The sequence below is a fragment of the Rhinatrema bivittatum genome, chromosome 17 (assembly GCF_901001135.1).
Source record: "Rhinatrema bivittatum chromosome 17, aRhiBiv1.1, whole genome shotgun sequence".
Taxonomy (NCBI): domain Eukaryota; kingdom Metazoa; phylum Chordata; class Amphibia; order Gymnophiona; family Rhinatrematidae; genus Rhinatrema; species Rhinatrema bivittatum.
Window position 1 is genome coordinate 52,319,956 of NC_042631.1, and position 441,173 is coordinate 52,761,128.

At 44.8% G+C, this 441,173-nt stretch overlaps 1 protein-coding gene and 1 long non-coding RNA gene across 3 annotated transcripts; both read right to left on the reverse strand.

The window, feature by feature from the left end:
* Window positions 1-1,336: 1,336 nt before the first annotated feature.
* On the reverse strand, window positions 1,337-255,253 carry CHKA (choline kinase alpha). Of its 2 annotated transcripts, XM_029583211.1 has the most exons (12): window positions 254,846-255,253; window positions 214,990-215,098; window positions 180,349-180,402; window positions 129,174-129,287; window positions 128,621-128,754; window positions 111,040-111,144; window positions 89,420-89,478; window positions 88,966-89,053; window positions 73,895-74,003; window positions 25,422-25,528; window positions 25,131-25,212; window positions 1,337-4,117 (listed from the first exon to the last, which is right to left on the reverse strand). In XM_029583211.1, the coding sequence occupies exons 1-12, from the start codon at window positions 255,097-255,099 to the stop codon at window positions 4,058-4,060; spliced, it is 1,275 nt and encodes a 424-aa protein (XP_029439071.1). In that variant the 5' UTR covers window positions 255,100-255,253; the 3' UTR covers window positions 1,337-4,057. The 2 variants fall into 2 exon arrangements, with proteins under 2 accessions (XP_029439071.1, XP_029439072.1); XM_029583212.1 differs by lacking the exon at window positions 180,349-180,402.
* A 174,290-nt stretch (window positions 255,254-429,543) lies between these two features.
* On the reverse strand, window positions 429,544-430,676 carry LOC115079513. The gene is made up of 3 exons (XR_003853300.1): window positions 430,606-430,676; window positions 430,321-430,425; window positions 429,544-429,803 (listed from the first exon to the last, which is right to left on the reverse strand). It is a non-coding gene; the product is annotated as an uncharacterized LOC115079513 (long non-coding RNA).
* Window positions 430,677-441,173: the final 10,497 nt, after the last annotated feature.

Genomic DNA, 441,173 nt, shown 5'->3' on the forward strand with positions numbered 1-441,173 from the left:
TCGGTCTGTCAGCTGTAGGGGGCGATGGGGCCCGAGGATATGCAGGAGGTAGATCCAGCCACCGGTCTGAGTGGGATGCTCGATCGATTGGGACCGTGGGCGGGTGTGCCGGTCTGGGCCTGCTGAGGTCAGTCTGGGAAGTGGGTTCAGGGCGCTGGGTCTGCTGTGGAGTAGGCCTGGTCTGCGGCCTGCCTCTTGCGTCTCCTTTCCCCGGTCGCAGTGTCGGCGATGCGGCTGTGGCCTACCTTTGTTGGTCCCGAGGTGGCCCTTCCCTGTGGCCTTGTGGGGAGCCCGGTGGGACCCTTAGGGGTCCTTGAGGTTCGCGGGAGTCACGGGAAAGAGGGTCCAGAGGCGCTCTGCCTTTTCTTTTTAAAATGTTCTTGGCTGTCCAATCCGGTCTCATGTCGCCGCCTTGGGTGCGTCGGTGGGCAGAGTCAGGGGCGAGCCGGCGAGGGGAGGACCCAGCGGCACTTTCCTGGGTCTGCCGGGCGACTTGCAGCGTCGGTCTGTCAGCTGTAGGGGGCGATGGGGCCCGAGGACATGCAGGAGGTAGGTCCTGCGCCAGTTCCTGCTAGAATGTCTTCTTTCATTTTTCCCTGCAAGTCAGGGCTCTCACTCCCTCCAATAGCAGCCTGCCTCCGTGGGAATCCAGCACATTGGGATGATTTGAAAATAAAATTACAATAGTTTTGCTACAAGTTGGCCACCAGTAAATCTTCCAGCTCCTATATGCTTACCCTGCAGCAGAATGAACGTCATTTTTACTTAGGGGTTAAAACTAGGAAAGAAACCCTACTTTCTAGTTTGTTTACCCTCCTATTAGCAGAGAGCCTGGCAGCAACATATTCTGACACCTACAATACATCCAGCTTCCAAAGGGGAAAAAGGCAGATGTCATTCATTTCATTTTGAGATAAAGTGACTTGGAACATCATACAGTAAGTAGCAGAGCTGGGATTTGAACCTGTGCCTTAGGAGCGCACCCCCCACCCCCCTCGTCTAGTACAGGCACAGACACAAACTTGGAGAAAAACAAAGAACGAATAATCTGGAATGATGGGATTTGTTAATTCTGTGTGCACCCTTTTCAAAGTTATTTGCCCCATTCATGATTTTCTATATGCCTTAAGCTTCAAAATTCACGCGTGACTGCTGCACAATTTGTGTGATAAATCCTATCCTGCTAATTTTCCATTTCTAATGATTGAAGAACATAAGTATGATAGGAGTCTCTGCAAATTCTCTACAACATACCTTCATGTATAACACAAATATTATCAGGTCCTTAACCAGGAAAGCTTCTGTCCAAAGAAAAAAAAAACAGTACTAGAAACTATTCTTTTAGAAGTTATTTTTAATATAAAAATACTGGTATGTACATCATGTGTACAAGATAGAGGTAAAACTATTCTCTTCACATTGCTGCCAGTAGAGCAGAAAATGCAAATAATCTCAAAGAAAAAGTTAAACATTTTGTAAAGGTCAGCAAAGAATGAACAAAAATTACCAAAAATGTAATATTCCGTCCTTGTGTGTACACACACATACATGAACCTTTTGGAGAGGCAATTTCTCTCACCCTACAAGCCCACATTCTCCCCCATTCTGAGCTCTCAATTCCCAATCATTCATACCCATGTTTGCTCTGCTGTTTCAGTGCAGTATGAACTGCAATGGTTGCTGGTGGGTCTTGCAAGATCATAGTGACCTACACAGTTCATATGACAGTACTGGAGCCACACAGTAGAGGGTGTGAAGTGACAGTGCTGACCCTGTACTGCTAGGGTAAGGATCTGGGGTTGGTGAGGGAGAAGGGTAATGAAGCATCATATGTGCTGTCAGAAGGAAATCACTAAGGGCCTAATTCACTATTATTCTATGTATATGGGGTGGGAAATTTAAATAATACTGAATTGCACAGATAGGATGATTAGCAAAAATGTTTTGACAAATATGCAGAACTTACAATTATACGCATAATTACATTTTTTGTGCAGAATTCCCCCAAGAGTAACATTTTCTTGCTTATAGCTCACAAACCCCTATGTATTCACATTCATGCAACTTGTAAATTGGGATATAACATAGCACTGTTCTTCTGGTACATGTTGAGACATTGGAATGAAATTCACACTAATACAAGGATTAATTCCTTCCCATCTAAAAAATGTGTATTACAAATTATAAATTTCACAGAATGTTCTTTACACAGATAAAAGTAATTTTTTCACAGTTGAAGTGACATTCGTTAGTCTTCTAGCTTTCTAAAACACTGAAAGAAGTTCCCTTAAAAATCTCAGAGGTCAATTTTCAAAAAGGCCTCAGCCTGTGAAGCTTTGGATAAATTGGATTCTCAGCCAAACCTAGCCAGCTACAATTTCAGAAGAAAATCAATCTAAATATAACCGGTAAACTTCTAGATATAGGATACTCAACCTTGTGAGTCTAAATTTAGCAGGCTAGCACCAAAAAATATGTATACATATAAATAAATAAATCCGCACTAGCCTGCTAAATGCTCTCAAAGACCCTCTTTTCTTCTAAGTTACCTCCCCATTTGGAGGTCACTACACCATCATACTCCCTCTCAGGAGGCTGGAACAGATGACTGGAGGTACCTCCCTCTTCCCTTCTTGGCAGCTGGAATGGTTGATCAGGAACCCCCATCCTGTGTTCCCACCTTCCCTTCCTATAGGCCAGAGGAGCTGATCAGGAACTGTTCTGGTTGCTGGGAGAGAGAGTGGGAGATGATCAGCTGCCGGGAGGGGGCACTCCCTCATCAGCTGCTTTGAGCTTCTGTATTAGAGACAAATACAAATGAACAAAAATCAACTGTTCTAGCCATCTGGTGAGAGGGGTGTGTGGAGTGGAGAGGTTCCCTGATCACCTATGCTGTACCTTGAGTAGGGTGGAAGATGGGAAGATAGGGGGCTGTCAAACATTTTCATTTTAAGATTGAGTGGGAAGGGGAGTATAGATGGCTAGCTCCAGGAACAGGCAGAGTGGCTCAATTTAAGCACACTATCCCTGCAGCTAGGTTTTTCTGGTTAGTGCTAGTTGGCTAGCTTTCCCCTGTCCTAACATGGCCCCAGGACCACCCAGAATGTAAGTAGCTAAAATGTAGCCATGTAGTAAAACTAGGTAGCTAAATTCAGCTGTTCAGCCAAGTACATTTTAAAAGCATTTGATCTAGTCAGCTAAGACCTTACTTAGGGTTGGATTCATCATTCTTCGCAGAATTATGAATCCTGCGAAAACAGGTGGCAAGGGGGGGGGGGGGGGGCGCGCAGGCCTTTATATTAAGGATCTGTTTTCAAAGACCCCCTTAGCTAGCTAGCTAAGGGGGTTATTTTCCAAAGGCTTATCGCACGCCTTTCGCATCGAATAGTGCCACCGTGAAAGGTGGTGCTACTGGGTGCGCTACTGGCAATGATAATGTTAGTAACATTAATGCCGGCAGTGAAGCCACAGCCGACTCCGCCCCCAATCTAATTTGAATGCTATCACACACGAAAAGGGCCTTTTCATATGCGATAGAGGCTTATCACATGCGATAAGCCTTTGGAAAATAACCCCCTTAGCTAGCTAGATGGCTTTGAAAACAGATCCTTAGTATAAAGTGCAGCCTGCTGCTGACAGGCAGGGCTGAGTATCCTTTCTGCAGTACCTTATAATGACCATGGTATGCATACACATTTAATACAAAGCAACAGACAACGCTTTGGGAACAGTTATGCACTCCTCACCTACCCTTTAGCAGCACACAAGGAATCCTGCATGTGAACTTTACACCTCTTCCCATCCTCACCCCCAATTTTGGGACAGGAACTCAGTGCACCGTTCAAGGGTCACATATAATCAATACCAAAGTGTTTCTTTAAAACTGAAATATGTAGATAAGTTTTTTCTAACCATCACATACTGTCTTCCATTAATGCACAATACATTATTCACAATAAAATACTAAATTCAAAGCGAGAGAAGGTGGAAGGCAGCACAACCGAGAAGGAGTTTCAATGCCTGGAATTCTCATCTTTGGGCTTACAGCAGGCCAGGATTACAAGCCCAGCTTCCGCTTCTGCTGATAGTAGGCATCAAACCTTGCCAGTGCATACTCCTATTGAGAGAAGGGCAGGAAAGACAACAGTGTTATGAGCATAACATCTGCAGTGCAGCCTCTACAACTACTACAGATGAATATCACCCACTCTGTCCACCCCAACCCCACAGACTGTAAAATTACACTACAACCAGACTCCCATCAATACTGCAGGTGAAACGCACTATCTTACCATGTGGCAGATGCTTCTTAATTTTGACTGCTCTACACAAACTCTACTTTCCAATAGTGTGATTACATTTATTTTTCAATGTAACTGCGTTTTCCAAAGGCATTAGGCAGGTACATAATAAAATTACAACTTTATATCAGAAATATGAACATTTAAATCAATTTACAAACATTGCATAAATAAAAAAAAAAAAATAAAAAAAAAAAAATATATATATAAACAAACAAATCAAATAAAGCCTAATTCCTGCCAAGACAGCTATAAATCAAATCCTAGCTCTAGTAAATCTATAGGTCCATGAAAGCAATCTATTCAGCATGTGGAAAAATGCACAAAAGACGTTCTATACTACCTGGGAGAAGAAAGGAAAATTTGATTCTTATCTGATAATGCTCTTTTCTCGAGTCCCACAGATCAATGCAGATTGGAATTTTTGCGCCTACCAGTAGATGGAAACAGAAAAGCTTTTACTATACTGTTGGTTCATAAAGTGTGCCACCTGAGTCTGTCAGTATATCCTAATAACAAAAGTTATACTCCATTATGTTTGAGCAGGGGAAAAGCAAAGTTATCGGTAACTGCAAATTCCAACTGGAGAATCCTCTCCAACAAGAAAAATTTAATTGCCAAATCATCTGACTTCTATGCATACAGAGATAAAAGTGGCCTTCAGAAATTTAGGGTGGGACTCAAAGAAAGAAAATTAGCAGGTAAGAACATTTTTCTTTCCTTATAGTCCTCCAGATTAGTCCACACAATTAGGATGTACCAAAGTTCTCCAAATGGGGAAAGAACTCAAAAGGCCTGTTTGCAACACACTCTCACCAATTACTGCCAAGTCTGGAGCCTGAATATCCAGCCTATAATGTTTGGCAAAAGTGTGGAAAGACCAAGGCTCTCCCTTGCAGACCTCCTACAGAGACACCAATTGACAGTGAGCCAAGACGGAGCTTGTGCCGTAGTAGAACAAGCTTGACAGCCTACCAGGACCCGTACCCTTTGCAAATGTAAACAGAGTAATGACCCATAACACATCTGGCAAACTATGCCTTTGATGCCTTCTCCATCTTGTTGTGACCAATGAACACCACAAACACATGATCTGACTTGAGACTACTATTCGTGACCTTTAAATGACTCAGGAGAGTCCTGCGCCCATCCCAAACATGAAGTTCCCTGGCATGCAGAGAAGATTTAAGCTTCCTAAAAGTAGCAATTCCATGGAGAGCTTCAAGTGCAATGAAGAAACCACCTTCGATACAAACTATGGCACTGTTCTAATGGAAATCCCATTCATCACAAAATGAAGGAAGGGATCCATGCACAATAAAGCCAGTATTTCTGAAATATGTCTTACCAAACAAATAGCCACTAAAAAGACATCTTCAGGGTAAGGTCTCCCAACTACACCCCTAGCAATGGTTTAATAGGGAACAATCAACAGGCCCTCAAAACCAAATTAAAGAATCCCATGGCAGAATCATCTGTGAAAATGATTGGGAGTGCAAGTACTGTACTCCCTTGAAAAATCTCACTATATCTGAAGGCGAAGGCAATGAAGTCTTAAACACTTCCCCTCTTGAAACAGGCCAAAGCCTTGACTGGTTCATGAGTACTCCATTCTGTAATCTTCTATTTAAAAAAGAAAAGAAAGGATCCGAGTGACTGAGGCCTGACATGGTACAATCCCTGTCTTGACAACCTGCCTCGAACACCTTCCAAAGCCATGCAATACACAAGGTAAATAGAGATTTCTCTAGCTTGAAGGAGGATGTAATGACTCTTTGAACAATTAATGCTGAACCTTCTCCTCACAAAGGTCAGGCTGCAAGACCAAAGCAATTCACTCGCTCTAAGAAAAATCGAACCCTGATGTAGACACCGAGGAACATGACCAAGTCTTGAGGGATTCTCTATCTTGATATTCATCAAGACATCTAACCATGGATGCCTGGGTCAGAGCCACCAGGATAACCTTTGCCTGGATGGTCTGTCTATGCATCTGACAAATCTGCCTATCAAAGGCTAAGGAGAAAACCCATCTCTTGATGCCATGGCTGGGAAAAAGCAAAGCTCCTTGAACCTGCTTCCCCATCTTTCACTGAATAACCACTCTGTACTTCCTCACGATTTAGGGTAACTGAGCTCTTGCACCTTGCTATCTTTCTGCTTCAAAGATAAAATCTCTGCCCTCAACATTGTGGTGTTTGTAATCATCAAATCTGGCCAAAATCTGCAGGGAGCCCACTCTGAAGACTCTGCATCCAGGGCCAGCGCAAAAGCATTCGGCACCCTAGGTGAATCTTTGTTCATTTGCCTTCCCCTCCCTCAAAATTACCTCCAGCGCTATTGACTGGCACAGCACCTAGTGCTGTCCCCAAAATTTTGGCGCTTTAGGCTACCACCTAGGCTTTGACTGCATCCATTGCGAAGCATGGCATATTATATACTTACAGGCACAACCAAACAGGTGAAATGTGGAGAATGCTAGAAGACTGAATGCTGTGTGCCAGGCCAAGCATCAATGAGCCTGGAAGGAGGGTCTCCATTTTATGCATTCTGGGGGAGCAGTAATTCTAGGATTAAGATTGTGTCCCAAGGTGGTTTGTGCGATACAGTAGAGAAAGTACTTTCTTGCTGACTCCAGTTTTCCAATCCAGGATTGACAGGATTTGTTGGGTTACTAAGAGGCTGAACAACTGGCTGGGAGCTAATATATCTGCCCACTGAGCATACTATGATAGGCACACAAGATAAAGATTTATTCTTTTGCCTGCTTACTAATTACTTCTGTGTTCCAGGAGTACAATATTTACTGCTACATTAGTTCTCCCATTTTATGTCTGATATCTTTATTTAGAAAACAGATGGCGCAAAACCCCTAACACTTCTACCCTTTCTACATACAAGGGATTCTTACATCACTACAGGACCGCCATTCTACAGAAAAAAAAGGAATACTATGCAAACAAAATACACCATTTCCAATATGATGCCCAGGCCCTATTCGCCTACGTAACACAAATCACCAAATCTATCCCCCCACCTATTCCAGACGAACAAGCTCTTTCCAAAGCTAATGAGCTCGCCTCATTCTTTCAACAGAAGATCTTAAATACCCTTGCCCTCCTTCCTCCAAATACTACACCTCTCAAGTCAGGCGAGAATACCCAGTCTCTTACTAGACCCAAATTTGACAGTTTCGAATCAATCTCCACTAAAGAGATTGAATCCCTTCTAAAAAGACAGAAACCATCAAGCCATCCAGCTGATAACATCCCATTGAGACTCCTGCTCCTCATCCCAAATGTGATTTCAGGACCTTTGACCAGTATCATAAACAGCCTAACGCAAGGAAGCTACCCAGACAGTCTAAAAACAGCCTCACTCAAGCCCCTCCTCAAGAAACACAACTTAGACCCTAATATATTAGCCAACTTCAGACCCATCTCTAACCTCCCATTCGTTGCCAAACTAACGGAGAAACTGGTAAACACCCAGCTTTCTGAATATCTTGAAGACCACAAGATCCTATACCCCTCACAATATGGCTTCCGTAAATCACGCAACACGGAAACCCTCCTCATTTCACTTACCGACCATATTATCATGGGGTTAGACAAAGGACACTCCTTTTTGTTAGTCCTGTTAGACATCTTGGCGGCATTTGACACAGTCAACCATACCATCCTGCTGGATCGCCTAGCAGATATCGGCATCTCCGGATCTGCCCACAACTGGTTCAAGTCCTTCCTCAGCAATAGGACTTTTAAAGTCAAAAACAACAATAAAGAGTCACCCCTAACAAAATCAACTCTTGGTGTACCTCAGGGTTCCTCCTTATCTCCAACCCTCTAACATATACCTCCTCCCCCTCTGCCAACTATTAACAGACCTCAACCTAATTCATTATCTGTACGCAGACGACGTGCAGATTCTAATCCCGATAACAGAATCAATCTCAAAAGCGCTCACCCATTGGAATAACTGCCTTCTATCCATCACTAATCTACTCAACAGCTTAAACCTGGTTCTCAACGCCTCTAAGACAGAGCTGCTCCACATCTCTTCAATTGAAAACAATACCCCCCCACCATCACCACACATGTCTCACATTACCTCTAAGCAGGTTAGAGACCTTGGGGTAATACTAGACAATCGACTAAACCTTAAGAAAATGGTCAATACAACCTCCAAAGACTGTTTCTTCAGACTACAGGTTCTAAAACGACTTAAACCACTCTTATTCTTCCATGACTTCAGGACAGTCCTCCAAGCGCTACTGTTCGCCAAAATAGACTACTGCAGTGCCCTTTTCCTAGGCCTCCCCAAATCCACTACCAAACCACTGCAGATGATTCAAAATGCGGCTGCGAGATTGCTGACCAGCACCAGCCGCAGCGAACACATATCACCCATCCTCAGGAACCTTCATTGGTTACCAGTTAATTTCAGAATTCTATACAAATCAATCACCGTAATTCATAAAACCATCCATCATCATCTTGAACTCGACCTGGAAATCCTGTTCAAACTCCATTCCTCCAGCAGACCAACTAGAGACACTCTCAAAGGCACTCTGAAATTTCCCCCTACTAAAGCTTCACGCCTCTCGACGACCAAAGTCAGAGCTTTTTCGATAGCTGGCCCATCCATCTGGAATAGCATCCCATCAAATCTCAGATTGGAGCCTTGCCTTTTAACTTTTAGAAAAAGACTTAACCCCTGGCTCTTTCACCAAGCCTTTGCCGATCCACCAGACAATCACTAGTTGTCCTTCACGCTTACTCGTGCTAGCATATACACTCACGAATGGACTCTGACTCTTCCAGGTTAAAGCACCATTAAGCTTTAACCCGTACGCTCTATGATATCACTTTATATTTATTTCCTGCCTTATCTTCTTTCCAGCTTGTTACAAGCTCCCAAGTTCTCTTTCCCTGTTGATTGTAACTTTGACTTATTCCTTCCTATTGTTTATTTTTTGTTTACCTGAATTGTTACCACTGTTATACCATTGTTAATTGCAAACCGATCCGATATGGTTATTTACTATGAAGGCCGGTATAAAAAACTGTTAAATAAATAAATAAATAATTTTCAAGCAGCTGGTCTTGTTGCTGGTTTGGAGGCCTTTTCTGGAATTTTGTTATGCATTAGTGTGGTTTTTGGCAAGGCCTTCTTGTGGTGTTTAGAGTAATCAGATTACTTTTTTTTCATAACCTATTTTTGAAAGGAACAAAAGTCACTTATACTGTGACATTAGTAACGTTTAGTCACTGCCAAGGTAGTTCCAGACAAAAAGATCATGTTACTGAAGATGACTCTGAGGCCAACAAGTGGATCCAAGCAGGAGTCTGAAATTGGGGCTAAAAAGTCAGTTATATCTGAAGTGATCAAGGAGATCCATTTGTTAAGGATAGGGGCGGTTAAAGTGGAAGCTTAAGGATGATTTAGGAGAACAGACTGCCTACAGCTGTCTTCTACAAAAGAAGACAGTCAATGGAGATTTCCACTAAATAAATTAAGGAATGCTAGACTGATTTGGAAAACCATCACAGGAATAAAGATTTTTGGATTTTGAAATATAAGGTATATGTAAATTGTGTGCTCTGGATAAGGCTGAAGGATAAAATTTGACAGCACAGGGCTGGCAGTAGAGTATCCCCTGCATATAAAATGGTAATGGTAATATTTATTTTAATTAACTGATTTTTATAACTAAAAAACTGGGTACAAAAAAACTTTAGTAAAACATTACATATAGTAGTAATAAAACAAGTACATAATACAAATTAAAAAACTGCATTCCATTATTCTATAATTAAGTCTTAAATAAAACCAAATTACCTATAAGTCATAAAAGGAAATAAAACATTTAAAATAAGGTTGAGACATAAGCTCCCAACATCTAAAAAAAAAAAAAAAAAAAAAAAGCATTCCCAGGAATCAAACCAAATATTAAATCTTAGGGATTAATCAAAAAGCCAGGATATGATCAATTTCCTAAATTTCAGATACTTGCCTTCCAGGCAAATATCCAAAGGCAATGAATTCCAACTTGTTCTTCCAAATAAATTTATTTTGGGAAGGACAGTTGCAGTAATTCCTTTTGAGACAACATCAAATTATGTGTTGGTTGATAAAAGATCAACAAGTTAAAAAGATACTCAGGGATCCCCCTTTGCAGAATGCTTTATGAGTCAAATACAGTACTTTAAAAATAATTCCGCACTGCACAGGCAACCAATGTAGTCCTTTAAACACAGGTGATATGATCACATTTAGAAATTCCCTTGATCATCCTGGCCACACAGTTCTAAGCAACCGTATTCTCTTCAAATTAGTTTCAGTGATACCCAAATAAAGCGAATTAAAATAATCAATCTTAAACTGAACTAAAGCACATAACAATTAAATCTGGTAAGGGCAAATAAGGTTTTAATCCACAGATCATTCTTAAACTAAAAAATACTGACTTAAACAGGAAACCTGTTTAGCCATATAGATAATACATCCCTAATTTTTTTTTCCTCAACATGTGGTTATACAAATATTTTTCATATAAGGGGCCAATTTTATATTTGATTTGCATCTACCAAACCAAATTGCCTTTGATTTTTGCGGATTCATCAATTTGTGATCAGCTAACCAATCTAAACCAAAGTTTAAGAGAATCATTTTAAACTGTGACATCTCAGAACCAGAGTCTGGTTAAAGACACTAAAAATTGTACATCACCAGCATAAATGTAACTGAAATGCTGTTCTTATATGATCTTAGGACATGAAGCAAGAAATAAATTAAAAAGGAGAAGGAATAAAATGGATCCTTGTGGAACACAACATACTTCCTTTTGGTGAAGAAATATCCCCTTAGTTTACTCTGAAGAGAGAGCGGTGTTAAGCGGAGTGCTGCAAGGATCGGTGCTGGGACCGGTCCTGTTCAATATCTTTGTAAGCGACATTGTGGACGGGATAGAAGGTAAGGTTTGTCTTTTTGCAGATGATACTAAGATATGCAACAGAGTGGACACGCTGGAAGGAGTGGAGAAAATGAGACATGATTTAAGGAAGCTGAAAGAGTGGTCAAAGATATGGCAGCTGAGATTCAATGCCAAGAAATGCAGATTCATGCATATGGGCTGTGGAAATCCAAATGAACTGTATTTGATGGGGTTGAAGGGCATGGAGCAGGAGAGAGACCTTGGGGTGATAGTGTCTAACGATTTGAAGTCGGCGAAACAATGTGACAAGGCGATAGCTAAAGCCAGAAGAATGCTAGGCTGCATAGAGAGGAATATCTAGTAAGAGAAAGGAAGTGATGATCCCTTTGTACAGGGCCTTGGTGAGGCCTCACCTGGAGTACTGTGGTCAGTTCTGGAGACTGTATCTCCAAAGGGACAGAGGCGGTCCAGAGAAGGGCAACCAAAAAGGTGGATGGTCTACATAAAATTACTTATGAGGAGAGGTTGAAGACCCTAAATATGTACACCCTGGAGGAGAGGAGGAGCAGGGGTGATATGATACAGACTGAAAGTATGATACAGATACTTGAAAGGTTTTAATGATCCATAGTTAACAACAAACCTTTTACGTTGGAAAAAAATTCAATAGGATAGGGGCCACAATTTGAAGCTCCAGGGAGGAAGACTCAGAACCAATGTCAGGAAATATTTCTTCACGGAAAGGGTGGTGGATGCCTGGAATGCCCTTCCAGAGGAAGTGGTGAAGACTAAAACGGTGAAGGATTTCAAAGGGGCATGGGATAAACACTAAGGGGCAGATTTTAAGAGTTATGCGCGAGCGTAGATTTGTTTGCGCAACCCGGCGCGAACAAATCTACGCCCGATTTTATAACAAGTGCGCGCTTCTGCGCACGATATAACATCCGGGCTCGGCGCGCGCAAGGGGTGCGCACACATGTGCCGGAACAGAGGAGGGCTCGGGTCATGCCCCCAGACCGCCCACTTTTGAAAGCCCCGGGACATATGTGCGTCCCGGGGCTTGCGCGCGCTGCTGAGCCCATGCAAAATAGGCTAAGCATGTGCAGGGGCAGATTTTCTCAGGTTACGCGCATATGTTACGCTCGTAGCCTTTGAAAATCTGCCCCTGTGGATCCATAAAGGCTAGAGGATGGGAATGAAGAGAAGAGCCATGGGGGTGGATTACTGGAGTGGAGGCTACTACCTGGTGATTGCTACCCTTTCTCAATAAGCCTTCGCATGGTTAATGCAACTCCAACATTGCTCAACGGCAAGGGGAAATGTGGAAAAGAGTATTTGCATTCAAACAACCACCAACAAGGACTGAACTTCACAATCTGGGTAAACAAATAAGCATGGAGGTAGCTTGCTTATTACGGTGGTTACTAACTTAAACCAATTAAGCCCGATACATCACTTTGAATGCATATACAGCGCTCTCTGATTCAACGGCAGGGGGAAATGTGGAAAACAGGATTTACATTCAGACAACATCCAACAAGGCATTGATCTGTGCAATCTGGGTAAATAAGCATCGGAGTCACTTGCTTGATACAGCGGTTACTACCCTTAACCATTAAGCCTTATGCTCAATTTTGATGAAACTTCAACATTACTCTCTGCATCAATGACAGGGGATGGCAGGAAATTTGAATCAAACAGTTACCAACAAGGGCCCTGAACTTAGTGGTTGATGAAACAGATAAGTATGGGAAAAGAAGTGTGGAAGCTTGCTGGGCAGACTAGATGGGCTGATTGGTCTTTTTCTGCCGTCATTTCTATGTTTCTATGAATGCCAGTCCTTTAAAAAAAAAAAATCCAAACCAGTTCCAAACTATTCCAGATTTTTCCATCTCATGTAAAAACATGACAGCAAGAGACTATGATTGACTGTTTCAAATGCAGCACAGATATCAATTGAAATCACAATTGCATCCTTACTGTTATTTATCCTAATTTCATTCAGCAGAGCCAGATGTTTCAGTGCTAAAAAGTTTTACATAGAATCCTTGGCCTGCTCTCACACACTGAAGTCTACTTCAAAGGAAAATTAGTTTTTTTACCTGATAATTTTCGTTCCTGTAGTACCAAGGATCAGTCCAGACTGCTGGGTTATGCCTCCCCTTCAGCAGATGGAGTCAGAGAAAAGCTGAAAAGCACCCCCTAGATATACTGGTGTGCCACCTGCGATCCCTCAGTATATGCGATATCAAAGCAGAAGGAACTAAATAAACACTTCCGCCAATACTTTATGCTTTTTTTTTTTTTTTTATAAGAACCACTGACCAGATCAAGCGGTAACTCCCTTGAACGACAAACACAGTAACTCTGTAAACACAGGAACTCTCTTGAATGACAAAAAACTCAGTAGAGTAGAATGCCACTCAAACAACTTACCGGTGAAATTGTGTAAATGCTTGTAGGTAAAAACCTGCAAGAGCAGAACAAACACGAGCGGACTCTCAGCAAACAGACTTGGGCGGGCGTCTGGACTGATCCTTGGTACTACAGGAACGAAAATTATCAGGTAAAAAAACTAATTTTCCTTTGAAGTAGACTTCAGTGTGTGAGAGCAGGCCAAGGATTCTATGTAAAAATTTTTAGCACTGTACGTACCAGGATCAGTCCAGACTGCTGGGATGTACCCGAGCCGCCTTAAATGGGGTGGGACCCCGAGAGTCCCGCTCGAATGACACTGCTTCCAAAAGACTCAGACGACGGACGATGGACATCCAACCGATAATGCCTCACAAATGTATGCAAGGATTTCCAAGTGGCCGCTCTGCAAATCTCCTGTGAAGACACAAACTGGCTTTCAGTCCACGAAGTCGCCTGAGAACGTAGAGAGTGAGCCTTCAGGCCATCAGGAACAGCCTTACCACATCCAATGTATGTGGACGCGATTGCGGCCTTCAACCATCGAGCAATAGTAGTCTTAGATGCCTGAAGACCCTTCTTGGGACCATTCCACAACACGAACAGGTGATCCGATCTCCGAAACTCAGTCACCTCCAAATACCTGAGGAGCACCTGATGGACATCCAAACGCTTCAAGTCCCAACCTTGAGTAGACCTGAGCTCCTCTTCTGTAAAGGAAGGTAATTCCACAGTCTGATTAACATGAAAGGCCGAAACCACCTTTGGCAAGAAGGAAGGTACTGTGCGTAAGGAGACTCCCGACTCCGAAATCCGCAGGAACGGTTCCCTACAAGAGAGCCTGCAGTTCCGAAACACGACGCGCTGATGAAATGGCCACTAGGAACACCGTTTTGAGAGTTAAATCCTTCAACGAGGACGTCTTAATGGGCTCAAACGGCACCGCGCAGAGACCATGGAGCACCAGGTTCAAGTTCCAGGAAGGACAGGGCACCCGCACCGGAGGGCGCGAGTTTCTAACACCACGCAAAAAACGAGCAACATTTGGGTGACTTGCAAGAGAGAACCCCTCGACCTTACCTCTCAAGCAACCCAGAGCCGCTACCTGAACTCTAAGAGAACTATAAGCCAAACCTTTCTTCAAACCCTCCTGCAGGAACGTAAGGATATGCCCCACTGAAGACCGTCGTGGCGAGATCTTCAAGACACCACACCATGAGTCAAACACCTTCCATACTCGAGCATAAGTAAGCGTGGTCGAAGATCTACGCGCCCGAAGGAGAGTGGCAATGACCGTGTCCGGATAACCTTTTTTTCTCAACTGCCTCCGCTCATAAGCCAAGCCGCCAGACAAAAGCGATCCGCCAGATCGAAAAATAATGGACCCTGCCGAAGGAGATTCGGAAGATGACCTAATCGTAGTGGCCCGTCCACCGCCAGATTGACAAGATCTGCAAACCACGGAAGCTGCGGCCACTCCGGAGCCACGAGAATCACTAGCCCCCGATGGGATTCTATGCGCCTCAACACCTTTCCCACCAGGGGCCACGGAGGAAACACATATAGGAGGATGTGAAGAGGCCACGGCAGCACCAGAGCATCCACGCCGTCCGACCCGTGCTCCTGCCTTCGGCTGAAGAACCGCGCCACCTTTGCATTTAGCCGAGTCACCATCAAGTCCAGGTGCGGGACCCCCCAACGCTGGGTGATGAGATACATCGCCTCGGCCGACAGCTCCCACGCCCCTGGATCCAGGAGTTGGCGACTGAGGTAATCCGCCTGTACGTTGTCCACGCCTGCAATATGGGTGGCCGCGATGCGGGACAAATGACGTTCCGCCCAGGCCATCAACACAGACGCCTCGTCTGCCACCGGACGACTTCTTGTGCCTCCCTGCCGACTGATATACGCCACCGTGGTCGCATTGTCCGACAGAACTCACACCGCTCGACCATGTAACATTGGAAGGAGGAGACGCAAAGCCAGCCATACCGCCCTGGTCTCCAGTCGATTGATGGACCAGGTGGCTTGGTGACCAGACCACGTCCCCTGCACCGCTCGGGACTGACAAACTGCCCCCCAGCCAGAGAGGCTGGCATCAGTTGTCACTACCATCCAAGACGGAGGCTCTAAGTCCACCCCGTGCAGAAGGTGGTCCGGAATTAGCCACCAAGTGAGACTGGAACGGGCCGGCTCCAGCAATGGCAACTCCATGCCGTAATCCTCAGACTTGGGATCCCAACGAAAAAGGAGCGCTCTTTGTAAAGGCCGCATATGCGCAAAAGCCCACCGCACCATTTCCAGAGTAGAAAGCATGAGACCAATGACCTGTAAATAGTCCCAGGCCGTAGGTACTGGGAGGTCCATCAGGTTCCGCACCTGCGTCATCAGATTGATCATATGCTGACGTGGTAGAAAAACCTTGCCCACCAAGGTATCGAATCGGGCACCCAAGAACTCCAACTGTTGGGTTGGTTCCAGCCGGCTCTTCGCGAAGTTGACTACCCAACCTAACGCTTTCAGTTGCTGTACCACCAGCCGAACCGCCCGTTTGCACAATGCTTCCGACTTCGCCCGGATGAGCCAATCGTCGAGATAAGGATGGACCAGTATTCCTTGACGGCGCAGGAAAGCTGCTACGACCACGAGAACCTTGGTGAACATCCTCGAAGCAGTTGCTAATCCGAACGGGAGGGCACAAAACTGGTAATGGTTCCCTAACACCATGAATCTCAGGTACCTCTGATGATGCTCCCGGATTCCTATATGAAGATACGCCTCTGTCAGGTCCAAAGAAGCCAAAAATTCTCCCTTGTGGAGAGCCGCAATAACAGCAGTAACGTCTCCATGCGAAAACGAGGAACGCGCAAAGCCTTGTTTACGCTCTTTAAATCCAAGATCGGCCTGAACGCGTCCTCAGTCTTTGGAACCACGAAGTATATGGAGTACCGGCCAGTCTTGTGCTCGGCCGGTGGAACTGGGAATACCGCCCCCAGAGACCGCAATCTGTCCAAAGTTTGAGTGATAACCTGCTGCTTTTCCAGAGGACCGCAAGGCGATATCATAAAAAGATCCCGGAGGGGACGAGCAAAATCCAACTCGTAACCGTGGCGGATGACATCTAGAACCCATTGATCTGAAGTTATCTTGACCCATTCCTCCCAAAACCGGGACAGCCGACCCCCGATGCAAGGAAGAGAGGAATGGGTCTGCGCGCCTTCATTGCGAAGTCTTGTTGGGGACAAAACTTTGTGAGGGTCCCGAACGCTGTGGCCACCTGCCGCGAAAGGAAGGAGTCCAGGATTGGGACCTTGTCGCTGGCTGTCTTTGGGAAAAGGAACCACCCCTCCCATTGCGGAACCGCCGCTGACCCCGAAAACGAGCTCTGGAATTCCCGAAGGACCGAGACTGACGGGGCTTATCGTCGGGCAACTTATACACTTTATTATCTCCTAGGTCCTTAATGAGCTGATCCAGCTCATCCCCAGACAACAACTTACCCTTGAAGGGGAAAGAATCCAAACATGCCTTAGAGGAGGCATCCGCCGACCAGCAACGGAGCCACAGCAGCCGCCTAGCGGAAACCGCAGACTACATAATTCGAGCCGAAGTCCGCTGTATAGGCGACCGCAGCCTCCATGCAGTTGGCCTGCTCCGCCTCGCCGGGAGGAAGCTCCTGCGTTGTAAGCAATTGCTGGACCCAGCGCAAATTGGCCCTCTGTACGAGGCTGCTACAAGCCGCCGCCCGGACCCCCAATGCCGCAACCTCAAAGATGCGTTTCAATAAGATCTCCAACTTCCGATCTTGGGGATCCTTCAACGCAATCCCCCCCCGAGACGGGGATGGTAGTGTGTTTGACCACGGCCATGACCGCCGAATCTACTGAAGGGTTCTTGAGAAGATCCAAGGTTTCCGCCGGCAGGGGATACAGCTTGTCCATAGCCCTGCTTACTCGCAAAGAGGCCTCTGGAAGGTCCCATTCCTTAGACAAAATCTGAAAAACTTTGTGATGGAATGGAAAAGTTTGCGGGGGGCCCGCAGGCCCGCCATAGCCACATCCCCTGTGGACATGTCAGCTTCCTGATGTGGGGCTGCGATTTCCAACTCCTTTAAAACATGAAGTATTAAAAAGCTTACCTCATCCTTACCAAACAACCTGAGCACCTGGGGGTCATCTCCTTCCACAGCCCCCTGCCCGTCAGGGACATCCAACCTGGGCGCCCCCGGGGAGTCCGGAGCGAGGTCCGGCGCCTCCGGACCTCCGGCACCCCCCCTGCGGACGAGGGTCGCGAGCCCCAGCCTTCCCCATATCTAAACTTGCCCTGGGGATCTTTGGTGGAGGAGGACCTTCCACCTCCACACCAGCTTCTGCCTCTAAAAAGGCTTTGTGCATTAACAGCACAAACCGTGGAGAAAAAGGCACCCCGACCTCTTTAGACTGTCCCCCGCGGGCCGGGAGGGAGGGGGGGCAGATGCGCCTCCGAATCGGGCGTGCTCTGTGGAGTTAAGGCAGGTGGTGAAGGAGGAGGGGAGACTTCCTCCTCTGATGCAGATTCCCCTGCCTGCCGCGTGGCCAAGATGGCCGCCGTCCCCCTGACTAAGGGAGGCGGGGCCGAAGCTCGGGAGCCCTGCACTCTCTTCTGCCGCGCTGAGAAGGGGAGAGAGAATCCGCTGCGGCCAGCGCTTGGCCCCCGAGAGGGTCCCTCGCCCCCAGGAAGACATCGGGAGCAGAGACCCTCTCAGGAGAGTCGTGCCCCCGCCCCCCCCCACAGGCCGTGCAGGCCGAAGATCGTGGCATCTGGGGACCGGCCCGCCAACACAAAACAAGCAGGCAGCAGGAAAAATGCTCGAAAGCAAAGCTAGCAGGCAAGTATCCTAACAGCAATCGCGCGCCGGGTGAGCCAGCCACCCCCTCCGGAGTCCTCAGTAGAAAGCGCGGCAGGCCGGGGCTGTAACTTAGAGGACACTGCCTGTCCCTAACAGGGCTTAAGTGCCTATATCTCCCTTTATTTTATTTTATTTTATTTAAAGAAAACCAAACTGAAGCCCTCTTCAGAGCTCGAGACCCTGGAAACGTGGGGGGAGGGTGACCGGCCCACCGGTAAGCTCTCCCCCCAAACTACTGGGACACTAGCTCCGGGTAAGTCAGGGGCAATGCCCTCTCTGCCTGCCAATTGACCTGCCTGCACGCTGCGAACACTACACCAAACACAGTAAGCATACAAAGACTTTTTTTTTTTTAAAAAGAATCTCCAATTAAGGAGAAACCAGTTGATCTCGCCAGTATATGCACTAAAATCGGTTGAAATTTGGAATTCCCAGACCACAAACCTAACCAGAACAGGACCGCAGGTTATGCCTCTCAATCTGCTGGAGTCAGAGAAAATACTGAGGGATCGCAGGTGGCACACCAGTATATCTAGGGGGTGCTTTTCAGCTTTTCTCTGACTCCATCTGCTGAAGGGGAGGCATAACCCAACAGTCTGGACTGATCCTGGTAAGTACAGGGAACTGCCTTTTCAATTCTAGTTCTTGTCCTTGCACCGGTCTCTACAGCTGCAGGTCCAGTTGCTTCTGCACCGGTGAATTCAACATCAGCCCTCTATACAGTTTTGGACCTTGCTCCAGTTGCCCCCAACTGGACTCACTGCATTTGCCCCTGAGACTGCAACTATTTCTGACTTTGTTCCAGCTCTAAACCCCAGGCTGGTCCGATTCCAGCCTGACAAAATCTAGCTAGGTCTACTCTGAACTGTATCTCTGGGAGTGTCCAGAGCCCACCCAGAGATAGGGGATATATTCTATTTGAACCCATGGCCCTGGGTCTTTCAGTTGGCGAACCTAAAACAAAGTTACAGAAGCTGCTGACTCTCTAGGAATACTAGTATTTTTATCCACTATACTATGTCAAGCTAGATAAGTCTCTGCAGTGGTCCAATAGGAACAGCTCTGGGTGTGCCCTAAATTGACACCAACATATAAGGCATGCTCAGAAGGCACAAAGTCCCGGTCCAACCAATCTTCTAGGTATCTGCCTCATAGAAGAGCTATCCGTCTGACCTCAGTATTCCTGCCTAATGATCTTGTTTCCAGAGTTCCTGGCTCCTGTCCAGCCCATGAACTCCACTATCATGGCTCGGCCTTGCCTCTCCAGGTACACACCTTCCCTCCAAGGCAGCCTCTGATTACTAAGCTCTGATAGCCTTGACAGGTTGGGATATGCAGGAGGCTGTTTTTATTATCTTTATTTTTTATCATTGTTATTACAAATGTCTTAATTGCCTAAAAAATACAAGGTGATATACTTAAAACAAGCATAATTAAATGAGAATAAAGAAAAACAGAAAAATCTTATAATACATAAAACCAATAGATACTAATAGAAACTAATATAAACCAGCCTTGATAGAGTAAAAATAAGATGTTATAGATATGACATCCAAGATGGCGTCTTGGTAGCAGGACGTGTATGAGGAGGGCTCCTGAGCTGAAAGATTTTTTCCTGCAAAAATAATGCCACACACCAAGAGGAAAGGTAGAGTCAGGGTAGAGACCCCGACAGCCCAGACTCCTACCTCATTTCAGCCTTTAATCGGGAACTTCTTTCTACCAAGCAATGAAAATACCCCGGGAGACGCGGCCGTTGTATGCGCTGACGGAGAGCAAACGTCGACGCATCTAGGCCTTAACATCTCCTTAAGCCCCGGGGCTCCCTCTAAACCTTTGCCTCCAGGACTTGCCACATCCCTGGATTTGGGAACGGAAGTCAGACCGGAGTAGCCAGACTTACCCGACTCCATCGAGGGAAATCCGATGGGAGAGGAGGCGAGCCAAGAGAATAGAGGGGAAGGATCCCCTCTAACTTCAACACCGGAAGAAGGCAAAGGACGTGCAGAGGCCTCCAGAGAGAGGCATGGTGACTGCACGGAGAGAACAGTGAGTCAAAATCTAATTTCAAGTGTTCCACAAATGCATAATATTACTTTGGAAAATGTGTGGGCAGTCCTTGTTGATTTAAAGTCATCTATTGAAACAACAAATAAAACGCTGATAGAAATGCAGAATCGCGTTACCCAGATTGATCCGATAATATCAAAGCATAAAGAAAAGATTCAATCCCTTGAAAATCGGGTGGAAATTATAGAGAAAGCCCAAAATGGGTTGATACTTGGAGACAATGCAAATTCAAGGAAAACTGAGACGCTGGAAAATCAAGCCAGATATAAAACCTTAGGATACTAAATTTTCCTAGTATCAGACTGATATCCACCTATGAGATGTATAAAAAATACATTTCAGAAGTCTTGATGTTAACACCAGGAGAAATACTGGTGATGGAGAAGATTTTCTTCATAAACCAAAAGAAAATGGAAAAGAAAGATCAAGAACCGGAAAAAAAATGGATCACAACAACAACAGGAAATGGAAAATATAACAGCATTTCTTGAACAAAGCATGACTGATCAAGTAGAGCAACGGGGGACGTTATGTGTGAAATTTGCAAATATAACAGATAGAGATAAAATGCTGAGGTTATCTCTTAAAAACAGAGATAAGAAGTTCCTGGGTCAGAAAGTCTGGACATACCCTGATATAACTGACCCAACTCAGTTATATCATATATATATATATATATATATATATATATATGATATAACTGAGTTGGGTCAGTTATATCAGGGTATGTCCAGACTTTCTGACCCAGGAACTTCTTATCTCTGTTTTTAAGAGATAACCTCAGCATTTTATCTCTATCTGTTATATTTGCAAACCCTAACCCTAACCCTATATATATATATATATATATATATATATATATATATATATATATCTGACCCAACTCACCTTATGTACATTGTTTACTGTATTTTGTATATTTTGTATATTTAGTTACCTCTATTTAGCTATTTATGCTTAATCTCTGTATCCTTTGCCAAGTTCCGCTGCCCCCCCCATATTATCTGTTATATTGTTATCTTGTTGCAATGTAAACTGCCCACTGAGGCGTCAGTTTGAGTTCCTTGTAAACCTGTGTGATATGTATATTATACAGGAACATCGGTATATAAAAACCAAAAATAAATAAATAAAATAAATATAACTAAAACCACACAACTACGTAGAAAAAAATTTCTTCTAATGGGCCAAGAGGTGAAAACCCTTGGTGCTCAGTTTATGATTTATTACCCCAGTAAATGTGTGGTTAAATTCCAAAGTGAGAGGTTTGTGTTTTTAGAACCGCTTGAATTACGAAAGTTTATTGATGCAAAATTACCTAGAGCTTGCTGATATCAGTTAAAGGGAATAATTTGAAAGCACTGCTTACCTGCTTTATGCTTTATGTTTTAGCAATAATGCTTCTTCTTTTTTGCTCTAATTACACCTTGGATCTCCTATTACTTTATAACGGGGGTTAGTTTTTGTTTTGTTCTAACCTATATTATTTCTCTTAGAAAAAGTTTGTAATATGCAGATTTTCTTGATTTAAATAGAGTATAGTATAGGAATGGAAATTGCCTGTAATACTATTTGTACCCAATCTGTGACATGCGGTATTGCTGTCTTGTATTTTGAAATGCATAATAAAAAAAAAAAAATAAGATGTTATAAAATGAAAGAACCAGAATACCTTACAACCAAACCTCTGATGGTAAGTCAGAAAACAAATCTAGCAGCAAAAGGCCTGCTAGAAGAGAAAGGTCTTGAGCATCAACTTAAATGTTTTAAAACAATCTAGTTGCCTGCTCTCTTCTGGTAGAGTGTTCCAAAATGTTGGCGAGCAACAGAGAAAGTACAATCTCTAGTTAGACAGACAGACAGACTAACGCGATGTGCTGAAAGTATGTCTAATAGTCTATTGCCCTACATGTGCTCTACGATAGCAACAAATGGGCATGTGCCCATGGTGATTTATCAGATGAAATCAATTTATAAGTCAATGTTGCAGTTTTATATTGGACCCATAAGATTGGTAGCCAGTGTAAACTAGCTAGGACTGGAGTTCTGTGCTCTCTGCACTTTTTTCCTGTAATAAGTCTGGCAGACTTCTGTAAAAGTTGAATGTCTAAAGGATGAAGTAGGCAAGCCAAGATAAACAATATTGCTGTAATCTACCAACTGAGGTACAGAGGCCTAAACAACTGTATGAAAAACAACATCTAAAATGTGTTTAAGCCTAGATTTAAAAAAAACTCAATTAAAAAAAAAACAAAACCAAAAACAAAACAAAAAAAAACAAAACCTGTTCAGTTCTGGAGCCCTCATCTCAAAAATGATAGAGACAGGATGGAAGCGGGGTTATCATAAGGTTTGGAATAACTGCATAGAACAGCAGTTGTTACCCTTAAGAGAAACACAGGGGTGACCTGCATGGTGTAGCAGAGGCTACCTTAAGAAACTTGCTGGGCACGCTAGATGGCCCACTTGGTTCTTTTCTGCAGTCATTGCTATGTTACTATGTGTCAACATCTATTTTACTGAGGTGGGAGTATAATGTTTTTGTTTTTTTTTTTACAGGGAGGCTTGGGTGATTCTGTGATCCTTTGTATTCATGGATTCCAGTTGTGTCCTTGGGGGCTTCACTGGTGGAATACTACTGGGATATTTCTTATGGTGTTAGGGTGATATGATTGGTGTGTGGGATGATGTATTGTACTTCTACATTTGATAACCCTTTTTTCTCATTCTTTGACAGAATCTATTTTGCTATACACTGTTTTGCTTATGGCAATAGTGTGATTTAGTTTTTCTCTTAATATGAAGGATTTGAACTCTATAGAAAAAAGTTTTGTTATATCAGGAAATTCATTTTAAGGAGGCTAGGCAGTTAAATTTTAATAGGAATACCTATTTTTAATCAGTGAGTTCCAAGCAATCTGTATTTGCAGTTTTGTTGGCTAAGAATTTTACTTTTCAAGTGAGCAAGGTTATATATATATTCTTCAAACACTGGACAGATTAGTTTTCTTTTCCAGTGTTTTATGGATCTTTGCTTTGCTGTAGAGTCTGAAGGTAGTGAGGGCAAGGAGAAGGATTTTAATATTGTATGCCATCCTGATATTGATAGGACAGGTCCATTCTCCAAATTAAAACTGCCCCTTGAAAATTCTGCCCAGCCCCTGCCTCACCCATCGCATCACCCTCCCGATCCCCCTAAGACTTGCCAAAACCCCTGGTGGTGCCACTCCTGGACAGACGGCTGCCACTAACCAAAATGCCACTGGTGGCTTTTAGCTCTTACCATGTTCCGGCACCTGTCGCATGGTAAGGGCTTAAGGCCACCGGCGCCATTTTGGTTAGTGGCAGATCACTCCCGGGCCTCCTGCTGGATTCACCAGGGGTTTTGGTGAGTCTTTGGGGGGAGGAGGGGGTGGGCTCGGCAGCATGTGGTCCCTGCCTTGAGCCGCCCCTGTTGGGCTGTATTGTTGAAAAGTATTGTTCATTGGTTGCATGAAATGTCTGTAAAGCACTGGATACAGATGGAGAAGGAAATAGTATTAAGAACCTCACATTTTCTTAGAGCACTGGAAAAAAAAAACAAACTAGGAATAATTTGTATTATGACCATCCAATAAATCGCTCCCGTGTTGGATATTTGGTTTGCTGTTTCTAGGCCATTTCTTTTTCATTCTTCCTCTTGTGGAATAATTATGATGTCCTTACATGTTTTATAAAACCTACACGTGGAATGATAGGGGCATTATGAATGAGGGCCAGTTATTGGTGGATAATGGGTTTATTTTTATGCAAGAACTTAAAGCCAAATGTGAATTGCTTAACATTTCTGTATTCAATTATTTATATTAGGTCTCTTAAGCTTGGAAAAGAGATGACAGATACAAAGCAGCACATGGTTATGCTGGAGGTTTATAAAATCATGAGTGGCGTGGATTATTTATTCTCTCAAATAATATGGACTAGGGGACACTCCATGACACTACACTGATAGATTTTAATAAACTGAAAAGTACTTTTTCACTCAATGCACAATTAAGTTATGGAATTTGATGCTGGAGGATGTGGTCAAGACATCTAGCATAGCTGAGTTTAAAAAGGCTTTGAACAAGTTCCTGGAAGAAAAGTCCATAAATAATTATAAGCCAGGTAGACTTGGGGAATGCCATGGCAGATCCCTGGGAGTGGACAACAAAAATTGGATCTACTTTACTGAGATCTGAATACTTCCTAGAGATCCAGAATGACCACTGTTTGAAACAGCATGCGAGGCTTGGTAGACCCTCTGACCTAGCATAACACTTATGTTGTTTGCCCCCTCTCATGGGGATGATCACGGTTAACGGATATCCTATTCCTTCCTGCCAAAACTGTCACAATGAAAATAGTTACCCCATATTAAAGTTCTTCCCCTCGCCCCCTCTCTTGTACTGATTTGCACTATTAAAGCGGCAAGTATCTTATTCCTACCCCAACCCATACTTCAGGAACAGGTCACTTGAACCCCAGATCAGGCACTTACCAGATATCCAAACTCAATGGTGGAGATCTTGGCTTGCAAAATTGACCAGAGTCCCCAGAAGAAGTGGGATGCCAGAGCAAACCTAAGATGATACAACAAAGCACATGGTTAAAAAAACAAAAAAAGCCACCAAGACATGTTGTACAGCTATCTAGGAGAAGGAACACACACTCTTACAATTTCCCTGAATATTATCTAAAGGCCAGCAATGTGGCTGTCTCACGTGCTTACATTCTAGCACAGCAGCTCAGTGCTCCCAGAGAATGACTAGTGGTAAACATATACCATTACCTGTTTACCTCCACCAGCATCTCGTTCTCAATTCTGGATTTCTCTTCATTACTAATGTTCTCAAATCCAGCCTGGAACTCAGCCATGTAACTGGAGATAAAATGAATCTTAGAAAAGGAAATAATCACAATTACTAACTAGAAAAATAATTCTTACTTCAGATGCAAACACACACACACACAAGTGGGCCAGAATTGTCTTCAATACACCCATAGCAGCAATGTGCCATCATTACAGTATCTCCTGTGCAAACAAAGCTATATATGCTAGAACCCAGGCATGTATGGCACCTTCCAGTGGGAAACCTGCTGGGGCAGAAACAGCTGCAAGCATTATACATACAGGTCCAAGAGGACGTCCATTACTGCTCTTACACTACTGGTGCAAACCAAAAGCAAGAAGCAAGTCCATTCCTGGGAAGCTAATTTCATTATCCACAAACATCATAGGGACAGCATTTATCAAGAATGGTGCAGGATTTCTCTAATTAGTTCATATACATTTTAAAAGTCAAGACAGGTCAAGCATGATAAGGAGGGCATGATTCAGAGTGAAGAATCTTATCAGATGTTCAAATTAAACATGCACAAGAAAGTTCTTAAAAATGAAAACAATGACCTTAAATAATGCCTTCCTCTCAGCCAAGAGGAAAACAAAAGAACATGATTCTACCAAATCCACAACATAGTAACACAATCAATGATGGCACATACAGATACAAATGTGTATCCAGTCTGCCTCAAGTTGCTTGGGTAGTCACTGCGACTCTGTGCAAGCTACCTCTATTCAGAAATGATACATCTAAAAGATAGCAATAGGTTACTCTTTTTCTTCATTCCCATCCTTTAGCCATTAGAAATCCTCTGTTTATCCCATGCCCTTTTGAATGTTATTCATGTTATCTTCCAGGAGGGTATTCCATGCATCCACCACACTTTTCTTGAAGAAATATTTCCTGACATTGTTAGTCTTATCTCCTTGGAGTTATATCATAGAAACATAGAAACATAGAAATGACGGCAGAAGAAGACCAAACGGCCCATCCAGTCTGCCCAGCAAGCTTCACATTTTTTTCTCATACTTATCTGTTTCTCTTAGCTCTTTGGTTCTATTTCTCTTCCACCCCCACCATTAATGTAGAGAGCAGTGATGGAGCTGCAACCAAGTGAAATATCAAGCTTGATTAGTTAGGGGTAGTAGGGGTAGTAACCGCCGCAATAAGCAAGCTACACCCATGTTTATTTGTTTTACCCAGACTGTGTTATTCAGCCCTTATTGGTTGTTTTTCTTCTCCCCTGCCGTTGAAGCAGGGAGCTATGCTGGATATGCGTGTAGTATCAGTTTTTCTTCTCCCCTGCCGTTGAAGCAGAGAGCTATGCTGGATATGCGTGAAGTATCAGTTTTTCTTCTCCCCTGCGGTTGAAGCAGGATATGCATTGAAAGTGAAGTATCAGGCTTATTTGGTTTGGGGTAGTAACCGCCGTAACAAGCCAGCTACTCCCCGCTTTGTGAGTGCGAATCCTTTTTTCTTCTCCCCTGCCGTTGAAGCAGAGAGCTATGCTGGATATGCGTGAAGTATCAGTTTTTCTTCTCCCCTGCCGTTGAAGCAGAGAGCTATGCTTACCTTATTAACTTATTACCTTATTACCTTATTAACATGCCTCCAAAATATCAAACAGCTCCTCACAAGCCTCAACCTGGTTCTAAATTCATCAAAAACGGAACTTCTACTCATCACACCAGAAAACAGCTCCTTCACAACCACTCATCCAGCCATACCAAATACTACACAAGTGAGAGACCTAGGAGTTCTAATTGACAATCACCTGAACCTGAAAGCTACCATCAATAAAACCACCAGAGACTGCTTTTACAAACTCCAAGTGCTGAAAAGAATAAGACCTCTGTTCCACACACATGACTTTAGAACGATTCTACAATCAATCATCTTCGCAAAGCTGGACTATTGTAACACCATCTTGCTTGGTCTCCCCTCATCACACACCAAACCACTGCAAATAGTCCAGAATGCCTCCGCCCGTATACTCACTAACACCAGGAAAAGAGAACACATAACCCCTATCCTAATGGGCCTCCACTGGCTACCCATCCACTTCAGAATTATCTACAAGGCCATTCTCACCATATTCAAAAACATCCATCAACTAGCCCCAAATGATCTTCATATCCCCCTCCGATTACACAACTCAACAAGACCGACAAGAGATGCTTACAAAGGATCACTTCAAGTACCTCCAGCCAAAACTACTAGACACATTACGCTAAGAGATCGGGCCTTCTCCACAGCCGGTCCTACCTTATGGAACTCCATCCCCCCAGATCTTAGAATGGAACCCAGCATCTCAACCTTCAAGAAAAGACTCAAGACCTGGCTGTTTACGCAGGCCTTTCCTAATTCCAACATTATTTAACTCCCAACAATCAACACACATCGCCAGCAATATCATTAATAGCCACCTCTTACAATGTTATTATATGTAATTATCTGATCTGCATGTTCCTTCTTACTCCAAGTTCTATTTTTTCCTTGTTACATGTAACTGCTTTTTCTGCACTATTGTTCAAGTTGTTAAGTTTATTATTATTTTGCACTCCTGTTTCTTGTGAACCAGCATGATGGGACTGTCGTCTTGAATGTTGGTATATAAAAAACTTAAATAAATAAAAAATAAATAAAAAACAAATAAAACCAATTAAGAAATGATAGATAAAATATATACTCATACTAGCCACTATTAAGACTATCCTAAAACAATAATCATAAAAAAATATCAAATAGTGCAATTAAAGTTAGCATGTGTATATATATAGAGAGAGAGAGAGAGAGAGTAAACTGAGGGCCTTATTTTTTAAGGCTATCGCACACTTGCGCTACCAGCGCAAGTGTGCGATAGCTAGAAAGCTTAGCGCAGGCCTGCGCTAGCTACATCGGGGGGCAGTTAGCCCTGGAAGAGGAGGAGTCAGGGCATCACTGGGGCCGACTCCGCGAAGACGGCGCCGACAGTGAAAAGGTAAGGAGCCTTTTCACTGCCTATTTCATGCCGAATAACTAAACCTTTTATGGTGTAGTTATTCGGCTCGTCACCGGCAGCGATCGCACAGCGGTGGTGTGATTGCTGCCGGCTAGCGCAGGACCACCCCCCGCTTCACCTCCCCCGCCCCCCGTTAGCGCTGGGATTCATTAAGCCTTGCAGCATTAGTGAATCCAGGCCCAAAAGAGATAAAAGGATGGCTGTTAAGCTGAATATGCCTCGTTAAAAAGCCAGGTTTTTCATTCACGCTTGAACTCTTTCAAATTGAGATCAATTTGAAAAAGTTCAAGCGTGAATAAAAAACCCGGCCCTTCAACTCCCTGGTTGGGAGCATGTTCCAAATTTTGCCAGTGACAATGCTCTTTCTCTCACGTTGTTTAAGTGCGCTGAGTGAACTGAAGGAAGAGATAAGAGACCCTTATTTGCGGAACGTGAATTCCTTTGAGGTACATGTAATCTAATAGTAGTGTTAAGCCATTCCGTCTGCTCTCCATAAATCAGTTTGTGTAATATACAGAGGGGCAGATTTTCATAGGGGTACGTGCATAAGATACGTGCATACCCCCCGAAAACCTGCTCCAAGCTCCCCCTGCGCACGCTGAGCCTATGTTGCATAGGCTGCCGGCGCACGGAAAGCCCTGGGACGCATGGAAGTCCTGGGGCTTTCCTGGGGGGGGGGCGTGTTGGGGGCATTCGGGGGGGCATGTCGCGGCCAGCGCGTCATCGGGGGCGTGTCGGGGTGTGTTGCGGCCGGGGCGCGTCGCAGTCGGCGCATCATCGGGGATGTTATGGGGGCATGGCTGCGGCCTCCGGACCAGCTCCCGGACCGGACCATGGCACGCCGGCAGCCGGCCCGGCGCGCGCAAGTTACGCCTGGCTCGGGTAGGTGTAACTTTCGCGATAAGTTCTACACTTCCTTTCTATTGGAAAAGATTTGGTTCATGTGCATCATTTATACCTTTCAGGTATTTAAAAGCCCTTAACAGAAACATGGGGGTAAACTGCAGAGTGGCAATTATTGTCATAAGAAACTTGCTGGGCAGATTGGATAGACCATTTGGTCTTTTTCTGCTGTATCATATCTCTCCATCTATCCTCTTCTCCAGAGTATACATATTTAGGACTTCCAGTCTCATCTTAAATCTTTCAAAGCAGACACCACACCATTCTGGTTGCCCTTCTCTGGACCACTTCTATCTGGTTTCTATACTTCGAGATGTAGTCTCCAGAAGTGAACTCAGTACATCAGGAGAGACCTCACCAAATATCTTCTCTGCTGATTGTGCCTCTCTATGCAGCCCAGCATCCTTCTCATCTTAGCTACTTCCTTGTCACATTGCTTTGCTACCTTCAAATCGTCAGATAATATCACCCCCAGGTCTCTCTCTCACCATCACATACAATTTCTTTGGATTATTGCACACCAAATGCCTGACTCTGCACTTCTTTGCATTGGATCCTAGCTGCCAAAGCTTTGACTGCTCTTCAAGCTTTCTTAGATCCCTTATTCCCTATGCTCCTTCAAGGGTTTCCATTGTTGCAGATCTTAGCACCATCCGCTAAAAATCCCCTTTCCTTCAAATCCCTCTGCAATACAACCTCAAAGATGCTGAACATAAGAGGTTACAGAACTCTCTTTGATGCACTCCACTTATCACTGCTCTCTTTAGAGTAGGCTCCATTTACCATTACATGTAATCTGTCGATCAACCAATTTGTAAGCCACTAGCACTTTGGGACCCACTCCCAGGCTTCTCATTTTATTCATGAGCCTATGTGACAGCAGCATTAAAAGCTTTGCTGAAATCCACGTAAACCCCTTTTCCTTGATCTAATTCTCTAGTCACCCAATCGAAAAAAAAAGTCTGTCAAGTTTGTTTGATATGACATTCCTCTGGTAAAGCCATGTTTCTGATCTTGCAACCCCCTGGACTATAGACAGTCCACTATCCTTTCCTTCCTGAAATGTTTAATATTTTTATTTCTTCATCTTTTTCCATACATTGCTCCTGGTCTTCTTTCAGTCTTACAGCACACCTCTGTCCTTCCTCCTTTTTCCAATATATCAGATACTCTTCTGTGTTCCTTTCTACTTTATGAATAGTGCTCTTTTGGACATAGCAGTAAGATATCATGACACTCAGTTATTCACCACATCATATTGCGATAGTATAGAGCGAAAACAGTTTACTCTGATTTAAAAGCTACAATCCTAGACTGTTCAAATGCAGCCTGTTCTTTCAGCTTTGACTAATTTGCACAGATACTCCTGACTGATCACCTACCTGCAGACCTCACCCATACATTCAGAGTCAGAGGATATCTGAAGAAACCTCTGAAGCACGCACGGTAAACGATGGGTATAGTTTTTGTTAGGGTTGCCAACTGGTTACAGATTTTCAGGACAGGCTGATCCAGTCCTGGTTTTTCTCCACAGCCATCAAGGAGATGTAGTCTTGCTTTTCTTGGGGAACTCAGACACACCAGAACTACAACTCCATACAAGCAGTGGTGTAAAACCAGGATTGGATCAGCCTATCCTGAAAATTTGGAGCTAGTAGACAACCCTACATTTTGCCCTAATTGCTTTGATGCATTGCTGGCAGTTGTCATTCTTGCTCCTGCTGCCTAATCAGCCTCTTTGTTCACCACCATTGTTGCTGCCTAGCCTGCCCCTGCTGCAGCTCTTCCAGCTCCTCATACCTTGCCTCTCTCCGGGGGAAGAGTGATAGGAGTATACTACTATCCACGTGGCCAAAATGATAAGACGGGCGATGAAATGCTAAGAGAAATAAGGGAAGCTAACCAATTTGGCAATGTAGTAAATGAGAGATTTCAATTACTCCAATATTGAAGGGGTAAATGAACTTTCAGGACATTCTAGAGTGGTAAAGTTCCTGCATGTAATAAATGACTGCATCATGGAGTAATTGGTTCAGGAATCAATGAAAGGGAACTATTTTAGACCTAATTCTTAGTGGAATACAGGATTTGGTGAGGGAGGTAATGGTGATGGGGCCAGTTGGCAATAGTGATCATAATGCACAATTAAGTCTGGCATTCATTGAAGGGGATGTGGCTAAGGCAATTAGTTTAGCTGGGTTTAAAACAGGTTTGGTCAAATTCCTGGAGGAGAAGTCCATAAACTATTAGTTGACTTAAGGAATAGCCACTGCTCATTACTGGCATTAGTAGCATGGGATCTAGTTAATGTTTGGTAAGACCATAAGAACATGCTATATTGGGTCAGACCAAGGGTCCATCAAGCCCAGCATCCTGTTTCCAACAGTGGCCAATCCAGGACATCAGAACCTGGCAAGAACCCAAAAACTAAGTCTATCCCATGTTACTGTTGCTAGTAATAGCAGTGGCTATTTTCTAAGTCAACTTAATTAATAGCAGGTAATTGACTTCCCCTCCAAGAACTTATACAATCCTTTTTTTAAACACAGATATACTAACTGCACTAACCACATCCTCTGGCAACAAATTCCAGAGTTTAACTGTGCGTTGAGTGAAAAAGAACTTTCTCAGATTAGTTTTAAATGTGCCCCATGCTAATTTCATGGAGTTCTCCCTAGTCCTTCTATTATACGAAAGAGTAAATAATAGATTTGCATTTATCCATTCTAGACCTCTCATGATTTTAAACACCTCTATCATATCCCCCCTCAGCCGTCTCTTCTCCAAGCTGAAAAGTCCTAACCTCTTCAGTCTTTCCTCATAGGGAAGCTGTTCTATCCCCTTTATCATTTTGGTCGCCCTTCTCTGTACCTTCTCCATCGCAATTATTTCTTTTTTGCAATGCCGCGACCAGAATTGTACGCAGTATTCAAGGTGTGGTCTCACCATGGATCGATACAGAGGCATTATGACATTTTCCGTTCTATTCACCATTCCCTTTCTAATTCCCAGTATTCTGTTTGCTTTTTTGACTGCTGCAGCACACTGAACAGACGATTTCAATGTGTTATCTACTATGACACCTAGATCTCTTTCTTGGGTACTTGTATCCTGCATAAGCCACTGTTGGAAACAGGATGCTGGGCTTGATGGACCCTCAGTCTGACCCAGTATGGCAACTTATTGTATCTAAATTTGAATTAATGACTGGTAGGGGGACAAGTAAATCTATAGTTCTAGCACTAAACTTTCAAAAGGGAGACTGATAAAAGGAGGATAGTTAGAAAAAAAACTGACAGGTGCAGATACAAAGGTTAAGAGTGTACAGCAAGCATGGACATTTAAAAATACAGTCTTAGAACAGTCCAGATGTATTCCACACATTAAGCTAGGTGGGAAGAAGGCCCAATGAGTGCCAGCTTGGCTAAAAAGTGAAATGAGGATATTTTAGCCAAAAACAATTCTTCAAAAATTGGAAAGATTCCATCAGAAGAAAATAGAAAAAAACATAAGCATTGGCAATAAATTTAACACACTGATAAGATAGCCTAAGAGAATTTGAAAAGAAACTGGCTGTAAAGACAAACAAAAACTTTAAAAAATATACCTAAAACAGGAAGCCTGCGAGGGAGTCAACTGGGCCATTGAATGATCTAGGGCTTAAAAGGGCATTTAGGGAAGATAAGGCTATTACAGAAAGACTAAATTATTTCTTTGCTTCATTGTTTACAAATGAAGATGTTGGGGAGATACCAGTTCCAGAGACTGTTTTCACGGGAGACAATTCAGATGAACTGAACCAAGTCATGGTGAACCTGGAATAGGTCAGACTGACAAACTGAAGTGTAGCAAATCACCTGTACCAGATGGAACATAATCCAGGGTTCTGAAAGAACTCAAATGAAATTTCAGATTTATTACTACATTTGTTACTAGTAATTTATTACCTATCATTAAAATTGTCCATTGTACCTGAAGACTGGAAGGTAGCCAATAAAACTGATATTTAAAAAGGGCTCCAGGGAAACTATAGACTCATCAGCCTAACTTCAGTGCTGGAAAAAATCATGCAAACTATTCTAAAGAAAAAAACAAAAAACGGACAGACATGGTTAAAAAGGATCTGAAAACTTGGCTTTTCTTCAAGGCTTACAATGACACCCAAACTCTCACAATATCTCAGCAACTGAACTCCCAAATGAACTTTAACTTGCTCAGTTTTCATGAACAATACTCCGAACCACCTCCAGCTGATAACTCATACGTTCCCTTAGCTTGTTAACTTCCACATTACATCACTCCTCTTTACCCTACCTGCTGTACTTTAACCCGACTGTATCTATTCCCACCCCCTCTCTATACATCTTCCCTACCTTTACCCTGATGATGTTGCCTATATATAGATCCCCCTTTTTGAAAATATATAACCTTTTTATCCCCCTGTTGAAATATGTAAACCATTGTGATGGCATTACCGAATGACAGTATATAAAACTCAAATAAAATAAAGATAATGGGACACAGTCTTGCCTCACAAATCTGCTACGCTTTTTTTGAAAGGGTTAATACATGTGGATAAAGATGAGCCGATAGACGTAGTGCATTTGGATTTTCAGAAAGCATTTGACAAAGTCCCCATGAAAGGCTTCTAAGAAAAATTTAAAAAGTCATGGGCTAGGAAGCAATGTACCTTTGGTTAAAAGACAGGAAATAGTAGCGTTAAATGGTCAGTTCTCTCAATGGAGAGAGGTAGTGGAGTGCCTTAGGGATCTGTACTTGGGCCTGTGCGTTTTAATATTTACAAATGATCTGGAAAGGGGAAAAATGAGTGAATGATGAAATTTGCAGATGACAAAATTATTCAGAGTAGTTAAAATTACAAGTTGATAGAGAAATTTCATGAGGACCTTGCAAGACTGAGCATCCAAATGGCAGATGAAATTTAAAGTGGACAAGTGCAAGGTGATACACATATGGAAAAATAACCATAACTTTAGTAACACGATATTAGGTTTCATGTTAGGAGTTACTACCCAGGAAAAGATCTAGGTGTCATAGTGGACAATACATTGAAGTCAGCAGCTCACTATGCTGAGGCAGTCAAAAAAGCAAACAGAATGGTGAATAAAACAGAGAATATCAATGCCTCTGTATTGCTCCATGGTGAGACCACACCTTGAGTACTGTGTTCAATTTTGGTTGCCAGATCTCAAGATATGGATGCACTGGAGAAGGTATAGAGAAGTGAGACAAATGATAAAGGGGATGGAACGGCTCAAGAGGTTAGGGCTGTTCAGCTTAAAGAAGCGGCTGGGGGGGGGGGGGGGGGGGGGGAGAGGATATGATGGGAGTCTGCAAAATTATAAGGGGACTAGAACAGTAAATGTGAATTGGTTGTTTAATCTTTTAGATAGTAGAAAGTATAGGGGGCACTCCATGAAGTTAGCAAGTAGCACATTTAAAACAAATTGGAAGAAATTATTTCACTCAATGCACAATTAAGCTCTGTCTGAGATGGGGCTCAAGTGTGCCAAGGACTGCTCCAACTCTGGTGCCTAGTACTTCTGTGTCTACAATGGAGCTCTCTCCTAGAGGGTGCAAGAGGAGCCTCTGCTTGACTTGGTCCAATAGGAGCCCAAGGATTCAGAAGATTGGCCCCAGTTAGTCATGATGCACCTTGTGGAGGTCTTCCATCTTCCAGGCCCAGTTTCATAGGGGCCTGGGGGAACATGCAGCTGCAGATATCAGTTCACTGTTTGGGCCCAAGTACTTAACAAATGTGGCCAACTGTGACAGACATCTGGCAGTCACAGTCTTTGAACCCACTAACAATTTGCTTCTTCAATCCCCCAGTCATGACAGGACATCAAAAAGTGCTTTTTCAGGGGCTATTGAGATAGTAGTAGAAAAATAAAAATTAAGCTACAATAAGGCAGGACAAAAAAAATTAAATAAAAATCAAAGCCACATGCATGTGGTAGCCTGGGTAAAAAAGATGGAGAGACTCATGAGGCAGTGTGCATCCAGGCTATGTATATGCTCCGTAAACTTTTACTAGGCTAGAGCGATGGGTCCATTCAGCACCAGATGACATCAAACGTGTTATGGCTAATTTAGTCCTGCTAGCCAATGGAAAACTGCTTAAAGAATAGAAAACAAAAAGTAGAATAAATGTTCAATTTTCTCAACTGAGAGAACACAAAAGAGTGCTACAGGGTGTTAAATACTGTGATCAGTGTTTAACACCGTATTTATTAAAGATTGAGAAAATAGGGCAATGAGTGAAGTGATCAAATTTGCAAATAACTTCTCAGTTGTTAAAATCCTTAGTGATGAATTGCATGATTCAAAAAATAGTTGCTCCTTCACAAATTATAAGTCTGCCTGTCTGCAATTTCTAGTTTGAGATGAATTCCATCCAGCCCTGGGGACTTGTAACTGTTCAGCCTAGTTAGAATTATCACTTCTTCCTGCTCCAGTCACCTCTTTTAGCACTTCAGAAGCATCACGCCTAAGGAAAGCCTCCCTGGAGAAGACTGAGGTAAAGAAATCATTTGGCCTATCTGCTATAGCCTTACCTTTGATAATCCTATTAACCTCCTGGTCAGCCAGATGTTAAGAGGATTGTCTGTCTCACTGGTCTTACTTTTGATATTCTGGTGGGGGGGCGGGATTTCTCACCTGCAGGGCAAGGTTTTTCTCAAAATTCTTTTTGGTCTACTTTATCAATGTTTTACATGTACTCTGACACTGTTTTCATTCCCTATTTTTGTTATTTGGGGTCCTTTACTATTTTTCTTGGCTCTCAGACTTGCATGCCTCATTTAGCCATGTTGGTAACTGCTTGGTCCTGTTTCTCCCTTTGTTGATGAGTGGAATGCAGTTTAATTGAGCTTCCAATATGGTATTTCTAAAAATTATCCCATGTCTCATGCACACCTTGAACCTTTCTATCAAGATTCCTTTAGTTTCTTTCCAACAAGCTTCCTCAGGCTTTCATAATCCCCATTCCTGAAGTTCAAGCAAAGGGGTGCCATTTTATGCTAGACCTTTGTTCCAATATGTATAGCAAATTCAAACATGTTGTGGGCACAGTTGCCCAGTGGTTCCACCACTTATCCTCCGCACAAAGTCTTGCATTCCACAGAGAACCAGGTCTAGGGTAGAACTTTATCTTGGGGGGGGGGGGGGTCTCTGACCTGCTCCTAAAAATTCAATCTCTTGTGTGTCCAGAAGAGACATTCCCCCATTCAATGGTGGGGTAATTAAGGTCCCCTACGTTGGCTGGCTTGCTTACTCAATTTTAAAAAGTTATATATATATATATAAAATATAAAAGGTGATGCCTTTTCATTGTTTAATCTCAGCATGCATTCCCTCAACCATTGCCATCATTTGATATGAGGTCCATAGTATACCCCCACTACTAAATTTCTATTCTCTGAATTTCTTTGGCCCATATCTTTTTGAAGTTTAACTGACTGCATATCATTCCTGATATAAATGGCTAACTCACCCCTGGGTCAATCTCTCCTGTCACATCTGTATTTCTTGTACAGTGGTATTGCTGTAACCCACTGGTTGTCTTTCCACCAGGTATCGATGCCTATTACGTCTATATTCTCACTCACCACCTTACACTCCATCAATTTTGTTATTCTGGCTTCTCACATTGGTAAAGATACTTCAGCATGTCCCTCTTTTTCATGGTCATATCATCTGTCCTTTGTAATTTTTCCTGCAAATTTTCTTCAGGAAACCTAGAATTGTTCTTGGAAGCAGTACTTTAAATGCTTCATCTTCTGATTCAGGGAAACCTGTTATTTCTGGAGGAGCTATAACATCTGTAGGCACAAGACTCTGAACTACACCCTCCTGAGTGACTGTGCTTTCCCTACAAGTTATTTATTTATTTAAACATTTTTATATACCGAAATTCATGTAGCAAATGCTACATATCAATTCGGTTTACATTGTAACATTAAACAAGCACAACAGAGTGCAATTACATCGAACAGGAGGATAAACTTGGATTAAGTAACTGGGGGTTAAAAGAACAAGAAATTACAATAAATAATGTAGTATTCCGATAGGATCTGGCTGACTATACAGTAGATACGTTCCAAGCTGCATAAATTTGAAAAGATTTAGAGTACGATTATTGGTGTGGGTAGAAGGCTTGTTCGAATAGCCAAGTTTTGAGTCTCTTCTTAAAGACGATAGGGCAAGGTTCTTTCCGGAGGTCTGGAGGTAGAGAGTTCCATTGCGCGGGTCCTGCTGTGGATAGAGTGCATTTATTTAATGAGGATTTGATGGTTGGGGCGAGGAGAGTATCTTTATAGGCTGTTCTCACCGGTCTGGAGGGTATATGAGGCTGCAGAGGGGTATTGAGTTCCAGAGGAATGAGCTTATGTATGGATTTATGTATGATTGTTAGTACTTTGTAGGAGATTCTGAACTTGATTGGGAGCCAGTGTAGGTTTTTCAAGATGGGGGTAATATGATTTCTTTTGTTGGATTTCGTTAGAATCCTGGCTGAGGCGTTTTGGAGCATTTGTAATGGTTTTATTGTGTTGATTGGGAGACCAAGTAGGAGGGAGTTACAGTAGTCGATTTTTGAGAAAATAATTGCTTGGAGAACTGCCCGGTAGTCTTGGAAATGGAGGAGTGGTCTGAGTCGTTTTAGCACTTGTAATTTGTAGAATCCGTCCTTCTTGGTATTATTAATGAATCTCTTAAGGTTTAGTTGATTGTCCATGATGACTCCGAGGTTTCTGACTTGAGATGAGAAGGATAGTTTAAAATTAGTGGGTAAGTTAGACGTATCCTGGTTACTGTCTTGTGTGACAAGTAGTATTTCAGTTTTGTTAGAATTAAGGATCAGGTTAAGACTCTTGAGTAGGTTGTTGATGGTTTGGAGGCAGTTGTTCCAGAATTCTAGTGTTTTTTGTAGAGTTTCCGTCACCAGGATGAATATTTGTACGTCGTCTGCATAGATATAGTGGGTTAATTTTAGTTTGGAGAGAAGCTGGCAAAGTGGTAGTAGATAAATGTTGAAGAGGGTGGGGGATAGGGAAGAGCCTTGAGGGACTCCCAAGGATGAGGAAACTGGGTGTGATTCTTCGTTGTTGACTCTGACCTTATAAACTCTGTTATGTAGAAATGATCTGAACCAACTGAGAGCAGTGCCTTTGATTCCGATGTCTGTTAGCCTGTCTAGAAGCATTGTGTGGTTTACCGTGTCAAATGTGGCTGATAGTTTAATAGTTAGTTTAAATGATGCCCTATCATTATGTTTAGTGACAGCAGTCTGGTTCTATTCCAGTTAAAGGCCATCATTATGAGATAGCCTCCCTTTTCCCCAGATTGTTCCCCAATTTCTTATGAATCTAAATAATTCTCCCTGCATCAGTGTCTCAACTACATATTGAAACTCTGGAGCTCTACCTGTCTGTGGGCTTGCATGTAGGACAGGTAGCATTTTGGAGAATGCTACTCAAGGTTCTGGATTTCAATTCCTTCCTACAAGCCTGTCTTCCAGAACCTCTGCTGTTCTTCTCTATGTCATTTACCACAATGACATGTTTTTCCAGCTGTGTTGATAGATTGGTTACCTTTGCCTTCATAACCACCAGTTAACCTATGTTCCTGAGAAAAGAATTTCCAATGACCACAGTGGTCTTAATCTTGCCTTCCTGAGATCCTCTCAGGAGGATCCTCGCATGAGGAATTAAGAAAGGAATGGAGAATAAAACAGCAAATGAGGACTGAGAATGCAGAGACTAGATAGGCTTCTTTCTCTTCTATCACTGATTTTGTCATCACCCAGATTATTAGCAAATTGAACCTGCTTACTCTTTAAATCCTTGCCCTCCTGCCTTCTTCAGAGCACTCAAGGAAGATCTTGCCCCTACCATTACAGAAATAGTAAATGTATTGCTATCTGAAGAAGTTCCAAGTGTTCTGAAAAAAGTGATTGTTCATCCCCTGAAGAAACCAGGTTTGAGTCTCAGTACACTAGCCACATCTCCTCCCTCCCTCTTATCACCAAAATTAAGTCTGCAGTCTTAAAGCAGTTGACAGTGTTTGATAATACCATTTTAGATTCTCAACAGCAAGGTTTCCATAGGAATTTCAGCATGGAAACTCATCTAGCCTCAATGCTATACAACAGTGTGAGCCCGAGTCAAAGCTAGCTGCTGGTTTTTTTTTTAGACCTGACTACTGCCTTTGATACCATAAACCATAATATTCTCATCACCTTTAAAAGAGGCTAAGACCAATACCAGGAGATCAAGTCGCTAGAGACCTGGGCCAGGAGCAGGGCCCAAGCTCTTTGACTTTAGAAACATCTTTGAGCCCTGGTGCCCCAGTAACACCAGAGCCGCCTACGAGGAAAGGGGGAGTAGATTATATCTTCGAAGAACCCAAATTGGACTTGACCTCTTTAATATCTAGCAATCAAGGGGAAGTGGGTAGCTTATATTGCCTGCCGGCTGACCCAGATTTGCAGTCTCTTAGAGACCAAGTGAGGGAAGTCAACCTCGCCATGGCCTCTAAGGAGAAGGAGTTACAAGGAGCCCAAGTAGGAGCAAAGCAGGATATAGTATTAATTACTCCTACTAAATTTACAACAGAAGAAATTGGAAGCATGATTTTTTCCATGCAGAAATCCATTAACGAATTAGCCAAACTCGTTCAGGATGGCTTGAGTAATAACAAAGTAATTCAAGTAAAATTAGAACAGATAGAGGGTTCAGTAAATACCTTGGGAGTTAAAACTAATGAGATAGAAAAAGTCCAGGTTAATTTAATTAAATCAGAAAAGATACAAGCTGATAAAATAGAACAACTAGAAAATCAAATCAGAAGAGTCAATTTGAGGATCCTAAATTTTCCCAAGACTCATTTATTATCTCCCAAGGAATTACTTAGGAGCTATTTAATAAATGTACTGAAATATACAGAAACACAAATACTCAAATAGCAAGGATATATTATATTTCCAATCCAGTAATTTCAACAGGTATTGAAGTTCAGAATCAGGGAGATCAAAAGGAAGATACAGATTTATCAGAATTATTAGAAAAATCATCGGACATGGAGATTAAGACGAGGGCTACTTTAATTGTCCAATTTATAGATATGTCTCAGAGAGATTCAATCCTTAGATTATACTTTAAATATCAAAATGTTAATTTTCATGGACATCCTATCAGAATCTTCCCTGATATAGCTTTAAGTACTCAATTAAGAAGAAGGGAGTTTCTCACGATGAGAGATAGAGTCATACAACGAGGGGCTAAGTTTATTCTTCGCTTTCCATGTCGTTGTATAATATTACATCAAAATGCGAGATATGTCTTTATTTTTCCTGATCAACTACGTTCGTACTTGGATTCCTAACTCCAATTATCTCCTTAGTTAATAAATGGGGAGAGGAATGGAAGTTTATGGTTTAGTACACAATGTTTGATTGTTTGAATTCTATAGTAAATTCTGCTCTTTTCTTTTTCCTGCTAGAATCTTCAATTTCTAATAAGATATTATTCTAGGTTTTACAGCGACTATCTGTTATGGTTATTGCTTTATGAGCTGTCTATTGATGATTATTCTCGATAGAGTTGTGTATGATCCTATGGAAAATGAAAATGTTCAATAAAAATATAATTAAAAAAAAAAAAGAGGCTAAGACCGACCCTCCAATCCCAACCCGATTTAATTCTTTCAGTAACTGTGCACAACAAGTGAAGATCTCAGACAATTATTCAGCTTTGCAATAGTTTAACACAGGAGTGCCTCAGGGATCAGCACTTTCCATGGCACTGTTTAATATTTATCTGATTATGTAAACTTATTCACCCTGGGAGTGTTTTAAATTGTATGCAGATCACATTCAAGTTTTCTTCCCAGTCACCTCAACATGGTCATTAACCTTTCAATTTTTGACTTTGTCACCCATCAAAAAATGGCTCCTTCATAACAGACTGTTTTTGAATGCTGAAAAGAAATTGCTCAGATTTCCCAGGCATGGTGTACCAGCTCAGTATGTATTTGGTTTCTCAATTTCCATCCAAACTCAAGCCAAGAACTTAGGAATAATTGTTGACGCTTCTTTTTACATATGCCCACACATTAAAGGAGTGGTTTCTACTGCTCTCGCTTGGGCCTCGCCCTTGTGGGAATGGGATGACTCCCTGTTCCAGAACCTTCAGAGTTCCTTCATCAGTTCCAGCTCATATTTGAGGAACCAGGTTGGGCCTCTTCCATTACAGAACTTCTATTCGCCAGGGGGTTGCATACAGTCAGGGAGTACAAAATCCAGTTTCACACCTCACCTCACTGCTACAATGGGGCAAGGACAGCCTTACTGCCATATTCTGGCAGGGCCTTTCCAACCAAAACAAAGATGAGCTAACTGGCCAGGAGGATCCTACTATCTGGGATGCTCCTATCTCATTGACCAACTGTATCAGCTGGTGATTCCAGGTACAGGCTCAGGAGACCAAGGTGTTCCAGTGCTCGGTTATGCTGGTGCCCCGCTTTCAGAATCCTCTGGCACCACCACCTATTCCTAATTTAAAGCTGTTGAAGAATCCATGCAGCTGGGCTGGACCAGGCTTTCTCCGGAGAAGAAACTGATTGAGACAGCAGGGCCTGTGTCTTCACTTTGCCAGACAAGGGCATATGGTTTTGCAGTGCCCTGAGAAATTGGGAAACTCATGCCTAGGGTTGATCGGGGATGCAACCTAGGCCACACCCTGTCTTTTCCACAACTACTCGTCTCTATCTCCATATCCATGGAGCACTGCTTAGTCTCAATGGATGCTTTCAACTCAGGTGCTGATGGGAACTTTATTGAGGAGGCTCTGGTCTGACAGCCTTCTGGAGCAGCCAGTGACCATTGCTTTGGTCTATGGGGACCCACTCCCCAGCTACCTCAGAGTGATCAGGCTGCTCACCCTTTAAACTGGGATTCTTCACCAAGAGACCATCTTGGCAAGGGAAGGAGATCAACCCAGAAACTGAAGCCATGACCAAATACATTAAATATAATTGGGACCAGAAGTTCATCTACATGTCTTCTTCACTTGCTGGGGCAGGCTTCTTCATGGGCAAGAAGGACAGTTCTCTTTGCCCCTGTATCAATCATCAGGGCCTCAGTTTCATCACAAGGAAAAATTGCTACTCATTTTCCTTCATCTCTGAGCTCTTCAACTGTCTGCAGTGGGCCAAGTATTCACCAAGTGGATGTTTGAGAAGCATACAAGTTAATCAGGATTAGTCAGAGCGATGAGTGGAAAACCACCTTTAACACTCATGACAGTCACTATAAATATTTGGTGATGCCCTTCAGACTATAAGACCCCTGCAGTATTTCAGTTCATGGTGAATGAGATCTTATGAGACCTGCTTTACTCCCAGGTAGTGTTATATCTGGACAACATCTTTATCTTCTCCAGATCTCTGTCTGAGCATCGGTCCCATGTGAAGCAGGACCTCCAGAGACTTCAGGAACACCATCTATGCCAAGCTGGAGAAGTGCTTATTCGAGCAGCAGGAGCTAACTTTTTAGGATCCATCTCTTCCCGGAAAGGGATCCTGCCAAAGTGAAGTCTATTATAGAATGGCTCCCTTCAGCAGGACTTAAGGCTCTTCAATGCTTTTTGGGCTTCAAATATTATGTGGAGTAGTTGGCAATTCATTCCCAACTACTCCACGTTGGCTACTTCACTCACTGCCCTAACAAAAAAAAAAAAAAAGCCTGGATAGTAAAAACAGGAGCATGGCTGCCATCCAAGCTTTTGAATTGCTAAGGAAGAATTCAGACAGGTTTCTTGCCTCCATCACCCAGATCCAACCGGGCCTTTCATCTTAGAGGTAGATGCATCCACTATTGGGGTTAAGTGCTATCCTTTGCAGCACAATTGCAATGATACCCTGGTGAGAACATAAGAACATGCCATGCCATACTGGGTCAGACCAAGGGTCCATCAAGCCCAGCATCCTGTTTCCAACAGTGGCCGGATGATTCACATTTACCCATTCTAGACTTCATGAATTTAAACACCTCTAACATATCCCCCCTCAGCTGTCTCTTCTCCAAGCTGAACAGTCCTAACCTCTTTAGTCTTTCCTCATAGGGGAGCTGTTCCATCCCCTTTATCATTTTGGTTGCCCTTCTCTGTACCTTCTCCATCGCAACTATATATTTTTTGATATGCGGAGACCAGAATTGTACACAGTATTCAAGGTGTGGTCTCACCATGAAGCGATACAAAGGCATTATGACATTTTTCGTTTTATTCATCATTCCCTTTCTAATAATTCCAAACATTCTGTTTGCTTTTTTGACTGCCGCAGCACACTGAACCGATGATTTCAATGTGTTATCAACTATGCTGCCTAGATCTTTCTTGGGTGGTAGTTCCTAATATGGAACCTAACATTGTGTAACTATCGCATGGGTTATTTTTCCCTCTATGCATCACCTTGCACTTATCCACATTAAATTTCATCTGCCATTTGGATGCCCAATTTTCCAGTCTCACAAGGTCTTCCTGTAATTTATCACAATCTGCTTGTGATTCTACTCTGAATAATTTTGTATTTAAGTAATTTTATTAAGTTTAGATAACCCTGTTTATATTAGAATTTGTAATAATGTTGTAAGCTTTTATTCAATTATGTATTTATTTTGAATATTTTATTGTGAACCGTTGCGATGGAATTTACTGTGCAATGGTATAAAAAAAACCATACAAATAAATAAAATAAATCTGCAAATTTGATTACCTCACTCGTCTTATTTCTTTCCAGATCATTTATAAATATATTGAAAAGCACGGGTCCCAAAACAGATCCCTGAGGCACTCCACTGCCCACTCCCCTCCACTGAGAAAACTGTCCATTTAATCCTACTCTGTTTCCTGTCTTTCAGCCAGTTTGTAATCCACGAAAGGACATTGCCACCTATCTCTTGACTTTTTACTTTTCCTAGAAGCCTCTCAAGAGGGACTTTGTCAAATGCCTTCTGAAAATCCAAATATACTACATCTACCGGTTCACTTTTATCTACATGTTTATTAACTCCTTCAAAAAAGTGAAGCAGATTTGTGAGGCAAGACTTCCCTTGGGTAAAGCCATGCTGACTTTGTTCCATTAAACCATGTCTTTCTATATGTTCCATGATTTTGATATTTAGAACACTTTCCACTATTTTTCCTGGCACTGAAGTCAGGTCTGTAGTTTCCTGGATCGCCCCTGGAGCCCTTTTTAAATATTGGGGTTACATTAGCCATCCTCCAGTCTTCACGTTGCTTGCTCCTACTTCTCTTGGAAGTTCTCCCTAATGAAAATAAATTATACCATTGGCAGTCATGAGCTCCTAGCAGTCAAGATGGCCTTGGAAGAATGGAGATACCTGCTGGAGGGTGTCAAACACCCAATGACCATCTATACAGACCATAAAAACCTGGAGCGCACCTGGCTCAAGCCCAGAGACTAAATCCTAGACAAGCCCACTGGTCTTTTTTTTTTCAATCTGTTCACTTTTGAACTTTGCTACCAGCCTAACAAGAACGGTCAGGCAGAAGCTCTCTCAATCCTTCAATATGGAAAGCACATAGGATCCTCTACAGTCTATCACTGACCCAGCCAAGGTTGTGGCTGCAGCTACTTATGCTGTCCCTCCTCACAAGACAGTGTTACCTCAATGCCTGGGACAAAAGGTCTTAGAAAGGGCATGATTCCTGTCTTGCTGGTCATCCTGGCCTTAACCAGACATTGGAGTGAAACACTACTGGTGGCCTGTTGGAATCATTTTTTGTTAGTTACTTTTGCTGAGAATGTATATAGAGGATAGGCCGTATGGATTCAAAGTTTTCACCCAGATACAAACTAATTTGAAGGCCACAGGCCAACCTCTGAGTGAACTCTTGTTTACTGTCTTGCACTGTGAAATGTTTACAAACAGGTGAGAGGCTGTTTGTTTAGTTATTCCATTAAGTCTATGATGAGAAAGCAAGCAATTAACTTATACTAAAGCCTGAACGAGTGAATTAAGGCCGCACAGCTGTGTCTGAAATCTGATAAGAATTCAGAGGGAGGGAACGCCGTTGCTTTCACTAGCCTTTGGAGTGTGTAAGGAGAGACAGCGAGAGAGGAGAGCGCGCCCTGGATGTGATGGTATGGCTGATCCTTTGGAAATGTAAGCTTTTTATAATCTATGTAGCAATTGTTATTATCGACCATTACTTCTTCTGTATGATATGATTTTATTTATTCTATCCTCCTATTGCTCAAATAAACTTACTTTCTTACCTGGAACCATGATGTACCAAATCCAAGTTTGTGTGTGGCTCCTGGGTATAAGCCCCTAAATGTGTGGCCATTTGTTAGGGGAGAAGCCCCCAGGTATACTCCCAGTAAGTGTGTGTGTTTATATGAGATTAGCTCCCCAGGTCAGAGCCCCTGGGCAGGATACCAGTGTGCACGGTCTGAACACGTAACACAGCCCCAGTTAAAAAGCAGACATTCGTTATGTGGGATCCTGTCCTAAGTGTGCCATGCATAACTGCCACAAACTTCATCTGGGTGGTTATGGACAGATTCTCAAAGATGGCACATTTCATTCTCCTGCTTGGTCTGCCATCTGCTCCTAAACTGTCCAAGTTGCTTGTACAGCACATCTTCCATTTACATGTATTACCTTGCCACATTCATTCAGATCGCAGGGTCTGGTTTACTGCCTGTTACTGGAAAGCCCTGTGCCGAAAATTTGGAATCACCCTAGACCAGTGATGGCGAACTCCAGTCCTAAAGTGCCCCCAAACAGGCCAGGTTTTCAGGATAGCTACAATGACTATGCATGAGAAAGAATAGAGGCTGTGCATGCAAATCTTTCTCATGCATAGTCATTGTGGATATCCTGAAAACCTGGCCTGTTTGTGGCACTCGAGAACTGGAGTTCGCCATCACTGCTCTAGACTTTTCTTTTCTGTGTATCACCCGCAAACCAACATGCAGACTGAGCAGGACAACTAAAGGCCTTTCTGCAACCTTGCTAGCTTAAGACAGGACAACTGAGCTTCGTTGGGCTGAATTAACTCACAACCACCATATTAACGCCTCTTCTAGCTCTTCACCATTCTGTATAGTCTTTGGACCCACATTCTGTATAGTCTTTGGACCCTTCAACCAAGCTTTTCCATAACATCAGCCTGCTGAATTATCACTGCCAAGGACCCTTTTTATTTTATTTTTATTTTTTTTAAACAACCTACAAGAGAACTATTCAGGTCAGCTCCAGAACTTCGTTGAACTCCCCAAAGAATACCCCAAAGAATTCTTCAAACCAACTTCAACTCCTTGGCAGTCCAAAATTCAATACCCAGCCCTTTGTCTATGATTTACTACCTCTGCCTACATTAGGCTCTGTATCATGTACTTTTATGTTATTAACCCCATATATTTATTTCCAAGTTACTTCTACCTGTTCCTTGTAAGACATTTACTTGTCACTGTTATTGTTCAGAATGTAAACCGAATTGATCAGTAATTCTGTTATTGGAAAGTCGGTATAGAAAAGTTCTAAATAAATAAATACAGGTTTGCAAGCCTCATCTGACACTAAATACTTGTGTCAAGCTTTGTCAGGCCAAGAACTTAACTTATAGCAAAAGACCCACTGCCTCTTGGATCAAGGCAGCCAACCATTTTATGACCCAAGCAGACAAAAAACTATGTTCCGCACCTTCTCTACATCCTGGAACACTGGTCTGATTCAGCACCAAGAATCTTCACCTGCGGATGCCATCATTAAAATTTGCACTTCGATTCATTGGACCTTTTCCTATATGACAGCTGGGTCCCATAGCCTATAAAACATCTATCTCCATCCTTCAGGGTACATGATGCTAAAGTAGTTTAATTAAAATTTCATATCCTAATGATACCAGTGTTTGTAGTTAGAGTTAATCATACAGAAATAGTTCCTGGATGGTTTTAAATTTAAAGATTTAGAATTACGAATGATTTATAGTATTTATAGTTTTATGTATTCTAGTTCATTTTCTACTTCAAAAATCTTAAATGTCAGTTGAATATCCAAAAAACAAGCATTCAAAAATACCTTTTGGTCTGGTTTCAAAGTGGAGGCTTCCCAAGTGATCTTGATAAATATAAATATTTAACATTTATTTTGATTGACTTTTTTCTGATTGTATGCTTTGTCACTGGAGTATGAACTATAGCCCAGGAAAATACTTAAGATATCCCTCTAACAATGATGCAGTTTATTTTGTAGATAGCTCTGCTCTCCACGTTGATACAGGTTCACTGAAGGCTGGATTTGCTGTGTGTACCCAGCAGGAAGTGGTGGAAGCTGGGTCTCTCACCCATGCCTGTTCAGCACAAAGAGTGGAATTGGTTGCCCTTTCTAGGGCCTGTATAAGGGGAAAGGGCTTGCACCTCTGTCTATACAGACTCTTGCTATGCATTTGGGGTTGTTCATGATTATACTGGTCTATGAGAAATGAGGGGATTCCTAACTGCCTCTGGTGAAGTGGTTAAGAATGGATCATTTGCTAAAGACTTGCTAGATGCAATTCAGCTTCCCTCTGAACTGGCAGTAGTTAAATGTGCTGGGCATAGCAAGGAAGACTCAGATGTAACCAGGGGCAACAACCCAGGAGATTAGGCAGCTAGATATGCAGCCTTGACAAGTTGCACTGGAGGAGCTGTTGGATGCCAGCTAATGTTACAAAAAATGCTTAGTGAAAATGCAGCCCTTAATTTTGACAATTTGGTTCTTGGGCAAGCACAGGATAAGGATGATTGGAAACAATGGGCAAAAGGAGGGGCTACAGTAAAAATAAAAGGACAGGATAAATTGTGGTTTGGCCCAAATGGTGAGGTATGTGATCCCAGAGTCAACCGACAGTGATCAGGGGACAATAACATAGTAGTGTCATTAAGTAAGGTCTGGATATAACCCTCAGGTTTCATACCCCTTACTGGCCTCCCCCCTTATAGAAAATTTCACTGGTAGGTTGAAAACCAAGTTGGGTATTATACTGACCTCAGCAAAATTAACCTGGATACGTGCCATGTTAATTCAGAGTCAGTATTGCTTGCTGGCTCCCCAGGCACACAATCAATAAAGGGTTGACAGTAAAAACTTCAAGTCTCTTGCTCATTGTGGTATTTGTAACTTTCATAACATGATTTATTTGGATTTCAACAAACTTCTGATATGGTCCCATACAGGAATAAAGTGAGAAAGTTGGGTCTTGATGCCAAGATGCTGGAGTGGATTACAAACTGGTTGACTGACAGGAATGGTAAATGGAATCTACACTGAATGGCGTTAAGTGGACAGCCACACAGATCGGTTTTGGAACCAGTTCTGTTTAATATCTTTGTAAGCAACACTGAGGAAGGGATAAAAGGTAAAGTTTGCTTATTTGCAGATGATACTAAGATCTGCAACAGAGTGGACATGCCTGAAGGAGTATAGAATGAAAAGTGATTTTAAAAAGTTTGGAGAGGTTTTAGATTTAGCAGCTTCTTTGGCTTCAATGCCAAGAAGTGCAGCTTCATGCATCTGGGGAGTGGTAATCCAAAAGAGCTGTATGTGATGGGAGTGAAAGACTAATGTGCACGGACTGGGAGAGCCATCTTGGGGTGATAGTGTTTGGCAATCTGAAGGCAACGAAGCAATATGACAGGGCAATAGCTAAAGCCAGAGGAATGCTGGGCTGCACACAGAGGAATAATCAGTAAGAAAAAGGAGGTGATAATGCCTTTGTACAGGTCCTTCGTAAGGCCTCATCTTTAATATTTTGTTTCGTTCTGGAGACCGTATCTCAAAAAGGATAGAGAGAAGAGAGGTCCAGAGAATGGTGACCAAAATGTTATAGTGTTTGTATGGGAAAACGAATGAAAAGAGGCTGAAGGATGTGAAGATGTATACCTTGGAAGAGAACAGGTGCAAGGGATAGATACAGACCTTCAGATACCTGAAAGGTTTTAATAATGCATGATCCTTGAACCGTTTCCACTGGAAAGCAAAACAGTAGAACTAGGGGTCACAAAATGAAACTCCAGGAGGGACAACTCAGAACAAATAATCAGGAAATATTTCTTCATGGAGTGGGTAGTGGATGCCTGGAATACCCTTCCAGGTGAACACTAAAAACAAATTCAAAATGGCATGGGATAAACACTGTAGACCCCTAAAGACTAGAGGTGGAAATGAAGGAAAGGTTACATTGGGGGGCAACCTAGATGGAGTAGCAGCTATTCCCCTAACCAAAGACATGTGGATTACTACCCTTAACCAATTAGCTTTCATGATTTTGATCCACTGCAACACCCCCCTCTGCTTCAATGCTGGGGGGGGGGGGGGGGAAGGGGGATAGAATTCAGATAGCCAACACTGGGCCCTGACTTATGATCCAGGGTACCGATACACAGACATTGGAGAAAAAAATGCAGGACTGCTTCTACAGCAGAGTCCAAAAACAAGGCATGTTCAAGCCGCATTGTCTGAATTATCAAGAAAGATGCTCACCCTGTAAAAAAATATTAACAGTAATTGTTATGGGTTTGCCAGTGCTTGGTTTTGATTGTTATTACTACCCTTAACATAAGACTTGTGGGTAACCTTCACACAGCAGCAGTTACTACCATAAGAAACTTGCTGAGCAGACTGCATGGACCATTTGGACTTTTTTCCATCATTACTATATTACTATGATCAACCCAAAATGAAGGTATATGCCATTTACCTCTTTGTACTGGAAACCATAACATTTAAGATGTTTCAGGCTAAAGTAAATTTTATTACAGTAAAGTGGAGGGAGCTCTAACAGGATACAGCTCTCCCTATCAGAGCCTAATCAGAAGTAAAGCTTTTACCCAATCTTGATGACTTGCCAGATATTTTGTCATGTATAAAAAGATGTAGTATTTTTTTTTGGTTGGGAAAGAAAGAAGGATCAAAACAGAACTGTTTAAGAGAAAAGCCTGAAAAATGGAACAAATAAATATGGTTTCAGCGACAGAGAGAACACTCAATTCTTCTGTCTGTACACAATCACAGATAAAGACTTAAGTGGCTCGAGTGGTGTCAGCAGCATGCTCTAAAAAGGCTGTCTGGTCAATAAGAGCTGTGAGAGTTTTCCTACATCAGTGCTGTTAGATATCACCCACTTGTGTGGCTGTTTCTTATGCCTGTCCATGGAGACTATATCTTCCCTTCAGGATCTTCCGGGTACTTACAAGTGACCCAGAATGGCCATTGTTCGAAATAGGATGCTTGGCTTGATGACCTTGGGTGTGACTCAGTAAGGCACTTGTGTGCACACATTTTATTTTTTTTTCTTTCCTTGAGTGAACTGTTTTTGATTACACATTCTTATGTCATTTCAAGAGTATGTTCTAGAGCAGTATTGCCAAACCTGATCAGGTGTACCACGGAAAAGCTGCTACTGTCCATATTTATATCCAAGCCAGCACCTGGGTTCTACTCTCAGCATCTCATAGCAACAAGAGACACCAGTGGTGCCTCAAACTTTACAAACTCCTTTCTGAGAACATGGGTGATTATGCATACTTCCTTTTCCTACCTAAGCATGAGCCAGAGAGAAAGGAAGATTAGTTTCTTATATGATAATTTTTGTTCCTGTAGTACCACAGATCAGTCCAGACATCTGGATTTTGCCTCCCCTCCAGCAGATGGAGACAGAAATTTATTCAAAACAACCCTGCCATATATACCAAAGTGCCACCCACGGTCCCTCAGTCTTACGCAATGTCAAAGCAGAATGGAACAAAACTAAACTATACAACTAACTGTCTTGCCATCTATAAGGCTCAGTCAAACCCCCAACTGGGAACAGAACTCGCAGAACTAATAGAACAAGCGATAAGGTAGTACAAATATCCAGAAAAAAAATCATACGAGCGGACTCTCCATTACTTTAGTGTACATAGTCACGGGCGGGCTCTGGACTGATCCGTGGTACTACAGGAACGAAAATCATGTAAGAAACTAAATTTTCCTTTCCCTGTACGTACCCGAATCAGTCCAGACACCTGGGATGTACCAGAGTAACTTACCTAGGGTGGGAGCCAGAGAGGCCCACTCGGAGCACTCCTTCCCCAAATCCCCCGGAATCTGAAGCTTGAATATCCAATCTGTAATGCCTTGCAAAGGTGTGCAAAGACTTCCAAGTAGCAGCCCTGCAAATTTCCTGGGGCGAAACTTGATGACATTCCGCCCAAGAAGCAGCCTGTGACCTTGTAGAATAGGCACAAACTCCCACCGGTACCATCTTACCATGTAGTAAATACGCGGAACTGATAGCTTCCTTCAGCCAACGAGCTATCGTAGTTTTGGATGCCATACTACCTCTTTTCAGGCCACTCCACAACACAAAAAGATGGTCTGACACCCATAAAGGATTCGTAGCCTCTAGATATCGTAAGCAGAGCCCTGCGTACATACAGTTTCCATAAATCCTTGGCAGCAGGATCCGATCGGTCCAAATCCGAAAATGACAGAAGCTCAATCGACTTATTCAAGTGAAAGGAAGTCACCACCTTCAGAAGAAAGGAGGGAACCGTCCGCAAGGACACACCGGAATCAGAAATCCACAAGAAAGGTTCCCTGCACAACAATGCCTGCAATTCAGACACCCGATGGGCTGAAGAAATTGCTACCAAAAATACCACTTTCAGCGTAAGATTCTTCAGCGTCGTCCGCTTTATAGGATCAAAAGGCGGAGCACATAAGGACGAAAGTACCAAGTTGAGGTTCCAGGAAGGACAGGGTTGACGAAGCTGCGGATGTAAGTGCTTTGCCCCACAGAGAAAATGAGCCACATCAGGGTGCAATGCCAATGCTACCCCCTGGACCTTTCCTCTGAGACAACAGAGTGCCACCACCTGTTCTCTGAGGGAACTACAGGAAAGACCATTAGAAAGTCTGGCCTGAAGGAAACCTAGAATATGTGATACTGACGCTCGTGTAGGATCCACCGTGTGATCCCCACACCAGGCTTCGAAAACTTTCCAAACCCTGACATAAGCTAGGGAAGTAGACTGTTTTCGCGACCTCAGCAACGTGGTCACCACCGCATCAGAATAACCTTTATTCTTCAACCACTGCCTTCAAAAGCCATGCCGCTAAACAGAAGCGATCCACCTCTTCCAAACAGACGGGGCCTTGACGAAGAGCCGTGGACTCCTGAAACCGTAGAGGTTCTGCGGCGGACAGATTGAGCAAATCCGCAAACCAGGGATGCCTTGGCCACTCTGGAGCTACTAGAATCACCTCCACCGGATGGGAGCTCTATTTGCCGGATCACCTTGCCTATCAGAGGCCAGGGAGGAAACACATACAGTAAGATGTTTGTTGGCCAGGGAAGGACCAGGGCATCAACGCCCTCGGCACCTGTCTCCCTGCGCAGACTGTAGAAGCATGGAGCCTTGGCATTCTTGAATATGGCAATCAGATCCATGCACAGGGTGCCCCACTGATCGCAGATGAGCTGAAAAGCCTCGTCAGCCAATTCTTATTTCCCGGGATTGAGGCAGTGACGACTGAGGAAGTCTGCCTATATGTTGTCTACGCCAGCAATGTGAGATGCCGCAATGCTTCCAAGGTGCTGTTCTGCCCAGTCTATCTACTGTTGCGCCTCCATTGCCACCGATAGACTCTTGGTTCCTCCTTGGCGATTGATTTAGGCCACCGTGGTTGCATTGTCTGATAAGACTCAGACCGACTTCCCCTGAAGGAGCGGGAGGAAGGCTTGCAAGGCCAGAGCCACCGCCTTGATTGACCACTGAGATTGTTCTCTGGACCACTGCCCCTGCACGACTTCCCCAAACAAACTGCTTCCCAGCTGGAGAGACTGGCATCTGTGGTGAAGAATGTCCAGTTGGGCATCACCAGAAGAACTCCGCACTCCAGATGTTCTGAGACGAGCCACCAATCAAGACTGATCCTCGCTGAGTCTGCAAGGGGAAGTGGCAGGTGAAACTGTTCCGAAAAAGGATTCCAGCGGGACAGCAACGCAGACTGTAAGGGACGCAAATGAGCAAAGGCCCAGGGCACCAACTCGCATGGACAAACTCCTCACCTGTCCCTGCAGCTTGACCACGCGTTCTGTCGAGAGGAATACTCTCCCCTGCTCCGTGTCGTACAGGACTCCCAGAAACTCCAAAGACTGAGGGGGTCAGACGACTCTTGGCCAGGTTGACCACCCAGCCGAGCGATCACAACAGTTGTAGGACCCTGCTGATAGCTGTCCGACACAGAATCTCGGACTTTGCCCGAATCAACCAGTCGTCCAGATAGGTATGTACCAACAGGCCCTCCCTCCGGAGTTGCGCTGCTACCACAACCATGACCTTGGAGAAAGTCCTGGGTGCTGTGGCCAGCCCGAAAAGCAGAGCCTGGAATTGGTAGTGATCTCCCAGTATGCAGAACTGGAGAAACGTCTGATCGTAAGCCCTGATGCCGATATGTAGATATGCCTCTGTGAGATCCAGAGAGGCCAGGAACTCTCCTTGTCGTACTGATGCGATGACCGACCGAAGAGTCTCCATTCTGAAATGTGGCACCCGAAGGCATCTGCTGACTCTTGAGATCTAAGATTGATCTGAAAGTACCTTCCTTTTTGGGGACTACGAAGTAAACGGAATAGCGGCCTCTTCGCTGTTCCACGGACAGAACCGGAGTTATAGCACCCAAGTCCAGTAATCACTGTAGCTTGCCTTGTACAGCCTCTTTCCACGGTACGCACATGGAGAGATCAGGAACTTGTCCAGAGGGCACTGTACACAATCTAAAGCGTAACCTTGACTTATCACGGTGAGGACCCACTGGTCAGATGTTAGCGTGATCCATTCCTCAGAGAAGAGCGATAGTCTGGTTCCCACGATTGGCACTTGATGGACGACAGGTACTGAGGAATGGACCGGCAGTATCTCATTGAGGCCTTAGCCCCTGCAGCAGACTGGGGTTTACCTGGTCTGCTGAAACGTCTGCCTCGAAAGGACTGAGACCACGACTGCTGCCTGTTTGAACCTGAACAAAAAGATGGCCCAACGACCATGCCGGTTGGGGTCTCCTACTACCACGGAAACGAGACCAAGCTGTAAACGATCCTCTCAACCTAGGCCTGTCCTCCGGTAGTCTATGGACCTTGTTCTCTCCCAGAGATTGAATCATGTCCTCGCCAAACAGTAACTTGCCTTTAAAAGGAAGCGAGCCGAGCTTTAGATGAAATATCCGCTGCCCAATTCCGCAGCCACAGAAGCCTGCGTGTGGAGACCATGGATCTAGCAGACGTCCGCAACAGGTCATACAGAGCATTGGCACTGTAAGCCATGACCACTTCCAGCCTGCCTGCCTGAAGAGCCTCTCCTTCCGAGAGGTCGGCATTAGACTGTAGCTGCTGAGCCAAACAAAGGCCCGCACGCAAAGCGAAATTACTGCACATTGCCGCTCGGACCCCCAGCACTCATACCTTGAAAACCTTCTTAAGCTGGAGTTCCAACTTCCTGTCCTGCAGATCCTTGAGGGCAGTTGCCCCCGTGACTGGGATAGTGGTTTTCTTGGTGACAGCAGACAACGCTGCATCCACCTTCGGAACTCTCAGCAGATCTAATGCCTCCTCTGGCACAGGATATAGCTTGTCCATTGGTTTACTGACCTTCAACCCAATTCTCTAAACAGCAGATCTGTTGCCTAGAAATGGAAAAGGAAGGAAACGACAGGACCCCTGAGACCCAGCAACACCGTATCCATAGCCCCCAACCGAGACTCCGCTAATGGGGTTTCCAATCCTAACTCCCCCAGGATGGCTGGGATAAGGGGATTCAATTCATCTTTCTTAAAGAGGTGCACCACCTTCGGCTCATCACCTTTCATAGCTTGAGCCCCTCGGCTCCCGTCCTGCTGTGGATCCGCGTCCTCATCGCCCCCCCCCCCCCCCCCCCCCCCCCCCCCCCCCCCCCCCCCCCCCCCCCCCCCCCCCCCCCGGGGGCTTGTGCTGTGGATCTGGGACGTGGAGTCCGAATCTGTCCCAGGTGGCACAGACCGTAAAGGCCATTTGCCCTTATGAAGCTCCGACCCTCCCCAAGATCCAGCATGCTTCCTTACTTTACCTTGTGGAGCCTGCGAGGGGATTTTTTTTTCCCATTTCTTCCCTGCCTTTTTTTTTTTCTTAAAGACCTTGTGCATCAGCAACACAAACTCCGAAGAAAAGGAGAAGAGGGATCATCAGCCCCCCTCAGGGCTACCCCCTGTTGCAGGAGAGTCTGGGCCCTCTGGCACATCCCCCTCGGGGATAATCCGTTGCGGAGATAGTGAGGGTGGTGAAAACCCTTCCATCGTGGCCCGTGTGGCTGGCCGAAAATTTCCCAAGATGGCCTCCGTTCCCACACTCAGCGGGAACGGATCAGCTGGGGCCGTGCAGCTTGCTGGCAGCCACGTGGAGAGCAGAGGAGCCCGATGCCAACCCTCACGGGGCAAAACAGAGGGTCCTTCCCCTCCAGGCAGTCAGCGCACAGGCCCTCCCTTGACAGACGCACACGTGCACACTGAGCCGCATGCGCGGCAAGATGACCCCCTGAGGCATCCCTGCCGCAGCTAAAAAAAAAAAAAGAGGAGAACAGTGACAGAAACTGCGAAAAGCAGTAAAAATGGCAGAGCAGGGAAGCGGGGAAGTCAAGCAAGGTACCAGAGAGTCGGCGCACGAAAGTTAAACACAAGCGATAATTTTTTTTTTTTTTCCAGACAGGAAAAAACTTGCCCGATCGCTGTCCCTGGTTCTGTAGCAAGCCCTGCTGCGGGAGGGGCGAGTGAGCCGGGCTCCCCAGTATCACCCCGACCCTTAAAGCAGCAGTCTCGGGGGATGGTCCCCTCAGGACCTAGCAACCCCCTGGGAGACTCACAGAACCTCCGTCGGTAAGGGACTTGCTCACTTTTTTTTTTTCTTTTTAACCCTATTAAAACTTAAAGGAACAGATGCCCCCTAATTTACTATCTCAAAACCTGACTACAATCCTGCTCTACCAACTATTTGCAATCAGATAATCAGAAGAGACTGTGGGTTTTGCACCCCCGCCATCTTTTGGAGACAGAGTATGACTGAGGGACTGTGGGTGGCACCTTGGTATATATGGCAGGGTTGTTTTGAATAAACTTCTGTCTCCATCTGCTGGAGGGGAGGCAAAACCCAGGTGTCTGGACTGATCTGGATATGTAGAGGGAATGGAAATTAATGGAGAGCATGCAAGGAATGGATACTCGGGACCTGATTTGTGCAACACAAATACTATATACAGCACCTCTGCATCTTCCCCATCTGAGTTCTTCAAGCCTCTCTTATCCTCAGGTTGAGTGAGATGGGGATAGAATGCACTGAGCCCTGGATGTGTCTCGCTGAGTGTTGGAAACAACAGCAGTGAAGGAACTATGACAGCCAAGGTAACTGAGCTGGCTGCTCGCATCATACTGACTTCCCCCTCTCCTGCACTTACAGAGAGCTGGTGCTTTGTGATGGAGTCATGTGTCTTCGCCCCTTTTTCCCTTCAAACGTTGGAAGAGAAACTGGTGGGGCTTTCTGTGATCAACTAGCTCATCTTTATGAGTTCTCTTCATGGTTGCCCTGCCTGCTCTGTGGAGGTTTGTGTGTCATGCACCATTTTTGTTAATGTAAGTTCACCTTGGGTGTGTAAAGGGTTGGACATACTATTCTAGAGCCCTAATGCTCCAGCCTCCTATACAGGCTCCGAGTATAAGATACTCAGAACTGCTGACTAGCAGAATTGCGTTTGTCTTCTGTGGACTACAGATTTTTGGTTCTTCAGCCCTGCTATGGGCCCAGAACTGCAGCAGCTACTGCCACAGTAGGTCAGCTTATTAATTGATCTCTTGCCCACCATAGGATTAAATTTCCCCAATGACCTTCTCCACACCTCATGGGCCAGAAGCTACAGTTCACAAGATGTCTTTTCCCCACTCCCCCCAGCAAATGGTTGATAATCTCACATTCTTCTGAGGGGTGGTTGGGCTTAAAAGAGAAGTACTGTTTTTTTTCTCTAATATCTGGTAGGACTACAGTATGGCTTCACTGAATAAAATGTTTATGTACTTGGTATAGCAAGTGTTGCGTACCTGTAACAGGTGTTCTCACAGGACAGCAGGATGTTAGTCCTCACATATGGGTGACATCACAGGATGGAGCCCTGTACGGAAAACTTTTCTGTCAAAGTTTCTACAAAGCTTTGACTGACACTGGCACACTGAGTGCACTGAGCATGCTCAGCCTGCAATTATCCCTGAGAGCCACAGGTGTCTCCCTCAGTCTCGTCTTATAGCTAAAAGCGCAAGTGAAACTAAAATAAAAGTAAAAACGTATGCAGACCCAACTCCGCGGGGTGGTGGGTGGGTTTCGTGAGGACTAGCATCCTGCTGTCCTGTGAGAACACCTGTTACAGGTAAGCAACACTTGCTTTCTCACAGGACAAGCAGGATGCTAGTCCTCACATATGGGTGAGTACCGAGCTGAGGATGCCCGAGAGTGCACCAAATGCACCCAAGACGCGCGAAATGCGCAATGACGGGGTGGAATTTGGAACGGAGGGCATCCTGAAACCCTTAATGGGCTGGTGGAAGGACGTTGGGAAGTTAAACCGAAAAGAATAAGAGTAGACGTGAAGGGGTTCAATTTCGTGACCCCCCTGAAGTACGAACGAACAACTGAACATCCTCCGACTAATCATGCCAGCAGTGAAACGCACAGCCATCTTGAACGTACTAATATTTGCAACGCAAATGATACGTAATGCGTAGTGACGCAGTGGCGCACTAACTTTTAGCGTAACGTAACGTAACTCCATTTTGGAATAATACTTTGTATTGTATTAATACGAATGCCGATGTAAAATGTCTAACACGTCAATTAAATGACGAAACAATAGTCTGATCATAAGCTACACCTACTAGAGGACCACGCTAGCTAATGCTTGTTCAGCAATTTGTGAAATGTTTGTTCAGCAAAAACCAGAACGCATGTGTGAAAGATAAGAGTTGTAAAGTGCATAAAAGTTTGCTCCGAAGGGGGCGTGGCATGCAGTTGTACTGAGCCTTTGTCTTAGCTGCATCTTGCTGGCAATAAAAGTCTATCTTTACGGATCAGTTGTCTGGACCTCCTTACTGACTAAAAAGAGACGGTTACATTTGGCGAGCCAGCCAGGAGGTACCGGGGACGCTATTTTAGCCCCCCAGTGGGTCCGGTAGTTTGGTGGCGGAGCGATCCCCCAGACGCACCTGGTGAGTGGCCACCGCTGAGTTCAGCGATCAGGTTTCTGAGGGGACCGTTCCACAGAAATTCTTCTGAGATCTCTGGGCTGGTGATCTGGGAAGAAGGCTTTCGTGACGATCGGAAGAACCCTGCAGGCGAGTATTATGGGAATGATGGGAAAAGTGAAGAATAGCTAAAAGAGTAGCAAATAACCGGTCCATCCGTGAGGGGACCGAGGGGGCTTTGATCACACCCCAAGCGGTGGTTTGGTAGGAATTGCATTCCGAAAGCCACGCGCATAAAAAGAGGAAAAAGAAGTAACGCGTACGATAGTGGGAATAGGTTTCTTGTTGTGTGAAAGAGAGTGAATGGCCTCGCAGTTCTAGGCCGGGCTGACCGCGTCCTAGTCGGGGCGATTGTGACCCTTTTGTGTCTGACGGATACGGACCCCTTACCTATCCGTCTTCCCTTCCCTCCTTTGTCTGTGAATTCTATCCTAATGGGAGGGGGCTATTCAACTCCACTAAAAGTTATGACGGAGCACTATAGTGAAGTGTTCGATAAAGGTAAATGTACGAAGCCCGGAATGATTCAGCGATGCACCCGTAAGTGGCCCGGTTTGTGTGTAAATTGGCCTCCGGAAGGAACTTTCAATTTCCAAACGGCCACAAGGGTCCTGAAAATAGTTGAGAAAGAAGAGAATCCGGGTTGCCCTGAGGATAAGCCATACATAACTGCTTGGATTGCAGTTATCGAGAATCCTCCGAAGTGGGCAAAGAAGTTAGTGGAGGGAGCCGCCCTCGTAATGGTGGCGCAAGTAAACAAAATGGGAGACCGGAAGTCCTCAAACCGGAAAAGAAAGGGAAGGGCGGCCATCTTGGGAATAAAGGACCATGCGTCATCTGCGGCGGCCATGTTTGTAGTGCAAGGGAATTCACGGACTCAAGAAAAAAAAATTAAACCCCTGCCGCCTGCAGTACTGCCTGACGCAGAAGAACTTCTGCCGCCACCCTATGCCCCTAGCTACCCTCAATCGTATAATGCGCCACCAGATCCCCCAGCTCCCGCCGATGCCCAAGTTGATCATGAAATAATGCCGGTTCCCGAAGTACGGCTTGAAGCGGAAGCGGCGGCGGCAAAAGTTGAAGACGGCGGCGAGTCGTCCGTGTCAGGCGGCACTCGCAGTAAAACCCAAGCCGCAAGTTTGCAACTACCAATTAGAGAAACAACCACCGTAGTTCCCGTGGTCCCTACTGAAGAAAACGAGTATAATACTACGCAAACTATAAAGTTGTTTACTTACATACCTTTCACTTCCAGTGATCTTTTTAACTGGAAACAGCTTGGCCCCTCTTACGCTGATAATCCAGATCAGATGCTAGATTTTTTACGAGGAATTTTTGCAGCCCATAACCCTAACTGGGCTGACATTCGGCATCTCGCCTCCATCCTTTTCACCACTGAAGAACGCCGACAAATACAATTAAACATGGAAGAAGCAGCTCGGCTGGGAGCCGGGTCAGACGGTAATCCGGATGAAGTAGTGAGAGAGCATGCCCCTGTCGCCGATCCCAACTGGGATTTCCAGACGGCTGCAGGGCGAGCCCGCATTGCTGCATATCAAGTCGCCTTTCTCGGAGCTTTAAAGAAAGGAAAGCAGAAAGTCATGAATATGGGAAAGATCCACGACGTGGTGCAAGGGAGAGACGAGACTCCCGGAATCTTTTTGGAAAGATTGATGGATGCCTATCGGCAATACAGTCCATTCGACCCAGAGGACCCCAAGAGTCAGTCCATCATAGTGATGAGCTTTGTCGGACAATCCTGTCCCGATATCCGCCGGAAGTTACAGAAATCAGAAGGATTTGAGGGAATGACTATTAGCCAGTTAAAAGCCATGGCTGACAGAGTTTATGTAAACCGAGAGCCGGACGGAGACAAGAAAGAAAAGAAAGAAAGTAGAAAGTTAAGAGAAAGTGTTAGTCTGTTAGCCGCAGCGCTGGAAGAAACGAATTTCGGAAACTCGGCCAGGCACTATCAGGGATATCCTGGGCCGAGAGGAAGGGGCAGGTCACCCTCGAGGGGACCGCCCAGAGGACGAGCAAGTAGAGGAGGATCGTTTAGGGGTGGAAGGATGCCGTTGGGAGCCAATCAATGTGCATTTTGTAGACAAGGACACTGGAAGTCTGAGTGCCCAGAGTCCCTGCAAATGAAGCAGGAAGGATATACTCCGTCCAAACCAAAGGAAGCTGAATGGCAGATGACTGTAGGAGAAACCTCTGGCAAAGACAGTAGTGAAGCATGACTAGAGAAGGGAATTCTTCCATTCGATCCCTTAGTAGAAATCAAAGTAGGGACTGAGACATTTAAGGGATTGTTAGATACCGGGGCACAAAGATCAGTCATGACTACCGCTATTACCACGCCCACTTCGAAAAACATTTCTATTGTAGGGGCCTCTGGAAAGCCACTTATCGCTCCCTTTCTTCAGAAACGACAGGTTCGAGTGGGAGGACAATTAGTATCTCATCAGTTTCTCTACGTCCAGGGATGCCCAGTTCCCCTCATCGGGAGAGACCTTCTTTGTAAATTAAGAGCCAACTTACAATTCGAATCAACAGGAGAAATAAGAGCATCCTTCGCTGATAACCCAGTCTCTCTCATCTGTCCACTCCAAGAAGAATGGAGATTACATCTTCCCATAGTCGAGTATAGCCCTACGCACCGATATGGAGAAAACACAGTCCTCAACGAAAAGCGCAGACAGCTAATGAACAGTATACCTAAAGTATGGGCAGAACAGAACCCAGGAGGAATAGCCATCAACGCTACCCCTATTTGGATCGAGATGAAACAGAATGCACAGGTGATAAATCAATCTCAATACCCCATTCCGTATATGGCCAGACAAGGAATTCAGATACACCTGCAAAGATTGTATGATTTGGGCATTCTCCGGCGAATCCGATCTGCTTGGAACACCCCTTTGTTGCCAGTAAAGAAGCCTGGATCAAATGACTATCGACCAGTACAAGACTTAAGAAAAGTGAATAGTCAAGTAGCAGATCTAGTAGCCCTCGTCCCAAATCCGTACTCAATCCTGGCTCAAGTCTCTCCTGCATCAAAGTGGTACAGTGTCATTGATCTCAAAGATGCCTTCTTCTCCGTCCCGGTGGCGGAGGAATGTCAAAAGATTTTTGCTTTCACATGGGAAGATGCAGATACTGGAGTAAAGCAGCAGTACACATGGACTCGGTTGCCTCAAGGGTTTAGGCACTCACCTACGCTGTTCGGTGAGCAACTGGCAAAAGACTTAAAGATGTATCAAGTAAAGTATGGGCCAGTCATACAATACGTGGATGACCTTCTGTTTCGAGAGACGTACCTCGAATGTGCGGTATCCACTCTTCAGCTGCTAAAGACGTTGTACTCAAAAGGGTATCGTGCAAGTAAAAAGAAAGCGCAAATCTGTGAATTGGAAGTAGAGTATTTAGGCTTCCAAATACGTGGAGGAACCCGATGTCTGGGGATTTCTCGCACCAGTTCTATAAGAGATCAACCTGTACCCACTTGCAAGAAAGAGCTCCGGGCGTTCCTTGGAGCTGCAGGATACTGTAGGCTGTGGATTGCTAACTATGCAGTTATTGCCCAACCCCTGTACGACAAGCTGCGGGGTAAAGAGGCAGAATCTCAACCCTTCCAATGGGAAGGAAACGAACTGGCAAGCTTACGTCAACTAAAGAAGCCTTAATTGAACCACCTGCCTTAGGATTGCCAGATGTGATGAAACCATTCCATCTATTCGTCGACGAGAAAAAAGGCATGGCCATAGGGGTATTGACTCAAACCTTAGGCTCATGGGAACGACCTGTTGCATATCTGTCAAAAGGAATGGACAATGTGTCAAAAGGATGGCCGGGATGCCTCCGAAGCATTGCTGCTGCATGTCTACTGATACCCGAAGCTGTTAAGCTAACATTTGGACAGATTTTACAAGTAACAACTCCTCATACTATCCAAGGACTGCTAGAGACCCATGGACCAAAATGGATGACAAATTCACGTCTTGTAAAGTACCAAGCGTTATTATGTGAAACTCCAGAAATTCAAATACAGGACAGTAAAAAACTGAATCCTGCAACTTTACTCCCAACCCCCACTTCAGTTTCTCATAAATGTGGGGAAATTATGGCAACAGTACATTCCAGCCGACCCGACTTACGCGACCAACCCTGGCAAGGAGCATGGACTTTATTCACTGATGGAAGCAGCCAGATCATAAATGGAATCAGAGTCGCTGGATATGCTGTAGTCTCCGAGGATGATATTGTTGAAGCCGAACCCCTACCCCCAGGGACATCAGCGCAAAAAGCTGAACTAATTGCGCTCACAAGGGCTTTGCAGTTGGCAGAAGGGAAAACTGTCAATATTTATACGGATTCAAAGTATGCTTTCCTTACGATCCAAGTGCATGGAGCTTTATACAAGGAACGAGGATTCCTAACTGCGGAAGGGAAACAAATAGCTAATGCATCAGAGATACATCAATTGCTAGACTCCGTATGGGCACCACGAAAGGTAGCTGTTATGCATTGCAAAGCCCATACAGGAAAAACTGACCCCATTGCCAAAGGAAACCAATGGGCAGATAAGACAGCGAAAGAAGCAGCACGTGTGCAATCACCACATACTTCAACTCCCACTTGCCCACTTCTACAGTTCACGAATGAAACCCCCATTTATTCAGCGGAAGAAAATGATTGGGCACAAACTGAACAATTTCATCAGCAGGATGGGTGGTGGATTGTACAAGAAGATAGGGTATGGATACCCGACGCCCTGGCATGGACTGTTGTCAGAGAAGCCCATAATAAAACCCATCTCGGTCGAGATGCATTAGCAACACTGTTGGCAAAAACTTACTACATTAATAGACTCTTTCAGCTAACTAAATATGCTGTTAATCAATGTGTTACCTGTGCAAGGAACAATCCCAGAAATGGACCTGGTCCAGCTCCTGGACATATACTACGAGGAACAACTCCGTTTCAAGTTTGTCAAATCGACTTCACCCACATGACTGCTTCAAAAAGATACAAAGCAATGCTGGTAGCTGTCTGTACTTATACCGGATGGATCGAAGCCATACCCACGCGAACTGAGACTGCCAAGGAAGTAGTAACATTGCTTCTCCATAAAATTTTACCACGATACGGATTACCACGGCAGATAAATTCAGATAATGGACCAGCTTTCACCAGTGAAGTCACGCGACGTCCGAGTCAAATTCTGGGCATCCGATGGCACCTGCACTGCGCCTGGAGACCTCAAAGTAGCGGAGCAGTTGAACGAGCTAACAGGACACTAAAAAATCAGCTCGCTAAATTGTGTCAGGAAACAAAGACTAAATGGCCAGACATCCTGCCATTAGCTCTACTACATGTCCGATGCACCCCACGGAAGTCGGGTTTAACACCTTATGAAATGATGTACGCAAGGCCTCCACCTCTTCCATCTTTTCCTGAATCGCTGCAAATACAAGGGGAAATGTCTCTCAGTAACCAACGTAAAGGACTATATAACACAGTCATTGCGATTCAAAATTACACCTGCGACACGGAACCATTAGTCCTGCTAACCCCAATTCATCCATACCAGATCGGGAATTCGGTGTGGATAAAAGACTGGGATGAGTCTGATTTCCTCCAGCCTCGATGGAAAGGGCCGTACACTGTATTACTAACTACTCCAACAGCTGTCAAAGTTTTTGGATGTCCTTCATGGATTCATTGGACACGTCTCAAACCAGCTTCAGCCAACTGGCAGGTCTCCAAGATTGGAGACCACAAATTAAGATTCACCCAAGGCAGGCCCAATGCTAGTCCTGAGTAAAAAGATATCAGTAACTGCAGCTAAATATTAATGTGTCCATTTCTCTCCTTCCTTTCAGAATCCATTACTTATGAATGCAACCATCTACGTCATAAAGCAATGTCACAGATTCCGACTTCCAAGATCTACGTTGCATCCATCTTCTACATTCACTTACTACTCTTCTGTACACCGACTACCTCTGTTTTCCTGTCCTTGAGCAAGAATTGCACCGAATGTATCAAGCTAATTCGTACTACCACTCAAACTGGATTTCAAGTTGTCTCAACAATCATCCACCAATCTCAACCACCAACTTCCTGTGCCACACTACCTGCTTGCGCCCTGAATACTACTCAAGGCTATCAATCCTTCCATCGATGTTTAGAAACTGGCAAAGTCATCTGTCATACCCCAACCACTCCTAAGTACTACAACATCACCCTCACTGCAGGTCTACCAAAGAGCTACACATCAAGTATTGTCCCAGAAGGAAAGGGCATCTTGTACTACATCAACTCCACTAAGGTTCTTATGGGAAGTGAAACGATTGTCACAATAACGTTCGATGCCTGTGAAGCCATTGATAAACACCCAAATGCACTCCACTGTGGGTCTCAAGCCTGGAGAAATTCCTATGTCTACAATCACAAATACCTCTGCCCATACAACCGTGCAGCTAATCCATCCAGTTGGCTACCATGCGGAGGGGACCTGACACTGTCAGGATGGGCTCTAGTTTGTGATTACACCAGAGGAGGTTACCATGGCTGCCACGGAATAGGACGGTTAACTGCAGTAACTGGTAATACAGTATCTATACAATGGCCTCTAAGAAGTGAAGGATTCCCTTGGCAAGATACTTGGGGATTTGGTATCGACGGAACTGGAAAAGACCCTATGACTTACATTACCATCACTCAGCGGAGAGACAAACCTCGTCCAATTATTCACCAGACTACTGTGGTGGGTTATCAATCCTTTTTCGATGAAATATCTCATGCCACTGAGGAATTAAAGAAACATACAATTTCTCAGCAAGTAAAAAACCTGTTTGTCAATTTGGCAAAAAACATAGCTCTCTCTCTCGAAGTCAAGAACTGTTTTGTATGTGGAGGAACAGATACAGGAGAGCAATGGCCATGGGAAGCCAAGGAAACATTCCAATCTGATCTTAACACCTTGAATACCACTGTAACCTATAACCGTAAATCTCATCCATATGAATGGGCGCTACAGACTGATGTTATTGGCAGACTATGTATCTCTCGACAACATTCACGCATCTACACCGTGCCTGTTGGAAATTCTCCATGCACAGGAGTTCTTACTGCCAACCTTACCACCCAGACATGGTGGCAGACTGAGAATTCTACCATGCCTACTCCCATCTGGACTGAATCGACTTTGAACAAGACACGGACAGCTGCGGGCGTTGCTACTACCGTTTTCAATGCTCCAGATGGTTATTATTATGTATGTGGACGAAGAGCCTATGAACAATTACCAACAAGCTGGTATGGAACTTGCTTCTTGGCTACAATTCGGCCAAGTTTCTTCCTACTTCCCATCACTGCTGGGGAAACCTTAGGAGTTCCAGTATACAGTCCCATGAGACCCAACAAACGTCGAAGCACTCCTAAAGTATCCATAGGAGATTGGAAAGATCAAGAGTGGCCTCCTGAACGAATTGTACAATACTATGGTCCGGCCACCTGGGCTGAGGATGGTTCTTATGGATATAGAACACCTATCTATATGCTCAATCGAATTATAAGACTCCAAGCAGTACTGGAACTCCTGACAAATGATTCTGCCTTGGCTCTCAACATCTTAGCCAAGCAAAACACTAAAATTTTAACAGCTGTCTACCAAAATCGATTGGCTTTAGACTACCTCCTAGCCCAGGAAGGTGGTGTATGTGGCAAATTTAATCTTTCTAACTGTTGTTTACAGGTAGATGACAAGAGTAAAGTCATTGAGGAGATTACTGATCGAATGATTCGCCTGGCCCATGTACCAGTGCAGACGTGGACTGGAATTCTTGACTGGACAGGTTCTTTACCTAACTGGCTCACTTCCATTCCTGGCCTTAAAGAACTCCTCTTTCCTCTGATACTTCTTGTTTTGACATGCATTCTATTTCCTATTTGTCTCCCTCTTATTTTTAGACATCTCCGATCCATGATTGAACATATTGCTGATCGGCGAGCAGCTGCTCACGTCATGATGATTAATAAGTATGTGTCTGTCTCCACATTCCCTTCATCTGATTCTTCTGACTACGACACTAACAATGATTCGGATACTGATTCTGATAAAGAGTACCTAACTACTAACTTATAAGTCTGATAAACTCTAACCTCTAAGCATTACCATAATGGAGCCACCGTGTTGTTGGGGTAAGTCGGGCTACAAAGGGGGGTGACACCAATAGGGTCCACCCGTCTCAAACCCGTGAAGCAACCAACGACCTAACAACATATCAAGGCTCACATTCAATGTCACTGGTATTAACTCTTATTGTCGTTTCAGTTACTCTTCAGATATAAAGTGATACTTCTGCCTTCTCTTCAAAGTTGAAGTATCAAAGGGGGGAATGAAGGGGTTCAATTTCGTGACCCCCCTGAAGTACGAACGAACAACTGAACATCCTCCGACTAATCATGCCAGCAGTGAAACGCACAGCCATCTTGAACGTACTAATATTTGCAACGCAAATGATACGTAATGCGTAGTGACGCAGTGGCGCACTAACTTTTAGCGTAACGTAACGTAACTCCATTTTGGAATAATACTTTGTATTGTATTAATACGAATGCCGATGTAAAATGTCTAACACGTCAATTAAATGACGAAACAATAGTCTGATCATAAGCTACACCTACTAGAGGACCACGCTAGCTAATGCTTGTTCAGCAATTTGTGAAATGTTTGTTCAGCAAAAACCAGAACGCATGTGTGAAAGATAAGAGTTGTAAAGTGCATAAAAGTTTGCTCCGAAGGGGGCGTGGCATGCAGTTGTACTGAGCCTTTGTCTTAGCTGCATCTTGCTGGCAATAAAAGTCTATCTTTATGGATCAGTTGTCTGGACCTCCTTACTGACTAAAAAGAGACGGTTACAGACGGACTGGCCAAACATGGAGCATGCCGGCTAGTCGTATCTAAGCAATAATGGGCTGCAAAAGTATGGAGAGAATTCCAGGTTGCAGCCTGATAATATGTGTACAAGCAGCAGCGGCCGAGGGGAAGCTATTAAGGCTGGGACAGACACAGAGTGTGGTTACACACAGTGTTGTAGTGAAATGCCTGCTTGTTGGTAGAAAAGAGATACAGACTGTCAATTAGGAGGAATAGGTCTGTTTGTGGATAAAGGTGAACCGGTAGATGTAGTGTATTTGGATTTTCAGAAGGCGTTTGACAAAGTCCCTCATGAGAGGCTTCTACGAAAACTAAAAAGTCATGGGATAGGAGGCGATGTCCTTTTGTGGATTACAAACTGGTTAAAAGACAGGAAACAGAGAGTAGGATTAAATGGTCAATTTTCTCAGTGGAAAAGGGTAAACAGTGGAGTGCCTCAGGGATCTGTACTTGGACCGGTGCTTTTCAATATATATATCAATGATCTGGAAAGGAATACGATGAGTGACGTTATCAAATTTGCAGATACAAAATTATTCAGAGTAGTTAAATCACAAGCAGACTGTGATACATTACAGGAGGACCTTGCAAGACTGGAAGATTGGGCATCCAAATGGCAGATGAAATTTAATGTGGACAAGTGCAAGGTGTTGCATATAGGGAAAAATAACCCTAGCTGTAGTTACACGATGTTAGGTTCCATATTAGGAGCTACCACCCAAGAAAGAGATCTAGGCGTCATAGTAGATAATACATTGAAATCGTCAGCTCAGTGTGCTGCAGCAGTCAAAAAAGCAAATAAAATGTTAGGAATTATTAGGAAGGGAATGGTTAATAAAACGGAAAATGTCATAATGCCTCTATATCGCTCCATGGTGAGACCACACCTTGAATACTGTGTACAATTCTGGTCGCCGTATCTCAAAAAAGATATAGTTGCAATGGAGAAGGTACAGAGAAGGGCAACCAAAATGATAAAGGGGATGGAACAGCTCCCCTATGAGGAAAGGCTGAAGAGGTTAGGGCTGTTCAGCTTGGAGAAGAGACGGCTGAGGGGGGATATCATAGAGGTCTTTAAGATCATGAGAGGTCTTGAACGAGTAGATGTGACTCGGTTATTTACACTTTCGAATAATAGAAGGACTAGGGGGCATTCCATGAAGTTAGCAAGTAGTACATTTAAGACTAATCGGAGAAAATTCTTTTTCACTCAACGCACAATAAATCTCTGGAATTTGTTGCCAGAGGATGTGGTTAGTGCAGTTAGTGTAGCTGGGTTCAAAAAAGGTTTGGATAAGTTCTTGGAAGAGAAGTCCATTAACTGCTATTAATCAAGTTTACTTAGGGAATAGTCACTGCTATTAATTGCATCAGTAGCATGGGATCTTCTAGGTGTTTGGGTAATTGCCAGGTTCTTGTGGCCTGGTTTGGCCTCTGTTGGAAACAGGATGCTGGGCTTGATGGACCCTTGGTCTGACCCAGCATGGCAATTTCTTATGTTCTTATGTTCTTATGTCCACTGGAACTCGCAGCTTGACTCTTGCCACAGAAGGAAAGAGTTAGGTGGAATTCCTATGGAATGTAGTGCGATCTAGATAGAATGCAAGTGCACAATTACTGTCCAAGAAGTGGAAAAAACCCTCTCGCTCTGGTGAGAGAGAGAGGTGTTGGGAAAAATGGGCAGAGTATATACTGAGTAAGGTGAGATGTAACGTCTATCTTAAGAAAGATAGGAAAACCACTCGGTGACGGAGGAACACAGGGTCGGATAAGTATGTAACAAAGTGCGTAACTCATTGACCCTGTTGGCAGAAATGACATTTATGAGGGAAAATATTTCCCACGGCAAACTCTGAAATGACAGGAATGGAAAGGCTCGAACGGAGAACATATGAGACTTATAAGGATAAGATACAGGTTCCATTCCGTGGCTAGTGAAAATAGAGGCGGCTTGATCAGTGGATAACCCATGGTAAGCTGACTCAGAAGGGGTTTACCCTTTAATCTGTTATCCCCACTCCCAAATGATACACCAACTGGAACAGAGGTGTACCTATGTGGAGGATGTCTGGGGAGCAGAATCCGAGGGAGCAAGAGAAAAGAGTGGTGTAGAAAAAGAAAAAAAGGGTAATACCCTTTTGTATGCATCATGTGGTAAATCATGCCATTTTGAATGGTAGGATTTATGTGTGGAAGGTTTTGTGATGCTACCAGTACCTGAGAAATCAGTGAGTCTATGATTTGAGACTGACTTGTGAGAAGGCAAATTGGTTACTGGTGTGATAGATTGAGAAGCATGGGAAGCATACTGGTCTCGGCCAGGACGTGGGTCTGAGGAACAGTGAACCCTGTCCCGGTTCAACATTAGAAGAGTGCTGGCTATGAGAGGCAGCAGAAGAGACATTTAAGAGGCCCTTGATGGAAGAAAGGAGTCTATGGGAACGCATTGGAAACATGTGTAGGGAGTAGAATCTGTGCACTGTTTGGTTTGATTCGGCCGCAGAGGGCAAGTTCGATTGACCTCAGCATTAGAAGATTTTTCCTGCTACACATGTAGTCCGAGACCATTCGAGAGGATGGAAACCTACATGGAGAAGGTCTGCTAGTGCGTTCAGTAAATCTCTTAGATAAGTGGCCCGAGGATGCATGAAGAGAGCAAGGGCCAAGGGTAGAGCTGCGCAGCTTCCTTGCAGAGCAGCGAAGAGGTTATGCGTGCTTCTGTGTTGGAAAGCACATTGTCCCTATGCTGTCTGTCTGTATGCACAAAGATTTATTGCAGAGGCAGTATTGAAAGGCATAAGGGTATAACTCACGGCTACAAGCTCCAGGAAGTTCATGTAAAACTGTGCCTGGAATGCAATAGACGCATATAGGGTTGAGAAGCTTTTATGTTACACTTTACAACCCTGAGTAAATGCGAGCATGAGCAGAGTCAGACTAGGTTTTGGTCTAGATCTGCAATATGGATAAGGGACGAAAGCGGTTGAACAGCTTAAACCCACTGATAATGGAAATTCACTGAATCTAACCCATAGCAGTTTTGGATCTATGAGGAAAGTGCATAGTGAAAAAACCCCATGGCCCGACAATGAAGAATTGAGGGGCTGAGGTTACGGAAAAATGCACTCAGGGACATGTAAGAATTTATTAGGATGTCTGTGTATATGCTGGACAGGAAGGTCATTATGACTGTGGTGTCCAGAAGTGTTATATAAGGGATTTATGGCAGTGACAGTAATCCCAATTAGTAAATGTATAGTGAGTCATTAAGTGAGAGCTCCTTGTGTGGACTGACTGTGGTTATGCAGCTGTCCATGCAAGGAAAAGCATGAATGATGTTGCACTTCGCAGAGAAACAGCATTCACCGAAAGTGATTCAATGAATACCCCAGTTCCCGAAGCTGGTGCAACCGGCAGAGCTTGGGATTGTAATATTGACGACTCACCATGAAGCACATAGAAAGATTAGAGGTAATGTACTTACTGCGATATGGAAACATGGTAACGAGAGATACCATTTTACCTAAGCCTTCTGAAGAAAGTTGGTATTTCTGAGGTCCAGGATGGGCGGAGAGTAACTACTTTCTGTTGAAAGAATAGTGTAATTAAAACTCCCCAACCCCCCCCCCCTCCCCGCTTTGTAGCGTCTGGGGGAGTGTACCGGGAAGTTTGGTACAAGGTGGGGTGGGCGCTCTGATATCCGGCCAGTTGGGAGACCAGATGTCCAACTGGAGGGGCTGATGTAATCTGGATATCATGTAACCTTCCACGGGAGCATGAGCGGTGAAATCTGACCCGCATTTCTGTGTGCTGTACAAGGAGAGGCTTCAAGGTGGACTTATACTTGAGGCAGTATTTGCTGGATCTTGTGTTTAGCAGATCAGCGAATGCACCTGGAACTTTAGTTCTGAAGCAGGAACCAGAAGCCAGAGCATTAATCAGTACAGAGCCTTGTTGCTGAAAAAGGGAGGAAGCCCCGATGCAATCCCAAAGATATGATAGAGAGGTTCCTCTTGGTATTGCAGCTGACATAGCTGGCATAGCGATATGTGACACTAATACGGTTCTTGGAAGGTACATGACCTAGAACTTTTCGAACCATGTGGTTCGAATTAGAGAACACAACTCAATGGGAATGCCGCAAAAGTGGGTACTTACCATCCGACGTGGATCCCCGAAGGACGAGCTGGTGAAGATTGCTGGCTCCGTGGATTCCAGGAGTCATCGAGGGAGTTGACGCCAGTCTCAATTCTGATGCCTGGTATGGTGGTGAAGGTTTAGAGGAGACAGGCTGAGCGTGGCTGGTGCAGCCACGGTAGTATTTTGTGGAGGGCCACAATTCCCCACCGATGTCGGTGGGGCACGCCTCGGGAACAGGGGAGCTGATTAACGAGCTCGTGAACCTGGCCCTCGTCGCAGCGGCTTGATATCTCGTGACGCCATTGCAGAATTCTTCGGAACTCGTTCCGGTGTTTCTGGAGCACCAAGGACTGCCAAAACTGTGCGGAACAGTGCCGATGGCAGTGGTGATGTTGCTCGGCCCGAGCATTGTCCAGCATAGAGGATAGCACCGATGTGCTGGATGGAGCCTGTGGCGGTCACCATATCTGTGATGATGCATGCCATTGTGCTCGGCCCAGTCTTTCCCCAGCGCAGAGATGGATGCCCTCGCTGTCGTGGATGGCGACGGATGACTGTCTGCATATCTGCACTGCTCCTGGCACTATGTAGTGTCTTAGGCTAAAACGGGGCTTTAATAAGAACCCAAAGCATGGAGCACTGTGTTTAGGCGAGGGCATTACGTGGCTGTGTTGTCAGTGTTGACTGTGTCGATGGCGGCCGAAGCGGCCTTGAGGGTATTGTCAAAAATATATGGAAAAACGTCGATGACTCTGCCAGAGTAATGATGACAATGACTGAGCACCGACAGCATCGGCGTAGGTATCTATGGGAACGATGTGACATCGAATAATCGAAAAAACATTGTTTATCGGAAAAATGATACCGGCATCGACTGAATCGATGACCGCATCGATAGGAACAAAGACACCGATGGAAACGTGGGTGTCGAGGGCATCGATTTATGGAGGCAGGCACTGAGGGCATCTGTGGCATGGCCATCGATTGGATCGACTTGGGCAGCAATGGCATCCATGCCATCGATGCCATGTCGTGGGCACAGATGGCCACAGATGAAAATGACCCTGGCATCGATGGAAGTGCCCCGGGAGACTGTGGCATCAACCTGGGCATGGATGGCACAGAGATAAGGTGTACGTCAATGGCATCCATCCGGGCAATGATGGCACCAATGAAACCCAAGGAAAAATCAGTGCCATGGATGAAAAAACATGAATGGCACTGATAGAAACGATGTAGGGATGATGGCAGAGTACCGTGGCGGGGAGGGGTACCGATGGCATCTAAGAATCCAGGACGGTCCGAAGGGGGTACTGACGGTAGCGATGGGGCATTGACTGCGCAAGGGTACAGAAGAATCAAAGGACCTGAATCTACAGGGGCCCTGGCGGCAATGGAAACCGTGGAAGTCCCTGTCCCACTAGCGCTAATAACCAGGCAGAGTGTCACAGAGGGACACTCGCAGGCTGTATGTGGCTAACTGAAAACATACGGAGAGGAAAGGTCGCAGTCGGTTGGCAGGCCAGTGAGGTGACAGGAACAGACCGAAAAACAGGGCACAGTACTCACCGAGCGTCGAATAAATGTATGGGAAAGGAGACCCGTGCATTGAAAAAGTGTTTGTGAAGTAAAAGTTTAAGTGTTTCCATGAAGAAAAAGTGTTAGAATTTCTCAGAGCTCCTAACCGCTATGCTTACTGCAGAGCGGAAAAAAGAAGACTGCAATTATCCCTGTGGCTCACAGGGATAATTGCAGGCTGAGCATGCTCAGTGCACTCCATGTGCCAGTGTCAAAGCTTTGTAGAAACTGACAAATGTTTTCTGTACAGGGCTCCATCCTGTGATATCACCCATATGTGAGGACTACCATCCTGCTTGTCCTGTGAGAAATGTATGTTCACATGATAGCATCCATATGCTCATGCTAGTATGGTCTTGGTTGTATGCATGCATATATACATGTCCCTGAGTTAACATACTCTTGGGTAATGTGCATGTTCACCATGTGCTCATGCTGCTGGAACTGCTGTCAGTCCACATACCTGCTCTTTTTTTGTAGGATACTTCGTTAAATTAGATTTGAAGAAAGGGAACTTTTCATAGGTGTAATCATACATCCACTCACAGAAATGATTTCCAATATCAAATCCTCTGAAACAAGAGAAAACAGAGATTAGCATATTAAGAACATCCAGCAAGTCAGTCCATAGGTACAAGGTCAACATGCAGAATGCCAATGGATCATTTTGATTTATTTCAAATCATTTCTCTCATGTCCTCCTAAGTTCGGGGTGGGTAACAATAGTACAAGCATAAAATATACTTACAGGAGACAAGCACAAGTATATACATGGTACAAAGACTTCAAAATGGCAAAGTAAATGTAATTTATAAAATGGACTGAACAACTGTTTGTACATGTGGTTCAGTATGGATACAGTAGAGTCAAGGTAGACTTCAAAATAAGTCTCTGTTATGGGAATAAGTTGGGAGTCAAACTGAAGAGAAGAATATGTTGCTCATTTTACTAATCACTAATCTGTTAGCATTTTATAGTCTCTTCATCTACTGGCCAGGAGGGCAGTAATATATACTTCAATACAGGGTCTCTTCAGTTCGCCCCTCTATAGATCCTTAGTTGGGCTTTAACATTTCGGTACGTTTCCTTTCATGTTGAACTCCCAGGGTGGTGGTGTGCTCGATGCCTGCTGGCCATTGACTGCAGTCGACTCTAATGGTGAGATTACTTACCTGATAATCTCGTTTTCCTTAGTGTAGGCAGATGGACTCATTACAAATGGGTATAGTGTGCTCGTGCTAGCAGTTGGAGACGGATCTGACGTCAGCACGTGGTACATATACCCCTGCAGGAAGTGCAGACGCTCAGTAATCTTCCTTGCAAAGCTGTATGGATATATGTGTGACTGACCGATTGATTAATTGAACACGATTAACCTAACCGATTTGATAGTAGCTGGAGACCGCCAGTGTTCTCAACCGGAAGGCGTCGACACCCGGCAGGGTGGATGCCCTATGTAAGGAAACATGGCTTACCTCGAAACGGTGAATCCCCATATATATCGGCAGCTGGGCGGGATGCTGAGTCCATCTGCCTACACTAAGGAAAACGAGATTATCAGGTAAGTAATCTCACCATTTCCTAGCGTGTAGCAGATGGACTCATTACAAATGGGATGTACAAAAGCTACTCCCGGACTGGGTGGGAGGCTGCCCGAGGTACGTTTAGGATTGCCCTTGCAAATGCTGAGTCCTCCCTGGCCTGGACGTCCAGACGGTAGAATCTGGAGAAGGTATGGATGGAGGACCACGTTGCCGCTTTACATATCTCTGCAGGCGACAGCATCCTAGTTTCTGCCCAGGAGGCCGCTTGTGCTCTGGTAGAGTGAGCCTTGACTCGTAGAGGTGGTGGTTTTCCCGCTTCTACGTAGGCCACTTTGATAACGTCTTTGATCCAACGAGCAATAGTCGCTCGTGAGGCTGCTTCTCCTTGCCGCTTCCCTAAAAGAGAATTGAGCTGGATTCACGTGGAGGATGAGACCTTGTCTCAGCAGGTCCCTGTGAGGGGGCAGGGGATATGGGATCACCTGCCAGTAGTCTTCTCATGTCTGTGTACCAGGGTCGTCTTGGCCAGTCTGGGGCCACCAGAAGAACTAGGCCTCTGTGCCGCATATAGCAGGATCCCCTGAGGCCATGGTTGCACCAGGGCGTCGATCCCGTGGGATAGAGGATCTCGTCTGCGACTGAAGTATCTGGGTACTTGAGCGTTGGACCTGTCCGCTAGTAGGTCCATGCCCGGAGTCCCCCACATCTGGAAGGCCGTGGATGACAATTGCCATTCCCCCGGGTTTAGGCTTTCTCTGCTGAGGAAGTCTGCCGTGGTGTTGTCCTTCCCGGCGATGTGGACGGCGGAGATGTCCTGGAGATTTGCTTCCGCCCAAACCATCAGGAGGGCTCTCTCTAGGGATACCTATCGGCCCTGTCGGTTGATGTATGCCACCGTGGTGGCATTGTCCGACATCACTGACTGCCTTGTTTCGAAGTCTGTGCGCATATCTCAGGCAGGCTAACCTGACTGCCCGTGCCTCTAGTCTAGGGGTGGGCAAGTCCGGTCCTCGAGGGCTGCAAACCAGTTGGGTTTTCAGGATACCCCTAATAAATATGCATGAAATAGATTTGCATACAACTGAGGCAGTGTGTATGCAGGTCTCTCTCATGCATATTCATTAAGGATATCCTAAAACCCGACTGGTTTGCAGCCCTCGAGGACCGGAATTGCCCACCCCTGCTCTAGTCTGTTGATGTTCCACCCCGACTCTTTGCTCCACCGCCCTTGGGCGGTTAGCTCTTCGCAGTGTGCTCCCCAGCTGCTCAGGCTGGCATCTGTAGTGAGCAGGATCCAGGTTGGGGAGGACATTTTTGACCCCCGGCTCGTGTGGCCGGGCTGCAGCCACCACCGTAACTGATTTCGTACTCTGGCCGGTAGAGGTAGATGCACGGTGTAGTTCTGTAATCGTGGGCTCCACCGAGATAGGAGGGCGTGTTGTAACAGTCTCATATGAGCCCGTGCCCATGGTACTACTTCCAGAGTGGACGCCATTAGGCAGAGGACCTGTAGATAATCCCAAGCTGTGGGCCGGGAGGTGCTCAGCAGGGCCAGCAAACGATTCCGGAGTTTTGATCTCCTCTTTGAGGTCAGGCTGACTTTGTCCCCCTGGGTGTCGAATCAGACTCCTAGGTATTCCAGCGACTGCGAAGGCTGTAGGGAACTCTTGTTCATGTTGACTACCCATCCTAGGCTTTCCAGAAGAGATAACTCTGTTGGTTGCCTGGTGGCTCTCCTCCGGTGACTTTGCCCTGATCAGCCAATCGTCTAGGTAGGGATGGACGAGAATTCCTTCCTTCCTGAGGGACGCCGCCACCTCTACTATTACCTTGGTAAAGGTTCGCGGCGCGATGGCTAACCCGAAGGGTAACACCTGGAACTGAAAGTGTTGTTTCAGGACCTTGAAGCGTAAGTAGCGCTGGTGATCCCAATGTATTGGGATATGCAGGTAGGCCTCTGACAGATCCAGGGATGTGAGATACTCCCCTGGCTGTATTGCACTTTGGACTGACCGCAGAGTTTCCATGCAAAATCTTGGGACCCTTAAGTGCCGGTTGACTGACTTGAGGTCCAGGACAGGTCTGAAGGTGCCCCCCCCTTCTTGGGTACGATGAAATAAATGGAATAATGCCCAGAATTTATCTCCCATGCAGGCACTGGGATTATGGCTTTCAGGGACAGGAGCCTCCGCAAGGTAGCTTCCAGTGCTGCCCTCTTGAGGGGTGGACAAGGAGATTCCACAAACTGGTCCGGAGGGGGATGAAGGAAGTCCAGGTAATACCCCTCTCGGATGATGGCGAGGACCCACTGGTCCGAAGTAATCTCGACCGATCTGTGGTAGAATAGGGTTAGCCTGCCCCCTATGGCTTCGTCCCCCAGATGGATCGGCTGATTCTCATTGTGGGGTGTGGCCGGGACCCGAACCCGAGCCGGTTCCCCTCTTGTTGTGCCTGGTCCGAAAGGACTGGTTCCTGGTCCGAGAACGAGGTGCTTAGTAGCGAGACCTGTAGGGGTTGAAGCGTTGAGAGCGTCTACCTCTGGATGGCCTAGGAAGAGGGCGCTGGTTCCTCCTTAACCTGTCTTCTGGTAGACGGGGTAATGGAGAGGCGCCCCATTTGTTGGCCAGTTTCTCGAGGTCGCTGCCGAACAGGAGGGATCCCTTAAAGGGCATTCTTGTAAGGCGCATCTTGGAGCTGTCTCCTGGCTGCCACTGAGGATGACACTCCATTGGCTGCCGTACGGACTAGGTCGGAGGCAGCGTCAGTGAGGAATGAGAGAGCTGATTCCATTTCTTCTCCCGGAGTGTTGTTCCTGGCTTGTGATAAACAGGAACGCGTCACCACGGTGCAGTAGGTCGCGATTCGTAGGGACATGGCTGCCACCTCAAAGGCTTGTTTCAGAATGGCGTCCAGGCGCCAGTCATGCGCATCCTTGAGGGCCGCCCCTCCCTCCACTGGAATGGTGGTGCGCTTCACAATTGCACAAACTATGGCGTCTACCTTGGGGCACGCCAGCAGCTCCTTGGTTGCCGGGTCCAGGGGGTACATGCTAGACAAGGCCCGACCCCCTTTGAATGAGGCCTCCGGCGCATTCCACTCCAGCTCGATTAGCTGCTGTGCTGCTTGCAGGAGGGGAAAATGGTGAGCCGTTTGACGAAGGCCCTCTAGCAGGGGGTTCCATTCTAGGTTCCCCTGGGGTGCCTTGGCCCGGGATAGCCAGCTCCGACAGGCATTGAGAGACCAGGTCTGGGAGATCCTCCTTAAGAAAGAAGCGTCTCATGGTTCGATATGGCTCTATCTCCGAGGGAAGTTCTCCCTCCTCGGGGAGCTCGCCTTCTTCCTCAGAGCAATCTGAATCCCCATAAGTGGGGCTTCCGGGTGGCCGTGTCTAGGTCTTGAGGGTCCAGGGGCAGGGTCATCCGGTACATATGGGTAGGTTCGGGGATCAGACTGCATCTTGACAAAGGCGTGAATCCCCTTGAATAATTCCACCCAGGAAAGCGAAGCAGGTTCTAGCCTTAGGGGCACCAGGTCTCTAGGGTTCCCCGACTACTCACCTCGGCCTGCTAGGTCCGGGGTGTTCCCTGAGGAACTGGCAATTAATCTGGGCTGGGACTGGTACTGGCCTGGAACTCCCAGGGCCTCCTCACATTGGGCACATAGGGAGTCTGCTTCCTCTCTGTGTGGCTCTGAGGTGGCATGCTGAGCAGAGGCCTAGAGCTCTTATGCCTGATTCTGGAGATGCCGGCTCTGTGGACGCATGGGCTCTCATACGCTCCATCGCGTCTTATCTCTATGCGCCGGTGCGCTCCCAGCCGAGAGTATGCGCCTGATAATATGCGCCTATCAACGTGCGCCTATCAATTACTTTCGGGCGCCCAACATACGCGCCGGTTGCCTGTGCGCTTAATCTGAACGCTAGATTGAGGCAGCGAACCAGAGCAGATGGCGACGGCGAGCAGGCAGGCAAATGGCGACCTCCTTGGCGGGCTTCCACGTAGGCAGACCCTGCTAATCCTCGCTCTTCGGAGACCAGTAAAGATGTACGCCTTACCTGATCTTCGGCACTTCCCGGCTGCGACCCGGGCGGTCTCCGGCTGTGGGGGGAGAGGATGATTACCGTCACCGCTGCGCTCGAGGAAGTGCACCCGCTGCCTCTATGCCGCGCCCGAGCCCTTCTCACTCGGGGGCTAGATCCCTGCCGCAATTTGGCCACCGGACCGAGGCTCTCACCTCAGAGGGACCACGGAAATCACCTCGGGGAAACTCAACTGGGGGAGGGACCCAAGGGTATCACCGCAGGAGTGCGGGGCTCGTCTTCAGGTAGGATTCTTCTATGAATTTAGTCGTTAGAATTTGGAATAACGCTCAGCGAGCGTGAGGTAGCTCCAAACTGCTTTGGAGACGGAAATTACTGAGCGTCTGCACTTCCTGCAGGGGTATATGTACTACGTGCTGACGTCAGATCCGCCTCCAACTGCTAGCACGAGCACACTATACCCATTTGTTATGAGTCCATCTGCTACACGCTGGGAAATCACAGATTTATTTCAATTAAACTACACCCCCTCATGGAGAACAATAGAATGCGACCTGGATAGGTGGCACAGGGATACGTTTTCTTAGATAGGGCATATTGCCATTCTTAAAATGAATGTTTTGCTCCGACTTCTTTATTTTTTCTTTACGCTACCTATCCATCTCCCTTTGGTGCTCCTACAGCAATGGCAAACAAAGATTTTGGGGTTTATATGGGAAAAAAGACCTCTTCAGGTAGCTCGAGCGGTGCTGTTCCATCCCAAAACGAGAGGTGGTATGGGGGTCCGCAATATCTTATGGTATTTCACAGCCATTCAACTTAAAGTTGTGGTGGACATACGCAAAAAAATCAGAACAGAAACAATGAGTTATTAGAACAAGCTTTAATAGGTCATATACCCATACAAGCTCTGCCTTGGCAAAACAAAGCCACATGGTGGCCGATTTCTTATCTTCCCAGGTCGCTCCATAATACTCTGAGAATTTGGGCACAATGGAAAAACGTTTCTTATTTCCAAATATTGTACTTATAACAGTGCCTTCCTGGATAAAAAGTATTCAAACATTTACAGTGGAAAAACTGGGGTATTACATGGTTTGGCCATTTCATGGGAAGTGAGAAACCTCTCAATTATAAAACTGTTATGGAATGATTTGGATTAGGCCCAAGGGACTATTTAGCATATGCTCAAATTTCCCATTTTTTAAACTCCCTTTTAAAAGCCAATTCTATACATATCACTAGATCCCTTTTTGAAAATTATTGTGACTATGCAGATAAACTGCAGGGAATAATATAAAAAATGTATTGCCTCTTAAATGCCCCTACCCAAGAGCTTCAACGCCATTCTCAAGCTTAGAATCAGGATCTAGGGGAGTCATTAAGTGATGAGGAGTGGGATATTGTATATACTAGGACAGCCAAATGTTCTATCGCTTCGAATTTGCAGGAGCAGTGCTATAATGTACTGTATAGGTGGCACATGACGTCAGTCAGGTTACATAATATCTCTTCTCAATATTCGGATCTCTGCTGATGAAGTTGTGGCCATAAAGGAAATTATCACATCTGGTGACTGTGCCCGAATATAATCCCATACCTGATACAAATCACACATAAGAACATAAGAAAATGCCATACCTGGTCAGACCAAGGGTCCATCAAGCCCAGCATCCTGTTTCCAACAGTGGCCAATCCAGGCCATAAGAACCTGGCAAGTACCCAAAAACTAAGTCTATTCCATGTAACCATTGCTAATGGCAGTGGCTATTCTCTAAGTGAACTTAATAGCAGGTAATGGACTTCTCCTCCAAGAACTTATCCAATCCTTTTTTAAACACCGCTATACTAACTGCACTAACCACATTCTCTGGCAACAAATTCCAGAGTTTAATTGTGCGTTGAGTAAAAAAGAACTTTCTCCGATTAGTTTTAAATGTGCCCCATGCTAACTTCATGGAGTGCCCTCTAGTCTTTCTACTATCCGAAAGAGTAAATAACCGATTCACATCTACCCGTTCTAGACCTCTCATGATTTTAAACACCTCTATCATATCCCCCCCTCAGTCGTCTTCTCCAAGCTGAAAAGTCCTAACCTCTTTAGTCTTTCCTCATAAGGGAGTTGTTCCATTCCCCTTATCATTTTGGTAGCCCTTCTCTGTACCTTCTCCATCGCAATTATATCTTTTTTGAGATGCGGCGACCAGAATTGTACACAGTATTCAAGGTGCGGTCTCACTATGGAGCGATAGAGGCATTATGACATTTTCCGTTTTATTCACCATTCCCTTTCTAATAATTCCCAACATTCTGTTTGCTTTTTTGACTGCCACAGCACACTGTACAGACGATTTCAATGTGTTATCCACTATGACACCTAGAACTCTTTCTTGGGTTGTAGCACCTAATATGGAACCCAACATTGTGTAATTATAGCATGGGTTATTTTTCCCTATATGCATCACCTTGCACTTATCCACATTAAATTTCATCTGCCATTTGGATGCCCAATTTTCCAGTCTCACAAGGTCTTCCTGCAATTTATCACAATCTGCTTGTGATTTAACTACTCTGAACAATTTTGTGTCATCTGCAAATGTGATTATCTCACTTGTCGTATTTCTTTCCAGATCATTTATAAATATATTGAAAAGTAAGGGTCCCAATACAGATCCCTGAGGCACTCCACTGCCCACTCCCTTCCACTGAGAAAATTGCCCATTTAATCCTACTCTCTGTTTCCTGTCTTTTAGCCAGTTTGCAATCCACGAAAGGACATCACCACCTATCCCATGACTTTTTACTTTTCCTAGAAGCCTCTAATGAGGAACTTTGTCAAACGCCTTCTGAAAATCCAAGTATACTATATCTACCGGTTCACCTTTATCCACATGTTTATTAACTCCTTCAAAAAAGTGAAGCAGATTTGTGAGGCAAGACTTGCCCTGGGTAAAGCCATGCTGACTTTGTTCCATTAAACCATGTCTTTCTATATGTTCTGTGATTTTGATGTTTAGAACACTTTCCACTATTTTTCCTGGCACTGAAGTCAGGCTAACCGGTCTGTAGTTTCCCGGATCGCCCCTGGAGCCCTTTTTAAATATTGGGGTTACATTTGCTATCCTCCAGTCTTCATGTACAATGGATGATTTTAATGATAAGTTACAAATTTTTACTAATAGGTCTGAAATTTCATTTTTTAGTTCCTTCAGAACTCTGGGGTGTATACCATCCGGTCCAGGTGATTTACTACTCTTCAGTTTGTCAATCAGGCCTACCACATCTTCTAGGTTCACCGTGATTTGATTCAGTCCATCTGAATCATTACCCATGAAAACCTTCTCCATTACGGGTACCTCCCCAACATCCTCTTCAGTAAACACCGAAGCAAAGAAATCATTTAATCTTTCCGCGATGGCCTTATCTTCTCTAAGTGCCCCTTTAACCCCTCGATCATCTAACGGTCCAACTGACTCCCTCACAGGCTTTCTGCTTCGGATATATTTAAAAAAGTTTTTACTGTGAGTTTTTGCCTCTACAGCCAACTTCTTTTCAAATTCTCTCTTAGCCTGTCTTATCAATGTCTTACATTTAACTTGCCAATGTTTATGCTTTATCCTATTTTCTTCTGTTGGATCCTTCTTCCAATTTTTGAATGAAGATCTTTTGGCTAAAATAGCTTTTTTCACCTCCCCTTTTAACCATGCCGGTAATCGTTTTGCCTTCTTTCCACCTTTCTTAATTTGTGGAATACATCTGGACTGTGCTTCTAGAATGGTATTTTTTTTTTAACAATGACCATGCCTCTTGGACATTTTTTACTTTTGTAGCTGCTCCTTTCAGTTTTTTTCTAACAATTTTTCTCATTTTATCAAAGTTTCCCTTTTGAAAGTTTAGCACGAGAGCCTTGGATTTGCACACTGTTCCTTTTCCAGTCATTAAATCAAATTTGGTCATATTATGATCACTATTGCCAAGCGGCCCCACCACAGTTACCCTCTCTCACCAAGTCCTGTGCTCCACTGAGAATTAGATCTAAAATTGCTCCCTCTCTCGGTCCTGAACCAATTGCTCCATAAAGCTATCATTTATTCCATCCAGGAACGTTATCTCTCTAGCGTGACCCGATGATACATTTACCCAGTCTATATTGGGGTAATTGAAGTCTCCCATTATTACTGCACTACCAATTTGGTTAGCTTCCCTAATTTCTCTTAGCATTTCACTGTGAGTCTCACCATCTTGACCAGGTGGACGGTAGTATACCCCTATCACTGTAGTCTTCCCTGACACACAAAGGATTTCTACCCATAAAGATTCAATTTTGCATTTAGTCTCATGCAGGATGTTTATCCTGTTGGACTCTATGCCATCCCGGACATAAAGCGCCACACCTCCTCCCGAGTGCTCCTCTCTGTCATTGCGATATAATTTGTACCCCGGTATAGTACTGTCCCATTGGTTATCCTCTTTCCACCATGTCTCTGAGATGCCAATTAAGTCTGTCATCATTTACTGCTATACATTCTAATTCTCCCATCTTACTTCTTAGACTTCTGGCATTAGCATACAAACATTTCAAAGTTTGTTTTTTGTTTGTATTTTCATTCTGCTGTTTAATTGATAGGGATAAGTTAGAATTTTTTAGCTCAGGTGAGTTTTTAGTTACAGGCACTTGGACTACTTTTCTAAATTATTGGAACCTCACTGTCGGGATGCCCTAATTCTAATGCATCATTAGTATCCTTTGAAGATACCTCTCTCCGAACCATGCGCTGCTGAGCGACTGTTGGCTTTCCCCTTTGTTCTAGTTTAAAAGCTGCTCTATCTCCTTTTTAAAGGTTAGCGCCAGCAGTCTGGTTCCACCCTGGTTAAGGTGGAGCCCATCCCTTCGGAAGAGACTCCCCCTTCCCCAAAAGGTTCCCCAGTTCCTAACAAAACTGAATCCCTCTTCCTTGCACCATAGTCTCATCCACGCATTGAGACTCCGGAGCTCTGCCTGCCTCTGGTGACCTGCGCGTGGAACAGGGAGCATTTCAGAAAATGCTACCCTGGAGGTTCTGGATTTAATCTTTCTACCTAAGAGCCTAAATTTGGCTTCCAGAACCTCCCTCCCACATTTTCCTATGTCGTTGGTGCCCACATGTACCACGACAGCCGGCTCCTCCCCAGCACTGTCTAAAATCCTATCTAGGTGACGCGTGAGGTCTGCCACCTTCGCACCAGGTAGGCATGTTACCAGGCGATCCTCACACCCACCAGCCGCCCAGCTATCTACATTCCTAATAATCGAATCACCAACTATGATGGCCGACCTAACCCTTCCCTCCTGGGCAGTAGGCCTTGGGGATATATCCTCAGTGCGAAAGGACAATGCATCACCTAGAGAGCAGGTCCTTGCTACAGGATCCTTTCCTGATACACCTGGTTGGTGCTCTCCCATCATGAGACCTTCTTCCTCCAAGGCAGCACCAGGGCTGCCAGTCTGAAGTTGGGACTTGACTACTATGTCCCTGAAGGTCTCATCTATATACCTCTCTGTCTGCCTCAGCTCCTCCAGGTCTGCCACTCTAGCCTCCAGAGATCGGACTCGTTTTCTGAGAGCCAGGAGCTCTTTGCATCGCATGCACATGTACAACTTCTCACCGGTGGGTAAAAAATCATACATGTGACACTCAATGCAAAAGACTGGGAAGCCCCCCTCTTGCTGCTGGACTGCTGCCTTCATCTCAATTTTGATCAGTTCCTAGTTAAGTTTTAGGTTGCTATGGGAGTAGGAATGTGTCTAACTTCCTTTAAATGTATTAGTGAATTCACTATGTGTCTGGTAGTGGCCTACTGGGGTCTGATCAAATTCTCAATAAAGTTTTTGTTGATGTGGGGTTTTTTTTTGTGAAAGTGGCACCTGCCTATAAATTAAGGGATGAGCTGTGGGTGGGAGGGTTGGGAAATACAAACAGTCTAACTTCAGTTAGTCTGCCTGAGTGACTCACTGCTCCCTTGATTAACAAATGTTGGTCCCTATTCAAACCCAATCACACTACCTCAACACCTTTCCAAGGTGAGTAACTGAGCTTAACTATTCAACTATTTTACTTTGGTATATACTGCTCCTAGCTTATTTCTAGCTTCTGGCTACTTTTTGGGGTGTTTTTTTTTTTTGTGGGGTTTTTTTTTTCTTCAATACAAGCACTCAGTATTAAATACAAACACTCAGCTCTTCAAAAGTCTGGAGAACACTCAGTTCTGCAGACTTTTAAAAATAAGCACAATGGATCTTGCAATTAATAGGGGAGACAGTGACCTTAGACCCTCAAGTGGTGGTGTTAAATTTACCAGCAACTAGGTTACACAAGCATTGCCAGTCTCCAGGTATACATGGCAGCACAGTGTGAATTAGCAAGGTTATGGAAGAATACTGTTGGCCCAACTCTACCTATAGTTATTCATCACCTTCATATCCATTATCGTTTGGCCCACCTTACAGCGTTGAAACATGACCACCTAACTACTTTTAATGAAGTCTGGAATCCATTCACTAAGTGGCTTGCGAACCCATCTTAATTTCTTTAGATGTTCTGTGACCTCGTAGACCCGCCCATGGCGGCTTTAGAACAAAATTGTGATTTACGTGATACTTGCTCTGAATTTTGATTTATGCTCTTGCTTTAGATATGGTTCAGTCCCTACTTGACTATTTGAATTGACATGTATCTTTACTCTAAGTCATTTCGTTATTAATTACTCCTGGGGGAATTCTGCACAAAAAAAACTTAATTCTGAAAACTTTATATTGGTCAAAACACCACAATTTGCATGGCAGTCTAAGTAATTACATTTTAAATTAATACAGAAAAAAGTTATTACTTAGAGATGCAGAATTTTAAGTATTTTGAGAATTTCCCTAGAAATTCAATGCAAGAGTGACCCTTCCACTCACTCTCCCTACTCCCCTGGCCACTTTGCCCTCTCAGGCCCCAACTCTTCCACCTGCCAGTATCTCTCCCCCTCCACCTCTAGGCTCAACCCCTTCCACTCTATCGCCAGTCCCAGAGTTTTACCCCTTCTCAGCACTGCCCCTCACACAGGCTCTCCTCTGTCCCTCCCTCTCACACACATGCTCCCTCTCTCTAATACACATACACACACTCATACAGGCTCTCTCACTCTCTCACACACAGCCCCTCACATACAGGGTCCCTCTCGCATACACTCCCACACAAGCTCCCTTTCTCTCTCACACATACATCCTCATACAGGCTACCTATGTCTCTCTCTCTCATGCACCCCTTTACATAGGATCTGCCTCACACATACACAATGTCTTCACACAGGCTAGCACCCTCATATACACACACTCCCTTTTTCATACACTCGAGCTCCCACTCTCTCACACATACACACTTCTTCACAATCTCTTCATATAGGCTCTCTCTAGCACCCACACTCAAGCATCTCTCCCCCCCCCCCCCCCCTTACACACATTCACTCTCACCGGGGACTTCGGCTTCGCCACAAGCGGAGCATGTCCCACAGTACACGGGGTCTTAAAAATGGCGCACCAGGGCCTTCATTGGCATGCACTCAGTTCACAGCATGCCAGGGGGGAATTCTGCACTCCGCAGTAGTGCAGAATTCCCCCAGGACCATTAGTGATAGTCAGCTCTGTCATAATTTGAAGTTTCTTACTCAAAGCTGGTATATATGCTGCTTCTGTTTTTTAGATGCGAGGAAACTATAGATACTAGTATGCTCCCCTTCTTAAAGGGAACTGACTCTTACACTCTCACTGAGGTGCGATGTGTCATGGTAATGTGTAGTATGAAAGGGTAAGGGGGAGGAAGAAGGCGGGGAATAGATCTTCAAAAATTGGTATTTGTTACCATTTATAGTTTTAATTACTCCAGTTGCATGTTATTCTGTTTGTGGTTTCATGTTATTTATAACCAATAAAAATTGTCAAATTAAAAAAAAAAAAGCTTCAGGGTTGATCTGGGAAACTATAAACTGGTGAGTGATTTCAGTGCCAGAAAAAATCATGGAAGCTATTCTATAGAACAAAATTACAGAACATAAAAAGACATTGTTCAATGGGACACAGCCAGCATGCATTTACAAGGGTAATCTCGCCTTAATCTGCTACATTTTTTTGAAGGGGTTAATAAACATGTGAATAATGGCGAGTCAGTGGGTGTGTATTTGACAAACACCTTCTGAAAATTCAAAGTGCCTCATGAGAGATTCCTGAGAAAATTAAAAATTCACAGTGATAGGAGGCAATATCCTATTGTAGACTGCAAAATTGTTAAAAGATAGGAAACAAGTAGGACTAAATGGTCAGTTTTCTCAGTGGTGAAAGTTCAACAGTGAAATAATTCAGAAATCCATCCTGGCACTGGTGATTTTTTTCTTTTAATTCAACAGAAAGCACAACAAACAAACAAAACTTAACATACAACACTGGTATTTTTTAATATATTTATAAATAATCTGGAAAGGGGAACAATGTGAGCAAATTTACAGTTGATACAAAATTATTCAGTTGTTAAATCACAAGTAGATTGCAAAAAATTGCAGGAGGACCTTGCGAGACTGGAAGACTAGGCATTTAAATGCTAGATAAAATGTAATGTGGATAAGTGAAAAGTGATGCACATAGGAAAAGTAAAGCATTCTATATAGTTACCCGATGTTAGGTTCAATATTAGGAGTTACTGCCCATGGAAAGGACCTGAGTGTCATTATGGGCAATGTAAGGTTCATGGGGTATCTTGAACCTTTAGCCCTAGAGGTATAGGGCTAAAGCTCTAGAAGTGAGCTCTCATCAATGGGAACTAAGAGCAGCTAGTACTATTGGTCTTTAGGTATTTGTGGGTGGCGTTATGACAAAACAGGCTGCCATTGGTTAGCAGTTAGACCAACCCTGCCTGCACAGCTGCTTTTATGTAATAGCCAGCAGGGGGTTCCTGGCTGGCACCTATTTGTTTTGGGGGTTTTTTTGTAGAGGACAGGGTCTGAGCTGGCTCACGCTGGATATACAGGGCTGTGCTGGAACTATACTGGGGATAAGGTGAGGTGTGTAGGGCAAAACCAGTTGGGCTCTCCCCGCATACGGGCCGATTCAGTACGGTGCGCTCAGACAGTAAGGGGTAATAGCGCGTGGAAAACACGCGTCCAACCCTCCCGAAACTAATAGTGCGCTCAAGATGCAAATGCATATTGATGAGCCTATTAGTTAGTTCCGCTCAATACAGAAAGTAAAATCTGCAACCGATATGATGTGCCTACTAATATCTGTTTAGAAAAGCTGTTAAATACATAACATTTTACTCTCAGAAATTAACACCTGCCCAAAGGCAGGTGTTAATTTCAGCAGGCACCGGGAAAGTGTACAGAAAAGCAGAAAAAACTATTTTTCTGTACACCCTCCGACTTAATATCATAGCGATATTAAGTCGGAGGCCTCAAAAATAAAAAATCTTAAAAAAAAAAAATCTGCCTGCGGGTTGGAAATCGGACACTCAATTTTGCCAGCATCCGTGTTCTGAACCCATGGTTGTCAGTGGGTTTGACAACCGAAGCTGGTAAAATTAAGCGTCGGCTGTCAAACCCACTGATAGCCACCGCTTCTGCCAATAAGGAGGCGCTAGAGTCCTTAGCGCTTCCTTTTTACCGTGGGCCCTCATTTGCATACTGAATTGCGTGCCCAGGAGAGTGGCCGCTCGCCTCGGAGCACCGGCTCTCCCGCGCGGTTTACTGAATTGGCCTGATTGTGCATTGCAACAAGCAGCAGGCCAAGGGACAGATTATTAAGACAGGGGAAGAGGAGAAAGGAGAGTGTGAAGGAAGGAGATGCACATAGATTGAGCTTTTATGACAGCTGCTAATTCAGAAGCTCTTCTGAGTAGGACAGACAATGTGGGAGATGCTATCCCAGGCTATCAGTATTACCTGTAATTGTAGCTACTGTACTCAAAGTCAATCAGCATCAGTTTCTGTTTCTCAGAGCTCTCTCTGCCTTCCAGCAGCAAAATGTTACCTGGTACAAGAAAGGTACAGAAAAGATCTATTACATTTTGTAGGAAGAGATCGGGTCAGACTATAAAAATAAAACCAGGCAATAAGATTTCACTGTACATGCACAGACACTATCTCACAATTAATTACATAATAGCCCTCTTCTTAGGGAAGTTACTAGCAAATGTCCTTCCTGGGATTCTATAAACCTCCACCCAGGAAGCATTAGGTAAGTTATACCCTGTTTGAAGGAGATTATTGCTTTTTTAAAATCAGCTACAGAACATTTTGTTTTATTCATGGAAACACAATGAATGGGCTAGAGAAAACTGCCCCATTATGCCCCAAGTCCTTTCCCCTTCCTCACTTTAGGGTCAGAGTATCTTACCTTCCTGGCAGTCATTGTGGCAAAACACAACAGGGGAGTAGGTGGCCTCAAGCACAGACCTGTAAAAGAATTTAACAGTGATGAAGAAAGCTAGAACAGTTGCAGAACAACTTGAGCCATATCCTTTGCACAAGTATTGTGAAGTAATACACAGTGCAACTGAAGGAAAAAAGTCCACTAAATATCAGTAATACATAGAGGTTTCCTGCCAAGTCAGGCAGCGCTCACACATCTATCATAAAACAATTTCTCCAAGCTCAGCCATGTAATCTTTTCCCTCACTTGCAACCCACTTTCTAGCTTGCTCTCTCCCTGATACCCCCCCCCCCCCCCGCCCATGCTCCCTTTCAGCTTTCCCTCACCCTCTGACCTTTCCTGATTGGCAAGAAATAGAAAGTAGTCTGAGACAGAGCAGACAAAAGGTGTTTGCTCCCATGTGCCTACATTCTACTGTGGCCTACTGATCCTGTGCACTCCAGATTTTAATCTTACAGATGTGAACTGGAATTTCCTTTCTGCAGAATCTGTAAGTAGAGAGATTGGGATACCCTTCAAGAGGCTCTGCTCAGCAAAATGGTGATGGAACCCTTGAAAGGAGGAGAAATACCAGACCCGGTGTTCAAAATGGAGATAGTAACCATCTGTAAGTAAATATCCAGACAGGTGCCCACCTGAGCACCATTGATCAGATAGAATGGTTCAATAGAGCAGCTAAGATGAAGAAAAGTCACAAGAAGATTAAAGTCCAATTTCAAAAATACAGATTTTGATAAAATGGGTATGTACCTTGTGGAGCCGCTAGAAGAATGGGAGAAAATAGATGAAATACAACAGTGGAATGAATTAAAACAAATCTATGTACGAAAAGTAAATAACTGTACAAGGAAAAATCATCCCAACACCAGGACACTATGTTGGGTTCTGTATTGGGAGTTACTAATCAGAAAAAAGGACCTTAGAGTCCTTATGGACAATATGTTTAAATCCTCGGCTCAGTGTGTGGCAGTGGTCAAAAAAGCAAAGGGAACAGCAGCTTAAGGGCTGGACAAGATGGCCCCCTTGACGAGTTGTGGATGATTTATGCTCTGCTAGGCCCCACTGTCTTCTGCCTCATTTCCAGCCATTCCTGCTGCAATTCTCACTGATTATTAATGCCTTACCTGTGGAGACAACCTTTCCTTATAACAAAGAACGTCAACTAAAATGCAAGGTTTGCTAAGAGAGAAAGTTAGATAGGCCTCACCCAAGATGGCGATGGAGCCCATGGCTATGCTGGAAGCATCGAAAGACTATTTAAAGAAATATCCAGCAAGATCTTAGTGATCATAATGGATTCACTTAAAACTTCAATCTGCTACAGAAAAGTTTAAAAACTGTCTAGAAACACACAGCACTTAACACTGAATTAGGAAGCAGATTAACAGCTCAAGAAATGAAGACAGATTCTTTTCTCATAGTTAGAGCTTAACAAAACAAATCTCCTGGCGAAAACTGATGAGCAGGAAAATCGAGGAAGGAAAAACATTCAAATAATCCATCTTCCTGAAAAGGTAAGACAGTGATTTGTTAACCTTTTTCCAAGTATGGCTTCTGGAAGCCTTGAATCTCTCCCTGGGTACAGAGAAAGTAGTGATTGAGAGAGTATATCGGCTGGGGCCTGTGAGGGAGAATTTGGGTAGACCTCATGTCTTCACTAGACTTCTCAACTATGCCAAAGAGAAAATCATGATGGGTTACAAAAGGCTCAAGGTTCTGGAATATCAGGCTTCTTCTATTTCAAGATTACTGTGTGCGTTACTGTGCAAAGGAAGGCACTGATGCCTTTTTGCACTATGCTGTTTCAGAAAGGCATTAAGTTTCCTTTATTGTATCCAGCTTGAGGGGTGAAATGAAGGAGCAAATAGAAGTTTCTAAAGCTCTTCCAGACTAAGAAACTAAGTACAGCTGATTTTTATGTGACTTGGCAGTATAACCTTACTGAAAAGATAGCCTTTATTTTCTTTTTATTCTCCAAGGAAAAGGGTTATAAACACTATCATAAGGTCTACAGATGGAAACAGACTCTCTCAAAGATAGATCTGTGTTTTTCCCCCTTTACCATGGGTGTATCCAACTTGAGCCAACGATGAGTGAAGTAACCTAAGGAACTTGGCCTGTGACGCAGTAGAATAGTGTGTGGGGCGCATGGAGCAGTAGAATTTATAATCACTTCACTTTTCAGTGTTATTTGAGGAAAGTACGTTGAACAAATAACTCCTTTTTTCTTTCTAAAGTTTATATGGATAGTCTTTCCCAAGTGCATTGCAATGCTTTTCCCGTCAGTTACTCGATTTCACTCTTATTGCAATTATGGTTTCTCTGCTGCACACTGCTACTTATGTTTCCGTGTGTAGGTACCAAGTAATTTAAATCTCCCAATTAAGAATGTATATGATTGAAATATGTAGACAATGACTTTTTCATGTTCTCCTTTTTGCCTGAATCCTATAGAATAGCATCGCAGACAGAAAAGGAATTGAAGACAGAGACTTTTTACGTGATGCTGCTTCCTTGAGCAAGATGTTTATATTTTTATTTTGTATAGACTCTATTTGAGGTCTTTGGCTAATTGAAATGTACAAGTTAGCAAACAACCACTTTGAAGAGAAAAGGGCAGTGAAAGCAATGGCATAGCAGGGGAGGGGGCCAGGGGGGCCAAGGTGCCAAGGGCAAAAGATGAGACGACACATGGCTGCCAGGGGAACCCATCCCACCCAGCGGCAGAAGAGGAGGCAGTTCACGGCCACCAGCAGAGAGCTGGGACGTGGCATACCGCAGGGGAAGGTGCATGCTACCGTGGACCCCCATCCCACCTGCAGCTGAAAAACAGGGAGGGAGGCCCTGCAGCCGCCAGTAGACTTCATCCAACAGCAGCTGAGCAGAGGTCACCCTTCCCCCGGTCTGTGCAGGCCCGCTATATTAGAATTTGTGAGAGTAGCAAGTTCTCTATGCTGATCTCTGTCTGGGGGTGTGTGAGAATGAATGTGTGCCAGCCGGGGGGGGGGGGGGGGGGAGAGCCTGTTTGTTGAATCTGGGGGAGTAAGTTTTTGTTGGGGAGATGAGGTTCTTAGAGCCTGTGCAGGTGTGCGTGAGAGCATGTGTGAGAATGAACATGTGTAAGAGAGGGAGGATAGTTTCTGTGTCGCCTACCCCTTAATCCTAGACCATCTCAGGGAGACTGGAAAACAAGCTTTCCCAGATGAGGGCAGCAGGGGCTTTTTATCCTTAGTTTTAATTACTGGGTGTTATTTGATGTGTGCTGTTTTGAAATATTTTATTGGTGCTTGGGAAATGTAAAAAATGTATATGAATCAACACCTAAAACAAACGTGAATGGGTCGGTCAATGCTTTTTCTCATCCTTCTCTAGTAAGAAGAAATGTAGAGTAGCTGTCTTGATCCATATAAACCTGGATTGCAAACTGGTTGACGGACAGAAAACAATGTGTGATGGTAAATGGAACTTTCTCTGAAGAGAGAGCGGTTTTAAGTGGTGTACCGCAAGGATCGGTGTTGGGACCGGTCCTGTTCAATATCTTTGTGAGCGACATTGCGGACGGGATAGAAGGTAAGGTTTGTCTTTTTGCGGACGACACTAAGATCTGCAACAGAGTGGACACGCCGGAAGGAGTGGAGAGAATGAGACGGGATTTAAGGAAACTGGAAGAGTGGTCGAAGATATGGCAACTGAGATTCAATGCCAAGAAGTGCGAAGTCATGCATATGGGGAGTGGAAATCCGAATGAACTGTATTCGATGGGGGGGGGGGGGGGGGGTGGAGAAGGCTGATGTGCACGGAGCAGGAGAGAGACCTTGGGGTGATAGTGTCTAATTATATGAAGTCTGTGAAACAATGCGACAAGGCGATAGCAAAAGCCAGAAGAATTGTGGGCTGCATAGAGAGGAATATCGAGTAAGAAAAGGGAAGTGATTATCCCCTTGTACAGGTCCTTGGTGAGGCCTCACCTGGAGTACTGTGTTCAGTTCTGAAGACCGTATCTACAAAGAGACAAAGACAAGATGGAAGCGGTACAGAGAAGGGCGACCAGGAAGGTGGAGGGTCTTCATCGGATGACATACGAGGAGAGATTGAAGAATCTAAATATTGTACTCCCTGGAGGAAAGGAGGAGCAGGGGTGATATGATTCAGGCTTTCAGATACTTGAAAAACTTTAATGATCCAAAGACTACGACAAACCTTTTCCATCAGAAAAAGATCAGCAGAACCAGATGTCACGAGCTGAGGCTCCAGGGAGGAAGACTACGAACCAATGTCAGGAAGTATTTCTTCACGGAAAGGGTGGTGGATGCCTGGAATGCCCTTCCGGAGGAAGTGAAGTCTAAAACTGAAGGACTTCAAAGGGGCGTGGGATAAACACTGTGGGTCCATCAAGTCTAGAGGACGTGAATAAAGAGGCAGCAAAACACTGCACGGAGCGGCAGTAGCCACAGAGGCATTCACGGAGCAGGATGCCAGTGGTTGGAGCGGAAGGATGGAGGGCTGCCATCTCAAAAAAAAAACAAAAAACAGGGGTGGGTAAGAGTATGGGGCAGGGGTGTGGCCTGCTTGTTGCAGTGGTTGCTACCCCTAATTGAGCTGGATGTTCACTTGGATGCAGATCCGGCGCTGCTCTCTACATTGGTGGTGGGGTGGAGGGGAATTAGGGCTGGAGGGTACTGGAAGCCAATAGTAACAGGTGGGTGATAGAAAAAGATAAAAAAAAAAAAGGATAAAGTGCGTAGCTTGCTGGGCAGACTGGATGGGCCATTCGGTCTTCTTCTGCCGTCATGTCTATGTTTCTATAAATGTATGCTTTAATAGAAAAAAAAAGTTGTAGATCCTGAGGGCTGCTATCTAATAAGTGGCACTCTATACTCACAAAAATGTGTACTCTAATATTTGCGCCCTAATATTTACAATCATTGGGTTTTTTTACAAAAATAGTTATTAAATTTAGAAAATTCTTATCAGTATGTTTTGGACAGGGATTTTAATTTAGTAGCAGATACACAATTGGATACTAAACCAATACGCAACATACCAATGCAAAAAGCAAAAGGGTATTCCTTTATTAGATGAACTTCATGTGGTGCATGTGTAGAGATTACGCCATCTGCTGGAGTGGGGGGTTTTTTCCTCATTCCAAAAATTGCTATTCCAAAATTATCTATTTGTATCTGCCTACAATCTCCCAGATCTCCACCACGGATATTGAAAATATGTTTGACCATGCTCCTGTATCAATAGTACTTAAAGCCAATGTCCCTTCCTCTAAAGCCTTTCAGGGGCAATTACATCTATCTTTATATCAAAGAATTCCATCAATACTTGTTACTAAGTGGAGGGAATATGCACAGTTTAATCAGACCCAGGCATCAAAGCAGATATTTTTTGGGAAGCTAGGAAAGCTACCATGCGGGGACATATAATTGCTTATGTAGTGCATAAGAACAGATTGAGAGAAGGAAATTATATGTTTCAATGAATGCCTTAAGGAACTGAAGTCTTCTCACATCAAGAGCCAAAATAAAGATGAATTACTTTGTCTGAAACAATCCTGGCAATTTTAACAATATATCACACCACCAATCAATATTTATCATATAGTGACATAATTTAAGATTGTAAATTTTATTTCAATTACAAAAAATATTTTAATAAAGATCTTTTCACAATAATTTACATATCGAATATACAAAGGAATACATATTTCAAAAAAAACAATTAGATAAAAAAACATTCACACATTCATCGACACACATTAAAAATACTTAAATGATTATCTCTCGTAGTGAAATTATTTTTATCCGTTATTGAGAAAACTCTTTATCCTTCTTTGCAAGACTTTATAATACTCCAGACATGTTTCGCCTTCTCACAGGCTTCTTCACTACTGGACCCATATCTTTCAAATGATCTTTCCAAGTATCCCCATGTATTTATATTCTCAAATCCCAACTTTTATTTCTCAAACAATTCCACTGAATGAGTGTCCAAGTCGGTAGATATATGATAAATTTTACTTTGTATGAAAGCAGTCAAAACTTGTCTTAATCAACTGCTTTTTCAGAGAGAAATTCAGAATATATTAAACTTTCAAAGTCACCTATTTAAGTATGGCAATAAAGCCAGTAGACTTTTGGCTTCCATGGTCAAAAGTGCTAAACCTAAAAGCTACATACTGAAAATGCAAACTAAGGAAAGACAATCCCTTCACAGTGCTCCAGAGATCTCTGGTATTTTTGTTGATTTTTTAATTTTATTTATTTTTTTTTAACAGTCAATTATACTCAGCGCATCCTCCCTCCAATTCAATGCGAGATTTCTTCTTTCAAGACTTGCATCTGTCTCAGCTTCAGCTGTATAAGAAATCAATCATGCTATCGCTAAGCTGTAAGCTAAAGCCCCCCCCCGAGTTGGGATGATCTAAGTTCTTAGTATTACAAGATTCTGAATGCAGAAGTCACTGAACCCCTACTACAGATGTATAATCATTGTGCTTCTGAACACAAACTCAGATTATGCTAATCATGCTAATCAAGCAGGTAAGAATTTGGAATTACCAGAATCCTATCGACCAATCTCTTTAATCAATACGGATGTTAAAATATTAGCTTCTATTATAGCGAGATGTCTTAATGCAAGGATGCATATGTTAATAGCATCAGATGGGTTTTGTTTGTGGTTGACACGGAGTAACTAACATTAGAAAATTGCTGCACTTTGGTCAAAAAAAGTGAATGACTAAGGTATAATAGCCTAGACAGAAAAGGCCTTTGACAGAGTGCAGGGTGACTATATTTTGGGTCTTAAGAGCATTTGGAATTCCAGAACATTAGTCTGTTGTCATTGTTATACTTCAAATCTCAAGCCAGGGTGTTAGTTAATGGATTAGTATTAGAACCCCTCGATTTACATGGCGGTATGCTCCAGGGATGTAACCCATCCCCGCTTTTGTACGTGCTACTGACTGAATAGCTAGTTCTAAAAATTAAGACAGATACTAGTATTAAGGGCCTAATGTTAAGGAAAACAAACAAAAAAAGAGTCTCTATGCAAATGTTACTTTTTTTTACATTATCCTATGGAATTCTCTTTCTACCTCCTTAACATTGATAGAGCAGTTTGGACAAATTTACTTTTAAACCTGCAAAGATTCCAAATCTGAGGTCCTGCCAATTTTATTGAAAACCAAACAATCCTGGCTTGGTCATTTTCCATCTCAATGCACTTCATCTCCTTTTAAATATCTGGGGGGTTCTTATACCACAAGATCTGTCTAAGTTGTACAAGATGAATTTCAAAAACCATTGAGGAAATTCAATAAAAACTATAAGTCTGGCGTGATCTTCCAATATCCTTTTTTGGCAGATATGCTCTCTTTAAAATGACCCTACTGGCCACTGGGTGAAAGGGAGAGGAGCCAAGATGGCAGCTTAATGCCAACACTGCTCTGCTCGGTTTAAAATCCTTCATCACTATTATATAGACAAGGTTAAGGCCTGTCGTATGGGTGTAACTGAGTCAGAGGAATATTTCAAAGGTTCTGTTGAAAAGGTTACCTTTTTACAATGTCATAAGATATTTCTCTTTTGGGACACTGTGTTTCTCCCGATTGAACACAATAGAAAATCACCCTATGAAGGTTCAGTTTTACTTCTAGGCTCTCTGAACTGGGCTGCAGGTCTACCAAAAGGGTTTATGAAATTTGGGCATATAGCCATATTGTCAGCTAAATGGTGTATCTTACAATACTGGATACAACCTAATCCCCCCACACACTCACTTGAGACAAAAAATGCTGCTAAGGATGCTAGATTTTTACATAAAGTCGCAAATCAAAGCTACGTGACTGCATGGGAATTTTCTCAGCTGCTTACTACTTTTTAGAATAACCTTACTTTAGCAGGCTACTCTGTCAACCAGCTATTATGATGTAATCAACTGGCTCATAATTAGGAAGGATGAATGCTGATTATGATGTATGGCGTGGCTTGGTATGGATAATGGATGAGTGCGCTCTGTCGAGGTTTACTCTTTTTTCTTTTCATTTTTAAAGATAGTTGGCTCTGTAAAATGAAAAGTTTGCATTGTGATATGACCTTAAAGCAGAAAAAAAGCAAATGGATTGTTAGGAATTATATGAAAAGGAATAGAGAATAAAATGGAAAATATATTGCCTCTGTATTGAGCCATGGTGCGACTGCACTTTGAGTCTGATAAAGGGGATGGAACATCTCTCCTACGAGAGGCTAGGGCTCTTCAGCTTAGAAGAGATGAGAGAGTTTATAAAAATCATGAGTGGGGTAGAATGGGTAAAAGGAGAGTTATTTACTCTTTCAAATCCTATTAAAGCAAGAGGACTCCATGAAATGAATAACCAGCAGATTCAAAGTAAATCCAAGAAAGTACTTTTTCACTCAGCGTGCTATTAAGATGTGGAATCTTGTTAGAAGACTTTTCAAAGAGACTAGCATAGCAGGGTCTGACAAGTTCCTGGAGAAAAACGCAAGTTCGCTTATCATAAATGATGTTTTCCATAGACGTCATCCAGCAGCACCAGACGGACGTAGCTACTGTGTTTCTCCGAAAATAAGACAGGTCTTATATTTCTTTTTAGCTCCGAATAAAAGGTTAGGGCTTATTTTCAGGGGATGTCTAATTTTTTTTCCATGATTGGTGAATGAGGACAAGGCTAAGCCCACCTCCTCTTTCATTCTCCAGATTCAATTTTCGGCTGAACCTGTCAGTTTGGCCTTCATTATTGGCCCGCCGTGGGAAATTTCATTTTCCCATGGTTTGGGTCGATTTTATTCCGGCTTCCCCCCGAAACCCGCCCCAATCCTTCAAATTTGAAAAATTACAATGGGGTTGTAAAAAAAAAAAAAACAAACAAAAAATAAAAAGCAGAGTTGTTTACATGTAACAGGGGTGTTCTCACAGGACAGCAGGATGTTAGTCCTCACATATGGGTGACATCAGGATGGAGCCCAATCATGGAACACTTTTGTCAAAGTTTCTAGAACTTTGACTGGCACCTACTGGGCATGCCCAGCAATGCACCAACCCTGCATCCAGCAGGGGTCCCCCTTCAGTCTCGTAATATAGCAAAAGGGCGTGCGAAAAATAAAATAAGAAAACATAAACGAACCCAACTCCGCGGGGTGGCGGACGGGTTTCGTGAGGACTAATATCCTGCTTTCTCACAGGGCAAGCAGGATGGTAATCCTCACATATGGGTGAGTACAGAGCTGAGGATGCCCGAGCGAAGCACCAAATGCACCCAAAGACATGCAACAGGCACAACAACAGGGATGGAATTTGGTTAGTAGGGCATCCTGAACCGTAACGGATCAGTGGAAGGATGTTGGTAAGTCAAACTGAAAATAAGTTACGCAGAACAGACTGGCCAAATCTTGTCTGCCAGCCTTATCTAAGCAATAATGGGCTGCGAATGTATGGAGAGAACTCCAGGTAGCGGCACCGAACGAAGGTGCGCTACTGATGTTGCCATGGCCCTTATAGTGTGCGCTTTCACACGGTCTTGGAGTACAATGCCTGCTTGCTGGTAGCAAAAAGAGATACAGTTCGCCAGCCAGGAGGAGAGGGTCTGCTTTCCCATGGGATTTCCAAGTTTGATGGTATCAAAGGAAACAATTTAGTGGATTTCCTGTGGGCTGACATGCGGTCTAGATAGAAGGCTAGAGCTCGCTTGCAGTCTAAGGAATGCAGAGCCTGTTCTCCTGGATTAGAATGGGGCCTGGGAAAAAAGGTAGGTAGGATAATGGATTGATTAATGTGAAATTCCGATACTACCTTTGGTAAAAATTTAGGGTGGGTGCGGAGTACCACCCTGTCATGCAGAAATTTAGTGTAAGGCGGATAGGTATCTAACGCCTGTAATTCACTAACTCTGCGAGCGGATGTGTTCGTGAGAAGAAAAACTACTTTCCATGTGAGATAACAGATCACAGGAGTGGAGAGGCTCAAATGGAGGTTGCATAAGCCGTCCCAACACTATGTTAAGGTCCCAAGCAGAGGCCGGAGGGTGTAGTGGAGGTTTTAAATGGAGCAAGCCTCTCATGAAGCGTGATACTAAGGGTTGTTGAAATGGAGACATTTCCTATATCCTTATGGTATGCAGACACTGCATTGACATGCACTCTGATAGAGGAAGTTTTCAGCCTAACTCTGACAGGTGCCAGAGACAGTCCAGGAACCTTGCAGTGGAAGTGAAGGGGGTCTGTGGCCATGGAAGTGCACCAGACCTTAAACCTCTTCCATTTAGAATGATAAGACCTTCTCGTTGAAGGCTTTCGTGAAGCCACCAGGACTTGGGATACCGAATCTGAAAGGTTAAGAGGTTGGAGTATTAACCTTTCAACATCCGGGCTGTCAGAGACAGAGTTGGAGATTGGGGTGGTGCAGCTACCCGTCGTTCTAAGTTAACAGAAGGGGATCCTTCCCCAGGGGAATGTGCCGGTGTATTGAGAGGTCCTGGAGGATTGGAAACCACATCTGGGTTGGCCAGTGGGGAGCTATCAGAATCATTAAGCCCTTGTCCTTCTGTAGCTTCACGAGAGTCTTTGAAATGAGAGGAAGTGAAGGGTACGCATAAAGGAGACCACTGGCCCAGGAGAGGACGAAGGCATCTCTTGGTTGTGAGTGGTGACTGCAAATGAGAGAGCAGAAGTTGTCTACTTGTGGACTGATGCAAAGAGGTCTATGCGAGGGTAGCCCCAACATTGGACTATGGAGTCCGCTACCGTGGGGTTGAGAGACCACTCGTGCGGATGGAAAGTGCGACTCAGCTTGTCCACCAAGAGATTGTTCATTCCCGGCAAGTACTTTGCTTTGAGGCACATCGAGCGGGAAAGGGCCCATGCCCATATCTGTGCAGCTTCCTGACACAGGAGGTAGGAGCCCGTTCCCCCCTGTTTGTTGATGTACCACATCGCAACCTGATTGTCGATTTGAATCAGGATGGCTTGGTTTGATAGGCAGTCCTGAAAGGCCTTGAGGGCATATCTGATCGCCCGTAGCTCCAGGAAATTTATCTGGTGTCTGGCTTCCTCTGGAGACCAGGTTCCTTGAATCTGCAGGTCGTCTACATGTGCACCCCACCCCAGGTTGGATGCATCTGTTAAGGCAATTTGAGGTTCTGGAGCCTGAAATGGAAGGCCTTGAATGAGATTGGAGTGGTGCATCCACCAAGCTAGAAAGACTGAGTTGTTTGGTAACCTGGACAATGCTGGACATTGGCTGACAAGCTTGAATCCACTGGGATTTTAGGGTCCACTGCATGACCCTCATGGCAAGGCGAGCCATTGGAGTGACATGCACGGAGGATGCCCTGTGACCCAGCAGTATGAGGAAATGACGAGCAGTTGAAGATGCTCGAGTTTGCATGTGATGCGCTAGAGAGGTTATGGTGAAAGCACAATCCTGGGGGAGGAAGGCTTTCACCTGTAGTGTGTTTAGGTCGGCCCCTATAAAGGAAAGGGTTTGGGATAGTTGATTAGAAACCCTAAGGAGATCAGGGTATGGATAGTGAGTCGCAGGGAGGCTAATGCATCCTGCTGAGTCGGAGCCCTAATCAACCAATCGTCGAGATAAGGGTAAACATGCACTCCCTGATTCCTGAGAAAGGCTGCGACTACCAGGCCCTTAGTGAATACTCGTGGAGCGGACGCTAGGCCGAATGTTAGTACACGGTACTGGAAGTGACTAGGGCAGACCAGGAATCACAGGAATTTGCGATAAGGAGTTATGGAGATGTGTGTGTAAGCATCTTGGAGATCTAGAGAGCATAACCAATCTTCTCTTTGAAGAAGAGGAAGTAGAGAGCCTAAGGTTACCATTTTGAATTTTTCTTTCTGTAAAATTTTGTTTAGGGCACGAAGGTCCAGTACACTACCTGACTTTTTTGGTATCAGAATACCGGGAGTAGAACCCTTGCCCCTGTTGGGAGAGGGGCACTGGTTCTATTGCTCAGATTTTGAGGAGGATTGAGACCTCTTGTTCGAGCAAGAGACAGTGGCTGGAAGTCCCCCACGTCAGCCGAGATGGGGAATCCGGTGGAACAGTCAGGAAATTTAGATGGTAACCTGAGTGACTACCACAAGCACCCACTGGTCTGTGGTGACTAAATGCCAAATGTTGTTGAAGTGGTACAGCAGACTGCCAACCAGTATGGATGGATGGACATTATCTCCTTAGGAGCATCAAGAAACTTGAATACTTCCAGCATCTTGTGCCTAGAGTCCTCTTCTGTCTGAAGTTGAAATGGAATAGTTTCAGACATTTCCTTGATGAAATTAATGAAAGACAGATCTTCTGGTGGAGAACGCTCTGAAGGCAGATCGGTATCCTGGGAAGTATCATCAGTCCAAGGATCACAAGGCTGGTCACCAGCTCCCATAGGATCTCCAGAAGGGAGGAATGGTGTTAAACCTGAAGGACCAGGCCTAGGCATTGATGGCATCGGAAGTGGAACAGACTGCATCGATGGGGGCACTGGTGGCATCGATGGAGGCACTAAAGGAACCGGTGACATCGATGGACAAGTCTGTGGTAAGATCCCAGACGGAATGGATATCTGTGTTTCCTCTTCATCCGATAATGGAAATGGAGAAGGTGGTACTGGATCCACCGGTGCTCTGTTCCATCGGAGGCAGGGTACCGATGAACGCATCCAATCTACCCAGTAGCGGTGCGAGTGCTACGGGAATCGGATCGTGACCGGTACCTGCGATGGAGGTTGGAAGCCCTGAAGTGCTTTTCCGATGGCCTCTTAGAAGTGATAAAAGATGGGTATGCACAGGAGTTCTCGTGCCCGGTCCGGGAGGTTTTTGTGGAGTTCCGAGTGGCCTCAAGTGTGAAGTGAGAGGCGGTCCGAGTGACTATACAATGACTTCTCGAGCTCAAAGCTATTAAAGCATAGGTTTTCTGCTACAGTGATTCCACCTTGCGCTGGGCTGGAATGTAGCTTTTTTTTTTCTTCTACATCTTAGGTTAATGTTTGGAGTGTTTTTGAGGCCTGGTGTGAGATGAGGTTCTCAGCCTCTCAAAGTGGAAATTCAATTAATTTTTGGAAGTTTCAAGTGGCAGCTCTTATCTCTGATGTGTGTGGGGGGGGGGGGGGGGGGGGAGGGTGCAAAGTCAATGGAGGGCCTTGGTCTTTTCCTCCGGGTATGTCTCGATTCTTGAAGGGAGTTTATTATTGTCCTCCTCCTTGGTTACCAGTGCCCTTATGGAATGTTAATCTGGTTCTGGATTCTTGGCAGGTTCTGTCTTTCCACCACTACACGGTCTCTCCTTGAAGCTACTTTCCTTGAAGATAGTTGTTTCTGTGTGACTACAGGGATGATACAGTTGCGGACTGTATCTTCTGTTGCTGAAAATACTTTCAGAGTTGCATTTGAATCTTTCTCCTGCCTATGCTGGGCAGGAATAGAGATGAGAATGATTATGGTTTTTTGCTTTCCTTGGATATCAAGTGGCATCTGAGATGTTTAGAGGCTAATCAATATGTTAGGAAGTCTGATCAATTGCTTTTGCTCCATGGTAGAGGTTAACAAGGGGAATTGGCAACATGGGCAACTTTAGTCCATTGGGAAAAGATGTCATCATGGCTGCCCGTGTGGTTGCCAAGATTCCTTTCTCTAAATGACTTAGAGCACAGTCCCCTAGGACTCAGGTGCCATTGTGAGTAGAGTCTTGATTATTATCTCTGGCAGAGTTTTTTCCCAGGCAGCGATGTAGCCTCTCTTGCATACCTTCCCAAGCCTTCCATTTAGTTCAGGCTCTGCAGGGTGCAGCTTTCACACATACGGTCTTAACTGGACCATGGGCAGCCTCCCGCTCTTTTGGGAGTAACTTTGGTGTACCCACGTGGAGATTGGCCTGCCTGAGTGCAGAGGAAGGAGAAATTATTACTTACCTGATAATTTCCTTTCCTCTAAGGCAGGCAGGCCAATCCCCCAACCCACCCTTGACTGCTGGTTTTTGCCTAGGTTTGCTCTTTAGGTGCAGATGTTGCAGGGTGATATTCCTGCTATTTGTTGGAGGACTGGTAAGTGTTTTACCTGGTCCCTCAGTTTAGTGAATGTCAGTTGTTTGATCCACACTGTTCTGTGTTGGAAGCATGAGTGAGTGATTAATTATACTTGAAATTGTTTATCAACAGTTTGTCCACAGTTTGGCTTTTCCAGAGAATACTGGCAGGCTGATGTTGGGGCAGAGCTATTTATCCATGATGTCAGCTTTTACTCTGTCTACTGGTAGAGGTACATAACTCATTTGTGGGGATTGGTTTGCCTTCCTTAGAGGAAAGGAACTTAACAGGTAAGTAGTAATTTCTCCTTTTCTTCCTAACTCTTCACAATATCTCTTACAAAGATATTGAACAGAATTACCCAGACCCTATCCTTGAGGCACTCCACTTTCCACACTTCTCACCTCAGTGAGTTCCATTTACCACTAATTTGCTGTCAAACTTCTAATCTATTCCAGCATCTTGGGATCCACTTCCACACTTCATTTTGTTCATGAGCCTCCTATGTGGGATTATATTTGTTAGTTTTTTTTTTTAATACTAACGTTCCCCTAATGCTGTCGAGGACTGGATTGACACCCTTGTTGTCAGACTCTTGAGAAACCTTAAGTCCCAGAACTTCAAGGACCCGGGGAATAAGGGGTCTTAACTCATCCCGATTGAACAAACGCACCACGCTGGGGTCATCCCTCTCAACAGGAGTGTCATCGGGCTCATCAGTATCCACATCAGCCGGATCCGGGTCTGACACCCCTATTACTCCAGAAGCTGGCGTTGCCCCAGACCCCAGGATCGGATCTTACGTACCTGGGGAGAATCCCCTGTGGGTGAGCCTGATCAGAGAGGTGCTGACTAGGGTCTGTACCCAGACCTCTTTCTCAGGCGGGTTCGAACCTGCCCCCATGAGACCGGGCCGCTTTACCACCGAGCATTTCCTTGCCAGGAAAGCCTGGTGCATAAGGAGGACAAATTCTGGGGAAAACCCCTCCGGGTCCCCCTCCCCCACTGGAGAGTCGGCTGGGGTGATATCAGTTCCCCCGGTGAGGTCTTCCCTCACTGGGGCTAGAACAAGCAGAGAATCCTCTTCCCGTGAAGCTGAAGGCGAGAGACGTTCCCTCCCCGAGGGAGGAGGCAAGAAGCCTGAAGAGCCCTCTAACCCCGGGGAACACACTGCGCATAAGGAGGCTGCATCTAACGCCTGGCCACTTGACCCACACGTGCGGCAGGCCTGCGATTCTGTTTTCGGTCCCATCTGTAGCAGTGCGCCGATAGTCTGAAGTGAAATAGAAAAGGGCGCGAATAAAAAAAAGAAACACTTGGAGCCGCGACGCGGAGAAAACTTCAGTCAGGCAGGACCAGAAAAACAAACTTTTCATGCTGCGGGCTAAGAGACTACCGGCTGAGGGGAAAAAAAAAAACACGCGCAGCGGTGCCACGGGAAAGGAGCCTGTCTATAGTGAAATCACAAGGCCCCCAGTAGAGAAGCTGCAAGTAAACGAGGGACACTGAGAAAAACTCACCCTTGCCCTCAGAAAACAGCCCGGAGCCCCGGGAGCTGAGGGGAACACTGCTGACAGCTTCCCCAGCCAGCCTTAAAAGATCTGGTCCCTCCTGCACCTCTCCTTACCTCAGGACTGAAGACTGTCAGTCAGCCGCAGTGAAAACAGCTTTTTTTTTTTTAAATTAAACTTTACCAAGACACAGAAGACAAGGGAGCAGCTGTAGCAGAGATGGTGGTGAGTAGCTAGGAGCCCCTGGTCGTCAGACACCAAAATGTGGCTGGCGAAACCCTGACAGGAATATCCAATTCCCCGGATACCCGGCTTCTACTGAGGGATGGCCCACGAAGGCGCCTAACACCTCAGAAAGCAAGCGTAAACCAAAAAATTAGTTACATTTTGTATTTATTTATTTATGGGTTTTTTATATACCGAGGCACGTTTGCAAAACATCACCTCGGTTCACATTGTAACATAACTTAGCAACAAGCTTTACAATATTATCATTTTTTTTTTTTTTTTTTTTTTTAACAGGGAGGGGGTTAACAATGGTAGGAGAATATGATACGAGAATTATATACATATGTACATATTAGTTCAAATAATTGAATTAAATCAGAGCAATTAGAGTAGATTGCAGGGGATGGTAATAAGGGAAGGGGAGGAGGAAGGGTATATCCACAGGGTGTGGAGGGAGAAAGTAGAAAGGGCAAGGGTCGGAATGGAGGATTTTGTCGCATCTAAGGGGAGAGTCAGTTCGTAAATGCATCTGTACCACCCGCTGGCGTCAGAGAAATACTGAGGGACTGCAGGTGGCGCTCTCGTTATGCAGCAGTGCCCAAAGTTCTAATTGTTCTCTGACTCCACCTGCTGGTAGGGATACAAATCCCACTTTTCTGGACTGATCTGGGTATGTTCAGGAATAGCTATTACCCTGCGATGCAAAAAATCCCTTTATGCCCAAGGCATACTTTTTAACCAGTCAAATTTTACACCTGCCGGAGCAGGCATAAAGTCTTCCCACATGGCAAAGGCTCAACTTAAAAACAAAAACTGCTTTTCTGTGGTTCCTCCTACTTAGTATCGTCGCGATATTAAGTAGGAAGAACCACACAAAGCAGTACCATGCAAAAAAAACAAAACAAAACAATATATACCCATAATATACATGCTCAGGGCCGTGTATATTGTGCATGCATATTTTATTTATTTATTTATTTATTTAACATTTTTCTATACCGACCTTCATGGTTAAAAACCATATCAGGACGGTTTACATCGAACAGGGGTAAAATAACTAGATAAAGGAAAAAACAAAGTTACATTAAAACGAGGACTGTGAACTTGGAAGCTTAGGAAGCTAGAAGAAAAATATAAAGTTAAGTTGAAGGGAGAGAAACAAATTCCGGACTAGAGGTAGTCCAGACTAGAGATAGTCCATATGTTAGAGACGGTATCCATGCTATCCAGGTATTCAGAGGAGGGGAGGATCCATTAATCATGAGTAGATCACGCCTAATGTGTATCCCAGGGTTCTGGGAAGGCTTGGCGGAACAGCCACGTTTTGAGTTTTTTCTTAAAAGTTAGCAGGCAAGGTTCCAGCCTAAGTTCTGCAGGGAGGTTGTTCCAGATGGCTGGGCCTGCTGTCGAAAATGCTCGGTCCCTAGATGTGATGAGTCGCGTGGCTTTGTTTGGAGGGGCTTGTAGCGTTCCTTTGGATATTTCTCTCATTGGTCTGTTAGAAGTATGGAGTTTTAATGGAATTTCAAGGTCGAGATAAAGGAGATTATAGATGAATTTGTGTATTAATGTTAAAGATTTATGAAGGACTCTATAGTTGACTGGTAACCAGTGTAGATTACGGAGGATGGGTGTAATATGATCACTCCGGTTGGTGCTTGTCAGGATTCTAGCTGCAGCATTCTGTATCATCTGGAGTGGCCTGATGGATGAGCTGGGTAATCCTGTGAAGAGCGCGCTGCAGTAGTCTATTTTGGCAAAAATTAATGATTGAAGTACTGTCCTAAAGTCGTGGAAATATAAAAGAGGTTTGAGTCTTTTTAATACCTGTAGTCTGAAGAAGCAATCTTTGGTTATAGTGTTAATCATACTCTTTAGGTTAAGACGGTTATCAAGTATAACCCCAAGGTCTCTAACTTGAGTATGAGAGAGGGCGTGGTTATGTTGGGCCTGTGACTGGTAGTTGTCTTGGGTGGCGGAAATGAGGAGAAGTTCGGTCTTTTTAGCATTGAGGACCAAATTTAAACTGTTGAGGAGATATTGAGCCAGGAAATTAGCTGCTGTGGGATAAAAAATAGACACTCATCAATTGAGCATCCGTTTTGGTAATCTGCACACACAGCGCATTTAATATTAATTTATTCACTGCTTTAGTTACTGCTGTCAGTGAAAAGGAACAATAAGGAACAGCCCTGTCAGGGGTTTGGGGGGGGAAGGAGCTCTGGCCAGACTGTTGTGGACACAGCCACTTCTCCTGAGTGCCCGATGCAGAGCGGAAGGGATACACAAATTTATCCATTACACATCCTTTTAACGCAACAGTTCATTTGTGTATTGCATTGAGTGCCCAGGAAAGAGATGTGCATGCATTCAAAAAAATACATCCACTTTGGATGCATGTCTTATTTTTTTACGCATATGATATTGCATTGGCCTGCAAGTGATTTCAGAGTCTGAAAGACTAACTCATCAGTATAAAAAAAAAACAGAGCAGAGTTCCATGGGGGTTCTAAATCCGGAGGGATTTCCCCCTCAGCTGGGGGCCCCTGCAGAAATCCCACTCAGGAACCGGAGGATGGGCCTATACCAGGCCCTACAGGCCACAATCTGATGCCCTTGGATCATTGCAATACTAAGTAGGAACATCTCCAGAAGACACTTCCATCTTAGGACCAACTGAATGAGTCACCTTCAGCTCCAGTCCCCCCTGACCCAGGGGACAGCCCAGCAGCCAGGCATAAATAAGCAGAAATCCTTGGCTGTATTGCTCTTATATGGTACACAACACAGATCACTAGGCGCTTTGCCCTGTCACCAGCACCATAGCTCCTTGCTTCCCTTGTGCGCCCAAATAAAAGATGCGTTCAAGCACAGTCACAACACACTCAAATAGGCAATCCATACGCACTGAAGTAGGCATTCAGCGCACCCAGGTAGGCGCTTGCACCCAAGTCGGCGTTCTGCAAATATAGGAAGCGAATACATGCCGCGACCTTGTGCATACCAGGAGGCATGCACATGCGCATCTATGTCACCACACCACTGGGTAGCAATCACATGAAAATGCTGCCACGGCTTGCCACCCAGCTCGAAAAATCAAGCCTGTAGCCGGGTCTAGCCAGAGGCTGCTCAACCCGCCACAGGTGGGCCACCACCACACCGCGCTAAACTCCCCAGAGAAGACAGAGGGAGGAAGGAAAGGATACTGACCACTCACACCGAAGGAGGAAGGCCCAGTAAGAAAGGAATAGGGGAATAAAACCTTCCTACTCGATTCTTCATTTACACTTTTTTTTTTTTTTAACCTGAGCTCAGCTAGTCCTGTCTGAGAGTACGACCAGGTCTCCGGCTATGAGGGGAGAGGGTGAAAACCTTCACCCATCAAGCCTCTCATCCGTTTCACCAGTTTTTGGGGTGGGTTTTTTTTTTTTTTTACACTACAGGCAATCTGAAAGGGGAATGCATGTCCACCATCTGCTGGAGATGGAGAATGCTGGTGGGCTGATGTCAGGGCAGAGCTATATATCTGATGTCAGCTTTTCCTCAGTCTCCATCTGCTGGTAGAGGTGCATAACCCACTTGTAGGGACTGGCCTGCCTGAGTACAGAGAAAGTTTTGTCTTTTTGCAGATGACCACTATGCTAATACATAAGCGAAGGTAACTAATTGTGACATCAATACAATTAAGATTGCAAATACTAATGATGTCACTATGCAAATAAAGATGTAATGAATTGTAAGTTCATGTTACACACTAAACTCCCCCCCCCCCCTTCCCACTATAAAAATATGCTAGCACAAAACCCGACTAGGACCCTAGTTTCAACGGTCAATTACAGTCTTCATCAGGGGAAATTTTGCAGCTTACAATAGTCATACCCTCCTATAAATACAACTACAATCATTTAAACAATTTATATTCACAAACACTCATATATACTGTAAATAATCTTTAATTAGTCCAGATCCAAATATTCATAAAACTGCCAGTGTTGGCTGTAAAAATAGAAAAAAAAAATATAAAAATAGATAACTATTCCCCACTGTATTATCAATAATCACATGCTAACATCTTCCCCTTACATAACTACTTCATACTAAAAGAGAAGTAGAAATCCATAAGCCATTAACATAATTCCCTGGGACTTGGAAATAATTTCTATGAAACTAAGTATATAAAAATGCCTACCTTGCTCAATTTCACAATTACTCCTATTCATTCCATAGCATCTTAACAATTGACCCTGTAACAAACCAGCTAATACTCAAGATGTTATCAATATATAATCTTACAGTGCTCCACTAACAAATACTTATCAAAAGAACGTTGCCTTACAATTAATAAGGGACCAATATGCCCACACCTTAAATTTAAAGTCGCAAACTTGCTGTCTTTTAGCCACTTGATTCACCTTCAGAGAAACACGCCAAGCACTTTCAATGTATCTCAAAATAAATAATAGTATAGTGCCAACCAGATTACTCATTCAACTTAGCACAACAGGATAATGGCTGCACAGAGAGAATAACCAGCAGGAAAGAAGGTGATCATTGGTGAGGCCTCACCTGGTGTAGTGTGCTCAGTTCTGGAGAGCGTATCTTAAAAGGGATAGAGACAGGATGGAACGTGGTCGAGAAGGGCAGCCAGAATGGTGTGGGTTTCAGAGTGAAGGACCTAAATATGCATACCCTGAAGGACAGGAGCGACTTAAATAACTTAAAGGTATTAACGATGCCCAAGTTATAGAACCGGATCATGACATGAAACTCCAAGGAGAAAGGCTGAAAGGATGGTGGATGCATGGAATGCCCTCCTGGAAGAGGTGATGAAGACAACAGTAATAGAATTCAAAAGGGCACTAGAGAATCCTTAGTGGCTAGAAGATGGAAATGAATAATTGAGGTCATCTGGGTTAACTTTAGGTGTAATATTTCTGCACGGTGCAACACTTATTATCCTAAACAACTTGCTGAGCAGACTGACTTGGGTCTTTTTCTGCCATCATTTACTATGTTACTATGGCTGCAGGAGCAGCAGCAGCAGCACAGGGGAAGCCCTGCCTGCCCTCCCTCCCTTCCTCTACAACTGCTCTAATTGCTGGGTGATGCTGAATAAAATGGCCACAACGAGAGGATGTGAGTGAAAGGGTTGCCAGCAGTTTGATAAAGTGAGGCCACTATTTGTGGGGGGAGGGCAGGGTTGTGCAGGGAGGTAAACCTCTGTTTTAAACACACAGGGGTAGATATTAAAAGCTTGCGTGCACATGCTACCCGGCACACACAGATGGGTATGCGATTTTATAACATGTGTGCGCATGTTATAAAATCAGGGGTCAGTGCATGCAAGGGGGTGCACATTTCTGCAACCTTCAGCAGTTCCCTCCCAGGCCACTCCAGTTTAGGAACAGCTTGGGAGGGAACTTTCCTACACCCTAACCTTCCCGCCCCCCCCCCAGCCCTATGCTAACCACCCCCCCCCCAAAAAAATCTCTTACCTGTTGCACCTGCTTTGAGCAGGCGCCGGTTGCGTACACTGGCACCCTGCCAGCACGCAATCCCCCGGCACAGCAACAAATGGCCGCTGTGCCAGGCAACTATAGCCCCGCCCCTGGACCTCCCCTTTAAGCAACCCCGGGACTTACCCGCATCCTGGGGGTTTAGGTACATGGCCGGGCCTTTGAAAATAGGCCCGGCACGCGAAGGTCTTTTAAAATCTACCCCCCACTGTACAACTATCCATGCAAAGTCATCACTTTCCACGAGGTGGCTCCTTCTGCAGTACTTACCACAGGGTCTCCATTTCTTGGGGCAGGTCATAGCTCAGCAGTTTGTTCAGCTTCCGAACATGGGACTCTCGGCTGAATTTAATCTTTAGTACTTGATTTAGATATCTGAAAATAGATTTGGGATAGCCAAGATATCAAAATAAACATGAATAATGATCTCAATAGATATGCAGACAAGAAAGTGATAAACGAATAATGACAAGAGAACAGAAAAGCCGATTTACAATTATTGGTGGCATTTCACACAAGGTTACATTACCACCAGCAAGAAAGGAAGCAGGAGGCCAAAGGTAATAAGAAAATCCAAGGGTATAGAGATGTACAGCATGTTTGTTTACCACAGATAGCAGATAAGTTACCTATTACAGGTGGGTGACATCATTTGGTAGCAAACAGACCTCCCTCTTAGCTCATAAAGCTTTTGCTCTGAGCATGTGTGGTAATTCCCATTTGGATGTTGCAACATGAGCCAACTCAATTGATTTTAGAGCTAATCCTAGCTAGGTAATCAACCCTCTAGGGAGGTCGGCAGGTATTTAGTATGGCTAATTCATCCTATCATCTAAGGAAAACACGTTACGGTAAGCAAACTTGCTTTTTTCTGTCAATAAGCAGGCCTGAATTAGCCATTATCTAGGGATCCCAAGCTGAGGGCTGTATCAGATCATTTACTTAAAAAAAAAAAAAAAAAAAGGAACCCAGACCACACCATAGAGAGAGTGACCTACTGGTGAAAAGGCTACACAAAACTGCTTGTGTAAGTTTAATGTCACTACTTGAAACATTATCCAGACAATAATGGGATACAAAGGTGCGTATTGAATACCAAGTTGCAACTTTGCAGATGTCTTCAAGAGGTATGGCTGGTAAATCAGCATTGATGGTATCCAATTTGTAAGCGTGCAAGGACCAGTGCTTCTCAACCTAGTCCTCAGGGCACACCTAGCCAGTCAGATTTTCAAGATATCCACAATGAATAGGCACGACAGATCTGCATGCACCGTTTCCATTGTATGCAAATCTTTCATACATATTCATTGTGGATATCCTGAAAAACCTAGCTAGGTGTTCCTAGAGGACTAGGTTAAGAAGCACTGTGCTAGGGTATACCACTGTGCGATAAAGTCTGCTAACTAGTTGGACAACATAAGAGACAAATATTTGAGAAGCCAGACAATGAAGCAGAGTTTCTCTTATAAGCCAAAGCCCTTTTACAACCTAAAGAATGAAGAGTTCTCTAGCCTTCATGTGCGTGGCGCTTCGTGAATATCATAGGCAACACGATGGCTTGATTACTATGAAAAGCAGATTACTACCTTTGGTAGAAACTGGGTGAGTGGAAGAATTGTGTATAACTTGAAGTTTGCTGACTTCTGGCTGATACTACTACCAGTAATATTGCTTATTTCATATTCTTAACATGGAAAATAGACTCCAATGATTTATATTTATTTATTTATTTATTTAGCGTTTTTCTATACCGGCATTCATGATTAGAAACCACATCATGCCGGTTTACATGCAACAAGGGGTGAGAACAAGAAACGAAACATAAACAAGTGCAAGGAGATCAAAGTTACATTACAACAAGGGTCTTAAACTGGGAAGAGAAATTAGAATAAGAGAGCCAAACAGTAAGGATTACATTATTTACATTATTTACATTATATGGCAGCTTCATCAATTGTGCCAGTACCGCTATAGATCCCAGGGTTTTATGACTTGTAGTTTAATATGTCATAAATCTTTCATGGAATTTGGAAACCAAGAGGAGTTGAGATAAGCTTGCAGCATGGAAAGCTGCTTTGTCATCGAGATCTGCTCTTACTTATAAGGTGCTCAGACATGGATCAGACAGAATGGGTAAACAGTCCAGTAACTTCTTGTTTTCACATGCGAATGGACCCAAGTTATTGTGGAGACCCCATGTGGAGAACCTTCTCCATTTAAAGCCATAAGTTCTCCTAGATGATGGTCTTCTGGTTAATGACCTAAACTTCCTTGGGTAAAGACAATTTGGAGCTTGAGTGAGGGAAGGTTCAGATGAAACAGGTTTCCCTTTTCTTGAATTACCAAGGATGGATCTGACCTGAGAAGAATCAGAAGACTGCTACACAGCTGTACTAGATATGCAAACCAAACTTGTCTGGGCCATACTGAATCTATGAGGTATGATCTTTAAGCACTTTTTTGCTTCATTCTGGCTATCAGAAGAATCAGTGAAAAAGTGTACATGTCAGTTGAGCAGAAACAGCATCTTGAGCTGATGTAAGCTTGCTTGGAAGAATGGAGCAAATCTTCTAGTTTACTGTTTGCATCAACATAAATAGGTCAACTGCTAGGAGACCCCATATCCGTTGACTGCTGAAGAAATTATTCATGTCATCAAAAAGCTTTGCTAAGGCAATACACCAACGTGGAGATTCCTAGAAGGTCTGTCGCTTGCAAGTCAGCTTAATTTGTATGCCTATTCCCATATTTTATTCTCGCTTAAGGGCAATAAGTCTATGACTATGCCTCCTTGTTTGTTCACAAAGAATGGCTACTTGGTTGTCCATTTGAATGAGTATGCTCTTTCCCTGGAGGAAGTGAGTGAAAGCTGCACCTGATTGCTCTCAATTCTAGGAGGTTGATTTGAAACTATTTCCATGAACGACCACATTGAGTTTGAAAAGCTTCTATATGGGCCCCCAACATTTTGTGGCAGCATCTGTTGCCAATATGACTTGGTGAGGAAGTAGATGAAGTGGAGATCCCTCCTAAAAAAAAATGAAGGGTCGTGCCCAACAACACAATTCCTGTTTCATTTACTGTGAAATTGTCATTTTGGTTGACAAGGGTTCAGTGAGCTGGTCCCATTGGGAGTGGAGGCCCCACGGCAGGAGCCATATATGAAGGTGTGTTAGTGAAACTATGAATCACTGCTGCCACATGGCCCAGAATATCTAGAACTTCTCTGGCTGTTTGTACATAAGGGGTTTGTACATAAGGGGTTTGTACATAAGGGGTTTGAGAGAATTCATCTGACATAATGGAAAGAAAGCTCACTGTAGACAATGTATCCACAATCCAATGAATTTGACTTTCCAGGAGGGAAATCAGAGTGATTTCTCGAAATTCACTAGGAATCCTAGCAACTGTAGCAGTTGTACCACCTTCTGCAGAGGTCAGCACATCTTCCTCAGAGTTCGCCATCACAAGCTAGTTATTCAGGTAGGGAAGACTCCGATGCCCTGGCATGACAAATGCCCTGCTATTACAGCCAGGTACTTTGTGAAGACCCTTGGTGCTGCTGAGAGGCCAAGTGGTAGCACACTGTACTTATAGTGTGAAGAGTTCACCATAAATCTAAGGTAATATCAGTGGGAGGGATGGATAGCAATGGGTGTAAGCATCTTTTACATCCAAAGTACACATCAATCCCCCTATTGGATGGAGGTCATTTTGAATTTCTCCTGGAGTATATGCTTATTCTTGATGAGTCTCATTCCCCCAGCTTTCTTGGAGATAAGAAAGTAGTGGAAATAGAACCCCTGGTCTCAGTGATGGGAAGGAACAAGTGAGGGGAAGGAACAAGCCTGCTGTTTGGGTAGTGATTCTTTGTCCAGATGGATCCGCGTCAAGCGAGATGGATCTGGACTGAAAGCAGAGCAATGAGGAAGCATGGAAAGCTGGGAGTAATGCAAGCAGTATCCATAATCTCAAGAACCCAGTGATCTTTGGTGATCTTGCACCACTCCTCCAGGATTCTTCCTCCTTACTGGTGAAGATGGGGGCTGGGTTTGAAAGGTGGTCAAAAATGTCCAGGTTTTGGCTGGACTGGCTGTGTTTTTGGTTGACCATGTGTTACTACTATTGCTGCCCGATGTCTCCACTCCGCCCTCCTTACTTCTTTGGCGACTCCTCCTGCAGTTGATGGACGTCTGGCTGCCACGGCGTCTGCCTGCTGTCCTCTCCGGCATCCCCGGTCTGGCTTGGGCGCTGCATCCCGCTATGCTGTTCAGTTGCCATAGGACGTGCGTGCCGCGCAGCCCTACTTATTGCTTCTTTGGCGTGAACCTCGGGAGCGTCCCCCTGTGATGACGTCACACATCCCGGATACAAAAGCCTACTCTGTTTGCTAGCTATTCGAGTTAGCAAGGGATTCCTTACGGATGGGATTCGCTCTCCATACCTACCCTGTTTCCCCGAAAATAAGACATCCCCCGAAAATAAGACCTAGTAGAGGTTTTGCTGAATTGCTAAATATAAGACCTCCCCCGAAAGTAAGACCTAGCAAAGTTTTTATTTGGGAGCATGCCCGCACAGAACACCAGAGCATGCAGCTGTGATTTTTTTACCCTGCAGGATTCACAGTTAGTTGTCATCACAAACCAGCATAACCAGACAGCTATTCAGAATATGATAAATGTTCATTTTTTTGTTCAACAATGTGTGTGAATTCTTCTTCATGGAAAAATAAGACATCCCCTGAAAATAAGGCCTAGTGCATCTTTGGTAGCAAAAATTAATATAAGACACTGTCTTATTTTCGGGGAAACACGGTAGCTACTCTGCCTCTCCTTAACTGGACTTACTCTATCAGGGTACCTGCTCATCGGGGGCCTCTCTCTTTTCTTTCAGGTCGCTGTCTGGAACCGGTACTCGCTCCTCAAGGGCCCATGTTCCCATACTCGCTGCCTGAGCTCACTTCTGCTTGGAAGAACCCGCTGCCTACACCATCAGTGAGTTACTATCTATATTCTCTCAGAGCTGCTCCCTGGAACCAGGTACTCGCTCCTCGAGGGCCTACCTCTATTCCAGCTTCTGTGTTACCCTCCGGGAGAAACCGCTGTGTGAGTATTCTACCAACGAGGCTCTATACCAGAACCCCTGAGTATGCTCCACTGTACTCACTATCTCAGTTTCTCTCCACTACAGCACAGCTATTGAGGGATCGCTGTTCCAGTGTCCTGAAGGACTATAAGCCCAGCCGGGCTTCATCTCTACTCACTACTGCCACCTCTGGTGGCTTCTCAACTCTGTTTAATAAAAGATAATTCTGTGTTGTGTGACCTAAAGCTGAGCCTGACCTGTGGCCCCTCACAGGACTTCCCCCGCATGGGCGTGGTCATCTGCCAGTGTCCACCCAAAACCTTACAAACAATAACACCATGATCATGCTGTTTACCATAAGCTGAAAGTTGTTGCTATTGCAGAAGTAGAGGCAGCATTCGGTATTTGAAATTGCCAGAAGGAGAGTCTAAAAATATGGTCTTAAAAACTTAGGAGGTACATGTGTAAATGTAACATACTATCATAATTTTCAAAAGCCATTTACTCAAGTAAATTACACACACAAGTAAATTCTATGGCTAATTCAATGGCATATACTGTAGCAATTTTCAAAAGCCCACTCTCTCAATTAAAGTGCATTTACTCAAGTTAAACCCAGTTTTACATGTGTAAATGCTTTTTAAAATCAGGCCCTAAGTAAGGTCACTCTGTGGAACACTGTCCTAGTCCCATAGAAAGGGACTGGACTGCCACACCATATTCTGTGGTAAGATGAGACCAGTCTTAAATTAAGAGAATCCTTTATTGAATTACAAAAATTAAAATCAAAGTGAATGGAGTCCCCCCCGACTCAGGCTCAGTTTCACGCTGGTATAGGGCTGCAAGATAGTGATATATTAATACATTAGCAAAAAACAAGCTATCACTGTCTTACAGCCCCTGATGCAGCCCTATACCAGGGTGAAACTCTGCCTGAATTGGGGGGACTCCACTCACTTTGGTGATTTTAATTTTTGTAATTCAATAAAGGATTCCCTTCATTTAAGAAGGCCAGTCTCATCTTACCACTATTGCCTTCTAGCTCTACCAGACCGTCTTCTGCTTTGCTTCTTTGGACCAACACCATATTCTGTTCCTTTATTTAACCAACCATTTTTCTAAACTTTTCTTGAAATGGTGCTTACCTAGGCATGGGATGTCTGCCAATTTTTTTTTTATTTTTTTTTTTTAAAACAGACATCATGCAGGCTACTGCTTCTCAACCAAGCCATATGGCGTGCTCTGATGGATGCTGTTGAGGTGCAAACCATGGTATCAAATGTTTCATAGATGGATTGAAGATCATCACATATACTCTCTTCTGCATCCAAGAGTAGCTGAGGTTATGCAACTCCACTTTTGAGTGGAAGAAAAGGTTTCAGTTTTTTGTATATACGCAAGTATGGAACCATGTAGAATTGGTGAACAGAGAATCGTGCGTTATGCATAGAACTTTGGAAAAACGTTTTTGCCACAGTTTTCCAGTAGCCTTGGATATTGCCTTAACAGGGATAGCATTCTATCTTTACTCCGATCAGTGGAGTAGTTGTACTATGCCAAACCCCAGAGACTTGTTTCCTAAACTTGAGGCCTAGTTTCCTTACCACTGGGGTGCATGAAAATGCATTTTCCTACATTCTGGTTTGTAATTCTTGCTAAATACTATGGGTTGTGATTACTGCTGGCTCCACAGGTGTTTCCAGAATCTGGAGGCCAAAGACATTTGTGTGAGGATCGTTCTTCTATGCACATTAAATAGTTTACCCAGCAATCTGGAGTAAGAAAGGTCTTCCAGTGGAGACTAGTTTGAAGGTCCATAAAGGAATCATGAGGGATCCCAGTCATCCTCTCTTCAGATCAGTTAGGAGTGGGAACACTGATCCAGAACCCCAGTGATGAAGGTGACTAAGGAAAGGTCCTTGGTTGTCTTGGAGGGGAATACTCTGAGAACATCCTCTGACTTGCTGGATGTTGCAGTAAATTTCTTGGACTAGAGCTACTGTGAGGGGGCTCTGATGGAATATCCACCCTGATCGGGGATAATGGGAGTAAATATGATATGTTGGAAAGGAAAGGTTGAAAGCTATCTTTATCCTTAGCCATTACAGAGATAAAGAAATCTTTCACCAGCTCTGCTAACTGGTCAAGGGGCTGAGGTGCCCTTCGATCTGGTGTAGGTGTGGAACATCCTCTTCTAATACTAGAATGGAATCTTGCACATCTTCTGGGCTCTGCAAAATTTGACTTGAGGGCCAAATGAATGAGTGATACCAAAGAACAAATGGAATTTGGCCTCTCCAGGCATAACCCTTGTTCCAATAGTGTTGTAGGAATAAGGTCTCTGAAAATTGGCAGGGATAGGATTATATCCCCTTCTGCCCTGTCAAAATTCTATGTAGGCCTGTATGCAGCTAAGTAGGAAGCACTGCAGCATGATGCATTAACAATGAAACCACCTGTCCTGATGGTAAAGGTGTTGAAGACCAATGCATATCATCTTCTGTGGTTTACTATGTTGATAGTGTCAATAAGCTGCTGGTGCCAATGTACCATGTGCTGAGGCACCAGAGACAATGCTTTTTGCATGGTGGTTGCTATGGCAACTCCAGAGTGGCACCTCTTCTTCAATGCATGTTGCTTATTCAAGCCCAAAGATCAAGATTCTTAGGCCAATGGGAGAGATTTTAGGGGAGCTCCTGCTCAACTCCATTCCTGGTGAGGCAGACAAGTCTGCACTTCAAGAGGACGACTGACTGTGGCTCCTGCAGTTCCCCATTTTCCAGGCCCTCGATTTTTGAGTCCGCGGGGACATCCTTCCACAGTCGGAACAGTTGTTCTGTCATGGTCTGATCCTAAACAGTAGCAGAGGTCAAATCCATCAGTAAAGGACATTTTCCTTCCACAAACAGTCCATGAATCCACTGACTGAGGCTTTTTTCTTTCTTTCTGGCATTCTGCAGGAATTTTTTTTTTTTTTTTTTTTTTTTTTAACATAGCACTGAAAAGTGCTGTTTGAAGGCTGCTGAGCCAGAAGATAATTTTTAAGACAAAGAGTATGAAAACGTTTATAGAAAATAGATAAGATACCATCCATGGTGGTGTCAGATGAAAAAAGACCAAGGGGGCTCATGAGGCAACCCCTAAATGGGAATTCCACATACTCACTCAGTAGAGCAAAATCTCTACAAGCTAAGAGAAAGGTCTGTTCAGTGCCCCCAGATGTCACCACCCATATGTAATGGCTAATATTCAGCCCTGTTTATCAACTGAAAATGAAGTTGTCATGGACTGACAGGCTAAAGTCAGGGAACACCCCCATAGAGGTGGTACAGGGCTGGAGGACAGGACTGGAGTTGATTTTCTGCCTATCCAACCCCCTTCCCTGCAGGTTGAGCCCTTGAGTTCTGGGGGCCGGTAGGACTTTTCTGTAGATCAGAGTACAGGTCAGGAGCGGAGGTCAGGCACCAGGCTAGAAACACAGCAGGTACATGCGGGGGCTACATACAGAGACTGGCAGAGAAATGGACATAGGTACTGATGGGACTGGATATAGACAGGGCTGAATCAAGGATAAGGGCAAGACCTGGGAAACAAACAAGAGCTTAATCAGACTGGGCAGGATAAGAACAGGACCAGACAGGTAATAGGGAACAAGAAAGCCCAACAGGGTGTGAGACTGGACAAGGTAATCCTAGTAGGCCTGAAGGCCCTAAGGCCGAAAGGCAAAACAGAAAAGCCCAGGATGGCAGGGAGGCCTGGGAAGCCACAGAGCAAGGCAGGTAAGCACCAAGGCAAAGTAGAGAGCCCAAGTAGTGCACAAGACAAGGCAGAAAGCCTGGAGTCCACAAGGCTAGGCAAGGCAAAAGACCCAGAGGCCACAAAGCTAGGCAAGGCAAGGCAAAAAGACCCAGAGGCGACAAGGCTAGCCAAGGCAGAATAGAGTAAGAGTGGCCAGGTCAGAGAGCCAAGGTGACTCGAAGAGGCACTGGACAGCCTGGGTTAAGAAAGGCTGAGGCTTGGGTGCTGTGTAATCAGCAAGAAGGTAACTGGAAAAACAGTGAGCAACGCTCACTGAGGATCCCTGGTAGAGGAAGACTGCAAGGCAATGGTAGACCGTGACAGAGGAAAAGGTTTCTAGCCTAGGGGGACCTTTAAACATGCACTTATGGGAAGTTCACAAACAGTAGTCAATTTACTTAATACAAGATATATCTTAAGGGACCCATGTGGTCTGGAAAACTCAAGCACACAATCTTTAGCCTAAGAATTCCATTTTGTTAAGAACAAATATGCCTAAAAGAACTCAACATGCAGAATACTGAAGATCAAAATGTAAGCAGCTGCAATAACTGGTGTGGAATTCTATACTGTGTTGAGTGTTGACTGGATTACAAAATGGGTCACACCCTGCATTGAAAGAAAGACATTTTCAGCCATGATTGAGCACCTCAAATTTTTGTGTAAGGCTCGGAGTGAGCCCTTCTTGCTGCAGTACAGTTAACACTGTCTCGCGGGCAGGCCCACAAGGCCTGTGTCGACAGCTGGAGAATATGCTGGGGTACAGACTAGGTTAAGGCTTCACCTGACCCAGCCGCCTCCCCTGTGGGTTCGGCCCTTGAGTTCCAGCAGCCAGCAGTACAGAGGATTTAGGGAGCTAGGCAGAGGCAGTCCAGGAGACAGGGCTGGCAGCAGACAAGGCACGGTCCAAGTTCAAGGCTAGGGTCAGGTCCAGGTGGGAAGCAAGAGTATGACTAAGTACATGGCTGAGGTCGGAACCAGAGAGGCTGGCCAGGACAGACAAGACACAGGGAAAGACAAGAGGACCCAAGATGAGGAGACAGAACAAGGCGGGCTGAGTTGAGGCACGACGAGACAAGGTGATGTTTACTGAGCCAAGGTTGAAGAGTCACGGCTGGGTTTAAATACTCAGCCACACAATATCAGGGGGTGCTTGGTAGAGGGGGTCCCACAGTGGGGTCTTCAAAGGGTACTGCATAGTGCACACATACACTTAAGGAAGCAGCCCAGGTGTGAGGGTGACATCAGAGAAGGCTGCAGGTGAGAGCAGCTACGGTGGCATATCACAGTGACCAGCAAACATAATATTTTGGCTAGCTAGGTTTAGGTAAATTTTCAGCCAAACCTAGTGTAAGAATAGTGAACCCTTGTGCTATGGCATGGTTGATGCAGCCTAGTAGGTGAACTCACTAAGCCATGCCAACACCTGGTACACATGCTCTGAACAGGGACTAGACTGGAGGTTCACCTATACCAGCCCCATTCCACACAGGTTGAGCCTTTGGGTTCCAGTGGCCAACAGAACTTAGGTGAGAGTCCCACATGACATACAGAATAAGAGTCCAGGGCTGGGCCAAAGTCAGGACAGGCTCCTGCACTGCCCACTAGAAACAGAGGTTATGCTGTCCCCATCTTTGCTTTTCTTCGTTTGGGAGCTGGGATTGAACCAACTGCATGGGTTCTTCAGGATGAGCAGTGTCAAGGAGTCCAAGAATGACAGCAGAGTCTGGGAATTCTGTGGTCAAACAAGCAGGTCGGCAAGATACTCTTCTCCAGAGCTAATTCCTTGAATCTCAAACCTATTCAGATGGCCAGAGCATAATACCCTTCAATGTAGGTAGGATCTCTCAGCCCGCCAGCTCATTTTTGATTCGACCTGCCTATCTTCACCCCAGCAGATGTTTAAGGACAGGGTGCAAAAATGTATCACATACTCACCAACATGTGAGTACCCTGCCAGATTTGCAGTAGTTCCATGGTGGTGGATGAGACAAACAAGCAAAATTGTTGCAAAAAGTTATCCAGGTTTTTAAGGATTGTGTTGTCATATTCCCACAAAAGAGACCCAGGCAAGAGCATGACTGCCCATCAAGTACAGCTGAAGGTAAAAGAGTGGTCTGATGGGAAGAGTGACATCTGGAGTTAGAAATCATTTTACATTCATTTATAAATCCCCCACATGCCCTGGGGTCTCCGAGGTACCTGGGAGGTGGCGGGAGCTATAACATGGGTATGGCTGGAAGACTCACCAGGGCTGGCGCTGGAGTTGATAGCTAGGTCTGTATAGTGTCTAAGCATATAGAGTAAGGTCTTGAAGTGACCCAAGTCATCTGGTTAAGCTGCTGCTGGGCTAAACCATGGAGACTACCAGCCAGAAAATCCAACTGGTCCTGTTTCACCTGAAGTGCCAATCCAGAGATGGCCTGAGCTAGGACCAAGTCCACAGAGTTCATGGCCTCAGCAAACCCTTATGCTGTGGCGTGATTGATGCAGCCAAGTAGGCGAACCCACTAGGTCCACACTGACAGCTGGCGAACATTCCCCTGAACAGGGACTAGACTGGATGATAACCTATACCAGCACCAGTTCCAGGGCCAGCAGGACTTAAGCGAGAGTCCCACAGGGCATACAGAATAAGGGCTAGGCCAAGGTCAGTACAGGCAGTGGTCAGACAATTACCAGGAGGTGGTTACAAGTCAGGGCAGGCAGCAAGGCGTAGACAAGATCCGCAGTAAAGGTCAGTGGCAGGCGGCAGGCAAGATCGTCCGTGTCCGTAGCAGAGGTCAATACCAGGCAGACAGGAGAGGGACCAGGATGAAGAGAAGCTTTATACAGGATAGGGCAGGATGGCCTGGACAAAGCAGAGCTGGCTGGACGAGGCAAAGTAGGCTCAGGCACGCAGGAGTAACATGCACTTCATCAAGCAGGACCACCTGTTGCATAGGCAAGGTTAGGGAGCATGGCTGGAGCTCTTATACCCAAGCGGTGGCTCTGTTTCCTTCTGTGGGGGGTCTTCAAAGGGCGCCACATTGCAGTGCTCCCGCCATGGAGGACAGATAGCGGCACCCAAGCCATATCCAAGGCCACCAGTGTCTGGGAGCGAGTGCTGCCAGTTGATGGACGGCCCTATGACCAGCAGACATACCTAGCTACTATATTTCAGTACAAAATCAACCGAAATCTAAGTCACTCCGGTATACCTACATTTAGTCAACCCAAAACTGGGTAAGCACAAGGAGAGAGGTTAGTGAGTTAATACAGACAGCATTTGCTGGCTAAGGGCCTCATTTACTAAGCATTTTTCCCCATAGGCACAGAATGGGAGAAAAGCCTTAGTAAATCAGGCCCCAAGTTTGGCCGGCTAACTCAAAATGCACTAAATTTCTGGCCAAAAGTTAACAGACCATGCCCAAACCCCTGCAATCCCAGTGACCCAGCTGCAAGAACAAAGAATGCTTCCCATAAAGCCCTCACTTCTCTCCATCCTAGCCAACACCATCTCCAATCAACCCTCCCACTTCTTCTAAGGAACTCTCAACACAAAAAAAAAAATTCTTCTTCGAAACCTCTACACAATGTAAAAAAAGCCAACCTCCATCAAAAACACACATTCAACTCTCAAGCTATATGCTTCTCTCATTTATACTTATCAATACTCGTTCAATAATTTAAAAAATCCCTCAATTCAATGACCTACTCAGCGACTGCAAACCAGATTTCATTGCAATCACGGAAACCTGGCTAAAAAACACAGATTCCGTCCTAATAAACCAGCTATCCAACTAGGACTACAACATCTCATCAATTCCCAGAAAAAATAAAAAAGGAGGTGGCTTAATGCTTATATCTAAAAAAAATCTTCAACTAAAACTTCATCCATCTACCATTCCTCCACCTTTTGAAATTACCTTATATGACTCTCCAAAACTTCAGATATGCATAGTTTACTCTCCACCAGGAGCACTTGAGAAAAACTCTCACCTCTAATTGAATTTCTCATAAACATCTCCCTCAACAAACCCATCATCTTACTTGGTGACTTCAATATACACTTCAACTTACCCTTCCAATCAAAAACCTGCCAAACGATCATTGATGCACTATCAGCTCTAAATCTTGAACAAATAATCCAATCTCCAACTCACAAAGCAGGCCACACAACTGACCTCATCTTTATCAACACTGAAATTTGGAACTCAATCTACTCACACTACAGAAATACCATGGTCTGACCATCACCTAATCCTGTTACGCTTGGGCTCCGGTCAGGAGTCGTGAACACCACCCAGCAGGGTGGCTCCAGGTGGAGAGAGACAGGAAGCTAGAAACAGTGTCAGGTTCCAGGCTGGGTCAGGGCAGGCAGCAAGTATCAGAGTCTGGGTTCAGGCTGGGTTAGGGCAGGCGGCAAGTAGCAGTGTCTAAGTACAGGCTGGGTCAGGGCAGGCGGCAGTCAGCAGTGTCTGGGTCCAGGCTGGGTCAGGGCACAGTAAGCAGGGCAAGGCAGGTCAGAAGGCCCGTAGGCCACACACACACACACACACACACACACACACACAGAAGGCCCGTAGGCCACACACCAATAGCGGGGCAAGGCAGGTCAGAAGGCCCATAGGCCACACACATACAGAAGGCCCGTAGGCCACACACCATAAGCGGGGCAAGGCCGGTCAGAAGGCCCGTAGGCCACACACATACACACAGAAGGCCCGTAGGCCACACACCATAAGCGGGGCAAGGCAGGTCAGAAGGCCCGTAGGCCACACACACACAGACAGAAGGCCCGTAGGCCACACACCATAAGCAGAGCAGGCAGGTCAGAAGGCCCGTAGGCCACACATACACAGAAGGCCCGTAGGCCACACACCGTAAGCAGAGCAGGCAGGTCAGAAGGCCCGTAGGCCAGGTAAGAAAAGCGAGGAAGAAGGCCCGAAGGCCACGCAGGGCAAGGCAAGGAAAGGAAAGGCCCGAAGGCCGCGCAGGGCAAGGCAAGGAAAGGAAAGGCCCGAAGGCCGCGCAGGGCTAGAGCAGGGAGCCCAGGTGAGCTCGATGCCGAAGCACCGAGGGAACTGTCAGGCAGGGTTATAAGGGCCAACCCAGAACATAGAGTGGACAGGGGAGATGGCCTGGGCCTGTCAGGAGAGCCAGCACTAGAGGGACCCCTGGTGGTGAGACGGTTGCACTGCAGCCAGAACTGTAACAAATCCAAGCTAAACTACTCACCAACCTCAACCTAAAAACACTTCAAAGCACCCCAAAAATAATATCTTACCGTCCACCATTTAACATGGATCTCCTACAAAAAACTCTTCAATCAGAACTAAAAAACATCTTATCATGGCTGAATATCACAAAAAAAGTGGCAGACATCAATCCCATCATTACAAAATATAAACAGTCCAAACACAACCACCAATGGTACAATGAAAATATCAGAACTGCCAAACGTCTACTCAGAAAAAAAGAAAGAATGGCGGAAAAACAAAAACCCTACCACACTAAATAACTATCGGAACAATCTAACTCAATACAAAACTATCATCAACAATGCAAAAAAACAATTTCTTCTCCAATAAACTCTCCAAATTTCATCATAACCCCCGACTGCTATTTCACAATAGTTCAAAAACCACCCAATATTCTACATGCACCAAACATGGAAGTGACGACTTTGCGGACTTCAACAACAAAATAGCTCATCTCATCCAATCCAACATAACCAACAACCAGAACTCAACAGCATGATAACTTCATCCTGGTCAAACTTTGACATCTCCTCTGCTCTTGAAATTAAAACTATTATAAACAAAATGAACCCAGCCAACCATCCATTGGACACCATCCCAATAACCTCCCTCAAAACAATCGAACCAACCATTGCTAAAACCATCACCAAAATCGTCAATTTATCATTGACCGAAGGCTACTACCCCAAATGCCTCAAATCTGCTGTCATCAAACCAATCCTCAAAAAGAACAACCTGGATCCAGAAATCCTCACCAACTACCGCCCCATATCAAACCTTTCATTCCTAGCCAAAACCATTGAAAAAGTTGTACACACCCAACTAGATGATTATCTGGAGTCAAACATCCTACATCCATCCCAATTTGGATTTAGAAAAAAACTTAAATACAGAATCTCTCCTCATCTCCCTAAATGACATCATCATCAGAGGCTTTGACAAAGGTGAAAAATACCTACTCATACTCCTTGACCTCTCAGCCGCTTTCGACACAGTAAACCACAATATACTGTTAGAACGACTGTCAAATATTGGCCTTTCTGGTACTACATTACAATGGTTCTCGTCCTACCTCTCTGAACGTACATACCAAGTAGTGATCAACAACACTCCATCAAAAATGATTGACCTCAAAACTGGAGATCCCCCAAGGTTCAGCCTTATCCGCTACCCTCTTCAACATATACCTCCTACCCATCTGCCAACTACTAAAAGATCATGGAATCCCACATTTCCTCTACTCTGTTGACATTCAGCTTCTAATTTATTTATTTATTTATTTATTTATTTAGCGTTTTTCTATACCGGCATTCATGATTAGAAACCACATCATGCCGGTTTACATAAAACAAGGGGTGAGAACAAGAAACGAAAAACAAGTGCAAGGAGAACAAAAGTTACATTACAACAGGGTCTTAAAACTGGGAAGAGAAATTAGAATAAGAATAATTAGAAAAATTAGAAAAATTAGAAAAATTAGAAAAATTAGAAAAATTAGAAAAATTAGAAAAATTAGAAAAATTAGAAAAATTAGAAAAATTAGAAAAATTAGAAAAATTAGAAAAATTAGAAAAATTAGAAAAATTAGAATAAGAATAATTCCCATACAAAACTCAATTGAGGACGCATACAAAAAACCTCAGATATACTTATCTCAATCAAGCATCTACTAAATTCCCTGAAACTCATAATCAACTTTGACAAAACTGAAATCATACTCATGGATAAAAAACCCAATCCAACTCCGCCACCCCTGACAATACTAGATAAACAAATAATGATAATCCCTACCACCCATACCAGGAACCTTGGAGTTACCATCGATGCTGATCTCTCTTTCAAATCCCACATAGTAAATAAAATGAAAGAAGGATACCACAAGCTAACAACCCTAAGACATATAAAACCATTTCTCAACCCTTCTGACTTCAGAACCGTCCTGCAGCTGCTTATTTTCTCCACCTTCGATTACTGCAACTCATTACTTATTGGAATCCCTTCATTATCCCTCAAACCACTCCAAATACTGCAGAATTCAGCTGCCAGAATCCTTACAGGAAAAAAAAACGAACACATAACACCCATTTTATCCTCTCTTCACTGGCTACCTATTTCTGCACGAATTACCTACAAATCAATGACCATTCATAAAATCCTAAATGATGATCTTCATGGACTAAAAGGCTTAAACATAACCCCCCAAAACCCACAGAGAAACCTACGCTCTAACAACGCAGGATTCTTAAACATCCCCACCTTAAGAAACGCTCATCTTTCAACTACACAAGAAAGAGCATTTTCCATTGCCTCCCCCAAAATTTGGAACACCCTACCCAAAGAACTGAGGACCCAGCACATCCTGAAAACATTTTAAAAAAGACCTAAAAACATTTTTATTCCGCAAACTCTATTCTAACTATCTGACACCTGATCATCCCAGCCCTCAACAGAACTCGCAAGCATAATCCTCCTCTTCATGCTCTCCTGATGTACCCTCCTTTTTCACCCCTCCCTGCTCTCTCACTTGATTCATTAAGTTCATTGAAAATGTTCTCCTCACTATTCTGTTATTCAACTACTAAGAAAAAATGTTTACTGTTCACAATACTCTACTGTTCCCAACTACCATGTTAACTCCATTTGATTGTATGCTAATTGCATATTTTGTATGCTAATTGCATATTTTGTAAACCGTAATGATGGCTTTACCGAATAACGGTATATAAAACTCTACAAATAAATAAAGTCAAGCTCGAGTTACAACCAGAGATAGTTGGTAGTTCCCTGCCCCAGAGGATTACAAACTAAGGGTCTAATTTACTACAGCTTTTGCCCCAAACTGTGGCTATGGGAAAGGAGCTTAGTAAATCCGAGCCTAAGTGCACCAGAAGTAGTGGAGGATGAAGTGATTTGCCCAAGATATCATGTAGCATCCATGGCAGAAGTAGATTCAAACCCTGGTTCTCAGCCAGCTGTTCGGCTACCATTCCTACCAGTGGCATTTGGTAGGTAATATTCAAACGCTGCACATAAAGTCAGCAAATGCATGCACAAATTACAATTTTCAAAGTGGCCTTATGTCCCTAAGTCCATTTTGAAAAGTTATACAATCATATTTACCTGTACAAGCTACATCTGCTGAAACAGATGCACAAATTTTCCCTGAAAATCTACATATACACTTTAAAATTCAAAAATGGATGTAAGTCCAAACCTCTCCAACTCCATCCCCATGAATACTTCGCTCAGTCTTGGCAAACTTGCACATCAACGTAATATACACGTGTAAGTTTACCCACATACCAGACACGAAGATTTGCACAAAGCTATTTCTTCATGTAAAAAAAAACAAAAAACAAACATTGTTTTACCTGAAGAGGTCCCTTTGGACAATATACTCCTTGAATCTCTGAGCAGGAATAGGGAGGAGTTAAGCATCTCTTGTCTCCATGGTGATGGCGATTTCTCGCCTTATTCAGGAAACCAAGGCAAGTCACAAACAAGGCAACTGGATAAATACATTTCAAACAAACACACTAATGAAATATACTGTACTTCTTTTTGATGGTTGTCTAAGGGGAAGGAGAGAGATGGGTAGTGTGCTAAGGACAGTTATTTGATGTATATTGTAGAAGAGCGGTGATATACCATCGAGACAACCCATATCAATTGTTAGAATAAACTGTTGCAGATTAGTGCTATGATGAAGACAAACAAACACTTACTTTTCCATGGTGCCAAAAAGCCATTTTGGCTCTTTGTTAAATGGCATCTTCATGCCATGGAAATGAGCCAGCTTCCCTGCAATCTCAGCAGAGAGCTCCGGCAAGTGCAGCTCCTCTGTCTCCAGCTTCCTGCTCTGGGGTGGGGTATGTGGAAAGAGAAATAAGCAAATCAGCTGCATTGCCTGACTGGGTCTCCCCTAACGTGTCGATGCTAAATTACAAAGAATTGTCTAATGGGATACAGTGCTGCCGAAGACTGTGTGCAATAGGCACATAACCCACTTTGAACAGTGGATAAGAAGAGAAATCTTTTAAATAAACTATCTGCTTACATAACTAGGAATGAGTGAAAGGGAAAACATTGCATTAAGTTTAGCACCTACCACTGTTCCGGCACCAGGTATTAAATACTAGAATGTCAATGAATTCTTCCATCCCACAGCCCCCAAAATCTTTTCCCCTCAGAACCCCCCCCCCCCTTTCCCTGCCCCACAACTGCAGCAGGATTTTACCCATTTCCTCCAGGCCACAAACAGTAACAAACATGACTCACAGGAATAAATTGCTCCAATCGCCCTTGTGGAAAGATTCCATAAAGCTTCGGGCCTAGCGATCTCTCTGCCAGAATGGCAAACATCACACTTTCCATCACCATGGCTTCCGTACCCTGCACAGAATCAGAAAACAAGTTACGTGGCAGAGGAAGACCAACATACCAGCAGCTGCAACAACTAATTCTACATGGTTTTTACAGAAGGGGAAGAAGCCCACAGCTTGCTCAATGAAGATAGGGTGGGGGTCACAGTGTGCTCTTCTGCAGCCCCAGTTCCTCTAGCAAAAGATAAACTGGTATTCTGACCTTCCCTTATCTACTTCAGCTAACTTTTTTTTTTTTTTTTTTTTAAAGTCAGTAACCACATCTCGCACGAGAAAAAGTAAGAAAGTAACGTCAATTTTTACAGGCAGATATCTGGGACACCAAGTTGTGGAAATAGTTCTTTATATACCTTCACCAGGAAGCATAGTCCTGTATCACACCTGAAATAAGTTCTCTGAAGACAGAAGAAAGCAAGTTTGCCACTTGTGAAGAGGGTTCTTCATCGACAGGACAGTGCTGACATGGAGCCAGCTCTCAGAGCTCAGCTGAAGTCAAACTGACCATGAGGAGGAGTTCCCTCGCATGTATGCTGCTTTGGGAGTCCCCTCTCTTAAGCTTTAGTGAGGTAATGGACTCTCCAAGGAGGTGGGTGAAGCACTAGGAGGGCTGATTCATCCTGCTGTCCAGAAAGCCCTGTTTACAGTTAAGCAAACTTACTTGTTGACAGAGGCAAGTAAGCATGAATCAGCCATACCATATGAGGAGTTTCAACTACTAAACATTTCTATAGCATTGCTCGATGCACGCAGCACTGTACAAACAAATAAGACAGTCCCTTCTCAGAAGAGCTGACAAATCTAAAATGACAAACATACAAGTCAAGAGACAGTGTCATAGTAAGACCATGGTTAAAATTAGTTAATGAGACTGAAGGCAGACAAATCAGGCTTAAGATTCAAAAGCAGCCTTTTTAGATGGGATTTAAAGGCGGCGAGAGGGGTAGCATGGACGCATCAGCTCAGAAAGTCTATGTAAGCCCACGGTCTAAGCCAGGTGGAAAGCACAAAGCTGGCAATAGAGGAGACTGGCATAGAGTAATTTATCGGATGAGCAGAAGAGTATGAGAAGAGGGACAGAGATAAGAGAAGAGGTAGCGAGGAGCCGCAGATGAAGGCACTTGTAGCTGAGTTAGAGGAGCTTGAACTGTATGTGAGAAAGGGTAGGGAGCCAATGCAGTGACTTCAGGAAAGAGGTTATATGACTGTCAAAAATTAAGTAGCACAGCTGAATTTAGGATAGATTGTACTGCAGAGAGACAGCTCTCCGGGAGACCTGTGAGGAGCTGGTTGCAATAGTCTAAGCAGCAGGAGATGAGTGTAGTAGGGTTCTGATAGTGTGTTCCGAAAGGAAGGGAAGAAATGGCACATTTTAGTAGAGTTTGGATATGTGTAGAGAAGGAGGGAAGAGGAGTCGAAGATGACTCCTAAGTTACAGGCTGAGGGGATCAGGAAGATGACTATTATCCACACAGAGAGAGGAGGTGGGCTTGGGGGGGGGGGGGGGGGGAGAGAGATAAAAACTCAACTTGGCCAAGACAGAGCTGTTTAAGATGGTGGTGGACATCCAGGCAGTAATGTCAGACAGATCTGGGGACTAGATTTCTGATGTAGAGAGGTAAATCTAGAAGTTATCAGCATAAAAATGATATTTAAAGCCCTGAGAGGAAAATCAGTACCAAGGAAATTAGTATACAGGGAGAAGAAGAGAAGAGAGTCCAGGACAGAGCCCAGAGGCGTACCAATAGATAATGGAATGGCAGAGTAGGATCTGCCAGCAGAAACACTAAAAGTGAGATGGGAGAGAGAAGAAGAGAACCAAGATAGGACAGAGTCCCAAAATCTAAGTGAGGATAGAATATAAAGAAGTATGTGGTGTTCAAAAGTATCAAATGCAGCAGATCAAGAATGGTAAGGACTGACTACAGGCCTTTGTCTTTAGCCATAAACAGGTCAGAGACTTTGGCAAAGGCTGTTTTGGTTGAATGTAGAAGACGAAAATCAGAATAGAGTAGATCAAGAATGGCTTGCAATGCAAGAAAGTCAAGATAACAGTGAACAGCACAGATTCCTGAAAGTGTAGGTGATGAATGGACCAATCTGTGGGGAGGGTGGTCAGCTACAGGAAGAACTTAGGTGCTGAACTCTGAGGGACGGGAGTTGGAAGAAAGCACTAGGCCAAGGTAGGAGTGGTAAAGCAGAGTTAGAGAACAAATAAGGAGGTTAGGGAAAGGCGTTTTGAGGTGTAAGCGTTAGAGGGGTCATAAACATGGAGGTTAGTCACCAAGGATAAGGAAAGAGGAATATGGGTCAATGAAGGAAAGCCAGGAAGTCAGTGAGAAAGGAGAAGGGTGGGGTGAACAGATGACAACTAGCCGGAGAGGCAGACAGGTGAATAGGAGTGAGCTTCAAAGGAAAAAAAGGTTTGGGATTGAGGTTGAAGGAGCTGAACCCTACAAGAGGGTGAGAGGAGCAGTCCAACACCACCACCACAACCTGAGTGAAGTGTGGGAGAGAAGAGATAACCACTATGACAGAGCAGCAACTGAAGCAGATTTTCCAAAGAGGCAGGTGAGCATTACATACAGCTGATACATCCTGCTCTCTACAGAGAATCCTGTTTATGGTTAAGTAAACGTGCTCACAGACATGCATAGATCAGCAACACACATGGAGAGTTTCAAGCTGAGTTGCCTTGTGGAACAAGTACTGAACTGACAACCAGACATCACCAAGTGAACAGTGGACTACTGGATGAGGCTGCACAGAATGGTTTGTCCAAAGCTATTGACTTCAGGACATGCTGTCTAGTGGGAAATAAAGATGTGAACTGATGACCAAGTAGCAGCTTTGCATATGTCAATGGAAGTGTCCCTGGAGATGAGCCACTGAAGCTGCCATGGCTCTCATGTGGTGAGCCTTGACAGTCTAATCTGTAAGCCAGCCAGCACATAACTGCACTATATAAGCCATTAGCGGATTATAGTTTTTGACAACTGCTCTTCCCAATAAGTTGGGATGAAAAAAAGGTGAACAGCAGAGAAGCTGGAGAGAGAAGTCAAGTCCTCTTTACACCAGGGTTCTATTGCAGTCCAATGAGTGAAGAGCTTATACTCCGTTATACGCATGTGGTCTTGGAAAGAAAGTTGGCAGCACGATAGTTTGGTTGATGTGGAAAGGGACAATCACATTCTGATTATGGTCTGAGCCTGGTAAACCATTTTGGGCCATAGAAACAGACATTTAGTTAAGTTAGCAAAATCTAAAGATACAGCAAAATAGTCTATACTCTTAACTTTGGGCTGATCAGGGCTCTAAATCTTAAAAAAAATTATATATATCATGCCAAAAAAAAAAGACCAACTCGATGGTGCAGGCTACGGAACCAGTCTGATAAGAGGAAGTGGACACATCGAAGCCCGAGACTGCCAACGACACTACGTAGCTGCAAATGTTTCCATTAGCTTGCAAGCATAAGATAATGAAGAAACTAGCCTCAGTAACCCAGACCTGGTGAAAAGGTTGCTCAGCTAGTAGAGGCAGTACCAGACAATTCTTGCAGGCTGAATTACATGGAGATGCAGGTATCTGATCTGGAAGATTTATTAACAGTGGTCCGCACTAAACCAGACAAGATGGCCACACTCCAAAAAAAAAAAATGCTTTCAAAAAAGCAGATAAACAGAGACTCAATCTAGACACAACATTTGCATTACTGGCTTGCCAGAAAATAAATAGGAGCAGATCAGATTTCCTTTTTTGCAAAATGTTTGCTGGAGCTCCTGGGAATGCAAAACAAAAAACTGGCACCATTTAAAATAAAGAGTACACTGTACCCTTAAGCCAGCACCCGAGGCGAAGGCAGGCCATATGCTGCCTTCTGAGGCTGCAAAACTTGGAAGGCAGCGAGAAAGGCCGGCAAGCTGTGGTCCCAAGGTCCTAAAGGAATGATTTTTCCAGGACTTTACCATACTTTGCTGCTTCTACAGTTCCATGGAGAAGTGAAAAATGAGCTGCAATCCTGAGTACAATATGATTTAATTTACCCAGCCAAGCCGAGTAGTGGTGGGTGGGAATGTTACAATTTGCCCTGACGTGAAATCTACAGAAAAGCTGGTGGCAAAAATTAAAATCAGCAGCTGTGAAATATTGAGTGTCAGTGTGACAATGGCCAATTTATGGGCAGGGGAGGCTTATCTGGGTGTTTACAAGGACTAGAGGTTTCTCTCTGGGACTTTTCCTTTTTTTTTGTGTTGTTTTGGAATTTACTAAGACAGTACTGCACTTTATGGGATCCTACATTTACTCTTATTGCTGGATCCACAATACAGACTTGTGACACTCAGCTAATCTCTGGTCTTCCTGCAGTTTTGAACTTATTACTGGTGTCTCATGCCCTAGAAGCTGGTAGCTGCTGTGTCACATGGATTCTATGTTTAAACAATTTTTATTGACCAACAAAAAAAACCAAAACAAAACACAAGAACATTTCACCCAGGCTGTGTAAACACTTCCACAGCCTAGAAACGTCATGACAGACATAAACGTAGGCTCAATATAAACCCTGTGATGGTCACCCCCCCCTCCTGGATTCTCTACTCCCTCCCCCTCCTAGTTAGGGGTGGATATCAAAGATCATGCCCAATTCCCATGAGTCCCACAGTACCCAGTTCCAACTGAGCCAAGACAGGGAAAGATCTCCCTTCAATCGTTCAACAGCAAACTCCGTGCTTTGTGAGATATGGAATGCGTGTATACAATCACTATCTTCAAAAACTTCCGGCGATGTACTGGTGACGATTGACGCCAGACACTCCTTGTCCATTAGTTTATGAAAGGCATTACGCCACATCCAATATGAAGGAGATTCCGATGAGTGCCACTGAAATAGAATCATTTTTTCCCCACCTGACAGGCCTTGAGAAAGAGCAACCAAGATTTGGAGCCCTTTATCGTAGAGGAAGGTATAAAACCAAACAGGGTTGACGGCGAGAGCGGAACCCGGATATCCATTAAGACTTCCAAATACCGGACAATCTTGGTCCAAAATGCTCGAATCTTTGGACAGCTCCAAAATGCATGAGAGAGTGCAACCTGGGGCCAAGCATTTTTCACACTGATCGGAGGTTCTTAACTGTGCCTTAAACATATGGGGATAAGTAGGCCCTCCATAAAAGTTTGTATTGCATTTCCCTAATGCTCATACTACTAGACACTAAGTATCAAGCGAAAACTGCACTGCATCATGGCTGGGGTCACCCCAAATATCCCAACCCGGTTCCATCTCTCCGCAAGCATCCCCGTTGGGTCATTGACCACACCATGGTTCGTAGCCCCCTATGCAGCCCTGCCAGAGTCATTTTAGTAGTTTTTTTCCAACTGTAACATTTTATTCACTGCTTCAAAGGCCGATGGGGTTTTACTAATGGCCGGCAGTGAATGTACATAATGTTGCAGTTGCAAATATGGAAAGACCTGATTACGTCCCAACTCATAAATATCTTGAGGTCCGGAAATGGAAGAAACCGCCCCTCATCATCCAGAACATGCCCCAACATAGTGATGCCCTTCAGCGCCCAGGAACGAAACGCCACTGTCTGTGAACCCGGCATAAACTGTGCATTCCCCTTCAAAGGGAGAAGATATGCCAGGAGAGCAGGAACGCCTAAGAGTATGCACAGTCTCTGCCAAGCCTGCCGAATAGGTTCCAGAATACTGTTATTCCGCAATGTTTTGGGAAGTTGGGAAGTCAGTGCTAGAACATATTTCAGATCCAATGGTGTCACCATAGTTTGATCCGCCTGGATGTGTGTATAGGTCGACGAGCCCAATATCCACTCCCAAGCGATACGTAAGTTGCTATTTACATTATAGAGGCCAAGATCAGGTACGGCCAGGCCTCCTCGTCCCCATTTGCCCCGAAGCCATTTCAAAGCTATACGGGGAGGTTTACCCTTCCAAAATAATTTACGTAATAACATGTCTAAGACCTTTAAGTCCTTTTGTTTAAGTAGAAGGGGCAAAGTCTGGAGCACATAGAGCCATTTGGGAAACAGTCATTTTAAAAAGAGCAATGCGGCCCCCCAGCGATAGTGGCAAATTCCTCATGTCTGCAGTTTATCCTTCATTTGGAGCAGCAGGGGCAGAATGGTAAGATAGTATAGATCTTCCGGGTCCAAGGACCCCAATATCCCTAGATACCGGATAGGACCATGAGCCCAACGAATGTGGAAGAACCCCTACCACCCACTCTGGACGGTATCAGGGAAGCTTAACGCCTCCAATTTCTCTCAATTAATCTGCAGACCAGAAAAACTCCAAAGGTCTGAAAAAGGCGAAAGGCAGGGGGAAGCGAACGGTCAGGCTTAGTTAAAAATAGCAAAATATAGTCTGCAAACGCGGCGTATTTGAACACTGACCCCTGGAGCTTAATACCCCTGATGTCAGGGGTATCCTGAATGCTGAGCAACAAGGGTTCTAGAGTTAAAAGAAAAAGCAAGGGAGACAGTGGACACCCCTACCTTGTGCCTCTATGTATAGGGAAAGGGGAAGACCGAGCATTATTTGCAGTAATAGCTGCCAGTGGGTCAGCATATAATAGATTGATGCTGTCTAAAAAAAATCCCTTCGAGCCCCAAGCGTTGAAGGAACATAACTCCATTCAACCCGATCGAAGGCTTTTTCAGTGTCCAGACTTGCCACCAAAAAGGGATCCCCCCACTCGCCAGCACAGTGCCATAGCTGAGGTTACCCACCGAATATTATGGAGGGCATAACGACCCCTAACAAATCCCACCTGCCCAGGCCATATCAAATCGGGCAGAACCCTCGCCAGCCTGTCCAAGATTTTTGCGAGCAGTTTCTGGTCCACATTCAAAAGAGAAATGGGACGGTAAGAGGCGAGGGACAGAGGATCTCTCCCTGCCTTCGGGATGAGAGTGATATTGGCAATATTAGTGTGCGCCGGATATTTTCCTATCTGAATTAATTCACGGAAGACAGACGGCAGCAGATCCCCCAGTTCTACTGAAAGAGTTTTATAAAACTCCGCCGTAAACCCATCCAGGCCTGGGGCCTTAAGCCGGGGTGCAAGATGGATAGTGCAGAGTACTTCCTGATTTGTAATGGGCTCCTGCAATCGGGCTAACTGATCCTTTGTTAAGGGAGAGTCACATTGGAAAGAAAGTCAGCTGCCTTCTGCTCCTGAGGTCCATCAGAGGAATATAAAGAAGTGTAGAATTGACGAAAAATATCCAGAATCGTGGGTGTGGACGTAGCAAGAAGCCCTGCCAGATCACGCAAGGCTGGCACATGTCTGGAATGGCGGGCTGTGCGAACCAAATTAGCCAGTTTCCCCGCCTTGTTTCCCTGTTGGAACAATCGGCATTGATAGTAAAGCACACTTTTTTGCTCTCTGGTGGAGCAAAGTATTCAGTGCCACTTGGACCACGAGCATATGTTACCGATTAGCCGGGGAATGGGCGTGGATAAAGGCTCTTTTAGCCTGTTGAAACTGGGTTGTAAGGCCAATAGTCTTTTCTAACATTTTCCGGCGGTGGGATAAAAAGGAAATATCACCACTGATTTCTGCTTTACCCGCATACCAGAATATCGGATCTGATGTGTGTTCCCGGTTTAGATGAAAGTAATCAGCCCACGAGCCCTAATGAATTCCTGGAAACACGTATCCTCGGCCTAATAGTATGGATGGTGCCATATATTGGCCGATGAGGGAGTCGAGGACCAAGCCAACTCCAACAAAATGGGGGCATGGTCCGAGATGCTGAACTCCTTAATCTTGGCATCCAGCACTTTAGGAAATGCATGATCACTAATAAAGAAGTAATCTAGGTGCGAATAGGAAACATGGGTTCGCGAGAGGTGGGTAAAGTCAGACTCTGTGGGATGGAGTGTCCTCCACGCATCTACTAAGTGTAGAGATCTTTCTAGAAATACAATACCATTGCTAAATGGGCACGTAGAGTGGTCCCTATGCGAAGAGTCCAGAACAGGGTCTCAGACTGCATTAAGATCCCCTCCCACTATGATAACCTGATCCAAATGAGGCACCAAGTGACCATAGAGTTCCCTGAAAAAGGGGGGCTTGTAACTATTGGGGGCATAAACATTACATAGCACCAATGGAATATTATAAAGTTCTGTGAGCAGAATGATATCTCTCTCCCCTGTGGATCTTTCAGTTCTTTAATTATATTAATGGGAAGTCTTTTATGTATTAGAATCCTGCTGATTTGGTGTTTGCGGAAGCGTAGTGTACTGCCCCAACCCACCCCTGTTTCAATTTGATATGTTCCTGGTCGGAAAGGTATGTTTCTTGAAGGAATGCTATACTGACAAGCTTTTTCCGCAGGACTGTGCAAATCTTAGTACGTTTAATCGGGGAGTGGATGCCACATACATTCCATGACACCACCCGAGGCCTATGGACCATCATAACCAAGATGGATCAACCAATAATAAACACGTACCATTCCAACGAGAGGCAGGGACGCCCTCCCAGCGTAGACGCCTCCCCCCTCACCCCTCCAGCAATAAACATTCCCCAAAAGAACAGGAGAACGAGAATCCAGGATAAACCCTAACCCCCCCTCCCCTCCCCCTTTCCCCATTATCCCTATTACCCTAGACAACAGGAAGAGATCACCTCTACACATACCAGGCCCTCCCCACATACTAAGAGATATAGTTCACATTATGTCCCAGCTAGGCGATCCCAAATGAAAGGTAATCCAATCTGTTGGCGTATAGGCTATGAAGTCTAACCTCAGCAGTTTGACTTATTTTTCTTGTTCTGTAGGTTAACAGCTTTTCTTTTTTTCAACTCTCCAAACACCTCAACACTGTTCAGGAACTTTTATTCCATACAGTGAAAGCTATCAGCCTAATTTCATTATTGATCACATCTCAGAAATTATAAATATATTTAAGTATATTTATTAAGTCAGAACAAAAAGCACAATAAAACAGTAAGCAAAGAAAACAAAAATATAGATACAAGGCATTGAGACGTAGTACTGCAAGGATTTATATATGGACTTCTGGTTGCCGCATCTCAAAAAAAGATATAGTTGCAATGGAGAAGGTACAGAGAAGGGCAACCAAAATGATAAAGGAGATGAAACAGCTCCCCTATGAGGAAAGGCTGAAGAGGTTATGGCTGTTCAGCTTGGAGAAGAGACGGTTGAGGGGGATATGATAGAGGTCTTTAAGATCATGAGAGGTCTTAACGAGTAGATGTGAATCGGTTATTTACACCACTTTCGGATAATAGAAGGACTAGGGGGCACTCCATGAAGTTAGCAAGTAGCACATTTAAGACTAACCGTAGAAAAATTTTCACTCAATGCACAATTAAGCTCTGGAATTTGTTGCCAGAGGATCTGGTTAGTGCAGTTAGTGTAGCTGGGTTAAGAAAGGTTTGGATAAGTTCTTGGAGGAGAAGTCCATTAACTGCTATTAATCAAGTTTACGTATGGGGCCTAGCCCACCGGGAGCCAATCAACCCGCCAGGCTGCCCATATGAACTTGCTTCATTTTTTCAACAGAAAATCCTGAATATGCTCGCCCTTCTACCACCAAATACTCTACCTCTCACTTCAGACAAGAATCCTCAATCACACAAGGGAGCCAAGCTCGACAGCTTCAAATCAATATCCTCCAAAGAGATTGAATCCCTTCTAAAAAGACAAAAACCATCTAGCCATCCTGCAGATAACATCCCATCAAATCTCCTGCTTCTCATTCCAAACACGATCTCAGGACCTTTGACAAGTATCATAAATTGCCTTTTAACCCAAGGGAGTTACCCTGACAGCCTAAAAACCGCGTCACTCAAACCCCTCCTCAAGAAACACAATTTAGACCCTAATGAACCAGCCAACTTCAGACCCATCTCCAATCTTCCATTTTTAGCCAAACTAACGGAGAAGCTGGTAAACACCCAGCTTTCAGAATACCTAGAAGATCACAATATCCTACACCCTTCACAATATGGCTTCCGCAAGGCACGCAGCACGGAAACCCTCCTTATTTCACTTACAGATCATATTATAATGGGTCTAGACAAAGGCTTCTCCTTTTTATTAGTCCTTCTAGACATCTCGGCGGCATTTGACACAGTCAATCACGCCATCCTCCTGGATCGCCTAACAGATATTGGTATCTCCGGATCAGCCCACAGTTGGTTCAAATCTTTCCTCTGCAATAGATCCTTCAAAGTTAAAATCAATAACAAAGAATCGCCTTTAACAAAATCTACCCTTGGCGTACCACAAGGATCATCCCTTTCTCCAACCCTTTTTAATATTTACCTCCTCCCCCTTTGCCAATTGCTAACCGACCTTAATTTAATTCATTATCTGTACGCAGACGACGTGCAGATTCTTATCCCCATTACAGAATCTATTTCAAAAGCACTCACCCACTGGAATAACTGCCTTATATCTATCACCAGCCTCCTCAATAGATTAAATTTGGTCCTTAAATCCTCGAAGTCGGAGCTCCTCCTTATCTCTGCAAACGAAGAAAATATTCCCCTACCATCCCCACACAATGCATACATCACCCATAAGCAGGTGAGAGACCTAGGGGTAATTCTGGATAATAGACTAAACCTAAAGAAAATGGTCAATACCACATCTAAAGACTGTTTTTACAGACTCCAGGTTCTGAAACGACTCAAACCACTTCTATTTTTCCAAGATTTCAGGACAGTCCTCCAAGCGTTGCTATTTGCCAAGATAGACTATTGCAGTGCCCTTCTCCTTGGCCTCCCCAAATCGACCACTAAACCGCTGCAGATACAAAATGCTGCAGCGAGATTACTGACCAACACCAGCCGTTGAGATCACATCTCACCCATCCTCAGAAACCTACATTGGTTACCAGTATATTTTAGAATCCTTTACAAATCAATCACCCTAATTCACAAATCTATCCATCATCAACTCCAACTTGACCTTGAAATCCCCTTCAAACTACACTCCTCCAACAGACCAATTAGAGATAAGCACAAAGGTACTTTGAATTACCCTCCAACTAAAGCTTCACACCTTTCCTCGACCAAAGACCGAGCCTTTTCAATAGCAGGACCGTCTATTTGGAATAACATCCCTTCAAGCCTCCGTTTAGAACCCTGTCTCATAACGTTCAGGAAAAAACTCAAGACGTGGCTATTCCACCAAGCCTTCAATGATCCTCCAGACAATCATTAGTCGTCTTTTCCCTCACCTGGACGTAGAAGATTGAGGTCCTCTATCCATTCGAATGAAGGACCCTGGCACTCTCTGGTTAAAGCATCTTTTTGCTCTAACCCAAATTCCTTTTTGTATTATGTTTTAATTCTTTCTGCCTTTACCTTTCTTCCAGCTTTTAAGCTTCCCAAGTTTTTACTCCTTGTTAAATGTAACTTTGCCTTTTTCACCTCTCTTGTTAATTACTTTTATTTATTGCTTCAGTTATACCCTTGTTTTATGTAAACCGATCCGATATGGTTATTACTATGAAGGTCGGTATAAAAAAAGTGTTAAATAAATAAATAAATTTCCCCCAACCCCAGTGGGAACGAATGTCGGCAGTGTGCGCCAAGAACGGAGACCAGAGGAAGTCCTGAAACCCCTCTGATTCAGGTAAGTTTTTTTTTTTAAACCTTACCTGAGCTCAGCACTTACCAACTGAGTACAGAGAGTCTCCGGCTACAGGGGGAGTAGGCGTCTGCTGTCACCGCAACACACTGCCACCTACACCTGCTGACGTTCAGCTGAACTAGCAGCGAAGTCCACAAAGGGAAACCTAGCTACCGGACCAAGGCACACCTCCGAGGGACCATGGAAATCGCCTCAGGAATTCTCATCTCAACTGGGGGAAGGACCTTTAGGTATCACTGCAAGAGAGCTGGGTTCTTTTCCTGAATTTAGAATTTCAAATTTCTTCTGGCAGGCTGGGGTCACTGCAGGGTTATATATACTGTGATGTTAGCTTGCTCCATCTCCATATGCTGGCAGGGGAACATAAACCCACTGGTCCTGAGTCCATCTGTTTAACCTGGAGTCCATCTGTTTAACCTGGAGAAACAACTCTTCCCAGAGTTGTTTCTCCAGGTTAAACTCCCCTGTTTAATGTATTTCCAACTAAAGTTATATGTAAACCGAGGCGATATGATTTTTCATGAGCATCGGTATATAAAACCTCTTAAATAAATAAATAAATAAATCTGTCTACTAGGAAATGCAGCTTTTATCAGAAGTTAAGCATCTTTCTGAAGTACAGGCCAGGGTCAAAATGCAAAGTGAAAGTTAATTTTGCTGTATGGACAATGGCGAAACTTATGGTTTATTCGTACACTAGCCTTTTTAGCCTTTCCTCATAGGGGAATCATTCCGTCCCCTTTATCATTTTGGTGCCCTTCTCTATACCTTTTCTAATTCTGCTATATCTTTGAGATTTGGTGACCAGAACTGCACACAATACTGAAGATTAGGTTGCACCATGGAGCAATACGGAGGCATTATAATATTCTCTGTTTTATTCTCCAGTCCTTTCCTAATAATTTCTAGCATTCTATTTCCTTTCTTAGCTACTGCTGCACACTAAGCAGAATAATTCAAAGATGACACCTAGATCATTTTCCTGAATGGTGACTCCTAATGTGGAAACTTGCAATGTGTATCCATAATTTGGGCTACTCTTCCCTAAACATATCACTTTCATTTACCATTTGCATGCCCAGTTTTGCAATGTCCTCTTGCGATTTGTCATCAGGAAATTTCACCACTTCTCATTGTTCCTATTTCCAGGGCATTTATAAATATATTGATCAGTGGTCCCAGAACAGATCCCTGGGGCATGCCACATTTCTCCACTGGGAGAATATACCATTTAGCCCTGTTCTGTTTTCTATATTTTACCCAATTCTCAATCCACAATATGACACTGCCCCCTATTCCATGATTAATTTCCTAAGTCATCTCCCATAAGGGACTTAGTCTATCTGGATTTCTACAAATCGTTTGACAAACTGGCTCACCTTTATCCACATTTTATTTATGCCTTAAAAAAAAAAAAAGGTGCAGCAGGTTGGTGAGATAAGACTTCCCCCCTCGGCTAAATCCATACTGGCTTTGTCCCACTACACTAGGCCTAGCTATATGTTAAATGTTCTTCTACCTTTTTGCATGGCACAATCAAACTCAGACTCACTGGATCACCCCTTGATCCCCTCTTAAAAACTGGAGATACATTGGCAACCCTCCAGTCTTCATTCACAGTTCAGAGACCAAGAATCTTCAAAAGTGCTGAGCCTTTAGTTTAGTTCCTGTTCATGCCTGGGATCTAAGAATTACAACTGTTTATAAATAAGCAAATTCCAGCTCACAGGATGTGTTATGCTTCTGCTAACTTATTCATACCTATTGAGCTATTCACCATAACTGCATTCTTTGCTTAAGGATTCATTATAAAATCACTAAGTCGTTGGTGTTTGTTCTGGTACCTAATGCCTTACAATAAATCTCTATTCAGAGACAAACAACTGAGTGCCTGGGCTGATCGAATTGCACATAAGGTAAAATAAGTGTTAGTCCATGCACTGCTAGTTCCCTTAGGGAGAGGTGAAGAGTTTACAAATTTTCAATAGCAGATCTGTAATTTCATTTTTCAATTCTTTCAACACTCTGGGACACATACCATCTGGTTTGCTACTCCTTAGTTTGTCAATTTGCCCTAAAACATCTTCCAGGTTCACTGAGATTTTTCAGTTCTGAATCACCTTTGAGTATCATTTCTGACATGGGTATCTGCTTCAGATTTCACTGAGGAAGATGTAAGAAAGAATTCATTTAGTGTCTCTGCTATGGCTTTGTCATCCCTAAGTGCCCCTATTTCCCCTTGATCAACTAATGGTCCAACTGTCTCCCTCGCAGGCTTACTTCAAATGTACCTGAAAAGTTTATTATGAGTTTTGGCTTCCACAGCAAGCTTTTCAAATTTTCTTTGCCATCTCTATCAATGCTTTGCACCTAACTTGCCTGTGTTTATGCCATTTCCTGCTTTCTTCATTCGGATCCCTTTTCCATTTCTTGAAAGAGGTTTATAGCCTCTCACCTCACCTTTTAAGAACATAAGAAAATGCCATACTGGGTCAGACCAAGGGTCCATCAAGCCCAGCATCCTGTTTCCAACAGTGGCCAATCCAGGCCATAAGAACCTGGCAAGTACCCAAAAACTAAGTCTATTCCATGTAACCATTGCTAATGTCAGTGGCTATTCTCTAAGTGAACTTAATAGCAGGTAATGGACTTCTCCAAGAACTTATCCAATCCTTTTTTAAACACAGCTATACTAACTGCACTGACCACATCCTCTGGCAACAAATTCCAGAGTTTAATTGTGTGTTGAGTAAAAAAGAACTTTCTCCGATTAGTTTTAAATGTGCCCTATGCTAACTTCATGGAGTGCCCCCTAGTCTTTCTACTATCCGAAAGAGTAAATAACCGATTCACATCTACCCGTTCTAGACCTCTCATGATTTTAAACATCTCTATCATATCCCCCCCCTCAGTCGTCTCTTCTCCAAGCTGAAAAGTCCTAACCTCTTTAGTCTTTCCTCATAGGGGAGTTGTTCCATTCCCCTTATTTTGGTAGCCCTTCTCTGTACCTTCTCCATTGCAATTATATCTTTTTTGAGATGCGGTGACCAGAATGCCAGTAGTCATTTAGCCTTCTTTCCACCCTTTCTAATGTGTTGAATACATCTGGTCTGGGCTTCCAAGATGGTGTATTTAAGCAATGTCTATGCCTGAAGCTGCTCCTTTCAGTTTTTTACTAATCTTCCTCATTTTTAACAGTCACTTTTTTGAAAATTAAATGCTGTCACAGTAGGTTTCTTTGTGCACGCCCTCCAATTATTAAATCAAATTTGATCATGTTGTGCTCACTATTGCCAAGCGGCTCCAACACTGTTACCTCTCATACTAAATCCTGTATTCCAATAAGGACTAGGTCTTTTTCTTTTAATTGCCATATGGGGTCAAACCAAGAGTCCATGCAGGTCACAAGAGGCAGGCAGAGCTTTGGAGTCTCAATGAGTGGATGAGATGATGGTACAAGGAAGAGGAATTCTGTTTTGTAAGGAACTGGAGAACCTTTTCCAAAGGATGGTATCCACCTTAACCAAGGTGGGACCAGGCTGCTAGTGCTAACTTTTAAAAAGGGGCTTTTAAACTAGAACAAACAGGTAAGCCAACAGTTGCTTAGCAGCACAGTTTGGAGGGAGATATCTTCAAAGGAGAGAAGTAGGAGAGTTAGTGCATCCCAGAGATGTTCCAATAAAAAGCAAAAGTAGTTCATATGACTATAAGTAAAGAATCAACTGAGCTAAAAAGATTCCACATTATTCCTGACAACTAAAAAACAGGCTGTTAATACAAACAAAAACACATTTTGAAATGTCTGTATGCTAATGCTATAACTAAGTAGTAAGATGGGAGAGTTAGAGTGTATAGCAGTGAATGATAACACAGACTTAACTGGCATCTCAGAGACATGGTGGAAGGAGGATAACCAATGGGACAGTGCTATTCCGGGGTACAAATTATATCACAATGATAGGAAAGAGTAACTTTGTGGGGGGTATGGCACTTTATGTCCAGGATAGCATAGAGTCCAACAGGATAAGATCCTGCAAGAGACTAGATGCACAACAGAATCTTTATGGGTAAAAAAGCCCATTTGTCTTGGAAAAAAGTACAGAGATAGGAGTATACTACAATCCACCTAGCCAAAATGAGAGACAAAATGCCAAGATAAATTAGGGATGCTAACCAAATGGGTAATTCATTAATAGATTTCAATTACCCCAATACTGACTGGGTAAATGACGGCAGAAAGTGACAAAATGATCCATCCAGTCTGCCCTGCAAGATTTATTTATTTAAAATCTTTTCTATACCGTCATTTAGTAAAGCACCATCACAACAGTTTACATAGAGGCATAGTTTGGTTACAAAAAATGTATCTATGAGAGTGCCATTACAGTGTCGGTTCATGCTTACATAATATAAGGTATAAGATGGGTGACATGGATCTAGATAACAAAACAGGAGCGTTCTGCACATATTAAATCACAGTTATACAAACCTTTGCATTACACTGTGGAGTTGCCGAAATAAACCTCAAAAAAGTTTTTTTGCATTAAGAAGTGTGGACATTCAAATTTTTTCTGCAAATTTCCCTGCGGTTTACTGTGACATGGATCTAGTCCATTTATATGATTAATAAGGTAATCATACAAGAATGTGTTTAAACTGAAGTTCTCCAACACTATCATTTGAGAATAAAAATAAAATGTAAAAGAATGTGTGACCACACATCTCGGTAACCTTGTTCCATGTTTCTTATTCTCCGTTCTCATTGTAAAATGCTTTTCTGTATAGCCATGTTTTTAAACTTTTTTTTGAAGAGTTTGGATCACTCTGTAATCTTGTTTCTATTGGCAATGTGTTCCATAATGTTGGACCAGCCAATGATAGTGCACGCTCTCTAACTTGTGTTAGTTTTGCTGTCTTTACAGAGGAGATGGTTAGTAGAGATTTGTTGGCTGATCTCAGATTTCTCTGGGGTACGTGTAAGCGTAGCGCTGTGTTTAACCAGTAAGCTTTTTCTTCATTGATTAGTTTGTGAATAATGCATAGTGTTTTATATTATACTCTCTGCTCTATTGGTAACCAGTGTAGCTCGGCCAGTGTTTGAGTGATGTGATTATGAGTAGCATCTGCCACATCGTACAGGTTACCCATATGCTTATCAGTTCTCCAGATCTGTTCGAATCCAATTTTGTTTTATCCTTACCATGGAAGCAGAGAGCAATGTTGGAGTTGCATCAAAAGTATCAGGTTTATTGGTTAAGGGTAGTAACCGCCATACCAGCAAGTTACCCCATGCACAAATTTTCTTCATTTCCATCCTCTAGTTTTTAAGGGAGCCTTTGTGACCTCTAACTATTGATTTCTTTCCAATGGAAAAAGTTTGATTGTGCATCATTAAAACCTCTCAGGAATCTGTATCATATCTCCCCTGCACCTCCTCTCTTCCAGGGTATACATCCTTCAGCCTCTCCTCATAAGTCTTCTGATGCTAACCTTACATCATGTTGGTCACTCCACTCCAGTCTCTAGTCTCTAGCTTGTCTTTATCCTTTGAAATATGGGCACCACTACCGAACGCAGTACTGCAGGTGAGGCCTCACCAAGGACAATACCCTCTCCAATCTATGCAACTCAGCATTCTTCTAGCCTTAGTTATCACCTTGTCACATTACTTCACCAGTTTCAGATCACCAGACACTATCACACCAAGGTCCCTCTCCTAGTCTATGCACATTAGCCTTTTTACCACCTACATACAGCTCTTTTGGATTACTGCACCCAGATGCACGAGTCTGCATTTCTTGGCATTGGAATCCCAACTACCAAATCCTTGATCAGTCTTCAAGCTTTGTCACTTCATTTTCTCCACTCCTTCCGGCGTGTCCACTCTGCTGCATATCTTAGTATCATCCGCAAACAGACAAATTACCTTCTATCCCTTCCACAATGTCACTCAAAGATACTGAAAAAAACAGATCCCTGTGTGGCAACACTGTTCTTTCTTCAGAGTAGGTTCTGTTTACCATTACACATTGTCTGTCAGTCAACCCGTTTACAATTCAGACTACCTTGGCACCCACTCCCAACCTAATTTTGTTCAAGAGTCTGTGTGGGACTAAAAAGCTTTACTAACATCCAAGTAAATCACATCAAGCGCACTTCCCTTATCCAATTCTCTAGTCACCCAGTCAAAAAAAAAAAAATATCAAGTTTGTCCGACAAGAACTTCCCCTGGTGAATCCATGCTGCCTCAGGTCAAGCAACCCACAGGATTGTAGATAGTTCACTATCCTTTCCTTTAGTCTCCATTAATTTTCCTACCATCAAGGTGAGGCTAATCAGCCTGTAGTTTCCAGCCTCCTCTCTGCTCCCATTCTTGTGAAGCAGAACCACCACTGCTCTTCTCCAGTCTCGTTGCACCACTCCTGTTTCCAGGACAGATTATTGAACAGATCTTTCAGCAGATCCGCCAGCACATCTCAGTATCCTGGGATGTGCCTCATCCAGCCCCATGACCTTGTCCACTTTCAATTTTCCTAGCTCTTCCCATACATTCTCTTTTGTAAGCGAAGTTTTGTCTATGCCACCCCCCATCCACAGTCTTGTCAACTAGCAAACAGTCCTTCTCCAGGGCCTTTAGTGAATATTAGGACATGCTAGAAAGATAAAGCTCCTGCATGGAATAAATGACCGCATTATGGAGCAATTTGTTCAGGAACAGACAGAACTATTTTAGATCCAATTTAGTGGAGTACAGGATTTGGTGAGAGAACTGATGGGGATCACTTGACAATAGTGATAACATGATAAAATTTAGATTAATAACTGGAAGGGGGAAAAGTAAATCCACAGCTCTAGCACTAAACTTTCAAAAGGAAAACTGATAAAATGAGAAAAATTAGTTTAAAAAAAATCCTGAAAGGAGCAGCTACAAAGCTTAAGAATGTACAAGCATGGACATTGTTAAAAAAAAACAAAAAAAAACCCAAAACATTTTAGAGGCATAGTCCAAATGTATCGCACGTAATAAGAAAAGTTGAAGGAAGGCCAATCGACTGCCGGTATGGTTAAAAGGTGACGTAAAAGGCAATTTTAGCCAAAAGATCTTCCTTCAAAAATTGGAAGAAGAATCCATCTGAAGTAAATAGGAAAAAGCATAAGCAGTGACTCCTTAATATAATGTCTCCTTAATATAATACAATGTCTCCTTAATATAATATAATACAATGTCTCCTTAATATAAGGAGAGCATAAGCTCTCCTTATATTAAGGAGACATTCATTGTAAATTGTAAATTGTTTTGGTTATAACTTTCTTGTTTTCCCTGTCCTTCCTACTGCCTCTGTTCTACCCTCGCCCAGTTACATTCCCCTTGTTGAAATGTATTTTCCAGTCTTTCAGTTATTATGTGAACCGGTATGATGTCCCCACTAATACCGGTATATAAAAGTTTCTAAATAAATAAATAAAAATAATTTAAGTGTAAAATACTGATAAAACAGGCTAAAAGACATTTTGAAAAGAAGTTAGCCGTAGAGGCAAACGCTCAAAAATTTTAAATATATCCGAAGCAGGAAGCCGTGGGGGGGAGTCTGTTGGACCATTAGATGAGCAAGGGGTTAAAGGGGCACTTAGAGACGATAAGGCCATTGCGGAAAGACTATATGAATTCTTTGCTTTGGTGTTTACTGAGGAGGATGTTGGAGAAATATGTTTGAGAGTTTTCAAGGATGACTATTCATATGAACTGATCCAAATCACTGTGAACCTGGAAAATGTAGTTGGCCAGATTGACAAACTTAACAGTTGCAAATCACCTGGACCATATGGTATACATCCCAGGGTTCTGAAAGAATTAAAGTTAAATTTCAGACCTATTACAAGAAATTTGTAAATCATTAAAATCATTCATTGTACCTGAAGACTGTAAGGGGGCCAGTGCAACCCAGATATATAAAAAGGGCTTCAGAGGTGAACCAGGAAGCTATAGACTGATGAGCCCGACTTCAGTGCCTGGAAAAACTGGAACTATTCTAAAGAATAAAATCAGACCATATAGACAGATACGATTGCGTTAAGTCTCGTCCTTACCTTGTCTAGTCCCTGCCCTGCCTTGCTTTGTCAGTTCCTCTTGTCTCGCCCTTGACTTCTCTTCAGACTGACTTCTGGATATGAACCTTGCCTGGACATTTACTACTTTTGCATTCTGCCCACCTCCGACCCTTGCCTGGCACTGAACTTTCTATCACTCAATACACAGAGTTCTGCCAGTCCCTGAACCCAACCTGTAGGGAAAGGGTCTGGTAAGGTAAAGCTCGTGACCTGTCTTGTCCCAGGATACATCTGCCAACTGTCTATGTGGGCCTAGGGGGCTCACTCCCTAGGCTATGCCAACCACACCACAGCAACAAGCATTCACTTTTATCGCAGCACTTGTCACGGATGTGGGCCTGTTGATGCAGCCTAGAAGGTAAACCGGCTAGACCCATACAGACACAGCAGGTGGACTCACTCTTACTAGGACTGGATCTGGGGCTTCACCTATACCAGCCTCATTCCCCGCAGGGTTCTAGGGGCTGGCAGGACTTAGGCAAAAGTCCCATAAGGAGCAGTCTGACCAAGTCAAGTCTTGGAACATGATTTAACGGAACACAGCCAACATGGATTTACCCAAGGGAAGTCTTGCCTCAAATCTGCTATATTGTTTTGAAGGAGTTAATAAGCATGTGGATAAAGGTGAATTGGTAAATCTGAAAATCCAAATATACCACAACTTATTTGACAGAGTCCCTCATGAGAGGCTTCTAAGAAAACTAAAAAGTCATGGGATAGGAGATGTCCTTTTGTGGATTGCAAACTGGATAAAGAGACAGGAAACAGGATTAAACGGTCTGTTTTCACAGTGGAAAAAGGTAAACAGTGGAGTGCCTCAGGGATTTGTACTTTGACAGGTGCTTTTAATACCTTTATAAATGATCTGGAAAGAGTTAAGACAAGTGAGGTGATCAAATTTGCAGACAAAATTTAGAGTAGTTAAATCAAAAGCGACTTGTGATGAATTGCAGGAGGACCTTGCGAGACAGATTTGGGTTTCCAAATGGCAGATGAAATATGTGGACAAGTGCAAAGTGATGCATATAGGGAAAAATAACCAATGCCTTAGCTACACAATATTATGTTCCATTTTAGGAGTTACCACCCAGGAAATCATAGTTGACATTGCATTGAAATCATTGGCTCAGTGTACTATGGTGGTCAAAAATAGCAAACAAAATGTTAGAAATTAGAAAGGGAATGGCAAGCGAGGATATCAAAATGCCTCTGTTGCTCAATGGTTAGACTACACCTTGAATAACGTGTGTAATTCTGGTCGCCGCATCTTAAAAAAAGTAGTTGTACTGGAGAAAGTATAGAGAAGGGCAACCAAAATGATAGAGGCATAGAACGGCTCCCTTATGAGGAAAAGCTAGAGAGGTTAGGGCTGTTGAGCTTGGAGAAGAAACAGCTGAGGGGGATATGATAGAAGTCTACAAAATCATGAGAGGACTTGAATAGGTAAATGTTAAACTTATTTACTCTTTTGGATAATACAAGGACTAGGAGGCACTATGAAGTTAGCAAGTAGCATATTTAAAACAAATCTGAGAAACTTCTCACACACGTTCTGGAATTCATTGCCAGAGGATGTGGTTAAGGCAGCTAGTGTAGCTGGGTTTAGAAAAGGTCTAGATAATTCCTGGAGGCAGCAGCCATAAACTGCTATTAATCAATATGGAATAACCACTGCTTGCCAGCATTAGTAGCATGTGATCTATTTAATGCTTGGGTACTTGTAATGGATTGGCCACTGTTGAAACAAGATACTGGGCTTGATGGACACTTGGTCTGACCCAGTATGGCATCTCTTATGTTCAAGAAATGCAAAGCGGCACCAACTGTGACATGAACAACTCAAGGGATCATGAAGGTGGTACAAAGCATGGCATGAAGACTCCAAAGTTTTACAAGAGGCACAGAACAGCAATCCATAGTGGCAAGAATAGCCCTAGGCTCCAAATGAGGGGCAAAGGGCACCAACAAAATAAGTAAAAAGCCCTAGGCCAGAAGAATTCCCTAGTGGTGGCCTGATATTTCCATATGGCATCATTTGGTAAAAGAACTGCTGTTTGGGCTTCCAGTTATCTTCACTGGAGGCAAAGAAGCTACTGACTAGAGGCACCAATGCTTTTTAGGCACTAGTTTTCAATATCCTGTGATTTAGGGAATCCAGGACCCGATTCTTCTTCTGAATTATAGTTTTTGTAAATACTGCCCCTTATCTCAGAAGTAGTAATCATGGAGGAACATGGTCCTGGTTGCCTCATTTCTGTGGTCTTTTCCTGTGGTATAATCCATCGAAGGTTAAGTACCAAATGAGACCAATAATTGCAATTACCATATGGGAACAAAGTTTGAAGAAAATGTTCAAGAGGACATGAAACCATTAAAGATAATTAGGGGGGTAATGCCTGTGTAATGCATCACATGGCCAGGTAAGACCGAGAGTCAGCAAGTACCATAGGGGAAGGATTTGGAAAGCTCCTTGAAGACAACTGGAGCAGAAGAGAAAGCACCCTAAGGTAACACGACTGGCTTGGAGCAGCAGCAACAGTGGCACTGGCTATTAAAAACAGACAATAGAAGCAGAGCCACACAGCAGGAGTAGCTGAAAACACCAAGGTGTACCTCAAGGGCTGAAGTGGGAAAAAGAATGGCATCAAAAGCCTGAGGCACCAGGAGGGAAAAGCAGCATCACCAGCAGCATGAAGGGCCTGAGTAGTAATGCAGCAGGCATACAACGCAATGGATGGCAAGGACAAGACTAAACTTGGACATGAATTGTAGAGGAAGGAGATTTGAAAAGAACCTTTAATATAGCCAGAGTAGGTGGCCCCTGTCCTAGTCAGAGGCATGGCTACCTGGTTGCATATGCTTCTATCAAAGATTAAGCCACGTACATCTGTATTACACACGGTACAGTGAAACTATGAATGGCTCATTAAGTCATTTATAGTTCCATCTATTTGGATAACTGTACAGCTAATAGTTGCCAATGAACGCTCACCCCCAAGATATAGGGGTAAATTCTGCACTACTGTGGAATGCAGAATTTCACATTTACCTTGCAGAATCTACCGCTTCGCGGCACAACCAGGCAGCTTGAAGACGGGGAAAGAAATAGTGCATATTATCCCTGCACTGTGAGAAAGAGGTAAATAAATGGCTGAAATGTATGAGATGGTCAAAGGGAGAAGGGGAAGAAGGTTGGAGGGTCCCTGCCAGCTTAGCTCTTCTGCTAGTAGCAACTGTCGCCACTGCTGGCAGACAAGCCAAGTTGCCAGGGATACTCAGGTGGAGGGATGACAGCAGCTGCTGGCAGATGAGCCTAGAGTCACTTAAGGTGAGTGGTGCTGGGCTGACAGACAACTAATTGATTCATAAATAAAGAAAGTAAATATTCTCTATACAGTCCGATATCTTCTGCCAGAAGGAAATCACTAAGTGATAAAAAGGTGAAGACTGTTTTCTGTACTATTATTTAAATGAAAATACTGGATTGCACTGGATCGTAGGAGGATTTGCAGAAATACTATTTTGACAAATGTGTGCAGAATTTTGTCGAATTTACAGAATGTTGTGCAGAATTCCCCCAGGTGTAAAATTTTAAGAGAGCTGTTCATGTTAAAAGGCCTATATATGCAAGTATAGGTCAAGCACAAGCAACTCTTTAAAACCAGCAAATTATGCATGTGCATGTAATAGAATGCGTGAAGAAAAGGGGAGGATACGGAAGGGTCAGGGGCATTCTGGGGTGCAGCTAACATTTATGCAGCCGGTGAACAGAGAGCATCCGCTATTACCTGCACAGATTTACTTCTGCTCGTTTTCAGGTGTAAATCACAATAAAACTAGCTATAGCCAAAAATTGATTGAATGAGGGCTCTGGCTAAATTGGGGGGAATGCAGGCTAAAGAACCAAAAGGGGCTTGACCTAGAGATAGTCCACCAGCTTGCCCAAGCTATGTGGTCAAACTGTTATTTCCTTAACATGTGCATGTTTTAAAGTGCGCTCATGGAGAAGGAATAGCCTAGTGGTTAGAGCAGAGTGCTAGGAACCAGGAGACTGGGGTTCGAGTCCCACTGTCCTTCTTGTGCAAGTCACTTTACCCTCCATTGCCTCAGGTACAAACTTAGATTGTAAGCCCTCCAGGGATAGGGAAATACCTACAGTACCTGAATGTAAACCCATGTGATATGGCAGTATATAAAAATATTAAATAAATGTGTGCATGCAAAAGCTGACAAGTCCTAAGGAAAAAAAAATGCAAATGTTTCCTCACATAACTGCTTAAAATTAGGAGCATGCACACGAGTACAAGGCATATTTTATGTTACACATGCACACGATTTCAAATTCTAGCGTAAGTGGGTGCACACATGCTTGTTTTAAAGTTACCATCAACGTGTGGGGAATCTAACGGCACAAGGGTCATAAACCCTAACCATAGTGTGCGAGCAATCAAACAGCACAAAGGCCTAGACAGCAAACCAGAAAAGAAGTGGGAAGGGAGGAGAAACCAATATTTCCTTTCACATTTTTATTTTGGGGACAACTAGGCTGGGATCCAATTAAACAAGGCGGCACCAAATCTCCCAAAGTAGTACATCTGGGGTATGGCAAGTAGGCACAGTAGCAGCAAGACCCCCAAGGTGATGCATCAGGAGGACGGCAGTAGGAGTGGAAAGAGTAGCAGGCTACAAACAAGGGAAGGTCCAAGAAAGCAAAGGGGTAGGCGATCTATGATGCCTGATTCTTTTTCAAAACCTTTTTTGATGCGGAGATGTGTCAACTAATATTGCCCGACTCAGGCCGAGTTTCGCAGCTCTTTAGCCGCTGCCTCAGGGGCTCAAATATTCAAGTCAGTAATGCTGTTTCATCCAATGATTTGCAATGATATGCCAGCTGTACAAAAACGACTTGTACACAAATGTTCAGAACGCCAGCCAGCAAAGCAGACTGCAGTCTCCACTCCACAAGGGAAGCCAGGGTTCAAATCCCACTGCTGCTCCTCGTAACTTTGGACAAGTCACTTTACCATCCGTTGCCTCAGATACAAACTTAATGGGAGATGCATCAAGCTGCAGTAGTGCTCTAATACAGGTTAAACAGCATTTATTGTGCAATTTAAAATACTGCATATATCTGCCCCCTTCTACCCTCCTCTACTACAATGACCTTCTTTGCTTGCATGAATAATGCAATTGCAAGCAAATCAGGTCATTACTAGGCAATCTGATGCAAATATCTTGTCATGGCCCGTGGTCAGACGCTATAAAATACCTACACCTATTAGAAATGCAGATAATGTGAGGCACGAGATCAAGGTCCCTAATGTGGGTCCAAAGGCTCCTCCTGCACATTTAAAAAGCCAGCCCCCCCCCTCCCAAAAAAAAAAAAGTTCTGCCCCCAGGGTGGCATTCTCTGAAATGCTCCCTGTTCCACGTGCAGGTCCCCAGAGGCAGGCAGAGCTCCAGAGTCAATGTGTGGATGAGACATTGGTGCAGGTAAAAGGGATTCAGCTTTGTAAGGAACTGGACAACCTTCTGGGGAAGGAGGGAGACTTTTCAAAAAGGATGGGCTCCACCTTAACTAGAATGGAATCAGGCTGCTGGCACTAACTTTCAAATAGGAAATAGAGCAGTTTATAAACTAGATCAAAAGGGAAAGCTGACAGTTACTCAGCAGTGCATGGTTAGGAGGAATCTATCTTTGAAGGATACTAATGAAACTGGAGAGTCAGGGAACCCCAACAGAGATTCCAATAAAAACAAAAGTAGCCATATGCCTATAAGTAAAGAATCACCTGAGCTTAAAAATTCCAGATTATCCATATCAACGGACAAAAAGGTTGTTAATACAAACAAAACACTTTGAAATGTCTGTATGCCAATGCCAGAAGTCTAATTAGTAAGACGGGAGAGTTATAATGTATAGCAGTGAAAGATGCCAATTATTTCTCAGAAAGATATATTTCACTGTCCCATTGGTTATTAGGGTACAAATTATACTGCAGTTATAGGGAGAATCAACTTGGTGGGGGTGTAGCACTGTATGTCCAGGAGGATATAGAGTCCAACCGAAGATGGTTTTCAGGGGTGATGATTTAGATGAACTGAACCAAATCACTGTGAACCTGGAAGATGTAGCAGGCCAGATTGACAAGATGAAAAGTGTAGCAAATCACCTGGACCAGATGGTATACACCCCAGTGGGTTCTGAAGGAACTCAAATGAAATTTCAGATCTATTAGTTACACTTTGTAACCTATCATTAAAATCATCCATCGTACCTGAAGAGTGGAGGGTGGCCAATGTAACCCCAATATTTAAAAAGGGCTCCAGGGGCGATCCAGAAAACTACAGACTAGTGAGCCTGACTTCAGTGCCGGGAAAAATAGTGGAAACCATTCTAAGATCAAAATCACAGAGCATATAGAAACACATGGTTTAAATGGAACAATTTTTTTTTAAGGGGTTAACAAACATGTGGATAAAGGTGAACCGGTAGATGTAGTGTTTTTAGATTTTCAGAAGGCGTTTGACAAAGTCCCTCATGAGAGGCTTCTAAGGAAACTTAAAAAAAAAAAGTCATGAGATAGGAGGTGGTATCCTTTTGTGGATTACAAACTGGTTGAAAGAGAAAACAATAGGAATAAATGGTCAATTTTCTCAGTGGAAGAGGGTAAACAGTGGAGTGCCTCAGGGATCTGTACTTGGACCAGTGCTTTTCAATATATTTACAAATGATCTGGAAAGGAATAAGACGAATGAAGTAATCAAATTTACAGATGATACAAAATTATTCAGAGTACTTAAATCGCAAGCAGACTGATAAATTGCAGGAGGACCTTGTGAGGCTGGAAAATTGGGCATCCAACTGGCTGATTAAATTGAATGTGGATAAGTGCAAGGTGCTGCATATAAGGAAAAATAATCCATGCTGTAATTACATGATGTTAGGTTCCATATTAGGAGCAACCAGCCAGGAAGATCTAGGTGTCATAGTGGATAACACATTGAAATATATCGGCACAGTGTGCTGCAGCAGTCAAAAAAGCAAAACAATGTTAGGAATTATTAGGAAGGGAATGATCAATAAAAACGGAAGATGTCATAATGCTTCTATATCGCTCCATGGTGAGACCGCACCTTGAATACTGTGTACAATTCTGGTCGCCGCATCTCAAAAAAGATATAGTTGCGATGGAAAAGGTACAGAGAAGGGAGACCAAAATGATAAAGGGGATGGAACAGCTCCCCTATGAGGAAAGGCTGAAGAGGTTAGGGCTGTTCAGCTTGGAGAAGAGACAGCTAAGGGGGGATATGATAGAGGTCTTTAAGGTCATGAGAGGTCTAGAACAGGTAAATGTGAATCAGTTATTTACTCTTTCAGATAATAGAAGAACTAGGGGGCACTCCCATGAAATTAGCAAGTAGCACATTTTAAATTGAAGAACATTTTTTCACTCAATGCACAATTAAACTCTGGAATTTGTTGCCAGAGGATGTGGTTAGTGCAGTTGTACCTGGGTTTAAAAAAGGTTTGGATAAGTTCATGGAGAAGTCCATTAGCCGCTATTAACCAAGTTGTCGTTGAGAATAGCCACTGCTTACTACTAGCATCAGTAGCACAGAATAGATTTAGTTTTTGGCAACCTTGCCAGGTTCTTATGGCCTGGATTGGCCACTGTTGGAAATAGGATGCTGGGCTTGATGGACCCTTGGTTTGACCCAGCATGGCAATTTCTTCTTATGAAAAGGTAGAGCAGGGCTCAGGGCTGACTCTGGCTCAACCCAGGGCTGCCCTGCTCCCCAAAGTAAAAATAAATCAGTGCAGATGTTGCTGCATGGCGACACCCCGGCCCACCTCCCTCCCAAACACAAACATCAAGGTAGCCCACCTAATCCCCAAAAGCTGTCAAATAGAATCCCCAAAAGGTAAAATAAAACCGGAGTCCCTGGCCCCCACTTCCAGCACCCTCCCTCCACCCCTTAAAATAAAGTTGCGGGTCCCGCATCCAGGGTGGGGCACCCTCTCGCACCCAGCATGGTTAATACCATTTTCCAAAATGACGTTGCCCTGACCTTGCCCCAGGCATGAGACTAGGGCAAGGTCCAGAACTCGGACCTTGGCCACATGGTCTGGGTCCAATGGCTAGGAGGTCAGGTCAGTGCCATTTTGGAAAATGGTGCCAACTGGGCTGGGTGTGAGAGTGCGCCCCATTCTGGTTGCGGGACCCACAACTAAGGTTTGGGGGACTGGGGGAGGGGGACCGGGACTCTTGTTTTTGATCTTTCTGGGGAGGTGGGGGCCACCTTGATGCTGGACTTTGGGGGGGGGGGGGGGGGGGACGACGACCAGGGGGCTACTTTTAAACTATCATTTGCATACACTGCCTCCATAACATGCAAATTTTCTCTCATGCATATTCATTGTGGATATCCCAAAAACCCAACTGGCTGGTGGCCCTCCAGGACAGGTTTGGGGACCACTGCTCTAGGCCTTAGATTGCAAGCCCTCTGGGGATAGGGAAATACCTAGAGCACCAGAATAATCTGCTTTGAAGTGCCAAAAAAGAAAAGCAGAATATAAATCAAATAAAAATAAAGAAATACCTCCAAGGTGCTTTCAGTTATTTTCCCTCTTGCATGGAAATTCTGGAAAGCCCAAAGGCAGATTGATTTTCAGAAACACTAACTCTTCCAACAAGTCTGGCACCAGCCTGAAATGATGAGGACTCATGTCCCCTGCCATTGATAAGAATCTCACTGGGCAAGCTGGTTGGTGGGTAGAAAAGAAAGTGCTCAACCACCCTAGCTAGGTCTGGCCAGACTGCAGACTTGTGTGTTTAATAAGCCAGTTCATCTATGTATGTCCTTAATGGGCTCAGAGATAAAATGCCACAAAATTCTGCTGGGGTCAGATGAGGGTCTCTCTTGCCAGTTGCTTTAGCTGTAGCCTATGTCAGAAGAGACAGTCCTGTGACAGCAACATGGCTTTGGCATACTGAGGTGGTGGAGGAAGTGCTGACAGTGTGCTGCTCGTGCCTGAATTACTCTGGTCTTGCCACTCTTTCCTGCACTACAACCCTACTATGTCACTGGCGCTCTTGTTCACATACCCTACCTACCAGTATCTCCTTCATGTGTATGAAACCCTAGGCCTGGGAGGGTAAGACTCCCTTTCACTCATAGATCACAAAATGTATCAAGCTTGGTCAGAATTTTCAGTCTCTCCTGTACCTGCTGCTGAAAGAAGTCCACCAATTGCAACACCTCTACTTCCATTCCCTCTTGCTCACAAAAACCCTGTACCTTTTCTTCCAGAACATTTGTTATAGGGAGGACCACCAGTGCGGTGCTTCTGGAACTCAAATCCTCCATGACAACCTTGAAGGGCTTCAGGATTTCTATCAATTGCCTCATCAGAATCATGATGCCCCAGAGGGCAATCCACACCTGTTTCCAGAGATATAGATCATGAAGGGGTGTCTGCTGCTACACTAACCCCTGCCACATCATAGGTGGAATTCCAGCAGGTTCCAACAGCTTGTATCACACACTTATGAGGCATCCTGAATTCTTCCTGCTTGTCATGGAGAAGCTGTTCCCTCCCACCTTTATGCTTCAATGGAAATGCCCCGCTGTTTTCTTGCATCTCTCTATCATGTCCTTCTGGAATACATTCCTGTGGACCTTGGGCCCCAGGCCCAGGGCATCCTCAACGCCGGGAGCAGCAAATGTGCAAAGCAACAGATAACACAAAAGCTCCCATCTATTGCCCTTATATTTTTCTTCACTGTCTGACAAAGAAACCTGCCTGAAGACTCCTGCCTTTCAGCAAATTTCTTATGGCTGATAGAATACTGGTGAGGCATGACTTTATCCATCTATGTGTGCAGCACAGCCCCTCTGCACCCTGCTGCTCAGTTCCCACTAGAACTTCTGCCTGGCAGATCCCACCAGCTGCCATCAGGGAGAGGTAAGCCTATGTAGCTTTCGTGCTGGTCCAGGTATCATTGGTGAAAAGCATGCCACTCCCCTCTGCCTTAGCCAACTGCACTTGTATGACAACACTGGTTCTTCAGGGAGAGGATAACCTGCCTAATAAATGTAGTCTTGTAATTGGGATAAACATATGCTTAAAGTCCACATTCTCCACTACCTGCAAGGGCTGGTCAACATGAGCAATCATTTCCCCAATGCTCTTTAGCTTAGTTTATTAGTAAACTTGATTAATTGCCTTTCTAAAATCAAAGTAATGTACAGTTAAACTATGATATAAAATAAGTCATAATAAAATATACATACCAAAATCAAATATAAAATACAAAAAAGGACAAAGTAAACAATGTTAGAATAAAACAAGACAAAAAACAAAATATATTTAAGATAAAACAAATCTTAGAAATGCTATAATGGCCAAGAACTAAAAATATATTGTATTCTAAAGCTAAAACAGATTAAATGTTAACAATTGTACATTTTCTTTATTTAAAAAATCCATCTTTTGGGGCCCTTTCTAAGTATACAAAAGTCTTTCTAGATTAAAGAAAAGCAGAAAGGAGTTCCACAAATATGGAGCAAGACAGAAAAAGTGTATTTCTAATGTCTGCTGCAATCATATTTATTTATTTAAAATCTTTTCTATACCGTCGCTAAGTTATATACCATTGCAACGGTTTACATGTAGGCAGATAGATTAGGATGGGTGAATGCGTACTATCATACATTCTAACAGGTGCCAAAAAGGTTCGGTTACATTTTATCATAAACAAAAAAGCTTCGCTTGGTCAATGTGTACCTGTAAGGTACTATTCACAGGTATATTTCCTCAGGAGATGGTATTCTTAGAAATTCTGCTTGACAGGACGTTAATCTGTACCATGGTTGGTACAGAATAATCAAGTTAGCTAGGTATGATGAAGAATTCCAATGATATGCTTTAAAGGTCATGCAGCTAATTTTAAAAATAGTTGTATGCATCCAATTTAAAAGCCAATGTAGTAAAAAGTGCAAGACAATCATATTTTCTTACTGAAAATTAGTTTGGCTGCTGTATTTTATATAAGAACAAACTGGCATACTGGGTCAGAACGAGGGTCCATCAAGCCCAGCATCCTGTTTCCAACAGTGGCCACAACAAGGCTACAAGTACCTGGCAAGTACCCAAACACTAAACAGATCCCATGCTATTGATGCCAGTAATAGCAGTGGCTACTCCCTAAGTCAACTTAATTAATAACACTTAATGGACTTCTCCTCCAAGATCTTATCCAAACATTTTACGCCCAGCTACACCAACTCCATTAACCACATTCTCTGGCAACAAACTCCAGAGCTTAATTGTGCATGGAGTGAAAAAAATTCTCTCCAATTAATTTTAAAATGTGCTACTTGCTAACTTCATGGAGTGCCCCTAGTCCTATTATTCAAAAGAGTAAATAACAGACTCACATCTATCTGTTCTAAACCTCTCATGATTTTGGAGACCTCTATCACATCCTCCCCACAGCTGTCTTCTCCAAGCTAAACAGCCCTAACCTCATAGGACAGCTGTTCCATCCCCTATCATTTTGGTCACCCTTCTCTGTACCTTCTCCAGTGTAACTACATCTTTGAGCTGCTGACCAGAATTGTACATAGTACTCAAGGTACGGTCTCACCATGGAGCGATACAGAGGCATTATGACATTTTCCGTTTTATTCACCATTCCTTTCCTAAATTCCTAACATTGTTTGCTTTGACTGTCGCTGCACACTGAGCCAACAATTTCAATGTATTATCCACTATAACGCCTAGATCTTTTTCATGGATGGTTGCGCCTAATATGAAACCTAACATGTACATACAGCTTGGATTATTTTTCTCTATATGCATCACCTTGCACTTGTCCACATTAAATTTCATCTGCCATTTGGATGCCCAATCTTCCAGTCTCACAAGGCCCTCCTGCAATTTATCACAATCCGCTTGTGATTTAACTACTTTGAAAAATTTGGTAGCTGCAAATTTGATTATCTCACACATCATATTCCTTTCTAGATCATTTATAAATATATTGAAAAGCACCTGTCCAAGTACAGATCCCTGAGGAACTTCACTGTTTACCCTTTTCCACTCAGAAAACTGACCATTTAATCCTACTCTGTTTCCTGTCTTTTAACCAGTTTGTAATCCACGAAATGACCGCCTCCTATCCCATGGCTTTTTAGTTTTTTTTTAGAAGCCTCATGAAGGACTTTGAATTTTCAGAAGGTGTTTGACAAATATAGTACATCTGCTGGCTCACATTTATCCACATTTATTAACCCCTTCAAAAAAGGGTAGGAGATTCCTGAGGCAAGATTTGCCTTGGGTAAATCCATGCAGACTGTGTTCCATTAAGCCATGTCTATCTATATGCTCTGTGATTTTGATCTTTAAAATAGTGGAAACTATTTTTCCCAGCACTGAAGTCGGGCTCACTGGTCTGTCTCCCGAATCGCCCCGGAGCCCTTTTAAACATTGGGGTTAAATTGAGCAGCCTCCAAGTCTTCAGGTACAATGGAGGATTTTAATGATAGGTTAAAAATTTTAACTAATAGATTGGAAATTTAATTTATTTAGATTTATGTTCCACTTTTCGCAGTTTTTTCAGCACTTCAAAGTGGATTACATTCAGAACCCTGGGATACCATCCTGTCCAGGTGATTTGCTACTCATTAGTTTGTCAATCTGGCATTCTACATCTTCTAGGTTCACAGTGATTTGGTTCAGTTTATCTGACTAGTCACCCTTGAAAACCATCTCTGGAACTGGTATCTCCCCAACATTCTCATTAGTAAACATAGAAGCAAAGAATTCATTTAGTCTTTCTGCAATGGCCTTATCTTCCCTAAGAGCCCATTTAACCCCTTGGTCATCTAACGGTCCAACCGACTCCCTCACAGGTTTCTTACTTTGGATATATTTAAAAAGGTTTTTATTATGAGTTTTTGTCTCTACTGCCAACTTAATTTCAAATTCTCTTAGCCTGCCTTATCAATGTTTTACACTTAGCTTGACAATGCTTATGCTTTTTCCAAGAGAGAAAATAGTGACAGTTAACATTACCACAAAGGCAGAGTATAACATATTTGCAGATAACAGTTTACAAATCAATTAGATGATTCTTAGAAGGAAAAAGGACTAATGTTATTCAGTTTAGACTGTGAATGATTGTCTAAACAACCAAGTTTTGAGTTCTTTTTTAAAAGATTTGGAGTCTCTGATAGAACTTAGGTAAATTGGTATAGTGTTCCATTCTTTAGGACCTGCTATGGAGAAGGCTCTGTTTCTAGTGGTAGTTAGTTTTGCAGATGAAAGTGGGGGAATGATGAGTTATAATCTGTCGTTGGTCCTTGTAGTACGGGGTGATTTGTGGATTGCAATCATATTATCCAGGGGAGAATTGTTTCCTTTGTAAATTTCGTTATGGAGAATAGTTAAAGTTTTGTATTTAATTCTTTGTGAGATTGGTAGCCAATGTAGGTTTTTTAGGTTAGGCGATATGTGATCATATTTCCTCTTGCCAGTGAGGACTCGAGTGGCGGCATTCTGCAGTAATTGTAATGGTTTTAGTGTGGATTTAGGTAGTCCAATGAAGATTGCGTTGCAATAATCAAGGCTTGAGAAAATGAGAGTTTGTAGAACAGCTCTAAAATCGTTTGGGAATAGTAGAGGTTTGAGGTGTTTGAGAATCTGGAGTTTGTGAAAACCTTCTCTCGTTTTTATTGATATGCATTTGAGGTTCAGATTTGGCCTGAACATCGGTATAGTAAAAAGTAAATAAATAAATAAGATTGAGTAATATGAGAGAGCAGTTATTGCTCTTTCTGTACTGTAACCCTTTCTGAATCTATATTGTTTAGAATGAAATAGGAGTGTTATCAAAGAATACAGATAACTGCATGGAGACAGCTCTCTATAATTTTAGATAAGGATGGCGAGTTAGAAATGTCAATTAACAAGGTCATTGTGGTCTAAGTGATGTTTCTTTAGTACTGAACCTACCTTAGTAATCAAGTCAGTTGGCAAAAACCTTAAAATAGGCTGAGTTTATCATATTGGTTAAATAGGGATAAAGGCCTAAATCAGGATTTTTAAGTTGCTTGAATGGTAGCAGGTTAAGTGGGGAGGAGGTGGCAATCATTTGTTTTAAAGACTAAAGGTAAACTAACCAATGTAGTTGGATTAAAGGCAGAAAGTTCAGTTACTGCAACAGTATAGACAGACTATGAGCGATTCTAATATTTCAGAGACAGGGTTTGTTAATTCAGTCTGAATATTTATCATTTTAGATTTGAAAGCAGAGGCTAAAGCTTCTGCAGTAAGAGAGGAAGTCATATGTGATTTTAAACTGAAGAAGCATTTAGATCTTTTTGGTTTTCCTAAGAATTTTACTATAATTAACCTTTTCAGCTTTCTTGATAGATAGTACTCAACATTTCATTTCCAGAAGATTTGTTCTTCTGCCAAGACCTCTCCAGGTGTCTCACTTGTCATTGAGGATACAAAGCCCAGAATAGTACCAAGGGGAATCTGAAGTGGGTTTTTTTTTTATATATCCGAAAGATGCAGCCTTGTCAAAGGTATCTAAAGTTCTCTATTCCAAGTTAATACCTGATCGAGTGGCAAATTTTCAAAATTAGAAGGAAGCCAGATGTTATTGGCTGGGTTAGTAAGATCTCTATATCCTTAGTATTATGCACTGGAATTTTTACCTTGTTAAGATTTAAAAGATGCTTGACAAAGATCAAAAGGTAATCATTAAGTGGTCAGTCCAGGAAAAAGATAAGATTAATAGATAGAACTTATCTTGTCAGAACTGAGGTAAAAATCAAATCTTATGACCATATTTGTACATGGCCTGATTGAGATTAGAGGTTTAATGGGCTCATCTAAATTCAGTAAAAATCACCTAATACAAGACAATGGAACTCCTTACAGATGCAATGAGATCACAGAGAGTAGTAGTAGATATAGGTGCAGGATGATAAATTTAAAAATCAATTTAAAGGCTCAGTTACAAAAAGGACATTCAATTGGAGACTTAGAGAAAAGGGAGAGTTCCTGAACGTTAAGAGAAGTACGACTGAAAATAGCTAACCCTTCTCTTTCGTTTGGCCTAGATTTATGAAAACAAAATGAAGCCTGGGGGCAAGCTTAAACAAGACATGGTATATCCCCCGGTCTTAATCAGGTTTCAGTGATGAAAGATAAGTAGAAATCATATATAAGAATGTCAGTAATTAGTGAAAATCTATTCAATATAGAGCATGCATTCAGAGCACAGTTAAGGGAATGGGGAGAAAAGCCATGAGTTGTAATAAGGTTAGAAGAAACTTGCAATATTTTAAGGTTAGTAAAGGTCCTACAGCTATTATAGGGAAAGCTCAAATGGCACTTATGCCAAAGGCTACATCTGTTCTTTCCTATGCAAGATGGAATGGAGTAAAATATTGGAGAAATAGGTCAACCACCAAGTGTAGGAATCCAAAAGACAATGAAAAGTTAAAAAAAAAATTGAACAGGAAACAAAACAGGAACTCAGGCAGCATAAAGTGCACAAAGGAGCAAGCTCCTTAGCTGTGCTCCTTCATGCATGCAACTAAGGCACCTGCATCATATTTACTGAAAAACACAAGTCAATACAAATAGACCTTCAAAATACAGGGCTTCTTATGCACTTCAAAGGTATCTGCAAGCAACAAAACCTTTTCATCAATTTTATCCCTCCTTCCCCCTTAACCTCCCACCCCCTATGTTTATTAAATAAAAATCTCACATTAATATAACAGGTAAATACAATATGAACATTTCACATTCCCATGCTAGAAGAGAAAGGGGAACTGCAATCATACTAAACACTAGCTAGTGTGTCCTCCAATCTCAACTATAAGCCACTATTTAAGATCATACTCCACACTCTTGGAGTTAGAGCGAGTATATTTTTCCCAAATAAGCATAAAAATATGCCTTTGCTTAAAGGACATGTTGGGAGCCATATTTTCCATCTGCATCATGCTATGTTATAGATTCTGCCACTGCCAAAAAAGGGGGGCTTCTCCATTCTTCTAGTTCAAGAGAATAAAATTGTTTCCCAAAAACACAAGCTTTTCTAGTAAAAAAAACCGGAACATTACTTATTTCTAAAAAAAAAAACAAAAAAGCAAACATAACAGCAGGGAAACTGTTCAAAATCATTGCCTCAGGTATTTTTATGTTATAACCCAAGTTTCTTGATACATAATTTGCCACTTTAGTCCAATTGGTGTATTGAATGCCCTTCTCAAAAATGTGTTCTGTAATTCCCTTGTGTCCATATTTAGAGAACTACTTGAGATGCTTAACACAACTGAAAATCCCTTTCTTGTATTTTAAAACTACTTCCAATTAGTCAAGTCAAAGGGATCTTTATCATTGCATAAAGAATTATGTAAATCTTTAGTCTGGCAATTGATTTAGAGAGCTTCTTCATCTCCTTATGCTTGATTTCCTCCAGGAAACTCAAAAGATGATAATTCCAAGTCTTCGGATAGCAATGAGACTACATAATGTTTCTGTTACGATCCCTCCTGTGGTTGCCCCTCAGGAGGCATCTTACCTTTTCCTTTGGAGGCTGCTCTGAAGCCAGGGCCTCGCTTGAGCAAGTGTCCAGGATTTGCTCCAGGGCCTGGGAGGCCTCGTTGTTCCAGGGGCCTGTCTGAGGCTGCTTGTGTTTGTTTGGACTTCCTGGTTCCGGCCACGCCCTTCTCCTAAGGGGCGAGCCCGCGGCTCCTCTCCACAGTTATAGGGCCAGCGAGGGGCGGACCATCTAGTCTCCTCCCAGGGAGTTGCCTGTTTCTGGACTATAAAAGCCTTGCTTCTGCACTCATACTGGGCCTTGCATGGAGTTACAAGACTCTGGTTGTCTTCGCTTCCAGTGCTCCGTCTGGCCTCTGGATCCCCTTCAGCTTGTGTCATTGTCTACCACGCCCTGATGTTCCTCGACGTTCCATAGTGTTTGTTCCTGCCCTTGATGTTTTTAACTCTGCTTTCAGCTGCCAGGAGTGCAGCACCTGCTTTCGGCTGCCAGGAGTGCAGTACATTCCCCGGACTGCGTATTGCAGCATTGCCTTTCCTGCGCTGCTTCTGCTCCCGCAGTTGTGGGACAGGGTGGTCCACGACCAGTCCAGCTGTGCTGGCTGTGTAGGGCGCCCTGAGGGACGGCGCCACCGTCACCCTCCCTGTTGTGTCAGAGTCTATGTCCATGGTATTCTGCTTCAGCGTCTGTCTACGTCTATGGTTCCCCAGTCTTAGTCTCCTGTTTTGGACCTTTGTCTGCCCACGCCCCGTGTCCGGCCTGCTGCCTCGTGCCATCCCAGCGGCAGGTCCGAAAGGGCCAGGAACGGTCGGAGGACCGTTCATCTCCAACATTCCATATGTTGGTTCCCGAGGCATGCAGGTCCGGCTGGGGGCCGGGTCCACGCTCACCTACCCTTGGTGCGGGGTCGTGCCAGGGGCCCAAGGGCACACTAAACCCCGACGGGGATCGCTCCGCAGCGCCCTCGTTTGGTAACAGTTTCATCTGAACATAAGTAAAATAGTTGAGATCATTCAAATCATATAGCTTATTCAGCTCTTGAAAGACATCATCCCTCCTTCCTCTAATGTGATGTAAATGGGTTATGCTCTTCTGTTTCCAACATGAAAATCAACCATACCACCGCCAGGAACAAAAGCCAGATTTCCTTGAATCAGGAATATAGTTAGGAACAGGATGACTTTCAGCAGCCTGTTCAATTGCAGCCAAGCCTAGTTCAATGGTGATAGCAAGATACATTTAAGACCACCCTCCTGACAATTTACTACAAGGAACATGCAACACATACATCAGATCCAGTAGAACTACTAAAGCTCTGTGCCCCAGTAAATTTACATATATAGATTTATAATCATGTATCCAGTCTAATTATTCTCAGTAAGCTGAATTCAGCTTCCTAGTTCATGGTCCTTGTTATTATATAACTTTCTTACTTTTCTGCTTTACCTCCACTAATTATAAAAAGTTGTTCCTTTGTTATGTTATGTTACACTGATCTACCCCTGTTCGATGTAAACCGACCTGATATGGTATTTAACCTTGAAGGTCGGTATAGAAAAATGTTAAATAAATAAATAAATAAATTTATAAACTTCCAAGTCTGGAAGCCCCATCTCTCCGCCTGACCAATCACTCAGACATTTCAATGGAATACGTGGCTTTTTACCTCTCCAAAGAAAAGCCAGGATTAGAGAAACAAACTCTCAAATCTTCTCTTCAACCGAAGTGGTAAATTTTTATGTAAAGCCATTTCAGAAAGATCACCATCTTGAAAAGATTAAAAGGAAGCTTCAAAATTGGCAGAGTCTGCCTTTATCACTGGTGGAATGAATTAGAGTGTTGCAATAGTAATGCAACATTTGCATAAATTGCCTCTAAATCTGTTGATATCTGCAGACCCAGATACCTGAAACTTCCAGAGGCCCATTTCAAGGAAATCCATCCCCCTATGTTTCTTGAAGAGCGCTTGGGAATGCCAGCATCTCAGACTTATCTGTATTAAGTTTGAAACCAGAAAATTTCCCAAAAGATAAATTGCAATAGGGCTTCCAGAGACTTCACAGGACTAGTAAAGAGACTAAAATATAAAAGGCTGCATACTTAAACTCCTGAGTTCCCAACTGTAAGCCTATAATTTAATTTAACAGAACACAAATGGAGAAAGGAGGCAACCCAGTCTGGTGCCTCTTTCTACTGACAACTCAGACTGAATACGATTGGCTACTATATTTGCTTTGGGATTCCTGTAGAAAGACCTACGAATCCCATGTTATCCAGAAGGTAGCAAAGATAGTAACCACTCCACCTTGTCAAATGCCTTTTTGGCATCAAAACTAACTGCCAAATAAGGAAGGTTTTGATTCTTGCTCAGTGACATAGCTGTCAATAAAAGACGCACATTTATCAGGGTGTATCATCCACAATCAAACCCAACATGACCTGATTTGATAAGCTTAGGCAGAATAACTGCCAACCTATCAGCCAGTGTTTTAGCTAATAATTTCTGATCAAGATTTAAGAGATGGGGGGCAGTATGAAGCAGGAGAGGATGGATTTTTTTTCCTGATATTACCATGATTCTGGCCATATTCTCATTATATGGGTACAGCAAATGTTGCTTACCTGTAACAGGTGTTCTCACAGGACAGCAGGATGTTAGTCCTCACATATGGGTGACATCACAGGATGAAGCCCTGTAAGGAAAACTTGTCAGTTTCTACAAAGCTTTGACTGACACTGGCACACTGAGTGCACTGAGCATGCTCAGCCTGCAATTATCCCTGAGAGCCACAGGTGTCTCCCTCAGTCTCGCCTTATAGCTAAAAGCGCAAGCGAAACTAAAATAAAAGTAAAAACGTATACAGACCCAACTCCGCAGGGTGGCGGGTGGGTTTCGTGAGGACTAACATCCTGCTGTCCTGTGAGAACACCTGTTACAGGTAAGCAACACTTGCTTTCTCACAGGACAAGCAGGATGGTAGTCCTCACATATGGGTGAGTACCGACCTGAGGATGCCCAAGAGTGCACCCAAGACATGCAAAAGGTGCAATCATTGGGGTGGAATTTGGAACGGAGGGCATCCTGAAACCCTTAACGGGTTGGTGGAAGATTGTTGGGTAGTTAAACCGAAAAGAATAAGAGTAGACGGACTGCCCAAACATGGAGCGTGTCGGCTAGTCGTATCTAAGCAATAATGGGCTGCGAAGGTATGGAGAGAGCTCCAGGTTACAGCCTGATAATATGTGTACAAGCAGCAGCAGCCGAGGGAAAGCCATTGAGGCTGGGATGGACGCAACAGAGTGTGGTTACACACAGTGTTGTAGTGAAATGCCTGCTTGTTGGTAGGAAAAGAGATACAGACTGTCAATTAGGAGGAATAGGTCTGTTTGCCCACTGGAACTCGCAGCTTGACTCTTGCCATAGAAGGAAAGAAAGTTAGGTGGAATTCCTATGGAGTGTAGTGCGATCTAGAAAGAATGCAATGCACTATTACTATCCAAGGAGTGGAAAAAACCCTCTCGCTCTGGTGAGAGAGGTGTTGGGAAAAATGGGCAGAGTATATTCTGAGTAAGGTGAGATGCAACGTCTACCTTAAGAAGGATATGAAGTTGAATACGTAAAACCACTCTGTCACGGAGGAATGCAGGATCGGATGAGTATGTAACAAGGTGTGTAATTCACTGACCCTGCTGGCAGAAGTGACTAATATGAGGGAAAGAATTTCCCATGCCAAACTGTGAAATGTGAGAAATGGAAAGGCTCGAACGGAGAACTTATGAGACTTAAGGATAAGATATAGGTTCAATTCCGTGGCTAGTGAAAATAGAGGCGGCTTGATCAGTGGATAATCTATGGTAAGCTGACTCAGAAGGGGTTTACCATAAATCAGGTATCCCCACTCCCAAACGATACACCAATTGGAGCAGAGGTGTACCTATGTGGAGGATGTCTGGGGAGCAGAATCCGAGGGAGCAAGAGAAAAGAGTGGTGTAGAAAAAGAAAAAAAGGGTAATACCCTTTTGTATGCATCATGTGGTAAATCATGCCATTTTGAATGGTAGGATTTATGTGTGGAAGGTTTTGTGACGCTACCAGTACCTGAGAAATCAGTGAGTCTATGATTTGAGACTGACTTGTGAGAAGGCAAATTGGTTACTGGTGTGATAGATTGAGAAGCATGGGAAGCATACTGGTCTCGGCCAGGACGTGGGTCTGAGGAACAGTGAACCCCGTCCCGGTTCAACATTAGAAGAGTGCTGGCTATGAGAGGCAGCAGAAGAGACATTTAAGAGGCCCTTGATGGAAGAAAGGCGTCTATGGGAAACGCATTGGAAATCGGAGCGGCTTCGGAGGGAACTTTTTTTTGTCCCCCCCCCCTTTCCCTACCTTCCCCTATCTAAACCCCCCCCCCCCCCCGTCCCTACCTAAATCCCCCCCCCCTACCTTGTTCGATGGAGTTACACCTGCCGGCTGGCCAGGCCCCAACACAGGTCGCTGTGTCGGGGCACTGCCATGCCCCCAGACACGCCCCTGGACCACCCATTTTAGCAAGCCCTGGGACTTACACGCGTCCCGGGGCTTTGCGCGCACCGGCGGCCTATGCAAAATAGGCACGCCAGCATGCAAGTGCCCTGTGCGCGTAAATCCGGCAGGATTAACGAGCGCAGGGCTTTTAAAATCTACCCCCAAGTCAAACAATTTTTTTTAGCTTCTTTCACAGAGAGAAACCATTTGATTCCATCAGTAAGTGCCACCCAAAGTTTAGCCGGCTATAACAAGGCCAAGCAAATACACAACGTGAACAGCTTAGAGCATATGGGTGCAAATTCCTGGTGATGAGCAGCAATACTGCTGAATAGTCTTAGAAAAAAAACAGTATTTTCTTTCCTCCATAATTAAACTGCTTTCCTGCTCTGAGTGACTGCATGACTTCCACTTTGAGAAAAGTCAAGCAGCCAAGCTATAACCACTCGCGGACTGTCCATATTGGTTGTGGGGACCCAGTCAGTGGGCACATTCAATACTCAGCTTCCGCTGCATATTAGAGGTGTTCAGTTCTTGAGGCAATCTTGTTTCCAAACATTTCGCAAACTCCCATTCTCCTAGGGAATCTAGCAAGTCAATAGAATTGTAAATTATTGCGCCAAGATCTTCTCTTAATCTTCCAGCTGCTCCTGTTTAGTGAAAGCAGTTTTAAGCTCAATTACCTCTGTCTGCATTTCCTGTAGGCCATCTTGTGTATCGGACACCCTCTGCTCAATTTCTGTGAAATGGCACTCAAAACTGTTTACCTTTTGCACCTCTTCCAGTTTGTCAATTTTTTTTTTTATTTGGGTTCTAAGGCTTCCATCACCACAGCCTTAATATCAGGTATTGCCACTGCTTTCACTACTTCCTGTTCCGCACTAGCATGTCCGTTCGCTATCTTAGGTTTACTCGATTTCGGCTTCTCTTTTTCCTTCTCTTTCTTTGCCAGCCAAGCAGCATACCTAGAGTATTTGCAAAAAATATGATAGCTAGCATCTTTACCTAGCTGATAATGTTCACCGTCAGCAATTTTAGCGAGATGGAGGTGGACTGAGGGTGACTAGGTCCAAAAGGGGAAAATAAAGTTACATCTCTCCCCTTTCTCATCTTCAGTGAATTTAAGGAGAAAGTCACAAACTTTACCAAGTGGATGAAGCCAAACAGCTGCAGGAATCAAATTGATAAAAATTTCCTAACATCTGTAATGAAGCAGAAGCCAATCCCCAAAAAAATAAATCAATCACACACACACTATACAAATTCTAGGTAGCATTTCAAGTAACATCTAGGATCAGGCAGATGTGGCCATTTCATAGTGGTCACGATTTACATTTTGGTGTGGAGTGTCTTAACAGTAGCCCTGAAACAGCTGTAGGCCAGGTCAGTGTTTTGTTTTGATTTTTTCACTTCTTGAAGAGCTCTACATCTTCAAATCATAATTCAGTGTGCATCAAAAATTCTCAAAAAAGAAAAAAAACATATGTACAACTTGATAAGTACTTTTTATACTGTGATATCAGGTGTATTTGATATGCATTGAAAAAAAAAACAGAACATGAAAAATCTTTTAAGATAGTTTTATTGCACATGAATATACTCAGTCACTTAAAAAAAATTCTTTTGGACCTAGTATTGATAATACTGAGCATGTTTCAAGTCCTAAGACAGTCCAGCTCAGGTCTGAGGTCTTTTCCTCCTCAACCAGACAAACAAATGCATTTTTCAGAAGCTTTGATTCTTACACACATTACGTCCTTGTCACTGCTCATTAAAGCCACCTACAAATTTGTCTCAGGGGCAATGGAGGCTGAAGTGACTTGCTTAAGTTCACAAGCAGCAATGGGATTTGAATCCTGGTTTGCAGCCCACTAATCACTAGGCTTCTCCTCCACATAAATTTGTTCACCAAAACTTCTGCCAATATTTAAATAAAAATGTGCAGGAGGAGCCACACAGTTTAACAAATGTGAGTACTGACATATGCAGGTACTTTTGTGGCATTATTCAGTATTTTTAATGCAAGGATCCACATACTTTATACACCCATAAGTATGCACACATTTTATACATAAAATAGTTGTAATATGTGCATGCAATAACTTAGTTTATGCATGCAGCCAAGAATTTTATGAAGCTGGTTGATACATGCATGAATCTGGATTATGAAAATATTTATGCACATACTCCCAAGCACCAGTTTGCCAAGACCTTGACCAGTTGGACCCAGACCTGCACTGCTTGCTCCAGACCAAACCGGGAAGTAATTTCCATGATTTGATTAGCAGGTGTAAGAGCATGCATGCTTATGATACACGTGTACTCCATTTATAAAATAATCAGATGGGTTTACTTCCAAGCTCCATTCTGGAACACCCTTTTTGTATGAACATACTTTTCGGCATGGCAGCAAAGCACATGCATGCTCTCACCTTTTGAAGATTCAAGTACCGTGCAGAGGCTCCATGTGCACATATATACCGATTTTACACAGAAAACCCCATGTAAGTCTTCGAATATTCACTCCAAAGCCGCTGACTTCTTCAGATAGTATAAAAAATAGTCAACTCAAAATCTAAAGAATTTTGACTAAAAAGACAAATCTGCAGGTGTGCTTAGATTAAAAAAACAAAAAACAAAAAACCCTGAGTCCTCATCCCCTGCTCCTCTATGACCTTAAAACTTGGTATGGAAAGAACACCAAACAATAGATATTTATTGGGGGGATACAATAAGCCTTCTTCCCTTTGAAAACAAGAAACCAGCTACAGAAACTGAAGAAAATCAGGTACACCATTGCTGAAAACTGCTGACCGGTGGTAATATCAGTGAAGGTCAGCTGCTCTTACCAAAACATCAATTCTTGCTGCCGGAAAAAAAACCCAAACAGGCCCGCTGTCGCTGTGGCAGTGTAAGAACTAACACACATGCCCAAAAGTGTTTCCACACATTTTCTAGAACACATCCAACTGGAAACAAATAATCACCACCACTCTTATATGTGATTCCCCTTGTCTTCAAAGACTATACACATTGCACATACTCCCAACCAGCCATGAATCATAAGAGCCTTGAGTGTAGAGTGGAAATGAACACATCAGGCAGAAGGTCACAAAACCAGTTCATAATCTGGCAATCTATGTTAGCACTCTCTCCATATGGCAGATAGCTACTATGGAGCACTATAAGGTGATTCAAGTCAGTATCTGGAGAGTGGAAGAAGAGTAGGAAGCAGGGCCATGAACAGCGTGATCTGTAATCCCAGGGTTCAGTCTGTGCATTAGGAAAATGGTAGGTCTCAGAACTGTTCAATGTCAGGCAAGGTCCGATTTGATAAACTACAGAGGAAGAAGTTCTGTTACTAATTTTAGTAGAATACAGGGCTGATTGGTGTGTTTTCTGAATAGGGAGGTGGACCTCTGGGAGCACAAAGGCACCTCCTACACCTGAATCCTTACTTATTCAGCAAGGAACATTTACTCCAAGCTCTCAATGTCAGCAGGACCAGTAAAACACACTGCAGAACACCTTGCCCAACAATATCCCGAGCCATGCAGGCTACTACAAATCGACCTAACCCTCTAGCTCTCATGCTACAGCTACAGCTGGCTCTAGGAAAGGACCCAGACTGGACAGTTCATTCAAACTTCACAGGAATCAGAGTCCAGGTGGACCACCTCTCTAGGCACTTTGCTAACAGGCAGCCTTTCAGGCTGCAAATCCAGATGGAAGGGCCAGCTATGCAGAGATTAAAGACACCATCTTTGAACACGCTGGGTGAACCCCAGAAGTGTACCAGTGGTAGATCCAGTGTGGAATCCTCCAGCCTGGAGAAAGTCAATGGAGCTTTTTCTACCAGCTCAAAAGTAAAGCTTAGTCGTGGCTCTAGCCTGAAGGGACGAATGGCACTGAAGTGGCCAAACTGGTCGACCTGGAACAGTTTTTGGACAGCGTGAACCCACTTATGCGGCAGTGGGTACACTAACAGTAAAAGCTCAACCGGGAGGCTGCTCTGGAAGTGGCTGATGCCTTCCACCAAGTCCAGTTGATACCAGAGACATTACCTCTACCAGACCCAAGATATCACAGTGCAAAGGCAAGACCCCTGCTGCAGACCTCAGAAGGAGCAGCCTGGTTCCTTGCACTTAACAGGACCCATGCCTACTGCCCTGCTTCAGCTGCAGAAAGAGGCCACCTTGCCCTGAGTATCAGAGGACTAAAATCAATTGATGTTAATTTGATGACCATGCTTTCGCAACTTTGTGGCCACTCCATGCTTGGCGGTCACCACTTTCCTGATTCCAGCAGAACCGGATGGCTTCGCTGTGCAAGCTCTGGTAGACTCAAGCATAAACTCTCTGATTCAGAGGGAACAGTGACCGACAAGTCAGTGACTCACCTGTATTCATGGAGACCAGCAGCAATATTTGACAGCCAGTACTTCCATGATTCATATACCTAGTCAACACCTTGGAGGTGCCTGAACAGACAGACACTGAGCTTGACCGTGTGTGCTGAGCTAGCTGGTTCAGCAATAAGGTGAATTTTAAAAGCCCAACGCGTACATTAGGGATGCATGAAGAAGCTGGGCTCGTGTGTGCCAAGCAGATTTTAAAAGCTGCTGAGATAGGCATATATCTCCATAGCACGCACATCTCAAAAGTTTTCAAGAAGGGGCGGGGCATGGTCTGGGCAAGTACCTAAGATGTGCGCGTAAATACTGACAACCCAGGGCATGCCAAGGCCACCTGATGCATAACTTTACTTCCGCTATGGATGATGTGCAAGTTTGAAAAAAAAATGGAAGAAAAGTAGATAGATCTGCAGGGTTAAGGGTCAGGGCTAACTGGGGGGTGAGGTTCCCCAACCCCCCCCCCAGTTTAACTGGATAAACTGGGGATGAAGTGGTGGCATGCGCCCCTTTTAAAACCCCCAATTTATGCATAGAAGCGGCATTTGTGCCCACATGCACACTTACCATTTCATGCACATGTGCACAGGGCCAGGTAATTTTATAACATGCGCACATGTAAGTTATAAAATGCTGAGCTCCTGGGTGCCAGCAGACATGCGCGTCAGTGTGAAATTTGCCTTCCCTGGGTTGAATTTCACTTTAAAAGGCCCATATATGCAAGTATATGGGCCAAGCATGAGCAACTCGTTTTAAAAACAAATTGTGCATATGTGGGGGGAAAAAAAAAAAAAAGTGGATTTGGGGGGAGGTCAGGGGCATTGAGCTGGGGCCAACATTTATGTGTAGCACATGTCTGACTGCTCATTTTCAGGTGTCAGAATAAAACTAACTAGTTATAACCAAAAATGGACTGGGTGGGGTTCAGGCTGAAGAACCAGAGGGTCTAGAGATGGACTGGGCAAACTGCTGGACTACGTGGTCAAGCTGGTTATTTCCTTCATTCACACGTTTTAAAGTCTGCTCACTCGTGCCCCTAAAAGCCAAGTCCTAAAGAAAGATACATGAATATTGTTTCCTCACATAACTGCTCAACATTAGGAATATATACAATCCAAATCCCTAAGCATCCCGGTGAATAGGTTACTCACGGGCCTCTTAGTTGTCCCCCTGGAACAGGATAGGGATGGTAATCCTGGGAACTTCAAAGATGCAAACTGAAGCTAAGTCTCATTCCCCCTCATTCCTAGGAGATACTAAATGTAAATTGTAAATTTATTTTCCTCTTATGACTTGTTTCTTTCCTTCTTACTGCTTCTTGTTTATCCCTTCGCCCAGTTACTCTCCCTGTTGAAATGTACTTTCCAAGCTTCCAGTTATTATGTGAACCGGTATGATGTCCCCACAATTACCGGTATATAAATGTTTCTAAATAAATAAATAAATAAGTCTCTTAGGTTTGCCTGGGAAGATGGCCAGATGGTAGATGGGAGGTCAGTCCCAGGGTTAGAGACCCCACCTGTCTTTTTAATGCAGAGTGTCGAAGGGTATCAGGTGGCAAAGGGAAACCTATGAACAATTCCTTGCTTCCCAGCCACCTCCTGGAGAAACTCCTGCACTGGTTTGTACAGTCAAGTTCTGGACTATTGCCAGTACCATCCTACATTATCCGCAGACATCACAGGAAATGTACACACAATCCAAAAGTTACAATACTACATAAAAGATAATCTGCAGGCTGCATACACGTTCATTCAGACTTCCAATGAACGATGCATGTGCAAAATCTTACGTAGCTCTATTCACAGCAAAGATGGTATGCATGGCTTGGAGGTGGTCTGGCGAAGAACGCCCAAACACTGGCCCCATCATAGAAAACACCCTCTCCCGAGTAAAACCTAAGCATGCTAGACCAGGTGAAACTTCTTGCTTGCTGCTGCGAGTGACCAGGCACCAAATGGAAGTCTCCGTATTCAGTAGGAGCTTGTGTAGCAACGCTGCCATTTTAATGGGAGCCAATGGAGATCTGCCAGTACCGGTATAATGTGGCCCAGGAAGTATTCTGTACAAGTGGTAAAGCTCTCCTTAGTATTAGCTGGAAGCCCATTGTACAAGGAATTGCAATAAAGCCAGTAAACCAAACCTACTGGGGTTTGAGCAGCTCCTTTGGCTCCAATGCCAATAGAGATTTTCTTTGAGAGAATTATTGTGGACCTCATTTTAACTTTGATCCCAGGAGCCCTAAAGTTATTTATTTCTTTAAGTTAGTTTTGCAATAAATGCTGGTTTGATTCCAGCATTGATTCCATAGTTTTATCATTATCAGTCTCTTAGATCTTTTGAATATAAAGCTTTAAGGAAGCTAAGTAAAATCAGTTCTTTTCCCCCACTTAAAGACCCCCCCCCCCCCAATACTCCCTTTACCTTGGTTACTGTCCTCACAAAATTTTGTGTTTTAGATTTTTTATATTCCGCTTTTCACACTTTTTTCAGCGCTTCAAAGCGGATTACATTCAGGTACTGTAGGTATTTCCCTATCCCCACAGGGCTTACAATCTAATAGGCTGATACAGTCAGGAGCGGTAGGAAGAGTTGCGTTAGTGCCGGGCGCACCCACGTTTGCCGCACGCACAGTCCGGCTCACCTACCGCTCGATACTGTATTAAAAATCGCATGCAAATTCAAGCCGCGTCCAACACGAGTCCATGAAGCGCAATCCATTTTACTGTATAGGTGCTTTATACAGTATCCTGGGTGCGCTGGTGCCTGTCATTTCAAATGACGTTTGAAGTGACAGGCACCAAGTGGATCCCAACTTTAACCAAAGAAAACCTAAAAACCTAAAATCCCCTCCTCCCAAAGCGACTCGACATGTAAAATATGTGAATAAGTGTAACCAACTTACTTTTTGTTTCTTTTTCAGCCCTTTCAGCCTTCTCTGCCGTCCTCCGGCGGGGGCTGCCGCTGCTGAAGACGGACGAACGCACGCCCGTAGTGCATGGGCGCTCAAGCCAGCGAAAGCACATGGACGGGCGTGCGTGACGTACGCTGTGACGTCAACGCACGCCCGTTCATGTGCTTTCGCTGGCTTGAGTGCCCGTCAATTTGAGCGCTCTAGCCAGCAAAGCGCATGACGTCACGCACGCCCGTCCATGTGCTTTCGCTGGCTTGAGCGCCTATGCACTACGGGCGTGCGTTCGTCCGTCTTCGCCGGCGGCAGCCCCCACCAGAGGACGGCAGAGAAGGCTGAAAAACAAAAAGTAAGTTGGTTACACATTCATATATTTTACATGTCCAGTCGCTTCGGGAGGAGGGTATTTTAGGTTTTACATATTTTACATGTCCAGTCGCTTCGGGAGGAGGGGATTTTAGGTTTTCTTTTGGGGGAAAGTTTGCCGTCTACCCTTACCCCCTGCCTCTAACGCAGGGGTAGGGGTAGGCGGTAAATTAGCAGGTTAAAAGCGCGGCTAAACTGCAGGTTAAAAAGGCGATAATTGGGTCGCAATAGCTAATCCAATCGTTTACATCTCATATACATGCCGCGGGCGGAAAGGGTTACCCGTTGATTTAAAGAAGCGGTAAGGATGGGTTAAAAGGGATAATGGATCGCGGGTTGGGCTAACGCAGCCAAATTGTGGGTAGAAAGCGGGTTAGAAGCAGGGTAACCGCGGCCGCGCTTTACTGTATCGGCCTGTTAGATTGTACCTGAGGCAATGGAGGGTAAAGTGACTTGCCCAAGGTCACAAGGAGCCATAACCACTCGGCAGCTACTCCACACCAAACTTATGCAGACAAAGTTACCGAGAAAGAAGTTAAAGACAGAGGGTAGTGCTGGAAGTGTAGCCAGATCACACCACTGTGTGGCTAAATTTGTGCCATCAAGCCTGTCCGAACAAATAGGTGTAAAGTTATCCAGGTAACTTAACCCGGACATTCAATAGAAAAAACAAAACAAGATATTATCCAGGTAAACTCCACTGAAAATCCAGATCAAGTTCTTTGGATAACCTTACCCACTCAGCAGCTTACTGAATATGGACCCTAAGGCTTTTCTCCCATTCCAGGTCTATGGGAAAACAGTTTAGGAGCCAGTGTTCAAAGAAAGCCAAGTGCCTGACTAAATTTAGGTGCCCAGATCATGGCCTGAAAATTCACTTAATTTTAGGCGCCTAAGACTGAGGCAGCTAAAGTTTGCCTACATTCAAGCATGTAAATTACTCCAACTCCAATCTGATGCATCTAAAATTTAGGTGCTCAGCACGGGGAGATATTTGAATTAGACTCCATGTAGTACTCATGAAGGTAAAAATCAGCTGTATGTGCTATGAAATAAGTCTGTGCTCCGTTCCGCACGGAACAGAAACAGAAATGTTTCTACTTCTTGAGGGACTGGAATTGTGCAAGTTTCTCACCTTCAGATTTTTCCAGCATAGCTCTTTTGCAGCCACTGTTCGGCAAAAACTCTGTGGGCTCTGTGCTTTTGCTAGGACACAAGAACATGAAGGCTGCCAGGCAGCAGCATGCAGATTAGAAAGGACATTCATCGAGCCTGGCCAAGCAGAACCAAGTCATCTGCAGATTGCGTTAATTGCAGAATTTCTGCCCTCAGCCAGTCTTGGGACGTGACTGCCGTTAGCGAGCAGGGTCAGAGTTGTGGCAGTCTTGTTCCAGCTGTCTAGCAATATCACATTCGCTGGCACACGAAGTCTGACTGCAGCGTTAACTGGGTTCTTCTGGTATATCTCAGTTTGTTCTACAGAGAACCTGGTGTCATGTTATTGTAGCCACTTGAACATTACAATCCTTGGTTCATGGTGGCCTGAGGTGGCAGAATTTTCTAGCATCAGTTTTACAGCACCACTTATGAGCTCATATTCCAGAGAATAAGTGACTTCATTTCTCTGTGCCCTGTTACCAATTCATATTTAGCTCTTATCAGGAGCTTAGTGTTCTTGGCCTCTCCCCTTACTACTTTCCCTCTGGCTCTTATTAGTTTCTCTACTCAGACATTCAAGGGCATTAAATTGCTAGGAACCCAATCTATCATTCTGAGTGTTCTGCAAAGATCATCGACTTAACTCCATGAACACACACACATGCATAGACATACATTTGAGGAAATGCCTTAAGAATTTGTAGCCAGAATGTCTAGTCCTCTCACCCAAGCATGTGGCAAGTAAATGCAAGATGTAACCACCTTTGAGATTTCCTTGTGTGTACATACATATATACACACATCTGAATATACATGGAAGATGTATGGATGGACAATTGAAACTTGTGCTAATTCAACTCCCTTGTGTGTTCAAACTTGGAAAAACACAAAACAAGTGTTCTCAGGAAGACCTACCTGCAATGTTAAACATTTCTTAGCCTAATCGTGTCACCGTCATTGCTACATAACTACCATAATTTTCTTCAGCATATTCTACAACAGGTCAAAGGCAGATTATGGACTCATTCTGACAAACAGCAGAGACTCAGTTTCAGATGTTCACCGAGCCTCCATCTCCGCCTTCCACTTTCTATTTGCAAATTAAGATGCAGATATCTGAATTATGACACTTAAATGAAAACCATGCCCAACGCCCCAGTACTACACTACTTCTGGGCTAAAGACTGATACTTAACTTGCTCAGGCGCTCTCCTACCTTATGTCCCCAATTACAGACCCTGGTCTATGGCTGTCTTCGCCCAACTACTACTCTCCCATCCCAGTTCTGTGGGTGTTTTGACTTTGCATGAGGTAAACACAAGGGCACATTTACCTGAAAGAAGTTCTCTTTTGGGGCTTGTCTGGACTCTCCTTTATTATAAGACATCTATTAATGAGAAAAAGCACACAATGTCAAAGGATGAGAAAATGCTAGCAAAACACATGGAAGACATCACTAGTCTCATCTGTTGATCCGAACAGGAAAGAGTGAAACTACATCATCATCTAATCCAAAGAGAACACAAACCCTGAAACACACAGCTCACCAAGAGCAGGGCCACAGAGGATTCGGAAATTACACCTCCCTCAAGGTTAAGTATTTGCTTCCTAATGTCCATCAGTATTAGCCGGGATTTTAGAAATGTGTTTTTGATGGGCTCAGGGCAGCACTGTGGAGGTTGGGGGTGGGGGAAGGTTTCAGTATTTAAATAGCAGGAGGTGCTGCACAACAGGAGTGGGATAATGGGCAGAACTGTTTGCATACATCTATAGCACTCTTTCTGCATGCTGAAAGTTGGGTTAGTCTGATTTGTAGGTGCTGGCAAAGTCATTGTAAACATGCATCCTACATCAGGAATGTATAACTACTTCTCTGGTAGTCATGCTTCTGCAAAGCTGCTATGCCACATTTAATTAAAATATTTCTGACCTGCTTATAATGGAACAGCAGATACAAAACTTAAGATAATATCTTGAACTCTACCCCCTAGAAACCATGCTTGTATCAGACCTTCGCCTTCTACAGTGTAGAATAGAAGATCAGATGTTAACTTTTGCTATATAAGGGGGGGGTCAGCATGGGATGACACCACAGTAGTGGCAGATAGCAGGGATACTGCAAGCCTATGTATCTTCACATCGGGTATCACGGTATTCCCAAGCTTAAGCAGCAGGCAATGATTAGTGATGGAAGGCTTCTATATGGAGAGACATGAAGGACAAAGCTAGGCCAACTGCCCCAGGCCCATGCAAGAAGTCAGGGATTTACACAGTAACTAGTGCAGAACACCTTCTTCCCACCACCAGGACTGCTACGGTAGCAGCACATGCTCCTCTGCAACTGGCACCGCTTTCCAGTCCTCAGCACTGGAGTCAGCTGCACAAACAGGATGTTTCCATCGCCACAGAAGGCAGTTTTGCCTATGCTGGAGAGTTAATCTTAACAGTATGATTTTACCTACTAGTCAAACGTCTTCCTTAGGATTTCTTTCCTGCCTTGGTATTCCCTGAAAGTGCTTTTCCTCCAATTAGCCTTCATTTTAATAGTAGACAAGATGAACTCAGGAAGCGCCTGGCAAGGGCAACTCAGGCTGCCATGGCACTGTGTTTACAAGCCAATAAAACAGGAGTTACACGGTGCTGGGATGGGAGTAAGAAGGGAAGAGTGGGGGCAGGAGCCAGCACTTAAAAAAAATATATGGACCTCACTTCTGTCCATTCAGATGTTTCTTTAAATATGGGAGCTAAAGCCAATGGAGGGCCTTGACAAAAAGCAAACAAAACCCGTGAATAAGCTTGGCTCCCGATTCTGTTCATGTGAGCGGCCGGGGAAAGAGTATTTCAGCTTTCCTTTACTATGGTCTTGAGGATGAGGAAGGCCCCTGCAAACAGAGCCAATGACCTGCATAACTGGGTTTTGGGAAGGGCAGCTCCTAACACCTTCCAATCTAGACAGGCTTCCAGGGCTGAATATGCTCCAACCCTCTCGCCAGGTAAAGCACTGCTGGAAAGGGTTAGTAGTACCACTCGTAGACGTCTCCGTTCCAGGCTCTTCCCGGGGGGGGGGGGGGGGGGGGGGGTATCTTTTTTAGACACTGAAGCACAGTGACCCAAGAGATATATGCAATAGAGGAAGCAGAATCTACTCTATTACTAGCATTCTGCTGAGATGCATTGCATGGGCTAATAAAAGTTATTTATCCCTCAGGAGCCAATCACATTTGTGGCAAATTCCAACATAATCTAGTTGGCCTCTTGGGGAAAAAAAAAGTCTGGCAAAGAAATGTATCCTTTCATTTTTTTCTTTAGGAGGGACAGTGTCAGGAATTGGCGACAGTGATCCTTTATTTACAGCCATGGAGCAGGCCTGCTTTACCCCACTGTGCTGTTAATCTTTCAATTTGCATAGCTTTGCTGATGTACCACAATGGCAAACAAATAGCCACATAAGGCACATCACAGCCCTATAACTTTCAAATTACCATGGACGAACATGGCATCTTTAAAAGATTGAAATGCCTGCTTTAACAACTCCCACAGTATTCTGGTTCACCTTCAGCAAGGACTAATCCCAGTCCAGTATCTGCCAGAAGTCCCCCCATTCCAGGGTCTACACATGCCCTCATAAGTAACAGGAGGCATTAAGGGTGCCAGGGTTTGGGTATTGCCACATCTGATATGATTAGTACACTCCCCATTCATCACATACCTGCTCTCAGCCAGAGACCAAGAAACATGCAAGTTGTGTGTGGACAGGATGGCCAGGAGAAACCTTTCACCATGTGTAGTTACTGTGTAAATCCTGACATTTTCACAGTATAAACCATGCAGCTGATGCTGCGTAAAACCTATTATGGAAAACATATTTCTTAATAAGCCATTAAAGCTGATAAAACCACAGAGAATGCTCAGACGTCAGAGATCTCATACTGTACCGTGAATCGTGTCTGTCACCTGGAAACCAGAGTGCTTTAGGCACGATCGCAAGGGTAAGCCTGCAGCAGAGAACACATGCACATACAGCTCAAGAGGTACATCACACCCCCACCTGCCTTGCATATACAGCCAGAGTAATGTTTAACCCCATCCCAGTAACACAAACTCCAGCTCTGCATGTACAGAGTAATGCAACATCCCCACCCAGCATATTCACAGCAATACCTTATGTCCTCTCAACACACACATACCCTCCCCAAACAGAAATATATTATCCCATCCTTCACATATTGAAAAGTAATCCATTCCCCATCCCTTTGCCCAGCACACAGATGTTCCTCCCAAACCGTGCACTCAGAATATGTTGCCCTTTTCCTCCAGCACCAGGCACCTGCAAACATTCACCTGACAATACATTCACTTTGGATGCTATATTCGCATCTTACAAACAAAATGCACAACACTGAACTGCCCTCTCTGCTTTGTTCGGCTTAGTTGTGGGAGCCACACACATTAGACACAGGTGGGAAGGGCATAGCTGAACTGGCCTATGAGCCTATTCCTACGAAGTTTATATTCCAGTTAGAGACAGCATACCATGCACAGATTTTAGATTTCCCAGTCTGTCAGGGTTTCACAATCTGCAGTCACTCATGCCTTTTAAAGAGCCGTAATGAGATCTTGTACATTTTATGCCCTGGCTACAAATGGTTTTGGGCACAGACTGTAGGTTTATCTGAGGATACAGAAGTTTAATCCCTATACAGAAACACATCCCCTCCCTGAGCCTTCAGAGAAGCTGCACACCTGTGCGCTATGTGAGATCTGGGAAGAGATGCCTTTTCATGCACATTCATTACACAGTTCTCTGGGTTCACATCTCCCACCCAGTGGGTTGGCTGGGCCTATGTGTGCCACAGAGTTGGTGCTCTCAGGCCTCAAACAGGAGAGAAACGCTGCCACTATGATGATCCTGGCTAGCTAATACTGTAACAGGCCGATGCAATATCTGTGCGTGTAAAACGGGTGCTCACTCTTAATGTGCGCCGATCTAACTCTCTCAGGTGCTTGATTTAATATTTAAATGGCTGCCACAGTAAAAAGGAGGCACTAGGGGGAACTGTGTCCCTAGGCCACCCAGGAGAGGTGGCTATCATTGCAGGTTAGGAAAACGGACACTCGTTAATTGAGCATCTGTTTTCCTAACCTGACCGCCAGTGATTTTTTTTTAAAAAAGGTTTCCCTTACTCCTTTCTGTTCCTCTGACTTAATATCGCCATGATATTATGTCTGAGGAACTACAGAAGAGCAGTATTTTCTGCTTTTCTGTTCATTCTTGAGGAGCCCCTAAAGTTAACACCTATTCCGGGGAAGGTGCACCTTTGAGTAAAAATGTGCAAGTTGGGCGCACACCTTTTTGTATAAGTGGGTAATAGCTAAGAGCCTCATCAACGTGAATTTACATGGGATGAGCGCTATTAGCTACACACTGGTTGGAATGCGCTAATCCCCTTATTACATAAGATGTTTTGGATGTGTCCAAAACGCACGTAAAGCCATGCGCTCAGCTGAGCGCACCATATTTTCCTCTTCCCAGACAACATGCCCGAGTAGCTCTGGGACCTACAAAACTCAGAATTGCAGAAAACCCCCAAAAGAGCAAACACCCCCCACACAAAACAGTGACGAGACTAGAGGACTGATGGTTTGCATGACCTGATGAATGAAGTTACTCATGCAACAGTGTCAAGAGATCAGGCATTCACAGATGGAGAAAGGCAATTCTGCAGTTCCTTCCACTAAATGCACAAAATAAGACACCAGTCCTCTATTTGAGATACTGTTCTAAGAATATGAGTGTATCCTGAAACTGACAAGGTCAAACAGTTCTATACATTTCAACAGGATTTGTATAGCCTCAAAACCAGTAGATAAAGTTAGTTCAATAAATAACTGCAAGAATCTGCATACAAATTCAACAAATCTGGGGTTATTCCTCACATTTGACTGAAGCAACACCTGCCATGATCAAGAGAACTGTTAAACCAAAGGAATCTTAATACAGTTTTAAAAATACTATGATAAAAGACCTATGTTTAGAGACATTAACACAGACAGCACTCTGATGCTAACATAAGATGTGCCATGCTGGGTCACACCAAGATCCATCAACAGTGGCCAGTCCAGGTCACAAGTACGCTGCCGATCCTCAATAGTGGATCTATTTCTTATATCTCACTCACAGGCATAAGAACAAGCTTTCCAAAGTCTACCTTACTAATAACTTTATGGACATTTCCTTTAGGATCTTATCCAACCCTCTCTTAAGTCTTTTTTTTAAACCGATATTAGTAGCGACATCATATCGGTTTTCAGCAGAACCTCAGATTGGAAATTACAAACAGGTAACAGGGAAGGGATTACATAGGAACAGAGATACAGAGAGTTTGAGATACAAGTGCAACAGGCTGGTTGCAGGAATACGCAAAACCAGAAAACAGTGAAACAATATAACATAACTTTATACATGGGTTCAGGTTACAAGCTGGCACCGCAAAGGAGTGTGGAAGTGTGGAGGAGCTATGGAGAACATGCTTGTTTGAAGAGCCAGGTCTTTAGGTTAGTTCTGAATTTAATAGCACATGGCTCGAGCCGGAGGTTCGAAGGTAGTGAGTTCCAGTTTGTAGGCCCAGCAATGGAAAGGGCTTGGTCCCTCGTGGATGCAAGGTGTGCCGTCTTTAGGGAAGGCACGTGGAGGGTCCCTTTATTAGAAGCTCTGGAGGGACGGTTAGAGCGTGTGTGTCGGAGTGGCTCATCTAGCCAGTTCGAATTGTGAGTGTAAATGGCTTTGTGGATCGTGGTGAGAGTTTTAGAGAGGATACGAGAGGGGATTGGGAGCCAGTGAAGGTCCTCAAGGATGGGAGTGATGTGGTCATATTTGTGAGCATTGGATATGGTCCTAGCTACTGCATTCTGCAGCATTTGAAGTAGTTTTATAGTGGAATGGGGGAGGCCTAGGAAGAGGGAGTTACAATAGTCCATTTTATATGAGAGAGTGGCCTGGATGACTGTGCGGAAATCACTGACATGGAGTAATGGTTTTAATTTTTTCATCACATTAAGCTTATAGAAACCTTCCTTGAGGATTGAGTACATGTGTTTTTTTAGATTTTGAACACAATGTTGTGCAGGAAAGGCGCTATATGCTGGGTCGTTTGCGAGGACGGGTTTGGGGTTAGGTGTTGAGAAATGAGCAGTTCCATTTTAGCGGGGTTTAAGGCAAGGTGGCGATTAGAGAGGAGGGTGTTAATGGTGGCAAGGCAATTCCCCCAGAATTTTAAGGCATCAGATAAAGAGTCAGTAATGGGTATGATGATTTGAACTTCATCAGCATATAGGTAGAATTTGAGGCCAAGGTCAGATAGGAGCTGGCAGAGGGGAGTAAGGTAGACATTGAAAAGGGTGGACGAGAGGGCGGAACCTTGAGGAACTCCTTGGGAGAGGGCGTAAAGGGTAGATTCAGCATTGCCTACTTTGACTGATAATTGTCTGTTAGATAGATATGATGTGAACCACTGGAGAGCAGAGCCAGAGAGGCCAATGTCGGATAGGCAGCAGAGGAGGTGAGTGTGGCTTATAATGTCGAAAGCAGCGGAGATGTCCAGTAGAGCAAGGATGTAGCAGTGTCCTTGGTCCATGCCTCTGAGGAGGTAGTCTGAGATGATACAAAATTATTCAGAGTAGTTAAATCACAAGCAGACTGTGATACATTGCAGGAGGACCTTGCAAGACTGGAAGATTGGGCATCCAAATGGCAGATGAAATTTAATGTGGACAAGTGCAAGGTGTTGCATATAGGGAAAAATAATCGTTGCTGTAGTTACACGATGTTAGGTTCCATATTAGGAGCTACCACCCAGGAAAAAGATCTAGGCATCATAGTGGATAATACTTTAAAATAGTCGGCTCAGTGTGCTGCAGCAGTCAAAAAAGCAAACAGAATGTTAGGAATTATTAGGAAGGGAATGGTTAATAGAACAGAAAATGTCATAATGCCTCTATATCACTCCATGGTGAGACCACACCTTGAATACTGTGTACAATTCTGGTCGCCGCATCTCAAAAAAGATATAGTTGCGATGGAGAAGGTACAGAGAAGGGCAACCAAAATGATAAAGGGGATGGAACAGCTTCCCTATGAGGATAGGTTGAAGAGATTAGGGCTGTTCAGCTTGGAGAAGAGACAGCTGAGGGGGGATATGATAGAGGTCTTTAAGATCATGAGAGGTCTTGAACGAGTAGATGTGACATTTTCACTTTCGAATAATAGAAGGACTAGGGGGCATTTCATGAAGTTAGCAAGTAGCACATTTAAGACTAATCGGAGAAAATTCTTTCACTCAACGCACAATAAAGCTCTGGAATTTGTTGCCAGAGGATGTGGTTAGTGCAGTTAGTGTAGCTGGGTTCAAAAAAGGTTTGGATAAGTTCTTGGAGGAGAAGTCCATTAATGGCTATTAAGCAAGTTTACTTAAAGAATAGCCACTGCTATTAATTGCATCAGTAGCATGGGATCTTTTTAGTGTTTGGGTAATTGCCAGGTTCTTGTGGCCTGGTTTTGGCCTCTGTTGGAAAGAGGATGCTGGGCTTGATGGAACCCTTGGTCTGACCCAGCATGGCAATTTCTTATGTTCTTATGGGAGTTGACTACCTTTTCCATGATTTTAGAGATAAATGGGAGATAAGATATCGGACGATAGTTGGCTGGGTCCTTAAAGTCTAACGAGGGTTTTTTAAGCAAGGGTTTAACCACTGCGTGCTTAAGAGTGTCTGGGACTATGCCAGAGGAGAGGGAGCAATTAATAAATCGGCTAATGGTTTGGCTATGGTGTTGGGTATAGTGAGGAGGGCGTCTAAAGGGTGGTTTGCAGGTTTGATCTTTTTGAGGATTGATTCGATTTCCTTGGAGGTGGTAAGGTCAAGGGAGTCTAGGGTGGCAGATGTTGGGCAAGGGGGGAATCTGAGGAGGATATTTACTATTTTATTGTGAAAGTAGAGTGCCTGTTCTTCACATTTGCTATTAGCTTCATTGTCAGGGATGGGGGGAGGGGCAGATTTAGTAAGTTCAGCAACATAAGAAAAGAGGGCTTTCGGGTTGTACATGTAATCATGTATTTTAAAGGTGTAAAAATCACGTTTGGCGTTAAGTGTGTAGAGTCTAATGATGTAGGGCAGATTTGAAAATGGAAACCTTCTGAGGAGAGGGGGCTTTGCGCCAGGCTCTTTTTGTCTGAGTTCGTTTTTCATTTGCTTTAATTCTATGTTGTACCATGATTTCAGATTTTTTTCTCTTGAAACCAACTATGTTAGCTGCCTTGACCACATTCTCTGGCAACAGATTCTGTAGCTTGATTGGGCATGGAGTGAAAAATTACTCCCTACAATTTGTTTAAATCTGCTGGTGGCTGGTTTCATGGAGTATCCCATAGCCTAGTGCTGTGTGAAAGGGTAAAGAACTGATCTATTTACCTGTTACGCCACATGATTTTATAAATCGCAATTGTATCCACTCTCAGTCTTCTCTTTTCTAAGCTAGAGAGCCCTAATTTTAGTTTTTCTCCATTCCCTGTATAATTTGTTACTTCTCTGTACCTGCAGCAACTTAGAAAACAATAAAATAGGACCCCAATAAGATCATTTACCCTTGTGCTATGTCTTCAGGAGTCCCACAGGGGTCAGCCCTGTCTGCTTTACTATTTAAATCTATTTAGCCCTATATGTCAACTACTGGCTAGCCTTTGTGAGGGCTTTCAAATATATGCTGAGGACATCCATTTCTATTTTCCAATGGAAAATTCTTATCTGAGGCAACTTCTACAATTTCTACCTGCATGTCAGCAATTAAATCTTGGCTGACTCAACACACTTGCTCTTATTCTAGCAAAGAATGCAATTGTTATTCTGCAACATTAGGAATCCAATCTAATCTGACCTTGCATGTCTGTGGATGATAAAGTAAAAATAGTCAAGCCGGAAGTCTTAGATTTGTTACAGATTCCAAGATGTCATTTATACCTCAAGTTAAAGTCATTATTAGAGCTGGATTTTATTAATTTCAGTTTTTGCACTGTATAAAACTGCTTTTACAACCTGGCAATTTCTGAATTGTTAGTCTGTGGCATAATCAACATCAGAACATTGTAATGAGATGCTTTTAAGGGGTAAGGGAAAACGCACGTCCAAGGGCAGGTTAACAGTGTGCTCCGGAGTGCACTGTACTGTATCGGCCTGTATGGGAGTAGGAATGTATCTAATTAGGGTCCTTTAAATGTATTAGTGTATTCACTATATGTCTGGTACTGGCCTACAAGGGAATGAGCAAACTCTTAATGTGTGGACAATTTGTGAAGTTAAAAAAAAATAAATCTGCCTTTAGTGTGAAAGTGGCACCTGCCTATAAATTAAAAGGATAAGCTAAGGGTGGGTGGGGAGGGTTGGGAAAGACCAACCCTTCTGTTTATTAGCTTAAAGTTATTGTGCTTCTCAATCCAGAGACACACTCGTTGGGGAAAGGTATCTCCAGAATCATGTATAAAAACTTAATGCTTACTGACCTAAACTGAATACATAGGGAGGGAAATTCCAAAGCTATTTAAAAATTGCTCTCATAATTGAAGGTTGAAGCCAACAGTGGCCTCCACTTCCCACTTCAGCTGCAATGGGGAAAACGAAGAAAGTTCAAAAGAATTCCAGATTGGCAACTCAGGAGGACCTGGCAGAAAATCAGCACTCGTACCTGCAGTCCTGCAATCTAGTTTTCAAAGAAAACCGTCCACAGAGTTTCCTTTTGAAAACTCAAGCTGCTGAAGGAAAGCCAGTACTCTTGGAGCTGTGTACTTTGCATCTGCTTTGAAGGTGGCACAAAGTACATGCATGAAAGTCCGGACAAGGATTTCAAAATTACATCCCTGCAGGTACTTTCCTCCCCCAACCTAGCTCTTTCTCCACAAGTATTTTTATCATCCTTAATGGCAGGGAGTAGCAATTTTCAACAGCCTTTTTATGTGGATAAACAGGTGTTTATGCATATAAAACGTTTGCAAAATTACCCTCCCTGAACATTGACCCCCTTGTCTGCTTTTCTTTTATACTTTATTTTAGTTTGTCATTCTTACGAACACATTGGAAAAAAAAAAAAAAAAAGAAGAAGATAGCCTCCAAATAATTTAGATTTCAGAAAAACACAATAGCTTGCTTTTCAAAGGGAAGACGGCATATGGATCTCCATGTCTGTGTCCCTCTAAATACATACATGCAGGGGAGGTGGGAGTGTCAGTGTTTTTGTTCTAATTGATTTTATATTGGTTAGTTATGGTTGATGTATTTTAGGATATTATTTGCTTTTATATTTTTAATCATGTATGTTATGACATTTTATGGTCACTGTCAGGTTATATTGATGTTTTATGCATTGTGAAGGTTTTATTGTAATCTGCAGTGAATTATGGAATAGAAATTCAAATAAAACTTGGCTGTTATCTTCCTTCCTCCTCAATCTCTGGTGGTCATCTTTCCTTGTAGACCATGGTGGACCTCTATCCCTCCACCTATGGTCGATAATGATTTCTGGGAGGTCCTCTCATTCTCCCCCCAATCTCTGGTGGTCCTCTCTCCCTTGATAGGCTATCTACTCTTACACCCCTTAACCAAATTAATCATGGATTCCTGGCTCCCTTTATCCTCCTTTCTTCATGCCTGTTTTATTATCTCTCCCCTCTTTCCTCTCATAATATCAACCCCACTTCCTCCTTTCTTCCTCAGTTATTCTTGCTCACTTTTAGTTCAGTTCTTCTCTGCTCTGTCAGGCCAGTGACCAGAGCACACTGTAGTAGCAGGAAATACTTCTGTCCTCTTCCTGCATTTTCCTGTTTTTCTTAGGGTGCAGCAACCACTGCTGAAGGTTTTGAGAGCTGCAGTCAGTCCCTCTTCCCTACCTCCGCTGAACATATGGCAGTGTGCCTGCAGACATGGAGGGCGGGGGAGTTCTGGGACAGCCAGTAGGCCCCACTCTTGCTCTTGGCTGTAGCTGCAACTCAGTTAATCACAGGTAAGAGTCCAGATGAAAGACAACTTTGCACCAGATTTTTAGGGACTTCATGGATAGCATTTTCACAAGGACCAAACAGAGACAGTGGTAGATTCTAGTCTTTGCCCTGGCAGCGACAAATGTGAACCATGTTTGGCCTGAGGTCATTAGTCATGTGGCCAGCACTGTGCCATGCCTATTTCCACCTTGTCAGGTGGAGAGTGGGTCCATCCATAATGAGATCAGGGTATAAGATTCAAATCTACAGATTTCTTTTCACAAAGGGTTGTATATTTAATATAATGCTCCTGAAGAATGATTTATACAGCCCACACAAGTAGTATCAGAGTCAAATTAATGGAAGACAAGAGCCGCATCAATACTTCCAGACTGAGGGCCCCCATGATAGTTCATTGTTTACAGCGGTTGTACTCTTCTCAGGATTTGACGTGAACCATATTGGAAGAGCTTTACCCTCAGCAACAGGGTGGTGAAGTGCAAATGTTATTGGATAAATGTAAGCAATTTGGATCTTTTCCTTGCATACAGTGCCTCCTGTGGGACAAAGAATACCAATCCACAAACTCATTAATTTGAAGATTTAGTTGGCTCATACCATCCACCCTGATGTACAATGTGGTGATGACAGTTGCTATCACTTCATTTCTTTTAAACTGAAGGTTTTTCCTCCATGATTTTTTTTAAGGGATTAAGCATACAAGGCAGATAGACTGCCATGAGGGAGTGTTAAGTTAGAAGGAAGATCCTCTGAAGCAGTTTGTCATGAAATATGGTTCCATGTCAGGAAACTTGATAATAACCTAATGCACAAGATATTTACTTTCTTGGATCCCAATACTTTACTACTGATTTAAGATTTATTAAGTTGCATAACTGGGATTTTTTTGCATAATTAACAGGCCTAATACCATATGGGTTTTGTATATTTTACTCCCCCCACAAGGGTTTCTGCCTAATCCTACCCATCACTGTTGGTGAGGTTTACCTGACAGAAGCACATTACAACAGCTTGTTTAAAAGTTATGTAATTTGTTTAAAGAGAATCTCTTATAAAGAATGACACAAGGGAAAGATAAGAGGAAGCCTTGGGCACTTTTTTATGTAACTAGAAGTCCTGTCATACCTTGGGAGCACTGTCCATCAGGCGAGTCACAATGGGAAACAGACTGAGAACAATGGATCAGGAGGCTCTGTGCACTAGGACTCTGATGGGAGAAAGAGCAGGGATAGTCATTACTCATTAACTAGTCTGGGACAGCAGTAAATCAGGCCAAGAGCTAAGGCTGAGCTGGAAAGCTTTTGTATGCTGTAAACTTAAATTGCCTAATTAGATAAGAACAAGGGCGCTGGTTGATGTTGCACAAACAGATCTGTGAGAGTACAGCAAAAGGTAGGAGGAAGACTGAGATACAAAATACCTTTGAAAGAAATTATTAACTCGACTGCAGGAATTCTCAACCCTGGCTGAAGGCAGGTCAGTCCTTAAAATCCTGCCAGCTAAATTCTTTCAGGCTCAAGATGCCTTCCCAGCTCCCATAGTAATCAGGGCAGATCAAGACCAAATGGTCTGCCCAGTAATTTGCTTACGGTACTAACTGCCAGTCCCTGCAGGTTACACCCTCTCCCCCCCCCTGATGAAATAATGAGCTAATATGTGCAAGGTTAGCACCAGGTCATGCAAAGGCGCATAGAATAAAGATGTACAAAATCTACACACAAACTTAGCTCCCAATTTAAAGGCGTTTTGGGCATAAAATGTGTACATAACCCAGGGCTGAGACATGCATTCACATTAACAAGATTTGCATGAAGGTACACTAATCAAGCCATTAGCCTCACATTTTTACATTCCTGTTTTATTATATATATCAGGCTCATAATTTGTAAAATAGTCCCATAGATTTGCCAGAGGGGTTTTAGCCTCCCTCTGTTTAAAAATTTCTATGCCAGAGGTCATTTTTCTGCTATTTTACTATTTGCAACAGATTTAGCTAGACACTCCAGTCCCACAGAGTACAGAATGCAAAATAAAACAAGTCTTTAAGATTTGTTCAGAAGGGACTGAAAGCCTACTCCAGTTGGCCATGGAAGAACCAGCACTGCCTGAGTCTCAGAGCCAGACTAGCATGTGCTCTGTTCTCAGCACCTTCAGCCAAAAAAACAAGAGACCAGCACTGGCTTTTGTACATGCAGGAGCAGCTTTCTGAAACCCTGCTCAAACATGCCGGGAGTTAATGGGCAGCATACAGGCTACAGCCAGCCAGCCCCCTTTGTATAGCACACATTGGGCCACATTTTAAAAAGGTTAACCACGTAAATCCGGAGCGTAAATCAAATGCATGTTGATGAGGCTATTATAGATTTCCCTTCCATGCAAAAATAAAAAGTGCACTTCTGGCACACATTTTTGCTCAAAAACGTTTACAGAAAAGCAGAAGATCCTGCTTTTCTGTACTTCCTCAGACTTAAGTGTGGTGATATTAAGTCGGAGGAAATGAAAAAGAGAAAACTAGATGTCCCAAAAAAAAAAAAAAAGTCAGGTTAGGAAAACAGACCAAAATTGAGCACCTGTTTTCTTAAGTGGCTGACAGCCACCTCTCTCCCGGGAGCCTGAGGCATATGATTTCCCCTGGCAGCCCATTTGCATGTAGCATTGGGCACCCCTATACTGCATCAGCCCAGGAGTCTGCTGCCTACACCACACTAATTTCTCCCTTCTTACAATGGAACAGCTCCCTCTGTGTGCAAGTATGAGAGATTCATTCATCTCCACATCCTCCATTTTAAAATTTGGAAGAGAATGTCTTTTCAGTGCTTTGCTGGCTCTTCGAGTCCTCTCCACATCTTCACTCCCTGCAGGCTACTGTGCCACATATCTTTAATGTAGGCTTGCCTTGAGCTTGAAAAGGTTGGGAAACGTTGGCCTACCTTAGAAGGCTGGTGCTAGTTCACTTTGTGTATGCCCACTGCAGCTTCCCATATTTAATCCAATACTCTTGTTTACTTAGGCACCTGATTACAGGCTCTAGGCAACTTAAGAGTTACATACGTAATTCATCAGTAAAAAGTATCATGTGACTTTCGGTTAGGCACTGAGCAGACAGGTCACTGTGGCTGTTGGCTCTCATCGAGATACTCAATCCTGCTTAAAACTTTTTTTATATAAATGTTTTTATTGTAATTTTCACATTAAACAGTAAACAGCATTGAACAGCTTTAACATCCCACAAAGTCTTGTTCATCACTGTATCCCATCCCTAACCGTCCCCCCAACCCTTTTCCCCATTACCTCCCACCCCTCCCCACGAGACTTACTAAACACATGATTAGTACTGCTAGTTGTAAAAAGTTAGATTCAGCACCCAAAATATGCAACTGCTCTCATTACAAGCATAACAAAGGATAAATTAAGCCTCCATTACGTTATCTCCTCTGTATTACGGCTGGGAAACGTTTGATGAAAGGGTCCCAGATTCCAAAAAAAGGTCACTCGTTTGCACGACCTTGAGAGGATCCAGGTTCGATAGTCAAGATTCAAAAAGTCCAGCATTTCAGCAAACCAGAAATCCAGTGTTGGAGAGTCCTTTTGGATCCATCTCCTGGCAATACTAAAGCTTTTAATTAACAAAAAATAATGCTGATTTGTACAACCTCTGTTATCTTCTAAGTCAGCGATTTTCAACCAGTGTGCCATGGCTCCTGGTGTCCCACTGCCCCACTTGTGCTTCCTTCTCCCCAGAGGCGGACTGGTTGATGCAGTTGATAGGGGAGTGCCACCGGAGGCCAGGCCAGTGGCAGCTGAAGAGCAGAAGCCAGGCTTATTGGGCCAAGCAATGAGAAGAGGCTCCATGTGAGTGTGTGTGTATGGTAGAAAGGGAGCAAGAGCACTCGAGAGAGACAGACTGGTCAGGGAGGTGACTGGTGTGTATGAGAGACTGGTTGTGGGCCCTAAAGAAGAGGACCTTCAGGAGAGAGCTTCAGCAGCCCTTGCTGCTTCTGGTATGTGCTATTGGCCTGCAAGGGAAAGGAGTAGGAGAGTTGCTGGAGAGGGTAAGTAAAGGTAGCTTTTTAAGTTTATTTTTCTTGATTGACTGCCATTTTAATTATTGGGTATTGTGTGAAGTGTCTGCTGTTTTGAAATTTTTTATTGATTTGGCCATTTTTAAATAATTTTTATGAGTTTTTATTTGTTGGATGTTATTCTGTTCAACAGCTATATTTGTTACATTTATTAGTATAGTTTTACAGTTATTTCTGTGTGGGGGATCTATAGCAGCTTGGCTTGTTCTGTTTTCCTAATAGGGGTGAATTAGTGTTTAGGACCTGATTTAATATTTGTAGTGTTGCCTTTTCATAGATAGGGTTGTTATATGTTCCATAATGCAGGTGTAACTTTGTGCGGGTTAGTTTGTGTGCATTATTGCAGATCCTGGGACTGTGTTAAGTGCTATATTTCTCTTTCCATTTCTCCAGGTTTGCACTGCATGCAAAGTGGCTGTTTTAGTTTCCCATTCCGGTTTGTCTCCATATTTATAATTTATGGTGAAGGTCAGTTCTGGGTGTGACCAAGGTGAGGTACTTTACCAGCTTGTAGGCATTTGTATCAATCTTATTTGTTGTGTTTTCTCAACAGGACATGCCTTAGTGTAATTGGATATTCAATAAGGTGCAAAATGGGAATTAGATAATACAATTTTAGACTTAACCGCCAAATTTAACCAATGTAAGAGGGATTTGGTCTCTAATCCCACCCCTGATGGTTAACAATTTCACACTAAAGGAATCGCTTAATGAGGTTATACACCAGAGAGCAACATCCTGTTCTCATTAAAATAGAGCCTTTTCTTATATGGGAATGAAGTTGGGAAAATGCTGTCCCATCTTATAAAAGGTGAACGGAAACAAACTTGTGTCTCTAGTCTCCAGGATAAATCAGAGAAATTAAATTACAGCTTCAGTTGATATCAGCAACTTTATACTGCAGACCAGGAAGATCTACTGGCAAGAGAAATGCATTGGCCATACATTACACCCAGAACAAAATGCCCATCCTAAGCCTCAGCACTTAGGATAATGAATGTGGCAATAGTGCACAACCTTCAGGTGACGACAACACCCCGATACAGCAATAGGCCATAGTGAACTGTTCCTGAGCCCAGTGCAGCAAGAAACAGGCCACAGAAGCTGATGAAAGTTGAGAAAAAATCCTGAAGATTAAAAAAAAAACAAAAAAAAAACCAGATGCTGCATTATCCTTGTATTTAAATCTAGAATGTACAGAGTCTGACAAAAGAAAACAGGAAAATAAAGCAACTGTTAAAGGAAAAGCTGCAAAAAGTAATTCATGTAAATTTAAAATCCCTAATTGGACAAAATACCCATAAATCCCATCTTAAGAGATTTTGATGCTGCTGCAGAAAGAGCAAGAGGAAAGGTGGTCATGTGGAAGAGATGCCGAAACAATTAGTAGTGGTAGCAGATAAGACTGATAAGGGTGCAATACAGGAGGATGAAAGCAATGTATAACGGAGCAAGGGAGGGAGTCAAGCCAGGCAAATGAGGAAGCAGGAGATAGATCTGACAGCTACATTTCTGGACAATATGGAAATTGATAAGTAAGAAGTGGACTCCGGGAGAGGCAAGACTGCTTAAGCTAAATCCAATATCAGTAATAAGGCCAGAACCTGCATAAAAAGAATCAATTGACATTACAGAAAAATTGTATTCAATATTGGTCAGCAAAAGATTACCAGGATTTTCTCCCCCCCCCCCCAGTACATAAGGCTGGAAGAAAAGGAGCAAACTAACGTCCCTCTGTAAAACAATATGCAGAGATGTCACTGGTACTTGAGTACCTTAAGATGCTAGAATGCCAAACGCTCTAAGATCCAAGTCAGGCTGAAGTATGCTGTACTAATAGAAGATCTCAAACTCACAGCAGAAAAACAATATGAAGAAAAGAAATGTTAAGAGCAAGTTCTAACAGAACTGGGAAGAGGTAACATTGCTAAAGACAAAACCAGAAAGTTCCAGAGAGCTTTATAAAGATCCTATAGATCAGTGTTTCCCCAGGCCCAAGGCATATCTATATGAACAAAAATGGTGTGTGGCACCTGTAGAGTAGGTAGTGCACACATGGCTAAATCACAGGGGCACCAAACCAACAGGCCGATACAGTAAGGACGCGTTAAAAAGAGTGTGGTAGTGCCGTGCGCACCCTCGTTTGCCGCGCGCACAGTTCGGATCACATACTGCTCAATACAGTATTTAAATTAGACGCAAATGCAAGCAGCATCCAAAGAGCGTCCATGAAGCGGTAGGCCTGAGCAATCCATTTTACTGTATAGAGCGCTATACAGCGCCTATATAGTATCCTGGGTGCGCTGGTACCTGTCATTTCAAATGTCATTTGAAATGACAGGTACCAGGAAGTGGGTGGTTCTCCTACGCTCGGGCATTGCCAGTCCTCTCTCCCCCCCTCCTGAAGCAAGGCGCATGGCGAAAATAGACTCAACATGTTAAAGCAAATGTGAATAAAGTACCACAAAAGTAAACTTACTGCTTGTGAATGACAAACAGTCCTCTCTCCCCTCCTCCCGAGGCGCACACCGTGGCTCCCCTGCCTCCCGGGGGCAGCCGGCGGCGAAAGCGGCTTCCAGCAGCCCCCGCCGGCGAAGGTGGATGAACACACACCTGTACGTGCAATTTGGGCGCTCAAGGCGCATGCCTTCACTGCCTTGAGCGCCCAAATTGCACGTACAGGCATACGTTCATGCACCTTCGCCGGCGGGGGCTGCTGGAAGCCGCTTTCGCCACCGGCTGCCCCCGGGAGGCAGGGGAGCCACGGTGTGCGCCTCGGGAGGAGGGGAGAGAGGACTGTTTGTCATTCACAAGCAGTAAGTTTACTTTTGTGGCACTTTATTCACATTTGCTTTAACAACATGTCGAGTTGATTTTGACCGGAGCCTGCCTATTGCTGTCTCTCTCTGCCGGGGCTTGCCTGACGCTCCACACTAATGCAGGGGTAAGGGTAGGCGGTAAATTAGCAGGTTAAACGCACGGCAAAACTACAGTTTAAAAAGGCGATAATCGGGGCGCACGTTACTGAATGGGAGGGAATAGCTAATCCGATCGTTTACATCTCATATACATGCCGCGGGCGGAAAGGGTTACCCGCCCAAATTGTGAGTAAAAAGTGGGTTAGAAGCAGGGTAACCGCGGCCACACTATACTGTATCGGCCTGCAAGTAAATAACCCCCGTCAACTCACAGGAGGTGTGGGAAAATAAACGAAAAGAACAGTTGGATAAAGCAAAAAAATTCCCCATTAAAAAGGAGGGGCTCACACAGATGTCCACAGGCAAAGAGACCCTTCTGTTCATCAGTTTCCACAATTCTCTGTTGTGCATAGAGTGCACCAATCTCTTAAATTAAGGGCTCACATTAACGCAAAAGTGGGGCCCAATCTCGGAATTCTGAGTGTAAGCTCAAAATGTTCCAATGAGACCTAATGCTACGTTGAACCCTCCAAGTATCCGGGGAAAGTGGACCACCACAAACTAGCCGAGAATCTTTTAGAGTTTGTATTAAGCTTGTAGTTAGACGAAGACTTCATGGCGAGAGGTTCCCTGTTTAGCTTGTAGATAAATAGGTGCCACTAGGTAGGAGGTTCTCCATTATGTCCATAGTTATGAGGTTTCCTATTAAATATCTAAGTCCGCTGTTAGTTTACTTCCTCCTAGAAGTTTTCTTGCAAGTTCGCAGTTAAGTGCTTCAGTCGATGATAGGTATATTCTTAGAATGTACTGCTCCGGGAGGGGCCAAGATGGTGGCGAGAGCAGTTGCTTAGTAAGACGCTCCTGAATTATTTCTACCTCGAATAAGATGCTGGCGAAGAGAAAAGGCAAAATTCGGGTCTTCCCCTCCGACCCTTCTTTGCCTGAAATCCAGAAGCGAATTACCGAGTATACATCTGCGTTGGAGGTGAAAACGGGAGACGAAGTCCCCGCTGCGGTGTCTGGAGAGGGAGCTTCAGCGCCGCTTGGGGAGGTCAGCCTCAGTCCCCCGGATTACCGACCTCCACCGGCGCCTGGGCAGCAGGCGGATCTCCAGCAGTTGGCGCCCTCTGATGACATCATACACTCGCTGGAGGGGGGACGCCGAGATGGAGGAGAGACACCAATCTCTAGACTCTCCGAGTCTGCTGGGAGCAGCAGCTATGCCAGGTTTGGAAGATCCGGAGCCGTTAGTGTCTCCAGTTTACCCGAGTGAGGAGATGAAGAAACTGTTGGAGATTGCAGCGGTGAGATCTTCAACGCAGCCGAGAGACCAGGGAAGGGGTGAGTTTACTATCCCCCCTAAACCGGCCATGGTGACGTTGGACCTGCTATGGGATTTAATGGCCAGTATCGGTCAGTTTGTTAAAGAAGCTGACGATAGATATAAGAAAGCTGATATAGAAATGCAAAACCTGAATCTTAAGACGGAGGAACATTTTAAGAATCTCGGAAATAGGCTGAAAGAAGTGGAGAAGATAACTACACAAGCTCAAATAGTAGATGTTAAAATGATAAAGGACTTGTGTTCTCAGTCCAAAACACTGGAGGCATTGGAAAACCATAACAGACATTTGAACTTGAGATTCCTGAACTTTCCTCGTGCTTTAGGAGAAGATGTCCAAAGCACATTAAAAAAGTTTTTCCTGGAAAATTTGAAATTTGAGGAATCAAAATTGCCAATCATAAATAAAGCCTATTTTTTGACAAAAATGGAGAGGAAAATCAAAGGAAACCAATTGGGAATGTTTGAGAATCTTACACAGTTCATTGAAAGTTCTGCGATTGAGATATTGGGCAGGGGTACTTTATTAGTATCTTTTGTTATAGAAAGAGATATTAGTAATGTGATGAAGGCATACTTTCAAAATTCCTCTGAAAATTTCTACGGTCAATTGGTTAAGATTTTCCCTGATTTTGCTAGACCTACCCAATTAAGAAGGCAGGAGTTTATTAAATTAAGACCTCAGGTAGTAGCCTTAGGCTACACTTTTACTAAGATATCCATGTAGATGTCTTATTAAAGGCAAAGGTGAAAATTTTGCATTTACTGCTATTGAACAACTTAAGTCTTTCTTAAATGCTAGAACGGTGACCACAGTCCCATAACAAGCAATTGAGGTAATCAGTAAAGTAAAAACCTCCAAAAATCGTTAAGCCAGTTTTTTTCTTTGTGGTGATTTCTTGATTTTCTCCCCTTGGATTTAAGGCCCCATCCATGTATAATATTTCCTAAGAGGGCATAAGTGTTTAAGTAGGAAGCATTTGAGATGTTTTGATTAATTCTATATATTTCTTTTATGCTCTTCTGTATTATTTTCCTGAAAAGTATGATTTTATGTATACTTTGTGAAAAATTCAATAAATTGCAAATGAAAAAAAAAAGTGCTTCCGTCTACAGTTCTCTATCAGGTCTGTAGTTAGATATGGGCTTCTATTTAGAGGTTCCCTATTAAGTCTGTAGTTATGTGAGGGGTCATTTGGGCACAAAGATGACAGATGTGGACATCGTGGGAGGCCCCCAGGCAAATGACAGACCTAGGCCACACGACGACATCGAAAAAAACGTAACTCATGGCCAATGGCCGGCGGGTATATGGAGGCAATGCTGTCAGTGATTGACCGTGAAGACCAAAGGAAACTTACTGATCTCTGAAAAGAGGGAAAGAGAACCTACGAGATGCACAGAGCGAAGAAAATGTTTTAGGGAAAACAGCATGAGCTCCTGAACTGTAGTGATAGCTCTGCGGAAAAGAAGAGACTGAAGAGGGACCCCCTATAGATGAGTGGTTAGCAGTATGCTTGGCATACTCCGTGTGCCAAAGTTTCTAGAAACTTTGACAAAATGTTTTCCATGCTGGGCTCCAATCTGATGTCACCCAGTTGTGAGGACGACCATCCTGCTTGTCCTTGGAGAATGTATGATCACAAACCAACATCATGGTGACAGAACACAAGGACAACAAGAAGAGCACACGGAACCAAAGATCAGTTAATGTTAGATAAAGCCATCCTGGGGAGAGTGCCTGGAGACTTCCCCAACTGGCCACCTAACATCCGGGGGACCAGCAGCAGAGGCCGCTGATGTCACTGCAAGCCCAGGGTCATGCCGATAAAAAAGTCGTCGTGCGCCCCTCCTGCTGGTTTTTTGTTTGGTTTTTTTTGGTGGAAGTCTTCTCATTGTTCTGAGTTTCGCTACCAGGATATGGGTAAGAAGAGAAAAGGTACACTGAGGAACTTCCCTCCTGCCTCTCAGTCTACCCTTCGGTCTATCCAACCAGGTTTGGAAACTTAATTTTACTAGTTCATTTATGGGCCTAAGTGAGCTTGGAGCTTCTGGACAAAATGGCTCCGCTCCTGGAGAGTGTTCACTCTTAGCCCTTCTGGTCCAGTCCCACCGCAGCTGCCTAACACCACCCTCTGGGACCTAGGGAGAACTTACGTGACAAGTGTATCCAATCATCCTTCAGAGGGGAGGCCACAGGAGTTTCCTTGCCAATAACATCTAGCAAGATGGCTAAACCTGCTGAAACATTAGACTCTTTATGGTTAGCTATTACTAATTTGGAATCAGCTCTTTCCTCACATATTGATAATGTTCTGGGCACGTATGGTGACTTATCTGGTTCAATTAAAGAACGGTCTCAACAAGTTGAGAATATAGAAAGTAAGATTACAAATATTGTTGCTGATTGTAATGTACTACGTGATACCACAGGGTCCCTGTATAGAGACTATCAATCTCTAGCAGGAAGGTAGAAAGTATGGGTAATTCTTCTAAGAGATGTAATTTAAGGTTTCTTAATTTCCCTCACTGTTCTTTACTGTCTCCCCTTGAGATGATTAAGAAATTCTACTTGGATTTCTTGAAAATCTCTAAAGAATCCATTCTTGAGATTATTAAAGTTGTTTATATTTTAGGTAACAAATTACTTGATCAGGATGGGGTTATAGAGAGAGAATTGGGTGCAAGGGATACATTTCTCAATCTTACAGATTTCTTGGAAGAGTCCATAGTAGATGTTAAAAATAGAACAACTTTGTTGGTGACATTTGCTCGAGAACGCAACAAACAATGGACTCAAATTATTCTCTCACCTTAAAGATACTTTATTTCTTGGCTCAAAAATAAGTGTTTTTCCAGATGTGGTTAGACACACAAAATCAAAGGAAGATGTTTAAGAAGCCCAGAGTATTGGCACTTGGTGCTTTCTTTTTACTTAGATTTCCATGTAAGCGTGTAATCAAGTTTCAAGGTAATTATATCTTTTTTGATCTATTCAGTTAGAAAACTTCCTACAAAATAAAGCTACTCCCAATGATGTTTCAGCAGCCTTAAGTAGTAAGGATGGACCATAAATTAGGAATTTCTAATTTACTTAAATTCATCTTTTCCTATGTATTTCTCCCCAATGTGGATTATGAAGCAATTTCTGTGTTTAAGATATGTGAAGACATATGTTAAAAATTTTGTGATGTTACTTGAAATGCAAGGTTTTTCTTGTAAAATTGATAAAAGCCTAATAAAGAATTTTAAAAAAAAGCCATCATAGGCAGCTATGAGAAAAAAAATCCCTGTATGATTGGACTATAAGAAAGCATGTAATAGCATCCCATACTTTTGGATTATAAATTCCATTAAAATGTACAAGATTAACCCTTAGATTAACCCCATCCCTCGCAACCACCACCCCCTCTCCAGACCACCACCCCTCCATCCTCACTACCCCCCCCTATTCTGTGCAAATCCCTAGTCCCCATCCTATCTCCTCTAACACAACTCCTAGGTCTCACCACTCTGTCACTAATACTTTTCAATGCACAATCCCTTTCTAAAAAGACCCCTATCCTCAACGACCTGCTAAACGATCACTGAGACATGGCTCAAAGAGACTGATGTCGTAGTTCTCAATCAGCTCCCCATCTCATCCTACGAGATTTTCTCTATTCCCAGACCCAAAAAAGAGAGGAGGCGGCCTCCTCCTCGCAGCCAAGAAATACCTTAACCTCAAAACCATCCACATAGTCACCCCTCCTAAACTTGAAATAGGCCTCTTCAGGTCCACTGAATTACAAATGTGTCTGGTTTATGCCCCTCCTATTTACCTTGAAGCCGACCCATCACCGCTAATTGAATTCCTTGTTGAATGGACCAACACAGACTTACCTTCCATTATCCTCGGAGACTTCAACCTACATGCAGATGCCCCATCTCCCTCCACTTCATGTGAAACATTCATCAAATCTCTCCAAGCCCTAGGTTTCGACCAGTTCATATCCGCTACCACCCACAAGGCAGGACACACGCTAGACTTGATAATTATCAACTCTGGCTTCATTGCCTCTTCCACCCCTAGCTGCACCCCTGTCCCCTGGTCCGACCACTTCCTCATTGAAGGCCTTCTATCCACTAACACCCCCATACCACAACACACCACCCATAGCACTACCATTATTTCTAGGAAGTCTTGCCCCAGCGATGATCTAACTGCTGCCCTCACAGCCTCCCTACCCAACCTAATCTGCCCTGATCCTGATGCACCATTAGCTTCCTGGAACAACATTACTGGTGCCATAGCCGACAACCTCTGCCCCCTCTCCACACGAACTATTAACCCCTCCTCCAAACCCACAAAGCCTTGGTATACACTTTGGAACTCAAGTCCCTAAAAAACATCCTCAGACAAAAAGAGCATAAATGGCGCAAGGACCCAACTCCACAACGGTCCGCCAGTTTCAAAACAGCACTACATAATTACAGGCTCACTACTCTAACACACAAAAGAGATTTCTACACAAAGAAAATACATGAATACAGCTTCAACCCCAAATTGCTATTTTCTTATGACTCTGGCCTTACCAAACCTTCCCCTACTACGGTACCCACCCCAGACGCAACCTCCAAGTGTGAGGAACTTGCTACTTACTTCCAGAATAAAATTGCTACTCTCCTCTCTAGATTTTCTCCCTCACCCAACCCTCCCTATCCCTCCTTCCCCTCACATCCCGCTTTGTCCCACCCCACAATGGAGGCCCTTGACCTCACTTCTTCCAAAGAAATAGAAAACATCCTCAAAAAAACTCAAACTGCCTTTGGGAAAACTGCCTGGCAGACATCAACACCCTGCTAACCAACCTCCATCTGGCACTCAACACCAATAAAACTGAACTCCTCCTTATCTCCTCCCCCCCACCCACTTACAAAAGACCCCAAACTCTGCATAGTCACAGCCCATTCATTCGTTAGAGATTTTGGTGTCATCCTTGATCAACAACTAAACATGAAGAGATACATCAGCTCCATACTCAAAGATGGCTTTTACAAACTCAATGTCTTAAAGAAACTGAAACCTTTACTATACCCCCAATACTTCTGTACAGTGATCCAAGCCACTATCCCTTCCAAGCTAGACTACTGTAATGCTCTCTTCCTTGGGCTACCTTACTCCACGATAAAACCACTACAGATGCTGCAAAATGCTACAGCACGAATTCTCTCAAATACCCGCAAGGGTGAGCACATCACCCCCATCCTCAAAGAGCTGCACTGGCTCCCAATCCTCTCCTGCATCCAGTACAAAACGCTGACCATTGTACACAACTCTCTCCATGTCTACAACTCCAAATGGCTCGACCTGCCTTTTAACCCACACCAGTCCTTGAGACCCATCAGAACAGCCAATAAAGGCACCCTAATTGTTCCCCCACTCAAAACAGCACGCCATATTAGGTGCTACAACCCAAGAAAGATCTAGGTGTCATAGTGGATAACACATTGAAATCGTCGGTTCAGTGTGCTGCGGCAGTCAAAAAAGCAAACAATGTTGGGAATTATTAGAAAGGGAATGGTGAATAAAACGGAAAATGTCATAATGCCTCTGTATCGCTCCATGGTGAGACTGCACCTTGAATACTGTGTACAATTCTGGTCGCCGCATCTCAAAAAAGATATAATTGCGATGGAGAAGGTACAGAGAAGGGCTACCAAAATGATAAGGGGAATGGAACAGCTCCCCTATGAGGAAAGACTAAAGAGGTTAGGACTTTTCAGCTTGGAGAAGAGACGACTGAGGGGGGATATGATAGAGGTGTTTAAAATCATGAGATGTCTAGAACGGGTAGATGTGAATCGGTTATTTACGCTTTCGGATAGTAGAAAGACTAGGGGGCACTCCATGAAGTTAGCATGGGGCACATTTAAAACTAATCTGAGAAAGTTCTTTTTTACTCAACGCACAATTAAACTCTGGAATTTGTTGCCAGAGAATGTGGTTAGTGCAGTTAGTATAGCTGTGTTTAAAAAAGGATTGGATAAGTTCTTGGAGGAGAAGTCCATTACCTGCTATTAAGTTCACTTAGAGAATAGCCACTGCCATTAGCAATGGTTACATGGAATAGACTTAGTTTTTGGGTACTTGCCAGGTTCTTATGGCTTGGATTGGCCACTGTTGGAAACAGGATGCTGGGCTTGATGGACCCTTGGTCTGACCCAGTATGGCATTTTCTTATGTTCTTACATCAAGATTCAGCAAGCAATGTTTCAGTGAGATTCCTGGTCACCATTTTTTTTTTAAATTTTATCTGCTATGGAATCCATAGAGTACTCTAAATTTCTTGGGCTATGAACTGCCTTAATCCACAGATGGGCTCCACCTTAACCAGGGTAGAAACAGGTTGCTGGCATTAACCTTTAAAAAGGAAATAGCAGGGAAGATATGCGAATAAGCTCGCACAGAACAGCTGCACAGATTCTCTCTCCTACACGAGCCATCACAAAATCAGTACCAGATACCTTCTGGGTGACTTTTCTCCCTTTGTGTTTAACTGAAAGGTCACCAGGTCAGCTGGTAAGGGAGTTAAGGCAGTTGAATTTTAACACTAATATAGGAGGTAAAGCATCCAAAGCCTGATCCTCCTACCCGAGAACAGCAAGGTATCTGAGAAGGAGAGGCCTTCCGCGGCACTGTTGATCGAACTGCAAAGAATCTGGAAGTTAATGAAGGTGCATTTCAATACCACCTGGGATATTAACATGAATTTGCAAAGTTTTGGTGGAGCAAATGGGTACTCCTCACATTTTGAGTGTGTTCCAGAGCAAGTATTTCATTCAAAGGCCACTGATTCCTTGCAGATAGATAAGTCCTCTAAAGCCAATTGGAACATCCTAGGAATTGATGAAGGGAGGGAAATATGGTGAAGAGTTTGGGCCACGATTTCTAGGCTCTTTGGAATTTTGAGTTCGGTATGGGCTGAGAAGGCACATTTCAAAGGCCCATCGTGGTGAAAATATTTTGTTATCCACAGGCTCTGGAAATTCTCACCATGGCAAAATTGAAAGTGTCGCTTACTTATGAGGGGAAGAGGTTGTTTTTTGTTTCAGACCTAATCAAAAACGGCAGAGAAATGCAAACATTTTTTGTCTTTCAGACCACAATTTAAAGATCTTGTAACTGGCATGCAGGAGGGTGATTACAAAATCTTATAATGACCCCCAAAGCGCTGATGGGCTTCCTTATAAAAAGATTGCACCGCTATGACTTGAGGAATACTGAAATTTTAACTAGATGCAATATCTTCTTTGAACTACCCTCTCTGGGTTGTGGTTTGAATACAGCTGGTTCAGCTTTCATTTTGGATTTCTTTTTCCTCAGTGATGTATTGGCATGTGAAGGCTATTGTGTCTTCCGTTGTGTTCTCCTCTGGGCCATCATTGTCCTAAATGGTGATTTTGGGGACCTATGAAGTTTTCATCCTTTTCTTTGTACCAGATACAGAACTTGTTTCATTGCGGGGGGGGGGGGGGGGTTCTGGAGCCATATTTTCTATATGGCAAGTAGTCTTTTGTATACCCCAGTATTTGTGTTTCTGTGCATCTCTCACTTTTGTTTTTCTTCTTCTGGTGAAGTGATGGGGCACCTGAGATCTCTGAAGATTGCAAGTCTCAATGTGAATGGTCTTAATCATCCTAGTAAGAGGAAGAATATGCTGGGATACACTAAGAAATGAGGCATGCTGATATAGTCATGTTCCAAGAAGCTCATTTGGACTTCAAAGAAATGTTAAGATTAAGAAGGGACTAGATTGTTAATTGTGTTTTTTCTGCCACTCATAAGAAAAATAGGATTGCTAGTCTTTAGAAAATTCCTAGATGTTCAAATATAGTCTCCGATGTCTGATTTGAAAGGCAGATGGGTATTTGTAGCTCCTGTATTAGGGAGGCAGCAGTATTTATTTTTTAAAGTTTAGGCACCAAACATGGATTCCCCTGCCTTTTTTGAGGCAGCAGCTAAGGTTCTTTTGGAGGCGATTTTAATCAACCACTGAATCCAATTCTTGATAGGCAATCCAATTATAAATTTGGGCAAACTAAAGTCTTAGTCATTAAGACAATGCAGGTGGAACTGGGTCAGGTTGCTCCTTGGCATCTCCTACAGCACACAGGAGAGACACTACTTTCTCCTCATTCCCTCACCAGTCCTATTCTAGGATTGACTATTTCCTGACTTAAATCTTTAGGGGTACATATTCAAAAAGCCATTTAGACAGATAACAGGAAAGTTATCCATCTAAATGGCTTCGCCACATATTTAAAAAGCTTATCTGGCTAAATTCCAGCCAGATACATTTTCCGGCTAGAAGTTAGCTGGGTAAGTTGGGGGCATTCCTGGGGAGGAGCAAAGTTAGTCAGTTAAGTTAACTGGCTAACTCTAGATGTGCCATAGGGCAGGTGTAAAGTTAGCGGATACCACATATCCAGCTAACTCACCTACCTGGGTATATTCAGCTGCACTGCTGAATATCCCGGTTAAGTTAGCAGATGTGTATCGGACTAACTTAACTAGCTGCTCAGCAACTGAATATTTACCCCACAGTGTCTAGGATTGACAAGGCTGAAGTTTTACTGTTTTTCTATTATACTCTGACATCTTCTCCAGTATGCATATTCAGTTTCTCTGTTAGAAGATCAAGTCTTTCTGGATAAGATGGCTCTATCCAATTCAAACATTTGGGATGCCTTTAAAGCTACCATACATGGAGAAATTTTCAGTTACATGGCCTATAACAATAAGAATCTTAATGCTGAAACACATCAGCTTGAAAATGAAATAGCCTTTCTAGAATCTGAACATATTAGGAGTAGTTCTAATCGGATCCTCATGCAGAAGTATCAATATAAATACTCTTACTAGTCCTCTGACTAAGCAATGTATGTCTAAAGCTTGCTATTTCTGAGAAGACAGGCAGATCGTTGGCGCAGTCTTTAGAGGGATGGAAAAATTGTTCCCGGATATCTATTAAAGCTATCCCAAAAATAACAGTCCAAGACTGAAATTTTACATCACTTTAGAGAATATTACAGTCCTTTATATTCCAAGGTTGTGGATATTAATGAGGTAGGAGAGGCCTTATCTCACTTACAGCATCCAGCCCTGTCAGAAGAGAATAAGTATTTTTTTGATTCCCCTAGATTAGAAAAGGAAATCCTTTCAGCTATTCTTTCTTCCTATTCATAAGATCCTGGGCCTGATGGATTTCCAGTTGAGTTTTATAGATCTTTTAGTTTGTTACTAGTTCCCAGACTTTATGACAAATCAATCTTTTTATGAAACTGAATTAGCTACTGGAGTTTTTCAAGCATTGATAGTGTTACTGGAAAAGCCTGGAAGTGATTCTCTGCTAATGCAAAATTATACCTCATTGACAACAACCCTAACATATGTGCAATAACAGAAACCTGGTTAAAACCCACGGACATATCCTTAACAAACCAATTACCTACACAATACTTCGACCTCTTCTCAATACCAAGACCAAAAAAGAAAGGAGGAGGAATTCTACTTGCTGCAAAAAAACAACTGGGAATAACCCTACAACTATCATACGCCACTTCAAAACTTGAATGCTCCATATTCAAATCTCAACATCTACAAATATTCCTCATCTACGCCACACCAGGAACTCTAGAGGCTAACCCCTCCCCTCTAATAGAGATGATAGCCAAACACTTAAACTCAGACAAACCAACCGTCATACTGGGAGACTTCAACATTCACGTGGACTCCATCCCTCAATCCACTAACTGCGAAACCTTCCTTTCCTCCCTCAGTCACCTTGGATTCTCACAAATAATCAGCGGGCCCACCCACAAAGCGGGTCATACATTAGACCTCATATTTATCAACGATAGCTGGTCCATCCATACCAATCCCACTTGCACACCAATCCCCTGGTCAGACCACCAGATCATAGACACAACCCTCAAAATGAAAAACACACCACCTCCAAACATCTCCAAAACCACCATTCATTTCAGGAAACCATGCTCACTGGAGTTACTCACCGAACATTGCTCCAAAGATCTCAAACAAATAGACCTCACAGACGCCAACACAGCCACCACTTCATGGATCAAACTCACGAACAAAATAGCGGATCAACTCTGCCCAACCTCCTCAAAAGTAATCCAACCGGCACGAGACAACAGAAAACCGTGGTTCACCCCGGAACTCAAAGTCCTAAAACAAAAATTACAAAACAAAGAACAAAGCTGGAGAAACAACCCTACACCCACATCCAGACTGGACTACAAAGCCACCCTCAACACCTACAGAAACGCCATACACAAAACAAAAAAGGACTTCTATGCAAAAAGAATTCATAACTTCATCTTCGACTCGAAAGCTTTATTCTCTTACGTATCATCTCTCACCAAACCAACGCCACCTTCCATTCCAGACCAGCTAGCGCTCAGCAAGGCCAACGAATTAGCCACCTACTTCAAAACAAAAATCTCAAACCTTACTCGCTCCCTTACAACCCATCAAACTCTTCCAACACCTCTTAGCACATACCAACCCACTCTTAATTCTAGACTAGAATCATTCGAGCCCATATCCGCCATGGAGATTGAAAATTTACTTAAAAAAATTAAACCATCTGCACATCCCTCGGACCCAATCCCTACTAATCTACTCACTGCCATCCCCAGCACAGTCGCAAAACCTATTGCAGAAATCATCAATACCTCTCTAGCCATGGGCACAGTTCCTAAGCAACTAAAACTTGCAATCATCAAACCCCTACTGAAAAAACCAACTGCATCACTAACGGACCCAGCTAACTTTAGACCCATTGCAAACCTGCCCCTGATCTCCAAACTGATGGAAAAAGCCGTAAATAAACAACTTTCCGAATACCTCGAGGAGCACAACATCCTTTCCCCGGCACAATATGGTTTTCGTAAATCACTAAGCACTGAGTCACTTTTGCTTTCTCTCACTGATAATCTACTTGTAAACCTGGAGAAAAAACAGTCATTCTTACTGGTCCTATTAGACCTATCCTCAGTGTTCGACACGGTAAATCACTCACAACTCCTAGAACAACTATCAAACATAGGAATAAAAGGCACAGCTCTCAGTTGGTTCAAATCATTCCTATCAAATAGATTTTACAAGGTCAGAATTAATAACAAGGAATCTGACCCCATCCTATCGGACCAAGGTGTACCTCAAGGTTCATCCCTCTCTCCCACCCTGTTCAACGTTTACCTCCTCCCCCTCTGCCATCTGCTATCACAACTCAAACTTACTCATTACCTCTATGCAGACGACATCCAAATCATCATCCCCATCACAGAATCAATTCAAAAAACCTTCGCCTACTGGGAGAATTGTCTTCAACCAATTAAACAACTACTCTCCAGCCTGAACCTGATTCTAAACTCCAGCAAAACAGAGTTGCTACTTATTTCACACAACCCGAACACCCACCCACCTAGCCTGGCACAAACCACATCTTTAAACATGGAGCTCTCCGCTGACGTCAGGAATCTAGGAGCTTGGCTTGACAACCAACTTAACCTAAAAAAATTTGTAAACACAACCACCAGGGATTGCTTCTTTAAACTACAGGTCCTAAAGAAACTAAAGCCACTTCTTCACTTTAATGACTTTCGCTTCGTTCTTCAATCCATTATTTTTTCGAAACTTGATTACTGCAACTCAATCTTACTTGGTCTCCCCTCCAACAGCATCAAACCCCTACAGATGGTACAAAATGCCGCAGCCAGAATCCTTACTAACACTAATAGAAGAGACCATATTACCCCCATCTTGAGCAACCTCCACTGGCTACCCAAACAGAGAATCCTATATAAAACCTTAACCATCATTCATAAAGCAATTCATAACGTCGCACCTATATCTCTACAAACTCAACTTCGTCCACACTTATCTTCCAGACCCATCAGAAGCGCCTACAAAGGCACATTAGTCGCAACTTCTGCCAAATCAACACTAAGAAAAAGAGCACTCTCCACGGCGGGACCTCACCAATGGAACGCGCTCCCACCAGACCTACGACTCGAATCAAATCTAACAGAGTTCAAAAAAAGGTTAAAAACCTGGCTCTTCAGGCAAGCGTTCCAACCCCCAGAGTGTAACTAGACACCTCCTCCTGACTTTCAGATCCAACCATTGCAGGGTGTCACTTACACATTGACACTTAATTCCATACCTGTACTTGCTTAATCACATGTATATTTAACAGTCATCATGCACCTTTATATAACCACTTACTGCAGACAATAAACGCTACTAAAGTTCCTTGTAAAAAAGGTGAACACACACGTACTATTCAAAATACGAATAAGGTTATTTGTCATTTGTTAAATATTTATAGTTACTTGCAATGTTCCTTGTAATAATGTAATAATGTTCAATGGTTGATTGTTACTGTTCAATGTTCTATGTAAATAACCCCGGTCTAACCTCCCAGACCAGGGCAACCTTTTTTGTTACTTGTAAACCGGATTGATTTGTATTGCATACAGGAATTCCGGTATATAAAAATTAAAAATAAATAAATAAATAAATATACGCCTATCTCATGTCTTAATGTGGCTTGCAAGACTTACCCTAACATACATGCCACCCAACCTAACTCCGGAGTGAATTAAACTCCCCAAAACTATTAAGTGGATTTCCTGAAAGGGAGATCTTTGATAACTCCAGGCTTTTTCATGTCTTACATGAAACTCGTGTCATGTCTAATCCCACACTGGTGATGTCTATTGATACTGAGAAAGTATTTAGGCACGTAGAATGAGATTCTATAATGGTTTGCATGTGGCAACGCTTTTGTTCAAATTCTGTACAGTAATCCTAGATCGCATATTTATATATTTATTTATTTATATTCTTTTATATACCGAAGTATAGCTGAGTGCCTTCACCCCGGTTTACAGTGAAACAACTTCATACAGAGAACGAGTTATACAACTTCATATAGAGAACGAGTTATATGTTAAGGATAATTACAGATAATAAATATAACATCTCGGCAAAAAGGCAGAGTAGAACAAGTTAGAAGTAGGCAATATATAACTTAAGTAAATAGAAAAAGGCTTGTTACAGAAATCAAGAAGTGGGATAAACCAGGATTGTCATATCAGTCTGTGAATGATTGTCTAAACAACCATGTTTTTAGTTCTTTTTTGAAGGTTTTGGGATCTCTGATAGAGCTTAGGTATTCTGGGATAGAGTTCCATATTATCGGTCCTGCTATCGAGAAGGCTCTATCTCTAGTGGCTGATAGTTTCGCAGATGACAGGGGTGGAATGATTAGGAGTAGTTTGTCAGAAGATCTTGAAGTACGTGGTGATATGTGTATTGAGATCATGTTGTTCAGAGAGGAATTGTTATCTTTGTAGATTTCGTTGTGGAGAATGGTTAAGGATTTGTATTTGATTCTTTGTGTAATAGGTAGCCAATGAAGATTTTTTATGGTTGGAGAAATGTGATCAAACTTCCTTTTGCCAGTGAGTACTCGTGCAGCGGCATTTTGCAGTAATTGTAGTGGTTTTAGAGTAGCATATTCTAGCAAGTGTTTTATGTAATGCATTTGCCTGTGGGAGGGGATCTAGGCAGGGTTGTTCTCTATCCCCTCTGCTCTTTATTTTCTCTTGATTCCTTAAAGAAATCAGACGGATCTTCTGTATCACTGGGATTTATATTTTAAATAAAGAATACGTGTTAATTTTTTTCTCCCATCCAGTGGTGTCTATTCCTGGACTCCTTGTGTTAATCTGAGTTTTCAGTTTTCTAGTCAGATGTTAATTTTGTGATGGAAGATATGAAAAGTTGGTCTCTTGTTGGGGAAGATTCGTCTATTAAGATGGTAATGGCCTCACAAATGAATTATATTTTGAGTATGTCTACTTCCCTTTTTCCTAGATCGAGACACCTCAGATTGGATCACTAAGAAAGGGAATAAGTCAAGCATATATGATTAAAATGTTTTGCTTATGGTTTCTACACTATTTGGTTTTATTTAATCTGCTTAATACAAAAAGTTTTTAAAATTCCCAGTAAATCAGATTCTGCTCCCAAATTTGGAACCTTAAGTACATAGGTTTGGCTATGTACCAGCAAGAGAGATCAGGATGAAGGAATTCAAAGATAACATTTCACATTTGTATCCTGCACCCTCCAAAGTTTGGGGGCGGGGTGGTAACATTTACATACATAAAAGCAACATCATACAGGACAAACTGTGACAAAACTCAAGCAACAAAGCTTCAAAGTTGCTATAGTGAGCCTGAAAGGATTTGGGGTGCTCACTATGGGGAGGGGAAGAACAAAAAAAAAAAAAAAAGACCCCCAACACTACTATCCCCAGACTTGTGGGAAAGACTGCTGCTTGTGCTAGATGGAAGTGACAGAACTGTCCTGCCTGGAAGCAAGATGTGAAAGCCTGCAGCACGTACCAGGTACAGCGGCAATGGCAGGAGACTACTGTAAGACTGGCATTTGGCCATCAGGCTCATTTTCACCCTAACGAGCTGGCAAGCTCTGAAAGGTTTGTTGCACAATTTATTAGTTAAATTCCAGCAAGTGGAGGAAGTGAAAGGTTTGTGTAAGCTGGAAAGTTCCGCATAGCAGGGCACCTGCAGAAACCAGCGAGAGTAGTCTTTAGACTCCATGAAAAACGGACAAATCTTAGGAAGCTTCAATGAAGCAAGAGACCTTGCCAGTTTAGACCTCCGACTTCAGCATCTCTACCAGTGCCTTGTTACTAACCTACTTCTGCCAATTCTACAGGAACAGGGTTTAAACTTAATTTTTGGATTGCCAGGGATAATGGACCTTTTATGTGCTCCCAAAATAAGCTTAAACCCTACTACTATACAGAAATGAACAGATCCTCTGCCCTTACACACAAAGCTACTCGCAGGATTATCAATGACAAAATCTAACAAAGCTCCTGGGAAGGATTTCTGCACAGAAAAAAACACCGCACACCTTTCATTCAACACTGAGAAATTAAGATTCATGGAAGCAGATATTCAGAGTTGGCCGGTAAAGTAACTTAAGCAGATAGAACTTATCCGGCTGAGTTATGATGTACATACCAGCGGCATGGTTATGTCACTGAATAATATGCATATAACTAAGCACTTAGCCGGATAAGTTCTAACCTGCTATTGGGCGTCCTAAGTTTGTTGTATAACTTATGCAGCTAACTCTGAATATTGCTAGTTAGCTGGATAAATCATGCACCCAACTTGCTCTACCTTAATCCTCCCACTACACATCCATAACTTATATGCCTAAGCAGTAGCCACTACTTAACAAGACCTACTTATCTGGCTAAATAGCCATGAACACGCTTTGAATATTGGGCCCCACATCTCAAACAGAAATCAGAAGTTAGAACATTGAAAGTAAAACCTGTGAACACCTGTCTACAAGTAAGAACATGCCCTTATTCCTCACAGCCAGAGCACACACATACCTCAGGCTTTCCACACATGCCCTATTTCCACTCATCCACCAGACCACTTGCCCCAGCCAAGGGTTCCTTTAATACTCACTTGCAATATTGCGCCATACAAACGGAGGAGAATACTGCACGGCTCGTCAGCTACAGTCTTGACAGTGTCCGGTAAAGAGCAGAGGAACAGCTTGTTGCTAAGACCCCCCCTATTAAAATAAACAAAAAAGGGAGTTAAGATAAAAGTAATCAAGCTACTGTTTCATTCCTATCTCAGCACATTTGAAAGAGCAACAGGAATCTGTCCAAACCTCCAGAGCTGGTAGAAAGGGCTTAGCTTTAGTAAGTGGAGATCTGTGGTGCAATGAGGATGTTTGCACATGGGTTGACCTGGGAGGGAGGGGGGGGGGGGGGGTCACATATGCACTGACTGCCTTCTTGACAAGGATCTCTGTTCTTATAGGGGAAGTGCCTCCAACATGTCTCGACTTCGCAGTTCATCCCTTCAGTCTGAACTCCCTTATCTCAAATTCTGGATTGTTCCTCTTCTCGCCACCCAAGTCTTCCACTCCATTTCCCACCTCAAGGTGCAGGACTTGAAGGTGGGACTGAGTAATTCTGGAGTTACAGGACTACAAAGCAGTCACAAACCTATGGATCTCTGTGCAGCACAGACACAGCCTCTTTCCTCCAGCGAGAGGAAGATTCCCAACCGCAAGAGCAAGTCTTCACTGTAGAAGCTTTCAACGGCACTCCTGCTCACAACTGAAAAAATGATGCTAATTGGTAGGGATTAAAAATAAAAAGGACACGTCTCTTGTAGTGTTGCCAACTGGCTCCAGATTTCAGGACAGGTTGATTCTGTCCTGGTTTTACCCCACTGTCTGCATGGACTTGTAATTAGTTTGGAAAAGCTAAGAACAGGGAGACCAGAATCATCCATGCTGGTAGTGGGATAAAACCAGGACTAAAGTCAACCTGTCCTGAAATCTGGAGCCAGCTGACAACTTGTGCCCCTTGCCGTCTTTTTCCCCTCACACCCAAACGGAGAGTTAAGGGCACTATTGCTTACAACAGGGCTGGCTACTGAGGTATACGGCTGTACAGGGAGCCTCAATGCTGGCACCCCGTTTCCCATACCCTTCAACATCATGAAGACGGAGGGATAATGATACTAAGCAAAGGGTGAGGGAGGGGGAAAAAGAATGGGATGCTGGGTTGGAGCCACAGCCACTACTGAAGGAGGGAGCACTGTGCCAAAAAGAGAAGATGCATGCCAATTTCAGTTATTTGCACAAGTTAGCTTATAGTCAGTCATGGGGAAGAACAAATCAGTAAAGAAAACTCTTAGCCAATGAGATGTATGGGAGCAGCGTGGGTCTGCCTTGGTTCACTGCCTACTATAAAATTTCGTCTGCAGGAACTTTGTCCCTGCCCTTTCCTGACAGTGGTACCAAATATCCCAATGACGCCACAAAGCAGCTTCATATCTGTGCAACTAGATACATGGGGCTGCACCCACAGAAATCGGGTATGGTGCGCGTGCGTACCGAGTAAGACCCACAGATTCCATCACCACTGGGATTTTGGAGGCAGAAGTTCGCATACAATACAACTGGTTCCTAAACTTACAGGAAATACAAGTCTATACAAGCAAAGAGGTTGCAAAATCAGACTAAATTTCATTGTTTGTAGAGATTGCAGACATACACAGTAAAATCTCCATTTGGCCCTCCACAATCCAGTGTTTCCCCCAAACAAAAATAGTGTGGAACATTAACTTCCACAGAGCAGGCAGTGCAGACGTGGCAAGGAGTCATACGGCCAAAAGCACTGAGAGTCCCACCAGTCTCTTCCAAATTTTAAAACAAAGGAACAGAATGGTGGATACACATGGATCTGTCAATAGAGCAGGCCCCTCCCACATGCAAGTGCAGGAGAGGAGAAATTGGAGTAAAGTGATGTAGGCAATTGACTTGGTTACTTAGCTAGGCTGCTGCATACCTAATTAGTGACAGATAAAAGACCTGCATGGTCCATCCTGTCCATAATCAGGACTGCTATCCAGATTATCCTCCCTTGGTATCTCAGGCATCGGATTGCCATGGTTCACCTAACAAAATCAGTCCCAGCAGGTTCAATTTGGAGATGCACATTCTGATTGGTCTGACATTGCCACTGGCATAGCACAAGGCTCAGCCCTCTCAGCCATGGTGTTCAATATCTATTTGGCCCAAATCTGTAAGGTTTTCTCCTGCTGTGTAAGCTCTTGCATTTAGGCTGACAACATCCAATATTTTGTACAAAATGAGTCATCCTAGGATCACATTTAGAACTAGTCAAACTGTCTGCAATTTGCCAATCAATGGCCGTTTCATAATAAACTTTTCTTGAACATTTCCAAAACAGACTGCATTATTGAGCAAACATTCCTCACACAATGCCCCTTCCATGTTAAAAAGGAAATGATCAGAAGGAAAATATCTGCTTGAGATCTGTCAAAATGGCAAGGCTGAATTTAGCAAGGGATCGAGCACTCTCATTGGCTTGTCCAAGTCTTTGGAACTCTTTACCTGATGATTTAAGGACTATAGGCAGCACCAGTTTAAAAGGGCATTAAAGATTTAATTATTTAAACTGGCATATAGTTTAGAGGGCCTTTTGTTTTTCCTTCAGGCTTGTTTCAGAGATGTGATATATTAATTGCAGGTTTATTATTTATGTTTTTGATTTTTGTATTTTTATTATGTTATTTTGTAAGTCGTCTTGAAATGTGCTCTGAAAGCACAACACAAATTTTAAACAAACTCTTCAGCAAATTGCTTAGGGTAGTAACATCCACTCAATGCCGGTTACTCCCATGTAGAAATGTTATACTTAATGTTAAGAGGATGGAAATGGGGAAACCTAACAGCTATGGATCATCTATGTTCATCCCATGTCCTTTAATTCCATTATTATTATTTATTATTATTATTTATTTCTTTTATATACCGACATTCAATCGAGATATCACATCGGTTTCCAGATAACCAAGAGAATAGGGCGTAGTCCGCCCTATTTTACATTATAACATGGTACATGACATGGTACATGACATGGTACATGACATGGTACATGACATTATCGTTCTTGTTTTCACCACCTCTTCCAGGATGGCATTTCTATGCATCCACCACCCTCTCTGAAGGAATATTTCCTGCTATTTTTCTGGAGTTTTTCATAGCCCCTTGTTCTACAACATTGTTGCTATTGTAAAAAGGTCTGATGTGTGCGCAATTCCTCTCAGGTATTTGAAAGTAAGCTCCATTTATCTTAAGGATTTATACATATATAGTTCCTTTAGTCTCAAAAGTCCTCCAGTGCAAACCACTTTAGTTGCCTCTGGACCATAACCATACAGTCTCTATCCTTTTTGACATATGGCCTCCAGAGCTGAACACAGAACTCTAGGTGAGGCATCATCAGTTTTCCTGCTGATTGTGCCTCTATGCAGCCCAACATCCCTCTAGTCCTAGTCTCCATCTTGTCATATTGCTTTACTACCTGTAGATCGGACACTGACCAAGGTTTCTCTCACTTGCACATCAGTCTTTCACCCTCCCCCATGGAAACAGTTCTGGAGGCTCCAGGAGGTAGCAGAAAGTATCCAGGTTGATCCCTCTTCAGTCTAGAGGTGTGGGAACACTAATCCAGGATCCAGTTGATGAAGGTGACTGATTATGAGTCCTTAATCACCTCAAAGGATATAATACACCTGGTGCACATCCTCTGACTGGCTAGACTCCACTACAAGCAAATGCCATGGGCCAGAACACACTGGCAGCTGGCGAATGCGTCCTGGACAAGAACTAGGCTGGAGCTTCACCTATACCAGCCCTGTTCCCCCACAGGTTGAGCCTTTGGGTGCCAGGAGCCAGCAGGCAAGGTCCCACAGGGCAAGGCAAATATCTGGCTAGGTTGTGGTGAGAATTATCAGAAGCTAGCCTGATGTCAAGGCAGATGGCCAATGAGAGGTAGACAGTTTGTAGCTGACATCAGAAGCAAGCAGCAGGCAAGAAGAAGATCTAGGTCCAAAGCAGAGGTCTATGCCAAATAGACTGAAAGACCAGGATGAAGGGAAACCAGGGACAGCACAGGCTGGACTGAGCAAGACTGGTTAGACAAGCTGAGGAAGGCAAACAGGAACAAGAGGAACATGCCCTGCATCAGAGCAAGGAGATCTGTTGCTGAGACAATCCTGTCTAGCATCTGGGCCTTTTACACCAGCATGATGTCATTGCTGAGTGCTGGCAGCCAGGTTTCTTACTGCAGGGACTTCATAAAGCACCATATGCTCCTAGGGGAGCTCAGGAAGTAGTGTTGCAGATGGCATCATGGCAGCAATTCTTGCCTCAGAGGCTGCTGGCATCCTAGCATGAGTGCTACCAGTCACAGGATGATCCTACTACTGGCAAATGTTACTAAAAGGTATCTGTTGTACCCTGATGTAGCCTTCCATTAGTTTTATTGGCGTACAAGTTCTGGTAACTTGTGGGGGTATGGATATCATATCCCCTTTTACTCTATCAAAGTTTTCAGCAGAGTAATCTACAGCAACATTAGAAGTACTGCAGCACAATGCATGTATGATAAACCAAGATAGCGAGGGTGTTGAAGATTGATGACTCAATCCAGGGCTCAATGCACTGAGTGACTCAAGGTTTTGTGTCAAAGTGCCAAGATTTGCTTTCGACTTTTGGGAACATGGGAAATCTTACCACCATACATAATAGCTGGCCTGGTTGTGATCAACAGTAACAGATGGTGTTACTGTTGATCACAAGGAAGTCCCTCAGATGGTGTTTTTCTGACCACAAACAGTGGCTTTCTTCTTGGATATCCTAAAGAATTGGGTTTTTTTTGTTTTTTTTTTTTAAAGAGTAGAACTGAAGTGTGCTGGCTTGGGTACCTAGATGCAGAGGCCCTGCAGTGCCTTCTCTATGACTAGCTGGACTCTTCTCCAGTTCCTCCTCAAAGATTACTGATGCCAAGACAGACTGGGATCCAGGAGGCATAGCTAGATCCTCTTCAAAACTGAGAGGAGAATTGGTGGAGGATATCAGGACCGGTGGAAGCTGTGGAGAACCCATGGGAACCATAAAGGACTGGTGCTCCTCACCATAGGGTTGCTTTGGAGCATTGCAGCCAAGGTTGGTGCATCCCCATGCATTGGTGGGAACCAATGCTTCTTCAGCTTCCCTTGATAATCAGATCGGTCCTTGCCTGGTGCCAAGGCTGAAGACAAACCAGATGTCTTCAACCTGAAGGAGAGCAGAGCTGCTTACTTGTTACAGGTATTCTACTAGGACAGCAAGATATTAGTTCTCACACGAGTGACATCGGATGGAGCCTGGCACGGAAAGCTTGTGTCATTTTCTGGAACTTTGACCAAGCACTACACTGAGCATGCCCAACATACCCTCTACCACGGAATCCCTCTTCAGAATTAAAAAAGTTGAGATAAGGAGAAACCAAATCCGCAGGGTAGCAGGTGGTTTTCATGAGGACTAACATCCTGTTGTCCTAGCAGAACACCTCTTAGGTAAACAACTCTGCTTTCTCCTACGACACGCAGGATGTTAGTCCTCACATAGGTAAATCTCTAGCTATAGGCTACTCCAACATAAAAGGGGACTAATACACAAACCAGGTGCCAACAGGCACAACCATCACAGTTCTATTGGTAACAGAGGGGGGAGAGACAGCCTAAACCCAAACAATTGGCCCTAGGCAGGAATAACTGGGTTTTACACCTCGAAAAATTCCTGAGGACAGACTGGTCAAACCTGTCATGTCAGCCAACCTTGTCTGGACAGTAATGGGGTACAAATGTGTAGAGAGAATGCCACATTGCAACCTTTCAGATCTCCTCCACAGCAATGTTGGTGGCTTGCAAGTGGGCCACCAACGTTACCATGGCTCTGATAGAATGAGCCTTGACATGACCCATAAGATGCTGTCCCACCTAGGCATGACAGAAGGAGATTTGGGAATTGTCCATTTGAAAACCAAAGGATAGAAAAATCTGACCTCTCTCAGCCAAAAGAGGGGGATATGAGAATCATAGTCCCTCTGTCCTCACGAAGCTTCAAGAGTCTTCCTTACTAAGGAAATAGAGTATATGCATACAGAAGACCCTTGCCACAATGGTAGGCAAAGGCAGAGGGTGGTTTGCCATCTGTCCGGTACAGGGAGCAGAATTGAACCACCTTTCTGTTGGAGGGGGACGTGAAGAGACCCACATCTGGGCTCCCCCAGAGGTGGAAGATCCAGTTCGCTATCCCTTGGTCCAGAAACAAATTGCGGGGTCCGAAGGCAAGACTGAGCCTGTCCGCTAACACGGTCTCCCTTACAACCAGATACATGGCCCTGAGCACCATCCCATGGGACAGGGGAGGTGAAAGAAGCTATTTTAGCCAAAAGATCTTCATTCAAAAATTGGAAGAAGGATCCAACAGAAGAAAATAGGATAAAGCATAAACGTTGGCAAGTTAAATGTAAGACATTGATAAGAAAGGCTAAGAGAGAATTTGAAAAGAAGTTGGCTGTAGAGGCAAAAACTCACAGTAAAAACTTTTTTAAATATATCTGAAGCAGAAAGCCTGTGAGGGAGTCAGTTGGACCGTTAGATGATCGAGGGGTTAAAGGGGCACTTAGAGAAGATAAGGCCATCGCGGAAAGATTAAATGATTTCTTTGCTTCGGTGTTTACTGAAGAGGATGTTGGGGAGGTACCCGTAATGGAGAAGGTTTTCATGGATAATGATTCAGATTGACTGAATCAAATCACAGTGAACCTAGAAGATGTGGTAGGCCTGATTGACAAATTGAAGAGTAGTAAATCACCCGGACCGGATGGTATACACCCCAGAGTTCTGAAGGAACTAAAAAATGAAATTTCAGACCTATTAGTAAAAATTTGTAACTTATTAAAATCATCCATTGTACCTGAAGACTGGAGGATAGCAAATGTAACCCCAATATTTAAAAAGGGCTCCAGGGGCGATCCGGGAAACTACAGACCGGTTAGCCTGACTTCAGTGCCAGGAAAAATAGTGGAAAGTGTTCTAAACATCAAAATCACAGAACATATAGAAAGACATGGTTTAATGGAACAAAGTCAGCATGGCTTTACCCAGGGCAAGTCTTGCCTCACAAATCTGCTTCACTTTTTTGAAGGAGTTAATAAACATGTGGATAAAGGTGAAGCGGTAGATATAGTATACTTGGATTTTCAGAAGGCGTTTGACAAAGTTCCTCATGAGAGGCTTCTAGGAAAAGTAAAAAGTCATGGGATAGGTGGCGATGTCCTTTCGTGGATTGCAAACTGGCTAAAAGACAGGAAACAGAGAGTAGGATTAAATGGACAATTTTCTCAGTGGAAGGGAGTGGACAGTGGAGTGCCTCAGGGATCTGTATTGGGACCCTTACTTTTCAATATATTTATAAATGATCTGGAAAGAAATATGACGAGTGAGAATCAAATTTGCAGATGACACAAAATTGTGCAGAGTAGTTAAATCACAAGCAGATTGTGATAAATTGCAGGAAGACCTTGTGAGACTGGAAAATTGGGCATCCAAATGGCAGATGAAATTTAATGTGGATAAGTGCAAGGTGATGCATATACCATGCTATAATTACACAATGTTGGGTTCCATATTAGGTGCTACAACCCAAGAAAGATCTAAGTGTCATAGTGGATAACACATTGAAATAGTCGGTACAGTGTGCTGCGGCAGTCAAAAGAGCAAACAGAATTGTTGAGATTACTTACCTGATAATCTCCTTTTCCTTAGTGTAGACAGATTGACTCAGAACGAATGGTATAGTATCTGCGTGCTAGCAGTTGGAGACGGATCTGACGTCAGCACGGGTGTATATATACCCCCACAGGAAGCGTAGCAACTTAGTAATCTTCCTTGCAAAAGCTGTTATGGATGTATGTGTACGGATGCTCAGTGAAAAGTGAAACAGGATTCCCCTGACCGATTGATAGTAGCTGGAGACCGCCAGCATTCCCAACCGGAAGCCGTTGACACCTGGTAGAGTGTACGCTCTTATGGAAACAGATGACATGGCTTACCTTGAATCGGTGAAACCCATGTACACAGGCAGCTGGGCGGGATGCTGAGTCCATCTGTCTACACGAAGGAAAAGGAGATTATCAGGTAGTAATCTCAACATTTCCTGGCGTGTAGCCAGATGGACTCAGAACGAATGGGATGTACAAAAGCTTTACTCCCAGCCTGGGCAGGAGGCTGCCTGAGGACCATGTAGTACCGCCCTCGCAAATGCTGAGTCCTCCCTAGCCTGGACATCCAGACGGTAGAACCTGGAGAAGGTATGGAGGGAGGACCACGTCGCCGCTTTACAGATTTCTGCAGGCAACAGCATCCTGGATTCCGCCCAGGATGCTGCTTGTGCTCTGGTAGAATGAGCCTTGACCTGTAGAGGTGGAGACTTCCCGGCCTCCACGTAAGCTGCTCTGATAACTTCTTTAATCCAGCGGGCGATGGTGGGCCGCGAGGCCGCTTCACCTTGCTTCTTCCCGCTGTACAGGACGAACAGATGATCTGTCTTTCGTACGTCTTGTATCATTTCCAGATATCTGGGCAGCAGTCTGCCTATGTCGAAATGGCGTAGCAAACGCCCTTCTTCAGATTTCTTCAAACCCGCCATGGTAGGCAAGGATATAGTTTGGTTAAGGTGAAATTGTGAGACCACTTTAGGTAAAAAGGAGGGAACCGTGCGAAGATGGATAGCCTCTGGAGTGATTCTCAGAAAGGGATCCCGGCAGGACAGTGCTTGTAGCTCTGAGACGCGGCGTGCTGAACACACCGCCAATAGGAACACCATCTTCAAGGTTAGAGAATGAAGAGACAGGCCCCGAAAGGGTCTGAAGGTGGATCCCGCGAGGAAATCCAAGACAAGGTTGAGGTTCCACAAAGGCACTGGCCACTTCAGTGGCGGACGAATGTGCTTGACTCCTTTCAGGAAGCGAGAAACATCTGGGTGTTTGGCAATGGTCTTGCCATCCCTCCTGGGACCATAGCAAGACAGCGCAGCCACCTGAACCTTGATGGAGCTGAGGGAGAGACCCTTCTGAAGTCCATCTTGCAGGAAATCCAACACAATAGGGATCGTGGTCGCATGTGGATTGGTGCCATGAGTGTCGCACCATGCCTCGAATACTCTCCAGATCCTTACGTAGGTGAGAGAAGTGGAAAACTTGCGAGCTCGGAGGAGTGTATCTATCACAGGCTCCGAGTAACCTCTTTTCTTCAGTCTAGCCCTCTCAATGGCCAGACCGTAGGAGAGAATTGAGCTGGATCCTCGTGGAGGATGGGACCTTGACGTAAAAGGTCCCGGAGAGGAGGCAGGGGAAGAGGCTCCCCTGCCAGTAGTCTTCTCATGTCCGCGTACCAGGGTCTTCTTGGCCAGTCTGGTGCCACTAGAAGAACTAAGCCCTGGTGTTTCTGAATCTTGTGGATGACACCCAGCAGAGGCCACGGAGGAAAGGCATATAGCAGAGTCCCTGGAGGCCATGGCTGAACCAGGGCATCGATTCCGTGTGAGAACGGGTCGCACTTGCGGCTGAAGTATCTGGGTACTTGAGCATTGGACTTGTCCGCCAGTAAATCCATGTCCGGAATCCCCAGTGATCTACAATCATCTGGAAGGCTGTGGGTGACAGCTGCCACTCTCCAGGATTTAGACTTTCTCTGCTGAGGAAGTCTGCCGTGGTGTTGTCCTTCCCGGCAATGTGGACGGCGGAGATGTCCTGAAGATTCGCCTCTGCCCAAGTCATCAGTGGGGCGATCTCCAGAGATACTTGTCGGCTTCTGGTTCCGCCCTGACGGTTGATGTATGCCACCGTGGTGGCGTTGTCGGACATCACTGACTGCTCTGTTCTTCAGTCTGTGAGCAAATCGAAGGCATGCCAATCGGACTGCCCGAGCCTCTAGACGGTTGATGTTCCATGCTGACTCTTCTCTGTTCCACCGCCCTTGTGCGGTAAGTCCTTCGCAGTGTGCATCCCAGCCGCTCAGGCTGGCATCTGTGGTGAGCAGAGTCCACGTGGGGGAGGACATCTTCGACCCCCTGCTCATGTGGTTGGACTGCAACCACCACCGTAACTGGGTCCTTACTCTGGCAGGCAGAGGTAGGTGTGTGGAATAGTTCCGTAGACGGGGGCTCCAGCGAGAGAGCAGGGAGTGTTGCAGAGGTCTCATATGGGCCCTTGCCCAAGGTACCACTTCCAGGGTGGATGCCATGAGACCGAGAACCTGCAAATAATCCCAAGCTATGGGCAGACTGGTTCCCATCAAGTACTGGATATGCGTCTGGAGTTTTAACCTTCTTTTGGTAGTGAGACTGACTGTGTCTGCCTGGGTGTCGAACTGTACTCCCAGGTATTCCAGTGACTGGGAAGGCTGAAGGCAACTCTTGCTGAGGTTGAGCACCCAGCCCAAGCTTTCCAGAAGGGCGATCACTCTGTCGGTCGTCAGATGGCTCTCCTCTCGCGATTTCGCCCTGATCAGCCAATCGTCTAGTTAGGGATGGACCAGAATTCCTTCCCGCCTGAGGGCCGCTGCTACCATGACAACCACCTTGGTGAAGGTCCGCGGTGACGTGGCCAATCCGAAGGGCAGAGCCCGGAATTGGAAGTGGCGTCCCAGAACCTTGAAGCGTAGGTAGCGCTGATGATCCGGATGGATCGGGATATGCAGGTAGGCTTCCGACAAGTCTAATGCCGTGAGGAATTCTCCTGGCTGTACTGCGGTCTTGACGGAGCGCAGAGTTTCCATGCGAAACCTCGGGACCCGTAAGTATCGACTGACTGACTTGAGGTCCTAAAGGTGCCTCCTTTCTTGGGTACCGTGAAATAAATGGAATAATGTCCAGAATTCACTTCCCGGGCAGGTACTGGGATGATAGCGTTCAAGGACAGGAGCCTCGCCAGGGTAGCTTCCAATGCTGCCTTCTTGTGTATGGGACATGAGGATTCCACAAGCTTGTCCGGAGGGAGATGATGAAAGTCCAGATAATATCCCTCTCGGATGATGGAGAGGACCCACTGGTCCGACGTGATCGCGACCCATCTGGGGTAGAAGAGAGTTAACCTGCCCCCTATGGCTCCGTCCCCCAGATGAATCGGCGGATTCTCATTGTGAGGCGCGGCCGGGACCTGAGCCCGGGCCTGCTCCCCTCTTGCGCTGCTTGGTCCGAAAGGACTGATTCCTGGCCTGAGGACGCGGCGCCTGGTAGCGACTCCTGTAAGGAATGAAGCGCTGTGAACTCCTGCCCCTGGAGGGCCTTGGAAAGGCGCGCTGGCTCCTTCGGAACCGATCTTCCGGCAGTCGAGGTACTGGAGAAGCGCCCCATGTGCTGGCCAGTTTATCAAGGTCGCTGCCAAACAGGAAAGAGCCCTTAAAGGGCAATCTGGTGAGGCGTGTCTTTGAGGGCGCATCGGCTGACCATTTCCGGATCCAGAGCTGCCTTCTGGCAGCTACGGAGGACGAAATCCCCTTGGCTGTTGTCCGGACTAGGTCTGATGCAGCATCCGTGAGGAACGAGAGAGCTGACTCCATGTCTGCTGCTGGAGCGTTGTTCCTGACCTGTGACAAACAGGCACGCGTCACCACTGTGCAGCAGGTCGCGATCTGCAAAGATAGAGCTGCCACCTCAAAGGTCTGTTTCAGAATAGCGTCCAGCTGCCGTCATGAGGCTCCTTGAGGGCCGTCCCCACTTCAACTGGAATGGTAGTGCGCTTGACCACAGCGCTAATCAAGGCGTCCACCTGAGGGCACGCCAGCAGCTCCTGGATAGCCGGTGCCAGGGGGTACATGCCTGTCAGGGCCCGACCCCCTTTGAATGAGGCCGCTGGTGCAGCCCATTCTAAATCTATCAGTTGCTGTGCTGCTTGCAGGAATGGAAAATGGCGAGCTGTAGGACGCAGACCTTCCAGCAGGGGGTTCTGTGCAGAGGGTACCGTAGCACTGGGACCTGTAATATCCAACTCCGCCAGACACAGACACCAGGTCGGAGAGATACTCCTTAGGGAAGAACCGCCTCATGGTTCTGTATGGCTCAATCCCTGGGGGAAGTTCCCCCTCGTCTGGGAGTTCGGATTCATCCGGTGAAACCTCCTGGTCTGACTGATCTGGACTGTCCAGCGGCGGGAGGTCCCGCTCCCGATAAGGGCGTGAGGGCCCAGGAACAGGATCCGCTGGAGCCGCCACCGCAGCGGCAGCCGCAGCCACCGCCGCAGTCACAGCCGCCGCAGAAACCGCAGAGACAGCAGGAACAACCGGAACCGCAGGGCCTGGACGGGAAGCCGTTTGCATCTGTACAAAGGCATGAATCCCCTTAAAAAGATCCACCCAGGAAATTGAAGCAGCCTCTAATCGCCGGGGTACAAGATCCCCCGGGATTCCCGATTGGTCGAGACTGCCCGCTAAATCCGGGGTAGCCCCTGGGGAACTGTCAGCAAATCGCGGCTGAGACTGGTCCTGGCCCGAGGGTCCCACGGCCTCCTCACATTGGGCACATAGGGAGTCTGGCTCTTCACTGTGCGTGGCTCGAAGCTAGCTTGCAGAGCAGAGGCCGAGGGCTTTAATGCCGGAGGCAGGCAGCGCTGCCGCTGAAGACGCTGAGGCGTTCTGTGCCATTGAAAAGTATGCGCCAAATGAAAAGCGGCAGCAATATGCGCTTAATAGAACAGGCGCACAATAATAATATGCGTCAGCTATATACGCTTAATAGAACAGGCTCTTAGTTATAATATGCGCTCAGCCATATGCAATGTGCTCTCAGCAATAGGCGGCCATGAATACCCGCTCAATTGTATGCAATATGCTCTCAGCAATATGCGGTTAGCAATACCCGCTCAATGTCAGTCAATAGGCTCTTCAGCAATAAGCTGTTAGCAATACACGCTCTATGGCATTCAATAGGCTCTTCAGCAATAAGCGGTTAGCAATACACGCTCAATGGCATTCAATAGGCTCTCAGCAAGAAGCGGTTAGCAATACACGCTCAATGGTATGCAATATGCTCTCAATAATAAGGCAATATACGCACAATAAGGAATATAATATGCACTGAGTCATAGAGCTGCGCCTATTACGGGCGCTCAATACCTGAAAAAGGCCACAAAATGGCGCCCTCCACGGTGTGCCACGCTGCTGATCCTCTGTTCCTCGGAGACCAGAAGTAAAAGATATACGCCTTACCTGATCCTCGGCGCTTCCCGGCTGGAACCCGGGCAGTCTCTGGCTGCGGTGGGAGAGGGCAAGTACCTTCACTGCCGCGTTTGAGGATATGCACCCGCTGCCTCGTCCACACCAGGACCGAGGCGCCTCGTATGCCTCACCCGAACCTCGCCCGGGGGCTATGTCCCTGCCGCGATTCGGCCACCGGACCGAGGACTTAAACCTCCGGGAGATCACGGAAATCACCCCGGGAAACTCTACTGGGGGAGGGACCTTAGGGTATCACCGCAGGAGTGCGGGGCTCGATGCTGTAGAAGATTTAGTTGAAAGAAGTAGAATGTAGAAAGTAGATTTGGAAAACACGCTCAGCGAGCGTGCAGGCTCTCCAAACTGCTTTGGAGACGGAAATTACTAAGTTGCTACGCTTCCTGTGGGGGTATATATACACCGGTGCTGACGTCAGATCCGTCTCCAACTGCTAGCACGCGGATACTATACCATTCGTTCTGAGTCTATCTGGCTACACGCCAGGAAAGTTGGGAATTATTAGAAAGGGAATGGTGAATAAAACGGAAAATGTCATAATGCCTCTGTATCGCTCCATGGTGAGACCGCACCTTGAATACTGTGTACAATTCTGGTCGCCGCATCTCAAAAAAGATATAATTGCGATGGAGAAGGTACAGAGAAGGGCTACCAAAATGATAAGGGGAATGGAACAGCTCCCCTATGAGGAAAGACTAAAGAGGTTAGGACTTTTCAGCTTGGAGAAGAGACGACAGGCGGGATATGATAGAGATGTTTAAAATCATGAGAGGTCTAGAACGGGTAGATGTGAATCGGTTATTTACTCTTTCGGATAGTAGAAAGACTAGAGGGCACTCCATGAAGTTAGCATGGGGCACATTTAAAACTAATCGGAGAAAGTTCTTTTTTACTCAACGCACAATTAAACTCTGGAATTTGTTGCCAGAGGATGTGATTAGTGCAGTTAGTATAGCTGTGTTTAAAAAAGGATTGGATAAGTTCTTGGAGGAGAAGTCCATTACCTGCTATTAAGTTCACTTAGAGAATAGCCACTGCCATTAGAAATGGTAACATGGAATAGACTTAGTTTTTGGGTACTTGCCAGGTTCTTATGGCCTGGATTGGCCACTGTTGGAAACAGGATGCTGGGCTTGGACCCTTGGTCTGACCCAGTATGGCATTTTATGTTCTTATGGACTGCTTCCTGATACAGGAGGTTCAATCCTGTGCATCCCTGCTTGCTGACATACATAGCTACTCGGCTGTAGATGACCGAGAGGTTAAAGGGGCTCTTGGGGAAGATAAGGCCATTGCAGAAGGACTAAATGAATTCTTTGCTTCTGTGTTTACTAAGAAGCCCATGGGGAGATACCAGATTGAGATGGTTTTCAAGGGTGATGAGTCAGATGAACTGAACCAAATCACTGAACCTGGAATATGTAGTAGGCCAGACTGACAAACTAAAGAGTAGCAAACCACCTGGACCAGATGGCATGCATCCTAGGGTTCTGAAGGAACTAAAAAATGAAGTTTTAGATCTATTAGTTAAAATTTGTAACCTATCATTAAAATCATCCATTGTATCTGAAGACTGGAGGGTGACCAATGTAACAGCAATATTTTAAAAAGGGTGTCCAGGGGTGATCTGGGAAACTAGACCAGTGAGCCTGTCTTCAGTGCTGGGAAAAAGAGTGGAAACTATTCTAAAGATCAAAATCACATAATATAGAAATATGTGGTTAATGGAACACAGTCAACATGTATTTACCCAAGGGAAATCTTCCCTCACAAGTCTGCTTTATTTTTTTTGAAGGTGTTAATAAAAACGTGTGGATAAAGGTGAACCAGTAGATGTAGGGTATTTGGATTTTCAGAAGGCGTTTGACAAAGCCCTCATGAGAGGCTTCTAAGAAAACTAAAAAGTCATGGGATAGGAGGTGTCCTTTCGTGGATTACAAACTGGATAAGAGACAGGAAACAGAGTAGGATTAAATTGTCAATTTTCTCAGTGGAAAAGGGTAAACAGTGGAGTGCCTCAGGACCAGTGCTTTTCAATATATTTATAAATGATTTAGAAAGAAATAAGATGAGTGAGGTTATCAAATTTGATACAAAATTATTCAGAGTAGTTAAATCACAAGTGGATTGTGATACATTACAGGAGGACCTTGCAAAACTGGAAGATTGGGCATCCAAATGCCAGATGAAATTTAATGTGGACAAGTGCAAGGTGTTGCATATAGGGAAAAATGCCCCTTTCTGTAATTACACAATGTTAGGTTCCATATTAGGAGCTGCCACCCAGGAAAAAGATCTAGGCATCAGAATGGATAATACTTTGAAATAGTTGTCTCAGTGTGCTGCAGCACTCAAAAAAAGCAAACAGAATATTAGGAATTAAGAAGAGAATGGTTAATGAAACAGAAAAATACCATAATGCCTCTATCGCTCGTTTGTGAGACCGCACCTTGAATACTGTGTACAATTCTGGTCACTGCATCTCAAAAAAAAAAAAAAAAAAAAAAAAAAAAAAAAGTTGCACTGGAGAAGATACATAAAAGGGCAACCAAAGTGATAAAGGGGATGGAACAGCTCCCCTATGAGGAAAGGCTGTTCAGCTTAGAGAAGAGGCAGCTGAGGGGGGATATGATAGAGGTCTTTAACAAGTAGTAGATGTGAATCGGTTATTTACACTTTCGGATAATAGAAGGACTAGGGGGCACGCCATTAAGTTAGCAAATAGCACATTTAAGATTAATCAGAGAATTTTTTCACTCACACAATTAAGCTCTGGAATTTGTTGCCAAGAGGATGTGGTTAGTGCAGTTAGTGTAGCTGGGTTTAAAAATGGTTTGGATAAGTTCTTGGAGGAGAAGTCCATTAACTGTTATTAGTCAGGTTGTCTTAGGGAATGGCCTCTGCTATTACTGGCATCAATAGCATGGATCTTTAGTATTTGGGTAGTTGCCAGGTTCTTGTGGCCTGGTTTAGCCTCTTTGGAAAACAGGATGCTGGGCTTGGACCCTTGGTCTGACCCAGTATGGAAAAATTTCTTATCAGGAAAACTTTGTTGGACAGCAGATCTCTGAAAGCCCACAGCACATACCAGATTGCCCAGAGCTCCAGGAAGCTGATTTGACAATGTTTCCTGCGCAGACCAGAAGCCCTGGGTATGAAACCCCTCTACATGAGCTCCCCACCCCAGGGTGGACGCATCTGGTTAGGACAATTTGGGCAGGGGGACTTTGGAAGGATTCCCCGTTCCAAATTTAGAGTACCTGCCACCAGGACAAAGTCCTGGAGAGACTGGGTGATTCAGATGCTATCCTGGAAGCTCTACGTGGCCTAGTACCACTGCAACCTCAGGGTCTGTTGGGCTCTATGCATGTGCAAACGTTCCAAGGGAGTAACATGGACGGTTGCAGCCATGTGGCCCAACAGCCTCAACATGTGCCGAGCTGACACCTGACTGTACTGATGCACTGCCGCTATGGATGTTAAGGTGTCTGCCCTGGAATGTGGCAGGAAGGCTTTTGTCTGAGCTGTGTCTAGCAGGGCTCCTATAAGTCCAACTGAGATGGCTGAGATGGGACTTTGGATAGTTGATGACAAACCCAAGTGACTCCAACACCTGAATAGTTAAGTGCATGGACCAAGTGGTTCCTGCCTGAGATGTGCTCTTGACCAGCCAATCATCCAAGTAAGGGAAAACATGCACTCCCAGCCTGCAGAGGTGCACCCCCACCATGACTAGGCATTTTGTGAACACATGGGACCAATGCTAGGGACCAGATATTCAGACACCGGATAGATGAGCAGGACTTCTCTTGCTGTCTAGCAGCCGTTGAATATCTGGTTATACTCAATGGCCGCTAGATAGCTGGATAAGTCAGTCATTTATCCAGCTTTTTGGCTGGCCGGCTAACTTGGGGGTTGGCAGTGGGTGGATCGGGGTGGCACTACTTAGGGCTTCAGATAAGTTATACGGCTAAGTTACTTAGACATGTTGGCTAGGAATATCTACCTCTAAATCTTTTTTGAAAGTATAAACATGTGATGTATTTGGATTTTCAGAAGGCTATTGACAAAGTCTCATGAAATTGAGAGGTAATGGGATCAGAGGCAAGTCCTATTATGGTGGAGAAAGCTTTCTGGCACTTGGACCTGTAAGGAGAAATTACTACTTACCTAGGGGAGACTAAGATGGCCGCTGACCTGTGAGGGCGTGCGGACTGAGTCTCTCGGCTGTTTGATTTCCTTTGATCTGACCTTTTGAATTATTGCCTTTGCCTCTGTTTCTTCAGAGCTATGCCTCATACAAAGAGGAAAGCTCGGGTGCATGATAGTTCCTCTACTCCTGTGCAAGAAATGGACAGCCGATGATACAGTCTTCGCGAGGACGCCGACAACAACTAACCCGGAAACTCTAGTCGCTGGGGCAGGCAAGGCGCAGCTGCCGAGCCCTTTGACTCTGGAAACTTCTTTGAGTCTGGGATTTCCAGCTACTCCGGACCCACCCATAAGTAGGTCCTGTGATGTGGATTTGCTCGGAAAATCTTTTATAGCAAATAATGGCTTCCAGAGAAGAGAGGGAGAACTTGGTGAACCCCTAATGAAGCGGGTTCCAGGACTCATGTCCAGCAATGCTCGGAACAAGAAAGGAGTGGAAGTGGTCTTTTGGAGGTAGGAAAATCGATGAATATTGAACAGCTATTCAGCTGTACCTCTACTCTTGTACCTTCTATAGAATATTTTAATTGCTATGCAGAAATCTATCAATATGCTTACGGCAACTGTTCAGGAAGCAATGACTAAATCTCATAATGTGGAGGAAGCACTGATGAAAGTGGAGAAGAGAATGGATACTTTGGAAGGGAAAGTGAAAAACATTGAAGTGCAAACCAACTTGATAAAAATCGGATAAAATGGTTGAGAATAAAATGGTATTTGAGAATCAGTCCAAGAGGGATAACTTGAGATTTCTAAATTTTACTAGAACTAAATTGCAATCTCCAAAAGACTTGTTAATATTCCGAAATACCCATCGGAAGGAATACCAAATATTTCTGCAATATATTACCAACCACAACGGTCTCTCGCTGGAAAAAATCAAATTCAGCAGGAAAATTAGCAGAAATGAGTGAATTTAACAGACTTTTTGGAGAAATCCTTTGAAATGGACATTCCTTCAAGAGCAACACTGCAGTTTTCTTCTAGAATTGAGAGAGATAATGTATTTGAGAAATTACTTACCTGATAATTTTGTTTTCCTTAGTGTAGACAGATGGACTCAGGACCAGTGGGTATAGTGTACTCCTAGAAACACAGAAATGACGGCAGAAGACCAATCGGCCCATCCAGTCTGCCCAGCAAGCTTCACACGTCTTTCCTTTCATACTTATCTGTTTCTCTTGGCTCCTTAGCAACCCTTTGTTCTATTACCCTTTCACCCCCACCATTAATGCAGAGAGCAGTGATGGAGCTGCATCCAAGGGAAATATCAAGCTTGATTAATTTGGGGTAGTAACCGCCGCAACAAGCAAGCTACACCCATACTTATTTGTTTACCCAGACTATGTTATTCAGCCCTTATTGGTTGTTTTTCTTCTCCCCTGCCGTTGAAGCAGAGAGCTATGCTGGATATGCATTGAAAGTGAAGTATGCATTGAAAGCCACATTAACTATCAACAAATATTGAATAAGCCTAATAATTGGTAATACCTATAGCCTATGAACTCTCCGTTAATTTTACATACTCTTACCCACCCATTTATTTATTTTTTTTTTTTTAATTTGGAGATGGCAGCCCTCCATCCTTCCGCTCCGTGAAGGTGGAACACCAACCACTGGCCACTGGCATCCCGCTCCGTGAATGCCTCTGTGGCTACTGCCACTCCGTGCAGTGTTTTGCTGCCTCCTCTTTATACACGTCCTCTAGACCTGATGGATCCACACAGTGTTTATCCCACGCCCCTTTGAAGTCCTTCACAGTTTTGGACTTCACCACTTCCTCTGGAAGGGCATTCCAGGCATCCACCACTCTCTGTGAAGAAATACTTCCTGACATTGGTTCTTAGTCTTCCTCCCTGGAGCCTCAGCTCGTGACCTCTGGTTCTGCTGATTTTTTTCTGACGGAAAAGGTTTGTCATTGTCTTTGGATCGTTAAAGTTTAAGTATCTGAAGGTCTGAATCATATCACCCCTGCTCCTCCTTTCCTCCAGGGTGTACATATTTAGATTCTTCATCCTCTCCTCGTATGTCATCCGATGAAGACCCTCCACCTTCCTGGTCGCCCTTCTCTGTACCGCTTCCATCTTGTCCTTGTCTCTTTGTAGATACGGTCTCCAGAACTGAACACAGTACTCCAGGTGAGGCCTCACCAAGGCCCTGTACAAGGGGATAATCACTTCCCTTTTCTTACTCGATATTCCTCTCTCTATGCAGCCCAGCATTCTTCTGGCTTTTGCTATTGCCTTGTCACATTTATTTATTTATTTAACATTTTTCTATACCGAACTTCATGACAAGCTTCATATCAGGCCGGTTTACATCAAACTTAGGGATTAACTGAACATAACCATATAACAGGAAGGCCGAAGCGCAGGTACAAATAACAGGGAGAATGAACTTGGGGGCTAGAGTAGCCAGGAAATAAAGGACAGAAAAAACTGGAGAATCATAACATTTAGTTCAAAAAAATGCTATTTCAGATACCATGGAACACAGTCAGCATGGATTTACCCAAGGGAAGTCTTGCCTAACAAATCTGCCTCTTTTTTTGAAGGGGTTAATAAACATGTGGATAAAGGTGAGCCAATTGATGTAGTGTATTTGGATTTTCAGAAGGCATTTGACAAAGTCATCATGAGAGGCTTCTAAGGAAACTAAAAAGCCATGGTGTCTAATGATATGAAGTCTGCGAAACAATCACCCCAAGGTCTCTCTCCTGCTCCGTGCACATCAGCCTTCCCCCCCCCCCCCCCCCCAATCGAATACAGTTCATTCGGATTTCCACTCCCCATATGCATGACTGCACTTCTTGGCATTGAATCTCAGCTGCTATATCTTCGACCACTCTTCCAGTTTCCTTAAATCCAGTCTCATTCTCTCCACTCCTTCCGGCGTGTCCACTCTGTTGCAGATCTTAGTGTCGTCCGCAAAAAGACAAATCTTTCCTTCTATCCCTTCCGCAATGTCGCTCACAAAGATATTGAACAGGACCGGTCCCAACACCGATCATTGCGGTACACCACTTAACACTGCTCTCTCTTCAGAGAAAGTTCCATTTACCATCACACATTGTCTTCTGTCAGTCAACCAGTTTGCAATCCAGGTCACCAACTCGGCACTCACTCCTAAGCTTCTCGTTTTATTCACCAGTCTCCTGTGCGGAACCATATCAAAAGCTTTGCTGAAATCTAAGTAGATGACATTGAGCGCTCTTCCTTGATCCAATTCCTTGGTTACCCAATCAAAAAAGTCAGATTTGTCTGACAGGATCTTCCCCTGGTGAATCCATGCTGCCTCTGGTCCAGCAATTCTCCGGACTGTAGATAGTTCACTATTCTCTTTCAACAGTGACTCCATTACTTTTCCCACCACTGAAGTGAGGCTAACCGGTCTGTAGTTACCAGCCTCCTCTCTGTTCCCACTCTTGTGAAGCGGGACCACCACCGCTCTTCTCCAATCACTCGGCACCTCTCCCGTTTCTAGGGATCTATTGAACAGGTCACACAGCGGACCCGCCAGCACATCTCTGAGCTCCTTCAGTATCCTTGGATGAATCCCATCAGGTCCCATGGCTTTGTCCACTTTCAGATTCTTTAGCTCTTCCCATACATTTTCTACTGTAAAAGGGGTTTCGCCTATTCCACTTCCTTCCAGTTTCTTGTTGTGTAGAGATGGTCCTTCTCCAGGTTCCTCTTTAGTGAACACAGAACTGAAGTATTTGTTTAATATTTCTGCCATTTCTTCGTCTCTCTCCACACATTGATCATTTCCACCTTTCAATTTCACTATACCACTTTGAACTTTTCTCTTTTCACTGATGTATCTGAAAAATGTTTTGTTACCATTCTTTATTTCCTTGGCAATCCTCTTCCGCTTGACTTTTTGCCGACTTGATTAGTTTCTTCGTCTCCCTCAGTTGACTCAAATATTGTTCTTTGTGCTCATCGCTTTGGGATCTTTATATTTCTTGAATGCTGTTCTTTTAGCCTTAATTTTGTCAGCCACTTCCTTTGAGAACCAGATAGGTTTCATTTTTCTTTTGCTTTTCTTTACATTTTTAACATATAGAGTAGTTGCTTTGGTAATTGCTCCTTTTAGATTGGTCCACTGCTGATCCACATCTCTCTCGTTCTCCCAGCCTTTTAGTTCTTCCTCTAGGTACTTCCCCATTTCTTCAAAGTCCGTGTTTTTGAACTGTAAAACTCGGGTCTTTGTGCTTCTTTTCCATATTCTTTTATTGATATTAAACCATACCGTTTGATGATCACTGGTGCTGAGGTGGGCGCCCACCTGGACAGAGACATTATCTCCATTAGTGAGCACTAAGTCAAGTATAGTTCCTTCTCTAGTGGGTTCAATTACCATTTGTTTGAACAAAGTTACTTGCATGGCATCCACTATCGCTCTACTATTTTTAGATTCTGCAGATGGGATTTTCCAGTCTACATCTGGCATATTAAAGTCACCAACAATCACCACTTCTCCCTTCTTTCCTATCTTAAGGATGTCTTCAACCAGGTCTCTGTCCAGCTCTTCTTTTTGGTTTGGAGGCCTGTAAACCACTCCAATATAAATGGATGCTCAGTCATCTTTTTTTAGGTCGACCCATGGTGCTTCTTCATTGCCCCAACTGTTAGCAGTTGGAGACTGATCAGATTTCAATCTGACGTCAGCCCCTAGTACATATACCCTGCAGTAAGTGCAGCTCTTCAGTATTCTCCTTGAAAAGCATTGTGGATATATGTGTGACTGACTAACTTGATTAACTTGAACTGGTTGATTGACTATAGCTGGAGACCGCCAGTGTGCTCAACCGGAAAGCGTCGACACCCTGTAGGGTGGATGCCCTAGGTAAGTGAAAACGTGGCTTACCCTTCAATCATTTGAAAGACCCATGCGTAATGGCAGCCATGGGTGGGATGCTGAGTCCATCTGTCTACACTAAGGAAAACGAAATTATCAGGTAAGTAATTTCTCCATTTCCTAGTGTGTAGCAGATTGACTCAGGACCAATGGGATGTATAAAAGTATAAAAGCTACTCCCGAGGCAGCTGATTACCGCTTTAAAGGAGCCCCCGGTGAGCTACTTGTTACTAAATTTGAACTTTTCCGCTCCCTGTGAGATCGGAGGGAGGAGCCGACTAAGGACGCCCATAAGATCCTTAGGCGCGCCACCAAAGCCGCGCAGCTTTGTTCGGACTAGAGAGGATGAGAGAGGAAATTTTGATCCAGAATACAACTGCCACAGAGGCTAATAGACTGCATTGTTAAGTAAAACGAACAGCCTGTAAGTGTGCAATTTGTTTTCTCTATTTGGTCATGCCTCCAAAACGGAAGGGGAAGATTAGGGTATATCCCTCTTTACCCCTTCCGACCTTAACACAGCAGGAAATTGTTCGCTTTATGACTAATCTTGCACTCAATCCAGTAGCCAAGGATACTGCTGATTCGGGCCAAAAGGGAGGATGGTCAGAATCTATGGAGGCGGCTTCACTGAGCCCAAATCTAGGATTACCACCGGAGTGGAGAGCACTTGAAGTAACTCTGGGGCAATCTCAGTCTACTGATCCTGGGCCACAGACGCTAGCAGGGGATTTAAGTGTAGAGAGACTTATTTCAAGCTTGACAAGAGATCTGAGGGCTCAGACCACCCAGGGAGCTGAGTTAGGAGGAGAAGATAAAGCTACAGGTGGTGAGAGATTCTCAGAGACTTCGACACGCCCCACAGTGGTTAAACTGGAGTTATTGTGGGACATGATGGCATCGATGGTATCTAATTTGAAAGGGCTAGAGAGAAAAATGGATGTCATTGCTGGGAAAAATAATCAGGAAATAGAGATACAGAATTAAATCCTTAGAGGAAATGGGGAAGAAGAATGTAGAATTCCAGGTAGCTGTTAAAGACAGGGATTTTTTGTCTAGGTGAATTGAAATGTTTGAGAACAATACGAAACGATTGAATTTACGTTTGTTAAATTTTCCCCGAGTAGTAGGTGAAGTTCCAATTGAAACTTTACACAGGTTTCTTAAAGAAGTATTGTCTTTTACTGAAAGTGAATTGCCTGCAATTAGCTATTGTTATTTTCTTCCAAAGAGAAACCCAAATTTGAACATTGAGGAGACTCTCTTTCGAGGGAATCTCACAAATTTCCTAGAAAGTACAAATAATCAAATAATTGATAGGGGGTGTACTGTTGGTTTCTTTCATGAATTTATTAAACTTAAACAAAGTGATGAAATCATATTTTAGTAAATATCCCATCTCATTTAACGAAAGTATAATAAAGATTTTTCCTGATCTATCAACACTTACAGTTAAGGAGGAAGAGCTTCTTGCTTTTCGCCAAGAAGCTATTACTATGGGATATTCGTTTACACACTTACATGGATATCGCAATGTACCGTATTTTTCGCTCCATAAGACGCACTTTTTTCCCCCCAAAGGTGGGGGGAAAATGTATGTGCGTCTTATGGAGCGAATATAAAAAAAAAACCAAACAAAAATCTAACAAACACCCCCCCCCCGACTCCCCCAAGACCTGACAAATTAATTTCCTGCAACCCCCCACCCTCCTGACCCCCCCAAGACCTGCCAAACGTCCCTGGTGGTCCAGCGGGGGTCCGGGAATGATCTCCTGGGCGTGGGCCGTCGGCTGCCAGTAAACAAAATGGCGCCGACGACCCTATGCCCTCACTATGTCACTGAGACCGATCGCTGCTATTGGTCGGTCTCAGTGACATAGTGAGGACATAGGGCCGTTGGCGCCATTTTGTTTACTGGCAGCCGACGGCCCTATGCCCGCACTATGTCACTGAGACCGATCGCTGCTATTGGTCGGTCTCAGTGACATAGTGAGGGCATAGGGCCGTCGGCTGCCAGTAAACAAAATGGCGCCGACGGCCCTATGCCCTTACTATGTCACTGAGACCGACCAATAGCAGCGGTCGGTCTCAGTGACATAGTGAGGGCATAGGGCCGTCGGCGCCATTTTGTTTACTGGCAGCCGACGGCTCACGCCCAGGAGATCGTTCCCGGACCGCTCCTGGACCCCCGCTGGACCACCAGGGACGTTTGGCAGGTCTTGGGGGGGTCAGGAGGGTGGGGGGTTGCAGGAAATTAATTCGGCAGGTCTTGGGGGGGTCAGGGGGGTGGAGGTTGTTAATTTAAAGGGTTGGGATGGGGGGGGGGTTTGGGGGTTCCCACAGAAAGAAAAATTTTCTGATCTGGGGAGTGGACCGAAATGGCCCTCCCCAGACCCGAAAACAAAATGGGGAGAAAAAAAAAAAACTATGCACTCCCCTAATTTGCTCCATAAGACGCCCAGACGCAGAGCCGGTTTAGCACAATTTATTTTTTTTTAATTTTCCCCCTCTGAATCCTAAGTGCGTCTTATGGTCAGGTGCGTCTTATGGAGCGAAAAATACGGTAATTAAAAAACAGCAAGACACTCATTTTCTTTGTGCCCGATCATTTAAAAACTTTTATTGAACAAAGAAGATCAGCCGCATTGTCCCCCATACCCAGTGAATAAATTAAATAAATGCAGGAAGTACAATGCAAAGTTTTGTCTAGAATTTAATTGTAATAATCTCCCTTTAGTTATTATGCGTCTTTTTTTCTTAGATGTCTATCATTAAATTTCTATTGATTATATCATAAATTAGATTGAATATAGTTGTAAGTGTTATCTAGTAATTATACTATGGATTATGAATTCATTTTTGTAAATGTGAAAAATCAAATTAAAAAAAAAAAAAAAAAAAAAAGCTACTCCCGAACCGGGTGGGAGGCTGCCCGTGACCCACTTAGTACTGCCCTTGCAAATGCCGTGTCCTCCCAAGCCTGAACATCCAGACGGTAGAATCTGGAGAAGGTATGGATGAAGGACCATGTCGCCGCCCTGCAGATCTCAGCGGGTGACAGCATTCTAGTTTCTGCCCAAGATACTGCCTGGGCTCTGGTAGAGTGGGCCTTGACTTGTAGAGGCGGTGGCTTGCCTGCTTCTATGTAGGCCGCCTTGATTACTTCCTTGATCCAGCGGGCTATGGTTGCCCACAAGGCCGCTTCCCCTTGTCTCTTTCTGCTGTGAAGGACGAAAAGGTGGTCCGTTTTTTGTACGGGTTCCAACATTTCCAGGTATCTGGATAAGAGTCTGCCGATGGTAGCGAGATGGTCTGGTTAAGATGGAAGTGTGAGACCACTTTGGGGTGAAACGAGGGAACCATGCAAAAGTGGATGGATCTCTGAGTGAGCCTGAGGAACGGCTCACGGCAGGACAGTGCTTGTAGCTCCGAGATGGGGCGGGCTGAACAAACTGCCAGCAAAAAAACAGAGTCTTTAAGGTTAACAGGCGGAGGGACAGGCCTCAGAGGGGTCTGAAGGCGGTTCCCACTAGGAAGTCCAAAATGAGATAGAGATTCCACAGAGGTATCAGCCACTTTAGTGGTGGGCGAATGTGTTAGACTCCTTTCAGGAAGCATGACACGTCCAGGTGAGAAGCTATGCTGTCGCCCTCGCTCTTGGAGCCGTAGCATGACAATGTGGCCACCTGTTCCTTGTTGGAGTTGAGGGACAGTCCCTTCTGTAGTCCATTCTGTAAGAATTCCAGGATCACAGGAACTTTAGATGCGCGTGATTTGATGTCATGGTCTTCGCACCAGGCTTCAAATACTCTCCAAATCCTTATGTACGTTAACGATGTGGAGAACTTGCGTGCTCAGGAGGGTGTCGATTACAGCCCCCGAGTATCCGCTCTCTCTCAGGCGGGCCCTCTCAATGGCCAGACCGTAAGAGAATTGAGCTGGGTCCTCTTGGAGGATCGGACCTTGTGTAGCAAATCCCTGTGTGGAGGCAGTGGCAGGGGGTTCCCTGCCAGCAGTCTTCCCATGTCTGCGTACCATGGTCTTCTTGGCCAATCCGGAGCCACCAGAAGAACTAGCCCCCTGTGTAGCTGTATCTTGTGAATGATTGTGCCCAATAGGGACCACGGCGGGAAGGCATATAGCAGGGTCCCCTGTGGCCAGGTCTATACCAGGGCATCGATCCCTTGGGCCTGCGGTTCCCGCCTGCAACTGAAGTATCTGGGTACTTGGGCGTTGGATCTGTTTGCCAGAAGGTCCATGTCTGGTGTCCCCCATAGTTTCACTATCATTTGGAAGGCTGCAGGCGACAGCCTCCATTCTCCTGGGTCTAGACTTTCCCTGCTGAGGTAGTCCGCTGCGATGTTGTCTTTCCTGGCGATGTGGATGGCGGAGATCTCCTGGAGATTTGCTTCCGCCCACGCCATCAGGGGGTCTATTTCTAGAGACACCTGTTGGCTTCTGTTTCCCCCCTGTCGGTTGATGTAGGCCACTGTTGTGGCGTTGTCCGACATTACTCTGACCGTTTTGTCCCTAAGTCTGCGAGCGAACCGCAGACAGGCTAGTCTGACTGCCCGCGCTTCTAGGCAATTGATGTTCCATCCCGCCTCTTTTGCGTTCCACTGCCCTTGGGCGGTTAACTCCTCGCAGTGTGCTCCCCATCCCAGTAGACTGGCATCTGTGGTGAGTAGGGTCCAGGTTGGGGAGGATAGTCTTGATCCCTGACTCATGTGGCTGGCCTGCAGCCACCACCGTAGCTGGGTCCGGACTCTGCCCGGGAGCGATAGACGTACGGTGTAGTTCTGGGACCATGGGTTCCACTGTGATAGAAGTGAGTGCTGTAGGGGCCTCATGTGGGCTCGCGCCCATGGCACAGCTTCCAGTGTGGATGCCATCAGCCAGAGGACTTGCAGGTAATCCCATGCTGTGGGACGAGGATCGTTCAGCAAGGTTTGCAACCAGTTCCACAGTTTTGATCTCCTTGTGGGGGTCAGGCTGACCTTGTCTTCCTTGGTGTCGAATCGTACTCCTAGGTATTCCAATAACTGTGAGGGCTGTTGGGAACTTTTGTTTGTGTTGACCACCCATCCTAGGCTCTCCAGTAGCGCTATGAGTCTGCTGGTTGCTTGGTGGCTTTCCTCTGGTGATTTTGCCCTGATCAGCCAATCGTCTAGGTAAGGGTGTATGAGGACTCCTTCCTTCCTCAGTGTTGCCGCCGCCACCACCACGATTACCCTGGTGAACTTCCAGTGTGCTGTGGCTAACCCGAAGGGTAGTGCCCGGAACAGGTAGTGGCGGTCCAGGACTTTGAAGCGTAGATAGTGCTGGTGTTCCTGATGAATTGGGATGTGTAGGTAGGCCTCCGAAAGATCCAGGGATGTGAAGAACTCTCCCGGTTGTATCGCCCTTATTATAGACCGTAAGCTTTCCATGCGGAAGCGAGGAATCCTCAGGTGGCGGTTGACTGACTTGAGGTCCAGGATGGGTCTGAATGTTCCCTCTTTCTTGGGGACGATAAAATAAATGGAATAATGACTAGTATTTATTTCCTGTGGAGGCACTGGGGTTATGGCCTTGAGGGCCAGTAGTCTGGACAGTGTAACTTCCACTGCCACCCTCTTGAAGAAGTCGTGGCAGGGAGACTCCATGAACTTGTCCGGAGGGGGTTCGTAGAAAATCCAGGTAGTACCCCTCCCAAATGATGGCTAGGACCCACTTGACCGAAGTTCTCAACCCATCTGCGGTAGAATAGGGCTAGTCTGCCCCCTATGGCTTCTTCCTTTGGACGGGTTGGCTGAATCTCATTGTGGGGTGCGGCTGGGGCCTGTACCTGAGCTGGTTCCCCTCTTGTTGAGCTTGTTCCGAAAGGACTGGTTCCTGCCCATAGGGTGGGGCGCTTGGTAGTTGCTTCTGTAAGGATTGAAGCGCTGTGAACTTCTGCCCCTGGAGGACCTGGGAAAGGGTCGCTGATTTCTCTTAGTCATATCCTCCGGCAGGTGCGGCAATGGGGACCTCGCCCCGTTTGTTGGCCAGTTTTTCCAGTTCACTGCCGAACAGGAGGGATCCTTTGAAGGGCATCCTTGTGAGGCGTGTTTTGGAAGATGCGTCGGCCGACCAGCTTCGGAGCCAGAGTTGCCTCCTGGCCTCCACCACAGATGACACCTCTGGCCGCTGTGCACACTAGGTCGGAAGTAGCATCCGCAAGGAATGATACTGCTGGTTCCATGACTTCTCCCGGGGTGTTGCTCCTGGTCTGGGATAAACAGGTATGTGTCACCACAGTACACAGCAGGCCGCAATTTGTAGAGACATAGTGGCTACGTCAAATCACCGTTTAAGGATGGACTCCAGACGCCGGTCATGTGCATCCTTGAATGCTGCCCCTCCCTCCACTGGGATGGTGGTGCGCTTAGAGACCACGCAGACCATGACATCAACTCTTGGGCATGCAAGAAGATCTTTGGTTGCCGGGTCCAGGGGATACATGGCTGCCAAAGCTCGTCCCCCTTTGAATGTGGATTCCGGAGCATTCCATTCCAGGTCAATTAGCTGTTGTGCCGCTTGTAACAGAGGGAAATGGCAGGAAGCCTGACGAAGGACCTCCAGCAGGGGGTTCAGTTTAGGCTCCCCCGAAGTACCTGGGCCCGGGATGGCGAGCTCCGTCAGGCACTGGGTGACCAGGTCCAGGAGCTCGTTCCTAGTGAAGAAGCGTCTCATGGTTCAGTAAGGCTCTGTCCCCGGGGGGGGGGGGAGCTCCCCCTCTTCTAGGGGCTCGGCTTCCTCTTCAGAGATGTCCGAGTCCCCATAGGTGGGGCTTCTGGGTAGTGGAAGTCTGTGCCTAGGTCTCGAGGGGCCTGGGGCATAAGGGTCCTCCGGTGGAGCATGTGGCTGCTCAGTCAGAGGTTCAGATTGCATTTGAACAAAGGCGTGAACCCCTTTGAAGAACTCCACCCATGAGATAGACGCTGGATCCAAGCTGAAGGGTGCTGGTTCCCTGGGGGTCCCCGTCTGTGGGGAGGTCCCACTGGGATTTGCTAGGTCCAGGGTACCCCCTGAGGAGCTAGTAGGAGGCCCTGAACTGGATCTCCCAGGGCCTCCTCACACTGGGTGCACAGGGCATCGGCCTCCTTGCTTTGTCGGGCTCTGATGTGGCATGCTGGGCAGAGGCCCTGAGCCTTTATCCCTGTTTCCGGTGGTGCCATGGCTGTCTACGCGTAAAATGTTATGCGCTCCGGTGCACCTAAGATGTGCGTGCGGCTGTGCATCTAGGCCGTAGATATGGGCACAGCTCTGTAGGCATGCAGGGCACGTGTATTCTTGTGCGCCCGGCCCTTGTGCGTGTAACTTCTGCGCATAAGGATTATGCGTGTAAGTCTATGCGCACATGTGCTTTGTGCACCTAGCTTGGTTTTGTGCGCTCGGGCCGAACGGTGAACGGAGCGGAGAGAAGAGCCAATATGGCAGCAGCGAGCACGCGGGCAATATGGCGACCCCCTCGGAGGGTCTCCACGTGGGTAGACCCTTGGAAATAGCCGGGGCCTGGCCCTGCTAGGGCGGATCAACCCGGTGACACTGGTCCCGGCCGGTGACCTGTGCTCCTCCTCAATCCTCGGAGACCGGATTCGAGCAGAAGATTTCTACCTTACCTTGTCTTTGGCGCTTGCCGGTTTCCGGCTGCGGGGGGAGAGGGCAAATACCTTCACCGCCGCACAAGGGTGCACCCACTGCCTCTCAGCCGCGCCCAAGGATCGGGGGCTAGGTCCTCACCACAATTCGCCGGCCGGACCGAGGCTCACCTCCGAGGGACCACGGAAATCACCTCGGGAATCTCAACTGGGGGAGGGACCCGAGGGTATTACCGCAGGAGAGCGAGGCTCGTCTTCAGATAGGTTTCTCCTTTAAAATTTGGTTTTCTTTGAATTTGGTTCTAATGCTGTGAGCGTGCAGATAGTCCCTAACTGCTATGGAGACGGAAAATACTGAAGAGCTGCACTTCCTGCAAGGGTATATGTACTAGGGGCTGACGTCAGATTGAAATCTGATCTGTCTCCAACTGCTAACAGGAGTACACTATACCCATTGGTCCTGAGTCCATCTGCTACACGCTAGGAAATGAAACATTTTAGATTCAAATTTTTCCAGATATAGCAAGAACAAATTAAAAGGAAAAGATTCTTAGCAATGAAGGGAGAAATTATAGAAAGAGATGCAAGGTTTATGTTACATTTCCCTTGTTGCTGTATATTGTTCTCTGGAGATGTTAAGTACGTATTTACATGACCCAGTGCAATTACATACCTACTTAGATTCTTCATTGTGATCCTAGAATCCTCTAAAAGAAGCTGGTAGTGAGAATGCTTGGAGATTCGCTCATAGGGAGTCAGCATGTCTCTTTTTTGAAAGTTATCACTATATTTCTTTAGTATTATCTGCTATATTCACACTTAGTATCCCCTATTTCTTTATGGATTTGTTTAATATGCATAGGACCAGATGTTATATGTAATATTTCTTAGAAGATTATGGGAATAATAATTTGTATTATTTATATCTGGAACATGTTATGCATATTGAAAAATTTCTGTATTAAAAGTAAAAAATTATAATAAAGAGTAAATAAAAAAAAAAAAAAAAAAAAGAAGTTACTACTTACCTGATAATGTCCTTTAAGGAGGACAGGTTAAGCCACCAGTGATTATGCCCCTCTACCAGCAGATGGAGCAAAGCTGATGTCATGATATACATACCCCTGCACAGACACCAGTCCACCAGTATTCTCTGCAAAAGCCAACTCTGGACAACTAAATACATGACCATAACCATTAAAGACAACCATTCAAAACAGTCAGTTAATAGGAAAAAAACACTGAGGCCAGACAAGGAGTATAATATTCTAGTTTAGGGACTGGATTTGACACAAGTATTTCCCAAAAATGCAGCCACTCGGAACGACAATAATCATCCAGTAGCCAAGGGCAGGAAGGTGGAGTAACCTGTCCTCATTAAAGAAAAAGAAAATCAGGTAATTCTACACCAATGGGATGTACCAAAGTTACTCCTAAACAGGGTGAGGCTGCCCACAGTCCAGACACCACTGCATGTGCAAAGGCCACATCCTCCTGGGCTTGCAAGTCGACGGGAGACAACCATCTAATCTCCATCCATGACACTGCCTGAGCCTTCGTGGAATGCGCTCTAACCTAAGCAACAGCAGCTCAGCACACACATACATGGCTGTGATAGCTCTCTGCATTAAAGATTCTAGCCTGCAAGGCTGGCTCACCTGTTTACTCCCATCATGGAATATATACAGCTGGTCCAAAATAGGTGATATTCATCCACATCTCTCTCCCTATGCAGAGCTGGCAAGGAACTTACTGATTCAAGTGAAAAATCATAGACCAACTTTGCAAAAAAAAAAATGACGGAGGGACTAGTTTGCAGCTGGGCTGCCCATGGAGTCACTTGCAGCACAGAACTCCATCCTCTCGTAACCAACCTCAAGAAGAGACTATGCAATGGTCGAAAGGTGGGACCCGCCAGAACCAGATAAAAAAACTCTGCAAGGGCAGCTGTAACTGCAAGGGAAGACTAAGATGCTTCACCCTTTTCAAGAACCGGCCATAATAGGACAAGCAGACAAGGGTTCCCCATTCACGTGACCTTGGAAACAGGCAAGAGCCGCCACCTGTACCTAGGAATTAAGGACCAAGTCCTTAAACAACCCATCCTGCAAAAAACCAAAGTGAGTGGGGATTTTAACCAAACTGAAGATGGACCCTAGTTTCTCACCCTAGGCCTCAAACGTGAACATAGGCTAAGGAAGTGAATAACTTTCACACTCGAAGCAGGGTGGAAATCACAGCGGGGGGAGGGGGGGGGACACACGACTACCCACACTTCAGCAACCAAGCTCTCTCAAGGGCCAAACTAAGACAAAATCAAGTCAGATGTTTGAGAATAGGACTCTGCCATAGCAGAACCCTGTGGACCGGTAATCTGAGAGGATATGCCACCAGAAGCTGCGGCAGATCTGCATACTATAGCTTCCTGGGCCAATCTGGTGCCACTAGAAGTACCAAACCGAATCATTCCGCCCAACACGGGCCATGGGAAAAACAAAAGTTTGCCTCCTGGACACTCTTGCACAAGGGCATCGGTGCCTAAAAACCTCAGATCTCTCCTGTGACTGAAGACGCAAGGAACCTTTGCTTTGTGTGATGTCAGCAAGCCTAGAAACAGGAGGTCTCAGAAACACACTGAGCTGTAACACTTCATTGTATAATTCTCTCTCCTGGATCCAGACTTTTCTGATGAAGTCTGCTCTTACATTGTCTTTCTGCAATGTGTGAGGCTGAGATCTCCTAAAGATGTACTTCTGCCCATTCCACGAGCTGGGCTATTTCCTGTATCACTTGCTGGCTCTTTGTTCCTCCCTGGTGATTTGATGTAAGCTACTGTTGCTGCATTGTCTGACATCTGGACAGCTCGACCCTGAAAGTGGTTGACGAATCGCAAGCATGCCAGCCAAACTCCACAGGATTCCAGATGATTGATGCTCCAGAGGTACTTCTCTATGCTCCAGCACTGCCAACTCCTGGTGGTGAGCCCCCCCAATCCTGGAGACTTGCATCTGTCACACGTAGTAGTCAGTCTGGTGTTCGTAGGGAACACTCTTCGTTAGATGAAACACTAGCAACCACCACTGCAGTTGGATGCTCATCTCCACCGCTAAACAAAGACATATCGAGTAGTCCTGAAACTGTGGACTCCACTGTGCAAGCAGTGTGCACTGAGGATGCTTAGGTAGGCTGGCTGCCATCAGCCTGCTCACCTGTAGATAAGTCCACACCGCCGGGCATATTGTTTGACAGTTGCACTTGTACTATCAATTTCTGAATGCGGACCTCCTGTCTTGCTTTGTGTCAAAAGCAAACACCGAAATAGTCCAGTGTCTGGGATGGCTGTAGATTGCTCTTGGCCAAGCTCACTACCCAACCTAGTTCCTGTAGCAAAGAAAACACCTTGCACAAGACCTGAAAACTTTCATGGCTCTTAGCCCGAATTAGCTAATTGTCTAAGTACGGGTGGATCAGAATGCCATCCTCTCAACACTGCCACTACCACCCCCATGACCTTAGAGAAAGTTCTGGGTGCAGAGGCCAAACCAAAAGGTAGTGCTCAAAAACTGTTTCTCCAAAACAGTGAAACACAGAAAACCACTGATGCTCCAGCCAGATAGGAATATGCAGATACACTTCTGACAATCCAGAAACATAATGGCAGTACAGTTGAGAATTTATCAGTGAGCATAAGATTTCCATGTGGGAACAAGTCACTTGAAAAGCTGGTCAACTCCCTTGAGATCCAGGGTGGAGCAAAGGAAGCCTTTGGTACAATGAAATAATTCGAATATTGACCCGTATTTTCTTGTGACATGGACATTGGGATTACAGCCTGCAGACTGAGGAGTCTTGACAACGTACACTGCACTGTGTCTCTTCTGCAGTGAGCTGGGGGTGCGGGGGTTCAGCACACCCTCATTGAAGAGGTCAGGGGGCACCACTCGAGCCTGTGGCCTTTCTGGACCACCTGGGAGGAAGAACTCAGACCTACCCAAAAGGTCAAACCCTATGAGAAGTTGTTCCTCTGTAGGGTGGAAAACATTTGAAAACCCCTAGACCTACCATGCCAAGCGAGCATGGTGCCTGCTTTTAATCCTCTAGTAACCAAGGACCCCAAGACTCACCCCACTTTTTGGGGATTTTTTTTTTTTTAACTCAGTCTCAAACCAGGGCACATCCAAGATGGTGAAGCTGTAGGGTACTGTCATGAAATTCAAACCAGATGACTTCCTGAAAGAAAGCAAGCAAGAGCAATCCACCAGGGAGCAGCAGGAGGTCATCTGCAATTCATTGCCACCACCTCAATGCTTGCTTAAGGATTGCTTCAATTCTCCTATCCTGGCACATCCAAGCCGCTCCCCCTTCCACAAGGATAGTCATCCGCTTGGTGACAGCACATACCAGCACAGCCACTTTCAGAAAGCACAACTGCTCTCTGCCAGATCCAAGGCTCATCCCCCTTTACAATTAGCTTCCGAGGCACCCCATTCAAGATCAGTTCTTGAATAGCATCCATAATTCTTTACGTAATCTAATTGGGATTCTTGCCATATCTGGGCCAAACATCAGCACCTGGCACCCCCAGCATCTTCAGTTGCCTGAGTGATTCAAGCCGGCAACCCAACTCTAAGGAAAAAAAAGAAAAAAAAAAACTCAACGTTCTGAACGTGCTCCTTTGTGCACAAATGAGTGCAGTTAGTGCACCAACTACTCTGGCCTCTCTATTCTATCTGTGGTATTATCAATATTTATTCCAACTATTACAGGCCAAGGCATATATGGCAATGCACCAAGACCTATATCTGTGCTCACCAAATATTCCTCTACTCCAACACACCAAAAAGGAAACTCAATATTTTTTCCAATCTTAACATCTCACTAATAAATGCAAGGTCATTAAAAAAAAAAAAAAAAAACCAGCTATCATCTTCTCCTAGTCCATTGATTGTATGTGCATAACAGAATCCTGGAGATGAATCCCTTTTAAATCTATGTTGCCCCAGGAACTATACTTTCCCAACAGCTTCCACGCTATGATAGACGTGGAGGAGGCCTCGTGGTTTTGCACAAAACCACCACCACTTTTACCATATCCTATCCTGACCTTCCAAATCCGTTTGATATATTACTAGAAAATTTAAATTTCAGTCTTTGCTTAATATATTGCCCCCCCGGTCTACTTGCAAACAATCCTAATCCTTCACTTTAATATTTGATCACTTCATTACCTCATCCTGAGGAAACAATTATTGCAGGTGATTTCAATATGCATGTTGATATTATTCCCTTATCCTCTGCTACAGAACATTTTTTTTTTTTTTTTTAGATACCATGACTGCTTTAGACCTACTTCAAATGTCAGTTCCAACCCACAGTGGCAGTCATACATTAGACCTTATATTTCTAAATCCAAGAACATTCCATCATGTTTCCAATAGAACAGTTACACCTGTACCCTGGTCCGATCAATTTGTCACACACATCCGTTCAACTCAAATACACAATCCAAAATGTCATCCACTCCTCTAATAAAACGAAAAACACAGATCCTGAACTGTTTGTTAAAAAAACGTTATACCATTGCTCAACAGTAACATTAACGACAACTGATGTATTGTAACTAGTTGGAATATCTCACTAGAAAATACTCTTGATCATATTTCTCCTCTACATATAGTTAAAATTAAAAGAAATAGATCTTCACCTTGGTTCTCCCACTCACTTCTAATTCATAAGTGCAAACTATGCTCCCTTGAAACTAAATGGAAAACACAACAAAAATACCAATAATCTTTTGTATAAGACAGAACTTGACTTAATTCGTACAGCAGTAATGATGCCAAGAAAAAAAATACTACATTTCACGTATAGAAGCAAACAACAATCCCAACATTCTATTTACTATAGTGGTCTATTATCAACCCTAATAATGATTTGACTCAATACCCTGATGCCAGCCCCCAAACAGAACTTTGCAACTCATTTGGCAACTTTTTCAATAAAAAAAAATCCGAACCATTGTCTCCACATTTCCAACCTCACACCCGACATTGGTGTCCCCGTAATAACCCAGTCTTGAGATCTGACAGTTGCAAGTACCAAAATCATAAATATTTAAAAAATGAAGCTATCTATGCATCCCCATTCACCTTGCCCTTTCAATCTATTCAAAACTACTAAGGAAAACATTGCACGTCTCATAGCTAATGTAGTCAACTCCTCACTCAATGGTCATCTTCCAGACAACCTAAAAATTGCAGCTGTAACCCATATTAAACAAAAAAGTACCAAACTTTTCTGATTTGACTGATCTCACTTCCATTCCTTGCCAAAACTCTGGAATCTGTTTTAACAGTTAACATCTTTCCTTGATCAACAATCCTTACTAGACCAATACCAATTCAGTTTTAGACTGCATTACAGCACTGAAATGTTACAATCTCCAGCACTGACATTATCCTATATGGATTCGACTCTGGAACATCTTACATTGCTGTTTTTCTTGATCTCTGCAGCATTCAACACCATTAATCATCAAATCTATAGACCCACCTTTCTCACAGACTGTTCCTGAAATGCCTATAACTGGTTCAAATCGTATCTGTCCAGATTTCAAATCTTCAACCACCACAATCATTCTATATGCACTAGAAACCGGTGTTCCATAAGGACCTGCTCTCTCAGCTGCATTATTCAATATTTATCTTAACCCAATTTGTCAATTACTATCCATGCTTGGTCTAACTTACAGAATCTACACAGATGATATACAATTCTTTTTCCCCACCAAACATACCTGGTCAGACTTTAAAATTCCTCTCCTTATGTCTTTCGTCATCCATGCCACTTGGACCCTTATCAGCGTGACAAGTGGCAGGTGCAGTCATACTCTGACACTTCCCTGCGGCACCAGATGAGGGGGGAGCTGCAGTTTGCAATCCTGAACTTAGGCCCACCAAGCTGTTTCGCGGCAGACTTACGTGTAGAAAAGCACACAAATGCCATCACACTCCATACCAAAACCGGGGGGGGGGGGGGAAGAGAAGAGGGATGTCCTGCACCCACTGAGTAGCCTTCCCTGCTGACGAACCCATTAGGATTATGAAATGTTGCTACTGGTTGCAATTTTTAAAAGTTGTATATGTATTTTGATTGTTTATAATGTATTTATTGCTGTGAATCGTTGTGATGGAACCCGAGTGACAGTATATAAGACCCAATAAATAAATAAGGGAGCCCCAAAAACAGGCAAAACCTGACAGGTCCCCACTCTGGTCCCATTCCCCCACATCATGCCGAGAAGGATAGGCTCAGTAAAAGTAGCCAGAGATAATCTCCCTGAGCCTCCAAGCAGCGCTGACAAGTTAGGGGAGGTGCCAAGCTGAGATATCTGAATATGGCATTCAGCACAAAGGTAAACACCTGCTAGCAGCACGTTCCCAAAGCATCTGATGGTTGTGCACTCAGCTGCGTGCCTGCACAAACAAGCATGGGCGCCCTATAGGTGTCCAAAATATAGGTGCATGATAGGCGGTCCAGGTGGGTACCTGCGAACCAACGTCAGGCACTGTTTCATGGCAGACTTATGTATATAGAAGCGCACAAACCCTGCGGTGACTTATCACGCGTCGTCTAAGCAAAGCCTAAGAGTGGGGCCTAGCAAAAAGGCTGCCAAGCTGCCTCGACTCCTCAAGTTCCCTCTGAGACAGGAATGGACATTGGATCGGTGTGCCAAGGCTCAGAGACCAGAAGGGGGCATGGAAATTTTAAAATTATCTCCCCTTCTTTTTATATATTTATTCTTTACATGAGCTCAGCCCATCCCGGCTAAAGCTCAGAGTCGATCTCCAGCTTAGGGGGGGGGGGGGGGGGGGGGCCTTCACCGCTACGCTCAGCTTCTTCACCCGCCAGCCTCTCACCTAAGTCCACACCTGAAAGACAGCTACCAGACCAAGGTTCTCTGAGGGAGGGATCCACAGATACCACCTCAGGAAAACTCGACTGAGGGAGGGACCATAAGGTATCACCACAGGAGAGCAGGGCAAATTAATTTCCTTTTCTCCTTTCTTCTATTTTTTTTCTAAAGCAATCCCCAGTAGGGAGATATACATCCATCTGCTGGAAAAAGAATACTGGTGGGCTGTCAGTGCAGAGATATATATACACTGTGATGACAGCTTTGCTCTGTCTCCATCTGCTGGTAGAGGTGCATAACCACTGGTGTAGATTAACCTGTCTGAATGCTAAGAAACCAGATTTATGCAGAGAAAACATGTTCTGCACACAAAAGCATGTTTTCTGAGCATTAAAATGCTTTATGCACACAAAAAAAAAATGAATTCTGCACTGAAAGCATCTTTATGTACATAAATTACATTTTATATACACAAACTGCACATAAACCATGGTGAAAAGACTCACCCCCGCCCCAATACCCCAAGTTTAACATGTGCTCAGCAAAAGCTGTTTATTTATTTATTTAACAGTTTTATATACCGAAGTTCTGGTGCTTATATTTTCTAGGCAGTGTACTTTTTAATTCACAATGCATTAGCATAACATGGGCTTGCTGCATCAGGAGTTTAAACTTTTTTTTTTTTTTAACCTGTCCATTAAGAATCTATGCACTAATTTTCAGCACACAGCTTTAACCCACACGTTATAATCAACCCCATAGTAGGGTTCAAAAGAGGAGTAGACAAAGTCAAAGAAAAACCCAAAATCAGTTTAGGCAAGTAGACTTAGGAAAGGCAACACAGATCCCTGTGAGATACAAGAAATAGATCAACTACTAGGGATCAGCCAAGTACTTGTGACCCAGACTGGTCACTGAGTCAGGATGCTAGCTCAATGGACCTTAATCTGACCCAGCATGGTACTTAAGTTCTTATGTAAAGAATCAGTGTAGCAGGTTCATAGTGGCAGGGTACAATCCGGAATAGCTACAAGATCAGCCATATTAATACTGCTAGCTATTTAGATTACCATACTTCTGTTAAGATGGAAGGTGGTGTGCTAGGGGTGAACTAGAGAGTATCCTGCATGCTTTTCCACACAAGAGAGCAAAGGGGGAAGATGACAAAGATAACTCTCCATGGCTTGTAGCTTTAACTTATGCTTATCCATGTGGACAGAAATAACCAAGATGACTAGCTAGATCAGTCTGCTACCATCTACTATGTGACTATTATGCAAGTCCTATAAAGTAAGAACATATTCTCCCTGAGAGGAGAAAAAGGAACACAGTAGAACAGCCAGTTTTTAGGGGGCCTTCCTGAGTTTGAGAAAAAGAGGAACATTAGTCACACACTCCTCCAGGTTCGTATCCCTTCCTGCCCCGATTCTCTCACCCTTTCATCTTAACACTACCTTCTCAATTTTGTTTTCTTTGACTATCTCTCATAGATGTCATGAAATAAATGACAAAAACAAAAATACACCAATCTCACACACAATGATAGAGAAGTTCCTCCTAGGACGATATATGGTATAATTTACACAACTGTTACAAAGGTAATGTAATAGGTACATATATACTGGTATAGACGTTCACTATTCCATGTATCTATCTCGATTTACAAAAAAAGAGGGGTACAAATTCTGCATCCAGCACAGTACTGTTATATTATACTTTTATACCACCCTCCCCAAAACAAGTTTGACCTGATTGGCCACAGTGCTTGGTTGACAAAGGTTGGACCCAATAGGCTATTAGATAGTTAAATTTAATAAATACATCATAATGAACGCAATCAGAACGCTCAGCAGTATAAAAGATTATCATACATGCTGTACTACGACAGGCAGCACCGACCCGATAACGGAGGCGCTGCACGAGCCATTCGGTATAATGCCTGCTGTTCTACAGGCGCAACTGACCCGATGACGGACATATGGCCGTGCCCACTTACAGGAGCAGCCCGTATAAGATCTACTCTGCTATATGCGCCACTGACCTGATGACGGAGATGTGGAAGTTCTCCTCTTGCAGCTGTCGCCAGGCTCCCGGCAGGAATTCCTTGCACCAGCGGAAAGCTTTGCGGCGGGTGCGGGCATCCACTAGCTCTTCCAGCGGTTGCCGGCCGCCCTCCTCGTCTGGGGCCTGGGAGTCAGGCTCCCCCCTCTGGCCGGCCACAAGACCCCCGGCACTGCTGAGCAGGAGCCCCAGCGAGCTCGGCAACGCCTCCCCACTCACCAATTTGGTCTTCATTGAAAGGTCGCGCGAGTAACGAGAGACAAACACACAGCGCGCCAGCCACTCTGATGTAGAGATCCTGCAGGGTTAACTATAGGACGCTAAGGTACCCGAGCAAAAATCAAACGACCTCTCCTCAGGAAATCCTCACGCTTACTACGACACCACGCCCCCTCCGACTCTTATATACCCTCTGCTGCTCTGTGACATCACAATACGGCCTCGCAGGCCGTTTGCGCCATAGGCTGTCTTTGTCTTAATGCTAAACCTCTCAGAGCTGCAGCGTTCTCATTGGAGGCAGGTTCAGTGCCCCTGAGCACCACATGTGAGCCTCTTCGTTACGAGAGCCTACACAATCCCTGCCTTTGGCAGCCCCGCCTTGAAGACGGGTTGCAAATGAACCCCAGAAATGAAGCGCTCGGCTGTGCTTTATTGTGACGGAGGAAAACATCTACACTTCAGAGACAAAACTGAGCCTGATGTGTGAGCACAGCCTAGCACCAGGAGCAAGTGTCCTACTGATGCATAAGAAAGAGAGGCAGAGTTTGGCTATTGACCCCAACTTGCCAGCGGCCGGAAGAAGCAGTGTGGTAGGGCTGTCAGTGGTTCCCAACTCACTGGCAGCCTGAAAAATAAGAGCCCCGAACCTGCTAGCGGCTCCAAGAAGAAGAAATATGAAGTGGTTTGAAGAACAAAGAAGAAGCGAGAAGGAGGGGGGGGGGGGGAGGCAGAGGCAGTGAGAGACGGGGAGGCAGTGAGAGACAGCGAGAGTGGGAGGGAGAGAGAGCATGTGTGTGTGTGTGTGTGTGTGTATATATATGTGCGAGAGAGCATATGTGTGTGTATGAGAGAGAAAGAGCATATATGTGTGGGGGTGTGTAAGAGAGTGGGAAAGAGTGAGCAGGAGAGGGTGAGCATCCATGTGAGAGAATGAACGTTTGTATATATGAGAGAGGAGAAGAAAGTTTGTGTGCCTTCCCTCCCCCAACTAATGCACAACAAATCTCAGGGTAATTGGAAATCAAAAGCTCCTAGATATGGAACGTGAGGGATTTTTATATCCTTATTCATTTTAGTTATTGGATATTATTTGGTGTACCTGTTTTGAAATAATTTATTGATGTTTAGAATTTTAACATTGTTATGAGTTTTTAATTATTGGCTGTTATTCTATTCATCAGATCAGAGCTGTAGCTAGCCTATGGCTGTTCACCAGGGGCACCATCGCGCTGAAGTATTGGCAACATCCTCCCTCCCCCCTCCCCCAGTAAAAGGTAGCATGGTCCAGAGGAGCGTTAGAGGTATCAGACTCCTCCTCCGTCCTGGTAGTGAGGAGCACACAGCCATGAGAAATATCAGGCTGATTTTCCTTTCCCGTCCCGGCAGACAGCACAGCCCCCGAGGCTGTGAAAAGTATCAGCTTCCTCCTCTCTCTCATCGCCCCAGAAGTGAGGAGCAGCATGGCCGCAGGACTGCGAGGTGCATTGGCCTCCTTTTCTCTCCTTTCCCCCGCAACTCTGGAAATAAGAAGCAGTGCGGACCATGGGGCAGCGAGAAACATTGGCTTCCTCCTCCTCCTCCCTTACTCCGCTTCGGCAGTGCAGCCAACAGGAGAAAAAGCAGCATCGGCCTCCTCCAAACTCACCCCCCCCTCCCCCCCTCCCAGCAGAGAAAAGCAGCATGGCCTAGGGGTGCAAGAAGCATTGGCTCCCTCTGCATACTACATCCGCCCCAGCCCTCCCTCCAAGTCAAAAGCAGGAGCAGCACTACACAAATGAAGGCTAGAAGAAAGCTGACGTGTCTGATGGTCCCTGGGAGCTGAAGGAGGAGGCTGCTGCTGTTGCCCCTTGTGCTTCTAGAGGGGAAAACAAAGATTATTTGGGTGTGCACATAAGAACATAAGAAAATGCCATACTGGGTCAGACCAAGGGTCCATCAAGCCCAGCATCCTGTTTCCAACAGTAGCCAATCCAGGCCATAAGAACCTGGCAAGTACCCAAAAACTAAGTCTATTCCATGTAACCATTGCTAATGGCAGTGGCTATTCTCTAAGTGAACTTAATAGCAGGTAATGGACTTCTCCTCCAAGAACTTATCCAATCCTTTTTTAAACACAGCTATACTAACTGCACTAATCACATCCTCTGGCAACAAATTCCAGAGTTTAATTGTGCGTTGAGTAAAAAAGAACTGTCTCCGATTAGTTTTAAATGTGCCCCATGCTAACTTCATGGAGTGCCCCCTAGTCTTTCTACTATCCGAAAGAGTAAATAACCGATTCACATCTACCCGTTCTAGACCTCTCATGATTTTAAACACCTCTATCATATCCCCCCTCAGTCGTCTCTTCTCCAAGTTGAAAAGTCCTAACCTCTTTAGTCTTTCCTCATAGGGAAGTTGTTCCATTCCCCTTATCATTTTGGTAGCGCTTCTCTGTACCTTCTCCATCGCAATTATATCTTTTTTGAGATGCGGCGACCAGAATTGTACACAGTATTCAAGGTGTGGTCTCACCATGGAGCGATACAGAGGCATTATGACATTTTCCGTTTTATTCATCATTCCTTTTCTAATAATTCCCAAAATTCTGTTTGCTTTTTTGACTGCCGCAGCACACTGCACCGACGATTTCAATGTGTTATCCACTATGACACCTAGATCTCTTTCTTGGGTTGTAGCACCTAATATGGAACCCAACATTGTGTAATTATAGCATGGGTTATTTTTCCCTATATGCATCACCTTGCACTTATCCACATTAAATTTCATCTGCCATTTGGATGCCCAGTTTTCCAGTCTCACAAGGTCTTCCTGCAATTTATCACAATCTGCTTGTGATTTAACTACTCTGAACAATTTTGTGTCATCTGCAAATTTGATTATCTCACTCGTCGTATTTCTTTCCAGATCATTTATAAATATATTGAACAGTAAGGGTCCCAATACAGATCCCTGAGGCACTCCACTGTCCACTCCCTTCCACTGAGAAAATTGCCCATTCAATCCTACTCTCTGTTTCCTGTCTTTTAGCCAGTTTGCAATCCACGAAAGGACATCGCCATTAGAGATGTGAATCGTGTCCTCGATCGTCTTAACGATCGATTTCGGCTGGGAGGGGGAGGGAATCGTATCGTCGCCGTTTGGGTGTTTAGAGTATCGTGAAAATCGTTAAAATCGTGAACCGGCACACTAAAACCCCCTAAAACCCACCCCCGACCCTTTAAATTAAATCCCCCACCCTCCCGAAACCCCCCCAAATGCCTTAAATTACCTGGGGGTCCAGCGGCGGTCCGGAACGGTCTCCTGCAATTGAATCGTGTTGTCTTCAGCCGGCGCCATTCTGCGCCGCCATTTTGCAAAATGGCGGCGGCCATAGACCAACACAAATCAACTGCAGGAGGTCGTTCCGGACCCCCGCTGGACTTTTGGCAAGTCTTGTGAGGGTCAGGAGGCCCCCCCAAGCTGGCCAAAAGTCCCTCGGGGTCCAGCGGGGGTCCGGGAGCGATCTCCTGCCGCGAATCGTTTTCCGTACGGAAAATGGTGCCGGCAGGAGATCGACTGCAGGAGGTCGTTCAGCGGGGGTTCCACCCCGCTAAACGACCGGGGGTGGGTTTTAGGGGGTTTTAGTGTGCCGGTTTTCCTGCCCTCCCCCTTCCCCCGATTTACGATTTTTTGACGATAAATCGGGGGAATTGGTATTGTATCGTGGCCCTAACGATTTTTGACGATTTAAAATATATCGGACGATATTTTAAATCGTCAAAAAATGATTCACATCCCTAAATTCGCCACCTATCCCATGACTTTTTACTTTTCCTAGAAGCCTCTCAAGAGGAACTTTGTCAAACGCCTTCTGAAAATCCAAGTATACTATATCTACCGGTTCACCTTTATCCACATGTTTATTAACTCCTTCAAAAAAGTGAAGCAGATTTGTGAGGCAAGACTTGCCCTGGGTAAAGCCATACTGACTTTGTTCCATTAAACCATGTCTTTCTATATGTTCTGTGATTTTGATGTTTAGAACACTTTCCACTATTTTTCCTGGCACTGAAGTCAGGCTAACCGGTCTGTAGTTTCCCGGATCACCCCTGGAGCCCTTTTTAAATATTGGGGTTACATTTGCTATCCTGCAGTCTTCAGGTACAATGGATGATTTTAATGATAAGTTACAAATTTTTACTAATAGGTCTGAAATTTCATTTTTTAGTTCCTTCAGAACTCTGGGGTGTATACCATCCAGTCCAGGTGATTTACTACTCTTCAGTTTGTCAATCAGGCCTACCACATCTTCTAGGTTCACCGTGATTTGATTCAGTCCATCTGAATCATTACCCATGAAAACCTTCTCCATTACGGGTACCTCCCCAACATCCTCTTCAGTAAACACCGAAGCAAAGAAATCATTTAATCTTTCCGCGATGGCCTTATCTTCTCTAAGTGCCCCTTTAACCCCTCGATCATCTAACGGTCCAACTGACTCCCTCACAGGCTTTCTGCTTCGGATATATTTATTTATTTTTATTTATTTATTTAACTTTTTTATATACCAACATTCAAGACGGTGGTCCCATCATGCTGGTTCACAAGAAACAGGGGTGTAATTATAATAAACTTTACCATTTAAACAATAGTGCAGAAAAGCAGTTACAAATAACAAGGAAAAAATAACTTGGAATGAGAAGGGAAATTAAGATCAGATAGTTATATATAAGTATAAATAACATTGTAAGAGGTGGCTATTAACGCTAATGCTAGCGGAGCGTGTTGAAAGAAGGAAGTTAGATGGAATTGGAGTTAGGAAAGGCCTGCGTGAACAGCCACGTCTTGAGTCTTTTCTTGAATGTTGAGATGTTGGGTTCCATTCTAAGATCCGGAGGAATGGAGTTCCATAATGTTGGACCGGCTATGGAGAATGCCCGATCTCTGAGCGTGATGTGTCTGGTAGTCTTGGCTGGAGGTACTTGAAGTGATCCTTTGTAAGCATCTCTTGTCGGTCTTGTGGAATGGTGTAATCGGAGGGGGATATGTAGATCGATTGGGGCTAATTGATGGATGTTTTTGAAAATGGTGAGAATGGCCTTGTAGATTATTCTGAAGTGGATGGGCAGCCAATGGAGGTCCATCAAGATAGGTGTTATGTGTTCTCTTCTCCTGGTGTTGGTGAGTATACGGGCGGAGGCGTTTTGGACCATTTGTAATGGTTTGGTATGTGATGAAGGGAGACCAAGCATGATGGTGTTACAATAGTCCAGCTTTGCGAAAATGATTGATTGTAGGATTGTTCTGAAGTCATGTGTGTGGAAGAGGGGTCGTATTCTTTTCAGCACTTGGAGCTTATAAAAGCATATATATATATTATATATATATTTTAAAAGGTTTTTACTGTGAGTTTTTGCCTCTACAGCCAACTTCTTTTCAAATTCTCTCTTAGCCTGTCTTATCAATGTCTTACATTTAACTTGCCAATGTTTATGCTTTATCCTATTTTCTTCTGTTGGATCCTTCTTCCAATTTTTGAATGAAGATCTTTTGGATAAAATAGCTTCTTTCACCTCCCCTTTTAACCATGCCGGTAATCGTTTTTGCCTTCTTTCTCCACCTTTCTTAATGTGTGGAATACATCTGGACTGTGCTTCTAGAATGGTATTTTTTAACAATGACCACGCCTCTTGGACATTTTTTACTTTTGTAGCTGCTCCTTTCAGTTTTTTTTCTAACAATTTTTCTCATTTTATCAAAGTTTCCCTTTTGAAAGTTTAGCACGAGAGCCTTGGATTTGCACACTGTTCCTTTTCCAGTCATTAAATCAAATTTGATCATATTATGATCACTATTGCCAAGCGGCCCCACCACCGTTACCTCTCTCACCAAGTCCTGTGCTCCACTGAGAATTAGATCTAAAATTGCTCCCTCTCTCGTCGGTTCCTGAACCAATTGCTCCATAAAGCTATCATTTATTCCATCCAGGAACGTTATCTCTCTAGCGTGACCCGATGATAAATTTACCCAGTCTATATTGGGGTAATTGAAGTCTCACAAAACGCTGGTGCAGGAGAAGTCTTAAACCACCATTTTAGGTGTATTTTAATAGTGAATCCAGATAATACAATTTAGTATTGTTTCTATTGGCAACTCCATAGACTCAAATAAGAAGATATTAAACAGGTCCCCCGACACGGTCCCGTGTTTCGCTGGGCTGCATCGGGGGGGACCCAGGGTATATTCAAATCTAAAGAGTAAACACAAAGTTAAGTCAGAATGATGGAAACAAGGGCTACATAGTAAAACCTATTCAACCATGTACATACCTCTGACGTCATACCCGGAGCGCGCAGGCTCTCACAGATGTGGGATATTTAAACATGAGAAAAAGGCGCGAACGCGGCAACTCTCGCGAGAGCTGTCAAATTGAAGTCTCCCATTATTACTGCACTACCAATTTGGTTAGCTTCCCTAATTTCTCTTAGCATTTCACTGTCCATCTCACCATCTTGACCAGGTGGACGGTAGTATAACCCTATCACTGTAGTCTTCCCTGACACACAAGGGATTTCTACCCATAAAGATTCAATTTTGTATTTAGTCTCATGCAGGATGTTTATCCTGTTGGACTCTATGCCATCCCGGACTTAAAGCGCCACACCTCCTCCCGACTGCTCCTCTCTGTCATTGCGATATAATTTGTACCCCGGTATAGCACTGTCCCATTGGTTATCCTCTTTCCACCATGTCTCTGAGATGCCAATTAAGTCTATGTCATCATTTACTGCTATACATTCTAATTCTCCCATCTTACTTCTTAGACTTCTGGCATTAGCATACAAACATTTCAAAGTTTGTTTTTTGTTTGTATTTTCATTCTGCTTTTTAATTGATAGGGATAAGTTAGAAGTTTTTAGCTCAGGTGAGTTTTTAGTTACAGGCACTTGGACTACTTTTCTAATTATTGGAACCTCACTGTCGGGATTCCCTAATTCTAATGCATCATTAGTATCCTTTAAAGATACCTCTCTCCGAACCATGCGCTGCTGAGCGACTGTCGGCTTTCCCCTTTGTTCTAGTTTAAAAGCTGCTCTATCTCCTTTTTAAAGGTTAGCGCCAGCAGTCTGGTTCCACCCTGGTTAAGGTGGAGCCCATCCCTTCGGAAGAGACTCCCCCTTCCCCAAAAGGTTCCCCAGTTCCTAACAAAACTGAATCCCTCTTCCTTGCACCATCGTCTCATCCACGCATTGAGACTCCGGAGCTCTGCCTGCCTCTGGGGACCTGCGCGTGGAACAGGGAGCATTTCAGAGAATGCTACCCTGGAGGTTCTGGATTTAATCTTTCTACCTAAGAGCCTAAATTTGGCTTCCAGAACCTCCCTCCCACATTTTCCTATGTCGTTGGTGCCCACGTGTACCACGACAGCCGGCTCCTCCCCAGCACTGTCTAAAATCCTATCTAGGTGACGCGTGAGGTTCGCCACCTTCGCACCAGGTAGGCATGTTACCAGGCGATCCTCACGCCCACCAGCCACCCAGCTATCTACATTCCTAATAATCGAATCACCAACTATGACGGCCGGCCTAACCCTTCCCTCCTGGGCAGTAGGCCTTGGGGAGATATCCTCAGTGCGAAAGGACAATGCATCACCTAGAGAGCAGGTCCTTGCTACAGGATCCTTTCCTGCTACACCTGGTTGGTGCTCTCCCATTATGAGAGAGAGCATTTGTGTGATTGAGCATGTGAAAGTGTGCATATGAGCAAATGACTGAGCATGTGAGAATGTATGAGCAACAGCATGATTGAGTACATGAGAGAGAGAAAATGAGTGTATGTGTGATTAAGCATGTGAGAGACCATGTGAGCCTGTGTGTGAGTGATTGAGCATATGAGCCTGTGTGTTTGTGAGTGAGCATGTGAGAGAGAGTGAATGAGCATGTTTATGTATGGTTGAGCATGAGAGAGAGAAAGAGTATGTGTGTGTGTGTGTATACTTCAGCATGTGACACAGAGGGAACGAGAATGTGTGTATGTATATAGTTGAGCATGAAAGAGCAAATGAACATGTTTGTATGTATATGATTGAGCATACGAGAGAGATTATATGTGTATATATATGATTGAGCATGTGAGAGAGAGCACATGAGTGTGTCTGTATGTATGGTAGAGAGAGAGAGCATGGAGAAAGTTTTATGCAACAACCCCCCTCCCCACTCCATCTTCTAATCCATGATAATCTCACGGCATCTGGAAATCAACAGTTCCCAGGTATGGAAAGCAAGGAATTGATTTTAGCCTTATAGTTTTAATTATTGGGTGTTATTTTATGTATCAGCTGTTGTGAAATATTTTATTGGCATTTTGAAATTTTTATATAAATTATTAATTGGATGTTCTGTCAGGATTTTTTAAATATTTATCATTTTTATTAGTTTGGTCTTAATATTATATTATATTATATATTTTTATTTCTTGATTTTGTTTAATGTTTTATGAGGCATGTTGTTTCTGGTTTTCCATTGTTGCACTTAATACAGAGTCTGGCTTGTTGCAGTTTCCAGTTCAGTTTTTATTTGACTGCTTATACTTAACAGTTTATGATCTCTTTTTTCATTATTTGGTGAGGATCTGGCAGTGTTCTGCATGTGTGGTGTTCTGCTAGCATGTAGTTTTGTATAGGGTCTATAGTAGCTTGGCTTGTTCTGTTTTCCTAATAGCAGGTGTGTTGGTGTTTCAGGCACTGGTGTAATATTTACAATGTTGCCTTTTCTGTTTGAGTGCTGGCATATAGTACTGTTTTGGTATGGGAGGCTTACAAAATATTGTAATTCAGTTTAATCATGGCTTTCTGAGGGTCAATGTTGCGAGAGTGGACCCTTGGACTGAGGTGAGGTTGACGCTACCTGGAGGGAGGGGCCCTGCAGGTCCTTGTCATTGGCAGGCAGAGCTGACAGGAGTGGAAACCCAACAGGACCTTCACCAATATCAGCCCTCATTCCCCACAGGTTGAGCCCTTGGGTGCTGGGGCCAGCTGGACATAGGTTCGGGTCTCCGATGGCGAGAATTCCGACGAAGACTGAGGCTAGCAGCCAAGATGATATCCACAATAGTACAGCAGACAGCTGATGGGGTCACTATGCTAGACTGGGTAGGAAGAATAAAGCCAGGAACAAAAACTCCCTGGAACCAAAGTTCTAGAAGGAGGGGGAAGAAAACCCAGGTGACACAGAGTCAAGGATATACACTGGTGGCTTCCCCTATCACCATAGAAACAAACACACAGGTGTGGGAGGTTAAGGGTGGGACTTCCCCAGAGCCAATCAGCTGACAGAGGAGGAGGAGTTTGTAGAGTATAAAAGGGACTCCCTAACCCAGCAGTTTCAGTCTCCTGCTGGGGACTGAAGGAGAAGGACCATGCTACCTGCTCCTCTGCCAGACTGGAACGTTGGTGCTCCTGCTTAGATGGAAGGTGGATAACTGGTGTGACTTCCAGGAAGGTGAGCTGGGAGATACAGGCTGTTTGACTGTCTGGATGTGCCTACTTAAGGATATTGTTTGGAGCTGCCAGTGGGTGGTTGTACCTTTGGGGAAAAGTTGATATCCCAGAGGTACGGAGGGAGGTGGCAGTTAGGCCCATGGGGCCAGACTTTGGACTTTGAGATGAACTTCTGAAGCCAGCCTTTGGAAATTGAGTCGCTGGTTCAGTGGGGAGGGCTTCTGCCTTCCATCCAGGTGGGGAGGGTTCAACCCCTGCCTGAGGATGTGTAAAGATAAATAACCTTGAACTTCTATTTGAGTTTTTGAATGGTCAGGAAAGCTTGTTCCAGGATTGGACCCTGGAACTGACGCAATTGGTGGTGTATGGACCGGTGAAAGCGTCACACAGGCTCCCAGGTATTCTCTTCCAGGCTGTATCCCTCCCAGGAAATTAGGTACTCCCACTTCTTTTTCTGCCTTTGAACATCCAGGACCTCCCTCGCTTGGTACATCTGATCCTCTTCTGTAAATACCTCTGTGGGTTCAGGAATCCTTCGGGTTGGCCAAAACTACAGGCTTGAGGAGAGAGACTTGAAATACGTTGTGAATCTTCATGGAAACTGGTAAACGTAGTTGATCTCATATTTCGTGGATAATGAGAAAAGGCCCAGTGTAGCATGATGCCAGTCTCATAGAAGGTACTTTGAGCTGGATATTGTTATGGTTGTGGGCCCTTGGGCCAGAACGAGTGTTCGTGTGACCACTGAGGGATTGCCCCCAATAGTTCTCGTCTCCGGTAGGTGGAACTGGCGAGGACAACCCGGTGGGACCTTCACCTTGACCAGGCCTCGTTCCCTGCAGATTGAGCCCTTGGGTGCTGGGGCTGGCAGGACTTAGGTGCAGGTGCCTCGTTGAAGGAGATGAAGCTGAAAATGGATACAGGGTCCAAGGTCCGGGTCAGGGGTGGCAGCAAAGGTGCAGAACTGAGTCCAGTCCAAAGGTCCAGGGCAGGCAGCAGACAAGCAGAACGAAGTACCAGGCCAAGGGTCGAGACGGGCAGCAGGCAAGCAGGGACAAGAAGGCAAGCTCAAACCAGGAGATCAAGCTGAGGACTAGGTCACAGGAACAGAGGATCAAGGAGAAGTCCAGAGGTGGGAACGGAGGCACGGTCAGGAAGGCAGGAACTGGAATGCAGGACTGGGCACAGGATCACAAGGACTGGAGCAGGATCAAAACAGGATAGGAAGAAGAGATGTCTGGAACAGCAACTATCACTCCAAGGAGACGAGCGCCGCCAGACCGAGGAGGACAGCATTTGCCACCACATGGGAGGCCATGGTCGCCTGCCACGGAGCGGGGCATGCCATGCTGGGCTGCGGCGGTGTCTGGCGGTGAAGAAGGTAGGAGGGACCAGCTGAGGCCGGGAGCTGCAACTGTACCCCCCCCAATTCGCCCCCTCACAGAAGGGCCGGGCTTGCCTGGGTGTATGCGATGGAAGTTCTGAAGTAAGGATTTATCCAAGATATTGGATGATGGTTCCCACGAGTTCTCTTCAGAACCAAAGCCCTCCCAGGCGATCAACTATTCCCAGAGTCTCCGATTTCGACGGATATCCAAAATGTCCCGGACCTGGTAGATAGGGTCATCTTCAGAAACCACTTCTGGAGGCTTGGGAGGAGCAGTGTGAAATGGAGAGAGGATCAAGGGCTTCAATAGAGAGACACATGAAAGGAATTATGTATCCTGAGACTGGTGGGAAGCCGAAAGCGATAGGTCACTGGACTCAGGCATTCACTGACAGAGAATGGTCCAATGTACTTAAGAGCCAGCCTCATTGAAGGGACTTGAAGGCGGATGTGGCGGGTGCTGAGCCAAAGCCAGTCCCCCGCATTAAAGAGAGGAGCAGGGCGATGGCGCTTGTCCGACACGCGCTTGACGCAATTGGCAGCTTTCACCAGATTAGCATTGGTAGATTCCCACAGTTCATGCAGCTGTTCAGCCATGAGCTGAGTAGCCAGAGAGGGTATGGAGAGAGGCAAAGGCAAGGGAGGCTTTGGATGTTTGCCATAGACAACTTGGAAGGGAGAAGTTCCAGTAGCACATGTGAATTGTGTGAAAATTCTGCTCATGGCAGTAGTGTGGCCCACTCATCATGGCAGCTCCCCACAAAAGAGCGGAGGAAGGTCTTCAAACTCCCAGTGATCCGTTCGACTTGTCCATTCCCTTGAGGGTGACAGGCTGTAGTGAAGTCCAACTGCACACCGAATGTTTTGCACAACGCTTGCCAGTACTTGGTCGTGAATTGGGGACCACGATCAGATGCAATGTGCAGAGGGAGACTGTGTAGATGGAAGATATGTAGGGTAAACAGTCGTGCCAACTCAGGAGCTGACGGCAGCTTGGGTAGGGGTACAAAATGTACCATTTTGGAAAACCTGCCGACTACTATCCATATCACTTGACTGCCAGAGAAAGTGGGTAGGTCTACCACGAAGTCCGTGGAGATGTGGGTCCAAGGCTCCCACGGAGCTGGAAGAGGCTGTAGGAGCCCCCATGGCCGGCTGGGCAGAGGTTTTTATTGCGCACAAGTTGGACAGGAGCTGACATAGGCACGAACATACTGGGCCATTCGAGGCCACCAATAATAACGGGACAACAATTCCAAGGTTCTTGTTCTGCCCGGATATCCAGCAGTGGGGGAATAGTGAGCCCAAGTGGGTCGAAGGCGGAGTGGGACCACGGTCTTCCCTTGAGGTACCACATCAGTGACTGACTTGGACAGGATCCAAAATATAGCGAGGTAGGTTCGATATATCCTCTGCTTCGTGAAGTCTAGACAAAGCATCTGCCCGAACATTTTTCGTTGCGGGACGGGAGCGCAGTAAAAAGTTGAACTGGCTGAAGAAAAGAGACCAGCGGACCTGGCATGGGTTCAGACGCTGTGCTTTGCTAAGGTACTCTAAGCTTTTATGGTCTGTGTAGACCGTTACAGGATGTTGTGCCCCCTCCAACCATTGCCTCCATTCTTCAAAGGCCATTTTTATGGCCAACAGTTCTTTGTCTCCGATTCTGTGGGGGAAAACTTGTGGGAGAAGAGAGAACAGGGAAGTAAAGTCCCTTGGCTGGAATGCTGACTGAGGACTGCCCCCACAGCTATGTCCAAGGCATCCACTTCTACGAAGAATGGACGAATGGGGTCAGGGTGGTGGAGACAGGGCTGTTGCAAGAATGACTTTTTTAGTTCTTCGAAGGCTTGGACAGCCTCAGCAGGCCAATGCCTGGTGTCTGAGCCCTTCCTTGTTAGGGCAGTAAGTGGTGCCACGATATGGGAGTACCGTGGGATGAAGTTCTTGTAGAAGTTGGAGAAGCAAGGAACCGCCGTAGAGAACGAAGTCCCACCGGTTGCAGCCACTCCTGAATGCTGGTTAGCTTGTCCGGGTCCATTCAGAATCCGGAGGTGGAGACAAGCCCAGAAAGGGCAGGGACTCCTGTTTGAAGAGGCATTTTTCAAGTTTCACAAACAGGCGGTGTTCTCTTAAACACTGGAGAACCCGATAGACGTCATCAAGATAGATAACTCCCTTGTGGAGCATGTCCCTGAAGACTTCATTCATTAGGTTTTGGAAAATTGCTGGGGCATTACACAGTCCAAAAGGCATTACTCGGTATTCGTAATGACCATCGCATGTGTTGAAGACTGTTTTCCACTCATCCCCAGGCTTTATTCAAACCAGATTGTAGGCCCCACGAAGGTCCAATTTGTTGAAAACTGGCTTTTTGGAAGCGGTCCAGGAGTTCTGGAATCAGCGGGAGTGGGTAACGATCCCTATGAGTGATAGCGTTGAGTCCCGGTAGTCTATGCAGGGTCTTAACAAGCCATCCTTTTTGGCTACAAAAAAGAATCCAGCACCCGCTGGAGAAGAGGAGGGGCAAATGAAGCCCCTGTCAAGGTTTTCCTTAATGTATTGTGACATTGCTTGGGACTCAGGCAGGGAGAGTGGATACACCTGCCCACGGGGTGGAACTGTGTCGGGCAGGAGCTCGATGGCACAGTCGAAGGGACTATGCTCTGGAAGGGTCTCCGCCTCCTCTTTGGAGAACATGTCATAGTCTGCGTACTGTGGAGGTAGAGGAAGGGCAGTAACTGCAGGACTGGATCAGGATCAAAGCAGGAACAGGAAGAAGAGACATCTGGAACAGCAACTAGCACTCTGAGGAGACGACCTGTTGCAAAGGCGAAAGGCTGGAGACTGCTATGGGGTTTAAATACCCCTCCCTTGTCAACTCCCAGGGCCAGGCTGAGGTTTTCCGCCGCAGAGCTTCCCACACATGTGCACCTAGGGAGAGCCCCGCTGGACAGAGGAAGGCGGCATCCGCCGCCACGTGGGAGGCCATAATTGGCCTGCTGCAGCGCAGGGCACACCGTGCCGGGCTGCGGCAGTGTCCAGCGGTGAAGAAGGTAGGAGGGACCAGCTGAGGCCAGGAGCCACAACAGCAGATATTTAGCCAAACTCTGTCCCCAATCTTGAACTGTGGGGAAGGTCTTCGGTGGGTATCAGGTGTCTTTTTCACTCTCAAGATAGCCTTCTGGATCATTGCCTCCATTTGGACCCACAACTCCTGAAGTTCCTGTGCTGTTAATTGGGCCGCTGGAGATGCGACAGATAGCGGAATTGGTAGTGGAGGAGCCGGCTGTCTCCCATATACTAGCAAAAACGGGGATGATACAGTGGCGGCATTGATATGGGAGTTGTGTTAAAATTCCGCCCTTGGGAGAAGAGTAGCCCAGTTGTTCTGGCGTTCATTAATGAAAGACCTGAGGAAGGTTTCTAGAGTTCAGTTGGTCTGTTCCATCTGTCCGTTGGCTTGAGAGTGGTATGCCATGATAAAATCCAGTGTAATATTGAATTTATAGCATAAGGAACACCAGTACTTGGCAGTAAATTGGGCACCTTGATCCAAGGCAATGTGCCAAGGTAGTCCAAGTAGGCAGAAGACATGGATGATAACCTTACCAATTTGGGTGCAGAGGGTAGGCCTGGAAGGGCAACAAAGTGGGCCATTTTAGAGAATCGGTCAATTACAACCCAGCTAATGCAACAGCCATTAGAGAGGAGGAGGTCCACCGCAAAGTCCGCATACAAATGGATCCAAGGTTCCTTGGGGCTGACAACAGCTGTAACAGCCCCCAAGGTCGTCCCATCATAGGTTTTTGCTGGGTGCAAGTTAAGAACATAAGAAAATGCCATACTGGGTCAGACCAAGGGTCCATCAAGCCCAGCATTCTATTTCCATCAGTGGCCAATCCAGGCCATAAACCTGGCCAGTACCCAAAAACTAAGTCTACTCCATGTTACCATTGCTAATGGCAGTGGCTATTCTCTAAGCTGGACAAAAGTCCACATAGGCCTTGACATCTCTTTGTATCTGGGGCCACCAGTAATACTGCTGGAGGAGTGAGAGAGTTCGGACCTGACCAAGATGGCCTATCTCCCAAGAATCATGGGACCATTCCAAAACCTTTTGATGGAGTCGTGGAACAGTCATTCCTGGAGGGACTGTCATAGAGGTAGCCAGGAGGATTTGCGCCGGGTCATTGATGTGTCCTCCACCTCAAAAGACCAGAATAGGGCGTCTGCTCGGGTATACTTGGTTGCCGGTCTATATCTCACCTCAAAGTCGAAGTGGGTGAAAAACAGGTACCCCTGAGCTTGGTGAACATCCAAAAACTTTATTTCATTGGGATCCAAATTCTTTTTCTATGTACAGAATTTGAAAAAACAATTATAATTAAAACATTTCTAAAATTTTATTCCTTCCCTCTTCTACAGAATATATCTTCTCACAAAAACAATATCTTAAATACCTGCACCAATCATCACTATCCGCTGTCTTCAAACCTCACACCAGTCTGACCGAGAAACTTAATTTCCTTCTTCAGTACTACTAAAAATGAATAAATCACCGATTTTGTTTATCCAGGTTACTTCTACCCTGTTCATTGTAAAACAAGACTTTGTCTCTGTTATTTTTTGCTGGTTGTAATGTAAACCGAAGTGATAATTACTGGTAATCTTGTTTTAATTGAACCTCTGTATATAAAAGTTATAAATAAATAAATCAACATCACTTAATTACACCAACTTCCCCGATCTCTATATTAACCCCCTTCAGCTCTTCTTATGTTTTTAAATTCTTTTAAAGATGGGAAAGTAAAAACCATCCCCCCAGCTACTACAAAATTCAGACTAACACAGCTGCTTCATTTACTTAATTTTATCTCCTTTAGGCGAAATTCATTTTTAGAACCAGCATCAATGCTGCCTACCAGTCAATTATTACCAACTCCTTTTCCTTCTTCTGGCTATTATCGATGTTCCCCACGTATTTCAGAACTTCCATTCCGTATTAGCTATAATTCCACCTAATGATAAAAAAAAAAAGAATCCAGAAAAAGAACTCATTAACCTTCCCCTTCTGTTTTTAGCTTCAGTCTCTCCTAATGTTCAAAAAATCCCAAGAAGGCCTCTTACCTCTGGATGTTTAAACCTTCCAGCCTCCAATTGTCATTCTCTTGGCTTTCCAAATGCGCTAGTGATTCACCGCTAACCACACCTTAAAAGCAACCCCTCTGATGGTAAGGCCACCAATCTCCTTCTTCCCCTGACTCTGTACCGCTGCTCATTGGAGCTAGCATACCAGCTAGAGCTATGCTGGATATGCGTGAAGTATCAGTCTTTTTCCCCTGCCGCTGAAGCAGAGAGCTATGCTGGATATGCGTGAAGTATCAGTTTTTCTTCTCCCCTGCCGCTGAAGCAGGGAGCTATGCTGGATATGCGTGAAGTATCAGTTTTTCTTCTACCCTGCCGCTGAAGCAGGGAGCTATGCTGGATATGCGTGAAGTATCAGTTTTTCTTCTCCCCTGCCGCTGAAGCAGAGAGCTATGCTGGATATGCATTGAAAGTGAAGTATCAGGCTTATTTGGTTTGGGTTTCAGTTTAAACTGATTTTCATCCATAAATTAACAGATTTTTCCACAGGTGACATTTGTTTTAATCAGATATTCACCCTAATTTTAGAATGATTCCAGAGCTGCAGATGCAGCATTTCAAGGCCTCCAGCCAGGTCCAAAGCACCCATGCTACCGATAGGTGCCACCAGTAAAAGCAGTCATCCTCCAGTGCCGCCCATGCCATGTTTCAAGTCCTTCCTCCTCAGCCCCCAAGTGCCTGCTATCTAGTGTTGAGAATGTTTCAAGCAGGCCATTTTTACCAGAAGTATTTTCCAGCAGGCTCCATGGCCCTGCATAAAAGCAGCAGTGCAGAGTAAGAGAGCCTCAATAAGTTGATGCTGAGGGGGAGAGAAGAGACCGGGAGCTACCATCATTAAGGATGAATGCGGTTACAGTGTATGTGGAGGGGAAATGGGCTGGGAGGGAGGGAGAGAAAGGGGCATCTGATAATGTTACTTTATTATCCTGGCTTCTGTCCACCAAAATTAACTCAAATATTTACCTGGAAAAATGTCGTGGTTTTTTTTTTTCCAACCAATTTTCTCCTGTTTTTGTTCTTATTTCTGGGAAAAATAAAGAATAATAAAACAAAAATGAAGGTCCCTATATATAGCTATCACTTTCATGAAGCCCTCACTCTCTCTCTAGCTGTTATTTCTCCTTATACACTAAATGCTTGGGAGATCAGCAGTGTTCCCTCTGTGTTCTTATCAATCTGAAGTGCAGCTGTGTGGCCTTCACTTTCTTAGGCTTTAGTATCAGTTAATTGCTTACTTTCCTATGTGGGAACTACTGGATCTACATTCTTGCCTGTTCATAAGTATTTTGCGGTGCAAAACACTAAATGAGTTCACTGAGAGGTTGGCTTGTGGCATTCAAACTAGTCTGTGTGGGTGAGAACTGGGAATCCTTACAAATATTTTGAAATATTCTCTTTGATAGTATGGTTTTACTAATGGGGCAGCACAGGTTATCACATTTCACCTAAATTAGGCACTTTACACTGGCTGACTATTGCAGAGAGTAAAATTTAAGTTGTTAATGCTGGTCTTTAAGGCACTCCATCAGGCTAATTTTCCAATTGTATGTTCCAACCAGATCCTTGAGTTATGAAGGATCACATTTAGTGTGCCCCCTCTTATGAGCTGTAAATTACAACAAACTAGGTTGAGAACTTTCGCCCAAATCTGGCCCATGCTTTGGAATGCACTGCCCCAAAATTTAGAGCCTTCGAGGAAAATAAACTCTTCAGAAAGCAACTCAAAGCATTCTTTTATCAAAGTGTTTAATGCTGATTGTTGACTTCTCCAGATCATCATGTTAAGATGTATGATTATTTATGTTTATGCTGTTATCCGCATTGATCAATTTGTCATTAAAATTTGTGGAATACAAGTATATTAAATAAATGATTAATGTTTTATATTTCTTGGTTTTGTTTTGTTTTTTTTTGCTATTTTATGTGGAATACTGAAGTTTCAGGGCAGGCAAACCAGTCCGGGTTGAGGGTAGGAGGCTGGCACAAAAGTCCAAAACAGTCCGAGTCAAAGAAACAGCAAGGGAGCACCAGCACAAGCAATGCTGTGCTGGGCTCAGGTCTTTAAATACTCAAAGTTCCCGCGCAAACGCGGGGATTTTCTGGTAGGAAGATGATGCACCCCAATGGGCAGAGTTTGCACGCGACTCGTGTTGGGCCATGCTGCCGCTGAACGGTGATCGTGCTGGGAGCCCTTTGCCCTGCGGATCGCCGCGAGGTAACAGGGGGTCTTCCTCCACAGGTAGCGCCAACACCACCTCAGGCCAAGGGTCCACGTCTGGTAACAGATTCATAATAATCTGTCAGCATCCAGCCTGCTATGCAGCCTCCTTGCCACCAGTGGTCCCCATGGAGCTAAACCCCACTCCAACAATAGTCTCCATGGGCTCAATACTCAGCAGGGCTTGGCCTATTTAATCTTGCCTCTTGCAATACCTGACGTCTTCTCGGCTCCCTGCTTGGCCCTGTTCTACCTTGTACTGCTCTGCCCACCAGGCCTTTTCTAGCTCAGTCTGTCTAGCCTTGTGGCCTTCTGCCTAGCCTATGGCCTCCTAATATCTCTCTGGCCTCCAGGCTTTATGCTTAGTGGCCTATGGGTCTTCTGAACCATTGCCTTCGGGCCTCTGTGTTCCTTGTTCTGTTCTATCTTGTCCTAGTCCCTGGTATCCATTCTCTGTACTGCCAGTGCCTTGCCTTGCTCCAGTCTGCCCAGCCTGTCTAGCTTAGTTCCACATGTGCCCAGCCTTATAACCAGTCCTGCACTGCCTCAGTCTCCAATCCTGCACTGCCTCACCTTCAAATCCATTTCTTGTCTCCAGCCTGTGTCTCCAAGTTCCAGACTACACCTCAATTCCAGCCACAGCCTAAGTCCTGCCAGCTGCCAGAACCCAAGGGCTCAACCTGCGGGGAAGGTGGCTGGTACAGACAGAAGGTCCTATCTGTCCTGCCTTTATGTTCTGTGCCGCCCCTTTGGGAGACCCCCAGCTCTAGCCAGACCCTCAATTGTGACTATCTTACATCTAGGCATTCTAATTGCATCCAGTCTGCCATTAGCTGTAACCCCACTGTTTCTGATGGGGTAAGGGATTGTACCCATTGCTTTAAGATCAAAACTTCACCATTAAAATAACTATATTCACAAATCTTACCTTAACGGTAACGCGTGCATGTTATAAAACTGGTGCATCCATGTGCGTATGCTGAGAACCGCAAGCACATGGACATACACACACATTTTAAAAATCTACCCTTAAATAAAGAGAGGTCATTAGGGAGTCCAGGTGGACCAGCTTAGAAAAGTTCACCAAGATACTCACCAAATAATGCCTTGACTGGAGATATGTGAAGAAAAACTTAGATGATAAATTATATTGCATTTGAAGTTTTGCGTAAAATTGTGGTGTGTCTTCTATTCCCATTTTTGCAAAACCTAATATTGCTTTCCTGGATGCAAAGTTTGGATTCCTAGTTAAGGGAATCAATTCAGGGAAATAGCCAAAAGAACTGGTTGAATAAGAACATAAGAAATTTTCTTAAGCAATAATACATTTTTAGTGTGTACAATCCCCATTGGTGGAAAGGGAGCAACCAAAGACTTTGTCAAATTTGGAATATTGAAAGTATCCAATTTCCAACAGAATCTCATCTGGCATGCAATGTTATAATATCAGAAATCCGGCAGATTAAGTCCCCCAAAACTTTGTGGTCCCTTAAGAATTGAATAATTTATCCTGGGTTGCTTATCTCTCCAAATCTTGTTAACATAGCTCTCAACCATTTAACATAAACTTTTAACCAACAGGGAAGCATTTGATGTTTTATATAACAATTTCGACATTAATAACATTTTAAATATAGCACATCTACCAAAGAAAGATAGAGGCAATTCCATCCATGCTGATAATTGGCTTTCTATCATCTATAGTACAATTAAAATTGACTTTATATAGTTGTGATCTATCAAAAGTAATATATATGTTACGAGCGCGCGCGGAGCGCGGTCGTCTCAAGCGGGTGGTGAGCCCTTGGGCCACGGCAAGACTCAAGGAGGAGCCCCAAGCCACACCGTGGGAGGTGAGTTGGGCAGGCATGGAGAGCCAGACGGGTACAAAAGCAGGGAGTAAGGGGTGGAGTCTGACCCTCAGCCGGACCTGCACGCCCATGGCAACCAACACTGGGAAGTTGATTGAACGGTCCTCCGACTGTTCCCGGCCCTTTCGGACCTGCCGCTGGGTACGGCAATGGGTGGCAGGCCGGCCAGAGGCGATGGCAGACAGAGTCCTTTACACTAAAGACATCGTAGACAAGGCAGGTGCAGACATCGAAGACAAAGGCTAGTGCAGACATCGAAGATGAGGGCTGGAAGGAAGACATGGCACTGTCCATCAGGACGCCCTACTCAGCCCACCCGTGGGACTGAGTCGCGGACCACCCTGTCCCAGACGCGCCCTACACAGCCCAGGAAGGCTGGTCGCGGACCATGCTGAGGATAGGAGGGTGCTGGGAAGAAGAAGAGGCAAAATACTGCTCTCCAGGCAGCTCTAGGCAGGACCGCTGCTCTCCAGGCAGCTCAAGGCAGGACATCAAGGAAAAGCAGGAACTGGATCAGGCACAGGATCAGACATCAGGTAACACATTAAGGCAGACATCAGGTAACATCAGGTAGCAGACATCCGGACAGAGACAGGACAAGGCACCATCAAAACAAGGTAGACCATGGAGGACCTGGATCGAGGAAGAGGTACAGACAACTGTAGCACTCAATCCGAAGGCAAGTTGCAAGTGACAAGAAAGTCCTTATATACTGGAGATTGTAGGCAACTCCCTAGGAGGAGTTTGCCAGGACCGCCCCTCGCTGGCCCTATAAGTGGGGTAGAGAGCTGCGGGCCGGCCTCTAGGAGAAGGGAGTCGCCAACAGGAAGTCCAAACGCAGGTATGCAAGCCACAGGCAGGCCTCAGGAACAGCTAGGCCTCCCAGGCCCTGGAGCAAGTCCCGGATGGTGCACAGGAGAGGCCCTGGCTTCGAAGCGGCCTCCGGGAGGAAGGTAAGATACCTCCTGTAGCGCAGCAACAGGAGGGATCGCAACAATATATCCCCAGGTATTTAAGATGCAAAGTATTCCATTGCAGTGAAAAGGAGCCCTACCATCGCAATCTAGTAATATCAAGCAAAGACATTTCTTTAGACATTTTTAAATTAAGTTTTAAACCTGCTATTGCACCAAAAGTATGAAAGAGTCAATGCTTTCAAAAGTATTAATCCATAGTGCCTAAAATTAAAACCCTCAATGTCTGACTTTTTTTAATTTTTGGCACCAAGGGTTCTATTGTCAATATATACAATAATGGGGATAAAGGACATCCTTGACATGTACTTCCATGCAATTCAAAGGCCATGGAAACATTCCCATTAATAGTCATTCTAGCTTGTGGTTTAGAATATAAGAAATGTATATTTCTTATATTCTAAACCACAGTTCAGAATAGGAGTCTTGTATGGATACCGTTGTAGTACCCAAAACATATTTCCATTGGACCCTACCGAAAGCCTTTTAATCTAGACTGACTACAATATCTTAAATTTAAAGGATCTGTAGACCATAAAGTTTTAGTTTCCTTACATTAGTAACCCCGTGTCTGCTCCAAATAAAACTGGTTTGATCCGAGGTGAAAAGATGTGGAACTAATATATTTAATCTTGTCGCTAAAATAGATGCCAAGATTTTAACATCTACATTAAGTAGAGCTATTGGTCTATAAGAATCCAGGGAAATGGAGGTGGACTCTTGACCTGGTGCAGGATTGGTACGGCCCTCAGGTCAGACCCGGAGAGCACCTGCCACCAGGAGGTGGAGCACAGGAGGAGACAGAGGCTAGCTGGAGTTTCACCAATAGCAACCCGGGGTTCCCTCAGGTTGAGGCCTTGGTTACCCAGGCCGCCTGGTCTTAGGTGGGCCTCGCAGGATCTCCTGGAGAGGAAGTGCAGAGGAGTACCCACCACGAACACGGGTGTATGGTCGATGTCCAAACCAGAATATCTAGCAGTCACAGGAGGCCAGAACAGAGAGTCCGAATGGATAGTGAGGATCAAGGCCAGAGTAGTTCAGAATGGTCAGCCGAAGCAGGGGTCAATACCTGTAGTCAAGCCGGAAGTAGTCAGTGTTCAGGCAGAGGTCGGTTCCAGGCAGCAATCAAGAATAAGGAGCAAGCAATGGTCAGTACCGTGAGATCAGTCCAGAGGGTACTACCATCTTAAAAAATGGCATGGGCCATCCATTGCTCCTATCATGTGACAGGGGCTGGCCAATGGCACCGATAGCCCCTATCACATGGTAAGGGCCATCGGCACCATTTTGATTAGTGGCAGCCGATAGCCCGAGAGGGGGAGATTGCTCTCGGGACCCCCGCTGGACCACCAGGGACTTTAGGCAAGTTTTTTTTTGGGGGGGGGGGGGGGTCGGGAGGGTAGAAGATTGTAATTAAATCTGAAGGGTTGGGTTGGGTTTGGGTTTGTTTCTTATGTGCCCTTCCCCTCCCTCCCCCCCCCCCCCACGAAAACGATAAGAAAACCACAGGAAATTTTATGGGGTTTTTCTATCATTTTGGGGGACCCCGAACCACGACGAAATAGGAAATATCATCTATATTTCTTTTTTCATCGCAAACTAATGCACATCCCTATTACAAAGTCCAAAAGGCATTAGTACATACTCTTGGTAGCCATCCCTAGCATTGAAAGTGGTCTTCCAGATATCTTCTGGCTGGATCCACACCAGATTGTATGCCCCTCGGAGATCTAACTTTGTAAAGATCTGGGCTCCTTGTAGGCAAAGAGTTCGCTAATGAGTGGCAGAGGATAACGATCCTTACGGGTCACGGCATTTAGCCCACTGTAGTCAATGCAAGGACATAAACTGCCATCCTTCTTTTTCACGAAGAAGAATCCGGCTCCTGCCGGGGAGTCAGAGGGTCTCTTGAAACCTTTATTCAGGTTCTCCTTAATGTACTCAGATATTGCTTGAGTCTCTGGTAGCGAGAGAGGATAGGCTCTGCCCTTGGGAGGCGTGGCACCTGGCAGGAGCTCAATGGGGCAATTTAATTTACGGAGTGGAGGTAGGACATCTGCATTTTGTTTGGAGAATACATCTTGAAAATCTGACTATGGATCCGGTAACCCTGGTCAGGGTTGTAGATTTCAGGATGGTGACTGCTGGAGTCACCTGTCGCAGACAACAGTTCTGGCACTGGGGTTCCCACTGAATTAGCTGCAGGGATTGCCAGCCAAATTGGGATCCGTGGACCTGGAGCCAAGGAAGTCCTAGGATCATCGATGTTATGGCCGCTGGCCGTGGCATTCCGCGACTGGGGCCGGTTCCTCACCTGAGGCGGCGGAGCACCTCTAATGCACTCGCTGTCATGGCTGCGGCAGTCCGCGACCGGGGCCAAGTACCTGCATGTTGCGTCAGGCCGCCTCCGGGGCTCCTGCTGGAGCAGGCAGCCCTCTCTGACGCTCCCTGTGTGGCGCCTGCTGCTGCTGAGCCCGGCCGCATGGTTCCTGCTCAGCCGGGCTAACTTCTCCCTCTCCGGGTTGTTTAGAGCCGCGCGCATGCAGCTGAAGAATTAATTTAAAGGGGCCACGACAGGAAGGTGTTAGGACTCCTCCCTCGGCTCAAGTATTTAAGGCAAGGTCTTCTCCTCAGACCTTGCCTTGGTATTGAGGCTTCTAGTCTGGGTGGTTCCAGAGCTCTGAGTTCCTGGTTCCTGGTCTTGTTCTGGTTCTTAATCCTGCTGCTGTTCTCCTCTCTTGTTGGACTGTTCCTTCTGGATCGTGTCTTGGACCAGCCTCCGACCATTCTCCTGGCTTGACCCTGGACCAGCCTCCGACCATTATCATGGATTGTTCCTGGACCAGCTTCTGACCATTCTCCTGGATCGCTCCTGGACCAGCTTAAGACTCTTCTTCGGGCTTGGACCGGTTTGTTGACCATTCTTCGGCCTCTCCTCCTAGACTGATGTACGACCTGCCGGAGGCGCCAGCTGTCTGGAATCCACGACCTGCAGGAAGCGCCTGCATCCAGACCTGTCTTCAGCGATTCTCCTAAGTCCAAGCAGCCCGGTTCCCTACTGGCTCCTCCTGGGGGGACCACGGGCTTCCAGTGACGAAGTACTCATTCAACTACTGAAACACCTGGCCTTGCCTTCCGACAGTAGTGACCTAAGAAGTAGTGCTAACACTACCTCGGACCAAGGGTCCACCTCCGGTTTCGTAACAGAATACCAAGCCCATGGACCCGGCAGAGGCTTCAGCTCACCAGGCCATTCCTGGACTGGCCCAGAAGGTTATGGAGCAGCAACAGATATTAGAATCCATGGCTTCTTCCTTGGAGCGACTCAACGCCCGTCTTGATTCTGTAGCTGCGGCTCCGGCAGCTCCTCCACCTTTACCACTATCATCTGTGATACAGGGAAATAACCGTTCAACGATTCCATTACCTATTCCTCCACGTTATTCTGGCAACCCTCACTTATGCCAGGGATTCCTTGACCAATGCAGCATGCACTTCCATCTTCAAGCCTCCCTCTTTCTGGATGATCTTACAAAAATTACATAGAGGGTAAGGCTCTGGCCTGGGCTTCTCCCTTCTGGTGACAGTCAGACCCAGTCCTGCAAAATCTTCCTAAATTCTTGGAGCTGTTCCAAACAGTATTTGACGATCCAGGAAAGCAAGTAGTCACTGGTCCCAATCTTCTACAACTTTGACAAGGAGGTCGGCCACTGGCTGATTACACCATTGAATTTAGAACACCTTGCATCAGAACAACATTGGGAGGAGAGCTGTCTCCGGTCCATATTTTTGGAGGGTTTATCACCCAGAATTAAGGACGAAATGGCAGCCCGCGAGTTACCTCGCACTCTGGACTCTCTTATTGAATTAGTAACCAGGATCGACCGCCGTCTACAGGAAAGAGCTTGTGAGGGATCGAGCACGAGAAGTCGCATGGCGGGTACTACTCCTTCTTGCCCCTTTTCTTTCGTCTCTTGAACTGCATCCACCACAGAAGGGACTGTCGCAGAACCGATGCAGTTAGGTCGTGGCCCTCTTTCTCCTGAGGAACGACAAAGACGCCGAAGGAGGGCCTCTGTCTATATATTGTGGAGGATCAGGTCATCTCATTGCACATTGCCCAACACGTCCGGGAAACTCCCAAGCCTAGGCTCCATTGGGGGAGTAACCCTAGGCATTACTTCTCTGGCTCCCCACTAACTCTGCATGTCACCCTGTTTCTCTGAGATCACCAGTTCTCCACTCTGGCTTTAGTAGATTCTGGGGCTGGAGTAAATTTCATCCTGCAAGATGTGGTAGAACAACTGCACATTCCTACTCATCTGTGACTAAAGCCATTAATTATATCTTCATTCCAGGGAGATCCCCTGCCGGGGAAAATAACTCATCACACGGTTCCAATGGAGTGTCACATTGCACCGAACAACAATGAACGTATCACCTTCTGTCATCCAGAAAGCCATTCATCCAATAGTTCTTGGTATTCCAAGGTTGCAACGTCACAATCCACAGTTCGACTGGACTTCTTACAAAATGCGGCAGCAAGACTGCTGACCAGCACCAGCCGCGGTGAACACATCTCACCCATCCTCAGAAACCTACATTGGTTACCAGTGAATTTTAGAATCCTATACAAATCAATCACCCTAATACACAAAACCATCCATCATCAACTTCAACTCGACCTGGAAATCCCATTCAAACTCCACTCCTCTAACAGACCAACTAGAGATGTTCACAAAGGCACTCTACAATTTCCTCCTACAAAAGCCACACGCCTCTCTTCAACCAAAGACAGAGCTTTTTCGATAGCAGGCCCATCTATTTGGAATAACATCCCTTCAAACCTCAGATTGGAACCCTGCCTTTTAACTTTCAGAAAAAGACTCAAGACGTGGCTCTTCCACCAAGCCTTCTCCGATCCACCAGACAATCACTAATGGCCCTTAACTCTCACCCGGCCTTTGGCATTTATTTTCATGAACTATGGACTCTGACACCGCCAGGTTAAAGCACCTTCAAGCTTTAACCAGTACTCACTATCGTATCTTTTATAATTATTACCTGCCTTTATCTTCTTTCCAGCTTGTTTAAGCTTCCAAGTTCTCGATTCCCGTTGATTGTAACTTTGACTTATTCCTATCTATTGTTTACCTGAATTGTTCCTTCAGTTATACCCTCTGTTAAATGTAAACCGATCCGATATGGTTATTTACTATGAAGGTCGGTATAAAAAACTGTTAAATAAATAAATAAATCTTTAAAACTTATCCACTGGGGTCCAGCATGCCATAAGACCTGCATTAAAGGATCAAACTCCTCCTGTAGTTTCATCTGCACCTCCCGTCTTGAGGGATTGCCTTCACCGTACAGTCAGTTTGCGGACGTCTTCTCCAAAAAAGCTGCGGACACTTTGCCTCCACAGCGAGAATTTGATTGCAGTATCAATCTGAATCCTGGAGCTACCCTGCCTCGCAGTAGGGTCTATCCGTTATCTGCTTCAGAAACCCGTGCTATGACCAAATATATCCAAGACAATTTACAGATGGAATTTATTAGGCCAGTGATCCCCAACCCTGTCCTGGGGGCAGGGTTGGGGACCACTGTATTAGTCGATCCAAATCTCCAGCCAGGGCTGGCTTCTTCTTTGTTGGGAAAAAAGATGGGACTCTGCATCCATGTATTGATTTCCGTGGGTTAAACGCCATTACTATCAAAGATCGATATCCATTGCCGCTAATAGCTGAACTCTTTGACCGTTTACAGGAGGCCAGGGTGTTCTCTAAGTTGGATCTTCGAGGAGCATATAATCGTATCAGGATACGGGAGGGTGACGAGTGGAAGACGGCTTTCAACACCAGAGATGGACATGATGAATATCTAGTCATGCCTTTTGGATTGACTAACGCTCTGGCAGTTTTTCAGCATCACATCAATGGTTTCTTGGAGAATTCAGATAGGAAGAGCAGCTTTAATAGTGAAATGTGGAAGGCGTTATGAATCTTGAGCGATGTGGGTGTTGCGTCCATCGGTCTCAGACAGCTTTGACCTCTGTGCCTCACCTTTCTTCCTTCTCTCTCCTCAAGCCTTGGGAGGCTGGCTGCCACCGCATCTTCCTGCCGCTCTCCCCGGCGTACCCGGATCGGCAATGGCGATGGCAAGGGCCTCCTAGGGTGTGCGTGCGCACGCCACCCACATCTTTATCCACATCATGGCAGGAACCTCAGAGGCATCCCCTCCGAGTGACGTCAGCACATCCTGGTATTTAGCCTGCCCTTCGTTTGCTAACAAACTGAGTTAGCAAGGATCAGATTCAGATTGGAATCGCTCCGGTCTAAACTGCTCTGCCGCTTCCCAGTAGCCGCTGGAAGCTCTCTCTCTGCCCTTCGGGGTAATTCATCGCTAACCTAGGTACCCGCTCCTCAGGGGCCCTTCCTCTCTCTTTCAGGTGCCTATCTGGGAAATTGGTACACGCTCCTCGAGAGCCTAGGTTCCTTACACTGGTACCTGCATCCATTTTGCTTCTGCCTGCCAGGATCTCCCTCAACACAGCTAAACTACTCAGTGAGTACTAACTCTCTCAGTCTGTCTCACCTTCAGCGCTTGGAGTCTACATCCGGGTCCTGCCTCTGCTACCCTGCGCTGCCTTCCATCGACTCTAGTGTGGGACTGGTCTCCTCCGCCGAGGACCCCAGGACTGCCTCTACTGAGTTTCCTTCACTGCTGTCCACCCTGGACAGTACCAACAAGCTGTATAATAAATACAAATTCTGTGTCTGCGTGTGTAGAGTCTAGCCTAGTACTGCGGTTCCTCACAGGGCTCCTCCCCGTGGGAGTCGCCATCACTGCAGTACCCAAGAATCCACTTCAAACACCTCAAAATGCTAACAGATTGCTAACTCCATGGATTAGTCTGGTTTTTTGTGGTTTCCAGTTCAGTTTTTGTCTGCACGTTTCTATTTATACTTTATGGTCACTTTATTCTGTATTTGGTAAGTGTCTGTGTTCTGCATGTGTGACCGAGGGAAGGTTTCTGTTGTGTTCCGCGCCCGTGGCCATCCACGGGCGCGGTCCCCTACCTCGTCTTCCCACCACGGGCCTGGCACCCCCGTGCGGCAGCGTGAGTCCCTGGGCTGAATGCCGGGATCGGAGCCGCTCCTGCTCCTCCCTCGCGGTCACCATTGCTCTCCTCCGCGGCCCAGATCCAAGTATAGTATAGCTGTGTTTAAAAAAGGATTGGATAAGTTCATGGAGGAGAAGTCCATTACCTGCTATTAAGTTCACTTAGAGAATAGCCACTGTCATTAGCAATGGTAACATGGAACAGACTTAGTTTTTGGGTACTTGCCAGGTTCTTATGGCCTGGATTGGCCACTGTTGGAAACAGGATGCTGGGCTTGATGGACCCTTGGACTGACCCAGTATGGCATTTTCTTATGTTCTTATGCTTGTACGCCAAGCTGACCAAATGTAAATTTCATAAGGAGTCGATGCCCTTCCTAGGGTACATTGTTTCCAACCAAAAATTCCAAATGGATCCTCAGAAGCTTAAAAGTATCCAAAAATGGCCTCAACCCACTGGCCTAAAAGCTCTGAGATGATTTTTGGGATTTACCAACTACTACAGGACCTTTATCAAGAATTACTCTTACTCTTCTTTGACTGTACCATTAACAGCAATGACTAAGAAAGGAGTCAATGTTGCCACTTGGTCTACGGAAGCTGTGACAGCATTCCAGAAGTTAAAAGACGCCCTTTCAAGCAACCATTGTGGAAGTTGATGCCTCTGACGTAGGTGTGGGGGCCGTGCTAAGCCAGACCAGTGATTCAAAGATCTTGCTCCCCTGTCCATTCTTTTCCCGACGCTTCTCACCAGCGGAGAAGAACTACGGCATTGGGGATAAAGAGCTGTTGGCAATAAAAATGGCATCTCTGGCTTGAAGGTGCACAACATCAGATCACTGTTTTCCCTGATCACAAAAATCTGGAGTACCTCAGTCACGCCCAACGCCTTAACCATAGACAGGCGAGGTGGTCCCTGTTCTTCAATAGATTCGACATTCTGCTGAAATATTGCCCTGGTGACAAGAATGTCAGAGCAAACGAATTATCTCACTCTTTTCTCTCAGAGGACATACCCGATGAACCCCAGCATATCATTGACCCGAAGAGAGTGATTCTCACTGCGACACATCTGGTACCCTTGGGCAAGACCATTGTACCCCACAATTTAAGAAAAATTGCTAATATGGGCTCATGATTCAAGACTGGCCAGACACCCTGGTCAACTGAGAACACTGGCTAAGCTACAAAAGTACTATTGGTGGCCCACCATGAAAGAAGATACTTATGCGTACGTAGCCTCCTGTTCCAATTGCACCAGACAGAAAGCTCCACCCGGACATCCTTGGGGCCTGCTTCAACCCTTGCCAGCACCGGACGAGCCCTGGACCCACATTGCAACAGACTTTGTGGTAGACCTGCCACTTTCTGGAGGTTACAATACCATCTGGGTTACAGTGGATCGATTCTCGAAGATGGCTCACTTCGTGGCTCTCCCTGGCCTGCCATCAGTCATGGAACTTGCGAAACTATTCATCAGTCACATCTTTCACCTGCACGGCATGCCTAAATACTTTGTTTGACAGCGGAACTCAATTTAAGCTAAGTTCTGGAAAGCCTTGTGTAAGAAATTCGACATCACACTTGACTTCACCTCTGCGTACCATCCTCAGTCGAATGGCCAAACTGAGAGAATGAATAGAACTCTCAAGCAATTTCTCCACGCCTATGTTGGTTCACGACAGAATGACTGGGCTGAACTGTTGCCCTGGGATGAATTTGCCATCAATTCTCATCCATTGTCATCTACTGGATCTACACCATTTGAAGTGGTCTATGGATGACAACCTTACCACCTTTACCACTTCCACTTTCAGTGTCGTTCCCGGCAGCTCAATCTACTGCCAAAGATATACAGCAGCTCTGGAGAGAGACTAAAGAGATGCTCCAAAAAGCAGGACAAAGAGCAGAGAGAGGCTATGACGCTCACCAAAGTAAGGCTCCTGAATTCCAGACTGGTGATAAAGTCTGGCTGTCTACCAAACATCTGAGACTTAAGCTTCCATCTGCTCAATTTGCTCCACGCTTTGTCGGACCCTTTCCCATTCTCTGACGATTGGGCTCACTTCCTCCAGCTATGAAGATCCATAATGCTTTCCATGTTTCGCTGCTGAAGCCGCTTGTCTTGAGCGAGTTCTCCACCAAGACACCTGAACCATCTCCGGTTGATGCAGAAGACGACATTGATGCCATCCTTGATATAAGAAAGAGAGGCAGAGTTTGGGAATACCTCCCTGTCAGGGGAGGGATACGGACCAGAAGAAAACTCTTAGGAACCATTGGCTAATTTCATGGATAAAGAGATGCTTCGTCAATTCCATCGTGCGCATCCTCAAAAACCTAGACCAGGTAGGGGGTCTGGAGGGGGCCCTTTGAAGGGGCTACTGTTGCGTCCGTCGGTCTCAGACTGCTTTGACCTCTGTGCCTCACCTTTCTTCCTTCTCTCTCATCAAGCCTTGGGAGGCTCCCTGCCACCGCGTCTTCCTGCCACTCTCCCCAGCGTACCCGGACCAGCAACAGCGATGGCGTTCGCCATATTTTTTCCTAAGGGCCTCCTAGGGTGCGTGCGCGCACGCCACCCACATCTTTATCCACGTCATGGCGGGAACCTTGGGGGCGTCCCCTCCGAGTGATGTCAGCACATCCTGGTGTTTAGCCTACCCTACGTTTCCTAACAAACTGAGTTAGCAAGGATCGGATTCGGATTGGAATCGCTCCGGTCTAAGCTGCTCTGCCGCTTCCCAGCAGCCACTGGAAGCTCTCTCTCTCTCTCTCTCTCTGCCGTTCGGGGTAATTCATCGCTAACCTGGGTACCCGCTCCTCTGGGGCCCTTTCTCTCTCTTTCAGGGGCCTATCTGTGAAACCTGTACTCTCTCCTCGAGGGCCTACGTTCCCTACACTGGTGCCTGCATCCATTCTGCTTCTGCCTGCCAGGATTTCCATCAACACAGCTAACTTCTCAGTGAGTACTAACTCTCTGTCTGTCTCACCTTCAGCTTCAGTGCTTGGAGTCTACATCAGAGTCCTGCCTCTGCTACCCTGCGCTGCCTTCCATCGACTCTAGTGTGGGACTGGTCTCCTCTGCCGAGGACCCCTGGACTGCCTCTACTGCGTTACCTTCACTGCTGTCCACCCTGGACAGTACCAACAAGCTGTATAATAAATACAAATTCTCTGTGTCTGCGTGTGTAGAGTCTAGCCTAGTACTGCGGTTCCTCATGGGGCTCCTCCCTGTGGGATTCGCCATCACTGCAGTACCCAAGAATCCACTTCAAACACCTCAAAATGCTAACAGTGGGTAGATGAAGGTTGTAAGTGACCAAACCCAGTCAGCGAAGTACGGGAAAAGACCCAATGTATCTGGGAGCAAAGCGAGCTGAAGGCAGTTTTAAGCAAATAAAGTGAGTGCTGAGCCACATCTTGTCTCTGGCGTTCAACTGAGGAGCTGCCCGTTGATGGGCATCGTAGAACTTTTTGGATTTCAAGGCGGCTTGCTGTAGAAATTGTTTGGTGTGCTCCCACAGCTGATGCAGCTCTTGGGCAGAGGCTTGTGCTGCTGGAGAAGGCAGAGGCTGGCGTCTGTACATTACTTGGAAGGGTGATGACCCAGTAGGTGCAGAGTGATGAGTTCAAAGTGAACTCAGCCCAGGGCAATAAGTCGGACCAGTCATTCTGCCGAGAGTTCACGTACGGACATCTTTGGGGCCTGCTTCAGGGTGCGGTTTGTCCTCTCTATCTGGCCATTGGCCTGTGGGTGATAGGCCGATGTGAAATCCAAGGAAATGTCGAATTTCTTACAAAGTGACCTCCAAAACCTGGCTGTGAATTGAACACCCCAATCTGAGTATGTGTCTCGGGAGTCCGTGGAGGCATAAGATGTGATGGATAAATAGTTTAGCTAACACCGGGGCTGAAGGAAGACCACGAAGTGAGCCATCTTCGAAAATCGGTTCATGGTGACCCAAATGGTGTTATTGCCACTGGAAGGGGGTAGATCCACAATCCGTGGCTATGTGTGTCCATGGCTTACTAGGTGCAGGAAGAGGTTGAAGGAGACCCCAAGGACAGCCTGCCTGTGCTTCTGACGGGCACGCGGGACATGATTCATAGAAATGACGGCAGAAGAAGACCGAATGGCCCATCCAGTCTGCCCAGCAAGCTTCACACATTTTTTCTCTCATACTTATCTGTTTCTCTTAGCTCTTTGTTCTATTCCCCTTCCATCCCCTTCCACCCCTTCCACCCCCACCATTAATGTAGAGAGCAGTGATGGAGCTGCATCCAAGTGAAATATCTAGCTTGATTAGTTAGGGGTAGTAGGGGTAGTAACCGCTGCAATAAGCAAGCTACACCCATGCTTGTTTGTTTTACCTAGACTATGTTGTACAGCCCTTGTTGGTTGTTTTTTTTCTTCTCCCCTGCCGTTGAAGCAGGGAGCTATGCTGGATATGCATTGAAAGTGAAGTATCAGGCATATTTGGTTTGGGGTAGTAACCGCCATAACAAGCCAGCTACTCCTCGCTTTGTGATTGCGAATCCTTTTTTTCTTCACCCCTGTCATTGAAGCTATGCAGGATATGCGTGAAGCATCAGGTTTTTTTGTTTTTTTGTTTTTTTGTTTTTCCCCTGCTGTTGAAGCAGAGAGCTATGCTGGAAATGTGTGATGTATCAGTCTTTCTCCCATGCTGTTGAAGCAGAGAGCCGTGCTGGATATGCATTGAAAGTGAAGTATCAGGCACATTTGGTTTGGGGTAGTAACCGCCGTAACAAGCCAGCTACTCCCCGCTTTGTGAGTGCGAACCCTTTTTTCTTCTCCCTTGCCGTTGAAGCAGAGAGCTCTGCTGGATGTGTGAAGTATCAGTTATTCTTCTCCCCTGTCGTTGAAGCAGAGAGCTATGCTGTATATGCATTGAAAGTGAAGTATCAGGCACATTTGGTTTGGGGTAGTAACCGCCGTAACAAGCCAGCTACTCCCCTCTTTGTGAGTGCAAATCCTTTTTTCCATTTCCTCTTGCTGTTGAAGCTTAGAGCAATGTTGGAGTCACAGTAACCATGTGTATGTTTATTGAATAAGGGTATTGTGTCCAGGCAGTAGCCATCATTCTGGCGAGTCACCCACTCTTCATTGGCGGCCTCTTGACTTTATGGATCCACAGTGTTTATCCCACGCCACTTTGAAGTCTTTCACAGTTCTGATCTTCACCACTTCCTCCGGAAGGGCATTCCAGGCATCCACCACCCTCTCCGTGAAGAAATACTTCCTGACATTGGTTCTGAATCTTCCTCCCTGGAGCCTCAAATCGTGACCCCTGGTTCTGCTGATTTTTTTCCTACGGAAAAGGTTTGTTTTTGGATCATTAAAAACTTTCAAGTATCTGAAAGTCTGTATCATATCACCTCTGCTCCTCCTTTCCTCCAGGGTGTACATATTTAGATTCTTCATCCTCGTACATCATCCGATGAAGATCCTCCACCTTCCTGGTCGCCCTTCTCTGTACCGCTTCCATCTTGTCTTTGTCTTTTTGTAGATACGGTCTCCAGAACTGAACACAGTACTCCAGGTGAGGCCTCACCAAGGACCTGTACAAGGGAATAATCACTTCCCTTTTCTTACTCGATATTCCTCTCTCTATGCAGCCCAGCATTCTTCTGGCTTTTGCTATCGCCTTGTCGCATTGTTTCGCTGTCTTCACATCGTTAGACACTATCACCCCAAGGTCCCTCTCCTGCTCAGTGCAAATCAGCCTTTCCCCCCCCCCCCATCAAATACAGTTCATTCGGATTTCCACTCCCCATATGCATGACTTTGCACTTCTTGGCATTGAATCTCAGCTGCCATATCTTCGACCACTCTTCCAGTTTCCTTAGATCCCGTCTCATTCTCTCCACTCCTTCCGGCGTGTCCACTCTGTTGCAGATCTTAGTGTCATCCGCAAAAGACAAACCTTACCTTCTATCCCGTCCGCAATGTCGTTCACAAAGATATTGAACAGGACCGGTCCCAACACCGATCCTTGCGGTACACCACTTAAAACCGCTCTCTCTTCAGAGAAGGTTCCATTTACCATCACACATTGTCTTCTGTCCGTCAACCAATTTGCAATCCAGGTCACCACCTCGGCACTCACTCCCAAGCTTCTCGTTTTATTCACCAGTCTCCTGTGCGGAACCGTATCAAAAGCTTTGCTGAAATCCAAGTATATGATATCGAGCGCTCTTCCTTGATCCAATTCCTTGGTTACCCAGTCAAAAAAGTCAATCAGATTTGTCTGACAGGATCTTCCCCTGGTGAATCCATGCTGCCTCTGGTCCATCAATTCTCCAGACTGTAGATAGTTCACTATTCTCTCTTTCAGCAGTGACTCCATTACTTTTCCCACCACCGAAGTGAGGCTAACCGGTCTGTAGTTGCCAGCCTCCTCCCTGTTCCCACTCTTGTGAAGCGGGACCACCACCGCTCTTCTCCAATCACTCGGCACCACTCCCGTTTCTAGGGATCTATTGAACAGGTCACACAGAACATCTCTGAGCTCCCTCAATATCCTTGGATGAATCCCATCAGGCCCCATGGCTTTGTCCACTTTCAGGTTCTTTAGCTCTTCCCACACATTTTCTACTGTAAAAGGATTTTCATCTATTCCACTTCCCTCCAGTTTCTTGTTGTGTAGAGATGGTCCTTCTCCAGGGTCTTCTTTAGTGAACACAGAGCTGAAGTAGTCATTTAATATTTCTGCCATTTCTTTGTCTCTCTCCACACATTGATCATTACCACCTTTCAATTTCACTATACCACTTTGGACCTTTCTCTTTTCGCTGATGTATCTGAAAAATGTTTTGTCACCATTTTTTATCTCCTTGGCAATCCTCTCTTCTGCTTGACTTTTTGCCAACTTGATTAATTTCTTTGTCTCCCTCAGTTGATACAAATATTCTTCTTTGTGCTCCTCCCTTTGGGATCCTTTATATTTCTTGAATGCTGTTCTTTTAGCTTTAATTTTGTCAGCCACCTCCTTTGAGAACCAGATAGGTTTCAGTTTTCTTTTGCTTTTCTTTACATTTCTAACATATAGAGCAGTTGCCTTGGTGATTGCTCCTTTTAGATTGGTCCACTGCTGATCCACATCTCTCTCGTTCTCCCATCCTTTAAGTTCTTCCTCCAGGTAGTTCCCCATTTCCTCAAAGTCTGTGTTTTTAAACTGTATAACTCGGGTCTTTGTGGTTCTTTTCCCTATTCTTTTAGTGATATTAAACCATACCGTTTGATGATCACTGCTGCTGAGGTGGGCGCCCACCTGGACATCTGAGACATTATCTGCATTAGTGAGCACTAAGTCGAGTATAGCTCCTTCTCTCGTGGGTTCCAACACCATTTGTTTGAACAAAGATACTTGCATGGCATCCACTATCGCTCTACTATTTTTAGTTTCTGCAGATGGGATTTTCCAGTCTACATCTGGCATATTAAAGTCACCCACGATTACCACTTCTCCCTTCTTACCTATCTTATGGATGTCTTCAACCAGATCTCTGTCCAGCTCTTCCTTTTGGTTTGGAGGCCTGTAAACCACTCCAATATAAATGGACGCTCCGTCATCTTTTTTTAGGTCGACCCATAGAGCTTCTTCAATACCCCAACTTCCTTGTAGCTCAGTTGCTTGGATGTTGTTTCTGACATAAAGAGCCACACCTCCCCCTTTTCTATTCTCTCTGTCCTTCCTTAACAAGTTGTAGCCTGGTATTGTTGTATCCCATTCATGAGATTCTGTGAACCATGTTTCTGTGATAGCAACAATGTCCAATTCTGCGTCAGCCATTAGGGCCTGCAGATCTGGGATTTTATTTCCCAAACTATGAGCATTTGTGGTCATAGCCTTCCAGGTACTCTCTTTATGGTTATTGCATTTCCTGGACTCCTTGTGAGATATTGGTTGAGATTTGTTATTCACTTCACTATTTCTTTTTGTGGTTGTGCCACTGTTGACAGAGTTATCCATCTCAATTAGATTTTTCTTTTGCTTATGGATCTTGAAATACTGCATGCATTGTGTTTTCTCTCTCTTTTCTGGTAATACTGTAATGCTTTTCTCAAGAACTTCTTCAGTTTTTAATTTAGAGAAGGCTTGTTCTTTTTGCATTTGGTACATTGTGTGTCTCCTCATCACAGGTCTAATTCTACCAGAGCCCACTGTATTCCTGGTTTTTAAAGAATTTCTTAATGACCTGTTTGCGTGGGGGGGTATACCTGTTGGCTGCTCTTCTGTCAAGAATGGGTGACTGTGGGTCCTACCTGAGCCTAATGAATCTCCTTTTCTTGACTCCTGGTTTATTTGTGGTATTGGGGAATTATTTTCTGAGTAATGCAATGTGGGTGTAATACTTGTAATTGAAGCTAATTGATCTTTAATCACAGTCAGCTCCATTTTCAAGGAAGAGAGTTGTGCACAAATTGGGCAAGCTCTAAGTTTCCAGATGCTTTCCCTCAGAATAAAGACTCCACAGCAGTTACATTGGATAGTCCTCATCTTGGTAATATGTGAATTGTATTTTCTTGACTGTAACCAATGTACTAATTTATCTCGCTGCCAATGGTAATCTAGGCAGTCTTTATTAGAAACAAGCCCCAGGGGTGGGAGGGAGTCAAACAGTTTAGACTGGGACAAGCTGGGTAAAGCAGGGCACTTCTGGACTGTTGTCTTTGCTTTTTGGTCAATTCTTTTTTAAAAAACAGTCTTTATGCCCCAATTTTTTAGTTTGTGCCAGCTAACCCCAAACTAGAGAGATTTTACCAGTTTAAAAGCTGAGAGCTTTGTTTGTGGGGTTTTTTTTTTTCTAACTTTACTCAGCAAACAGCAAAACTTACTAGAATAATAACTTACTATAAGAAATGAAACAGACTATAAAGAAAGTTAAAACACAGACAGGAAATAATCACAGAAGCTTTCTACACAACTTCAGAGCAATAAGCAAAAAATATACTTAGCCACAATGAAGATTTCACATATGCTTGGGTGTCCTTCTTCATAGTTGGCCACCAATAGAATCTCTGGAGAGTGGAGAGAGTTCTAGCTTGTCCGGGATGGCCTGCGACTAATGAATCATGCGCCCAGCGGAGGATCTTTCTTCCCAGAAGGCACTTTGAGTGTGGCGGAGAGAAGTACTTTAGTTGGATCAATGATGGGCCATGGAACTTCTGGAAAATCATCTGTGGTGAACAAATGAGAGAGGGCATCGGCTCGGACATTCATATTAACTGGCCAGTATTGTAGTAGCAAATTGAACTGAGTAAAAAAAAAAAAAAAAAAAAAAAGAGACCAGCAGGCCTGCCTGTGGTTAAGGTGTTGAGCGTTGTGTAGATACTCGAGGTTCTTGTGGTCAGTATATATCGTTATTTGGTGCTATGCTCCCTCAAGCCAGAGACACCATTCTTCGAAGGCCAGTTTTTTCGCCAGCATTTCCTTGTCCCCGATTCCATAATTACGCTCAGCCGGGGAGAAGCATCGGGAGAAGAACGAACACGGGTGCAAGGTGTGGTTAGGTGAATGCTGGCTGAGAACTGCACCAACGCCGATGTCTGAAGCGTCTACTTCGACGATGAAGGGTTGTCGGGGGTTGGGATGATGCAGGCATGGCTCTTGTAGGAACACCTCCTTGAGCTCCCAAAAGGCGGATACAGCCTTAGGTGACCACTGGGAAGAATTGGCTCCCTTTCAGGTCATAGCTGTGAGTGGAGCAGTTAATGTCAAATAGTGGTTGATGAATGACCTGTAGTAGTTAGTAAAACCCAGCAATCTTCGGACAGCTTTAAGGCCCATTGGTTGGGGCCAATCCTGAATATTCTTAGTCTTTTGTGGATCCATCTGGAACCCCTGGCTAGAGACCACATAGCCAAGAAAAAGGACGGACTCCTTGTGGAAAGAACATTTCTCCAGCTTGGCGTACACTGGTTATCCCTTAAGCGTTGCAGAACGGTGGTGACATCCTGTTTATATAGACCATGACACAACTGTAGAGCATGTCTCTGAGGATTTCGTTCATCATATTCTGGAACACCACTGGAGCGTTGCAGAGGCCAAACGCCATGACCAGATATTCAAAATGGCCATCGCAGGTGTTAAATGCGGTTTTCCATTCGTCGCCCTGGCATATCCTGACCAAATTGTAAGCTCCTCTGAGATCCAATTTGGTAAATATCTTGGCCCCCTGGAGCCTGTTAAAAAGTTCAGAGATTAATGGCAGGGGGTAGCTGTCCTTCTGTGTAATCTGGTTTAAACCGCGGTAATCTATACACGGCCAGAGGGAGCAGTCCTTTTTCCCCACAAAAAAGAACCCTGCTCCAGCGGGAGATTTAGAAGGCCAAATGAAGCCTTTTCCCAAATTTTCTTGTATATATTCAGACATGGCCTTCATCTCAGTCAGTGAAAGTTTGTAGACCCTTCCTCGGGGAGGCTCAGTGTTAGGCAATAAACTTATAGCACAATCAAATGAGCGGTGAGGAGGTAGTGTCCGCGGCTTTCTTTGAGAACACATCCTGGAAGGAGGAATACTGTGGCAGAATGGATGCTGTAGTGGCTAGGCAGGGCATCAGGGACACGACTTCCAAACACTCCTTGTGGCAGTAGTCATCCCATTGGGACAATTGTAGGGTGTTCCAATCGAATTGTGGAGTTTTAACCATGGCAGTCCAAGGACCACAGGATGTATAGCCTGGTCTCCATATGCAGAGATCCTGTGCGAAGTCGAATGGGGATCTTGGAGAAGGCAACTTCGCCTGGTAACAGTTTGCCATGAATAGAGGAGAGTAATAATGGTGTCGGCATATGGATGGTGGGAATCCAGAGGTGTTCCACGAGTTGTCTGAGGATGAAATTTCCACCGGCTCCGGAGTCCACCAATGCCAGCATGTGAAATTCCTGAGCGTCCAAATTAATGGAGACAGGCAGAGTTAATGGAGAAGAAGGTGCGGTCAGACCTAGGAGAAATCCTCTGGCATATCCTAGGCCTGGGAGTTTCCTGGACGGAGTGGGCAGGAGAGTACCACATGACCCGGTTGACCACAATACATGCATAGGCCAGACCTATGGCGACTGTGCTTTTCTTTTGAGGATAGGTGACTACGGCCCACTGGCATCGGTTCTTCATCCTCGGTGTTTAAGGTAGTAGAGGTCTGAGTGGAAGATGGGCGAATGCATGGAGCACCTGACGCCATCCTCTTGGCTCCTCTGACCTCTTGTGAATGCTCATGCAGACAGCGATCAATGCGACCGGTGAGGTCTATAAGGAAATCCAAGGCCTCAGGGAGTTCTTGTGCTGCTAATTCATCCTTGATACGAGGACTCAGGCCTTCGAGGAATATAGTACGCAGACAAGTCCCATGAGCCTCACCGTCGGGAGGTGAGGTCTTAGCTGACGTCAGACACAGTACAAGTCTAGAGTCTTTATTAAAGAGGTAGAGCAGCACTACCCATGGAGGCTCCCCCTGGGTCAGTCACAGGTCTTGAGGAGTGGGGGATACCCAAAGTGTAGATGGTGCTGTAATGGTCCACAGAGCAGGGTTCACTGACAAGGAGCCTTCAGTACAGACGAGATGGTGGTGATCCACGAAGAGGGTTACACCAATGAGAGTCTGCCGTAGAGATGGTAATGGTCCATAGTGCAGGGTGTACTGAAGAGAGTCCTCAGTAGAGACAGTAATGGTCTGCAGAGCAGAGTACACTGATGAGGTCCTCAGTAGAGATAGTAATGGTCCGCAGAGCGGGGTACACCGAAGAGGGTCCTCCAGTAGAGATGGTACTGATCTGCAGAGCGGGGTACACCAATGAGGTCCTCGGTAGAGATGGTAATGGTCCGCAGAGCGGGGTACTCATGGCAGGAGTAGCAATGGTTCCAGGGAAGCCCTGGGGAATGGGGCAGGCAGAAGTCTTGGCCATCAGGCCCTCCGAGGAGCAGATAGCCAGAGACGAAGAGAGGGCCTCCGAGGAGCGGGTACCCGGGACGTCTCACACCAAGAAAGCAGGAGCTGGAATGAAGGGTCCTCTATGAGTGAGGCGGATTCAGCAATGAGGAAGTCATTGCCAAGTTGTAGGCAGGCAGGGCCAGTCGGCTTAAATGTCCTGGAGGAATGACGTCATCTGGAGGGGATGCCCCCGAGGTTCCCGACATGACGTGCTTAAGACTGGCCCATTCGCACGTGCCTAAAGGAATCTGAGGGCAAGATGGCGGTCAGCAGCATCCAGCGAGGCCTGGGAGCAGTAGGTTGGCTGGCGATAGCTGACGGAGGCCAAGAGTCTTCCCAACGGAGTCAATGTTGTGTAAAGAGAGGTGAGAAATAGCGGTCGCAGCCGTCTGCGACCGACGGGTGTAACAAAGCAGAGCTCAGAATCTCCTCTCGGGAGGGTTGAACCCTGCAGCTCAAAAGGCAGCTTGCCAAGCTGCGGGCACAAGCCACAAGATTATCAGCCAGGGTCAAAGACCAAAGGAAAATAGGCAATGGAGAAATAATCTCTGAATGATTAGTCTCCATGAGTAAGTCAAAGATGTTGATCTGATTAAGATCACAGAAAATTGGCTACTGGAACACCTGGGAATAAATGACATTGGGGCCAGAATGAAGTGCGAGAGGATGCACTGAATATGATAGAGATCTTATAAGGCTAATTGTCCACAACCTGTGACAGCCAGAACTTTAAACTGGAGCCCAAAACACAACTGCTCAGTGTACCAAAATGCAGAGGTGCTAAAATATGAGGGGCAAAAGATTTTGCTGTTTAGCGATTAGTTGTCACAGGTGGCTGCCCAGAGGCGCGAAATGGCGCCAATTTGCACAGAACTTTACAAAAAGCGACACCATGTGCGCTGCTGTTTCCTGCAAAAATAAGTGCAATTTTAAGGGAAAACCAGGTTTCTTAATAAACAAGAGGCACAGGATTTTGTGGCAGCACTGCCTGGTCAAGCGAGTGAACATCTGAGTGACATGGTGTTGGAGTCATTTTTTGTTACTTTTGCTGAGAATGGATTTAGAGGTTAGGCTGTATGGATTCAGAGTTTTCACCCAGACACAGACTATTTTCTTTAAAAATGTTTATATACCGCTTTTGAAACAAATATTTTGTCAAAATGGTTTACATGATATAGTATACATACATAATAAAATACAAATACAAACTCATTAAAACATATAAAAAGGGATTAGGGATCAGGCCAACATCTGAGTGAACTCCTATTTACTGTCTTGCACTGTGAAATGTTTTCGAACAAGCAAGAGTCTGTTTATTGTAGCTATTCCACTAGGTCTATGATGAGAGAGCAAGCGATTAACTTATACTAAAGCCTGAGAGAAAGTGAAGGCCACACAGCTGCCCCTCAGATTGCTAAGAATTTAGAGGGAAGGAACATCACCGCTTTCCCAAGCATTTAAGCCTGTATTTAAAAAGCACTGCGCGTGGTAAAATTGGGGGTTACGCACGTGGCTGGGCCTTGAGCATGGCCAGCCACACGTGTAACCCCTGATATGCACAGAAATACTGGTCCTGCTAAAAGGGGCGGAGCAGGGGGCATGGGCGGGGAGCGGGCCGGGACAGCGCCATTAGACACTGCCCTGGGGAAGCGTGCACTGGCAGCCAGATGACGTGCAGAGTTTACTTCTGCTCAGGAGGAGCGGTAAGTATTAAAAAAAAAAATTGGGGATAGATAGGTTTAGTTTAGGGGTCGGGGAAGAGGGAGGAAAGATAGGGTTAGGGACATTTCCTCCCAGTCGCCACGCATAATTGAAAAATATTTCCATGCGTGTGAGCGAATAGGGCATCCGCCTGCACATGCCGATTATAAAATCGGCACTCACATGTGCGCACAGATCTCGTATTTTATAATATGCCCACGATGATGCACGCATGTTATAAAATTGGTTCGTTGATGTGTGCACACTGGAAACTGCTCGCACGTGCCTTTTAAAATCAACCCCTTAGTGTATAAGGAAAAATAACAGCAAGAGAGATAGGGGAGAGCGTGCTCTGGACATAATAGTACAGGCTGATCCTTTGGAAACATGTAAGCTTTTTACACCATTACTTCTGTATGATCTGATTTTATTTGTTCTATCTTCCTATTGCTCAAATAAACTTACTTTCCTAAGTACCTGGAACCATGATGTACTGAATCAAAGTTTGTGTATGTCTCTTTGTGTAGGGGATAAGCTCCTGGGTTCAAGCCCCCAGGTATAATCCCAGTAATTGTATGTGTTTATATTAGGTGAGCCCCTCAGGTAGCACCCAGTATAGACCTCAGTGAGATTAGCCCCCCAAGCAGAATGTCAGTGTGCACGGTCTGAACCCGAAACGCTTGGCAAAACAGGTCAGGGACTACAGAAACGGGATGAACTCATGGCGACTCGAGCAGGCCTCTCATCTGATACAGATAAAAGCAAAATATGTGCTGCCTGGAGAAGAGGAGATATAAACAGTAGCGAAGAGCCGAGCTGGTACACTAAAGGCCTGAAAATGTTTAGGATAAACAGCAGTTCTGACAGCGTTGGGTTTTTTCCCTTTCAGACAGATGCTGATGTTGTGTGTTGCAATGTTTATTAGAAATTGATGTTACTCGTTCAGAATGTATACTTGGGGGGGTAGTCTCGGGGAAGAAAGAATTTATGGAAGGTTGTATTTTAAAATCTGTATGACAGGGAAATTGCCAGGGCACATCCTATTGCTAGTAATGGGCAGTGGGATGATGGTCCCTTGCAGAGCACTGGGGGGACATAAGGGAGGAGGGGGTTAGGAGGTTGTATGGCTGGTGAGTGTCGATGTGAGAATGGTTGGGGGTTGCGATAGGAATAAGCGAGCTCGGAAAAGGTGAGGAAGAATAAGAGGGTAAAGAGGTGGCTTCTCAGATGGAAACATGGAGGGGAACTGGCCTGAATGCCCAGGCTGGGGAGCAGCCAGGCTTCCTATATTTCAGGAAAAACTTGCTGCTACCGGGTTGGTGGGAGCAAATCTGGAGGGGATATAGATGGGCAGCATGGTACAAGTAAACATTGTAACCTTAAGTGTAGATGGAACCCACTTGCCGATAAAATGGAAAAAAATGTGCCTATTTTAAAAAATGAAATCACATATAGTATTCCTCCAGGAAACACATCTTTTGGAGGTTGAGCATAAAAACTTGAGACAAGACTGGGTGGGACATTATTTCTCATCATCATTCACTCGTTGGTGTTGCGTTCGTGCCTGCTTTTCGCCCTCGCTCCACCCTTTCTACCTGTATGACAACTCCCTCCGGGACTGATGGACGGCTTGCTGCCGCGGCGTCTCCATGCCACTTCTCCCCGGTGTCCCTGGGCCGGCTTGACGCTGCTGAGCCGCCATGTTCCTGATGACATAGGGCGTGCGCACTCCGAAGTATGTTCCAGCAAGGGCGCAAACCTCCGGGGCGTCCCCCCTGTATTGCTATCATCCACTTCCAACATAAAAGGTCATTACTTTTGCTAACAACTCGAGTTAGCAAGGACTTCAGTTCGGACTCGGTTGAGGAGACGAACCCGTCCAAGCTACTCTGCCTCTCTGGACTTATCAGGGGTACCCGCTCCTCGGGGGCCTCATTCTCTTTCTCTATTTCAGGTTACAGCCAGGAACCGATACTCGCTCCTCGAGGGCCTATGTTCCTGAACACTCTGAAGATTCTCTATCGACTAGAAGCTTTTCCAGATACAGATTATTGTGAGTTATCACCACTCTCTCAGAGCTGTCTCTGGAACCAGGTACTCGCTCCTTGAGGGCCTAACCCTTTCCAGCTATGGAGCTATCTCAAGACCTTATGTGAGTTATCATCTAGTACTGGCTATGTACAACTGTATACCCTGTCTATTCACTATCTACAGTCTCTTTGCAGCTCAACAACCTGGGAAGCGCAGTTCCAGTATCTGAGGGACTTCAGCGCTGATGGGCATACCAGCTCACTACTGCCACTTCTGGTGGTTATACCACTTATCTAATAAAAGAACTATCTGTGTCTGTCTCCATACCCCAGCCCAGCCGGTGGTCCCTCTCGGGACTCCCTCCTGGGGGCACTGTCATTTGCCATCGGCCCAAGGATTCACCTATTTACTTCTGTCCAGCTGAACACCATCTCCAGTACTCTGCTGGTACAGATTGCCAACTCTGCAGTCTACATCATAACATACTGCCATCCCTTAAATGACCCATAGGAGGCAGTTCACTACAGATTGTTACTCCTTCCCTTGGGGAAGGGATTCTATTAGACTGCTAGTCTCATCTGCTAGCTCCTCCCATCCGCATAGCAGATCTGCAACAGACTGCCAACCGCTAGCAGAAGTAGAACAGTTGGGAAAGAGAAGTTGCAATTTTATTTCACAAACAACTGCCTTTTAGCTTGGAAAAACAAATTCAGGATGAAGAAGGCAGCTATCTTATTTTGTTGGGTACTTTATTCAATGGAAAGTTGACTTCTTGCAATATATATGTGCCAAACACGTACACACATTAATTTTTCAAAGATATTAGCTACAAAGTTGCTGAGCTATCCTGATTACTCACTCATTATGTGGGAAGACTTCAGTGTTGTTGCAAACAGGGAAAGAGACTGTAAACTTCCAAAATGTAGGCAGCGAAATGACTCTTGGGGTAAACTTTGTATATGAGCAATTAGATGTGCCTGACATTTGGAGAGGTCTCCATCCCAGGGAGGCATTCTATTCCAATCCACACAATTCCTACTCTAGACTCAACTACATCCTAGTAACTAAGAATCTCTTTCCTAAAGGGATAGATATAGAGATAGGACCTTAATATTAGATCATGCTACCGAAAAGCTGGGATTGGACCTAGGGAAACCTAAAACAAAGACAAATACTTGGAGACTGAGTGCAGGATTGCACATAGATGATAATTTTCACAAATATCTACAAGAGGCTTGGAAGGAATTTCTAACAAAAATGATACTCCTCAAACATCACCAGCATTGTTGTGGGAAGCAAGAAAAGCAGTAATGAGGGGATTTGTAATAGTACAAATAGTACAAATCCCCTGCACTCCAGACATTTGTGCAGTCACAGAAACATGGCTCAAAGAATCAGATACCATCCTCATAAATCAACTCCCATCCTCCCTCTATGACATATTCCCCATCCACTGACCTAAAAAAAGAGGAGGAGGACTTCTCCTAGCAGCTAAGAAACACCTTAACCTGAAACCCATCAGCATACCCGCCCCACCCAAACTTGAAATAGGTCTCTTTAAGACAGCTACCCTGCAAATCTGCCTTGTTTATGCCCCCCCCCCCACCATCCTTGAGTCCAACCCCTCCCCCCTAATTGAATTTGTTGTAGAATGGATGAAAACAGATACCCCTTCCATCATCCTTGGAGATTTTAATCTTCATGTTGACTCACTCCCCCCCACTGCATCATGCGAAACCTTCACTCAATCACTTCTTGCCATAGGCTTCCGTCAAATTATAACATCTCCAACCCACAAAGCTGGTCACACACTGGACCTAATGTTTATTAACTCCAGTTTCCAGACCACCGACTCACCCATCTGCACCCCAGTGCCCTGGTCCGACCACTATCTCATTGAAAGCCGACTCGCCATGAAGAAATCCCTCCCAAGTAACCATCCCACTCACACCACCATCAAATCCAGAAAAACCTGCCCCAGCGACGAATTATCTGACGCATTAGCCTCTTCCCTACCTAGACTAACCTGCTTAGACCCAGACACAGCCTTAGCTTCCTGGCATAGCCTCACTGAAGACATTGCCAACAAGCTTTGCCCACTCTCCGAACGTACTATAAACACCGCAGCGAAACCCTCCAAGCCCTGGTACACCCAAGAGCTAAAAACCCTAAAATGTAATCTCAGACAAAAAGAGAGAAAATGGCGCAAGGACCCAACCCCGCAACACTCCTCCAGCTACAAAACAGCCTTACATATATACAGACTGTCCACCCTCAAACACAAGCGTAACTTCTATGGCAAAAAAATCCATGAATATAAATTCAACCCTAAAGTTCTTTTCTCCTATGTCACTAGCCTCACCACCCCTATCTCTCCTACCATTCCAGACTCTGAGGCTGCGGCTAAATGTGAAGAACTGGCAAATTACTTCCAAAGTAAAATCTCCAACTTGCTCTCCAGATTTCCCCCCACCAATCCCTGTCCCCCCACTAACCCACCCTCGTTTCCCCCTCCTACCCAACCTTCAATGGCCACAATTGACCTTACCTCCTCTAAAGAAATCATAAGCCTCCTTCGTAAACTTAAGCCAGCCTCTCACCCCAACGACACCATCCCCACCAAAGCTCTAATAGCCATCCCCGAATGCATAGCCAGCACTATAGCAGACATTATCAACTGCTCCTTCACCCATGGGACAGTCCCAGACCCCCTCAAACACGCTGTTGTTAAACCCCTCCTCAAGAAACCCTCCCTAGACCCAAAAGACCCCGCCAACTTCCGCCCCATTTCCAACCTCCCTTTTATCTCCAAACTAATGGAAAAAGTGGTTAATTCTCAACTCATGGACTACCTTGAAAACCATGATATCCTCCATGTTTCCCAATTCGGATTCAGGAAACACTTTAATACTGAATCCTTACTCCTTTCCCTTACTGACCATCTCCTCAGAGGTCTGGGACAAGGCCACAGCTACCTCCTCGCCCTTCTCGATATTTCAGCGGCCTTCGACACCATCAGCCACCACCACATCCTGACACGGCTAGAAAGCATCGGCATCTCAGGAATAGCCCTCACCTGGTTCAAATCCTACCTCTCTAACAGAAAGTTCTCTGTTAAAATTGGAAACAACCTATCTGCCTCATACCCCCTACAACAAGGAGTCCCGCAAGGCTCATCACTTTCTTCGACCCTCTTCAATGTTTACCTCACACCTCTCTGCCACCTCCTCTCAGACCTTAAACTCAAATTCTACCTCTATGCTGATGATGTACAGATCATCATTCCCATTCACAACTCTATATCTGATGCCCTGGAACACTGGGAAAATTGCCTAGCAGCTATCAACGCCCTCCTCACCAACCTTCAGCTTGCACTCAACACAAATAAAACAGAACTCCTCCACATCTCCTCGCATCCCACTGACCTCCCGCCTAACGACCCTAAACTTAACCTCCTTACTGCTCAACCCTCCGTTAGGGACCTCGGAGTCCTCCTCGATCCCAATCTCAGTATGAAACCTCACATCAATTCCATCCTCAAAGCCGGTTTCTTCAAACTCAATGTTCTAAAGAAACTCAGACCCCTGCTCTACACCCATGACCTCCGTACAGTGATTCAAGCCACCCTCACCTCCAAACTTGATTACTGTAATGCCCTCCTCTTAGGGCTCCCCCTATCTTCGATAAAACCCCTCCAACTATTGCAAAATGCTACTGCAAGACTCATCACGAACACACGCAAACACGACCATATTACCCCCATCCTTAAGGACTTACATTGGCTCCCCATCCTGTCCCGCATACACTACAAAACTTTGACCATAATACACAAATCCATCCACACCCACAACTCAAACTGGCTCGACCTCCCATTCACCGCCTCCTTTTCCACCCGAGCCACCAGATCCACCAAAGGCACCCTACATGTTCAATCCTTGAAAACAGCTCATCTCTCTTCCACCCGCGACCGTGCCATCTCAATTGCCGGTCCAGCCCTCTGGAACTCCCTACCTGTCCACATGCGCCTTGAACCCTGTGCAATCAAATTCAAAAAGAAACTAAAAACACTTCTGTTCAACCATGCCTACACAGAATAGCTTTCCCTCCCCCTCCGCAGCCCCCCCCCCCCCTCTAGGTGACCGCCCTCTCCTTATATTAAGGAGATATTCAATGTAAATTGTAAATTGTTAATTGTTATTCTCTCGTTATGACCTTCTTGTTTTCTATCCTTCATTCTGCCTATTGGTTATCCCCGCGCCCAGTTACTATCCCTGTTGAAATGTACTTTCCAACCTTGCAGTTATTATGTGAACCGGTATGATGTCCCCACAAATACCGGTATATAAAAGTTTCTAAATAAAAAATAAATAAATAGTAAATATGGCTAAACAAAACAAAATCTGGGCTGCCGAAATTTTGAGGCTGACAAAATTATTGCAGAATTCTCAATTTAAGCATAAATCAGACTTATCAAGAGAGAGCAAACAGCAGGAAATTCAAATCAAAAGCTTGTTAAATAATCTTTTATATCAGAATGCGGCAAAATCCCTGAGATTTTTCCAATATAAACTAAAGAAATAGAGAAACAGAGCAAGTAAACTGCTGGCTAACCTAGTAAAGATAGAGAAACAAAGGTCAATTACCATGACCATAAAAGACAAGGAAAGCGTAACTTTTGGAGATTTAAGGGTTGTGTAATTTGCCTTCTGCTGTCTGCCATGAATAAGGAACAGGGGCAAAGGATGAGATGGCGCTCCCCCACCCCTTCTGCCCCAAAAAGGCACGCCACAGCTCAGATCATCAAGAGGGTCAGGGGGAGGGGGTCTCTTTGTAGTTTGGCCCTTTCGATGATTTGAATTGCTGCAGAAGGGGAAAGCCGGGGTCAGAGTTCCCAGAGAAGTGACAGAGTGTCAGCGATAATATTTCTAGGAAGCTGCCAACCCTGTCACACACCCAGGAGCCCTAAGACCTACCTCCCATCTTTTCCCCGGTATTTGCCCCCTGGAGAAGTGGGAGATGGGTGAATGGTTGGGGTCTGTCTATAGCGCACTCTTTCTGGGCAGTGAGCTGCGCTGGGTTTAATTGCGCTGGGTTTAATTGATTCGGGGTAGTAACCACCGTAACAACCAAGCTACACTCACGCTTATTTGTTTACCCAGAATATGCAATTTAGTCCTTGTTGGTTGTTGTCTGAATATAAATCCTCTTTTCTTCATTCCCTCCTACTGTTGAAGCAGAGAGGTATGCTGGATATGCATTGAATGTGAAGTATCAAGCTTATTTGGCTTGGGGTAGTAACCGCCGCAATGAGCAAGCTACTCCCCTGCTATTTTGTGAATGCAAATCCTTTTTTCCACATTTCCTCTTGCTGTTGAAGCATAAAGCAATGTTGGAGTATATGTTTACTGAATAAGGATATTAATCACCAGATAGTAGCTGTCATTCCCGCAAGCCACCCCCATGCCTCTTCTCTTCATTCACATTCTCTAGACTTTATGGATCCACAGTGTTTATCCCACGCCCTTTTGTCACAAAGGGATGGGAGGGAACAAGAAAAGACATGGGTGAAATCTAAAATCTGGCATGGATCCTTTTAGAGATACAGGATAAATAGAAATAAGTAGGAGTTACAGAATTCCAATATTAATGCCCATGAGCAGATGGCGAGAATAGACAAGTTCCATGGGCTTCATCTTCCAGACCTCTTATGTTATTGTATTGTATTCTCAATTTCCCGAACTACCTTGTGGTGGACCAAGTTCATTCCAGCTATTGCCCACATAGCAAGCCTTAGGAAGAATGCTGGATCTGGATTACAAGGTCACAGAGAAAATCATCCCAAGCATGCACCAGTGATAATCAACTCACTCCTCCACTCTCCAAGGCAGTCAGATGTTCATGCCATCCACAATGATAAGGCATAAGCTGGAAGAACCACCCCTTGATTGTTTAATGATCTTCAGGCATAACACTGGATATCATTAGGTGTGTCCTGATGAGTGAGTGGAGAATCGCACATAGAAACCATCTGCCTAATTGTCATGTGTACTTTTAACTTTTTTTTATTTATTTGTTTTATATACCGTCAATATGAAACAATCTTAACGGTGTACACTCAATTAAATAGAAAACCTATATAATAATTCAATAAAACTTAGGTTTCTAAAAATAGTCACATTAAATCATAAAATTATTTGCTACATAATGAAATATATCAATACAGTACATCAATTTAAAACTATACGCGCACAAATCACTATGGGGTAGATTTTTAAAAAATGCGCGTTCGCGTACTTTTGTTGGCGCACCAGTCGTGTAGCCACGCGTATCTTCTAAAATCCAGGATCGGCGCGCGCAAGGCTGCCGATTTTGGGCAGCTGGCACGCGCTGAGCCGCGCAGCCTGCCTCCGTTCCCTCTGAGGCCGCTCCGAAATCGGAGCGGCCTCGGAGGGAACTCTCTTTCGCTCTCCCCTCACCTTCCCCTCCCTTCCTCTACCTAACCCACCCCCCCGGCCCTATCTAAACCCCCCCACCTTTGTCCATGGATTTACGCCTCCCGGAGGGAGAAGTAAATCCACGCGCGCCAGCGGGCGCTGGCGTGCCGAGACACGACCCGGGGGCCGTTCCGGAGGGCGCGGCCATGCCCCTGGACCGCCCCGGGCCAAAACCATGCCCCCAGGCCCGCCCCCGAAACGCCGCATCCCGCCCCCAAAACGCTGCGATCGGCCCCGCCCCCGACAAAATACCCCGGGACTTACGCAAGTCCTGGGGCTTTGCGCGCACTGGCAGGCCTATGGAAAATAGGCGCGCCAGCGCGCAAGGACCTGCTCGCGTAAATCCGGGCGGATTTACGCGAGCAGGGCTTTTAAAATCCGCCCCTATGTGCGCACATGATATATCACATATCAACATTTGAGCACATATTCTGCATGGTCTTTAATTAGATATGCACACAACTCTTGTTCGCACACATTGGATCCACCTGTGCACTTAATGTGCTCATGTACTTGCGCATATTCTGCAGCCTATATAAGGATATTTGGAGATTTCTGGTCCTATTTGCACTATGTCTCAGGACCGTGAAGCAATTATCAGAAACGCAACTTCCTACCTGGTGAGGTGGATATGCTCGTAAAGCATGTCACGTGGGTCCAGAATCTGCCATATGGTCTCCAGTCCAAGAGAGCAGGAAAAAGAAGGCCTGGAAGAGAATCCGGCATGCCATTAACAGCATATACCACCACAACCGTAGCATTGGTAAGTTAATGTACAGGTGGAGGGACCTGAGGCAGTTGATGAAGTGGAAGCAGTCCAGAATGGTTGCTGAGGGACCAGGCAACAACATTACTTTCACCCCATCTGAGCACTCGTGCTCAGCACTCTATCTGAAGCTGCTGTGGCAGGCATTGGTTACCTAGACACCATGGAACCTCAATGACAGCAAGGTGAGCATGGTGTATAGCATAGTCAAATGTGTGTACCCAATACTGTTTTTTTCTGGATTGTACCTTATACTCATAAACCTTGTCATTGATAGGTGCACTGATGTACAGCTGAAGCACTAACAAGCCTCCTTGGCCTCTACAAATGCAGCCTTTCCATATGGGTTACAGATACTAAAGCAGTCTAGTGATATCCATTATGCACTTTTACCAATGAGACACTATATGCTTCTTACAACTAATGACCCAAGAAACATTCTGATCACCTATGGTATAGATAAAGCAGTCATCTCCTGATCCAGCACACAGGACAGGTACAGCTCTGACAACATTCCAGGACTGGCTATTTTCAACATATAGCTAAAAAGACATCTTTTACTACATCCTTTCTGCTGCTTGATATGCTGGTGCTCAGAGGAATATATCATTAGATAGGAAAGCTTTCTGTACTATTTGTGGGGTGTTAGAAGGTATGCTGTCAGGAATAACACAGCTGCACTTTTCTGAAGACAGGAAAGCAAAGTACATGTTACACTTTTGTTGCATAGGCTGTATCCTAAAGGGCATAAAAGATGTTTCTTGGGGCTATCTCTTCTGTCACTTTCCCCATTTAAGTTCCCCAAGGAGTAGGTAATTTATTGCCATCTTTGGGATTGTGCATTTCTTATATTTTTGTATTTTGCTCTTTCTTCACTATTCCACTGTTCAGAGATTTTTGTTTCTCAGGCTTTCTATTTTGGTTTTATCTGCATGTTTCTGTTTCTAATTGACGGCTACTACCTGGAGATAATAACCTTATTCAATAAACATACACACGGTTAATGCAACTCCAACATTGCTCTAAGCTTCAACGGCAAGAGGAAATGTGGAAAAAAGGATTTGCATTCACAAAAAAGCAGGGAGTAGCTTGCTTGTTACGGTGGTTACTACCCCAAACCAAATAAGCCTGATACTTCACTTTCAATGCATATCCAGCATAGCTCTCTGCTTCAGCGGCAGGGGGAATGAAGAAAAGTTGATCTATATACAGACAACAGCCAACAAGGACTGAATTACATAGTCTGGGTAAACAAATAAGCATGGATGTTTATTGCGGCGGTTACTACCCCTAACTAATTAGGCTAGATATTTCACTTAGATGCAGTTCCAACACTACTCTCTACATTGATGGTGGGGGTGGAAGGGAAATAGAACCAAAGGGTTGCTAAGATCCAGGAGTAACAGATAAGTATGAGAAAAAAAAACCAAACTGCAAAACTTGCTGGGCAGACTGGATGGGCCGTTTGGTCTTCTTCTGCCGTCATTTCTATGTTTCTATGCTTCTTATTTCTATATTAGGTAAGATCAGTCTCTGTTTTGCCTATGTGTGACTGAAATACAGTATTTCTGCTAGCGTGTAATTTCTCTATAGTAGTTGTCCAGCTTGTTCTGTTACTGTTGCACGCCCTGTCTGCGCTCAGCCCGTGCACGGGCCTGCTTACCTTCCCAACTCCTCTGCAGGTCCCGGGTCAACCTTTCCCACAGCCGCAGTTAGCTGCTCGAGGTCTCGGTGTCCCGCGGCTGTCGCTGGGCCTTCCTCAGAGCACCAGGCCTCACGGCAGGGCTTGGCGTCCTCTGTGGTATTGGCCCCTCCCCTAAGCGCATGCGCGCGAACCGTCCGGTCCCTTATAGGGGCAGGGGCGGGTCCTAGCTCCGTGGCACACCCTGATTGAGCACAGTGTATCAGGAAATTCCTGCCTTCACTTCCTTGCCTTGGCAATTGGGTCGACACCGGGTGTGTACTAGTTTGCCTCAGTGTCTCATCGCTTGTTCCAGTCTTGTTCCAGTGTCCTCCTGTTCCAGCGTCCTTCTGTTCCAGCATCTGTCTGTTCCTGAGTTCCCTCAGGTAGTACCTCTTGGACTGACTCTCTGGTACTGACCTCTGCCTACTCTTGACTACGCTGATCGCTGCCTGGATACTGACCTCTGCCTACTCTTGACTATGCTGATCACTGCCTGGATTCTGACCTTCGCCTGCCTCCTTGACCATGTCTGATCTCTGGAACCTGACCCCTGCTTTGGCTGACTACTCTCAGACTGTCCTTTGGAACTTGACCCACCCCTGCTTTGGCTGACTACCCTCGGGCTTACCTCTAGAACTTCACCCCCGCTATCACTGACCACGTCTCCTTGAGCCTAGCCCTGCTCCTAGCCTTGTCATCACAGACACTGTTCTGGCCTTCCTTGATTCCCCAAGTCTCCAGTTCTGACATCGACTGTGCACACTTGATCCTGGTGGGCACACCTCTATACCTCCTATCTGGGAGATCCTGCGAGACCCACCTAAATCCTAGCGGCCCGGGTCCCCAAGGGCTCCATCCGGGTAGACCTCGGGCTTCCAGTGGTGAAGCTTCAGCTAGCCTATGTGTCCTCCTGTGCTCTGCCTCCTGGTGGCAGTTGCTTCCTAGGTCCGACCAGGAAGCCCCTCCTCACTATCTCAGGACAAGGGTCTACCTCCAGGCGCAACAGTTATTCCAGTAGGTGATGTATTAATGTTCTAGGGTCTGCTGTAGTATTTGCATTGCTGCTTTTTCATAAGGATACTGTAGTTGAATTCTGAGAGAGTCAGTGCTGTGAATCTATGGCAAGGTTCTAGATGCCTCTTTCTTTGCAAGAGTTTGTGTTACTTCACAAAATAGCAGTGGAGGGTTATTTTTTGCTGAGGTGACACCAGAATTTGAATTTTTTTTTCATGTTAGTTGTAATGTGAATTGCTCTAGCTCTGCGCTGCACCTGTTCTGATGATTAATTATATTTTATTGTATTTATGAAGATTTCTGGTTTTCTGCAAAGACGGTTCATGAAAGAATACACTAATTTTTGTTTTATTACATGATTGGATCTGATTGTTTTCTATACTTGTGCATTTATAAACTGCAATAAATATAAAATAAATTCTGATTAATAAGGACATTTTAATGCTGGTAAGTGCTTGAAATAATTGAGGTAAATTATTTTAAAGTTTCATACATGATGCATAATGGCTGTTGCAAATTACTTAGAAAACCATTCTAGGGTGCAGTATATGGCATTATTTATCAATAAGAAAATAACTAGTAGGTCTCAGACCTGCATGCCTACAGCCCACCCATGTTAACAATTCTGGCTATGCCACTGGTTTGCACTGAACTGAAACTAGCCACACCTTAATCTGCAAATGGCTGGTTATAAAGCAAAAAACAACCAATCCCAGCTCTCCTAAGTAGGAGGAGGGTGCAAGGGGTTGAATAACTTAAGAGGTTTTAAATCTCAGGGAATGAGATTTAACTAAGACTAAGGGCTTTTAGTGGCGTCCTGCCACAAGTGTATTCCTTTTTTGCTGTGCTGTTTATCTCAGCTGTGTGATTCATCCTTGTTAGTGATTTTCATTATTGTGCTATTGACTGCTAGTAATACCAGAAGAAAAATTAAGGGATCCATATGCAGTGGCATATAGCCAAATAACTTGTGAACTACCCAGCTAAATGCTGGCTTTTGAATATTTCCGCCACTGATTCGCCTAGCCACATAATTCATTATCCAGTTAAAATGTAGCTGGATAATGTAGGGGTGTCCCAGAGCAGAATTAAGTTAGCCTGATACGTTTTCCAGCTAACTCCAGTATTCAAAGTTAGCTGACATGGTGTAGAGTAGTCCTAAAATTAGCCAGCTAAACCTATCTGGCTAACTTTAAGGTTGTTGGATATATTCAGTGGTGTTGAATAGCCCACCAAAGTTAGTTGAATAGGTTTAGCTGGCTAACTTTACAAGCTGGTTGAGAATTACCCTCTAAGTTTCTATTTCATTCTGAAAATATCTTTTGAGTGAGGCTGCTTACTTGATGCCAGGGTGTGGGTTCAATAGAAGAGTTAAGGAATTGTTGCTATTGAGGTATAGTGAATGGTCACAGAGGGGGAAAGGAGAAATCTGCTTTCTCCTGACCAGTATGAGAAAACGCAGCCCTGGTCTCTGGGGCCTCCATTATACTGTCTGCTTGATAATTTTGTAAATTTTGAACTCACAGAGGCTGTTAGGCTCAGAACCCCAGCAGCAGGGAGTTTTATTTGATGGAGTTCTAGGGTAGGGTTACAAAGTGTAATGTTTACCTTTTGAAACAGCATCCAGAGTATGATTTGCTAGTCCAGATGTGTAAATCTCAGGAGCCTAAAAGTAAATCTTCCTCCCTGCTTGGGAACAGATCTACACCTGCAACTCGCCTTTTCAGTGAGGACACATAGGAGGGGGGCTACAATGTTTAGTGTAAGAAAGGCATTTCTTAAACCTGTGTTTCTTGACAAGACTGTAAGCTCCAAGGAGGACCAAATGTCTATTATGTGTATCTGTACAACACTGTCTGCACACTCTCTTATTAGTGGATTTGGCAGGCAAACAGCCCCCTAAAAGCTTTTCTTGTATTGACCTTTGGCTGTGATTATCAGCAGCTGGATGACTGCTCCGGAAATGGTAATGCACTGGCAGGTTGAGGTGGTGCTGTGACTTGGACTTTGTGCATAATGACTGGTTGGTTTGAATAGTGTTCAGGCTGCTTGCACAAACTGTGAAATAAGAGATGCTTATAGCATTGCTCAGTTCTAGCTCTCTTATAAATATCAAAGTTTAAGGGAGTTGCACATTTATTCCAGTCCAGTTCTGTTCTCTAACGCAACTTGGAACTATAAGTGCACAGATGCAATGGGATAAATGCAGGACTGGTTTAGCCTGTCAAGAGGACCTGGAGTCATCTTGTTAGGTTTCGTGGACCCTTGGCTCAAGGCGAATGTTGTTACAGCCTTGGAGAACACCAAGATGTCATCAAGGTACACCACCATGCACTGGTATAACATATTCCTGAAGACCTTGTTCATCAAATTCTGGAATACCGCAAGGGCGTTGCAAAGGCCAAATAGCACCACAAGTGTGGCCACCTCGGGTATTAAACGCGGTCTTCCATTCATCGCCTTTGCGGATACAAACCAAATTATAAGCACCACTGAGGTCCAATTTGGAGAAGATCTTAGTCCCTTGAAGCCTGTCAAAGAGCTCCGAGATCAAAGGCATAGGGTAGCGATCTTTTAGGGTGATCTCATTCAGGCCCTGGTAGTCGATGCAGGGGCGGAGTGAGCCGTCTTTCTTCCCTACAAAGAAAAAACCCACTACAGCGGGAGACTTGGAGGGTCGAATGAAGCCTTTAGCCAGGTTCTCGCGGATGCATTCCGACATGGCCTGAGTCTCTGTGAGTGACAATGGGTAGACCCTACCCTGAGGAGGTTCCGTGTTAGGCAACAAGTTGATTACGCAATTATAGGAACGATGCGGGGGGGCAAGGTATCCACAGCCTTTTTAGAGAACATGTCAGCAAATGATGCGTATTGCGGAAGAAGGCCGGGAGGCGAAAGCGAAGAGGTCAGGCAAGGCAGAGGCGAGACGGACTCCAGACAGTTAGCTTGGCAGGAGGAGCCCCAGCGGGAGAGTTGTAAGGTGGCCCAGTCAAACTGCGGGGTATGCAGTTGTAACCACGGCAGTCCCAGCACCACTGGATGTGTGGACTCCACATGCAGTGATCCTGTGCGGAGCCGGATAGGAGCAGTGGTGCGGAGCCGGATAGGAGCAGTGGTTCTCTGTGGATGGATGAGAGACGTAAAGGCACTGGGGAGCGGATGGTGGGAATCCGGAGATGCTCAGTCAATTGTTTAAGGATAAAGTTCCCACCAGCCCCAGAGTCCACTAGGGCTAGGGTATGGAACTCCTGGTTGTCTAGTTTGATAGAGACGGGTAGCGTCAACGGAGGAGAAGGCAAAGTCAGGACTAATAGCAGTCCTCCTGCTGAACCTAGGCCTGGGAGTTTCCCGGACAGACAGGGCATGTGGCTATGGCATGTCCGGGTTGACCACAGTATAAACAGAGGCCTGATTGCTAGCGGCGGCGCCATTCCTTGGCAAAGAGTCTGCTCCGGCCCATTTGCATAGGCTTATCATCTGTTTTGCTCGGTGCCACATTCAGCCTGGGAGAAGATGAGCGTTGAATTCGGGACGAGCTTGGCGTAGATTTCTTGGATGCTCTAGACACCTGCGAGCGCTCCTGCAGCCGGCGGTCGATGCGACCGGCAAGGTCTATCGACGAGTCCAGGGATGCAGGCAGTTCTTGAGCCGCCAACTCTTCTTTGATCCAGGAACTCAGTCCCTCGAGAAAAATGGACCGTAAGAAATCTGAGTCCAAATGGAGTTCAGATGACAAGGTCCTAAATTCAATGACGTAGTCTGATGATGAATTCTCTGTAACGAACTCCCTCCTTAATGCATTAAAAATGTGGGATAACTGCCTCACGTCAATTAATACCCTCCTTAATACACTTAATCTTGCCCTCAACACTGCAAAAACTGAGCTCCTCTTCATATCACACAATTTAACGATCAACTCCCTCGCAAACACAACATCTATCTCCAATTCATCCCATTTCTCCCAAAATTCACAAAACCTGGGAGTCATCATAGATAACAAGGTTATCTTTAAAAAATTCATAAACACCACCACCAAAGAATGCTTCTACAAACTTCAAGTACTCAAACTCAGACCCCCTCCTCCACTTCAATGATTTCCGTACTGTTCTCCAGGCCCTCATCTTTTCTAAAACTGACTATTGTAACGCCCTCCTGCTTGGCCTCCCCAACTCTTCTATCAAATCACTCCAAATGCTAAAGAACGCCGCAGTTAGAATCCTCACCAATGCACGAAAAATGGACCACATCACTCCCATCCTAAAAGACCTCCACTGACTCCCCATCTCATTCAGAATCCTCTACAAGAGTCTCACCATCATTCACAAAACCCTCTACCACCAGGACCTTAACTGGATGAATGACTTTCCAATCCTCTAACAGACCTACCAGATCTGCCTACAAAGGGACCATAAACACACCTGCTCCCAAACTCACACGCCTCGGCTCCACAAAAGATCGGGCGCTATCTATTGCAGAACCCACTATTTGGAAGTCAATGCCTCCTACTTTTTCGTTTGGAACCTAACCCACGTATGTTCAAAAAAACGATTGAAGTCCTGGCTCTTCCAACAGGCATTTAACTAACTTCCTTACCTCCCCTCTCCCCCTCACCTCAATTAGCTTTTCTCCATGTATATTGGGAGGAGGAATAGCCTAGTGGTTAGAGCAGTGGGCTACGAACCAGGAGACCAGGGTTCGAGTCCCGCTGTTGCTCCTTGTGACCTTGGGCAAGTCCCATTACCCTCCATTGCCTTAGGTACAAACATAGATTGTAAGCCCTCTGGGGATAGGGAAATACCTACAGTACCTGAATATAAATCGATGTGATATCTCAGATCAGTATATAATGCCGGTATATAAATAAATAAATAATGGCCAGGTGCCCAGTTGAAGGTGTAGAAAAGAGGATCCAGAAGCGGATTTTCTGCTGGGATCACTGAAGATAGAGTGAAATAGGGCAAGAAACCCAGGCCGGTCACGTAGGACTGGGTCTGCACGTTCCCAGAGGGGTGATGCTCAGGCCAAGGCCTTACCATCCAGGAGGGAAAGGATGTAGGTAGTCTTGGTAATCACATCTGGGAAATAAGCTAGTTGTAGGCAGAAGTGCACATTACATTGATTCAGGAACCCCCTGCACATAAGAGAATTTCCAGAAAAACGTGGAGGTGCCAGCAAGGGCACGGTAGGCTGGGGAACCTGCATGGAGGTGGAAGTGTTGAGCTTGGGAGACATTGTGGTAATAATCACTGCGGCGTCCAAACAAGGGCTCAAATTATCAATGGCTGCTGCAAATGTTTCCAGGAACTTTTGTTGCTCACTGATTCATTGTGCCAGGCCAGGAATGGCCTGGATAGCTGAGACCTCTGCCAGGTCCATGACTTGGCAGTCTTTTAGGATTTGTGGATTTTGTGGACCCTTGGCCCGAGGCGAATGTTGTTACAGCCTGAGGGGAGGAGCCCCACAGGTCCTCACCGTCAGGAGGTGTGGTCAGCAGTAGCAGGGAGCACAACTTAGTATAGCGTAGTAACAGAGTCTCTGGTAAGATGATGTACGGGCTGCCCCGAGAAGCAGGGAAGCGCAGAGTCAGACTTAGCAGCAGTGATGTAGGCTGCCCCGAGGAGCGGGGAAATGGGAGCAAAGTCACTCGAGTTGAGATGGAGACACTGCCCCGAGGAGAGTGGAAGCGTGGAGCAAGTCGCTGATGTGGAGATGGAGACACTGCCCCGAGGAGTGGGGAAATGCAGAGCAAGTTGCTGGTGTAGCAATGTAGACATGGCCCCGAGAAGCGGGGAAGAGCGGAGCAAGTCACTGGCGTAGAGATGTAGGCACTGCCCCGAGGAGCAAGGAGGTGCAAAGCAAGTTGCTGGTGTAGCGATGAAGGCACTACCCCGAGGAGCAGGGAAATGCAGAGCAAGTTGCTGGTGTAGCAACGCAGACATGGCCCCGAGGAGCGGGGAAGAGTGGAGCAAGTCGCTGGCATAGAGATGTAGGTACTGCCCTGAGGAACAGGGAGGTGCAAAGCAAGTTGCTGGTGTAGCGATGTAGGCACTGCCCCGAGGAGCAGGGAAGAGTAGAGCAAGTTGCTGGTGTAGAGACGGAGACACTGCCCCGAGGAGCAGGGAAGAGTAGAGCAAGTTGCTGGTGTAGAGACGGAGACACTGCCCCGAGGAGCAGGGAAGTGTGGAGCAAGAGTCTCTGTAAGCCAGTTCCAGGGTGTCCCCGAGGAGCAGGGAGGCCAGCAGGCAGGACCTCTGGAGAGGCACAGGGACCTCCCCGAGGAGTGGGGAGGACTGGAGAAAAGTCTCCCAAGAAGCGCACCCCGAGGAGCGGGTACCCGAGCCAGAGTCCAGGAACTGTGGTAGAGATCCAAGTCGGATACAAACATCTGGGCAGACAGGCACAAGCACCAGTAGTGAAGGAACTCGTTGCCAAGTCAATTAGTGCAGGCCCTAGGCGGTGCTTATGAATCCCAGCTAATGATGTCATCAATAGGGGGTCGCCCCTGAGGTTCCCACCATAGCGTCCTTAAAGGTAGACTCAGTGGCGCGTGCGCATGCCTAGGAAGGCTCGGAGGAGGCATGGAGGTCGGCAGCATCCCAACCACCATGAGAAGCCTCGGAAGATAGACAGCATGCATTGGCAATGGCTAGCCACAGCCACAAGTTCGCCCAGAGAGAAGAGCAGGGCAGCACATGACATGAGTTGGGTCAGCCGAGGGCAGAGCGACAGTCATAACACATCTCATTCCCCAACTTAAAATTATGAACTTACCAATATAACCCTGAACTCAGAGAATACTACACAAGGTCCCTCACAAAAGATATTGAGGTTAAGTCTCACACACACAGTCACAATACACTCTTTTCAAGCCCAGTTCAATGGGCTCTTCATTGGGAGTCCCAATGGAGTTTCCACCTCTAGGATGCAGAACACTGCCAGGTTGGGCTTTGGGATTCACTGTGGACCCAGGAACTGTGGTAATGGATGCAGTCACTATTAGAAGATCCCAGCCCACACCATGGAGGATAAGCATGTTCCCAGCCTCTGCCTTGAGGGACACATTCCTAGAGATAGAAAACCTTAACATCCTGACTTGGTGAAATCTTGGGGTCCTGGATGTCCTTGGAAACCTATTTTAGGCTCTTTTGTTTTAAACAATCATCCAGTGAATCGGGCCTCCTTTGTAAGGGTGCCTTTCCCATAGAGCTATGGTAACACATACACACATACTCACACACACTCACTAGAGGTCACATATGCCCTTGGCAATAAAGGTTCTCTTTCTCCCAAAATAAATTACCTACTCCTTGGGGAACTTAAATGGGGAAAGTGACAGAAGAGATAGCCCCAAGAAACATCTTTTATGCCCTTTAGGATACAGCCTATGCAACAAAAGTGTAACATGTACTTTGCTTTCCTGTCTTCAGAAAAGTGCAGCTGTGTTATTCCTGACAGCATACCTTCTAACCAGTGGCGTAGCCACGGGTGGGCCTGGGTGGGCAGGTGCCCACCCAACTTAGTCCCAGGCCCACCCAACTAGCACCGGAACTGCAAGGCTGTCGCGGGATCCCATCCCCACGACAGCGAACAAGAGAACCCACGCCTCGCGCGCCATCACGGCACACGTGGGGAAGCGCTGCTGTGGCCGTATGGCCAACCGGTCTTCCTGTTCGGGGGGCAGCGGAAGCGCCGCGCGCAGCTTCCGCTTCCTCCCCCCAATGCAGGAAGATCAGCTGCCTCTCCTGCTGCCACCCGTTCTCCTGCTATCTTCGGGTCAAACGGCCCGCCGAACTTCCTGTTTGGGGGAGCGGAAGCGCTGCGCACAGCTTCCGCTTTCTCCCCCAAAGCAGGAAGATCAGCTGCCTCTCCTGCTGCCACCGGCCTCCTGCTATCTTCTTCGGGCGTCGGGTCCTATGGCCCGCCGATCTTCCTGCTTGGGGGGGGGGAGGGAGGGAGGAAGCGGACGTTGTGCGCTGCGCTTCCGCTCCCCCCCCCCCCCCCCGACAGGAAGTTCGGCGGGCAGTATCGCCCGACGCCCGAAGATAGCAGGAGTCCGGTGGCAGCAGGAGAGGCAGCTGATCTTCCTGCTCTGGGGGAGAAAGCGGAAGCTGTGCACGTGCTTGAATGTGTATGTGTGGATGAGAATGGGAGTGTGTGTGGGTGAAAACTGGAGCCTGGGTGTGTATGTGGGTGAGAATGGAAGCTTGAATATGTGGGTGAATGGGAGCTCGAATGTGTGTATGTGTGGTTGAGAATGGGAGCCTGGGTTTGTGGGTGGGTGAGAATGGGAGCTTGAATGTATGTATATATGGGTGAGAATGAGAGCCTGGGTTTGTGTGGGTGGGTGAGAATGGAAGCTTGAATATGTGGATACGAATGGGTGCTTGAATGTGTGTATGTGTGGGTGAGAATAGTACCTTAAATGTGTATATGTATGGATGAGAATGGGAGCTTGAATATGTGTGGGTGAGACTGGGAGCATGGGTTTGTGGGTGAGAATGGGAGTCTGGGTTTATGTGTGTGGGTGAGAATGGGTGCCTGGATGTGCGTCTGTGTGTGCATAAGAATATAAGCCTGGGGAGGGGTGAGAAAGTGAGAACTTGAATGTGAGCTTGTGGGGGGGTGGGAGAGCATATGAGAGTGACAGCTTGAGTGTGTGAGAGGGAGTCTGTGAGAGAAAGCGTGTATGTGTGTGTGTGTGTGTGTGTGTGTGTGTGTGTAAGGGAAGAAGACAGTAATAGAAGAAAGACACTGAAAAGGAATTAGGAAATGAGCTATAAGGGGAAAAATGGGAAAAAGAGACCAGGACCAACTGATTAGAAAAATACAAAGATCAGACAACAAAGGTAAAAATATATATCTATATTTTGAGATGTTAGCAATTTAAATATAAGCAACACAACCGCTCTCTCAAAATTTATGGACAGGTAGGAGCCGTGTATAAAATCGTAATAATAAGAAGGCTAAAGTACCACAAATCACCGTGAATTATGTTTGTATCATTAAGAAAACCTCATACTTAGGCGTAGATGTGAATGCTATGCTGCATAATTTGGCATTATTTATCAGTAAAAAAACAATTAGTAGACCTGCATGCCTACAGCCCACCCATGTTAACCTTGTGCCCACCCAAAAAATCAATTCTGGCTACGCCACTGCTTCTAACACCCCACAAATAGTACAGAAAGCTTTCCTATCTAATGATATATTGCTCTGAGCACCAGCATATCAAGCAGCAGAAAGGATGTAGTAAAAGATGTCTTTACAACAATAACCCACATTTATGAGAGACCTAATTTTTATACTCAATTTATATAATTTGTATAAACAATATATTTTTAGGGAAGTCGTATCAGAAAATAATGTGCATTTACAGTCGTCTGGCTCTTGCCTGCAAAGGGCTGCAACCAGTATCGTGTATATGGCATTTAAGATCACCTCATTTACGCTTTCCCAATAATTTTTGTTTTCTTAAAAATGCTTCAATCATGCATAGTGTTTCACCCAATTTTTTAAAACCCTTATAAAAAGTGCTTAACTTTCCCAATCACTTATCTTGACACCACAGTGTTCCAGTCTTTCATCTGCTTGATTTTCACTCCACTATCTTCCTTCACTGATGAATATTGTCCGCCGTGTTTCAAACACTGTTCCAATTTCGCAAAACGATTCAGCTTTTTTTCTTTTTCTTCTGTCAGTTTTGCCTTCTGCTTTATACACACTGCACTACTCCCAACATTGACAATGTTTCGGCGGCTATTACCACCTTCTTCAGGGGATTCACCTATTACAAAAGGCACATTATCTTACTGCTCACAACTTAATACATTTATTTATTTATTTATTTATTGTTTTTGTTATACCGAGTTTCATGACAGGCATCACATCAACCCGGTTTACAATTAACAAAGTGTGTAAAACATAACATAACGTAAAACAATGTTCTCAAAAGGAACCTTGAACTTTAAATATCGTGAATCAGATATAGGAATTGAGAAAGTTACAATAAATCAGGGAAATCAACTTGGAGCTGGAAAAGGGGAGAGATTGCACAGAGCAATATTAACATTTCAGTCTATTAATGTAATAGAGTAGCATAGTGAGTAAATAAGAATATGTGAGAAACTGTGGCAATACCTCACTATGGAACGGAACATAAATAACCAAATGCATAAATACGACAGTGTTATGATAAAAGTTCAGCAGGTATTGATGATTGTCAATTTAAGGTTGATTGAATTGTATTTGGTCCAGTTATTGGATAAGAGTTTGTGCTATTTAATGGAGGAATTATTCAAGGCTTGGAAATGCTTTTTTGAAAAGCCAAGTTTTTAGTCTTTTCCTAAATGTTAGAGAGCATGGCTCCTGTCTCAAATCTGGTGAGATAGAGTTCCAGAGAGTTGGACCTGCTGAAGAGAAGGCTCTGAGACTCAATGATTTATGTTGGTAGGTTTTGGCCTTTGGTATTTGGAGTGACTCTTTGTAGCATTCCCTGATGGGTCTGGCGGAAGTGTATTTTTTAAGAGGTATTTGTAGGTCGAGGTGCGTGTTTTGGTTGATAGTTTTGTATATGATTTTAATGGTTTTATACATGATTCTATAGTGGATCGGTAGCCAATGGAGGTTTTTGAGGATAGGTGAAATGTGGTCCATTTTCCTGGAGTTTGTGAGGACTCTGGCTGCAGAGTTCTGGACCATTTGTAGAGGTTTGGTATAGGAAGCTGGGAGGCCTAGTAGTAATGAGTTGCAATAATCTAATTTGGAAAAGATTATTGCTTGCAAAATTGTTCTAAAGTCTTGGGCGTGAAAAAGTGGTTTAATTCTTTTCAGGATATGTAATTTGTAGAAGCAGTCCTTGGTGGTTTGGTTAATGAAAGGTTTGAGGTTGAGTCGATTGTCCAGGATGGCTCCTAAATCTCTTACGTGGGCTGTTTGAAGGAGTGTGGGTGGTTTTGGGTGTGTATTTTTGTTTTCCGGTGATATGAGCAGGAATTCTGTTTTAGAAGCATTAAGTACCAGGTTTAGACTGGTGAGGAGAAGTTTAATTTCTACTAAGCAACTGTCCCAGTATTCCATTGTTTTAGATATTGATTCTTCTATGGGGATCACGATCTGTACGTCGTCTGCGAAAAGGAAGTGTTTCAGGCTTAGTTTTGTAAGAAGTTGACAAAGTGGTAGGAGGTAGATATTGAATAGCGTGGGTGAAAGTGAAGAACCCTGCGGCACCCCTCTATTAGAATGGTGGTATTGGGATTCTTTATTGTGGATTTTGACTCTATATCTTCTATTTTCAAGGAATGTTTTGAACCAGTTTAGTGTGGCACCTGTTAAACCAATGTTTGCCAGCTGTTTTAGAAGGAGGGTGTGGTTGACGGTGTCGAATGCCGCCGAAAAGTCAAGGAGGATTAGTAAATATGCTTGGCCTTTGTCAATTCCAGAGAGGAGGAAGTCCGTGAGTGAGAGTAGTAGCGTTTCAGTGCTTGCGGCTTTGCGAAAACCATATTGGTTTGGGGAAAGAATACTGTTGTCCTCTAGGTAATTGGATAGTTGGGTGTTTACCAATTTTTCCATGATTTTCGCTATGAATGGGAGGTTGGAAATAGGGCGGAAGTTGTTGGGATCGCTTGCATTTAGATTTGGTTTTTTTAACAGTGGCTTGATTGAGGCAGTTTTTAGGTCATCAGGGTAGATACCATGTGATAGAGAGCAGTTTATGATATCTGCTAAGGTTTTTGCTATTGTGTCCGGGATGAGAAGGAGCATTTTGGATGGAATTTGATCAAATGGGTGAGATGATGGTTTCATTCTTTTTAACACCGTTTGTATCTCTGTGATACAAACATGCTAATACATGTGTATTATAGCATGTAATACATGTGTATTATAGCATGTGTATTATAGCATGTAATAGCATGTAAACATGCTAATCTCTGTGATACAAACATGATAATACATGCTTTTTATTATTCTTTTTTTATATTTCAAAAGCACATGTGTAATACATGTGTAATACATGTGTATTATATGTGTAATACATGTGTATTATAGCATGTGTATTATAGCATGTGTATTATAGCATGTAATAGCATGTAAACATGCTAATCTCTGTGATACAAACATGATAATACATGCTTTTTATTATTCTTTTTTTATATTTCAAAAGCACGACCATTCATACAATGGGACTTACTTTAGTTCTTCGGCCGCTACCAGCTCTTTCCGCAGCGCACTATTCAAACAATGGCGCTTCTCGCTCAAACACTCCCTGACGGAAGTAAGTCTTTTAAAGGAACCAACCTCCTTCACAACATACCAATCGGCTTCTTTCATGTCCTACTGTACCTGAATGGAATCCACTTTGAAGTGCTGAAAAAAGTACAAAAAGTGGAATATAAATCTAAATAAATGTCAAATACACTGACCAATCAACCTCTTTGTTTAGTCCTTCGGGGTGTACAGACCGCAGTTTAAAAATCCACTTTTGCTCCTTCTGCAGCAATCTTTGGTTAGCAATACCTCCTCGCTGATCTTCTTTCAAAACTTCAAGCATTGTGCACTTTAGATCTTCAAAACAGTGCCCCTTCTCGGCACAATGTTGCACCAAATGTGCTTCCATTTTTAAACATTTTAAAGCACTTTTGTGCTCGATGAGGCGAGTTTTTAATTTCCTCAAGGTTTTTCCCACTTACAGAAGTCCACATGGGCACCAAATCACATAAACTAAAGCACTAGTAGTGCAAGATTTTCTTGTGATAGGATCATAGCTCTTCAGCTTTTCTATTGGAATCTGGATATTAGTGTGTGCAACTATGCACAAGACTTACATGGATAATGGCCTACCGCTTCCGAGGTTATATCCTCTACTGGCTTAAAGAAAGAATGAACCACTCTATCTTTGATATTACTTCCTCGTTTGAAGGCCATCATTGGCTGTTCTCCAAACACAGGGTGTAATTGTAGGATGTGCCAATTCTTCTTTATACTGGATGCCACCTCTTATATACCCTCTGAAAATGGTAAAACACATGTTAATTGTTTAGTTTTTTTCTCTTCTCTGTGGATATAGCAGAAGATCTCTGTTATTCCACCTGGCCCGTTTTAGAGCCCGCCGTACAACATTCACTGGATATCCTCTTTCCAGGAACCCCTGCCCCATCTCCTTAGACCGTTCTTTATATTCCTCCGTGGTTGAGCAAAGTCTTCTCAACCTAAGGAATTGTCCAAAGGGTATGCTGTTAATTAATTTTTGAGGTTGGCAGCTTGAATAATTTAATAATGTGTTTCTGTCAGTTGGGTTTTTTATAAATTGTGAAGAAGAACTTTCCTGCCTCAGTGGAAATCTGAATATCTAGAAATGGAACCTTTTGTCCCCTGAAAGTGTAAGTAAATTGTAACGAGGAATCACATGTATTCAACCAACTTACAAATTGTACAAACAATTAATGCCCTCCTGACCAGAGGATAATAATGCCGTCTATGAAACAACGCCATAACAATATATACTGTTTGTATGGAGAAGCTTCCAACCATTTCTTCTCGAACCACCCTACGTACAGACTTGCTACACTGGGGGCCATCATGGCCCCCATCGCCGTTCCTCCCACCTATTGATAAAATATCCATCAAACAAAAAGAAGTTCTGCTTTAAAGCTAGAGTAGCTAAAGTGACTATGAAATGTACTGGAGTTTGCTCCCTAATCCCTCTTTCTATTAATATATCTTTTATTACTTATAACGCGGTGTGCTGAGGGATATTAGTGTATAATGACACCACGTCAATAGGAGCCAGGGCAACTCCTTCCATTGAAATATGTAGTTCTTCCAAAAATTTAATCAAGTCACTAGAATCCCTAATGTATGAGGAAAGACTTGGAACTACAAGTCTCAACAAAACATCTACAAACTGGGATAGCGGTTCAAGTAAAGACCCTCGCGCCGATATGATGGGACGCCGAGGGGGATTAACTAGACTCATGTATTTTGGGCAGATGGTAAAACAGTGGAATTTTGGGGTGATCCACTTTCAAAAAACGATGTTCTCTAGGGGTGATCCAATCCATAAGTAATGCTTCCTCTAATAAGGAATCTATTTGATGTTTTAACTGCAATGTTGGATCACCCTCCAATTTTTTATAAAACTTCTCATCAGCGACTTGTCTTAGTGCCTCCCCTTTATATTCAGATCTATTCATTACCACTATAGCTCCGCCCTTATCTGCTTCCTTCACAATCAGGTCAGAGTCTCTACCTAGATCTTGCAAAGCCTTATTTTCTGATTGTGAGAAGCGCCATTGTTTGAATAGTGCGCTGCGGAAAGAGCTGGTAGCGGCCAAAGAACTAAAGTAAGTCCCATTGTATGAATGGTCGCGCTTTTGAAATATAAAAAAGAATAATAAAAAGCATGTATTAAGTTGTGAGCAGTAAGATAATGTGTCTTATGTAATAGGTGAATTCCCTGAAGAAGGTGGTAATAGCCGCCAAAACATTGTCAATGTTGGGAGTAGTGCAGCGTGTATAAAGCGGAAGGCAAAACTGACAGAAGAAAAAGAAAAAAAGCTGAATAATTTTGTGAGATTGGAACAGTGTTTGAAACACGGCGGACAATATTCATCAGTGAAGGAAGATAGTGGAGTGAAAATCAAGCAGATGAAAGACTGGAACACTGTGGTGTCAAGATAAGTGATTGGGAAAGTTGAGCACTTTTTATAAGGGTTTTAAAAAATTGGGTGAAACACTATGCATGATTGAAGCATTTTTAAGAAAACAAAAATTATTGGGAAAGCGTAAATGAGGTGATATTATTTTTTATATTTAAATTGCTAACATATAAAAAAAAAATGTATATATATATATATATATATATTTTTTTTTTTTAATCTATTTTTTTTTTTTTTAATTTTTTAATTTTTTATTTTTTACCTTTGTTGTCTGATCTTTGTATTTTTCTAATCAGTTGGTCCTGGTCTCTTTTTCCTATTTTTTTCCCTTCTCGCTCATTTCCTAATTCCTTTTCAGTGTCTTTCTTCTACTACTGTCTTCTTCCCATCCACACACACACACACACATACATACATGCTTTCTCTCAAAGACTCCCTTACACACTCAAGCTCTCACTCTCATATGCTCTCCCCCCAACACATAAGTGTTAGTGTTCGTGGTAGTTGTGGGTAGATCCTTGGGCCGATGGCAGATGACCACGCCCCCGGGGGAAGATCCTGAGAGGGACCACCGGTCAGGCTCAGAGTGTAGAGACAGACACACACTAGTTCTTTTATTAAACAGTATATGGAACCACCACAGGTGGCAGTAGTGAGCTGGAAGTGCCCGGCTGGGCTGTAGTCCCTCAGATACTGGAACAGCGATTCTAGATAACTGAGCTGTAGAGAAACTGAATATAGTGAGTAGGCAGGGTATGCAGAGTTCAGGAGCAGAACCTTGATGGTAACACTCACACAATAGTCTCTTAGAAGCAGCCCAGGAGCTGGAAGGAAGTAAGCCCTCGAGGAGCGAGTACCTGGTTCCAGGGAACGCTCTGAGAGAGAGATGGTAACTCACTGGTGTTGTAGGCAGCGATGACTTCCTGGCAGAAGTGGTATTCAGTAGCAAGTCCGGGAACGTGGGCCCTCGAGGAGCGAGTACCGGTTCCTGACTGTGATCTGAAAAGCAAAAGAGAAAATGAGGCCCCCAAGGAGCGGGTACCCCTGGTAAGTCCGAAGAGGCAGAGTAGCAAGGTAAGCGGAGAGCGAATCCCATCTGCAGCGATACCCGGAGGAAGCTAGGTAGGTAAACCTTTGCTAACTCGATCAGTTAGCGATTTCAGAGACCTTAAATATCCGGTGGAGATGACGTCACCTCAGAAGGACGCCCCTGAGGCTTACGCCACTGCTGGTACTTGAGTCGGGGCTGCGCCACGCACATGTGTCCTTAGGCTGCTAGGAAACATGACGGAGTGCGGCGTCTAGCCGGTCCGGTGTCACTGGAGAACGGCACGATGACGCCGCAGCAGCCAAACTTCCAACAGGCAAAGAGGGAGTCGCCAAAGAGGTAAGGTGGGCGTAGTGGAGACGTCGGGCAGCGACGGTCGCAACAACAAGCTCACATTCTCTGCAGACACACAAACAAGCTCTCACTTTCTCAACCCTCCCCAGGCTTACATTCTTATGCACACACAGATGCACATCTAGGCATCCATTCTCACCCACACACACAAACCCAGACTCCCATTCTCACCTACAAACCCAGATTCCCATTTTCACCCACACATACACACGATTAAGCTCCCATTCTCACCCACGCATGCACGCATTCAAGCTCCCATTCTCACCCACAGACAAACCAAGACTCCCATTCTCACCCAGACACAAACCCATGCTCCCATTCTCACCCAGACACAAACTCAGGCTCCCATTCTCACCCACACACACATTCAAGCTCCCATTCTCACCCACATATTCAAGCTCTCATTCTCACCCACGCATGCACACATCCAAGCTCCCATTCTCACCCACGCATGCACACATCCAAGCTCCCATTCTTACCCAGACACAAACCCAGGCCACCATTCTCACCCAGACACAAACCCATGCTTCCATTCTCACCCAGACACAAACCCAGGCCACCATTCTCACCCAGACACAAACCCAGGCTCCCATTCTCACCCAGATATACACCCAGGCTCCCATTCTCACCCAGACACAAACCCAGGCTCCCATTCTCACCCAGACATAAACCCAAGCTCCCATTCTCACCCAGACATAAACCCAGGCTCTCATTCTCACCCAGACACAAACCCAGGCTCCCATTCTCACCCAGACACAAACTCAGACTCCCATTCTCACCCAGACACAAACCCAGGCTACCATTCTCACCCAGACACAAACTCAGGCTCCCATTCTCACCCACACATACACATATTCAAGCTCCCATTCTCACCCAGACACACATTCAAGCTCCCATTCTCACCCAGACACACATTCAAGCTCCCATTCTCACCCACATATTTAAGCATTCCATTCCATGGGAGGGAGAGCCTCGCAGCCAGCGCTAGGCCCATCAGGGTAAGGCTCTTTTTACACTTGCCCCTACCTCCGACGGGCCCGCACCGACCACGTGACCGCTGCCGTCCACCGAGACCGCCTAACCCACGCCCCCAAACCGCAGCAGCCAATCGGGGACCAGGCGCCCCGGTGACCACATTCCCCAGCGACTACCAGGCCTCTTACGGCCGCGAACGGAACTCAGGCGCCCTTTTACCTGCGATCCATCCACCAGCCTCCACGCGGCGAATTCCCTGAAGGAGGACCCGGAAAGGGAGCTGGGAGGGAGAGCCTCGCAGCCGGCGCTAGGCCCATCGGGGTAAGGCTCTTTTTACACTCGCCCCTACCTCCGACGGACCTGCACCAACCACGTGACCGCTGCCGTCCACCGAGACCGCCTAACCCACGCCCCCAAACCGCAGCAGCCAATCGGGGACCAGGCGCCCCGGTGACCACATTCCCCAGCGACTACCAGGCCTCTTAAAGCCACGAACGGAACTCAGGAGCCGCGCGCCGCGCACACAAAGGAGCACAACAAAGGGGCAGGCCCCTTTGTGCACCCGCTCAAACAACTCCAGACTCAGACGACTCCAGCACCTGCTCAAATAACTCCAACATCTAAAGTAGCTCAAGCATTTAAAATGCATCCAGCCTTCCCAATCCCAATTCTACATCACTGCTTATCACAGAAAAGAATTCCAACCAGACAAGCACACTACCGCAACCTAAAAACACTTACACCAATCGTAGTTGCTCCGATAACCCAACTCCTAGGCCTCACCCTATTCACCCTATCTCTATTCAATGCGCAATCACTGACCAAGAAATCCCTAATCCTCAATGACTATCTCACCGACGCTAAGCCGGATATTTGCGCAATAACTGAAACCTGGCTGAAACCCTCAGACACTGCAATAATAAACCAGTTACCGACGCTAACCTATGACATTTTCTCCCTTCCTAGACTGAAAAAGAGGGGAGGGGGAATTCTCCTAGCAACTAAAAAAGATCTCAGGTTCTCGCACCATCCGGTCCACTCCGATACTAAACTCGAAATTGGCTTCTTCACATCACACCAACTTCAAATTCTACTCGTCTATGCCCCCCCGGGCCTCATAGAAACTGATGCCTCCCCCATCATCAAAATAACCACAACACTCCTCAACCTGGATGCCCCAGCAATAATATTAGGAGACTTAAATCTGCACATAGACAATCCTTCTCTCTCTCCCAGCTGCCAAACACTTCTCCTAGCCTTCTCAGCGATGGGCTTTACTCAAATAGTCAACAATCCTAAACATAAAGCAGGTCATACGCTGGACCTGATCTTTATCAACAAAGGCATAAAATCGTCCTCCCTTCCAAAAAATATGAAGGTACCCTGGTCGGACCACTCCTTGATCTCTACCTCATTCTTGCTGGAACAAACTAGTGCCCCTCATACACCTTCACCTTCCTTTCCCTACAGGAGATCTTGCCCCCCTGAAGACCTCAACAATCATTTGGTCCAACACCTTCCCGCTATAGATCTCACCGACCCCAACACTGCTCTCCGCTCCTGGAATGCAATCACAGAATCCATAGCCAACAAGCTCTGTCCTCTAACAATAAAAAAATCCCACCCGAATGCCTCCAAAAGACAACCCTGGTTCACCAATGAACTTAGAAGGCTCAAACAAAATTTAAGACAGAAGGAAGCTAACTGGCGGAAATCTCCAAGCGCCAGCACACTCTCTGCCTACAAGCTCACGCTACACCTGTACAAGGCCTCCACCTCTAAGTCAAAAAGGGATTTTTATGCGTCCAAAATACACAACATGGTCTTTGACGCTAAAGCTCCATTCGCCTATGTATCCAGTCTCACTCAAGTCCCCTCCCCAGAATGCCCCAGTACTCAAGCTCAATCTAAAGCAGAAGAACTCGCTCTCTTTTTTCAAAACAAAATCATGAATCTTCTTACTCAACTACCCTCCAAGATCGCCCCCCTACCATTGGCTCTACAGCCTCCCATCAAAAATATTCACCTCAAAACTTTCGAACCCACCTCCTCCTCTGAAATTCAAATCATTCTTAAAAGAATGAAACCATGCTCGCACCCGGCGGACCATATCCCCACCAAACTTCTCCTCTCAATCCCAGACACCATCTCCAAAACACTGGTGGACATCATCAACTGTTCTCTCTGCCACGGTTCCTTCCCAGAAGACCTCAAACAGGCCTCACTCAAACCACTCCTAAAAAAACCTAATTTGGAACCAAAAGACCCCAACAATTACTGCCCAATAGCCAATCTTCCCTTCATCGCTAAGATTATGGAAAGGCTTGTGAACTCTCAACTATCGGACTATATTGAAGATAACAAACTTCTATCCGCCTCGCAACATGGATTCCGCAAAAATCTAGGCACAGAATCCCTCCTTACTTCCCTTACAGACCTCCTCATCCTAGGTCTCGACAAAGGTCAATCTTTTCTATTGGTCCTTCTGGACCTTTCAGCAGCCTTTGATACCGTCAATCACTCCATCCTCATCAACCAGTTAGCTGCGATAGGAATTTCCAGCTCTGCTCTCTCCTGGTTCAAATCGTTTCTCACCAACAGAGGTTATAAGGTCAAAATCCAGAACAAAGAATCATCACGCCACGACTCATCCATTGGAGTCCCACAAGGCTCCACTTTATCCCCTACACTCTTTAATATTTACCTTCTACCACTTTGCCAACTCCTCACTAACCTCAACTTAAAACACTTTCTCTATGCAGACGATATCCAGATCCTGATCCCCATCAAAGACTCATACTCAAAAACCCTTGACTACTGGGAGTCCTGTCACCTAGAAATCAAACGCCTCCTCAATAGCCTAAATCTAATACTAAACTCCTCCAAAACCGAAATATTACTCATAACTCCTGAAAACAGCAATCTCACTGCCTCTCTTCCAACCAACCCACAAACCACTCAAGTGAGAGATCTAGGTGTGATAATCGACAATAAGCTGAACTTCAAAGCCTCCATCAATAGATCAACCAAAGACTGCTTCTACAAACTTCAAGTTTTAAAAAGGATAAGACCCCTCCTTCCATGCCAAAGACTTCAGAACCATCCTCCAAGCTATCATTTTCTCTAAGTTAGACTACTGCAACTCTACTTTACTTGGTCTCCCTTCCTCATACACCAAACCGCTCCAAATGGTACAAAACGCAGCAGCCAGTCTACTAACAAATAGGGATGTGAATCGTGTGCCCGATCGTCTTAATGATCAAAATCGTCTGGCAGGAGAAGAAAATCGTGTTTGGCATGATTTTTTAGTTAAAAAATCGTTTTTTCCAATTAGTGCGCACTAACAGAAAATGATACAATTTGACACTTTTCAGGTCAGTTAAGGTCAGTTTAGGAATTAATATGTATTCCTATTGGCTGCCCTCTTATTTATTCATGTTACCAAGGTTCCCACTGACAATATATGGGGGATGGGAAATGGAAACAGTTGGTAGCTTGACAAAAAAAGTAATGTGATCAGTCAATGTGACTAGAACTTGTGCCCTAGCCCTGATACCGGGAGTGTTGTGATCTTCCTGCATGCAGTGCCGTATCCCTGATACTGGGAGTGTTGTGATCTTCCTGCACGCAGTGCCCTAACTCTGATACCGGGAGTGTTGTGATCTTCCTGCACACAGTGCCCTAACCCTGATACCGGGAGTGTTGTGATCTTCCTGCATGCAGTGCCGTATCCCTGCTCAGTGCAGGAAGATCACAACACCCCCGGTATCAGGGATAGGGCACTGCGTGCAGGTATCAGGGATAGGGCACTGCGTGCAGGAAGATCACAACACTCCCGGTATCAGGGTTAGGGCACTGTGTGCAGGAAGATCACAACACTCCCGGTATCAGGGTTAGGGCACTGTGTGCAGGAAGATCACAACACCCCTGGTATTAGGGATAGGGCACTGCGTGCAGGAAGATCACAACACCCCTGGTATCAGGGATAGGGCACTGCACGCAGGAAGATCACAACACTCCCAGTATCAGGGATAGGGCACTGAGTGCAGGAAGATCACAACACTCCCGGTATCAGGGATAGGGCACTGTGTGCAGGAAGATCACAACACTCCCAGTATCAGGGATAGGGCACTGTGTGCAGGAAGATCACAACACCCCTGGTATTAGGGATAGGGCACTGCGTGCAGGAAGATCACAACACCCCTGGTATCAGGGATAGGGCACTGCATGCAGGAAGATCACAACACTCCCAGTATCAGGTATATGGCACTGATAGCAGGAAGATCACAACACTCCCGGTATCAGGGATAGGGCACTGTGTGCAGGAAGATCACAACACTCCCGGTATCAGGGATAGGGCACTGTGTGCAGAAGATCACAACACTCCTGGTGTTAGGGATAGGGCACTGCGTGCAGGAAGATCACAACACTCCCAGTATCAGGGATACGGCACTGCGTGCAGGAAGATCACAAGGGCACAAGTTCTAGTCACATTGACTGATCACATTACTTTTTTTGTCAAGCTACCAACCGTTTCCATTTCCCATCCCCCCAACCATCACCTCAGTGTGAACCTTGGTAACATCAATAAATAAGAGGGCAGCCAGCCAATAGGAATACATATTCATTCCTAAACTGACCTGAAAAGTGTCAATTTATATCATTTTCTGTTAGTGCGCACTAACAATGGTTAGTGCGCACTAACTCCCGGTTAGTGCGCACTAACCCGATTAACGATTTTTTAACGATAAATCGTTAGAATTCCTATTGTATTGTGTTCTTTAACGATTTAAGACGATTTTAAAATTATCGGACGATAATTTTAATCATTGAAAAACGATTCACATCCCTACTAACAAACACCAGGAAAAGAGACCATATCTCCCCAGTTCTAAAAGACCTTCACTGGTTACCAATTCATTTCAGAGTCATCTACAAATCCATCACCTTGATATACAAAATTATTCACCAACATACCACAATCGACCTACAAATTCCCCTCCGCTTACACAAATCCACAAGACCTACAGAGAAGCATACAGAGGATCCCTCCATGTTCCCCCTACTAAAACCACTAATCACAGCACCTTAAGAGATCGAGCCTTCTCCACAGCAGGCCCACCTTTATGGAACTCCATCCCCCCAGATCTCAGAAATGAGCCATGCCTCCTAACCTTTAGGAAAAGACTCAAGACATGGCTGTTTAAGCAAGCTTTCCCAAACTCCAACTAATACGCCTCGCCAGCAAAATATCCTACACAGCAGCTGTATATATTATATACTGTATATATTGTATACTTGTATATAATTAACTTCTTCTATCTCTCTTTATTTCCTCCACCCCAGTTCAATAGTCCTTGTTAATTGTAACTGCATCTCTTCATCATGTTTATCTATGTTCTTTGTTGTATTCATTGTACCCCTGTTTTTTATGTAAACCGACATGATGTGAGCGCTTCATGAATGCCGGTATAAAAAAACCTTAAATAAATAAATAAATAAATATTTAAGCTCCCATTCTCACCCACGCATACACACATTCAAGCTCCCATTCTCACCCACGCATGCACACATCCAAGCTCCCATTCTCACCCAGACACAAACCCAGGCCACCATTCTCACCCAGACACAAACCCAGGCTCCCATTCTCACCCAGATATACACCCAGGCTCCCATTCTCACCCAGACATAAACCCAAGCTCCCATTCTCACCCAGACATAAATCCAGGCTCTCATTCTCACCCAGACATAAACCCAGGCTCCCCTTCTCACCCAGTCACAAACTCAGGCTCCCATTCTCACCCAGTCACAAACTCAGGCTCCCATTCTCACCCACCCATACACATATTTAAGCTCCCATTCTCACCCAGACACACATTCAAGCTCCCATTCTCACCCACGCATGCACACATCCAAGCTCCCATTCTCATCCAGACACAAACCCAGGCTCCCATTCTCACCCAAATACAAACCCAGGGTCCCACTCTCACCCAGACACAAACCTAGGCTCCCATTCTCACCCATATATACACACATTCAAGCTCCCATTCTCACCCACACACAAACCCCGGCTTCTATTCTCACCCACATGTACACACATTCAAGCTCCCATTCTCACCCACACAAACACATTCAAGCCCACGCACAGCTTCCGCTCCCTCCCAAAGCAGGAAGATCAGTTGGCTTCTCCTGCTGCCACCGGCCTCCTGCTATCTTTGGGCCATACGGCCGACCGATCTTCCTGCTTGGGGGGGGCGGGAGGAAGCGGAAGCTGGGAAGCTGTGCACAGCACTTCTGCTTCCTCCCCCCCAAACAGGAAGATCAGTGGGCCATTTGGCCGCAGGAGAAACCAAGCCTGCCACTTCCCCATGTGTGCCACTCCATGGCCTTGCAAATGCATGGAATGACATATCCGGTTGCACAGGGCCTGGGTCCTCCTCTTCACTGTCACAGGGATGGGATCCTGCGACGGCCTTGCAGTTCCGGTACTCCACTTCCATTTCCAGTTGGGTGGGCCTGGGTCCAAATTGGGTGGGCAACTGCCAACCCAGGCTCATCTGTGACTACGCCACTGGTGCAAACACCAAGCAGTAAAGATGTATGTATGTTTTTGTCTTCCTGCCTCCTCAGGTTTTTGCTTTTTTTAGGGGAGTCTTCTCTGAGCAAACCCTACCAGTTTGGTGAATAAAGGACACCTACCCAGAATGAAACGACCTAACTGTACAAAGAATCATCTGTTACTGCACACTTATTTAAGAATGAACTTTAATTTGCCTTTATCTAATCAGTAATTGATTATAGAACACTCAGTGCCTGTTCCTGCCTGTTTTGTTACAACAGCTCTCTCCAGAAGTTGCCACAGCTACCAACATATACAAGGGATAAATCACACCACTATCTGGGTCATAGGCGAGAGTCTCCCTCCATGAAAAGAAACCACCTCTGGAATAGAGAGGTCTGGACCTAGGAGGAATGCTAGCCAGAGCAGCTCCTGAAGAGAAATAAAGCAGTTTGTGTGCCCTGGAACTTAAAGCACCCGGCTAAAGGTTACACACTTTTACATTATTTCCTTCTCTATTCCAGCTCCAAAATGTTAATCTGGTTATTACACATTTAGACACTTCAAGCAAGCTCTTAGCAATACTCATCTTTTCATGGGATGCACACTCAGTACTAATTCTCAGTCGGGCCGATTCAGTATGGTGCGCTAGCCCCCGTTTGGCTGCACGGTTTCGACGCGCTATTTTTACCCCTTATACAGTAAGGGGTAATAGCACATGGAAAAAGCGCAGCCAAACCCCCCCTCCCCCGAAACTAATAGCACCCGCAACATACAAATGCATGTTGATGGGCCTATTAGTTATTCCCGCATGATACAGAAAGTAAAATGTGCCGCGAAGCCGCACATTTTACATTCAGAAATTAACGCCTGCCCAAAGGCAGAAGTTAATTTCAGCCAGCACAGGGAAAGTATACAGAAAAGCAGAAAAAAACCTGCTTTTCTGTACACTCTCTGACTTAATATCATAGCGATATTAATTCAGAGGCCCTAAAGATAAAAAAAAAAATAAAAAATCTAAAAAAGGAGGTTGTAAGCAGCAGGAGCAGATAGAGAAGGCCCAGAGGCCTTACCAGGGGGTACGGCAACTCTCAACGGCCCCGGAGGTTTTCCTGGGTACCTCCCACCGTGACGTCATCTGCAGGCGACGCCCTAAGGGACCCATAAAACCGGCCCCTTACCGGCGCTTTGACACCGCCAGCGCATCACCTAAGGAGCATGCGGCTTTGTTTCAACTTTGTCTCAACTTCGAGGATGTAAGCAAAGCAAGGTACTGCTCTTTAAATAATTATTAAGTTTTGTTCTGGATATTTAAATGCTCCTACTCTTTGGCCTTCAATGATTATATAAGGTTCAAAATTCTGTCTAACCTAGTACGTAGGCGTCTTTTCCTTTGAAACTTAATTTAAGATGCCCCATTCAGCATGGAAGAGGAGAGCCAGGGAGCACCAGGCCTCGGACGCAACCTAGGCAACCTCTAAAGTGGGATCTATGGATCCGCATGTACGCAAAGGGATAGAGAAGGGGATGGAGGGTTCGTTGAGCACTGAGAGGGGGGAAGAAGAGCCCTCCAGTGCTCTAGAACTATTAACATCACTCTCCCCAGGAGAGAGATTGCTGCCGGTTAACCCTGCCGAGAGGCTTGTGCAGACCCCAGGAGACGCAAACCTGACCGAAGGGGTTGGCTTGAAGGAGTCCCCTATGAGGCAGAGGAGTCAGCAGGAAGAGAAAACGGCATATGGTGACATCCAGGGAACCGACCTAGTTTCCACTGGAGCAACTGAAGTGGGCCCTCATGGAGAAGAAGAGGGTCTCTCTATGTTTCAACTTAAACCTCTGATTAGACCTCAAGTTTTCTCTTTAGAATTTATTTGGGAAGCAATAAATGAGGTGAATAAAAATATGGGGGTACAATCGGTAATAATGGTAAATATTGTTAATGAAGTAAAAAAGAATGTTGATGTATTAGAGATGGATTGTAGAAATATGAAGTGTGAATTATCGAAAATGAAACTTGAATCTGGAAGGGTTAGTGATCTACAAGTAGATTTGTTAAAGGAAAATCAAATACTGCAAATGAAGGTGGAAAGATTAGAGAATATAGCAAGGTTTAAAAATATTTGATGTTTAAATTTCACCAAAATACCCACTCTGATATCATTACAAGTATGGAGGAGATATTTAATGGAGGTTTTGAATTTACCAGAAACAACTTTGCCTATAATTTCTAAATTATATTATTTACCACCATTGAAAAAATCCTCAGATGTGAGAAATACTGGGAATTTGCAAGTACAAAAACTCCAGCAAAGACAACCAATACGAGACAATAGTGTTAACCTTTCTGAGATTTTGGAGTTATCAGAAGAGAAGTTAGCAGTACCCTCAACATTGATTGTAACATTTATGTTGGAATCCGATAGAGATTGGGTTTTTAAGAGGTATTTTGCCAATAGATCTAAAGAATTTTTGGGATGTAGAGTTCAGCTTTTCCCAGACTTAACACCTTCAACCCAGAAACGTAGGAAGCAATTTTTATTGCTAAGAACACGAGTGGTACAGATGGGAATGGGTTATATTTTGAAATACCCATGTAAGTGTTTAATCAAAAGTGAGGGTCATACTTGTGTTTTACACAACCTTCGCAATTATCTCAGTTTCTTGAAAATAGAGAAAAACCCACTCTGAGTTCCACCCCAGACCCACCAATCAGAGCTCTATAGATGGGAAATGACCTCCTATGTAAAAGTAGATATCCCCAAGATTAGAAAATATTTACTAAAATTTAAGTATGGAAATTATTAGGAATTTGGGTATTTTTGGACCTTTTTATAGTGGGTTTGAAAGATAGGTTTAAGGTTTAGGTTATTAGATTGTTAACATGCAGAAAGATGTAATGATGGAAGCATGTTTGATGGTGATGATAAGGAGGAAGTTGGTTAATGTTAATGTTAAATCAAACCTGTATTAAATTCAAGATATTAAATGCTTGATATGTAATAATGAAAATGTTATAAAAAAAAATCTAAATCCGAACCCGTGGCTGTCAGCAGGTTTGACAACCGTCGCCGGTAAAATTAAGTGTCGGATGTCAAACCTGCTGACAACTGCCGCTTCTGTCAAAAAGGAGTGTCCCTAGCGCCTCCTTTTTACCGCGGGTCCTAATTTGCATACCTGGGCGCGCATCGGGAGAGCGGGCGCTCGCCGGCTCTCCCATGAGGTTTTCTGTATCGGCCCGAGTGTGATCTTTTGCTGTTCCCACAAGGACATTATGGTCCGCAGGTCCCCCTAGGCTGCCCCTGACATAACCTGGAGCTGGGAATTGTTACTCTGGATTCCAGGGTAGCATGACTTTGCTGGGCTGGGTGAAACTAGCAGACCTACCAGTACCCACTGCTCCAAGTCTGACTACTAAAAATTCAAAAACACTCCACAGAGCAAAATCACTAAGAGAAGCCCACTCCCACTACAGCACCACCTTCTATTGGATCACTCCCCTGAGGTCTGCTCTCACACATTTTATTTAACAAGGCCTCTGAGAAGCATGCCATCACTTCTTGTAGTAGGACAAATCACCCATTAACCAGAAAATAGAGATTAAGTAACAAAGTGTTAGGGATAAAGGAAAAGGGCATATTTCTAGCAGCATGGACCTCATTTAGGGCATGAGTCACATATTTGTAGCCTACCTTTCTCAAAAGACTCAATTTAAATGAAACTAAAGAAAGCTAAGTATAATTTTGGGTTGCTCTTTTCCTTTGTAAAACAATACCATACTCAAATCTTTCCATATTTATATCACAGACACCACCATCAATCTCACTTGTTGGAACCTTAATCTCACTCTTTGGGATGGAGGGAAAGGTAGATGATTGCACCAGGGTTTGGGGGAGGGGGTGAAGCGGGAAAGGAATGTGATTATACTGGGGAGTGGGGGTGCCTAAGGGGGAAAGGGAAGGTGGTGATGTGCATTTACTAAATCCCCTGCTTTGAATGTCACCATATGTCACTGGTAGATCTGTTTGAATTTGCTAGGTTTTGAATTGCTTGTTCTTTAATGGTCCACTCTTCCCAACACCTCTACTCTCCCCTCCCTGTCCCTTCCTCCATTCTTCCTTTCATCATCCTAGGTCCTCCCCTCCCCCCTGCTCAATCCTAGGCCCTAACAACACATTTTACATTAAAAGGGACATTCAAAGTAATCTTCTGAAGTAAAAAATATATCTTTTACAACATATATATTATATTTATATGCAATGCTGAGGTGCCAACTAGAAAAATCTGCAAAAAACAAAGACGATACTTGGAACCATATAGTATTAGACATGTTTTTAACATGTGTTGAATGTGGGCTTGGCTCTCAAAAATCCTTGAATAAACTGAATTAAAATTACAATATAGTAAAACTCCCATACCAAAATATCACTAACTGCTAGCCCTCAAACAGTAATAACCCTTCTTATGTAAAGGCAGCACTGCAAATATTACCCCAGGCCCTAAAACACCAATACACCTCCTAAAAGGAAAACAGAAGCCAGGTGTTACAATTCTGGCTGTTGTGTAGCCTCCTCGCCACCAGATGTCCTCCTCAAACTCTCTCCCCTGACTGGCCCAGCCTCCCTTGCCTGCCTGCACCTTACCCAGAATCCAGTTCTTAACCCTGCCTAGCCCAGGCCTCGGGGCTTTGGCATCGCGTTCCTTTGGGTTCCCTGCTCTAACAACCCATTTCTTGCTTTGCCCTGTGGCCTACGGGCCTTGTGGTTCCCTGCTTGCTTTGTTCTGTGTGGTCTATGGGCCTTCTGGTTTTACCTAATGGCCTATCCTAGGCCTTCTTGACCCCATGCCCAGCCTGAGATTTCTAGATCTCTCCAATGAGGCTCTGTTTTCTAGCCCCGCCTTGCCCTTTGCGGCTTCTCTTGCTGCCTTTGGGCATTCTGTGTTCTGTGTAGTCTTTGTACTGTCTTTTCATAGTCTGTCTCCCTAGTCCCTGTTCCTTACTCCAGTTCTACGCTCACTTGCATCTTGCTCCTGTGTTCCAGTTACACCCATAGCTGCACCACTTCCAGCGATCTGGCTCTATGCTTAACTGCATCCACTTTCACTCTTACCTAAACTCTATTCCAGTGTCCCTGAAGTTCACCCTTACCTCCAAGCATCTCAGTCCACTCCAGAGACTCAGCCAGCTTGTACCTCGCTCCAAAGACTCAGCCCAGCCTTCACCTTATCTTTGAGTTCCAGCACATCTGCTTTTGTTCCAGTTCCAGCCTCACCGGACCACCTTACTTGCTCCAGTCCTTCCATCCTGTGCCATTTCTGGAGGTGGTGTTCACCACATTGCTACCACCCAAACTCATAACACAGGCTGGCCCAGATTCCTATGCAGAAACTACAAGCTAGCAGGATACAGACAGACAATCACCAAATGCAAAATAAAGAGATCATAAAGAGACCATAAAGTAAAAATAGAAACATGCAGAGAAAAATTGAATTGAAGCAACCCGCATCTTACCAGAAGTAAGGAGACCTGTTGCCAAGGCACCTAATAGCAGCAGAGTGCAGCCTTATGCAAGGCTGAAGAGCTGATGTCGTCAGGAAGGACAGGCAGCATTTTCCCGCCTCAGGCCCTTTTAATGTCAGAAGGAGGCATGCACGCGCATGCCTAGGAGGAAGTCCCGTGCAGGAGGAGGTCGGCAGCCTCCTTGCTGCGGAGAGGAGTGATCGGCAGCGGCGCTTGGGGCAGAAGATAGAAAGCTGCATTGGCAGCGGCTCTCCGCTGCTGCCAAGGACCCAGGGATCTGCCTGTGTGGCGGCGCAGTGGCAGGTGAGAGAGGCCAGCCGTGTATTACCGTGGCCGGAGAGCGTAATTGTATCCCCTCTTCTAAGCCCTCCGCCTGAGGGCTTGGGCTTCCCGGGGTGAGCAGCATGGAATTGTTTGATTAGGTTGTTTTTTTTTTTTACAGTTTTTTTTTATTGTGGTGTATAAAGCTTACAGTACGATTGAAAGGCATACAAAATCAAATATTAACAAGAAAGCACCAAACATTTATTTTATTTAGGTTTTTTATATACCGGCATTCATGAACAAGTCACATCATGCTGGTTTACATAGAAACAAGGGGTGCATAGAACAGTAGAACTAAACTTATGCAAGGGGAAGCAGTTTGTCATATAAGTTACATAATTACCACTTATATAAACTTATATAATCAACACATGTATTTGCGGCTCATCCGCCCCCCTAACCTCAATCCACCCCCTCTCCCTACACTGGACTATCACAGAAATTCAGCTTGCAGAGATTATTCGCTGGCCCCCATATCCTTATACTGAGAAACATTAAGCAAGATCCATAAAAACGAATGCCGGGTTGGCTGCCCTCCCAAAACAGTAATCTGAACAAAAGCCAGAATAAACTGTAGTTTAAATACCCCCCCCCCCCGCCACTCCCTCCTTCTTCACCCCCTCCCCTATTTCCTAACTAAAGATACAAGTAGTCTCGAGGATCCTCTAAGCTTCCCTTAACCTATGTACCATTCTGTCTTCTCAAAACCCAACTAGAATAAGATTACTTTTTCTCAAAGTTATCCAAACTCTTGCATCGGATCGCAGATAATTTACTCAAATAATAGTCTCTACCCAATCTCTGAACTACTCTCTGGACTGGAGGTAAATCAGCTGCTTTCCAAGCATATGCAAGTTCACATCGGGCTGCAATAACTATTTGCTGTGCCAGGAAAACCATGGAGAAGTCAGAGTCAATAGAGGGGATGTTCAAAAGAAAAAATTGAGGATCTCTTGGAATTGACTCTCCCGCAATCTCTACAAGCAATTGTAAAATCGAGTCCCAAAAAATAACCATCTTTGGGCACTCCCACCCAATGTGGTAAAAAGTTCCCACTAAACCACAACCTTGCCAGCATTGCCCAACCATACCTAAGCCATATTTAGACAGCTTAGCTGGTGTAAGGTACCACCTATAGAGGAGCAGATATGGAACACCTTTTCATATTGCGAAAACATATTTCCCACTTCCTTTCCCCCATCACACAATATGCTAAGGGGGGCTTTGGAGAACTGTGTTCAAAAGATTATGGATTCTAGAGATCCCTTTAGTCACCAGTTGGACCATATCACAAAACCCCTCAAATAGGGATATCCTGTGCATTAGTCCTTCTCGCACCTCTTTCATGGACATAAAATGACCCACCTGCAAATAAAAATAGAAATCCATATTGGACAAATGAAATGCTTGCAACACGTCTTGAAAGGGTCTTCTCGCACCGAGGACAAGTCTCCCAGGACTACTGAACAGGAGGGAAGGGTTAGGTCGGCCATCATAGTTGGTGATTCAATTGTTAGAAATGTAGACAGCTGGGTGGCTGGTGAGAGTGAGGATCGCCTGGTAACTTGCCTGCATGGTGCAAAGGTGGCAGACCTCAAGTGTCACCTAGAAAGGATTATAGACAGTGCTGGGGAGGAGCCGGCTGTCGTGGTACATGTGGGCACCATCGACATAGGAAAATGCGAGAGAGAGGTTCTGGAAGCCAAATTTAGGATTTTAGGTAGAAAGTTAAAATCCAGAACCTCCAGGGTGGCATTCTCTGAAATGCTTCCTGTTCCACATGCAGGTCCCCAGAGGCAGGCAGAGCTCCAGAGTTTCAATGCGTGGATGAGTCGATGGTGTAGGAAAGAGGGATTCAGTTTTGTAAGATCTGGGGAAACTTTTGGGGAAGAGGGAGACTTTTCCGAAACGATGGGCTCCACCTTAACCAGAGTGGAACCAAATTGCTGGCACTAACTTTTAAAAAGGAGATAGAGCAGCTTTTAAACTAGAACAAGGGGGAAAGCCGACAGTCACTCACCAGTGCATGGTTCAGAGGAATTTATCCTTGAAGGATATTAATAAAACAGGGGAATTAGGGCATCCCAACAGAGAGGTTCCAATAAAAGCAAATGTAGTCCATGTGCCTATATGTAAAAAATCACCTGAGCTAAAGATTTCCAAATTATTCCTAACGACTGAAAAGCAGGTTGTTAATTCAAACAAAAAACACAATTTGAAATGTCTGTATACCAATGCCAGAAGTCTAAGAAGTAATATGGGAGAGTTAGAGTGTAGAGCAGCAAATGATGAGATTGACATAATTGGCATCACAGAGACTTGGTGGAAGGAGGATAACCAATAGGACAATGCTATATCAGGGCACAAATTATATCGCAATGATAGGGAGGATCAACTTGGTGGGGGTGTGGCACTTTATGTCCAGGAGGGTATAGAGTCCAACAGGATAAAGATCATACAAGAGAGTAAATGCTCAGTAGAATCTATATGGGTAGAAATCCCATGTGTGTTGGGTAAGAGTGTTGTGCGTTCCAGCCGCATCCGTTCCGCGGCCAGCCCTGCTCACCTTGCTCTCCATCCACGAGCTCCGGGCTCCCCTGTTCTCAGTCTCCAGCCAGTTCGCAGCATCCCTGGCTTCCCCGCTCTCAATCTCCAGCTAGTTTGCGGTGCCCCCGGCTTCCCTGCTCTAAGTCTCCCGTCCAGGCCTCACGGCGGGGCTCGGCGTCCTCCATGGCGTCAGCCCCACTCCTAGGCACATGCGCATGGACCACCCAGCCTCTTAAAGGGCCAAGGGCGGCTCTCAGCTCCATGGCACGCCCTGATTGATGGCAGGATATTGTCGTGTCCGTCGGTCTCAGACAGCTTCACCTCTATTTCAGCCTTCTCCACCAGCCTCAGGAGAATGGCGTCCGTAACGTTTCCTTGCCGCACCCTCCGGTGTCCCCGGAGTGGCTTTGGTGCGGTGTCCCGCCATGTTGTACCTGAGGCCTCCTAGGGCGCGCACACACCCCTCACATCTTGTAGCAGTGTTGGCGCGAACCTCAGGGGCATCCCCCTTGAGTGACGTCACGGCTTCTGACTACAAAAAGTTGCCCATTTGCTGACTCTTGCCAAGTTAGCAAAGGATTGGAAACGGATTGGATTTCATTCCGATCTGAAGCTGCTCTGCCGCTTCTGCTGCTGCTAGAAGCTATCTTCACCTCCAGGGTTCTACTAACCTGGGTATCCGCTCCTCGGGGGCCCTTTGCTTATTTCCAGGTGCCTATCCTGAATACAGGTACTCGCTCCTCGAGGGCCTGTGTGTCTATCCTGGTGCCTGCTACCAATTCTTCTACCTGCTGGAACACTACCTATCAGCTACAGAGAGTGAGTACTACGTCTCCCGGTTTGTTCATCTACAGCTCCTCGTTACCTATATGCATCGGATCTACACCACCATTGTGGAACGGGTCTCCTCCGCCGAGGATCACAGACTGTTGCTACCTATCCTCTCTCTAATGCTTATTGGGAACTCTATCTATTCAGCTACAAGGGAGTGTGTAATAACATCTCCCAGTCTGTTTCTCCTATAGCACCTCACTGGATATCTGCATCGGGGCCTTATACCACCATTGTGGGACGGATCTCCTCCACCGAGGATCACAGATTGTTGCTATCTAATCCACTCTCTACTGCCACCTCTGGTGAACCATACAAGCTGCATAATAAAGATATATTCTCTGTGTTTGTGCATCTGAGTCTAGCCTGGTGCTACAGTTCCCTATGAGGCTCCTCCCCGTGGGAGACACTATCACTGTTGCCCCTGAAAATCCACCAAACACCTCAATATCATAACAGATATATATCAGACACAACTTCCTTGCCTTTGCAATCGCGTCGTACAATCTGGTGTTCTCTAGTTTGCCCGTTCCAGTGTCTCCTGTTCCAGCGTCTCTCCATTCCTGGTAATACCCTTTGGACTGAACTCACGATACTGACCTTTCCTTGTTCTTGACCTCACCTGACTGCTGCCTGGATCCGACCTCTTTCTATTCACTGACTACTCCTGATCACTGCCTGGAACCGACCACTGCCTGACCACTGACTACTCCTCATTGCTACCTGGAACTTGACCTCTGTTTGACCTGACCATTCCCGGATTGACTAAAGGTACTGACCCCTGCTTTGGATGACCATTCTGAACTGTTACTCTGGCCTTGATCCTCGCTATCCACTCAGACTCTCTGTTCTGGCCTCCTGTGACCTCTGGACATTCTTGCTTGGACCTCGACCGCGCACCCTTGTTCGTGGTGGGCACTCCTCTGCACTTCATCTCGGAGACCCTGCAAGACCCACCTAAGACCAGGCGGCCTGGATACCCAAGGGCTCAACCTGCAGAAACCCCGGGTTGCTTTTGGCGAAGCTCCAGCTAGCCTCTGTTTCCTCCTGTGCTCCGCCTCCTGGTGGCAGGCACTCTCTGGGTCCAACCAGAGGGCCGTACCAATCCTGCACCAGGCCAAGGGTCCATTTCCTGCACAACAGGTTGCCAAAGCCATGGACTCAGTGGAGTTTCCCACCTTGCAGGCCATCCCTGGCCTAGCCACTCATGTCTGAGAACAGCAGCGAACCATCGAAGCATTGACTTCATCTGTGGAGAGACTACGGTCTCAATTACAGGATTCTGTTATGGCCAACTCTGGGGGTTTGGCTCAAACCCTACCCCTGCGGGCATCATTGGCCCTCCCAGCTCAACCCCATTTTAATGGGGATCCGCGCCTCTGCTGAGGCTTCCTCAACTAATGTTTTATGCAATTCGCACTACAGCCTTCACTGTTTCCCAGTGAGACAACCAAGATCACCTTCATCCTTTCACACCTTGAAGGGAAGGACCTAGCATGGACTTCCCCACTTTGGGAGCATTCTGATGATATCCTCCATCATCTCTCCCACTTCAATTCTGTTTTCAAGCGGATCTTCGAAGACACCGGCTGACAGGCGGTTGCGGGTTACCAGCTTCTCCACTTCCGTCAAGGCTCATATTCACTTACCGAATTCACAGTAGAATTCAGGACACTAGCCACAGAACTGGGGTGGCAAGAGGACTGCCTATGTGTGATCTATCTGGATGGCTCATCTCCTGCCCTCAAGGATGAACTGGCTGCTCGTTAGATCCCCATATCTCTTGATGACCTGATTTCCCTGGTTGGCAAGTTTGACCATCGCCTACATCAGCGACACCAGGAGGTAAAGGTCCCCTGGTCTTCTGCCTTAAGCCCAAGCTCATGCCACGAGCCCCCAGTTGAAGGCCTTACCGGCATCTCCTCTATCACCAGAGGAGCCGATGCAAATTAACCGCAGGCGCCTATTCCCTGAAGAGCGCCTCTGACATAAGAGACAAGGCCTTTGCCTATACTGTGGTGGTTCCGGACATCTCCTGCAATACTGCCCCGTACATCCGGGAAACTCCAGTGCTTGAGCCCGGTGGGGGGTCCCGAGCTTGGGTGCTATTGTTACTGGCCCCCAATTATTACTCCCTGTGTCCCTCTTCAGGGAATCTTGCTCTTTTGCCACTACTGCACTCGTGGACACTGGGGCGAGTGGTAGTTTTATTCTGGACGACATCGTCACACTACTCCAGATTCCTTTTCAACCTCTGGAAATATCTCTCCGCATCGCATCAATCCAGGGAGAGCACCTCCCGGGACGCATCACTCATTGCATCGTGGCCTTCCGCCTCACTGTGGGAACTCTCCATGAAGAGGAGAGCTCTCTGTTCATCTTAAAGCGTTCCACACATCCGGTAATCCTCGGACTCCCTTGGCTCCAGGAACTCGCACCCCATTTCGACTGGCAATCCCTGCAGTTAATTCAGTGGGGACCCCAGTGTCAGAACCACTGTCTGGAACAAGTGTCTCCAGCGGTCACCATCCTGAATGCTACAACCCTTACCAGGTTACCTGCTCCATATTCTGACTTCCAAGATATGTTCTCCAAAAAGAATGCTGACATTCTGCCTCCGCTCCAAAAATCCAATTGCCCCATTGAGCTCCTACCGGGCACCATGCCTCCCAAAGGCAGAACCTATCCATTCTTGCTTCCGGAAACCAAAGTGATGTCAGAGTACATTAAAGAGAACCTGGATAAAGGGTTCATCAGACCCTCTGATTCCCCAGCAGGAGCCGGATTCTTCTTCGTGAAGAAGAAAGATGGCAGTTTACATCCTTGCATCGACTACCGTGAGCTAAATGCCGTAACCCGCAAGGATAGTTACCCTCTGCCACTCATCAGCGAACTATTTGATCGCCTACAAGGAGCCCAGATCTTTACAAAGCTAGATCTCCGAGGAGTTAATAAACATGTGGATAAAGGTGAGCCTGTAGATGTAGTATACTTGGATTTTCAGAAGGCGTTTGACAAAGTTCCTCATGAGAGGCTTCTAGGAAAAGTAAAAAGTCATGGGATAGGTGGCGATGTCCTTTCGTGGATTGCAAACTGCCTAAAAGACAGGAAACAGAGAGTATGATTAAATGGACAATTTTCTCAGTGGAAGGGAGTGGACAGTGAAGTGCCTCAGGGATCTGTATTGGGACCCTTACTTTTCAATATATTTATAAATGATCTGGAAAGAAATACGACGAGTGAGATAATCAAATTTGCAGATGACACAAAATTGTTCAGAGTAGTTAAATCACAAGCAGATTGTGATAAATTGCAGGAAGACCTTGTGAGACTGGAAAATTGGGCATCCAAATGGCAGATGAAATTTAATGTGGATAAGTGCAAGGTGATGCATATAGGGAAAAATAACCCATGCTATAGTTACACAATGTTAAGTTCCATATTAGGTGCTACAACCCAAGAAAGAGATCTAGGCGTCATAGTGGATAACACATTGAAATCGTCAGTTCAGTGTGCTGCAGCACTCAAAAAAGCAAACAGAATGTTGGGAATTATTAGAAAGGGAATGGTGAATAAAACAGAAAATGACATAATGCCTCTGTATCGCTCCATGGTGAGACCGCACCTTGAATAGTGTGTACAATTCTGGTCGCCGCATCTAAAAAAAATATATAATTGCGATGGAGAAAGTACAGAGAAGGGCTACCGAAATGATAAGGGGAATGGAACAGCTCCCCTATGAGGAAAGACTAAAGAGGTTAGGACTTTTCAGCTTGGAGAAGAGACGGCTGAGGGGGGATATGATAGAGGTGTTTAAAATCATGAGAGGTCTAGAATGGCTAGATGTGAATCGGTTATTTACTCTTTCGGATAATAGAAAGACTAGGGGGCACTCCATGAAGTTAGCATGTGGCACATTTAAAACTAATCAGGGAAAGTTCTTTTTCACTCAACGCACAATTAAACTCTGGAATTTGTTGCCAGAGGATGTGGTTAGTGCAGTTAGTATAGCTGTGTTTAAAAAAGGATTGGATAAGTTCTTGGAGGAGCAGTCTATTACCTGCTTTTAATTAAGTTGACTTAGAAAATAGCCACTGCTATTACTAGCAATGGTAACATGGAATAGACTTAGTTTTTGGGTACTTGCCAGGTTCTTATGGCCTGGATTGGCCACTGTTGGAAACAGGATGCTGGGCTTGATGGACCCTTGGTCTGACCCAGTATGGCATGTTCTTATGTTCTTAACATAAAAAGCTGACTTCAGATGTTAATATCTTCTGGGTATTCACAAATAATCTCCAGCGCATTTCTTGCTTCACAAATGGCAGTCTCTAATGCTCTAAAAGCATCCTCTGTTGAATTTCAAGGGCTTGACCTCTATCCTCAAATGCTGTGCCTGTCCGTCCAGGCCTTATGTCCCTCCAGGCCTTAATAGCTAAACCCCTTGCTGACATCATTAATTGCTCCCTCACTGCTGGTAAAGTCCCCACCACGCTAAAACAAGCAATCGTTAAACCCATTCTTTAAAAAGCAAACCTCGACCCTGCTGAACTTGCTAATTATCGGCCAAAATCCAACTTGCCTTTTCTAGCCAAAATCATGAAAAAGGTTGTCAACATCCGTCTCTCTGATCACCTAGAGAAACATAAAATACTATTCCCTTCCCAATTTGGATTTCGAAAACATTTCAATACCGAAACACTCCTAATCACCCTCTCAGACACCCTACTCAAAGGCATGGACAAAGGACAATCTTACATCCTAGCCATGCTCGACATCTCAGCTGCATTTGACACTATTAACCATGCAATTATGCTACACCAACTAAAAAATATTGGCATCTCTGGAACTGCCCTGCGCTGGTTCAATTCCTACCTTGACAATAGACAATTCAAGGTTAAACTTGGAAACAGTGTATCAGACCCCCTCAACTCATCCAGAGGAGTCCCCCAAGGCTCATCTCTATCCTCCATCTTGTTCAACATGTATATGTTACCCGTCTGCCAGCTCCTAACTGACCTAGCCTCACGCATTTCATTTATGCAGACGATGTCCAAATTCTTTTCCCTGTAACGGACTCCCTCCCTAACTCGTTAAAAATGTGGGACAACTGCCTCACATGAATTAATACCCTCCTTAATACACTTAATCTTGCCCTCAACACTGCAAAAACAGAGCTCCTCCTCATATCACACAATTTAACTATCAACTCCTTCGCAAACACAACCTCTAACCCCAATTCATCCCATTTCTCCCAAAATTCACGAAACCTGGGAGTCATCATAGATAATCAGCTTGACTTAAAAAAATTCATAATCACCACCACCAAAGAATGTTTCTACAAACTACATGTACTTAAACTCAGACCCCTCCTCTACTTCAATGACTTACGTTCTGTTCTCCAGGCCCTCATCTTTTCAAAAACAGACTATTGTAACTCCCTCCTGCTAGGCCTCCCCAAGTCGTCCATCAAACCACTCCAAATGCTACAGAACGCCACAGCCAGAATCCTCACCAACACACGCAAAATGGACCACATCACTCCCATCCTAAGAGACCTCCACTGGCTCTCCATCTCATTCAGAATCCTCTACAAAAGTCTCACTATCATTCACAAAACCCTGTACAACCAGGACCTCAGCTGGATGAATGACTCTCTCTTTTTTCACTCCTCTAACAGACCTACCAGATCTGCCTACAAAGGGATTATACACACACTTGCACCCGAACTCACACACCTCGGCTCCACAAAAGATGCTGTCTATTGCAGGACCCACAGTTTGGAACTCAATGCCTCCTACTTTACGTTTGGAACCAAACTCACATATGTTCAAAAAGCGATTAAAGACCTGGCTCTTCCAACAGGCATTTAACTAACTTCCTAACCTCTCCCCTTCAACTTCCCCCCTCCCCATCTCCTCAATTAGCTTTTCTCCATGTATATTGAATGCCCACTTTACCTGTTGCGATCCCGGGTCGGCTCCGGGATCGCCCCCTACCTGCCCGCGGCTCCGACGTTCGCCCGTGTCTCCCGGGCCTCCGGGGACCCCCGCTGACGCAGCCCCGACTTCGGGCAGCTTCTCCCGGGCCTGCAGGGCCCTCTGCGGCCTCGTGTCCGCCTCGCCGGAGCAACCGGCGTTCTTCGGCGTCTGGCCCTGCCCCCTAGATGCGCGCGTCTCTGGCTATAATTTAAAGGGGCCAGCGCGGGAAATTCGAAAGGGAGCCTCCGGTGACGTCAGACGCTGCAGGGCTACTTAAGCCCTGCAGTTGCTTCCCTCCAGTGCCTTGCAACGAGGTTCCCAGGCTTGCTCCTGTCTTCAGTTGCTGCGTTCGTGCTGTCTTGTCTCCTAATTGGCTCCTGACTCGGATTGGCTTACGGATCTCCCTGGCTTCTGACCCCGGACCGGCTTACGTTGATTCTCTGGCTCCTGACCTCGGACTGGCTGACGGCGATCCATTGGTTCCTGACTCTGGACTGGCAAGCAACGACCCTTCGGCACTCAACCTTGGACCACAGCTGACCAGGCCCCCGCGGGCCCTCCTAAGTCCCAGCGGCCGGGTCCCTACGGGCTCCTCCTGGGGGGACTCCGGCTTCCAGGGTGAATCTCCTAAGTCCCAGCGGCCGAACTCCTACGAGCTCCTCTCGGGGGAGGATCGGCTTCCAGGGCGAAGGTTCCCTCGACACAGTGCCAGCACCTTCACCACCTCCGCCCTCGCCAGAGCTCTTGGTCGCATAGGGCTCCCAGAGTTCCACCTTCGGCCAGCCACTAGTCTGTCCTCTCCGCCTCCCGGTCGGGGTCGCTGCTACAAACACCTACAGCAGCTCCTCTTCAGGCTCCGATCGGCCCAAGGGTCCACGAATCCAACAGATTGCAAGGCCATGGACCCGGCGGACCTCGCCGGCCTCAAGGCTATTCCGGGTTTGGCCCAGAAGCTACAACAGCAACAAATATGCCTCGAGACCTTGATGTCAACAGTCCAACGCCTGGCTGATCGGGTTGAGGGGGCCTCCACAGCCAGCCCCGCAGCATCCTCGTCTCATGCCCCTCCGGGTTCCTCCGCTCCGGTGCAGATGCCTCCTCCGCCTCGGTACTCGGGAGATCCTAAGGCGAGCCGGGGATTTCTTAACCAGTGTTATATCCGCTTCGACCTTCTGCCCGCGCAATTTCCCACGGATCGGGTCAAGACGACATACCTCATTTCCCTCCTGGACGGGAAGCCCTTGGCGTGGGCCTCCTCTCTCTGGGAGCGCCAGGATTCCAGGCTGAATAACCTAGTGCACTTCGTTAAGGCCTTCCGGAGGATCTATGATGAACCGTCCCGCGCCTCTACGGCGGCCTCTGAGCTGCTCCAGCTGAGGCAGGGCAATCGCCCTCTTGAGGAGTACGCTATGGAATTCCAGACTCTCGCCTCCGAGTTAGCCTGGGGAGAGGACAGCCTACATGGAATTTTCTTGGAGGGGCTCTCTCCACGGCTCCAGGACGAACTCGCGGCCCGGGACCTTCCGGACGACCTCCAGGAGCTTGTGGAACTGGCGGGACGGGTCGATTGTCGCATCCAACGCCGCTTTCGGGAGCGGAGAACCGGCCAGGGGCAGGTCGGTCGTTGAACCACGCCCCCTCGGGTTCGTGCCACCCCACCAACGACAGCTGCTCTGCCACTGGAAGAGCCTATGCAACTGGGTCGGGGTCCTCTCTCGGCTGAGGAGCGGAGGCGCCAACGCTCCCAAGGACTGTGCCTGTATTGCGGGGCCCAGGGGCATTTCCTAGCGTGCTGTGCCGAGCGTCCGGGAAACGCCCGAACCTAGAGCTCAGCGGGGAGTTGACTCTAGGCAACATTTCTTCCAACTCCCCATGTACCGTTCCGGTACGACTTTGTCTTCCTGGAGGAGGGTTCGATACCCTAGCCTTACTCGATTCTGGTTCCGGGGGGAATTTCATCCTCCAGGAACTAGTACAACAGCTCCAGCTCGGTGTTGGCCCTCAAGAACCGCCCATGCGTGTCTCGTCCATTCAGGGGAATCCACTTCCGGGCACCATTTCCACGCGCACAGCTCCCCTGAAGATGCTGGTCGGGGCCCTCCATCAGGAGGAGATCTCGTTTCTCATTCTTGAAAGATCCATCCACCCAGTCATCCTGGGCCTACCCTGGCTTAGGGAGCACTCACCGGTGATTTATTGGAGATCCCTTCAGATAACTTCCTGGAGTCCCGCGTGCCACCGTCATTGCCTTCCCACACGCCCACTGCAAACAATTCCGCTCCTCACAACTCCATTGACGGTACCGCCACAGTACCGTGCCTTCCAGGATGTTTTCTCTAAGGAAAAGGCGGAATTACTTCCAGAGCATCGACCCTTTGATTGCGCAATCAACTTGTTGCCAGGAACCACACCGCCCCGTGGGAGACTCTATCCCCTGTCTCTGCCTGAGACCCAAGCCATGTCTGCATATATAAAAGAAAACTTGGACCGGGGGTTCATCCGACCCTCCAAATCCCCGGCCAGGGCCGGGTTTTTCTTCGTAGGGAAAAAAGACGGGTCCCTTCGCCCCTGTATTGATTATAGGGGCTTGAACCAGATCACTCGCCGAGACTGGTACCCGTTGCCTCTGATTCCGGAGCTTCTGGATCGCCTCCAAGGGGCTCGTGTGTTCACCAAATTGGACCTCCAAGGCGCTTATAACCTCATACGCATCCGCCCAGGGGATGAGTGGAAGACCGCTTTTAACACCAGGGATGGCCATTATGAGTATCTGGTCATGCCCTTTGGCCTCTGTAACGCCCCAGCGGTCTTCCAAAATCTTATGAACGAGGTGCTCCGTGACTTTCTCTATACTTCTGTCATCGTATATTTAGACGACGTATTGATTTATTCTCAGGACCTCGAGGCACATCGGCAACACGTGCGCCAAGTTCTACGGAAACTAAGGGAGAACCGTTTGTATGCCAAACTAGAGAAATGCCAGTTTGAACAGGAATCATTGCCTTTCCTGGGGTATATTGTCTCGTCTACTGGCTTTCGGATGGACCCCGACAAGGTGAGCGCCATTAAGACCTGGCCGCAGCCCTCGGGAGTGAAGGCACTCCAACGATTCTTAGGATTTGCGAATTTCTATCGACAGTTCATCCCGCACTACTCCGGCCTGGTAGCTCCCTTGACCGCTCTCACACGGAAGGGTGCGGACGCGCGAGACTGGCCGCCCGCCGCAGTCCAGGCCTTCCAGGATCTTAAGGAGGCTTTCTTACAGGACGCTTGTCTCCGACATCCAGATCCTCAGCATCAGTTTATAGTAGAAGTGGATGCCTCTGACGTCGCGGTGGGGGCGGTGCTACTCCAGACCTCCCAGACCGGCAAAACCTGGCCTTGTTCATACTTCTCCCGCAAGTTTTCACCGGCAGAAAAGAATTACGGGATTGGTGACAAAGAATTGTTGGCCATAAAGCTAGCTTTTGAGGAGTGGCGCCAGTGGCTGGAGGGAGCCCAACATCCGGTCATAGTGTACACCGACCACAAGAACTTGCAGTACTTATCCCATGCGCAGAGGCTCAATCCCCGACAGGCCCGCTGGTCTCTCTTTTTTAGTCGGTTCGACTTCTCTCTGAGATACCGACCCGCAGCCAAGAATGTTCGGGCGGATGCCCTCTCCCGCACCACAGAGGTGGACGATGTATTGGAGACCCCTCAATACATTCTAGATCCAGCTAAAGTCCTACTGGCAGCCACGGACCTGGGATCCGAAGGGAAGACGGTGGTTCCGGCTCGTTCTCGGAGAAAGGTTCTGGCGTGGGCTCACGACTCCCTGACGGCTGATCATCCGGGGATTGCTCGCACCCTTGAGTTGCTCACTGAGTTCTATTGGTGGCCGAGAGTGAAAGAGGATGTTCGGCACTATGTTCAGTCTTGTCCCACATGTGCACAACAAAAACCGCCTCCGGGCCGCCCCTGGGGCTTGCTCCAGCCGCTCCCTATTCCAACAGAACCATGGTCCCAGCTCTCCACCGACTTCGTGGTGGATTTACCTCCCTCCGAGGGTAAGACCGTGATTTGGGTCACCGTTGACCGGTTTTCGAAAATGGCTCATTTTATCCCGCTCCCCAAACTACCTACAGCCCCTGAGCTGGCGGATCTCTTTGTCCAGCATATTTTCCGCCTACACGGACTACCTTCGCATATTGCTTCCGATCGAGGTCCCCAATTCACAGCCAAGTACTGGAGGGCTTTATGCAAAAAATTTGGGATACAATTGGACTTTACCACGGCCTTTCACCCCCAGGGTAACGGACAGGTGGAACGGACTAACCGCTCTCTGAAGACCTTCCTCAGAGCGTTTGTAGGTGAGCTCCAAGACAACTGGGTCTCTCTCATTCCCTGGGCTGAGTTTTCTTATAATCGCCATAAGCACTCTGCTACGCTACAACCTCCCTTCCAGCTAGTTTACGGGAGAGTTCCCAGACCACCGTTGCCATTGCCGGTACAGGTCACCTCCCCGGCGGCGCAGCTAACAGCCGACCAGCTCCAGCGCCTCTGGCTTGCTACGCAGGAGAAACTCCGTAGTACGGCAGCCCGCTTCAAGGCAAATGCAGATCGGTTTCGACGGCCCGCTCCGGTCTTCATACCCGGGACAAGGGTCTGGCTAAGCACGAAGCACATCCAATTGAAGACCCCCTCCATGAGACTCGCGCCTCGTTACATCGGACCCTTTCCAGTGGCCGAGCGCGTAGGGGCGGTATCCTATCGGTTGCATCTACCTTCCACGCTCAGGATCCATGATGCCTTCCACGTGTCCCTCCTCAAGCCGCTAGTGCTCTCCCGGTTTCGGGCTTCCCCGCCGGAGCCCTCCGAGGTTTCCTCCGAACCGGATGTCACCTACACGGTAAAGGAGGTATTGGATGTCCGGTGCCGTCGCCGTCGCTGGGAGTACCTTCTCTCTTGGGAAGGCTATGGTCCTGAGGAGAATTCGTGGGAGCCCTCTTCCCACATCCTGGATAAGGATCTCCTTCGCCATTTTCATGCCCAGCACCCGGACAAGTCCCGGCCCCCCGGAAGGGGGAGTAGGAGGAGGGGTACTGTTGCGATCCCGGGTCGGCTCCGGGATCGCCCCCTACCTGCCCGCGGCTCCGACGTTCGCCCGTGTCTCCCGGGCCTCCGGGGACCCCCGCTGACGCAGCCCCGACTTCGGGCAGCTTCTCCCGGGCCTGCAGGGCCCTCTGCGGCCTCGTGTCCGCCTCGCCGGAGCAGCCGGCGTTCTTCGGCGTCTGGCCCCACCCCCTAGATGCGCGCGTCTCTGGCTATAATTTAAAGGGGCCAGCGCGGGAAATTCGAAAGGGAGCCTCCGGTGACGTCAGACGCTGCAGGGCTACTTAAGCCCTGCAGTTGCTTCCCTCCAGTGCCTTGCAATGAGGTTCCCAGGCTTGCTCCTGTCTTCAGTTGCTGCGTTCGTGCTGTCTTGTCTCCTAATTGGCTCCTGACTCGGATTGGCTTACGGATCTCCCTGGCTTCTGACCCCGGACCGGCTTACGTTGATTCTCTGGCTCCTGACCTCGGACTAGCTGACGGCGATCCATTGGTTCCTGACTCTGGACTGGCAAGCAACGACCCTGCGGCACTCAACCTTGGACCACAGCTGACCAGGCCCCCGCGGGCCCTCCTAAGTCCCAGCGGCCGGGTCCCTACGGGCTCCTCCTGGGGGGACTCCGGCTTCCAGGGTGAATCTTCTAAGTCCCAGCGGCCGAACTCCTACGAGCTCCTCTCGGGGGAGGATCGGCTTCCAGGGCGAAGGTTCCCTCGACACAGTGCCAGCGCCTTCACCACCTCCGCCCTCGCCAGAGCTCTTGGTCGCATAGGGCTCCCAGAGTTCCACCTTCGGCCAGCCACTAGTCTGTCCTCTCCGCCTCCCGGTCGGGGTCGCTGCTACAAACACCTACAGCAGCTCCTCTTCAGGCTCCGATCGGCCCAAGGGTCCACGAATCCAACATTACCTTGTCACATGCCTCTACTTTACGCTACTTAAAACATTGATATATGACTTGTATTTAATTTTCCACTGTTATATTCTCCCGTTTTATGTCTCTGTATTAGTTTTATGATAACTTACTTATGCCTCTATTCATTTCTATTATGCATATTACGTTCGCATCTCCCAGTATGCTGTTTTTGTAACTGATTTCTCTATGTTGTTCTCCCTTGTTCGATGTAAACTGGCATGATGTCCCTGATGAATGTCAGTAAAGAAAAGCCTTAAATAAATTAAATAAATGTCCCTAAAAGAGCTTGACCTCTAATGCTGTGCCTGCCTGTCCGCCGAGGCCTTACATCCCTAAAAGGGCTTGACCTCTATCCTCTAATGCTGTGCCTGCCTGCCATCCAGGCCTTATGTCCCTACGAGGGCTTGACCTCTATCCTCGAATGCTGTGCCTGTCCGTCCAGGCTTTATGTCCCTAAAAGGGCTTGACCTCTAACGCTGTGCCTGTCCATCCACATTTGAAATGTAAGAACATAAAAAACTGACTTCAGATGTTAATAGCTTCTGGGTATTCACAAAATCTTCAGCTCATTTCTTACTTCACAAATGGCAGTCTATTGCTCTAAAAGTATCCTCTATTGAATTATTACAAGGGCTTGACCTCTATCCTCTAATGCTGTGCCTGCCTGTCCATCCAGGCTTTACCTCTATCCTTGAACGCTGTGCCTGTTGGTCCAGGCCTTATGTCTCTACAAGGGCTTGACCTCGAATGCTGTGCCTGTCCGTCCAGGATTTATGTCCCTACGAGAGCTTGACCTCTATCCTCGAATGCTGTGCCTGTCCGTCTAGGCCTTATGTCCCTACAAGGGCTTGACCTCTATCCTCGAATGCTGTGCCTGTGCATCCAGGCCTTATGTCCCTAAAGGGCTTGACCTCTAATGCTGTGCCTGTCCATCCAGGATTTACGTCCCTAAAAGGGCTTGACTTCTATCCTCTAATGCTGTGGCTGCCTGTCCATCCAGGCCTTACGTCCCTACGAGGGCTTGACCTCTAATGCTGTGCCTGTCCATCCAGGATTTACGTATCTACAAGGGTTTGACCTCGAATGCTGTGCCTATCTGTCCAGGCCTTATGTCCCTACAAGGGCTTGACCTCTAATGCTGTGCCTGTCCATCCAGGCTTTACGTCTCTACAAGGGTTTGACCTTGAATGCTGTGCCTGTCCGTCCAGGCCTTATGTCTGTTGTGGTTACATGTGTTTTGGTGGATCCTTGGGTGCTGTGGAGGTGATCACGCCCATGGGGAGGATCCCCATGAGCAGCCACAGCACTGGGCTAGACTCGTGCTACACAAAACATAGGAAAATGTTCTTTTATTAAACAGCTAGATGGTAGCCACCAGGTGGGAGTGGTGAGGTAGTCTGTAGTTCCAGTCCCAGGGACCTCGGCAGAGGGAGCCCTTCTCTCCACGATGACATCAGGAGGATCTGCAGCAGGTCTCCCAGTGAGGAGATACTGTGGGTGAGACAGACTGAGAGGTTAGATTACTCACTGAGAATAGCTGATGGTATGCGATTCCACCAGATAAGTAGATGAAGGTACAGGCACTGAGGCAGGGAGAGCAGGTCCTCGAGAAGTGAGTACCTGTTCCCTGAAAGGCACCTGAAATAAAGCAGAGGGCCTCCGAGGAGCGGGTACCCAGGTTAGTTGATACCCCAAAGGGCAGAGAGAAAGCTTCCAGCGGCAGCACGGAAGCAACAGAGTAGCGTAGACAGGAACGGATTAGAGTCCAATTGGAGTCCTTTCGAAGTCCTTGCTAACTCGGGAGCTAGCAAATCAATGAGGCTGATATACCCCGGATGCGGTGACGTCAGCATGAGAAAACGCCCTTGAGGTTCGCGCCAAGGGTTGTATAAAGTCGTGGGTTGCGCGCACCCTAGTAGGTACCTGGGAGGAGCAATGGCAGGAGGCGGCATCATAGCCGTTCTTGGGACGCCAGAGTGTTCAGCTTGTAGGCGCTGCAGTAGACATCTTGCCCAGGTAAGAGGGAGGAGTCGAGATTAAGGTGAGGCAAGCGGGGCAAAGCCATCGAAGACCGATGGATGCAACAATGTCCCTACAAGGGCTTAAGAAAATGCCATACTGGGTCAGACCAAGGGTTCATCAGCCCAGCATCCTGTTTCCAACAGTGGCCAATCCAGGCCATAAGAACCTGGCAAGTACCCAAAAACTAAGTCTATTCCATGTAACCATTGCTAATGGCAGTGGCTATTCTCTAAGGGGCGGATTTTAAAAGGAGCACGAATAGGCCTACTTTTGTTTGCGCTCAGGCGCAAACAAAAGTACGCTGGATTTTAGTAGATACGCGCGGAGCCGAGCGTATCTACTAAAAAAACCTGGATCGGCGCGCGCAAGGCTATGGATTTTGTATAGCCGGCGCGCGCCGAGCCGTGCAGCCTACCCCCGTTCCCTCCGAGGCCGCTCCGAAATCGGAGCGGCCTCGGAGGGAATCCTCTAACACCCTCCCCTCACCTTCCCCTCCCTTCCTCTACCTAACCCACCCGCCCGGCCCTGTCTATACCCCCCCCCCCTTACCTTTGTTGGGGGATTTACGCCTCCCGCGCACCGGGCCGCGACCTGGGGGCGGGTACGGAGGGCGCGGCCACGCCCCCGGACCGCCCCGGGCCGTAGCCACGCCCCCGTACCCGCCCCCAAAACGCTGCCGACACGCCCCGAAAACGCTGCGACGACCGGGACCGCCCCCGACACGCCCCCTCCGAAAACCCCGGGACTTACGCGAGTCCCGGGGCTCTGCGTGCGCCGGTAGGCCTATGTAAAATAGGCTTACCGGCGCGCAGGGCCCTGCTCGCGTAAATCCGCCTAGTTTTGGGCGGATTTACGCGAGCAGGGCTCTGAAAATCCGCCCCTAAGTGAACTTAATAGCAGGTAATGGACTTCTCCTCCAAGAACTTATCCAATCCTTTTTTAAACACAGCTATATTAACTGCACTAACCACATCCTCCGGCAACAAATTCCAGAGTCTAATTGTGCGTTGAGCAAAAAAGAACTTTCTCCGATTAGTTTTAAATGTGCCCCATGCTCACTTCATGGAGTGCCCCCTAGTCTTTCTACTATCCGAAAGAGTAAATAACCGACCTTGACCTCTAATGCTGTGTCTGTCTGTCCAGGCCTTATGTCCCTAAAAGGGCTTGACCTCTAATGCTGTGTCTGTCCATCCAGGAGCCTTTTCCTGCTCAAAGGAAAGGGAACTCTCCCCGGGTATAGTCAGCCTATCGCTTAGTACCTGTTGACCCATGTTGAACCGCTGTTCACATGGCACCCTGCTCCACATCGCCATGCTTTGAAGGCTCGTGCTCCACTCTAGGGGCGAACCCATTCTGGGGAGCCCTTTCCTGCTCAAAGGAAAGGGAACTCTCCCCGGGGTAGCCGGCCTATCTCTTAGTACCTATTCACCCATGTTGAACTGCTGTTCACATGGTACCCTGCTCCACATCGCCACGCTTTGAAGGCTCGTGCTCCACTCTAGGGGCCAACCCATTCCAGGGAGCCCTTTCCTGCTCAAAGGAAAGGGAACTCTCCCTGGGGTAGCTGGCCAGCCTATCTATTAGTACCTGTTGACCCATGTTGAACCGCTGTTCACATGGCACTCTCCTCAGTCTCGGTCTTGAAAATTCTCGTTTGTATATCTACTAACTTCACCAGATTTTAAAAGACCAGCGAGAGCTCACTAGACGCCAATGGAAACACCTCACTCTAGGGGCAAACCCATTCTAGGGAGCCCTTTCCTGCGCAAAGGAAAGGGAACTCTCCCCCGGGCCAGTCTGTCTTGCCCCTATCAAAACCACAAGGACCAGACTACTTCCACTCTGCCAACCTGTCTTGCCCCTACCAGCTTTCTGCCACTCTGCCTTGCTGCCATATACCAGATGACTCACTCAACTCCTCGTGGTGCTCTTGCCACTATCATGGTTCCTCAGTGTGTTGGTGCTAGTCTTTCTGCTTGCTATGTTCCCCCTTCATTGTGCTGTAGGATGTTGATGCCACTTGTCTTGCCACTTTGCCTGTCGTGCTGCCTTCGAGGGTTCATGCATCTGTTATCGGTGCTCTCTTTTGAAGCTGTGGTGTGTTTTTGACACTCTCGTGCTGCTTTGCACCTCTGTTAAAGCACTCTTGCAACTCCTGGTACCCCTTTGCCCCTTTAAGGTGCCTTAGACTATTCATGCTACTTTGGTGCCACTTTGCCACAGTCTAAGTACCTTGGAGCTCTTTTCTCGTTCTGATGATTACTCCCCAGAATTTTCATCAGAATTGATAAGAAAACTCCAATTCTGCAGCCACAAATAGATTGCAAATACTTTCCCCATTGACTTTAATGGGAAATCAGAAAACAAATAAAACTAATCAACAAATTGGTTTTCCCTCCTATGAAATGAATGCAACGAATTTGGGTCTCAGTGAAACAAAAACCAAATCGAAACAAATTTTTTCCTTCTGCACATCCCTAGAAAATAGGATCCCTCACTGCAGTACTTGTTTAATTTTGTAGCCGAAGCAAAACACTGGAGTGGAAAATGAGATGAATACATAGGCCTTTCATGTCTGTTCCATAAGTGGGTTTTCCTGGCACAACAAATATCCACTTTCTTATTAATAGCATCATTGAAAAGCCTTATTCTCTTGGTATACATATTTAACCCTTTAACATTCCATGATAATATTTTTAATTCTCCCATTGTGTTTTATGTGTATTATAGATGTGAATCGTGTGATCGATCGTCTTAACGATCGATTTCGGCTGGGGGGCGGAGGGAATCGGATCGTCGCGGTTTTGTTTTTGTATATATCGTGTAAGAACATAAGAACATAAGAAAATGCCATACTGGGTCAGACCAAGGGTCCATCAAGCCCAGCATCCTGTTTCCAACAGTGGCCATTCCAGGCCATAAGAACCTGGCAAGTACCCAAAAACTAAGTCTATTCCATGTAACCATTGCTAATGGCAGTGGCTATTCTCTAAGGGGCGGATTTTAAAAGGAGCGCGAATAGCCTACTTTTGTTTGCGCTCCAGGCGCAAACAAAAGTACGCTGGATTTTAGTAGATACGCGCGGAGCCGCGCGTATCTGCTAAAAACTTGGATCGGCGCGCGCAAGGCTATGGATTTTGTATAGCCGGCGCGCGCCAAGCCGCGCAGCCTACCCCCGTTCCCTCCAAGGCCGCTCCGAAATCGGAGCGGCCTCGGAGGGAACTTTCCTTTGCCCTCCCCTCACCTTCCCCTCCCTTCCCCTACCTAACCCACCCGCCCGGCCCTGTCTAAACCCCCCCTTACCTTTGTCGGGGGATTTACGCCTCCCAGAGGGAGGCGTAAATCCCCGCGCGTCAGCGGGCCTCCTGCGCGCCGGGACGCGACCTGGGGGCGGGTCCGGAGGGCGCAGCCATGCCCCCGGGCCCGCCCCTGGAACGCTCCCGACACGCCCCGAAAACGCCACGCGGTTCGGGCCCGCCCCCGACACGCCCCCTCCGAAAACCCCGGGACTTACGCGAGTCCCGGGGGCTCTGCGCGCGCCGGTAGGCCTATGTAAAATAGGCTTACCGGCGCGCAGGGCCCTGCTTGCGTAAATCCGCCCGGTTTTGGGCGGATTTACCGCGAGCAGGGCTCTGAAATCCGCCCCTAAGTGAACTTAATAGCAGGTAATGGACTTCTCCTCCAAGAACTTATCCAATCCTTTTTAAACACAGCTATACTAAACTGCAACGAAACCACATTCTCTGGCAACAATTCCAGAGTTTAATTGTGCGTTGAGTAAAAAAGAACTTTCTCAGATTAGTTTTAAATGTGCCCCATGCTAACTTCATGGAGTGTCCCCTAGTCTTTCTACTATCCAAAAGAGTAAATAACCGATTCACATCTACCCGTTCTAGACCTCTCATGATTTTAAACACCTCTATCATATCCCCCCTCAGTCGTCTCTTCTCCAAGCTGAAAAGTCCTAACCTCTTTAGTCTTTCCTCATAGGGGAGTTGTTCCATTCCCCTTATCATTTTGGTAACCCTTCTCTGTACCTTCTCCATCGCAATTATATCTTTTTTGAGATGCGGCGACCAGAATTGTACACAGTATTCAAGGTGCGGTCTCACCATGGATCGATAGAGGCATTATGACATTTTCCGTTTTATTCATCATTCCTTTTCTAATAATTCCCAACATTCTGTTTGCTTTTTTGACTGCCGCAGCACACTGAACCGACGATTTCAATGTGTTATCCACTATGACACCTAGATCTCTTTCTTGGGTTGTAGCACCTAATATGGAACCCAACATCGTGTAATTATAGCATGGGTTATTTTTCCCTATATGCATCACCTGCACTTATCCACATTAAATTTCATCTGCCATTTGGATGCCCAATTTCCAGTCTCACAAGGTCTTCCTGCAATTTATCACAATCTACTTGTGATTTAACTACTCTGAACAATTTTGTGTCATCTGCAAATTTGATTATCTCACTCGTCGTATTTCTTTCCAGATCATTTATAATATATTGAACAGTAAGGGTCCCAATACAGATCCCTGAGGCACTCCACTGTCCACATCCCTTCCCTGAGAAAATTGCCCATTAATCCTACTCTCTGTTTCCTGTCTTTTAGCCAGTTTGCAATCCACGAAGGACATCGCCACCTATCCCATGACTTTTTACTTTTCCTAGAAGCCTCTCATGAGGAACTTTGTCAAACGCCTTCTGAAAATCCAAGTACACTACATCTACCGGTTCACCTTTATCCACATGTTTATTAACTCCTTCAAAAAAAGTGAGGCAGATTTGTGAGGCAAAGACTTGCCCTGGGTAAAGCCATGCTGACTTTACATAGAAACATAGAAACATAGAAATGACGGCAGAAGAAGAACCAAACGGCCCATCCAGTCTGCCCGCAAGCTTCACAACACTTTTTTCTCTCATACTTATCTGTTTCTCTTAGCTCTTGGTTCTATTTCCCTTCCACCCCCACCATTAATGTAGAAAGCAGTGATGGAGCTTGCATCCAAGTGAAATATCTAGCTTGATAGTTAGGGGTAGTAGGGGTAGTAACCTCCGCAATAAGCAAGCTACACCCATGGCTTATTTGTTTTACTAAGACTATGTTATGCAGCCCTTATTGGTTGTTTTTCTTCTCCCCTGCTGTTGAAGCAGGGAGCTATGCTGGATATGCTTGAAGTATCAGTTTATTCTTCTCCCATGCTGTTGAAGCAGAGAGCCATGCTGGATATGCATCGAAAGTGAAGTATCAGGCACATTTGGTTTGGGGGTAGTAACCGCCGTAACAAGCCAGCTACTCCCCGCTTTGTGAGTGCGAACCCTTTTTTCTTCTCCCCTGCCGTTGAAGCAGAGAGCTCTGCTGGATGTGTGTAGTATCAGTTTTTTCTTCTCCCCTGCCGTTGAAGCAGAGAACTATGCTGTATATGCATAGAAATTGAAGTAAGAGGCTTATTTGGTTTGGGGTAGTAACCGCCGTAACAAGCCAGCTACTCCCCCCTTTGTGAGTGCAGATCCTTTATTCCACATTTCCTCTTGCTGTTGAAGCTAGAACGATGTTCCATTAAATGGAACGAGGCCATTTCCATTAAATGGAACGGCGCCATTTTGCGCAAAATGGCGCTGGCCGTACGGCAACACAATTCGACTGCAGGAGGTCATTCCCGGACCCCCGCTGGACTTTTGGCAAGTCTTGTGAGGGTCAGGAGGTCCCCCCAAGCTGGCCAAATGTCCCTGGGGGTCCAGCGGGGGTCCGGGAGCGATCTCCTACACTCCTGACGTCATTTTGCCGTTCAAAATGCCGCCGGCCATACGCTGTATGGCCGGCGCCATTTTGTACGGCAAAACGATTCGAGTGCAGGAGGTCGCTCCCGGATCCCCGCTGGACTTTTGGCAAGTCTTGTGGGGGTCAGGAGGCCCCCCCAAGCTGGCCAAAAGTCCCTGGGTCCAGCGGGGGTCCGGGAGTGATCTCCTCCACTTCTGACGCCATTTTGTACGGCAAAACGATTCGAGTGCAGGAGGTCGCTTCCGGACCCCCGCTGGACTTTTGGCAAGTCTTGTGGGGGTCAGGAGGCCCCCCCAAGCTGGCCAAAAGTCCCGGGGGGTCCAGCGGGGTGTCCGGGAGTGATCTCCTACGCTCCTGACGTCGGGGGACAAAAAAACAAAATGGCGCCGGCGCTACCTTTGCCCTGTCCATATGACAGGGCAAAGGTAGTGCCGGCGCCCATTTCTACAACGCACAGCAGGCCCGAGAGGTAAAAGATCACACTGGGACCCCCGCTCTGGAGCCCAGGTAATTTAAGGCATTTTGGGGGGGTTCGGGAGGGTGGGGGATTTATTTTAAAGGGTCGGGGTGGGTTTTAGGGTTGTTTTAGTGTGCCGGTTTTTCCGCCCTCCCCCTTCCCCTCCCCCTTCCCCCGATTTACGATTTTTGACGATAAATCGGGGGAATTCCTATTGTATCGCGCTTCTAACGATTTTTGACGATTTAAAATATATCGGACGATATTTTAAATCGTCAAAAAACGATTCACATCCCTAATGTGTATGCCTCTCCTGCTCCAGCCCCCATCCTAATACAGACCAGTAATAGTCACACTCCAACCCATATACATAATGTTTTATGACCCCTGCTGGACTACCCCCCTTTCTCTCCTCCCACAAACCCCATTATCCCCTTACCTCTCCCCTCCCATCCTCCCCCCTCTCCCCCTTCTCGATACATTCCTACTACCTCCCTGAGGAATGACAGCACGTAGCTTCTTCTGACCACTTTTTAATCGGCTCCTTGTTGATCCCTTCTGAATGATAGTTTAAAAGCTCACACTTCCCCTAAAAACCCTTAATAAGAAATCGATGCAATTACCAACAAAATATTGAACCCACATATAACAGCAGTCAGCCCTAAAGCGCCACAAGCACAGACTACTCCTAAGTCTTCCAAAATAACACCTTCACTCCCTAATGTCCAAGTTCTTTTTTCAATTCGCCGCTTCCCTTCAAGAGGTCGATCCACCAGACTGCCTCCTCAGCTGCTTTCCTCTGTATTGCACTCTCTGCCACCAGAGATTGGATCCTTCATCGACTGAGGCTGATACACAGTTATCCCCGGAACCCGCTGCCTTCACTAAACCTGCAGCTTGTAGAATTTTTTTCGCTTCCTCAACAGATTTAACTCATGAAGTTACTCCATCGATCAAAAATTGAAGTCCAAAAGGGAACAACCATTTATAGCGATAGTTCTTACTACAGAGAATCTGCAACATCTCCTGGAAATCACGGCATCTTCTAATTGTATGAAAAGAGATCTTGGAAGACTTCCACTCTGTGCCCATATGACTGGATACTTTTCATCTTCCTCGCCTGAAGCATCACCTTCTCTTTTACAACATAATCGTGAAAGCACACCACTATGTTTCGGGGCACATTTCCACGTGGGCGGGCCAGGGACCTATGTGCTCTGTCCAGAATCAGTTTAGGAGTCTCCTCTCTCTCTTCACTATTCTGGAGGATCAAATCACAAATATCAGAGACTACCTTTGTTCAGTCAGAGTAGGCCGCATCGTCAGGTTCACCCCTAAATCTCAGGTTCCCTCTTCTGGACCTATTCTCTAGGTCCTCCACCCAGTCTTTCAGATGAGTGTTTTCTACTTGCAGCTGTTTCATCTTCCGCTGCATAAACTCACATGTCCCGGCCTGATCCTTTATCCTGCATTCCACTGCATCAACTCTATCCCCCAGGCTCTGCACAGTCGCATCTCAGCTCGCCAACTATCAATTTTATTTCGTCCTTCAGGGAGCTCATATCAGCTCTTAGTTCCCCAAACTAAGTTTGGAAATCATCACGGGAGAGTGGTAAATCCACTTGCCGGGAAGAAGAAGTTGCTGCTGTGCTCTCTGCCACCAGCTCCGACGCACGGCCGCCATTTTCTCCTCCCTCTTCCAGCACCAGGTTCTCCAACTTTTTTGCTGCTGCTTCGAAAGAGAACTTTATTTATTTATTTAATAAGTTGTATATACCGTCATTTGGTTTAGCCATCACAATGGTTTACAAAGTTACAATGTTTAAGAGTGTTTAACAGTGTTTCCAAAAACGGTTTATACGGTTGTTAACATACAATATATCATTTATGAATTAGGTTCATATATCAAACCAAATATTACAGAACTGAGAAATAATACTAATAGTTTGTTGGGTCCAACTGTCTTCATACTGTTATATGATGGGATCAAAGTTTTGATTCATTGGGTAAGTTGGTAGGCTTTAGTAAACATTCATGTTTTGGTTCTTTTTTGAAAGTTTTTAAGTTTTCTTGTGTTCTGAGATTTATTGGGAGGGTGTTCCAGAGTTTGGGGCTTCCGAGTGAAATTGCTCTCTTTTGAGTTGAGGTGAGTTGTTTGGATCGAGAAGGTGTGATCTTTAATAGCCCTTTATTTGCTGATCTGAGGTTTCTCTTTGGATCATGCAATTTAATGGATGGAGTAAGCCAGTTTTTTTGTTTTTCATAAATTATTTTATGAAGTATTGATAGAATTTTGTTTACTGATATTATTGGTAATATTGATAGAAATATTTTTAGTCCATCAATTTCTTCCTTCCAGCCGTCACTGACTTCTCCCACTGCATTAGTATGCTCTTTGCTGATCCCTTCAGCCCAATAGCAGTGCTACAGGGAAGATTAGATGAACGGGGTTGGGAGTGCGGACTCTAAGCAGCCATTCAGTAGCGTGTCGTCATTTCACGCACCTGGTAGGTCATATCGCTCTCTGCGGAAAGCTCCTGAGGTTCTGGCATCTTCCTTGAGGGCCAGGAGAGTACTAGGAGTTTCAGGAGAGATACGTGTAAGGAATTGTGGATCCTTAGGGAAGTGGGCAACCGAAGCTGATAGGTCACCAGGCCTAGTTGAAAGGATCAATATACCATGGGGCCAAGCGCATGGAAGGAGTCAAGCCGTATGTACTCGGTACTGAGCTATACCTTCTCCCCCAGCTTGAACTGGGGTGAAGGTCTTCGGTGGAGATAAGCAAAGTTTTTAGCTCTCTGGGCGGCCTCCTGCAGCATCTTTTGCGTGTGAGTCCAAAGTTTTTTCAATTCCTGTGCCATCAACTGAACTGCCGGAGAAGGAACATTCAACAGAAATGGAGGTAGTGGTTGCTTGCCATAGATGATTTGGAATGGAGATGCCTTCATGGCAATACAGGGATGGGAGTTGTGAGAAAACTCTACCCAAGGAAGCAGAGCAGCCCAGTTGTCCTGCCAAGCCTTGACATCTGATCGAAGGAAGTGTTTCAGAGTCCGGTTAGTCCATTCGCACTGCCCATTCGCTTGTGGATGGTATGCAGTGGTGAAGTCTAACTGGATATTGAATTTTTTTGCAGAGAGCCTTCCAGAATTTTGCTGTAAATTGGATACCACAATCTGAAACAATATGTTTGGGAAGATACGTGCAGAGAGAAGAGTCGGGCAAGCTCAGGAGCTGAAGGGAGAGGGAGATCAATCACAAAATCAGTGGACAAGTGGTTCCAGGGTTCCCTGGGGTCCAGCAATGGCTGTAACAGCCCCCCAGGGTTGTCCCGCCAACAGTTGCTGCTGTGTGCAGGTGGGTCAAGAATCCACATAGAATTGGACATCGCATCACATTGGAGCCACAAATAGTAGCATTGAAGAAAAGCGAGAGTCAGAGCCCGGCCTGGGTGACCTACCATACAGGAGTCATGGGACCATTCCAAAACCTTGTTGCGGAGTCTGTGGGGCACGACCGTTTTCCTTGGAGGAATAGTCTGAGACATGGACAACAAGATTTGTGCTGAATCTATGAAGTGCTGTGTTTGTTCAAGAAGATCCTCCAGCAAAAAGGAACGTGATAGGGCATCAGCACAAGCATTCTTGTCTGCTGGGCGGTACCTCAAGTCGAAATTGAAGCGGGTGAAGAAGAGGGACCAGCAGGCCTGTCGGGCATTCAAACGCTGGGCATGTTGCAGATGTTTGAGATTTTTATGATAAGTATAGATCGTGAACCGATGTTGTGCACCCTCCAGCCACTGGCGCCACTCCTCAAGGGCTAGCTTGATGGCAAGGAGTTCTCGGTCATCTATCCTGTAGTTACGTTCGGCAGCAGAGAACTTCTGGGAAAAAAAAAAGAACACGGATGCAGGGTGCCCTTAGGACAGTCCTGACTCAACACGGCCCCAACCCCTACCAAGGATGCGTCTACCTCTAGGATGAAGGGGTGATTAGAGTCTGGAAGGTGCAAGCAGGATTCCTGTAGAAATGCTTCCTTCAGGTCCTGAAAGGCTGCCACGGCCTCGGGGGTCCAGTTTTTGACATTGGCTTCCTTGTGTGTGAGGGCTGTAAGGGGAGCTGCAATCAGGGAATAATTAGGGATGAAATGTCGATAATAATTTGCAAACTCCAAAAACCTTTGAAGGCCAGTCACGGATGCTCTTTAGTTTGCTTGGATCCATGGAAAAACCACAGCTGAAAACTATATACTCTAGAAAGGGAAGGTTCTCATTTTCGAACAGGCATTTGTCAGCTTGGCATATAGGTGATGCTCCCGGAGGCGTTGCAGAAATTGGTGGACATCACGGGGATGAGAAGAAAGGTCCTTGGAGAATATAAGGATGTCATCCAGATACACCACGTCTTTGCTGTAGAGGAGATCATGAAAGATCTCATTCGTCATTTTTTTGGAAGACCACCAGGGCATTACACAACTGAAGGGCATAACAAGGTATTCATTGTGCCCATCCCTTGTGTTGAAGGCTGTCTTCCACTCGTCATTGGGTCGAATGCGAACCAGATTATAGGCCACTCGTAAATCCAGTTTGGTGAAGATCTTGGCTTCCTGTAGGCAGTCAAATAATTCTGCAATCAGTGGTAACGGATAACGATCCTTTTTGGTGATCGCGTTGAGGCCACGGTAACCAGTACAAGGCTGTAGGGTGCTATCCTTCTTTGTCACGAAGAACCCCATGCTGGCCGGAGAGGTGGATGGTCGGATGAACCCATTCTTAAGGTTCTCCCAGATATAGTCTGACATAGCCTTAGTTTCCGGAATGGATATCGGGGTACCTGGTACCAGCTCCATGACACAGTCAAAGTCTCTGTGAGGTGGTAGAATCTCCGCTTTGCCCTTAGAGAAAACATCTGAGAAGTCTGCGTAAGGAGCAGGGATCTCGAGTGCAGAGGACGTCAGCAGGAATTGCAAGGGTGCCATAACTCTTGAGGCAGGACTGGTGACAATGAGGGCCCCACTTCAAACATTCAAGAGAACCCCAGTCAAATTGAGGAGAGTGGAGTTGTAACTACGGCAATCCTAAGATCATGGGGTGCATGGACTTGTCAATCATGTGGAATTCAATTTCTTCCACATATAACACTCCGATACTCACAGTGATTGGGACCGTGGTTAATCGTGCCACGTGTCATAACCTCCCTTGGATAGAGGTTATGACACGTGGCAACTCCTTAGGCACAGTTGGGATATGCAGGTGGTCCATGAGGGGCTTCATGAGGAAATTCCCACTTGCCGCTAAGTCCACAAGACCAAGACTGGGAAGCTATGCTGGTCCAGAGAGATGGTCGCAGAGAGGATTAACAGAGGGGCTGGATGGAAAAGACACTTCCCCATCACTTCCTAGGCTGGGACGTTTCCTGGATGGGTGGGACACTCCGAGAGTCGATGACCTGCCATGCAGCAGTACAGCCAAAGACCAGCCCGACATCTTCGTAGGTGCTCTTCCATAGTGAGACAGCCGCGGCCCAGTTGCATAGGTTCCTTGGTTTGAATAGCAGAAGGAGGCTCCATGGAGGTAACTGGATTGGGAGTAGGAGAACAAGGCCTGGTAGTAGTGGATCTGCGGGGGGCCAGAACTCCCGGGCTTGCTCCTGTAGGCGATGATTGATCCTTCCAGCCAGGTCGATGAGGTCCCCCAAGGACTCCGGGAGATCGCAAGCCACTAATTCATCCTTGTTGCGGACTGAAAGCCCTTCCAGAAAAATCCTTGTACACGCAAATCCCACAACGAGCAGCATTGAACATAGTAATTCAGGAAATAGTTAACTGGACTGGTCCCAAAGAGTGCCAAACGATTTCATAATAACACTAACAGAGATGGTTTTGTTCAATAATTACTTTAAGTTTAAGGATGTGATATATCATCAAGATCATGGAATCCCCATGGGATCCTCGTTGGCGCCATCAGTCGCCAATGTATATGTATCAGATTTTGAACAGAGATTAAGCTATACATCTGAATGGATGACACATGTGAACCAATGGTACAGGTACATAGATGATGTATTCCTTATTTGGAGAGGGTCAAAGGAAGAACTACATTGTTTTGTGGAATGGATTAATACTTTGGATAAACATCTGAAGTTTACATACTGTTGCAGTCATGAACAGGTATCATATTTGGATGAGTAAAATTGAATAACAACACAATTTTGACTATGGTTAACACAAAGGACACAGTTAGGAATAATTTATTGAGATATGAAAATCATCATCGTAAGTCCTTCAAAAGAGGTTTCCCAGTTTCCCAGTTTTTTCGTATACGACATATTTATTTATTTTATTTATTTATTTAAGAGTTTTTTATATACCGAAGTTTAGCTAGATGCCTTCACTCCGGTTTACATTTCCAACAACATATTACATTGGGAAGCAACTGTAATAAAACAATAAATTACAATTTATTTATAAATTATACATTTATTTATAAAATATTTGTTCAACCACCACAGAATTTGAAAAACAATTGGTAATACTTAGCCAAAAGGCCGTTAGACAGGACTACAAGCGAGCCAAATTCAGTGACCGGAGCTCATTGTTACAAAATAAAACACAAAAGGAACGTGGCCAGATGGTATGTTTGTTGCCTCACAGCATGTCTACAGGAACGATCATAGCTTCAATTAAAAATCATAGTCACATATTGGCTCTACATGAGGCATTCCAGGAGGTACCATTAATAGCCACTAGGAGGGGACGCAACATCAGGGACCAGCTGGTCCATTCCAGTTGAGGGATTTTTCTCCTACCAGAGAGGGAACTCATAGACGGTGCAGTCGGTGCACTATATGTGACCATACAATTGAAGGCACAACCTGGACGGACCCAGTGACGGGGTACACTGTAAGGAGGAAACATGACACTGATATTGGCTCTACATGAGGCATTCCAGGAGGTACCGTTAATAGCCACTAAGAGGGGATGCAACATCAGGGACCAGCTGGTCCATTCCCAGTTGAGGGATTTTTCTCCTACCAGAGAGGGAACTCATAGACGGTGCAGTCGGTGCACTATATGTGACCATACAATTGAAGGCACAACCTGGACGGACCCAGTGACGGGTACAATGTAAGGAGGAAACATGACACTGATTAACTGATACTGTCATTTATGTAATAATATGTCCGTGTCCCAAGGTCTATGTTGGGTGTAACAGCAGAGTAGTAAAATTGAGAATTATGGAATATCATTCACGATAAATTCCTTGAATCTGACAGCACCAATAGTGGTGCATTGCATTGAGTTTAAACATGCATTTGACCAATTACAATGGATGGTGATAGAACATTTACTGACGGGAGAGGAAGATTTGTCAGTTAAATTAAACCATTGGGAGCAGTTTTGGATCCACAAGTTAAGATCAGAACAACCCTATGGGTTGAATGAGGAGCTCGATTGGATGTTTCTAATTTGAAAGACCATCGCTGATTGGTTCTCCATGAATGCCCAGGTGACTTTAAACTCTAAAGGTGAAGGTGTTGGGTGTTACCGCCATTCAAGACGCTGGAGAGGAGGCTTCTCAGCACATAATTTGAATTAAGGAAGAAGAAATGGCAATAGCATATGAACAACGGGTTGCAGCGATATGGTAACCCCTGAAGAAGGATTTCATTCAAAAGTTGTACAAGTCGGGTTCAGCGATTTATTCATGAATTAGTGGATGAAGACGCCATAATCTGCAGCTAAGTAGTGGTTTATTTGGTGGTCAGTTGAACATAAGAAAGCTGAGCATGGCACAGTATAAGCACAATAAGTTAACTTAGGTTATATATTAAAATAGCATTTCACAAATTTCTCAGCATGTGACACAAATTTATTTATTTAAAATATTTATATACCGCTTTTACAAACAAAGTTTAGTCAAAACGGTGTACAATATATTATTCAAAAACTCAAAATATAAAATAAAGCTCAATTAAAAATTACACAAAATATAAAAGTATAAATTTAAAGCAAAATCATAATTATTAAAAATAAATAAGAATAGTACGAATTTGACAACATAAGAGGAGGAGGGTTGGTGTGCTTATGATTATATCAAAGGATGGTATAACCTGGGTGGTTCCTGCCATAAGTGAATTAATCCACCACCTTTCACTCCAAAAAATTTTATATGTGGGCATATAAGTTGATTGAGAAACACAATATGTCATCATTGCAGTGAAATTTAAGAAAATCACAGGTTGGGTTTACGAGCATATGATTGATGGTTACAAACTATTTGGTAAACAGATCCCGCTATCCAGGGGTAGAACTTAAGATTTAGTGTAGATAATTTGGTATCCTAACAATGCCCATACTTGTCTGGCAGCTGCATTAAATGAGGGTCTGAGCAATCCAGCTGAGTAAAGAAGAGCAAAATGTCATCAGCATATAAAGAATTTTTGTGTTGTACACCATCTATCTTGGTCCCTCTAATCTCATCACATTCCCAAATGGCCTCATCAAGAGACTCAACAGCCATGTGAAATAAGAGAAGAGACAAAGGACAGCCCTACCGCGTCCCACTTGAAATGTTAAAGGGATCTGCTAATGTACCATTAACCAGAGAATCAAATAAAGCTTATATCTTTTTATTGAACTTCTCTGGGAATCCATATCTCTTCAACACCTTAAAAGGATAGGGTCATTGGATCCTATCAACGGCCTTATTGACATCCAAAGAAAGAACTGCTCCTAAGATCTTGTGCATTTTCATTATGTGGAGAACATTGAAAAGACGTCTGGTGTTATACATTGACCACCTGCCCTTGATAAAGATTGCCTGATCTTGATGAATAATGCAAGGCATTATACCTGTAATGTCCCACTGACTTGGCTGCCATGCCATGGTCAGTGTACACTTAACACCTCGCCACCTTGCTGCCTCCACCACCCCATAGGCACGCATGCACAATGCTCTGATATAGGCCCTGTGGCACCAATGGATGACATCATACTCATGACTTTAAATGTCAGCTGGACATCAAGCCAATGCCTCAGCAGAAAATCCTTCTGCATCTTCACTGGTGTTGATTGCAAGTTCCTGATTCCTGCTGTGCCATGCCTTGCTGCAGTTCCTGCCTTGCCTTTTTCCAGCTCCTTGCTCTGCTCTAGTTCCTGCCCTGCCTTCTAGTCCTGCCTTTTCTTCCAACTCCTTGCCTCTTTCCCGTCTCCTTCCCGTTCTGACTGATTCTCTGTTGCCAACTTGGATCTCCTGCCTGGATACCAGCTTAGCCTGTCTGCTGCCTGCCTGGATTCTGACCTAGCCTGACCAGCATCTGCCTTGAACCTCTGCCTGGTTACCGATCTGGCTCAGCAGTTGGCTGCCGTCACTCTTAGACTACAATTCTCACTATGGACTTTCTCCGAAGTCATGCCGGTCTCAGAACCCAAATGCTCAATCTATGGGGGAAGAGGTTGGTATAGGTGAAACTCTCTACAGCTTCACAGCCTGTGGCGTGTTTGCCTTCTACTAGCATGGGCCCAGCCCATACTACAAAAGTTGGGCAGTACCAACTCCACCACAGCCCAAGGATTCACATCCCCGAGTATGACAAATTGGCAGAATTTGGCAGATATGCCTTCGCCTTAGGTCTTGCAAGCATTGGCTTACAGAGTGCAACAGCAGCAGGAGCAGCTCACACAGATTGCAGGGCAACTCCAAGGCTTGGCCACACAGATGGACATTTTGCATACCATGGCTCCACCAGTCGTACCCCCATTGTCGACTCCTCTCACGCCAGTATATACGCTGGTCTCCATTTCCCATTTGGTGCCACCGCTCCGCTATAATGGAGATTGGAAGGCTTCTTGTGATTTTCTCCATCAGTGCTTGATGCACTTTGAATTGTAAGTGGCCAGCTTTCCTAGTGATCACACTAAGGTGACCTTTATCCTTTCTCTGCTCTCTAGTCCAGCCCTAGCATGGGCTTCTCCCTTGGGCATTAACCTCTCATGGGAAATCTCTTTCTGGACTCAATTTAGGAAGATATTCAACAAATCTGGTCTTCTTCCTCCACCTCTGTTCTATTTTGTCTCTGCCAGGGAAGCCTGACGGTGTGCAAATGTTATGAATATCTGGTGATGCCCTTCGGCCTCTGTAACGCGCCCGCAGTATTCCAATGAATGATTAATGAAATTTTCAGAGACCTATTATATGTTAAGGTTGTGGCATACCTCGATGACATCCTTGTCTTCTCCAAGGATCTGGCTTCACACTGCACCGATGTTCGCACAGTTCTTCAATGCCTCCGTGAAAACCATCTCTTCGCAAAATTGGATAAGTGCTTATTTGAAAAGTCCAGTCTGCCCTTTCTTGAGTATATAATTTCACAACAGGGATTCTCTATAGATCCTGAAAAGCTCAAAGGGATCCAAGATTGGCCACAGCCCGTGGGCCTAAAAGCGCTACAACAATTTCTAGGATTCACAAATTATTTCCACCATTTCATTTCACATTACTCGACACTGGCGGATCCTCTTACTGCATTGACCCGTAAGGGCCAAGATACCTGAAACTGGACCCTGGAAGCCATTACAGCCTTTTATTGCCTCAAAGAGGCTTTCCTAGCTAGATCTTGTCTTCACCATCCAGAGCCAAACCGCCCCTTTTTGGTCAAGGTAGATGGGGCTGGGGCGGTCTTGAGCCAACGTTCTGCTTCTGGATCCATAGTCCCATGCTCTTTCTACTCTCACAAGTTCTCTTCAGCGGAACAAAATTATAGCATCAGAGATCACGAGTTACTCGCCATTAAATTGGCTCTAGAAGAATGGCGCCCATGGCTAGAGGGTACTCAACATAAATTCACCATATTCATAGATCACAAGAATCTGGAACACTTGAGCCATGCCCAGCATCTCAACACCTGTCAAGCCCGATGGGACCTGTTTTTTTCTAGGTTTACCTTTGAACTTCGCTATTGTCCAGCTGGAAAAAATCTTCGGGCAGGCACCCTATTATGTTACTTTCAACCAGAAGATACTCCGGAAGAACCCGGTCACATTATTGACCCAGCCTGCATTTGTTTGTCTGTGAATCACCCAGTTCCCACTGGGAAGACTGTTGTGCCCCGTCAACTCCGTGAAAGAGTCCTCCGGTGGGCACATGACTCTAAGATCGCCAGTCATCCAGGGCGAGCACGAACCCTAGCGCTGCTCCAGCGGTTCTTCTGGTGGCCCACTATGGTCTCTGATGCTAAAGCGTACATCGATTCCTGCAATATTTGTGCTCAACAGAAACTCCTGGTCAGTCGACCATGGGGTCTGCTCCAGCCACTTCCAGCGCCCGAAGAACCGTGGACACATCTCTCCACGGATTTCATCATGGACTTACTGCCATCTAAGGGTTACTTGGTCATATGGATTACCATAGATAGATTTTCTAAAATGACCCATTTTGTTCCCCTCCGGTACCTACCATCTGCTCCCAAATTGGCACGCCTGTTTTTTCTCCATATATTTCGACTACATGGCTTGCCCAAGGACATTTTCTCCGACAGGGGTCCACAATTTGTTGCCTGATACTGGAGCGCTCTTTGTGGTAAATTTGGCATAAACATAAGTTTAACAACAGCGTACCATCCACTAGCCAATGGACAAGCTTAGCGTATGAACCGCTCCTTAAAGTCATGCATCTGTGCCTATATAAACTACCGTCAAGACAACTGGTCTGAACTCCTTCCTTGGGCGGAGTTTTCCCACAACTCCCACATTGCCGCTGCTACAGGTATGTCGCCCTTTTCTATCATCTATGGGAAGCAACCATAACCACCACTGCCCATACCGTTATCGGTGCCCTCTCCTACCGTGCAAGCTACTGCTGAAGCCCTCAAGGCACTCTGGAATCAGACGAATCTTCGCTTACGCCAAGCTGCATCCCGGGCCAAGAAGTCTGCTGACAGCCATCAATGTTCGGCCCTTGAGTTCCTTCCTGGACAGAAAATCTGGTTGAGCACTCAGTATATTCGGCTTAAGATACCTTCCCAAAGGTTTGCACCAAGGTACATTGGACCTTTTCCAATCATTTGTCATGTTGGACCAGTTACATACCAGCTTCAGTTGCCACCTACATTGGGAATCCACAACACATTTCACGTATCACTTCTGAAGCCAGTAGTCCTATCCTGGCCTTCGTGAAAAGCTCCTGAACCACCTCCGTTGGTTGCTGAGATCGACACTACCTATAAGATTCATGAAGTCCTTGAGGGGCCGCCAGTGGGAATACCTCCTTTCCTGGGAGGGTTATGGCCCTGAAGAAAATTCATGGGAACCAGCTCGTAACATCCTGGATAAAATCCTCCTCCTTCAATTTCACCATGCCCATTCGGGCAAACCCAGACCTCCAAAGGGGGGGAGGCGTAAAGCGGGGGTAACTGTTACACGTGCCAGCTGCGGCAGACCCGCGGCCCGGCCCCCTCACCTCTCTCAGATGAATCCAGTGCTTGGTTCCTCATCTCTGGCAGTGGTGGGTCACCAGCTCTGTCCTCGGGCCGCCCCTGGTGCCCCTGGCTCAGCTACAGATTCTTGTGCTCTGCATCGGGCCTCTCCATGTAGCCTGAGAAGAGATGCCATCACTCAGCGCCACACGTGCATCACTGTGTCTTAAGTAGGGCCCGCGGTGGGAACTTAGCCACAGCCCCGGATGATGACGTTAGCGGAGTTCTGATACTTAAGCCCGGGCTCCGTTCCTAAGGATTGCCTTTGCACCAGGTCTCCACGCTGGTCATCTACTCATTGCCTCCTGGTGATTCCCCTTCATTCCTGATCCTCGCTGACTCCTGTTCCTGGTTTCCTCGTTCCTGTGTTCCTGATCCTACCTACTCTTGGATTGCCTTCTCGGATTTCGACTTCTGCTTTGCCTGACCATGCCGTGACTCTCTCCAAGCCCAGATCTCTGCTTTGCCTGACCATGCCGTTAACTCTCTCCAAGCCCGGACCTCTGCTTTGCCTGATAATGATGTTGACCCTCTCCAAGCCCGGACCTCTGCTTTGCCTGACCACGCAGTTGACTCTCTCCAAGCCTGGGCCTCTGCTTTGCCTGACCATGCCGTTGACTCTCTCCAAGCCTGGACCTCTGCTTTGCCTGACCATGCCATTGCCTCTATCCAAGCCCAGACCTCTGCATTGCCTGACTATGCTCTTGACTCTCTCCATGTCCAGACCTCAGCCTTGCTTGCCACTACTTTCAGTTTGCCGCCGGCCCTGACTCCAGCTTTCCCTATGATGCCTCTCCAGTCTATGTACTGGACTTGGCTTATTCAGGCTTTGCCTTGTCCTTGCTCGGGTGCCCCCTGTCTGACTTTGGTTCTATTGGCACCCGGATCTCCGCCTCGTCCAGAACAGACTTCTTCTCTCCACTGTTGCTGCCTCTGGGCTGACCTCTTGATCCTTCCATTGACGATGACATATGAAGGCCCACCTAAGTCCAGTTGGCCCAGGTACCCAAAGGCTCATCCCACAGGGAACGAGGGCTGGCCTCCATCCTTCAGCCCACTCCGCCTGCCGATGGTGGGGACCCGTAGGATCCCTCCTGTGGGTAGCGTCAACCCCAACTTGGCCCAAGAGTCCACCTCTGGTGCAACACTGTGAGGAAGCAGAAGCCCCTTCCCCTGATGTTATACTGGGAATCAACAACTCTTCTTTATTACTATACTCAGATGAATTAGATACCAAATTAAATGTTAGCTGAAGTTCAGTTCTACTTTCAGTACATGGGGAACTTAAATCCCTAGGATCTAGAGTAGAAGAAGATATATCTGTATTCAGAATAGGGTAGGGTGGAGGTAGATTAGTACCTGGACTCAACGAGGCTCCTGATGATAATAGTCTATAGTTCACTGTCCATTCTGGTAACCAAAACATGCTGAACGTGTTGGTCCATAAGGCCTTTATTGGGGACCGCAGGAGCCAAGGAAAGGACTCTTGCCTTTCTTTTCTTGCCCATAGGAGCTAACAGATCCAAAATCGGTAGAAGGGGTGTGCTCCTTTGGCGTGTGGCTTCTGTCACACGCCAATGGCGACGAGCCGCTGCCATGCTACTTTTAACAAGGGAGAAGTCCTCAGATGATGACATCGGCTCCACTCACTGACGGCAGCAGGAGGGGGGAAGGGTGGTCTCCACTACCCAATCAATCGCAGCACACTCCTTTCTCTTTCAGCAGCAGGCTTCCTCAGACCACACTGCTGCCGCATTGCTTTTAACAAGGGAGAAGTCCCCAGATGATGATGTCGGCTCCACTCACCAATGGCAGCAGGAGGGGGGGAAGGGCATTCTCCACTACCCGATCGTAACATACTCCTCTCTCTTCCTGCAGCGGTCTTCCCCCCTCTGAGCATATTTAATGTATTTGTCTTGTATTCCATACTATCTTAATAAAATTATTCAAAGCGGATTACACCTAAACATTCATGATTTCAAGCAAACACACAAACACACACACTCAAGAGAGGAGGCTACCTTTACCGCCCTGAGAAGCAATTGATTCACTTATACAGGGTGAGGGGTAGTTGTAGAATTCTATAGAATGGGGGCAGGAAACTCCTGCAAGGCCACAGAGAGGGCATCACCAAAAAACAGTTCTGTCCAAATTTGTCTACCGAACTAAAAAGTTTAATTACAGGAAAATAGTAAAGTTTCAGCAAATGAAAAAATAAATTTATAAAAATACACAGCCAGAAACACCACACAGATCTTTGAACTTCCAAACGTATTCTTGCAAACAGTTCTCATTTATCTTAAATCTCGTCATTCTTCTGGTACTCTAATTCTTCTCCTCAGGCTTTCTGTTGGTTAACCCAGAAAGAGTTAAAACATATATTAGACTATGCATCATCAACAAGTGGCCCAAGACAAGACTCCCCACTTGCTGTTGATGCATAGAAATTCCTGATACACCTTTGCTTCTGCATAGACAAATGTTCTATCTTCCTCTAGATCTTCAGAAACTGGAAACCCAGGCCAGGCCATAGCACCATGCTGTTCCTCAGCACAACTCTCTTCTCAGCTTCTCTCATACTAACACCTGCATGAACCTCAGGGGAATCACTATTATATCACCAGTGAAACCCCATTCTCTTTGGGAGATGAATCCTCCTGTCATTCCCCTTGGAACTTCCTCTACTAGAAAATTCCCTTCCCAATGTTAAACACAGCACACCTTTTAAACATCTAGTAAGGCCTGAACTGCCTTACACTTACACACACTATCAATGATGAAATACAGGTCAAAGCAATAAAACCTGGAGGAGAAGTCATTAACTGCTATTAATCAGGGAATAGCCACTGCTATTAATTGCATCAGTGGCATGGGATCATCTTAGTGTTTGGATAATTGTCAGTTCTTGTGGCCTGGTTTGGCCTCTGTTGGAAACAGGATGCTGGGCTTGATGGACCCTTGGTCTGACACAGCATGGCAATTTCTTATGTTCTTAACTACAAAATTAATCAAATGCTTGTACAAAATAATCATTTTCACTTTGAACTAGTCAGGTAAAAAAAATTCCATAGCTTGGGCCCTGCAAAGAAGAAGATTGTCACTTGCATTTCTTGTAGTCTATAATCCTGAAACAGAGGAATAATCAGTAAATTGTGTGCTGTTAACTGAAGTTAATGTGTAGGGACTAATGAATTTATAAGGTTATTTAAACAATACATCCATTCTTGTATACTATAGATATAACTTTAAATTGGATTTGGTACTCAATTGGCAACCAGTGTAACATCTTTAATTTCAGAGAAATACTTTCTCCCAAATTAGACCCAGTAATAATCCTGGCTGCTTTGTAAAACCCTTAATAAAACTTTAGGGAGTCCCAAATATTAAAGCATATCCATTTTATTTAAAACTGTTTGCAAGACCAATCTAAAATCATCAGGACCCAAATAAAATCTCAGTTGCCAGCTTAAAAATTGCCAATCTGGTTACTTTTTTGTTTTGCAACTGACACAACATGTGAGCCCTTGGCTGTGGCAAGATTGGCGCAGTCCCACGGGCAAATCCGAAAGGCCCCTGCCGACAGTGGGTAGACTCGCTCCGAGAGATACTAGAGCTGGGCTTCACCTTACCAACCCCACTCCCAGCACGCTGAGCCCTTGGTTTCCAGGGGCTGGCAGGACTTAGGCAAAAAGCATCAGGAGAGAAAGAGAGCAAATCAGGGCTGACAGCAAATAGGCAATGTCAGGTCCAGGCAATGGTCAGGGCAGGCAGGAATCAGGCAAGATCAGGTCCAGGCAATGGTCAGGACAGATTGCAATCAGGCAACGTCAGGTCCAGGCAGTGATCAGGGCAGGCAGCAATCAGGCAAGATCAGGTCCAGGCAATGGTCAGTGCAGATTGCAATCAGGCAACGTCAGGTCCAGGCAGTGATCAGGGCAGGCAGCAATCAGGCAAGATCAGGTCCAGGCAATGGTCAGGGCAGGCAGCAATCAGGCAAGATCAGGTCCAGGCAATGGTCAGGGCAGGCAGCAATCAGGCAAGATCAGGTCCAGGCAATGGTCAGGGCAGGCTGCAATCAGGCAACGTCAGGTCCAGGCAATGGTCAGGGCAAGCAGCAATCAGGCAAGATCAGGTCCAGGCAATGGTCAGGGCAGGCAGCAATCAAGCAAGATCAGGTCCAGGCAATGGTCAGGGCAGATTGCAATCAGGCAACGTCAGATCCAGGTGGTGATCACGGCAGGCAGCAATCAGCAAAGTCAAGTCCAGGCAATTCTCAGGGCAGGCAGTGGTCAGTATCAAGAAGCCAAGCCGAGGACAGACAGGACCAAACAAGGAACACAGACCAGACTACAAGGAAAAGGACTGGAACAGAAATAAAGCAGGGAGAACAGAAAACAGGCAGGAACGCAGAAGATGGAAAGAACATGCACTGCATGCAAAGCTTGCAGGAGGACCTGTTGAAGAGATGTGGCTGGGATTTAAATACCCAATTGTGTGATGTCATCAGGGAGCATTGCTGCTGGAGTTTCCTGGCGCAAGGCCATCATAGGCCGGTGCACAAAGCACATATGTGCCTAAGGGGAAGGCGTTGGCGGGCTGGAGGGACTGGAGTAGGCTGTAGGTGGAGACATCCCTGCTGCAAAGATGCTGCAGCAGCGTGGGAGTGAGTGTAGCCTGTCAAGGGGGCATCCTGCAGCCGGCCAAGCATTACAGAAACTTCATTGTGAAACTGGAATCTAAATAAATTCCTAAACAATGAGCTTCAAATATAATATAGACATTCACATTACCCACCAGAAGGGGTAGGAGCCTTCCTTGCCCAGAACACCACAGTCTCTGTGCCTTCATAATACGATTATTTGACTATTTCAGCTTGTCTGGCATGCAGGCTACTGCAGTTTGTACAGGACAGAAGAGTGCAGGAGGAATGTTTATTGACAGAGCCCAAATTCGCTTTTAATTTTGCATGTGAGGGGTTTTCCCAGTAGGTTCCTCCTACTCCTTTGGGTTTCCAGCTCAATCAGAAGCAGGGCTAAGATTTGATAGAGAGAGCTCAGAGACCACCAGTTCAGTGCTGGTGCCGCACCTCCCCCTCTCCTTGGCTTAGTCCCTGCATGCACTGCGCTTCGAAGATTGTTGCTAGACCCAAGGTCCAGGGGAGGAGGCAGTAGGAGAGGCTCTTCCCAGATGGGGGAAGGAAATTTGCCTCCCCCATAATTTTGCTACTGAAAGCACTGGCCTAGTAGGTGTCTGCATAAATCCAGGCCTGGATGAGCCTTTGTGGCTTCCCCTTATTTTCTCTCCTCTTCCAGCTTCCCGAGTCCAGGCATTGCAGCGACTTTCAGCTTTCCAGAATCCTGCCACTAGATGTCAACATTGCATTGTAACTATGACTTCCTCCTTCCTGTAGCTGTGAGCACTGTCTGCACAGCATCTCCAATCCTGGCCAACCTATGGAGTGGAAGATCTGAGCCAGGAATTCAATCCAAGTCCCTCCACATGGTAGTCTGCTGCACTGCCATTAAGCCATTAGGTTGGCCCAGATGGAACCTTCCTCAACATCCAAGTAAAACAAACTTATACTGTTCAGAACAGTCCTGCAGCAAGCTGCTTAGCTGATGAATGAGTGATGCTGAATGCCCAAAAGTGCTGTTGTAAAAGTGAAATCACCAAACAAAGGCTGAAAACTAGAAACATGTATTTTATTTATTTATATACTGCCATTTGATTTGAGATATCACATGGGTTTACATTCAGGTACTGGAGATATTTCCCTATCCCCAGAGGGCTTACAATCTAAGGTTGTACCTGAGGCAATGGAGGGTTAAGTGACTTGCCCAAGGTCACAAGGAGGGACAGCGGGACTCAAACCCTGGTCTCCTGGTTCTTGGCCCAGTGCTCTAACCACTAGGCTATTCAAGAAGCCTAAGCTCTAGGAAGAAGCCCCTGAGTCCATTGTGATTCCCTTTATAATAAATTAGTCACTAATCATCTGACCTAAGGCTTGATGCGGAGTGCATTGTGATGATAACCTCTCTCTGTGTGCAGGCTTTGCCCTCTTGTGGTAGAAGTAGGATTGTTTAAATAAAACCAGCAACAGAGACAATGAGACTGATGCAATAAAGCCGATACTAAAAGTAGGGGGAACCACAGAAAAGCAGTATTTTTTGTTTTTAGTGAGCCCTTGAAGCCCAGTAAGATTTAACACGAGCTCCGGGGTTGGCGTTAAATTCGTCGTGTTAAAAAGTGCACGTTGGGCACACAGCAATTTTTGCATCGGGGTAATAGTCTCACCTGCATGGAATTTACATGTGGTGAGTGTTATTAGCTATGCGTGAGTTTGGATGCACGTTTTGGACCTGCTAATTCCCTTATTGCATCGGGTGTTAGCCTAGCACGTCCAAAACACACATCCAATCACTGGTTAAGCTGTGCGCTAGCCTGAGCACACGATATTGCATTGGCCCCAATGAAAGAGCTGAAGTAACAATTATCATGAACTCCAAGGCCCTGTATCACCTTCACCCAGAAGGTCATCAAAGACTCACACCTTTTTTTCAAAAGCTTTTTATTTAGCAGACAACGACATCTTATTCACTGTACAAACTGCAGAACAAGCTTCACAGAGAACTATATACCAAAAGGATGACAGTGTATAATCTCCACAACTGTGAAACTGAGTTTTCCAATTTCTACATGTGAAAATTTAACAATAAAATAAAGCAGATCACAACTATTTATGTATATATTCCCAGAATTATTTATCCAATTTCTCATACAAAGAATAGGTAATGTTTTTGATTATTACTCTATCAGTCAGTTGGGCCTGCATTTGGGAGATGCGTGGTGCACACTTCCATAGCAATGCTATGGTGTTTCTGGCCACACGTAAACACTGAGTAATAAGATTTTTATCCGCAGCCAAGAAGAGCACGGTATTGTCCCTCCAAAGTCCCAGCAGCCCCAGGCATGGTGTCAAGGCGAACCTATTTCTGCAGATTAACCTAATCTCTCTTTCTATGTCCTCCCAAAAGGAAAACACCAAAGGGCAGGACCACACATATGAAAACATGTAACCCCTGTGCCCACAACCATACCAACATAATGGGGAAGCAGATCTAAAGAAGGCATTACAAATGTGGTATGCCTGTATACACGGTGCAAAACTTTTACCATCAGGTCCGCTCGCCTTACACAGATGAAAACAGAATGTACTGCTTGCCAAATCTCATCATGTTTTAAATTTAAAAAAAATAGATAAATCTAGCAGAATCTACAAATCTTCAGTCCATTTCTATATCAAGGAGAGCATTCTGCTGGGAAGATTGTTGGCATCCATAAAACAATTATAAATATGGGAAATAACTCGTCCTTGTATGGTGAGGTCACTTATAAACTATTACAGAGGACTCGGACTACAAGGAATCCACCCTCTATTTTTCAGTTTTCCTAATGCAATTCTCATCTGCAAATATATATGATGAGTACTATTTTCAACTGGATATATTTATCAACTATTCCTGTAAAGGCAATTATTTTATCCCCTTCCACATCTGCCAAAAAACTGGCAAACCACTCTTCTGCCAGTTCTCCGTATAAGGAAAAAAGAGAGGAAAGCCTGGGATTTTTAGCTAGAGGAGTGATGGGAGAAAACTCTGTAATTGGGAAACCTGGGTACATAATAACCAGCCTCCATACTTGGACCGCATGAGTTATGATAGGGCAACTATGAAGTATTCATCTGGCAACTGTTTTCCATCCATTTGCGCTCTCTCCATTTGGAGCCACCCATACAAACAAACAGGATCAAACCACTCCTAAATACATGTAAGCCTCACAGTCCAGTAATAACATTGAACATCAGAGCACCCCTGTTAGACAATCAGTGTCATGTTTTCTCCTCACAGTGTACCTTGTCACTGGGTCCGTCCAGGTTGTGCCTTCAATTGTATGGTCACAAACAATGCACCGACTGCACCATCTATGAGTTCTCTCTCTGGTAGGAGCAAAATTCCTCAACCGGGAATGGACCATGAAGAGCCAATATGTGCCAGTGCCTTTTAATCTTGATGATATATCACATCCTTAAACAAAGTAATTATTGAACAAAACCATCTCTGTTAGTGTTATTATGAAATCCTTTGGCACTCTTTGGGGACCAGTCAAGTTAGCTATCTCCTGAATTACTATGTTCAATACTGCTCATTGTGGGATTTGCATGTTCAAGGATTGAATGTCCATAGTTACTAACAGAGTAAACCCCTCCACCACCTGAACCTCAGATAATTTATTAAGAAAATGTATAGTACCTTTTAAATGTAATGGTTTCTGTACATGTGGCACAAATTTGACAACATAAGAGGAGGAGGGTTGGTGTGCTTATGATTATATCAAAGGATGGTATAACCTGGTTGGTTCCTGCCATAACAGTATATGAAACCACCACCTTTCACTTCAAAAACTTTTTATTTGTGGGCATATAAGTTGTAGGAGAAACACACTATGTCATCATTGCAGTGAAATTTAAGAAAATAACAGGTTGGGTTTACGAGCATATGATTGATGGTTACAAACTATTTGGTAAACAGATCCCGCTATCCAGGGGTAGAACTTAAGATTTAGTGTAGATAATTTGGTATCCTAACAATGCCCATACTTGTCTGGCAGCTGCATTAAATGAGGGTCTGAGCAATCCAGCTGAGTTAAGAAGAGCAAAATGTCATCAGCATATAAAGAATTTTTGTGTTGTACACCATCTATCTTGGTCCCTCTAATCTCATCACATTCCCAAATGGCCTCATCAAGAGGCTCAACAGCCATGTGAAATATGAGAAGAGACAAAGGACAGCCCTATAGCGTCCCACTTGAAATGTTAAAGGGATCTGCTAATGTACCATTAACCAGAGAAGCAAATAAAGCTTGTATCTTTTTATTGAACTTCTCTGGGAATCCATATCTCTTCAACACCTTAAAAGGATAGGGTCATTGGATCCTATCAATGACCTTACTGACATCCAAAGAAAGAACTGCTCCTAAGATCTTGTGCATTTTCATTATGTGCAGAACATTGAAAATACATCTGTGTTATACATTGGCCACCTACCCTTGATAAAGATTGCCTGATCTTGATGATTAATGCCAGGCATTATACCTGTAATGTCCCACTGACTTGGCTGCCATGCCATGGTCAGGGTACACTTAACATCTCGCCACCTTGCTGCCTCCACCACCACATACGCCCCGGCATCCCATAGGCATGCAGGTACAATGCTCTGATATAGGCCCTGTGACACCGATGGATGACATCAAACTCATGACCATTTAAACTTCAGCTGGACATCAAGCCAATGCCTCACAGTAGATCCTCCTGCATCTTCACTGGTGTTGATTGCAAGTTTCTGATTCCTGCTGTGCCTTGCCTTTATCCAGCTCCTCGCCCTGCTCTAGTTCCTGCTCTGCCTTCTAGTCCTGCCTTTTCTTCCAACTCCTTGAATATAAGAACATAAGAAATTGCCATGCTGGGTCAGACAAAGGGTCCCTCAAGCCCAGCATCCTGTTTCCAACAGAGGCCAAACCAAGCCACAAGAACCTGGCAATTGCCCAAACACTAAGATGATCTTAAAGACCTCTATTATTTACTCTTTCGGATAGTAGAAAGACTAGGGGACACTCCATAAAGTTAGCATGGGGCACATTTAAAACTAATCGGAGAAAGTTCTTTTTTACTCAACGCACAATTAAACTCTGGAATTTGTTGCCAGAGAATGTGGTTCGTGCAGTAAGTATAGCTGTGTTTAAAAAAGGATTGGATAAGTTCTTGGAGGAGAAGTCCATTACCTGCTATTAAGTTCACTTAGAGAATAGCCACTGCCATTAGCAATGGTTACATGGAATAGACTTAGTTTTTGGGTACTTGCCAGGTTCTTATGGCCTGGATTGGCCACTGTTGGAAACAGGATGCTGGGCTTGATGGACCCTTGGTCTGACCCAGTATGGCATTTTCTTATGTTCTTATGTTCTATCATATCTCCCCTCAGCCGTCTCTTCTCCAAGATGAATAGTCCTATCCTCTTCAGCCTTTCCTCATAGGGGAGCTGTTTCATCCCCTTTATCATTTTGGTTGCCCTTCTCTCTATCTTTTTTGAGATGCGGCAACCAGAATTGTACACAGTATTCAAGGTGCGGTCTCACCATGGAGCGATATAGAGGCATTCTGACATTTTCCGTTCTATTAACCATTCCTTTCCTAATAATTCCTAACATTCTGTTTGCTTTTTTGACTGCTGCAGCACACTGAGCCGACGATTTTAAAGTATTATCCACTATGATGCCTAGATCTTTTTCCTGGGTGGTAGCTCCTAATATGGAATCTAACATTGTGTAACTACAGCAAGGGTTATTTTTCCCTATATGCAACACCTTGCACTTGTCCACAATAAATTTCATCTGCCATTTGGATGCCCAATCTTCCAGTCTTGCAAGGTCCTCTGTAATGTATCACAATCCGCTTATGATTTAACTACTCTGAATAATTTTGTATCATCTGCAAATTTGATAACCTCACTCGTCGAATTCCTTTCCAGATCATTTATATACATATTGAAAAGCACCGGTCCAAGAACAGATCCCTGAGGCACTCCACTGTTTACTCTTTTCCACTGAGAAAATTGACCATTTAATCCTACTCTCTGGTTCCTGTTTTTTAACCAGTTTGTAATCCATGAAAGGACATTGCTTCCTATCCCATGACTTTTTAGTTTTTTTAGAAGCCTCTCATTAGGGACTTTGTCAAATGCCTTCTGAAAATCCAAATACACTACATCTACCGGTTCACCTTTATCCATATGTTTATTAACCCCTTCAAAAAATGAAGCAGATTTGTTAGGCAAGACTTCCCTTGGGTAAATCCATGTTGATTGTGTTCCATTAAACCATGCCTTTCTATATGCTCTACGTTTTTGATCTTGAGAATAGTTTCCACTATTTTTCCCGGCACTGAAGTCAGGATCACTGGTCTATAGTTACCCGGATCGCCCCTGGAGCCTTTTTTAAATATTGGGGTTACATTGGCCACCCTCCAGTCTTCAGGTACAATGGATGATTTTAATGATAGGTTACAAATTTTAACTAATAGATCAGAAATTTCATTTTTGAGTTCCTTCAGTACCCTAGGATGCATACCATCTGGTCCCGGTGATTTGCTACTCTTTAGTTTGTCAATCTGGTGATCAATCCTTGTTGCCAACTTTATTGGAAGTCTGGAAATGATCTGAGGCAGCTATCTAAGCCTTCCAACAACTCAAGTTTGCTCACCTAGCCACCTCCTGGCTAATGCATCTGTCCCCATTCTGGAGGTAGATGCCTTGTCCATTGGGGTCAGCATGTTGCTTTCTCAGCCTAATGCCAAGGGGAAGATGATCCCATGCTGCTTTTTCTACAAAACGTTTATGTCCACTGGAAAAAACTACATCATCAGAGACCAGTAATTCCTAGCGTTAAAGCTTGCCTTAGAAGAAGGGAAGCATCTCCTTGAAGGAACTGTTCACCCCATTACTATAATCAAAGAATAAATCCCCAGCAAACAAGGTGGTCTCTTTTTTTTTTTTTTTTAACTGCTTCAAATTTCAACTGACATATCATCCAGTGGAAAATAATCAAAGAGCATGTCAGAATTTCTGGACTCAAGGTACATCACCCCAGGAGTGGTACAGGACTGCAAGGCTGGATGCTGGTCAGAACTAGGGCCAGTGTTCTGACTAGCCAGCTCCTTTCCCCACAAGCTGAGCCCTTGGACTAGTAGGTCTTTGCTGTGGCAGTATAACATGGTGAGTTGTACTATTGGAACAAGGATATACACTCTGGAATAAGACTGGACAGGCTGGTCAAACTGGAATAAGGCTGGGTAGTCTGGAGCAAGGTCTGGATAGGCTGAGTAGTCTGGAGCAAGGCTTAGACAAGCTGGATAGTCTGGAGCAAGGCTTGAATAGTCTGAAGCAAGCTTTGGATAGTCTGGAGCAAGGCTTGGACAGGCTGAATAGACTGGAGCATGATTTGGACAGGCTGGATAGTCTGAAGCCTGAGTACCTTCTCCCACTTTGCAAACTTCTTTCTGAGCTGAAACTAACCCATTACCTATATGCAGATGATGTCCAAATCCTGATACCAATTACGGACTCTCTGCAAAAAACTATTCTCCGTTGGAACACCTGTCTAATCTCCATTAATAACCTCCTCTCGAACCTCAATTTATTACTCAACGCCAAGAAGACAGAGTTCCTACTAATTACACAAGAGGGCAGCCTACCGCTAAACAACCCACAACCCTCAGTGTTTCCTACTTTTTCCCCCAAAGTCAGAAACCTCGGGGTAATCATGGACAGCCAAATGACCTACACAGGCTTCATCAACAACACGGTAAAGGAGTATTACTTTAAACTCCAAGTTCTAAAAAGGCTAAGACCCCTCCTCCATTTCCATGATTTTAGGTCAGTCTTACAATCTATCATATTCTCAAAAATTGACTATTGCAATGCACTTCTTCACGGCCTGCCAGATATCTCACTTAAGTCTCTCCAGTTGTTACAGAATGCAACTGCAAGGATTCTCACTAAATCCAATAAAAGGGACCATATAACTCCGATTTTAAAGAAGTTACATTGGCTCCCAATCAAGTTCAGAATCCTTCACAAACTATTAACAATCACTCACAAGGCCATACACAACATCACTCCACTGGACCTCACAATTCCTTTGCAACTCCACACCTCCTCCCGTCCTATAAGACTAGCCCAGAGAGGTACTCTTCAAGCACCTACCATCAAAACCTCCTTAAGAAAAAGAGCTTTGTCTGCTTCAGGCCCCAAACAATGGAACCTGCTCCCACCTGACCTAAGGCTTGAACAATGTCCAATCACCTTCAAGAAGAGACTTAAGACTTTGTTGTTTGGCCAAGCCTTCCCATAACCCACTCATTTCTGCTTTAGCCCCATCTGTCTTTCCAGACCCCCACCTGTCTATGCAGACCCATACGATATCTATGTAATGGTAATAAAGCCTTTATTTTTTATCCCCTTATCCCCCCCTTAACCAACCCTGCCCTTCCGGCTTTTTTCACCCTTCTAATTCTTCTTATCACGGTTATATTTTGCTCTCTCCCAAATGATATGTATCCAAATTTTTCTCCACACTTGTCAAAGTAAATCAAGACTCTATCACGGCTTTCTCCCAAGTTATGTTATCCTGGTTTATCCAAGTTCGCTCCACACTGTTCAATACAATTCAAGACTCTGTCACTGTGCTCTCCCAAGTTATGTTTATCCAAGTTTTCGCCACCTTGTTCAATGTAAGACAAGACTTTGTCACTGTTGTTGTTTGCTGGTTGTAATGTAAACCGAAGTGATAATTAATTCTGTTAATTGAACCTCGGTATATGAGAGTTATAAATAAATAAATAAATATAATGGGTACAGGACCAGGACACAGAGCTAGGACTGGGACTGAATACAGATAGAGACAAGCTGGAATTGGGCAGGGACTAGCACTAGGTACAGGCTGGAGTAAGACAATTGTCGTTTATGAAAGAAAAATACTGTCATATAGTTATAATTATTATATGCAGTCTTAAGAAAACAGTTCATGCTTCATGGCCCTTACTTTACCCCAGTATTATAGGGAGTACTGCATATTTTTGATAAGATAACAGACACACAATACTGCTTACAGGTTGTGGGTGACCCCCCTGCTCTTTTCCCCTTCCCTTCTCTCCCTTTGCTAGAAGCAGCCTAGACACATAGTTTCCCCTGCTAACTTGAAGCTGGCAGAGCTTCAAGGTCACAGAGCTTTTGTGTCCAAGCTGTACTAGTGCTGAAGCACCTGGCATATACCCAGATTAGTTTCAGTAAGTATGCAGATATTACTATTTGGATGATAGATTATGTTAAGTTTAAAGAATATTTTAGATAAGTTACATAGTAACACATATGCAAAATAGGGAATATGCATAAAACATAAGAATTTTATCATTTATGAGTGGTGTTGCATGCCCCATCTGTGCCTGATCCACGCACGGGCCTGCTGACCTCGCTAGCTCCTCTGCAGGTCACAGGTCAGCCTCCCCAGCAGCATCCGCAAGCTCCTTCAGGCCTCGATGTCCCGCGGCGGTGGTCACCGGGCCTTCCACTGCGCACCAGGCCTCACACCGGAGTTCGGCATCTCCAGTGGCGTTGGCCACGCCCCTATGCGCACACGGATCGCCCGGCCTCTTGTAGGGCCAGGGGCGGGTGCTAGCTCCGCGGCACGCCCTGATTGAACATACAATATAAGGAAGTCTCTGCCTGCACTTCCTTGCCTTGGCAATCGGGTCGGCACTGTAAGTGTACTAGTTTGCCTCCGCGTTCACAGTCTTGTTCCAGTCTTGCTCCAGTGTCCTACTGTTCCAGCATCCTACTGTTTCAGTGTCTGTCTGTCCTGTCTCCCCAGGTACTACCCTCGGACTGTCTCTCTGGTACTGACCTAGGCTTGCTCCTTGACCATTCTGTTCGCTGCCTGGATCCTGACCTCTGCCTGCCTTGTGACCTCGTCTGACCTCTGGAACCTGACCTCTGCTTTGTCAACTACTCCTCGGACTGATCCTCTGATTCTGATCCCAGCTCCCATTGACCACGTCTCCTGATTCTGGCTTTGTTCCTTGCCTTGTCATCGCCTATGCTGTTCTGGCCTTTTTTGCCTCTTCAGACCTACAGCCTAGTGACCGACCACGCTCCCTCGTGGGCACGCCTCTCTACTACCTCTCTGGGAGACCATGCGAGGTCCACCTAAGTCCAAGCAGCCCGGGTCCCTATGGGCTCCACCTGGGGGGACCGCGGGCTTCCAGTGATGAAGCTCATCCTAGCCTCTGTCTTCTCCTGTGCTCCACCCCCTGGGGGCAGGTGCTTCCTGGTCCCTACCAGGGAGCCGTTCTCCACTGCTTCAGGACAAGGGTCCACCGCTAAGCGCAACAGGTTGCTAAGGCCATGGACTTGGCGGAGTCTCCCGCCTCCAGGGCCCTACCGGGTTTGGCCGCCACAGTCAAAGAACATCACCAAGCTTTGGAATCACTAGCCTCTTCGGTGGAAGAGCTTAATTCTCAGCTGCAAGATACAGCTCTTGCCAATCTCGTGGGCTTATCGGCCTCTATGCTACTCAAAGCATCGTTGGCGCTCCCTGCACCTCCTCGATACAATGGGGACCCACGCTCCTGTAGTGACTTCCTCAATCAGTGCTTCATGTAATTTGCACTGCAACCCTCCTTGTTCCTGAAAGAAACCACTAAAGTGACCTTCATCCTTTCCCGCCTAGAAGGGAAGGCTCTTGCATGGGCCTCTCCATTATGGGAACGCTTCGATCCCATGCTTTCCAAGTTTGTTGCTCTCTTTAAGCAGACTTTTGGAGACCCAGGCCGCCAAGCTGTAGCCATCCATAATCTACTCCACCTCCGTCAAGGGTCATGGACCCTCTCTGAGTATACGGTGGAGTTCAGGACCCTGGCTACTGAGCTCGGGTGGCAAGAAGATTGTCTGCAAGCCATCATAAGAACATAAGAAATTGCCATGCTGGGTCAGACCAAGGGTCCATCAAGCCCAGCATCCTGTTTCGAACAGAGGCCAAACCAGGCCACAAGAACCTGGCAATTACCCAAACACTAAGAAGATCCCATGCTACTGATACAATTAATAGCAGTGGCTATTCCCTAAGTAAACTTGATTAATAGCCGTTAATAGACTTCTCCTCCAAGAACTTATCCAAACCTTTTTTGAACCCAGCTGCACTAACCACATCCTCTGGCAACAAATTCCAGAGCTTTATTGTGCGTTGAGTGAAAAATAATTTTCTCCGATTAGTCTTAAATGTGCTACTTGCTAATTTCATGGAATGCCCCCTAGTCCTTCTATTATTCGAAAGTGTAAATAACCGAGTCACATCTACTTGTTCAAGACCTCTCATGATCTTAAAGACCCCTATCATATCCCCCCTCAGCCGTCTCTTCTCTAAGCTGAACAGCCCTAACCTCTTCAGCCTTTCCTCATAGGGGAGCTGTTCCATCCCCTTTATCATTTTGGTTGCCCTTCTCTGTACCTTCTCCATCGCAACTATATCTTTTTTGAGATGCGGCGACCAGAATTGCACACAGTATTCAAGGTGCGGTCTCACCATGGAGCGATATAGAGGCATTATGACATTTTCCGTTCTATTAACCATTCCCTTCCTAATAATTCCTAACATTCTGTTTGCTTTTTTGACTGCTGCAGCACACTGAGCTGACGATTTTAAAGTATTATCCACCATGATGCCTAGATCTTTTTCCTGGGTGGTAGCTCCTAATATGGAACCTAACATCGTGTAACTACAGCAAGGGTTATTTTTCCCTATATGCAACACCTTGCACTTGTCCACATTAAATTTCATCTGCCATTTGGATGCCCAATCTTCCAGTCTTGCAAGGTCATCCTGTAATGTATCACAGTTTGCTTGTGATTTAACTACTCTGAATAATTTTGTATCATCCGCAAATTTGATAACCTCACTCATCGTATTCCTTTCCAGATCATTTATATATATATTGAAAAGCACTGGTCCAAGTACAGATCCCTGAGGCACTCCACTGTTTACCCTTTTCCACTGAGAAAATTGACCATTTAATCCTACTCTCTGTTTCCTATCTTTTAACCAGCCAGTCCTAGATGGACTCTCCAGCGCTCTCAAAGATGAACTCTTTGTCCGTGAGACTCCCACATCTCTAGAGGACCTGATTTCCCTCATTGGGAAGATCGACCATCGAATCCGGCAAAGGCACCTAGAAGTAAGGGCTTCCCACTCTCCTACACTGCGTCCCACGTGTGTCCAGAGTCCTCCAGCCAAGACTCCATCACCATCACCTCCTCCCCATGGTGGTGGTGATGGACTCTCCGAATGAACGTCTCCGTCGGAGGAAGGAGGGTCTTTGCCTTTACTGTGGTGCTTTCGGATATCTTTGGCAGTCCTGTCTGCTCAGTCAAGAAAACTGCAATGCCTGAGACCGGCAGGGGTCCCGAGCTTAGGCGCTACTGTCACCGCTCCCCAACTCCTGCTTCCAGTCTCTCTGGGCATTGAGGCCCACTCCTTCACCACTACTGCTCTTGTCGATACAGGAGCAAGTGGTAGCTTCATCATGGATGACATTGTCAAGCTTCTGAACATTCCTCTTCAGCCATTAGATGTGAGCCTCCGCATCGCCTCCATTCAAGGAGAACATCTTCCAGGGCTCATCACCCATTGAACAGTGGCTGTCCATCTTACCGTGGGCACTCTCCACGAGGAGGAGATGTCCTTCTATGTGTTAAAACGTTCCACATATCCAGTCATCTTGGGGCTGCCTTTGCTCCAGGTCCACAAACCCCAGTTCGATTGGCATTCCCTGCAGTTGGTGCAGTGGGGTTCCAAATGCTATAAGACATGTCTATGTCAAGTATCTCCAGCAGTCTCTGTCTTGAAGTCTACCACCCTATCTGGTTTGCCTATCCAGTATGTTGAGTTCGAAGACATCTTCTCAAAGCAGAAGGCAGACACTTTGCCTCCGCTACGCAAGTTGAATTGCTCTATAGAACTTCTGCCGGGCATGATGCCTCCCAAGGGCAGAACTTATCCATTGTCTCATCCAGAAACCCTAGCCATGTCTGAATATATCAAAGAAAACTTAGAAAAAGGGTTCATTCGTCCCTCTGATTCTCCCGCTGGAGCAGGCTTTTTCTTTGTCAAGAAAAAGGATGGCGGTTTATGCCCTTGTATTGACTACAGAGAGCTCAATGCCATAACCCGCAAAGACCGGTACCCACTGCCCCTTATCAGTGAGCTATTTGACCACCTTCAAGGAGCACGGATCTTCACCAAGTTGGATCTGAGGGGTGCGTACAATCTGGTATGCATCCAAGCTGAAGATATCTTGAAAACTGCATTCAACATGAGGGATGGTCACTATGAATATACCATGATGCCCTTTGGGCTATGCAATGCCACAGCGGTCTTTCAACACCTTATGAATGAAATCCTCTGAGACCTCTTGTACTCATTCGTAGTCGTGTATCTTGGTGACATCCTGATCTTTTCCAAAGACCTTGAATCCCATCAAGATCATGTTCAGATCGTCCTCCAACATCTAAGAGAAAATCACCTTTATGCCAAGTTAGAAAAGTGCCTCTTCGAGCAAAATCACTTACCCTTCATATCTGATCAAGGTTTCTCCATGGATCTAGATAAAGTCCAGGGGATCTGAGACTGGCATCAGCCAGTAGGCCTACGGGCCTTACAATGTTTCCTTGGCTTTACTAATTATTACAGGAGCTTCATTGCCAATTATTCTACCCTAGCTGCTCTGCTCACCGCCATAACCAAGAAAGGGGCTAACACTCGTGTGTGGACACCTAAAGCACAAGCCGCCTTTCAGATGCTAAAAGAAGCATTCTGTTCCGGTCCTTGTCTTCAGCATCCAGACCCAAGATGCCCATTCGTCAAAGTCAACGCCTCTGCAAGGAGCAGAAGCCATCTTAAGTCAGTTTTCTCCAAAGGATAAATTGATACCTTGTTCATTCTACTCACACAAGTTCTCTCCTACAGAGCAGCACTACACCGTTGGTGACCAAGAACTTCTAGCAGTCAAGTTGGTGCTCCAAGAGTGGCACCCCTGGTTGGAAGGGGCGCAACATAAATTTACCATTTTCACCGACCATAAGAATCTTGAGCACCTTAAAGAAGCTCAGCTCTTGACTCCTAGACAAGCCCGATGGGCACTCTTCTTTGAATGGTTCAATTTCGTTCTACGTTATCACCCAGCTTCCAAGAACCTCTGTGCTGATGCACGATCAAGATCCTTCAAACCAAAGGATGTTCCTGATGTTCCCAGACACATCATAGATCTTGCCTGCATATCCCTTGCCGTGACCACTATGGTTCCCATTGGGAAAACCGTCGTTTCACGTAGATTATGTGAATGAGTTCTGAAATGGGCCCATGAATCCAAGTTGGCAGGATACCCGGGTCGTACCAGGACCCTGGAGATGCTGCGGAGATATTACTGGTGGTCCAACATAGTGCAAAACTCTCGTAACTATGTAGATTCATGTCCCGTCTGTCCCCAACAGAAGCCACCTACCGGATGGCCTTGGAGCCTACTCCAACCACTTCTAGCACCTACCAAGCCATGGTCCAGCATCTCAATGGACTTCTTCACAGACCTGCCTCCATCCCAGCACAATACCGCAATGTGGGACATCATCAACCGTTTTTCTAAAATGAGTCATTTCATTCCCCGGCCGGACCTCCCATCGGCCCCAGAACTAGCCAAGTTGTTCCTGAAACACATTTTCTGTCTCCATGGACTTCCAAAGGAAATCATATCTGACCGAGGACCACAGTTTGCCGCCAGGTACTGGCGCTCTCTATGCAAAACTTTTAACATTGCCTTGAATTTCACATCGGCCTATCACCCACAGGCCAATGGTCAAGCTGAAAGAACCAACCGGACCTTGAAAACATTCCTTCGTTCCTACGTGAATGACCAGCAGGACAACTGATCTGATCTGTTACCCTGGCCTGAGCTGTCGCATAATACCCATGTCGCTGCTGCCACCGATATATCTCCGTTCTCCGTGGTATTCGGATGACAACCTCGGCTGCCACTTTCAGTTCCTCCAAATGTTCCTTCTCTAGCTGCGCAATTCATGGCCCACACCATTCGCCAGGTGTGGAATCAAGTCAAAGAACGCCTTACCCAGGCTGCTGAGCGCTCGAAGCGCACTTCTGATGCCCATAGATGTTCTGCTCCACTCTTCCGTCCTGGTCAGAAGTTGTGGTTAAGCACCCGATGCATAAGGTTGAGACTCCCTTCTCATCGCCTGCTCCCAAGTACATCGGCCCGTTTCCAGTGCTTCGAAGAGTGGGAGCAGTGTCTTATCAACTTCAGCTACCTCGTGCCATGGGCATCCACAACACATTCCATGTCTCTCTGTTGAAACCTTTGGTCCTCTCCTGGCCCTCTAGTAGAGATCCTTCACCTTCACGGATCTCTATCGAACCAGATTCGTCACTCCAGGTAAGAGAGGTCCTCTATGTCTGTCGGCATCAAGGCAGATGGGAATATCTCTTAGCCTGGGAGGGTTATGGGACCGAGGAGAATTTGTGGGAACCATCTCACAACATTCTTGATAAAGAGCTCCTCAGGACTTCCCATAGGACCTTTCCTGAAAAGCCACGGCGCGTAAAGGGAGGCCTAGAAGAGGGAGGGGGTACTGTTGCACGCCCCATTCGCCCCTGGCCCGTGCATGGGCCTGCTCACCTCGCTAGCTCCTCTTCAGGTCATGGGTTGGCCTCCCCACTGGCAGCCGCAAGCTCATCCAGGCCTCAGCATCCCGAGGCGGCAGTTGCCGGGCCTTCTACTGAGCACCAGGCCTCACGCCAGAGTTAGGCATCTCCAGTGGCATTGGCCACGCTCCTACGCGTGCATACGCGGAACACCCAGGCTCTTGTAGGGCCAGGGGTGGGTCCTAGCTCTGCGGCACACCCTGATTGAACGTAAGATATAAGGAAGTCCCTGCCTGCACTTCCTTGCCTTGGCAATTGGGCCGGCACTGTAAGTGTACTAGTTTGCCTCCGCATTCACAGTCTTGCTCCAGTCTTGTTCCAGCGTCGTCCTGTTCCAGCATCTGTCTGTCCTGTCTCCCCAGGTACTACCCTCGGACTGTCTCTCTGGTACTGACCTCGGCTTGCTCCTTGACCATTCTGTTAGCTGCCTGGATCCTGACCTCTGCCTGCCTTGTGACCTTGTCTGACCTCTGGAACCTGACCCCTACTTCGACGACTACTCCTCGGACTGATCCTTGGATTCTGATCCCGGCTGCCATTGACCATATCTCCTGATTCTGGCTTTGTCCCTTGCCTTGTTATCGCCTACGCTGTACTGGCTTCCTTGCCTCTCCAGACCTACAGCCTAGTGACCGACCACGCTCCCTTGCTGCTCATGGACATGCCTCTCTACTACCTCTCCGGGAGATCCTGCGAGGCCCACTTAAGTCCAAGCGGCCCGGGTCCCTACGGGCTCCACCTGGGGGACCACGGGCTTTCGGTGGTGAAGCTCATCCTAGCCTCTGTCTCCTCCTGTACTCCGCCCCCTGGGGGCAGGTGCTTCCTGGTCCCTACCAAGGAGCCATTCTCCACTGCTCCAGGACAAGGGTCCACCTCCAAGCACAAGTGGTCCCAAAACATACATACATAATGCTTTCTTATCATTAGCTGGCAAAACCTCAGGAGTTACACACAGAGAATTGTTCTGGGCATGCGCAAGCCAAGGACATAATATACAGAATCAAGGTGGGATGGAGGGACTGCAGATGAGAACTGAAGAGAGACAGAGAGAAAAGATTCAGCATCTCTGATATTGTATATCTGTTTCTTTGTTTGTTTTGTAATTTGTGTCAGATGTTCTCATACGCACTTGTTTTGTACATTTATTATACACTTGTCACTGTTTCACAAAAGAGATAGTGAATGGCATTATTTTCTTAGTCTGACCATGTGACACAGACCATAGGGCAAATACCCACTCCGAAAGAACCCACTACAAATGGCAATAAGGATGATTCAGGTTTGAGGTGTAAATGACCCTGCTTGAGTATATTTTTGGTTTTCTAGTGTGACAGCCCGATTTGTTTGTTTTGCTCTCATATACTTTGTGTTACTGCTTTTTTAGTTATCTGCAGAATACAGAATAGCCCTAAGAAAACATATTAAGTACAGACATTTGTGTGAATTTAACTTTAGTAACATGTGGTCCCAGAAAGTGTCATTTGTTCAGAGTCAAAAGGACAGTAAGGTAGAATTAAAAGCAGAAAGTCCCTTTTGGAAATTGCATCAGCATGAGGGAAAAGCCCATGGGATCCTAATGTCACGGTAAACTTACATTCTTTTAAGGATCTAGAGAACACCTTACTTAAATCCACTTTTTTCCATAGCGCTAAGACACAGCAACATTCTACCTTAATATGGTTGTTATTAGATAGTGTAACAGTGTGGTCAAACTGGAGCAAGAAAACTGTAACAGATTAACATAGAAAAGGTTATCTGCTGCACTGTTGGCAGAAGATAGACAACGCTATGAGGAGAGTGAGGCTGATTTACTTCTGAAGCTAAAACTTACTAGTGCCCTGAATAAGACTTTACAGAGTGACCATGACCAGTTTCATACTCAGAATGAGGCTTTGAAGGGGCGTGGGATAAACACTGTGGATCCATAAAATCAAGAGGCCGTCAATAAAGAGTGGGTGGCTCACCAGAATGACGGCTACTGCCTGGAGATAATACCCTTATTCAATAAACATACACATGGTTACTGTGACTCCAACATCACTCTAAGCTACAACAGCAAGAGGAAATGTGGAAAAAAGGATTCGCACTCACAAAGTGGGGAGTAGCTGGCTTGTTACGGCGGTTACTACCCCAAACCAAATAAGCCTGATACTTCACTTTCAATACATATCCAGCATAGCTCTCTGCTTCAACGGCAGGGGAGAAGAAAAACTGATACTTCACGCATAGCGCTCTGCTTCAACGGCAGGGGAGAAGAAAAACTGATACTTCACGCATATCCAGCATAGCTCTCTGCTTCAACAGCAGGGGAGAAGAAAAAAGGATTCACACTCACAAAGCGGGGAGTAGCTGGCTTGTTACGGCGGTTACTACCCCAAACCAAATAAGCCTGATACTTCACTTTCAATGCATATCCTGCTTCAACCGCAGGGGAGAAGAAAAACTGATACTTCACGCATATCCAGCATAGCTCTCTACTTCAATGGCAGGGGAGAAGAAAAACTGATACTACACGCATATCCAGCATAGCTCCCTGCTTCAACGGCAGGGGAGAAGAAAAACAACCAATAAGGGCTGAATAACACAGTCTGGGTAAAACAAATAAACATGGGTGTAGCTTGCTTATTGCGGCGGTTACTACCCCTACTACCCCTAACTAATCAAGCTTGATATTTCACTTGGTTGCAGCTCCATCACTGCTCTCTACATTAATGGTGGGGGTGGAAGGGAAATAGAACCAAAGAGCTAAGAGAAACAGATAAGTATGAGAAAAAAATGTGAAGCTTGCTGGGCAGACTGGATGGGCCGTTTGGTCTTCTTCTGCCGTCATTTCTATGTTTCTATGTTTCTATGTAACTATTTGCATGAAAAATTTCTTACCCAGAATGAAGCTTTATGGTCAGAATTTATGTTTAACTGACCAGTTTCTTGATAAATATAACGAGATGGCAATCCAAGAGGAACCGTTGTACACTTAAGTTCTTCTCTGATGCTGCAGATATGGGAGATGGAAATATAGATACCACTGGGGAGAGTGGAGGGCATCATCCAGCAGAGAGGAGTGGTGAGGCTGTCACCACTGCGAACTCTAGCCCTGCACTTAATCAGGAGACTTCACCAGCCTTTAAAACTCAGTCAGTGAAGTTTCACGGTATTTGTTTTTGTGTAAATACGTTTATTAATTTGCCATCACATAACAAACTGTTGCGTCCGTCGGTCTCAGACAGCTTCGATCTCTGTGCCTCACCTTTCTTCCTTCTCTGTCCTCAAGCCTTGGGAGGCTGGCTGCCACTGCATCTTCCTGCCGCTCTCCCCGGTGAACCCGGATCGGCAACGGCGACTGTGTTCACCATGTTTCTCCTAAGGACCTCCTAGGGTGCACTCGTGCACGCCACCCACGTCTTTACCCACGTCATGGTGGGAACCTCAGGGGCATTCCCTCTGAGTGACATCAGCACATCTTGGTATTTAGCCTATCCTTCATTTGCTAACAAACTGAGTTAGCAAGGATTGGATTCGGATTGGAATCGCTCCGGTCTAAGCTGCTCTGCCGCTTCCCAGCAGCCGCTGGAAGTTCTCTCTCTACCCTTCAGGGTAATTCATTGCTAACCTGGGTACCCACTCCTTGGGGGCCCTTCCTCTCTCTTTCAGGTGCCTATCTGGGAAACCGGTACTTGCTCCTCGAGGGCCTACGTTCCCTACACTGGTGCCTGCATCCATTCTGCTTCTGCCTGCCAGGATCTCCATCAACACAGCTAACTACTCAGTGAGTACTAACTCTCTCAGTCTGTCTCATCTTCAGCTTCAGCGCTTGGAGTCTACATCCAGGTCCTGCCTCTGCTACCCTGCGCTGCCTTCCATCGACTCTAGTGTGGGACTGGTCTCCTCTGCCGAGGACCCCTGGACTGCCTCTGCTGAGATACCTTCTCTGCTGTCCACCCTGGACAGTACCAACAAGCTGTATAATAAATACAAATTCTCTGTGTCTGCGAATGTAGAGTGTAGCCTAGTACTGCGGTTCCTCACGGGGCTCCTCCCCATGGGAGTGGCCATCACCGCAGTACCCAAGAATCCACTTCAACACCTCAAAATGCTAACATATTGCTAACTCCATGGATTTGGCTCAGCTCACCGCCTTACAGGCCATTCCGGGCCTGGTCCAGCAAATCTCCAAACAACAGAATTCATTGGACAACTTGACTGTGGCCTTTAATCAATTACACAAACAGATGAATACTCCGACCACCGCAGGTAAAGAAGCTACACCACCAGAAGTGACGGTCAAGACTACAGTGCCTCTATCTGCTCTTACGGGTGAAGCTTGGACATGTAGAGGATTTATTAATCAATGTTGCATGCACTTCTCTCTGCAACCTAATCATTTTCCCACAGCATATGCCAAGACCACCTATATTCTTTCGTATCTGAACGGAAGAGCGCTGGCTTGGGCCTCACCACTGTGGGAGTGCAATGACCCTATCCTGAATGATCTTGCAGGGTTTCTTGAACTGTTTAAGTCAGTCTTTGATGACCCTGCCCGGTAGTCAACAGCAGGGTCAACTTTGGTTCATCTAAAACAAGGTAATAAACCTTTACCAGACTTCGCCATTGAATTCAAGACGTTGGCTTCTGAGTTACACTGGGACCAGAGGTGCCTGAAAACCCTATTTTTTTGAAGGCCTGAACTCCTGCTTGAAAGATGAACTGGTGACTCACGAGATGCCTGAGACCTTAGTGGAACTGATGAGCTTGGCAGCAAGAATTGATCGCCGAATTCATGACAAGGTCCAAGAGGTCAAGAGTCCCAGAAGACCACTTCAGGGAGAGACTCGTGTCAAGTCAGTACCCAGGCCCACACACCCAGCGCCTGTTGCTGGTGAAGAACTAATGCAATTGGGCCGCAGTCATTTGACTTCTAGAGACTATTTTGAAAGAGGTTGGGACCATGCATGTACTGTGGACAAGCTGGCCATGCTGAACAAACATGCCCTATAAGTCCGGGAAACTGGCAGACCTAAGTCCTGTGGGAGGACTCTTCTTAGGTTTAAGGTTTATTGTTTTTCTATACCGTCACATTGGGGACCTTCACAACGTTTTACAATCAGTCTCAAGGAAATACAATAATATAATAAGAGAATTAACAGCTAAAACATTAAACAAGGTAAAAAAGAATAGAAAACATAATTTAGCTGTTAAAAAGATTTAAAAAATTAAAAATATATAAATATTACAAAATGCATGATAAAACAAAGAATAAAAATAATGACGGACATTATTACTGAGCACAAATTATCTCTAACTCTAATAAACAGGCTGAAAGATAAGCCAATGCATAACTGATGCTCTTACTCTATACAGACACATTTATAGATAAGCCAATGCGAAACTAGTGTTCATGCTCTGTATAGGCACATTTAAAGTGCCAAGTTTTTAACTCTGCTTTGAATTTTTTCTTGTCTGCTTGCAGTCTCAGTTGAGTAGGGAGAGAGTTCCACACCTTTGTTCCTGTGATAGATATTACACGTTCCCTTACTTGGCCAAGTCTGGCAGATTTTATTGTTGGCACATTTAAAAGTCCTTTGTTATTCGATCTTAAGTTTTTTTGCGGGAAGTACAATCGTACGGATGTATTTAGCCATTCAGTTCTTTCATTATATATTATATTATGTATTATACAAACTGTTTTGTATAGTACCCGATAAAAAACTGGCAGCCAATGTAAGGAAATCAGAGTGGGTGTAATGTGATCACATTTTCTTTGGTCGGTTAGTGTTCTGGCCGCCGAGTTCTGTAATACTTGAAGAGGTCTAATATTAGATGCTGGTAAACCTAAAAGCATCGCATTACAGTAATCGATATTGGCAAAGATTAATGCTTGTAAAACAAATCTAAAGTCTGAATGGTCTAGAAATGGCTACAACTTTTTCAAGGTTAACAATTTGAAATAGCTATCCTTCAGTTTGGATGATATATGTTGCTTCCTAGAGAGCTCAGTATCAAGGATAACCCCAAGGTCTCTGGCAAAGAAGGATGGTAGTATCTTAATATTAGTATCAAGATTCAAAGCTGGGATGGGTTTGAAATTACTTTCATAACCAAAGAGATCCAATCCAACAAGGAAAAAAACAACAACCTTGGTATAGCCCAGAGCTAAAAACCTTGAAGCGCGAACTCAGAAAAATGGAACAGAACTGGCACAAGAACCCCTCGGTCTCCAACCTATCGGCCTTTAAATCTCGCATGCACCAATATAGGATTGCTACCCTTCAAACAAAAAGAGACTTCTATGCACAGAAAATCCACCACTTTATCTTCGACCCAAAAGCCCTTTTCTCCTTGGTTTCATTGCTCACTAAACCACCTGCCCCAATTATACCAGATGACAAAGCAGCAAATAAAGCCTCTGAACTTGTCACATATTTCAAGAACAAAATATCAAACTTACTTGCCCCGCTTATAAATAACAAGGTTCTTGCCTCACCGCATACAATCACAGCTTCTCCTCATCTCAACTCCAAACCTACTCAACGATTCACCGCCTCTCCGCTCCAAACCGCAAGCCTAGAAGAATTTGAATTTACCTCCACCTTAGAGATAGAAAATGTGCTAAAAAGACTCAAACCTGCATCACACCCTCTGGATGTGATTCCATCCAACCTCCTCATAGCATGCGCAAAAGATGTTGCTAAGCCTATCGCTCAGATCATCAACGCCTCCTTATCTCAGGGCCTAGTCCTGGACCCCCTTAAACTCGCCATCTTAAAACCTTTATTAAAAAAACCTAATCTCTCCACTGACAACCCAGCTAACTTTCGCCCGATCGCCAATCTTCCGATTATCGCCAAAATCCTGGAAAGAATAGTTAATAAACAATTTCCAAGTTTCTCAACAACAACAACATCCTCTCCCTGGCGCAACTTGGATTCTGTAAATCCCGTAACACAGAATCCCTGCTATTATCACTGTCAGATAACATCCTCATGAACTTAGAAAATAAACAACCCAGTCTGGTCATCCTCCTCGACTTAACTGCTGAATTTGACACAGTGAACCACGAGATTCTCACAGAACGATTAACAGATCGGGATTAAAAACACAGCTCTAAGCTGGTTCAAATCCTTCCTCCAGAACAGGTTCAAATCTGGTTCTTCAAATCTGGTTCTTTGAATCTGTTCCTCCAGAACAGGTTCAAAGCTGGTTCAAATCCTTCCTCCAGAACAGAAGAATGCTGGGCTGCATAGAGAGAGGAATATTGAGTAAGAAAAGGGAAGTGATTATCCCCTTGTACAGGTCCTTGGTGAGACCTCACCTGGAGTATTGTGTTCAGTTCTGGAGACCGTATCTCCGAAGAGACAAAGACAAGATGGAGGCGGTCCAGAGAAGGGCGACCAAAAAGGTGGAAGGTCTTCATCAAATGACTTATGAGGAGAGATTGAAGAATCTAAATATGTACACCCTGGAGGAAAGGAGGAGCAGAGGTGATATGATACAGACTTTCAGATACTTGAAAGGTTTTAATGATCCAAAGACAACGACAAACCTTTTCCGTAGGAAAAAAATCAGCAGAACCAGGGGTCACGATTTGAAGCTCCAGGGAGGAAGATTCAGAACCAAGAGGACTCGGAAGCGCAAGAAGGGGATCCAGCTGGGACGAGACTCCAATGACGAGGCAAGGTGTCATCTGGAAAACCACAGGAGCTGGAGGGTCTGGAGGACTCAGAATGAGTCCTCCAGACCCTCCAGAACCCTCCAGAACCCCGAGCAGAACCTCGGAACATCAGGAAGCCTGGAACATCAGGAAGTGAAACATCAGGAAGCCTGGACTAGGAACCTCAGAATATGAAGACATGGAACATCAGGAAACCACAGGAAGCAACGAAGACTCAGGAAGCAAGACAAGACATGGAGCTCCAACGAAGAATGAAGACCTGACGGAGCGCTGGAAGACGAGACTTCCAGGAGCAGGAAACTCCAATGCAAGGCAACCCAGGAGTGCAGGAGAAGCCCTTATATAGGGCTGAACCAGGAAACAGTCATTAGCTGGGGTCCGGGGTCATATCCGGCCGTGGGCCCTTTAAATCTTGTGAAGAGACTCGGCCCATGCCTTAGAAGCAGAAAACAGGAAGCTTTGCAGGACCATGGTCAGCGGCCCTGCACAGATGCCAACGTCAGAGAAGCAGGGCTGGGCGGAGGAGCAGGCCCCGATGCCGGAGATGGCTCCCTGCCTCAGAAGGCAGGCTGGAAGGTGGCTCCACACCACAAGGGAGTTTGAGGACTGTGGCCTCCGGGCCGCGAAGTGGAGGAAAGCATTGGCGGCATTTCCTGCCACTATGAAGAGCAGAAACTGCGGCTCCTGCCGCGAAGAACGCCAGCAGCCCTGCGCCATGCAGGAGAAAGCAGCGTGGGAAAATGGAGGTGAGAAGCCTGCTCGCGGAGGTGACTCCGCGGGCAGGAATCATAACAATACCCCCTCCTCAAAGACCCCCTCCTCAAGCCTCATATCAACAGCTAGAGGGAACAAGGTATCAGTCCATACCGACAGAGGGAAATCAAGGGTCCAAAAAATGGAAGCTGGTATATCCGGGGACTGAAATGTGCAGAAACTCAAGAAGAGACAAGCCACAAGAAGCCACACAAAGGCCACACAAGAAAGCAAAAAGGCAAAAAACAGCACAAAAAGGCAAAAAGACAAAAACAGCACAAACGAGCCAAAAACAGCACAAGAGCCAAAAAGGCAAAACAGCACAAAAGAACCAAAAAGAGCCAAAAAACAGCGCACAAGAGAACCAAAAAGAGCCAAAAAACAGTGCACAAGAGAGCCAAAAAGGCAAAACAGCGCACAAAAGAGCCAAACCCCCCCCAAAAAAGCGCAAAAGAGCAAAAAGACAACAAACAGCGCAAAAGAGCACCAAGGCAAAAAACAGCGCAAACAGGGAACAGCACAAACAAGGGAAAAACAGCACAAAAAAGCAAAACGGCACAAAGAAGCAAAATAACAAAATGGCACAAAGGAGCAAAACAAGTAGAAAACAAAACAAACAAGTGGAAAACAGCACAAACGAGACAGGAAAACAGTACAAACGAGACAGGAAAACAGCACAAGAAGCACAAGAAACCTCAGGAAAGACCTAGGAGGGACCCAGGGTGGGAACAACCAGAATCAGCAACCCAGGTGGGGTGCAGGCGTCTCCTGCAGGTCATAAAAACCCCAACCTGGAAAAAAGGGTAGAAAAAATGTCTGGATGCAGGCGCCTCCTGCAGGTAGTGGAATCCAGACAGCTGGCGCCTCCAGCAGGTTGCAGAAGGAAGTCCTGAACTAAAAAAAATTTTTGGGTTCAAATACAAGTCCAGGAACAAACTCAAGACAAAGATTCTGAAGCAGAACTCCAGGAACAAGGCAAGTCCATCACAGGAACACGTTCACCGGACACATGGCCTTGCATTCTGTTATAGAAGGGAACACTATGAGAGCGATCCCAACTTGAGGGGAATGTGTGCCCTTGGGCCTCGGCACGATCCCAGATGAAACCAAGACAGCACCGAGGGTTGGCGAGGCGTGTCTCAGCATAGGCGAAGACAACGTCTAACCCCTCTGCCAGACCTGTATGCTTCTGGAAGTCAACAACATTATGTTGGCGATTGAACAGTCCTCCGACCGTTCCCTGCTGCTTCTTGCCGATACCTAGCAGCAGGTCCGAAAGGGCTGGGAACGGTCGGAGGACTGTTCAATCGCCAACATAATGTTGTTGGCTTCCAGAAGCATGCAGGTCCGGCAAAGGGTTATACTGTCTTTGCCCATGCTGGGACACGCCTCACCAACCCTCGGTGCTGTCTTGGATTCATCTGGGATCGTGCCCAGGCCCAAGGGCACACATTCCCCTCAAGTTGGGATCTCTGTCCTAGTGTTCCCTTTTATAACACCACCTGGTACCCATAAGGCTCTGTCTTAAGGTGGATAGAGACCAAAGACGGCTGGGACTGTCCTTTACACTGTTCTGGAGGGTTTCTCTGGCATGCTTCTTCTCAGTGTTGTTTAAATATTTTATGTTTTAATTATGTTGTCTATATTTTGTGTTTTGTTTTATTATACTTTTACTATTACAGATGTTTACATGTTCCCTCTGAGATGTGTAGCTCAGCAATCTACAAATTTTATAAATCAATTAATAAATATGAAGAGTCAAGGGTGTGGATGAGTAACTTTAGTGGTTATAGCAGAGGGCTATGAAACAAGGAAGCAGGGTTCAAATCCCACTGCTGCTCCTTGTGGCCTTGGGCAAGTCTCTTTATCCTCCATTGTCTCAGATGCAAAATGATTTACTGTGTCTATGGGAAAAATGCTTAGTAAATCAGGCCCTTAGATTGTAAGCCCTCTGGGGTTAGAGAAATACCTACAGTATCTGAATAGTGAAACTTTGTAGTGCTTAAAAGGCTAAAGATAAATAAGTAAGTAAATAAATAAATACAGATAGATATAAAACATATCTTTGTAGATTTATTTCTCCCCATGGAAAAAGATGTGTCTCCTCAGATATCCCTGGACTCTGAGTTCCTCCTTGTTTGTTTATATATGCCACAGTTTATATAAATTTATATAAGCTGTCATATAGCTTTTTCTTTCAGAAGTGGCTGAAAGTGATATAATGCTAACCTTATTGCTCTAATCTGTTGATTGAACATGTTGCTTCTGGCTGAGAGCATAGATTTGTACATACTGATTTTCAGTGTGATCCTCATCCCACCAAGTTTACATCTGTGGTTACTATTATCTATGATGGAGGTTCCATTAGAATGTCTTTTTCTAGGTTTGCTTTCTTTGACCACCAAACTAGACTTATTTTCACCAAACGTGGAACGGGAAGATGACACTCAATTTTGTGTGACTGTAGAGATCTCACGTAGGCTCTGGAACATGGAACTAAATTACAGTGGCCGCCATTATTCCTATCAATTGAAGGTAATCCCAAACTCTTGGGGCTTTCAGAGAAATGAATTTCTTTTCTTAATCGACAATCTTCATTACCCTTTTGGGTAATGTCTTTGGTGTAGAATTGTGCCCCCAGATATTCTATTGACTGGGAAGGAAGTAGATTGTTCTTCGCATAATTGACTATCCAACCTAAACTTTCTAAAAATTTTACTACTCTGTTCGAAATTCTAATTCCTTCTTGAAGAGATTTGACTCTGATCAATGGTCTAGGTATGGGTGAACTATTATCCCTTCTTTTGTTAAAAATGCTGCTGCAATCACCATTAATTTGGTGAATGTTCTTGGGCCAGTTGCTAAGCCAAAAAGGGGTGCTCTGAACTGAAAATGTTTTCAGTTATACAAAAACAAAGATATTTCTGATGGGTTTCTCTTATTGGAATGTGAAAATAATCTATAAGGTCTAGTGATGATAGAAACTCGCCTTTGCTCACTGATAACATGACTGAAATGTCTCCATTCTGAAATATGGGATGTTTAAACTTTTGTTCACCTCTTTTGAGTCCAGAATTGGTTTGAAAGAGCCATCCTTTTTTGGCATCACAAAATACTTCTAAAACAGAAATAGTCCACCTGTCAAAAATCTCTCTTTCTTCCTGTGGTCCCCCTACTCACCTTAACATAGACAACAGTGCTATTCCAATATCTTCCAAAGCACAATACCTTGGTGTTATTGACTCTGAACTTTCAATGTCCAATCATATATCTGCTGTTGTCAAAACATCCTTTTACAAACTTTGTATTTTAAAAAACTTAAAACCTTTACTATTTCACAATGAGTTCTGTTTGGTTCTTCAAACCACTATATTCTCTAGTCTTGATTGCTGTAATGGCCTATTCTTAGGCCTTAATAAAAAAAAAAAAAGGAAACATGAAAAACATCCAATATACTAGTATTACCGCTCACTCCAGCAATACTCAAAAAAGTGTTATTTTATCTTGTCAATTTTATATAACATTTTTAGATTATTTTTTTTATTGACAGCTTTCCAGCTTTTTCTATATTAAATACTTGTAAGCTTGAAATTAAATTAATGTAGAAGCCACATCAGCAAGCCAGACAAAGTACCAAATCCACCAATAAGGTCTCCCGGACTGTTCAATTATCTGCTGTTTCAAAGTGATGTGATATTTTTACAATATTTTAACCAGCATATGCTAAAATACATATAGACTTCTCTGCTGTTAGCTTGAGAATATTTCAGCTTACTCTTAAATCATCTGCGGTTTCCAAATGATGTTAAATTTTTACAGTTCATACTTTTGTCAGCATATACTCAATACATATAAACTTCACTGCTAATAGCTTGAGAATATAGGCTCGACAACGGCTGGAGTTTCACATGAAAAATGCTGCTTCAGGAGCTCTATTTATATTATATGTGACAAAGTTTTAAACATATTAAATGCCTTGCTGAGTTCCAGAGTAGCTTCTGAAAATGAACATCAAAAATGTTTTCATAAATAAATATCTAACATCAAAGAAGTATAGTTTAATTTATCTTGATGGCAGTAGTACTATCAATTTATCCAGGACATCTCGTCTCCTTGAACTTCACTTCTGGAACAGAGACCATACTGAAATTTTAACGCATTTAAATACCATCCAGACCTGACGTTTCTGCACGTAAGAGAACATGATCACAGGCAGAAAACCCGCCAAAAAGTACTCAAAAACTATTGGTAAAGACTTCAAAAAAGGGGAGGAGATCAAGTTCCTTTAAATGCCTTGTTTTTATGTTTTTATTTTTGTTAACCACAAACTATCTATCCACAAATAACTCTAACGCATTATTCAACATCGTCATAAATCTCATCGAAGAAAACAGTAACACCACTACACCCAAATCAAACAACCTAAGCCAAGAGCTAGCCATATTCTTTAAAAACAAGATAAGCAAAATAACAGGAAACTTTCAAAACAATACATTTACAGAAGACAAACTCGAAACAAACTCTATAACCCCCTGGTCAGACTTCAAGCCCATTTCAAACATAGAAACTGAAAAAATGCTAAAAAAAAAAATCAACCCTGCACGTCACGACCTTGATACAATTCCAACACGCAATCTGAAAGAAATGGCACACATCATCGCACCAACAATCGCTGCCATCATCAACAAATCACTCGAAGAAGGCGAGCTGCCAGCCGAACTAAAAACTGCAACTATCACTCCTATACTAAAAAGAAGAACCTAGATCCTACAGATCTATACAACTACAGGCCCATCTCAAACCTCCCCTTACTCGCAAAGATGACCGAGAAAGCAGCTCTTACACAACTCAATGAACACCTAGAGAACAACAACATTCTCCACACCGCTCAACATGGATTTAGGAAAAACCGTAGTACGGAAACTCTTCTCGTCAACCTATCTAACAAAATAATAAGGGGGTTCGACAACAACCTAAGCCACATCCTAATCCTACTCGATCTTTCCGCGGCATTTGATACTGTGGACCATATATGTCTACTTTCAAGACTAGCCAGCATTGGTATCTCCGACAAAACCCTCAACTGGTTCAAATCATTCCTAAAAGACAGATTCTTCAAGGGTACCATTAACAACAAATCCTCAAATCCCCTTCCACTCGAAACTGGCATACCGCAAGGGTCCGCACTCTCAGCCACGCTCTATAACATCTATCTACTCCCTCTCTGTCACCTCTTGTCAACCCTCGGAGTTACATTCTATATATATGCCGATGACATCCAACTCCTCATCCCAGTAACATCCACAATAGAAGAGGCACTAAGCACTGCAGCCAAACACCTAAGCACTATCAGAGACATGCTGAACCACCTAAAGTTATGCCTCAACATGAATAAAATGGAATGCATACTCATAGGAAGAAACAACTCAGTACAATCTTCGCCATCACTCTCACTACAAATAGATAACATCAACATCCAACTGAAAAACTCAACAAAGGACCTCGGCATCTGGATCGATAATGAACTCAACTTAAAAAAGAACATCGCAATCAAAACCAAAGAAGGCTTTCACAAACTTCACATCCTCAAACACCTAAAACCGCTACTCTACCAGCATGATTTCCAAACAGTTCTACAATCGCTCGTCTTCAACAGCCTTGATTACTGCAACTCCCTCCTGATTGGCCTACCTAAAACTACACTAAAACCTCTGCAACTACTACAAAACGCCGCAGCAAGAATATTAACCGGAAAAAAGAAATCAGATCACATCACCCCTGTCCTAAAAACTCTTCACTGGCTCCCAATCGAGCAAAGAATCGAATTCAAAACTATAACAATAGTTCACAGCGCATTACATAAAACTGACAACACCGCACTCAAGGACATAATCCAACCACACAAACCTCAACGACTGACCAGAACTGCCAATAAACTACATCTTGAAATACCCTCACTTCCTCTAGTGAAACTCACCAACACCAGGAACAGAGCGTTCTCCATAGCTGGACCAAATTTATGGAACTCCATATCACAACACTTAAGTTCAATTTGTGACATCAAATCCTTCAGAAAAGAACTAAAAACTTGGTTATTCAGCCAAACGTTCAGAGACGGCGTGGGCTAAGTAATGCACATCTATCTTGAACCATTACACGTCTCCGGTCCCACTCATTTGACATACTTTCCTCGCACCCCCCTCCCATCCCCACCCCTCCCCTCGATCCACCTTTCTACTTCCCCCTTCTAACCCACCTTAAGTCTTTACCCGCCCCACCCACCATGCTCCGATCTCCTATTTCAGACCCCTATCGCCGATCAATCAATCAGCTGTTTAGCACTTGCTCTGTTAATTTGGTTTATTTGCACTATCAAGAAATGTTATAATAGTTCTATTAAGTAATATCGTATTCATATACAAATTCGGTTGTAATGTTACACAATGTTCTAAGATTAGCTGTATGTATTATTTTGTTCTCATGTAAACCGGAGTGAAGGCAGAAGGCTATACTTCGGTATATAAAAAATCCAAAATAAATAAATAAAATAAATATTATAAGAATACTTGCAATTCTAATGAAGTATTTAATCCAAATGGATGAATAGTATTCAGAGTGTGTTTCCAGCACTATTCAGCTCGCAGTAATCTTTTACTCAAATCCCCACCTCGCCAATGGGGTAACAATTGTTCTAACACACACACTTTTAAATCATTGAATTTATGTTGGTACTCAATGCAATGGGGTTACCAAGGGAGCAGTCAACCGTTGATTATTAACATTGGAACGATGCTCAATTATCCGAACTTTCAGAGCGTGCTGTGTTTTCCCTATATAAGATTTATTGCAGGGACACTGTATTCTTAGGCCTACCAGAGTATACTTTACGCCCTTTACAGCTTGTTCAAAACACTGTCGCACGACTCTTATCTAACTCAAGCATTAGAGAGCATATAACACCAGTATTATCAGCACTTCATTGGCTCCCTGTTTCATTTTGCATTCATACAAAATTCTATGTATCATTCACAACCTGATTCACAAACCATTTACTCTATGGCAGTGCACGGTACTCAGGATTTACCAACCATTAAGACAAATATGTTCTTCTGACAAATGCTTACTTGATGTTCCCACCATTCATCTTGCCAGACTAGATCTTACTTGATGCCGAGCTTTTTCAGTTGCAGGCCCTTCTCTATGGAAGGGAGTTCTCTATGGAACTCCCTTCCAGACATTCTCAGACTAACTTCCTCCAGCAAAGACTTTAAGAAACTTTTAAAAACGTATTTATTTCTTCATCCTCATATAGCAAAACTTCCTTTAAGTACTTCCTAAATAGCTCCCAGGGTGAAAGAAGTCTCGTTACAGGAAAATTAATTAAACGTAAATTTTTTACCCTCATTAAATTCTCCATATATTCTATTTCCTTGTGAATGATAAGACTGTCCTTAATAAATGCATTTCCTGATTCTTGCATCTTTTGTAATTTACTTGTGACAGTTAACATATCCTTTTCACATTTCTCTATTTTCTTTTCATGCAGATCAATAGACATCTTATTTTCCTTAATTACAGATAATAATGATTCATTCATTTTTATAACGTTTCCGACTAACTTCATAATCATTCTCCCTAGATCTTCTAGGGTAAAATTCCCCTGTATTCCTCCAGGGGATAAGCTACCCTGACTAACAGCAGGAACAATCCCTTCAATTATAGAAGTGATTGCTTTTTCAGTCCAAGGAACTTCAGCCTGATTTCTTAGGCTAATGTCCACTTGGGCTTGTCCTACCGAAATTCTCGCTGGGTCCGGAGTCACCTCTCCAGCGGATTGTAGGGGAGACTTTGGGCCGTCACCGGGACTCAAAGAAGCAAACAAGTCTGCTCCTTCACTGTCCTCTTTCGGTGTATCCACCATCCTTACCACGTGGTGGTTCATGGGTCCAGTAGTGCGTTGTTGACCAGGCGACGAGGTAACAATCCGAGCCTTCCTCTTTCTCCCCATTAGGTATTATATACACGAAACGTTTTTGCCGGTTCCCGGCCTTCTCCGGCCTAAGCCGGCCAAAGCCACGCGCCCCTTCAGCTCGCGCGGCTTAAGCGTGGCGCCGCCCCTCCGCAGGTTTTATAGTCGGGGGGGGTGGTGGGGGACGTCCGACTGATGTCACTAATCAGCGACCCAGCCTGGCGTCTCAGCTGTTGAATTACTGGCACAGCGTCTCGGTTAGAGCGGACTTTCTCCTCTTTCCTGCACGCCTCCTCCCGCTTCTGTGCTGCCCCTCCGCAGGATTATTGTTACTATTCTCCATGATTTCTTGATTTCATAAGTGTAAAACTGTTGAAAACGCAATAAAATATAAATAAAAAAAAAACAAAAAACCAAAAACGTATTTATTTAAACTTGCTTTTAATTAATTTCTTTATTTTGCACATTACTTCTTATACTCTTTTGATTACTTTGCTTTTAATTTGTATAGTGTTTTTATTGTTATGTTGTATTTTTATTATGCATCTGTAACAATGTAAACCACTTGGGTCTACCTCCATTGCATCAAATGTTATATAAGTTTTAAATAAATAAAGTAAATAAATATTGAAAAACATCCTTGCTTTTGTTTGAACTTGAATCGTACATATTGCTCTTAACATTAGCAATTTATTTAGTGTTGATTGTACTGCGCCTTTCTTTGTTGGTGTTATACATGGTGATACCATGAATGTCTCATGATAGCCTAGATCTAGAGCATAACCGTTATGTGGATCCACTCTTTGTGAAATTTATGTAAGCTTCTGCGTATTGGCTGTATCAAAGAGTGGATCCACGGATCCTCATTGGGAATTTTTGTAGATGTTTTTGTTATTTCTGGCCCTTCAAAAGGCTGCATTCTTCTTTGATTCTTAGAGGTTGTGTTGAAAATAATTTACCTGGGCAGTATCTCTTGGAGTCATGGAATTGACCTTGACCTCTATAATATAAAAAAAATAGCTCTAATTTTGGGTAATCTGTATGGTTTTGACTCGCCCAGGTTTTTAACTAATTTTTTTAATTCCTCTCTAAACAATAGTCTTCCTTTGAAAGGCAACTTACAAAGACATGCTTTGGACTATTAGTCAGAGGCCCAATGATGTAGCCAAAGAAGTCTTCTAGCTCCTATTGATAAAGCTAGAGATCTTAAATATATCCTTATTAGATCATATAGACCATCTGATAGGTATGCTGCTACAGATTCTAGCTACGCTACCTCTTCTCCATCTGAAAGCTGATGTATTCAGGTAATAGAGCTCTTGCAACATAACTTATACAGATTGCTACTTGCATTGAAAAGGCATTTGATGAAAAACATTTTAATATGAGCTCTCCTTTCTATTCTTTGGGTCTTTTGAGTGCTGCACCACCTTCCACTGTGATAGTTGATTTTTTGATCACCACTGAGACCACATCATCAGCCCATGGCAAATGAAATAAATGCTCTTGGACTTCTAATGATAAAGGGTAGAGCTTATTGAAGATTTGGATTCATTTGTATTTGGCTTCTGGAGAATCCCATTCTGATAGAACCATATTCTCTATTTCTGAATGGAGGGGAAAAGCTGTACAGGCTTTTTGTATTCCTTTTATAATTGGATCCCAGTTAGGGGTCACTTCAATTTTACTTTTTTTTTCAAAACAAAGAAAACAATATTGTACTTCTCTTACATATCCTCTATTCATATTGCTAGGAAATTAGAGACATTGCAATCCTTACATTTCGGAGCAATCAAATTACAATAAAGATAACAGAAAAACGTTTGTCATGCTTCATCATTCTTAAATTTCCCAGTACTACTATAATGGCCTTTAGGAATGGAAATCCAGGTATGCTCTCAATTGTTCTGGATAATTGGAGGCAGAACAAGTAGAGAATCTAAATTTAACTGATATTTTAGAGAAATCCTTTGAAGTAAATGTTACATCTAGGGCCACCTTGATTGTTCATTTTGCTTTTTTGATGGAAAGGGATTCGGTGTTGAAACCATTTTTTAGAAATCAAAAACAAAATTTCTACGGTCAAACTATAAAGATTTTTCTGGATATTGCCCATTCCACACAATTACGAAGGAGGAAATTCATTTCCATGAGAACTGAAGTTGTGGAAAGAGGAGCACAGTTTATACTCAGATATCCCTGTTGTTGCCTTATCTTCTATTAGAATTCTAGATATATATTTTTTTTCAATTTTACTTTCTGATAGTCATAGTAGTATTCACCTGTGTAATTAAGAGATGTGCATTCATTTTTCACGATTTAGGCAATGCCTACGACATTGTCTAATTTGTCATTGTTCGGCAAGTGGGAAAAAAGAATCAAAATTCCACGAATTTTCGGGTTAAAGTTGTTTTTTATTTACTGCGCACTAACGGATGTTAGTGCGCATGGATTATCCGTTAGTGCGCGGTCTCTGGAATTAGGGCGCAGTAAATGCCGCCACACCATACCGCGCACTAACGGATTATTAGTGCGCACTATGTATATGACAGTGCGCATTGATATATGTTAGTGCGCAGTAATATAAATTGATACTAAATTGACACTTTTTTGTCAATTTAAGGATGAATATGTATTCCTATTGGGTGTCTTCTTGTTATTTATTCATTACCAAGGTTATCAACAGCCGAGGTGCTGTTTTTTACAGATTGTTTTATATGGGGGATGGGGAATGGGGGTTAGAGCTATTAGCTTGAAGTTCTAATCCTACTGTAGTGTGTCTGTGATTATGTCATCAGTCATGTGACTAGAATTTGTTTGATATATGCATAATATTCATTTGCATCATTTTTGAATTGGCCACTTAAATTAATAGGTTTATTTTCCCTCCTACTTTTAGTCAGTAGCTAGCTATAATAGCTATATAATAAGGGGTGATCTGCTTATGTGTTGCTTTTGTTTTGTGGGTTTGTTTATTCAATCAGTCATTATAGCTAGCTGCAGCTGTTGATTGATAGTTAATATTATACAGTCTTTATTGTTATTAATAAGGGGTAGCTGGCTTAGCTAGCTGATAGTATCAGCTTATGATACTAGCCAGCCAGTAGCCAGTGCCACTAGCCACAGTAGCCTATATAGCTAGCAGCCAGTACCACTAGCCAAAGTAGCCAATAGCCACAACCAGTGAGCTGAGCTCTACTTTTTTTTTTTCTGTTTCTTGAGTGAGCTCTTCGTTCGCAGCATTCCTAGCCTAGGCATTAGGCATTATAGGCAATAGGCATATTAGGCACCAGCACTCCAGCAGCAGTGCTTATAAAGGACAAGGTAGGTGCTTTGACAGCTTTCTGTGCATTGCAGCAGTAGAGTTTTAATAGATTTATAAATATATAATATTATATTTATCAATATTATATAGATGTATTAATGTGTTTTGTGGGAAATATGCGCTTGCCAGCAAGCCATTTCATCAGGGTTAAACACTAACTTCCCTTCTCCCTGACATTTGCCTGAATAAAAGCATCACTTGTGCTTAAGTCTCTGCCTGGGAAAGGATACCTGTTGGCCCTGAATTCCTGGGGGAGGGGCTGGGTGTTCCCTAGTCAGAGGCAGGACAAAGTCAGGAGGTATAGATTTCAGCAGCCAATGATATGATCCGTGCACACCCCCTGAGCCAAAGCCAATGGTGTAATGACTCTTCTGTTGCTATGGGAAAGTAGCCAATCATGTAATGACACATCATCTGCCTTTGTATGAATGTACAATAAAAGGAAAAGGCTCGTGAGGGCAAACCCTCTTTGCCTTCTCTCTTCCTGCCTGCCATGAAAGCTGTCTGAGGCCTCTTCATTACTCCTACATCTGGTGAGCCCGACCGTGATGATAAACTCCATGCTTATTTTGGCTGGTCATAGCTTAAACGTACGTACCGTTCAACAGATTTGCAATCGTAATATTTAAAAAAAAAAAAAGTACTTCTTAGTAATTTTTAAAGTATTTCTCAGCAAGTTTGTTCCCCACACTCGTAAGCATGGGCAGTGATTTATCTATGCAGCAGAGGCTACATGCCAAGGAGCTGCAGAAAATCATCAATAATCATTATTTCATCACCAGAAGAAAACTAGCGCAAGTCAGCCTGGGGGACTTAGAAAAATTAATAAGTGAAATAGCTTGCCATTGCCCTTGGTATTCAATGGAGACTAGAACTCTAAATACCCAGGACTGGGTCTTAATCGGCAATTGTCTTCATACGGCTCCCAGAGCTCCCATAAAGCAAAGATTAACATGGCAAAAATGTACAGAGGCCATCGAACACATGGTAGAAAAAAAAGGTTTAAAAACAGCAGTTTCAAACCATGTGCTTTTAGAAGCAGGCAGACATACCCTTCCCCCATCTTCTCAGTCTTCCTCAGAGACAGCAAATTCTTTGTATCCTCAGCTCCCCATACCTACACCCAAGGCACAAGCCATTCACACATCTCCGCCCTCTTTAGAAAAGCAACCCTTGAGAACAATAGAGCTACAACCTGGCCTGGGTGGGGCGATTAGCATTGAATTTCAGCAGAAACCGCAGAAAGAAAACTTTACAGGAGAAGAATTATTAGAAGGACTTCAAGCCTTCCCCATCCCAGAAAAGAACCATGAACAAAGGGGGACAGAAAATGAAATAGAACATCTGGAGACACACACTCACATGGCTCCTGTGGCTTCCTCTGCGTCCACCTCAGAGAAAAGGCCCCAGGAAATAGAAAACACTGAGGTCAGAAAAACTAGCCTTCCTCCATCTTGCCTGCAAACCCCTTCCCCCACCAACCACTCCCTGCCCATTCATTTGCCATTGCCTGAGACAGTCATTAATTCTGCATCATCAATTTGTGCAGGTAAATTACTATCTCAAACCACTGCTCCCGGTAACAATTTATGTGCCGCGGTCAGCATGGGATTCCACCTAGAACATGGAAATCTCACAAGGGAGGAATTACTGAAAGGGATTCAAGCCTTTCCCATTACAGAAAGAAACAAAGAACTAGGTGTGGCAGCAATAGAGTTGAGTGCAGCCCGGAGTGCCATGAGCAGTGGCTATGCCCCCAGGTCTTCAAAGAAATCAGCATATAAGACCTTGGGCCAGGCAGCTGCACTCCTGCATTACAAGCAAAGAAAATATCAATATGAAAAAAAGGATTTAATTAGACTCCTGCGTTACAAGCAAAGAAAATATCACTATGAAAAAATTGATCTAATTATACACTTCAATGACCTATTGCAGTCCCGATTAAACAGAGTAACTGTGCAGACAGTACAAATTTGGAAAAAATGGTTTCTCCTGGTCTTCGATGTTCAGTTGCAGAGGGACCGCATGCTTAAGGAGTAGTTTCTATTTGAACTCAGTTACAAAAAATCTGCATACTTTGAGAGTATTTTCCCCCACAAAGTGTATGCATAGCCTTATGTTAAAACTGTACTGAGATTTGAACAATTACTGTGTAAATTACATGTGAAAGTTTCCCTTTTGCAAAGTTTATTTGGCTCACATTTAAAATGACTCCATTTCTCTGAGATTTAAGTTTATAGTTTGAATTGCTAGCGTACAGAACTTATATTTTTACTGTGATTCTCCCTTTCAGGACAAAAGTAAATTAAAATAGTATCTGTCTGCAAGGAATCAGTCCTTGCCAAGCCATTGTCTGTGGTCGATGTTATCTAAATTGTTAAACAAAGCTATCTTTCAGTTCCTATTGACTGAAGGATTAATTCCTTGGGTGCAGTTCTTTTCTTTTGAGAAACACTGCTCCTCCCCCCCTTTTCTATAACTCTTGCTAGCCACTCATGGGGGAGGGAGGGAGAACTTTTGAAAGAAAAAAAAACAAAAAAAAACTGGACTTAGTACTGCAGTTTCTCTCTCTAGTTTATATATGTTATAACTCAGACAGTTCAGATATCCTGCTGATCCAAATCTTTTCCCTCAACTTTCAATGCATTACTGCACTAGCCCTTCCTCTCAATCTGTCTTTAATCTTTTAATACTTTCAAACTTTAGCGTGCAGCAGACAGAGCTGAGCAAACAGCGTGTTTAATTTCCTATTCTAATAATTATAAGAAGAAATTCTATTCTGATATTCCACATTGAATTTAAGCTCAGAGTATTATTGATTGCAACCTGGAACAATAGTTGCAATCTATAATGTAATGATGGTGTCTCCACTAGGAGGCGCTATGTTATTCTACAAGTTATATTATATTATTGTTTTAATAATTCTGTTGTATAATAGTTTTTATTTTTCAGGCCTACAGACCTTCTGTATTAAAGAAACTTCAGTTTTATTTTCTTTTTCACAAATTTTTACAGAATTCTGAACATTATAATTTTTACTGACAGAGGTTGCTACATCTAAAGCAATCCCTCCCAAGCCTTTTCTTGCAAATCCAAATTGATTTTATTAAATTGAATGATAGAATTGATTTCTCCAAAGTTAAAAAAGTGAGAATTTCACTTTTATCCTTACCTTAGTAAATTTTTTGCTGTATGCCAGTTTTTAATATTTTCCAGATTGACACTGCCATGAAGAGATGTGAAGATGAACACTTTGCAGTTTTTATTTTAACATTTTTCTAAACACCTTTTGACTTTTGATCCTTGATCTAATTTTGTTTTTGATAACTTTTTGATAAGATTTTTAGCTCATATTATGTGTTATCTGTTGTCTGTCTTGATGCAAGAAATATTTGCAGCATGGATGAATATGTGTCAGTTTTGTGTAAATTAATATTTGCAAGATGAATGAATATATGTCAGTCTTGTGTAACATATGTTTAATGTAATGTCTAATATACTTGTCATTTGATTCTGCTTACTGCAAATGACTTTTCCTTTAAAGGATTAATTTACATTTATGCTATTTTACTGAATGAAAATTGATCACTGCATAAAAACTTTCTTGATAATGGGGTTACCCTCTTTTCTGAAAAATGGCTCTGCTTACTGCAGCCATTCCTTTGCATGAATTTTGTTAATAATTGAACATTAAATACTTATTTGGCATCCCCTACAACACCACAGGGCAAGCCATTGTGGAGAGAGCAAATCATACCCTTAAGAGCTCTGGACCAAACAAAAAGAAAAAGGGGGGATTGCCCCTGGATTTTCCCCCTGAACAAAGTATTGTTTACTTTAAATCATCTAAACATATCAGGTTCACATAAGAACACAGCCATGAGTAATCATTATGGGACTAGGGTTAGTCACCCACAGCCATCAGTTTTGTATAGCATATTTAATGTCTGGTACGGTCCCGTTCCCTTAAAATGGGGAACGAGGATATGTTTCTCTGCTTGCTTCCACAGGTATATCAAGCCGTGGAACGATGGAAAGGTGTCCAGGTCTACAGGACCCGATCACAAACTTCTCCATGAGCCTCCACAGCCCTCAGAAGGACAGAGACTGGACTCCTTGCAAAAAGCAGCATCACATGACCTGGGGACAGATCAAGGCCCTATCCAACCAATCTACACAACTCTTAGAACAGCAAGGCCTTGAGAAAACTCCAGAGAACTTATTAGCCGCCTTTTCTTGCCTGAATGCCAACTCATTAACAATTGTGTTCTACATCCTCATCTTTTGCCTTATTTCTCCAGCTATGGCGATTTCAGAACAAGGACTCTGACAGAACAACATGCACAGAACTTTTCACACCTGTTGAATCGAACAGACTGTTGGATCTGCGCACACATGCCAACCCAAGCCTGCGGAGAACTACTGATGCATGCTGTACCATTTAACCTTACAGTATGGACTAATTATCCTTTACAGAGAGGTTTTCATTAACTCTCCAGTTAATAATACCATACTACACATTGGTAGCTGTATTCAAGAGACTGCCGCTCTTTGTTGGGACTAATGATGCATATGATACAGGGGATGGGAAAGGGACTTCAGGTGGGAAATATCCATATTGTAACTGAACTTTTGTATTAATCACTGAACACTTACATAGTTATACCACACATATGTATGCAATTGGCAGATTTCAGGATGTACAGTGGGAGACCCAAGCAGGTACAGAAAGTATAGAGGGGATGAAGGATTTACCTTTTGTAGTTATATAGCCCAAATGATAACCAATGACATGTCCACTAATCTGTTAGGAAACATATGGATGTTATGTGGGCGTAGAGCATATATGTACATTTCCCCAAGATGGAAAGACAGATGCACTTTAGGCTACATCCTCCCCTCATACTATGCAGTCAAATATTTACCCAAAGCAAGGCTCCGTAACAAAAGGGAGGCGATAAATAATCCCATAGAAAAGTATACAGAAACTCAGATAGCTAGAAGCCTGTTTCCCCCAATGGGGACAGAGATGAATTACAGAGACTTACACATCCTAGCTAACTGGACGACTGCCATATTTAATCAGACAGTCCATGCATTAAAACTACTCACAACAGAAGTCTCTCAGATTAGAGAAGTAGCATACAGAACAGCTATATCTTAGAAACCATCTTAGCCTTAAAGGGTGGTGTTTGTGCATTAATTGGATCTCATTGCTGTGTGTACATATCAGTTTATAAAGCAAACCTCACACATACCACAGAGCAGATAGAAACCATGGTTGCTGATGCACCATTTTCAGACAGAATACCAACTTCTCCATGGGACTGGCTATGGTCCTGGCTCCCTGATATTTCTGGTCTCAAAAGGGTGATTTCTATTATAATTACTGTAATTGTCTTAATTATTTGCCTGTGATGCTGTATTCAGTGCATACCCAACCCTCATATCCATATTGAAACCTTGCTCTCAGCCCGAATACAAAGATGTCTTGTAAGATGCCTAATAGGGAATCATGAGCCCTGCAGAGTTGGCACACCACCTGCACCAGCTCTGGGTGATATGGAGATTCAGGAGCTCATCGACAGCTGGCACACCACGTCGAATTATAGCTTTCTTCTCTCCATAATCCCCCTTCCCCTATTTCCAGCCCATACCAAGACATAACAGATTTCAGTAAGGGTCTAAAGCTTTACTGAGCTGCCCTAAACAAAAACAGAAAGGGTGAGATGTGGGAAATATGCGCTTGCCAGCAAGCCATTTCATCAGGGTTAAACACTAACTTCCCTTCTCCCTGACATTTGCCTGAATAAAAGCATCACTTGTGCTTAAGTCTCTGCCTGGGAAAGGATACCTGTTGGCCCTGAATTCCTGGGGGAGGGGCTGGGTGTTCCCTAGTCAGAGGCAGGACAAAGTCAGGAGGTATAGATTTCAGCAGCCAATGATATGATCCGTGCACACCCCCTGAGCCAAAGCCAATGGTGTAATGACTCTTCTGTTGCTATGGGAAAGTAGCCAATCATGTAATGACACATCATCTGCCTTTGTATGAATGTACAATAAAAGGAAAAGGCTCGTGAGGGCAAACCCTCTTTGCCTTCTCTCTTCCTGCCTGCCATGAAAGCTGTCTGATGCCTATTCATTACTCCTACATGTTTAATCTACTAGATTTAACACTAATAGTGTTTAATAGCTAGCCATAGCCAGTGACACTAGGCTTGGCTATTAGCCTAGTGTCACTGGCTATGGCTAGCTATTAAAACCAGTGAGTCACTACTATCTTGAGTGAGCTCTTCGTTCGCAGCATTCCTAGCCTAGGCATAGGCACCAGCACTCCAGCAGCAGTGCTTATAAAGGACAAGGTAGGTGCTTTGACTGCTTTCTGTGCATTGCAGCAGTAGAGTTTTAATAGATTTATAAATATATATTATATAATATTATATTTATCAATATTATATAGATGTATTAATGTGTTTAATCTACTAGATTTATCACTAATAGTGTTTAATAGCTAGCCATAGCCAGTGACACTAGGCTAATAGCTAGCTTGGCTATTAGCCTAGTGTCACTGGCTATGGCTAGCTATTAAAGCCAGTGAGTCACTACTATCAAATCAATTCTACTACTAAACCTATAATTGGCCAATAGTCTGTCCAATATCCTATATTATGTATCTATATTGTGCTTGGCTTGAGGCTTCTGCTCCTGTGTGTGAGATTTGTGGGTAAGACTTGAAGTGGGAGGGAGAAGTTATTTTAGTCCAAAGAACAGAATAGGCCTGAAAAGGATAGGAAAAAATAGGAATAGGACTTCTCTAACCTCAATGCTTGGCTTGCATGTAGTATTAACAGAAAAACCTAGCCAGTCCTGCCAGGAGGCTAATGTAATGAGTGAAGTATTGCAGCCTAGTTTCAGACTCAGTCTGCTGCAGTTTGATGCTCTGGCCAATGCATGGTATAAATAATATAATACTGCAATTGCAATATAATATATATAGTATACTATATCAAATTATCAATTGTCAGTGTCACTCACTGACTATTAATAAATAATCACTATATCCTTCTTTGTCCTGTGGTTTGGGGGTAGCCTTAGCAATAGCTAATGCTATTAGCTCAATAAAGTTTTAAAAATGAATACCAAACTAATTTATTAACTTGTTTAATGTACTATATTTATTATATATTTCTTTGACCACAGGATCATCATGCCACTACCAGTACCCTCTGGAAAAAAACGTGGTGCTAGTGCTACCGGAAAGAGCTGTCTGCCAGTCCCTAGGAAAAAACTGCGATTTTTTGAGAAGAAAGAGGATGTAGAAGCACAAGGAAACTTGTTGCAAGGGAAGGAATGAGCAAAATTTGAGGAAAAGGTGAAAATATTAGATGAAAGAATGGTGCTACAGAAAGTCTTGGATGATGATGATGAATCAGATATTGAGGAGGAGGAGGAGGAGGAGGAGGATCCGGAGTTTTTGGCTAGTAAACATTCTGAGGAGGAGGAGAACACCAGCAATGACAATGTTAGTCAGATTGCAAAACAAACAACTACTGCCAGTGCCAGCAGTATTGCTGGTACCCTGTCCCCTACACCATTTGAACATCCATATGTGACTAAAACTACTACTACTACTACTATTTCTACTACTAGTATGAAAATGACAACAAGTATCCAGCCTAGAGTAAGGAACAGTACAAGGACATCAAAGATTTGGAATCATTATCATGTTGTGGCTAACCAGAGATTTGGACAATGTATCCATTGTAAAAAGATGGTGAGCCGTGGAAGAATTATTGGACATCTTACTAACAGCAACATGAAATATCACCTTGAAAGAGAACATAGAGCACTGTTGCTTGCAGAAGAAGCTGGTCCCACCGTGCTTGCCCAGGCTTCAAGTAAAGCAACAGGGAAGCAGCCACAGAAGGAAAGTAGTAGTACTAAAGAAGATACAGATTGTGTGCATCTGCAGAAGCAGCAGTCTCCTCTTCCTCATCCCCAGCAGCAGCGGCAAGCTACCATGGAGCAGATAGGGTGGTGTTCTTCTGCAATGTCACAGAGCAGGAAGCAGGCAATGTCCAAAGTGGGTACACGACAAATTGCTGTAATGATTGCTTTGGATGATCAGCCACAGCAGATTGTAGAAAATGAGGGATTTAAGCGGATGCTCCATTATTTCGCCCCTTACTACAAACTTCCTTCAAGAAGTACATTTAGCCGTCAGGTGCTTCCTTCCCTATACAGAAAATGTCGTGCTGAAATGCAGATTGTGATGGCAAGGGCAAAGGGGAGGAGCATCCATCTCACCACTGATGTTTGGACTAGTATGAATGCAATGCATGCATATTTATGTATTTATTTATTTATTTAACATTTTTCTATACCGACTTTCATGGTTAAATACCATATCAGGACGGTTTACATCGAACAGGGGTAAAAATAACTAGGTAAAGGAAGAAACAAAGTTACATTAAACGAGGACCGTGAACTTGGAAGCTTAGGTAGCTGGAAGAAAAAAGATAAAGTTAAGTTAAAAGGAGAAATAACAAATTCCGGACTAGAGATAGTTCAGATTAGAGTTAGTCCACATGTTAGAGTTGGTATCCATGCTGTCCAGGTAATCAGAGGAGGGGAGGTATAATTGATTGTGAGTAGATAACGTCTAATGTGTATCCCAGGGTTCTGGGAAGGCTAGGCGGAACAGCCACGTTTTGAGTTTTTTCTTAAAAGTTAGCAGGCAAGGTTCCAGCCTGAGTTCAGCAGGGAGGTTGTTCCAGATGGCTGGGCCTGCTGTCGAAAATGCTCGGTCCCTGGATGCAATGAGTCGCGTGGCTTTGGTTGGAGGGGCTTGTAGTGTTCCTTTGGATATTTCTCTCATTGGCCTATTAGAAGTATGGAGTTTTAATGGAATTTCAAGGTCGAGATAAAGGAGATCGTAGATGGATTTGTGTATTAATGATAAAGATTTGTGAAGGACTCTGTGGTTGATTGGTAACCAGTGTAGATTTCGGAGGATGGGTGTAATATGATTACTCCGGTTGGTGCTTGTTAGGATTCTGGCAGCAGCATTTTGTATCATCTGAAGTGGCTTAATAGTTGAGCTGGGTAGTCCTGTGAGGAGCGCGCTGCAGTAGTCTATTTTGGCAAATATCAAGGATTGAAGAACTGTCCTAAAGTCGTGGAAATATAAGAGAGGTTTGAGTCTTTTTAATACCTGTAGTCTGAAGAAGCAGTCTTTGGTAATAGTGTTAATCATACTCTTTAGGTTAAGACGGTTATCAAGTATTACCCCAAGGTCTCTAACCTGAGTATGAGTGAGGGTGTGGTTATGTTGGGTCTGTGACTGGTAGTTGTCTTGGTTGGCGGAAATGAGGAGGAGTTCAGTCTTGTTAGCATTGAGGACCAAATTTAAACTGTTGAGGAGACTAGTGATAGATTGTAGGCAGTTGTTCCAGATCGAGAGTGATTTGGTAATGGATTCCGTTATGGGGATCAGGATCTGCACATCATCTGCGTAAATGTAGTGAATAAGGTTGAGACTTGTTAACAGTTGGCACAGGGGGAGGAGGTAGATATTGAAAAGGGTGGGGGACAGGGAGGATCCTTGAGGTACTCCTAGTGATGAATTTGTTGGTGGTGATTCTTTATTATTTATTCTGACCTTGAAGCTTCTATCGCTAAGGAAAGACTTGAACCAGTTGTAGACTTGTCCTGAGATGCCTATGTCTAATAGACGATTCAGGAGATTGGCGTGGTTGACAGTATCGAACGCCGCTGATATGTCTAAGAGGATTAGAAGAAAAGAGTGTCCTTTGTCCAGTCCCATAATAATATGGTCAGTTAGGGAGATGAGCAGGGTTTCTGTGCTGTGTGATTTGCGGAAACCATACTGTGAAGGATATAGTATATTGTAATCTTCTAAATACTCTGAGAGCTGGGTGTTAACCACCTTTTCTGTGATTTTGGCTAAGAATGGAAGATTCGATATAGGGCGAAAATTAGCTAGTTCACTAGGGTCTAAGTTGTGTTTCTTAAGGAGGGGTTTGAGAGAGGCGTTTTTTAGGATGTTTGGGTACAAACCTTGGGTTAAGCAGCAGTTTATGATGTTGGCCAGTGGTCCGGAAATTGTGTTTGGTATGAGTAGGAGTAGCTTGGTTGGTAGGTTGACTGTGGGGTGGCTGGATGGTTTCTGCTTCTTGAGAATGGATTCGATCTCTTTAGATGAAGTTAATTCGAAGTTGTCTAATTTGGCTCCCTTAAGCATATGGGTATTGGTAAATGAAGCGAGGGGTGTTGTTATTGGGTGGAAGGAGTGAGAGCGTGTTTGAAATCTTCTGCTGAAAGAAAATGGCTAGCTCGTTTGCCTTGGATTGAGCTTGTTCGTCTGGGATCGGTGGTGGTAGTGACTTTGTGATTTGAGACACATATGAGAAGAGAGCCTTCGAATCATATTGGAGATCATGGATTTTATAGGCGTAAAAAACTTTTTTTGATTTTAAAATTGATGACCTGTAATGATGTAAGGTTCCTTTGTATGATGAAAGCGTAGAGGGGGAAGGGGCTTTACGCCATTTGTTTTCCTTATGACGTAGTTCTTGTTTTATCTGTTTGAGTTCATTGGAGAACCAAGGTTGATTTCCTTTTTTTAAAGGATTAATTCTTTTCGAGATAGATCGGCAGTGCTTATTTGCTACAGCTTCAGTGATCTTGTGCCAGGAGAGCACCGCTGTGTTGGGGTTGGATAGATCTATATTTTTGAGATCCTTAGTGAGCTGTTCGCTGAGTGTGTCGGAAGCACATGATTTCCTGAAGTGAATGGAGGAGAGGTGTTGGGTGGTGGGTGTCTGTTTATTTGAAGTGAGGGTGGTTGTTATCAGATAGTGGTCTGACCAGGGGATGGGGGTACAAGCCGGATCCTTGGTAATGGAGAAATTAGAGTTGATAAAGATAAGGTCCAAGGTGTGTCCTGCTTTATGTGTGGGTCCATTGACGATCTGGGTGAATCCCATTGCATTGAGGGCGGTGAGAAGGGCTTCACAGTTGGGTGCATGGTGAGTGGCTTCAAAGTGTATGTTAAAGTCTCCCAAGATTATGGTAGGAGAGTCAGTGTTGATATATTTAACGATGGTTTCAATAAGGGGGGGAGGCGTCTGCTTCCAATACTCCTGGGGGGGGCATAAACTAGTAAGACTTGCAGATAATTAGATTTGAATAAACCTAGTTCTAGTTTGGATTCTGTCTTGATTGTATGAGATGTTAGTCTGAGTTCTTTCTTGGTGGCTAGTAACAGGCCGCCCCCTCGTTTTTTGTGTCTGTGGATAGAGAAAAAGTCGTATTTGTGGGTAGGTAATTGATTGATTAGCGCTATATCTGTGTTTTTTAGCCAGGTGTCTGTGATGGCGCAAACGTCAGGGTTACAGTCTAAGAGATAGTCGTTGAGGATATGAGTCTTTTTTGTCAAGGATTGAGAATTAAATAGGGTCACTGAGAGAAGAGTTAGACCTAGGAGCTGAGTCAAGGGAGTGATCAGGATAGGGATGAGAGAACTGGGAATTCTTGCTGGAGGGGATTGAGCTGGAAGCATGTTGAAGAGGTGGCGGTGATATCTGATGGGAATATGTTGGGTCATCATAATTGTGTTACTCAGGTCTTGTTGTGAGTGCAGAGATGTGAATTAGTTAAAGGTCCTGAGCGGTTGTTGTTTCCCAGGCTTCGCTTTCTGATGAGTTAGTTGAAAAGGGTTGTTTGAGCCGCGGGCGTGTGGAGTCGGAAGGGGGCTGCACAAAGGGGCTCACAAAGAAGAATACTGGACGAATGCTGGTCGAAAACAGTTTTTTTATATTCTTTCTTTTGTATGATCTAATAAGTCCCTTTGTAGGATCTGCTGACAACTCTGGCTATTCCACGGGCTCTGCTTTGCTTTTGTCTCTAACAGCACATTGGTGGCAGCTGGATGAGGCATTAATACCTGTAAGCAGCATTGGCAGTGGCAGCAGTAGCACCAGCAGCTCCAAAAAGGTTTCGCCAGGATACCATTGGGCTTTACTGCATGCTCAAGTGCTAGACAAGAGCCACACTTCAGAAAATATCTTACACGCAATTCAGGGGATGATTGAAAGATGGAATGGGCTCCTTAGAAGCAGTGATTTGGAATGCTTAAATGGATATTTCATTACTGACAATGGTTCCAATATTGTTAAGGCTCTGGCTGATGGTGGATTCAACGGCATCCGATGCTTTGCACATACCCTGCATCTGATAGTGAGGGATGCTTTGGGGCTTAGTGGCAAGGAAGGTGGTACTACTAGCTGTAGTAGTCAACTCCTGAAGCGGTTGATTGAAAAGTGTCGCAAAATAGCTGGGCATTTCAATCGTAGTGTAAAAAGTGGGAAGCAACTCAGAAAGAGGCAAATAGCAGTTGGCGCACCTTTGCACAACCTTCTTCAGGATGTGCCTACCAGATGGAATTCCACCTATCTTATGTTGGAGAGGTTGTCTGAACAGCAGACACCTCTGCATGATTTGGCAATGGCAACTGAAATTGGATTGGAAAATCCTCTTCGATGTCAGGACTGGACAAACATTGCACAGATGGTGCATGTCCTCGAGCCTTTCAAAGTATATACTGATGCATTGAGTTCAGCTACTGCCACTTTGGGTGGTGTCATCCCTGTAATAAACTATCTGGAGGAGGTATTAGAGGAATTTCTGCATCAGCCAGATTTCTCTAAGGAAGTGTTAATGCTTGTTAAATGCTTAAAAGAGCAAGTTCAAAAAAGATTGAAACCTCTCATGCAAAGGGATTGCTATATGTTAGCCACGATGTGTGACCCACGTGTGAAAGGCAGTATTGCTCTCAAGAACAATGCTCTTATACATTGGAAAAAAAAGTTGATTAAAATGGTTGAAAACATAATGTCAAACAGGGTCTGTTCCACTGGTAATGATGAAAAAGAATTAGTATCATCCTCTCAGTCTCCAAGTCCATCCTGCTCAAGTACTAGTATGATCAGCTACTCCCCTACCCCTTCCATGACACATCAAATTATTAGTCATTCCAAATTTAATGAACTGGCTGCCATGTCACAAGCAATCGCATCAGCTGTTGGCAGAAGAGTGACTACTGAGTCCTACCTGCAGGAGAATGTTTCAGAAGTGCATGTTAAGAGTTTTCTGTCTGAGCCAATTCAGAGCATGGACTCAGATCCCTTGAGATATTGGGCACAGAAAGCTTCAATGTGGCCTGATCTTGCAATACTAGCACAGCACTTTCTTTCCTGTCCGCCAACAAGTGTGCAAAGTGAAAGAGTATTTTCAATGACAGGGAACATAGTGAGTCCACACCGTGCACGTTTGTCTCCAGACTTAGTCGAGCAATTGGTTTTCATCAAAACGAACTTTCCACTGCTTGGGTATCCGAACTTTCCCTGTGACTGGGAGGAGTGAGCCTCTTGTCAAGGCCCGAGATCCAAGGTCAAGGAGTGGAAGAGAGGCTTGGCTCTATGCAGCTGTACTCCCCGCATCGCTTGCTGGGGAGCCCGGCAGTGCCGCTACCACAACACTGCCACTGCTGCCTCTTGTGGCCCCCAGGAGAAGCCAGTCTGGGAGTCACAAGACATGAACACTCTGTCCTGCTGCGCCCCGACACAGGCTTCTCACTCCCAGGCTCCTTTCCCCCAGTGTCCACCTCTGAGGCAGGCAAGTCCTCGCTGGGTTCCTCTGCCTCAGCATCCATCTCCGACAGCATGATTGTGTAAATGAAGTATGAAAGAATTTCAGGCCAATACAATATTAAATTGCACTTACAGCGCATAGAGAGGTTGCTACTCTAACTAAGTAGCTAGTGGCTGTACTAGTAGTAGCTAGCTACTAGCTAGCTATACCTGTTACTGTTATATGCACTACTGTAACAATATATTGATTAACCAAATATATACAAACACCCTTGAGTGTGTGTGTAGCTGTGTATTGGTAATGTATGCAGAGATTGCAGAATAGAATAGATATACTTTGATACCAAAATTTTCCATGTGTCCTAGGAGCCCATTTAAAGCAGAGAATGTATTTTATTGCCTGTAATTCTGCCAGTCCCAGTATTGTTGTTCATAGCAATACTAACTTAGTAATAGTAAAGTACTAACAGACTACAGGAACTAACTAACTACTACTAGTACTAGGACTAAGAAATCAGAATCATGTGGAACAAACAAAAGACCTTACGAAATCCTAATAAAAAGAGAAAACTGAGCACCCAGAAGTTGTACATTTCTGAAGGATTTTTTGTTCATGATTCTGCTTTCTTCTTACTCCTACTTTAGTATCACAAGCATTACATTTTTTGTATGTCTTGGTCATGCAGCAATTTTTGGCATCGACGTGTGAGTCATTGCAGTAGCTTGAGTGCTGCAGTGCACAGTGCACACTGCACAATATTGCATTGGCCAGGTTGAAAGATGTGTGAATGGTCAGTAGCCATGGTTGAAGCCTTGACGTTGGCGCTACTGCTCACAAGTATACAACTTGTGCTAATTCAGCCAGACTGAATGTTTTATGGAAGTGTATGACTAACTTAGTTACTACTAAAACACTGAAATGTGTTGGATTATAATAGACGTACATCCGTACATGTCTGCTCTCTGTAATTTAGTAGTACCATACTATTTAATTTTGGAATAATTAATTATTATTAGTTAAATAACTCATAAAATAATATATAAAAAAGAACAAACAAACATTTTCAAAAATGTGTAATATTTATTTTTTCAATTATAAATAAAATATAATGTATTTTCCTTTATTTTGTTTAAAAAAAAAAAAAAGAGTGGAGGAGCCCAGGCCAAGGCGAAATATGATGCCTTGACTTCATGATGTTGCAGCAGGGTCAGACTCATGTGGAGAGGAGGGTGCCGCCACCGGAGGAGCCTGCTCTGGAGCAGAGGGAACTGGCACCTCCTCCTCATGAGGCATCTCGTGAGGAGGAGAAGCCATTTCCCTCTGCTCCTGAGGGGCCTCCTCCAGAGCTGACAACCTCCTCTCCACATTGCTGACACTCTCTTGAACGTCAGAGACCTTCTGCTGCAACATCATGAAGTTAGCATCATATTTCGCCTTGAACTGCCGTACTTCCTGCAGGATCTCCTCCAGCTTTGAAAACTGTGCACAGCATTTACAGCTAGGAGGAGATCCTGGAGGAAGTACGGCAGTAGTAGTGCTGGTGCTGGTGTTGCTGGGCCGCCGGAGTTTCCTCTTGTCCTGTAAAGAAATGTAAAAAAAAAATAATTCAACATGAGACACAGAACAATACATTACATAGTCAGATATGACAAATAAATAAGCAAATACTGGATGCGTGCGAGCAAGTTTATAAAATAATCTACCTCTTAGTTTATTGACCTTGAGGGTTATAGAAAAATGAGGAGTCCATCACAGGGGAGAAGGAGGGAGGGGGAGAGTGGAGGGATATCAAATCAATCAACATAGATTAGAGATAATACATAATTTGAAGGATTGGAAGAAGAAATAATAGTCACTCTCAGGTTACACAGAATATGATGGTAGGAGGTACACTACAAACCTCTTCTTTTCTTTCACCTTCAATTCTTTAGTTTACTCTCATAGCCACTCAGTGTCATTTAATATATACAAATAAATAAATAAATACACACATCCCCCCATTCCCCAGCCACTATAACTGACTGATATATTAAAAAAGATTTTGTTTTTCAGCCTCAGATAATTTACTACTGTACTGGCCAAGATATATTATTACCTAGACCACTAGTCATCGGCGCTGGTGCCTCCATCCTCCTCTGGTGGCAGCTCTGCCTCCTGCTAGGCCCAGGAAGCCCCGCCTCGTCCCTGCTTGGGTTTGGTTCTGTACAAGACAAATCAAAATTCAGAGAACAGTTAAAATTTTAAAAACAAGAATGAGATCAGACACAATGATTCATTCACTGTTATAGTAAACAAACATAATTAAACACAAATTCCATTACAATTAATTGAATAGCTGTGTAATGTGTTGTTCTTGTGTAGTATTCTGAAAACAACCTACCAGGCAAGGGATGGGTCAAGGTTCGGCGGACTTCCTTGAGCCACCTACCCTCGTGCAGTCGCAAATGGCGACCTGAAAATTAGAGGAATATACAGGAAAAAGAATAACATTGATTAATTATTACAACATGCCCATGTTTTGCCTTGACCTACTAGATTATTTTTTATGCAACATACAAAAGTTAGTAATAACAAAATACTATTTAATTTATATTTCAATCTGGCTTTCAAAAACATCCCAAATACCACCATTTCAAAACGATAAATATAAATATCAATAATATACCACAGATAATTTTATTTCCTTTGTAGTCTAGTTATTAAGTATTAATACTAGTATAGTATAGGGTAAGGGTGGTACACTAGTAGCTAGCTAGCTAGTAGCTACTAGTATTTATGTTTTTTTTAAATATATTTACTTAACATTATAACTTTTATTACTTATAGTAGTTAATTATTACTTTATAATTATATAACTCACTCTATGCTACTAGCTACTGAAGCTAGTATTACTATCATACTCTATTCAATTTTCAATGACAAAATAATATACATAATTTATAATTAAATAATATGATCAACATTATTATTTCTCACCTTTCTTTTTGAGGTCTTCAACCTCACGAGGGTAGGAGGCCCGCCGGCAAAACTCCTCCTGGAGAGAGGCCCAGGCAGCAGTCTCCCTTTCAAGATTTGGCTTGCTGCCTGGGGGGGTGTAGAGGTTCCTCTCATCCAGGAGGATGAGCCGAGCCAGGAGGTCCACATCTTCCCGGGTAAAGTGGGGCTTCCTGGACCTTGCTGCCACCTTGGAGGAGGACGGTGGGGAGGAGTCTGACTCCCTCTCCCTGTCATCTCCGGACTCCCTTTCACGTTCCATCCTACCATGAGAAAATAAAAAAGAAGATGAAAAAAAGTATGTGCTATAGGACACCTGTTTGTTCAGAAGCTCACACACTAATGCAGGGAGGGTTGGGCAGCTCCCCCCCTGTCTGTGAAGCCAGCCTCTCACTAGTAATGCAGGGAGGGAGCTGTGTCAGCCTTCACCCCTCACCCACACACCATTCACTGGCTGGGACATGGGGGAGGGGAGGAGTGAGGGTCGGGCTGCTCCCCCCCTGTCTGTGAAGCCAGCCTCTCACTAGTAATGCAGGGAGGGAGCTGTCTCAGTCTTCACCCCTCACCCACACACCATTCACTGGCTGGGACATGGGGGAGGGGAGGAGTGAGGGTCGGGCAGCTCACCCCGTCTGTGAAGCCAGCCTCTCACTAGTAATACAGGGAGGGAGCTGTCTCAGCCTTCACCCCTCACCCACACACCATTCACTGGCTGGGACATGGGGGAGGGGAGGAGTGAGGGTCGGGCAGCTCCCCCCCTGTCTGTGAAGCCAGCCTCTCAGGGAGGGAGCTGTCTCAGCCTTCACCCCTCAACCACACACCATTCACTGGCTGGGACATGGGGGAGGGGAGGAGTGAGGGTCGGGCAGCTCCCCCCCTGTCTGTGAAGCCAGCCTCTCAGGGAGGGAGCTGTCTCAGCCTTCACCCCTCAACCACACACCATTCACTGGCTGGGACATGGGGGAGGGGAGGAGTGAGGGTCGGGCAACTCCCCCCCTGTCTGTGAAGCCAGCCTCTCACTAGTCATGCAGGGAGGGAGCTGTCTCAGCCTTCACCCTCACCCACACACCATTCACTGGCTGGGACATGGGGGAGGGGAGGAGTGAGGGTCGGGCAGCTCACCCCCTGTCTTGAAGCCAGCCTCTCAGGGAGGGAGCTGTCTCAGCCTTCACCCCTCACCCACACACCATTCACTGGCTGGGACATGGGGGAGGGGAGGAGTGAGAGTCGGGCAGCTCCCCCCCTGTCTGTGAAGCCAGCATCTCAGGGAGGGAGCTGTCTCAGCCTTCACCCCTCAACCACACACCACTCACTGGCTGGGACATGGGGGAGGGGAGGAGTGAGGGTCGGGCAGCTCCCCCCTGTCTGTGAAGCCAGCCTCTTACTAGTAATGCAGGGAGGGAGCTGTCTGACACTGACAATCTCTGTGTTAAACTTTTTTTTCACTAAATTAGCATAAAATAAAATGAAGTACTTTGGGTGTTAAACTTTTAATTTCCCCTAATGTAACTTCATTTAATATTATTTTTATATTATTTTATGCTACTTTACCGAAAAAAAGTGCATTAACTATTTAACTTAACCAACTAAGTAACTAGTAAAGTAATACTGTATAAAAACTAAAACAAAACCTTATATATTTATATATAATATACACTTACAGTGGTAGAGAGAGAAGTTGATGATGAGAGTCTCTGTAGTCTGTCTGTAGTAGTAGTCACAGTCACTCAGTGTCACTCACTCACAGTCTCTGTCCAATTAGTAAGTGCGTGTTTCTTACTTAGTGCGTGTATGTGAAGCAAAATGGCCCCTGGGGACCCCACAGAGCATGCTCAAGGTCGTGCGCACTAACTTTAGTTAGTGCGCGCACAGTCTTCCCTTGTGCGCACTAACTCGGGTTAGTGCGCACTACCTACGGATGAGTTAAAGTAATGGTTCTACATTCCCATTGGCTGTTTTCAAGATGGTGCGAACCAGTGGGAACCCAGAACCATACCTCTAGCAAATGAACTCCTTATAAATTGATACGTTTTAACTTTTACATTGCAGTTTTTGGTAGTGCGCACTAACGCTCCGATAGTGCACACTAACGCCCCAATAGTGCGCAGTCAGCCCGTTAGTGCGCACTAACTCCGTTCGTTAAAAAAACAAAAAACGACACGTTGGAAAACTAAATTTTAAAACGAAGCGGCTGACCGAAACCCGATCCGATACCTAACAACGATGCACATCTCTAGTAATTAATGCTGTAATCATGTCTTTATGGAAAAGGCAGATTATAGACTATTCTTCCCCTTCAGAATAAATCTCCCCTTCCTCTAGGGAATCATAGCTGTTTCCCCCATAATCTTCAACCATATCCACATTAGAAGGATTATTAGGCTGAGATGAAATTATATCCACAAGTCTATCCTTTAATCTTTTGAAGGGGTTTGCTTGTAAACAATGATAAATAATCAGGAAGCTTTTGTAGTGTCTGTGCTAAAGCTTCCATTCTTTCACTTTGGTTTTACAATGCACAAAGAATTTAAAAAATTCAGAATAGTCACTCAAAGAGGCAATGCTACTATTATAAACTGTTCCCTTTTGACTCAGGAAATATTGGGGATTCGTTTCCTTTAACTGTGGCTGTACGGTGCTGGGTCCCACTCAAGTGACTTTCAAAATGGCTGCCATTTCAGATTCAATGGCTGAATTCAAAGCTTCAACAGACTCAGGATATGATAAAAATCAATCATCTCCATTTTGCACATTTGCACTGCGCCAGTGACTTCCTCAGTTTTTTACCATGGAGGCAAGCTGTGCAACTTATGCCATTTGCTGCTGCAGGCAGCACAGTAGTGGCTTCATTACATGAGGAGAGTAAAGAAAAGTTAAAACTTTTGAAATTCAGTTGCCCTCTTGACTGGTAGACTTCTGTAAAATATCTTCTCTTTATAGATTCCTCTGTAGGCTTACCTTACAGCAGCTAGAGTTTTGTTTTTTTTTAATTTAGTCAAAGAAAAGTTCAAAAATAGAAAGAGGAATAGAAAAAGTTCTAGAGAATTGTCTTTCTCAGATTTTTAAGTGCTCATTAAAGCTCTACCAAAAAACCTTTCTATGGAGTTGGGAGCTACTCAAACTGAGGGCTCGCTACACTGATAAACTTTCAGGTGCATGGCCCAAAAGGTTAAATTTACTTTTTTTTTTTTTTTAATAAGTAGCTTAAGAAATTAAATTCAAATCATAGGCTTAGCCAAAGAGTATAGTTCTGCTCCTGAACCATCCATCTGAAGTTCTTCTTGTAGCTGGAAGCAGAGAATATTGGCTTTACCAGTTGTGCACTTCATGTATGTAATAGGGATGTCATGAATTAAAAAAAACAAAAAAAGAAGCAAGTACTCTGTCTCTATCAGCTGGAAAAGGAATTAAACCCAATTGTTCTGGACTGATGTAGCAGAAACAAAACTAGGATTTTGTCTCCTTTACTGCTTGCAGACTGGTTTGGTCTACATTTTATTCATACAGTGGCCTCAGGTATAAACTTAAGATTGAGAGCCCACTTGGGACAGGGAAAGAGCTTCAGTCCCTGAATGTAATCCATTTTGAAGTGCCAGAAAAGGAATATAAATATAATATAATAAATAAAATAAAAAAGGTATTTTAGAATCTTTGAATTTCACCAGTGTGAACATATGCTAATAGTCCAGTATAAGTAAGAAAATAAAAATTGCCATGCTGGGTCAGACCAAGGGTCCATCAAGCCCAGCATCCTGTTTCCAACAGTGGCCAAAACCAGGCCATAAGGACCTGGCAAGCACCCAAACACTAAGAAACTCCCATGCTACTGATGCCAGTAATAGCAGAGGCCATTCTCTAAGTCAACTTGATTAATAACAGTTAATGGACTTCTCCTCCAAGAACTTATCCAAAACATTTTTAAACCCAGTTACATTAGCTGCACTAACCACATCTTCTGGCAACAAATTCCAGAGCTTAATTGTGCATTGAGTGAAAAAGAATTTTCTCAGATTAGTCTTAAACGTGCTACCTGCTAACTTAATGGAGTGCCCCCTAGTCTTTCTATTATCTGAAAGTGTAAATAACTGATTCACATTTACACATTCAAGACCTCATGATTTTAAAGACCTCTATCATATCCCCCCTCAGCCGTCTCTTCTCCAAGCTGAACAGCCCTAACCTCTTCAGCCTTTCCTCATAGGGGAACTGTTCCATCCCTTTTATCATTTTGGTCGCCTTTCTCTGTACCTTCTCCATCACAGCTATAGCTTTTTGAGATGTGGTGACCAGAACTGTACACAGTATTCAAGGTGCGGTCTCACCATGGAGCGATAGAGAGGCATTATGACATTTTACGTTTTGTTAATCATTCCCTTTCTAATAATGCCTAACATTTTGTTTGCTTTTTTGACTGCTGCAGCACACTGAGCCGACGATTTCAAAGTATTATCCACTATGATGCCTTAATCTTTTTCCTGGGTGGTAGCTTCTAACATGGAAACTAACATCATGTAACTACATCAAGGGTTATTTTTCCCTATATGCAACCCCTTGCTTTTGTCCACATTAAATTTCATCTGCCATTTGGATACCCAGTCTTCCAGTCTCGCAAGGTCTTCCTGCAATGTATAACAATCCGCTTGTGATTTAACTACTCTGAATAATTTTGTATCATCTGCAAATTTGATAACCTCACTCGTCATATTCCTTTCCGGATCATTTATAAATATATTGAAAAGCACTGGACCAAGGAGAGATCCCTGAGGCACTCCACTGTTTATCCTTTTCCACTGAGAAAAACTGACCATTTAATCCTACTCTGTTTCCTGTTTTTTAACCAGTTTGTAATCCACGAAAGGACATCGCCTCCTATCCCATGACTTTTTAGCTTTCTTAGAAGCCTCTCATGAGGGACTGTCAAGCGCCTTCTGAAAATCCAAATACACTACATCTACCGGTTCACCTTTATCCAAATGTTTATTAACCCCTTCAAAAAAATGAAGCAGATTTGTGAGGCAAGACTTCCCTTACGTAAATCTATGCCGACTGTGTTCCATTAAACCGTTTTTCTATATGCTGTGATTTTGATCTTTAGAATATTTTCCACTATTTTTCCCAGCACTGAAGTCAGGCTCACTGGTCTATAGTTTTCTGGATCGCCCCTGGAGCCCTTTTTAAATATTGGGGTTACATTGGCTACCCTCCAAGTACAATGGATGATTTTAATGATAGGTTACAAATTTTAACTAATAGATCAGAAATTTCATTTTTTAGTTCCTTCAGGACCCTAGAATGCATACCATCTGGTCCAAGTGATTTGACACTCTTTAGTTTGTCAATCTGGCCTACTACATCTTCCAGGTTCACAGGGATTTCGTTCAGTTCATCTGACTCATCACCCTTGAAAACCATCTCTGGAACTGGTTCTCCCCAACATCCTCATTATTAAACACAGAAGCAAAGAATTAATTTAGTCTTTCTGCAATGGTCTTATCTTCCCCAAGAGCCCCTTTAACCTCTCGGTCATCTAACGGTCCAACTAACTCCCTCACAGGTTTCTTGCTTCAAATATATTTTTTAAAGTTTTTATTATGAGTTTTTGCCTCTACAGCCAACTTCATTTCAAATTCTTTGTTCACCTGTGGTATCAATGTTTTACAATGCTTATACTTTTTCCTATTTTCTTCAGATGGATCCTTCTTCCAATTTTTGAAGGATTTTTTTTTCTTTTTTTAGCTAAAATAGCCTCTTTCACCTTACTTTTTAACCATGCTTTAATCGTTTTGCCTTCCTTTCACCTTTTCTTAATGCGTGGAATACACCTGGACTGCGCATCTAGGATTGTATTTTTAATCAATGTCCATGCCTGTTGAACACGTAACCTTTGCAGCTGCACCACAGGTTTTTTTTTCTTTTTAAACTATTTTCCTCATTTTATGTTTCCATTTTGAAAACTTAGAATTAGAGCTGTAGATTTACTTATTGTCCCCTTTCCAGTTATTAGTTTAAATTTGATCATATTATGATCACTATTGTCACAAATAGCTTCACCACTGTTACCTCTCTCACCAAATCCTGTGTTTCACTAAGAAGTAAATAAAAAATAGCTCCCTCTCTCATTGGATCCTGAACCAATTGCTCCATGAAGCAGTCATTTATTACATCCAGGAACTGTATCCTGATCATGTCCTGATGCTACATTTACCTAGTCAATATTGGGGTAATTGAAATCTCCCATTGTTACTGCACTGCCAAATTGGTTAGCTTCCCTTTCTCTTAGCATTTCTTCATCTGCCTGACCATTTTGTCCAGGTGGATGGTAATATACTCCCATCCCTATACTCTAACCCTATACACATGGGATTTCTAACCAAATAGATTCTACTGAGCATTTAGTCTCTTGTATGATCTTTATCCTTCCCGGACATAAAGTGCCACACTCCCACCAAGTTGATCCTCCCTACCATTGCGATATAATTTGTACCCTGATATAGCACTGTCCCATTGGTTATCCTCCTTCCACCAAGTCTCTGTGATGCCAATTATGTCAATCTCATCATTTGCTGCTATACAATCTATTTATTTATTTATTTATTTAATTCTTTTTAATATACCGATGCTCAAGACCATGTCTTATCGTACCGGTTTACATCAAACCAGGGGAATACCATAAATTATGAAAAAGAAAATGAAAGTTACAATGAACAGGGAGCATAATTCAGGACAATTGAAAGTAGAAGGAATTAGATTAAGATTAATCTAACTCTCCCATCTTACTTCTTAGACTTTTGGCATTGGCATACAGACATTTCAAAATGTGTTTTTGTTTGTATTAACAACCTGCTTTTCAGTTGATAGGGATCATTTGGAAATCTTTAGCATATAGGCACATGAACTACGTTTGCTTATAAAGGGGATGGAACAGCTCCCCTATGAGGAAAGACTAAAGAGGTTAGGACTGTTCAGCTTAGAGAAGAGACAGCTGAGGGGGGATATGATAGAGGTGTTTAAAATCATAAGAGGTCTAGAATGGGTAAATGTGAATCAGTTATTTACTCTTTGGGATAATAGAAGGACTAGGGGGCACTCCATGAAGTTAGCATGTGGCACATTTAAAACTAACCGGAGAAAGTTCTTTTTCACTCAACGCACAATTAAACTCTGGAATTTGTTGCTAGAGGATGTGGTTAGTGCAGTTAGTATAGCTGTGTTTAAAAAAGGATTGGATAAGTTCTTGGAGGAGAAGTCCATTACCTACTATTAATTAAGTTGACAGCTATTACTAGCAACAGCAACATGGAATAGGCAGTTTTTGGGTACTTGCCAGGTTCTTATGGCCTGGATTGGCCACTGTTGGAATCAGGATGCTGGGCTTGATGGACCCTTGGTCTGACCCAGTATCGCATGTTCTTCTGTTTATCCATCTCATTCAAAGGAGTATTCACTCTGGAGCACAGCTGTATATCAGTGAGCAGCCATGACTCTTTCATGGTCTCTTCTGCTTTTGCAGACATAAGGAGGGCTAACAGAACGAATCAACGAACTGTGAAACCTGGATCAACTGGGAAGGGAAGCAGAGGTCGCAAGTAGGTGAGTTCCCAGTGGAGAGTGTCTCTGATATGTCATTTCTAGAAACTTTATTTCTTTTGCTATCATGTCAGCAGTCTAGGCCCTTGAGCAGCACAGCAATGATATCAACATGCCCACTTTTAGCGTCCTGTGCTGTAACGATCGAGGCTTTGTTACACTTAAGTCCAGATTGCTTACATCATACCTCAACCTGATGGTGAAAGAACAAGCCAGAGATGCAGAGCATGATTTTTTCTGCTCTAATCTCTGAAAGGTACGTTCCTTGCACATTTTGTTACTAGGGTTTGCTATTTTATTTCGTGCGTAATATTTGAAACATTTCTTGAAACATCGAAATTGCTTTGACATCCACAGTTGTATGTTTAGGAATTCAGATTGTCAGCCAGAAACAAAGCAAAATGCCTGTTGAGGCACTATGGATTAAGGAGGGTTGCATAAGCTCAAGAATCTGTCCTGAGAGAGGTAAAAATTGCCAGGCAATAGTAAATAAAAAATAATATATAAGACTGAATTTCTGGTTTGTGTGTCAGGTGCCTGAGTGGTCAAAGGCACTGAAATTAGGGTGCAATAGGAGGCAATCTGTAAATTCATCACTACTGCCTCAAAGGCTTAATAGCCTCAATCCTTCTACTTGTACATCCTTCAGTGCTGCTCCTCCCTCTACGGGGATAGTCATCTGCTTAGATACAGCACATATCAGAGCATCCACTTTGAGAAAATGCAAATGCTCTCTCACAGCCAGATCCAGGGGGTACAGGCCTTCCAATGTCTGACCCCCTTTAAAATTTGCCTCTGGGGTATCCCATTCCAGATCAATCAATTCCTGGATGGCATCCATCACCGGGAAAAAACCAAGAGGCTTTATGTAAGGAAACCAAAAGGGGATTATTCCTCGGCTCTGACATAGCATTGAGCCAGGGACACCCAGCTGTTTCAAGGTCTGGGAAATCAGGGCCGGCAGTTCATCTCTATGAAAGAACTGCAACATGGTTCGATACAGCTCCAGCCCTGGAGGAATTTCCCCATCTTCCAGGGTATCAGGATCAACCTCATCATCAGTGCCATCCGGATTCTTATTGGGCGCACCCACAGAGAGATGAGGCGAGCCCCAGCGCTTAAGCATAGGACTGGAAGAGGGAGGAACCACCAGCTGAGGCTCCAACCAGACAGAAATGGAGGAAGCAGAGGACTGCGCCTGAAGAAAAGCTTGTAAGCCTTGAAAAATTTCCACCCAAGAAAAAGCAGGTGGATCCAGACCAAGCCCAGTAGGAACTGGAGCTGGTCCCACAGAAATGCCCTCGCCAGCGGAGGAGCCAGTCCATGGAGAACCAAGTCCTGGCGTCCCCCCAGTCAAGGCCGTGACCAACCCATCATTAGAATGGGAAGAGCCAGGCTTAGCAAAATCTGAGGAAGACAAGTCTCCCTGAGCATCTGAGCAGCGCTGACACAGGTTAGAAGCCAGGTCAGACTGAGAAACCCTAATATGACAGGCAACACAAATAGGAAGATGCTTAGGCTTCTTGATTACTGGCACCATTGCTGCAGTAAATGTGAGTCAGAATTGCTCATGCTAAAAAATGAAATGCGCCCCAAAAATAAGTGCCTAGAGGAAAGTGCAGCAAGGCTCACACACAACCTGTGTGTCAAGTTAAGCGTGTAAAAAAAAATTGTGTGCTTTAAAAGCGTGCCCAAAAAACTAGCACACTGCGCATACCGACAGCTTATAGAGGGCAGCAGAACACACACAAGAGCGTGAGAAAATGGCCACAGCAGCCTACCACATGGTATGCAAGAAAAAACCCTAAGTGTGTGGCCTAGTCAAGCAGGGGCCGCTCAACCTGCCAGGCTGCCCAGTTTGCCAACGGGAGCGGGAACAAGAGTTTGCATGGTGTGCCAAAAACAGAGACTGGATGAAGTCCTGAAACCCCTTTGTCTCTGATTCAGGTAAAACTTCCTTTTTTTTTTTTTTTTTTAAACCTTAACTGTGCTCAGCGCTTACCAGCTGAGTACAGAGACAGTCTCCAGCTGTGGGGGGAAGAGGGCATCTGCCGTCACTGCCACACTCGGCCTCCTGCACTTGCTGTCTTTCAGCTGAACTAGCAGCTAAGCCCACACTGGGAAACCTAGCTACCAGACCAAGGTACACCTCTGAGGGACCATGGAAATCACCTCAGGAATTCTCAACTGGGGGAAGGACCTTTAGGTATCACCGCAGGAGAGTGGGGCTTTCTTTTACCGAATTTACAACTTCAAATTTCTCCTTTTAAAAAGCTCAAAGCAATCCCCATACGGAGATGCATATCCACCATCTGCTGGAGATGGAGAATACTGGCAGGCTGGGGTCACTGCACGGTTATATATACT

Coding starts and splice junctions, on each gene's coding strand:
- CHKA (XM_029583211.1), bottom strand. CDS start 255,099: ATGAAGACCAAATTGGTGAGTGGGGAGGCGTTGCCGAGCTCGCTGGGG. Junction 128,755..129,173: donor GATTGGAGCAATTTATTCCT/GTGAGTCATGTT, acceptor ACCCCACCCCAG/AGCAGGAAGCTGGAGACAGA. Junction 89,479..111,039: donor CAAGAAATGGAGACCCTGTG/GTAAGTACTGCA, acceptor ATTCTTTTACAG/GTCTGTGCTTGAGGCCACCT.